This window comes from Phyllostomus discolor, chromosome 5 (genome assembly GCF_004126475.2).
Source record: "Phyllostomus discolor isolate MPI-MPIP mPhyDis1 chromosome 5, mPhyDis1.pri.v3, whole genome shotgun sequence".
NCBI classification, from domain to species: domain Eukaryota; kingdom Metazoa; phylum Chordata; class Mammalia; order Chiroptera; family Phyllostomidae; genus Phyllostomus; species Phyllostomus discolor.
Genome location: NC_040907.2, coordinates 35506865 through 36031999, shown reverse-complemented (window position 1 = coordinate 36031999; position 525135 = coordinate 35506865). Strand labels below are relative to the sequence as shown.

Below are 525135 nucleotides of genomic sequence, written 5' to 3'. Positions count from 1 at the left end.
TCGCATCGCACTACTTGCCATGCCCTCAATTTCCCTATGCTTTTCCACTTCTGACTTTTTGGCAGGCTATCTATCCCTTCTGTTGAAATTCAGCCATCTTTTTTAAAAATTTTATTTTAATCATTGTTCAAGTACAGTTTTCTGCCCTATCTCCCATTCCAGTCCACCCACCCACCCATCCCTCCCCACCTCCCTCCCATTTCCACTCCTACCCTAATTTTTGTCCATGTGTCCTTTATATTTGTTTCTGTAAACCCTTCCCATTCTCCCCTGAAATTCCCTCCCCTCTGAACACTGTCAGCCTGTTCTCTATTTCAGTGTCTTTGACTATATTTTGCTTGTTTCTTTGTTTTGTTGTTTAGGTTCCTGTTAAAGGTGAGATCACATGGCATTTGTCTTTCACTGCCTGGCTTATTTCACTTAGCATAATGCTCTCCAGTTCCATCCATGCTGTCTCAAAGGGTAGGAGCTCCTTCTTTCTTTCTGCTGCATAGAATTCCATTGTGTAAATGTACCATAATTTTTTGATCCATTCATTTACTGGTAGGCACCTAGGTTGCTTCCAGCACTTAGCTATTGTAAATTGTGCTGCTATGAACATTGGGGTGCCTAGGTTCTTTTGGATTGGTGTTTCAGGGTTCTAGACCCTTTTCTTTATATAGCTGTCCTTGATTTCATTTAGTTGGAATATATGTAACAATGTAAAATAAATGGGATCTATTATTGTACTATATTGTGTATATCTGTATATCATATATATTTTGTTGTAGTTTTTAACACATATAATCATAACTGCCATTTATTAGCCTGAGCCAGACACATAAGAGCCCTGAAAGGTATATATTGATATTGTTGTTTTGTAGGAACAGAAGCATGGCTTCATATTGAGACAGGCCAGTAAGCCAGGAAAAGTGGAATAGGAAAACTAAGACAGATTGTTAAACAACCAAGCAGTTTACAGTCATTTAGTAAATTGCAAAATCCTACCTTCCCTAACCAAAATCACTTAAGAGTAAATGGTTTACATGTCTGCCCGACCAGAGAGTAAAGACCTTAAATCACCCTACTGAGGGAGATGTGTAGCAGAAATCCAATTATAGCCATACCTCTGTACTCCTCGGCTTCACAACTTGTCAAACCCTGTACTCATTGCATTTTGATGAGAAAAAATGTTTCAGCAGTTGGTGCTAGCTGGGGACTCATTACACTTGCTAGAACTTGTATGAGGCATGCCACCACCCGCAAGAGAAAATGCTTCATTGTTCCAATTTGTAGTTGTTGATTTTGGAACTTGCCACGAGTTCTGGAGTGAATTAACGATGACTACCAAGGTGCCACTGTAGGGCCATTTGTGTCAACCGCACCCAAGACAAAATGAAGTCAAAGGAATAAATCTTATTTTGGTGCGGCAGCATAAAGCTGATGAATATTCTATTGAGATCCTCCCCTAAGACCCCCTGTAACTCCTAGCCTTTAAATACCCTCAAAGCTGAAGGACTCCGTGCTTGCTTTCCCTATTGGGAACACGCCCACACCTTTCTTCCCTCCCAGGTGTGCATCTTTACTTTTCTCTGCTAAAGCCTAAGGGCCTCCACGAGACTTGTAACCAAGGGAGCAATGAGCAGTGGCAGCTTGTCCCAGGCTAAGCCCCCTGAACCTGTCTCCTAGGTCCCCTTTTATCTGACTTTTCAGCAAGCCAAAAGTGGTCCCACCTTGGCTCACTTCGTTACTATGATGTCTCCAGAGAGCCAAAGCAGCCCTGCCTAGGTTCTGTCCTGTTGCTCCTTCTACCCAAAGCCCTTCCTTGTTTCACTGTCCCCAGTTTAGGTAAAGGTACTCTCAAAATTACCTAGACTTGTGAAATCTGTCCTTCATGAAATCAAGAACCTACACACTGCAGGCAGGTCGGAGGCAGACAGACCCTCTCCAGGCCTGGCTCCTGTCCTGTAATTACATGGCTATTCAGAGATAAAGCCAGGATTTGAATTGTATACCAGCTGCCTTTGCCAGTTGCATAATAGCTGTGGGAAAGGACTGCATATTTTTTCATTATGGTATTCCTCCTTCAGTATGTAAAAACAAGGGGATGGGGGAAGACTTATTTGAATGCCTTTAGCATACACATGCACCTTCATAAGAAGGTAGCTATTCAGTGATTGCTCTTCCTAACTCTCTTTGTAAAGGAACCCTTAGGAAGTGCCCTGTAGACCAAAGTGTGACCTAATCACAAAACCTAAAATTAGAAATAGTAACCAGGACTACTGCAGTGACAGACTTCCCTGGCCTAACTCTGCCAGGCTCCTCTAACCCTTAAAAGCCCTAACCTTGGGTTCTGTGCTTAGCCCCCTATTCCAGTTTTAGCAAGAATCTAGGTGAGTCAGATTAGCCAGAATCCCCCACCCTAGGTATCTGACCATGTTGACTTGCCTTAGGCAAAAATCCTATCCAGTGGGTTTAGCTAGAATTTCCCTTATCACCGATATTTTCTCTCAGTAATTTTGCATCCACTGACTCCCTATTTTGATCTTTGTCCATAAATCCCCATTTGTCCTTTTAGTATTCAGAATGGAGAGCAGCTCTACACTGAGGTTTCTCTTCCCTTGTTGTAACAGTTCTTGAGTAAAATTTACCTTCACCACTTTAACTTCTGTCTGGCTCTGGTTCCCTCTGACAGCAGAAGATCTAATGCAGAAGCAGATATGAGACCCAGATTTTTTTATAATGTAGGCTTTAATTTTTTAGAGAAGTTTTAGCTTCACATCAATATTAAGCAGAAGGTACAGAGAGTTACCATATACAGCCTGTCCCCACACATGCATAGCTTCCCCATTATCAACATTCTGCACCAGAGTGGTGCATTTGTTACCATAGGAACACATCACTACCACAAAATCTTTGCTTATGTTAGGGTTACTCTTGGTGTTATACGTTCTATAGGTTTGGACATATTTATAGTGACATGTATCAACCATCATACAGAATAGTTTTGCTGCCCTAAAAATCTTCCATGCTCTGCCTATTCATCCCTCTCTCACCCCTAACCCCTGGCAACCTCTGATTTCTTTACTGTCTCCACAATATTAACTTTTCCAGAATGTCATATAGTTGGAATCATGCAGCACGTAGCCTTTTCAGACTGTCTTTTTTAACTTATTTATATGCAGTTAAGATTCCCCCATGGCACCCTGGCCAGTGCGGCACAGTTAGTTGGAATGTCTTCCCATAACTAAAAGGTTGATGGTTTGATTCCTGGTCAGGGCACAAGCTTGGGTTGTGGGTTTGATCCCTGGTGGGGGTGCAACGGATTGATGTCTCTCAATCCATGTTTCTCTCTCCTTTCTACTTTCTCCAAAAGCAATAAGAAAAATGTTCTCAGGTGAGGATAAAACTGCTATAAAATCAGAGTACAGTGTTTTTTCCCCTCTTTTTTAATTGTGATAAAATATACTAAACATAAAATTTACCACCCTAATCATTTAAAAACACTTAAAAAAAATCCTCACGGAGGGTATGTTTATTGATTTCAGTGTGTGTGTGTGGGGGGGTGGTGGAGAGAATCATTTATGTGAGAAACTGATTGGGTGCCTCCCATATGTGCCCCAAACAGGGATCAAACCCAGAACCCATGTATGTGCCCTGGCCAGGAATTGAACCCACAATCTTTTGGTGTACAAGTTGACACTCCAACCAACTGAGCCATCTGGCCAGGGACACCTTAACCATTTTCAAGTGTAAATGCATTCACAATATGATTGAATGCATTCATATTGTCAATATGGTGCAACCATCATGACCATCCATCTCTAGAACTCTTTTCATCATGTAAAACCAACACTACTCATTATACAATAACTTCCTGTTCTCCACAGCCTTCCCATTTATACACTGTAACATTTATAGCTCTTTGCATTATTCCTACCTGTAAGACAGAACCCCAGCTGCATTTTAAGAACAAGCACATTTCTGAGATTTTAAAATGTCCACCAAAGTACACAAAAGTTTACTCAGCCCAAATAAAACAGAACAAAGACTGAGGCAAATCCCACATTCTGCATATTCTGGCTTCTAGCCTTAACAAATGTGACAAAGGAAACTTGCTGACACTTCCAAAACTTTTCACATCAATTCCATTTGCCTGGGAAAGCTCTGCCTTCCATTATCTCCCTCTGTGCTGCAGCTCAGAGATCTACCTCTCAAGTCAAAGTCAGATATGCACTCCTTTCTGCTCCTGCAATGCCCTTCGTATTTCTCTATTTCAGCACTTGTCATGTTTAGTAACTACTTGATTACTTATCTTTCTTTCTCACCTGTACCAAGAGCTATTTACAATTAAAGATTTAATTCTGCTCATTTATTTATCTCCTTTGCCAGGCAAGACACCTAACACATACATAAATGTTTGTTAAAGTAACTTGCAGTCAGCATATAAACACGTGATAAAAACTCTTCAAGTAAGAAAATTCAAATCAAATGATTAGTTAAAAAATATAAAGTTAAAAAGTAATCAAAATAATATATTCACATTTTTAGAATTGATATTAGAGAGAGAGAAGGAGGGAGAGGGAGGGAGAGAGAGAAAAACAAGAGAAAGAAACACAGATCTGTTGTTTCACTTAGTAATTATACATTCATTGGTTGCTTTCTTTTTAAAATGTTTTTATTTTTTTAAAACTAAATAGGTTTTGAATTCATCTTTTAAAAATGTTTTTGGTTTTAGATAAGTGTTTTCTTTTTTAGGATTTTTAAAATTATTATTTTATTATAGTTGTCCCAATTTTTCTCCCTTTGCCCAACTCTCCCCAGCTGCCACCTCCCTCCTCAGTTAATCCACCACACCGTTACGTGCCTTGACCAGGGATGGAACTTGCAACCTTAGTGTATCTGGATGAGGCTGTAACCAACTGAGCTATCCCTTCAGGGCCAATTCACTTTTTGTTTTAAGATTTTATTTTATTTTTAGAGAGAAGGGAAGGGAGGGAGAAAGAGGAGATAAGAAGCATCAATGTGTGGCTGTCATGCGCCCCCTACTGGGGACCTGGCCAACAACCAGGGCATGTGCCCTGACTGGGAGTGGAGCCAGCGACCCTTTGGTTCACAGGCCAGCACTCAATCCACTGAGCTACACCAGCCAGGGCCAATTCACATTGTTTTTATATTAAATAGTTCTATAAGGCTTGTAATGAAAAACTATAACCTCCAGCTTCACCCATTTTTAACATCTAACACCTCCAAAAACTTGTTTTTGAAAGGAAAATGGAACTTTTTTATACATATATGTAGTAGACTTCTTGATGCCTACCTCTGCCCCCACCACAGCAGAGCCAGCAGGCTGCTAGGGAGTGGGGAGGGACTCCCAAAACTTTTAAAGCAATTTTTTCTTACATTTATTTCATTTAAAAAATAATATGCTTAGAGTGGTTCTTTTTTATTTATCCATTTTAGACATTATTTTTAAATTCCTATTATGGAAGATGAAGATTCAGCCCTTTTCCATCACTCTAGGCCCCAATTTCCTCTCCCTAATGTAGTGAAAATATAATTTTTGACTAAATCAACATTAACTGTTTTAATTATTATAAGTATTGTTTACTGATAAGCTAAGCACTATGCTATATTTATATTTCCTTTCTTGTCCTTGTACATACTTTTCTTACTGGAGATGTTAATTTATTCTTTCTTTGCTCAGTTCTCTATGTCACAATTTTCTACATTATCAAATATTTCAGATAATTTATCTGTTTCATTTATTTTCCTGAAGATGGAAGCCCTGGAGCCCTGCACTCTCCTGTTCCAATCCTTACATGTGTTAAACAGTTGTCATCCTAGGCTTCTCCTTTAGAGTCATAGTGGGGATTCTCTTCACCTCTCTCCTGTGTTATCTCTCCTCTTTGACCCAACCCATGGCTGTCTTCCTCTCCCTTCCTTTTCTTCCTCTTTCTCAATTTTTTTTTAACTCCCTCATTTTGGAAGCACATATCCTGTAGTAGCTCCCAGGAAAAGAGGTATGAGAAGTATTCTTTTTGGAGATTTTCCAAGTCTCATTATGTCTTAATTTTACCTTTACAGTTGATTGGTAGTTCTCTAGATACAGAATTCTAGGTTGAAAATAATTTTTACTCAGAACTTCTAAGGCATTGCTACTTTGTATTCTAGCATCTAGTGTTTGTTGTTGAGACGTTGCATGTCATTTTAATTCCCTCTCTATCCCTTGTATGATACCATTATTTTTCCCTGGAAACTTGAGCATAGTACTTTTTTTATCTCCTAGTGTTCTGAAGTTTCTTAATGAATCATATTAACATAGTTTTGTTTGTTTTTTTTGTTTGTTTTTATTTCACTATGCTTAGTCCATTGACAAGCCTTTACAAACCAAACATGTGAAGTCTGTCCAGAAAGTATCCAGCTACAGAATGTGGAAAAGTAGAGACATTTATTGAAAAAAATACAAGATATAAGAAACATTGCACATAGGACAATAATGCCTCAGTCCCCTTCAAAGTAGGCACCTTGGGACCTCACACAGTTCTCCCAATTGCCATCAGCTGCCCCATTGTATTTTCCTGAATCTCATCGACAGTCTGAAATCTCTTCCCTTTCAAAGGTGACTTTAGTTTTGGGAAAAGCCAGAAGTCTCAGGGTACCATATCTGGGCTGTAGCGGGGCTGAGTCACCTGGATGATTCGATGTTTCACCAAAAAACTCTGCCTGAGATGTGATGCATGAGTGGACATGTTGTCATGATGAAGCTGTCAATCACCAGTTGCCTATAGCTGTGGCCTTCTGAATCATCCAAACAGTTTTTGTGGAGGAATATTCAAGTCTGGTGCAAAATCTGATGCAGAATCATTGCTCTACTTGCTCAGTCATTTTGAATGCAAGGGCCACACAGTACACATGCTCACTCAATGGCATCTACCACCCCCACTGACTAGTACAGTGAAGTCATTATTGTTCACACATGGACATTCCAGTCCACTCTCCTTGGCTGCCAGGTTACATCAATGCTGCAGAAACTGTTCTTGTTCCATTAACAATGACTGGACTTTTTCCAGACAGACCTCGTATATTCTTCAGTTTTAGAAACTTCTCTTGTATTTTCTATAATTTCTTTTGCTTTGTCTTTCTCCTTTCTATTTTGAAATTTATATTTTTGGATGTTGGATCTTCTGAACTGATCTTCCAGTTTCCTCTTTTATTGTCAAACTGTCTTCTTGTTCTGCGGGGAGAGGGGGATATTGCTTCCATTTTAATTTCCAGCCCTTCTATTTATTTTTTAAGTTTCTGCTGTCATGTTTTTAATTATGAGTTCTCATTTTCTTCTCACTATTTTTTTTAAAAGAAAAGCATCCTAGTCTTGTTCCATGAATGTAAAGTCTATTCTTTTTTTTTTTTTTAAGATTTTATTTATTTACTTTTAGAGAGGGAAGGGAGGAAGAAAGAGAGAGAGAGAGAAACATCACTGTGCGGTTGCTGGGGGCTGTGGCCTGCAACCCAGGCATGTGCCCTGACTGGGAATCGAACCTGCAATGCTTTTGTTCGCAGCCTGTGCTCAATCCACTGAGCTACGCGAGCCAGGGCTGTAATGTGTATTCTTATCTAAGTACGCTGATGATCATTGAATATTTTTCTCCTGTTCTTTAATTTGTCTCTTTCTTTTTTTGAGTTCCATTTTTCCATTTTTTTTTCTCTTGGCTTTTGTCATTTTGGAGTCTTTTTTTCAACTATTTGGTGCATTTTTCAGTCCTTCATTTTAAGTAGTGAGGTACTAAAAAGTAAATTATAAACACTGTCCAAGGTCACTGGAGATTGTTTGAAAGTCTGTGGAGAGGGAATCTAGACCTGCTTGTTTGGTGGCTTCATGGTAAGGCAGTGATTTTCATCAGTGTGTCACAAGTATTTTTTAAAATACTTTAAAAAAAACTGATTTATTTATAACACAGCCCAGTTCCCCTCACTTTAATACAGCATAGGAATAGAAAGAGTTACAGGACAAGCATCACATAAATCTTTATGCCTACCAAGACAGCAAGCCCATCTCCCCCAGGGGCCCATGCCCAGTCTTGCACAATCAGACAAGCCCAGAATGAAGTCAGCCCTTGGCCTCAACACTATGTGTCCTTACCCCACAGCAAGAATTTTAAAAACATGCAATATCTGACTATTCAATCAGGGGCATTGACCTCTTTTCCCTTAGATCATCAAATAAAAAAATGACAACAGTCAACACAACCATAGCTGTCCAGTGTGAATCAAAATTATACCTATTTTTTGTCAGATTGGCAAAAAAGTACGTATTTTTTGGTGTGTTGTAGAATTTTAGTAATTAGTTCATGTGTGCCATGAGTTGAAAAAGGTTGAAAATTACTGCCATAGGGTGGTAAGGAGGTGACCTGACTATTTTGCAGGGGACCTCAATATATCTATTTGTAGTTCTTTTATTCTGAAACTGGTCAGTTTCTGCAGTTTTTTCTCTTGGATAGCTGAGACAGGTATGGCTGCCTTGTTCTGCAAGTACTCTAAGCTGAGTAGAATAAGGGAGCCAGAGGACTCACCATTTAGTAAGCAGAAATTCACTTATTTCCTCTGTTTTCAGTTGGTACTTCTCTTTCCCTATTACAGTGCTTAATTTCTCTGGGATTTAGCCTGTCAGGTGCAATTTTTCCACAGATCAAATCTCCTGCCAGAACCTGCAGGTCTAGATTCCCTCTCCACAGACTTTCAAACAATCTCCAGACCTCACCCTTGCCTTCTACAATGCTTTGTGCCTCAAATTACTGAGCCTTTCTCAAGAAGCAGTACAAGCCTAGACTTGTAATTTGGCTATGTGACCTTGGACAAGTATTTGACCTCATGCTTCAGTTTCCTCACTTGTAAAATGATAGTACTGAAAAATACTGTACTGAAAAATAATAGTACTTACCTCAAAGGATGTGGTGAGGATAAATAAGTTTATAAACTGTATGCAAAATACTTAGGACAATGCCTGACATCACAAAGATATAAAATAATATAATATTATTCATATTTTTATTAGTTTCTAGCATCTCACTGCATTCTCCTCTTAGCATACACTTCAGCTTTCTCAACTCTGCTAACTTTTCCTTCTTCTAAAACTATGTCCACTGATACTTTCTTACATTTTCTTTTGAGCAAGTTGACATCTTTAAAACAATCATTTTTACTCATTTTATTTATTTATTTTTGTTCTCATTTTATTGATGCTTTGGGATACAAGAAGAGATAAGCACATGTACACATGATAATATATAAAAACATATGTTACATATAATACATAATGCATATCATATATATTATAAAATATTACATGTGTGTTATTATGTTAAAACTGGTTCACCTGGCTGAAATTTAAAGCATTGAGATTATAACATCAATGTTGATAAAATTGTGGTGAAATAAGGAACTCCTTCATTGTTGTTATCAGTATAAATTAATATAATTACTTTGGGATATAGAAATCTATATTTAATCATAAAAATACTTTAACCTTTTACTGATTGTCCTATGAAATTACTTAGAGAAAAAATCAATTAACAAAAATTTACTATTTTAATAAGAATTAGAGGCAGCAAAGTTTCCAACAGTCTCAGGATGTTAAATTCAGTGGCAGACTTCTGGTTAAGATGGAGGCATAGGTATACACATTCACCTCCTCATACAACCACAGAAAGAATTACAACTAGACCTCAAAACAATTAACACTGAGAACTGTCAGAAAATTGAGCTGTATGGGAGTCCAACAACCAAGGATTTAAAGAAGCCACATTCATCCAGACAGGTAGGAGGGGTGGAGATGGGAGGACAAGTGCAGAGACACAGTGTGGTGCAGAAAGGCAGTGGTGGCAGAACAGGTGGTCCCACATTCACATGTGGTAGATAAATATTGGGACAGACACCTTGGGAGCAAGCAATCCCAGTCCCAGGCCAGATCGCACAGCCTAGGGTTCTAACACCAGGAAGATAAACCCCAATAACTTCTGGCTATAAAAACCAATGGGAGTTGGGGTAGTGGAAGAAACTGCTGGATTTTCAGGAGACTCAGCTTAAAAGGCCTGCACAGACTTAAAAAGTACACAGACTCGCCCCCTCTGGGATTCAGCACCAGGGCAACATCTGGAAGGGCACTAGTCACACAGGGCAAGTGCTGGGCAAACACTCAGAAGCCAGGCAATGGCATTGCCCCCTCTCTGAACCCTCTTCCCACACAGAAACACAAAGCAGTAAAGCAGGTTTCCCCACCCTGGTGACTTCCTAAGGCTTAGTCCCACACAATTTACAGGTACATTTCCTACAATAGGCCACGCAACTAAGACAGGGAATCAAAGCAGCTCTACCTAATACATTGAAGCAAACACAGGGAGACTGCCAAATTGAGGAGACAAAGAAATATGGCCCAAATGAAAGAACAGAACAAAACCCCTGAAAAAGAATGAGACTAAATGGAGATAACTAACTTATCAGATGCAGAGTTCCAAACACTGGTTATCAGGATGCTCAAAGCACTCACTGAGTACAGCAACAAAATAAAGAAGATCCAAGAAGAAATTAAGTTTCCACTAAATGAAATAAAGAAAAATCTACTGGGGGTGTCCAACCTGTGGCCTGTGGGCCGCATGTAGCCCAGGATGGCTGTAAATGTGACCCAACACAAAATTCTAAGTTTACTTATAACATTATGAGATTTTTTGTGATTGCATGTCACAATGTATTTAAAGTGTGGCTCAAGACAATTCCTCTTCTTCCAGTGTGTCACAGAGACACCAAAAAGTTGGACATCCTGATATAGGGAACCAACAGGGGAGAGGATGAAGCCAGGATTCAAATCAATGCTTTGGAACATAAGGAAGAAACAAGCATTCAACCAGAAGAGCAAGAAGAAAAAGGAATTAAAAAAATGAGGACAGTATAAGGTGCCTCCCAGACATCTCTAAATGTACCAACATCTGACTCATAGGGGTGCCAGAAGAAGAGGAAGAGCAAGAAATTGAAAACTTAATGAAAAAATAATGAAAGAAAAACTTCCTAATTTGATGAAGGAAATAGACATAAAAATCCAGGAAGCACAGAGAGTTCCAAACAAGCTGGTCCCCAAGAGGACCACACCAAGACACATCATAATTAAAATGCCAAAGGTTAAAGATAAAGAGAGAATCTTAAAAGCAGCAAGAGAAAAGCAGAGACTTACCTACAAAGGAGTTCCCATAAGACTGTCAGCTGATTTCTCAAAAGAAACCTTGCAGGCAAGAAGGGACCAACAAGAAGTATTCAAAGTGATGAAAAGCAAGGACCTACAACCTAGATTATTCTAGCCAGCAAAGCTATCATTTAGAATGGAAGGGAAGATAAAGTGCTTCCCAGACAAGGTAAAGCTAAGGGAGTTCATCATCACCAAGCTATTATTACATGGAATGTTAAAGGAATGCGTGAAAAGGAAGAAAATCAAAACCATGAACATTAAATGGCAACAAATTCACAATGATCAACAACTGAATCTAAAAAAAAAACAAACTAAGCAAACAACCAGAACAGAAACAGAATTATAGATAGGGAGATCATTTGGAGGGTTATCAGCTAGGAAGGGGTTGGGAGAGAAAGGGGGAAGATGTTCAGGGATTAAGAAGCATAATTGACAAGTATAACATAGATAGTGGGATGTTAAGAACAGCATAGGTATTGGAGAAGTTCATGGTCATGAACTAAGGGGGGGATTGCTGGAACAGTGGGGGTACTGGGTGGAGGAGGTCAAAGGCGGAAAAATTGGGACAACTCTAGTAGCATAATCAATCAAATCTATTTTTTAAAAATTCAGTAGCAGTCTAGTGCATACAGTTGAATATATTATATAGTAACTATTTTCAAATATGAGTTATATTAAAATTTAAATATTACAATACAATACAAAGTACAAAGAAAAAGAAAAAAACATATGTTCTCTGTGGATAAGCAATGTAAACTTTATATGCTATAAGGGAATATGCAAAAATAGAACTAGTTTTAAAGGAGTAGAATTAGGGAGGTTTTGCCTTTCTTTAAAAAATTCCTTTTATGTTGTCATAAAAATGTTTTTATAATTAAAAAAAGAAAACCCAAGCCTAAAGCTGACAAAAATCATAGTGATTGTGTCTACCAGTCCCCTTAGATGAAGATGAAAACTGAACCTTTCAGCCAAACATCTGAAAGTTTCAGAATAGCCAGGTCTTTGATGTTGGGTAGACTAAACAACCAGATGTTTGACTAAAGTTTTCCGTTTTCATCTGAAAGGCTAACATCATGTAACTATAGCCTGAGTGCATTACTGATGTCAGTCACCATAAAGTTCAATGAGTTGTTAACATGGCCTCATGCAGCTCTCCTGGTTTTCCTCATTTGGTACTCACCAAATCATTTCTAGCTTGTTCTTTGCTTTAGGTGTTACATAACTCTTTGATTATTCTTTATTATCTGAAGAATAAAGGCTAAACTCCTTAACCCTTTATAATGTGGCTCCAACTGGTATCAGAAGCCCCATCTCTCACCATTTCCCTCCCTGACAAGATCTATACTCTCCAGATACTAGAAATACAGTTCCTGACCCTCAAGATACTCATAATTATATTACTATTGTTGTTGTTGGCTAGAGAATATTAGTGTTTTTATTCATTAAGCTAGTATGAGTTAGAGTATTAGGATTTAGCATACACTATTAAATTTAATCTTACCATATCTTTCTGTGGCATTGTTATTTTCATTTTACTAATAGAGAAAGAGATGCTAGAGAGGTTAAGTATCTTGCCTAAAGTTACATGACCAGTAGGTTACAGAGCTGGAACTCAGTCTGTGTTCCAAAGCCTGTGTTATTAATCACAACATCATAGAGGCATATCTACTAATAAATGTACTATGGTATTATGGTGGCTACATGGAAGTATGGAAGACTATAAAATGATAGGAAATAAAGTGACAATGGCAAGTGTTTAGTCCAAGTACCATTTATAGAGTGCCTACTATGTTTTGAGACCTATCCCAAGTACTGGGGATACACAGAAATCAAATATCATTTTGCACTGAAGGAGAAATCAGTTCAATAAGGGTGTCAGGCACCTAAAGATAGGTGGAAGGCACAAGTGTTCCAAAAATGGATCCTATAGGAATAACGGTGTAATATATGCCCAGGGCGTGGCTGGGGTCTCGGGGTAAAAGTTCCAGGAACAAGGGAAAAGGGAATAGTGATACCCAGATTCCAAGCGACTTAGAAAGAGTGCCCAGGGAAATCAGTGTATCCCCACAGAAATATCTGAGAAATGGAAAAAGAGGAGAAACTGTTACCAACCAGAATCAAGAAAGTACTGAAACACATGCCAGGCACAGCTATTCAAAACAACAGTGAAGATCCGTTTTTTACTAGTTCCTATTCTGTGCCTCTGTTGGGCACCAGGGATTCAGATAAAAGTCAGACAGAGTTCCTCCCTGGAGTGGTCATTATGGTTGGCTCATACTTTCTACAATGAGAGTGGAGAACCTACTGCGTGTGAGGCATTGTTCTAAGTATTGAGGTTGCAAGAGTAAACCAAATAGACATGCTTTCATGGAGCTTACATTCTATTAGGGCAGACAGACAAATAAATATGTAAAACATATAGAATTTAATTTAATTTAATTTTTTAATCTTAACCCAAGGACATGTTTCCATGGATTTTAGGGGGAAAGAGAGATGAAAGTGTGTGTAGGAGGGGAGAGAGTGAGAGAGAGACATCAATGTGAGAGAAACATTGATTGTTTTCATGCCAACCCATCTCAGTACATGCCCCAACCTGGGACCAAACCTACAACGTAGGTATGTGCCCTGACAAGGAATCAAACTGGCAACCCTTCAGTGCACAGAACAATGCTCCAACCAACTGAGCCACATAGCCAGTGCAAACATATAGTATTTTAGATGGTACTAACAACCAGGGAGAATAAGGCAGGGAAGAGGGACAGGAAGTATCAGTAAGATAGAGAGATTAGGAAAGGCCCCCTAGGAAGGTGATATTTGGGCAAAGACCTGCATTTTCACAAAAATGAGAGCATTCCAGGTGGAGGTGAGAGCAAGTGCACAAGCCTTGAGACTGGAGTGTGTTTGGTGTGATCCAGGAAGAGCACAGGGGCCAGTGTAACCAGGGCAGAGCAGGCATTATAAGAATTTTTATTTTTATTTGGAGAAAGATGAATAACCAATGAGTGAATGATTAACTTTCTTTTTTAAATATATTTTATTGATTATGCTATTACAGTTGTCCCATTCTTCACCGCCCTCTCACCTTATTCCCCTCTGCCCTGCACATCCCTCCCACTTGCATTCCCCACTTTCAATTCATGTCCATGGGTCATACATATAAGTTCTTTGGCTTCTACATTTCCTATACTATTCTTAACCTACCCCTGTCTATTTTCTACCTACTATTTATGCTACTTAATTCTCTGTATCTTTTCCTCCTTTCTCCCCCTCCCACTCCTCCGCTGATAACCCTCCATGTGATCTCCATTTCTGTGATTCTGTTCCTGTTCTAGTTGTTTGCTTAGTTTGTTTTTTTGGGGGGGATTTTTTTTAGGTTTGGTTGTTAATAACTGTGACTTTGTTGTCATTTTACTGTTCATATTTTTTATCTTTTTCTTAGCTAAATTCCTTTAACATTTCATATAATAAGGGCTGGGTGATGATGAACTCCTTTAATTTGACCTTGTCTGGGAATCACTTTATCTGCCCTTCCATTTCAAATGAAAGCTTTCCTGGATAGAGTCATATTGGATGTAGGCCCTTGCCTTTCGTGACTTCAAATAGTTCTTTTTATTCTCTTCTTGCCTGCAAGATTTCTTTGAGAAATCAGCTGACAGTCTTATGGGCACCCCTTTGTAGGTAACTGTCTCCTTTTCTCTTGCCGCTTTTAAGAATCTCTACTTATCTTTAACCTTTGACATTTTAATTATGATGTGTCTTGGTGTGGTCCTCTTGGGATCCAACTTCTTTGGGACTCTCTGGGCTTCCTGGACTTCCTGAAAGCCTATTTCCTTTGCCAGATTGGGGACGTTCTCCATTATTTTTTCAAATAAGTTTTCAGTTTCTTGCTCTTCCTCTTCTTCTGGCCCCCCTTTGATTCAGGTGTTGGAATGTTTAAAGATGTCCTGGAAGCCCCTAAGTCTCTACTCATTTTTTGAATTCTTGTTTCTTCATTCTGGCTGAATGTTTCTTTCTTCCTTCTGTTCCAAATTGTTGATTTAAGTCCCGGTTTCCTTCCCATCACTCTTGGTTCCCTGTATGTTTTGCTTTATTTCACTCTGGGTAATCTTCATGTGTTCCTTCATTCTGCAACTGAGCTCAATCAGTTCTGTGAGCATCCTGATTAGAGTTTCGAACTCTGTATCTGATAGGTTGGCTATCTGTTCATCGCTTAGTTGTATCTTTTCTAGAGCTTTGATCTGTTCTTTCATTTGGGCCATTTTTTTTTTGTCTTGATGTGTCTGTTACGTAGTGAGGAGCAGAGCCTTAGGTGTTCACCAGGGTGGGGCAACCCATGTTGTTGTGTTGTGACGCTGCATGTGGAGGAAGTGTCCAGGAGGGAACACTGCCACTTGCTCTGCTCTCTGCCAGTTTTCAGTCACTTCCCCCACTACCCACAATCAAATTGGGCTCTTCTGGTGCTGATTCCTGGGTGGGTGGGCTTGTGTACATCTAGGACCCTGTGGGTCTCTCCAATTAATTCTCCTTTGAGGCTGGGAGTTTCTCCCACTGCTGCCTGCACCCCCACAGGTGTTTTCAGTCAGAGGTTTTGAGGCTTTATTTCCCCATGCTGGAGTCCTGGGTTGTGCAGTCTATCTTGCTCCCCAGTTGTTCCTCCCGGTTTATCTGCTCGAAAATGTGGGACCGCCCTGTCCTCCAGCTACCACCTCCCCATGAGTCCTCTCAGCCCTGCTGCCTGTCTTCTCCCCTCCTACTGGTCTGGGTGAGTATTTCTTCTTTAACTCCTTGGTTGTCAGATTTCCATACAGTTCAATTTTCTGTCAGTTCTGTTTTTTGTTTGTTTGTTTGTTTTTAAAGTTGTTGTCCTTCTTTTGGTTGTGCGAGGAGGCACAGTGTGTCTACCTACATCTCTATCTTGGCCAGAAGTCTGAATCTGAATGATTAACTTTCTGACGGCACATTTTCATTGTTGTTGCTATGTTGATAATGGATAAGGTTGCAAGTAGGGAGACCAGTTAAGAAGCTATTGCAATAATCCAGAGAAGTGCTTATGATGGGTAGGATCAGGATGTCAGCAGTAGAGGTAGTAAGTGATATGATTCTATATATAGTATTGGGTCGGCCAAAAAGTGTGTTGGTTTTTTTCTGTAAGATGGCTCTAGTAGTGTTTAGTGGTTTTTAGCTTCATTCTAGTAGTGCTCAGTGGTCTTTAGCTTTTGTTGGATTGTGTTGAGATAGCTGTCATACCAGCATGCATCTTTTAAAAAAATTAGCCATTTTAATATTGAAGTTGGAAGAAAGTATGCAACATTTTTGTTATATTATGCTTTATTATCTCAAGAAAGGTAAAAATGCAACTGAAATGCAAAAAAGATTTTTGTGCAGTGTATGGACAAGGTGCTATGACTGATGGAATGTGCCAAAGTGGTTTGCAAAGTTTTGTTCTGGAGACTTCTCACTGGGTAATGCTGCATGTTGGGTAGACCAGTTGAAGTCGATAGCAATCAAATGGAGATATTACTGAGAACAATCAACTTTATACCATGTAGGAGAGAACCGACACACTCAAAATATCCACATCAATATAATTATTGGTGAAAATGAAAAATGTGTCTTATTTTATGAAAAAAAAACTACACAGACTTATTGACCAATCCAATATTTATTTTATTTATTTTTTATTTAAATTATTTTACTGTTGTTCAGTTACAGCTGTCTGTATTTTCTCTCTGCCCCTCCCCACCACTCCCTCCAAACCCACCTCCCTCCCTTGCTTCCACCTTCCCCCTTGGTTTTGTGCATGTTTCCTTTATACTACTTCCTGAAAACCCTTCTCCCCACTGTCCGCTCCCCCTTCCCCTCTGGCTATTGTTAAATCGTTCTTAATTTCAATGACTGTAGTTATATTTTGTTTGCTTTTTTCTTTTGTTGTGACTAATCCAATGTTTTAAAGGTAGGGCTTGGTAAATTTGCTTACCAAGGTATGAAAGAGTGAAGTTAAGGGTGACACCAAGGTTTTACCTTAAGGAAATGGAAGAATGTAATTTACTTTGATGAATAAGACTGAGGAAAAAGCAAGTTTTAAGAGAAAGATCTGGAGTTCAGTTTGGAAATACCAAGCTTTATATTATGCATATTAAACATTCAGGTGGAGTTAATGAGTAAACAATTAGATATATGGGTCTGGAATTCAGGGTAAAGGTAAAAATTTGGGATTCGTCCGCATGTAGATGACATTTGAGGCCGTATGAGGCCACCAAGGAAGTCAGTATACACAAGAAAAGTCCACGGACTGAGCTTCGGGCACCCCAACAGTTAGAGTTCAGGACATGGAAACCAGAAAAGGAGACTGAGGAGGACTTATAAAAAGAAAACCAGAAGAGGGTAGCTTCTAGAAATGAAATGAAGAAAATGTTTCTAGGAAAATGTAATGATCAACCCAATCGTGTGCTCCCGAAAAGTGACTGTCAGACTTAACCAATGGAGGTTATTGGTGACCTTGACAAGAGAAATTGCAATAGAATACTGGGGGCATAGCTAGATTGGGAAAGTGAGACTCAGAGGAAAGGAGTGGACACAGTGAGAGTAGATGAGGCTTTTGGGGACTTTTATAGTAAAGAGGAGCAGGAAATAGGGTTGTCGTCGAAAGGGGTCATGGAGTCAGGGGAGGGTGGCTTTTAAGGTGGGAGAAATATCAGCATTTGTATGTGTGTGCTTATAGGAATGATCTAGTTTAGGGTTTCTCAACTTTGGCAATAGTAATTTCTTGGGCAAAAGAATTTTTTTGTTATGGAGGGCTGTCCTGCATAGTAAGTTTAGAAACATCCCTGGCATTCTACCCACTAGATGGCAGTAGAATTCTCCCACTTCTCCAGTCATGGTAAGTATGGGGTTTCTAGGCATTGGCAAATGTCTCTTGGGGGAGAGGGAGGAAGTGGGCAAAATCATCCCTGACTGAGAACCACTGATTTAAAAAATAAATATTGCAGGATAGCGAATGCAAGAATTGCTGGGCAATATCCTGGAGTCAGTGAAAAGGGATGCACACAGAGAGGGATGGGATGCTAGTTTTGCAGACTATGAATCCACATTAACAGACAAAGCACAGAGTATGGGCACAGCTGCAGCTATGTGGCTAGATGTGGTGGGAACCTAAGGAAGTTCTCTTCTAGTTCACTTTGTTTTCTCGGTAAAATAAGTTGTGGAAAAAGCAGCTAAAAGCAAGCACACGAAAAGAGGTATTGGAGGTTTTAGGAGATTGAAAATCTGTTGGGAGGTCATCTACTATAATGAAAGACAAAATGGACTAGTGTGTTATGATTATTGAGAAGCTTTATTTTTCAGCAGTAAAGACCCATTACAAGTAGAGTCAGACTAATTAACATTGTTGTATATTTTTTTCCAGTCATCCTGAGGGGTCTTGGTGCACAGAATAAGCTGAGAGTTATATGAACAGGGCTATAGTCTATTGAAAGAGAATCATGAAATGAATGGGTGCAAGGAAGTCAATAGTATATACAAGACAGTGACTACAGTGATTGACTATGAAATTTAAGCTAGGTAGGAAGGGAAGTGAGAACATGAAGGGGGTGATGGACAGTGAAAATATAGTAGAATCATCAGTGAAATATAAGTCCTTGCAGGATTGAAAGATCATTGGAGTTGGAGCAGTAAAAAAGTGAGCTGGAAATATAGGTCAGAGAGTGAAGTGCTTGAAGTTGAAATTATGGAGGGATGCATTTATTGGTAAAGATAGCACCTAGGGTATGATTATGGTAGTGGGTTTCAGGGTGGGGTGGGAAACGGAGCCACAAAGGCAGATGTATATCAGAGCGTCAGGGTATAAGGAGCGACAGCAAGACCTTGGTGCAGTAACTTACACAAATAGTTACCAATTTCCACCCTAGTGTGGGTGATTAGCCTAAACCCTTGGTGGAAATATTATTCCCCTTACAAGTGACTAATGTAGGGGTAGCCAAGAAGATGAGGGCAAGTCTGCTGGGGAGCTTCTGGGAAATGTTCCATTATTCCAAAGAAAGAGAAAGTTCCTCTTCTTCCTCTGGGTTATGTAATACCTGAAATTGTTTAGCTATCCTGTTGATAGCCTGAGGACGAACTATGAAGATGGCAGAGAGAGGAAGAAAACATGAGTTCTTGATGTCACCATTGAACCCTGGTCAGTACAGTCCTGGAGTCTGCACTATCCACTTTCTATTTTGAGAAATAATAAATTCTCATATTGTTTAAGTCAGTTTGCATTAGGTTTCCACTATTCACAGCCCAAAGCTAACAGTATCTTTGCAGAACTCCCTGCCCGTGGGAGAGCCAGACATGGAAACAGACAATCACGACTCAGCACATTGATGCTACCCTGAAGGAGAACCAGAGGGCTGTGAGAGCCTGATGTAGATGCCTGACCAGACTGAAGGTCAGGGAAGGCATCCCTGGGAGGAGTAGTCCTGAAAGGTCAACAGGAGTCTGCTGGACAAAAGGGGGTTCCTGGAGAGAGAGCTGAACACGTGATGAACAGTGGTGAAAGGAGGCTCAGAACTGCCAGTGGTTTCACAGCCAGTAGGAATTGTAGATGACCTCAACAAAAATAGTAGTAATAGTTGATACCTATTTGCCAATCCAAAAACTTATGTATGTTAGATGTTCACTAGTTGCCTATCCACTTACCTTTTGTTTCCCCCTTCTTATCCATGCTTATATTTTCCTTCGACAGCTATTCCTCTCTTCTCGTGTGACTGACGCCAACCCAAGTCTAGAGGTGGACTCTGACTGACAGAATCCAGGAAGAGCGATCTTATCCCCTTTGACATAATCATTCACTCTGGTAAATGAGGTATAAGTCAATCATATATGGCAGCCTGATGACTACAGAAAGCAGTTCAGAGATAGTTTAAGTCAAGTTTGGGACTTTCATTCACTGGTTTTGAGAAATAGTGCTCTCTCCTGCTGCCTGTAAATAAGAAAGCATATAACCTCCTTTCTGCTAGCTGCTAATTTGTATTCATGGGAAAAGTCAGTTCAAGGATTATGTTGTAGGAACTGCATACACTGGTCAGAGATGAGACAACTGAAGATCAATTGAGGAGAAGCCCTGATTGCACTGCCCTGAGGTCTGCCCTGTTGCTTGACTTTCAGCTACATTTGCCAATAAATCCTTTCCGTAGTTAACAAAATTTGAATTGAATTTTCTATTACTTGAAACTGAATGGATCCCAACTCAAAACATATACACAGGATCAGTGTGTTTGTGAATAACCTATATTTTATACTTCACATGGCACATGAACAATTCATGTAGAATATTCAGTTCTCCACCAGACATTTGTAAACCCTGATGGCTTGGGTTGGGATACATGGATCTGACTCTGGAGAAGTGGACAGGGGACAGTATTTTATCCTAAAAATAATTGAGAGCCAAGGGAAAGGTTTATGCAGGTTAACAAACAAAAGGTAATAATTTCCATGGTTTTGAGGCTAAACCTTTTCCACAGGGAACTTTTTTCTTTGCTGTTTTTCATCACTAAAATTCTTATTGACCTCAAAATCTACTCATTCATTCAATAGCTATTTAGTAGGCATTTACTATGTGCCAGTCACACTTGTATGAACTTAGGACAGAGCAGAGAACAAAACAGACAAAAATTCCTGCCACATGGAACTTATGTCCTATTCAGGCCAAATAGTATCCTCTTCAAGATGTCTGCCTGGATTCTCTCAATCATATTTAGTATTTCCTTCTGCTTTTATGGATGGTATACCACTGTAATTATACCTATGGTCTACTTCAAATTAGAGGTATTGCTTCAGATGTCAAATATCTTCCTCACTAGACTAAAGGGTTCTGGGATTAGGGTCTCTGTTATTAATCTGTCTCTGGAGCACAGAGCTGGTTCAGAGGAAGTCCCACTGGGTATTTGTTGAATGAGTGAATGACTCTGTCTATAGTCTTTCTTTTTTAAAGATTTTCTGTATTTATTTTAAGAGAGAGGGAAGGGGAGGTAGAAAGAGAGGGAGAGAAACATTGATGTGTGAGAGAAACATCCATTAGTTGCCTCTCAAGTGCCTCCAACCAAGAATCTGGCCTGCAACCCAGACATGTGCCCAACCAGTAATCGAACTAGTGACCTTCTGGTTTGCAGGCCAGCTCTTAATCCACATAGCCACACCAGCCAGGGCTCTGTCTACAGTCTTAAAGGGCCAGTTCTACATGGTAGAACTCTCACTGCAGCCTCTCTGCTAGGAATTCATTTGGAACAATTGGAAGCCAACTTGTCATGCCTGAACTTTGGCGATCTGGAAATTGTAAAGAAATGACATTTCTAACAAGTGATTATTACTGAAAATTGATAATAATAAAGTTCATTTGTATGACTCTAGGCATAATAGGAAATGAAGTCTGGATAATACTATTATGAAATTCAAATAGCTGTTCAGTTTAATGAATGGAAATGGGTCTTTGATGAAGAAATGGAACAATGACAGTGAAACTGGTAAATGCAAAGTATGAAAATATTTCTTTGGCTTTAAACTTAAACAACCCAATAACTGGGTCACATATGCATCTGAATATTTTATAAATTATTGTAATTTAGGGGCAAAGACCTCTGATTTTCCTGGAAACAAGAAAATAAAAAAAATATTACTGTAAACATCCAAAGCAATTGTTTCTGCCAGAGGTCAAATGGTTGCTGTTTTATTGCCACACAATCAACAGAGGGAGCTCCTGTTACAAAACCTAACAACATGATTTCCCTACACAATTTTGTATTTTGGTAGAAAGCTAATAGAAGACATGGAAAGACATAGAAGGCACAGATAGAATAAAAGAATTAATTTGATTTTAAACTGTATTGGGAATCTGGAATCCCTCTTATGAAATTGGCCTTGGGGGATTATTAAGTTAAAAATATTTCAAAATAGCACATACATAGTGGAGTTTTTACAAAGCACTTTATATATTGCCAGTGTAATCCTTTAAAGTACAGTGTAAATATTTAAAGTACACAATTATATTACTCTCCTGCCTAAAACCCTCCAATCGAGTTTTCATCACTTGTATGATAAATCTAAACTTATGCAGTTATGAAGATTAAAGAAGATAATAAATAACAGTGCTTGGCACAGTAAATTCTTAGTATTATTTTTCACTACTGTGTCTTTGTTGTAGTTATCCTTCAGACTAGAATGCTTTCTAAACTCCCTCATTTCTACTCTGGCTTTCATCTGGTTAACTTCCTTCTTTTCCTATAGCTTTCAGGATCCCAGAAGCCTTGCCTCATTCACAGACTGGGTGCTCTTTTGGCACTTAATCACACCATATTGTAATGACCTGTTCACAAAGCTGTCTCTTACACTTGAGAGTAGAGGCCAGACCTCAGAAATTGTTCTGTCTCTAATGCTAGCCAGACCTCAGAAATTGTTCTGTCTCTAATGCTAGCAACAGAGCGATCAACCATCCAGGTTTGCCTGGGATCGTTCCAGTTTTTGCAGTGCAAGTCCCACAGTTTCTGGGCAAGGACAATTGGTCACCCTGCCACAGGTCCTAACACACAATACTTCAACCAATACATTTGTTTACCTAAGCATGTTATCTTTGGTGAAACACTTTTGCTTCCTGTGGGCAAATTTCTCCAACTATAACTAAAAAGTTTAAATAAAATAATATTTAAGGCCCCTTTCAACACTGACACTTTAGAATTGGATGTCACATTTATGGCCTGCCTACATTCATCATTTTACCTTATTCATACTAAGGAAATCCTAACTGGTATGGATAGGTACCAGTCTAAATTTTTTAAAAAGCACTCATGTTGAAAGTACTCATAATAAATTAAATGAAAAGAGAAAGATATAAATTCTGTATTATGGTATGATTCCAATATTATAAAATATGTACATTTTTGTGTTTTATAGAAGAAAAGGGAGCTCTGAGGGTGGGGGGATTGGTGGGTGGTGGGATTAAGCAAAAAAAAAGAACTCATGGACATGGACAACAGTGTAGTGATTGTAGGGGGAGGGGGATGGGTGGAGGTGGAAGAGAGTTTAAGGAGGACAGAAGGTAACTAGAAAAAATATATTTAAAAAAAAGAAGAAAAGGGAATGAAATTATGAACACATTTTCTATTAAGGATAAATTTCCCCACTTTAAGAATTTTCAAAAATCTCTACAATGATTATATGATTTTATAGTCAACAATAATACCTATAAAACAGCAGAAGTTAGGTAACTGATTACATGTTTCCATTAGTACAGTGCTTCTCAAACATTACTGTAGGTCTGGGATGGACCTGTGATTCTCATCTCTAACAATTGTCCCAATGATGCCAGCGCTTCTGGTCCGAGGGCCACATTTTGAGTAGCAGGCGTTAGTGTACATAAATTCCAATCTGCATTCGATTATTAATGACAATATTTGAACCATCCTGTGCCTTTGTTAGTGCTTCTAAAAATGACACACTTTTAGAAGTGACTCACAATTCAACTTTCTGAGAGCTGAGGAGGTCAATACCTTAGGAAGCTTAGTAAACTCTTTGAGGTATAGTGGCTGGGAATTCCTTCTGTAGTTACTTGTCTTTTGTAAACAAAAAGTGAACTGCAACTAGACATTATCAAACCAATCAAAATTCAAGAACACTATAGATGCTACATTATTCAGAGTAATTGCCCCCTCCTCTTTGCTCCTCACGGAGGTCCTAGTAGAATTGTGTTCCATAAATAGTGTTTGAATGAAGAAATGAGTTTAATTATATAATAATAGCTGATGTTTGGATAACTTCTGTAGGCCTAAAGCACTAGTTCTCAGGTTTCAGAATGTGTGTGAGACTTATCTGGGGAAATAGCTGAAGTATAGATTCCTGGACTCTACCCCCAGAAATGCTGATTCTGGCCAGTGGAGTTCAAGAATCTGTAATTTTAGCAGGTATCCAGATGATTCTAATGAGTGTCTCTGGCCCATATGTTGAGCAACACTGATTTTAAGCATAAAAAAGTAATACCACGGCCTGTAGTAAGAAATATATCTTATAGTATGATACAGTTCACACACATTTATATACACATATACCTGAGACAAAACTTTCTCCAAACAATACTAACCCTTACTATGGGTCATACAGTCTGATATTTTCTGTTTATTCATTTTATTACAAAAACATTGCCCATGACTAACCACAGTGATTTCACATCTTTTATCTCATTCAATTCTCACATCAGTGCTGAAAGGTAAGCACTTTTTAACTACATCTTTCCTACCTGGAAACTTAAATTTAGGGAAGATAAATGTGCTCAATGTTTCACATTGCATTAATGGCAGAGATGGAATTCAAATGTCCAAGGCCTGGCCTTAAACGGCCCTGACCTGCCCTCACCCTGACACAGACATCCAGAAAAAACTCAGCAAATCTCCACTTCTGCAATACATTCAGACTAACTTTGGTTTCCCCAGTTGAATCCTATCATCTTTGAATACCAATTTGAAATTTCTAAAAGAAAAAGAATTACACTCAACTTGGACCAGGTGTGAACTCTGATTCATTCTGCTGTAGTCAAAAGGATGTTGAGGAGGAGGTCACCTAGTATAGTCATGGCCACCTAACCCCACAGCAAGGGCTGAACCTGGGGGTAATTTCAAAGAAGGGGCAAAGGGCTCTGCAGTCCCATAGAAACACATTTACTATACCTGCATTTCTCACCATTTGACAAGGAATTTTGTCTCCCTCTCCAGGTAAGTCTTCACTGCAGCATTTTACCAGGAACACTGGAACAGTGTAATCCAAGTGTCTTCTATCTCCCACCCACTGCCAAACCCCAGTCCTCATTTCCCCCAATACACAGCAGAGATAGTTCTGGAAGTTCTCAATGAAGACAAAGAAGAATGCCATGATGAAAAGGGCACCTCCTTCATTCTTTGTGACCGGGGACAGCGATCAACTTTTTGGGTCAATAAGAATCTTAAGCCTTGGCTGGTGTGGCTCAGTGGATTGAGCACCAGACTGAGAAGCAAAGGGTCATTGGTTCAATTCCCAGTCAGGGCACATGCCTGGGTTGCAGACCTGGTCCCCAGTAGGGGGTACACGAGAGGCAACCACACATTGATGTTTCTCTCCCTCTCTTTCTCCTCCCTCCCCCCTCTCTAAAAAACATAAATAAATATAATCTTTAAAAAATCTTAGGAGATTTAACAGTAGCTGATTCATCTCTGTGTTTAAGGTTGTCACTGTTGTCCCCTTCTTCCCTGGGTGCCAACAGCAGTTTTTCTGTCTTAGGTTGTGCAAAATTTATTACATAATTCAAACCTTTCATCCAAGACATTATTTTTCAACCTTTTGAAAAATTGTAAAACTTTCAAAAGTTGTTGAGTAAAGAAAAAATCATTAGCCTTTTTAAAAAGAATTCAAAACAGAAAATTATTGTAGCTGTTCTTATTCCTTTCTTAATGTAGACACACACCTCTCATGAAGTCCAGCTATGGAAGTTTCAACTATGCCAAGAAACAACCACCCTGAATGCACTTGATCTCAACTATGCCCCTTCCCTACAGCCCCTGGCAACCACCATGTTACTTCCCATCTCTGTGAATTGACTGCTTTAGATACTTTATCTAAGTGGAATCATACAGTATTCGTCTTTTTGTAACTGGACACTTGGGTTACTTCCATCTTTTGGCTATTGTGAATAATACTTCTATGAACATGGGTGTGCAAGTATGTCTTTGAGATCTTGTTTTCAATTCTTTGGGGTTTGCTGGGTCATATGGTAATTCTGCTTTTAATTTTTGAAGAACTTCCATGTTGTTTTCAATTATGGCTGCAACATATTTTACTCCACCAACAATGTACAAGGGTTCCAATTTCTCCACAACCTCACCAACACATAATTTTCTGTTGTTTTTTTTTTCATAGTGGCCACCTCCTTGTAGCTCAGTACATTCCAGCCACCTGGCTGTTCTGTTTTTCAAACATACTGCACTTATTTCTGCCTTAGGCTTTTGTGCTTATTGTTCCCTCTGTAATGATCTGCTTCTAGAATTTTGTGTGGATGGATCCCCAATATTATTCTAATTTCAATTCAAGTATCACTTCCTTAGAGAGGACTTAACTGACCTTCATGCATAATAGGACCCCAGAAGAAAAAAATCGTGGTGCTCTGTTGGGTTGCAATTAGAGATATCGATATGTATGATTATATGTGTATATTTACTTATTTACACTGATACCTAGAATACTACATATTTATAAAATGTATGTTCACACTATATATGTTAATAGTGATAGCTCATCCCAGTCTATCAGGCAGAAGGAATTGCCTCATTTAAAGCTGTATAGGAGAGGGTACAGAGTTTGGAATGTATTTCAGTACAATAGAAAGACATGAGGCTCTGGCTCGGGCAGCTCAGAGGATTGAGCTCAGGCCTGTGAACCAAAGGATTACGGTTTGATTCCCAGTCAGGGCACATGCCTGGGTTGCAGGCCAGGTCCCCAGCTGGGGGTGCAAGAGCAAAGCTATTTAGAATGGAAGAACAGATAAAGTGCTTCCCAGATAAGGTCAAGTTAAAGGAGTTCATCATCACCAAGCCCTTATTATATGAAATGTTAAAGGAATTTAGCTAAGAAAAAGAAGATGATAAAAATATGAACAGTAAAATGACAACAAACCCACAACTGTCAACAACTGAACCTAAAACAACAAAAACAAACAACAAACAACTAGAACAGGAATAGAATCACAGAAATGGAGATCACATGTGGGGTTGTCAGCAGGGAAGGGAAAGGAGGAGATGAGAAAAGGTACAGGGAATAAGAAGCGTAATTGGTAGGTAGAAAATAGGGGGAAGTTAAGAATAGTATAGGAAATGGGGAAGCCAAAGAACTTATATGTACCACCCATGGATGTGAACTAAGGGCAGGCAGGGAGAATGCTGGTGGGAGGGGGTATTCAGGGCTGAGGGGAATAAAGGGGAGAAAAAAATGGGACAACTGTAATAGCATAATAAAATACATTTCTTAAAAAATGAAAGTGCGGTGTTACCCTTCAGATAAGCACACATTGTCTGCCACGCTGTACTGTGCATGCTGAGGGGTTGTGTTATTTCCCTGAGTCGTTGCTCTGCTGCATATGCTGTAGACATGGCTCAGGTCCTGCTCTCTACAGTCAGAAAGTCAGGAATCACGTTCTCCTGATCTCTCATCTCATTTGCGTTTCACTTTGCAAATGCTTCATTGGTCTTTGACTGCAGATTTGTTGTTTTTCTACCCAGATCACAAGGTGGGACATGAAAGCCCATAGGTCCCCAGTTTATGTTTTCTTTATTCCAACAACTAGTCAGACCAAGGCTAGAATATCTAATTTCTAACCTCAAATTCCTGGGGTAGTTTTAGGATCTTACTAAAATTAGAGATGACTTCTTTCTCTAAGACAGACAGTAAAGCAGAAGTTTAAGAACACCAAGAAACAAAGACTAGTTACTTTTTTTTTTAACTGCTTTTTAGAGAACCTGAGCTGAAATAGCTTACTTAGATTTAGGCGTAGATAGAGAGAGCTGTCCCACCACCCATACACACACTGTGTAGAAATGACAAAGTGCTTCAAAAGAGAGAGAGTTGTCCTAACCCTTGTTAATGTTTCTCCTGAGACTGAAATGATAGGCCTGGGTAATGCTACTGTCTTATTCGAGACAAGTTTCTCTTCATTTATTGCAATAGGTATGATTTATCTCTTGGGAAGATATGCATCTGTCTCGTTATGAGTAATTTAAACACAGAAGTAACATAATACTTTAACTAATCGTTTTTTTTTTCATGAGAAAGAAAAAAAGGGACTAATTATATGGAAAGTATTTTGGAGGAAATAAAAGATTAATTACATGGTGGGTGTCAGAAATTCCTGAGAGCCATAAGTAGAAATTTGGCCAAAGGCCTCTCAGATCAGAGAGGAACTCTGATTTATCTAGCTTGAGTCAGATGCCTATCATGTGGCTGCTCCCATTTTATCATAGTGGGGTGAGGGGCCACTCTGAGAAACAGATACAGGACAGGGGAAAGAAAATAATTTTCTGGCCTCTTCAGATTGTTCCAGATTCCCCTAGAGGAGCAAAATTATATTGCTTGTCAGCATCATGACATACTAATATTTGAATGGTAGGTATTTTATGTATTTAAAATTTGGAAAAGCCGAGGGAGGTATACTTACCCAGCCATACCCACATTGAAATTAAATTGAAAATGTAAAAAATATAAGAAAATGCTGTGTTTTATTAAAAATATATCTGTGCTGATTTCTTAAAGTATTTCTCCTGTATGTCAAAATACATTTGCATTATTTTATATTATTTATTATGTCCTTTGATGACATACAGAGTTAAGCTTAATGTTCATATCATTCTAATTTTTTTCTGTAATTTTGTTTCTAGAAACAAGAATCAGCAAGGGAAGTAGGGCCACTCTATGGAAAAGCAAAGAATATCTATAGACATATTAAGAGATTCAGAAGCTGGTAATTCAGTTTTAACTTTACTGATTTTAGTGTATACAAAGTTTCAAAAGAAAAGTCATTCAATGTTATGTTGAAGGTTTGTATTTCAGCCTCTGTATTTCTTCCTGAAAGTATTTCCTTAATGCTGTCCTCTTTTTGACCATCATAAACTATCATATTCAGTACATTCTTCTAGTGAAATGGTTGACAGGTATGGACATAATTTTTCCATCAGAGGTTCCCTGAGAAGAGGCGTTGAAGAGCTCTCTTTCATTAGAGGATCATCAGTAAACCAGTTATCAGCTGCTTCTATAGTTTGGCTGTAACAAGAATCAGATGGTAACGTTGATGAGCTTAAGGTAACATCACCCCAATTTGTTGCTGAGCCAGTTTCTGAGGGGTCACAAATCACTTTTTTTGTTGCAAGGCAGAATTCATCTTCAGAGTGATCACTTGCTGTAAAAGAAAATTAGATTTACTATGAATGTTACATATTCATGAGCCAAATCTTAGTTATAAGGACAATGCTTCTTTTAGAAATGTATAATCTTTTTAGGACTGTAATGGACAGAATGATGATATAGTGAAAAAATCTGAGTTGCTATCATATATACAGTGTTAAACATGTAAATGGAAGTTAGCAATATTTTTATAGTAATCAAGAGTAAAAGAGTCTATTCTAAATAAAAGTAACCTATAAACAGAAGAAGATTCTAAATAGGCTAGAAATCTCGGTTCTGGAATGTCCCTTAAAATCAGAAGAGACAGAGAGTTTCTTAACTATTTAAAGCTATATATTGTCCTATTTTAAAAATAAATTTAAAAAATGCATGCCTCCTTGAGTAGGCAGATTATAAAATGTTTGGTTGATAGTAGAAAGGGCTTATGAGTTGGCTTTATACCAATAAAAATAATAACTAACATTCCTATAGTGTCTTATAATTGACAAGGCAGTTTGATAGACTTCCACATCTCATTTATCTTCTCAGTAATTCTTCAAGGTAGTTATTATTTGCACCACTTGACAAAAGAGAAGATTGAGAATTAGAGAAATGACTCACCACAGATCAGACACAAATTGGACCTCAATCTAGATTTTTGTTACTCTAAGTCTCATGTTTCTATTACATTAGTCATGCTGGCAGTTGGTATTAAAAATGTAGTTTTAGGAAAGGTCACATTTATATAATATCCTAAAATATCTTTTACTGTATTTTATATGTTAACTTTTGATATTAATGTGTAACATTAATTTTTAAAGCTGTTTTAAATACCTTGTTACATTTTACATTCAGTAGCTCTAAAATTATGTAGGAGGATAATGTTTTGAGATACTAAGACATGATATGAACTACCTAAAGGGTTACAAAACACTCAGGTCTTTTGATCCTCTGGAATTACTATATGGTAATGGCTATGATACCATTGGGTATAAACAGGGGCAAAATTTAAATTTCACATTTTAATTTAAGATTTAACATTGTGAGTTTTGTTTTCTAAAAAGTATATACCCATTCACATACTAATAAGTTAATGTTTCCCTTGAATTTCCATGGTTTTTAAAAATACTTAGATAACATTTAGAATAGTCCCTTGATTTTTAAGATGTTAATTGCTCTAAGTTGATTACAATTTCTTTTAATAAATTGTTGAGAAAAAGTACCTTTTATATGTGCTGTTTCCTGTTCTCTTTGCTCCTCCTATATAAAAAAAGTTATTTGTATTTTAAAAATTGAAGTTTTAATATAATTTTTAATGTATTTGACTTATATACTTATATAAGAATAATGTATTTTAACATAATAGATTTTTGAGGCAATAATATTTTTTTCATAAGAACTTATTTTTACCAAAACATATTGACAGAAAAGAAAAAGTGTTGAAGTATCACCTGAAAAGAATGTGGACTGGTTCAAGAAAGCCGTCTCCAGATTAGGGAATGAAAGGGTGAAATAGAGTTCAACAGGATTACTTCTCTCTATCCTCACTTAGAATCACTTGGTTAGAACTAGAGAGGGCTAACAAAATAATTAGAATTCCTAGACTTATTCATTTCATTAACCACCACCACCAACAACAACAAAGTGAATTCTGGCTCAAGGCTTTTATAAAAATGCAACTATTCTTTTGAAGCAAATAAGACATTTGATGAAACAATACATTCCAGATGTGTTGTGAGGAGTGTGGTGGTGTAGTAGTTCTCAAACTTTAGGGCATCAGATTCATCTGGTGTGCTTGTTAAAATGATGATTCTTGGGTGTAATATCAGACCTTATTGAAACATATTCTCTGGAAATTTGTACCATAACACATACCACAAGTGGTTCTGATTCAGGTTATCCTTCCACCACTAGAAAAACAATGAGCTAGTTCGTGCATAGGGTGTTTGGAATAGAGTGGGTGAAATTGAGGCTGGAGAGAGAACATTGTCTCTTGTGTTCCGGGAAAACATTGTTAATACTCTGCTGATCTGTATTGTCCTGTCCCCGCCCAGGATATACATTAATAGGATAAACACTTTTTTTTATAACCGACTTACTTCTTTGTCACTTTCACCTTTTGTTAATACAAATGCCAGTATACACCCACAGTGGCAGACAAAAATAGGGAGAGAGATCTTGGGAGTGAAGGATTCCAGCTCCACACCAGACCCTCAGCCCAGGGTTCCAGTGCCATGAAGATTATATCATCTCCAAAACTTCCGGCTGTAGAAACCAGTGGGGATTGAGGCTGTAGAATATAAAAACTTCTGGAATACCAGGCAGTTCCTCTTAAAGGGCCTGTACATAGACTTACTCAGACTCACTCCCTCTGAGCTCTAGTATGAGTGCAACAGATTAAGAGGCATCAGAGACGTATAAGGAGGAAATGAATTGTCCAGGATCAGGGAGACAGCTGCGGTGGGGGCAGTTTCTTCCACACAGAAGCGCTGGCAGCAGTCATTGTTCCTTTCTGAACCCTCCCCCCACAGAGCCAGCAGGAGGACACCATATCTGAGACTCCATCAACCTGGCTCACATTGTTTGCCTCACCCTGGTGATTCCCTGAGGCCATGTTCCACCTAACTTTCAAGCCCACCCAGGCTGTTTCCAGTGGTTTTTCCATATGAATGGCTTCTCTTGGCCCATGCTTCAGATTTTCCTAAATTCTCTCAAACCAGCCGCACCTGGCTCCAGCAAGTCCCATACTTCTCACTGTGTTGCCCCAGGTCCAGCACTAGCAGCAGTTGGTGTTGGTATACAGTTTGGCCACTCCTGGGCACTCCCAAGCCTAGTACAAGTAGCAGCTATCTGCAGATTGCTTTGTAGATTATGCTGTGTGACCCCAGACAGAACACAGGCAGTAGCTGACCTTGGATTTGCCAATAGCGATCAAGGTTCAACTACAAGAGGAGGGTGTACTCAGCCCGCATGGTGGGTGCACCTTGAGTACCCAGCTTGGGTAAGAGGGGAGGCTATGTCACTGGACCCTAAAGGACACCTACTACATTAGGCCCCTTTGTCAAGCCAGGGAGATGTAGCAGCTCTACCTAATACATAGAAACAACCACAAGGAGGCTGCCAAAATGAGGAGACAAAAAAACATGGACCGAATAAAAGAACAGAACAAAACTCCAGAAAAAGAACTAAACAAAATGGAGATAAGCAATCTACTAGATACAAAACACTGGTTATAAGGATGCTCAAGGAAATTAGTTAGGACCTCAACAGCATAAAAAAGATCCATTCAGAAATGAAGGATACACTAACTGAAATGAAGAACAATTTACAGGGGAACAACAGTAGAGTGGATGAAACTGAGAATCAAATAAACAATTTGGAAGATAAGAAAGAGAAAAGCAATCAATCAGAATGCAAGAAGAAAAGAGAAACCAAAAAAATGAGGATAGTGTAAGGAGACTCTGGGACAACTTCATGTACCAACATTTGCATCCTGAGGGTTCCAGAAAGAGAAAAGAAAAAGTAAAAAATTGGAAATCGATTTGAAAATATTACAGAAAACTTCCCTAACTTGGTGAAGGTAATAGACATACAAATCTATGAAGCACAGAGTTCCAATAAGATGAACCCAAAGAATCCGACACCAAGACACATTATAATTAAAATGCCAAAGGTTAAAGACAAAGAGAGAATCTTAAAAGCAGCAAGAGAAAAGCAGTTAGTTATAAGAGAGTTCCTACAAAACTGTCAGCTGATTTCTCAAAAGAAACTCTGCACACTAGAAAGGATTGGCAGGAAATATTCAAACTGATGAAAAGCAAGGACATACAACCAAGACTACTCTACCCAGTAAAGCTATCATTTAGAATTGAAGGTCAGATAAAGAGCTTCCCAGATAAGAAAAAGCTAAAGGAGTTCATCACCACCAAGTCAGTATCATATGAATATTAAAGGGTTTCCTTGAAGAAGAAGAGGAAGAAGGAGAAGAAGAGGAAGAAGAGGAAGAGGAAGAGGAAGAAGAAGAAGAAGAAGAAGAAGAAGAAGAAGAAGAAAACTATGAACAAAAAATAGCAATAAATATGTATCTATTGACAACTGAATCTAAAAAAACAAAATAAACATATAAGCAGAACATAGGTACAGAGAAAGTTTTGATGGTTGCCAGATGGGAGGGGGAAGGGTCAGGGAGATGGGAGAAAAAGATAAAAGGATTAAGGAGTACAAAAAAATATAACAAAAAAATAGCGAACCTTTAAAAAAATGGTAAAAGTCAGGTAAAACAAGGAAAGAAAGTCAAAGAGCAAAGGAAACTAAAGAGACAAATGCAATGTGTATCTTGAATTACCAAGTACATTTGTGTAAAAACTGGTGAAATTCTTCACTCATATGTGGAATCTATGAACAAACTGAACTAACAAGGAAAATGGAGACAGACTCTCAGATGGAAATCAGGATAACAGCTAGTGGTTGGGGGGCAAAGTGAGGGAATAGAGGGATTGAGTAAAAAAGGAAAAAAGACTCATGGACATGGACAACAGTGTGGTGATTGATGGGGTGAGGAGGGTGTAAGAAGACTAAATGGTAATGGAAAAAAAACACAACAAAGATTAAATTTTAAAAAACTGGTGAAATCTAAAGTCTGGAATTCAGTTAATTGTAATGTAGCAATGTTGGTTTCTTAGTTTTGACAAATTTACTATGGCAATTTAAGATTTTAAAATTGGGATAAACTGTGTGAAAAGTATAATAGAATTCTATATTATCTTTGCAACTTTTCTATAAATCTAAAATTATTCCAAAATAAAAAGTTTACTTAAAAATCATATGCAAAAACATAAACACATAAATTTTCCTATAATAAAAGTTAATAAGATATGCAGGGCCTGTATGAAAATAATTATAAAGCTTTATTGAAAGGTATTAAAGATGACATGTAAATACAGAGAAATATCATGTTCATGGATTAGAAACTTAATAATCAGTTTTTCCCACATTGATCTAAAACTGCACTGCAGTTCTCAAAATTCCAAAATAATTTCAGTAAATGCTACTAGACAGTTGGGCAAACATATGAAAAAAGTTGAAATTGGACTCCTATTTGCACCAAACACAGAAATCAATTGCAGATTGATTAAAGGCTTATATAATCAAAACTATAAAACTCTTAGAAAACAATATAGAAGGGTATCTTTATGACTTTGGAATATGGAAGATAATAATAAATCATAAAAGAAAGGGTTGAGAAATTAGGTTACATTAAAAATAAAAAATTTTTGTTCATCACATCATATCATAAAAATAGTACAAAGGAAGGCCATAACTTGTCTGAAGACAGAAAATAACATAACTGACAAAGGGTTAGTTATCCAGAATAAATAATTCTTTTAAAGTTTTATAATTAAAAGACAAACCTATGGAAAAAGAGACAAGATTTGAACAAGCATTTTACATAAGAAAAAACCATAATGGCCAATGAACTTTAGAAAGAACAATTACCTCATTTTTTAGCAGGAAAATACAAGTTAAAACAACAGTGAAACATCAAGAGAATGAGAAGACAAGTCACAGTCTGGGTAAAAATGTTTATAAAAGACATATTTGATAAAAGACTTCTTAAAAATATATAAAAACTCCAAGCCCTGGCTGGTATAGCTCAGTGGACTGAGTGTGGACTGCGAACCAAAGTGTCACCAGTTCAATTCCCAGTCAGGGCACATGCCTGGGTTGCAGGCCAAGTCCCCACTTGGGGGCACACAAGAGGCAACCACACATTGATGTTTCTCTCCTTCCCTTCCTCTCTCTCTAAATAAAAATAAAAATAAAAAATCTCAAAAAAATATATAAAAACTCTTAAAACTCAACAACCAGAAAATGTACAACCCAATTAAAAATGAGCAAAAGGGCTTCTGGCCCAGATGGAGGCATAGGTAGACACACTGTGCCTCCTTGCACAACCAAGATAGGGACAACAATTTAGAAACAGAATAACAACCAGAACTGACAGAAAATTGAACTGTATGTAAGTCGGACAACCAAGGAGTTAAAATAGACACGTTCATCCAGACCAGTAGGAGGGGCGGAGTTGGGCAGCTGGGTGGAGAGGGGTCTCACAGCACAAAGAACCTTGGGACCAGGTGTGTAAGACCACAGCGGCAGACCCTGGGTGCACAAGCCCCGGCTGGCAGACCCTGGCTGAGGGGTGGCAACTGGCAGACCCAGTGAGGGGGGAATTGTGAAGCAAGGCACTGTGTGCAACCCAGGATCCCAGTGCTGGGAAATAGAGCCTCGGGGCACTGATTGAAATCACCTGTGGGGATTGAGGAACAGGGAGAGACTCCCAGCCTCACAGGAGAGGTCCTTGTAAAGTCCCACAATGTGCACAAGCCCACCCACATGGGGATTGGCACCAGAAAGGCCTAGTTTGCTTGGGGGAAGCGGCAAAAAGGACTGAAGCCTGAGGAGAGTGGAGCAAGTGCCATTGTTCCCTCTTGGACCCGCCTCCACATACAGCATCACAACCCAGCAACTGGGTTGCCCCACCCTGGTAAACACCTAAGACTCTGCCCCTCATACATAATGGGTGGGACCAGACTAAAAAAAAAAAAGGAAAAAAAAAGATGGCTTAAACAGAAGAACAAATGAAAGCCCTAGAATCAATACTTTTAAGCAACCGAGAGATAGCCAGCCTGTCAGATGCACAGTTCAAGGCACTGGTGATCAGGATGCTCACAGAATTGGTTGATTTTGGTCACAAATTAGATGAAAAAATGAAGGCTACAAAAAGTGAAATGAAGAAAAATACACAGGAGCCAATAGTGATGGAAAGAAAGCTGGGTCTCACATCAATGGAGTGGACCAGAAGGAAGAAAGAAACATACAATCAGAAAAGAATGAAGAAACAAGAATTCAAAAAAATGAGGAGAGTCTTAGGAACCTCCGGGACATCTTTAAACATTCCAACATCAGAATTATCGGGGTACCAGAAGGAGAAGAGGAAGAGCAACAAGTGGAAAGCTTATTTCAACAAATAATAAAGGAGAACTTCCCCAATCTGGCAAAGGAAATAGACTTCCAGGAAGTCCAGGAAGCTCAGAGAGTGCCAAAGAAGTTGGACCTAAGGAGGAACACACCAAGGCACATCATCATTACATTACCCAAGATTAAAATGAAGGAGAGAATCCTAGAAACAGCTAGAGATAAGGAGACAGTAACCTACAAAGGAGTTCCCATCAGAATGTCAGCTGATTTCTCAAAAGGGACCTTACAGGCAAGAAAGGGCTGGAGGAAGTATTCCAAGTCATGAAAGGCAAGGACCTACATCCAAAATTGCTCTATCCAGCAAAACTTTCATTTAGAATGGAAGGGCAGATACAGTGCTTCTCAGATAAGGTCAAGTTAAAGGAGTTCATCATCACCAAGCCCTTATTATATGAACTGTTAAAGGGACTTATCTAAGAAAAAGAAAATAAAAAACATGCACAGTAAAAGGACAGCAAACTCACAATTATTAACAACCACACCTAAAACAAAAACAAACTAAGCAAACAACTAGAACAGAAACAGAACCACAGAAATGGAGAACACATGGAGGGTTAACAACAGGGGAATGTGAGGAGGAGAGAGGGGTAAAAGGTATGGAAAATAAGTAACATAGATGGTAGGTAGAAAATAGACAGGGGGAGGGCAAGAATAGTATGGGAAATGTAGAAGCTAAAGAACTTATGACATATGGACATGAACTACAGAGGGGGAGTGTGGGTGGGGAGGGTGTGCAGGGTGGAGGGGGATGGATGGGGGGTAATGGGATAGCTGTAATAGCATAATCAATAAAATATTTTTTTAAAAAATGAGCAAAAGATTTAAACAGACACTTCACCAAAGAAGACATACAGACAACAAATAAACATATAAAAAGATGTTCAACATCATGTCATTAGGGCAATGCAAATTAAAACAACAAAGTATACTATATATCTATTATAATGGTGAAAATCCAAAATGCTGACCAGCAAATGCTCATGAAGATGTGAAACAGGAACTGTCATTCATTGCTAGTGTGAATGGTACAGCCAGTTTGGCAGACATTTTGGCAGTTTCTTACAAAACTAAACACCTCTTATCATTCTATCCAGCAACTATGATGGTTGGTATTTTACCCAAATGAGTTGAAAACATATGTGTACACAAAAATCTGCACATGAATGTTTATAGCAGATTTATTCATCATTGCCAAAACTTGGAATCAACCGAGATGTACTTCAGCAAGGGAGTAGATAAGCAACCTGTGGTCATATGATGGAATATTATTCAGCACAAAAAAGTGCTATCAAGCCTTGACAAGTCAGAGAGAACCTTAAATGCATATTATTAAGTGAAAGAAGCCAATCTAAAAGGGCTACATATTATATGATTCCAACTATATGGCATTCAGAAAAAGGTAAAACTATGGAAACAGTGAAATGATCAGTTCTTGCCAGGAATTAGAAGGGAGGAAGGAGTGAACAGACAAAAAACAACAAGATTTTTAGGGTAGTGAAACTCTTCTGATTGATACTTTAATGGTGGATCTCTCCCCCTCCCTTCCTTTATCCTCTCATCTTCTCTCTCTCTCTCTGTCTCCCCACCCTCTCTATGGTTTTGACAATATACAGGGTCTGGCAGAAGTAAGGCTTGCTTGAGTGTGGTTGGTAGGGTAATAATATGGGTGTAATAATTTATAGTTTTAATTTGAACATTTCACTTAAAATGTCATGTGGTGTGCTTGAGTGTGATATTATTATGCTACAGAATTACATGCTTGTGATTTTGCAATAAAAGATGTTGTAATAAAAGGGGGGGTTATTTGTGCTGGACCTGGTATATCATATATAATATATATCATATGTGATATATAAACATATTTTCCCCGAAACTCATATATAACATGAGAGTGAATTCTAATGTAGACTATGGACTTTGGGTGATAGGATGTGTCCATACAAGTTCAAAGATCATAAAAAAGGTGCCTCTCTGGATGTTGATAATGGGGGAGGGTGTGGGGCAAGGGATAATGGGAACTCTACTTTCTGCTCAGATTTGCTGTGAACCGAAAATCGCTCAAAAAATAAATTCTATTAAGAAAACACTAGAGTGAGATACTACCACAGCCATCAGATTGTCAAAAAATTAGGAGCCTAAAAATACCAATACTGTTTTGAAGATGCAGAGCATCCTAGCACCTATTCATGCCTTAGGGGAATGGGTGTTGATAGGGCTACCTTGGGAAACCATTTGGAGTTATCTAATGACATTGAACTTGCACATCCCCGTAAGTCAGCAGTTCTACCTTTAGATACATTCCCCACTGACATTTCCTAAAAACAAGGAAACAACTAAAAACAACCCAGCCCTGGTTGGTGTGTCTCAGTGGACTGAACATGGGCCTGCACACTGAAAGGTCACTGGTTCGCTCTCCTCTCAGGGCTCTGCCTGGGTTGCAGGTTAGGTCCCCAGTTGGGGGTGTGCCAGAGGCAATTAATCAATGTTTCTCTCCCTCTCTTCCTCCCTCACTTCCCTTGTCTCTGAAAATAAATAAATAAAATCTTTATTTAAAAAGCCCAACATCCATAACATAAATATTGATATATTTAAACAATGGAATGCCATATAAAAGTAAAAATAATGAACTATGGGTATATGGACCAACCGGGATGAGCCTCAGAAATGTAATACTGCATAAAAAGGGAAACGTATATTTTACAAGGGGCTCCAAAACATAAAATTTAATAATACATTGTTTAAGGACCTATAATATTTGTGGTAAAATAATGAAAAACAAGGAAATAGTTCATTGCAATTGCAGGATATTGGGTCCTTCAGTGAAGTGGGGGGAGTGTGGGATGTCTTAAGAGATAAAGACTCAGGACTCAAAGGTATTGGTAATATTCTATTTCTTATTCTGAATGGTGGGTATAAAAATTCCATTTATTATTCTTTAAACTGCATGTGTATTCTTTTTGTGTGGGTTGCATTATACAATAAAAGCTCTTTTAGAAACTAAGCTAGAGTTCTATATTAATTTAAACCATATTTTAAAAATAATTTTCATCCTTCTGCTCATCTGTTGTAGTAAGAAAGAAAGAGGCCAATACAGAGAAAGGGGCAGAAATTGGGGTGAGAAAAAGAGGGACCATATGAGAGTCCTGTATGTACTGAAACTGATTGTGGCTGAGGTCAACAATGTATTATTCTTTTATACTATGTTTTCATACTATGTTTTATCTTTTCTTCTGAATTAGGTTCCTTTCACTGACTATCAAGAGTCCTGAAGAATGATTTGTGTTTACCGGTACATTATTTATCTCTCCCACTAGACTATAAATCTCATAAGAGCAAATTTCCAGTTGCCTAGAACAGTGCCTGGCACATAAGCATTTCTTCATATGTGATGAATAAATAATAAACAACCTAATTAAAATTTAGTGCTCCTGTACATGTACTTCTTCCATCATAGCACTCATGATATTTTTGTATTTATATTTTTGCATGTATCTTATATTGGGTATGAAGACACCATTGTATCAATGGTACCTAGCAAAATTCCTAGCATGTGATGGGTATCATTAATTCAGTTAATATTAAATGCATACATAGAAACAATTATTTCTCTGCAATGCTATTTCTGTTTCAAACTATCTTTCATTTGAAAGTCAGAGCTTTCCTTAATAATCTTTAGAATTGATTTGATCATTAAACCTGCCTGCTTGAAGCCCTCCACGAATAGCAGTATATTTGTGCGGAGCTCACTACATGGCTAGGTACTATTCTGAGTGCTTTTTATATGCTAATTTATTTAATTCCCCTAGCAATTTCATGGAGATGGAATCATTCTCATTTTACAAATGAAGAAATCGAGACACCGACAAGTTAAGTAACTTGCCTAAAATTACACAGCTAGTAGTGATAGACCAAGGATTTTAACCTCTTTAATCTATGTTCTTGATCATAATCCTACAATGCTGCCAGTGGATCTGTAGAGCTTATGGGGTGAAATCCAAAGTCCTTAAACTGCAAATGAGGCTCCTTATAATGTCACCTCCAGGATCTTTTCCCACCATTGGCCTTTTATAAATCAGGTATCCAACTTCTCCAAGGAGGGCATACAGAGGGTCCAGAGACACACGAAAAGATGGTCAGCATCACTAGCCATTAGAGAGACGCAAATTAAAACCACAGTGAGGTACCACCTCACACCAGTCAGTATGACCAACATAAACAAATCAACAAACAAGTGTTGGAGAGGATGTAGAGAAAAGGGAACCCTAGTGCACTGTTGGTGGGAATGCAGACTGGTGCAGCCACTATGGAAAACAGTGTGGAATTTCCTCAGAAAACTAAAAATGGAACTGCCTTTTGGTCCAGCAATTCCGCTTCTGTGATTATACCTAAGAGCCCTGAAACATCAATCCAAAAGAACCTATGCACTCCAATGTTTATAGCAGCACAATTTACAATAGCCAAGTGCTGGAAGCAACCTAAGTGCCCATCAGCAAATGAATGAATCAAAAAACTATGGTACATTTACACAATGGAATTCTACACAGCAGAGAGAAAGAAGGAGCTTATACCATTTGTGACAGCATGGATGGAACTGGAGAGCATTATGCTAAGTGAAATAAGCCAGGCGGTGAGGGACAAATACCATATGATCTTGCCTTTAACTGGAACACAATCAACAAAAGAAAAAAGCAAACAAAATATAACCAGAGTCATTGAAATTAAGAACAATCTAACAATAGCCAGAGGGGAGGGGAGAGGGGGCAGTAGGAAGAAGGGTTTTCAGAAACTACGATAAAGGACATGCAGACAAAACCAAGGGGGAAGGTGGAAGTAAGCGAGGGAGGTGGGTTTGGAGGGGGTGGGGGGGAAGGGGTGGGGAGAAAATACCAACAACTGTAATTGAACAACAAAATAATTTAAATTTAAAAAATTCAGTATCTTTAAACAAACAAACAAACAAACAAGCAAACAAACAAACAAACAAACAAATCTGGTGTGCAACCTGCAGCCCATGGGTGGCATGTGGCCCAGGATGGCTATAAATGTGGCCCAACACAAAATCGTACATTTACTTAAAACCTTTTTTTTTGCTCATCAGGTTTCATTAGTGTTTGTATGTTTAATGTGTAGCCCAAGACAACTCTTCTTCCAATGTAGCCCTGAGGTGCCAAAAGGTTGGGAATCCCTGCACATTATAATGTTATTCTGAGCATGTTACTTCTTTCATAACTGCAAGCTTTTGAACATACTGTTCTTCGTTTTCTCTCCTGGCCAACTTCTATTCATTTTTCAAAACCCAGCTAAAAATGTCTTCTCTGTGCAGCCTTTCTTAATTTATACTTCCATGTCTACATTTCTTTAGTTTTGTGGCTCTTATCACGTTATAATTTTTAGTTTGTATGTTTTTCTTTTCTACTCACTTTGGGATCATCTAGGCCTGGACTCATGGCTTAATTTGTTTATGTAGACTCAGTGCTAAAACTAGTATTGACATATTTAAGGCACTCAAAAAATGTTTGTTAAATGAACGAATAAACACTGAGTTCAACTTGAGTTCAATATTCAAGATGTAAAATGAAACTTTGACATATTATCATTTTGTTGCTATTTCAATATTAATGTTATAAAACCACTAAACTGTTTGTTTTGTTTAACTATATCATACTTTTAAGTTTCTACTGGTCTCTCCCTTACTTAGCAGTGTTTTGACAAGTAACACAGAATTAATTAGGTTTCTGCCTTTCACACTTGCACTAGCTAGCAACTTGAATGTGGGGTTCATATCTTATTTTCCTCAATGGGGGATGGGACAGAGCTTGGGATATAATAAAGGCTTAATAAAGCCTTTATTTTTATTAGTTGGTTCCAGTAGATTATATGCTTATCTGAGTATCCTCTTATCTCCGAATCTCTTCCCTCTGATAGGCCTGGCAATTTGGTCTTGTTTTTCTTAGCCATTTATCCTCACCATAATAATATGGAGAATATAGGTTCTCAGTCTAGAGATTTAGTGAAGCAACTATAGGAGACATTTTCATTTATTTTTTCAGTGTCCTATAATATAAACCATAACTAGTTTAGGTAATTTAAATTTAGCTCATGTTATTGTCCCTCAGCTTAAAAAATAACAGTAGATAAAATTGAAAGATAACAATGCTAATGACATGGTATCAAAAAAATTATTTGAAAAAATTTCACTGTACCTCTAATTGAAATGTTCCTGTATGAAAATTTCGAGAAATAAAAACACATTGAGAATGAGATTTACTCTTTGCCTCTGATGGTCTTTGGCTGCATCTCTCATCATTTGCTTTGAATTCGGAATTTTGAAATATTTCTCTGAAAAATATTTTATAGAGAATATTATTAAAATGAATTATTTTATTTATAATAGGTATACATAAGGATATAAAACATAGAATAAATATTACTACATATGTATTCTTTTAAAAAACTTTTGTTGTACTTTTTTCTACCGCCATTTAAACCCTTTATACTCCTTTCCCCCAGCAATCACCACACTGTTATCCATGTCCATGAATCCTTTTTCCTTTTTGCTCAATTCCTCCACCCATATTTATTTTTAAAAGCACAAATAAACATATATTGCCTTCTCATATATTACAGATTTCATTATACCTATTTTATTCATAGAATGTAAATTAAGCTACTTCTTATGCAGGGTTAATATTTACAGTTTTAAGATCAACCATGAATTTTTAAATCTTTTAAAAAATGTTTAAATTATAGTTTATATTCAATATTACTCTGTATTGGTCTCAGATGTGCAGCATAGTGGTTAGAAAATCATGTACTTTACAGAGTGGTTTCTCCAATATTTCCAGTGTCCACCTACATAGTTATTACAGTATTATTGGCCTCATAAATAGTCATTACAATATTGTTGACTATATTATTGACTATATTATTGATTATATGCTGTAATTTATATCTCTGTGACTGTTCTATAACTACCAATTTGTATTTCTTCATCCCTTCACTTTTTCTCACCCAGCCCCCCACCCTTCCTCCCCTCTGTCAACTTTCAGTCTATCCTCTGAGTCTGTTTCTATTTTGTTTTTCATTTTGTCTTTAGATTCCATGTATAAGTCAAGTCAGGTGTAACCATGAATTTTTAATTTTTTTCTGGTTGTGAGATAATTAATTGACTCTAATGTTAAGTAGTTTCTTCATAAAATTGCCCTTAGTGGCAGAGGAAATTAAGTGAAATAAAATTCAGTGATCAATTTTATGTTTAATCATATCTTTGATAGTTAAGTGGCAGGAAACTGAACTGAAATTAATGATTTACAAAAGAAGAGTATCTGTGATATTTACCCATGCAACCACAGGTAATTTTGAGAGAAAGAATTTAAAATAATGAAGCAGCAAGTAAAACCTCAGATGATCAAAGATAGTTATGTATCAGGGAATGTAGTTTCTAATAGTTATTCTCAACTTAATGACTTAAATAATAATGTTAACTGCCATTTCTTCTTCCAGAGATACTAGAGAATTTCCAAATTAATTAAAGAGTCTATATTGTGTTACTTAATGAGGTATTAACAATTAGGGTTCATTTGTTCATGGAATTCAATTTACTTAATGAATATTTTTTGAGTACTTACTATGTGTCAGGCATTGTGCCAGACATTGTATATATAGTGGCAAAAGAAAAGAAAGACAGTCACTACCCTCATAGAACTGCCATTGCTCTCATGGAGCTTAAGAGCTAGTAAGGAAGACAGACAATAAAATAATCACAAGAAAATGAAAAATCACAAGTGTGGAAAGTGTTATCAAGGAAAGCTATTCGGTACTATGCAAGTACAATATAACAAAGGGAATTAATGTGGTTAGAGAGGTCAGGGAAAACTTTTCCGAGGAAGGGATGATTGAATTGAACATCTGAAGAAAAAGTAGTTGTTATTAGATAGAGTGTGATGGAGAAGGAGAGATGTGGGAGTAAGAATATCCCAGTCAGAGAGAAACTCAAGTCCAAACATCTAGTGGCCAGATTAGAACAAGTGTAGCCGAAACACAGAAAACAAGAGGGAAAGTGGTAGATGAAATCAGGGAATATGCATGGGAAGACCATGTAGGGACTTAAAAGTCATGTGGTTTTGTCTTTATCCTAAAAACAATGGGGAGTCCTTTATAATATAGTAGGGATAGGGTAAAAGAATGGGGTCTCTTGATCAAATTTGTATTTGGACAATGTCTGGCTTAAGTGTGCAGAAGAGATTAGGGTCCAAGGGTGACAGTGAGGGTAGGGGTCAGTTAGAACTCCTATTGCAGTAGTCTATGTGGGAGATGATAACTTGGATAAGGTGGTGGCAGTGGTAGTGGAGACAAATGGATAGATTTGAGCAACTTAGGAGGTAAACTAAGTAGAACTTGGTGATGGTTCAAGTTTAGTGTGGATAGGAAAGAGTAAGGGGGATATCAAGTATGTCATCCATCTTTAGAGGAATTAAAACAACTCTTCCTTGACCCCATATTCTCCTCCAGCTACTGCCCCATTTATCAACTCCCCTTCACACACACACACACAGCGCTTCTTAAAAGAGATGTCTATACTTGTCTCAATTTTCTCACCTCTTTTGTTTTACTCAAAGGTAAGCTTCTGAACCCACCACTCCACCAAAATTCTTTAAAAAAAAATTCATTGCGTCCTGACTTGGGATCAAACCTGCAACCTTGGTGTATTGGGACCATGCTTTAAGCAACTGAGCCAACCAACCAGGATTCCACCAAAATTCTTTAAGGTCACCAATAACTTTCAACTTGCCAAATCCAAAAATTACTTCTCTAGCCTCACTTTTCTCAAATTCTTAAGCAATTTGAACATAACTGGTTGTTGCCTTCTTCCTGAAACATTTTCATAATGTCATAATTTTTAATTCCTTGACATGTTTCCCGGGTGTTATTGATTCTTCTTACTCTTTGTTATATTTCTAAGTGTTGCTGAGCTAAAGGGCACACACAGTCCTGGCTTCTTCTTTCAAAAATCACTCTCTGGTTAGTCCCATCCAGTTCTGTGACTTTAGAGAACCTAAATCTTCAATCTGACTTCTTTCCTGAAATTCATACATGTCATATCTGACTGTCTACTTGAAATGTCTACTTGGATGTCTGATAGTTTGTGAAAAGTACATCAAAAACACCACTCCTAGTTTATCACCACTTCCTCAGCTTGCTCTCTCCTGTAATCATCTCCTCATCTTAGTGAGGAGATGGCATGAACAAGTAAATGGCATGAACAACTACTCAGTCGCTCATGATACATGTGTAGGTGTTGGCATTAATTTGGCCATTTCACTTATCTTTCCTTACCTCATCCATCAATGAGCCCTGCTAACTTTACCTACATGCCAAATCCAACCCCTTATTTTCATCTCCTCTACTTCCATATTAGTCCAAGACACTATTACCTCTCGCCTGGACTATGCAAAGCTTCCTGACTTGTCTCTCTGCTTTCACTCTTGCTCCATTAAAATTCAGGCTTCACAGACAAGAGAAATCTTTTAAAAATATAAATCAAAACTTTCATGCATTGCCAGTTGGAATGTATACCCACTTTGGAAAACTGAGAGTTTCTTATAAAGTTAATCACACAATCCATCAACTTTATTCTTAGGTACTTACCCAACAGAAGTAAAAGCACGTGAACAAAAATATTTATACAATAATGTTCACAGCATCCCTATTGCCAAAAGCTAAAAACTTGAAATGACCCAATGTCCATTAACAAAAGAATGAATAAACAAAATCAGGCACATTCATACAATGGGATACTAGTCATCAATAAAAGAATGAATTGCAGATAAATACAACATAAACAAGCATCAAAATATGATAAGTGAAAAAAGCAGACATAAAGTCCGTATGATTCCATTTACATGAAGTTCAAGAACAGGCAAAACTAATCAATGATAAAAGTCAGAGTAATGATTGTCTCCAGGTAGGAGGTGGGGAGTAGTGCCTAGGAAGAAGCATGAGGGAACTCTACAGGTTGATGGAAAAGTTCTAGAACTTGCCGGCAAGATGGAGGAATAGGTGGATACACCGTACCTCCTCGTACAACCAAGATTAGAAAACCAATAATTTACAACAATAATTTACTATCAGAATAACACCCAGATCCGGCAGAGGATTTATCTGAATGGAAGTTGGGCAGCCAAGAAGTTGAAGTAGACGCGCTCATCCGGACTGGTAGGAGAAGACGAGCCGGCGGGCACGGGGCTGGCTCGGGTCGGCGGCGCGCGGAGGTCGGGGGAAGGTTTGGCGCGAAATCGGGGCAAAAGCCATCGGGCGCGTAAGAAGTCAGCGGTGATGCCTGAGTACGCAAGCTGCGGCTGGGGGACCCAGAGGGGCAGCGATTGTGGACCAGGGCAGAACTCGCGGCCCGGAAGCCCAGACAAGGGTCTGAGTCCAGGGGAACGGAACTACTGCCATTGTTTTCTCCCGCCCCTGCCCCCGCCCCACCCCCACATATAACGTCACAATCTAGCGACCAGGGTGCCCAGCCCCGTTGAGCACCTAAGGCTCCGCTTCCCACCATAACAAGAGCAACCAGACCGAAAAAAAAAAAAAAGGAGAGACAGGGGAAAAAAAAAAACCAACAAAATCATGTTTTCAACAGAGCAGATCAGTCCCCCAGGACTCATCCTTTTGAGCGACCAAGAATTAGCCAATCTATCAGATGCGCAGTTCAAAACACTGGTGATCAGAAAGCTCACGGAACTGGTGGATTTTGGACGAAATCTAGATGAAAGAATGCAGATTACCATAAAACAGATGCAGGAAGACACGCGGAGGAGAGCCAATAGTGAAAGGAAGGAATATGAGTCTCAAAACAATACAGTGGACCAGAAGGAAGATAGAATCAACCAAGCAGGAAAGCATGATGAAATAAGAATTCAAAAAATTGAGGAAAAGATTAAGAGCATCCAAGACACCTTTAAATGTTCCAATATCCGAATTATAGGGGTACCAGAATCGGAAGGGGAAAAGCAACAGATTGAGCACGTATTTGAACAAATAATAAAGGAGAACTTCCCCAATCTGGCAAAGGGAACAGTCTTCCAAGAAATCCAAGAAGCTCAGAGAGCCCCAAAGAAGTTGGACCCAAGAAGAAACACACCAAGGCACATCATAATTACATTAGCCAAGGTAAAAACGAAGGAGAGAATCCTAGAAGCAGCAAGAGGTAAGGGGACAGTAACCTACAAAGGAGTTCCTATCAGACTGTCAGCTGATTTCTCCAAAGAGACCTTACAGGCAAGAAGGGGCTGGAAAGAAATATTCCAAGTCATGAAAGACAAGGACCTACATCCCAGATTGCTCTATCCAGCAAAGCTCTCATTTAGAATGGAAGGGCAGATAAAGTGCTTCTCAGATAAGGTCAAGTTAAAGGAGTTCATCATCACCAAGCCCTTATTTTATGAAATGCTAAAGGGACTTATCTAAGAAAAGAAGATAAACAAAAGACATGTATAGTAAAAGGACAGCAAACTCACAAATATCAACAACCACACCTAAAGCAAAACCAAAAGAAACTAAGTAAACAATTAGAACAGGAACAGAACCACAGAAATGGAGGGCACATGGAGGGTTAGCAGCAGGGGGGTGGGAGGAGGAGAGAGGGGGAAAAGGTATAGAGAATAAGTAGCATAGAATGTAGGTTGAAAATAGATAGGGGGAGGGCAAGAATAGTACGGGAAATGTAGAAACTAAAGAACTCATAAGTATGACACATGGACATGAACTAAAGGGGGAAATGTGGGTGAGAGGGGGGTACATGGTGGAGGGGAGAGAAGGGGGGAAATGGGACAACTGTAATAGCATAATCAATAAAATATATTTAAAAAATAAATTAAAAAAAAAAGAAAAGTTCTAGAACTTGACTGGAATTGTGGTTACATGGGAATGTGTTTGTTGAAATTCATCATAATACCTTTAAAATCTATGCACTTTTTTGTTTGTGAATTTTATCTCAAATTTTAAGAAGTGTTATAAAAATTAATTTACCCACAGGTGACATTATCATCCTTCAAAAGGGGACAATATTACTGTTATCTCGTGGGCCTATTATGAAGTCTAAATGAGATAACATATAAAGCACTTAGAACACATCTAGCACTGTAGTAAGCACTCAATGTTAGCTATTAAGATGATGGTGATGTGTCATTCCCCTTAAATCTTGATAGCACAAACAATAAAATCAAAACTCCATTTTTCTAGCCCAGCAATTTTCAACTGGTATGCCACAACACACAGATGTGCCACAGGAATTTTTAAAACATGCAATACCTGACTATTTAGTTAGGGTCACTGACCTCTTTTTCCTTAGAAGAAAAATGGCAATTGCCAACACAATAACTGTGCAATGTGAATGAATCAAAATTATACCTATTTTTGTCTGATTGGCAAAAAATATATTTTTTCATGTGCCACTAAGAATTTTAAGAATTACTTAAGAATCCATTACTAAGAATTTTAGTAATTAGTTTATATGTGCCATGAGAAAAAAAAGGTTGAAAATTGCTCTTGTAGCCTACAAATTCCCATGTAGTCTGGCCCCTATCTATCCCTTCAATTTCATCATTTTCCTCTTGGGGCAGTCTATTCACTCTAGCCTTTCTCTTTACTGAACAATACCAATATTATTCCCACTTGGGGTCTTTGAAATTGCTGTTTCTTCAGTTTCCAAAGCTCTTCCACAAGGTCTTCACATGTCTGTCTCCTTTTCACTCAGCTCTCAGATTAAATACTGCCCACCCAAAAAGACATTCCTTGACCACTTTATTTGCTCATTATCTGTCTCCTCCCAGTGTCACTGCAAGTTTATGAGACAGAAAATTTGTCCGACTTGTTCACAGAACAAAGGCAGGCACCCAGTAAATATTTGTTGAAAGACTGAATGAATTAATAATTTCTAGTCTCTAATTCATACAAATAGATAGTAGATATTCATTTGCTGAGATAGGAAACACTGGAAAGTGTGGGAAGATCATGTTACACTTTATATTTTTTAAACATCAAAGAAAATACTAAACTGATTAAATATTAAAAATCCAAATTTTACAGAGGATCCAAGATGGCTGTGGAGTAGGTGGATGTTATACTTATCTTCTCCCAGTACCAAACTGGAATTACAATTACAAAATAGAACATTCAATTTGAATATCCAAGTGATGACTTGTTGAAGAAAAGTCTTATAAGCAAGGATTTACAGAGGAAGTCACACTGAGACTGGTAGGAAGGTGAGGGGAGACATGAAAAGGGCTGAATTCATGTCCATGGGCAGAGAGATACCTCAGCTGCAAAGGTTCCCCTTGAGAAGTGTGGAGTTTCAACTCCAAGCTGGACTCCCCAGTGCAGAGCACCAGAGCCAGGAAGAGACACCCACTTAACATTTGGCTGTAAAAATCATTGAGGATTCTACCCCTCCAGGGAGAGACAGTTCTGCTAGAGACACAGGTGACCCCTTAAAGGGCTAATGCGCAAAATCTCATTCACAGCCACTCACCTTGGCTCTGGCAAAAGGAGGGTGGAGCAGACTGGAATCGTGTGAAGAGAGACTGGGGTTTGTGGCTCTGAAGAGAGAGCTGAGGGGACAGCTTCCAGGCTCACTGAGCTGAGTCCTTCTCCCACACTGCAGACGACATCATGCTTGAGTGGAGCACCCCCACTCCATATGACATCAGCCTGGGGGAATGCAATAGCCCCATCCTATAGACTGCCTGTTGACCCACCCTATAGAGTCCTGCTGAGGAGTCAGCTGCCTGGGCTGGGATGTAGAGGTCTGGACAGACTCAGAGGGTATTAGTGACTGAGTTGTGTAGATTTGGGGCAGAGGCCATTATCCCCACTATCCCATGAACACTGGTGCCTGCCCCTCATGGGAGACCTGCTAGCCCCACTCTCTGGGCCCCAGATGGCCCCACCCTCCCAATTCCTGGTGGTTCCACCCCAACAAGGTCTGGTCAGAATCAGGGCAGACTGAGTTATGTGGTTATGGGCTGGGGACCACTCCCCCTTCCCGCAAGCCTGACTGGCACCTCCCCCTCATGGCCCCATCCTCCTGAATCCTGACAGCTCCACCCTAATGGGATCAGACTCTGGGCAGAATCTGAGACAAACTGAGTAGTGTGGCTCTAGGACGGGGGACATTTTCCCCTCACATTCCTGACTGGTGTAGAGCCCTCTCTGTACAAGGCCAAATCATAGTCTGTTTAGGCCTGATAAATTCTGCTGACCTCACACTGACAACCCCCTGAGACCTCGCCCTGCCACAATGGTATGCAAGCCGTAGGCCCATAGCAGCCAGACTTGATATACCCTGGGATATTTGCTAAATGGCCTCAGACATTGCACTGACACCAAGTTTAAACCTGTATTGGTCTGGTAAACACCATGTGCCCCAATCTGGTGGCTCACTGAGAACTTACATCATGCAATATAAGTACTACCAAAGGCTCTTTCAGTGACTAAGCCTAATAGGCAGCTGGCAGGTAGACACAGTCAAAGGCAGGTGGAGGCAGATCTTAAGGTGCCTTGGGAATTTTGCACACCTGCTCCTAGGCCCAATGCTGGTAAAAACCAACCTTGGAGCATAGCTGGTCCTTCCCATGCACACCCAGGCCCAGCATAGGCAGCCACAAGCTGTGAATCACTTTGTAGTTCCAAACAGGTTTCCCAGGGCCAGTCACTGGTAGTGTCTGACATTGGTCTGCATTAGAGTCTTTCCCAAGAGACCACAGAACCAACACACAAAAAGTCCAGCTTCAGACAATATTAGAGCATGCTTCAATTAGCTTCTTAGGTGGCATATGCAAAGGGAGATCTCAGAAGGTATCAGACTCTGCTGAGATTAATTTCACTTTGTATGGTCAGCACCTGCACAGCATATCCTACATTGTGGTTGTGGCTGATTCTCACAGAAAGCAAGCCTGACGGTCGACCCCATGTACGAATGGGCCAATAGCAATTAAGAATCAATTACAATAGGATGGTCCAATAACCCACACAAGGGACATTCTTAGAGCCCCCAGCTCAGGTGATCAAGGAGACTGAGCTACTGGGTCCCACAGGACATCTATTATGTAAGGCCACCCTACCAAGACCGGAAGTCATAGTAGATTTACCTAATACATGAAAACAGACATAAAAGGCACCATTTGGGGAGACAAGATATGTGCCCTACAATGGTATACAGGGAGAGACTGAAGTATATGGCATCGGGGAGAACAGAGGCCATTATCCCTTTGCTGAGCCCTCCCCCAGTAGGCTGGTGCCATACTGAGCCTCCATCAACCTGGCTAGCATTGTGTGACCCACCTTGGAGATCCACAGAGGCTCCACCCCTCCCAATTTATAAGCCTACCCAAGCTGTTTTTCCATAAGAACAGCTGGTCTTACCTCCTAAATCCTATCAAACAAGCAATAGCTGGCTGTAGTAAGCCCTAATGGCAGCCAGATTAAAGGCACAGCTTGGCTTCACCTGGGAATCTCCAAGCCCAGCACAAATAGCAGCCGTCTACATGGCTCTACAGCTCAGACAGGGAGAACCCGGCCAAAACACAGGTAGGAGCTGACCATGGCCTGTACCACCCAGGAAACCCCAGGACCAACACACCCAGTGGACAGCTACAGAACATGTTGGAGCACCTCCACCCTGTGCCTGCACAGCTGACCCTCCACAGAAGGTGGAGGTTGGTGGTCAGTGGTCACAGCCAGTCCTTGTAGATGACTGGCCGGTGTAAATCCCTCCCATTGATCTGCCAACAACAATCAAGGCTCAACTATGAGAGTGTATACTCAGCCCACACAAAGGGCACACCTTGAGTACCCAATTTGGGTGATAGGGGAAGCTGTGCCACTGGACCCTAAAGGACACCTACTACATTAGGTCACACTACAAAGAAATGGAGTCAAAGCAGCTCTATGTAATACATGGAAACAAACACAGGGAGACTGCCTAAACAAAGAGACAAAGAAACATGGACCATATGAAAGAACAGATCAAAACTCCAGAAAAAGAACTAAATGAAATCGAGATAAGCAATTTATCAGATGCAGAGTTCAAAACACTGTTTATAAGGGTGCTCAAGGAACTTAATAGGACCTCAGCAGCATAAAAAAGACCCAGTCTGAAAGAAAGGATACACTAATTGAAATAAAGAACAATTTACAGGGAAACAACAGTAGAATGGATGAAGGTGAGAATCAAATCAATGATTTGGAACATAAGGAAGAAAAACACAACCAATCAGATCAACAATAAGAAAAAGATAATCCAAAAAAAAATGAGGATAGTATAAATAGCCTCTGGGACAACTTTAAGAGGTCCAACATTCACCTCCTAGGGCTGTCAGAAGAAGAAGAGAAAGAGCAAGAAATTGAAAATCTATCTGAAAAAATTGTGAAAGAAAACTTCCTTAATTTGGTGAAGGAAATAGACAAGGAAGTCCAGAAAGCGCAGAGTCCAAATTATGATGGACACAAAGAGACCCACTCCAACACACATCATAATTAAAAGGCCAAAGTTTAAAGATAAAGAGAGACTTTTAAAAGCAAAAGAAAAGAAGTTAGTTACCGGAAGGTTGCCAGATGGAAGTGGGGAGAGGGAGAATGGGTGAAGAGTTGAGGGGATTAAGAAGTATAAATAGGTAGCTACAGAATAGCTATGGGGATGTAAAGTATAATATAAATAATAGAATAGACAAAAGAACTTATATGCATGACCCATGAACATGAACAATGGTGTGTGGATTGCCTGAGGGAGTGGGGGGTACTGTGTGGAGGTGAACAAAGGGGGAAAAATTAGGACAACAGTAATAGCATAATCAATAAAATACCGTTAAAAAAAGAGATATATGCCCCAAATGAAAGGAAAACTCTCCAGAAAAAGAGCTAAATGAAATGGAGGCAAGCAATTTATCAGATATACAGTTGGAAAAAATGATTATAAGGATGCTCAAGGAACATAGTGATAACTATAAGCAACTTAGTGAGAACTTCAAAAGCATGAAAAAAGACATAGAAACCATAAAAAACAGTCATAAGTGAAGAATACATTATCTGAAATAAAGAATACACCAGAAGAAATAAGCAGTAGGTTGAATGAAGCAGAGATTCAAATCAGTGATTTAGAAGGCAAAGTAGTAGGAAACACCCAATCAGAGCAGCAAAAAAAAAAAAGTAGAATTTAAAAAATGAAGATAGTTTAAATAACTTTTGTAGACAACATGAAGTATAACAACATCTTCATTACAGGGGTACCAGAAGAAGAGGGAGAGCAAGGGATCAAGAGCTTATCTGAAGAACTAATGACCAAACACTTGCTTAACCTGGTGAAGGAAAAAGACACACAAGTCAAGGAACCACAGAGAGTCTCACATAAAATGAGCCTACGGAGGCCCACATAAGACACATCACAATTAAAACGGCAAAGGTTAAAGACAAAGAGAGATTCTTTAAAACAGCAAAAGAAACACAGTTACCTACAAGGGAGCTACCATAACACTAACAGCTGATTTCTCAGCAGAGACATTTCAGGCCAGAGGGTTTGGCATGAAATATTCAAAATGATGAAAAGCAAGAATGTACAAACAAGACTAATTTACTAAGCAAGGGTATCATTTAAATTGAAGGGAGAAATAAAGAGTTTCCCAGACAAGAAAAGCTAAAAGAGTTTGTTACCACCAAACCAGTATTACAAGAAATGTTAATTAGCCTTGAAAAAGGGGATGAGGAGGAGGAAGGAAAGAAAAAAGAGGTAGAGGACTGAAAGAGAAGAAGACAACCACAGAGAAACATAGTTAAAAGTATAAAATGACAATAAATAAGTACCTATCAATAATCACTTTAAATGTAAATGGCTTAAATGCTCCAATCAAAAGACAGGGTAGCTGAATGGATAAGAAAACAAGGCCATGTATATGCTGTCTACAAGAAACCCACCACAAAATTAAAGATACACACAGACCAAAAATAAAGGGATGGAAAAAGATGTTTTATGCAAATACAAAGAAAAAAAGCTGAGGTAGCAATACTTATATCTGACAAAAGAACTTTAAAATAAAGGCTATAATAAAGACAAAGAAGGACAATACATAATGATAAAGGGAGCAGTCCAACAAGAAGATATAACCCCTGTACACATATATGCACCTAACATAGGAGCACCAAAATAAGTAAGGCAAATGGACATAAAGGGAGATTGACAGCAATACAATCATAGTATGTTTCTTTTTCTTTTTAGAAGATTTTATTTATTTATTTTTAGAGAGAGGGGAGGGGAGGGAGAAAGAGAGGAAGAGAAACATAAATGTGTGGTTTATCAAGCGCCCCATATTGGGGACCTGGCCTGCAATCCAGGCATGTGCCCTGAATGGGCATCGAACTGGCAAATTTTTCAGAGGCTGGTATTCAGTCCACTGAGCCACACAGCAGCTAGGGCATAGTATGGGATTTTAACACCCCTTTGACATCAGTGGATAAAGCTTTCAGATAAAAATAAATCAACAAGGAAACGGTGGCCTTAAATGACACACTAGATCAGATAGATTTCATTGATACCTTCTGAGCATTTCACCCCAGAGCAGTAGAATGTACATTCTTTTCAAGTGAACATGAAACATTTTCTAGGAGAGACCACATGTTAGGGTACAAAACAAATATCAATAAACAGAAGAAGACTTAAATCATATCAGGCAAGCATGTCTTCTAACCAAAATGTTATAACACTAGAAATCAATCATAAGTTAAAAACTGAAAAACACACAAAACATAGAGGCTAAATAACATGTCACTAAACAATGCATTGGTTAACAATGAGATCAAGGAAGAAATAAAAAGATACCATGGGATAAATAAAATGAGAAAACAACAACCCCAAATTTATGAGACACGGCCAAAGAAGTCATAAGAGGGAAATTTATAGCATTACTGACCGATCTCAAGAAATAAGAAAAAGCTCAAATAAACAATCTAACTTTACACTGAAAAGAAACTTGGGAGGAAAAAAATAATAAAGCCCAAAATGAGCAGAAGAAAGGTAATGATAAAGATCAGAGCAGAAATAAATGAAATAGAACCTAACAAAACAATACAAAAGATCTATAAAACCAAGAGCTGGTTCTTTGAAAAGATAATCAAGATCGACAAACCTTTAACCAAACTCATCTAGAAAAAAGAAGACCCAAGTAAAGAATATCAGAAATGAAAGAGAAATAAAAACTGACACCCAAGAAATACAAAAGATTTTAAGGAAATATTCCAAACAAATATGCCAACAAATTGGACAATCTGGACAAAATGGATAAATTCCTGGACATACAATCTTACAAAACTGCATAAGGAAGAATCAGTCAACCTAAGTAGACTGATTACACAAATAGAACTGAACCAGTATCATAAAATTCCCAGCAAACACAAATTTGGGACTGGAAGTCTTCAGATGTGAATTTTACCAAACATTCAAAAAAGAACTTACACCTGTCCTTCTCAAACTCTTTCAAAAAATTTAAGAGGAGGGAAGACTCCCAAGCTCATTTTACTAGGACAGCATTAATCTGATTCCAAAGCCAGATAAAGATACCACAAAGAAAGAAAACCATAGGCCAATATATCTGATGAACATAGTTACTAAAATCCTCAACAAGGCCCTGGCTGGTGTGGCTCAATGGATTGAGCACCAGCCTGCAAACCAAAGGGTCGCTAGTTCAAATCCCAAACAGGACACATGCCTGGGTTGTAGGCCAGATTCCCAATAGGGAGCATATGAGAGGCAACCTAACATATAATAGAAACAGTCTCCTAGACACAGAACAGACTGACAGATGTGAAAGGGGATGGAAGTAGCGGGGCTGAGTGAAAAAGTTGAAGGGATGAAGCCCCACTAAAAAAGCAACATACAGACCCACACAACAATTTCTCTCTCATGATTACCAGAAGGAAAGGGAAGTGTGGGAAGGTGGAATAGTGTAAATTGCAGACAAATGGTGATGGAAGGGGGCTTGTCTAGGAATGGTGAGCACACAATACAATATACAGATAATGTATTATACAACTGTACACCTGAAACATGCATAATTTTATTAACCAGTGTCATCCCAATAAATTCAATTAAAAAACACCAAACTTTAAGGTTGATAAGAAGTGAGGTGTCAAGTATCTTTTTCTTTTTCTGTCTGGCCAAAGACTATAGCTCTTAAGTATCTTTTCAAGAATGGGAGCCTTCCTGTCAGTTATGTTTATAACCTCTATTAGAAGTGAAAATTTTAAAAAATTCTAGCTTTATATTATAATTTGAAATATGTCTCCTAGAGAATACAATAGATGTCATCATTTTTTAAAATTTTAATGCATGAAGATTGTTATTATACCATCTGGACAATTATACTACTAGGACTTCACTTTTCAGGCTACTTTAAACACGAAAACTTTCCCTCCCAATCAAAGGGTCTATAACCAAACTTCAAATTACAGATTCAACACTATTTTAATTATTTAAATTTAATACCATTTGAAAAAGTCTTTCATTGGATTTTGAAAAGAGAAAAAGTAAAATATTCTGATAAACCTTACCTTCGTTTGCAAATCAGGAACCATAAAGCTGATGCCAAAGCAAAGAAACCAATTCCGAAAGTAACAGCCCCAGCAGCCAGAAAATAGGTTAAGTGATAAAAAGAACCTATACAAATAAATTATAAAAGAATATTTCATGCATGTATCCTCAATCTCTAGGTAAAATTAAGTGATATAATATTTTAAATGATGCCACATAGTGTGTTAAACGTAGCATGTTACAATATTAACTAGGAAGTCAGGAGACCTGAATTCTGCTGCTGTACAATTCTAATAAATTTCAAGACCCTGAGTTTGAGAATTATACAGGGCCTCATGCTGATTAGGGCCCAGGGTGCATTTCTGTCACCCTGCCAGGATTTGAGACTGAGGTTTTGTTTCTTTTTGTACAGCTGTCACCTCCTTTTTTTCTTACCTAGTTTTCTCCCTTCCCTGTCTCACTGTGAATTTATTTTTCTAGTATCACATTTTGCAGCCCTCCAAATAAGACACTTCATTTTAAGATTTTGATTATCAATCACTACAAAAAGTTAGATGAGGGAAATGAAGAACAAGTATAAGGGATTTTTAAAGATCTTAGGAATTTTAAAGTGTTTTACCTATGCTTTCTCTCAAGAACAGTAAAAGATCATAGCCAAACCTAAATAAAAACAATATAAAATAGTAGCATATCACAGGTCTATAACTGAAAAAACCCATAGGAATTATAGGTATAACTCCTTTTTACAGGTGTTAAAATTGAGGCTCAGGTAAGAGAAGTAACTAAACTAAGGTTAGGTAGCAAATTAAAGCCAGCTCTCTGTTTATTCTATTATCTTAACACCAATAGCCTTAATACTGGTATCTATGAAAGGAAAAAGGAATAAAAAAGGCAATTGAAGTCAGAGTGGTCAAGGATTCTTTAAGATTCCGAAATATGCTCCTTAAGCAGAAAGCAAGCTGTAGAAAGCTTTCACAGAAGGCTATGTAGAGCTTGAAGGGCCTTAAAACAACCTAAGAGTATATTATTTGGGGGAAGAAAGGGGTTTAAAAGTGTAAAACTAACAGAAGATCTTTATGTATAAACACATAGTAAGTTCTGTTAGGCATATGACATGATAAAGACTGTTCTCATACTTTGTTTCCTAAGTAATTTCCAGCTTCCAAAAACCTTAGTTTTTTCCCTTAATTTCCAGCTTCTTAAATCTTAGTTTTCTTTTGGTTCAGAAATGTCTACATTTGGGAATTAATTGTATTAAGAAGGTTATATAAGACTGATAATCAAAGTGATATTTATAATACAAAAAAAACTCTCAATGCCTCACATTATGAAGTCAATTAAATCAGTTAGGATGATATTATAAGAGAAATTTATAGTATTCTTTAATTTAGTTCAGGGTTTCTTAACCTCAACACTATCGATCTTTTTTTTATTGTTGTTCAAGTACAGTCATCTCCATTTTCTCCCTACCACTCTTCCTTGTCCCATCCACCCACACCTTCAATCCTACCCCCTTTGGCTTTATCCAAGGGGTCCTTTACACAGGTTCCTTGATAACCCTTCCCCTTCTTTCCCCTATTATCCCCCTCCATCCTCCTCTCTGGTCACTGTTAGTTTGTTCTTTATTTCAATGTCTCTGGTTTTACTTTGCTTGCTTGTTTGTTTTGTTGATTAGGTTCCACTTATAGGTGAGATCATATAGTATTTGTCTTTCATCACCTGGCTTATTTCACTTAGGATACTTTTCTCCAGTTCCATCCATGCTGTCACAAAGGGTAGGAACTCCTTTCTCTCTGTTGCATAGTATTCCATTGTGTAAATGTACCACAGTTTTTTGATCCACTCATTTACTGATGGGCACTTAGGTTGCTTTCAGCACTTGGCTATTGTACATTGTGCTGCTATGAACATCGGGGTGCATAGGTTCTTTTGGATTGGTGATTCAGAGTTCTTGGGGTATAATTCCAGCAATGGAATTGCTGTCCAAAAGGCAGTTCCATTTTTAGTTTTGAACCAGATAATTTGTTGCAGGGACTGTCCTGTGCATTGTACAAGAAGTGTCTCCAGGTATTAACATGTATTCTGGGAGGTGGGCAAAATTGCCCTAGTTGAGAATCACTGATGTAGTGGTATAAGATGTCAGATAGTATTAAGTGATAACACCAAGATAGTTAAACCCACATTTAAAAAATTTTAAAGACAGCCCCTGGTTGATGTGGCTGAGTGGATTGAGCACCAGCGTGCTAACCAAAGGGTTGCTGGTTTGATTCCCAGTCAGGGCACATGCCTGGGTTGCAAGCCAGGTCCCTAGTGGGGGGTACATGACAGGCAACCACAAACTGATGTTTCTCTCTTCTTTCTCCCTCCCTTCCCTTCTGTCTAAAAATAAAGAAATAAAATCTTTTTTAAGAATTAAAAATTTTAAAGACATAGTTGTACTTGGATATAAGATAAAGATCTCTGTGGACAAAAGAAGAAAAACAGCAGAGAAATAAGTAGGGACTAAAACCACAGGCATACTAGATCTGGAAGCAGGAATTAGCTAGAAGAAGCAAAGAAAATCATTGAGATAAGACCTAGATGAAACCACTCTCTGGCACAGTGAATGATAGTATTACCAAAGTCTCTTAGAGAAGGGAGTCCTGAGGCACCTATAAAAACCAAAAATGAACTAAGAAAGAATCTTGGAAATAAAAATTTCAAAAATGTTAAAATGGAGTAAACTCTTCCTTGAACATAATTAATGAAATAAATGATAATACTGAGAAATGTTCCCAGTTACATAAAGAAATAAAAATATGATAAATAAATTATAATATTTAGAAAATATTGAATATGTAACATGAAGCAAATAAGGGTTCCAAAAGAGAGAATAGAGAAGCAGCTGAGAAGCAATGTTGAAAGAGATACAACCTAAGATTTTTACTTTAAAAATATTTAAATTTATGCATAGTAAAATTCACTTTTGTGCATGTGTTTGTAGTTTTATAAGTTTAGGCAAATACAAAGGGTGTTTAATCATTACCACAATCAACTTACAGAACACTTCCATCACCCCGCCACCCCAACACTGCCCTAAATTTCCACACACTGCCTGTAAGCAGTCAAGCACTAACTGCTGGTAACCACTAATTATTTTCCATTCACATTCTTCAACCTTATACTTTTGCGTTTCCAGATTTCTTATATATGGTATTATCCAACATATGGCTTTTTGAGTCTAGCTTTTTTCTACTTTGCATAATGCAATTAAGATTCATCCATGTTATTGCATGTATCAATAGTTCATATCTTTTTATTCTTGAGTAACATTCCACTTTATAGATGTACCACAGTTTGTTTATTCCCCAGCTGAGAGACATTTGGTTGTTTCCAGCTTGGGTTTGTTAGGGGAAAAGCTACTATACACTTGCATACAGATATTTGTTTAAATATAAGTTCTTATTTCAGGAGTGTCAGGTAGGAAGTATATATTTAAATTTATGAGAAACTGCCAAACTGCTTGCCAGAGTGACTGTACTGTCTTGCTTTCCCACCAGCAATATACAATAGTTCCACTTGCTCTGTATCATTGCTACCACTTCATACTGCCAGTTTTATTTCAGCCATTCTAATACCTGTATAGTGGCTTTTCACTGTGGTTTTATTTTCATTTTCTTAGTGAATAATGATGTTGAGCATCTTGCCATGTGCTTATTTGCCATCCATATATCTTCTTCAGTGAAGTATGTGTTTAAATCTTTGCTAACTTTTCAGAATTCTTCATACATTCTGGATACAAGTCCTTGATTAGATATATGATTTGGAAATATTTTTTCCCAATATGTGACTGTCTTTCCAGTTCTCCTAAGTGTCTTTCGCAGAGAAAAACTTTTTTATTTTATTGATGTCCAATTTATCAACTTTTTTTCTGTGGGTTTTTCTGAGTCTTATCTGAGAATTTTTTGCCTAACCCGGGTCATGAAGATTTTTTCCAATGTTTTCTTATAAAATATTTATATTTTTATGTTTACATTTAACTTATTCATTTTATATTAATTTTTGCATAAGGTGAAAGGTATGAACCAAGTTCTTATTTTTTCATATGTATATCCACTGGTAACACTATTTGTTGAAAAGACTAACCTTTCTTCATTGAGTTGCCTTTGCATCCTTGTCAAAAATCAATTAGCTATATTTGTGTCAATTTCTGTACTCTCTCTATTCTGTCCCCTTGACATATATTGTATATCCTTTCACCAAAAACAATAATAATATCTAATATTTATAGAGCAAATACTATGACAGGCACTGTTCAAAGTGTTTTATATAATTCTCACAACTCTATGAGTTAAATACTATTATTTCCCACTTTACAGATGAGGAAACAAGCAAAATTAGGTTAAGTAACTTACTCAAAGGCATACAACTGGTGCCAGAACAATAGTAATTTAAAAATTGCTAAGGTCCTCCCTTATGTAGATTGAGTGAAGAATAGACACAGAATATCTTCAGATTTTTTTTTAGAAAAAAGGTATGAATGCTAAATATATAAAGGTATCATAAAAGAGAATATATAAATGGCCAATAAACACATGAAAACTTCATTAATAACCAAGGAAGTGTAAATTAAACTACAATGAGATAATATGACAACTCTGTATGAAGCCTAAAAATGAAAAGGACAGAAAATATCAAGTGTTGCCAGGGAGGCAGAGAAACCTGAACTCTCAAACAGTGCCGATAGGAATGTAATTTTGTGTAATACCTTGGAAGACTGTTTGGCACTATCAGTAAAGCTGAACATATGTGTAGCCCAGGGCCAGTGACTCTTACCTATGTACCAAACTGAAGTATGTACATATGTTAACAAAAAAATGTCCTGGAATGTTTATAGTATCACTATTTTAGAGCCACAATTTGGAAACTGCTCAAATACCCATTAATAGTTGAATTAATAAATTTAAAAAGTTGAATTGGCCCTGGCTGGTGTGGCTCAGTGGGTCAAGCTCTAGCTTATGAACCAAAGGGTCTCCAGTTTGATTCCATCAGGGCACATGCTTGAGTTGAGGGCCAGGTCCCTACTGGGCGGGGGGGCGCGTGAGAGGCAATCACACATTGGTGTCTCTCTCCCTCTCTTTCTCCTTCCCTTCCCCTCCCTCTAAAAATAAATAAATAAAAAATCTTAAGAAAAATACAAAGTTGCCCTGGATGGCGTAGCTCAGTGGATTGAGCTTGGGCTGCGAATCAAAGCATTGCAGCTTCGATTCCCAGTCAGGGCATATGCCTGGGTTGCGGGCCAAGTCCTCAGTGGGGGCCACATGAGAGGCAACCACACATTGATGTTTCTCTCTCTCTCTTTCTCCCTCCCTTCACCTCTCTAAAAATAAATAAATAAAATCTTAAAAACAAAAGAAAACTACAAAGTTGAGTTGATTTAAGAAAACAAAATACTATATAACAATAAGAGAGAATAACTATATGCACAATGACATGAATTAATTTCATAAACAATGCTGAGCAAAAGAAGATAGACATAAAGTTCAAATACAGACATCAGGAAGAGTTCAGGGAGGCTGTTAATGTTCTGTTTCTTATACTAGGTACTGGTTACATAGATGTATTCAGTGAAAATTCATCAAGCTTAACATTAATGACTTATAAATAAAATAAACTAGATCTATTTGTGCCAGAATGAATAAAACTAAAAACTAGAATTAATGATCAGTGAAAAAAGAAATTTCTATAAATTTATGTTCCATTATTCCAGTTATGTACTAATGTCATTTATGCACATTAAAAGAAAACATAAAATAATAGTATTTTTAAAATGTTAATCTAGCAAAAGTATGAAAATAAACCAAATTTATATTAGTTGTGTCTGGAGAGAAAATGAGGGGAATGAGATTATACACAAAACATAAACTTATCATTACAATATATTATATCTTTAAAAAGTTAAAAATTTGAAGTTTATATGACCAAAAATATTTATTTAGTAGGAGACACATAGATTTTTTTGTCTTTTTTTATTTTCACTTTTCTTATTTTCTCAAATAATTAAAAAATATGAAAACTATATGGTCTCAATTTATTCAAAGGGAAAAAGTGAGAAATATTTGTATAAGGAAAATAATTAACATTAGTTATTCTTGGAATAAGGGCTTATAGTAACAATGTTCCATTCCAGACTTTTCTGTATATTCAAATTTTCTACCATGTATATTGGAAAACTCACCAAAAGTTTTTTGAAGATTCATATGTAATTCCTAATATACAAAAGTAGTATTTTTACTTTCTTGATTCTACCCTTAAGTATCCTGTCTAAAGTAAGGACTCTCAACAGTCATTCTATCATACCACCATGTTTCTTTGTTTTTATTAATTACTATAATAAATAATCTTTTATATGTATTGGTTTATTGTCTATTGTCTCTTCTTTCATAAGAAAATAAGTCTTTTTTTTTCACTGTGGTAAGTCTCAGAATGACTGGTTACTCAAAAAATAATTTAATGGTCAATGAATGAATGGTAGGCACTGGCTAGATGTTTGTATTACAAAAATGAGCCCTGGCTGGTGTGGCTCAGTGGATTGAGCGCCAGCCTGAAAATCAAAAGGTTGCTGGTTCGATTACAGTGAGGGCACATGCCTTGGTTGCAGGCCAGGTCCCCAGTAGGGAGTGTTCAAGAGGCAACCACACGCTGATGCTTCTTACCCTCTCTTTCTCCCTCCCTTCCCCTCTCTAAAAAATAAATAATAAAATGTTTTTAAAGTGAGTAATACAAGTATGTTGCTTAGTTATGTGAAAAAGAATAATTGATATTAAAAAGTATTACAGTTGTTGTAAGAGAAAAAATAACAAAATACAGACACAGAAAGATTTGTAAAAGGATAGGAGAAAGTTAAAACAAAATGGCCCCATAGATTAGTTAGTGCCAAGAATTGGTGATTCAAAGATAAGAAGCACTTGATCATAATGTTTACAGTCTGGAGAGGACAAGATATTTAAACTGATATATTCATTAAAATATTCTATGATGGCCTGTTGACAATGCTAAGACAACAGAAGCAATTTGACCAAATGCAGGAATGGTTTCCTTAAGATAATAGCTGAGCTGAATCTTATGGAATGAGTAAGACATAGGTAAAGAGGCTGTCTTAAACCAGGTCATAACTCTTCCATCTTAACAAACAAATGAACCAACCAACCAACCAACCAACCAAAAAATAAAAAAAAAAAACACCTCTCTTTTACCCACAGCACTTTCCAGTTACAACTGATCCTTTTCTTACCATTTGCAGCCAAAACTCTTAAAATGAACATTTTTACTTCTTCACAGCTTCTATTTCAAAGGTCATGAAATAACTTCATTAACACAAAATAAAAACATCACTATTGACTATTCTCTCTCTTGTCTTGGTATTAGTAACCTAAATTCACTTTGTTTTCTTCCCTTTTCTCTGTCTATACCTTTATTGCCTTTGTAAGTCTCTCTTCCTCTGCCCATATATCCTTGAACATATATATGTATATCTAGGTATAAATAAAGAAATATCCCTTATCTATATCTAGTTAGGTATGTTAAAGGATGTATGGACACACACACACACACACACACACACACAAACCAGAAGTATTTTCTGATTATTTTTTGCAATTATACCAGAATGCAAGTCCTATTTTATTTTTTGAGTATTCACAAATTACCCATTTATTATAAATTTTTAGGGTTTTTCCAGATTTCAGGCTCAAGTTTACTCCATTTCAACCAACATCTATTGAACACCAAATATGTGTGAAATGCTGTTTAAGGCACCAAGCAAGGGATAAAAATCCATTTAAATAAGAATGAATCCTTGCCCAGAGGTTTCAAAATGATGATGAAATATAAGTAGGGCTCATATGCAACCAGTATACAAAGTTGGCCACACTGATGGTTTTAGTTGGTGTCTGCTTCTGATGGATATCAGACTAACTAGATTTGAAAACTTGGAAAGTTTATTATTACATTGACTGGATTTTAATGTTCTATTTGAAAAATGAGAGTCATACTATCTATCACACAGAATTAGAATAAAGAATAATTAAGATAACGTTGCAAGGAATTAATAACAAAATAAATGGTAAGATGTCTCAAACTTACCATGCATATATCAGGCTATAAAGGAGGACTAAACAAGCTTTACATAATTATTGTCACACATATCACATTCTCAGAAAACTGTACAATAAATTTTGGAATTTATAACCTAATACATACCCTAAAGCTGCCATATTTGTGGAAATTTAAAATCACATTGTAAATAACTCATGCATTAAAGAAGAAATCAATGGAGATACGTAGAACCAAAAATGAAAGCATTTTCTATAAATATCTGCAGCAACAAACCTGGAGCCAAATTCGAGGGAAATATATGGCACTAAATGCATATATTAGAAAGGAAATCTGAAAAATAATGAGCTTGGCATTCAAATTACAAGTTGAAAAGGACTGTCAAAATAAGCCCAAATAATGTAGAGGAAGGAAATAACAGAAATTAATGAAATGCAAATTAAGATTTTTGGTAAAGAATAATAAGATGATAGACTTCTACTAAGATTAACCAAATTAAAAAGGCATACATAAACAATATTAAAAATGAAGGACAAACGGAGTTATAGCAGAGATTAAGAAAATACTTTCAATAAATTTATGCTGTTTTAAAACTTATAATAAATTATATATACCTAAAAAATGACTTACAAAAAGTGACTCAAGAAGTACTAGAAAACCTAAATGAACATGTATCCATTATATTGAATCAGCAGTTACAAAATTTCCCCCAAAGGAAAAAGCAGGCCCCAATAACTTTACAATTTCTACTGTATACCCATGATTCAAGTATTTCTTATCTTATACAAGGTCTTCCAGAAAATAAAAAGAGCTCGATGGCTGTTTGTCCAAACACATTTTCCTCTTCTTCCCAGGCAAAAAGCTAGACTACATATCCCAGCTTCCCATACCATTAGGTGAAGCCATGTGACTGAATTCTAACCAATGGAATTTGAGTAGAAGTGATGTCATAAAAAGCCCCCAAGCACTTATCTCCATGTTCTTTTTTCTTTAGGTTTAACTGAGATGGAGATGATCCCTGGGAAACTTTGTAAGCCATGTGTCATCATGAATCTAACTGACACTCTACCCAAATAAAATGAAAACACAACACATCAGAATTTGTGGGATGCCACTAAAGCAGTACTCAGGAAAATATCTATATCAAAAAACTGCAATATTAGAAGAAAATGTGTGAACAGTCTTAAAAACTAGAATAAGTAGAGCAAATTAAGCCCAAAATAAACAGAAGGAAAAAAACTAAAGTGAAATAGAAAACAGAAAAATGATAGAGAAAATTAATAAAACCAAAAGCTGGTTCTTTGAGATCTATAAAATTGACAGCCTTCTAGCTAGACTCATCAATAGAAAGAAAAAAGGGTCTCTTCTTCTGCTGCCCAAGATGCCAAAAGGAAAGAAGGCTAAAGGGAAGAAAGTGGCACTGGCCCCTGATGTCATGAAGCAGGAGGCCAAGAAGATGGTAAATTCCTTGTTTGAGAAAAGGCCCCTAAATTTTGGCATTGGACCAAACATCCAGCCCAAAGGGGACCTCACCTGCTTTGTCAAATGGCCCCACTACATTCAGCTGCAGAGGCAAAGGAATGTCCTCTGTAAGAGTCTGAAAGTGCCTCCTGCAATTAACCAGTTCACTTAGGCATTTAGTGTGCCAAACAGCTACTCAACTACCTAACCTTGCCCACAAGCACAGACTGGAGACAAAGCAAGAGAAATAGCAGAGATTGTTCGCTTGGGCTGAGAAAAAAGCTGCTGGCAAAGGGGATGTCTCTACTAAGAGGCCACCTGTCCTTCTTGTAGAGGTTAACACTGCCACAATCTTGGAGAACAGGAAGTTGTAGCTGGTAGTGATTGCACATGATGTGGATCCCATCAAGCTGCTTCTCTTCCTGCCTGCCCTATGCTGTAAGGTAGGGACTCCCTATTGTATTACTAAGGGGAAGATCAGACCCTGGTACACAGGAAGGTCAACACCATCATTACATTCACACGGGTTAACTCAGAAGACAAAGAAGCTCTAGCTAAGCTGGTGGAAGCTATTTGGGTGAATTACACTGACAGATAGAAAGAGATCTGCTGACACTGGGTAGATAATGTCCCGGGTCCAAAGCTGGTGGCTCGCATTGCTAAGCTGGAAAAAGCAAAGGCCAAAGAACTGACCACTAACCTGGGCTAAGTGTATACCGTTGAGTTTTCTGTCCATAACAGTAATAGAAATTCTCCTTCAAAAAGAAAAGAGGGCACAAATTACCAACATCAGAAATTAGAGAGGTGACATTACTACAGATTGTAAAAGAACAGTAAGCAATATTATGAACAATTTTGTGTTAATAAATTTGACAACTTACATGAAATGGAAAAGTTCCTCAAAAGACCTAAATTTCTAAAGCTTATTCAAGAAATAGATAGCACAAATAGACACATATCAATTATAGAAATTGCAATTGTAGTTAAAATTCTTCCTAGAAAGAAAACTCCATATCCATGTGGCTTCACTGGTTAAAGTCTACAAAGATTTAAGGATTAGTATTAAATAAGAATTAATATTAAAACATTATTAATTCCGCACAAATACTTCCAAAAATTTAAATACAAGAGAACACTTTAGTTCATTTTACGAGGCTAGCATTACCTTGATACCAAAACTAGGTAAGAACAAGAGTGAGAGCAAGAGCTAGAGAGAGAAAGAGAGGAGATTTTAAATCGTACATATAAGCAAACTTCATCTGTGTTCATAATGCATAACATAGATGCAAAATGATCATAGATGTAAAAATTCTAAACATTTTAGCAAATGAACACAACATTATATTAAAAGGATAATACATCATGTCCAAGTGAGGTTTATCACAAGAATATGGGGTTGGTTTAGCATTTTAAAACCAATCAAAGACATACATCATATTAACAAGTTCAGAAAGAAAATATACATGATCAATATGGATCTATGAAAAATTTGATAAGGTTCAACATCTATTCCTGATTTATAAAAAAACAACTCAGCAAACTAGGATAGAAGGGAACTCCATCTGATAAAAGCCATTTACAAAAAATCAGATGTCATGGTTAAAGACTGAATGTTTTCTTTCTAAAATCAGGAGCAACTCAGGGGTGTTCACTTTCACAACTTCTATTCAACATTGCACTCACTGAAGGTTCTAGACAGTGCAACCAGGCATGAAAAAAGAAATAAAAGGCCTCTTGATTAAAAAAGATGAAATAAATGTTTATATTCTCAGTGTTATAGTCTAGATAGTTTTGTACCCTCTCCCCACAATTTATATGTTGAAATCCTAATGCCCAGTGTGATTGTGGTCTTCAATGAGAATTAGAAGGTGAGGCCTTCTGGAGGTACTTAGGTCATGAGAGTGGAGCTCTCATGAATGGGATTAGTGCTGTTATGAAAAAGATCCCACAGAGCTCACTAGCCCCTCCCACCACGTGAAGACACAGCAATAAGCAAGGAGAGGGATCTCTTCGGACGTAGAACTTCACCGTGCATGTACCCTAATCTCAGACTCCCACCCACCACAACGGAGAGAAATAAATTTCTGTTGTTTATAAGCCACCCAGCTTGTGTATTTTATTAAAGCAGCTCAGGTGGACTAAGACAGACAAGGAACATGATCATCTGTGTAGAAAAACCTGTGGAGTTTTAAATAAATTAGAACAATTAAATGAGTTTAAGAAGATTGCAGGGTACAGGCTGAGTAGACAAAAAGCAATTGTCTTCTGAAACTGCACAACTCCCAGAAGAAAACACGAAAAAAGTTTTATGACATTAGTCTTGGCAGTAACTTCATGAATGTGACACCAAAAGCAAAAGTAGATAAGTGAGACTATATCAAACTAAAAAGTTTCTGTGTAGAAAAGGAAACAATCAAGTAAAAAGACAACATACATAATGGAAAAAGTATTTGCAAACAATAGGGGTTAATTTCCAAAATATAAAACCCTAACTCAATAGCAAAAAATCCCCTAATAACCCAATTTACAAATGAGCTAAAGACTTGACTATTTATTTCTACAAAGAAGACATATAAATGGCCAGCAGAAGTATAAATAGATGTTCAACATCCCTATATCACTAACTATTAGGGAAATGCAAATCAAAACCACAATAAGATATCAACCCACACCTGTTAGGGTAGCCATTAAAAACAAGACAATAAGTTTTGACAAGAATGTGGAGAAACTGAAACTCTTGTATACTGTTGGTGGAAATGAAAAATGGTGTAGCTGCCATAGAAAACAGCATGCAAATTCCTCAGAACATTAAAATTAGAACTATCATATCATCTAGCAATCCCACCATATCTACCATAGGGGGGGTTTGGAAAAATTAAATTAGCTAATGAATGAAAAATATAAAAAGCTGGGAAAAGTTATCAAATATGTTATTAATCTGGTGAGAGTAAAAGTCAATCTTAATTTTCGAAACAGTATACTTTATTACTTGTACATCTATTATATAAAATATATTTTCCTTTCAATAAATACTAAATGACTTTGAATCCTTGTGAGAGTTATCTTTTTAAAAAAATACATTATTTACTTATTTTTAGAGAGAGGAAGAAAGAAAGGCAGAGAAACATCAATGTGTGTTTGCTTTTCTTGCATCCCCTACTGGAGAATTGGTCTAAAACCCAGGCATGTGCCCTGACTGGGAATCAAACCTTCAACCCTTTGATTTGCAGGCTGGCATTCAATCCACTGAGACACACCAGCCAAAGCTAGACAGTTAGCTTAAACTAACTGCTGTCTGGCTCTTCACAGAGTCAGTGCAGACAAATAGAAACTTGAAATAGCAAGGATATATAATCAAATATTACTTGCAATAAGTGACACTATTAGAAAATGTATCTAAGTCACATTAGATTAGTGTTCCTATAGAAATATCTTTAATGTTATGTTTTACTAGCATGTCTTTTTTGCTGTTTGTTTTTTCAAATAACTAAAACAAATTCATGAGACAAAAACAAAATTTGTTCATTCTTACACAAATGAGTCTGACTCGTGCATACTTTATTCTAATTTCTCAAATCCTGAGTTTTGCTTTTCCAACTGTGGTTCAATACATAGCACTCTAAGCAAATAATGTTTAAAATAAGGATTCTACATCTAGGTGTTTATTTATTTGAAATCAGGATTTTTTTTTTTCATTCTGAATACTTTCAGTAGAGGTTATATTATGGTATCTCTTTATCTGCTTTAACTTGGTCTGTGTTAAATTGATAAAATATAACCTTACTTCTGCTTAACAGTACATCTTTCATTATACAAGTTAGCAAATAGCTTTAATCAACACAAATGTCCAACAATGTAATTAAATCATTGCTACTTGAAATTCTTTTTTTTAATATATTTTATTGATTATGCTATTACAGTTGTCCCATTTCCCCCCTTCTCTCCCCTCCACCCTGTACCCCCCTCCCACCCACATTTCCCCCTTTAGTTCATGTCCATGTGTCATACTTATGAGTTCTTTAGTTTCTACATTTCCCCGTACTATCCTTGCCCTCCCCCTATCTATTTTCAACCTACATTCTATGCTACTTATTCTCTATACCTTTCCCCACCCCCTCCTCCTCCCAGCCCCCTGCTGCTAACCCTCCATGTGCCCTCCATTTCTGTGGTTCTGTTCCTGTTCTAATTGTTTACTTAGTTTCTTTTGGTTTTGCTTTAGATGTGGTTGTTAATATTTGTGAGTTTGCTGTCCTTGAAATTCTTTATACATAACTAATTTAACTCTTTAAACTGTTGAAGCCTTGCATTTCAGTATGTTCTTCAATTTCTGTGTCATCATAAGCAGGCATTGATTGAAGCCACTTCAACCGTTAAAATACTTTTTATTCCCAGTTTTGATGAGCCACCTCTGATTAAGTCACATGTAAATGTTAAATACTTAGATGCATGTTCTAAGTACTGTTTTTCTGTAGACATTTGAGCAAGCGGACAAAATTTGTTGTCCTGAAGTACATAGATGTCCTGATGCTTTGTTCTTAGAGTGTCAATTTGTTTCTTGAATACTGTAGTCCAGAAAACTTTACAAATGAACTTCATGATATGTAATTAATCTTTGACCCTTGAGATATCTTTTGTAAACCTTTCTATCAATCCTGTTTCACTAGAAACCCCATGATTTCTGGCTTAGTAATAATTGCGTTTTCCATTTTCATCTGCTCCGTGGACTTGTACACACCTGACATCATCTCGTTATGGAGAAGCAGAAAAAGAATGCCTCGTCCACCATTTCCGGTTTATTCTTGCCAGCTCCGGTTATCTGCTCCATCAGGGCCCAGCTCGTGGGTTCTGGCTAGCACCTGAGTGATTTGGCCTGCACTGTGGCTCTCTCAGTCCACAGCCTGTCCTTGTTGCTAGGAGACTGAGGAATTCACTCGCTTTCCTGAAGGCTGGTACTGGAATGAGCCAGGTACCTGGGATAGCCCACCCCAGGGCCACCAAGCCCCTCAGGCCCAACCTTAATATTATGTCTTCATAGCAAGAATATAATTAAGAAATAATTACATAGAGAATAATCATCTAAACATTAGCTATATTATCCATCATAGTCTTCCAAGTGTCCCTTATATATGGAGTCTGTGGCAAACTTCTTTTGGAATTCAATATCAAGAAACATTCTTTTCAGACCAACAGACAATATGTTTGCCAGATAATAAGTATTAGAGACCCAGTGTTTCTTTGCCTTGAATACTACAAAATTCAAACTAAAATTCATACTTGATTATGGAAATTATGTTAACTCAAATTTCAAATTTATGGCTTTTCCATTTTTCCTTCTAGTTTCTATCTTTTGTATCTTTATCAGTTCTATTTATGTGACTTTTACTGAAAACTACTTTAAGTTCTTTCTGAAAGTAAGAAAGGTACACAATTAAAAAATTCACTGGAACTTTGTTAGTTCTTGAAAGAAAAGGGCCATATCTTATCCACTCTTTTGTCTCTTGAATTTACCCTTAAATTTTGTTTGTAGCATAACACACAGTGGGGATTTCACTGTGAGTGGCTCATACTGCCATTTGAGGAACTCCTACACAATGGGAGTGGGATTCCTTAATTCCACAATTATTTACTGAGCACCTACTATGTGCCAGACACTGTCCTGAAGCCAGTGATACTGTGATGAAGAAGAAGAAGAGAGTCCTAGGACTCATATTTTAGTTAATGGGGAAAAATAATAAACATATAAGTAAATAAGGTACACATAAGCAAATAAGAATAAGATAATCAAATAATAAACACAATACCAAATAAGAGTGGTAAAGGTCTTGAGGAAACCACTAAAAACCAGGTGGAAGTTGGAAAGGTTACCCCAAGATAATGTGTCTTGTCATACTACCATCCATAAAAAAATATGAGCTGTCAATAAAGGGATATTGCTTATATTTGTCAGTGATTCAATCACTGAGGGCCTTTTTTTTTTTTACAGTGCTAAGGAAGTCTTGTTTAAGAATGTAGAAGCGGATGATGTTGAATATTATATTAGTAAAACATCATAATAACATAGGCAATTATGTAGTTAAGTTCATTATACAAACAACAGAACAGTCTGGTGACTTTCACTAAGGTAGTTTTCTAGTTTTATACCTTATGTTTCCTCTGAATTTTCTTAGATTTTCTTCACTGCGACCTTTTCTCCCAAAGGTAAATAGGTCAAAAAGTACATGTGCATCACCCTCACCTGTTAGGATGAGTACTGAAGTTATTAGTTCCCCTGACTTGAGTCAGACAGGGGTGACATCAGTGAGACCGTCGTTTGCTTTCTTTGTGCAGTTGCAGCATCCTCTGGTGGGCACTAATTTATTCAGTAGCTTTTGAGAAAAGCTTTTATAGTTTCTGAGAAGCAGATTTTAGAGCATTTAGCACAGCAATAATATATGTAGTGCTTCATTATTTTCATTAAATTATCAACTTCACAAAGCATTATATTAGCACTTATCATCAGATTTAAACAAACATCTGAGAGGTATGCAATTACAACAGTACAAATAATACTGACACTACTCCTAATAAATGGTAATACATTGTTCTGGAAAGTCTTCAATTTGAATTTTAAGAGGAATATAGAAATTTCTCATGCAATTTAAATTCTTTAATTGTGGCTATCCATTTGTATATTTTGACTTCTACTCCATGTAAAATTTATTTTCCATTCAGAAAATTAAAAAGCCAACTGGATAGGTAAAATGAGTTATTTAAATATAATTTTTTATCCAAAGGGACACAAATTATTTGTTTCTAATGTCTGATACAAAATTGATAAAATACTATAATTCATAAATCAAAAAAAAACAATCCTTAGTTATTATAGGATCCTTTAGAACTCAATCACATAAATAGGTATTGATACATATAATAGAACATATAAGAAAAAGCTGGAGATTAGTGTTATTCCTAAAATCTATTATCTTCTAGTTACAGATGTTGCTGCTTCCGAAGGACATCTGTAATAAGTGAAAGGGTTTCAAGAGAACAAAGACAAAGTCATGACAATGGGATTAATTGGAAACCCCAAAGCCCTGAGATTCCATTCTCAGAGATAGGGAGTGTCTGTCAGGACAATAAATTACAGATGGCTGTCATATCAAGAATGCTTATTATACCAAAGAACTGAAGAGGATGTGGGACTTAAGTAAGAACTTAATGGATTCATAGCCAAAAGGTAAGTATAAAGAAGGAGGAAATAATGCTTATGAACCAAGAAGGGGATTGTGGAGTTACTAAATTGCTACCAGAGCAGCAATTATAACTGCAGTTTGGGCACAGAGAACAAAACTTCAAGCATAAGGTAAGTGCTTAGCCAGCCTAGGAGAGAATCACCAGGGCATCCTTATGCTACTTTAGGATATCTTGAATGGCTGCTACTTGGCAATTTTAAGTTTGTAAATCTCTTCTACCCTAAATTAACACTTTGTCTAAGATTGATGCTTTGATTGTAACCTAAAATGTAACTTTCTACTTTCCTGAAGTTTCCATGGTAAACTGTTTACTGAATTGACTGAACTCCACTTTCACAACTGTTTAAGTACTGCTACCATTTTTCTACCATTCCTTTCTAATTCTGACAAGGAACTCTGAAATGAAAAGAGCAGCTATGGTATTTAAGCTCATAATACATCTGAAATGGTCAAATATGACTATAAATTAATCTCTTAAAAATTGGCCAAAGAATGAAAGGGAAAAACAGACTAATCTGTTCCACAACAATCTGAAACATCCCACCTTAGAGAATCGGATCAATATTGCATAATTAGCACACCTTAAGTAAAGCAATCTTATAGGTGTGTCTGTATATGGTAAATACGTTTTATATAATTCCATCCATGAAACTACATATGTGAAAGGCTTCCTTATATTTAATGTTGTGATATAATTTTTATAAATGCTATCTTGACCCTGGTTTTGAGGCCCTGACTGGAGGCCAGTTCATTCCCTTTCTTGAGTAGCCAATTAAGCCCATACCCCCATCCACCTCCCTTGAAGGGCTCTCACACTCCAGGCCACTGTACGCTGACCCTAACCTCCCAGGGCTATGTATCAGAGAGCCGAGAACAGTCTTTACATTGCAAAGCCTGCTGAAATTATTCAAACTGGCTAATCTTAAGCCTGTTTACTCTACCCCATCCTGTCCCTTCCCACAAAAAGCAAAATAGAGGCACTTGCCCATTGTTCTCCTCTCTCCCTCTGTCTCTTGACCAACCCTGGTGCTTGACCTGAGTTGGCCTGCATGGCATGCTGTTTCTCTGCAGGGAGCTCTGGGTTTAACAAACTGTAGAACTCTCTGGTTTCTCTCTTTTGATTTACATCTGGCCTCATTCATGGCATCAGTAATACTTATCTAAAGGGTCTATAGTTCTCTCATAGACAATTATTTTCTATGAATTTAGAGCTGTCACAAATCAGCAAAAGTAACTGGTATGTTACCCAAATACGGTTTTATTAAAGCACAGTTTCAATGAGGCATTTATTCAGCCAATATGCTGCACTTGAACATTTTATCAACAAAATTCTATTCTTAAGGTTGATTTTTTATGACAGTATTTAGAAAGAAAAACCTTTAAAATAATTTAAACTACCTTAAAAATTTTTTCCTTAATTTTCATCTGAGGATATTTTTTTCATTGCTTTTAGGGAGAGAGAGGAAGGGGGAGAGAGAAAAACATAGACTGGTTGCCTTCTTGTATGTGCTCCAATCAGAGATTGAACCTGCAACCCTGGGCATGTCCCCTGACAGGAAACAAACCTGTGACCTTTCAGTCTAGGGGACGATGCTCCAACCAACTGAGCCACACCAGCAGCTAGGGCTAAACTATTTTTGAAGAGATTATTACAAAGGAGTAACCAGGTTGGATGAGCAAGGCAGCAAGCAGAAGGACTGAAATCTAACATAAAAGTATGCACAAATGAAAAAACACTTTCCTTGCTTGCTACCATCCCTTGCACTGCGCCAAAAACTTCTGGTGTTGAGTGATGACTATGAGGAGATTATGCAAAAACTGACCTATATGCAAGAATACCTGACATTACATTTGTCAAGCCAGGAAGTATTAAATAATTTAATAAATGGAACTGCCAGCATAGTTGTAATGCTTGATTTTTATTTTTTTGTTCATCCTGTGATTCCCCAGGAAGTATAGTAGTTAAGTAGCTGGGCTAGTGTTTGGGTAACTTTTTAAATGTACTATTTCACAAGTATACAGTTATTTGTACTACATGTAAATCTAGGAGTAGCATAGCAAAAGAGCCTGAGAAACACTCGAGTTGGTGACATACTCACCTAATGGATTCCATTTTGCCTTTGTTGATGTTCCCTATGTTATCTCCGAAGATGAGCTCTAAAATCATTACACCTTGAAAGAGAAGAGGTTTTAGCCATTATCTTTTTAATGTTTGTATCAGGAACATTCCAGTGCCATTTTACCTTATGTTAGATATAAAATAAATCCAAATAAAACAGGAGGGGGGAGGGGGAGACTGGTTGAAAGAAAGTGGATTAGTCAAAGAACATATACGCATGACTCCTGGACATGGACAATGGTGTGGGGATTGACTGTGGGATTGGAGGCAGGTTGGGTGGAGGAGAGAAAAAGACAACTATAATACCATAAACAATAAAATATTTAAAAGAAAAAGTTAAGAATGAAGAAAGAATTATAAATTCTACAAAAATAAAATAAATCCAAGATGGACAGTAAATTGGAGTTTATTTCCCACTAAGAGTAGAAGTGTCTACAACTAGACTAAGTTTTATTATAAAATATTTTTAGGCAAACTAAGAATATGTTTTTGTTTGCTGCACATACTTATTTCTTTTTCCCTTCCTTTACCATTTTTAGTTGTAGATAAATTTTTTTCATCTACTTTGAGCTATAAAGCCTCCAGCCGTAATCATTACATTCTGATGGCTAGTTTTTGTCACCTGCCATAACTGTGAAATAACAAATTTGTGTTGCTTTAAGATGTTAAGTCTGTAGCAACCAAAACTACTATACCATTTCATATAAAACAAAAAACAAAAACTACTATACCATTTCATATTAACAAAGTTTTTCTTCATCCCTGGCTGATGTGGCTCTGTGGATTGATCATCAGCCTGTGAACCAAAGGGTTGCTGGTTTGATTCCCAGAGGGGGCACATGCCTGGGTTGCAGGCCAGGTCCCCAGTGGGGTGGGGGGTGGCGCATGGGAGGCAACCACACACTGATGTTTCTCTCCCTCTCTTTCTCTCTCCCTTCCCCTCTCTAAAAATAAATAAATAAAATCTTTAAAAATTTTTCTTCTTCAGAACTTACATTTACTTTGAGGATATATGACTACCCATCAACTCATCTCACCTTTTTAAACTTCAGAGAGTGAAGAGCTGAGGTGGAGGACAGTCTATCCCTGCTTCAAGGTGTCAACTGATGGTCTATGGCACCAAGTCAATGCCAACAGGAGTCCCTGATTTGGGGTGCAGTGAAGAAGGAAACTTTATTCAATACAAAGCAGCTTGATTGTGATGCAGCATGCTTGTGAGCTGTGAGGTAGCCCTGTCCCTTCTCCAGCTAGACAGCCTGCTGCCCCTCACCTGTCTGCTCTGTTGTGCTCCATGCAGGTTGGTTTTGCACTGCATTGGTTTGCTCTGCTCTGTGCTAGCAAGACATCTTTGGTGTTTCAGCTCAGCCACAGAAATGCAGTCTTTAGTGGAAGAGCAAAGTGTGTTCCAGAGCCAGAGGGGAGCTGGCTTATTTAGATAGAAGTCCCCACCCTGGTCCATGATTTGTCTGTCCTCAGGCAAATGAGGACTCTAAATCTTTGCAGTTTGATTTGTCCAAAAGGCACTATCCTGATTGATAAGAATAGAGCTTCTGGCCCTGGCTGGCGTAGCTCAGTGGATTGAGCGCGGGCTGGGAACCAAAGTGTCCCAGGTTCGATTCCCAGCCAGGGTACATTCCTGGGTTGCAGGCCATAACCCCCAGCAACCGCACGTTGATGATTCATTCTCTCTCTCTCTCTCCCCCCCTCCCTTCCCTCTCTAGAAATAAATAAATAAAATCTTTAAAAAAATACCATTAAAAAATTATTAAAAAAAAAGAAAGTTGTATTTATTTAAAAAAAAAAAAAAAGAATAGAGCTTCTCCTGTTGTTCCAAGCTGTACAGCTCTGATTGGATGGGGAAAGCCTCAGGCCTATTGGTTGAAATAGATTCCAGGAACTCCTTTATAAGGGCTGACTCAGATGGCAGGAATGCAGTGCAGGCAGGCAGTTCAGTACTGGAGGTGGGCAGCTTAATCCAGCCTTCTGCCTTAAGTGCAGTTTGTGTAAGAGGCCCCTGTGTGGAAATGACTGCTAGGTTCTGCTGGTTTTTTGCTTGTTTGTTGTTGTTGTTGTTGTTGTTGTTATGTGTGTGTGTTTAATTTGAGCCCAGTTAGCCTCCAGGATAACTTCTTAGTAAGTACTTCTTTCTCAGGGTTCACAAAGAAAATAATGAAGATATCTAAGATGTGAAGTATTTTTACACATGGAGAAAAAAAGCACAATTGTTAAATTCACAGTAGAAAGAGATCACAGAAGCAGACTGAGATACATAATTGCAGCAAGAAAAAAAAGTCCTGCTTAAATAGTTTCAATATCTCCTCAGAGGAGACACAGGCTTTGGATTCAAGTCTATGCTTCAATACTCAGCAGCATTGCTACCTTAGTTACTAAATTAGATTTTGCTTCAACTATCTTCCAATGCAAGTTCTTGAGATACACCTCATATAAATGCTTTTCACACCATAACACTCATTACTTCCTGAATATGCCTCAGGTTTTCCATCTTTAGTCATCATTTACCTAGTTCCACTCTTCTGGAATGCTTTTCATTCACTGTTTTGCCTGTTGGAAAGATTGCCTATTTTTAAAGGTTTAGTTAAAAAAAATACTACCTTCTTTATGAAACTATCACAGATTTTGCTAGGTAGAATTCATTCTGCTTCCCCTCTCCTGCCTTTGTTATTTGTAGTTTATCTATAACACCATCCTACCTCTTACATGTATCTGTCTCACAAAGTCACAAAAAGTCAGACCTGGAATCTGAAAAGCACTGGCAGCCTCAGAGGAAGTTTGGTCACTTTAGTCCTCTCTTAATTTCAGTTGGCCTCTATGCAAGCCATCACATGGGAACATACACTCTAAAAATTGTGGTTTTGCTCTGTGGGGTCAACTTCAAGATAAGTCCCTTAACTTTCACTTCCAATCAGAATGCCTATTCTTAAGCTCCTTTTCTTTAAGGATGTGTAGGAGCTCCCGCTGCTGGAAGATGCTCTCTTCTACCAGATTGTAAACTTTCAGGGCCAGGTGCAGAATGCCCTTATTGCACTCCCAGTTTGCTGCACTCAAGGGAAAACAAGCAAACAAAAATACTCATGAATCAGGAAGAGACAATTGGGTATGGTATCTTGGAAGGCAAGGTTAACAGAAGAGGGCTTTGCAATGTAACTCAAGGTCAGTAGAGGCAGATATTATTTTAGCATAAAAATATCTAAAATTTATGCTAGTAAAGAATATGAATATGATATGCAGTCCAGATGAGAGCTATTGATAGAAAAATCTTCACAGTGAGAAATATCTGAGTTCTAAATATCCAGTAGAATCAACAACATATAAACAAAAGAGAATTGGGAGACAAAGCTTGAAGTTTACTTCCCAGCTGGGGATCAAACCTGCAACCCAGGCATGTGCCCTGACCGGGAATCAAACTGGTGACCTTTTGGTTTGTGGGACAATGCTCAACCAACTGAGCCACACCAACTGAGGCAATAGTTCTTTTATATTACACATAGAGAAATAACGTCTCTAGAAACTTCTCTTTACCAACCTGGCATATATTTCAATGCAATAACATAAGCCTAAATCATAAAAACTGCAGAACTTTAAGTATATCCTATAAAATTACTGTACAAATAAATCATCTGTAGACTACTTGTTCAAACTTTGAATTTTAAGAAAAAAATGTTAAAATACTAACAATGTGCACCCACACAGAAGAAAAACACATTGTGATCTAAAGCTTAGCAATGGTTAGTGTGGCAACTTCACTTGTGGAGCACTTCTTTCTTTCACTAAAGGTACTCAAAGGAACAGGCTTGTGAAAGTTCAATTTTGATTGAAAGTATTCCATCTCATTAGGAGTATGTAAAATCAACTGTTAGTTTTCTCATCTCATTTATCTGACACAAGACTTTTTGGCCTTCAAATTTTAAATCATCAGAAAAAAATTATGCTTTACTCCCTGGCCAGTGTGGCTTAGTTGGTTGGAGCGTAGTCCCATAAACCAAAAGGTCCTCGGTTCAATACAGTGTCAGGGCACATGCCTGGGTTGCAGGTCCAATGTTTCTCTCTCACATTGCTATTTCTCTCTCTCTTTCTCCCTTCCCCTCTCTTTAAAATCAGTATGCTTATCCTTAGGTGAGGGTTGAAAATATTATGCTTTACATTTGTGAAAAAATGTTCCTGTGTTTCTCTCTATGCTGTAATTCTGTAGTTAAAAGAATAGATTTACAAGATCAGTTTTTCTAGCTTTAAGTAATATAGTCAGCTTGATAGGAAACTGTCATGAATTTTCCAATAAATGTAATAATCACTCTTTCTTGTATATTTGTATTATTTGAATGTAATATAATAACTCAAATGTGATGTTGACTACAAATCACATCTCTAGGTTTACATTTTTCTTCCTTTCCCAAATATTTTTTTTTTTGCTTTAGATACCTGTCTCTTTTGTGATTCATTCCCACCACTTATCAATTTAAATATATACAACTTTTGATTCTTTTGTGACATCTTCCATTTGGTTATAGAGACTAATTATTTTGTAGACCTGGGTGAAATTCTTTCAAAGTGTTCTGGAGATTCCATCACATGATCATATTTAAATCTCATATTGTTTGCCAATTTAAATGAACATAGGAATTTTAGCTTTTCTTAAATAAATTCTTTTTTAATGATCTTGATACCTAATACTTATTTATTAACCTATATTGATCCTGATTCCATGAAGAATCTGATCTACTCACAAAATTCCTTCACGTACATATTTTTCTCACAACTTTCCCTTTAGCTTGTTTTTTTAATTTTTAAAAATATTTTAATGTGTATGCTATTACTGAAACTGCCATTCTACCATTGCTTTTTAAAACAAATTGAGTAACTACAAAAATCCATTATTCACTTTATTCCAAAGATTTCTTGATTTACCATTTGTACAATCAAACCAATTCTTTTCTCTAACTTGAGGACTCTTTTGAGCTTTGGCTGATGTTTTTTGTTTCACAGTGGTTAAGAAGGATGAAGGACTTTTACTGTCCCTTTTGGGTGAATTCTGGTAAATGAATTTTCTGAGAATACTTGCCAAGTGTTCCTATCACTTATTAAACTACTTAAAAACCATAATCCTCCATAACATGTTTTAAATAAATCACTGTGGACTCTTTTCCTTTTTTCTGTTTAACACATAAAGTATTTTTAAATACAGTGATTTAAACAAATCATATAGTTTCTATGTTATAAAACTCTAATGAATTATCTTTAAAAATTGTTAGCAATGTACTAAAAACATATCTATTTCATTTTTGGTATGAAATTGTTATTTTTATTGTCCTGAAGAGAATTGGTTGAACTTAAAATACTGAGATGCTTAGTAAATCTTTTTTATTCCCTTGAGTTCTTCTTAATGCATTCACCATCTATGTGTCAGATTACATTGTTAATATCTAAAGTATGTTGGATTGGTATTTTTTTCAATTGACTTCTTAATTAATTTAAAATTCCTTTATAATATGTAATCTGATACCTATGTGTTTCAAACTTCTCATAATCCCTAACAATATCATTTTTTGCAGTTAAAGTAGAACAGAGTTTCTTTTTTCTTATCTTTTTAAAATAGATATTTTTATGGTTTCACTGATTTTTTTATTTACCTTAGAAAATGATTCTTAAAATATTTCCAAATAAAACTTTTCATTGCCAATTCTTGCCCAATATAAGTAGTTTAGTTCAGAACTGATGTCGATCCCCCCTTTTTTGTGACCTGAATAACATTATAAACACAACCATAATGTAATAAAGCAAATGCTTAAACCACTTTGTTATTCAGCTCTGGCTGGTGTGGCCCGGTTGGTTGGCACATCATCCCATAAACCAGAAGGTCACAGGTTCTATGCCTGGTCAGGGCAAATGCCTAAATTGCCAATTCTGTCCCCACTCAGGGCTCTTACAAGAGGGAACCCATTGACTTTTCTCTATCTCCCCACCTTGCTCACTCTCTAAAAGCAATGAAAAATGTCCTTCGGTAAGGGGAAAAAAGTAAATCACTTTGTTATTCAATAGTGAATCATTAATTATGATTAAAATTATTTTGTAAAATTCTTTGTATTAGTCTAAAATGCCACTGGAAAAATCTGCTAAAGAAAGTGTAAGAATATTAACCATAAAATGAAGCTGCCTTTTTGAAAATCCGATTACATTAGCTTAACTTAGAATATAGAAACCATATGATCCGTTTAAAACACTGTATTTAAAAAATCTGATTTCATTAGCTTAATTTAGGAAAGTTTTCCCTGACTCTCATAGATAGGGTGAGTTAACTCTTTCTATTGGCTTCTAGAAAACCTCGGGTATACCTTTATCAGAGTATCACAATATATGTTAGTTGTTTGATTTTTGGTTTATACCCAGCCTGAATTGTAAACTCCTGAGAGCAGAGCTTTTTTTTTAATATTTATGTTCCCCACCCAGTTTGCCACAGTGCTTCATACATTTTTGATGAAGGATGAATTACATTGTCTTTGTTCTCACTATGGTCTAGTGTGGAGACGTTAATAGTTCTAGGGGAAGAAGCAAGGATGTTAAGGAATCAGTTAGGAATATCCTCCAGGTAACATGACAGCCAAGCATCCAATTAAGAGCTAATAGCACCATACTAGAAGAAACAGACATGTATACCACAAATAGAGTGGCACCAGAATCAAATATTAACATATGCTAAAAAGTTTTAAAGTGGTGCCTATTATTATACAACATTATTATATTAACATATTCAAGTAGTTGTTTTAGTATTTTTATGGGCTAGGAACTTAACACCATTCTGGCTATAATCTCTAATTATTATCTCTAGTTCACAAAGGTACTAAATCTGAATGAATGTCTCAGACATCATTGGTGCCCTGCCTATACCCCCCTGACCCACCATAGGTTACCTGTGGCTTCAGTGGCAATTCCCCTTAATGCCAGGCCAGTGGCTTCCTACCTCAACCATTTGTCTTTTTGTCTGAAGGTTTTCTCTAACAGCAGGAGCATGCTACTCTAGGGGAGGCTTCCAAGGGAATTACCAGAGAGTTAAAACACTCCTGAGTATCCTTCAACCACTGAGGGAAGGGAATTAACAGATGAATATTTCAGTTTTTAAATAATTCATGGTGACAATTCTGAGTTCTATTCTATGTAGTCTCTCAGAGGACTGAGTACTACTTGCCCTCAGTGGTAACTTGCTCACTAACACTTTTTATTCTTTCCTCTCTTCCTTGTTTTACTTCCTTACCATGCTTCACAAAGAACCTCACACAGAATGAAATAAAGTTCTTTGTGCCCCAATCTTTATTGCAGGGTCTTAGTTGCTTTAAGTCATACATAACTAATAAGTAGTGAGCTTAGGTTCATCTGATTCTACATTACCCAGCTCTATTATATTTGTACCACTTCCTAACTTGTTCTGAATTTTTAAAAAAATCCTCACTTGAGGATACATTTTTTTTATTGTTTGTTTGTTGTTTTTTAGAGATAGAGAAACATTGATGTCAGAGAGAAACATCCATCATTTGTCTCCTGTAGGTTCCCCTACAGGATATCAAACTTGCAACCTAGGTATGTGCTCTAGACCAGGGATTGAACCCACAACCCTTTGGTGTATGGGAGGATACTCCAACCAACTGAGTCATTTGGCCAGAGCTGAACTTTCATTTTCTAATTCATTAGGCACATTAGGTAGGCTCACAATGAAATTTGTATGTGGTATAAACTCAGAGAAGAATATAAACATAGAGGTTCAAGAATAGAATACTAATTTTAAATATGCATTGTTGACAGTGAAAAAAAATTAACTGCCTTTTGGAAAACATTTGATTATAATAAGTAGAACTGGTTGCTTTTTTATGTTCTGTGCTTTATTTTTTGTAAGTTTCAATAAATCTTAATTTTAGAATAAGTTAGTCAGAGATATTATTTTGTGCCCAAAAGTGTTTACACTTCATTACCATTACATCCTCTGCAAAAGTAAGGTCATACATGAAAGAGAGACTCTTCATCTTTTAATTAGCACATGGTAGGAAATTCGTTTTTTTTCCAGAAAATGTTCATATGTAAGGGGGTTGGGGGAAAGGTTATCCCATTATTCCAAATGCAATTCTGGAAGGACAGAATAGAACAACTTTTTCAGTTTAGAGTCAGCACTTTCTTCATCCTTTAAAAAAAAAATCTAGGCCTTTCCCTGACCAAAGAAAGAGCAAGGGGCTCCTCATTGCCAACCACAGGACTCATCTAAAGTACAGGCTCTTCCAGGAACTGTAGGTCAGAGAGAGAAGTGATCAGACTCCAAAACTCCAAAGCCCAGTGGGTGCCAAGGAAAAGGAGCAAGAGAAAAACAAGGGCCTAAATGGGTGACATGTCTCTAACTCAGGCCTGCAGCAGAAGACTCCACTGAAGCCACTGATTTCCATTGAAGCCAGAGGAGTGTGGGGTGGTGGGGTGGGTGGGAGGAGCATTTATTTCACGGGGTTGAAGCTTGCTGGAGTGGCAGGAAGGGTAAAAGAAAGATCTGGCAAGGGCAAGCGAGGAACAGGAGGACCAATGAGGGCAACCGCCACAGTGGCACCCCTCTTGCGACACCTGGGAGGTGAAGCCAGCGCTCTGTTCTTTCACCATCAGAAGTTGGAGCCCTGCAGCCAGAAGGCTGGGTCCAGCAGATGCATGAAGCCAGCCACATGGGCCCTAAACTTGTGGCTGGGCAGGCAGAAGCTGGATCTTCAGGAATAGTGGCTCCAGTTGGCAGTAGCCCCTGAGTTGACATCATCTGAGGGAAAGGGACCAAGCTTTACACTGTGCCTACAGTGGTGTCCTTTGAATCAATTCCAATGGCTCCTCTACTGGCCTCTGATTCTTTTGAGGTGATCCGCAGCCCACCAAGCCCCATGGTGTGCCAAGCCCTTCCAAGTCTCTGTCCTGGGGAGCCTGTGCTTTTGTCCTGTTCTCCTATGTACTGGCCCCACCCCCCCCATGGCAAGAATGAAGAGCCATAGCTGGGTCTCCCCCAGAGCAAACAGTATATTTTATTCACTTACTATTAGTGCTTAATTCAGCAACGTATAGTAAATTTAGTTGTGCATCCAATTCTGAAAGAAATTAAAGGTCAAAATTTGATTTTGTTTTTTTACCAACTTTGGTATACTAATTTAAGTAATTTTGTCAAGCAACATATGGCAATGCATGTTTGTATGTCAAATCCCATGGAAATGAAACATATATTTTGCTCTCAAGGTTTTCTGATTCTTTCCATCCAAGACAGGTAAAAATATTCAACTCAAGCATATCAATTCTTTTTTGTATATATTAAATTCTATGATAACATTAAATATCTATTATGTATTAGGGTCTATACTAGGTATTAGTCATAGGAAGTCAAATCAATCTTTGTCTTAAAATCTGATCTCAGTCTTGGTGGGTGAAAGGGACAGAGCACAAAATGATTGTCTGTAAAGGTGTGATGAACAATAGTAAATGCTACTGCATAGATTCAGAGCATGTGTTGAGTACAGGAGTCAGAGAACGGAGTCATGTGTCTAAAGGGAATTGGAAAGACTTTGAAGAAGAGGTAACATGTGAAGTATGCCCTGGAAGAAGAGGCATACTCTTATATGTTTATAAGTGGAGCTCTAGCTTAAGATTTGTACTTTCTTTCTTTTTATTCCTTTTAATTTTTTTATCCTCACACTAAGACACTTTTTCATTGTTTTTTAGAGAGAGAGGGCGGTAGAGAGAGAAATACTGATATAAGAGAGAAGCATCAATTAGTTGCCTCCTGTGCATGCCCAGACAGGGGATCAGTTGAGCCCAGATGGGGTACACAGCAGTGGGAGACCAAACCGAATCTTTCAGCTACAGGGACGATGCTCCAACCAACTGAGCCACACTGGCCAGGGAAAGGTTTGTACTTTCTAGCAGATCTCACTTGAGGGCTTTGCTCCGTTTTTTCTCTTATTTCCTCTTGTTTTCCAGTCCCCTTTGCCTTCAACCCACCCACCCAGCCCTATTCTGTTTTTTTGGAAGTATCCTAGGTCAGGGTATATCACTTACAAAAATGCTAAATACGTCTACTTGTTTCTGCATAGACAGTGCTTGTAAAGAAAGAATTTTGATTTTTTTAGAATTTGTTTTAGTCAAGTTAACAAAGCCAGTCCCTGTGGCCCATCTGCTAGAACACAAAAATAGCCTCACTATGTAGAAACAGATGTTTAAAATGGTATTCATTAAAATGAGATTCCACCTGTAATAGAAAACAGAAAGTGGGTGCGAAAGGAATGCTGTAGGCTGGCAGTGCCTTCTATTGCCTTCCATTCCCTTAGGAATGCACATTGGTGGGTAAAATCTTGCCAATAGGAATATGCTTCTGATTTTAGTCTCTAGTGATATGGGTTATGAGTTATATTGAAACATAATCACCCTGGACTTGTTAGGAGGGTGGGAGTCATGAAAAAAAAATCCCTAGGATGGGTGCCTTCTTACCAATGAACAAAGTTACCTTAGGCAGAAAATGAATGATTATCCTATGTTAGTAACAGAAGTGAACATTTACTGGTTGCTTTCTATTTCAGGTGCTTTACTGTATGTTTTGAAAAGGACCCAATAAAGGAGATATCATCACTTTATAAATGAGGAAATTGAGACTAAGTAATATGTTAAATTGCCCAAAGTTGTAACTACATTGGAATTCAATACTCTCAGATTCCTAACTAATATACTTTTTCCACTTTTTCTCACTGTCTTTACAACAATGGGAGCACATAGAGGTTAAAAACACTACATTATCAAGTGGAGTATCTGGGATATAAATCCAGCTTGGTCTGAATCTAAAGCCTACACACTTCTGTATATCTGGGGCCTTTGTCTCCAACTTCATTTAGCCTCATTTATGGCAAGGAGGAAAAGAAGAGAACATATAGTGAAACAGGCAGAGTTCTAAGTTATAATTAGCAAGTCCTAGCATTTAGAGACTGTAAACAGTTCAGAAACACATTATACACACTGGTGAAATAGATGAATCATTTTTGAATATATATATATATATATACACATATATGTATATATATATAATGTAGATTAACTTTTTAAAAAAATATTTTATTTATTTATTTTTAGAGAGAGGGAAAGGGAGGGAGAAAGAGAAGCATCAATGTGTGGTTGCCTTTCACGTGCCTCCTACTGGGAACCTGGCCCACAACCTGGGCATGTGCCCTGACTGGGAATCAAACCAGCGACCCTTTGGTTTGTAGGCCAGCACTCAGTCCACTGAGCCACACCAGCCAGGGCCTAACTTCTTTCTTTTTAAAAGATTTTATTTATTTATGTTTAGAGAGGGGGGTACGGGGGGAGAAAGAGAGGGAGAGAAACATCAATAAGTGAGGGAAACATCAATTGGTTGCCTCTCACAAACCCCCAACCAGGAACGTGGCCTGCAACCCAGGCCTGTGCCCTGACTGGGACTCAAACCGGTGACCTTTCATTTTGAAGGACATTGTCCAACCCACTGAGCCACACCAGTCAGGGCTAGATTAACTACTTAAACCATATTCTTTCAATACTCCAACAAATATTGTTGATTATTTTATGTGAATCACAGGATCACTCAGACAAAAGTCACTGTCTTTTGGAGTTTACATTCTATTTGGAGATGTAGTCAATAAGAGATAAATATATATCAGCAAGATATGTTGCACATTAGATTATAAATGTTAAAAAGAAAAGTAAATTAGAGAATGGGTAAGGATTGTTGTAATTTTTGGTAGGGTGGCCAAGGATGACCTTACCTGAGGGAGATAAAAGGTGCTAATCCTATGTCTGTGGGGAGTGCATTCCAAAAGATGGAATATCATGTGTGTAGAGGGCTTGAAGCAAGTGAGGCAGGAACAGTGTGGGAGAGGCAGATAGGAAGATAAAGTTGGAGTGGTAAAGAGAGGGGGTCCAAGAGGGAACAATGATGTTTGTTGAGTTCTCCACCAGCTTTCAGTCCCTTCTGCTGCTACCAACAAGCAAATTGGGCCCTTCTGCTGCTGATTCCTGGGTGGGTGGGTTTGTGTATATTCTAGAATCCTGTGGGTCTCTCCAACAAACTCTCCTGTGAGGCTGAAAGTTTTTCCTACTGCTGCAAACCCCACAGGTTTTCTCAGTCAGAGGTTTTGGGGCTTTATTTCCCCACATTGGAACCTCTGCCAGCTGCCATCTTGCCCACCCCAGTGCTCCAGCCACTGCCTTGCCATGAGTCCTCCCTGCCCAGCTGCATGCCTCTGTCCCTCCTACCAGTCTGGATGAATGTTTCTTCTTTAATTTCTTTTTTTAAAGATTTTATTTATTTAATTTTAGAGAGGGAAGGGAGGGAGAAAGAGAGGGAGAGAAACATCAATGTGTGGTTGCCTCTCATGTGCCCCCTACTGGGGACCTGGCTCGAAACCCAGGCATGTGCCCTGACTGGGAATTGAACCTGCAACCCTTTGGTTCACAGGCTGGTACTCAATCCATTGAGCTGTACCAGCCAGGGCTTCTTTAACTTCTTGGTTGTCAGATTTCCATCCAGTTTGATTTTCTGTCAGTTCTGGTTGTTATTTTGTTTTTAAATTTGTTGTTGTCCTTCTTTTGGTTTGCGAGGAGGCACCGTGTATCTACCTATGCCTCCATCTTGGCTGGGAGTCCCTCTCTTTTTCTAGTAAACAGATTATTAAATCCTATTTCAATCTCTAGATTAAAATCTCTGATATTTGTCTGAATTTTTAAGAAGGAGAATTGTGTTGTGATATAATTCTGGGCTTTGAAGTCTTGAGTTAAATTTAGGACTACTTACTAAGCTGGGCTAACTTGGTGAGCTATAGAACTACTCAGAGCCTCAAATTTTCTTATCTGCAAAGTAGAAATCATAGTACTACTGATTGATTAAACTCAAATTTCTTAAACATTTTTTCCTTTTTTAAAATCTACTTTGTATCGATTCCCATCTTTTAATAAATCCTGAAGTTAAATCAGTATAAAATTACAGTAGTGTACACACATTTATACTTATATATGTCAGCATACATATACATTATACATACTAAAATATATCAGACTAAAATATAATCTACTTGTGTATTCAGAACAAATGGCCAGTTTGAAATTTTATGTAAGCAGTTAATGCAGAAATACTTTAAAAAGAAAAAATAATCATGCAGGAGGTGGTTCAAAAATTCACTTATATAGATTGAGGAAGACTACTTTGCAACATTTTTTTTACTTAAACTTCATTTTAAAAATTACATTCATTTCCCCCCCCACAAATACCTTCATTTTTCATGTTTCCATATAAATGTTTGCACAGCTCAGCTATTTGATAAAATATCCACAAGATGGTGCCATGGTTAACATGTTAACATGAGAATTTGAGAACTAGAAGGGATAGTGTTTAACACACCATTATATATGAGAAAATTACCGTCAAATTTTCATTCTTTTGCTATGATACTCATTTATGCATTTCAAATGTTCAAATTATTACATTTAAGTATCAGATATTTTTATTCTTTGTAAACATGTTTCTTCAACGGGAATATTAAACAATAAAATGATATTCAAAGTTGCTACTGGAGATATACACTACAAATTAATGGATATGTTTTTAATGATCTCTTGCTACATCTTTACTACCAAGATGAAGAGTAATATCTAAATGGCATCCTATTAACTACAAACAGGCCAGGTCTTTGCTATGGACTGAATTGTGCAACGTCCCCCCTGCCCCCCCCCCCCAACCCAATTCATATGTTGAAGACTTAACAAGCAGTGTGATGGTATTTGAAGATGGAGCTAAGATGGGGGTTACTAAGCTTAGATGAGATCATGAGAGTGGGCCCTCATGTTGGGATTAGTGCCCCTATAAGAAGAGACACCAGAGATTTTGCCCTCTCACTAGAAAGGAAGAGTTCTCACAAGAAACTGAATGTGCTAGGATCTTGATTTTGGACTTTAAGTCTTTAAATAACCATCCAGTCTATGGTACTTTGTTGTGGCAGCCTGAGCAGACTAAAATTGTCTTTAACAAAGAAAATTACAGAAAACAGTTATTAAAAATAAAACACAGCAGTCTGAAATTGGTATAGCTAATAATAATTAACTATTGTTTATAATTAACTACATATTATTGTCAATATTTCAAGCTGTTGCAATTCACCATAGCTACAGTAATAATGTTTATGTTGATGAAATATCAAAAATAGTCATTTTAAGAGAGTGATCTGAAGGAAGAATTTAGAGGAGGACTTGATGAGTGGGTGGGGAGAATGTCCAAAAATAGCCAAAGGTGTGCAGCAGGGATACATTGAAATTTAAGAAAGCAGCTGAAGAGAGAATTTAGAAAATGGATAAAAGTGAAGTGAAAAACCTGACTGTGGAAAAGAGGAAGTATAAAGTTTCTCTGATTGGATTTCCTACCAATACCGGAAATTCATTATTTTAAAAATTTATTAATAAATTCGTATTTGTTTGCATTTCTCTATTATGATGTGCAATTATTATTAGTTACCTCTGCTTGAAACCTGAAGTCTTTTATTTCCTAGTTCTTTATTTGACACGACTTATCTGTCACTAGATTTTGCCAATATTTCCTCTGTGTAATAGGTCTAATATATTTTCTACCTCATTTCTGAATTACTTATAAAACAGACCTTTACAAAAAACAACAACAACCCTGAACTACTTATTAAAAACTTATATGCTCTCCCTGATTTTAATCTAGTACCCTATTTCCAATATTATCTCTTGTTTAAGAATAACCTTTCATAAATTCTGTTTTGGTGATGTAACTATTCATAAGTTTTGTTTCCTTTTGGACTTTTTCTAAACTTTGCAACCCTTAAATTACTGTCTCTTTTCTCCTACCTTCCAATAGTTATTCCTCATTACTTGTCATCAAATTATATGTTCATTTAATACAGAGACACTTAAAAAATGTGATGGTTCTAGATAATTGGTATCTTTTAAAAAAACATTTTGAAATAATATCAAATCTAAAAAAAGAGTAGTAAGAATAGTATGAAGTTTTATATACCCTTCACTCAAGTCCATGGGTCATACTTGTAAGTTCTTGGCTTCTACATTTCCTATACTATTTTTACCCTCCCCCTTTCTATTTTCTACCTAACATCTATGCTACTTATTTTCTGTACCTTTTTCCCCTCTCTCCCCTACCCACTTCCCCACTGTTAACCCTCCATATGATCTCCATTTCTGTGTATGCACCATATTTTGTTTGTCCATTTATCTGTCAAGGAACTTTTGTTTTGCTTCCATATTGTAGCTATTGTGAATAATACTGCTGTGAAGGTAGATCTACCAATATCTCTTGATGACCCTCCTTTCAATTCTTTTGGTTATAAACCCAAAGAAGATTTGCTAGATCATATATGCATATATGTTTAATATATGTTGCACCAGGGTGGGGCAACCCACTTTGCTGCATTGTGGTGCTATATGTGGAGGAGGGGTCGAAGAGGGAAAAACACTGCTTGCTCAGCTCTTGACTAGCTTTCAGTCACTCCCTCCACTACCCACAAGCAAATTGGGCCTTCTGGTGCTGATTCCCAGGTGGGTGGTTTTGTGTATGGTCTAGGATCCTGTGGGTCTCTCCAACAAATTCTTCAGTGAGGCTGGGAGTCTCTCCTGCCACCTCAACCTCCACGGGTTTTTTCAGTCAGAGATTTTGAGGCTTTACTTCCTGGTGCTAGAACCCTGGGTTGCATGGTGTGTGTTGCATTGTTCCCCAGTTGTTCCTCCTGGTTTACCAGCACACAAATGTGGGACCTCTTGCTCTACTGGCTGCTGCCTCACTAGCCCCAGTCCTCCAGCCGCTGCCTTGCAGCCAGTCCTCTCCACCTTGGCTGCCTGTCTCCATCCCAGTCTGGATGAATGTTTCTTCTTTAATTCCTTGGTTGTTGGACTTTCATACAGTTCAATTTTCTGGCAGTTATGGTTATTTTTTGTTTTTAAATTTATTGTTGTCCTTCTTTTGGTTGTGTGGGAAGGCAAAGTGTATCTACCTACACCTCCATCTTGGCCAGAAGTCTCCTCACAGCTCTCATCTTGATGCCAGGTACTTCAGTTCCTCCCTGTATGCCACTGTTACCTTTCCAGCTGCTACTGCAGTGCTGGAGCTCAGAGAAAGTAAATCTGAGTAAGTCTGTGTGTGTGTTCTTTAAAGGGAACTGCTTGGGACTCCAGAAGTTTCTTCCACTGACTCAGTTCCCACTAGTTTTTGCAGCCAGAAGTTATGGGGGCTTATCTTCCTGGCACTGGATCCCTGGACTGGGGATCCTGGTGTGGAGATGGAACTCCTCACTCCTGAGATACCTCTCCCAAATTTTTCTCCACCACACATGGATATGGGACCACCCTGTTCTGCATCTTCACCCCTCCTACCAGTCTGGATGGATGTATTTTCTTTCATTTCATAGTTGTCAGATTTCCATTCACCTCAATTTGTGATGGTTCTGAGTGATGGTTGTTCTACATTTTAGTTGTAATTTTGATGTGGTTGTGCAAGAAGGTAAGTTGTGTTTACCTATGCCACTATCTTGACCAGAAGTCCTTGTGCTTTTTTTTCATTAACCTTGAACATATCTTTCTAACCTTGGCCAGGTGGCTTAGTTAGTTGGAGCATTGTCTCATGCACCAAAAAGTTGTGTGTTCAAATCTGAATGAGGGCACATACCTAGGTTGCAGGTTCAATCCTCAGTCAGGGTACACATGGGAGGCAACTGATTGATATTTCTCTCTCACACTGATTCCGTCCCCCTCTCTCTCCCTCTCTGTCTAAAATCAATAAACATATCTTTGGGTGAGGATTTAAAAAATGTATCTTTCCAGCAATTTATCTATTTATCTGAGTTTTCAAATATTTTGGCCTATAGCTTTCCATCATTTCTTTTCTATAGTTCAAAATCTTGACTATATCTCTAATTTATAATTTTAGTTGTATATTTTCTTTCCCTCTCTCTTTTCTGTTCTCATTTATTTCTTTTTAATATTTATTGAATTTGTTGGGGTGATATTGGTTAATAAAATTATATAGGTTTCAAGTATACAATTGTATAATACATAATATGTACATTGCAATATGTGTGCAACATTCAAACTCAAGTCTACTTCTATTTATCATCCTTTTGCCTTCTTCTACCTTCCCCACTCCCCGTTTCCTCTGTTAATCACTGCACTATTGTTTGTGTCTATCAGATTTTTTTCGTTTTATTTCTTTACCTTTTTACCCAGCTTCCCAACCAAGATTACTCTATCTAACAAAGCTATTAGCTGTGTTTTGCCATGTATAATGTACACCCATGTGTTTGTGAAAATTATACTTGGGATTATTATATCCATGATATATAACCATTATACCCATGTATAATGCACATCCTTATTTTTCCCTAAAAAATTTGGTCGAAAAGTGTGCATTATACATGGCAAAATATGGCATTTAGAATTGAAGGAGAAATAAAGAGCTTCCAAGAGAAGAAAATGCTAAAGGAGTTCATTACCACCAAACCAGTATTACAAGAAATGTTAAAGGGTCTTCTTGAAGAAGAAGAAGAAAAAGAAGAAGGAGGAGATTCAAAATACAAATAATATAATGGCAAGAAATACATATCTATCAACAATTACTTTAAATGCAAATGATGTAATGCTCCAATCAAAAGACATATGGTGGCCAAATGAATAGCAAAACAAGACCTTTACATATGCTGTCTACAAGAGACTTACTTCAGATCAAAAAACACACACAGACTGAAGGTTAAGGGATAGAAAAAGATATTTCATGAAAATGCAAACAAATAAGCATAAAAAGCTGGGGTAGCAATATTTTCACTAAACAAAATGATCAAGCAGAACAGAAACGTACTCATAGATACAGAAAACATTTTAATGGTGGCCAGATGGGGTGTGTGTTGAGGATAGGAGGGAAAAATGTGAAGTGATTGAGAAGTACAAATTGATAGTTACAGAAGTGTCATGGGGATGTAAAGTATAGCATAGGGAAAATAGTCAATAAAATTGTAATAACTATGTATGGTATCAGAAGGGCACTAGATTTATTAGTGTGATGACTTAGTAAGTGGTATAATGTCTAACCACTGGGTTATATACTTGAAACTAATATAATATTGTATGTCTACTGTAATTGAAAAATAAAAGATTATTTAAAGTAAAAAAAAATGTAGTGCTGGAGGTAAGAAAACACTCCAACAAACTAACCTTCACAATGGTGATGATATGTCAAAGGGATCTAGTACTCAACGAAAATAGCTCCCAAGAGCCAAAGCTGGAAGGAACAATTTGAACAAGAAAATAATGAAGCACCATCTAAAATAAATATTCATAAGTCCATACTAATATAAGTAAATTATTGAATAAATGAATACATGGTAGAGAGTAGACAAGTATCTCATGCAGAATAATTCCAAATAATTTATGTAGATAACCCACCTTTAAAGATAAGAAGCATAAATCTCTACTTCATAAGTGTGGACAGTCCTGGCTGGTGTAGCTCAGTGGATTGAGTGCCAGCTGCAAACCAAAGGGTCGATTCCCAGTCAGGGCACATGCCTGAGTTGTGGGCCAGGTCTCCAGTATGGGGTGTGTGAGAGGCAACCACACATTGATATTTCTCTCCTTCTCTCCCCCTCTCTCTAAAAATGAATAAATAAAATTAAAAAAATAAGTGTGAACAGTACCTACTGAGTTTCTTCCAAAGAGTAAATTATGGAAACAGATTTTTTAATAAAACAGAAACTATGATTTTATAGTGGAGAATCCTGACAAACACTGTTTCAAGCCAGGTGACCAAAGCTAGCATCAACAGTGATGTCATGTCTACAGTATTGATAGTAGCCATACTGAAAGAATTTGATGAGATTGGCACTTTACCCCTGTGGTCGTCCTTCTCCAAACCTATATCCTCAGTCTCTTCATAAGAAAAACATTAGGCAAGTTCCACAAAATACCTAGCTGGTGCTCCTCAAAACTGTCAAGGTCATAAAAACAAGCAAAGTCTATGAAACTGGCACTACCAAGAAGAACCTAAGGAGATGTGATATCCTGGATGAGATCCTGGAACCCAAAGAGGACATTAGAGGAAAATGGAGCTATATCTGAGAAAATTATGGATGTTACTTAATAATTTATCAGTATTGGCTCATTAATTGTAACAGATGTACCATACTAACAATTTAAGATATTAATAATAGGGGAACCTGGATGTGGGACATCTCTCCCTGTACTATCTTTGTAACAATTCAGTGCATCTAAAGGTTATAAAATAAAGTGTATTTAATAATTTTTAAAGTTAGTGGTAGAGCTTTTTTTTTTTCATGTTTGGTATTTGAAGCACTATCTTAGATAAACACTGATAATGTCCCAATCAAGTTTAATTGAGAAACAATGAGAAAATAGTTCATTTGTTAAATGAGATAATCAGTAGCTCAAAAGATCTCAACAGACTAGAATAATAGATTGGTCAACAACAAGATTCAATTTCATAAGGTTAAATTATTGTGAATTTATGTCCAAAAATCAATTGCATGTTTTTAGTTGGAATATACATAAAAAAATCTTTATTTTATGACAAACTTGATGTGAATCTGTAAATTTTTGCTGTCTAAAAAGTCAATATTTATCTACATTAACAATGTTTAGAATGAAAAGTAATGTTGTTAGTCAATTATGGTTAAAATACTCCTGGAATATGGAATTTAGTTTAGAAATGGTGCACTTAATTTTTTAATGAATTTATTGGGGTAACAAAGGCTAACAAAATTGTACAGCTTTCAGGTGCACACTCCACAACACATCATCTGTACTCTGTATTGTGTGTTCACCACCCCAAGTCAAGTCTCCATACATCACCATTTATCCCCCCTACACCCTCATCCACCTATCCCCCTCCCCTCAGCAACCACTATATTGTTGTCTGTGTCCTTGAGTTCTTTCTTCCTTTTCTTCTTTTTAGCTCAATCCATCCACAGAACCTACCCAATCCCCCTCCCCTGACAGCTGTCAGCCTGCTCTCTATCTTTGAGTCTGGAAATGGTGTGCTTTAAAAGATACAAGACTGACTGGAGCACATCCAGAAAAGAAAGTGTAGAAATGTGAGAAAACTCCACTGTGTACATGAAGAAATTTTGAAGGAAATGGAATGTTTAGCCTGGGTGAAGGAAAATTAGAACATAATGTTTCTTCACATATTTAAAGAGCAGCAGTGTAAAAGAAAGATGAGATAAATTTTGTGTGGTTTTAGAGGGTAGGATCAAAATAGGATAAAAGCTTGAAAGAGGAAGATTTCAGAAAAATACTTAATTTCTGAAAGTGAAATTGTCCACCTCACTGGCAGTGTTCAAGTACAATCTCTATGATCATTTGTTGAAGATCTTCATGAGCAATTTGAGTGTTTATGGGGAGTTTTAGTAGAATGTAGTTAATGCCTTTAGCCTTTACATTCTTTGACATTTTGTTCAATTAAAAAATTTCAAAATACATTATTATTCCTTTGTGAAAACTAAACTCCACATAATGCATAAAACAAAGCAGAAAGATGAGATTATTGCAAGGTTTTTGACTTGCAAGCTGGGAAATGAAAGGCTATAGGAGTAATGAGTTCCAAGTTGCTCAGGGACTAAGGGATTTCTGTGGGATAAATGGAGAAATTATTTGGCTTTTTCAGCTGATTGGTTGCATAATGGTCTTCTTTCTTATTTCGATCAGGGTAGTTAAGACAAGGACATCCAAAGATGAACAGACTTGGCATTTGGTTATTGACTGGTATCCTCTGCTGATTTCTGAGAAGAGCCATACATTCTTGTAAATTTAGGTTAAGTTTCCTTTATTTGCTTGCATTGACCATCTCTACTTGGTCCTTGACCTAAGTGACACCATTGTAGTTTTGTGCTACAAATGATACTAGTTAATCTTCTGAAGACTGAATATTAGGCACTGGGGAAGCAACATGGCATATAATAGATATGATGATAGTTTTTGGAGCAATTGTCTGGGTTCAGGTCTGGTTCTGTCACTAGCCTTGTGACCTTGGGCAAGTTACTTAACATCATTATTTTGGAGGTTTTACCCAGCCAAAAGCAATGTGTTTTCTCATTTGTAAAATTAGAATAATAGTACATACTTCATGAGATTATTATAAAGATTTAATGACTTCATATTTACACAGTGCTTAAAACAGTAACTGACACTTAGTAAGCATTATAAAAGTGTTAAAAATATTGAGAGTTTTTAGTAAAAGTTTTAAGAGGCTCTAAGGTTAAGACTGAACTCTGGATTTTATATGGTGCATTTCAATGTTAAAATATGTAGTTTTTCTTCCAATTTAGACTTTTGGGGGCTGTTTTGTTATATTTTTTAATGCCACAACTTAAAAAATAATAGATATAATAAGATTAGTAAATCAATGATTCTCTGCTATGTAGATATTTTATACATTCAAATCTTAATCACTTTATGTTATTTTTCCCCCACATTTACTGAACATCAAGTTTAAATTCCAAGTGTTTTTCCCCTAAGTTATTTTAAGGCCTGTCTTTCATCACTTTGTTTTTGCTCACCCCAAATGCAACAATATCCTTGCTTAATCAAGTTAACTTATGCATCTGGAATTGCAACATAAAGGTCCCAAAACAGCACTTGAGAAACTATGATTTATACTTAATGTGTTACAGGTGGCTTCTTAGGAGAAATGCTTATTTCTTGTGTCATTAAAATGATAAATTTCTAAATCCTCAAATTGCATTTCTGTTAAAAGTTTACTGTAGTTCATTTTTTTCTAAATTTGGTTTTGCATACACATTCCCAAATATTACTCTTGACCTCATGTTTACAGAAGCAAAATTACCGTTAAAATCCTAGAGGTAGATGAATATTACAAATTTCCTGCCATTAAAACATCATAAGTTATTTAGAATAAACTGTACCAGGTTTTATAACATGTTCAAGAGATAGTCTGGTAAGAAATTTACATCAGATTACTATGAAAACCAATAGGAATATAACAGTTGAGAAAGTTTCAAAAATAAATTACAACAAAATAAGCAACTATAATAGGTTTTAACATGTGATCTGTTACTTTGATTTTTGAGAGCCTTACCAGCAGCCAATTTATATCTTTTGAGAATTTTATCTTCAATTTCTCATTTTTTAAAAAGGGTTTACAATGAAGTAAATGCAATAATTATGTCTTGAAAATAGATTTGAGTATACCTTTGCTAAATTAATGTTTTAGAATTTAAAAGTTACTTTCAAAATGAATTTAGGAAAGAACATATGCACCCCTATGTTCATAGCAACATTATTTATAATAGCTAAGATTTGGAAATAGCCCAAGTGCACATCAGTAGATGAATGAATGAAGAAGATATGGTACACTTACACAATAGAATACTACGCAGCTGTAAAAAAGAAGGAACTCTTACCCTTCTGCAACAGCATAGATGGACCTGGAGAATCTCATGCTAAGCAAAATCAGCCAGTTAGAGAAAGACAAAACACTCATATAATCTAATAAACAAAATAATAAACAAAATAAACTGGCAACAAAATAAAACCAGAGGCATGGATACATGGAACAGACTGACAGATCTCAGGGGGGAAGGGGGTGGGCAGGACTGGAAGAGATTAGCTGAAGAACATATATGGATATATGTGTGGCCCATGGATACAGACAACAGTGTGGTGAAGGCTCGGTGAGGGGTGGGGGGGAGCAGGGGCTGGGCAGAGGTGTGCAACGGGGGCAAATGGGGGACATCTGTAACAGTGTCAACAATGAAAAAGGAATAAAGATATAATTAGGCACCACATAAGAAAAATAAATGAATTTAGAGACAAAACACATGGTTTCCAGTGAGATTTTGTGTGATGTTAAAAACATCTTTTGTTGATGTAAAGAGTGTATTGTACTGCAATGATACAGCTAGTCTGTAAATTATGTACATTTGCACAGAATGTCAATCAAACAGCCATTATGGTACAAAATAATTAATCCTGTATACCTCTGTACAAGATGTCTTGGGAAAATACCATTTGGGTAATTATTTTTTAAATTTTATTTTATTGATTATGCTATTTCCATTGTTCTGATTTCCTTCCTTTGTCTCTGTTCACCCAGCACCCCCTACTCCCTCAGGCAGTCCCCCCACCACTGTTCATGTCTATGGGCCCTGTATATAAGTCCTTTGGCTACTCCATTTCCTATACTGTACTTTACATCCCTGTGGCTATTCTGTAACTACCTACTTGTAGATCTACTGATTGTCTGGCCCACTTTGGGAAAAATCATTTATCTCCTGTTTTAATCACTTGGCTGCTGCAATTGTTTCTGGAAATATGAACAACTTTCTATATTTGAATGTCCACCTAAATGAAGTAAATTTAGTGCCATGTGAGGAATTATAGAGTTGAGTTATTGTAGCCTACAGGCCATAGAAATATCCTAGATTTTTCATTAAACATGTAGAAGAAGCTCATTGGAGTAGCTGACCATGGTTTTCCCTAATTCTTCTCTTGTTAAGTCATTCACAAAACTTTTATTGTGCCTAATTTATTCAAACTGCATGTTATATATTAATAATACTTTTTAATAAACAAAACGAGTGAAAATGGTTTTCTCAAGGCTACAATATGGTGAAAGGGTCAAACAAGTAACAAACACTTATAAGACAGTTTGAAAATGTCATCAGAGAGTGCTAAAAGAACATAGCAAAGAGGTTGCTAATTGTGCCTGAGATGGCTTGGATGAGATGCTGATTGAATTAAGACTTAAAATTTTGTGTAAATTACTAGGGGAATTTTGGGGTAGGTTAAAAGAATGAAAAGGATATTCCAGGTAGGAAACAGTATTTGCAAAAGCAACAATTTTTGAATGTGTGGTATTTTATTTAAAAAAAAAACACTAAATATTTAGGTATAGCAAGTAAACAAGACCCTGTTTAGAAAGAAGGTCCAGGTCAAAAAGTATCTTCAATGAAATCCTATAATTAAAATTTTTATTTTGAATAAGACACATTTTTAGACAGTTTAATGATGGCCATATTACCACTTTTCATGGAACTACATAGAGTAAAATGAATTAAATGTACAACCCTATGGACTTAAAAAAATATATATATATACATCTTTTCAACTATCATCCAGATTAAGATTTAGAACATTTCCACCACTCCAGGTTCTCTCATACCTCTTCCCTACCTATAACCATGCTTCACCCATGAAACAGCTATTCTAATTTATATTGCCATAGATTTGTTTTGCCTGTTCTTGTATTCTTTTTAGACTCTCTTCTTTCACTCAACATAACATTTGTGAGATTCACACATGTTAATGTATTTAGTACTAGTTTTTTCTTGTTGCTGAATATTCTCTCATATGATTTTATTACAGTTGTTTATCCATTCTACTTTTCTTAAACATTTGCATTATTCCCATTTTTGGGCTACAGTTAAAAGTACTGTAAACATTTTTACATATGTTGTTGTTTGCATTATTGATCTCCATTTACATATCCATTCATTTCTGTTGGGTAGATTCTGTTGGAGTAAAATTGGATGTTTAGATTTAATAGATACTGCCAAAAAGTTTTTTAAAGTGATTATACCAATTTATGTGGTCACCTCACGCTCAGCCCCAACTACTGCCCTATCACTAATCCTACAGATCCCAGTGTATCCAGCTGGTTTCACAACTGAATCTTGAGGTATCTGACTCCTTTCTCAAATTCCAGACTTAAATGAAGGATCATGCCACAGAGTTATGACAATGGGAGCAGGACCCAGGAGTGGCTAGCCAGTAAATTTTCTCTTCATTCTTTTGTAGCGGACTTTTCTGAGGCATGGTGTTTCCATATAACCTGTCTGGAGATGCCTTGTTTAGGCAAGTTTCTAGCTGTGTAACTTTAAAAAGTAATGTATAATATTGTATTTGCTACCAGCTTTTCCTTACCCTCACTTCTTTTTTTTTCCTCACTTTTACATTAGCACTTCATCTTTGTCTCAGGATTTGTTTTCTTAGGGACTGCAGACTAATATAACCTGATAGTTAGTAGTCTTTTCTTCTCATCGTTAAATTTTACCCACTCTGCAATATTCAATGTTATTTTTAGGTCCTGCTCACATGCTGCCTCTTCCATTTACTTTTTTGATTCTTTTTGTTACTCGACTTCCAAGAACTTTTTCTCTTCCTTTTATATGATACTAATCATTTGCTACCTTATAATATAATTGTATTCTTTTTACTAAACAAGCTGAATCTGGTATAGTGCTAGCAAAAAGTGGGTTTATTCTTTTCCATTGATTCCTTAAGATTATTCTATCAACTTTTTCTTCCCTATTCTTGGCTGATATTTCAGGAAATTCCATTACTTTTCACTCTTCCTATTTTCTCCTCACACACTCAGGTAGGCATCCTCCTGCACTTATTCTTCCCTCTGTCTGAACACTCATATAGCTCAGATCTTTTATTTATTTTATTTTTTATATTCCATTTTTAAATAAAATTTATTGGGATGACACTGGTTAATAAAATTATATAGGTTTCAAGTATACAACTCTATGATGCATCATCTGTATATCACACAGAGTATTTACCACCCAAAGTAAAATCTTCTGTCACCAAATATTTGATCCCCTTTGCCCTTTACTAACCCTCTTTTCCCCTTCCTTCTGGTAACCACTATACTGTTGTCTGTGTCTATGAGTTTTTGTTTTTGTTTTTCTCATTTATTTGTTGCTTTCAGTTTTATATTTCATATATGATATGCACCCTTTAATAGCTTAGTTGGTAGCATTAAAGACTCAACATATCTTTCAGATGCTGTCTCAAATTTCACATCATTGAGACCTTCCATGACCACCTAATTCAAAAGTGCAACTCCCTCAACACTCTCTTTTCCCCTTTGCTACTTTTTTTTTAGTTGTAAAGCAGTCACTATTTACTAAGCGACCAGATTACAAAAATAACCATGGTAGATACCTCATTTCATCCCAATAAGCCTATTGGTCTGGTATCCCCTGTTACTAGCATTCTCCACCTTCTCCAAAATGGCTGGTCTTTTTTTTTTCATTCCACCTCATGGAGAAGATAACTTGAAGGGCCACAGGAAGTTGTTTGCTTCTTTGAAGCATTTTCCAATAGAATGGATCTTATGAATCAGACCCTCCATGCAGATGATGCCATATTTACCAAGAAATCAGGCAATCAATATGTTATCTGTCAGGGCAATTTGTTTTTTGTTAATTTTGCCATACCATGCTTATAGATCTGTTTATTTACTGACACCAGATTTGGGTACCCCATGCACTGAGCTTAAAGGTGCCCTCGATAACTTTGATCCCAATGACAAATACTAATTTGGGTTCTGCAGGTACATAGAAGTTGCCAGCTTTTCTTGTCATTCTAGCCTTTCAAATTTCAATTCCATATCTCTGCCTATATTTCTTGTGATAATGCTTAGGTTTTTTTTTAATAGATAAGAGTCCCTCTTATCCTTTGAAACATCTTTTGGGCAAACTTCTTTCTTGGACATCGGATCTCCAGCTCTACAAAATTTCTTTGCATTTTCTTAAGGGTTTCTGGCACAACAGGAATCTTCCTCTTCTCTTCTGCGTCCTCCATGTTTCAAGCTGGAAAAGAGATCCCTTTGTTACTTTATTTTCCTTATAGCACTTATCATCTTCTAGAACACCACATATTTTATTTGTATCTTTTGGGTTTTGTATTGGGTCTCCCTCCTAGAATGTAAGATCTATGAGAGTAAAATGTTGGTCTGATTTGTTCTTATTGTATCCCTAGAGTCTAGGGAAATGACAAACAGGTGATATTTCCAGACTTTTTATTATATCCTGAGCACACTAACATGAACAGACATCCTCCCTGACCTCATGGAGCTTGCAATCTATTTCAGGAAACCAACTTTACACATAAAAGTATCTAAATAAATATTCAACTATAGTTATAACAAGTACCACTAAACAAAAGTACTTGTTGATATAAGGGCATCAAACCTGCTCTAAGACATCAGGAAACGTTTCCCTTATAAAGTTATATTTAAGTTGACACCTGACTGATGAAATGAGAAAAGGCACAACTAGAAGGAATAGAGTATACAAAAGCCCTGAGGCAGGAAAGAGCTTGTCTTTTCACAGAACTGCAAAGTCCCTAATGTTATTGGAATATAGTGGTTGTATTTTCAATCCATGTTTTTCTGAAAGCAGAGTCATAGAGACACTCTTGGATGCAGGTAGTTTATTTAGGAGAAAGTCCCAGGAACCAAGAGGGAGAAAATGAGTAGAATGAAATAGGAAAGAGGAAGTCAAACATAAGAATGTGTTACTAGGCAGTAAACTCTGTGACATTGTTCTTTTAATTTTCTTTTTGCTACATCTCCCCAGGCAAAGGAAACAAAAGAAAAAATAAATGGGACTACATCAAACTAAAAAGTTTTTGCACAGTCAAGGGAACCATGAACAAAAGGAAAAGACAAGCTATTGAATGAAAGATATTTGACACTGACACATCTGATAAAAGGTTAATATCCAAATTGTATAAAGAACTCATATCACTTACCACTAAAAAACCCAAACAATCCAGTTAAAAAATGGCTAGAGGACCTGAATAGACACTTCTCCAAAGAGGATATACAAATGGCCAATAGACATATCAAAAGATGCTCAATGTCACTAATCATCAGGGGAATGCCAGTTAAAACCATGGTGAGATATCACTTAGCACCTGTCAGAATGGCTATCATCAACAAATCCACAAATGACTAGTGTTGGCAAGGATGTGGAGAAAAAGGAACCCTAGTGCACTGTTGGTGGGATTGCAAATTGGTGCAGCTGCTAGGGAGACAGTATGGAGGGATCCCCCAAAATTAAAAATAGGACTACCTTATGACACAGTAATTCCATTTACGGGTATTTACTTGAAGAAATACAAACCACTAATTCAAAAAGATATTTGTTCATTACAGCATTATTTACAATAGCCTCTAAGACATAAAAGCAACCTAAGTGCCCATCAATGAACAATTGGATAAAAAAGATGTAGTACATATATACAATGGAATATTACTGAGCCATAAAAATGAATGAAATCTTACCATTTATGGCAACATGGATAGACTTAGAGGGCATTATGCTAAGTGAAGTAAATCAGACAGGGAAAGATGTATACCACATGATTTCACTTATCTGTGGAATCTAAAGGACAAAATAAGAAAACAAAACAGAAACAGACTTATAGATACAGAGAACAAACTGGTGGTTCCCAGAGGGGAAGAGTATTAGGGGTCTGGGTGAGAAAAGTGAAGGAATTAAGAAGTACAAATTTGTAGTTACAAAATAGTCACAGGGATATAAAGTACAGCATAGGTAATATAGTCAATAGTATTGTAATAACTGTATAGTGTCAGGTGGATACTAGAATCATTGGGAGCATCACTTTGTAAATTATATAAATGTCTAGCCACTAAGCTGTATACCTGAAAATAATATAAATTAATAGTAAATGTTAACTCTAATTGAAAAAAATTTAGAGGTGTGTTTTTGAGTTTTCTGTAATCCACTTTATTTTTTATCTTTTAAATTTTTTATTGTTTATGCTATTACCATTGTCCCAATTCCCCCAGCATGGTCCCCATTCCCATAGTCAATCCCCACACTGTTGTCCATGTCTATGGGTCACTCACACACACACACACACACACACACACACACATATATTCTTTGACTTATCCCTTCACCTTTCAACCAGTCCACGTTAAAGAGCTGGTGCATTTATCCACAAACTCCACATTCTATCAACTGAGAGTTGCCTTAGATAGGAATTAAATTTTCACTTACCTGGGCTGTGCTTGCCAAATGGGCTGAGCAAGCACCCATTGTGTCTGGAGGAGACCTTAGGGCAGAATGCAGAAATATTGGAGTAGGAGATTGGCAGTATGAAGTGAATTGGAATGACCTAACACATATATGGCTAAAATGAGAGATGTGCTGTGAATACATGATACGGATGGTACCAGAGACACCTGTTATGGAGGAGGAAAGTACTATTGTTATGATAATTATTATTTAAAAATAAGAATGGAGTTGCCTCAGAACATGAGCAGCTAAGTTTGGAATCATTACATTTCAGTGCTTAAGCTTTTTCCTTCTCAAACTCAAATTTTAGTTTTTGTTAGGAGGCAGTGTGAATAGACTATTATATTTATGTTTATTAATTTCCTATTACATAAACTGCCCTCATGAAATTTATAGTCTACAAGATAATTTGTAATTTCATAAGATATGCAAATTGGTGAATGAATCAGGATAAAATATAAACAATAAAGTGCCATAAATTTAGAGACAGGGAATGTTCAGGAAAGGAGAACATTCTTAACCTCATTATTAAAGTATTAAATTGTTTTTAATAGTTTGGGAAGTGGTGTACTTAGTGTATTTGATAGCAGAATTGGATCATTTTGTTAACACATTCTTCCTCTAGATGACAAAATTATTTTTAGTAAAAAGCAGATAATGAAATGAATAATCATAATGTCAGAAAATACATGCAGACAGTAAAAAAATCTTGTTTAATTGAGATATAACTGACAAACAACATTATATTAGTTTCAGGTTTACAACATAAGACTCTATATTTGTGTATATTATAAGATTACCTTGATAAGTCTACTTAACATTGATCACCACACAGTTAGAATTTTTTCTTATGATGAGAACATTCAAGACCTACTTTCTTAGCAACTTTCAAATATATAATACAGTATTATTAACTATAGTTACCATACTGTACAGTGCATCCCCAGGACTTATTTATTTTATAACTAGAAGTTTGTGCCTTTACCCTTTTTGCCCACCCTTCACCCTCTGCTTTTGGCAATCATCAATATGTTCTCTGTAGAGCATACTGGTAGTTACCAGAGGGAAGGGGTGTTGGGGGACTTGGTAAACAAGGCAAAGGAATTAAGAAGTACAAATTGGTAGTTTTGAAATAGTCACAGTGATGTAAAGTACAGCAGAGGGAATATAGTCAATAATATTGCAATAACTATACATGGATACAGGTGGGTACTGGGAATATGGGGGAAATACTTGGTAAAGTGTGTGATTATCTAACCACTATGCTGTACACCTGAAACCAACACAAAATAATATTGAAAGTAAACTGTAATTGAAAAGGAAATGTTCTCTGTACCTATGAGTTCGGTTTGTCTGTTTAGAGCCCACATATAAGTGAGATCACTTAGTGTTTGTCTTTGTCTGTCTGACATACTTAAGTTAGCATAATACATTCATATAATGGTACATATGTATGAAACCAATATAATGTTGTATGTCAGTTATGTCTCAATTAAACAAGATTTTTTTACTGTCTGCATGTATTTTCTGACATTATGATTATTCATTTCATTATTTGCTTTTTACTAAAAATAATTTTGTCATCTAGAGGAAGAATGTGTTAACAAAATGATCCAATTCTGCTATCAAATACACTAAGTACACCACTTTCCAAACTATTAAATAGCTTACCATCTATGTTGTCACAAATGGTAAGCTTTTCCCCTTCTTATGGCTGAATAATATTCTATTGTATATGCATATACATATATATGTATATATATATGCCACATATTCTTTATACCTTCATTTATTGGTAAACACTAGGTTTGTTTTCATATCATGGCTATGGTAGAAAATACTGAAATGAACATGGGGGTACATATACCCTTTTAAGTTACTGTTTTCATTTTATTTGGATAAATTCCTACAAGTAGAATTGCTGGATCTTATTATAGTACTATTGTTAGTATTTTAAGGAACTTCCATACACTGTTTTCCATAGTGGCTGCATCAATTTTCTTTCCCACCAACAATGCACAAGAGTTCCCTTTTCTCCACATCCTTACCAACACTTGTTGTTTGTTGTCTTTTTGATGATAGCCATTCTAACAAGTGTGAAGGGATTTCTCATTGTGGTTTTGATTTGAATTTGTGATGATTAGTGATGTTGACCTTTTAATGTACTTGTTGGTCATCTGTATGTCTTTGAAAGAATGTCTATTCCGATCCTCTGATCACTTTTAAATTAGATTGTTTGTTGCTTTGCATGAGTTGAATTGTATGAGTTCTTTATATTTCTTGGGTATTAACCTGTTACCATATACATAATTTGAAAATATTGTCTCCCATTTGGTAGGTTGCCTTTCCATTTTTGTTGATGATTTTCCTGGCTGTACTGAAGCTTATTAGTTTGAGGTAGTCCCACTTTTTTTTTAATTTTTGCTTTCATTGTCTGCTTTTTGTGTCAGATCCAAAAAATCATCACCAAGATAGATATCAAAGAACTTATGATGTATGTTTTCTTCTAGGAGTTTTATGGTTTCAGTTTTAATGTTCAAGCCTTTAATTCATTTTCAGTTGAGTTCTGTATGTAGCATGATATAGTTGTCCAGTTTCATTCTTTTGCATGCAATTGTACAATTTTTTTCAAAAGATATGGTATTATTTATTAAAGATACCATTCTTTCCTCATTATATATTATTATCTTTTTTGTCATAAATTAGTTGACATATATGCATGAGCTTAAAATCTTCTTTTGTTGAAAATAGAACAAAGAAAAAATAAAAACATATCACAGTGTGGAAAAAGAAAAAATAAAAGATTAATACTTTTTAAATTAGTTCATTTTTCAAAGGGGAAGGGACTTTATACTTACATATTGGTCTGTTGCAGTAATGAATAACATTTTATTTTTTAGCTTTCTGAACCAATGACTCCATCAAAATTGGTCTTCTTAATATACTCATATTCAATAGAGCATATATCTAAATTTGTCAATCTATTTTTACTCATTGTTGAAGAACTTCTTCTATTGACTTCAATTTTTTAAAGTTCTTTTTAAAAATAAAAGCAACATATCTACAAATAGAAAAAGTAAGTCTTCAAAAAAAGGATAAGCTTGATAGAGATTCACAAAAATCCCATCTCACAATAAATTTTAGAAATTACACATCTGTTTCTTTAGAACTGATTTTAACAGCTTGCAAATGTCTCTGAATTTGAAATTTGAAATTTTAAACACAGGTAAGAACTCCACTTAATCATGTAAAATGACAAATAAAGAAACTCAAGTTAATTTCTTTATCTTTACAATGTTATCAGTTATATCAAATTTTCTGTTTAAATGCAAGAATATTTAGTAGCTCAGTGGTTGGAGAGCACTTGGAGAGTGAACTCAAGCAATTCTGAAACATTATGAACTTACTTTAAAAACAGATGGGCATCTGAGTCTGAGTGAATTGGAGGCTGATTCTAAGTTAACTTCCATATAGAATACAATGTTTAAATGATAAAAAAACGTGCTAGTTAAAAGCTTATCATTAAAACTGACAGTGTAACCACACAGTTGTTTAGAACTTAGATGAACGAGATTTTGGGAAGAGGAGTATTTTATCAATGGCATGATTTTGAAGTGCTGATGCATAGTGACAGTAAAAAGCAGATGTGCTTTTAGTCAATTTTATTATTGTTTTTTAATTCTCTACACCAGGAGTGTCAAACTCATTTTCACTGGGGGCCACATCAGCCTTGCTGTTGCCTTCAAAAGGCCAAAGTAATTTTAGGACTGTATAAATGTAAGTACTCCTTAACTTTTTAAGGAGTTGAAATTACATTGGCTGAAGCATTCTATACTTTTCTCTTTGAACTTTTCTTATATTTGTGACATTATTGTCTCCTGATTTTTTCCCTACCCCTCTGGTTTCTCTTGCTCAAGCTCTTTTTCTGATTCTTCTTGTGCTCTAGTGCTCAGTGTTAGAGTGTCCACCAAATCAATTTATTCAGCCTCACAATTATAAGGCTAAACTTCATCTCCAGCCATGATTTCATCCCTGTGTTCAAGACACTAATACATAACTATTTATTTGACTTTTTCCACATGGATAGCTAATCAGCATCTCAAATTTAACAAGGCCAAAACTGAACTCCTATTATTCTCTGTCACCCCCTGCCTCTCAACCCCCCAAATCTGTCCTCTTGGATTTCCTCATAGTAGGCACTCAATAAAAATTAATGAAATAAATGAATGAATGTTTACATTGCTCATCTCATTTTGACAATTATTGTAGGTGCTATTTTTAGTCACATTTTTAAAATGAGAAAATTAGAGACATAAAGTATGCATATAGTTGAAATAATACAATATATAGCCTTTCAGATTGGCTTCTTTCACTTAGTAACATGCATTTAAGGTTCCTCCATGTTTTTTTCATGGCTTGATAGCACATTTCTTTTTAGTGATGAATAATATTCCCTTTTAGGGGTATACATACCAGTTTTTTTTATTCTTTCACCTACTGAAGGATATCTCGGTTGCTTCCAAGATTCAGCAATTATGAATAATGGTGCTATAAACATCCATGTGCAGGTTTTTTAGTGGATATAGCTTTTCAGCTCCTTCAGATAAAAACCAAGGAACACAATTGTGGGATCAAATAGTAAGAGTATGTTTAGTTTTGTAAGGAACTGCCAAACTTCTAAGGTGGCTGTACTATTTTACATTTCCACCAGCAATGAATAAGAGTCCTTATTGATCCACATCCTTGCCCAAATATTGTGTTGTTAGTGTTCAAGATTTTGGCCTTTCTAATAAGTGTGTAATGGTATGAGTTTGTTTTTTTGTTGTTGTAAATATAAAGTGCCATTTTTATTATATCATTTCGAGATTATATACTACCAACATGACTATTGATATTGACCTTGATCATTTGACTAGTATGAGTCAGGCTTCTTTACTATAATGCTATTCTTTTTTTCCCCTTTCTATGTTATACTCTTTGGAAGAAAGTCACTATGTGCAGCCCACATTTAAGAAGTAAGAACTTATGCTTCCTTTCTTTAAGTTGGAATATCTGATTTGTCTATTTTCCTCCATTAATTAATTTATTCAGTCATTTATTTACATTAGTAGGAACTCATGATTATTTATTTTATACTCTAAGTTATAATCTGGGCTACTTTATTTTGTTGTTCAAATTGTTCCAGCTTTGGCTATTGGGAGTTCTTTCAGTTGGCTCCTATGCTCCTCTTACATATCCCACCAATGTGTATGAGTAACAATTTCCTGCTTTCTAATGCCACAAGATGATCCAGGCTCATGTTGTATATTTCTTACCTCAGCCCTAGAATCATCTATTTCTCCAAGGAGCCCTGGTTCCTTTTTATGGAAAGTGGTATTAGAAGCCAAGGTCTAGGTTCTAAGTGTGCTCATTGTGTTTAGGGTGTCATTTCTCCTAAGCCCTCTCAGCTGATAGAACAAAGAAATATGTGTGTATATACTAACCCAACTCATATATACATATATTTATTTATATTTCTATATTTAACCACTTGTATCTATATTAATTAAACATGTATGCTTACTGATGTCTTCAAATCTAATCCATTACTACATTCATGATTCTAGCCTGTTCCCCTGGCATGTCAGAAACCTTCCACTCATGAGATGATTTATATATATATATGATCTTTAACCCTTTGAGATAGCTATTATCTCAGTTCATAGCTGAGGAAACTGACAACACATTTTTTTCTATAGACGCAGAGATCAGAAGGTGGAACTAGAACTTCTCTGGGAGTAAAAGAACACTAAAGGATGGAAATGAAAAGGTATATGGTTTGTGCAGTAGGCTGTCCTGGTGAATCAGTAAAGTGGATTAAGTCTATGCCAGTTTAGCCCTGAATTAAACATGCATGAGTTGGAAATCATGTCAATTTTTTCAGTGTTGTATGTACCTTTTAAGGAACAAACTATTCTATTGAAGATCTATTATTAATTATACTCACCTCATTGCATCAACTGCAACACTTTACATTTGTGTTATATCTTCTAAAAGAGGAAACAGCCCAAGTGTTCTTCAGTAGATAAGTGTACAAAAAGTTGTGGTATATTTACACAATGGAATACTGTGCAGCCATAAAGAAGCAACCCTTACATTTTGCAACAACATGGATGAACCTGGAGAGTATTATGCTAAATGAAATAAGCCAGTTGATGAAAGACAAATACCATATGGTCTCACTTATATGTGGAATCTAATGACCAAAATAAACTGACAAAATAGAAACAGAGGCATGGATACATGGAACAGACTAACAGCTGTCAGAAGGGTGGGGGAAGGGGGACTAGATGAAAGAAGGTGAAGGAATTAGCCAAAGAACATACATGCATAAACTACAGACACAGACAACAGTATGGTGAAGCCAGGTGGAAGGGTGGGGGGAGAGGGTGGGAGTAGGTGGGCAAAGTGGGGGGGAAATGGGGACATCTGTGAGTGTGTAACAATAAAAGTAATGGAAAATAAATAAACAATAAAAATAAGAGGCATAACCTGATCTTAAGTCATAATGATTATTTTGTATTATATATTTAAGTTAATTGATTAAAAATAAGAAATAGGAGAGAAATAAAGATTAAATAGGGAAATTATCCTTCTAGTCAAATTTTCCCTGACCTACTTAAAAAATCCAAAACAACAACCATGCCTTCCTCCCAAAATATAGCCTATTTTGAAATCTTTATCTTTGACTGCTCTTCAAAAAGTAGTTTCTGAATAGTATAGTGATTACCAGAGGGAAAGAGAGTGGGTGGGAGAAGAGGGTAAAGGGGGATAAGTGGGTGATGGAAGAAAACTTCACTTGGGGTGGTGAACACACAATACAATATGCAGATAGTGTATTATAGAATTGTATACCTGAAACCTATATGATTTTATTAACCAATGTCACCCAATAAATTTAATATAAAAACAAATAAATAAGGGTTTTGTGACACAGAGCTTAGAATACACTGCATATATATCAAGCTCCTCTTGCAAATTCACATTTGCTCATTAAAGTAATTGATACAACACACAACAAAAAAATCAATTCAGCTTTTGTGTAACTTTCCCAAATTTACTTGTCCATAGAATTTTTTCATGTAAGGGCTATTAATATCCCCTAGATCTATATTTGGAACACAATTTTTTTTTTACTTCATAAAAGAAGAGATTGGTCTATTTTTCTGTTCTTAGAAACTTAATCAGAGCCTGGCATATGGTAGGTACTTAATGAATATTTGTTAAAAAAGGAACTGAGCAAATATTTATTAAGCATCTATTATATGCTGATCACAAGGAATACAAGAGGAAAAAAATAAACATGTTTTCAGCCTTATGTAACTTATAGCCTACTGGAGAAGACTGTAGGTAAGAAAATAAAAAATTAAATTTTTGATAAAAGTTATTATGGAAATGAACACAATGTTGAGATTGAGAACAAAAGAGGTGACAGGAATAGTACTTTAGAAGATAGGCAGCTAGTTCTTTAAAGCATTTACCCAAACAAGTTAATAGTTAAGCAAAATCTGAATATTTCTAATACCTACCTTCATTCAGTATGTGTGGCATGTACAAAATGACTTAAATTAAGGGAGTTTTATAAAATGACTATTTGCAGAGATGTGGACAAGTTTAAGGAAAGAAGAAGATCTCAAGAACTAAAGACAGCCAAAGTTAGCACTCTTAGGCCTGAAAGACAAGGGAGTGGGATTGGGAGAAAAAAATATACATGGTTCAGCACAAATAACACCCTTTGTTTTATTAAAATTTTTTTATTACAAAATCATAATCACGTAGTTCTATAACATATCAATATCACATTCAAGCATATGACATTTTAGGTAAAATGTTCAAATTAAAACTAAAATTATTATACCCATATTATTACCCTACCAAGCATACTCAAGCAGGTGTTACTTCTGCCAGACCCTGTATTTATTTAAGAATCTAGGTCATATATAAGCAGTACAAAAAAAATCTATATAAATATGCCAAAACTATGATTCCAGGGAGAAAATAACCAAGTTTGTCTTCTTGATAGTTTCAGCCCCTATCGTAGTCCTCATATGTAGGGGCACTCAAATGTGTATTGAATACATAAATTGCATCTAACAGACATTACTTTCTTGAACAGCAATAATCCTATGTGTTTAAATGGAGAGAACCTATCTCTTTTAAAGAGTTATGATTCTTCTAAAATTTTGAATATAAAGTAGTTACTGCAGTTTAAAAGTCTGGGTAACTTTTATAAGACTCTGAATGTTTCAAGTTTAGAACTATGTCTTATTTGGCAGTTATATATTTCAAATGAAGAAAACTATTCTCTCATGGGACAAGTGAAGAAACTAGAGAAATGAGCAATAAGCTAAACAGAGGTTTAAAATGACACTGGCACAAAGGTGTAAAACAGGTTTGCTTTTATATTTTCTTTTAAGTGCGTGAGCAGTGAATTAAAAAAGTATTTAGAAAAAAGTATTTTTGTCATTTAGAGGAGTTTACCATGAATTTACGTACATTATTACACTGTTCCATGCTGTGTGAAGAAAGATTAGGCGTTGTCTTTTTAAAAGAACAAACCGAAAAAACTAGCTCTAGATAATTAAAAATATCTGTTTTTTTAAAGGTTTGTTTTTAAAAATTAAAGACTTGTTTAGGTCACATAAATTAACTCACATTTGAAAACATGCTGCACATGAAAATATTTTATAGGCACTAAATGCTGGGTTTATTTTTCTTTCCTACTTAGTCTCCTATATATGCATAGAATTATTTGATATTTATAACATAAGCACTTAAATGATTATGCTGCAATGCGATAGCCAAAATTGTATTTTTGTCAGAATCAATTCATTTAGGTGCTTTGGGTAGGATTGACTCAGTATCCCTAGAGATGAATGTACCTCAGTCCTGGCCAGACAAGGCCACAGTAATTACTTCACAGATTGGTATACCGGCTAGCTAGAACCAATGAGGCTCAGCGATGAAGAATGTAAGAAGTCATCAGATTCATAATATATTTTGGTAATGTAGTCAGTAGGATTTGCCAATAATTTAGATGGTCTAAAAGGAAAAGAAGAATCAAGGCTAACTAACTCGAGTATTTTGGTGATTGTGTGCCATTTACTGAAATAGGAAACACAAGAAGAGAAACAAGTTTTATGGAATAAAAGTTAAGGGTTTAGTTTTGGACATAATAAATTTGACATGCCTATTAGACACACAATTAGGGATGTCAAGTAAACCATTGCACAGAAGAATTTAAGAGAAATTTAGAATTCCTTAGAGTAGATTCCTAGTAGTAGAGTTGCTGGATCAAAGGTCATTGTATTTTAACAAGAGTTGTGCTGGAGCCAGCTCCCACTGGTTCATGAGAACTGATTGTTAAATTTTCAAGAATTTTGTGATTCAGTTGTTTAAAATAGACACTTTAAAATTAAATGACATAAACTTACATTTAAATACATTACATTAAAAAAATAATCATGGAGATAGTGTCAGAGGAGGCTTAATAGGGAGTCAGGACTTTCCCCACTGTCCAGCAGTGAGGGGCCACTTCCCTCCTCCCCGGAAGTATCAGTGCAAGCCAGATGGGTAGCAGTAATGAGGTACTCTGATCTTTCTCAAGTAGGGAGATATCAGTTGAAGTACTAGTGGGGAGCCAGAACTCCCATCCCTGCCCAGCAGTAATGAATAGCTCTCACCTTGCCTGCAGCAGAGTCCAAATCAGAAACCTGGACTTCTACTCCAGGTTTCTAATATCAGATTTCTTAATATCAGAATAAATACACTTCAGAGCAAAGAAAATGACCAGAAACAGAGAAATACATTACACAACAATAAATTCACCAAGAAGATACAGCAATCCTAAACATATATGCATAAAACAACAGATCTGCAAAACAAGTGAAGTAAAAAATTCATACAACTGAAAGGATAGACTAATCCATAATTGTAGTTGGAGAATTTCATACCAATCTGTCAACAACTGATAAACTTGTGTACAGATTTAAATATAAAAGCTTAAGTTGCCCTGGCTGGTGTGGCTCAGTGGATTGAGCACTTGCTTCGAACCAAAGGGTCAGCGTTTCAATTCCCAGCCCGGGCTCATGCCTGAGTTGTGGGCCAAGGTCCCCAGTAAGAGGCGTGCAAGAGGCAACCACACATTGATGTTTCTCTCACTCCCTTTCTCCCTCCCTTCCCCTCTGTCTAAAAATAATTAAAATCTTTAAAAAATAAAATAAAAGCTAAAGTTATCAGAAGAAAAAATAAAAGTATATCTGCATGATCATGAATTAAGCAAAGTTTTTGCAGACAGCACTCAGATAAACATAGAAAAAAATTGATAAAATGGCCTTCATCAGAGTTTAAAACTTTTACTTATGTTATGGATATGCCATTATTGACTCATTACTTAATGGACATTTGGGTTGTATCCATTTTTTGGCTATTATGAATAATGCAACTATGACCATTAGTGTACAAGTTTTTAGTGTACATTTAAGAGTATAATTTTTGGACTATATCATAACTCTATACTTAACAATTTGAGAAATTGCCAAACTGTTTTTTCTAAAGTGGCTCTACCATTTAACATTTTTACCAGCAGTGAGTGAGGATTTCAATTTCTCCACATCCTTGTCAATGCTTATAGTCCTTTCTATTATAGCCATGCTACCGAATATGAAGTGATGTCTCCTTGTGGTTTGATTTGCTGATGGTATTGAGCATCTTTTCATAGGCTTATTAACCATAGTATATCTTCTGGAGATAAATATATATTCAAATCTTTATACTTATTTTTAAATGGGGTCATTTGTCTTTTTATTATTTATTTGTAAGTTCCTTATCAAATGACTTGCTTATATTTCCTTAATATCTATTTTTAAGTTAATTTTTTGCATCTATGATATAAAGTAAGGTTAAGATTTACTTTTTTCTGTATGAATATCTTGTTGGTTCAGCATTATTTCTTAAAAATAAGAAACTTATTCCCTTCAATTATCTTGTGTATGTTGAAAATCAATTGGCCATAATTGCATAGAATTATTTCTGGAGAGCCTAATCTATTCCATTGATTTATATATCTGTTCTTATACAAAGACCTCACTTTTTTGATTAGTGAATTTCAAAATTTGTCTTTTTACTGTAAAATGTATATATATCAAAATTTACCATCAAAACCATTTTTATAAGTACAATATAGTAGAATTAAATACCTTCTCAGTGTTATGCAACTATTACCATTATTCATTTCAAGGACCATTATTCATTTCAAACAGAAACTCTGTACTTAATCGGTAAGCCATTCCCCATTCCCCACTCCCTCCCACCCCTAGTAACCACAGTTCTACTTTCTGTTTCTATGAATTAGTCCATTCTAGATACTTCATATAGGTAGAATCATACAATATTTATCTTCTTGGGTCTGTCTTCACTTAGAATATTATTTTTGAGATCCATTCATGTATAGCATGTATCAGAATTTCCTTCCTTTTTAAGGCTGAATAATATTTCGTTGTACGTATATACTATATTTTGTTTATCCATTCATCTCTTGATTGATAGAGTTGTTTATACACTTGACTATTGTAAAGAATGCTGCTGTGAACCTGGTAGAAGTATCTGTTTGGATTCCCAGTTTCTATTCCTTTGGTCATATACTTGGTAGTAGAATTGCTGGGTAATCTGGAAATTCTGTTTAACTTTTTGAGGCACCATGAAATGTTTTCCACAGCAACTGCACTATTTACATTTTCACCAACACTGTATGAATGTTCCAACTTCTCCATGTCCTCACCAACACTTGCCATTTCCCATTAAAAAAAAATAATACCCATCCTAATGGATGTGAAGTGGCATTTTATCATGATTTTTATTTGCATTTCCCTAATGATCACTGATGTCATGCATAATTTTATGTACTTTTGGCCATTTGTATATCCTTTTTGGAGAAATATCTCTTCAATTCCTGTGCTCATTTCAAAATTAGGTTGTTTGGTTTTTGTTGCAGAGTTGTAGGTATTCTTTAAATATTCTGTTGATTCCTTATCAGATATATGATTTGCAAACATTTTCTCTTATTCTGTGGGTTGTCTTTTCATTCCCTTGATAATACTATTTGATTCATGAAGATTTTTAATTTTGACAAAGGTCAACTTTTTCTTTGTTGCCTGTGTTTTTTATTTCATATCTAATAAATCATGCCAAATCTAATGTAATGAAGCTTTCCCCTTATGTTTTATCCTAAGAATTTTATGTTTTTTGCTTTTACATTTAGGTCTTTAATCCATTTTGAGTTAATTTTTGTGTGTGGATATGGTAAGGGTTCAACTTCATTCTTTTGCATATGGATACACAGTTTTCCCAGCACCGGTTGTTGGAAAGACTGCTCTTTCCTCCATTGAATGAGCTTGGTACTATTGGTGAAAACCATTTGACCATATACATAAGACTTGGACTTTATATCTGTCCTTATGCCAGTACCACACTGTTTTAATTACTGTAGTTTTGCAGGAATTTTTAAAATCAGGAAGTGTGAGTCTTCCAACTAAGACTTTCACCTAAATATTTGATTCTTTTTGATGCTATTGTAAATGGAATTGTTACCTTAGTTTAATTTTTGGATTGTTCATTGCTAGTGTATAGAAATGCAATTGGCTTTTTGTACATTGATTTTGTATCCTACAATTTTGCTGAATTCATTTATTAGCTCTAAAGCGCGTGTGTGTGTGGGGGATCTTTAGGATTTTCTACATATAAAATCATACCAACTATGGACAGAAATAATTTTACTTCTTTCTTTCCAATTTGGATTTTGTTTATTAGTAAAGTATTATAGTATATCTTAAAATCAGATAGACTTAGTCTTCCACCTTTATGGTTCGCTTTAAAATTATTTTGACTCTTCTAGGTATTTTGCATTTTAACATAAATTTTAGAATCAGCTTGTTACTTTCTACCAAAAAGTAGCCACTAGGCATTTGAATGTGATTCTCTTAAACCCATTAATCAGTTTGGGAAAGTTAACATCTTAGTGGTATTGAGCCTTCCAGTTCATGAACCTAATATATTTCTCCATTTATTCACAAATTTTATCATCAATATTTGTGGTTTTCAATGTACAGGATGTGCACATGTTTTCACTAGCTTATCATTCTTATTTGTATTATTATGAAATATCTCTTTTCTAATGTCTATGCCTTTAATTTCTTTTTCTTGCCTATTTCACTGCCTAGGAGAGCCAACATTGATTAGAAGTAGTGTGTATGTGCATCCTTGCTTTGTTCTTGATCTAAGTGGGAAAATATTTAGTCTAACAATTAAGTGTGAGGTTAGCTGTAATTTTTGCATAAATGCCCTTTGAGGCTGAAGAAGGTCCACTTTATTACTATTTTAAAATTTTAATTAATTTATTTGAGAGGGAGAGAGAGTATGGGGGGCTGGAAGAGCACAAGAGAAAGAGAAACATCAATCTGTTGTTGCATTTATTTATGCATTCACTGGTTGATTCTTATATGTGCCCTGACTGGGTATCAAATCTACAACCTTGGCATATCAAGACAATGCTCTAACCAACTAAGTTATCTGGTCAGAGCTTATTTTTAATTTTTTTATCATACATCAGTATTGAGTTCTGAAAATGTCTTTTTATATCTATTGAGATAATCATATAGCTTTCCTCCTGAATTCTGCTAATATAGTGAATTAAAAATGATTGGCCTTTGAATATTAAACTAAACTTGCATTTCTGGTCTAAATTTTACTTACTCAAACTGTATCATCTATTGAATTCTATATGCTAATATTTTGTTAAGAAGTATCTATGTTTATGAGGAATAATTGTATAGTTTTATCTTTTTTATTATGTTGTTTTAGGACTTTTTTTAAGATTTTTTATTTATTTATTTTTACAGAGGGAAGGGGGGGAGACAGAGAGAGAGAGACAGACAGACAGACAGACAGACATCAATGTGCGGTTGCTGGGGGTTCTGGACTGCAACCCAGGAATGTACCCTGGCTGGAAATCGAACCTGGGACACTTTGGTTCCCAGCCCGAGCTCAATCCACTGAGCTATGCCAGCCAGGGCTGTTTTAGGACTTTTTATTCTTTCACCTTTTGTTACAATTGACATGTGTTGGATTAATCATCATATGTTATAGATTTGCACAATCAGTGTGTTTCTGTCTACTTTTTTCTAGCACCTCTTTTAGGTATGAATTTATGAAGGTAAATTATTTATGAAGTTGTGGTGTTAGTTGGTTCATATAATTCACAACTTTTATATTTCATTAAGTTAATTTAATGAATTAAGCATATAAAGTATCCTTCTTTGTTTTATTTAGTGTTTTTGGCATGAATTCTACTTTGTCTGATATTAGGATCATATACCTTGCTTTCTTATTGTTTATATTTGTCTGCTAGGTCTTTGTCCATTGTTTTATTTTTAGGCTCTCTGGTTCACATAATTTTGGGCATGTCTCTTAAATAAAGCATATATTGACCTTCACTTTATCCTGAAATCTGAAAATCTTTTTCTTTTGATAAGTAAATCGAGCCCATTTACATTTATTGATATGATGTACATATTTGATCTCAATTGAAATAATGCAATGTATATTTTCTGACCACAGTTGAAATAGCCCTGTGGATAATAGATGAAGTCACAAGGGAAGTTAGAAATATTTTTAATTGACTGAAAATGAAAACACAGCATATCAGAATTTGTGGCATTCAGGGAAATTTGAGAAACTGTTTCTTTTAGAAACAAGGAATGCCTTGAGTCAATAATCTAAGCTTCTACTTTAGGAAAATAAGAGCAAATTAAACCAAAAGGAAGCAGAAAGAAGAAAATAGTAAAGATAAGAGCAGAAATCAGTGAAATTGAAAACAGAGAAACAATGGCAAAATGAAGCCAAAACTGGTCCTTTGAAAAGTTCAGTATAGTTGATAATATCCAATTGATCAAAATACATAAAAGAAAGGGAGAGAAGATAGTAATTGACAATACCAGGATGTAAGAGGTAATGTAACTACATATGCTGCAAACATCAAAAAATAAGGCATTATTATGACTAGCTTATTTTCAACAAGTTTGACAACAAAAATGAAATGAACATATTGTTTAAAAGACATAAACTGCCAAAGCTTACTAAATAACCAACATTTTAACTTGGGCTAAATAAAGCCAGCTTCATCTGGAGGTTACCTCTTTGGCCTGGAAACTGGCTGCCTCTCCTTAGGTACAACCAATGTGTGGAGTGATTCATCCTCCTGAGCTCCCTATGGGATCAAGCTGGAGCTAATCTCTAGCTGTGAGCACATTCTTGCTTAGCTTTTCCCACCATGCTATCCTGCTCCTTCACCCCAATTTTCCTAGTTGAACTCTCACAATGAATCACTTACTATGGAAAAAAAGAAATAGATTACCTCAATAGTCATACCTAGTGATATGACTATTTGAATTTCCAGATAAAAGTTTGCTATGTAGAAGACTCCAGGCCCAGAGGGCTTCACAGATTAATTCTACCAAACATTTAAGAAAGTTATAATACCAATTCTATATAAACTCTTTCATGAAATAGATGAAGAGGGAATACTTCCCAATTCTTTTTATGAGGCCAGCATTACTCCAGTACTAAAACCAGAAAGAGATGTGTCTTAGTCCATTTGGGCTGCTATAACAAAATGCCATAGACTGGATGATTTGTAAATGACAGAAATATATTTTTCATAGTTCTAGAGACTGAGAAGTCCCAAATAAAGATTCTGGCAGATTCATTGTGGGGTGAAGGCCCACTTTGTGGTTCATAGGTGTAATGGACTAGAAAGCTCTGTGGGATCTCTTTAATAAGAACCCTACTCCCGACTTCCGGCCAAGATGGCGGCGTAGGTAGACACACTGTGCCTCCTGGCACAACCAAGACAAGGACAACAACAACTTAGAAACAGAATAACACCCAGAACTGACAGAAAACTGAGCTGTATGGAAGTCGGACAACCAAGAAGTTGAAACAGACCCGTTCATCCAGACCGGGGTACCAGAAGGAGAAGAGAAAGAACAACAAGTGGAAAACTTATTTGAACAAATAATAAAGGAGAACTTCCCCATTCTGGCAAAGGAAATAGAATTCCAGGAAGTCCAGGAAGCTCAGAGAGTCCCCAAGAAGTTGGACCCAAGGAGGAACACACCAAGGCACATCATAATTACATTAGCCAAGGTAAAAACAAAGGAAAGAATCCTAGAAGCAGCACGAGATAAGGGGACAGTAACCTACAAAGGAGTTCCCATCAGACTGTCAGCTGATTTCTCCAAAGAGACCTTACAGGCAAGGAGGGGCTGGAAGGAAGTATTCCAAGTCATGAAAGGCAAGGACCTACATCCAAGATTGCTCTATCCCGCAAAGTTTTCATTTAGAATGGAAGGGCAGATAACGTGCTTCTCAGATAAGGTCAAGTTAAAGGAGTTCATCATCACCAAGCCCTTATTTTATGAAATGTTAAAGGGACTTATCTAAGAAAAGAAGATAAAAAACATGTATAGTAAAATGACAGCAAACTCACAATTATTAACAACCACACCTAAAACAAAACCAAAAGCAAACTAAGCAAACAACTGGAACAGGAACAGAACCACAGACATGGAGATCACATGGAGGGTTAGCAATAGGGGAGTGGAAGGAGGAGGAGAGTGGGGAAAAGGTACAGGGAATAAGTAGCATAGATGGTAGGTAGAAAATAGACAGGGGGAGGGTAAGAATAGTACGGGAAATGTAGAAGCTAAAGAACTTATGACACATGGACGTGAACAAAAGGGGGGGAAGGTGGGTGGGAGAGGGTGTGCAGGGTGGAGGGGAATGAAGAGGGGATAATGGGACAACTGTAATAGCATAATCAATAAAATATATTGAAGAAGCTGACCTGCAAAAAAAAAAAAAAAAAAAAAAAAAAGAACCCTACTCCCATTCATAAGGGTTCCACCTCATGATCTAGTCCCTTCCCACAGTCCCCATCTCCTAATACCATCACATTGAGCATTAGGTGTCAACATACGAATATTGAAGAGACACAAATATTCCATCTACAGCAAGATGTTAAGAGGGATAAAAACTATAAGCCAATACAACTTGTGAACATACACATAAAGATCTTTAACAAAAAAAATATATCAAATCCAGCAACATGTAAGAAGTATAATATGTTATAACATAGAGGGGATTCTCCTAAGAATGTAGAGTTGATTCAGTATTTGAAAACCAATGTAATTTACCCCCTCAACAGGCTAAAAATAATAATCATGCCAATAAAAATAGAAAAAATGTTTGACAAGTTCCACATCCATGTGTTTTTTTTTTTTAAATAAGCAAATAGGTATAGAAGGAAACTTCCTTACCCTGGTAAAGGACATCTGTGAAAAATCTAGATCTAGCATCATGGTGAAAAATTGAGTGCTTTCCTCCTAAGATCAAGAATAAGAAAAGGATGTCCATGTTCATCTCTGCTTTTCAACATTATATTGGAGGTCATAGCCAGTGCAGTAAGATAAGAAAAAGAAATAAAAGACACAGATTAGAAAGGAAAAAATAAACCTATTTACCTATTTTTATTTATAGACAACATGGTTATCTATGTTGAAAATCCAAAAGAATTTATACACAATGACAACAAAAAATAAACTAAAATAATTAATTAGCTTAGTTAGTCAGGTTGCAGAATATAAAGTCAGTATTCAAAAGTCTATTTCTATATGCTAGTAGTGAATAATTGGAAATTGAAATAAAGACAGCATAAAAATGTGAAATACTTAGGAACAGTCTAGTAAAATGTATGTGAGAGCTGAATACTGAAAGTGGCAAAATATTAACAAAAGAAATTTTTAACCTAAATATGTAGAGAGATTTTCATGGTCAAATAAACTCAAAATTGTTGAGATGTCAATTCTTCCCAAATTGACTTATAGGTTCAAAATAATCCCATTTTTTGAGATTTGATGAGCTAATTCTAGTATTTGAAAATCTGTGTAAAAGTTAAAGACTAGAATATCGATGTTAAATTTGAAAAAGAATAGTTGGAGAAGTCACTACTTGATTTCAACTTATTATAAAGCTATAGGAATCAAGACAGTGTAACATATGCATAATGATAATCATAGATCAATAGTATGGAATGGGAAGTTAGAATCAGACCTACATATATATGGTCAGTTGATATTTTTCACAAAGATGTCAAGATAATTCAATGATCGAGGATAGTATTTTCAACAAATGACCCTAGAACAATTGGATATACATACACAAAGGAAAAAAACTTCAAACCTTATATAAAATATATTAAAAACTTCAAACCATATGTAAAAATTCACTTGGAATGCATCATAGGCCTAAATATAAATTCTAAAATTATGAAACTTGTAGGAGAAAAACTTTATTTCCTTAGTTCAGGTAAAGATTTCTTGGATCACTCAAAGCGTGAAGCTGAAGAGAAAAAAACTGATAAATTGTGTATCATTAAATTAAAAAGAGTTCTCTTCAAAAGGCATGGTTAAATGCAAAGATAAGCAGCTCTGGCTGGTGTGGCTCAGTGGATTGAGTGCCGGCCTGGAAACCAAAGGGTCACCGGTTCGATTCCCAGTCAGGGCACATGCCTGGGTTACAGGCCAGGTCCCCAGCTGGGGGTGTGTGAGAGGCAACGGATCAATGTTTCTCTCCTTCTCTTTCTCCCTTCCCCCTCTCTAAAAGTAAATAAATAAAATCTTTTAAAAAATGCAAAGACAAGCCAGAGACAGAGGCAATATTTACAAAACATATATATGATAAAGGATGTATATCCAGAATATAAAGGACTCGCAAAAACTCAATAAGAACACACACACACACACACACACACACACACACACACACCAATAAAAATGGTCAAAATAGGTCTTGGCTCAGTTGGTTGGAATGTTGTCCCATACAGGAAAATGTTGCGGCATTTGATCCCCAGTCAGGGCACATACCTGGGTTGGGGGTTGACCGCGGCTTGTCAGGGCATGTACTGTACAGGAGGTGACTGATGAGTGTTTCTCTCTCTCTCCCCCCGCACCCTCATTCCCCCTCTTCTCTCTCTAAAATCAATAGAAATATCCTTGGATAAGAATTTTAAAAAAGAAATGGTAAGACACTTGAATAGACACTTAGTTTAACTTTTCCTTGAGCATATTATTCATTGGGGTATTCACAACAGAAAAATAGCCAACCACTGTTAATGCCCTGTCTTGAACCATAAATATACAGGCCATTTAATAGTGTTGCATTTTATTGGTCATGTTGCATAATAAGTTTGTGTCTGATTGGTTAATTCTTGGTACCAGGAATCCTTATATATATGTATAGCACCTGATTTTTTAAAAAGTCACTTTGAAGCAAAAAGGGTAGGTAATTACTATTATTATATTTTTGTACCTATTTTTTTGTCAGATGGGCAAAAATGTACCATATTTTTTGGACTATTAGATGTACTTCCCCCCCAGATTTGGGAGGAAAATGGGGGTGCATCTTATAGTCTGAATGTAGCTTTACACTTACATTGGTGAAATATCATATTATTTATGTTATTAAATATTTTACCACATTTTTTGTTTCAAAATTTTTTCCCTATTTTCTTCCTCTGAAACCTAGGTGCATCTTATGGTCCGAAAAACACGGTATTTTTTTCGGGTGTGCCGCAGAATTTTAGTGATTAGTTTATGTGTGCCATGAGATGAAAAAGGTTGAATATCTCTGGTCCTAAGCATTGTCTATTATCCTCCCCTTGAGTCTCTTTAAAACTCAGACTTTAGGTTAACAGTTGTTATGAATTGAATTGTGCCCCCCTCAAAAAAAAAGTTGCAGTCCTATCCTCCAGTACCTGTGAATGTGATCTTATGTGATAAGACTATCTTATAGTCTTAGCAGATGATCAAGTTAAGATGAGGTTATTATGGTAGGCCCCCATTCATTATAATTGGTGTCCTTATAAAAGTGGAAATGTGGACACAGATGCAGACACACATAATAGAGAGATGATAATGCGAAGACACAGGAAGAACACCATCTGCAAGCCCAGGAATGCCTGAGGCTACCAGAAGCTAGGGAAAAGGAATGGAAAAGATTCTTCCCCAGCCCTCAGAAGGAACCAACTGATTTCAGGCTTCTAGCATTTGGAAGTATGAGATAATAAATTTCTGTTGTTCAAGCCACACAAACAGTACTTTTCTACGGCAGTATCTGAAAACTAATACACGAGAGATCAGTGGATGCTCCTCAGAGTAGCTGGCATCAGCACTCACTTTTACTTATTTTTGGTCTCTGTAGATTTCTCTTACTTTCTCAACAGTGCAACTCTGCATTCCAAGGCACGTTTTTAAAAAAATATTTTATCCAGTAAATTGTTTTGTTTTCAAAAGTTTTTTTTCAGGAAATCTAGTCTTCAATTTGTTGATGAAAGTCTACTTGACTTTTCTAAAATAACTTTCTGAAAATGGTGTTTGGTTTCCCTCAGGTACTTATTAGTTTCCAAGTCTAATTTATTATTTCTTTTGTGCCTTCATTATGCCTCATATCCCATTATACACTGTATATGGTATTTTTTCACTGAATTGCTAGTTCTTTGAGGGCTGAGAGGGTGTGTTACCTTTTAATACTCAATAGAAAAATACCTCTCCTGTAATAGGCATTTAATAAGTGTAGTTATTAAACTGACTGTACTTATATATAGGTCAGATGCATGGGTGTGTAAGTTGTGTGAAGTGATGACTTTAAGCATTAATTCAAAATTTTTATTCTTAATCCATAAATGTTTGTTACTCAAGTTTATGGTCACTTAAGAGGGATTTTCTTTTCTTTCTATTAATATAGCTAAAAGTCTCAGGTGTATAGCCTTCCAAGTCTCCTATAGTATGAAATAACTTGCTAATAAATATTATTTCTAATTATTACAACCATATAAAGTAAAAATTATTGTCCCCATTTTACAAATGAGGAAGTGAGGATCATAAAGATTAAGTGCCTGTTTCAAGGTGCGACACACAGCTCTGGCTGGTGTAGCTCAGTGGATTGAATGCAGGCTGCAAACCAAAGAGTTGCCAGTTTGATTCCCAATCAGGGCACATGCCTGGGTTGTGGGCCAGGCCCCCAGTAGGGGGTGTGCAAGAGTCAACCACACTTTAATATTTCTTTCTCTTTCTCCTTCCCATCTCCTCTCTCTAAAAATAAATAAGTAAAATCTTAAAAAAATAAAGCAGCTTAAAAAAATGGTGAGATACATAGTTAAGTACCACAGTTTGAAATGAAGTTTCTTTGGCTCTAAAGCCATCTATTCACTATCCTACACTGACTAATTACTATGGATCCCATGATGCAGTGACTGGAAAACTTCTCAGTATTTTTTATTCCCACTTGAGTCAGTTATCACAGTCATTTATTCCAAAATAATGGAAGCTAGTGTCCATGCAGTCACTTTCCATTGTCCACCTGATATATTTGTCAGATACAGACCACCTCAGAGAGTACATGCTAGAAAAATAGCCAATTTTTTAAAGGGGACTTTCCTTTATTTTCTCAGTAAGGGAAGTTTTCCACTATAGTATGTTTAAATCCATATCATTAGCCTCCTAATAGGATTCTCCTTAACAAGGCTGCTTTTTTGGTGCAATCTGTGCCACATACAGCCATGTATTTGCTCCCACCTTGCTAGCATTCCAGTCGTTATATGTATACCATACATAAACTTTATTTACCCAAATAGTTTTTAAGCTCCTTGAGGTCAAAAATGGTTTTCTGTTTCTTTGTATTCCCTATAATAATAGATGCCACTTATTAAAGGCTTACTGAATACCAAGACATCTATACACATTTCCTTTATTATTTACAATAACATGGCAAATTAGGTATTATTACCTCCATTTACAGATGTGGAAAGTCTTGGATATAATTAGTCCCAAGATTATAAACATATTAAGTGACTATAATGATAGCTCCTTAATGTGGGATTGTTGAGTTGAATGAAATTTCCCTGAGAAAGCTTTCCATCTGGCCATGACGGAGTAAAAAACAAACAAACAAACAAGGGTTTGTATCCTTATGCTATAAATGACCAGCCTGTGACCATGGGCAGGTTATAAAGCATCATTAAATCTGAGTACCCTGATTTGTAAGATGGGAGAATAAAGCCCAATCCATGAAGGGGCTATAAATATATTAAAATAAATTAGGTAATACAGATAGAAAATGATAAATGTTGATTTATTAACATAATTTATTGTGTTTCTTTTCTCTCTTACTGAAATGTAAGTTGAATTAATATAAGAAGTACCAAAAAAAGACATTTATTTAAATATATCCTATTTTTCTTGGTTTAATAGCCTACTAATTGATGACAAAATTCAATATAGTTCAGCACATTTTATATGCTAGCATGTAACTACATTAAAATATCTTCAGAGAATCCTGTCAGATCGGTTACTATCACACTTTCTTAGTAGAGACCCACTTGTTTTTTAGGATTTTCATATCCCTTTCCTAAATATTTAGGACTTTATTTCCTATAATATTGGATAAGAAATCAGTAGTAATCTTTTAATCTAATGGAAAGAGATTTAAACATTTTGTCCTTACCACTTTTCCCCAAATTAATAGACGATCTTCATGTAAGACAATTTTTCTGTTGGTTGAGTTACTGTCATTATTGTTCTGAACTTGAATATTATGTCTGAATTTTATGTTTTGATCTCATTTCTCTCAGGCTGTTCTGTTTATGAATAAAGGGAAACCTCCCAATGACCAAGCAGAGTTCTATAGCTTAAATCTACATACTTAAACTCAAAATAATGATGTAAAATATTACTATACTATAGTAGAAATGTTAAATTAAACTTACATTGATTCTAAATATTATTTATTTGTTTTTTTAAAAAGTGTTACTAAAAATTCCCAGATCTTCATCCTCGTCATTCCAGACAGAACGTTTTCCTTAGAAAGCACTGAACTTTTTATGTTATTGTGTTAGTTCTTTTATGTTATTAAGCAACACATTTTATTTGCTAATCTTAGGGTGTGGTGCATGATCTTTCAATAGGATGAATGAACTAAAAAGGGACTCTGGAGTACTTTGGGGGGGAAGTTTTAAAAATTAGAATGTTAGTAGGTTGCTGTTGTGTTTTTAGGATATTAGTCATATTTTGAAGAACTGTGCATTTTAAATCTTTAAGACATGATACATTGACCTTTTGTAAAATAAATTGGAAGCAATCATATTTTCAGCTGATGTTCTTATGTACAGTTCTTTTATATTGCTACATAAATATTTTCCATATGACATCTGTGACATCCCTCTGGATGCAACATGTACTTATTCCTTCTTTTAACTGTCTTTCCATAAAGTTATTTGCTTTCCAGTAGGTACGTGGTATAGCTTAAAAAACTAAACAATTTAAACAAGCTCAAAGTCATTCTGATTACTCTTAAGAAAATGAGCATTTGGTCAGTTCTATGTTCTTTCCCATGTGGCCCTACTCAGGCTTCATATTAAACAGCCCCTCAGCATAGACCACACGCCCAGCTGCATCCACTCATCATTTTAGAATGGTGCTGAACTTGCTATTTTGGGGCAGAATGTGTGTCTATTGTATTTGAGTAAAACATATATATGTAATTTAAAAGTAAGACCATAAATAGTAAGTGGTTATTTTCTAGTTATGTGTTTTAAAAGCACTATCCAAGTGAAATGGTAAAAACATCACTAGAAACTAAAATTACCCATACCAAGAAAATTAATTTGTTTATATCTCCCATGATAGTGTCTAAAACCTTTTTTTTTGGTCTTACTTGTCCTGCTTTTCAATTCTTGGGCAAATATCTTTTACTGGTCTTGTTTTGTCCTTGGTTTTGGATTATTTAGCATAATTGCCCATTATGTAATTAATATGAAATTAACTTACAGGCATGGCTATCTAAAACATTTAAAATATCCATTCTTCCCTCAGGTTGCTATCGCAATTCTATTTCTAATATTTTCAAATTGATTACATTAGTTGTGAATGTTAAGAGGCCTTCGTATATATTTGCCCCATGACAAGAATTTGAAACAAAACTTAGGTAGAACTAGGACCTGCATCAGTGTTTTCAGTTCTAAGGTTTTAATTTATTGTCCTTCCTTGGATCGTTAATGAAAATAATCTCAACTATATTTAAAAATTATCAGCTTATATTTCTATAGCAGATTGTAATTTAACATCTTAAAAATAGTAATGTTAAGTGAACTGGTACTATTTGTTCAAAATATCTATTTGCTCAGTACTGGACTTTAGTAAGAAATACCTAAACATACACATATGTACACAAAAATACTCATATCGGACAAAGTATTATTTTCATTACCTATTTAATACTAACTATATGCTTATAGATCAACATAGAAAAGTCTGGTCTCTGTCAAGTGCAAAAAAAAAATAAATACTACAATTAAAATAGACCATTTACCAGTAGAAGTAATTTATTTAAAAAAAGCACTGTTTTGTACTTGATATCATAGTTCTCTCCATATTTTTCTACAAGCACCTACATTTTAACATTTTATTAATTAAAACAATTAGCCTTATCTTAATATGGCAAATGAAAATACATTAAATTATTTTATTTTAAAAAAGTATTTTCCAAAGACCAGAAATTACAGTTAAGAGATTTTAAAAATCTTGATTATGTGCTGAAAATCTCAGCATATGTCAAAATATTACATTTTAAGATTCCAACAAATTTATATCCAAAACATATACACACTCACAACAACTTAACACCTGCACTTAGCTCACTTTATTTTAAATAAAATACAGGATGAATGCCTGTACTCATAGGCCTATGGTCAATTTAAATTAAAGGGAACAATAATTACCTTTTAGCATCACAAAATGTGATTTTTTAAGTTGAAGTAACATTTGTGAGTAGAAAAATAGATGGCAGAGGATGCAGGAATAAAGAATTGGAAACCTCTTTCTACATGCTACTTTAGTTCATCACCTAAAATGTGAAGGCAAAAAAGTAAAAAAGAAAAAATACATATATATATATATATATATATATATATATATATATATATATAAACAGCCAAAAATATATGTGAGTGTAGTGAAGGCTTTTTTTCTTAAAAGACTGGTTTAACTATATTTTACTTAACATTGAGAAAGAGACTCTGGAATGATCAATTACCTTTGTATTTCATGATGATTGTTGTATAATATTATCTTTCACAGTTAAAAATTGTACCATAATATACACTATTGCTAATCTGAATATTGAGACAGAGAACATTGTATTATTAATCATCAGCAAATGCTACTCAATTTAATAAAATGATTCCATTTATTCTCCTAATATGTGAAATTTTTAATTTTTCATCTCAAATCATCACTACGCTATAATAACTGATTTACAGATTGATGATTCTAGGCCTTTCAAGTGTTAACGTTCATTCATATCTGTTTTAAACTTTGACAAAAGAAGAAATGCATGTTTCTTTTTAAATGGACTGTATAAGTTAGGTCTGAAGTTCTTGAATTAGCAGAATGGGCATCAGAATGCTGCTGCATCAATCAGGACAGTCATTTCTTGGTAAAAAAAAAACAAAACATCTGAAAGAGAAAAATATGAAACAAGAACTACTTGGGCCCAAGTGGTTTTTACAATAGTCCCAAAACATAAGGGAAGGAAATATTGTTACATTAGCTGTACACAGAATAGCCAAATTATAGAATAATTAGTCCTAAAGACCAATAAGTTACATTTTACTTTAGGAAATCATGTTTCCAAAGTATAAATTTTAAACTCAGGGCAGACTTCTTCTAGCAAGTTGTGTAAACTGTACACTTAGAAGAAACAGAGGTGTGGACCGTATTTTAATATGGGTGTAATAATTTTGTTGCATTTCTCACAGTAAAGATGTCAGTTTTATATGTAAACTTTCACTATTCACACAACTTATCTGAAAAGCTAAGGCATGTAACTAAAAGAAAATTAGCACGATACTGCTCTATATGGTCAAGATAAAGTATCACTTTTTTCTAAGTAACTACTGTAATGAGGAAATGTAAAAAGCTGAAACCCTGTCTCCAAACATTTCTATGAAGATTTTTGAACTTTTCACATAATCCTTAAACTACCCCATTATTCTGATGTTAAGAGACAATACTGTTCTATTAACACAAATTTGAATGCATCTGGGATCCTGCTAAATTATTTCTTCTTTCATAGTAGTGGTTGTATGTAGGATTTCTTTTTAGTGCTCAAAAGAAATGATGGGTAGTTTGGATAAAGACTGGTGGTTTTTTAATTTCTTCCCCAAAAGAGATGATGTTTTGGCTAACTAGTTTTTTTTTGGGGGGGGGGTGGTAAGAGAAGAGAAAAAAGCTGTATATGGAATTATTGAATAGGCCTACTCTAAAATTCTTCCTTGACCAATGAGGGTGGGGGCGGAGAGAGGTGAGGTGGAATAGCTGAAGTGTAATAATATCTGTGTAATTTAGAAAAATGTGCAAACTCTTCTCCTGCCCCACCTCGTCCCCCTCCTCGTCTGTGCTGGTACCTCTGGATGGTTCAGAAGCCATTTTAGAACTCAAGAAGCAAAATATGACTTACACTTGTGCTTTTGCAGGTGCTGTGGGGGCAAGGATAACCTTTGCTCGCTTGCCGGGTGTATTACCATGCTGTTATTTAATGCCTTTGAGGATTAAAAACAGCACAGAAAATTCCAAAGCCACATCCTAACACCTGAAGCTCACACAATGTTTCTATAGCAGATGGTAAAACATTTCACTCTAACCTTAATTTACCAAGTTAATACTAAGATCTGGGGGTAGAGTTTATTCTTTTGAGGCATCGCTAAGGATCCATTTTCGGGTCTAGACTCGATTTTCGGGTCTATTCTGGGTTGAAAAACCAAGAAGACGCCTTTAGGTGTTTTGCGCACCCCAGCCCCACACAAAGTCACCGTGGGCCTACAATTCTCGGTGTTTCACTCTGAGGGTCTTTCCAAATGAACGTGCATATTCAGTCCTGCACGTTTAGTAATTTATGGGAGCAACGGCAACACCGTAGGGGATCTTCATGAATAGTCTAAGGGCTGAGAAGCCTGAGAGGTATTTGCCTCCACGCACTCGGACGCGAGGCTCGCGGAGCCCGGCTGTCCTCAGCTGTCACGGAGAGGGGGCTGGGGAGGAGGAGGGCGTGCTGGCGTTGGCACTGGGCATGGTGTTGCTCCAGCCGCCGCGCCGCGTCCGGCCGCCAGCTCACCTCTGCGGAGAGCTAGGCACTCGCCTGCCCGCCGCCCCTGCTCCCACGTCACCCTTCAGCCCCGGTCGTCGGGCGCAGGTCGCCAGGGACCATCCCGTGGGATGGCCGCCGCCTCCTCTGGGACTGCTGCCTGTGGGCCGAGGCCGGTGGACCCCTGCCGCCCCGGTAGCCCGCAGCTCCCGGGGTGCCGTGGCGGCGGCCGGGAGGCGCGGGGCCCGCTCCTCTTCCCCGCCCCCAGCTCCCGCCTACCGCCCGCGGTGCCGCGCGTCCGCTCTCCCCAGCGGGCTAGGGCGGCAGCGCACTCACTCACTCCGAGGGCGCCTCCAAGGTTACCCGCAGGGTGGGGGCTGGGGCAAGCTTCGGCCACTGGCCTCCTCCTCTCGGTTCCCGTCCGCTGCGTCCCTATCGCTGCGACCCCTCCGCCGCTCAGCGGCTCCTGGGATCCGCACCCCAAAGCAGAAGAGGCTCCCAAGTCCCGGGAGGGAAGCCGAGTTGGGAGGCAGACAGGCGTCAGGGCGGGGGACGGCCGTGGTTGGGTCTGGGTGCCCGGGGAGCAAGGTCAGGCGAGGTCTCGACAAGAGGGGGCTGTGGCTTCGGCGGGAATCCCGCTCCGCGAGGGCCGGGCCGGGGGCAGCGAGCAGGGGTTGCAGGCAGCTTCAAGGCGCCCGAGGCGCCCCGGGCCCAATGGGGGGCAGAGACAAGCGGACGGCCAAACCTGCCGAGGAAACTAACTAAATAAAAAGAGACTGTTATTTAAGGCGCGGAAATTTGAAATATTTGGACAGGAAGAGAAAAGAAAAGAAACCTTAGCGAGGGAGGGAAAAGGAAAAAAAAAAAAACGCGAGCTAACGGTTTTGAAACTCCCCCACCCCCACCACGGGCTTTTCTGCGCGCCCTGCGGGAGCTCTGGGCTCCAGCTTCTTCACTAGGGATCAGGGAGCTGCGTGCAGTTGGATTCTGGACAGTCTCGAAGGGACAGAAGGATGTCTTCGCAGCCCCTCCAGAGGGGGCTTGGGTTGGCTATGGGCAGAGTTTTACTCCGGGTCTCAGGCTGGAAGATTGTCTCCTGCCTCTCACTAGTTCCCTGCGTGGACCTGTTTGTGTGCGTGAGTGTGTGTGTGTGTGTGTGTGTGTGTGTTGAACTGCCTTATAAAATCTAGACTGTCTCTTAGAGACCAAGAGAGGGACTCCCCCCCAACCCGCCCCCGGAGCCATTTGGTGAAGGTCACTTAGCGAAGTCAGGAAGGCTGAGAATACGACCCTTTCTCGCTCCAGCGCTGTGATCTTGGAGCGCTTCTGGGCTGTTGCTTTCACCCCCGGCAAAAGCCGAAAGCACCTTTTTGGGAACTGAGATTTCGAAACCAGTCCCGGGCCACAGATTCCACAACGTTAGTCTGATAAACACGATAGGGGAAATTTGTAATACTGTGTTATCAATTGAATTGCTTGCCCGGAGCAGGATTCTTTTATCAATCACCCAGTGTTGTGTGTGTTTACGAGCTCATCACATCATTACAAGATGCTTAATGTTTATGAGAACACTGTTGATTCACTACCGAAATATGGAAAAATGAAGCTTGCCTAATGGCTCGGGGACCAGAACGTTGACTGAGGTACAGTTAGTGCTCTCCTCCCCCAGGTGTAAGTCCCAATTCAGCTTGTACTGGGCAAAGGCTGAGCCTGCGTTTCCCGACGTGGATGCGGACACAGTGGATAACTGAATTTAAGAGCTCATCTCTGTTTAGCATCCTCCATCCTTTTTATAGCGTCGTCCCCTGGGGCTCTGAACACTCTATAAATTAGCACTTGCCTCTCTCCACTCCAGGTCTGAATAAGTTCAGACCCTTCCCCACCTCAGCTGGCTGCAAATTAGACCCCATTAAACTCACCAACACCATTTCTTCTATCCTGTACATTTCGGCATATGTAAGAGTCTTACTGAATATTATCGAGGTTTTTGAGAGAATGAATAATGGCTTTTCATATTTCCTAGATGGGACCACATAACTCATTTCTAAAATACTTAAATTAACAAAGCTATTTCCTGCGAAGAGCCAGAGAAATGTGGCGATGTTTAATTCCTAGCTCCTTCTCCCTTTATTGTGCTACATCCACCTAAGAACAAAGCGACTGCAGAAGTACTTCTTTTTAGCTTTATGAAAGTCCTATAACTTTATATTTGAAATCTCTAAAGAGCGATTTTAATACTGAGAGTTGGTGGATACTGAAACGACCGTTAAACTTGACTTTAAATTCAGAAACATCCTTCTTTACTGTTGGAACTTGTAAGAAGGGTTTTTATTTTTTAGCAATAGTCTTGTGTTTAGAAAATATTACTCTTACTTAAGTAGTGTTTTATACATTGTTCCTAGTTTTAAAATCCAAATACAACACATTTTTTCTTTAAAACCATCACAAATTCTACTTTCTTCTACATTTTCCTAAAATGTGTTTTAAATTTAATTTCATGTTGCTGTCAAAAATACATTTTTCAGTAACTTGTAGTTAGAGGTAGCAGAAGTTGAAATCTTGTTGCACTTTACTGAGCAAAGGTGAGCTTTAATGCCAAATGAAAAATATTAAACTTTTTTCTCCTATATTCTTTTTATATTATCACGGAAAACAAATTATTGAAAGCCACTTGCCTGCAACCATTCCAGTCCTTGTCAGAGCAGGCATCCGAACCACGTCCTTCAATAAGCCTTGAAGTATTTTGTTCTTTTTGGAGAGAGAGCAGGGAGCTTATGAAGCAGAAGGAAGAAACTTTCACATAAAACATATTTGTTCATGTGGGAGATGATAAGTGAAGTATTTATAAATGATAACTGCATTGAAATCTTTTGGTTAAAATCTTTAATTAAAATGACAAAGTAAATAGTAGATGCTAGAAAACTGGCTTGGAAATTTGATATTTCTATTTCACTCAAAAATTATTCTTAAAAATATTTTATATGCCTTTAATAAAAAGTTTTGTGGTAACCAGGTACTTGATGTAGGAGTAGCCTATTTATTTATTGTAAAAGTTTCCATGTTTATTACACTGCAGCCCTGAAATTACTTATGACACTCACATGTAATTTATATATTTTTCTTGCTGAGCTTTTTATCCCCTGAAGTTGATATTTGCATTATTGTAATACTTAAACATTTTGTAATTTTACATTTCTGTCATCCAGGGGGAAAAAGTCAGTGTTGCATTTAGTACACTCATGGTATCATTTTTAAAAAATTTATTAAGTAACCAATTGTTTCATTTGTGATTAAAAAAATCAACTAATAGGAAGCACTTAGAGGGTGAGTTGCCTTTACAAGTGTAGCTTTTAGAGCTAACATAATTGTTTTTGGATCGCTATTCTGAAACCTGTTTCTCAAATATTTAACTTAAGTTTGAGAAAAAGGGGAGATTGAACATTAGGATAAATTCATGCTGAAATGATTTTAGGTTTGATCTTCAAAAAAAGTTGTTCTTATCCTATTTTAAAGCAAAAATACAAGGCACTAAGTAAATTCTTTTGGGTGAAGCATCAGGAGAGGAAGAAAATAATTGAATCCTCAAGAAAATATGTCTAGTTTTTCAACTGGTCTACATTTTCTAATATCAAGACATAAACCATCATGATATTCTAGCAAGTGGTAAATTACATGGGGGTTATAGAGGAGTGGAAATCAGAGAAAAACATTGTCCTGTTCTGCAAAAGTGTTTTATTAAGGCAAAAGAAGCATAAGACAACCCATTTTTAAAACAAAGTCTCCAAGTTGGGTATTGAGACTGGCAAAGAGAGAAGCAAGGAAAAAGTCAAGGAAAGATAAAATAATAAGACAAAGCTATTTGCAATTACATGTTAGAACCTAAGATTTTGTTGATGGAAAAGATGTTGCTTAAATATATTCGTAAACCTGCAGTAAGATTTCCATTTAGCAGTTTCAGAAGATTTAAAAAGCTGTTTAAAATATGACAAAACTGAATTTTAGCATGATATTAAAATTGGACAGCCAACCATTTAACTGACAAAATAGAAGGCAGTATGGGAGACCCCTCCCCACATTCATTGTAGGTTCTCAGCTCCCTCCGCCGGGTTTCCCTCCATCAGGCTAACGACCTCGTTTCTCCGGTAGAGCCTGGCCAAGTCGCAGGCGGTGTACCCCTTATGGTTCCGATGCCCCACTTTGCTGGCGGTGTGCTTCACAAGGAACTCCACCACCGGGAGGTGACCTTCTTTGGCAGCCAAGTGCAAGGGTAGGTTCCCTTCATTATCCTCGATGTTAACATCAGCTTGAAACTCCAGCAAAGTCTGTAAAGTGTCCAGGAAACCTGCTCTGGCAGCATCATGAATGACAGCGAAACCAGTTCCGTCTTTCAAATTGGGATTTGCACCTCCAAGTAGTAGTCTCCTGGCAATCTCAGGATTTCCAAGTTTCATAACCTAGAAAAGAAGAAAGGATAGTAACCTTTAAAATGCTCCTATTACAAGAATACTAAAATATCCATCTTTCCTATTTTTGTAACTATTTTTGGTGATGGAGTATTCGGGAAAGACTCATATGATGGTGCTTGAATGACTCAGTTGCATGAAGGAAACTACTAGTAGGAAAAGTAGAAGAAAACTTATACAAATTGAGCTGCTATGGTGGAATATCTTAAATGGGCCCCAAAGTATGATATATTGATCAATAAAATATAACTAGTCCAAATTGTATAAAATTCACTTACAACTCAGTTCTCTATCTTCCACGAAGAGTTTTATAATTTCATGAATTTATTAAAATAAAAGAAATTAAATTTGATATTTAAATAAGAGTCTCCTTCTGTGCTTGTTCATACTCATGAAATGTGCCTAGAGTATTTATTCTGGAAAGTCAAATGAGGGCAAAATTTATTTTCTAAATAGTTACTGAAAAGGAGAGTGAGCTACTTTAAATTCCCAAAGAAATATCAGACTCCATCACCTAGTGTCAAAACGATCTATTCAAATATCCAGACCTGATATTTTCTTAAATGATTAATTTTCACAAATTCTCTCCCAATAGATACTGCCAAATTTCCAAGTGTTTTTTAAAATTTCCTTGCAACTTATTATATATTAGCTAATAAGTGTATTCAGTGCTTAGAATCCTTTACTTGATATTTTAAAATGTTATTGATTATTAAGGTGTTAAACAAGTAAGTGTTCTACATGGTTTATAATACTGATTTATCTAAAACTAAGTTCGTGATATGCCGTGTATTAGATAGGAGATGATTGTATGGCAGCTGCTCTCATAAAGAATGAAACAGTCATCCTACCATGTTATTTACTGTTTCTTAAAGTTCTAACTAGCCTCCTGATTATCAAGTGAGCAAAAGAAGAGAAAATAAGATATTTAATGTGTATTTTGAGACACAGACAGCTTTGTCTGTGGTTTAAGCCCATTTAATAATCAACTAGTGATCCCATCTTATTTCCTTTTGCAGTTATTGTCAGGCATTTAGGAATAGCTATTTGTAAATTGCCAACACTTTAAAAGCAAGAAAGTGGTACTAAAATGTGCTGTCAACATACAAGTAATTCACATAATAAAGACTTATCTCCTGCTATTTGAATATATTTCACTCTACTAAGAGATCTCTATTATGCTCTCATAATTATAAAATACCTCATAGAGCAGCATGCAGTTATACAATACATATAATTTAGTTTTGAAAAAAGTCTCATTAACATGCCAGAAAAATTCATTATTTTAACCAGTTTCATTTATATTTAGGTATATTCATAACACTATAAATTTATAATAAATAGATTGCATAACAGACACATGCTTGTGAAATGAAATAAAATCCATTGAGAAATACAGAGCTGATCTATCACTTTAAAATGTTTGTTTTTAAAAATAATCACAAATTAAGTAATATAATAAAATATATTTAGAATGAATAATATTTTAGAAATGCGAAGTGTATAGATAGTCAAGATATTAAGCTTCCCTGTTGACAAAACCCTGCTGGCTTTCAGCCCTTCCTTTGGGGTAATGGTAAAAATGATACACAAATTATTTTCCAAGAACTTCAATGAAATATACTTTTTGGTTGTTAAAAATCAATACAATCTAAATCTTGCCACAACTGCCTCTAAAGATTTAGTCACATTTAAGGACCTGGACCGGGAAAAATAAGGAAGAGACACTTTGGATCTTCGTAAAGCAAATGCACGATTAAGGCCTTTGATATTATCCTGATTGAAAAGCTTACTCCAGGCAAAGGGGAAAAAACTTCTACAACTGAGTTAAATAAACATAAAGGTAGAAGGAAATTTGCCATCTTTCACAGAAAATAATAGTAATATTGGAAACAGTTTTAAAAGAAAGTCCTTTCTTGAGTTATGATACAACTTCAGAGTCAGGATTATACATACTGAAAACAAGCTTTGAGACTCCTGTTTTTGTGTGTTTCATTATATGTACAAGGACTAACCCACAATAAGTGGGTGTTAGTATCTTGATAAGTGTGTTTAATATAAACAAGATTGCAGAATTTTATTTAAAATGTTTGCCAAAACAATTTTTTTCAGTATTCATCTACCAGTCTTCCTGTTCGTCAAAAATCCTCTAAGATCTTATTCTGAACATGGGTTAAGTGGTTCACTGTTTGTGAGATTTATATAATCTTTTAGTTTTCAATAGGAAACTTTTAAATATATTAAATTTGTGGCATTGGTATCATTATCAAATCTGGTAAGTAGAAAAAGAAAAAATTCCTTTTCCCATTTAATCTACTTGAAACAACAAGATAAATTATTTACTATCTATGCATAACCTTCCATACTACTGAACAATTTGCAAGGTCAGTGTATTCTGATTTAAAATACACAGACTGTATGGTCTTTGTCAGTTAATAGTATATCTCCCTCCACTTAAATGTCTAATTCTTGTAACTAAAACACAGCACCCCAAAAACCCTCTCCCCAATTTTCAATGCTTCAAGTGTGGCATTTCTAATACGAATAGTTCATAAGAATATCATCAGAACTCTAATAAAGCATCTATTTGAGACCACTTTTTCATTTTTTTCTGTTCTAACCCTTTCAACTAAGTTACATGATAACGCTCAGAGGAGGAAAAAAATTATCAGGTACAATACTTGGCAGCTGGACACGTTTCCTTTGTTGCTTGTAAATTTAATTACTAAAATTTAGAAGGTACCACGGCAAGACCACAGAGACAAAAACATATACTGAGCTCTGATTAGAAAATACAATTTTTTATTCCTCCTCAATCCTGAATGGGTTGATGGTATTACATTAACTGTGAAATGTACATCCTGTCCCCGTGCCCAGTCCACCTATTCCAAACTAGGAAAGGTCGTTTGTCAAAACTTGAAGAATTTGAAGGAAAAACACCCTCGCCAGTAGTCAAGAAAATTTACGTTAAAGTCAATTATTGGAGCACAGTACGGAAACCACTAATAGCAGTGTATTTACTTCAAATAATAATCATAATAATGTGTTTACAGAGCTGTCTACCCCCCCAAAAAAACTCGGCGTTGCTACGATTACTTTCAAATCCCCACCGTCACAAAAACATTACAAAAATTAAGACCAAACCTGGAACCCACTTGATATCGAGGATGTTATTGGATTTGACGAGTTTGTTCAAAGTACGTCATTTTGGGGAGTTGGATCCATTTAAAGATATAAAATATGGCAACCAACTAGGTTTAAAAACAGTGAAATTTTGTACCCCTGAAAGCTTTAAAGCTGTTATTCTAGAAACCTGGGTCACGTAGGCAACATTATTGACCTGTTTTCCCCACCTCTCTGGATACCAACCTGCAGCGCAGTCCTTCCAAATCCATTTTGTGCATTGACGTTTACATTATTTTGCAACAAACTAGTAAGTTGTTCTAGGTCCCCCCTGGCAGCTGCGGACGCCAACTCGTTCCCCCAAGGTTCGGCCATTCTTTAGGGTCCTGACGATCGGGAAAAGATGAATTAGTTGTTTATCTTTTTTCCCTTTCTTTTGCTCCTAACCAGGCTGCATGATGGCATCGGAGACTGACAGAAGGACTGGGATGGTTAATCTGGAGTAGAGCTTGGTAGTAAATACTAGTAAGATCTGCCTGCCAAAAGCCCGCCCCTCGATTCACACGTGATTATTCAGCAAAACTGAGCCATTGGAGAGGGGCTCCGCTCCTTGCTTTTTAGCTTAACCCCTATGAAGAATTCTGGTGATTCAACAGAGAGACACACAGACACATTCCTGGTAAATTAGCCTGGATGTAAAATGTAGGCAGAGCTGTCACTACAACACTACAGATCTCTGCGAGGAATGTGCGGAGGCTTAAGGCACTAGATCAGGGAGAAAATACCGCGAAAGAAAAGAGTTTTTGGGGGGGGGCGGGGGAGGTATTAACCCACCCTTGTTCACGGTGGTGACTTGAGCCGCACGAGCCAGAACTGCAGGGGCAGGTCCTCGGAGAGGCTCGGTCTCCATCCGTCACGCCCGAAGGGGTAGTCCTCAGTCCTCCGCTGTTGGGAGAGCGCAGCTGTAGCTGGATGCTGACGTACTCCGGGGGTTAAAGATGATCGCCAAAGGCAAACGGGAGTAGTAGTTCCGTGGCCCTCAAGTTATAGGTCGTAACGACTCCTCAGTGGCCTCGGCTTCTCTGGAGGAGCCTTAATTTGCGTCCGGGCCGAGCCGCGGGCTAACGCCGCGCGGGAAGGCTCCGGAGCCCGCCCGCCGGGCCACCGCAGCCCCGCCGAGCCTCAGAGGCTGTGGGAGCCAGTCTCGGCGCGCGCCTTCGGAGACCGCCGGGCGCCCAGCGGGCCTGGGGCAAGCGGGTCATTCCGACCCCACCGGGTTGCGGGACCTCCAGCAGCTAGAGGGAGGGAGAGCGATGCGGGAAGCGTCTATGGAGCTCGGGCTGCTAGGGCAGAGCCTGGCAGCATCGCGGCTGCACCGGGCAGCCCACCGGTAACTTCCCGCCTACGACCGAGCCAGTTCAGACTTCCTACTGTAGACGCTCAATGAGCTGCCGCCGCCGGTTTTCGGAGGGCCTCCGGAGATCGGGAGGGTCCCGAGAAGATCGGGCCAAGCTCCGAGTGTGGGGAGTCACTACAATCCCTAGACGCTGCCAGTCCCGCTGCCCTTTCGGCGAGATCCCAGTAGCTTTGGCGACCCGTGCCACTTCGCCAACCTCTCGCGGTCCCCCGGCTTCTGCTCCCAGCTCGTTTCACCAGCAGGACAGCGGCCACCAGCCAGCTGTGACCTCGAACCCAACTGGGTAGTACAGCTTCCTTCCGAGCCGCAGCGCTCTCAGTGACAGTTTCTTTTGTAGCTGGTCTCCCCAAAATCGCCGGTCCCTGCTCCCTTCACTCCTATAGACACTTGAGAGTGTCCCCCTTTTTGCTCTTTTTCTTCTCTCCTTTCTTTGCTTCTTTTTCGCTCAAACAATTGCTGCCTCTGTTGCCGTTGCAGAGACGGTGCCGGTTTCTTCTCCCTTTTTTCCGACCTCATCAGCTTTTTTTGAAAAGAAAAAAATTGAGCGCTTTTTGAGTTGAAAAACCCGCCCCCATTTTAACGGCAGAATTTTAAGGAGGCTCCGCGGAGTTGCAGCTCCGCGGGAGCGGGAAGGCCGGGCACCGCCCACGCCCCGCCCTCCGCCCTGGTGGCGCTCTATCTCCCGGACCGCCTCACGCTCCTCCCCCCCGCCCGGCGTCCGACTCCCGCCTCCACGCTCCCCGCCTCCTTCTCTGACTCTCTCGCTTCGCTCCTACCCGCCAGCCCCGCGGCCTTCTTCCGCGGGCCCGCGCAATGGAGTTGGCGACGCGAAACCCCGGGCAGCCGAGAGCTGACGGGGGCAGCGCGTGAGGGGAAGAGGCCTGTTAATTAACGCGGTTGCGTAGAGCCACAGGGCCTTAGAGGCTGGGCAGCGCTGGCTGCTAGAAGGCGGAGAGCTAGCCGCACTCTGCGCTCCTCTGCCAGGCTCTCAAAGATCCGGCGGCCAGGCCTGTGCTGCCGCCTCTTCTGCGGCACACGCTGTGTAAACTTGGCCTCCTTTTTTCTGCGGGCCCCGGCCTCGCACCTGCCAGATCGACCCAGGGCTGCGGTGGGCAGAGGTACCCTGGGGGTGGAGGGAGAGACCCGGACTGACAGCAACTACAGTGCTCAGCAAGTTTTTATAGAGTGGTTTTTAAGAGTACTAAAGACATGGTATATAGGTAAGAAATCATGACGAACTCTGAAACCTTAATGTTCCAGGGCCTCGAAACTGAAATATTCCATTTTTTCAGGAAAAGGGAGAAAAGCAATTAACTTTAAAGCACAACTTAAAATAAGTCTTGGGAAGGGTTTTCTAACAAGGCCACTTCTTTACTGGCCAAAGTTCTCACTTTGACTACATAGATGGGGGCTTGTTTTGGGGGGCGGGGGTGGGGGGAAGTGTGTCTAAATGTAAATCATTTATTTAAATCATCGGAGACAACTTCTCTCTGTACTTTTAAACTTCCTCTTTTAGCTATGTAACATTAATTAACTACAGCTTTCTATATTTTTTGTCCTTAAAAATACCCAACACGGTTACATGATGCATCCAGTGGTCAAAATGAAACCAAGCAAAAAATGACAAATGGTCTAATTAGTACCGGCTTCTAGTAAGCATATCCTCAAGCAACATCTGTACTCAGCTCCTTGAAGTATACTGGGAATATTAGCAACAAAAACACACCAGAAACATCTGGATAATCATGTAGCAACAGATTGGCTGGTAGGTGTGTGTGTGTGTGGGGTCGTGTAAACCGGGAGGAATTTGGCAGTGTTTTCTTTAACTGAATTGTTGAGAAAAAAAATAACCAGAGTTTTTTTCGTAGGTAACAAAACTTGAAATGTGAATGAAGCGTGAACTACACCACGGGAAATTAACTCTTTTCTTATACTTATTTACACATTTTAAATAGAACATTTAGGATTCCATTTTCTCACCAGTAAATATCATAAATAATACAATTTACTTTTGATTATTCTGGGGACTTACTGTGTAATTTTTTGGTGCAACTGGAGGGTGTGATGATATAGTAGTACTGTTGGCCTGTAAGAGATAACTGGCATTAATCCAATTTATGAGAATTGCTTTCTAGCATTATTATGGTTTCCTACTAAGAGAAAATACTGTAATGAGGAAGAACGTTAAACTGTAACTCATAATATATAGGTACACATATGTTATAATTTTGTGAAATACTTATAATTTTTTGTAAAATACTTTTGCTTATTAACAGTAAATAAAATTTATGGCAATTTAAGAGGCATACGGTAGAGCTGAATTAAGATTTTTGCAGGTACTAAGCACTGAAATGATTTTGATGTCTTACCACCTCACCTCATATGTAAATAAAATTAAAGTAATACTAAACCCAAAAATGTGTAAAGTCTAACAAAGTTGCTTTTGCTGAAATATTAAATCCTTTAAGAAAGTTTTCTTTTTCACTGGTGCCCTAAAGCATATATATGCTTAGTCTGCTTATTGTGTAAGCCAGAAGTGGCAGCATAGAGGTTTTAGCCTTAGCTCAGAGAGCATAAGTAAGTACTACAAAGTACCTCCAATGAAAATCTAATATTCATTGAGTGCCAGTTCACTGAAGTTGATTTAGAAGTATTTCTGCCCTCAGTAAGCTTACATTCTAACATGGTGTACAAGAAAGATGCTCAATTAAGTGCCTATATATTGAAAGTAATGGTTTTTCTTTTAACATAGTAATGACATATTACTCAAACACTGAAAATAGAGGCTTTGTAGTTGGATATTAAATACTCACTGTCATGAAATTTTTTCAACAGTTCACACTCATTTTAAAGGGCTTATAGAAATATAATTCAGTCAGATTACTTTGTGACTTTTCCTAATTGACGTAAGCATGCACAGTTTCTGAATGATTGACTTTTGGAAATATGTGTATGGTATTTACAATTCCTTTACCTAGTTTCAAAGTCTTCCTCTATTGTATTTATAGATCTAACAGAGGTAGAAACCAGACTGGTACCCCCCAGGGAACCTTTTAATCATTTCATAATTGTGGCTTTGGTATTTTATTTCTGAGATTCAGCAGGCTTTTTCATGTGGGTACTCACATCACTTATGAAAGTTTTTTGGTAAAGTAAGAAAAAAATTGCCCAGTAAGCAACTCAGAAGCATAAACATAATAGCAATAATTAACATTTATATGGTGTTTCATGGTTGTAAAATATGATGCACACATTATTTAATCTTTATAACAACTCTTTGAGGTGAAATAATTATTCTTGTTTTTTTCAGGTGAAGGAATTGAGGCCTATAGAGATTGTAACTTAAAGCCAGTAAGTTGTGGATATAGAATTTAAGTTCAGCTCTTGAGGCCCCAAATTTTGTACCTTTCATTATTTAAGAGTCCAGGATTAGGCACTAAATTCCTAAAGAATATTAAACCACTAGATGGAATGTATTTTGATTACTGAAGTGTGGATCTAACACTGTAGTAGTATTAATTTTCTCATGAATTATAATTGAATAGTATTGTTAAAAACCTTGATTAACTTAACCAAAGGATCAAGGTTAACATCACCAGTAATACGTCATGTTGATATCATGTGCTGGGAATATATCACCTTTGTGGTGTTCTTCCCCCAAATCCATAAACTCAGCGTAATTCAGAAAAAACATCAGATAAACCAAAACCAAGGGACATTCTATGAAGCTCCTAACCACTAGTCTTCAAAAGTCAAGAATGAAGGAAATATCACAGATTGGAAAAGGCTAATGAAACATGGTGACTAAATATAATGTATGGTATCCTTGACTGGACTTGGAACAGAAAAAGGACATTAATGTAAAAATCCAAATAGAATCTCCTGAATATAAGTAATAGTATAGTACCAACATTAATTTCTTAGTTTTGATAGCTGTACCATGGTTGTGTAAGATGATAACATTAGAGGAAGCTGGATAAAGGTGTACAAGAATATTCTGTGCTATCTTTGCAGCTACTCTGTACGATTATTTCAGATAGAAATTTAGCATAATAATTAGAAATAAACTTTATTATATATATTTTAGAGAAAGATGAAAAAAAGTTCCTTTTAAAAGGGTAATGAATATCAGAGAACATAGAGATTCTAAAAGAAGATCTATACAGTATTTGAATTAGGCTGGGCTCCATGAGTTAATGTGGTAGACCAACCATGAGAATAGAGGATAGATTAAAATTATTTTTTGGGCCGTGGCTGGTGTTGCTCAATGGATTGAGTACTGGCCTGTGAACCAAAGGGTCGCTGGTTTGATTCCCAGCCGGGGCACATGCCTGGGTTGCGGGCTGGTTCCCTGGTGGCAGGGTGTGTGAGAGGCAACCACACACTCTTATTTCTTTCCTCTTTCTCCCTCCCTTCCCTTCTGTCTAAAAATAAATAAATAAAATATATTTAAAAAGAAGTAAAAATTATTTATTTTGTTCATGTTTATGTACAGAGAATCTCTATTCTTCTCTAAATATGTAACACTGAAATGAAATAGTTTCTCTTAATGGAGGAATTCTTGAGAAATGAAAAGTGAATTTTTTCCTCCTTAATTCAGTATTTATTTTTCTTTTATTCTTCTTCCTGTAGTGGACAATTACTCTGGATACTGGCTATCCAACAATGAAGAGTTAGGTCATAGGGAAGAATCAGTTTCATCAGGAACTGTACAAATTTTGCAGCATGGAGGGTGAATTGCAGGGAGGCAACAGGGTAAGTGGAAAGAGCACTAGTTTTGACCTAGGTCTGTTGCTTTGTACCATGACTTTGGGAAAATTCTTAACTTCTCAGATTAGTTTTTTGTGCTGTAAAGTGGTGGTTGTAAGAATTAAATGAGCTAAGTGTGTGAAGTACCTGTGCATTCTAGACATCCAATAAAATTAATTCAAAAGTATTAGTTATTATATACTTAGAATTTTGCTATGTATGAACTATGGTGAATGTAAAAATATATGGGATGAAAGGGTTTATAATCTCAAGGAACTTTCAACCTTTGGGGAGAGGTTAAAACATGCATAGGTGAAACAAAGAAAAAATTAACAAATTTTATCAGAGCATTAAATTGTGTTATAAGATAGTGAAAGCAGTGAGTAGAAGGGAGAAGAATCTTGTTAGTTTAAGTTTTATGAAAGAATTGGTCCTGCAAAAAGCATTTAGGAATTGGTATACAGAATAATAACAACTGATATGCTTAGAGAGCTTTAAGGTTTTTGAAGTTTTCACAAGTATTATATTACTCAATATTCACAATTACTCTCTGAGATAAGTTTTATAAATTACATTTTAGAGATAAAGAAATTGAGACTCAAGTTTTTTTGTTAAGGGGAAGAGTTAGAACTCAAGTGTAGTGAATGCTGACTATGAAATATATGCTTATTTTGTAAAAATATTTTATGTTTTCCATGCATTTTCTTAATTGTTTTCTCATCATCTGAAGTAGTCATGTCAGAAACTGAAGTCAGAGAGACTAAGTGACACATCTAAGTTCCCCCAACCAATTAGTTGGGAAAGCATTACTAGAACCCATATGCCTGAAAGTCTAGGGTATTCCCATTTTTCTATATTACTACAATGTTTTAATTTCCAGGTAGCCAGAAGGAAGGGAGAAGTGGTGCAGCACTGGATTTGAATAGGGTTTTTTTTTTCCTTCTGTCATCACAGAGAAAAACCTCAACTTTTCATGGCTGTCTTATCCTAGCCTGGTATCTAGAGACAATTATTCACCTGCCTTGTGCTGAGAGTGACATACATGAATGGGACAAATGAATTGCCACACTTAAATTGCGGTAGTATGTTTCACCCCATGATTCACATTCTAGCTATATTTTGAAATTACTTCCTTAAGGATGTCAATTAAACAAACACTCCATTGCATGTGAGTATGGAAAGTTGTGCTCCTTACCTAATTAATGCTGATCTAAATACAGATTTTCACCTAAGAAAATGCACAGAATAAATTTAAGTCTTGAGAACACCCTAGTGCTCTTGTTTGTGTTCAGAAAACAAAGGCCCAGGTCTTGATTCTATATGGTGATGTCACTAGTCTGTATTTTAACTCTACAGCAGAAAATCAGCAATCTTACCTCACACTTTCAGGAACTTACATACTTTCCAAGGCAAGTAAATGCTATATTACATTTTGAAGATGATATTTACCCATGTCAAAGTTGAACATAATCCTAGTCACTCTTCCTCCAGTCGGGATAATTACATACTGTCACACTTCATTCGCACGTAGTCTTTGGCTGTTCTTGGCTCAAAGCCTGTCAATTTCTTTCTTTAAAAGGCTTTGTTTACTTTTAGAGAGAGGGGAAGGGAGAGAAGAGAAGCATCCTGTGCGAGAGAAACATCTGTCGCTGCCTCTCTCACGCCCCTAGTCGGGAACCTGGACCAAAACCCAGGCATGTGTCCTGACCGGGAATGGAACTGGCCACCTTTCACTTTGCGGGAGGGAGCCCAACCAACTGGGCCACACCATGGGGGCTCGAAGCCTGTCAATTTCTGACAATTAGTTGAAAATTTTAGTAATTGGTGATTTGTTCACTCGCGAAAATACCTTAAATAGACTGAGTATATTCAAAGCTGGACTCAAGTTTTCTCCATTTGTAAGATGTGTCCCTGGTTTAAAAAAATAATTGAAAGGTTTTTTATTTGTCCTAACAAGAAAACGCTCATCTTTTTCTTGGGGTGGATATTCACATATTTCTCAGCTTCCACATCTTCCCCATGTATACCATCTGAGGATGCAGGCGTCAGGGGTATTGGGATTAAGTGTGAATGTGTGTAAACTGATTTTGACAGGTTGAGTGTAAAAGACTATATGAGGTTGTATTTTGGCGAAACTTTGTTAGAGAAAATGCACATTTATAAAATGCTGTTAGACGGGTCGTCAGAGTGCGCTGAGTTGGTTTGAAGCTTGATATGTATGTGTGTGACTGTAACGACGTAAAGCACAGAATCTGATCCCTGCCCCAACTAGGGGGAAGCGGTACCGCGAAGACTTTGCTTAATTCCAAACCGGAATAACCTGTTGCGGGAGTCCCGCAGATGGATTTTGGCGTACCCGCCAGCGGCTCCCGGATCCCTGCCTGGTAGTGGCGCGCCTAGCACTTGACAGAAGGGCTGTCACGTGGCAGCCGGAAAGCGGCGTTTTGCGACCTCGATGACAGGCAAAATGTGCGACAGCCGTGGTGTAAGCTAACCAGGGGCGGAGGCGGCGACCGGGTAGGAAGAGGAGGAGGCGGAGGCGTTCGCGGCGTTCACCCGCCAGCCTGTTCGCTCGGTTTCCCCGCCCCCGCCGGTCTCGCCGTGGCTGAAGGGAGCTGAGTCTGTGCTGTCGTAGCCTGACCTCATCCTGGCCGGCTAGTGTAAGACCGGATCCGAGTCCAAACCAACCTCCCTTTCGGGGCGTCTGCGGCGCGGTCTCCACTGGGCGCAGGCGGGCGGCCCAGGTTCCTGAAGGTTACCGAGTGCATGAGCTCCTAGCCTCCCGCGCTGCCCCGCCCGCCGGCCCGCGGGCCCGCCCGCCGGCTCGCCCGTCCGCCCCTTGGAGCCCGACGGTGGCGGCGGCGGCGGAGACGGCCGCAGGAGGCGCCGTCTCCCTCCCAGGTGCGCGCTTCGCTCCCGGAGCCGCGGCACTCGGAGGCCGCCATGGCGTCCAACATGGACCGGGAGATGATCTTGGCGGATTTTCAGGTGAATTATCTGGCCCTGTTCCCTTCCCACCTCAAACCTCGTGGGTTCCCGGTGCCAGAAGGGTGGCCTCTTCCCAGCGTTTATTTGACCACTGCAGTGGTTTGGGGTGTTATCCGGTACTTGGCTTGGGTGTGTGTGTTGAGCCACGGGTAACTTGTAATTCATAGGCTGTGTATGTTGTGTGTGTGTAAAATGTGATAGGTACGGTTTGAATGGAACTTGTAGGGTGAAGGGGTGTTACGGTAATTGGGTTATGAATGTCGACAGTGTAGTGTCTCCTGTATTATATGAAGCATGTGTAGTATTGGGGAATATTAAGTGTGGGGCTTTTAAGTATGGGGTGTCTTGGGTCAGGAGTTTGGGTTCTTCCATGAGAGTGTGTTGTATGGAGTATGGGTGTGGACCTTGTATGGGTATGGAGTTTGGGATGTTGTGGGTGTATTGTATTTAGGAGAGAGTGAAAAAGGGTGGTGAAGAGGAGGTGGTGAGGGTAGCGGGGCATCCTGGTCGGTTTCAAGAAATAAACATTTCTTGACTTTGCTTAATTGGAATCTTTGGAGATTAGGAACATTAGCAGGAGTCAAGTAAATTATATATACTATATCATCTTTGCAGTGAATTCACAAACTTACGAAATTATTTATTCATATTTGCAGATTCTCCTTTCCTACAGCTTTGAATTGCTTGGGTGGTGTCCTTTCTCCACCAGTAATTTAAAGGATAGTAACACTAGCATATCTATGGGGAGGCCTTTTGAAAGTAGAGTTGTATGCATTATGAACGACTTGGAGTTAAAACCAGTACCCTGTGAACACCACCTTTGACCGTTTGAGTTTGGTGAAAATAATGTAGTTAGACCTTTTTAACCATTCATTTTGGCATTAAGTTAGAAGCTGTTATGTACAGGCCGACTTTTCCCTCTTTAACACTGTCAGCGTTGCACATGGTATAACACTGGAATTTTAGGTAATGTTTTTCCTTACTCAGATGTTGTTGGGCTTTTCTTCCTCATTGATTCTTTGACTATTTTTTAAGTTCCTTTTTTCTCAGGTTAATATTCTGATGTCCATTTCCAGAGTTTGCTCTTTTGATTACCCAGTGGTATTTGTTATTAGGAATATGCACATATCTTCATTTGATTATATTGTAACTTCCAAACTCAGACAGAAGGAAGTTGACCACAAGATTTTAAGGTTTTGTAGGATTAGGATTGGCCTGAGATATTTTGCCTGTCTAAATGTTTTCATCAGCCTTTCTCCCCCTCCAATGCAGTTGTTTATCTAATGTGAAATTCAGTTGTTTGAAAAAAGGACTTGATATTTCCAGGAGCAGTTTTATCCTATTATAAAATGTTTATGGTCTGATAGGAATGGCTTTAGAAAGTGAGAAAAAGTGTGCTTTACCTCATTAAAAGCTTTGAGATAATTATAACTTTATTTTGATTTCCTGAAACTTTTTACTTCCTCTAATAATTTGTAACGGCTTACTCTCTTTTTTCTTTTGCTTAAATTTTTTTCTATTATTTCTGTTTTTGGTTGTTATTTATTTATTTATTTTTGCTTGATCTCTTCTTACTTTCAACAATTATCAATATTATGCACATTGTGAACCTTATTGGCCAAGGACAGGAAATTTAGGATTCTTGTACTTACAGGCAAAATCAGATTTTTCTGATAAGCATTTGGATTACAGCAGAGAAAATTTGATTACAGCTGAGACTTAATTGGGCAAGCATTTTGATTACATTAATACACTCTAATTAAAGTTTTTCTCTTCAAACCAATAGCAGTTTCTGAATAATTGTTTACAAAATGTAAAAAAGCATTGGCAGTGAACAATTTTTTGCTAAGTGGTTGAGCTAATTTCATATTGTTAATTTCATAATAGGTAAGAAAATGCTATGATAGAATAAAAAGTTACTTAGAAAACTGTACACATCTTATGCACATTAGCCTTTTTTGTGTGTTTAGAACCTTGTAATCCTCTTATAAATGATGATTCCAGATCAATTTGCTCTTGTAGACTTGGTTTTAAAATGGACTGTTTTTTATATTTTTTAACATTACACAAGATTTTTATAGGATTAACTTTTAAATTACCATTTATCCCGTTATCAGAACCAGATTATGTATGTATGTATTTATTCATTAAAGCTTTTATTGATTTATTTATAGAGAGGGAAAGGGAGGGATAAAGAGAGCAAGAGAAAAATTGATGTGCGAGAGATACATAGATTAGTTGCTTCTTGCACACCCCCAGCCAGGGATCTGGCCCACAACTCAAGCATGTGCCCTGACTGGGAATTGAACCTGCAACCTTTCGGTTCAGAGGCCAGCACTTAATCCACTGAGCCACACCACCCAGAGTAGGACCAGGTAATTTATGTTAAAGATTGCAGTTGAAGACTTGGAATGTGGTTACTTGGATGATACTGGTTTCTTCTATAACTGGGTAGATAAGTTTCCCACTCAAAAGTGAACATAGTGGAATTATATTCTGTTTACTTTGTATGATTGATTATGAAAATTAAAAATAGTTTTGAGACCTCGGTTTTTTCCTTTATAAATAGAGACATGATTTTTAAATGTGATTAGATTTAAAAATTAAAGTTTTAGGTTTGGTTATTGCTGGATGATAGATTCTTGTAAATTCAGTGTCTAAATATGGAAGAAACTTTTGAGAAGGGTTTTTGTATAGCCTTTAACTATTTCAATTCAATAGAGGAGTTTCTGTTGAAATCAGTGGAGGAGTGGATAACAATCATATGAGGTAAATAGTACATAATTTTACTATCTATGTTCAAGTTTGGGTGAGGAAATAGATTCGCTCAGTTATGGGAAAAACCAGTATCATTCAAGTATCCAGATTCCAAGTCTTTACTATAGTTATACACACATACATGTTTGTATATACATATATAAAAATCACTAAAACCTGGTTTCTCATAAGTGGATGGAAGATTACAGCTGAAACTTAATGGGATAGGTTTGGGACTTTGTAGATGAGTGAACTCATTCCAAAGCAAATATATTCCAAATTGTTGTCTAAAAGATTTTTCCCCCCAAATAAAAACAGCTCCCAATTAAAACAAATTTAAATTGTGGTAAAATACACATAATATTTAGTTTGCCATCTTAACCATTTTTAAGTGTCCTGTTTAGTGACATTAAATTTATTCACTTTGGGCAACCATTACCACCATCCATTTCCAGAACTCTTTATCTTGCAGGACTGTAACTCTGTACTGATTAAATAGTAATTTCTCATTCTTTCCCTTTTCCAGCCTCTGGCAACCACCATTCTACTCTCTGTCTCTATGAATGTGAATACTTTAGGTAACTCATATAAGTGGAATCATACAGTATTTGTCCTTTTGTGATTGGCTTATTTCACTCAGCATAATGTCTCCAGTGTTCATCTGTGTTGTAGCATATGTCAGAATTTCTTTTTGAAGGCTGAATAATATTACATTATATGTATATACACCACATTTTGTTTATCCGTTTATCTGCTAATGGACGCTTTTGCCCATGTTTTGGCTATTGTGAATCATTAATGAAGTTACGAGCATGGTATACAAATATCTGTTGAAGTCCCTGCTTTCAGTTCTTTTGGGTATATACCTAGAAGTGGAATTACTGGATCATATGGTATTTTTACTTTTGATTTTTTGGAGGAGCTGCCATACTGTTTTTCACAGCAGCTGCACCACCAAAATTTTGAATGCAGAGAATGACAGCATCCTATTTAATCAATTATTTGTAAATTTAACTCTAAGCAAGTGAGTTCAGAACTTGGAATAGTCTAATAAAAATCAGCCTTAAATGTAATAGTGTTAGTATAGTATGTTGCTGGTAAAGGAGTGAATAGACTAGTACACCTACAGTTTTGGCTGGCCAGAGCCAGGAGGGGGTGTAAAGGAATTTCCTGGGTTTAGAAAACAGGCAGGCATTGATGAATCATGAGATATTTTTTCTTTCTTAATGTCTTTTTATAACAAAGAGATGCATTCAGGTGAAAGTTCCAAATTTATTCTTTTCGTAATTGAGAATTCTTTAACTTTTTTTTTTAGATTAAGTGTAGAACAAAACAAAAATCATTTGATCAGACTAACTTTTGAGACTGCATTTTGTTTGTTTACAGATGCAAAAATGGTTATCCAAACAGAATTTCGGTTGCTATCAGATCATTTCAGTAGTTACCTCTTAACTTTGGGTCTAGATGAACTAAAAATGAGGCTCCCCCTTTTGAGTTAATGTCATGTTAATTTCCTTTTTTAAAAATTTATTTATTTTAAAGAGAGACACACACAGATAGACATCAGTTTGTTGTTCCACTTATTTATGCACTCATTGGTTGATTCCTATATGTGCCCTGACTGGGCACATAGTTGTTTGACTGGGGATCAAACCTGCAACCTTGGTGTACTGGGACAATGCTAAAACCATCTGAGCTACCAGGCCACAGCTGTCAGGCTAATTTCTTTTTCCTCTAAGATAACATTTTTATGACATGATTTATCTGGGAATAAAAAAGAGTGGTGTAGCCATTTAGATTAGTCTAAATGTTGGTTTCATATTTTTTAATTTGTGTTTCTTTTACTGATAATATAAAGACATAGATCATAACACTGCTTAAGTGAAGTAAAAAAAGAACAACTCTCATTAGTGGTATTTTCTTTCAGACTTTTTCGGGAATAAAACCTTATCTGCCTTGCTAGAAAGTATTCGTTTTGAACATAGTTCAGTGGTCACAGATTAATACGTCCTTTATTTCTTTTCTAATTTGACATTGGTTTTTATGTTACTTTCAGTTATGTTTCCTAGTCAACATAGTTGTGCTTTTGTTTTCTCCTTCTTGTCTTTCCAACTAGTCATACCTTGGCTGCCTAAATTGCTTTATACATTTTTCATATACTGGATTATCACTGTGGGGTTTTTAGGTTTTCATGTACCTATCTACTCCTCTTTGAAACATGGATTAGTTTCTGCTCCTTCATAATATTTTTTCTTCTTAATGAAGCTGTAAATCTCTCTTCTTTCTTTTTTGGTTTGACACAAGGAGATACCTTTTACAGAGATCGGGTGCTTGTAGGGTGGTATGGCTATAGACAAGAGATAACTTTTTACAAAAGAGGGTACCAGACTGTGCAAGTAGAAACAGTATCAATCCAAAAGGATAGGTATCTTTTGAGATGTTGGGGATTAGGGACTAAATTAAGTATTCATGGAACATCATATACATTTATGGGGAGGTTACTTTGTGCAGGAGATTTAGTGCAGTGGACAAAAGTAGTCTTGTTACCATCCTTTCTTTATTCACTAACCTCTTCTCTTTATTTATTAGAGGAACAGATTATGTTGTTTTAGTTTTGGGTTGCTTGTCATTGGGAAGAAATAAGGTTTTGTCATGTAGAATCAAGTTTAGTAGTTAGTGGTTAAGAACATGGACTTTGAAATCAGTTCACTTGGATTTAAATCATAGCTGTGCCACTCACTAATCTTGTGATCTCTGACCAGTCACTTCACACCTGTTTGCCTCAGTTTCCCTGAAACTGAAAAGGAGTATGAAAAATGAGTTAATCTGTGTAAAGCAGGGGTGTCAAACTCATTTTCACTGGGGGCCACATCAGCTTCCCAGTTGCCTTCAAAGAGCCTAAATAATTTTAGGACTGTGTAAATGTAACTAACTACTCCTTAACTATTAAGGAGTTGAAATTACATTCAGCCCTTTGAAGGCAACCCCAAGGCTGATGTGGCCCCCGGTGAAAGTGAGTTTGATACCCCTGGTGTAAAGTAATTAGAACAGGTGTCTGACGTAGAAAGTGTTCAATACATTTTAGCTGTTATTTTCATTTTTGACAATTTTAAGGTACGTGGTTGTTCTCTTCAGAGTACTTCAGAGATCACCTGTTTCCAGCTTTTCATTTTTCCTTTTGTGGAAGTTGAGACCTGGAAAAAGCAAGTGACTTGTCCAAGGTCATTGGTTTTAAACAAAGATTTTGTTCAGATATACATGAGTGTTCATTTTCTAGTTTAATTTTTCACATACCTTGGCATTTTAGAGGAAAACAGAACTACAAGGCAGAAATTTCTCTAAATGCTAAAACTTACTTATAAAATAAATTAACAGTGCCTGGCATATAGCAGACACACTATGAGGAAGGAAGGAAAGGAAAGGAGGGAGGGAGGGAGGGACAGACAGACAGACAGACAGAGGGACAGATAGAGGAAGGAAGGGAGGGGCTGGCACTTTGTCTGGTCCTTCCTGTTCTACCATCCATTCCAGTCTAGTGACATGTTTCTAAGCTCAAAGGTTGTCAGAGTCTTTAGATTTCTTGAGTGTGGTTGGGTTGATGCCTGTTGTTTGCCCAGCTGATTTTACGGACTCAGGAAATGATCACCCATTAAATGGTTGCCTGTTTTTGTACATAAAGTTTTATTGGGACACAGATACACCCATTCATTTACCTATTGTTTTTGACTACTTTCTTGGTGCAGTGATAGAGGTGAGTAGTTGAGACAGAGACTTTGTGGCTCACAAGTCTAAAATATTTACTGTCTGGTCCTTTAAGATAAAGTTCTCTCCCAACCACACCCCCGATGAAACCAGTACTTTTCTTTCTAGGTTTCAGTAACTACAAAGTGTTAGAACATTTGCATGCCTCACAGAGAATTTTATGTTTATATATAATACTGTAAACATTCTATGGTTACAACTCCTCAGGAGGTAGTTAGAATGTCGCACTTAGGCAAACTAGAGCCCTAGTTTTTTTTTCTGGCTTTTTGCTTTGCTTTTTTTTTTTTGTCTGTGATTCTTTGAGAAAGTCATTTATCCTTTCCAGGTTTCAGATATTCATTCTATAAAATCAAGGTCTGTCCAGAGTTATATCTACCCAAAAGCAGAAGACAGGACTAGATCAGGTATTGAAATAGAGTCTGGACAGTCACTTTGTAGCAGTGGGGTTGAGGGCATTTGTCTATAGTTTAGGTAATTGATCTAGATTAGGATTCAGCAAACTACATCCTGACGGCCAAACCACCACCTGTTTTTGTTAATGAAGTTTTATTGGAAGACAGTCATGCATATTAGAGTTTAGCAGTTGATTGCATGTCCTATAAAGGTTAAAATATTTTCCCTGCTCCTTATAGGCAAGCTTGCTAATCCCTGATTGAGATCAGTGGTTTTCAACTGTGGGTGATTCCTATTTCCCAGGGGCTGTTAGGCACTGTTTATAGAATTTTTGGTTGTTACAGCTGGGGGTTGCTTCTAGCATGTAGTGGGTAGAGGCCAGGGATGCTGCTAAACACTCTATAATGCACAAAACATCCTCCCAAACTGAAGAATTATCCACCCTCAAATATCAGTAGTGCTGAAAAGGCTAGATCTAAATCAGTGGTTCTCAAACTGTACCTTGCATAAGAAGAACCTGGACTTGTTAAACTACTGGTTGTTGGACCCCCACCCCAGAGTTTCTGTTTCAATGGATCTTGGGAGGAGCCTGCAAATTTGCATTTCTTCCAGGACTCAGGTCATGTTGATACTTCTGATCCAAGGACTACACTTGAGAACAACTGATCTAGATGACTTTTGAAGTTACATCCATTCCTATGATCTTACGTACTATTGCATTTTTATGACTTAGAAAAATGAAGTATTTCAGTATATAAGCAAGTATGCTCACAGTAGAATATGCTATTTCATGACTCCATGTCTTTGAAACCTCCCCCCTCTTTTTTATGTCCTTTGGAAACCTATTTAGCTTTCAAAAGTCATCTCCTACCTTTTGCTTGTAACATCTGCATCCAATAGGGCTAATCATTTCTTATGTTTCTCATATAGATTCTTTTCATTTGAGTCTTATGTCAGATTGTCAACAATCACTTCAGATGTTTCTTTCCCCCACTGTCAACTTTTTGAGTGAACAACTGCCTGGGCCTTAACCATCTGTTTCTGTAGTATCTAGTAAGAGGTATTTAGTGATTTTTAAAAAAAATATTTTATTTTTATTTTACTTTAAATATTTTATTTATTTATTTTTAGACAGAGGGGAAGGGAGGGAGAAAGAGAAGGAGAGAAACATCACTGTGTGGTTGCTGTAATGTGCCCCCCACTGGGGGCCTGGCCTGCAACCCAGGCATGTGCCCTGACTGGGAACTGAACTGGAAACCCTTTGGTTCACAGGCCACACTCAATCCACTGAGCCACATGTGCCAGGGCTAAAGATTTTATTTATTTTTAGAGAGAGGGAAGGGAGGGAGAAACATAGATATGTGAGAGAAACATTGACCAGTTGCCTCTTGCTCACCCCTAATTGGGAACCTGACCTGCAATCTAGGCGTGTGCCCTGACAGGGAATTGAACCAGCACCCCTTTGGTTCTTAGGCCAAACCTCAATCCACTGTACCACACCAGCCAGCGCCTCAGTGAAATTTTTTGAAAGAATATTATGGTATGGTACAAATACATACAGTAGAATTGTAAATTTTAATGTATTTTTAGACATCTATCTTTTGTTGACATATGATTTTGAATAATAAAATCTGTCATTGAGAGAATAAAAATTGGACTATTTTATTGAATTGAGGGTTATAACTTCAAAGTGACCCGTTTATAGAAGGAGTCTGACAAAATTAACAGAATAATTGTACCTGCCTTTTTGTATTTATTTGTGTTTATAGAGGAATAATTAAGATAGAAAGGATGAGATGTTAAGTTGTAATAAAGAAAAGCAGAAAAGTTTGCAGGTCATGTGCACCATTATTAATGGCTTTAGAGGTAAGTTTCAGTCATTTTTTTGTTGTTTTCCCTGTCTGCAGTTTACCCTGGTTCCTTGGATTCTTTAATGATTGAGCTGTAACACAAATGTTAGTGACAGGAAAGCTTTGTCTTTGTGCCCTTGAGGCTCACTACCCTCTCTTTCCCCCATGGAACCTAAAATTAAAATGCTCACTTGTGAGTCTATCCCCATTTTCCTTGTTTACTCCCCTCCCCCCAGCTGTCACCAAACTGTTGTCCATGTCCATGAGTCCTTTCTCCACAATCTCTCCATCCCTAGCCTCCTCTCTCCTCACCAACCGTGCATCTGTCATCCTGTTTTCCATCTATGAATCTGTCCTTGTGGACATGGACAGCCATGTGGTGATTGCTGGAGGGAGGGGAGTGTAAGGGGACTTGTGTCTCCACTTCACTTTAACTACATACCAAAGGATACAACTAAAATTGACTTTGAGAAAAAGTTCAACCATGGAGGAGGAATAATAACATTATCATTTATTTATCTATCTATCTATCTATCTATCTATCTATCTATCCCAGGCACAAAACAGCTCTGGCCGTCGACATAGGCATCAAGCTAGGATGAACTAAGGACTGTGCATCTACTTTGCCCCTGACTGATAAAAGAGCAATACCACCAATCAGGTGTCTCTTTGCCCATTGCCAGGGGCTAGTAAGTAGCTTTTGATTGCTTTGTATGTGCCAGCTACTGTGCTAGGCTCTTAACATCTAAATTCTGCAGTGATCCTGTGTTGGGATCTAGTAATACAGTTTTCCCTGGTTTCTGTATGCCTTGTGAGCAGAAGCACTGATTGCTTTTGTTTCTGTTTGTTCAAGGATGTTTGTGTAGCCTTGGAGGATAGAGATAGTGTCTCCCTTTGTAGCAAAGGGCAGGCATGAGTAGTATCTTTTTTTTTTTTCAGATTTTAAAGTGAAAATGAGTTTATTAGTGAAGCAGTGGGACAGAAAGATGGCTACTCCATAGGCAGAGTATCCTATAGTATTCCTTTGAAAGGATTTGGTTTCTCTAGGCTCTGGGGTCCTCCTCTGTAATGCAGCCCACTGCACATGCAGGTGTCAGTTGGCCTACTTTGTGTTGCCCTGTGGGAAATGGGACTGGGAAACTGCGTAAGAAAATGCTGATGTTCTGACTACAGATATTGCCATGAGTCATAAAGTTCATTTTCTCCAACCCAGGAGGCTAGGTCTTTGGCCAGCACCCATGAAATTGGCAGGCTAACTTGTTAGCTTGCAAGTATGGTAAAATCTCAGATCCTTCATTGCTCTTAATAGTTTTGGCAACAAGGATGGAATGTTGACAGACACATGACTTTTTGAAAGGAAGGGTGAGGGTCACACTGGCTGGTTAACAGAATTTGGGGAAAGTCTGTGGGAATTGGTAGCAAAATGTTGACCAAATTGTTAAGTAGTTCTCTCTACTTTATTGCCTGTTAATGATGAGGATTAAGGAGGTGGTTGCAGACTGAGGACCAAGAAGTAGTTTGAAAGACAGTTGCCTGAACATTCCTTTGGTTGTTGCTAACTCTCAAATATTCTCTCTGGTAGGGTTTCCCTGTCCCCTCCTTCCCCCCCAATATATCTGTCAGAGACTGCACTCATTGTAACAATTAGAATTAGTAAATACTAAGATTTGTCTTGGCTAGGCAGAAGTTTTTGCCTCTGTTCAGACAACACTTACAGACTGTTGTACACTTATGTGTGAAGGAAGGCAAATTTGCAGCCTCTATTGGAAGAAACTGAAACTGTTTTCATTAGAATTTTCACCTAGAATTTTCACTGCTTTGTCTGAAATGAGAGGATGGGGGTGCATAATGTCTTATGGCCCAACCTCTCCTTTAGAGGAAGCTTTATTTCCTAGTACTTCATTGTTTGAAGCAAAGCAACTGACTCTATAGGGTCCTTAGTTCATAGAGGTTTCCTGAAACCTGCGCCTGGAGTGTTATTGGTTCAGCCAGACTGAAACTGATTGTGTCTCCTTGTCTTCTGGGCTTGTTCAGCCTCTGCACCACCTATACAGTCTGATAATGGATGTGGTTGCCCTGTTTTGTGGACAGAAAGAAGTCAAGGCTGTTCTTATAGTTCTGGCCATTACTCTCTTTCATGAAACTTGTGTTTCTGCTGACCCTTGGTCTGTTGCCAATGGTCTAGCTATTTGGTCTGCCACTTGGAAACTATAGAGTGGCCGATTAAAGACAGCTCTCTTTGAAGCTGTGAACTGTGGAAACAAATTATAGTTGCTGGTCAGAATGCCTGGATCACTCATGTAGATGCCCATAGTAAGGGCCTGTTCTTTCATGAACCTCACTGGAATCAAGCCTTTGATTGAGCCTGCACTGCCTAGAGCCATTATTCTTACCTGGATCTATCATTGTATCAGATGTGATGGCACATCAACTATCATCAACTGTGCAAAGAAATTTATTTTTCTGATGCAAACAGTACTACTTCATGCCAGACTTGTGACTCATGCCAGAAGTTGACCTGTTTGTCATATAATAAGAGAAGGCACCTTTCATGGGATTTGGTCCCTGCCTGCTTTTAGCAAATTGACTATGTTGAACCTCTCACCTCTTTCTTAGAGGTATCAGGGGTGCTTCACTGATGTTGACACTTTTTCTGTTTATGGTGTTGGTGTTCTGGCTTAGTTAGGTGACTGGACACACTGTTGTGGCCCTTGAAACTAATGTCTGTTATGCTTTCAGGTTTTCTGGACCATTTGCAGTCTGATGATGGTGAACTTTTTACTGTAAAAGCCACTCAATAATAAGCCGATAGTCAAGATATTTCAGGGACCTTCCATGTTTCTTACTGTCCACAGGCATCTGGTATGTGGATGAATGTTGAATGTTGGAACAGCTTCCTCCTTAGTAAGTCAGTTTGGTCACTGAATGCAGCTGTCCCCAGAAAAGGGATCATATGATCTTGGTCACTTCCTGGGTAGTGATAAGGACAGAAAGGGTAGGAAGTTATATAGCCTTATTCTGACAGTTTAGGATTCCATTCTGACCATTTCTGGGCATGATGTTTTTTTCTTAGCAGCAGCGACCCAAGGCTACTAGGTTGGTAAACCTTCCATGTGGCAGCTCTCCAAAAGGTGGCCTAGGGGATTCAAAGTTAATTCTGGTTCAACCACCTGGATTTTCTTGTTGGGTTGATATGGTCCTAGGTCATAATGATAATGATTACTTGGTTGAGTACACTGCTTGCTTAGTCCCTGCCCTCCCCCGCTGTGGTGGCCCTTGTGGGTCAGTAGGGACCATAAATAGGTTTCTGTAGGTTCTGAAAAATCCCTTGACCCTCTTGTATCTGGCATTTCCATACAAAAGGCCTGAGTATGAGTGGGAGATGATGATTGGAAGAAAGATCGAGTTATAGCTATCAGAAGGGGACATATGATTTTGTGGTAGTAGAGGGGGGAGTAACAATCTCAACACCTGGGGGTGGGAATGCTTTAGAGCCCAGAAAGTTTGGAGAAGGAAAAGATGTTGATATTCTTTGTCTTTCAGAACCACACTGAAGCCGAATTAGTATGTACCATCTAATCTGAGAGCCATTGTTGTTATTCCTATTCGAAAGATGAAAAAATGGATGTGTAAATAGGTCAAGTAATTATCTAATGACAGGTAGTCATTACAGGGTTTGGCACTCGGGTCTGCTCTACTCCAAATTCAAGTTTACAGTCTTATATATCCACGTTTCTCAAACAGGTATGCTAGGGAGTATTCACTCAAAACTACCCAGTAAATAGGCACATCTTCTTATAGCACCAATTTAAAAGACACTTAAAAAGAATTATGTGGTTTTTAAAATTAAAACTTTCATGAAGTCAATCTAAATTTTGCGTGAATTTGAAATAGTAAATGAAATTTTAAGGAAATAGTAGGGATGTGGCTTACTTTTCTTTGGTTCATCCTCCCCTCCTCCCATGGGGATGAATATGATTCCTTTCCTCTATCATTATGACTACAGTAGTTGAAAAAAAAAAGAGTAAGCACTATACTTTATAAGGTTAGCTTTTAAAAAACAAATAGAAGATGTATCCAGTTTTCTTTTTTTTATTGCTTCATCCTATCATAGCTTTGTGAAACACACACAAAAGAAAAATAAAGTTCTCCTGGTGTTCTTGAATTTATAGAGGGCAATAGAGGGATCAAAAGCAGAAAAAAACTGGGATTCATTGACTTATGAGGCTGTATGTGTCAATGATTGCTGTTGGGATTATTTAGTACTTCTGCAAGAGATTATCTTGTCACTGGTATTTTTTTTTTTTTTTACTTCTTTTACATTTACCAGTATCAATAAAGTATTTTGTTGTTATAAGTCTATATCATGCTAAGTAATTTTGTCTCGCTTTTCTGGGAGTACTGTCAGTTTTCAGTATAGTACTAAGGTCCTAATAGTGAAGTGAGACTTGAAGCAGAAGTAATGATGCTCTGGCAAAATAGTAGAATTGATTCCAGCTAAGGCAAGCTGACCCAAAGTTTTGATATGGAGTTTGTTTTAAGCCACATTGTATTTTAGAGGGAAATATTACTTAGTGATTACTTTGGAATAACATAGTAAGAAATATTTTGCCAAGCTGACTGGATTTTTAATGAAATTAAATAGTCATGTTTTTTAAGTGTGATAATCTATTGATTTGTTTTTTATATTTTTATGTTTTAAAAGATTTTATTTATTTTTAGAGAGAGAGTAAGGGAGGGAGAAAGAGAGGGAGAGAGACGTCAATGTGTGGTGGCCTCTCATGAGCCCCCCACTGGGGACCTGGCCCTCAACCCAGGCGTGTGCCATGACTGGGAATTAAACCAAAGACCCTTTGCTTTGCAGTCCGGTGCTCAATCCACTGAGCCACACCAGCCAGGGCAAACTTCTGATTTTTAAAATAGAGTATTTATCTTTTAGAGATGTATACTGAAATATTTATAGATGAAGTGATATGATGTTTGGAATTTACTTCAGAACAGTCTGGGAGGGGTTTGGGGTTGGGGTTGATGGGGACTGAAATAAGATTGGCTATAACTTGGTAATTGTTGAAGGGGATATTGTGTTCATGGCTGTTCATTATACTATTATGTCCACTCAAGTATATGCTTGAAAACTTCCATAATAAGTAAAAAAGATGTTCTGTCAAAATAAAAGTGACTTAGTGAAATTTTAACCTTTAGCATAATATCTTCATGTTCTAATGGACTGTAGGGTTAGAGGAGTGACAATGAAACTACTATAAGGAATTAATAATTGCAATCATAGTAATGTTACATAATCATAGCATTTTATCAAAATGCTATGGTAAATCTTGGTAAAATTTACCAAAATGTTACTAAATTTTTGTCAGTATTCTCATTGGAAAATTTAAAGTAGTTTACTAGTTAAATTTTAGTATTTGTAAAAAGTCTTAGCTGTAGTCTTAGAATAAAAGTTTCCTAAAATTAATCAATTTTCTAACCCAGATAATAAGTAGCATTTTTTTAAGATTTAACTTCATGTTCTAAATTTGAATAACTAAAGACAAGTGTTTTGTCAAAGAGGAGTTAATTTTTTTTAAAACCAATATTGAAACAAAATCAGAAACCTAAAATGGTATGAAAGATGTATTAGGCAGAAAGAGAGTCCAATTAGATGATGTGTCATTTTATGTATGTATTGTTATAATTTTTTGCAGTGACTTTTTACTTTTTATTCTGCCTTTATTGTCCCAACAGAACAGCATGTCATGATGATGTTTATATATGACTTTAAGAACACAGAAATGCTGTGTAAGTTATTAATCTTTCCACTTAAACGTGTGTAGAGAATATGTAAAGTTAAAATGTGGATTATACCAAAATGAAATATGTTTTTTATTAAGATTAAAGATTTCATTAGATCATCAATACTACTTATAATTCAGGAATAACCTAATTTGTTAAGATCAAAATATTACTATGCTAAGAAATAGCCACATGTTCTCCTGGCATGTTTATTACAGGATTTTAATTTATTTTTTTCTGAAAATTTTTTTTTTTTTAATTTTTAGAGAAATGTGTGATTGGTTCTTGTGCACCCCCAACTGGGGACATGGCCCACAACCCAGGCATGTGTCTTGACCAGGAATCCAACCGGGAGCCCTTTGGTTCTCAAGCTGGTGCTCAATCCACCGAGCCACACCAGCCAGGGCAGGATTTTAATTTTGGGCCCTGCCCCTCCCCTCCCCTCCCTCCCCTCCCTTCCCCTTTCTTTTGCCTGCCTCTCTCCCTCTTTTCCTTTCTTCCTTGATTTCATTTACTTAATTTTAGAGAGAGGAAGGGAGGGAGGAAGAGAAGGAGAGAAACATCAGTGTGTGATTGTCTCTTGAGGATCCCCTGCTGGGGTTTGGCCCACAACCCAGGCATGTGCTCTGACTGGGAATTGAACTGGCGACCTTTTGGTTCACAGGATGGCACTCAGTTCACTGAGTCACACCAGCCAGGAAGACTTTAATTTCTTTACCTTAAAAAAAAAATCTGTGCATTGTGTGTGTGTGTGTGTGTGTGTGTGTGTGTGTGTCTGTGATTACATAAGAGCCTTGGCATTTCTAGAAGATGGGTCCTGAAGGGTATCCTGACATAGTATGGATACAAAGTCATCCTTTCATGAAAGGGCTGTGGTGACATACATAGTTGGCTCTAGAACTTAGGTCTAAGTGCAGTCTTCCTCAGTTTTTATGAGACCTTCATGAAGATAACTGCAAGGAACTCCCTGTTGGCCAGAGTATATCCAGATAGGATGCTCTGAGCTTGCTCAACAAGGCATTTACTCAGAAATACCTCTCTTTGGTTGGCATTGTGGTCAGATAAATGCAAAAAAAAAAAAGTTGAGACCATCATGGTGTTTTGGTGGTATTAGTAATGATTCTTGATAAATTAACAATGTCTTTAATTCTTACTGCTTATATCTATAAGCATGTACTGAGAGTATACCAGACCTTCCTTTGTTCAACAGATAATTAAATGATTTCACATGTGTTGTGATGTGAAGATGTGAGGAATACAGAGAAATATGTATTCCTTGACAAAAATTTATTGAATACCTACTCTGTAACAGACATTATACTAGATAATATACTAGATATACTACTCATAACAGTCATTATGAAGTAGTGAAGCACTACTTCATAAATCAGCTATTATAGCTAATAAAAGTTTACCTCTTTGTAACACTGATTTACTGTAGACCTATGTAGAATTTCTTTTCTCACCACAGGAAGACAACTATGATACCATTAACTCTTATCTAACCCTATTCCTCAAGTTCTTTTCACCACTTTTATCATTTGCTTGCTTTCCTCTGGATGTGTTTACTTTAATGGCACACTTCAAAGGAGAAGCTGAGTAGTAAATACAATATTCCAAAAGAGGTTTGGAGTAGGGTAGAAGGGCCTCTCTGCTAACTTTGTACATTCTATTACTATTAATGGGGTCACCTTACAATTTTGTTACATATTTAATGGCTAATAACCTAAAGTGCTATGTGAATAGGTAAGGCTTGTGTCCCTCACCCTAAATTTAATCAGCTGCATTTTTCAAGCTAGTAGAGTACTTTAAAATTTTTGTTAACTTCCATATCTCTTCCTGTTCTTAGTTGTCTGTCTAGGAACTTGCCATACATTAGATTTTCTTTTTTTTTTCCCTGCAAACTACCTTACTTTTTTAAAATATATTTTATTGATTATGCTATTACAGTTGTCCCATTTTCCCCCTTCACTCCCCTCCACCCTGCCCACCCCCTCCCACCCACATTCCCGCCTTTAGTTCATGTCCATGTGTCATAAGTTCTTTAGCTTCTACATTTCCCACATTTTTCCTGCCCTCCCCCGTCTATTTTCTACCTATTGCCCATGCTACTTATTCTTTGTATCTTTTCCCCCCTCTCGCCTCCTCCCACTTCCCTGTTGCTAACCCTCCATGTGATCTCCATTTCTGTGGTTCCGCTCCTGTTGTATTTGTTTGCTTAGTTTGCTTTTGTTTTAGGTATGGTTGTTACTAACTGTGAGTTTGATGCCTTTTTTTACTGTTCATATTTTTTATCTTCTTTTTCTTAGATAACTCCCTCTAACATTTCATATAATCATGGCTTAGTGATGATGAACTCCTTTAACTTGGCCTTATCTGAGAAGCACTTTTATCTCCCCTTCCATTCTAAGTGAAAGCTTTGCTGGATAGAGCAATCTTGGAAGTAGGTCCTTGCCTTTCATGACTTGGAATACTTCTTTCCAGCCCCTTCTTGCCTACAAGGTCTCTTTTGAGAAATCAGCTGACATTCTGATGGGAACTCCTTTGTAGGTAACTGTCTCCTTATCTCTTGCTGCTTCTAGATTCTTTCCTTCATTTTTATCTTGGGTAATGTAATGATGATGTGCCTTGGTGTATTCCTCCTTAGGTCCAACCTCTTTGGGACTCTCTGAGCTTCCTGGACTTCCTAGAAGTCTATTTCCTTTGCCAGATTGGGGAAGTTCTCCTTTATTATTTGTTCAAATAACTTTTCCACTTGTTGTTTTTCCTCTTCCCCTTCTGGTACCCCTATAATTCTGATGTTGGAACGTTTAAAGATGTCCTGAAGGTCCCTAACCCTCTCCTAATTTTTTTGAATTCTTATTTCTTCATTCTTTTCTGTTTGGTTGTTCCTTTCCTCCTTCTGGCCCCTTCCATTGATTTGAAACCCAGTTTTCTTCCCATCACTATTGGTTCCCTGTGCATTTTCCTTCATTTCTCTTATAGTCTGCATTTGTTCATCTAACTTGTGACCAAATTCAACCAATTCTGTGAGCATCCTGATCACCAGTGTTTTGAACTGTGCACCTGATAGGTTGGCCATTTCTCGGTCACTTAAAAAAACTGTCTCTGGGGCTTTTAACTCTGTTTGAGCCATCTTTTTAATTTTATTTTTTTGCTTTGGTCTGGTCGCGCCTGTTACATATGGGGAGCGGAGCCTTAGGTGTTCACCAGGGCAGGGTACCTCATTTGCTGGGTTGTGACATTGTATGTGGGGGCGGGGTCAGAGAGGGAACAGTGGCACCCGCTCTGCTCTCTCTAGGACTTCAGTCCCCTTTGTCACTTCCCACAAGCAAATTGGGCCTTTCTGGTGCTGGCTCCTGGGTGGGTGGGTTTGTGTACTTTCTTGGACCCTGTGGGTCTCCCCAAGGAGCTCTCCTGTGAGGCTGAGAGAATCTCCCAGCCTCAACTTCCACAGGTGTTTTTAGTTGGTGCCTTTAGGCTTTGTTTCCTGGCCCTGGGTCCCTGGGTTACTTGGTCTGGGTTGCTGCCCGTTTTCGCTTAGTTTGCACGCAAATGTGTGGCTGCGGACAGCCAGCTGCCTTGCGCGCCTCACTGGGTCTGCTTGTTCCCTCCTGCGCCCAGGGTCTACCACCTGTCCGTTAGCTGCCCCTGTGCTTCTGGGGTCCGCCAACTGCCATCTGCGCCCTGCGCACCTGCATCTTCCAGCCACCGCTTTTTCCTGCCCTCACCCCTCAACCCCTCTCCGTAGGCCTCTGACTCTGCCCCTCCTTACTGGTCTGGGTGTATGGTATTCAGACTTCCGTTCGGTTCATTTCTCTCTGTTCTGGTTGGTTTTTGTTTGTAAATTCTTGTTGTCTTTAGTTTTGGTTGCTCGAGGAGGCACTGTGTGACCACCTATGCCTCTATCTTGGCCGTAAGACGTCAGATTTTCTTTACATTTTCTTTGGCTTCTGCATCTTCCTTTCTACTGGCTCCATCTTCTCAACCTATTTCCAATCGAAATTTTACCAAGCTTCTCTCAATTTAAAATATCCTTCATTGATTCCTATGTCCTACAATGAGTGCTTCCTTTTTCTTTTTCCTTTCCCCATATGTTTCCTAAGTGTTAATGTACCATCAGGATCTAGCCTAATTCCCTTTTCCTTTCTACCTTATCCCATTATCTCTTTGGATAATCATCTTTTCTTTGTTTTTAACTATCCACTATATATGTGCTATTGATTCCCAAAGCAGCTGCTTATCCCTAACTTCTCTTGAACCCTATATTCAATTGCTTATATAAGATGGAAGTCAAGTTCATTGGCATGGCTAACAAAGCTCATTGTATTTGGCCATATGTATCCTATACTTTTCCTTATATGGCCTTGTGAAACCTATACTTTCTTGTTCTATAGTGATAATTTTATGCTTGTAATTTTCTTGAACTTACATCATTTCATGTTTCTTTGCCTTTGCCAGTCCTTCCATTGTCTTCTTCTCAGTTTTCTATTTATCTCAAGACTCTTCATAGGCATTATCTCCTATGAAGTTTTCCATGATACTCCCTCCTTTGTACTATAATTTTAATATATACATATGTCATTGTATCTATCACATTACTTTGCAAATATTTGTTTACTTATTAATTTGTGAGTTTCTTAGTCAGGAACTAGATATTATATGTTTTAGTATTGTTAATGTCAACCACACTCCTGGCACATAGTGTGTTCTCATTGAATATTAAGCTGAACTGAACTAGATAGCTTTTTTTTTTTTTAAAAAGATTTTATTTATTTATTTTTAGAGAGGGAAGGGAGGGAGATAAAGAAAGAGAGAGAGAAACATCAATGTGCGGTTGCTGGGGGCCATCCCAGGCATGTACCCTGACTGGGAATCAAACCTGCGATACTTTGGTTCATAGCCCGCGCTCAATCCACTGAGCTACACCAGCCAGGGCTTGAACTAGATAACTTTGAGCTTGTTGAAATACAAGGAGGATACGATGGAGTTTTTGAATCCTTATTTTGTCATCAGGATATAAGCTAGATTAATACATGTCACATTTTATTTAATGTGTGGCCCAAGACAACTCTTCTTCTTCCAGTGTGGCACGGAGACACCAAAAAGTTGGACACCTCTGATACAGGGAACCAGCAGTGGAGGAGATGAAGCCAGGATTCAAATCAATGATTTGGAATATAAGGAAGAAATAAGCTCAACCAGAACAAGAAGAAAAAAATAATTCAAAAAAAACAAGGACAGTATAAGGTGCCTCTGGGACATCTCCAAATGTACCAACATTCGAATGATAGGGGTGCCAGAAGGAGAAGTGGAAGAGCAAGAAGTTGAAAACTTATTTGAAAAAATAATGAAAGAAAACTTCCTTAATTTGGTGAAGAAAATAGACATACAAATCTAGGACGCACAGAGTCCTAAACAAGTTGGACCTACAGAGGACCACACCAAGATACATAATTAAAATGCTAAAGGTTAAAGATAAAAAGAGAATCTTAAAAGCAGCAAGAGAAAAGCAGAGACTTACCTACAAAGGAGTCCCCGTAAGACTGTCTGCTGATTTCTCAAAAGATACTTTACAGGCTAGAAGGGATTGGCAAGAAATATTTAAAATGATGAAAAGCAAGGACCTACAACCTAGATTACTCTACCCAGCAAAGCTGTCATTTAGAATGGAGGGGCAGATAAAGTGCTTCGCTGACAAGGTAAAAACTAAAGGAGTTCATCATCACTAAGCCATGACTATATGAAATGTTAAAAGGAACTATATAAAAAAAAGATCAAAACTATGCACATTAAAATGGCAACAAATGCACAGCTGTCAACAACTGAATCTAAAAAACAAACTAAGCAAACTAGCAGGACAGGAAGAGAAATTATAGATACAGAGATCATTTGGAGGATTATCAGCTGGAAGGAGGAAGAGGGAGAATGGGGGAAAAGGTACAGAGATTAAGTACAGATTTTCAGGTGCAAAATAGATAGGGCGTTGTTAAGAATGGTATAGGAAATGGAGAAGCCAAAGAACTTATATATGCAGAATCCATGGACATGAACTAAGGTTGGGGGATTATTGATTGAGGGAATGGTGGTACCAGGCTAAGGGGGAAAAATTGAGGCAACTACAGTAGCATAATCAATAAAATATATCTAAAGAAAAATGAAATGCTAATGGGAGTTCTTTAGGCTAAAGAGAAATGATACCAGATGTAAATGTGGATCTTTGAAAGAAGTGAAGAGGACTTAAAATGGCATGCATTTGGGTAAATATAAAATATATCTCCTTTTATTTTTTAAAAATTGATTAACAAAAATAACAATACGCAGTAGAGTTTATATTTTCTGTGGAAGTAACACATGTGACAATAGTGAAAAAAAAGATACAAATATGCTCTTGTAAGATTCTTACATTATATGGGGGTGGTAATAATATTAACTCAAGACATACATAAGTTATGGGTGGATGTCATAATTGTAGAACAATGAGTAACAAATAGAAGAACTACTTAAAAAATCAGTAAAGGAGATAGAATGGAATGCTAAAAATTAGGTCAGCCTTAAAGAATGCAGATAAGGAAGAAAACTGAAGGACAACACTTGGGACAGATTATACATACACACATACAAAAGATGGTAGACTTAAACTGACCCATATCAATAGTTATGAATATATTAAATATAAATAGACTAAATGGTAATCAAAAGAGTAGAGAGTGTCAGATTAGATAAAAAAGAAAACCTGATCTATATTGTTTAGAAGAGGTACATTTGAAATATATCTGCTTGGAAATAAAAGGATGAAAAAAGGAAATAAAAGGATGAAAATATAAAGACTCAGCTTGGAAATAAAAGGATGAAAATGATAACAAAGCTGGTATGATTAATTAATACCAGACCAATTAGACTTTAAGATAAGGAGTATTACTAGAAATAAAGATGTTCTGAACAATGATTAAAATAAAAAAAAAAAAAAAAAAGATGTTCTGGCCCACTGTCTCTTTACTTTCTAAACCTGTATAAATCATGTGACCTTTTGTTTTCTTATCTATAAAATAGCAGTTAATATTTGAGCTCTTATGCTAGGCACTTTATTTGCATTATTATCAATCCTTGTAATAACCTTGCAATATGATTGTTATTCCCATAGTATATGTGAGAATACTGAGGCCCAGAGAGGTCTGTAACTTGCATAATAGGTCACAGGGCTGGTAAGTGGCAAAGCTTGAATTTGGAACCAGTTCTGCTTTGTTTCAAACTTGATTTTCTTCACTGTACATTGTTTCCTGCCAACATGTCTTCCTGAAAAAGAGTGTACCCTATGTCTTTGCTTCTTTCTAAACACACCTACCTAATTGGAAGAGCTATCCTGAGGTCCAACTAGGTCCAATTAGGTCCAGTTAGTTTATTGTGGCCCTTTTGGAATCCAGTCCTCTTTAAGTCTAGTAAGAGTGGCTATGTTCAGATGTTACAATAGGCTGATTGAAAATTTTCAGTGTTGACATTATGATTTTACTCTTCATCAGTACATCTTAAAGATAATTCTCTCCTGAAATACTTTAACTACAGCCCCAAATTCTCCTAAGTCAGTGTTCATTTGCTTACATTCTGATTAAGTTAAATGAAAGAGATGAGGTGGCTTAGATAATTAGTGTCCACTTGGAAAAAAGATATTGGCATCTTAAAGTCTACTGTGAATTCTTTATTAAATTGTATAATGCCTGTTATTTACCTCTTTGAGTTGTAGACTATAAATTACTGATATTTGTTTAGTTTTTTTCATCATATTCATTGTTTCTGGTCAGACTGAATCCTTTTAAACTATGGTTTACAGTAATGCTATAAAAAAGCTAAATGTGATTTGTTTATGCTCATTAAAGAATTTTAAAGATCTCTGGATGTACTTTGTTGTCTGAAGTAATGGGATGCCTGAGAGCAGGAGCTTTATCTTTCTCCCATAGTTATTTCCAGGTATTGCCTGGCACATCTAGACACTCAGTTAAATACTTTCTGATAATTCTATTATTACTGTTTTTTCCAATTATTGTTACTTAAAAAAGCCTTGTGTAAAAATTAGTATTTAATGAAGTCCCCATAAATATGTGTTAAATGTTTGCTCCCTCTTGTGGATATAAAGGAGATTGTAAGCTATTAAAATAAATCTGTCCTGTGGTTCTGTTATTAGAAGATGTACTAGTAAAATTTAGTAAAATTTTCCTGTTTTTAGGAGGATATTAATCCATGCAGTATTATCAAGTTAATACATTTTTTAGGTCACATACACTAAGACATATAGAATTCATGCTGATGTATCATTTTTTCCATGTCCAGGATAAAATTTGTATATTATTACTCAAGTCCAAACTTAATAGCATTTTTGAGCACATCCTTTCTCTTTTTCTGCATATAAATTACATGAATCATGAAGTAACTTTTCTGTTTTAGTTCTGAAACAATACTAGATATTTTTGGATATACATAAGAGTATTAGTGAGCATATTATTTCCTGATGGTGTTAAACAATCCCTGTCTTGGTTAAAGGAAAATAATTCATTTGCTTTCACAGCTTTTGAAATCAGAACACCTTCCCAACCTTTTTTTTTTAAGTGCATACTATAAAGCATTAATTGAACTGAGACTATAAGCAGCTGGGCCTTGTGAATGCTTTGACATGTAGAAAAATATTTTCAGCACTGGTGTATATCCTTGACATTTTTCCTATAATATACTCAGAGACTTTCATATTACTTTCTTTGACCTCTTCAATTTCTGTTTACTTCTGTCACTAACAGTAGGAGTTGAATTTCATTCTGAGACTATTTTGGAATAGAAGACAGTATTCTCACCATTTCAGAAGAATTAGACTCTATATATCAAAGGCAAATAGCATGTGATAAATGGGTGCTGTAGAGTGGATGTTGCTCAATAAGCTCACTTACTGGACAGATGACTTGCTCCTGAAACCAGTCTAGCTGTGAGAATGATCCAGATTCTCACTCAACAAAAGGACAACTTATGCCCTGGCTGGCGTAGCTCAGTGGATTGAGCGCAGGCTGTGAACCAAAGTGTCGCAGGTTTGATTCCCAGTCAGGGCACATGCCTGGGCTGCAGGCCATGACCCCCAGCAACCGCACATTGATGTCTCTGTCTCTGTCTCTGTCTCTGTCTGTGTCTCTCTCTCTCTCCCTCCCTCCCTCCCTCCCTTCCCTCTCTAAAAATAAATAATATCTTTAAAAAAAAGGGACAACTTATCTGTCATTAACTAGGGTACACAAACAACCCCCAAAACTTTGTGGTGGTATAATATTCATATAGCAAGGAACACAAATCATAAAAGTATAGTGTGATGAACTTGCACAAAATGTGAACACATTGATGAAACCAATACCCAGGTTAAGAAAACAGAATGTATGCCTTGACCAGTGTGGCTCAGCTATTTGGGTGTTGTCCAGCAAAGCGTAAGGTTGCAGGTTTGATTCCCATTCAAGGCACATACCTGGGTTGTGGACTTGGTCTGTGGTTGGGGTGCATAGAAGAGGCATTCAATTGATGTTTCTCACATTGATGTTTCTTTCTCTCTTCCCCTCTCTCCAAAAGTAAATAAAATCTTTAAAAATAACAAAAACAATATAAGTAAAACTCTAGAAGCCTCCTTCTAGTCATCCCCCCATGCTAGGATAACCCAGCACTTTGAAATGAACATTATATATTAATTTGTTTTAAACTTTATATGCATGAAACCATACAGTAGGCTTTTTATTCATATTGTGGTAAAATATACATAACAAAATTAACATTTTTAACCATTTTTAAGTGTACAGTATAGAGGCATTAAGTACATTCACATTGTTGTGTACCATCACCACCATCTATCTCCAGAATTTTTTCATCTTCCCAAACTGAAACTCAATGCTCTGTAGCTCCTGGCAACCAACATTGCACTTTTTGTCTCTTTTGATTTGACTATTCTAGATATCTAAGTGGAATGATACAATATTTGTCCTTTTGTGTCTGGCTTATTTTGCTTAGCATAATGACCTCAAGGTTCATTTATATTATACTGTGTTTCAGAATTTCCTTTTTAAGGATTGGATAATATTCTGTTGCATGTATATCAGCTCTGTTCAGAAAGAGTCCAGCCATTGTTAATATAATGAGAATGGTTTGCATGACATCGATGTAACCAGGAAAGTGGACTGGAATGCACATGGGTGAATATAACAACTTCACTATACCAGTCAGTGGGGGGTGGTAGATGCCATTCAGTGAGCATGTGTACTTTGTAGTCATCGCATTCGAAGTGACTGAGTGACTAGAGCAATGAATCTGCATCAAATTTTGCATTAAGCTTGAACATTCCTCCATGGAAACTATTCAGATGATTCAGAAAACCACAGCTGTGGGTAACTGGTGATTGGCAGCTTCATCATGTCAATGCGCCCACTCATGCATCATGTCTTATGCAATAGTTTTCTGGTGAAACATCAAATCACCCAGGTAACTGAGACCCCTATAGCCCAGATTTGGTGTTCTGCAACTTCCAGCTTTTCCCAAAACTAAAATCACCTTTGAAATGGAAGAGATTTCAAACCATTAATGTGATTCAGGAAAATATGGCAGGGCAGCTGATAGCAATTTGTGAGGTCCCAAGGTGCCTACTTTGAAGGGGACTGAGGAATCATTGTCCTATGTACATTGTTACTTGTATCTTGTATCTTCTTCAATGAATGTCTCTTTCATATTACATGGCTGGATACCATCTGGACACACCTTGTATACCTAGAAGTGGAATTATTGGATTGATTGATAATTTTACTTTTTTGAGGATATAGTAGGCTTTGTCATATTAATTTATATATCGTGACCTTATAAATTCCCTTATCACTGTGGGAAGTTTTTCTTTTTAAAAAATTCAGAAGATTTACTGTATACAGTCATTCGTGATTAAAAAAGTCTTCATGACTTTTTCCTTTCTTATTCTTGCTTTATTGTATTGGCTAGGACCTTTTGTACAATGTTGACTAGAAGTGGTGACAGCAAACACCCTTGCCTTCTTTCCAATCTTAGGGAGAAAATATTCAGTCTTTCACTGTTGAGTATGATGTTAGTATAGGTTTTCCATAGATTTCTTTCATCAAGTTGAGAAAGTTTCTTCTATTCCTAATATTTTTTTTTATCATGCAGTAATGGATGTTGAATTTTGTCAGATATTGGGGGGACCCCTGAAAACTGGAATTATATTCTGGAGGGCGGGCACCTTTTAGTACCCAGGCTTCCCCCATTAGGTGAGTGTTCTAGGAGTCCATGTGTCTCTGTACTAGCTGATGTTGTGAGAGGGTGCATTCTGCTTCAGTGAATTTGTTTTGAAGACTCGTTCAATGGCTCTTGCCCATTTTATGATGGGTCATTTGCAGCGGTTCTTATCCACACTGCACTGAGTGTTCAGCAAGCAGGTATTGACCAAAAATGGCATGACCTCAATGCCTCACCCTCCCTATTCACCTGATCTTGCCCCAAGGACTTTTTTCTCATAAAAGTCCTCAAAGAGAAATATTTTGCTGATGTGCGAGAGGTAAAACAAAAAACAACAGAAGCACTAAAAGGCATCAAAATTGATGAGGTCAGAAACTCTTCTGAGCAGTGGAAAAAGGTGTCTTGGTAGGTGTATTTGCACCAAATGGAGAGTACTTTGAAGATGACTGAAGTTTAAGCATGTAAGAGTAAATACACAACTTTTTATAAATAAATTCCAGTTTGTTGGATCCCCCTGTGCAGAATCTTTCTGTTGTTCTGTTACACTGGTTTCCTCATATTGAACCATCTTTGCTTTGCTTAGAGAAACCCCACTTGGTTATCATGCATTATTCTTTTTATATATTTCTTGACTTGCTTTTTGTTAAGGGTTTTTGCATCTATACTCATAAGGAAAATTAGTCCAGATTTGTAGAAGTTGTGGACCTAGCTCCTGCTCCATGTCAGTGAGGTAATCCAGCAGATGAGTGACAATGTGTATGAGTTACAATAGCACCTTGTGCTATATGCTCTTACTTTTTCAGGGATGTAATGCCTGCTGCTTCTCTTTGGCCTTCTAAGTTTTGCACAAAATTTTCCTATGGCTGTTCCTGACCTGAAAATACTTTGGAAGAAATTTTCAGAAACACAGTTTTAGTGTAGATAAGTCTGAGACCAGCAGATAGATAATTTTGGTCATACCTTCTATACTTCTTTATTTTCACTTTGTTGTTCTAGGGATTACATGGTTTACTTAACACAGTCTACCTTGAATTATATTATACCAGTTCATACATAGTACTGTGTAAGAATTTTGAGTATACTTCCATTTATCCCTTTCCAGCCTTTGCTTTATTCTTGTCATGTAGTTTACTTCTGTATGTGTTACAGACCTCACAATTCATTGCTATTATTTGTGCTTTAAAATTTTATTTATTTATTTATTTTTAGAGAGGGGAAGGGAAGGAAAAAGAGAGGGAAAGAAACATCAGTGTGTGGTTTGCCTCTTGAGCACCCCCTACTGGAGACCTGGCCTGCAACCCAGGCATGCGCCTTAGGGTGGGAATAGAACTGGTGACTCTGGTTCACAGCATGGCACTCAATCTGCTGAGCCACACCAGCCAGGGCACAATTCATTACTATTCTTTTTACTTTAAAGACTTAATTGCCTTTTAAGGAATTTAAGAAGCAAGAAAAAGAGGCTTGTATTTACACACTTATTTACTATTTTTGGCAATGTGTAGATTATCATTTATTTCCCTTCTGCCTGAAAAACTTTTTATTCTTTATTGTATGGAAGAAAGATCTGTTGGTGAGAAATTTACTCAGTCCTTTTTTTATCTGAAATTTCCTTTATTTTGCCTTTTCATTATTTATGTGTTAAATTTTTATTAAGGAAATTGATACTTGGTAAGCAACTGTACTGGGTATGTAAAAACATTTTGGCAAAGTATTAAGGAAAATCACTTGGGATGTCAAGTCTCTCCTATTTTATAATTTTATTATTATGATTTTTTCTTTTGATAAGTTAAAGTCCATTTATTTCTGTTTATAACTATAAAAATTTGTGAAATTCACATTCAGTGAAATTCATTCATCCTAAGTGGACAATTTGATGAGTTTTAATAACTGTATATACCCCTCTAATCAGCACTGTAATAAAGATGTAGAATTTTCCATTGTTTTGGAAAGATTTTCTGATGTTCTGTTCCAGTCAATCCCCATGCCTCATAGGAAACCCTGTTCTGATTTCTATCATGGTAAATTAGTTTTGTCTTTTATTGGACTTCATGTAAATGAAGTCATACATTATGTAGTCTTTTACGTCCTGCTGCTTTCCCTCAACATAATGCTTTTGTGCTTTATCCATATATGAGTATATATTAGTTTTTAAAATTGCTGAGTAGTATTCCCTTACCCCAATAAGGATGTAGAACATTTTCATTGCTCCAGAAAGGTTCCCTCAAGGTCTCTTCCAGTCAATCCCCATCAATCCCCATACCTCATGGGAAATCTGATTTCTACCACTGTAGATTAGTTTTGCCTGTTAGTGTACTTCATATAGATGAAATCATAAACCATTCACTGTTTAAGTCAGATTTCTTTTAACCTAATGCTTTTAAGGGTCATCAGATATATGTATTATGTATGTTTCTCCCAGTGTATGTCTTACCCTTTTATTTTACTTTAGAATGTGGTTTGTTATCTGAGGTCTTGATCCCTGGCTGGTCCTGAAGTGTAATTTTTGTCTTGTAAAACTGCCAAGAACTATGCTCTGTTGTTCTTGTTTTTTAAAAGATTTATTTATTTCTAGAGAGGGGGAAAGGGAGGGAGAAAAACATCAATATACAAGATAAACATCAATTGGTTGCCTCACATGCCCACAACCTGGGACCTGGCCCGCAACTCAGGCATGTGCCCTGACCTGGAATCAAAGTGTCAGATCTTTCAGTTTGCAGGACGATGCTCAACCTACTGACATCAACCTACTGATGCTCAATGTCAGTCAGGGCATCTTTTTTGTTAGAGGCTTTTTACTAAGGTTTTTATCTTTCTAACCTGTAGATGTCTAAAATTTATTAAATGTTACTTGACAGACACTATGTTTTAGGCTCCCCAAATTTTGTGAATAACATTATGAGGCAAATAATAGTCTAAGACAGAATAGAATTAAATGCAGTGACATTTCAGATAGAGAATCATGAGACCAGAAAAGGAAGAACAGCGTGTTTAAAGGGCTTTATATATGAGGGACTTCAAGCATTAATGGTGGAAAAGTCATTTTTTGGCATTTTATACCTACGTGGAATGTGATGAACTGCTAATTAAAATTTGTCAGATTTTTGTTTTGATGGTCTGATTACAGCAGTTTTGGAAAAGCAGTTTGCCACTGGACTATGTGTGAAGAAGAATTGATGGTAGACAACTAGAGAGTAGCATTGATTCATTCTGTTTGTTACCATATTCTTACTTAGGGGAAATATGCTTATATTAATAAATGCTTTTTATTGGCCTATAATAAATTTTTAAACATACTTCCATGGTATTGTAAACCAAATTACCTGTTTGGTGTATTTGAAAGTGGAGAAAAGATCAGTCTTTAAAATTCTACTGTGATTGAATCTAAGTTGTTAATGCTTGGTTCTGATATTTCTGAGAAATGTGGCTTAAATGAGAGAGGTTGGCTGACTCACCAGGAATCCATAGTCTGGTCATTTGTTTTGCAGACTTAAATGTTTAATCTTTATCTATTACCCATCAGTGTTAGTGTTCTGGGAAGTCAATTCAGAATAACAGATTTATAAGAGACAGATTTGTTAACTAGAATATCAGTTTATAGTGGGGTGGACATTTTTTTTTTTACATTGACCACGATACTTGTAATTATTTATTCAGAACACCCTCTTCTTGATTTAGGATACCTGAGAATTCAGTTTAATCATCAGAACATGGGTTGGTAAGCATGGAAACAGAACAAAGTACCTGGATTGGTTTGGAGGATGGTTTACCCTGGCTGTGGTAAATCTAGGGAATTAATCATGTTTCTGCTCTATTTCTAGCATTTGCATATTTATACCATTAGTTTTCATGAATACTATTTTTTAGTATCTTTAATACGTCTCTTTATAGTAACTCTTTTGGTCATTAATAAACAAATTCTTACCTTCTGAGTCTTTTTCCCCTTATATTATGTGTACCCTTCAGAAATTTAAGGCATATATTAATATTATTAGTTTGATATTTATCGCACAGTTTACTATTCTTGATGAAATTGAGGAACAACCCAAGCCTTCTTAAAGCTGTGCTACAGATATTCTTCTTTTTTTGATGTTAATACTTTGATGAAAATTTCAGGGATGCAATGGAAAAATGAGTACTTTGCTGTTCTAACTCTAGATTCAAATTCTAGTTCTGCCACCAAGTAACTGAGTAACTTGGACATGCTGCTTGATCTCTAAGCTTAAGTTTCTTCATCGGTGATATTTTATCTTGTAAGGATGGTAAGAGTATTATGAATTAATATGTTTAAAACACATGAGCAGTATGTAAGAACTATATTCATATAAAATTCATCCAGCCATTCATCCTTTTAACAAGTATTCATTGAGTGATCTACTATGTGTCAGGCAATCTGCTGTGCACCAGGGATATAACGCTGACCATAGTACTCAGTGATGTTTCTGTTTGTAGCATTTATAGTCTGGTGAGGGGTTCGAGGCAGATAAATAGCCAATTATAATACAACAAATGTTGTTATAGTTGATAGAAACATATTGATAAGTATTTTTAGAGGTGCCCTAAAATGCATTGTCAAAATATTTAAAGCTTTTCAAGGCTTGAGTTCCCCAACTTACTAACCATGCCTGGCTAATTTTTGTAACTTGACTGTATAACTTAATTGAAGGAAATGTTTGTATGAAAGATAGCTCATCAGAATTCAACACGGGTGTGGCTTCTACATTTCAGATTTTTTAAAAAGAAAAACAACATTTAAGAAAAACTTTGAAAGAAAAGTTATTTAAGAAACAAACTGGGTTAGCTACTGTCTATTTTCTGCTATTAAACTGTTTAGACAAAATATGTGTGCACTTGCACTGTGGCACTGTTTGGCATTTATAAGCATTTATGAACTTGTGAGTAGATTATATCAGTGTAGAATCATATGTCAGCTTATTTTGGGAATTGGTAGAGACATGATTTATTTCTTGTAGTACACATTGCCAATGGAAGCATCTGTGTAGGTTGTTAGAACCAGGATAATGATGTTAAAAAGAACAATAACAGCACAACCATGTTTGGTAAAATTTAAAATAGTGTAATTCAGTAGTCCTTTTTAACATCAACAAGAGTTTTACCCTGAGTTAAACAAAGTGATTTACCTGAAAATATTTAGCCAGGGGTCAGGAGGTATGCAGGACTCCGCACTGTACTGATGGTTCTCAAATTTTAATCAGTTTAAGAATCACCTGGGATGATTAGTATATGTATATACTCTAGAGACTTACTTTCAGAAAGTCTGATTCAGTAGTCTCAGGCAGAATCTGAAAACTTGTGATTTTTTTAAAGGTTTTATTTATTTGTTTTTAGAGAGAGGAAAAGGGAGGGAGAAAGATGGGAGAGAAGCATCAATATGCAAGAGAAACACTGATCGATTGTCTCTTGCATGCCCCCAATGGGGACATAAACACAATCCAGGCATGTACTCTCACAGGGAATTGAACCTGTGATCTTTCAATTTGTGGGCCTGAAATACCTATATTTTTAATAAGCATTCCAGATAAACCAGACTTCAGCAAAATCATGGCAGATATCCAGGCCCCATATGACGAGCTGGCTCCAAAGAACTAAGAAGAACTAGGCAAGTCCTGGTCCCAGCATATTGAGGAGAGCACCACAGTGGTTACCTCACAGACCACTGAGATAGGAACTGCCAAGAGGACACTCACAGAGCTGAGACATATGGTCCAGTCCTTAGAGATTGACCTGGACTCAATGAGAAATCTGAAGGCCAGGTTGGAGAACAGCCTGAGGGAGGTGGAGATGCACTATACCATGCAGATGGAACAACTCAGTGGGATCCTATTGTACCTGCAGTCAGAGCTGGCCCAGACCTGGGCAGAGGGGCAATGCTAGGCCCAGGAGTATGAGGCCCTACTGAACATCAAGGTCAAGCTGGAGGCTGAGATTGCTACCTACTGCTGCATACTGGTAGAAGGGGAGGACTTCAATCTTGTTGATACCCTGGGCAAGAGCCACTCCTTGCAAACCATTTAAAAGACTGTCACCCACAGGATTGTGAATGGGAACGTGGTGTCTGTCTGAGGTCAGCGACACCAAAGTTTTGAGGTGTTAAAGGCAGCAGACGTGGGGCATCCCCTGGTGGGGTAGGAGGCCAATAAAAAGTTCAGAGTTCACTGAACATTAAAAAAAAATTAGTTACCATATGACCCAGCAATGTTTCTCGTGGGTATCTAGCTGAAAAACTTAAAAACATGTATTTGCAAAGATATATGTACCCCTGTGTTCCTTGTAGCATTCTTCATGGTGGCCAAGATGTGGAAACAACAAGTATCCTTTGATAAATGATTGGATAAAAATATGTGGTACATATGTACATTAGAGTTACGTACCATTTGTGCCAATATGGATGGACCTTGAGAGTGTTAATGCTAAGCAATATAAGTCAGTCAGAAAAGTTAAGCATACATATGATTTCATTTATATGTGGGATATAAAACTGAAATTCACAGACACAGTGGTGTGATGACTACCAGAGGGAAGGAGGGTTCGAAGTACTAAAGGGGGCCAACTATATAGTGATGGAATATGATTTTACTTTGGGTGGTGGACACACAAGCAACATATAGATCCTGCATCATAGAAATGTACACTTGAAATCTGTATAATTTTATTAAGCAATGTCACCCCAATGAATTTAATTTAGAAAAAGGATCCAAATCTGGGGGATACACATTCAGAGGAAGACCTGAAACATGGGGAAGACAAAGAAAGCCAAAGCTTATAAAGGCAAAAATTACAAGTTTGTAACAAAAGAAAATTTTCGTACTAGTTGTCTAATATGGTGTGATGACTAGTTCAGAAAGGTTTGGTTGGGTCCAGGTGGTTAGACTCTGAGGTAAATTCCAGGATGTGCTTCTATGGCAAGTACAAAAGCCCAAGGGTTCCAATCTTATTTAGGTTGTCTGTGTAAATGAAAGATGTTGGCTGGTGAAATGGATTGACTCCTTTCAAGGTGAGGAGTGCAGATGGTCTGGATGCCATGGTATGGAGGAAGTACAGGATGTGGTTTCAAGGCTGATTCAAAATTTTATGGGTGAGACGAGCATAAACCTCTTCATGACCTCCTAGGTCCATTTTAGTTTTTTGGACATAAATGAGTGTGTAATGGAAATTTTCATGCACATATGTATAGAAAAAAAATCATTGTGTATATATAGAGTTTTGTAGTATCCATGTTTTCAGGTACTTACTGAGGGTTTTGAAACCTCTAGTAGTTCCCTTGTGTATAAGGGAACTACTATATGCAGTTATGTGCCACATAATGACCTTTTGGTTATCAGTGAACCATGTATATACAACAGTGGTTTAATAAGTTTATAATGGGGTTGAAATGTTAGTATTGCTTTGTAACACTGTAGCTGTGTTAATGTAATAGTGTAGTGCATTGCTCAAGTATTTGTGGTGATGCAGTAGGTGTAAACTTAATTGTATTTTCAGTAATAAAAAAGAATAGCACATTCAATTATGTGCAGCATATAATACTTGATAATAAACACTATGTAACTGGTTTATGTATTGTGCTATGCATTTATCATTATTTTAGAATGTACTCTTCCTATTTGTAAAAAAAAAAGGGTTGCTATAAAACAGTATGCTGTGTTATTCTGGTTGTATTTACTTGTATTTACTACATCACTGGATTCCATCATTTTCTCTTGTGCTTTACATATTTTTGTGTTTAGATCATCATGGCCTCTAAGCATACAAAGTCTACTGCTAATGTTGTCAGTAAGAGGCCACATCAAGTGATTGACCTTGATACAAAATTGAAAGTACCTCCTATACAAGATTGCTCATTCAAGGCTGAGAAAATGGTGGCTGTTTTATCTGCTGCATCTCACCATCAGTGAGTCAAAGAAAAAGAAAGGAATATATTCCAAAGGAACACAGTAAAACATCTGGAGTAGATTTTAATGAAACAGATAAGTGATTTTCCTGATAAAAGAATTCAAAATACTGCTTTATAATGAGGCTCACCAAGGTCAAGAGAACAATGTATGAACAAAGTAAGGATTTCAACAAAGAGATATAAAATATAAGAAAATAACAAGATAAATTAAAGAGCTGAAGAATACAGTAACTAAATTGAAAAAGTCCATGAAGGGGGGTGAGAATCAGATTAGATGAAGTGGAAGAAAGGAGCAGTGAACTTAAAAGATGGGGCAGGGGATTCATCTGTTCAGAGGAACAAAAAGAACAAAGAACATAGAAGAGTGAAGATTGCTTAAGGAACATATGGGTCGACACCAGGCAGACTAATATTTACATTATTGGGGTCCCGGAAGGAGAAGGAAGAAAGAAAGGGGCATGAAACTTAATTGAAGAAAAAGTAATGGCTGAATCCCCTAATTTGGGGAAGGAAACAAGACATCCAGGCCCAGGAATCCCAGAGTTCTAAATAAAATATTCCAAAGAGAACTATACAAAGACACATTGTAATTAAATTGTCAAAGTTAAAGACAAAGAGAGAATATTAAAAGAAGCAAGAGAAAAAAACTTGTTACATGCAAGGGAACCCCCATAAAACTATAAGTAGATTTTCAGCAGACACTTTATAGGCCAGATGGAAGTAGCAGGATATATTCAAAGTGCTAAAAGAAAACCCAGCAACTATAAATATTCTATCTACCAAATTTGTCCTCCCAGACAAAAGCTGAAGTAGTTCATCACCAATAGAATGGACTTATAAGAAATGTTAAAGGAACTTCTTTAAGCCAAAGTGATAGAGTGCTAATTAATAACAGGAACATATGAAAATATAATTCTCACTTTTAAAGTAACTATATAGTTATATTCAGGATAATCTAATGTAATTGTGGTGGGGCAATCACTTATAAATCTAGTGTGAAGTGTAAATGACAAAAATGGTGAAAGTAAGTACAATAGTCTGCTAATGGATACCGAGGATAGAAAGATGTAAATTGTAGCACCAAAAACACAAAATGGGGGGGATGTAGATTTTTGGAATTCAAACTTAAATCATTATCGACTTAAAGTAGACTGTTATAAATATGTTTTATGTAAGCCTCATGGTAACCAGAAAGCGAAAACTTAAGAGTAGATACACAAGAGATAAAGAAGAAGGTATCTAAACATACCTCTACAGAATATCACCCAATTACAAAAGAAGAGAGCAATAGAGGAAGAAAGACACAAAAGAATTACAAAACAACCTAAAAAGAATTAACAAAATGGTAGTAAGTTTATACCTATGAATAATTACTTTAAATGTAAATGCACTGAATTCTCCCATCAGGAGACATGGAGTGGCTGAATAGATTGAAAAAGAGGATCCAACTATGTGCTGCCTACTTGAGACTCACTTTAGGATTAAGGGCACACAGGCTGAAAGTGAAGGGATATTCCATGCAAATGGAAACAAAAAAAAATGGGAGTAACTATGTTTATATCAGACAAAATAGAGTCTAAGACAAAGACTTTGGTAAGACAAAAGGAAAGTCATTATATAGGGTCCAGCACAAATAACGCCCTTTTTAAATTACAGAACCTTTTATTAGCAAATCATAAGCATGTAATTCTCTAACATAACAATATCACACTCAAGCATACCATATGACATTTTAGGTGAAATGTTCAAATTGCTGTCCATCACATGTGAGACATTCATATACCCTACCAACCACACTCAAGCAAGGCTTCCTTCTGCCAGACCTTGTATAATGATAAAGGCATCCATTCACCAAGGAGTTACAACATTTGTAAATATTTATACATCCAACATAGGAGCACCTAAATATATAAAACAATTATTAACAGGCCTAAAGGAATAAATAGACAGCAATACAATAATAGTAGAAGACTTTAATACTCCTTCTCTTCAATGAATAGATTATTCACACATAAACCAGTTAGGAAATATTTCCCTAATGATTGGTGATGTTGAGCATCTTTTCATGTGCTTCCTGTCCATTTGTATATCTTTGGAGAAAAACTGTTGAAGTCTTTTCCCCATTTTTAAATTGGGGTTTTTCTCTTTCTATGGTTGAGTTATAAGAGTTACTTATATAATCTGGATACTAGACTGTTATCAGACATGATTTGTAAATAGTTTCTCACATTATATTGGTTGCCTTTGAATTTTATCGATAGTATTCTTCGATACACAAATTTTTTTAATTTTCTTGAAATCTCATATATATGCCTTTTTTAAATTTTTGATGTCATATATACAAACCTTTTACCAAATCCAAGTGGAGATTTACCCTAATATTTTTTCTAAGAGTTTTACAGTTTTAGCTCTTATATTTAGGTTGTTAATCCATTTTGAGTCAATTATTGTATATATTGTGGATGTCCAGTTATCTCAGTCCCATTTGTTGAATAGACTATTCTTTGCCCATTGAATTGTTTTGTTACCCTTTCAAAACTCAATTGGCTGTAGATACGTGTTTTTTTTCCTGAACTCTCAATTCTGTTATGTTGGAATGTATGCCTGTTTTATGTCATTATCATATTGTCTTAATTTCTTTAGCTTTGTAGTAAGTTTTGAAATAGGAAAGTGTGAGTCTTCCAACTTTGAATTCCACTCCATTCCCCAAGATTGTTTTTCCCTATTCTGGGCCCCTTGCAATTCTGTATGAATTTGAATTTGAGGATCAGTTAGTTATTCATCACTACAAAAAAGGCTGTTGGAATTTTGATAGAGATTGCATTGAATCTGTGAATTACTTTTAGTATTGTCCTTTTAATAATATTGAGTCTTCCGGTCCATGAACATTGGATCTCTTTTCAATTATTTAGATCTTTTAAATTTTCTTTTAGAAGTGTTTTGTAGTTTTACGTGCACAAGTCTTTAATTTCCTTGGTTAAATTTATTTCTAGATGTTTCATTCTTTCAGATAAGTAGAATTATTTTCTTATTTTACTTTTCAGATTGTTCATTGCTAGTGTGCAGAAATACAATTAACTTTTGACTGTTGATCTTTAATCCTGCAACTTTGCTGAGCTTATTAGCTGTAATAGTTTTGTGTTTGTATGTGTGAATTCCTTAGAGGTTATATATATAACATCATGTCATCTGGGAATAGGGATAGTTTTACTTCTTTTCCAATTTAAATGTGTTCTATTGTTTTTTTTTTTTTCTTGCCTAATTGATCAGGGTAGAATTTCTAATATACGGTATTAGAAATGGCAGAAAAGTAGGCATTGCTTCTGCTCTTAGAGCAAAGGCTTTCAGTCTTTAATCATGGAGTATAATTTTAGTTTGGGGGTTTTCATAAATATCTTTTTATCATGCTAAAGAAGTTCCCTTTTATTCATAGGTTAAGCACTTTTATCACAAAAAGCTGTTGGATTTTTCAAATACCTTTTTGATGTCATTTGAACTGATCATTTTTGTTTTGCTTTCCTTCAGTCTGTGAAGGTAGTGTAATGATTTTTCTATATTGAACCACCTTTGTTTTCAGTGCTGGAATAAATCCCATTTGATCATGTCATATACCCTTTTAATTTGTAGTTGTTTCTAGTTTGCTAGTATTTTAGGATATTTGCATCTATATACATACTGGATATTGGTCTCTAGTTTTCTTTTCTTGACCTTGCTTTATCTGACTTTGTAGGGTGATGATGGCCTCAGAATGACATAGGAAATATTTCTGCTAGTATTTTGGAAGAATTATGAAAGATTGGCATTAATTCTTCTTTAAATGATTAATATAAAACAACAGTGAAGCCATCTGGTCCTTGGCTTTTTTGGCAAGGGGGCTTTTGTGTACTGACGCAAGAAATTTAGCTGTACTGATGCTAGAAATTTCTTGCATCAGTAAGTAATCAGTAAGTTATAAGTAAGTTTGATATTCTGTTCCTGAGTCACTTTTGGTGGTTTGTGTTTTTCTAGGAATTTTCCATTTAATCTAGGTTATCTAATTGGTTGTCACATAATTGTTCATGGCATTATTTTTATGAATTTATTATTTAAGCTCAGTAGTAACATTCCTGCTTCCACTTCTGATTTTAGTAATTTGAGTTTTATTTTTTTTAAGTCAATGTAGCTGAAACAAGATTTGTAAGTCTTGTTAATTTTTTCAAAGAACCAGTTTTTGGATTTGTTGAGTTTGTTGTTTTTCTAGTCTTTATTTTAGTAGTTTCTAATCTTTACATTTTTTTTTTCTTTTGCTGGCTTTAGGTTTAGCTTGTTTTTTTTTTTTCCTGTTCCTTAAGATGTAAAGTTAAAAAAAATCAAGTTAGATTATTGATTTGAAATCTTTCTTCTTTTTACATGAAGATCTATAGAGCTGTTCATTCCTTTTTGGTCATAAGAAAATATATTGTGGGGATCCAATATGGCTGCAGAGTAGGTGGAAGCTCCTGTCAACTTGCTCCCCAACCCAGCTGGTCTTGCAGCTGAACCACAGAGCAACCAATTTGAAAATCCAGTGGAGAGTGAGTGAGAGCATGTGTGACTAAGACCATATGTGGATGAGAGTGCTGGGAGTGTGCATCAATGGGCAAGAAGAGTCTGCCTGCATGCAGGGCACAAGGGAGCAGGTGACCTGGGCTCTACTGACAGAACAACTGCTGCATCAGCTGCCCAACCTGGCGCTTCTGGCTGCACAGATTCAGGGTGGCTATGGATCAGCTCAGGCCCTGTGAGCCCTAGTGGTGGAGAGAGATGGCTGGGGAGGTGCTGGATGCAGCCCAGTGGGACCAGGCTCACCTGAGGCTGAGAATCACTGGAGGGAGGGGTAGAGCACCCTGCCACCACCCTGTGTTATAGTGTCGCTGTGGGACTCTTCCCAGTGCCATCTGGGAGACATTCAGGGAGAAACTTTATCTAAAACTGTCAGAGGCTCTGACAGGCTATGGCTAGCCCTGACGAGAGAAACTTAGTGATTTTGGGGCAGGAGGAGCATGTGGAGAATGCCCTCAGGGCTTGGTGCTGCAGCATGGGGGCTACACAGACGCTTTTTTAAAAGGAGTTGAGGTGAGACTCCAGACTTGGCAGGGACCTGGTGTTCGCATGCGCATATGCACACATTGGCTTTGCAGACAAAGAACTCAGAGGGATACAGTGTCACTGAAGGGACCATGGGACCCAACCTAGCATGGTTGGTGAGCAGCGGCCTGTACAGAGTAGAAAGTTCAGGCCCAGTCTCCAGTGAGAGAGAGAGGCAGGCTAGGAACTGGATGGCCATGAGCTGAATGCTTGAGGTTTGCTGCATCCATGCAGATCCCCTCACAGACAGACTAGCCCAGTGCCCACTTGTGGTATTACAGGCTCTGCAAATCAGTGAGGCCAGGCTCAGGAGCCCCTAGCTGGATTCCTTTCTACAGGGGAAAGAAGGAAAAGCTCTGAAGGGGCCCTTTACCAGACACTATGAGTTACATTGTTCCTTGGGCCCTGATCTGCTGAAACCAGCAGAGCAGAGAGATTAGAGACAGGGGAAACAAGGGATGTTCAGGGCCCTGCCAAGCCTTGGCGAATAGACAAAGCTGCTGTCTGCTCCAAGCTGGAAAGAGCTGCTGCTTTTATACAGATTGGCTCCTTACATGAAATGGACAGCTCCTTCACCAAAAATCATACATTATTGGAAAGAATCTGGAACAGACCAAGACATGTGGTGAGGGAGTGGGGAAACACTCCCACCATCTTTCCAGAACACGAAACAGTGCTCCCTGGAAGTGACACAGGGTTCCCACCCTCCTGATCCACCACAGTCCTCTTCTAAAGGCGGGTGGAGAAGGTACTGACAGGCTTCTTGGATCATTAAATGAACCACTCCTGGGCCTTGGGCTGATGGAAAGCTGGTAGGGCAGAACAGTGGGGACCAGACTAATCTGAAGGAGACAGCCACAGACTGTGGATCACTTGTAGTCTTTATTTGTTTGTTTGTTTGTTTTTAGACAGAAGGGAAAGGAGGGAGAAAGAGAGGGAGAGAAACACCAATGTGTGGTTGCCTCTTGCATGCCCCCTACTGGGGACCTGGACAGCAACCCAGGCATGTGCCCTGACTGGGAATCGAACCAAAGTGTTCACAGGCTGGCGCTAAATACATTGAGCCACACAAGCCAGGGAGGATCACTTGTAGTCTTGAATAGGATGCCTAGGGCCAGACTAGGATACCATATTGACATTACCAGGGGTGGATCCAGAATGATAAGACAGTGGTAAACATTGTATTCTACTGAGATGAATTCTACCGTGGTCTTCTTCATGATTTACATGATTTTCTCTCCTGCATAGCTTTTTTAGCATTCATTTGTTTTTCTTCAAGGTTGTACCTATTATTTCACTAGTTTTTATATTTTAGTTTATTATTTCAGATCTCATGTTTTGTTCCTCCTTCTCTTACTCCATTTACCTTCTTCCTTCTTATTTTTGTTTTAAATTTTATTTTTTCTCTTGCTTTGACTTGTTTCTATTCCACATTATTACTATTTTTCCCTTGTTCAGCCTCTCAGAACCATTTTTCTTGTCATTAGTCATCTCACATTCTTTTTCCCATTTTTAAAATACTCTTATTCTCTGTCCACCTTTATCAGTCTTTGCTTGTTGGTTGTTGATATGGTGGTTGTTGCATTTCTTCAATTTTATTTCTAGATCTTACTATTTTTGTATTTCAAATCTCAAATTTTAAAGTTACCCTCTCCTACTCCATTTTTCCTTCCTCCTGCCCTTTCTTTTTTGTTTTCAGTTTTAATTTCACCCTGTCTTAGCCTGGTTTTCATTCCTTACTCTTAGTATTCCTGTTACAGAACAAAACAAGGGCCTGGGACGATATACTATTATTGAAAGAAGGCCCCGGGTCTGTTATGTCTGCTGCCAGAGGAAAGACGTCTCTCAATTCCAGAGATTCGTGAAAAGGAAAGGAAATGTTTATTTAATGCTATACTAACTTAAAGTAGTGACCTAATGTCTTTATCAAAAAAATCCTAAAGTCCCTTAAAACACCCACAGACACAGTCCTTCCTTCCTTCCCCCTTTGTCCAGTCCAGAGTACCGTATCTCAGGAAAGGAAATAGAAGTCCATGGCTCAGGCAGTCCTCTGGTTCTTCTCAGTTAGTAATCCCTCTCGACTGGGAGACCTCCCTGGATTCCCGGCACCCTCGGCTGAGTTGCTGGGATCTCTGCTAAAACCAGGTGGTAGTTCCCCCTTCTAAAGCTGTGGGGGTCCCCACTCTGCCAGGCCGCGTGGTTCTCTTCTCCAGGGCTGCCGTGTGGTTCCCTCTCTCTGGGATGTGGGAGTCTCCACTCTGCTAAAGACATGTGGTTCTCTCCTCAGGGCTGCGCATGGTTCTCCTTCTTAAAGCAGCATGGTTCTCCCTCTCTCAGAGCTGCGGGAGTCTTCACTCTGCTAAAGCTGTGTGGCATTCTCTCCCCAATGGCCGTGATCCTCTCTGCACCTCCACAGCCACATGGTTCTCTCTCTCTCAGGGATGCACATGGCTCTCCTCCTCTAAAGCAGCACGGTTCTCTCTTCTCAATGGCCGCCAAGTCTGGGTTTTAAATCCCTGCGGCCAATCTTCTTCTGCAGCCCCATTTCCGACTCCTCTCACACTCGGCTTGACATGCCAGAACTCGTATCCTTCCAGCTTTACTGGGCTGCCATCATGAGTCTGGGCAGGTGTGGCCCCATGTCCTGGAGCCAATCCTCTCTGAGCTCCCATGCAGGCGCTGTAACTCAGGGGACCCGCCCCCCCCCCCCCAGTTACATCTGGGTGGGGAAGTTACTTCCATTCCCCTGGCTTAGAGCTGATCACAGCTACTTAACATATCTATGCAACCAGTCAAAGGTTATAGATGTGCCAAACGACCACGCCAGAGTTTAGCTGCAAGGCTGTTGCTATGCTAAACAGCTCTCAATGGCCCTGCTCCATTTGTCCTTTCCCCCAACCCACACCCTCGGCGGGGGGGGGGGGGGGGGGATGGAGACATCCCAAAATCTCCTGGACACCTTAAGTTCTGGACCCCATTTCAAATGCCTATTTTGGGCCCCCCTCTTGGCTGCACCCTGTAACATTCCTTCTCCCTTTATCCTCTCAAAATCACTTTTCTTTCCTCTAGACATCTCACAAGGTTATCATTCCTTTTTCCTTCTTATTCCGATTCCACCTGTATTAAGCTTTGCTCATTTGTTGTTGATATTGCTGTGGTGCAGTTTTTTCTCCAATTTGTTTCATGTTTTTTTTTTTCACTATATTTTAAAAAATCTTTGTTTAAACCTGGTACTGTACTTTTCCCATTTCATACTGCATTCTGCCTTCTTCCTCCCTTTTTTTATTTATGCTGGAAATTTTATTTTCTTTTTTCACTTTGTTTCTATTCCCTACTCTTAATATTTCTCCCTTGACCCTCTCAAAATCATTTTCTTTCAGTCATCTCATATTCATATTTTCTTTCTTATAATAGCCACAGTTTCTTTACTGTTTGCCCATTTGCTGTTGATAGTGTGGTTGTGGGTGGGGGGTTATTTTTGTGGGTGTGGGTTTGTTTTTTGGGTTGTTTGGTTTTGTTCTTGCAGTACCTGGACAACAACATACAAAATAGGGTGGACGATAATGACTCTCAGTCAGCCAGTCAGAGGGAAGGACCTCCAGAAGAATGACCCAACAACAACCAAAACCCAACTACAACTAGAGAGCCCACATAAATGGCATAAAGGACAGCCCAAGAGCATCAAGCTCAGGTGATCAAGGAGACTGCACCACTGAGTTCCACAGGTCTCCTACCACAGATCATCACACCATGAACACAGGGAGTCAAAGCAGATCAATCTAACACTCAGAAACAAACAAGAAGAGTCACCTAAAATGGAGAGACAAAGAGACAACTCACAATCAAAAGAAAGGAGGAATCCTCAGAGTGCTAAATGAAATTGAAGCAAGCAAACTGTCAGACATTGAGTTCAAAATAATGCTTATAAGGAGCTCGGTGAGAAGTAGAAGGAACTCCATGGAAGCTAAAAAAAGGAACTTACTGGGAACTACTTCAGCATGAAAAAGGACATAGTAACTATCAGTAAGAGCCAGGAGGAAATGAAGAATACAGCATCTGAAATGAAGAATACATTAGAAGGAATTAAAAGCAGGCTAGTGGAAGCAGAGAATTGAATCAGCAAGCTAGAGGACAAGGTAGAAAAAGCCTCTGAGACAGAGCAACAAAATGAAATAAGACTAAAAAAGAATGAAGAGAGCTTAAGGGAGTTTTAGGACAACATGAAATGTAATAATGTTTGTATCAAAGGGATGCCAGAAGGGGAAGAAGAAAAGCAAGGGATTGAAAACCTGTTTGAAAAAGTAATGACAGAAAATGTCCCCAGTTTGATGAGGGAAAAAGTCACACAAATCTAGGAAGCACAGAGTGTCTCAGTCAAGCAAGATGACCCCAAAGAGGCCCACTCTAAGGCATATCATAATTAAGATGGCAAAATTTAAAGACAAAGAGAGAATTTTAAAAGCAATAAGGAAGAAACAGCTGATAACATACAAGGATGCTCTGATAAGGCTATCAGCTAATTTATCAAAAGAAGCACTACAAACCAGAAGGGGATAGCAAGACTATATAAATATTCCAAGTAGAGAAAAGCAAAGGCCTAAACCAAGACTACCCTACCCAGCAAGGCTCTCATTTAAAGTGGAAGGTAAAGTAATAAGTTTCCCAGACAAAAAGGCTGAAAGAATTCATCTCCACCAAACCAGCAATGCAAGAGATGCCAAAGGAACTGCTTTAAGAAGATGAAGAAAGAGAGGGAGAGGGAGGGAGAGAGAGAGAAAGGGAGAGGGAGACGGGAACACAGGTAGAAAGGATAAAAATGGGCAATGAATAAGTACCTATCAATAATAATCTTAAATGTGAGTGGATTAAATGCTCCAATCAAAAGACATAGGGTAGCTAAATGGATAAGCAAACGTGACCCACATATATGCTATGTATAAGAGATACCCACCTCAAGCCCTGGCTGGTGTAGCTCAGTGGATTGAGCGCAGGCTGCAAACCAAAGTGTTTCAGGTTCAATTCCCAGTCAGGGTACATGCCTGGGCTGCAGGTCATGACCTCCAGCAACCACACATTGATGTGTGTGTGTGTGTCTCTCTCTCTCTCTCTCTCTCTCTCTTCCTTCTCTAAAAATAAATAATAAAAATAAAAATCTTTAAAAAAAAACAAAAAACAAACAAACAAAAAACCCCAACAAGAGATACCCACCTCAGAACAAAAGATCTACACAGGCTGGAAGTGAAGAGTTGGAAAAAAATATTCCAAGCAAATGGACCTGAAAAAAAAAAAAAAGCTGGGGTAGCAATACTTATATCATACAAAATAGATTTCAAAAGAAAAGAAAAGATGGAGGCCAAGATGGAGGTGTAGACACACTGCACCTCCTCCCACAACCAAAACAAGGACAACAACAAATTTAAAAACAAAAAAACAACCAGAACTAACAGAAAATTGAACTGTGTGGAAGTCTAAGAAGTCCAACAACCAAGGAGTTAAAAAAGAAACACTCATCCAAACTGAGGCAGAGACAGGCAGCCAGGGTGGAGAGGACTGGCAGTAAGGCAGCGGCTGGAGGACCGGGGCAGGCAAGGCGGTGGCTGGTGGACTGGGTGAGGCTGTGGCTTGCAGGCTGGGCAGTCCCACATTCGCATGCAGATAAACTGGGAGGAACAACTAGGGAGTGAGACAGACCTCACAACCCAGGGTTCCAGTTCTGGGAAAGAAAGCCTCAAAGCCTCTGACTGAAAACACCTGTGGGGGTTAAGGCGGCAGTGGGAGAAACTCCCAGCCTCACAGGAGAGTTCATCAGGGAGACCCAAAGGGTCCTAGAATGTATACAAACCCATCCACCCAGTAATCAGCACCAGAAAGGCCCAACTTGATTGTGGGTAGCCAAGGAAGGACTGGAAACCGGCAGAGAATAGAGCAGGTGGCATTGTTCCCTCTTGGACTGCTCCCCCACATACAGTGTTACAATACAGCTATGTGGGTTGCCTCACCCTGGTGAATACCTAAGGATCTACCCTTTACTAAATAACAGGTGTGGCCAAACAAACAAACAAAAAAATGGCCCAAATGAGAGAACAGTTCAAAGCTCCAGAAAAAATACAACTAAGCAATGAAGAGATAGCTAACCTATCAGATGCACAATTCAAAGCACTAGTTATCAGGATGCTCCAGGAACTCACTGGGTACTTCAACAGTGTAAAAAAGACCCAGGCAGCAATGAAGGTCACATTATGTGAAATAAATAAAAATCTACAGGAAACCAACAGTGATGGGAAGGAAACCAGGACTCAAATCAATGGTTTGGAGCAGAAGGCAGAAAGAAACATTCAGTTGAATGTTTCTTTCAGAAAGAACAGAATGAAGAAACAAGAATTCAAAAAAAAATGAGAGGCTTAGGAACCTCCAGGACATCTTTAAATGTTCTAATATTCGAATCATAGGGGTGCCAGCAGGAGAAGAGTCAGGCCAAGAAATTGAAAACTTACTTGAACAAATAATGAAGGAGAACTTCCCCAATCTGGCAAAGAAAATAGACTTTCAGGAAGTCCAGGAAGTTCAGAGAGTCTCAAAGAAGTTGAATCCAAGGAGGAACACACCAAGGCATATTATAATTACATTAGCCAAGATTAAAGATAAGGAGAGAATCTTAAAAGTACCAAGAGAAAAGGAGACAGTTACCTACAAAGGAGTTTCCATAAGACTGTCAGCTGATTTCTCAAAAGAGACCTTATAGGCAAGAAGGGGCTGGAAAGAAGTATTCCAAGTCATGAAAGGCAAGGACCTACATCCAAGATGACTCTATCCAGCAAAGCTGTTATTTATAATAAAAGGGCAGATAAAGTGCTTCCCAGATAAGGTCAAGTTAAAGGAGTTCATCATCACCCAGCCCTTATATGAAATATTAAAGGGACTTATCTAAGAAAAAGAAGATAAAAAATATGAACACTAAAATGACAAACTCATAGCTATTAACAACTGAACTAAAAACAAACAAACAAACAAACAAACTAAGCAAACAACTAAAACGGACAGAATCACAGAAATGGAGATCACATGGATGGTTATCAGTGGGGGAGTGGAAGGGGGAGAGAGGGTAAAAAAGTACAGAGAATTAGCATAAATGGTAGGTAGAAAATAGACAGGGATAGGTTAAGAATAGTATAGGAAATGTAGAGATCAAAGAACTTATATGTACAACCCATGGATATGAACTAAAGGGGGGGATGCAGGTGGGAGGGGGTATGCAGGGCAGGGGGAAAGAGGGGGGAAATGGGACAACTGTAATAGCATAATGAATAAAATATATTAAAAGAAAAGAACATGAAAATAGACGAAGAAGGACACTACATAATACTTAAAGGAGTAATCCATCAAGAAGATACAACCCTTGTAAACATATATGCACTCAACATAGAAGCACCTTAATATATAAGGAAATTCTTGGAGGACTTCAAGAAAGATATCGACAGCAACATAATCATTGTAGGGGAATTGAACTCCACAGTGACAACAATAGATAGATCTCCAAGCAAAGAATCAAGGAGGATATTGTAGTATTAGCAACACTGTAGATTAAATGGACTTAATTGATATACAGAACCTTTCACTCCAAAGAAACAAAATACACAGTGTATTCAAATGCATATGGAACATTTTCAAGGAAAGGCAACATGGTAGAACACAAAACAGGCCTCAGTAAATTCAAGAAAATTGAAATCATATCAAGCATCTTCTCGGATTATAGTGTCTTGAAACTAGAAACCAGTCTCGATGAAAAAACTCAAAAACATTGAAATACATGCAGACTGATTTACATGCTATTAAATAATGAATGGGCTGACAATGAGATCAAGGGAGAAATCAAAAAGTTTATAGAAAGAAATGAAAATGAACACACAACAGTCCAAAACCTGTGGGACACAGTGAAGGCAATCATGTGAGGAAAGTCATAGCAATAGAGGCCTACCTAAAAAAGATACAAAAATCTCAAATAAACAACCTAGTTCTTCAGCTACAAGAACTAGAGGAACAACAACAAAGCCCAGAACGATTAGGAGGAAGGAAATAATCAAGATCAGAGCAGAATTTAATGACACAGAGACTTGGACATTGGAAAGGAGGAAGTAAATCTGTCATTGTTTGCAGATGACATGATAGTGTACATAGAAAACCATACAGCCTCCAACAAAAAACTTCTTGACCTAATAAATGAATTTGGCAAAATAGCAGGATACAAAGTCAATACTCAGAAGTCAAAGGCATTTTTGTACACAAACAATGAAATATCATAAATGGGAACTAGGAAAAACAATCCCATTAACTATAGCAACAACAACAAAAAAATAAAGTACTTAGGAATAAGCTTAACCAAGGAGATAAAAACCTGTACTTGGAGAACTACAGAACACTGAAGAAAGAAATTGAGGAAGACAGAAGTAAATGGAAGCATACACTGTATTCATGGATTAGAAGAATTAACATCATTAAGATGTCCATACAACCCAAAACAATCTTTAGATTCATACAATCCCTATTAAAATACCAGTGGCATATTTCACAGTTCTAGAACAAATATTTCAAAAATTTATATGGAACCAAAAATGACCCTGAATAGCCTCAGCTGTCTTGAGAAAGAAGAACAAAGTAGGAAGGATCACAATAGCTGATATCAAGCTATACTACAAAGCCACTAATCAAAACAGTCTGGTAGTGGCACAAGAATAGACACAGATCAATGGAACAGAATAGAGAGCCCAGAAATAAACCTGTGTCTCTATGGTCAATTAAATTTGGGAAAGGGGGCAGGAGCATGAAATGAGTAAAAATAGCCTCTTCAATAAAATGATGGTTTTGGGAGATCTGGACAGGTATATGCAAACAAATGAAATTAGGACACCAACTTACACCATACAACTGAAGAACCTCAAGATGGAAAAGACTTAAATATAATTTGTGATACCATAAAAGTCCTAGAAGAAAACAGCAATATTTTTGCCCATATATCTCCTAGGGCAAGGAAGATAAATGAAAAAATAAACAAGTGAGACAACATCAAAGTGAAAAGCTTCTGCAAAGCTAAAGAAAACATCAGAAAAATGAAAAGGGATCCCAACTGTATGTGAAAACATATTTGTCAATGGTACCTCAGAGAAGGGTTTGATCTCTAAAATATGTAAAGAACTCATACAAATCAACACCAGGAAGACAATCCAATTAAAAAGTGGGCAAAGGACCTGAACAGACACTTCTCCAAGGGGGACATACAGAGGGCACATAGACATATGAAAGAATGCTCAACATCACATATGCAAATTAAAACCACAATAAGATACCACTTCGCACTGGTCAGAATGGCCATCATCAACAAACAAGTCCTGGCAAGGATGTGGAGAAAAGGGAACCCTAGTACACTGTTGGTGGGAATGCTACTGGTGCAGCCACCGTGGAAACTGTATGGAATTTCCTCAAAAAATTAAAAATAGAACTGCCTTTTGACCCAGTGATTCCACTGCTGGTAATATACTCTAAGAATTCTAAAACACTAATTCAGAAGAACCTATGCACCCTTATGTTCATAGCAGCACAGTTTACAATACCCAAGTGCTGGAAGCAACCTAAGTGCCCATCAGTGAATGAGTGGATCAAAAAACTGTGGTACATTTACACAACGGAATACTACACAGCAGAAAGGAAGAGGATCTCCTACTTTTTGCAACAGCATGGGTAGAACTGGAGAGCATTATGCTAAGTGAAATAAGCTATTCAATGAAAGACATATACCACATGATCTCACTTATAAGAGGAACCTAATGAACAAAAACAGATGAGGACAATAGAACTAGAGGCATGGAAACATGGAACAGTCTGATGGCAGCCAGAGGAGAAGGGTGAGGGGGATAATAGTAGAAAGAAGGGGAAGGGACTGTTTAAAGAACATGTATAAATGTTCCATAGAGATGGACAACAGTGTGGGGACTGACTGTGGGAGCCGGCAATGGACTGGGTGGAGGAGGGCAAATGGGGACAATTGGGACAACTGGGACAACTATAATAGAACAACAGTACAGTGTTTAAAACAATCTTGTATGATTTTATTCTTTTAAAATTCATTGAAATTTGTTTTTTATTTGGAGAGTTTAATCCATTTACACTTAAAATAATTACTGATAAGGAAGCATTTAGTTCTGCCATCTTACTATTTGTTTTATATGTATTATATTCCCCTCCCCCAATTTCTTCCATTATTGCTCTTCTGTGTTTAATTGACTTTTTTGTTTCTGTATTTTGATTCCTTTCTCATTTTCTTTTCTGTATTGTTTTAGTTATTAGTGCTTATTCTAGGGACTACAAATAAGTTCTTCATTTTATAACAATTTATTTTTTCAGTTAATATCAGTTTAGCTTCAGTAGTACACAAAGTATCTTCTATACAGCTCCATCTCTAACCCTTTATGTTGTCACAACTTGCATCTTTATATATTATGAGAAAAATTAACATCAATGTATAATTATTGTGTTATACATTTGTCTGTTAAATAATATGGAAGACAAGTGGAGTTACAAATCCGAAGTACAGTAATAATGACTTTTGTATTTATCTTTATCGTTGTTCTTAATTTCTTTGTATGGCTTCCAGTTACTTACTGTCTGTTGTCCTTTCATTTCCTCAGATGTACTCCCTTTATCATTTCTTGTAACTTAGGCCTCATAGTGACAGCCTACTTCAGCTTTTGTTTCTCTTGTAATATCTTAATTTTTCTTTCAATTTTGAAGGACAGTTTTTTTTTTGTTTCCAGGTATTTTTTCTTTTAGCACTCTGAGTATGTAATCCAATTGCCTTCTGACCTTTATAATTTCTGATGAGAAATTAGGTATTAATCTTATTGAGGATCCTGTATACATGAAATACTTTTCTCTTGCTCCTTTCATGGTAGGTTGATTATAATGTGTTTTGGTATTGATATTTGTATTTATTCTTCTTGAAACCTTTTGAATCTTCTTGAATATGCAGTTTCTTGCTTTTATCAAACTTGGGTAGTTTTCATTTATTTCTTCAAATATTCTTTCTGTCCATTCCTTCTCCTTGTTTTGGGTGTGTTGGTATATTTCTTAAACTGTTTATTTTTCTTTGTTTTTCAGACTGGATAATTTTTGTTGACTTTTTTTAAAAATTAATTAATTTATTTATTTTTTAGAGTGGGAAGGGAGGGGGAGAGAGAGAAACATCAATGTGCAGTTGCTGGGGGTTATGGCCTGCAACCCAGGAATGTACCCTGGCTGGGAATCGAACCTGGGACACTTTGGTTCCCAGCCCGCGCTCAATCCACTGAGCTATGCCAGCCAGGTGACTTTTTTTAACTTAATATATTTTAATTTCATATTTCTTGTATTTATACTAACATAAAAGTAGGTTTAAACTTTGTGCTTATAGTTCTCACATAACAATAAAAGCTAAAACATTTACAAATTAAAACTAAACCAATAAAATGCAAATTAACCACCTGAAACATTTATTTGTTGCAACAAATGGTGTGATGTTTTGCCCAAAATAAATAAATCATGAGTATTTAGTTTAGTAGCAAAAAGCTGCAGTTTCATATCCCATTTTTAACTGTTTCTGAATGTTTTTAGTTTAATAATAATGATGAGAACACTTGTTTACATAAGTATCTTGTTCAGAAAGGAATTGATAAATTTAAGCCTTTTTCTTCCTCTTTCAGGGTAATCAGAACAGAAAATTGAACAAATCTATCAAATGCCACTTTAAAAAGGTGTGACTTGACAGACTGAAAAAATGAGGAATTGCCTCTATTGAAACCTGCATTAATCACTATTGAATACAGCTAGCTTTAGAATTTGGAAAAGAAACATTCTTTACTATTTATTTGCTATTATGCTTATTGTTAATATGCTTATTGTTGAGTTACTCTGTGTAGCAGCCTCACAACATAATGATTTTGACTGTTAGATACAGATTTTCCCTGAGTAAACATAAGATCCTATCAGGTATATCATGTGTACAGCAACAGCATAATACCCTCACTGTTTTCATTCTCAAGTACTCTGTGTTCCTCAGCTTCAACAATTTTGTTTTTTCAAATCAGATTTTAATTTGAAAACAACACATTTCACTGTCTTTGCATTTGCTAAGAATGTGTGATAAATGTCAATCTTTGCAGCCATTTTCATTCTTCAGTTGATCTTTCTTCCTTTCCCAAAAGAGTTTACAATACAGACAAAACACAGAATCTTTAGAGGTTGAATAAAGTAACCAGGATCTAGTGGTTTTTTACCATCTGGTAGAATTTGTATATAATAAGTTCCTGAAAACTTCCTTCCTGTATTGTCTTTTTTGAAAGTTATAATTTTTTACTTTGTTAAATTTTTTGATTTTTTCCTGCCTGTTGTTGCCGTTGAAATGCTGTGGTTAATTTTTCATTTCATTTTATTGTATTTTTTAGTTCCAGAATTTCTGGTTCCATTAAAAATAATTACTTTTCTCTTTATTCAGATTTTTATTTGTTGATGCATTGTCCTCCTGCTTTTATTAGTTCTTTGTTGTTCATGGTTTCTTTGAGCAATCTGAGCATATTTAAGATAGTGATTGAAAGTCTTTGTCTAGTAAGTCTGGTGTGTGTTTTTTTTTTCACAGTGACTGTTAATTTTTCCTTTGAATAGACCATATTTTCTTCTTTCTTACCATGCTTCACAGTTTTTTTTTGGAGAAGTGTCCATTTCAAGTATTAACATCATAACTCTGGAGATTAGACTCTTCCTCTTCTTTATGGTTGGTTTTGTTGCTTTATGTGAGTTGTAATTATCTGTTTAATAACTTTCCTAAACAGTTTTTGTAATTTTTTTGTAGTGAGTGGTCTGTGTCTTAGTCTGCCTGGGTTACCATAACAAAATATCATAGAATAGAACTTAATTTTCTCACAGTTCTCAAGACTGGAAGTCTGAGGTCAGGGTGCCAGTATGTTTGGTTTCTGGTAAGAATTCTCTTTGTGACTTGCTGATGGCCACTCTCTTGCTTTGTTCTCACATAGGGGCTGGACAGGGGAAGAGAGGGTGAGAGAGTGCTCATGCCGGCATGCACAATCTCCTTGGTGTCTCTTATAAGGGGTACTAATCCATTTTGAGGGCCCCACAGTCACAACCTCATCTAAACCCAATTACCTCCCAATGGCCCCACCTCCCGGTACCATAATACTGAGGCCTAGAGCTCGAAAATTTAAATTTTGGAGAGAGTACACAAACATTTAGCAGATGACAGTTTCTGAGATCTCTTTTTATTTAGCTGTGATCTGCTAGTATTATGAAAGAAATTTCTTTGAACATCTGGAGTAACAAAAATAGAAATGAGAAGAAAATGAAGACAAAAATTTTTCCAGTTTTTGCAGACTGGCTGTATGTTAAGGCACTCTAATGCTTAGCTAGGCTGTTTATAACACTATCTTAGCTCTTCAGCTCTTGCTTGTGCAGAGCCTAGAAATGAACCGGTAGTTTTATCAAGTCTTCTCTGAGTAGGTATTCTGGCTTGGACATGTGCATGGCTTTCTAAGTTTCCAAAGTGTTTTTCAATGCCCTAATTTCCCAAAGAAACACTCCTCCCAGCTTTTCTTTCAGAGTTTTGTCATGTGTATTGTTTGCTTCAACTGTAATATTTTACCAAATTATAGTGGGTTTTCATTTGCCTTAAAATGTTTTTGAAGAATGCCCTCTGTATAGCTGCTTCTTTACCCCCCAAAAAGTCTAAGTTGATGAAAGAAAGGAGAGTTCCTGGAGTTAGTTCTTTAGGTAGCCCTACATAGGTCACAACGGACTAACACAAGTTTTTTTTAAAACAAAGTCTCTGCTGCCTTAGAACCAGGGATCAGTGACCAGCTGTTGCCCCTGAGCCAAGAGTGGGAAGGGAAAATGGAAATGAGGTAAAGCTTTCACACACTGTTTTTAACTTACCTTTTCTTGTTTCAGTATTTCTTGGTTCATATAAACAAACTATTTTTCAGAGATCTGACAAATTTGATTCTGATGATTTTTGCTTAATTTTTTGTGTTTTCTATAGGAGGTAGGGCTCTTGGTAATACTTCCTTCACCAACACCCCCTTTTCGAAGGAAATTTTGATGTCATTGAGGAAGTATATTTTTGCTTATGCTTTCTGATACTTGCTTTGAATTTTTGTCGTGCTTTCTCTGTAGTTTTTATCTCCACTTTGTTCTGTGCAACTTGTGCCCTGTCCTAACTGTTCTTACCAGTTTTTATTGGTATTTTGAAGCCTTTGTATTATCTCTACCCCACTATCCCATTTAGCTTAAAATGGAGTTGCATTGTTTTAATGTCTTGTTTGACTTTTTCTTCTTTTTTTTTTGTGGTGTTCAGGATTCAAACTATTACCTTACACCTCAAAGTTTCTTCTTGGTTCTTGTAATCAACCTCTATTCTCACTCTAATCCCTTGGTAATCATTAATATGCTTTTTGTTGTTATAATGTTGCCATTTCTAGAATGTCATATAAATGGAATCATACAGTATGTAGCCTTTGAGTGTAGCTTTCACTTAATGCATTTGAGATTTATTCATGTTGTTTTGTGTTATCAGTAATTTGTTCATTATTATTGCTGAGTAGTTTTCTATTATATGACTGTACAGTTGAAGGAACTCTGGAATGTTTTATGTTTTCTGTGATTATAAACAACGCTATTATAAATATTCATGTAAACTTTTCATATTAATATGAGTTTTCATTTCCTTTGGATAAGTACCTAGGAGCAGGATTTCTGTGTCCTAGCTTTCTAAGACACTGTTTCTAAGAAACTGATGTAGCCTGTTTTCCACAATGGCTAGCTACATCATTTTGCATCCTCACCAGCAATGTATGTGAGTTCCAATTCTTCTGCATCCTTGCCATCACTTGATATTGTCAGTATTTTGGATTTTAGTCATTCTAATGTATGGAAGTAGCATCTTTCTGTGATTGTTTTTGTACTTCCCTAATGACTAAGGATAATGAACATTTTTTAATGTGCTTATTCTCATCTGTACATCCTTGGTGAAGTTTCTGTCAATCTTTTTTTTTTTTTTTTAAAGATTTTATTTGTTTTTAGAGAGAGGCCAAGGGAGGGAGAAAGAAAGGGAGAGAAACATCAATGTGGGAGAGAAACACTGATGGTTTGCCTCTTGCACACACTCAACCCAGGACCTGGCCTGCAAGCCAGTCATGTGCCCTGACCAAGAATCAAACCAGTGACCTTTTGGTTTGTAGAATGGTGCTCAACCCACTGAGCCACGTGGGCTGGACGGTTTCTTTCACTATTTATAATTTATTTAAATTGAGTTTTGAAAATTTTTCTTATATTCTGGTTACTTGTCCTCTGTTAGACATGGTTTGCAGGTATTTTCTCATACTTTGTGGCTTTTACCCTCTTAACAGTGTCTTTTGAAGAGCAATTCTTAATTTCAGTCATGTCCATTTTATCAGTTTTTTGGATTGTACTTTTGCTGTTGTATCTACAAATTACAAAGACTTTTTCCTATCTTTTTTCTAGAACAACATTATAAATAGAATGGAAGTCATACATGTACCGGTAATTTAAAAGTTTAAGTATCCACATTTTTTAAAAAAATGTAGTTAATTTAAATAGTTTTATTTAAGCCAATATATTCAGAATGTTGTTTCAACATGTATTGAGTAGAAATATTATTAATGAGCTACTTTACATTTTTATTTTTGTACTAAGTTCTGTTTGGTATATATTTAATACAGCACATATTAATGCAGTTGAGACACATTTCAGGGACTCAGTAGCCACTTGTGTCTATCGTCTACCATATTAGCACAGATCTAGAAGTTTTATTTTAGTCTGTTATTTATTTTGAGTTAATTTTTGTATAAGGAACAAGGGATGGATTATTATTTTGTATAAAGTGCAAAGTAGGTATATTCATTTATTTAACATATGGCTATTCATCAGAAACTTTTTACTAAAAGTTGTTCTGGGTAGTGAGAGATCTAGAGATTATTTGGGCTCTAAAACTCAACATTTAAACATACTTTCTTTTTCAGCTTTATTTTATTGCCTTTCATTTCATGGTAATGTAATTTACTTTGTATTGGGTTGGCTAAAACGTCTGAATGGCTTTGTTCCATAAAATAAAGGACTTTTTCCATAAAATAAAAGACATTATAGTTATTTCCATAAAATAAATTAAAATTTTGATATTTTGAATATATTGGTTATTTCCCTCTGTTGGCTTCTAGTGGGTTGAGGCCAGGAGTGCTGCTAAACATCTTCCAGTGCATAAGACAGCCCCACAGCAAAGAATCATTTAGCCAAAATGTCAATAGTACCAAGAAACTTCGCAAACCACTTTAAAAAAAATTTTTTTTAAAGAATTTATTTATTTATTTTAGAGAAAGGGGAAGGGAAGGAGAAAGAAGGAGAGAAACTTCATTGTGTGGTTGCCTCTCATGTGCCCCCTACTGGGGACCTGGCCTGCAACTCAGGCATGTGCCCTGACTGGGAATCGAACTGGCAACCCTTTGCTTTGCAGTCTGGCACTCAATCCACTGAGCCACACCAGCCAGGGCACAAACCACTTTTGACACATTCCATCAGTCACGGCACCTTCTCCACACATTGCACAAATGTTTTTTGTGTGTCAGTTGAGTTTTTACCTTTCTTTTTTTTTTTTTTATTTTTTTTTTAAGATTTTATTTATTTATTTTTAGAGAGGGAAGGGAGGAAGAGAGAGAGAGAGAGAGAGAGAAACATCAATGTGTGGTTGCTGGGGGTTATGGCCTGCAACCCAGGAATGTACCCTGGCTGGGAATTGAACCTGGGACACTTCGGTTCCCAGCCCGTGCTCAATCCACTGAGCTATGCCAGCCAGGGCTTGAGTTTTTACCTTTCTTGAAATAATAAAGCCAAAAGTGTTATGCATTTTCTTCCATCTTCAATATTAAAATGGCTACACAAAAATTCATCAATTTTGATAAATTTCTTTAAGTGTACACTGATATGACAGTTAAAGACAAATAAGCACTACTGGAGCTGTTGTACGGGAAAAACATAACGGTCTTTTTGGCCAACTCAGTAGTCAGCAATTTTCAAACAATATGTACGAAATGCTCAGAAGTGCTAGGTTTTTAGTGTCTTGGCTTTATTAATACACCTATTCAGACTTAAATTATTCATTATGCTATGTACATTTTTAAGATTGATTAACCTCCCAATTCCCAGAATTTTATGTAAAAATTCTTATTTCTTTGTTTCCAGGCATGTACTGGCATTGAAAATATTGATGAAGCTATTACACTGCTTGAACAAAATAATTGGGACTTAGTGGTAAGTACTTTTCAAAATTTTTTCCAGCTTCATTGAGCTATAATTGACATAATATTATGTAAGTTTAAGGTGTACCATGTGATGATATATGGGTGTGTTGTGAAATGATTATAATAAGGTTAGTTAACACATCCATCACCTCACGTAATTACTTTTTTTGTATGGTGAGAAGTTTTAAGATTTATTCTCTTAGCGACTTTCAGGTAAATGAGTACAATAAAGTATTGTTAACTATAGTTACCATACTGTGCATTATATCCCCAGAACTTTTAAGTGGAAGTTTGTACCTTTATTCATTGGCCTTCTGCCCGCCACCAATTTACTCTGTTTCTGTAGTTTTGGTTTTCTTTTTAGACTGTACATATAAGTGAGATCATACAATATTTGCCTTTCTCTGACTTATTCAAGTACCTTTTTTTGTGTGTCTGACCACTAGTCAAATTTTATGAATTTTTTTAAATTTTATTTTTTTAAGAGGGGAAAGGAGGGAGAAAGAGAAGGAGAGAAACATTGATTGTTTGCTTCTTGCATCTGGCCAACTGGGGACCTGGCCTGCAACCCAGGCATGTGCCCTGACTGAGAATCGAACAGTGACCCTTTGGTTTGCAGCCCATGCCCAGTCAGCTGAGCTACACCAGCCAGGGCAGACTGTCTATATTCTTATAGTTGTTTCATTATATTATAACTCTCTAGCTCTCTAACTCTAATCTGAATGAATAAAATCTACATATTATATCTTTAGTATAAAGTTCATATTTAGGTCAGTATTAAATTTCTAAATTATGAATTCTTATGTGTAATTTAAATAATTTTTAAACTTCTTTTATCTTACTGTGTGTGTTAAGGTTTATCTTCCCTGTAGTATTGTGGTGGGGATACTTGGAAGAAGAGAATAGTCAGACTTGTCTGAATAACTGTATTTGATGTTCCCCCCTCACTTCCTGGCGACTTCACTGACAATTATTCCTTTCTAAAGCTGTTAAAGAAGTGGCGTTCTGCTGTGGTTTTCCTTATGAACTTCAGGCAGTTTATTATAAAAGTGGTTTAGTTTTGGGAGGCGGGTTTGGGGAGGTGGCAAGAACTCAAAAAGGCAAGGCCCAGTATGCACTACACATTCACAAAATTGTAATTTGTTTACAGTTGCAAAGCTAACTAAAAAATGTGCAACGATCTTAGAGCAGTATTGGTTGTATTGGGATGACACAAATGTCCCTCATTGCCTTTTAAATCCTAAAAACGTCTAAATTGCAATTTAGAAGTGCTCATTTTCAAAAGTCAAAATTTGAGGCAAATATTTATAGAGTTAAGATTAGATATGTAGGTATATTCAAGTCCATACATGGACTTACATAATCAACTATCAGTTATCTGTGTGCTTTGTGTAGATTTACTGCTGTTACTCTTTTACTCAAAATATAAAAAACATTTTCAGCTTGTAAAAGTAATAACGCTCATCGTAATGAAATGAGAATAGAGCATTAACAAAGAAGAAATTAATAATCACCTTTAATCCCCTCAGTTGGTAATTGTTCAACAATTATTCCAGGGTATTTTCTCTTATGTGATTAAAATTTTTTTTATACTAATGATATTGTTCTGTTTTTCCTGTTTTGTGATCTGCATTTTTCACATAACAACCTATCATGAATATTTTCTAGCCAAGGAAATGTGACAGTTCATCATATTTAAAAATGTTTGTGTAATGTTTGTATGTTATTTCATGGTTTGGTTTTAGCATACTAATTTTACCAATCACTAGACATTTAGGAATTTTGCATTATTTTGTTGTTTTATACATTAATGTAGAAGACACTTGCGCACATGCATCCTTGCATGTTAAACCTATTATTTTCCTAGAAGATATTGAATAAATTTATTCATAGTTGAATATCTGGATCAAATTGTGTACATACACTTAAATTTTTAGATACTTATAGTTAAATTGCTTTCCAGGATGCCTGCATATTTGTATCAACTATATACATTTTGGGATTGCCTATTCATTAAACCAGTGCTTCCTTATTTTTTAAAAAATATTCTGGCACTTGTCAAAATGTACAAATATTTGTATAGCCTACCTCCAAATCCATGCTTCTACCACTGTGCTGTACTCTAACAAAGCATGATGTGGGGGGAAGGGACAGCAACCCATTTGGAATGATGTCCCCAGGTTTCTTGTCTTGAAGCTTCTTTTGCAATAACAGATATTGGTTTATTTTAGATTGTATTTTTGTAAGGATATTTTTACAGAGAGGCTGATGTAAATTATTGGGAGAGGTTAAAAATGCCACTAATCCACTCTTGCATGGTATGGGTGAGAGGGATATGGGATAGAGTAAAGGGAGGCTTTGGACTGGGCGTAATGAACTACAAATCTTTGATGTGAGAATTACTATTTATGGGAATGGAGCAGATAATTCTTTATCTGCTTCCTATTGGTGTATGTTCATTAGTTTTGAAGGTTAAAACGTTTGTTGGTTCTGGATATTTTCTCATTCCAATCTGTCTATTATTAGAGTATTGCAGAAGGAGAATTTTTCCATATAGTGTTAAATAATTGAGTGGTACAAGTGCTCTCCAACTACTTCTAAGTTAATTGATTTTGGAAAATATGGTAATAGAACTTGGGTTAAAAACACTGGTGCTATATTTTTGCAGAAATGTGATCTTACATTGTATCCAGCCCAAGCAAAAGCATCAGGCTATCTTTCACAACCTTAAAGTTTTGGTTTTCTTTTGAAATATATGTCCTAGCTGGCTTTTCACTCCAAGTAATCCACTTTTATCTATAGTAGAGATTTGCTGTGCTGTGTAATTATCTTTCTCTATAAATGTTCTCATTTCTCCTGTTTTCATACCATAATTACATTGTGCTTTTAAACAATAAAAAATATTTTAAATATCATATTACTAGTTCAAACTTTATTAGGATCATGGAATTTTTTATATTGTATTTTCTATATTTTGCCTGTGCATTATATTTTGATATTTTGTATTTCTATATTATAATTATCACTTCTTTGTATTTTACAGGCCTTATGGAACAGTTCATGTAATTTGAATTTTTAACCTAAGACTTGTCTGTATTTAAAATTTTCTGTACATGTTAGTTAGATCTCTCCTTCAGTGTTTCTGTGCACATTTTGCTACAGAAGTGTAGAGGAATGTGAGTTACGCACCACAGTCTGGAATTGTTTTGAATTTAAGATTAGAAAACTCATTCTTTCAGTACCAAGTGCTTATAATGTAATTTATTCTAGATATTATACGTTGGGGGCATAAACAGATGTAACGATATGTGGTGCCAGACATTGAGAAGTGAGCTGAAACATTGATAAGACATGGTTTTTTTTTCCCCCTTTCCAGTTTTTTTATTTTTCAATCACCCAAGGATGGGGATTATATATATATTTGATTTTAGAGAGAGAGGAATGGCTTGGGAGTGGGGAGAGAGAAAGTGAGTGAGAAAAACATCAATCGGTTGCCTCCCATATGAGTCCTGACAGGGAATGATCCCACAGCCTAGTTATGTGTCCCGACCAGGGATCGAACCCACAACATTTTGGTGTAGGTTGATGCTTTAGTTAACTAGCCACCCTGCCAGGGCAAACACATGGTCTTTTATATGTGTCTGTATATATGAAATTCCCTCAATTAATTAAAATTTTTAGTAAACTCTAGGAGATACAGAGAAAGATATCTGACATATACTTGGTAACCCAATGCTAAGAGAAATAAAGTAAAAGTACACATTAACCTAACCATACTACATTTTAAGTACTCTGTGATCTTAGGAAATGATTTTTGAACTTTGTACTCAAATACTGCTCTGGTTTGCTGCCTCTGCTGACATAGCCATTTTGTTGAAGAAAGACTCCATTCAGAGGACTTAAATTTTTCTTTTACTACATGTTCCAACTTAAGGCAAAAATGAAACAAATCAGCCTATATTTGGTTTATTACTGAAATTTCTAGTCTTCAAGGATAACGTTGTCCTAATAGAAGCTTATAATAAAGTCATAAACACCTTTGAAGACTTAAACCCAAGGAAAATTATCATGCACATTATCCATCTCATTTTAAGATTTATTTAGGTGCTTTAAAAGATTTCCATTCCACTAATTTTCACTTTTGAAGAAATGTATCTTAATGATTAGCCTAAAATTCCTTAGAACAGTTTCTTCTACTACCCTACTCAGGATGTGGCTACAGAGTTCCTCGAATGTGCACTGCTTTACCACTTTATACAGTGCTATGAACACCTGCAGTTTTATGAATGAACTAGTTTAACCAGTGACATAATGAGTCTCTGTCATCCTCAGAAAGCAGCCAAGTATTGAGTGCTGCCCTTCATCAGTGGCCATTAGATACTGGCCTATGTTTGCACGATCCTTGCTATGACAAAAGAGAAGTTACTGTGAAGAAATATCTCATCATATCAATTTGTCCTCCTTTGATATAGCCTTCTTTGTATCCCTTGTTTTTAAGGGACTATAAGCTCATTATATTACAGAATTTTTCAATTTCTTAATTTGTAATTTGACCACCATCCTACCACTACTGTCTCTCCTTTTTATTGAGGTTCTACTTTGTACTTCTTATCATATCAAGTGTTTACCTACATTATTTCATTAATCTTTACATTGGCACCAGAAAGTGGAAAGGTAGGCGTTATTTTTATTTTATATATAAGAAACTGAGGTCCAATGACATTAAGTAAACTATCCCTTCCCACACCACTGATAAGGGGTAAAACTGTGATTTTTGAACCCAGATCTGTGAGTCCATAAAATCTTCCATTGCTTTAAAAATCATAGTTTCAGGTTATTAGATTTTCTGTATTCAGTGTGTTATTCTATGAACTTCTATGTTTTTCTTTAAATTTTGTTTTTCAATGGCAGTTTACATACAATATTGTATTATTTTGGGTATATAGCAATATTGTATTATTTTCGGTGATTAAACAACTGTATACTTTACAAAGTGATCCCCCTGATACTTCAAGTATTCACCTGGCACCATACATAGTTATTACAATATTATTGACTGTATTCCCTATGCTGTACTTTACATCGCTGTGACTCTTTTGTAACTACCAATTTGTACTTCTTAATCCCTTTACCTTTTGTGCCCAGCCCTCAAACCCCCTCCCCTCTTGCAACCATCAGTCTGTTCTCTGAACTTCTCTGTTTTTCCTCCTATCACTCACAATTCATTTCAGGTTGTCAAGTGAAAGAGCTCTAGGTACAGTTACATAGTGGTACTTTAGTATGTTTATGCTTTGTTGTTAACTATACTGTAAGATTCTAGAGTAAAGAAATTGTTTTTCTTGTTAATTTAGTCTTGGCACATGGTAATTGCTTAATAAATGCTTATTTCACTGATTGATTTTATTAGTACATTTATTTTTAAGTCTGTTTTTCTTTCTCTTGTCATTTGGATATTTGAAAAGTCTTTATTGTTAAGACTTCCGACTCTTACTGCTATCACTGTTCCTTATCCGGCAATCATAAGGTTTGAGGAACGAGGGAGGATAACCCAGATACCAAAGGAATAGGATTGGGCTGATTTACTTATCTCATTAATAAAATTTAGATGTCTCTACCTATTGTTGCCTTTGGAGAAATATTTTTCACAAACAACTCCTTTCCTTTGTAATTTGTTTCCAAGCATCTCACAGGAATTTTCCCCCCTTTTGTTTATTTCTGGGTGTGCCATTCTACCATAAAAAAGCTCATTATATAACCTCAGCTATTTGAAATTTTTCATCCATTCTGCCTGTCGGGAGAAAATTTTGTGTGATAAAAGACTTGCTGCTTAAAATGTAGGTAAGTGGGTATAAGAGAATTGTTTTCTGTATTTCAAAGGAAAACTTACGTTTTTACAAACATGAAATTCTCAGTTTACTAAACAGTTCTAATCAGAACTGTTTGAGGTCCACATTTTTTTCCCCTGACTGCAACTTGACTTTCTGCTTACTTTTTCATTGGATTCTGTTTCTTATGTTGTGTTATTTTTCCTTGAGATATAATGTAGTTCTAGATTTATTATATGAACTAAATATCTCTTCTTTTATGAAAACCTACGGTACATAAAAGTTTAGAAGCTTTAAGACAGTAAAAATGTGGATGTTAATCATCTAGCAGGAAATGATGTACTCAAAGTTTAAATGAAATTTGGAAATGTGACTAATATATATCTTTTTTGATTTCGAGTACTACTTATCTAACTTGTTTCAGAACACATTAAACCATTTAAATTAAATTGTAAAGAGTCAGCTCACTGTTGTGAAACTGAGGTAAAAGGCTTTATGCTAATACTGAAAGAAGTAGTACTATATGCTACTTATGACTTGAACATTTAAAAGAAAGTACAAATTTTAACATTTTTTTAAATGGTTTTGTTTTTAAAATAGTTCAGTTCAATCAGATGCAGTTTGATCTTCATACTTACAAACCATGCTAACCTACAATTAGTCTGATTTTTAAAAATGGGTTTATTTTCAACAAGTTGCATTGCTATGCTATTTAACTAATTTATTTCTATTACTGGAAGTGGTTTAAACAAAATAACTGCAGCAAAGCTAGTGGTTTAGCACACCTGTAAATGTGATGACTTGCAGTTCCTCCTGCTGGTTTCAAGGACCAGCTGACATAAATCAGTGTGTGCTTGGAAAAGAAAAAAAAATATGGCAGTTTAAATTCCTGTTTTTATAATTCTTTATATTCATACTGACATTAAAAAATTTTTGCTACCTAATGGTAATATAAGTTCTTAAAAATTTTACAGTTCTATCTTTAAGTGAAATGGGAATTAAAATGTTCACATAAAAGTTTTATATTTCATTCTCTTTTTTTATTACAAAATATTTTTGAGGTGAGAATGCTTAGGATCTGTTCTCATCACTATAATTTTCTTTTAATCTAGTTTTGGATTTTGTTGTTTGGCTTATATTTTGTTTAATTTGATGTTTTAGTAATTTTGTTTATATTTTTGGTGTACTCATCTAGTACTTCTCTGTCTTGAGCACAGGTTTCTCTCAAACACATACTTGCTTTATGTCTTAAAAAACTCATAGTCAAGCTTAAAATCCTAACACATGGTTAATAGTGGTAACATAGTTCCATAGTTCTTCAGATCCAGGATGCTCTAAGTTCAACTATGCTTTGTCTACATTTACTCTGATTATAGGAAACTGAACAGTGAAGTTCTACGAATGCCTCTGTTGTAGAATTTGGACTGTCTTCCTTAGCTTCATGGTTTAAATTTTTTTTTAAAATTTGAATTATATTTTATTATTTATGCTATGCCAGTTATCCCAATTTTTCCCCCTTAGCTTCCCTCTCCCCAGGCACCCCCACTCTCTCAGGCCATCCCCACACTGTTGTCCATGTCCGTGGGTCATGGCTATAATATTCCCTCTGCTGTACTTTACTTCCCCATGGTTATTCTGTAACCACCAATTTGTACTTTTTAATTCCTTCACTTTTTTCACCTATCCCCCAAATACCCCTCCCATCAGGCAACCATAAAAATGTCTGTATCTATAATTCTGTTTCTGTTCTGCTTGTTTATTTTGTTTTTTAGATTCAGTTATTTATAGATATGTATTTGTTGCCATTTTATTGTTTATATTTTTTATCTTTTTTTTCTTAAAGAAGAACCTTTCACATTTCATATAATGCTGGTTTGTTGGTGATGTACTCCTTTAGTGTTTTGTCTGAAGTTCTTTATCTGTCCTTCAATTCTAAATGATACTTTGCTGGGTAGAGTAATCTTGGTTATAGGTTCTTCCTTTTAATCAACTTTGAATATTTCTTGCCAATCCCTTCTAGCCTGCAAACTTTCTTTTGAGAAATCAACAGTCTAATGGGGGTTCCTGTGTAGGTAACGGACTACTTTTCAGCTTCTCTCTTTGTATTAACCTTTGGCATTTTAAATATATGTGCTTTGGGATGGGCCTCTTTGAGTTCATCTTGTTTGGGACTCTATTTCCTAGACTTGTATGTCTGTTTCCTTCACCAAGTTAGGGGAGTTTCCTGTCATTTTTTCATATATTTTTGCTGTCTCTCTTCTCCTTCCAGCACCCCCATAATGTGAATGTCGGTATGCTTGAAGTTATCCCAGAGGCTCCTTACACTCCTCATTTTTGGAGGTTCTTTTTTCTTGTTGATAATCTAATTGGTGTTTTTTGCTTCCTTATATTCCAAATTGCTGATTTGATTTTCAGCTTGATCCTCTACTGTTGATTCCCTGTAAATTGTTCTTCATTTCAGTTAATGTGTCCTTAATTTCTGACTGCTTTTTTATGACTTCCATATCCTTTTTTATGCTGTTGAAGTTCTGACTTCATGTGTTCTTCCTCTAAGTTCATTGAGCAACTTTTAAACCAGTGTTTTGATCTCTGCATCTAGTAGATCACTTTTCTCCATTTTGTTTACTTCTTTTTCTGGAGTGTAGTTTTTGTTCTTTTCTTTGTGTCATGTTTCTTTGTCTCCTCATTTTGGTAGCCTCCCTTTGTTTTTATGTATTAGGTAGAGCTGCTATGACTTCCTGGCTCAGTAGAGTGGCCTAGTGTGGTAGGTGTCCTGTCAGGTCCAGTAGCACAGCCTCCCCTATCACTGAAGGTGGATACTCAAGGTGCGCCTACCATGTGCATGGTGTACACCTCTTGTAGCTGAACCTTGATGACTATTGGCAGGTCAATGGGAGGGATTTACCCAGGCCAGGCAGCTACAAGGACTGGCTGTCACCACTGACTACCAACCTCTGACCACCGTGAAGGATCAGCAATGCAGGGGCCCACTCCACAGAACAGGACTTAATTCATCATCAGGGCTCTGGTGCCTTCTGAGTCCATCCCTTGTGTGTGTCACTGTGGAGGTTGTCGGGTGGTGGCACTTTGATGTGATCTGTAGCTGTTCACTGGTTGTGTGGGCTCTGGGGTCTCCTGGGATGTGCAGGCCAAGGTTGGCCACTGCCTGTGTTTTGTCCAGGGCCACCAAGCATTAGCTACAAAGTGATCTACAGATGGCTGCTACTTGTGCTGGGCTTGGAGGTGCCTAAGTGAGGCCAGCCTTGGAACTAAGGGCAGCTGCTACCAGTGCTAAGCTGGGGTCACTTAGCGAGAAGTAGGGACCATGCTGATGCTGCTTGTTTGAGAGAATTTAGGAAAATTTGAAGCATGAGCCATATGTATGGAAAAACCACTAGAAACAGCTTAGGTGGGCCTGAAAGTTGGGTGGGGTGGAACTTCAGGAAGTTCTCAGGGTGGGGCAAACATGTGAGCTCAGATAGAGTCTCAGATATGGTACTTGCCTACCAGCTCTGTGGAGAGAGGGCTCAGAAAAGGAACAGTGACTTCTGCGAGTATTTCTGTCAGGGAGAAAGCTGCTCCCCAGCTCTTGCCCTGTTGCCAGCCATTTCAGTTTTTTCCTGTATGTCCCTGATCACTTTTAGTCTACTGCTCCCATGCTGGAGCTCAGAGGGAGTGAATCTAAGTAAGTGTGTGAGTGGGCCCTTTAACAGGAACTGCCTGGGACTCCATAAGTTTCTGTCTTCCACATCCTCAATCCCCACTGTTTTTTACAGCCAGAAGTTATGGGAACTTATCTTCCTGGCTCTGGAACCCTGAGTCTGTGTTACCTAGTGTTAGGCTGGGACCCCTCGCTCCCAAGATATCCCTCCTTATTGTTATCCACCATGTGGTGGGGGTGGGACAGCCCATTCCATGTCTCTGCTCCTCCTATCAGTCACGATGTGGGTTCTTCTTTATTTCCATAGTTGTAGGGCTTCCATTCACCTTGGTTTATGCTTCTGAATAATGGTTGTTCTGTAGATCAGTTGTAATTTTGCTGTGTTTGTGTGAGGAGGTGAGCCGTGTTTACTTATATGTCCATCTTGTCTGGAAATTCCTTAGCTTAATGTTAAAAGTCCTCTTATCATTTAACCCTGCCTCTTCATTATGAATGAGCTTCCATAACTCAGGAGGTTGTATGACCTCATATAGCCAGATTAGCTTGTAATCTCAAACATACCAAATGTATTCGTACTGCTGGGCCTTTGCTTTATAGGTCTCCCATGGATTCCTTCCCCTCCCTCCTGTTGTCCATCCAGATTTTATTCTTTAAGGCCTAACAGCCTCATCATCTCTTTGTATCCTTTAATGTGGTACTGTTCTTTTAACATTAGCCTTTGTTACATTGTTTGTTCATCCCTCCTTTTCTCAGTCTCTCCCTCCCCATCCCCCCCCTTTTATACTTGTTGAGAGAATTAAAATGACTTTCAGCTAGGGTGTGTAAGGGAATGCTTTATGCATAAGCGTACACTTTTATTCACAGATATAGCTGGGAAAATGCATAACATGATACCTTTAATAACTTCATTGCTAGTAGCTGTGTAGATATATTTGAGACTGTTTGAATAGTTCTAATGTATTGCCACATTATTACTATCATCTTTGAATTTTGATTTTTTTAAAAAGCTGTTTATTATCTTCTCAGTTCAAAATTGAAGTATAATTCTAGAGGCCAGTAGGCTCTGTAGTCAGAGGTCTGTATTGTAGTTGACACAGCAAGTCCAATAGCACTCTCACAAATTGTAGGCTGGAATTTTTGGATTATTTTCTTGGTGATTTGTTTAATGCACAGAGAATGAATATTTTAAAGATGTATAATGACTGATAACAGAATGTGTTTAGAACATGAGCATATTTTAAAATGTTCAGGGATTGCAGAAGAGTTGCAAAATAGTATAGAGTTCTTGATAATTCTTCATCAAACGTCTAATGTTAACATCTTGAACAACTGCAGTATAATTGGTACAGTACTCTTCCTAATTTTGGTACAATAGTATTATAATGCAAAAGCACTTTTGTACTTTTGGCACAAAACCATTAAATACTTTAATGGTTTAAAGTATTTAAAGTAATGGACTTTATTTGACTATTACTAGGTTTTCTGTTAATGTACTTTTTTGGTTCAAGATCTAACCTAAGATCCACAATGCCTTTAGTTCATGTCTTTACCACCTCCTCCAGTCTCTGATAATTCCTTAGTTTTTTTTTTTTGCTGCATGACCACTACACTTGGGGAGCGGTAGAATCAGTGCTGATCAGGTATTTTGTAGCATATTCTTGAGTTTGGATTTGTCTGATGTTTTCTCATGCATGATACACTAAGCTTAATCATTCTTGGCAAGAGTATCACAGATGTGCTTTTGTGCTTTTCGCAGTGTAACAGGACGTGCATGATGTCAAAATGTCTCATTACTGGTGGTATTACCTTGGACACAGTAAAGATGATGTCTTTCAAGTTTCTCCATTGTGAAGTTTTTTCTCTTTGAAATTAATAAATGTCTTGTGGGGAGCTATATTGAGACAATAAAACTATCCTGTTTTTCTTAAAATTTTTGCCCACTTATTTTATCTCCTCTTTTTTAAAAATTATTTTATTATTATTTTTTTTTAGAGAGGGAAGGGAGGGAGAAAGAGAGAAAGAGAGAAAGATCAATGTGCGGTTGCTGGGGGCCATGGCCTGCAACCCAGGTAATGTGGTCTGCTGGGAATCGAACCTGCGACACATTGGTTCGCAGCCCGCGCTCAATCCACTGAGCTACACCAGCCAGGGATCTCCTCTCTTAATTTATCACTATACATCTTATAAAATTGTTTCTTAGTAGTTATCCTAGGTTTTATAATATAAACATTAAACAATCAGAATCCATATTTAAATAATATACTGCTTTATGTATAGTGTGATGGCCCTACAGCTTTTTAGTAGTTCCATTTCTTCTCACCCATTTTGTACTATTGTTGGCATGTATTTTAGTTTTGCATATTCTCTGAACAATATTTTGTTGTTTTTTGCTTCAGATAATTATCTTTTAGAGAAATGAAATGTGAGCCAGAAATAATTTTCTTTTACTTTCATTTGTTTCATTTCTTGGTATAAATTTATGATTTTCTCTGGTATATTCCTTTTGCCAACTACGTTCTTTAATAGTTCTTGTAGAGTAGGTTTGCTGGAAATAAATTCTCACAGTTTTTTGTTTGTGAAAATTATTATTTCTTCTTCATTTTTGAAAGAACTTTCAGTGGGTGTGGAATTTTAGGTTGACTTTTTAGGGGTTAGTTTTACTCTAGCACTTTAATGATGTCACTCTGTTATCTTCTGGCTCATATGGTTTCTGGAGAGAATTCTGTTGCTAGTCTTATATTTGTTTATCTGAATGTAATCATTTTGCCCCCTCTGTCTGCTTTCATATTTTCTTTTTGTGTTTGTTTCTCAGCAGTTCGAATATCATCTGCCTTAGAGTGCAGGGGGCATATGCACATGTGCAGACTTGCTTGGTGTTCTTGGATCTGTGGTTTTGAAGATTTTTTTACATATTGAGACTAAATTCATATAACATGCAGTTAACCATTTTAAAGTGGAGAGTTCATTGGTATTTAGTGTACTCACAGTGTTGTGCAAATTACCACCTCCCTTTAATGGGTTTTGAAAAATCTTGGTTAGTATTTTTTATCTGTTCTTTTCTATTTCTCTCCTGTATTTCTGGCTATGTATATTATATTAAAGAGTTTTATTTTGTCTTACACCTTTTGGATTTTCTGTTGTTTTTTTCCTCATCTTTTTCCTACTATATGTTTTAGGTTTTAGTAATTTCTATAGTCCTATCTTCCAGTTCTCTGATTCTTTCCTTGATTATGTCAGTTCTGCTGATAAGTATGTTGAAGACATTCTTTATCTCTGTTATTGTTTATTATTTCTAGCATAGTTTCTATCTCTCTGCTGAAACTACCCATTTGATCTTAGGTGTTGTCCATTTTTTCTACTAGAGCCTTTAACATATTAGTCATAATCATTTAAAATTCCTTGCCAGGTCTAATGTCTGTATCCTACATGAGTCTGTTTCTGGTAATTACTTGTCACTTACAAATGTGGTCTTTATGGTCTTTTGATATGCTTTGCAATTTTTTTGGTGGCTGTTTTTAAAGGCTGGGCTTTTTATTTAGGCTGGTAGAGACTAGGTTATGTCTGCAAATAGGCATGCTTTTCTTTATGCTAAGACTTCAGGCGTTTGAGTTGACCTTATTTTGAGTTGGATTGAGTTTGAATTTCTTTTGTGACTTTGCTCAATACACCAAAGCTTTCAGTTTTCTCCTGTGATACCTTGTATTTAGGGTGTTGACTAGTGTGCTAGAGATTTTTCTTCCATTTTAAATTATAAGTTTTTAAATAAAAAAACTTTTTTAAATAAAAAAAACTTCTGGGATTCACTTCTTCTAGAGTAATTTATCCCTAAAGACAGATTGCCCTATATGTAATAGCTATATATAAAGTTATGATTACCCTTGGTTTTATAATAATCAGTGAAAAGCATTAGAATTCTTCCAATTAAACAAGGTATGCAAGGATTTTTATATTCTTTTTTATTAACCAGCTGGAGCAAAATAACTTACTAGAATATAAAGAGCTGAATGAGCATGCCACTAATGGAGAAAGGGGTATTCTAACAGAACCAGTATTTTTCCCCGTCCCATTTTTATTTGATGTTGGTTAAAACATACCATTGCCATTTAGTTTAAAAAAAATGTAAATGCTTGTGCACATACCTCAGGTACTTTATGTATAATAAAGGAATGTAGAAGGAGAAAATGAAAGAATAGAGAAAACTAGACTGTAGTAGTCAGGATGTGGTGGAACCAAATTGTGGTTTACTAATTGAGAATGGCTTCTTGGTCTGGAGGGACAGAGTTCTGAAGTAAAGTAGCAGCTTTCTTTTTTAGTAGACACCTCCTATCTTCTATGGGGACACATCAATTGTATCTTCATTTTCAGTTTCCAACTGTGTAGATGTGTCTCTTTCATTGATTGGCTGCCTGTCAAATTGGAATATGATCTGCCTCATTGATAAACCCTGTCATTCACAATAGGCTTTCATTAGTGTATTAAGTGGTGTATGCCTCTGAAAGTGCACCTTCCTCCTGTCCTGCTACCTTAAAATTAATATTGGGTTGGCAAAAAAGTTTGTTTTTCCTGAAAGATAGCCCTAGTAGTGCTTAGTTGTCTTTAACTTTGTTTGAAACAGTTTTGTTAGATTGCATTGTGACAGCTGTCATATCAGCATGCATTTTAAAAAAACTTCCCCAAATTGGTGAATTTTGTGTAGCCATTTTAATATCGAAGATGGAAGAAAGTAAATGACATTTTTGCATATTATGCTTTGTTATTTCAAGAAAGGTAAACATGCAACTGAAATGCAAAAAAAAAAAAGATTTGTGCAGTGTATAGAGAAGGTGCTGTGACTGATTGAACCTGTCAAAAGTTGTTTGTGCAGTTTCACGTTAGAGATTTCTTGCTGGATGATGTTCCATGGTGGAGTAGACCACTTAAAGTTGATAATGATTCAGTATTCTGCCACTCAGGAGATAGCTGACATACTCAGAATATCCAAATCAATAAAGTTATTGGTGAAAATGAAAAATGTGTCTTTTACTTTATGGAAAAAAACATAACAGACTTTTTGGCCACCCCAATATGATCGTTATTCTCAGTCTGACTCTTCCTTTGGGCTTTTCATCTGCCATGGTGAGCACTGGTGTCTGTTCAACTGCCACTTCACAAAAGAGGTACCACGCCTGCATCGAAGAAACACACAAACAGCACCAGGAGCAGCAGAAGGAGGCAGCAGCAGTGGAGGAGGGAGAACGCATGAGCTAGATTTTTTTTTTATGTTTGTTCCACCCTTAGCTTTTTGGTTTTTTCCTTTGAGCTGTATATCAGAGAGTATGTCTTTCACAAGTTACTTGTTATTCTGCTAGTTATCCTGGCCATGGTGACTGGAGAGCATTCTTTGTCCTGAATCTCTGAATCCCACGTTTGTATTAGTGGGTTATATTTATATAGTCTTCTGGGGGCATTGAATCCCTAGGTCTTCGGTTTGTGGTCTTCTCAAAGCTCCTCTCTCATTCCAGCTATAATTCTGAGGCGAACATGTTTTCCTGCTCCTCTTCCTGCTACCCTTCCATCTCTACCCCCACCCCTTATCTGTTCTCCTGGTTGCCATGGATATCATCAGTACCCTAAGGTTTGAATGTTTGTTGTCCTTTTCAGATTAAGTCTTCTGTTTTGTGAGGGAGATGGAAGGGTCTTTGCAGAGTTTTGTGCCCCTCCAGTGTTGGTGATTCTCTCCTTTGTTTTGAATCTTAGTGGAGACTTTCTTAGGACTTCACCAGTTTATTTTTTATGTGAGCATTTGGTGGCCTTAATGCAGAAATCCTATTTGCCTTATTAACTCACTGTTACCAGTGCACTGTTAGTCTCCACCAATTTGTCAGTGCACCCGATTGGAACTGACTTGAGTAAGCCAGTGCTCACATTTTATTTCTCTCTGCATGCACCTGTCTTAGATTTTGGGCCAATGGTTTGCTTTGTGACTTGAGCATTCCAGTGAGCTCCAGAAATGTCATGTATGTCTCTTCATTATAAAGTTGGAAGCAATACTTCTTTGTCATTTTTTGAAAACCTCTGTAATTTCAGTTTATTTCTTCCTTCTCCAATAAATATGAAGTAGATGGTTTTAAAGTTTCTAAGATGCAAGGTCCTTTCTGTTTTCTTTTTGTCAGTAATTTCTAGTTCCACTGTGTTTCATTCAGCGAGTTTTGTTTATAACATTTCTGTTTGGTGAAAACAGTTTCTTTGTGACCTAACATATGATTGTTTTTTTGTGTATGTGTCTCTGGCTTTTGAGAGGTGTGTTTTCTGTTAGAAGGTAGAGTTTAATATATATCCATAAGAGCTTCTACCTCCTTTCTTTTTAAATCCGTACTTTTTTCTTCATGAAGTAGGTTGCTGTGTTATTTCATGCATACATATTCATAAGAGTAATATCTTCATTGTGATTTGTGGCTTTTAGCATTAACAAATGACTTTTATCATTCTTAATGCTTTGGGTTTGAATTCTACTTTGTTTAATATCAGAAGGCTACCTCTTACTCTCTCTTTTTGTTTTCGTTAGCCTGTTGTTGTTTTTACTTTGTTCTTACTCATTTTGAATTACTTGGTCTTAGGTATATCTTTTGTATGTCACATATAGTTAAGTGTTGTTTCATGAGTCAAATTGAAATATTTTTCTTCTAATGGGTAAGTGCATTCATATTCACTAATATGATTGATATGTTTGGTGTCAGTGCTGTCATAATATTTTATAATTACGCATGCTTTGGTGTATTTGCTATTCTGAGGTGAATTTTTTGCTTTAGTAGCTTATATTTATATCCTGATAAAATAATCATTAATAGGTCCTTTTGCTAAAGTTTTCATGGTCATTGGTTGGTTGGGTGAAGCTCTTTCTCTAGTAGATTTTTCAAGAAAGACTGGTGGGTGCAGAATTCTCCCAAGTTCTTGTACGTTGAGAACACTTTTTCTGTTACCCTGATATTTGAAGGACAGCTTGTCTGCGTATAAAATCTGTGGTTCATACTTTCTTTGTGTTTTTTAAAAAACTGCTTCACTGTTGCCTTGCTATCTCTATATATTGACTAATGCCAGTCATTCTTTTGCCATTCTAAGTTATTGATCTTTGCCTTGAGACCTTGGGGATTTTATCTTTACATTTGAAATTGAGCAATTTTTGCAGAATATGTCTTACAGTTGATCATCTGGATTAATTTTTTCCAAGCATCCAGTAGTTATTCAATTTTTAGATTTATGCCTTTTTGTATTTTCGGAGAGCTTTTGTAGAATATAGTTTTAAAATTTAGTTCTGTTCAGTTGCTTTGTTTAGTTTTCTGGTACTTGACAATATGAATATTATTGTCTCCCATTTCTACTTTCTTCTCTCTGATCCTTTTTACTTTTTGCATTATGTTACTTTTATCTCTTGGTTGTTTTCTACCTTTCTTCAATGGTCCACATTAAATTTTGTTGGCATACACATATTTTCCCTTGTGCACCTTGTGATTTATTCTTCATTTTTAAGAATTTTTCTTTTTTTCCCTGAGTATCATCAATGTCTTTTATTTCTTCCTGCCTTTTGTATTGTTGTTCATAGTTTCGGAATTCTCTAAGTGGGTTTTTCTAAGTGGGTTTTTATAATCCTGAAATGCTTATTTAAGTATATTTAAATATAAAGTTTGGAGTATTGATTTATAGTTTTTTCCTGCTTCATAGTTATTTTTGGGAGGGAATTTTCCTGAGTAGATAGATATGTATGAAATTTCATTTTCTGATTTTTTTTGCAATAGTTCTTACATATTTTTTGATTTGTATGTTCATTTTTATGGTAATGGGATTTACAAGATTTTTATTTAATGGCGCCCTCTTCTGTCAGTTTGGCTAAGTTCAAATGCTGTAGCTAGTTTTTTTTGTTTTTTTTTTTTGGCTTTTATTGGTGTGTGGGGGGGGAGGAGGGGAAGGGATAGTGGGGAGTAATGAGTGCTTTGACTTTATTCTTGTTTCGTTTTATAAGACCCTAAAATTTTCTGTTTTGAATCTTCTTTGCATTACTACTCAATTGTTAACAGGATCTTTTCACTTTTTTTAACTTATTTTTCTCTCTGCAGAAGAAGCTATGTGTTTCTTAGACTGTCTCCTTAAATTCATCACCGTTCCTTTACATTGTGCTTTTTGAAGTCCCTGACCTGTGATCTTTGATTTGATCTGTTTATATGCTTTTTAGTGTTTTCACATAGAAAGGACTTAGACTCTCAGGCAATAGTTTTCGAGCAATTTAATTTTCTAGCTTCCCTGGTTTTCCTTCTTTTCAATATTTTTGGGTCTGTCTGTGTGGTTTAGGGATGGTACCAGGAGAGGCTATGTGATGAGACTTGGTAATATTTTTACTTATTTACAATTATTTAGAAGTTTCAGCATTCTTTTTTTTTAAAGATTTTATTTATTTATTTTTAGGGAGGGAAGGGGGGGAGAGAGAGACAGACAGACAGACAGACATCAATGTGCGGTTGCTGGGGGTTATGGCCTGCAACCCAGGCATGTACCCTGACTGGGAATCGAACCTGGGACACTTTGGTTCCCAGCCCGCGCTCAATCCACTGAGCTACGCCAGCCAGGGCAGTTTCAGCATTCTTTTTCTGCAAGTCATGATGAGGACATGATTTTTGTTTACCTTTATTTTCCCCTTGTTCAGTATTGCTTTGGATGTTGTAACAGTTTGGATCTAATCAGAATATGGAAAACCATACAGTGGGTTAAACAGGTGAAGTTTAATATAAATTGTTAACTATGTTGAGCTATGAGGAAACTATCTTATACCCTAGGACTGAGGGAGAGTACCCAAGGAAGGACAAATAAGAAAATAAGACTTGTTGGAGAAATAGTCACTGGGCAAGTAATTTGCACCCTCAGGTGTACAGATATGGGAACAAGTCAGCAATCAGTAGTGTTGGTGTGCAGTGGGCTTGCATGGAATTGGGGATCCTTTGGGCACAGACAGGCTGCTTTTGGAGGGTAGGGGCCTTTTAGGAGTAGCAGCATGGTGTGAACCCTCTGGCCACAGGAAGGCTGTGCAGAGGGGCTTGTAGAAGGAGTCAGGGAACTGGTGATTGAGCAAGAAACGTTTGGACACTGGTTTCCATGTTGAGAGGGCCATGGAAAAATTATCACTAGGACAAGATGGCAAAGGTTGCAGAGGGACCATGTTCTGGGTCCATGATTAGGGCAGAACTCCATTGGGGGTCCTCCCTCCCACACTGCTGGTTTCCATGCTATAGCCAGAAACTGCAGGAGTACCTTTTCCCTCTGCAGTGTCCATCCAGTTCTCTCTAGTGAGAAAACTTAACATTGTGGTCACTTTAAAAGAGATATTTAAAGGATTTAAAAAAGAGAACATTATGTAATTGAAGCGTGCATTTGAATGTGAGAGTAAATAAGTTGATAAACAACACAGATGGAAATACTAGATGACAGATTGTTAGGCAGCCACTGTTTATTTCAGTTTCCTGGAAGTCCCACAAATTTTGTTTTTTATCCTCACTGGAGGACATGGGTATTGATTTTAGAGAGAGGGAGACAGAGGGAGAGAGACAGGGAGGGAAACATCCGTGTGAGAGAGAAACATCTATTGGTTGCCTCTTACCCATACCCTGACTAGGTGGGGACTGATCAGGGACTGAACTTGCAATCTAGGCATATATCCCGACCAGGAATTGAACCTGTGACCCTTTGGTTTACAGGATGACACTGTAACCAACTGTGCCACATTGGCCAGGACTCCTTTGTAATCTTAATTTCAAGCATCCCTCTTGCCCACACCCAATAAAATCCCATATCAGCCTGACTTGGAAAATCCTTTAAGCACACTAGAATCTATGAATCATTGATTTTGTTACCTTTACACTATCTTTCAGATCCTGTGTATCCACAGGATACACAGTTTTCCTGACTAGATTCCATCATTGTATTGACACTGCTATAGGGCCAAAACTTGGAAGTTTAGTTCTTCTGACTCTAGATTCAGATCCTACTATACTAGAGATGGCAGACAGTTTTTAGCACGTAAGCCAACTTTGTTCAACTTTTTTTTTTTCACTGTGCGCAAAGGCAATTGATAGTGTCTGCCTTAAGAAGTGTATTAAGGTTTGTGGGGTCATGTCCAATTTTGCAGGAAAAGTGAGATAATTGCTTCTGAATACTTACCAGTGGGCATATATTTCTGATTGTAACAATATTTGTTTTAAAGTATGTTTAAATCAATTGTGATCACTAGTGTGTTTGAGTAATAAATTTAGGTTGTGGTTTTAGACAAACACAAACGGCATTGGTAACATCTAACACCTGGCATGATGTTCTAAAAAGCTAATATGTAATACCAAAATGAATTTATATTTTTCACTTATTCATTAATTAAAATATTACATTGAGTGCCTCTTGTGAGCCAGTACCTTTCTAGATACTAGAAATATAACAGTGAATAAGATAAATAATGTCCATGTCTTATTGGAACTGATAGTTTTGGATAGATGGGAGCTCTATTATCTGCAAGTAAATTTATAAGTATACAGTATAATTTTAGAAAATGATAAATACCATGAATAAAACCAACAGGACTGAAGATAGAGAGGGTTAATTTTATATTGTGGATTCAGGTAAAGGTTATTTTATGCGGTAGCATTTTAGCTTATGCCTGAGAATGAGGAGTCAGCCATGTAAAGATCTAAGGAAAAGGCATTGTAGAAGCAGAAAGAAGAGCAAATGCAAAGACCATGAGGTGAAAGCCAACCTAAATTTGAGGAAGATGGAGAAGTCTGATGTGGCTTGAGTATAGTGAGTGAAGGAGGAGGACTACCTAGAGAAGCCAGAGCAAGAGATGGAGTCTTGATTTTGTAGGATTATGTAGATGAGGAGTTTATGTGTATCAGGAACATTCAGTTTGCTAATTCATAACCCAAAAATGATTTTCTCATTAATGCATGAAATATTTAAATACATGCTTAAGAATGATGTAAAATTATATTGATTTGGATTAAAATAGTGTTCTATTACAGTAGACCTCAAATGATAAGCTGTATAATGCTTGTCAGTGAAGAAATATGGAAGAACTCATGATTGTTCTGAAAAAAAAAGCATTATGCAGATCCTCAGTTCTTTTTGTACTTACCTGCCTTTCACCATTTGGATTGCATTTATCTCAGAGCTCAAAATGTAGATTTTTATATCAGAATGAAAGTATTGGTTCTGGTTAGTCAATGTGAAAGGGTTAAGTACTTTCAGTGAGTATAATGAGGCTCAGTGCAAGTTAGTCCGTATGTCTGGACCCAGTACTCCTCTTTAGGGCAACAAGACTCAATATATTTAGACAAGTTTAACAGGATCTTACATTTTTGGTCAGTAAGTGAAATGAAGTCCAGAATTCCAACTAAGTTAGAAAGTATAATGAGGCCCTTGCATTCCTAGTCAGTCAGGAAATGTAACCGGTGCCAAATCTCTTACTTAGTCTGGAAATGTAATGACCCAGCATTCCTAGTTAGGAAGTATAATAGTCCAACACTTAGGCAGATATTGCTTAGCAACTGGTATGAAGGTTCGATGGAAAGGAAATAGAAACGAATGGTCACAGTGAAGTTTTGGAATCATTTACTTTATTCAAGCCATGCTTTTGATTTGATGTCTTTAAAATTGTATGCCTCATATCTGGGTTTTTCTTTTTATCTTAATAATTTCCTTTAAAAAATCTTTTACTATCTGGATTTTGTTTCTCGCCAAGTATTTTTGTCTCATTATATTAATTGATTGGCTAAGTTCAAAATGTTGCTTTTCAAATAACTTCATATCGTTTTCTCTTTTTTTTCCTGTGCTAGCCAAAGTCCTAGAATTCTTATCCTATTCTTCCTTTTTACTAAAACCTTCAAGGCAAAGATACAAATGAAAACCATAGCTAGGTTTAGCCTGTTTCTTCTGAGATTACTACTATTAATTATATTTCAAAAATATATGTATTTAATACATGAACAATGCATAGATATTACTGGAAAAAAAGAAAATTACATAGAAGCAACGAAGGAGAGAGACACTAATAATCATCACCATCACTTTTGTGTGGCATTTTGGTATATTTCCTTTTAGTCTTTGTTTTTCTGTTATGTTTATATGTAAGCATGCACACACACGTATATCACTTTTTCTTAAACTGTTTTGGATCACACATCTTAAAATATTTGAAACCTATGGATGAGAGAGAAATACATAAAAGTTGGAAAAATTATATATGTTTTCAGGAACATTCAGGATTCAGTCTGTCAGCACGGGTCTTTTTCATTTATTGCCATGTGTTGTTGCTGAACCTGGCCATTCCAAAGTGGCCATTTGCTTTGTGTTGGTGTCAGTATTATAAACTAATGTAAACAAATGTTTCATGAGTAGGTAGCAAATTGATTTTTTTGTTGTTTATAAAAATAATAGTGGCAATTTAGTCACAGAAATGAACTCCTTTTCTTCCTTTTTTTTTTTTTTTGTACAATGCCAACCAAAATTGTGCAGTCATTAAGCAAGTAACATGCTAATAAATGTATATTCTCTCCATGGGAAAAAAACCTACTCTGCATCTTGCAATAGAGAGTCCTTTGTGCTCTGAGCATATCAGAAGAGCAGCAACTGAGATCTTAGGAATGCCTGATAAGTTGAATATTTTTCCCCTAGTATTTTGATAATGGACATTTATTTCAATGGTTTATATCAGTGATTTTCAACTAGTATATTGCAATACTTTTTAAAACATACAATACCTGACTATTTAGTCAGGGACACTAATCTCTTTTTCCTTAGATTGTCAAATATAAAAATGATAACAGCCAATAAAACAATAGCTATCGTGTGAATAAATCAAAATTATACCTATTTTTTGTCAGATTGGCAAAAATGTAATATGTTTTGGTGTGCTACAGAATTATAATAATTAGTTTATGTGTGCCATGAGATGAAAATGTTGCAAATCGCTGGTTTATACCTTGATACAGTGAATACTGAAAACATCTTCATTGTCCAACATTGGTATGTGAAAGATTGGTCTGAGATATTAATTTGAATCTGATTTGGATACTTTTATTGTTACAACTTTAAAAAGAGTTATAACCCTGGCTGGCGTAGCTCAGTGGATTGAGCGCGGGCTGCGAACCAGAGTGTTGCAGGTTCTATTCCCAGTCAGGGTACATGCCTGGGTTGCAGGCCATGACCCCCAGCAACCGCACAATGATGTCTGTCTGTCTGTCTGTCTGTCTCTCTCTCTGCCCCCTCTCTCCCCCTCCCTCCCTCCCTCCCTTCCCTCTCTAAAATATAAATAAATAAAATCTAAAAAAAAGAGTTATTAGTCAGTTTAATAGTAATAATGATGTGTTATAGTTGACACATTTGAGGTTTCCAAATAAAAGAAAATCTTTTGTAATATATCACTGAGAAACTTTTGATTTTTTTCCAGAATGTTTATATTTGCAAAAACCAGTAGCATTTGTGGTAGCCACAGGTTGGTTGTCACAGGTATTTTTCAGAGAAGCTTTAGAGTAATTTTTGTCCCTAGTTGCCACCCTACACATCCCAGTGTGTACAATCGCCCTGTGTTTTATGTGGCCACATGGACTTCTCAGGCTACAGCTTTCTTAACAATCAGAGCTTTAAAAGATAGTCAGTTGTTGAATGTTAGTTATAGATTCTTCTTCACTTTTTTAAAAGAAACACCCACCATCTGATGGTATCTGCAGGGTTTAGCCCAGGTAGTTGAGTCTATAAAACCATCCTTTTGTAATGACACTGAAGGATGTTTAAAAAGTAGAGCATGTTTTTACAATTTGATTTTTGAGGAAGTGGGTTAGAGGCACTATAGTTTTAAAGGGCATCTAGTTGTAAAGGAGTTTTTCCTTTTCCAATCTGATCTACTGTTTTTATAAAGCTGATGACTGAATTGAGTTTCTGGATTGAGTATGTACTTGACACAAATTGTTATGAATGTTAAAATCAGAATTATGTTTCAGTTGTTGCCTTTGAACTTACTAATGGAATTAATTTGACTCACCTTTTACCTGTTTTGTAGAAAACATAGATTTCACATTAAAATCACTACATGTTATGTTATGAATTTCATAAAGAAGACCATCACTTATATAGTATTCTTGCTAAAAATGTTGAAATGAATCTAATCATGAGGAAACAATCATGCAAATCCAAACTGTGGATCACTCTGGTAAAAAATACCTGTTTAGCCCTGACCAGTGTGGCTCAGTTGGTTGGGCATTGTCCTGCAAAGTGAGGGGTTGCTGGTTTGATTCCCAATCAGGGCACACACCTAGGTTGTGGGTTCAGTCCCTGGTGGGGGCATGTAAAGAGACAACCAATCGATGTTTCTCTCTCACATCAGTGTTTCTCTCTTTCTCTTTTTCTCTCCCTTTCTTGCCCTCCAATAAATAATGAAAAGATAAAATACCTAGTTTAAAATTATTAATGCAAACTGTTCTAGAGTAAAGAAGACTAAGAGACAGGATAGCTAAATGCAGTGTCTGACTGATCCTTAACTTGATCCAGATGCAAAACTATATAACAAGCAACAAAAACAATAAACACTTATAAAGGGACAATTGGGACAGTGGGAGAAATTTGGATATGCACTCTGTCTTAGATATAATATAGTGTCAGTATTAAATTTTTAAAATGTAGTGATGGTGTTGTGGTTATGTAGGAGAATGTCCTTGTTTTTAAGATTAAATGCTGGGGTAGAGTTTCATTATGTGTGAAGTTTACTTTAAGATGTTTCCAAAAGAAAAGGTGTATGCATATGGCCTGAGGCAATGAAAGTAAATTTAGCAAGTATTGACAATTATTGAGTCTTGTGAGAGGTATATTGGTGTTCATTGTACTGTTCTTTCAGTTTTTCTCTAGCTTGAAATTTTGCAAAACAAAAAGGTTGGCAACAAAATTACTACAAAGAGTAAACTTTAATATTTATTAATTGATTTCCTGAATTTTAATAATACTAGTTCATGGTTTTAGAATGTTTTTCAGTTTTAAGAACATACAGAGAATTATGCACACTCTTTTCATTTTGTAAAATAGATAAGATAGGTGGTGTTTTCTTTGGTTTACAAATAAACAATGTGAGATTTAGAGAAATGTCCCCAAGGTCAGAGCCAATTACCTTTATGCCCAGACTTTGCACCCAGGCCTGGAGTCTTCTTCTCTGTCTAATCACTCATCAGACACTTCCACTTGGATATCCCACAGGTATCTTAAATGCAACATGCCACAAAATTATTATCCTCTCTCTTTATACTGGGGAGACCCAACCCCCCCCCCCCCCCCGGAATTTATTTATTAAAAATTGTGTTTTTATTCTTACTTGTTTAAACTTTAGTCATCTTCAAAGTACTCTCCATTTGATGCAGTATACCTGTTGAGACTTTTTTCCCACACTTTTCACAACAGTTCTTGAATTTGTTGATTTTGATGCCTTTTAGTGCATCTGCCATTTTTTGTTTCACCTCTTTCACATCCGGGAAACTTTTATCTTTGAGGAATTTTTTTTATATGGGGAAACAAAAAAGGCCACTGTGGCCGAGATCGGGTAAATAGAAAGGGAGGACCTAGGGGTCCTGCCTTTTTTTGGCCAACCCTCCCCCCCCCAAAAAAAAACAAAAACAAAAAACAAAACTACTGAATACTCAGTGCAGTGTGGGCAGGTGTGCTCATGCTTCACCCATCACCAAATGGGCAAACACATTAAAAGAGTCAACAAAAAAATTCACTGAAGCTGAATGCAGCCAGCCTCTCACAGCAATGCCAGCTGGTACACTGATACAGATGGGTTCCTAGGACACTGACTTAGTGGGGGAAGCCTGTACTACAAGGGGCCTGCCCTGCAGAAGATAATTCTATTTTTGGGGGAGTCCCCCCTCATATTCTATGGTTAATGGTACCCTGATATACCCAGATGGACTGGCCAGTCAGGCACCTGGATATTATTTTACAATTTCTGTCTTCATATCTAATTGGCTTCAGGGTGAAAAGAAATGGGGAAAGAGAACTAATATCTTTCACATACTTGTTCAATATCCTATTTTATATGTTTGCTGATTTTCATAAATCTTACTAAATCTATTCAGCAACCACTGTGTTTAGATGGTGTCTCTACTTTTACAGTTCCACAGTAGAACTGTACTGTTAGGAAATGTTCCTAAGCAAATTTCTCTTAAATTTTTCTCTTTATAATACTACTATTGGTTAAGTCTCAGTTTGAATTACTGAAAAAGCCTACTTAATCAGCCTTTCTACTGTCAACCTCATTTGTTTTTAGTTAAACTTCCAGTTGTTGACAACAGTAATCTTTCCAAAAAGTGAATCTTGTCATATTGCTTCTACTCATTGATTGGATTAAAACAACAAATAAAGTACTTTATATGATACAGTTTCTACTTACTTCTCTTACCTCACTTTACATGCCTCCTCACATCTACCCTACTCTCCAGTCTCACTGAAATTGCATCTGTTATAATCTGCCATGACTATATGCACTTGTTATTACCCTAGCTCTTCTACCTTTTGTCACGTTATCTGTTATATTTATTCAAAATTCTAAAGTATAAGTTTCAGCTGAATTCTCTACATAATATCTTTACTGTCTGAGTTAGGTGCTTTTCCTCTGCTCTATGCATATTTATTTCTGTTATGTTTAAAGATTTTATTAATATTAGAGGGGAAGGAAGGGAGAGAAAAATTAGTGTGTGGTTGCCTCGCACATGCCCCCTACTGTGGACCTGGCCTGCAATCCAGGCATGTGCCCTGACTGGGAATTGAACCAGCAACCCCTCATTTCACAGGCCAGCACTCAATCTACAGAGCCACACCAGCCAGGGCTATTTCTGTTACGTTTTAACTATTTATTTTCCTGCCTGTTGCTATAAAATGATGCTATAACAACTTGAGAGTTAAAACTCACACATATTAGGTGTTAGGTAAATGTTAATGGTCCTCCATTTAATCCTGACCCAATGAAAATACTTTTCCTTAAGAAAGCTGAGAGTTGTGACATTTATATTTACTTGTTTTATTCATCTCCAGTATTGGAATAGTAATTGGGGAACCTGATTTCTAGTTTTGGCTCTGCCCCTTGTATGGTATAATCTCTTAGGCAAGTCATTGTAACTTTCTAGCTCTAGTTACCTTATCTGATTAATGACAGGTTGAATTAAATGTTTTCTGACCGCCCCCGCCTCCCCATTCATCTTTGCCAATAACTCTAATTTTATCCAGGAGGTTTTTGGTTAGAGATGTGACACATTGGTGGTATTGTTACAAGATTTTCACTTTGACAGAATATGTAGGATAGGTTGGGAGGGGGTAGACTGGATAGAAGCAGAGAGACCAGTTAAGAGAAGAACATGGTTTTAATGAGCATCTGGGACAGGATCACTATTTGGAAAAAAAGAGTAACTATGGCAAAGAGTACAATTTGGAATGATACGGCCAGAGTGGAGTGAATTGTTTTCTGTGCAGACCCCTTCCTCAGTGGGTTCCAAGATTCAAAGCCTGTGTTGACTTTTGTAGATAACTAGATTTTCTATTTTGAGAGAAATGGAACCAGGGGAGTAAATAGGGTAAATTTCTAATTTTTGCCTTTGCTTCAAAAGAGAATAAGAAATGGTACTTTATAACCAGAGAAATAGTAATTTCCAGATTTACACAGAAAATATATTTTCCCACTTGAGGAAACAGTTCCCTAAAAACATCAGGGGGTTATCAATTAGAAACAGCACAAACACAGAAAAAAGAGGTTGGAAAACTCTAATTAAAAAAAACACACAAAGAAACTCATGTTGAACATGTTCATTGAGTTCAAAGCTATGAAGTTTTGGTTTTGAGATTTTCCTTACTGGGACATACACTATAGAGAATGTCTTCTTGTTAGTATTATTGCAGTTGCACACTTAAACTTAACATTTGTTGAGCTTTCAGTACTTTTTTCAGAGGGAGTTTTTAGAAAACATTGGTAATGTAAGGATGCTACTGGCACTTATTACCCCAGAGTCAAGAAATCCAGAAAGCTCTCTGGTATCAAAATTGATACTAAATCTGAGAAGTGCCATGGGTAATCACTTTGTTATTGCCACTACTGCTGTATTTTGTGTTCAGGCAGTTGTTGCAAATGTGTCTACCTCTCTAAAAGCTGTAAATAATGATTCCACTGTATTTGCAAATGTGTTGAAAGCAAAGGTGTTCATTTTTCCATTTTACCCTTTATATATTTTCTGCCACACTGCACATTGTTGTTTCTTATAGTAAGTGTATTAGTTATCTACAGCTGCTGTAACAGATTACCAAAATCTTGGTGTCTTACTTTCTTATAGTTCTGGAGGCCATAAATCCAAGTGTTGGCAGGACCAAACACCCTCTGGAGGATCTAGGGGAGAATCCTTCCTTGCCTCTTCCAGATTCTGATGGCTCCCCTTCCTCTCCTCCTCCTCTTTTTTTTTTTTTTTTTTTTTTTTGTCTCTGGTAAGGATGCTATCTTTGAATTTAGGACTCACCCTGTTCCAGTATTATTTCATCTTAATCCTTACCTTGATTACCTCTGCAAAGACCCTACTTCCAAATCAGGTCACATTTTTAGGTTATAGGTAGGCCTGGATTTTTTTTTTTTTTGGAAATCTATTCACCCACTACAGGAAAGTGCTAACAATTTAACTCTTGTCAGTGGTGACCTTGTTTTCTTATAATCATATTCATTCATTTACTCAATAAACATGTAAGGAACCCCAACACTATACCAGGGGGCAGGCTTAGAGAAAGATGGACCAGATAGATCCTTTGCCCTTAAGGAGCTCCCAATGTGTAGTTGGAAGGCAGATATAGACCTCAATATCTACAATTCAGTATGTTACAGCAGGTGCTAAATATACCTGTGTATTCACCCTGTGTTGTGGAAGGACTCAGGAGGGAGGAGATAAGAGGAGAGTCAGAAAGATTGAACAGAAGATGTGACGTTTGACTCTTGAAGACAAGGAAGTTACTAAGATAGGTAACATAAGATGTAAAAGCACTATAGATTGAAAGAGAGTTGTTTTAGGAAACAGTAGATATTAAAGTAACTGGATTATAGAATATGAAGAAGGTTTTCTAGAGGTGTCCAGCAATGAATATGAAAAATAGGGACATCTACTGAAGAAGATGCAAGATACAAGAAACATTGTACATAGCACAATGATGCTTCAGTCCCCTTCAAAGTAGGTGCCTTTTGACCTCACATAGTTCTTCTAGTCACCATCAGCTGCTCCGTCATATTTTCCTGAATCTCATAGACAGTCTGAAATCTCTTCCCTTTGAAAGGTGATTTTAGTTTCAGGAAAAGCCAGAAGTCGCAGGGTGCCAAATCTGGACTGTAGGGGGCCTGAGTTGCCTGGGTGATTTGGTGTTTCACCAGAAAACTCAGCACAAGACATGATGCATGAGCAGGCTCATTGTCTTAAAGAAACTGCCAATCACTAGTTGACCATAGCTGTGGCCTTCTAAATCATCCGAATAGTTTCCATGGAGGAATGTTCAAGCTTAACGAAAAATTTGATGCAGATTCATTGCTCTACTTGGTCAGTCATCTTGAATGTGATGGCCACACAGTACACAAGCTCACTCAGTGGCATCTACTGCCCACACCGACTGGTTTAGTGGTTATCATTGTTCACACATGCACGTTCCAGTCCTTGGAATGCCAGGTTACATCAATGTAGTGCAGACCATTCTCATTCTGTTTATAATGGCTGGACTTTTTCTGGACAGAACTCCTATGTATATGCATGTGTGTGTGTATTCGGCACTCCAAGTAAGCATATTATTTTGTTTTTATTTTTATTTATTTCGTTGAGACTTTGTCCCCCTGTATGTTATATTGGTCATTTACGTTTATTCCCTGTGAGTTTTGTATCCTTTGCACATTTTTTCAGTTTTTTAAAAACATTTTTTAGTGAATTTCTACTATTGTCCATTAAATACATGTACTTAAAAAATGTGTGCGTGCATCTATTTATTTTCCTATTTTTAAAATTTAAATTTCTGATGCTTGAGGATGTCACAGATTTATTTTTCTGTGGTCAAATTCTGAACTACTTTTGTATTTCTTCCTATTTAAGTATGCATAGATAGTGCTTCCTTACCACAAAATCAGATAAAACGTTCACTTATATTTCTTCCATCAGTACTGTGTTTTCATATTTTTTCATATTTAACTCTTTAATCCACATAGGATCTGTCATGTAAATAATAATGTAATTTACCCTTTTCTCAGTTAATTAGTTAATTTCAATTAACTAGGAACATTGTTTTATAACCTCTCTTATCTCTTTGACTTGAAATGTCACCTTTAGCATAATTTTTCTGTATGCTAGGATTTCTTTTGGTCCCTTTTATTTTTATTCTTGAACTAGTTTCAAGTGGTTTTCCTTAAGGTAACTTATATACTTACATGAGATGGATGAATGTATTTTCATTACAATTCTTTCACAAAAATGTTTTGCTTGTTTTCAACTGTTTTTTCTTCCAGATAGGTTTTAGAATTATTGTGTTCAGTTCACAAAAATGAAATGTTGGTATTACTGTTGGAATTCTTTACTCTTATAAAGGAACTTGGGAGGAATTGGCATCAATTAAATAGTGTTTCCATTCAGGGATAGGTTCCCATTTCTTCAAATTTTCTTTCTATGTTCCTCAGGAAAATTTTAAGTGTATTTATTTTTTATTTTAAAGTCCTACGAAAAACCACTGGAGTTGATAAACAAGACTTTCAGTCTTGGAGGAAGCCATAATGAATATTTGTTTATTTATGTAATAAACTAGTAACACATTCTATTTAGATTATAAAGTATAGGTTGGTAAAACTTAGAAATGTTTTTATAAAAGATGTACTGAAGTGGTCAGTCTGAATTTATCCAATGATTGTCACAGGAAATTTGTAAGAACAACCTTTTAAAAAATGTATCTATGTCTTAAATGATACCTTAGGGATGGTGAGGTGATGGTTAAACAGACAGTGTTTAATTGAGATCTCTATGATGTGGATGCATGTATCTTCCACCAGCCTTCCTGATTCTTTTTAAGGATATAGCAGGACACCAAAGCTTGGATGGTGTGTGCCTGCCAGATTCTAATGACCAAACTACTATTCCTTTTATAACTTTACAGTTCCTCTCAAGCTACTACTAATGCTTTTTTTAATTTGGAATGGTATTTTTCTTATTTTACTCACTTGCGAAAGCATTTTGGCTCAGGAGATTTAGGCAACTGAAATGCTGGCCCTTAGTTTGTCAATAATTGGCAGCACAGTTACAGGATGCAATATAGTTGCCCAGATTTAGAAGAAACAAGTGGAGTAGGAAGAAAGACAAGGGTATGTGGGTAGATCTTGGTTTCCTGATGTTTCCATTCAGTAGTACAAAATGCTGTGAAAGAGGAATGGATTTTAGGAAGGCTTGTTGCCTTTGACTGCCTTTAATCCTGAACAGCAGTCTCAGTTTCCTACGTACCCTGGCACATATGCCTGTTTTCCCATTGTGGAATGTGTTGGGGAAGGCAGCAGATGGGTGTCAGCTCTTTGAGGTTAGGCTCTAATGAGAGGCCGCTTAGTTGAGGGTGAATCAGTTTATGTTTCACAGCCCATGATGTTAGTATTTCACAGTTGGTATCACTGTGAAAGCCAAATTGTGAGATTTTATTGAACAAGTAGTTTAAGAATTGTGTCATTTTTTTGTGTTTTCTGCTCCACCAAGCAATAGACTTTTCTCCTAGCCTGGTTCCATTTTTGACCTTTATGTTAGAGTGTAGCTTCTTATAGTAGTGTACCTTCCTACTCTACTTTTTTCCACATTATGATTGTACCACACTACCTCTTTCACAAAAGTTGTTGCTCCAATTATATTACTGTTGGCAGATTATGAAAGCTCCAGATGTTCTATGTCCTTGCCAGTGCTTGATATTTGTCAGCCTTTTTATTTTTATCCATTCTCTTGGGCATATAGAGGCATTTCATTGTGGTTTTAATTTATACTTACCTGATTGCTAATGGCCATTTGGTTATGCTCTCTGCTAACTACCCACTCAAGTCTTCTATTTTTCTATTAGATTGTATGTCTTTTTTGCTGTTGATTTGCAAGAGTTCTGTGTATTTTCTGTTTAGGAGCTCTTTGGTCATTGTATGTGTTGTGAAGATCTTCCATTCCTTTTTGCTTTTAAATGGGGTTTTTAATGATAAGGAATGACTAATTTTTATATAGCTCTGTTTATTAATCTTGTCCTTTATTGAATTTATTTTTCGAGTCCTGTTTTTTAAATAAACCTTTGCTTACCTTAGCTAATGAGGATATTCTAGATTTTTTAAAAGAAGCTTTGCCTTTTACATTTCAATTTTATTTTTATTTTAGAGAGAGGGTAAGGGAGGGTGAACGAGAGAAAGAAAAATGTCAGTGTGAAAGAGAACCATCGATTGCTGCCTTCTGTACACGCTCCAGCTGGGAACTGAACCTGCAACCAGACACGGGGCCCTGAATGGGAATTGAATCGGTGACCTTTTGATTTGTGGGACAGCACCCAACCAAATGAACCACATTGGCCAGGGCCTTTTACATTTAGATTGTAATTCATCTGGAGTTGATTTTTGTGTATGGTATGAGATAGGCCCAAGTTTTTCTTTTTTCATGGGTATCCATTTGATTTACTATACTATCATTTATTGAGAAGACCATTTTTTCCCTTAATATTTGTCTTAATAAGTATTTTACCTTTTCAGAGGAATTTTTATCATAGAAATTTCTTTGACTTTTACTACCTAATTTCTCTCATAGCACTCTGTTCTTGTGCTCTATATTGCTTAGTTCAGTGTATAGTTATGCTCATCATTTTCCAATTTCCCAACTGTCTCCTGCTCTGTTCTGAGTTATAGGGCTAACCAACATAAGCTACCTTCCCCAGGCTCTCTTGTCATCTGGTTTTCAGCTATCATCCAATTACAGGCAGTGTCAAGAGATTGGAGAGTGATAAACTAAGTTCTCTCCTTCCTGCCCCCCACTTCCTCTCCCTGTTTCTGTGGAGCCTCCTGCAGTGATTCCATCTCTTGAGTCTCTTCAGCTCCTCCAGAGTTTCATCACCTGTTGGGCAGCCTCTCCTCCATGGTTCCCATTGCTACTGGGTAGCCTTGGGCTTTCTTAATATACTTTGTTCCTTGGTGTCTCCACTCCTGTTGGGGTGGTAGGGACTTCTGTTGTTGCTTATTGCTGGGTTGCTTCACATAAACCATTTTTTAAAAAAAATTGAAGTGAAAGTCACGTTACATGATTAACTACTTAAAAGTGTACAATTTAGTGATCTTTAGTGTATTCCTAGTGTTGTGCAACCACCAGCTCTCTCTAGTTTCAAAACCTTTTCATTACCTCATTAACATATCCGGTACCCATTAAATGATCCCTCCCCATTCTCTCTTCTCTCTCTCATTCATCCTCTGGTAACCTTTAATCTGCTCTCTGTATCTATGAATTTGTCTGTTGTAGATGTATCATATAAAAGGAATTATACAAAATATAACCCTCTCTGTCTGGCTTTTTTCACTTAACATAATGTTTTCAACTTTTTAAATCTTTTTTCCAACACTCTTAAAAGTAGTTTTCCTTGTTGAAATCTCTCTATAGATCTGTCTGTTGTTTTCGTCTGCTTTTGACAAGAACCTACTACTAAAAAATGTGTACTACTAATTAACCAACATAAGAATCTGTATGCATTTTTAAAGTTTGTTATATATTATAGGCTCTTCAGAGAGGGAACAGCTCTCAAAGAATATATTTATTTTAATCCTCCTTCCCTCCCATTTCTTTCTTTCTTTCTTTGCAGAAATCTTTTTTTTTAATGCATTTTTTATTGTGGTAAAAAACATGTCATAGCCCTGGCTGTTCTGGTTTAGTGGTTGTGTGCCGGCCTGCGATCAAAGGGTCGCTGGTTCGATTCCCAGTCTAGGGTACATGCCTGAGTTCCTGGCCAGGTCCCCATTGAGGGACGAGAGGCACGAGAGGCAACCACACATCGATGTTTCTCTCCCTCTCCCTTCCCCTCTCTAAAAAACAAAGTAAATAAAATCTTTAAAAAATGTCATAAATTTACAGTTATAACCATTTATAGGTATACAGTTTAATAGTGTTAAAATGAATTTACATTGTTGTGAAACAGATCTCCAGAACTTACTCATCTTTCAAAACAGAAACTTTATACTGATTAAAGATTCTCCCTCCCCCTAACCACTGGTAACCACCATTGTACTTTCTGTTTCTATGAATTTGACTACTTTAGATGCCTTATATAAGTGGAATTATACTTTTATTTATTTATTTTGTAAGTAGCTTATTTCACTTAGCACGATGTCCTTAAGGTTTATTTATGTTGTAGGCTGTGGCAGGATTTTTTTTCCTTTTTAAGGCTGAATAATTTTCCACTGTATGTACACAACATTTTCTTTTATCCATTTATTCATTAGTGGTTATTTGGGTTGTTTTTACGTCTTGGCTGTTGTGACTAATGCTGCTGTAAATATGGGTGCGCAACTATTTTTCAGAGGCCTTGCTTTTAGTTATTTTGCACATATGTCCAGAAGTATAATGACTAGATCATATGTTAGTTGTATTTTTAATGATTTCTTTTTTTAAAGATTTATTTATTTATTTTTCATTTATTATTTTTTTAGAGAGGGGAGGGAGGGAGAAAGAGAGAGAGAGAGAAAAACATCAATGTGCGGTTGCTGGGGGCCGTGGCCTGCAACTCAGGCATGTGCCCTGGCTGGGAATCAAACCTGCGATACTTTGGTTCGAAGCCTGCGCTCAATCCACTGAGCTGCGCAGGCCAGGGCCTATGTTAGTTGTATTTTTAATTTTTGAGGAAACTCCTTACTCTTTCCTATAGATACCAGTTTCACCATTTTACAGTGTATAAGAGTTCCAGTATCTCCACATTTTTGCCAACACTTTTTATTTTGTTTTTATTTATTTATTTACTTTAAATAGTAGTCATCCCAATATGTGTGAGGTATATCTCATTGTGGTTTTGATTTATATTTCCTGGATGATTAGTGATGTTAAACATCTTTTCTTGTGCTTGTTGCTCATTTTTCTATCATCTTTGAAGAAATGCCTATTCAAGTCCTTTGTTCATTTTTTAAAAAGAATTTATTTATTTATTTTTAGAGAGAAGGGAAGGGAGGGAGAAAGAGAGAGAGAAACATTAATGTGTGAGAGATACGTGGATCGGTTGCCTTTCACACACCCCCAAATAGGGACCTGGCCTGCAACCCAGGCACGTGTCCTGACTGGGAATCGAATCTGCAGCCTTTTGGTTTGCAGGCTGGCACTCAGTCCACGGAGCCACACTAGCCAGGGCATAATCTTAAAACAGAATTATTTGATGTTTTGTTGTTTGAATTGTAGGTGTTCTTTATATATTATGCATATTAACCCCTTATCAGATACATGATTCACAAATATTTTTTCCACTCCATAGGTTGCTTTTAACTCTGTTGATTGTGTCTTTTGATGTACAAACATTTTGAAGCTTGATGTAATCCCATATGTTTTATTTTTCCTTTTGCTGCCTGTGTTTTTGGTCTCATAGCCAAGAAATCATTTCCAGAAGCAATCTCTTGAAACTTTTCCCCTATTTTTTCTTCTAGGAGTTTTATAGTTTTAGTGTCTGTCAGCTTTGATTTATTCTTTTATTTTCAACACTGTAACCCATTTCTTGGTACAGTGGATGGGACAGTAATTATTCATTAAATATTGAGTGGATGGGAGGGAGGGAGGGAAGAAAAGAGTAGAGGGAACAGAAGAAAGGGAAAAGGATGGATAGAAAAACATGTCTATTGAATTATAGTAATGCTAGCATACTTGGATTATTTGATAAGTGGCCAAAGGCATCACTGTCTTTCATTATCTCTCATGTTATGATCAAGACAGGTGTTTGTTAAAATGGATTCTTTTTCTCAGATATTTTACTGGTAAAGAGTTATCATTATCTGAAGTTTTTATTTGTGCCTAAAACATTAAAAAACTTTTCATATGAAAAAGATAGTTTTTAAATGTCTGCACAGTGACAGTGTACAACAGTACACTCTGCTGTCTTCTTTTTTCTGTCTTCATATTTGGATCTGATAGCTAAGTTCACTGGGGTAGTTATGACATTTTTACTGTCAGTGGCTAGAGGAAACATGTTTCATTGGAGCAGTGAGAATGCTTGTTTTCATATTTGCTAATTTTTTTCTTTCTCTATTGCAGGAAATGAGTAACTTTACAATCCCCAAAATGATTGGGGCAGTAGGGTGATGTGCTCATTTTTAGAGATCAGTCTTATATATAAGTAACTGTACATTTGTTCTAGGAAGAGAGTTGTCCAGATAGGAACACAGAGGGGTAGTTATAAAATGTATGTGGTACCAGTAGGGGTCTTAGTAAGGATCTGAGAGGTTAGAGAATGAAAGAAGAACATGAAAAGAAGTGAAAACAGCTTCAACTGTAAGAGATTAGTGCTGTGGGTAGAAAACCAATTTACAGATAGTAAGAGAGTAGATTGGATGTGATTCAGCCATTCCTTCTCTTTTTTCTTCTTTTGTGCATCAGTGATAATGGAGTCACTATCTGTTGTTAGGCTCTTAATTTGCTTTCTCTCTCTTTATCATGCCTAATGTTAATATGGCAACATGTGGCAAAGCAGACAAAATGTGGCAGGAGGGTTTCAAAAAATTTTGAATCAAATTGTCAAATATTATAGAGTTCTTGGTTTTGATTTTCTGTGTTCCAGTGCTTTGATATGCGACTTGAGAAGGCACAGAATTGTTTGTTTTAAGGTACACTAACTATAGGTAAAGCTAATTTAGTTTTTTCTCTCTTTTTTTAAAGATTTTATTTTATTTTTATTTTTAGAGAGAGAAGGGAGGGAGATGAGAGAGAGAAGAGACAGACAGACAGACAGACAGACATCAATGTGCGGTTGCTGGGGGTCAAGGCCTGCAACCCAGGTATGTGGCCTGACTGGGAATCGAACCTGCGACACTTTGGTTCGCAGCCTGCACTCAATCCACTGAGCTACGCCAGCCAGGGCAGTTTTTTCTCTTTTAATGCCTGCCAAAGATAGTGGAGATGGCAGCTCTTTTGTCAGCTTATTCAAGTAGCAAATTTTGTAGTTTATGTTACTTGTATTTTCAGGCTGTGGTTAGATGCCTAGGTGTGATGTCTTGCTAGTGGTACTAACATCTGTGGATCAGTTGGCAGATCTGTTCAGACACAGTGCCATCTTTTTTGTGTTGTTAAAGGATAAATTGTGTATAAAGCAAAATTATCTGTCTCAGTGTTTTGTATGGATTGTAATCCAGTAAACTTCAGAGAAATATTTTAAGGCCTGAACAAGTGTATTTGAATGTTTCATGGAGCCATTTATAGCAATTTTACATTTCTGTAAAGAATTGTACTCTACATTCTTGCTGATCAAAAATTCCTTTTTTATTACAACTCAAATGAATTCAGCACTGTTAATTGCAGCTACTTATTTTATGGGACAGGTATGTTTTCAAATGTTGAACAGCATAATTTTGCTGTATTTTATGTATATAAAATGACTATTTTATATTATTTATTTGAGAAAAGACAATTTGCCTCATCAGCTCAGTGTGTTTGGCTAGATCTGTTGATATACAGAATTTTAATTATTAGGATTTTTTTTCTAAAATGTTTTAAAACTACTCCTATCCCATTCCAACCCAGGGTGATAGTTTCAAGCTTGCAAAAAAATATTTTATTATTAATTTGTGAAAATCATATAAGTTCAGATTCTTGATATTGTTTTATCTTGATGACTATGTACTTCATAAATAAGCCATTAAATAACGTCAGAGAAAATACAGATATTCTTGCTGAAACTTAAAATCAAGTTTGGGCTTAGTCATTCTCAAACTTTAGTGTATTAAAAATCACTGGGGAAGCTTAATTCAGAGCACTGCCTTACTCTCCAACAATGGGCTTCTCTCAGTATCTGAATGGAAGGCTAAAAAGAATACCCTAGAGTTGAAGGGTATTGGTTCATTCTGTCATTCAGTCTGCAGATGCCCTAAGTCCAAATCTCTACTTTTTGAGGTTCTTTTTCTCTTGTTTGCTGATCCATTTCAGTACTCTACCTCTACTTCCTCTCCCAGCCTCATACTTACCCAAATGACCTCTCTTGATACTTACCACAAGTCCCTATGAAAAATGGCTGTAAGGAAAGGGTTGATAAAAACCAATTTTAAAGATGAATCTGAGAATATTATGGCATTATAATATTAGACATGGGACCTAAAAAACTAATTCAGAACTTTGTTTCTAATATGTACTGTCCAATCATGACTAATAGGCTAAATTTAATGCTTTGTCAGTTAGTCATAATTGCTTCATAAGGTTATGAATTTTAAACAAAACTACATTCAGAAAGTGCCTAGTAATATGCTTGCCAAATTGAATCTGACCTGATTTTGAGTCCTAGATATGAAAAAGTGTTCCAGTTCCTGTTGCTGTGTAATAAACCACTCCAAAACTGAGTGACATAAACCAAACAACTTATTATGTGCACAGATTCCACAGATTAGAAATTCAGAAAGGTTATAGTGGAAATGGCATGTCTGTTCCATGATGTCTGGAGCCTTAGCTAGGGGGATTCAGATGGCTTAGGGGTGACTCACATGGTAGGGAGTTAGAATACCTGGGACTGGAAGATTTACTTCCAAGATGGCTTCAGTGCTCACATGTCTGGAACCTGTGCTGGTGTGACTGTAAGGCTGAGCTCAGCTGGGACAGTAAACTGATTAATTTCTAAACTGCCTCTCCATGTGCCTGTGCTTTCCCTATTGCTTGGGGCTAAGCTCTGAAAAGGTGTTTCCCAAGAGTGAACATTTAAGAAAACCGTGTAGAAGCTCTCTAACTTTAAAAGTCACATAGCATACCACCACTTTATTGGTCAAAGCAGTCGCAAGCCTACCTAGATTCAAGAACCCAATTTTTGATGGGAGGATTGTTCAAAAATTTGTGGCTAGTTTTTAAAACCTACAAAGAATTTTTTGGAGCTTTTACATCTAGCCTAGTTTCTGTTCTTGAACTGCAACATTGGCTCTTCCCTAGGTTTCCAGCCTGCTGGCCCACCCTACAGATTTTGCTAGGCTCTGTAACTGGATGAGCCAAATCCTTAAATAAATCTTTTTTCCTGTGTGTACACATCTTATCTAATACATGATAATATACCCAGCTCCCTTAGTTTTACAGATTTGGTAACAAAGGTTCAGAGAGAGAGATAGGAGTTGGCCAAGGTTAAAGAACAAATTATTGAGAAAGAGCATGAACCCAAGTCTTCTGAGTTCTGATTTAAAGCTCTTACTATCTGAAACTTTCTTGCCCAAATCAACAAAGCCAAATGTAAAAGCTCATTTTTCCTGTTTCAAATAAAAAATAATTATATTGAGTGCTTTTCATACATCAGGTCCTGTCCTATGTAGTTTTTATTCATTTTTCTAATTAATTTTTACAACCCTTGGAAATAAGTATTGTTATTGCCTTCCATTTTCCATATTGGGAAGTCACATTGGGATGATACAGCCAGTCAATGATAGGCTTGTTGTCTGAATTTATATCTCTAACTCTGGGACTGCATTCTATCTATATATTTCTTTTATTTCTGTCCTGTGATGATATTAAGCAGAAGAGATTTAGATTTACTAAACTTGTGGTTCTCATCAGTCTGAGCCTTTCCCTTCATTGGTTTGGCAGGGTGATAAATGATTCATACCTAACTTTAGGCCGTAACTATTTACTATCCCTTATCTTCTGTTAACACTGACATTTTTTCTGAGAGGAAATGTCCGGGCTCTTGTCTGACCATTGGTACCCAAGACATTTCCAAAACAGACACTCAGTTTGCCATGAAATCATGTGCCCTGGATACACACGTTGTTGCCACTATTACTAGCTCTCCTCCTCCACCTGCCTCTCCTGCCTTCCATCCCCTCCCGTGGTGGCAGTGAGAGTATGGGGAGAGGGTGAAGGTGCAGAGGTTTTTAATCTAGGTGGAAGTAAGCAGCGAATGTTTCTTAAAGTAAGTTGCACATCACTTTCAGTTATATAAAGTTAGGAGGGGAGCTTAGTTTATGGGAGGAAAAATGGAAAAAATGTAATCAACCTAATGGTTTATGCCCCTTTAGCAGTTTGACATCTGAGTGCTGATATTTAACCAGTGTGCAAATCAGATGGTAATCAGTCAGCAGAGGATCAACAATTTGGAATTGGAAAGAAGCTGGATTTTTGTAGTGCTGACTTTGTGCAAATTGCTCAAATTCACTAAACTTGAGGTAATTGTCCTGCAGATCTATTGTATAATAGACTGAAGGCAATTTTCTTTTGTTATTCTTTAGTATATTTAGAGCACCAGATCCAGCTTTCCTTCTGTCTTCTAGAAAATCAGTCACCTATGAGAGTGTAGCCTCCAAATGAGGACAAAGAAACGGGTAGCTAGGAGATAAAGGATTAACACTATAAGGCAAAATGTAGTATGTGCTAAGTGAGTGGTCCATAAAATAAGTATCTTCACATAAGTTTAGGCAGTAAAAATTGAGAGAGTCTGAGAATGATTGGGAATGCTCAGGGATGGAGGAGGGATTTGAATTGGGCCTCATGATTACTGGCTGGAGTGGATGAGCCTAGCCATTTTTAAAATAAATATGTATAAGGACTTATTGTTTGTACCTAAATTTAAGATGGTTCTCATTTTCACAATGACAAAATAGTAAAAATATTTTGGTCAGCTTGAATATATAAATGTTTTTAAGCTTGTAGAGGAAATAGTCATTAAGTTTAGCTTATTGAGTTATGTACATATTTAATGTATAATATAAAATATCACTTTAGAAATATTGCTTTTTTATCTTAATTTTATGAAACATTATTCAAACCCCTCACATGCATTTTATTTATTTTTTGTTTTTTTCTTGCATGGAAAAATAAATTTTTTTTCAATTACAGTTTACATTCAGTCCTTCACATACATTTTAAACATTAGTGTCTTCCTCATTACTAGAATTAGTCTCTCAGTTTTCCAGAGCATATGATCTTAATTTTTGCTGAGATAATTTGAGATAGAGCACTTTAAAATCTGGGTATAGTACCTTTTATGGGAATTTTAATCTCAAGTCACAAAGAACTCATTTGCTATTCATGAGCTTTACAATGAAAACCTTTCAAGTGCTTTTTAACAGGCTTATTTATCATAGTATATAAAGTTTTAATTGTGAACTTATATACTCCCAAATAATTATGAAATGTGTGTTGAAGTTCTTTGCCATTTGTTTTTACCTCATTCCATTAAGTAACCTGTTTCAGTGTCTAAAACTAGTATTGCCTGAAGTTGTTTTAGGCTCCATGTCTTTTCTAAAGAATTTATTATTCTTCAAAAATGAAATAATTATAAGGAACAACTCAACTGCAGGGTAAACTTTCCTCTTTTCTTTGGGCAAGTTTTAGGAAAATAACCTACCCCTGTATTGAGTGTCATCATCTAAAATGGACCAAAATATTACAAGTGAGCTATTAGGTGCAGTGAAGGAATGCGTGGTCTAGAACAGTGCCGTTCAATACAGAGGCTACTAACCCCATGTAAGTATTAAAATTAAAATTATTAATAATTGTTATTTATTAAATTATAATTCATTTCCTTGGTGACACAATGACCATACTTCAAGTGATCACTAGCCACATGGGGCTAATGGCTATAATATGGATATCTGTGGGCAGGAACATTTCATGCAGGGAAATAGTAACCACAGTGAACCTTAAATGGCAAGTCAGGCCTCGCATTTTCCAGGAACATCAAGAAGGCAGGTGTGGCTCAGGGAAGGAGGAAGAAGGGGTGAAATTAGACTTCAGTAATGAGGGAGGAATTAAATATCTTAAGGATGTTGTCTTTTTATCTCAGAGTAAAGCCAATGGAAGATTTTGAGTAGAGGTTTGACATGATCTTACTTATAATTTATTATTTTTAAAAAAGATTTTATTTATTTACTTATTTAGAGAGAAGGGAAGGGAAGGAGAAAGAGAGGGAGAGAAACATCAATGTGTGGTTGCCCCTTACACGCCCCACAACTGGGGACCTGAACCTCAACCCAGGCATGTGCCCTGCCTGGGAATCAAACTGGTGATCCTGTGGTTTGCAGGCCCCCGCTCAAACCACTGAGCTACATCAGCCAGGGCTGACTTATATTTTAATAGCTTCACTATAGCCACTCTGATGAGAATACCCTAAAGGCGAGCAAGGGCAAAGCAAGGAAATCAGTTAGGAGGCTATTGCAATAATGGAGGAGAGAGAAGATAGAGGCTTGGACCAGAATGGTAGCAGTGAAATATGTTCAGATTCTGGACATGTTTTAACATTTTAGCAATCAGAATTTACTAATGAAAGGTGAAGGAAGGAGTAGAGAGAGAAAGAGGAAGTCAAGGATAAGTCCAAGGTTTTTTTGCTGGACCAACTGGGAGAATGGAGTTGCCATTTATTGAGATGGATACTTTCTGTATTCTGCTTAATATTGAATTATATTCTCCTCTTGGTTTCCCAAGAGTTGGGGCTGTCTTCTCCATATGTTATCCACAATGTCTAGCATAGTTCTTACGTAGATAATTGCAATCTACTTTCCAGAATTAAATTGCTTTTAATGTTCATCAACCTCAAATTGGAGGCAGCTATATTTAGTACTTGAGGTAACAAGGTAGAGTGATTTCCTTATGTGGCGTCTTATAATATAAAGCAGATACAGCTTGTAGGCTTTGCTGAACCATCCAAAAGTCTTTTCTTGAGCACTTAAGGATGGCTACCTCCATAGGCTCGTTAAACTGCTGACCTTCAAACATTTTTGTCTTTTTCAGGTTTCAGCTTACAAACTGAATTAGAAATTAACTTACTCTATTAAAATTTACAACTAAGGTTTGAATACATTTCATTCTTACCAACTTTTAAATGTGTTTAGGAAAATTTTCTTGGCTTTCCACAGTTTTGATCTTAAGAGGAATAAAACATTTTGTTAATTAGGAAAGCATAAGGTATTCTGAAGTCAGTGGGTCAAATGATTTGCTGGAAATGGTTCCTCTAGGAGAAATCCAAGAAAAGGCCAGAAAGGAACCTTGAAACCTTTGCTACTGGGCTAAGGAATTTGGACTCGTTGTCCTTCAAGTGCTGGTAGGACCTGGTTGGGGAGCCCTGAGGTTTTTTATATGGTTCTCCCAGTTTGTTGTTTGGTCTTTTCATTCATAGATACTTATTTGACAAGGGTGAGTCTCTTAGGTAGTAGTATTAGTCTCAGGATCTGCCTCATTTTGTTTTGTTTTGTTTTGTTTAATTTGGTCTATACCAGTCTTGATTATGTATGTTGGTCTATTTTAATAATGATAATTATTTGAAAGGATTTGGTGAACATTTTTTTGCATTTGTTGAAGAACAGATTGTAGAATGGTTACATTTCTTAAATTGTTCTGCTTTTTGTTTTCTTTCCCTTCAAAAATCAAATTAGAACTTACCAAAATCAAATATTTGGCCATTAGGAGCTGTTTTAGGATTGCCAATTAGAATCCTTTTCTACTGCAAAAATAAACAGCAGGGTTAATAAAAAGAAAGTTAAGTTTTTAGAGTAAGTTGTAGGACTATTAAACTACTCACTTTTTTTCTACTTAGTCTCATCATCTTATCTCTAACTGAGAATTGTGTTGATGATTATAGAAGATTATTTAAATAGTAAAGAGATGAAACGTCTGTAGAAATAAGTTGTCTGCAATAGGTACATGTTGTGACTGGAAACATTTATAGTTTTTTATAGTTCCCATTCTTTGCTCTCAATAGTTGGTGATTAAAAATGTTTTGCGATTTTATACAAGTATAAATCTCAGTTTGGCAATAGAGTAAAAGCAGCTCATCTCTACTGAATAGTTTACTATGTATCAAATATTACTGAAATGTTTTATTTGTGTTAACAAGTTTCATAAAAAAACCAGTGAACAAGTAAGTATCATTATCACAACCTCATTTTACTGGTGAGAGAACTGAGGCAGAAAGAAATTAAGTAACTTTCTCAAAATTATACAACTAGTAAATGATGAAGCTGGGATGCAATAGCTTTCTATCTTAAGAGTCCTTACTTTGAACATATTTAATAATATGAATTTGTGAAAGATCTATGCCTTTAGACATTAAGTAAAGATCTATGCCTTCAAGACTTCTAAAATAATAAAGAATTTAGGGGGAAATAATACATTTCTACATGTAATGCCAGAGCAAAAAGTTTTATGTAGAGCCCTGAAATTTATCCTATAAACTATCTATAGTTGTCCCCAAACCTGGCTGTGTATCACAATCACTTGAGGCATTGGGGGTGAGGGGAGGGTGGTACACAGGAATTTCTGGGCCCCATTCCAGACCACCTGAATTTCAATGATTAGGAGCAGGATTTAAGCATATCTTGATTTCTAACCTAGCATTTGCCAGACATTAATGCACCACTGGTGTACAGCATGTAATAAAATAGATTAAAACAAAAACACTACATAATGGCAATGGATAATTATGGTGACTAACATTTGTACTTTGTATTATCTCATTTAATCTTTATAACAATCTTGTAACTTGTAAAGCAAATTGGTATTATTACCTCCATTTTATAGATAAGTAAACTGAATCTTAGAGTAGTCAAGTTTATATGACCAAAGTCACACTATTCAGTAGTTTTGTAAAAGGTAAACATTTAACCTAGCAATTATAATCTAAAGTATTTTTCTAAAGAAATGAAAACACGTGCCCCAAACAAATACTTACACACTAATATTCATAGCAGCTGTATTTATAATGCCTAATTACTGGAAGTAACCCAAGTGACCCAAAACAGGCAAATATTGTTTAGTGTATACCACTGGATATAATGGAATACTACTCAGCAATAAAAAAGGAACAGACTATAGATACATTCTACTGCATGGGTACATCTCAAAAACAGTAAGTTAAATGAATGCAGTCAGATACATAAGAAATGCCATATGATTTCATTTTATATAAATGAAACTCTAGAAAAGACTAATTTTATCTCTAGTTAAAGAAGGCATATCAAGGGTTACTTGAGGTTGGTGGGAAATGATAGGGAAGGGACTAGAGGGAAATTTAAGGATGATGTATATACATCTATCAAAATTGATCATATTCTACAGTTAAAATGGATTTTTTATCACAAAAAAAATCTACTTCTAACACTAAAATGGCTGAAATTAAAAAGACTAATACCACCAAATAATAGGATTTGGAGGACCACAACTCTTATGCATTGCTGACGGGATTGTAAAATGGTACTACTTTGGAAACAGTTTGACAGTTTTCTGTAGTTAAACTAACACCATACAATCCACAGTTCCACTCTCAGGAATTTACCCAATAAAAATAAAAACTTGTCTACCACAGACCAGTACTACTTTACACTTATCTTTCAGTCTTAAATGAGGCATTGTTTTACCCAGGAAGCTTTCTCTGAGCCTTCCTCAAGTCTTGACTGTGTAGCTTTTCTTTGAACTCCTAGCATCATTCATTTAACAAATACTCATTGAGTATCTTTTATGTGCTGGTACTATACTAGGCAACTGAGATTAAGAGGTGAACAAGCTGATACTGTTTTTTCCATCATGGAGTCTACAGAGAGGCAGACATAAAACAATCACCACACATAAGTAATTAGCAGTTTTATGAAGTAAAAGTAAAGGGTTATATGTACTTAGATGAAGGTTAATCAGAGAAGAAAAATGTTTAAATATTTAACAGAAGCCTTCATTACAATTTTTAAGATTTAGCCAAAGAACGGAGAAAGGACATTGTGGACAGATGTAGTATCTTCAAAGGCCCTAAGAAATAGAAGAACTTGATGCCTTGAGAATCAAAAAAGTCAGCCCATTTTGGCTGAGGTTGTAGTATTAGCTCATTGTACAGATGAGGAACCTGAAGCTCAGGGAGGTTTAGTGAATATAAAATAGACTAAGGTCATCAAATTAATAAATGAGAGAGTCCACATTCAGACTTTGGACTTTATAAATCCTTAGTGTTTTTACCATTATACATTGGCATTCCCTAGTGAAATTTTGAACAAAATCTTTCCAGACTATGATATTTTGTTTCTTTTCCAACACTGTAGAACATTCTCTTACCATTTTCTATTTTCAAGCAAAGGAGATACTGTATGTGAAACTATTGCTGTCAAAGAAAAGGGATAATTCACCTGGCACTAAGCAGAGATGCTTCCATTGAATTTGTGGCTTTGAAAACTGGTTTTAGCTTTTGCTTGACTCAAAGAATTTATTGAGCCTCCAGAGTTGTCAGGGGTGTGGCATCTACTGTCTATATTGATCTGTGGATGTGTGTGTGTGTGTGTGTGTGTGTGTTGCCAGTAGGGCAAAACAATTCTCAAAGTTCACAGCAAGCATCTTATACTCTACTTTATTTCCATTCAACAGTATAAAATTGTAAAGCTAACCCACCTCTGGCAAATATTTAAGTTAGTGTTTCACAAAATACATAGACTCCTTTTGGCAGTTGATTTGCAGACAGCTGATAAAACATTGAAGTGTTAGCTTTTTTTTTTTTTCCATTTTGATGTGGACATAAATGGAGAAGGGGAAGAAACAAGACCAAGTTGGATAGATATCATTTTCATCTAGACAGCCTTCTCCATTACCCTGCAGTGAACTGCCCACAATCTAGGATGTAACAGCCTGCTGGCTAAGTAGTCTCAGAAACATCCATATTATGTCACACTTGTGCTGTGTTCTAAGTAATTGGTGACTTGTTAGCTTAGAGACCAATTTTAGGAATGTTTTATATAACTTCCTCAGTGATGTTCCTGCCTCCTTTTGTGAGCTGATAAAATCATGCATGGTGTTGTCTTTGTCAAAGAACTTCACCCCTATGTTTTTTTCTTCTAAATGTTCTTTTAAAAACCAAAAATGATAATAAGAAGATAGAGTGAATTTAATTTCTGAGCTAATCTTTAAATTCTTATTAGAGTTTTTCATTTGTGGTTTTATATCTTGTTCTTCTCAACCCGAGGGAGAAACTAATATTAAAAAGATTACTTAAAGGTACTGGTTTTACGTTTTGACATCCTTAAACACTTATTTTGTGGGTATTTTGCTTAAACGAGTACTGTGGAAATTAAGCTTTTTATGACTAAAAATTTGAGGATACTATTATGCCAAATACATGTTTTTAAAATTTTCTTAAGTTTTAGAAAAACTTTACAGTAGAGAAAGAGAGAAACACTTAATAGATAATATTTTATGTCATTAAGGAAACATGTAGTATTTTGTTTACTACAAAATATATTTATTTCTCTTTATAATGTTCACCATCCCACTACAGTCCATCCCTGAATATTTTCTGCTTCTTTAAACAGCTTTCTGTTTCCCCTTTGCAGGCAGCTATCAATGGTGTAATACCCCAGGAAAATGGCATTCTACAAAGGTATGTTATTGGGGGCTTAAAGGTAAGATGGGAATTCAGCAAAGCAAAAAAAAAAACAAAAGACAGTTGTTAATTTTGTTTCACTTTTTGATAGAGCATTTGATCTGTTGTGTAAGTTCATTTTAATGTAGTTACTCTTCTTTCAGATCTCTTTGTTAGCTATATTACTTTCTTAAAGTCTCAACTTTATTTTTTTAAGATTGTATTTATTTATCTTTAGAGAAAGGGGGAGGGAGGGAGAAAGAGTAGAGAAACATAGATTTATGAGAGAAACATTGATCAATTGCTTCTTGCATGTGCCCCAACCTGGGACTAGGCCCACAACCCAGGCATGAATCGAACTGGCAACCTTTCTGTTTGAAGGACAGCTTCCAACTGACTGAGTCTTACTAGTCAGGGCTAAAGTCTTTACTTTTAACCATATATGTTATTTCAGTGGGTGATATTTTTAAAGGTTGTTTTACTTTATTTTTAAGAAAGCTTTTCAAGGCTATCTTCTAATTTATAAAATGGAAGGATCTTAATCCTTTAAATCATTGGTGTGAGAAATGATGTATGGTTCAATAGCCCCAGGGCATGGTTATAATCTACTTATACAGGCTTTACTACATTCTTTTTAACCTTTCTTTTGGTTTCTAAATTAAGTACATGATAACTTGTCATAATTTCAGCAAGTTGTTAATAATGAAACTTCCCAGAGCACTGAACTATTTTACCTGAAGAATCCAGTATTAACATGTGGAATGGTCTTTGTGGTTTTGTGTCATTGCCAGAAGGTAAAATTGCCAAAGAGAACTATAATAGTTACAAATAACTTTTTAAATTAAAAATAAATCCCTAACTTTTCTCTCCTTAAAATCGGAGACTCTGGTTTTGAATTAAAAGAGCACACTGTAAAGTCATAGGAGGTAAAACCATTCTCCCTTCCAAGTGCAGTTTAATTGCTTGGTTCCCTCCCCCACCCTTCTCAATTCAAACTTTGGCTTCAATTTTGGTGGCTGGGATTTCTAAGTCACTGAAGCGTGATCTGCTAAAAGTGCAGATGAGGCAAACAGAAACAGCACACTAGGAATGAGGTTGTTTTGGAGAGGAAGAAAAGTGCTGTTGCAAAAACATCAAAAAACTCACCAGGAAAAGCAAAATGTGCTGTACTTCATAGGAAACTGTATATTTAGAAAGGAAGCAAAATTCTATTTGGTACTTGTACCACCCTTAGTGATTGATGGTTTTTAGGTGAAAGCAATGATAAACAGACCTATCCTCCAACCTTTCTTTAAAACTGTCAGAAAGAGTTTCATCCAGAGTAAATGTAGCTGATTTCCAAAGTCTGTGCTTAAAGGCATTCAATTCTAACCTTGTCTAGAAAGCAAACCAGATGATTATAGGAGCCTCCTTCATGATCATTTTTTTTTTCTTGGTTAAGAAAGTTTTAGACTGCTAAATATGGCTCCAGTTTTATTCTTGAGTAAATGTTATTCTACATTTTGTGCCAAAATTTTTGCTTGCTAAACCCTTGTGGATTCAGCTGCTGGGTTCTGAGTACATACTGGATATATCTTACATGTAATAGTATTTGCTATGGACGAACTGTAGAAATTTCCTCATCCCTGGAAACATCCCATCTCCCTTGTTGCAGATGATATTTTTGCTTAATATCTAGTTATATTTTATCTAGTTATATTTTATAACTAGATATTTATAGTACTGAATTGATTTCTGTTAAGGTTACTATACTGTTTAGGGTTTAACTTTCATCAGAGTGGATTTTTGTTTTTGTTTGCTTGCTAAATTGAAGGAATGAATTATGTCCATAGAGAAAGTCAGTTGTATCTAGTAGTAGTCTTCAACTATTTTCCTTCCTACTAACATTTCTTCTTCAGCTTTGAAACCACTGTGGATTTAATATAACTGAAAATTCTGCTGTATGGCTACTGACCAGAGGAAAATGAAAGAGGGCTATTTATACTTTCTCACAGGCTTGAACACTGAAAGGGGAAGACACAATGCTAGCAATGGTATATGTCGGCAGTTAAAAGGATCTTTGTTTTTTATGTTTGACTTTTGTAGTAACGTTAAATGCAGTCTGTAAATATAAGTGACTCTTAATATGTCAGTTTATCCTTAAACAGAGAAAAGTTACCAAAAATAATTTTTTAAAGAGTTATTTTTGGAGGGAGAAGAGCCCAGTCCCTGTCTTTATAACTTTTCTTGAAATCAGATTTTTGTGTGAGTTTAAAAGTGGAAATATGGTTTTTAATGTACCCATAAAATTTAAGGGCAATGAAACTTAACCTTTTTTTTAATACTTAACTCACTGTGACATATTTTCCTTTAATACTCATTACAAACCTTGAGATAAATCATGTATCATAAATGAGGAAATTTAAGGTTAGAGAGTTTACACAGACTTGCTCAAGGTCACAGGTGTAGTGGGTAGTGAAGTCTGGATTTTTTCCTTTTAAAAGCTATGCTTTTTCTTATACTACTCTGTCCTCTTCCAGGTCAGTATGCCAGGCATGTCACACTTTTGTCTTAAGATTTTTTCCTTTTGGTAAAATGTTTAAATTTAATACATGTATATAACATCTTTCTCTTACAGCTTTGTTTTTAACAGTTATTTTAGTTGTAAGCGAGTAGAGGCAGGTATTATTATCCCTCATTTTATAGGGAGAGAGTATAAGTCATGAAGTGACTTGACCCAGATGATAGAGCATGATGTTGATGGAGTCAGGAAATTAAGCGAATTTACTGCCTCACCCTCCACAGTTTATTTCATGAGACAGTATATTGCTAATAAAACATTTTTAAAGTGTGTAACTTAACCCAGTCACAAATGCAAACCATTCATTCAGTCATAAACATCAAGTGTGTAACATGTATATTTATTGCATCTTGGTGTAATATTTTATATATTTAGCGTATTGTCCAGAGTCCCTTTACAGATTATTTTTGGAGATAGTTATTGTTAGAAAGAAATACTAGTGAATTACGAATAATTTCTAAAAGAGAAGATCCTGTATTTTCCAAAATTTTATGAATTAATAGTGTAATTTTACACATTGACTAACTAGGTGGCATTTATCAATTCCTATTTATTTTATTACTTAGATAGACGTACTGTATGTTTCTTTGTCCGTTGTTTAACTCATTGAGGAAACCTTGTGAAGACAGGGCTTGTTTTCAAACATCCATTTTGACCAGTTTGTTTCTATTTGTTGTCTTCTCTGATGACCATTTAAAATATTTGATTTTTTCTAAAGACAAAGTTTATCTTTTAAACATATATATATATATTCTTTTGTACCTAGAGGTTTTACCATGAAGTGGATTTTAAAAAATTGCAGTAAACAAGTGAAGAGTTCCTGTTTACTTGGCTGTTGTTCACTGCCTTCCAAGGATCTGTGTGGTTTGTAGAGGAAAGTGGAGTAAGGCTAAAAATACTCCTCTAGTTGAAGTTAGGTCTAAAATACATTTCTCTGTAGTGTTTCCCTTACAAATCAGTGTCCTTTTTAAAATTTTTTAATTTGAAATTTATTTTTCAATTATAGTTTACATTTTAAGTTACTAATTAACTAGAAAACGAATGTTGACAAGGTCAAATTAAAGGACAGTAGTCTTCATCCTAAAATGAAAAATCCTAAAGATCTTTTTCTTGAGTCAACAATTATGGATGACCTCACTCTGAATGTCATTGGACTTTAGTCAAAACTGATAGGTTCATTGATTAACTGGTAGTCTCTCTGTTTTCCTCTTTTTTTTATTGTTTTTGGATTACTAGTGAAAAAAACTATCATAAATTCATTTTTTTATGATCTTGAAATAGAGTAATTATAGCCAGTAAGGGAATTCTCAAACAATAACTTTAAAAAACCCTCTTTGTTGCTGACAACCACACCAAATAGCCTGCTCTGATTTGAAATATTAGGCTATCTTCTAGAAATAGGGTTTTGTAAAGAGAAGAAAAAGCCCACTAGGTGTTTCAAACAGAGAATTTCATAGAGGGAATTAGTTACATAGATATGGAGCAGGTTGAAAAAGCAAAAAGAGGATACCAATACAGCCCAGATATAATGACGGCAGGAAACACCTGGACCGCCAGGCTTAGATGGGGGTGGGTCCTGCTGGTCTACAGGGAAGAGAGCCTAGGGCAAGAGCAGACTTACAGGTGCAGCATCCTCTAATGCACTGAGCCGCCCTGGATAGCAAGGGGAAAAAGCTGACTGACATAATAGAACAATGTCATCTTATCTATGTTGAGAGTCCCTTTTTCAGTGGATAGTCTATAAATACTCACCTTATAAACATATATAGTCACCTTTTGTGTCTATTCTAAAAGATCCATTTCTATAATTCTTTCCCAGACTTTCCTTTTATTCTTTCCAAGTCTTGATCAGCTAGCCAACCTCTTAACTGTCAATGTGGATATGTACCTCAGGCTGTTTTTTCTTCTAAATAAATTGGTCAACCTATGGCACAATCTTAAGCTCCCCTCACTGGGAGGCTTTTCTTTCACTGCTGTCCATTTTTGGTTGGTGCCAGTATATAATAATACATAGCCATTTTTTCTTTCCTAGCCCAAATGTTTTCTTTCTCAGTTAACTTAGTTATCTTATATATTGATGGAAAGTGTACTGTATAACAACCAGCCTTTTACCCTGACATACTTCCGACCATTGGACCACAGACATGGCATGTCACCAAGGTGGCAGGCCCATATGTTTTTGTGATGTGCATTTCCTAGTCTCTAGCAGCATGTGTCTTGCCAAAGCATCCACTTTCTTGATACTTCTGCTCTTCAGGACCAGTCCACATGGTCATCGATGTAATGTTTGATGGAGTGTTTAGGTGATTAAGATCTTTCCAGACTAGATTATTATGACAAAGAGCCTGAGAGTTTATATAATCTTTAGGAAAAGACAGTCTTTTACCTTGCTGGGTGGAAAGCAAAATGCTTGTCATGATGTTTGCAAGTTTATAGAGAAGAAAAAGGTATATGCAACATCATTTGCTTCCTGCTATGCTTCCCTGAACAATAAGCCTACCTCCATGGACTAGGAAACCAGTATGGGATGTCCACCAGTTACTAAATGTGTCTCTTTTAGTTATACATTCAGGCTCTGGGGAAAAACCTACACTGTAGGTTGAGATTGTTTGAACCCAGTGTGAGTGGGTTTGGGCCAAAACCTAACCACCATAAACTTCCACTTTTATATCCCCAGGAATTAGTATTAGTTTAGAGTTAGCATCTAGTAATCCCCTAAAGATCTAGATTTTTTCCTTTTATCAGTACATAAACACCCTAGTAAATGGTTGCAAGTCTCTGAGGGGAGGTCTTACAGGAAATGTTTACAATACATAAATGTGGCTGTGTTGCATTGTCTTTGAGGGAATGAGGGACTTTATGTCTGAACCAACTTGTGTTTGGAAAGTGGGAGTGACTATAACTTTCCATTGTGGTTAGGGAACTTAGAATTTAGATGGTCATGTCTAGGATTTCTACTGTATGTATATTGACAAATAATATTTTAGTAGGCTGACTTTTAGTTTTGTTCCTTAGAAATACCATGTTCAATTAAACATTACTAAAGATCTCTGCAGGTTGAAATCTTCTGATTGCCTCTTTTTTGCCCGTGCTCTCCATTAACTAATTGCTCCCAGCTTTCTCTTATTAAATTCTGCCACTTGACCTCTGCACTCTGAGATCTTATCATGCCCTAGGAAATCTTTTTCATGGTGCCATGTCATTCCCAACCCAGAGAAGACAGCCATTACAGGGTTTTTCAAGAATGCAGATTTCCTTAACTAATGTATTTCTCAGTGCTTTATTGCAATGTCCTCTGGGAACTTATGGATGATGTAGAAGGATGTGTCTATAATCAGGTTGTACATGGTAAATATATTCCAGCATTTGTATTTTTCTAAGCATCTGGATTTCTTCTACATTTTGCCAGGAAAGTTTGGGCATTTCATCCTCATTCATCCTTTGGGACTTCTGTTTCATTCAGCCAACAAGCAAACTATTAGAGGTACTTGAGGCTGCTTAAGCAAACATGTTATATTTGGCCTTACCCAAACTCTTGTGGTCAGACTTACTTCAAATTCATTTTCATACCTAATCCCTAGTTTTGTGCTGATATAATTTATAATTCTTTTTGGATATAAGCTATCCTCTCTCAGTTAAGACATTGTACTCCTTTTCTGGGAGCATGCCTAGATCTGATTAAGAAATGGTGGGGGTAAGTTTTGAAAGTAGATATCCCTTTCAAAGCAACTATCTCAGGTATGTGTATTGACATTTTTCAGTCAAGAGAAGGGCTAACCTTTTCAGTATGGGATGAAGATCTTTTTCTGCTTACAAAAGAAACTCAGAGGGACTCCTGGGGTCAAGGTTCTAACCATCTGAGTCCTCTCAGGTATTCCCATTTCACATCTTAGGGGCCCATTCCTTCTAAAATAGTGTCTTAACTTTTACAAAAGAGACTTAGAAAGTTGTATATTCAAATTTCATTGCAATTATGCAAGCTGCAAAATTAAATTTTGGATCAAATTCTCAGCAGGATCATGCTCGTGGTTACAGAAATAAGAAACTTTTCTCAGACATTCCTCAACTGCTTAGACATTCTGAACCTACTGCAGAGGAACCTCTAATCACAGCACCATGAATCAAAATGCTCTTCTTATTTTTGCCTTATCCTTCTGACCCTTAGTGAAGCTCAAGGAATACCTGTCTCTAGAACTACATGCTATACCTGCATCAATATTAGTGATAAACTTGTTAATCCAAGTTCCTTAGAAAAACTTGAAATGATTTCTTTAAGCTAGTCCTGCCCACATGTTGAGATCATTGCCACAATGAAAAAGAACAGGGAAAAAAGACATCTGAATCCAGAGTCTAAGATCATCAAGAATATACTGAAAGCACTTAGCAAGAAAAGATCTAAAAGATCTTGAACACAGAGAGAAGCATAATCCCTGCCCTACTGATAAGGATGGACCATCATTTCCTTACACAGAGTATTTGTCAAGTCCAAATGGGGGTCTCTGGATTGCAGTACTCCTAAAAGATGACCAATCACAGTCACCAAATCAGCTGTTATTACTCCTGCAGGGAGTGGATGCTTCATCATCCTGAGGAGTTCAGTAGTAACTGTGCCCTGGTACTTTACTATAAGCTGTTCTCAGGTGCTACATTCTTAGTGAATGTGCCAAGTCCTAGCCTTGCTTTCCTTACCTTTCCTACCTTCTAAAGCTTATTAAGAGATCTTTTCACCTCTGGGCTTACCAGAGTTCTTAGAATCTCAAATAACTAAAAGGAATGCAATCAAAATGGTAATACAATCTACTTTTTAAAGACAGATCTTTACTCCAGTAGAGATGGGTTTCCAATGCCATCCTCCAAGGGGCTCAGATTCTTCTAGTGGTTATATTATACCCATTCAAAATACATAGAGGCTAGAATGTCTGAAAATGTATCTGAAAATAGTACTATTTGATGAAGGACTGTAAAAACTAGAATTCTTAGATGTAGATGTTTCTTACGTTGTTTTCAGTGTTTATGAAATAACTTGTGTAATGAAATACTACACATGAATGAGCATTGGAAGGAATTTAAAAATTTAGATATTTCCTTTGCATATCATGTAAGACAAATATGTTGGATGTTTTTCAAAATAAAAATGGTGTGCTCTCCTGGAAATATTAAGAAAGATTATTTAACTGCTAAGAAACCAAGAAGATAATAAGGTAATTACAACTAAAAAAAAAGAAGAAATAAGAAACTTTTTAAAGGACCACTTCAGAAGCTTGGTAGCTTTCTTACCATGACTTGAACTGAAAGTTAAAAACCTTAAATATGCCATTTTCATTTGTAAGCTCTCCCTTAGAGTCAGAGGCAGCCAGCCATAGTCCTTGTTATCATTATTACCACCATAACGGTCAAGTCAGACCATTTGGTTCCCTTAGGCACTTGTTTCAAAAGGTGCATGTGATCATAATTAACTACAAGTGATAATTTAATTAATCATTATGCCTGCTATGTCTTGGATCACTAGTATCCTATTTTTCATTGACGTGGTGCTCAGCCGTGCATTGAAGGCTGAGGACATAATCAAGCCAATGCCTAAATCTCCTGATTCCTGGAACACCACCATTATCAAGAAAATGAAACCACACTAGGGTAATTCATCAGAGGGAATTTAATGAAGGATTGGTTAAATGGGTGTGGAAGACTAAATGAGAAAAAAAAAAAGTGCTTCAGGAAGTTACCATTCTTAGATCTAGGGGAAAAAGGGATTAACAAAAAGGGATTTTGAAGCTCTGAGGGAACCCTTGACGCTGAGGATTAGACCTCTGGAGTGCATACTGTCTAGCTAGTACTGGTATCTCTCACGGTATGTCAAGAAGTTGGTTATAAGAATGCTGAAAACAAAGCAGGAGACAAAGCTACAGGGTGAAGCTGATAAAAATGCATGCAAACAGGAAGAAGGAAGTTGTTTCTCCTCTTTTCCTAATTACTAATCTTTATCTAGTATCCCCTAGCAGGGGTGTCAGACTGGTTTCACTGGGGGCCACATCAGCCTCATGATTGCCTTCAAAGGGCCGAATGTAATTTTAGGACTGTATAAATATAACTGCTCCTTAACAGTTACATGAGAGCTCAGAGGTGCTGCTGGGTAGAAACAAGGTGCCAGGCTGGATAAAACAAGGTGGAGGGGAGAATTGGGCCCTCAGGCCTTGCGCTTGCCACCTGTACCCTATAGGCAGAATCTTATCAGGAAACAAAACAGGGTGGAAAAGTAGGTTTATAGTTAGTATGAAAAATAATACAATAATTAATAAATAATGCATGAATACACTGTTTTGTATACTCACAACTGTAAACCTGCTTTTGCCCCACCCTGTATACAATTTTGTGGAATCCTAGCCCCACTATCACAGAATACTATAGAATGAGGAATTTGGAGTTAAGAAAACAGTAAGTCAATGACCAGCCTAATAACTTCAGCTGTTTTTCTTAGGTTCTGAAAAGTTGTGACAAAATTCAAAGATGTGAAGTATCATTGCACAGATTCTGTTCATAGATACTTAGGAGCTCACTTTGGATTCCCACAGCGATAGTCTTGCCTGCTTTGGACATTTTCTTTGTTCCCATGTCTTCCTTCGAAGATTGTTTTCCTTGAATCTAACAACTGGGAGGAAGAATATATTTTTGTGGATCAGTGTTTACTATAGTATCTGAACTCTGGCGAGATCTCAGTTAGTTACTTTCAAACTTTTTTGACTATAATCTACAATGAGAAATACTCATAATCCAAAATACACACATATAAATATGTATCATAATAAAAAGTTTTATTAAATAGTATTTGGTCCTGACTACTAAGTGACACATACTGATAGTCCATTCCATTCCGTTCCCATTCCCATTCCCATTCCCATTCCCATTCCCATTCCATTCTTTAAGAGACTGATCACAATTCACTAAATCAATGATATAATCTATAATTTGGTAAACACTGATTAAAGCAGCGTTGTGAAGTAAATGTAAATTGTGTGAACAGTGCTTAACTTGGCATGTTTTGGTCATTCTTTTTGTTATTTCTATTCTCGTTTTCAGTTCATTGTTTTTCCTTGAATTCTGGGAGAGAAGAAAGTTTTAGACGGAGCTTTGTAGTTCTGGTGGTGATAGCAGAATATATATATATATGATGTTTCAATAGAAGCATTCCATATGTTCTCTTCATTCCTACTTTTCCAAGTGAGGGGAAAAAAGTGGCAATATATGATACATTAAGTTAGAGAAAAACCAAATTCTTTAATTATTCTTCTTCTATTTATTAGTTTGGCAAATAGTTGAGTACTTTCTAGATATAAAATCTGGAGATCAGGGCAAAAGATGCAGCCATTAAAAACACAAATGTCAGCTTTGCCCTTGTGGAACTTAGATTTTAGTGGGGACTTAATGTCAAATGATTAATTATGCAACTAAATGTATAGTTATTGATAGTAGTGAGGAATTTGAACTAGTTTGAGATAGTAAAATGTGCTCTGAGTTGATAAACATCCAGTTTGAGATGTAAAGGATAAATATAATTAGCTAGAAAAAACATGGAATTTAGGGGATGAGATGGAAAGGAAAGACTAGTCTTAGAAGTAAGTCTGTGTCCCCCCATAAAACAGGATCCAGCAGGACAGAGGCTGTTGTGGCTATTAGCATAGTGAGATGGAGATAGCATAGCAGGAGATGAGAATGGGAAGGGAGATAGGATTCAGATCATACAAGCCCTTGTATGCCACTTTACCTATTTATATGCAAAACAGAGGAGAGTATTGAAGAAAATGATAAGAAGACATTTCTGTCATTAATTTCAGCCTAGTGGTGAAATGGAATAAAATGCAGGGGAGATTAGTTAGGATGCTTTTACATTAGACTATATAAAAAGTGAGTGTGCCTTAGACAAGGGTGGTAGCTTCAGAGGTGAAAGGTGGATGACTTATCTAAAAGATATTTAGAAGGTAACATTGAAAGGACTGATTAGATTTGGCAGTTGAGAGAGAAGAAGGGGTCAAAGATAATGTCAGAGGTTTCTGGCCTGGGGAACTGATACGAGGAATAATGGAGGAGGGTCAAGCTTGGGGAAACATTAATGAATTAAAATTTTGAATATACTGAGTCTAAGCTCTTACTAGGTACCAGACACTGTGCTGAGCTTTTCATATACATTGTCTGATTTGATCCTTACAAATATGATTAGTTTTCTCAGAACCAGGATTTCATTTTTATTTTTGAAGAAGGGAAATCATTTCAACATGTTTAAATGTTTTTGCGAAGAATCCAGAAGAGAAGGAGATGTTGAAGATACTGGAAAAGGAAGGGATAATAATCTATAAGTAAAACTAATGAGAAGACTTTTAAATTTCTGCGTAGATAGATCAGTCTTCTCTATTTCATAAAAAGAGAGAGAGTGCATATGTGGGTTAGTTTGTGGATTTTTTGTGAAAAGGGTAAGGGAATTTTCTCTTGATGGCATCTGTTTTCTTTGCAAAGTAGGAAAAATATCTTTTTAAGACTGAGGAGTGAGATGGGGAGAATGGAGGTTTAAGGAAGGTGAAGTTTCAAAATTGTGAAAATTAGAGTTAATGAATCAAATAGCCATTCATTTGAGAATGAGTAAAGATACTGTTCTAATTCTCAGAGTTTAAAATGTTATACCAACATCATAACAATATGAAGCAAAAATGTAATTAAATGCTAAATGATATGTATGATACTGCTGATAGACAAAGAAAAGCAAGGATGGGATGTGGCCTTCAGTCACATGGAAAGATTTTGTGGTGGAAGAACCTAAGGTTAGGCCTTGATGCACAGGTGGGTAAATGTAATAGGAAGAACAACACAAACCAAGTATGGAGCAGGTCCTTAGTGATGATCTGTAATGATTTGGTTGATGGTAATCCTTCTTTTATGTCAATATTTCAGTGACTATGGAGGTGAAACTATACCAGGACCTGTATTTGATTCAGCAAGTCATCCAGTTCCAGCTCCTGCTCCTTCTTCCTCATCGGCATTTCGACCTGTAGTGCCATCTAGGCAGATTGTAGAAAGGCAACCTCGGATGCTGGACTTCAGGGTTGAGTACAGAGACAGAAATGTTGATGTGGTTCTTGAAGACAGCTGTACTGTTGGTAAGGTTTTTCCTACCATAAAGCCTTCATAAATAAACAATTTATTAGGTAAACATTTAGTTTATATTTTTTTCTTTTGCATTGACTGCCAACAAGGGAACAAAAGCAAATTGAAACTGTTTTCCCGTATACATTATTGTGCTCTATTTTTAAATGCTATGTTGAGGGTGAGGTAAGTTTGAGAATAATTATTTTGTTCCACTTGTATGGAATGCTGTTTTAGGACAGATGCAAGTCAAATATCTAGGAGCTTGAAAAAACTTCACAATTATTAGGTACACTGCATATCCGACTTTGTAGCTGAAGCTCACTTACTTTTCATACTGTGGTTTATGAAACAGAGAAAATGAGACATATTTCTGCTTCAGTTCTATCCTTTCAAAGGAAACTCAAAGTGTATGCCTGCCTTTTTAATTTTTTTAGACAGACTTTACTAAATTTCTGTAGAGAACCTGTGTTGAACTCACGTTTGGTTCAGATTATTTGACCTGTGTTTGTTGTAGAACCAGAAACTGTATTAATTTCTATTTTAATGTAGTTTTGCCTTAAATCTACATCCTAGATATTTCTGGAATTTTGTCCATGTTTTTTTTTTTGAGATTTTTCCCAATTCTATTAATTTAATACAGAGAAAAGCAAGACTGTTAAAAGAATGATCATTTTCAAACACTAATCAGATTGTTATTCTCTTACTTAAAACCATTTAGAATTTTCCATTGTTTTTAGGATAAAAGTCAAATCTTTTAACATGGCTGTAAGTCCCTGGTACATTTTTAGCTTTTATCTATTGTTATTCTCCTTATTGCTCACCAGTCTAAGTTGTAATGGACTTATTTCAGTTCTTTGAATAGGTTCAGAGCCCATGTACTCGGATTCCTCTCCTAGTCCAGCCATTTCTCCCCATGCACATCTTTCTGTTCCAAGTGTTCTCCTCTACATTCCCTTTTTTAAAAAATTGCGGTTAAAAAAGAATAATATGAAAACATAAGCATAATATGAAATTTTAAGTGTATAGTTTTATTAACTATATGCACAGTGTTTGTACAGCAGATCTTTAGAACTTTTTCGTCTTACATAATGGAAACATTGTATCCACTGAATAGCAACTTTCCTTTTTCCCCTCTGGCCAGCCTCTGGCAACCACCATACTTTCTGCTTCTGAAAGTTTGATTACTTTAAGTGCAGTAAACATGGAATTGCAAATCTCTTTTAAGGCCCTGCTTTCCATTGTTTTGGATAAATACCCAGAAATGGGATTGCTGGATCATATATTAGTTCTATTTTTAATTTTTTGAGAACTTCCTTACTCTTTTTCCATAGTGGCTGCTTCATTTTACATTCCCACCAATAATGCACAGGGATCCTATACTCTCCTTATCCTTACCAACATTTGTTATTTTGTTTTTTAGGGTTTTATTATTGTTTTGTTTTTAAATATAATGGCCATCCTAACAGGTAGATGATATCTCGTGGTTTTGGTTTACATTATCATGATGATTAATAATGTTGAGCATTTTTTCATATGACTGTTGGTCATTTGTATGTCTTCTTTGGAAAGATATCTATTCAGGTCCTTTACCCATTTTTAAATTGGATTGTTTACTTTTTTGCTATTGAACTGCAGGACTTTACATATTTTGGATATTCACCCCTATCACATATGGTTTGCAAATATTTTGTCCTGTATGTTGCCTTTTCACTCTGTTGATTATTTGCTTTGCTTTACAGAAGATTTTTAGTTTAATGTAGTCCCACTTGCCATTTTTACTTTTGTTGTCTGTACTTCTGGCATTATATCCAAGAAATCATTTCCAAGACCAGTGTTGTGTAGCTTTTTCTAGGAATTTTAGTTTCGGATCTTATATTTGTCTTTAATCCATTTTGAGTTATACCCATTTTAGTGTATAGTGTAAAATGAAGGTCTAACCTCCAGTCTTTTACATGTACGTATCCAGCTTATCCTGCACAATTTGTTAAACAGGCTATCCTTTCCCTGTTGTGTAGACTTGGCATCCTTGTCAAAGATCATTTGACCTATACGTGTGGGTTCATTTCTGGGCTTTCTATTCTGTTCCATTGGTCTATACACCTGCATTTATGCTAGTACCATACTGTTTTGATTACTTTGTAAAGTGTTTTGGAAGTCAGGAAGTGTGAGGCCTCCAGCTTTCTTCTTTTTTTTTTTTCAAGATTGTTTTGCCTTTTCAAGGTCCTTTGCGGTTCCATATGAAATTCAGCATTTTTTTTTTCTATTTCTACAAAAAATGCCATTGGGATTTTGATAGGGAATCACATTGAATATTAGGTCGCTTTGGGTAGTATGGCATAGTAGCAATATCAGGTATTTCAATCCATGAACATGTTGTCTTTCTATTTATTTGTTTCTTTAATTTCTTTCAGCAATGTCTTGTAGTTTTTATTGTGCATGTTTTTTGCCTCCTTGGTTGAGTTTATTTTTATTATTTTATTCTTTTTGATGCTATTATAAATGGTACTCTTTTCTCAGTTTGGATTATTTGTTATTTGGATTATTTGTTATTTGTGTATAGAAACAAAACTAATTTTTGTATTTGATTTTATATCCTGCAGCTTTGCGAAATTTGCTCATTAGTTCTAGTAGGGGGTTTTTTTGTTGTTTATTTTTGTGGACTCTTTTGAGTCTTCTAGTGAACAGAGGTAATTTTAGTTCTTTCTGACTTGGATGCCTTTTATTTCTTTTTGTCGCCTAATTGTTCTGGTTAGGACTTTCAATATTATGTTGAATAGAAGCATTGAGAGTGGGCATTCTTGCATTTGTTCATAATCCTTAGAGGAAAAGTTTTTAGTTTTCACAATGGAGTATCATGTTAGCTATGGGCTTTTCATATATAGCGTATATTATGTTGTTGTAATTTCCTTCTGTTCCTGTGTGTTGAGTGTTCTTATCATGTAATGGTGTTGAATTTGTCGTGAATATTTTCTGCGTCTATTGAGATGATCATGTGATGTTTTTCCCTCCATTGTGTTAATATGGTGTGTCACATTGATGTGTATTCACATGTTGAATCATCCTTACAGTCTATGGATAAATTCCACTTGGTCATGGTATGTATAATACTTTTAATGTGCTGTTTAATTTTTTTCCTAGAGTTTTGTTGAGGATTTTTGCATTTGTATTCATTAGAGTTAAAGACCTGCAGTTTTTGGTGGTTTTTCTCATAGTACCTTTGTCTGACTTTGGCATCATGGTAATATTGTCTTCATAAATGAGTTTAGAAATGTTCCCTTCTCTTTGATTTTTAGAAAGAGTTTATAAAAGACTTATATTAATTTTTCTTTAAATGTTTGTTAGAATTCTCCTGTGAAACAGTCTGGGCTGTACTTTTCTTTGTTGGTAGGTTTTTGATTACTGAGATTTCCTTACTAGTTATAGGTCTGTTCATATTTTCTGTTTTTTCATGATTCAGTCCTGGTAGGTTTTGTTTCTAGGAATTTACCCATTCTATATTATCCCATTTGTTGGCACATAACTGATCTCTATGATCCCTTTATTTCTGTGGCATCATTTATACTCTGTCCTTTTTCATTTCTTATTTCATTTATTTGAGTCTTTTTCTCTTGTTTAGGCTAATTTTTAAAAAAATTACTGATTTTTTCAAACGCCAACACTTTTGTTGATTTTTAGCTATGCTTTTTCTATTATCTTTTATTTCTACTGAAATCTTTATTTCCTGTCTTCTGCTAACTTTGGGCTTAGTTTGTTTCTCTTTTTCTAGTTACTTGAGGTGTAAGGTAAGTTGTTTATTTGAGACCCTCCCACTTTTATTTTTATTTTTTAATTTTTATTTTTTTATTCTTATTTTTTTTAGGTCGAAAGCAATTTTATTGATTTTTAAAAAATATATTTTATTGATTATGCTATTACAGTTGTCCCATTTTCCCCCTTCATTCCCCTCCACCCTGCATACCCTCTCCCACCCACATCTTCCCCCTTTAGTTCATGTCCACGTGTCATAAGTTCTTTAGCTTCTGCATTTCCCAAACTGTTCTTCCCTTCCCCCTGTCTATTTTCTACCTACCATGTATGCCACCTATTCTCTGTACCTTTTCCCCTTCTCTCCTCCTCCTACTCCCCTTTTGCTAACCCTCCATGTGATCTCCATTTCTGTGGTTCTGTTCCTGTTGTAGTTGTTTGCTTAGTTTGCTTTTATTTTAGGTGTGGTTGTTAATAACTGCGTTTGCTGTCATTTTACTGTTCATATTTTTGATCATCTTCTTTTTCTTAGATAAATTCCTTTAACATTTCCTATAATAAGGGCTTGGTGATGATGAACTCTTTTAACTTGACCTTATCTGAGAAGCAGTTTATCTGCCCTTCCATTCTAAATGAAAGCTTTACTGGATAGAGCAATCTTGGAAGTAGGTCCTTGCCTTTCATGACTTGGAATAGTTCTTTCCAGCCCCTTCTTGCCTGTAAGGTCTCTTTTGAGAAATCAGCTGACAGTCTTATGGAAACTCCTTTGTAGGTAACTGTCTTCTTTTCTCTTGCTGCTTCTAGGATTCTCTCCTTCATTTTAATCTTGGGTAATGTAATGATGATGTGCCTTGGTGTGTTCCTCCTTGGGTCCAACTTCTTTGGGACTCTGAGCTTCCTGGAAGTCTATTTCCTTTGCCAGATTGGGGAAGTTCTCCTTTATTATTTGTTCAAATAAGTTTTCCACTTGTTGCTCTTCCTCTTCTCCTTCTGGTACCCCTATAATTCGGATGTTGGAATGTTTAAAGATGTCCTGGAGGTTCCTAAGCCTCTCCTCATTTTTTTGAATAATTGTTTCTTCATTCTTTTCTGATTGGATGTTTCTTTCTTCCTTCTGCATTGATTTGAGTCCCAGTGTTCTTCTCATCACTATTGGTTCCCTGTACATTTTCCTTTATTTCACTTAGCATAGCCTTCGTTTTTTCATCTAATATGCAACCAAATTCAACCAATTCTGTGAACATCCTTATCACCAGTGTTTTGAACTGTGCATCTGATAGGTTGGCCATCTCTTGGTTGTTCAGTTGTATTTGCTCTGGAGCCTTGATCGGTTCTTTCATTTGGGCCTTTTTTTTTTTTTGGTCTTGTGCCTTGTTATTATGAGGAGCGGAGCCTTAGGTGTTCACCAGGGCGGGGTACCCCAGTTGCTGGGTTGTGACACTATATATGGGGGCGAAGTCCAAGAGGGAACAATGGCGCTTGCTCCATTCTATGTCGAATTTTAATCCCTTCCTCAGCTTCCCCCAAGCAAACTGGGCCTTTCTGGTGCTGATTCCTGTGTGGGTGGGCTTGGGTACATTCTAGGACCCTGTGGGTCTCTCCAGTGAACTCTCCCGTGAGGCTGGGGGTCTGTCCCTGTGCCTCAACCCCCACAGGTATCCCTGGTCAGTGTCTTGAGGCTTTATTTCCCGGAGCTGGGACCCTGGGTTGCGCGGTTTGTCTCGCTCCCCTGTTTCACCTGGTTTTTCTGTGGGTGAATGTGAGACTGTCCAGTCAGCCGGCTGCCTTGCATGCCATGCCTCACTTCACAATTGCCACCTCGCTGGGTCTTCCCATTGCCACCCCACGCCTGGAGTCTGCCAGCCACTGTCTGGGTGCCCAGGGTCCGCCTGCTTCAGTCTTGTGTGCCCAGTGCCACCGCTTTTTGTGCCGGGAACCCTCTTCGTCCGGCTGCCTGACTCCATCCCATCTACCCATCTGGATGAATGTGTATATTTTCACTCCTTGGTTGTCTGACTTCCATACAGATCAATTTTCTGTCAGTTCTGGTTGTTACTCTGTTTTTAAATTGTTATTGTCCCTATCTTGGTTGTGCGAGGAGGCACAGTGTGTCTACCTATGCCTCCATCTTGGCCAGAAGTCTGAGACCTTTGTTAATTGAAGTATTTACTGCTATAAACTTCCCTCTATTGCATCAGTTTTGGTATGTTGTGTTTTTGTTTTCATTTGTCTGTTTTGCTTTTTTTCTTTAACCAATTGGTTGTTCAAGCATATATCGTTTAATATATCGTTTCCACATATTGGTGAATTTTCTGGAATAGATAACATGTTAAAAAATTTAAGAAGATTGAAATTATACCAAGTATATTTTCCAACTTAATATAATGAAACAAAAAATCTATAGCAGTTTCCTTCTGCTTTTTCCCTCAAATTTTGTTTATTTGCGTAAGTCTTTATTTTTCTTAAATTTATTAAGATGATCTTCTTGTGACCTAACATCATCTGTCCTGGAGAATGTTTCCAGTGCACTTGAGAAGATCATATATTCTGCTGCTGTTTGATGTAATGTTTTGTGTATGTCTGTTAGGTCTGTTTTGTGTGCCATGTTGTTCAAATCTCCATTTCCTTATTAATTATCTATGTGAAAGTTTTATTCATTATTGAAATCCCCTACTCTTATTATAGTAGTGTTGTTGTGTATTTTTCCCCTAAGTTCTGTCATTGTTTGCTTCATATACTGGGTGCTTTGATATTGAATATTTGGAAAAAGTACAACCATTATTAATATAATGAGAACAGTTTGTGTGACATTGATGGAACCTGTCAGCCAAGGAGAGTGGACTGAAATGTACATGTGTGAATAATGACGACTTCACTGTATTAGTCAGTGGTGGCAGTAGAGGTAATTGAGTGAGCATGTGTACTGTGTGGCTATTGCTTTCAAATTGACTGAGCAAGTAGAGCAATAAATCTGCATCAACTTTTGCTTTAAGCTTGAAACTTTCCTCCGCAGAAACTATTTGGATGATTCACATGGCTTTCGGAGATAGTATAATGAATGCAGCACAAATAAAAGTGTGGCACAAACACTTCAGAGATGGTCGAGAATCTGTTTACAGTGATCCAGATTCTGGAAAGCCTGCAAGAAGCAGAATTCCTGAGAATGTTGAAGGTGTACAGGCTGCAGTTAACAAAGATTGGTGACAGAGTGTGAAAACTAGAAGCTGATCTGGGGATTCCAAAAACTATGGTGTCTGAGATTTTGATGCAGGAACTTGGCATAAATTATGTCATGGCAAAATGTGTTCTGCGGCTTCTGTTATCAGAGCAGAAGGAACATTGTGCTACAGTTGCTAATGATCCTGGAGAACTGTGTGAGGTCCCAGGGTACCTACTTTGAAGGGGACTGAGGTGTCAGGTCCTATGCACAATATTTCTTGTATCATGTATCTTCTTCGATAAGTGCCACCATTTTTCAGGTTACATGGCTGGATACTTTCTGTACACACCTCATGTGTATATGATTGTTACATCTTCCTGGTGAATTGACTGTCTTTTTGTTTTATGATTTTCTCCCTTGTGACAGTGTTTTGACTTACATTCTGTTCAGTCTGCTGTAAGTGTGGCAACCCACCTCTCTTTTGGTTACCATTTGCATGGAATATCTTTTTTCATCCTTCCCCTTCATCCTCTGTATGTCCATGAATCTAAAGTGAGTCACTTGTAGACAACATCTAGTTAGATCTTGCTTTTTTTTTCAATCCATTTAACCAATCTATGTCTTTTGATTGGGAGTTTTATCCATTTACATTTAAAATAATTTCTTACAGGGAATGACTTTTATTGTAATTTTATTAATTATTTTCTTTCTGTCTTGTAGCTTTATGGCCCTCTTTTTCTTTCTTGTTGTCTTATGTTTGTTAATTTTTTTTTTTGGTAATATCATGCATTGATTCTTTTCTCATTTTCTTGTATGTATTTTCTTTACATAATTTCTTTGTAGTTACCGTGGAGCTTAACTAAGGCATCTTAAAGTTATAATAATTTATTTTAACTTGATAACTTCAATTATATATACAAAAATTCTTGTTTCTTACCCTTTTTTATTGCAATCAGAAATTATATCTTTTTATATTTTGTATTTATTAACATATTTATAGCTCTAGTTATTTTTATACATTTGTCTTTTAAGTTCTGTAACCAGATTAAGTGGTTTAAACACCACTGTTAAAGTGTCTGTATGTGCCTATAGGATTCTGTAGTTGGGCTATTATTTTTTCACATAAGCTCTCTGCCTCTTTTTTTCTCTTCTGTGACTCCCATAATGCATATATCAGTTCTTTAGTCATGTCTCCTAAGTCCTTTAGGCTTTCTTCACTCTTTTTCATGCTGTGTGTCCTCCCCCCCAACCCCCTTTGGATAATGTCAAATGACATGTCTTCAGGTTTACAGGTTCGTTATTCTGGTTGAGTAGTTCTGTTGTTGAGCCCCTTTAATGAAATATTCCATTAAATTATTATGGTCCTTAGCTCTAAAATTTTTGTTTGGTTCTTATTTATAGTTTATATCTTTTTGTTGATATTTAAAATGAATTTTGTATATTCAAACCCACCAAAACTCATCTATTGATATTTGGAAAAAAACCTTTTTTAACCTTTATACTAGTATTTAATCAGGAAGTAATTGACCATGTATTTGACTAGTAGTATTTGACCCTGCTTATTGCTCATATGGATTTTCAATAACATTGCTAAGGTATTGTTGGTAGGGGATCTTGTAGTAGGGTCTTACGAGGCCTTTACTTTGTTAGTTTAGTGATAAGTATTTTATTATCATGGGGCAAAGAACTGTGTTATATCACACTTTTTTCTTAAATCTTAAAATTATCTCAGATTTTTATTTGTTTTAAGAAAACTGAAATAACCTTATATTAAATAAATTTTAACTGCTGTTATGTTGCATATGGCTAAGCTGTTAATAGTGTCATATTTAAAAGTGACCTGGTTCATTTTATTGATAAAATATTTGGCATATGGTGGAAGTTCATGGATATTTTACCACTTGAACTACTTTTTAAAAAAGATTTTATTTATTTATTTTTAGACAGAAGGGAGGTAGGGGAGAAAGAGAGGGAGAGAAACATCAATGTGTGGTTGCCTCTTATGTGCCGCCTACTGGGGACCTGACCTAGCTCACTACCTAGGCATGTGCCCCGATTAGGAATCAAACCAGCGACACTGTGGTTCCCAGGCTGGCGCTCAGACCACTGAGCCACACAAGCCAGGGCTGAACTACTGTTTTACTGGTTCACTCAGTTGGAGTGAAATGCCCTGCTTATTTCAAGGGTAGTGTTCAGAAACACTGGCTTCTATGGATTATTCATGTTAATATTATATTTTAATTCTGTCTTACTTTGGAGAAAATGACTATGGAACTGTTTTAAAGCTTTGTTATAGAAACGTGAAAAATTCCAGGGACCACATTTTGTAAAATACTGGCTTTATAGTTCACTGTAAAAGCCCAAGTATGGTAGAGTAGGAGCAGTACATCATTCTGTTTAAAAATACAGTTAAAAGAGTTACAAATATATTGTAAATGAAATTTGATTCAAAATGGATTGTAAATCAGATGTTATTTTATACCTTGTACTTTTTCCTGCTTCTTCTGTTTCCAGTTTTGTATTTGGTCAGGATTATAATTATTCTCTTATTATGAATCACATGCCAGCCAGAGAATCATGTCAGATACCTTCTCTGTTTGTTTGTTGATATATATCACCATGGAAGCTGTACTCAGGAATATCTGGGACTTAGCAGAATTTTTTTCTTTTTTTACACCTTTTAATTGCATTTGACTGATTAAGATCTGTTAGTTTTATGATACTACCTGGATCCCTCCTTTATCTTGAACCCATCTGATACAGTTCAGGAATTAATTTCTTTCATGAATTATTAAAATAACTCCTCTGTCTCATCACCATTTTTCAATTTCTTTTTCTGTTCTGTATTTTATATAATTGCCCATAGTGATCTTTTTGGATATAAATCTCACATATCTTTCAGTGGTTACCTATTTCCTATATCCTTTTTCATTTGCCCTTTCCTGTTATAGTTTTCTGGAAAACTAATGGTCATCTTTTAACATCTCACACACATATCTCCCCTTATGAAGCCTCTTGACTTCCACGGATGTAGTTAAGTTGATTTATGTCCTATGCTCTTATAAAAAGTCCTGTAGCTTTTTAAAATGGATTTTAAAATATGTTTCCGGTTTCTCTTGTGAATGTTAACTTCTCAAAGTCAAAAACCAGAACTTAGGCTTCTCTAAATTCTCTCTCTAAGCACAGTGGTTGGCACTGAGAAAGTAAATGGCTCAGTGAATGAGCATGTGTATATTTCATGTGTACAATAATTCATCTGCCATAAGAAATTTAAAAAATATACTCATTATAGTTTATGTGACCTGCAGTATAATTGTTAGTTTTTATAGATCACCTTACTGTTAATTAAAGGACTGAATAAATACTAATTTTTCTGTTTATGTATAAATATAAAAATGTAAAGAGATGTTAAATAAAATAATGCAATTTTCCATGTTATCAGGAAGACTCAAAGTATAAAAGCAAGCCTAGAGACAGCCAAGAACTTTTATATCAGGGTGACACCTAGTGGTAATTGTATTGATCTGTTAATGTTTTTAGTGTCTTGTTTATTATTGCAGTTTCATTTTATTACAAAATATTCTGGGCTTTCTTATCTTGAATAAAGTTTTAAAATTATTTTAAATCATTGGTTCTTCTATAAAGTTACTATCTAGTATGGAGTAGTATAATATTGAGGGTAGGAATTATTGTATATTGTAACTGTAAGATCCAGCAGTGGATTTAACCTAACAAAGGTATTGTCCAATAAAGTTAATAGAATCATTGCTGTCCGTAAACCTACTTTTGCAGGGTTTATTAAGTATATCCTTAGTTACATTTCTATAATATAGCAGACAAATGGGTCTGTTATTAGTAGAACCATTTGCCTTATTTTTTCTCTGTTTTTAATCTAATTTCTGAAAATTACCTTTTTAATATTGGATATTTTAGTTTAAAAGAAAAATGTTGAGGATGGAAATAGTTGACATTTAATTTAGCAAGTGCATTTTCAGCCTGAAAAAGTTGTTCAGTATATTTCAAATGAATTTTTTCTTGAGTTTGTACACTAAGTTTCTGATTTTTACTCTGCAACTCAGATTAACCACATAATTTTTGGCACGTGCCTTAAACCTTCTGTGCCTTTATGAATAGTAAGCACTATATAAGTGGTTGGTGTTTGTTATTACTGTATGTGAAAAGAAGGAAAGAGTAGCAATCTTACTTGCCTTGTGCAGATGTTGGCAGTATGAAATGACACTTATACCTGGTATTTTCGGGGAGGACAGACAGCAAATGTTAAGTATTAATAGTATTATTCTTTGATTCATTTACAAACTGGTGTCTGTGGCCTCTATGCCAATAATTATGTACTCCCCAAATTATGCAGCATCTCAAACTGCGATCGTTACTTTGTGCCATTTATCTTTCAGTCTCTTCTTTCTTTGATACTTCCCTATAATCATTGATCCTTCCTTTGAAAGATTCTAAAATAAATTTTTTCTTTTTTAAAGGAATAAATATATGTAGTAATGGCTATAATAATAAATAACACTTTGCTTTCCCAAGGTCTCATATTTAACAATTATTGCTGAAAATTAGGAAGTAGACTTTTGTAAAATCAGAATAGATCATTTTATTATAGTTGTTTGTTTATTACTTTGGACTTAAAGTTATGCTAATTTCTTGAGCTATACATAAATAAAACAGTCCTTTTCTCTGAAAATTCCATGGTCTATATTTGGATAGGAGGGGGAAGAATACATGGAAATAAAGGGCATTCATCTGTTCATTCATTTATTCACGAATACGTACACTTGTTACCTACTATACACAAACCACTATATGCTCACTGTTCCTTTACAACTATTAGTTCCTATACAACTCTTACAACAACAACAACTGGGAGGCAGACATAACTATCCCTTTTTCAAAGATGAATAAACTGAGAATTCCTGGACCACAATTCAGCTTTAAGTTGAGTCTAGAACTCATGATCTTTCCAATGAAGCAATTTCTATTATGGAAGTATACACAAGGTGCTATGAGGATATTGAAAAAGAGTCAATTAATTCAATTTTAGCTGGTGTTTTGGGAGCTTGGTAAGGGAATAATTAAGGTTGTGAGGGTGGTCAGGAAAGATTTCAGAGAGGGACCAGGCTATGAAAGAAATATGAATCAAAGTAGGTCATGTGGATAAAGTGAGGGGAAAGTTGATTATAGGCCAGGAAAAACACAGTGATAGGAATGATAATGGTGTGTCTGGTTGAATAAAGAGGAAGATACAGTGTTTAGCATATAGTTGGGGTTGTGGTCTTCCTTGTGAAAAGTGAACTTAAATAGAATCTCTCCTTTTTCACCAGTGACAGATTCATTCTGCCCTTCCCCCCTCAGATGCTGCCTCAGTCCTTGCCTCTGCACTTTTATACTCATTGACATACTGATTTTCACATTACCTTGAGATAACCAAAACCAGTACTCCCATTGTATAGATGTGAGAACTGACAAAAGATAATAGGGACTTAATTGATTCATGGAGATTAATGGGTTCGGAGAGATCTGTAAACACTAGTCTAATTGGTCACAAATTAAGTAGTCTTTTCCATATTTTTGTGTTAGGGTCATCTGGTGGGTGCTTAAATACTTTTAGCAATGGGGTGCTTATTAATTTAAGGAAGTGATTCCATTGCTTATCAACTCTGACTATAATTTTATAAATAAAAACATTTTATATACTAACCATATTTTAAAAAAGAGATCAATTTTATGTGTTAGTTTATCCTTATTTTGAGTTGCCACCAGTAAGCTCCATTTTTTTGACCTCACTCTGCTTTCAGAGATAGGTTACACAAGGTAAAAATATTTTCCTCTTGACAATTCTTCAGATATTAAAAGGCAGTACTTTTATTCCCCATTTCTTCAGGCTAAATATGTTTAGTACATTCAACTACTACACAGAGTTGTATGGAAATTAAAATGCATAGTATATTGGGATATAATGTACAGCATAGTGACTTTAGTTAACAATAGTGTATAGTATACTTGAAATTTGCTAAGGGAGTAAATCTTAAAAGTTCTCATCACAAGAAAAAAATTATAACTGTGAGGTGATGTTAACTAAACTCATTGTGGTAATTATTTCACAATATATACATATATTCAATCATGTAGTATGCCTTGTACTAATACAGTGTTATACAGGGTGGGACAAAAGTAGGTCGACAGTGGTGAGTACGTGAAACAGTTTATTCTTGTACTATTTGTATTACAACTGTGAACCCACTTCCTCCCCCATATATCAATTACCTTTTAATAAAAGTGGCAAAAATGCATACTATAGAAGCTGCTTGCTGTTACAGTTGTTTTTTTCTGAAGCATGACTTTCAGCTGCTTTTTCATGTTAGAGCCATGATTCATTTTAGGGTGCCAGTGCTGCATGTACAATGTGACACTTGTATTAGTGCCCACCTTGGGTTGAGAAAGCACAGTTGGCCTGTCCTCTTCTTTTTCTGTTAGTGTAACCTGCATTTGTTTTTGAAACTAATTTTCATGATGTTTCAGATTCTCACAGATGTGATTGGAGTTACTTTGTGCCCTCTGCTCTCTCTATGTACTTTATACATCTTTGTGTAGTAATTGTTTCATGGTTTCTTAACAAGTTTAGCTTCCTGTGACACTGATTTTCTTTAAGATGGACATAATTTCTTCTTATTTTTATATTGTGCTTGGTGCTTGGAAATAGTAGGTATTAAGTAAATATTTGGTGAATACACTTATCGAATAATGGGATGAGCACTAGTCTAACCCTAAAACCTTTAGAGTTAAAAAGTATCTTTTCTCTTTCCTCTGTTTTCTTTTTTTTTCTTTTTTCCTCTGTTTTAGTTTGCAATGTTTTCTTGCTGAGGAATTTCTTTCCTACAGCCTAGTTTTTGTATGGCTTTATTTGCTGATTAGTTCTACCATTCTGCTAACCTGTCTAAGGCCAGTTTGTTTGCCCTCTTAGTGGGCTGAAGTCTAGAGTCTAGAAATTAGTAGGAATATGCAGTTAATGTACTTTTGAGCTGATCTTTTCCACTCCTCTCTGACTCGGACACCAGCCAGCAGTGTCCGAGGCGTTATGGAGGAGATGAAATAAATTCACATGGACGACCAAGTCCTGTGGAGGAAAAGGGTCGACGCAACTTCTCTCTGAAGCGAAGAGCAAGCCTTGGAGCGCCTCGGCCACCCTCTCAAGAGGAGAGCACCCTGCCAACCCTTGAGATGCTTTTATTGGATTCAATTTGCATAGGGATACAGGGTGTATACATAAAGCTCATTAATCATTATCAGGCAATAAGGATCAAACAATAGATAACATACAAAGAACTCTGAGGGCCTGTTTTGAGTCAGGTTCAGATAGTTAAATGGCCATAAAACTTTGGGGAACAAACTCATTTCCTGCTTGGACCCTTATCATTTAATTGAGAGCATTCTAAACAAAGCAGGTTTCTTTCTTAGGCCTGATCACCCTGTGGAACCTGCCCTTTCCAGCATTGTTTCAGGCTTAAGTCAGGCAGTGGAAGTAAGGCAGCCAAGAGATTAGGAGACTTCTCGAAGACAGAATGAGGACTCAGGCCATATCAAAGCTGAGAGGCGAGGGTCCATCACCCCTTTTCTGTAGCCCCTAAGTCCTTCCCTGGGGGCCCTCATGATCGTGCCTGTCTTAGGTCATCCCTCCCTTGAGGAATCTTACCCGTCACTGGCTAACTGATCATGCACTGGGGGCCAGGCAGGGTGAAGTAAAAGAGGCAGAGGCAGCACCCCTGCCAGGGAGATAAGCTTTGTCTCCTTAGTGGCTTATGGCCCAATGGTCACTCACTCAGCCTTAGCCATGGGGGTGGTTACAGCTCCTGAAACCAGGCAGGGCAATTCCCAACACCTCTCCTGACCATCTTTCTTCTTGCAGTTATTTATGCCACTATAGAATATGAGACTAACCCACACACAGATTTGGTTTGGAAACCCCTTTATAAGCTTGGAAAATAGATTCTAATTTGGAGAAGACCAAGGAGTCTTAGCTATACTTTTAAAATTCTCAGTCCAAAGATATGAAGATCATAGGTTAATTTAAGGGTATGTGATCACCCAGAAAAAGTAGAACAAATTTCTTGGCTTTCATTTCTGAGGTGGCCGTAACAATAATTCAGACCCTGATATGGAGTAACATCAACCCAAGTTTCTCTAGGATTCTTATGTATGTAAAAAATTGGAGATTTTTGTTTGACGTTTTTTTCTTCCCTAATTAGATTAGATCATTTGCCCCTGAACTCTGTTCAGTTGTGGAAATACCAACTCTCAATCTGATAGCTTCTTAATTATTTTCCCTACCTCTAGTCTTGCTCTCTGCTTGCTGATTCTTCATAGTGCTTCAGCTCTCCTTGCATTTGCTTACACATTTGTTTATTCACTCATTAAATATTTTGTACTCTTATCCAGTCTCATATACACAATGGAGACAAAAACAGGCGTGGTATTTGTTTTCATAGAACTTACATAGAACTAGATATATCAGTTATATCTAGTAAGAGATATAGATATAACCAATTGCTAAAGAATAAATTGTAACTTATGATAACTGATCTTTCAAGAATACAAATATAATCATGTCATTCCTGTGATTGAAAAAAATTTCATGTACCTTATCAAACAACTAAAAACGAAAAAAAAACATGATTATCTCAGTAGATAAAGAAAAAGCATTTAACAGAATTCAATATCCATTTGAAAAAAATTCCCCAAAATTATGAATAAAAGGCAGACTGCACAACTACTAATAAAGGTCATTTACAAAAATTCAACACCTAGCATACTTAATGAAAGTATGAGTGCTTTGTCCCTGAGATAGAAAACAAGGCAGGATGTTCCTTCCTGCCCCTTCTATTCAGCATTCCACTGGAGGTCCTAGGCAATGCAATAAAGCAATAAAAAGAAGTAAAATTTCAGGAAGAATTATTAGTAGAAAAAAATTTAAAATATTTCATTCAAAAAGATACAATAATCTACATAGAAAACCCCAAAGAATTTAGGTTACTAGAACTAATAATTGAATTTAGCATGGTCAAAAGATAGAAAGTCAGTGTACAAAAATCAATTATATTTTTATACTAGTAACACATAATTAAAAACTAAAATTTTACAAAATATCTTTTTACCAAAGGAGTAAATTTAGCAAAAAATATGCAAGGCCTTATACTGCAACTGTAAAGCATTTCTCAGAAAAATTAAAGACATAAATAAATGGAAAGATATATCATGTTCACGAATGGCACAACTCACTGTTGTTAGAATGTCCTTTTTTTCTTCACACTGATCTATAGAATCAGTGCAATTTTGATAAAAATTTCAGCTTTTTAAAAGAAGATATTGAGAAGTTTACTCTCATTTATCTTAAAATGGAAGTGGTGTAGAATGTTCAAAATAATTTCTAGAGAGGCCCAGGCTGGTGTGGCTCAGTGGATTGAGCCCCAGACTTTGAACCAAAGGGTCACTGGTTTGATTCCCAGTCAGTGCACATGCCTGGGTTGCAGGCCATGTTCCCAGTGGGAGGTACTTGACAGGTAAGCACACATTGTTTCTTTCCCTGTCTTTCTTCCTCCCTCCCCCTCTCTAAACATAAATAAATAAGCCCTTTAAAAAAAAAACAAAATAATTCTTAGAAATAACTATACCACCTAATGTTAAGACTGATTTTTAAGGCAGTAATCATGATAATATAGTATTGGCGACAGAGATAGACAAATAGGTCATTAGCACAGATAGAGTGTCTAGAAATGGACTTACTATACCTGGTTAATCAGTTTGGAATAGATATTCTTTTCAACAGATGGAGCCAGCACAATTGGATATCCAAATGCCACATACATATATTAACCTTGAAGAAGAAGAACCTTAACCCTTATACCATATACAAAAATTAATTTCAAATAATTCACAAACCTACATGTAAGAGCTAAAACTATAAAATTTATGACAAAATTTTTTAAAAAATTTTGAGGAGTGATTTTTTTTAAAGATTTTATTTATTTATTTTTTAGAGAGAGGGGAAGGGAAGGAGAAATAGAGGAAGAGAAAGATCAATGTGTGGTTGGCCCTCACATTCCCATAACTGGGGACCTGGCCCGCAACCCAGGTATGTGCCCTGACTGGGAATCAAACTAGCAACTACTTGGTTTACAAGCCCGCACTCAATCCACTGAGCTACACCAGCAAGGGCTATGATGGAAAATCTTTGAGTTTGGCTTAAGCAAAGTTTTTTTTTTTTTTTCCCCAGATAGGACACAAAAAACACAAATCATGAAAGAAAAATTAAAATATTGAACTTCGTTAAAATTATACACTGCTGTCTGAAATACATTCTTAAGAAAATGGAAAGATAAGCTGAAGACTGGGAGAAAATATTTGCAAAACATTCACTTTGTAAAGGACTTGTGTCCAGGCCTGACTGGTGTGCTCAGTTGCTTGTGAAGCCGAGTATCACCAATTCCATTAAGTCACTACTTTGTTCTTGGGTAAATCATTTCCCAAAGGAGTTTTAAACATCCTCTTAGATGGGTGCTTTTTTAGCCCTGAAAATCTAATATGCCTCTTCTGGTACAAAATCTGATCTTTTTCTCAAAAGAATAGCTTTCATAGTTGAAACAAGTATTTATAAGAGCTGGTGGCTAAAATGTTTAAAATGAGGAAATGAATAGAGGCAGTAAAAGAGTTCTAACATGAAAAAATGTTAATTTGAAAGAAGGGGGAGGAAATTTGTTTTTGAGAATTTGCTAAAAATCCACATGACATTTTTTGTTCATTGTTTCTTGTAGGGGGCAGATTTGATTTCTTTTTTTGTGTCTACTAAGATAGGGTGTTTCATTTTTCGTTTGGAGACAGTTTTAACCTTGTGGTACCACCTTGTGTTGGCATTTTTTAAATTAAAGTAATGGTAATAGGTAGCATTAATGTGAAATGTATTCTTATTTTTTGTAAAAAAAGTCAGTGTGGATTTGAGGCTAGAGAGGGCCTATAATTTGGCTCAGTAACTGTCACGTAGTGACAGAACTGACATAAGGCTTTTTTTTTTAATCATTCTGGTGATCTTAACATTGCTACAGTGTCCTGTATTCTGCTGGAAAATTATTAGTACACCCCCAGTATAGAATCTTTTTTTACATCCTCCCAATGTTTCGTTGTTTTCTACAAATTTATAAAGGTTTGGTACTATAAATTTACATCATGAATTCCTTCCACATAATCTTGAAAGAAGGTAGTGAAATCTATAGACAATGGATATATTACAACCTGGGAATCTGAAGGAAAATAAAAACAACTACATAAAATTATTTTTCTCAGGCAATAATTGCAGATGAAGTATTTATAAATCTGTTTTCAATTTATTGGAGTGTAACAGAGTAAACAGAATGACCTTTTGTCAATTATTTCTTTGTTGAGCAGGTCAAAATCTGTTTACAGTAATTGCTGACTAAGGTTTGACGTAGGCTGGTTTCCCTCCCTCCCTCCCTCCCTCCCTCCCTCCCTCCCTCCCTCCCTCCCTCCCTCCCTCCCTTCCTTCCTTCCTTCCTTCCTTCCTTCCTTCCTTCCTTCAAGTTTCTTGTCACTAAAAACTAGAAAGTTGCTGTTAAAAACAAAAAAAGTGAAGACATTTATTATATATTCAGCAATATTTGAAATCTTGATATAGAACTACAAAATAAATTGTTAGGTATAATAATTTATAGTTCATGGGGATATAAAACCATGTGAATGTAAAACAACAATTTCCAATGTTAAAGGTAAGCCTTACCATGTAAAATAGAAGTAATATGCCTGATAGTGGTGTAATGTGCTTTTGTGAGCTACATCTTTGCTTAGTTTTTCTGAACTGTTTAAACTAGGGGGAAAATTTGGATTCTTGTAATAACTTTGTATGAGAAATAAAAAATTAAAAAAAATTGTTTCTGCCCTCAAAGGAAAAACTGGCATGCAACCTGTATTAGGACCTAGAAAACTGGGCCAAATATCTGAAACAATTGTGTTTAGGTATTGGACATCAAGCAGCATAGGAGGCCTGTGATACATGAGGAAAGAGAAACAGACAAGATAAGCTCTGTAGTCTCTTCTACTTTATGCCTGGAGGGAATTTCTGTACCACCCTTCAGGGATAGGGAACCCAAGCAGAGCCTAACAGTTTTGCTGAGTTGAAAAAAAGTAGGAGATCCATGAAGCTGAAATGACTGGACTGTATAGGGTGGAGAAATAGAGAAGAGAGAGCTACATAGAGGAAAAAATCCAGAAATCTGGTATGTGCTCCCTTCAAATCTTTGAATAGTACTCTGTACATCATAGGGTAAGCCAAACAATTTCTTGAGCTCATAGGTATGGATAAGAAGCTATTAAATTTCTTTACCCAGAGGAAAGAAATTTTGTTGAACATGTGGGACAATTATTAGCAGCTCCAGAGAAATATTTTTATTAGTAACTAAAACTGGGAAATTTAAGTATGTATTAATAGATAACATTAATGAACCCATTACATGTTAACATGAGTAAGATTCTTAGTGAAAGTTTTTTAAAAAATTTTTATTTATTGATGTTTTAGAGAGAGAGATAGAGACAGAGAGACAGAGAGACAGACATCGATGTGAAAAACATCGATCGGCTGCCTCCTGCATGTGTCCCATCTGGGAATTGAACCCACAACCTAGGTATGTACCCTGACTGGGAATCAAACCTGCAACTCTCTGGTGTATGGGACAGCAATGAAACCAACTGAGTCACTCAGTCAGGGTGCTAATTAGTTTTCAAAAATAAAAAATACTTAGAAAAAGAGCATTTTTTCACATTTTTGCTAATTCTTCAGTTTCTATGTAGAAGACTGTTGGATTGTTATATTTGCTTCTCCATTTTTTCTGTTGTAATGTGTTACTTCTGTTGAAATATTTTAGGAAAATGTGGCCACGAACTGATATATAATTATAGAAGGGAGAAGTATTTTAATAGCCTTTTCAGATAATATTCTTATGGTTTTATTTGATACTGAAACAAAATTTGGCTAGTGGTAGTTTGTTAAAGGTTAGTAACAAAGTGAAATCTGAAACCACATCAATGAAAATTTACCATTCTGCTATTTTAAAATCCTGTGGAATAAATACCTTTACTTTAAGTGCATGATTTTGTAATATCATGAAATTGCCATTTGGAAACTATTGGTTCACTTTGTTATAAAGATCAACCAAATGTTGACACATTACATTTTATAATATCGATAAATCACATTTGTTAATATCATCGCTGATCTCATAGAAAAATATTGTAAGTTTCGGGACGTTATCAGGCTCATAGTGGCATATACAAAATTTTTAAAATTTGGATTTTAGTTTCAAGACCTATTCTATTATTGAAAAAAATGTCAGTTGTTTTCTTTGGATTGACAGGCTTTGTTTATGTTTGAGAAAATACCAAGTCTGAATAATAGAGTGTACAGTAATTTGTTCAAGTAAAAATTGTGCTGTGTGAAAAAACCAGTTCATCTCATAGTGCAAACAAATGCTTTTCCTCAAGACTACCGCTGTACTTCAGTATGAAGCAGAAATTCTTTATGGGTAGTGTTCATTTCATCACACACAAATGTAAATGGATTAAATGCTCCAATCAAAAGATAAGGTGGATGAATTAATAACTAAACAAGACCCATACGTATGCTACCTACAAGAGACCCACTTGAGATAGGAAGATACACACAGGCCCAAAGTAGAGGAATAGGAAAGATATTTCGTGAAAATGGAAACAAAAAAGAAGCAATACTTCTTCTGAGGTAGCAATACTTACACCAGACAAAATAGACTTTAAAACAAAGGTTATTTTGTTTTAAGAGACAAAGAGGATTCAGCAATTCCACTTCTGGATATTTTTCCAAAGAAACTCAAAACACTAATTGAAAGGATATATGCATCTATATGTTCACTGGACCATTGTTTACAGTGGCTAAGATACGGAAACAACTTAAGTGTTTATTGATGGAAAAATGGATAAAGAAGAGATGGTACATATATACAATGGAATATTACTCAGCCATAAAAAAGAATGGAGCTTGCCATCTACAACAACATGGATGGACCTAGAGGGTACTATGCTAAGTGAAATGAGTCAGATAGAGAAAAACCATAAAATGCCATATTATTTCACTTAAAAACCAAAGTAAATGAACAAACAAAATAGAAACAAATGCATAGGTACAGAAAACATTTTGACGGTTGCTAGATGGGTGAGCAGTGAGGGGGCATGGCTTAATAAAAGGAAGGAATTAAGATGTGCAAATTGCCAGTTTTAAAAACAGTCATGGAGATGTAAAGGACAGCATGGGGGATATAGTCAATAATATTGTAATAACAATGTATGGTGTCAGATATGGTACTAGACCTATTGAGGGGATCACTTTGTAAATTATATAAAGGTCTAACCACTGCGTTATACACCTGAAACTTACATAATCTTGTATAAGAATCGACAGTCAAAACCTCCCCATAAGAAAAGCCAAGCTCAGATGACTCCACAGGTAAAGTCTATATAATATTTAAGCAAGATATATTAGCAATCATTAACAAATAGAGAAATGTGAAATATTTTCTAATTCATTTTATGAAACCAGCATACCAAAACCAGACAAAGCCATTGCAGGTAATACCTTACCTGTAATACCAAAACCAGACAAAGACATTACAGGTAAAGAAAAGTATAGATCGGTATTTCTTATAACCATAGAGGCAGAAATATTTGCAAACTGTATTTAGTACAATATAATAAAATACTTATGTATATTGTAATGTCATGGTCAAGTGGGCATTATTCAAGAATGCAGGACTTCTGTAACAGCTTGAAATTCATTATTATAATTCACCATATTAATACAGCAAATGAAAAAACTTCTCTGATCAGCCCTGGCTGGTGTAGCTCAGTGGATTGAGTGTGGGCCTGTGAACCAAAGGATCGTGGTTCGATTCCCAGTCAGGGCACATGCCTGGGTTGTGGGCCAGTTCACAGTGGGGGACGCACGAGAGGCAACCATACATTGATATTTCTCTCCCTCTCTCCTTCCCTTCCCCTCTAAAGATAAATAAATAAAAATTTTTTAAAAAATTTCTCTGATCATTTCAATAGGTGGAGGAAAAAGCATTGGACAATATTTAACACCATTGCTCTCCCCTGCTTTGCCCACCACCTGCTCCCTCAATCAATTCACATCCTATTGTCCATTACCATGGGTCTTTTATACTTGTTCTTTGACTAGCCCCTTCCCCTTCTTTCCTCTGTTATCCCTCTCCCCCCTCTCCACTGGTCACTGTCAGTTTGTTCCTTATACCATGTCTCTTTTTCTCTTCTGCTTGTTTGTGTGTTTCATTTATTAGATTCTACTTATAGGTATGATCATATGGTATTTGTCTTTCACTGCCGGTCTTATTTCACTTAGCATAATGCTCTCCAGTTCTATCCATGCTGTTGTGAAGGGTAGGATTTTTTTCTTTCTGTTGTGTAGTTTTCCATTGTAGAAATGTACCACATTTTTTTATCCACTCATTTACTGATGGGCACTTAAGCTGTTTCTAGCACTTGGCTATTGTAAACAATGCTATTATGAACATTGGGGTGCATAGGTTCTTTTGAATTGGTGTTTTAGGATTCCTTAGGATATAGTCGCAGCAGTGGGATCATTGGATCAAAAGGTAGTTTTATCTTAAATTTTTTGAGAAAATTCCATACTGTTTCCCACAGTGGCTGCACCAGTCTGCATTCCCATCAACAGTGCACTAGGGTTCCCGTTTTTCCACATCCTCTCCAACACTTGTTGTTTGTTGATTTATTCATGATGGCCATTCCAATTGGTGTGAGGTGGTTATCTCATTTGGTGGTAATAATTTGCATCTCTCTGATGGCTATGATGCCGAGCATTCTTTCATGTGTGTATGGACCCTCTGTATGTCCTCCTTGGAGAAGTGTCTGTTCAGGTCCTTTGCTCATTTTTTAATTGGATTGTCTGTCTTCCTGGTGTGGAATCATATGAGTTCTTTGTATATTTTAGAAATCAAGCCCTGGCTGGCGTAGCTCAGTGGATTGAGCGCGGGCTGGGAACCAAAGTGTCCCAGGTTTGATTCGCATTCAAGGTACATTCCTGGGTTGCAGGCCAGAACCCCCAGCAACCGCACATTGATGTTCTCTCTCTCTCTCTCTATCTCCCTCCCTTCCCTCTCTAAAAATAAATAAATAAAATCTTAAAAAAAAAAAAAAAAGAAATCAAACCCTAGTCTGAGGTATCATTGGCAAATATGTTTTCCCATATTGTTGATTCCCTTTTCATTTTGCTGATGTTTTCTTTAGCCATGCAGAAGCTTTTTAACTTGATAAAGTACAGAGGAAACATACCTCAACATAATAAAGGCCATGTACAAGAAACCTACAGCCAACATCATACTCAACGGGCAAAAACTAAAAGCTTTTCCTCAAAGATCAGGAACAAGACAGATATATCATGTTTTTTTTTTTTTTAAGATTTTATTTATTTATTTTTAGGGAGGGAAGGGAGGGGGATAGAGAGAGAGAGAGAGAAATATCAATGTGCGGTTGCTGGGGGTTACGGCCTGCAACCCAGGAATGTACCCTGGCTGGGAATCGAACCTGGGACACTTTGGTTCCCAGCCCGCGCTCAGTCCACTGAGCTATGCCAGCCAGGGCTTGTTTCTTGTTTTTAACTTAAACTTGCAGCAACGTAAGAATAGATTTGTCAACCTGACAAAACAAACTGCCAAAGAACATACAACTAATATAATACTTTATAATTAAAGACTAAAAATACTTCCCCCCTAAGATCAAGAAAAATGCAAGGCCTTCTCATGACATGTTTGTCTATTCAGCACTTTATAAAAGATACGCAGATAGCCAGCAAGTGCATGAAAAGATGCTCAGTGTCATTAGTTATTAATCATCAAGGAATACAGATTGAAACCACAATGAGAAACTGCTTCATACCCACCGAAATGGCTAAAATTAAAGGACAGAAAATTCTGCTTCTTGGTAGTGATATGGAGCAACGGGAACTTTGGTGGAATGCAATATGGTGCCATCACTTTGGAAAAAAGTTTGGGCACAACTGTAATTGAACAACAATTAAAAAAAAAGAAAAGAGTGAATTCTCAATTACTGTATATTTGATTTTATTAAGTTTCAAAAATAATAACATAGAATGATAGTATTGTACTATAATCCAATGTGAACACATTAGTTTATTAAAGTATAATAAACATAGCAAAGAAAGTTTGGCAGTTTTTTATAAAATTATCATACATTTACAATCTAGCAATTCCATTCTTAGGTATTTACTCAATTGAAATCACATACATTGCAATATTTATGAAAAGTTTTATTTAATAAAGTTAATTGGAGCTTATTTGTTTACAATAGGGAAAAACAGTAACAAACTAGTTGTTCATCAACTGGTAAAATTGATAAATTGTGCTGTAACCATATGTATTAGTTATTTTTTGTAACAAATTACTTAAAACTTAGTGCTTTTAAGAAAACATTTGTTACCCACAGTTCATATGTAAGTCAGGAATCTAGGCATGGCTTAACTGGTTTCTAATGGGCTGCAGTCAAAATTGTCTCAAGGCTCAACTGAAGAAGGATCCACTTTGGGGATCTCTGATGTGATTGCCTAGGATCCATTACCATGTGGGCTGTTTAACTGGGAGCCTGATTTATTCACTCACTCTTGAATACTGCTTTTAGTTCCTTGTTATGTTTGCCTCTCCATAGAGCAGTTCACAGCAAGGCAGCTGGCATCATCAGAATGAGCAAGTAAGGGAGCAATAGAGGATATGCTAACAAGATGGAAATCACAGTCTAGTAAAGTGGAAGTCAGTGTTTTGTATTCTCAGAAGTGACACCTCATCACCATTATTGTATTCTGTTTGTTAAAATTACCCTGGTATAGCCCACGCTCAAGGGGGAGGGGATTGCAAATGTCGTGAATACCGTGAGGTGGGGAACATAGGAAGCCATTTCAGCTGCCTACTGCGCTATAGTGGAGTACTGCTAAGCAATGAAAAGGAACTGTTTATTGGTATACAGAATGACATGGATGAATCTTAAAAGACATGCAGAGCAAAAGAACCCAAACATAAAAGAGAACAGACAAAACAATTTAAGAGTAAGAAGGAAGATCAGAACTTGGGGTGTGGTTAGCTTTTTTTTCCAAAAATGCGTGAGCAAACTTTTTGTGTTACAGGAAATGTTTTTCATTTTGATTGTGGTGATGGTTACAATGGTGTTTATGTCAAAACTCATAAGTGAATTTATTATATGTAAATCATACTCAATGGTTTTCTAAAAAGTATGCTATTAGATTCAGTATGTTTTTAAAATTTTCCCTGGTTTCATTGAGGTATTATTATATAGCCTTGTATAAGTTTAAAGGTGTACAGGGTAATGACTTGACTTACATGTATTGTGAAATTACCACAATCAGTTTAGTTAATATCTAATATCACATAGAGATACACATCATATAGAGATACAAAAAAGGAAAAAAAAAGGTTTTTTTAATTTCCTGTGATGAGAACTCTTAGGGTTTACTCTCTTAACAGCTTTTAAATATACCACATAGCAGTGTAACCATAGTCATTGTGTAATATTGTACATCCCCAGTACTTACCTTATAGCTAGAAGTTTGTACCTTTTGACCACCTTCATCCAATTTCTTTACCCCCCCACTTCCTGCTCTGGTTACCACAAATCTTATGTCTTTTTTTGAGATTCCATGTTAAGTGAGATGAACAGTGTTTGTCTTTCTCTGTTTACTTCTTTCATTTAGCTTAATGCCTGCAAGGTCCATTCATATATTCTTATTATATACCAATTCTTATTCATCTATTGATAGACACTTAGGTTATTTTGGCTATTGTAGATAATGCTGCTATGAGCCTGGGGGCGCTTTGACCTAGTGTTTTTGTTTCCTTCAGATATATTCCCAGAAGTGGAATTGCTACATCATATGGTAGTTCTATTTTTATTTTTTTGAGAATCCTCCATAGTGTTTTCCATAGTGGCTATGCCAATTTACAATCTCAACAGTGCATAAAGGATTCCCTTTTCTCCACATCCTTCTCAGCATTTGTTATCTCTTGACTCACTGATGATGGCCATTTGTATATATTTAGGAAAATGTGGGCAGGTCCTTTGCCCATTTTAAAATTATTTAGTGCTTTTGCTATTGAGTTGTATGAGTTCTTTATATATTTTGCATGTTAATCCTATACCAGATAAATAATTTGCAAATTCAATGGACTATTCTTGATGACATCAGCATATCTTCACAATTCACCAAGTAACATATGAGGCTACTATAGTGGGTGTGCTGTCTTATGTTAAGATCTTTGGAGTCAGGAAGATCCAGATACGGATACTGGCTCTGAAACTTGCTGCATTCTAGCACTTAACTGCCCCAGATTATTTTGGATATCCTTGGTACAATTACTACTGTCTATTAAGAACCTGTACTGGACAGTTACAGTGCTATTACCTTAATCAATATGTATTAATCAGTACAACTCAAAATACCCATTTTTTTGAGTCCCTTATATGTACTAAACACATACTAATACAAAATATTTCCATGCCTTATGTCATTTGATATAGCAACCCAATGAATTGCTGGTACTGTAGTTATCCCCACTCACTGTACAGAAGAAGAAATTGAGACCAATAGAGAAGACTTTAAAATATGAGAAGTTCTGGTGGCTGTCATGATTCTGGTTTTGTTTTCTATTTCTCTCTAACTGTGGAACAAAAGACTATTTGTTTTACCAAAACTTGCTGCAAAGAGTAATGAGACTTTTACTTAAAATCTTTTTTGTTTATCCTTTAAGAGACTTCTTTTAGGCTATCGTTGCTACGAGTGTCTCCTAGAGTCTAAGTGGGCGGTATCAGGTGAACAGAGGTGTCTAAGAGGAAAACAATGGGAAGACTTGCAAGAGCTTAAGCCCCATTCTAAACAAGCACAGATCTAGAAATAGCTACTTTAGCCACAAGCAAAAAGGCAACATATTTATATGTATTTGATATAAAATGTATGGCTCACCTTTGTACCATTTTATAAACAGAACAATCCTTTGTCAACAGTGACATATTTGAACATTAAAGGTGATAAATTTTATGTTTCTAAGATATTGAACCATATTTATTTATATGATGTTTAATCACTATCCCAAGTGCCCAGATAGGAATTTTCTTTAAGACCATACAAAACTGTCTCTAAGTCCATGAAGGATTTGATTGTGGCATTGCTTACTTAGGCACCTGCTGTGTTTCCATAGAGCTTATATAACATAAGCTTTTTCTTTCCTCCTATTACTTTATCATTGTGGAATTATTTTTCTCTTTTAATACATAACAATCATTTTTTTTAGTATTTAATCATTTATTATAATTTGAATTGAATTATGTTTTAACCTAAAATTATAGACTGGCACTAACTTAATAAAAGATAAATGAAATATTTGTACATTTTGATTCAACACCTGTTTAATAACTTTAGTAACAGAAACTAGCTGGTTGGTTTATAAATAGACTTGGTTCCTGAAAATTAATTTGTGGAGCACTGGGCAAATTGTGATTCCTCACTGTTTCTCATTAGCAGCATGTTTATTTTTGCCTTTATATCTTTCAGTCTTTTGTCTTTACAAAATAGAATATCCTTGTCTTTGGTTTATCTCTTCTTCACAATCCAGTTGTAAATCAAGCTTGGTTTAAATTTGCCATATTTTTTCTGACTATACGATGCACTCCCCCCCAAATTTGGGAGGAAAAGGGGGGGTGTCTTAATGTAGTCTGAATGTAGCTTATCTGGCTTGCTGTGGGGAGGGGCGGCAGTGGAGCGGGGTCACAGGGTATTAAATATTTTACCACATTTTTTGCTTCAAAAATTTTTCCCCTGTTTTCCACCTCTAAAACCTAGGTGCATCTTATGGTCCGGTGCATTGTATAGTCCTAAAAATACGGTAGTTTTTCTTCAACCTGGATTTAAGTCTCATCTCTCTCACAGAGCTTTCTGTGTTTGATCCAACAACATGTTTCCTTTTTACTTTCTGAAATTCTGTTGCTTTTATCTTTAACACAATTTACATTGTGTTCTAGATTATTGGCTCTTTTGTTTTCAGCTACTTTTATTGATGCTATTTCCTTTCATCCTTGGATCCCAGACTTAGAGAAGATAGGCATAATTATTTCACATTTTATAGATGTAAAAACTAAGAACAGACAAGTTTTCAGATTTCTTCAAGATGAGACTTCAATCTAAGTCTTCATTCCAAAGTCTTCTTTCCCTATTCTATGATGACTCAGGTTTTATACTTTAGTTGCTACTCCTTCCATGTTCTGAGCATATATGTGTTGTCAATTGATTGGTTTAAAATAGATCATTTCTCTTCAAACCCCAATCACTGATATCTGTTTCTTTAAAAAAAAGCTATGTAATTAAGTAACTACCTAATTAATTAATTAATTGTGGAGTCTTTTGTCATAACTAATGTTGAAGCCTGAGTTCTTCAAAGGGGAATGAACATGCTGTTTGATCAAGATTTGAAATTTGGACTATTGCAATTTTTGTTATTAACTCATCAGACAAATGTCATTGACTTGCGTACCATATGTCTAATATGAATGCTAGCCCAGGATGTGAACAAATGTTGGTTACATTTTTTATTTTATTTTATTTTATTTTTATTTTTATTTTATTTTTAATAAAAACTTTTAATTTAATTAACTTTTGACTATCTATTATCAAATTTTTACTTTTTCTTTCTCTTCTCTTTTTTTTTAATTGTGGTTCAAATACAGTTGTGTCCATTTTCACCCCACCATGGACCCCTGCCCCACCCATCCCCGCCTCCCACCCTTGAGCCTACCCATCTTTGGCTTTGTCCATGTGTGCTTTATACATGTTTCTTGGTGGACCTTCCCCTATTTCCCCAATTATCTCTCTCCCCCTCCCCCCCGGTTACTATCAGTTTGTTCTTTATTTCAATGTCTCTGGTTATATTTTGCTTGCTTGTTTGTTTTGTTGATTAGATTCCACTTATAGGTGAAATCGTGTGGTATTTGCCTTTCACCACCTGGCTCATTTTACTTAGCATAATGCTCTCTAGTTCCATCCATGTTGTTGAGAATGGTAGAAAGAAAGAAAAAAGGAGCTCAGATTGCATTATTTTGTTAGTAATATTCGTTATCTTCTTATTTATACAGGAGAAATTAAACAGATTCTAGAAAATGAACTCCAGATACCTGTGTCTAAAATGCTGTTGAAAGGCTGGAAGACTGGAGATGTGGAAGACAGCGTGAGTTTCTTTATTTTTATTTTTTTTTAGTTTTTCAATTACAGTTCACATTTGGTGGTATTCTGTAATAGTTTCAGGTATCCAGCAATATTGTTATCATATACTTTATAAAATGGTTCCCCAATATTTCAAGTACCCACCTGGCCTCATACAGTGTGAGTTTCTTAAATTGCCTAGAAATAAAATTAAGTTACTCAGTTAACTAAATGATGTATATAAATTGGTTTTTATTAATGTTGTTACATACTACAGGAGTAGATTTGGTAATAACCTAGTTTAAGAAATCAGCACACAGTATTTTTCAAGATAACGCATTTTTTTATGATAAACTAACAGTTTTAAAGGAGTTTTGGCCCTGGCTGGTGTGGCTCAATGGATTGAGTGCTGGACTATGAACCAGAGGGTCGCTGGTTCAATTCCCTGTCAGGGCACATGCCTGGGTTACAGGTCAGATCCCCAGTTGGCGGGTGCGTGAGAGGCAGCCACATATTGATGTTTCTCTCCTCTGTTCTTTTCTTCCTTCCCCTCTCTTAAAAAATAAAAAAAAATAATAATAAGATAAAGGAGTTCAGTGTATAAATGAAAACACTATGTAGCATATTTTTTGTATTTCTAACTATTTTATAGGAGTTTGACACTGTTTTTTGGAAGGTTTTACCTTTTTCTTAAATCTCATAGGGTGTCAGTAAGTTGCTCTGGATAATAATTTAATGACACAATTGCTTGCTGGTCTGAAAGAGTCATACATAGAGTATCATGGTGCCATGTATTGATTATAGAACAAAGATAATAGGGAAAATTTTTTATGTTGGTAATTTTATATTTATTTATTTATTCAGCTCCATTTACTTTAGAGTTTGCATTTTCTTTTTTTTTAATATGTTTTATTTATTATGCTATTACAGTTGTCCCATTTTCCCCTCTTTATTTCCCTCCACCCTGCACACCCACTTCCACCCACATTCCCCCCCCGAGTCGTCCCCCCCCCCCCCCCCATTTAGTTCATGTCCATGGGTCATACATGTAAATTTTTTGGCTTCATACATTTCCTATACTATTCTTAACCTCCCACCTGTCTATTTCTACCTAACATTTATGCCGCTTATTCTCTGTACCTTTCCCCTCTCTTCTCTCCTACTCCCCTTTTTGCTAACTCTCCATGTGATCTCCATTTTCTGTGGTGCTGTTCCTGTTGTAGTTGTTTGCTAGTTGCTTTTATTTTAGGTGTGGTTGTTAATAACTGAGTTTGCTGTCATTTTTACTGTTCATATTTTTGATCATCTTCTTTTTCTTAGATAAATTCCTTTAACATTTCCTATAATAAGGGCTTGGTGATGATAACTCCTTTAACTTGACCTTATCTGAAAAGCACTTTATCTGCCCTTCCCTTCTAAATGAAAGCTTTACTGGATAGAGCAATCTTGGAAGTAGGTCCTTGCCTTTCATGACTTGGAAATAGTTCTTTCCAGCCCCTTCTTGCCTGTAGGTCTCTTTTGAGAAATCAGCTGACCAGTCTTATGGAAACTCCTTTGTAGGTAACTGTCTTCTTTTCTCTTGCTGCTTCTAGGATTCTCTCCTTCATTTAATCTTGGGTAATGTAATGATGATGTGCCTTGGTGTGTTCCTCCTTGGGTCCAACTTCTTTGGGACTCTCTGAGCTTCCTGGAAGTCTATTTCCTTTGCCAGATTGGGGAAGTTCTCCTTTATATTGTTCAAATAAGTTTTCCACTTGTTGCTCTTCTCTTCCCCTTTCTGTACCCCTATAATTCGGATGTTGGAATGTTTAAGATGTCCTGGAGGTCCTAAGCCTCTCCTCATTTTTGTTGGATCTTTTCTTCATTCTTTTCTGATTGGATGTTTCTTTCTTCCTTCTGCATTGATTTGAGTCCCAGCTGTTCCTCCCATCACTATGGTTCCCTGTACATTTCCTTTATTTCACTTAGCATAGCCTTCATTTTTTCATTAATTTGCAACCAAATTCAACCAATTCTGTGAGCATCCTTATCACCAGTGTTTTGAACTGTGCATCTGATAGGTGGCTATCTCTTCATTGCTTAGTTTGTTTTGTTCTGGAGCTTGATCTTGTTCTTTCATTTGGGCCATTTTTTTTTTTTTTTTTTTTGTCTTGACATCCATGTTACGTAGTGCGGGGCAGAGCCTTAGGTTTCATCAGGGCAGGGCAACCCATGTAGCTGCTTTGTGACACTGTACAGGGTCGAGAGGGAATAATGGCAGTTGCTCTGCTCTCTGCCAGATTTCAGTCACTTCCTTGCTACTCACAAGCAAAGTGGGCCCTTCTGGTGCTGATTCCTGGATGGGTGGGGTTTGTGTACATTCTAGGACTCTGTGGGTCTCTCCAGCGAACTCTCCTGTGAGGCTGGGAATTTTCTCCTGCTGCCTGCCTCAACCCCCACAGGTGTATTCCATCAGTGGTTTGAGGCTTTATTTCCCTGTGCTGGGACCCCAGGTTGTGAGGTCTGTCTCGCTCCCCAGGTGTTCCTCCCAGGTTATCCGCACGTAATGTGGGACTGCCGGCTCCACCAGCTGCTGTGTCACTGTCTGCCAGCTGCTGCCTTTCCCACCCGATCCTCCACCACCCCTTTGCCAGGAGTTCTGTCATCCCAGCTGCCTGTTTCCTCCCCTCCTACCAATCTGGATGGATGTTTCTGCTTAACTCCTTGGTTGTCAGACTTCCATACCGTTCAGTTTTCTGTCAGCTCTGGTTGTTTTTTGTCTTTAAATTGTTGTTTCTTCTTTTGGTTGTGCAAGGAGGCACAGTAGTCTACTACGCTCCATCTTGGCTGGAAGTCTGTAGTTGTGCCTTACATTGGTTAATTTTAAATGGTAGGAATATTTCTTTGTTATTTGGGTAAGTGGCAGGGGCATGATTGAATGATATTTTAAGAATTTAAAAAGTTTATTACATTTAAAGTAGTAGTTGCTATTCTCAGGGATGTAGTAGCAGCCTTAAGTATAAAATATTTTATACCTTTTCTTTTCCTGACAGAAAGGGATAAATTGAAATAAGTGAGTTATCTCTGAATTGCGAGATGTTTAAGGCAAAATAAAATTAGAATCTTTAACTTTTGGTTCATTTTCTTCTTTGTCAATGGCTTCTGGTAGATACTGTGCTTATACATACTTATATGGAGTTTGCTTGATATATGGAGATTTGAGTATTCCAAGATATTTACAGGAATTTTGGGTTGGTAAGATAGATTTAGGTACTAAGTTAGTGCTGTGCTAGATTAGGGGTCAGCAAACTTTTTCTGTGGAGTACTATAAGATATTTTGACAGAGACCACATTATATAACTTTTATTACAGTATGTTTTATAATTGTTTTATTTTATTATTATGCTTAATTTCTTACTATGCCTAATTTATAAATCAAGTCTTGTCATCGGTACATATGTATAGGAAAAAATATAGTACATGTAGCATTCTGCAGTTTTAGACATCCACTGGTCTTGAAACCTATCATCCATGGATAAGGGGGAATGCTGTATGTCATTATTTCCTTATTTCCACTTTTATATCTTTATTATTACTTCCTCCCGAAAAATTTTCAACTTTGAATTTCATGTCAAGAAATATCACCAGCCCTGGACAGTTTGTGAGCATTGTATTTAACCAAAGGGTTGTAGGTTTGATTCCCCCTCAGGGCACATACTTAGATTGTGGGTTTTGGTCCTAGTCTGGGTGCATGTGATCCCTGGTATGGGCACATGTGGGAGGCAACCAATCAATTCTTGTCTCTTGCATCAATGTTTCTCTCCCTTCCTCTTTCTTTAAAAAGCTATGAAAAATGTGCTTGGGTGAAGATTAAAAAAGATTATGTCACCTAGCCTTGACTGGGTGGCTCAGGTAGTTGGAGTGTTGTCCCATATACCAAAGGTTGTAGGTTTCTGGTTTATGATTGCTCTCCATCTTAATTCTTAGAAATTTTAATATCTTTTTAAGTGATTCTTGCAACACCTTGGTCTCTCAGTTCCTTGAACTTTTTTCCCCCTCTATATCGGGTCATATCTTCCAATGGTTTTAATCATTTATTTATAACAATTCTCAAATTTTAATTCAAGCTTCTATTTTCTTCTCAACATCTCTCATTTTTCTAGCTAACTTCCTTTGGTCTCCTAACTCCAACAATCCTTCAGCCCCATTTATACTTAACAATCCACTGTTTGTGCTACCTTTCATGATCATTACCTCTTTCATGCCCTCTCTTCCTTCCTTACAATTGGTTAAATTCCACAGTCAGTCTTATAATCAGTTTCTTGTGTATAGCCTCAACTCTTGCTTCATGGATCTTGCTTGATAAAAATCCTTACCTTGAATAAATCCAACATTTTTTCTTCTGTGCCTCATAAATAAATGTGATTGTAGACAAACAAAATCATGCTGATTGATGTGTCTTTAAATTTATGACCATGATTTTCAGCGGGCCTCTGAATGTTGCTGTGTAGACATAATATATGATTTATCCAGGTTTATCCACACTCTCCTAAGTGGCACTTTTATACTTACCTTTCCCCAAACCGTCAAAACACCTCTCCCCTATTCTCTCTCCCAGCTGATGACTTCATTTTTTATTTTGTTTCATGGACAAAAAATAAAGGCAATCACAAGAGAATTTCTATAAGCCCCCAACTTGGTCTCTGTTTACTTACTCGTATCTTATACACATACTATCCTTTTCTCTTGTTACTGTAAATCAGTGATTTTTCAAACTTTTTCATCTCATGGCCCACATAAACTAATCACTAAAATTCTGCAGTACACCAAAAAATGTATTTTTTGCTGATCTGACAGAAAAGGAGTATAACTGTGATTGATTTACAACAACAATAAAAATAATAATAGTAATACCTACCATTTTTGTTCCAAAGTGATTTTTTTAAAAATCAGGTGTCTGTACTTGTATGTAAGGATTTCTGGTACCAAGAATTAACGAATTAGATGTAACCTTAGTTTTACAATGTGACCAGTAAGATGCAAGATTCAAGACAGGGCATTCATATCAGACTATTGTTGATAGCTATTGTTGTGTTGGCTGTTGTCATTTTTTTTTATTTGACAGTTTCAAGAAAAGAGGTCAGTGCCCATGACTAAATTGTCAGGTATTGCATGTTTTAAAAATTCTTGTAGCACAATGGTTGAAAATCACTGCTCTAGAGGGTCGGTTCAATCTTCTAAGACCCAGCCTCCATGTTTGCTCTGGCCACCATTATGTATCCCCTCTGGCCTATTCACTCTTTCCTGTCTTTTCTGCATCACCAGCATTTTCCCCTAGTAGAGCACTACAATGAATATTCAAACATGATGTTATTTCTTCCATTTTTCTCTTGACCCATCCCTGCTTTAGAAAATCACTTCATTTCTCTAGTCTTGTTGATAACAAACTTCCCCCAATAGTTCTGTATCTGTTGTTTCTAATTCCTTTCTTCCCCAAACCTGTTCCCTGAATTCCAGGTTGATATATTCAGCTGCTTACTTATCTTTTCCACTTGAATGTCTTAATACATGCTTCAAACCCCCATGTCTAAAGGGGAAGTCTTTTTTCATCTATGTTCTTCCCCATTTCAGTTGAGGACAACTCCTTCCTTCCAGTTGTTCATTCTGTTATCTTTTAGTTAATTATCAGTTCCTTTCTGTCATAACACATATCCAGTTTTGTCAGGAAATCCTTTTGGTTTTGCCTTCAAAATATATTCAGAATTTAACTATTTTGTAGTGTTTCTACTGCACCACACTGGTATAAGCTATTATCAGCCTTATCTTAGTATATTTCATTAGCCTCCTCTGTGCCTCTGCTCTCCTGTCAGCACCTTTCCCATCCATTTTCAGTGCAGCTGACAAAGTGATCCTTCTTAACCATGATTTAATCATATCACTCCAATAATTTCCCATCTTATTCTGAGTAAAAGTGTGTGCCCTTACATAAGCTTAAATGGCTCAACACATTTCCTGCTCCTACCATTACTGTTAATCTCTCTGACCTGTTTCCTACCAGTGCTCATTTGGCTTCAGTTACATTGATATTCTTGTTCATTCTTTTTTGTAAATCCTCAGCTGAGGATTTATGGGGGGGGGGGGAGAGATTGGTTGTCTCCTGTACACACCCCAACAGGGGATTGAACCCATAACATAGGTTAGTGCCCTGACTGGGAATTGAATCTTCAGTCTTTGGTGTATGGATAAGACTCCAACCAACTGAGCCACGTGGCCAGGGTTCCTTGTTTTCATTAGCATTTTGCCTAGATGTTGCCTGGAATATTTTTTTCTATATATTCTTACGGTTTCCTCAACACCTTAATGTCTTTGCTCAAATGAGAACTACCCCGATCACCCAGTTTAAAATTATATAACTCCCCATCCTTTTTTTTCACTCTCCATCCCTACTTTGTGTTTAATAGAAAAAAAAATCACTTTCTAATACTCAGTTATATAGATTACTTATTTATTTATTGCTACTAAAGTGTAAGCTCCCTAAAATCAGGGGTGTTAGGCTATTCTGTCCACTGCTACATTCTTAGGGTTTAGAACAGTTCTGACACAGAGTAGGTAACTCAGTATAATCTGTTGAATAGATATGTATGTCCTGGGTTTATGATGTAAAGATGTAAAATGTGTTTCTTAATGTTTACTGCTATCAAAAAATGTTTGCAGTACATTAGCAAGTATTTACCATGAAGTTGGGACTTCGAAAGATATGTAGGAGTTTGTTCTTTAAAGATTTTATTTACTTATTCTCAGAGAGAGGGAAAGTGAGAGAGAAAGAGAGGAGAGAAACATCGATGTAAGACAGAAACATCAATTGGTTGCCTCTCCTATGTGCCCCAGCCAGGGACTGAACCCATTTCCCAGCCATGTGCCCTGACTGGGATCAAACCAGCAACTTTCCACTTTGTGGACAGTGCCAAACAAATGAGTTAAGGAGTTAAGAGTTAAGTGACATAAGTGACTTAAATAACACTTAATAGAGACCTCATCCAAGTCACTTTACTTCTCAGGCTGCAGCTTCTTCATCTATAAAATTGAGGTGCTCTCTAAGATCTTTTCTGCATCTGATGATCTCTGAAAGCCTACATTGCTAATTTTGGCTGGAATGAAGTGATTAGTTGCAAGGATATACTTTTCAGTGAGGATATTAATATCTTAACTGTGTGTTATCTATTTATATCTCTTCATGAGCCAAAGAATTTTTATTTTAACATTCATATTTGTGCTAATTTATATATGGGAGAAACAAGGTTATTTTCATTTAGTAGTTCTTGTGTATTACTCTATTTAGGAAATTGTCAAAAGATGAAAAGTCAAACTATAATATTGACAGTTTTTCAAGAACTATAGGAAAAAATTAACAATGCACAATCAACAGAAAAAATGCACAGTCGGTATTTGCTTTTTGTGTTTTCTTTTTCAGACGGTCTTAAAATCGCTACATTTGCCAAAAAACAACAGTCTTTATGTTCTTACACCAGACTTGCCACCACCTTCATCATCTAGTCATACTGGGTAAGGTGTTTACTTTTTCTGTGAATCTGAAATGAAAAGTTTGATTGTTAATAACTTTGCTTTAAACTGTATATAAATATCAGAATCAAATCAAATCAAATCTTGTTGAAGTTTTAACATGCTCACAGTGATGAACTTATAAATTTTCAAATTGTATCGTTTGGCTAGCTTATTTGTTTGATTTTACTGGTGGTACCTTTTATCCAAAGAAAATCTTTAGCAAAACTTCATTATGTAAACAATAGTCAAAACTGTAATTTCTCTGTTCGAAGGGGAAGAATTAGAATTGGAGAGAAGAGAATAAGTAAGTGGAATTCCAGACTGTTCCCATGGCTAAAGAAAGCATACCTTTGAGCAGAATTCCTTGGAGTTTGCAGAATACAGCTTGCAAAACACTGATATAAATTTTTTATATTGCTGATATCATTTCTTTCCAAAATGACTGTGCTGTTAAAAAAAAAAAAAGTCCTAAAAGTCAACTGAGGCTAGATGATTGGTTATTTGTTTATTTACTTATTTACCAAAAACTGTGTGAAAAGATCAGATATAGAGTTAATTTTTTGAAATTCTCAGAGCCCCACTCCCTTTCCCTTTGACAATCATCAGCTATTCTCTATAGCTATAGATCTGTGTCTGTTTTGTTTTGTTTACTCATTTCTTTTGTTTTTGTAGATTGTCACATATAAGTAAACTCATTCAGTACTTTTCTTTCTTGGTATGACTTATCTCACTTAGCATAATACCCTCTAGGTCCATCCATGTCATTGCAGTTGGCAGGATTTCATTTTTATTGCTGAAATATATATCTAGACACGTATATGTGTATATATGTATATGTATATATGTATCTATATCACATCTTCCTTATCCATTCATCTATTGTTGGACATCTAGGTTGCTTCCATATCACAACTGGTATTAGTAATACTGAATGAATAGAAGCACATGCATCTTTTCAAATTATTATTTTATTCTCTTCAAATAAATACCCAGAAGTGGAACTGCTGGATTGTATAGCAACTGTATTTTCAATTTTTAAGTAAATTTTAAAGATGAATTTCCATACTATTTTCTATACTTCACTAATTTACAATCCTACCCACAGTGTGCAAAGCTTCCCTTTTTCCACATCCTTGCCAGAACTTGTTATTTGTTCATTTATCGATAATAGCCATTTGACCAGTGTGAGATTCTCATTTTGGTTTCAATTTGTATTTTTCTGATAATTAGTGCTGTTGAGCATCTTTCCTTTGTCTGGTAGCTATCTGTATGTCCTCTTTGGACCAAATGTCTATTCAGGTACTCAGCCCCATTTTTAAAAATTCTATCGTTTATTTTTTGTTGGTGTTAAGTTGTATGACTTCCTTATATATTTTGAATATTTACCTTTAATCAGATATATGATTTGCAAATATTTTCTCCCATTCAGTAGGGCCTTCATTTTGTTGATGGTTTCCTTCACTGTGTGAACCTTTTATTTGATGTAGTTTCCATGTGTTATTTTTTTCTTTTTTCCTTGCCCCAGGAGACATATCCAAAAGATATTGCTAAGAGGGATGTCAAAGGATTACTGTCTATGTTTTTTTCTAGGAGTTTATGATTTTCAGATCTTAAATCCATTTTCAGTATGTTGTTCTTGTTTTTATAGTATAAGAGGGCCTTTTTTTTTTTTTTGCATGTGTCTGTTTCAGTTTTCCCAACACCACTTATTAAGAGACTTTCTTTACCCCATTGTATATCCTTGCTACCTTTGTTGTAGACTATTGATCATGTAAGCAAGGATTATTTCTGGGCTGTTTATTCTGTTCTATTGATCTGTTGATCTATTGATCTTTTTTTATGCCAGTTCCATACTGTTTTAATTATTGTAACTTTATATATAATTTTTATGCCAGGGAATGTAATATCACCTACTTTGTTCTATTAAAATTTCTTTGGCTATAGTGGTCTTTTGTGGTTCCATATAAATTCTAGGATTAGTTCTAATTCTTAGAAGAATACCATTGGTATTTTAACAGGGATTGCATTGGAATCTGTATATTCTTTAGACAGTAAGGACATTTTAACAATATTAATCCTTCACCTGTGAGCAAGGTATAATCATTTATTTACTTGTATTTTCTACAGTTTCTTCAGTGTCTTATAGTTTTCAGAGTACAGCTCTTTACCTCTTTGGTGGAATTTATTCTTTGGTAATGTATGCTGTTGATGCAATTATAAGTGGGATAGTTTTCTTAATTTTTCTTTTCATTGTTCATTGTTGCTGTATAGAAATGCAATAGATTTCTTTAGCCTGAAATTTTATTGATTTATTAGTTCTAATAGTTTTTGGTGAAGTCTTTAGAGTTTTCTATATATAGTATCATGTCATCTATGAATAATGAGAGTTTTACTTCTTTTCCAATTTGTATGCCTTTTTCCCCTCTTTTTTTTTTAAATATATTTTATTGATTATGCTATTACAGTTGTCCCATTTCCCCCTTCACTCCCCTCCACCCTGTACCCCCTCTCCCACCCACGTTCCCCCCCTTTAGTCCATGTCCATGTGTATACTTATGAGTTCTTTAGCTTTCTACTTTTCCCGTACTATTCTTGCCCTCCCCCTATCTATGTTCAACCTACATTCTATGCTACTTATTCTCTATACCTTTTCCCCTCTCTCCTCCTCCCACCCCCTACCGCTAGCCCCCCATGTGCCCTCCATTTCTGTGGTTCTGTTCCTATTCTAGTTGTTGCTTAGTTTCTTTTGGTTTTGCTTTAGGTGTGGTTGTTAATAATTGTGAGTTTGCTGTCCTTTTACTATACATGTCTTTTCTTTATCTTCTTTTCTTAGATAAGTCCCTTTAGCATTTCATAAAGTAAGGGCTTGGTGATGATGAACTCCTTTAATTTGACCTTATCTGAAAAGCACTTTATCTTCTCTTCCATTCTAAATGAGAGCTTTGCTGGATAGAGCAATCTGGGATGTAGGTCCTTGTCTTTCATGACTTGGAATATTTCTTTCCAGCCCCTTCTTGCCTGTAAGGTCTCTTTTGAAAAATCAGCTGACAGTCTGATGGGAACTCCTTTGTAGGTGACTGTCCCCTTACCTCTTGCTGCTTCTAGGATTCTCTCCTTCGTTTTTACCTTGGCTAAAGTAATTATGATGTGCCTTGGTGTGTTTCTTTTTGGGTCCAACTTCTTTGGGGCTCTCTGCGCTCCTTGGATTTCTTGGAAGACTGTTCCCTTTGCCAGTTTGGGGAAGTTCTCCTTTATTATTTGTTCAAATAACTTTTCCACTTGTTGTTCCTCCCCTTCTGGTACCCCTATAATTCGGATGTTGGAACGTTTAAAGGTGTCCTCGATGGTCTTAAGCTTTTCTTCGATTTTTTGAATTCTTATTTCATCATGCTTTCCTGCTTGGTTGATTCTATCTTCCTTCTGGTCCACTGTGTTGTTTTGAGACTCAGATTCCTTCCTTTCACTATTGGCTCTCCTCCATATATCTTCCTGCATCCCTTTTATGGTGATCTGCATTTTTTCATGTAATTTGCATCCAAAATCAACCAGTTCCATGAGCTTCCCGATCACTAGTGTTTTGAACTGTGCATCTGATAGATTGGCTATTTCTTGGTCACTCAAAAGGATGAGTGCTGGGGGACTGATCTGTTCTGCTGGAAACATGTCTTCTGTCTTTCCCTGTCTCTCCTATTATTTTATTTATTTATTTATTTTTTCTCCGGTCTGGTCGCTCTTGTTATGGTAGGGGGTGGAGCCTTAGGTGTTCACCGGGGCTGGGCGCCCCAGTCGCTAGATTGTGACGTTATATGTGGGGGCAGGGGCGGGAGCGGGGACGGGAGGGATCAATGGCAACCGTTCCGTACTCCTGGAGCCAGACACTTCCCTGGGCTTCTGGGCCGTGAGCTCTGCCCTGGTCCACAATCGCTGCCCCACTGATTCCCCCAGCCGCTGCTTGCGTACTCAGGGATCACGCTGCGCTCCCGTGCCCCGGATTGTTTGTCAGCGCCGATTTTTGTGCCAAATTTCCCCCGACCTACGCTCGCGCCTGCGACCCGCGCCAGCCCCGCGCCCGCTCTGCTAGTCGTCCCCTACCAGTCTGGATGTACGGGTCTACTTCAACTTCTTGGCTGTCCGACTTCCATTTAGATAAATCTTCTGACAGTTCTGATATTATGACTGCAAATCATTGTTGTAAATTATTGTTCTTCTGATCTTGGTTGTGCGAGGAGGTACGGTGCGTCCACCTATTCCTCCATCTTGCCGGAAGTCCTCCCCTCTTTTTTAATCTCTGATTGCTGTGGCTAGGACTTTCAATACTGTATTGAATAGAAGTGATGATAGTGGGCAATCTTGTCTTTAGAGCTTTCAGCTTTTCACCATTGAATATGATATTAGCTGTGGGTTTTGCTGTATAATGCCTTTATTATGTTGAGATATGTTCCTTCTATATGCAATTTGTTGAGCATTTTATTTTTAAAAGGATGTTGAATTTTGTCAAATGCCCTTTTTTTTCATCTGTTGAGGTGGTCATATAGTTTTTATCCTTTATTTTGTTAATGTGATGCATCCCATTGACTGATTTACAGATGTTAAACCATCCTTGCATCCTTGGGGTGAATCCCACCTAGTTTTGGCATGTAATCCTTTTAATGTATTGTTGAATCCAGTTGATAATATTTTGTTGAGAATTTTTGCATCTATGTTCATCAAGGATATTGACCTGTAATTTTTTTTATTATATGATTTTTTATTAAGATTTTTCTCTCTATTTAGAATAGAGGATCTCATTTTTTTTTCAATTTTGACAGTGAAATTCAGTACATTTATAGAATGAGTAAATTATTTTAATGTTTAATTGTGTATTTTGTTATTGCTAGATGAAGCAAACTGATCTTAAGTGAATGATTATGCTAGTGTTAGAGTCATAATTCTTGTGAGTATAATCTTATTCCAGAACTATGTTTAAGTTGTTTTAGATTTTTATAATTTTTATACACATTTTCTTAAGTTCACTTGGTGATTTTGTATGGTATAGAGACCTGTGTCTCTGAACTTGAGTATTGTCAAACTTCTTCCCACTACCTACCAGATATCTGTATTATTATGTAGTGGGAGGAAAGCATTCCTGTTTTCTCTACTACACTACTCACAGAACATTTCTTGGCCACAAAATATGTTTTTTGTTTTTTGCACATACTAAGCAATTCTTCAGCACCCACTGGATGTTATACAATTTAACTAAATTCCAATACTATCTGCCTGAAGATAGCATGAGATCCAATAGGTTCAGGGCTCAGTTGCACAAGGCTGCCCCCACATCAGCCAGCAGGTGTCAGTCTAGGTCGTTACCTGTGTTCCTGACCAACTGATGATAATTGGAGGTTTACATAACATCATTTTTGGGTTTGATAATTTTCTAGAACAGCTCACCAAACTCTGAAATCTTCTCTACGTACTGTTACTCGTTCATTAAAAAGCACATTTCAGAGGATATAAATGTATAGCCAGATGAAGAGATACATAGGACGAGATACAGAAGGATTTGGAGCACAGGTATTTCTGTCCTTGTAAAGTTTATGGTGTGCCACCCTCTCAGCATATGGATGAATTGTTAATCCCCAACCTGCAAGTTCTCCAAAATCCTTCAGCTAGGGTTTTTTATGGAGGCTTCATTACATAGGCATGTTTGACTAAATCACTGGCTATCAGTGATTAAGTCAACTTCTCCCCAATCTTCTCCCTTTTCTCTCCACACAGGCAGGGAGGAGAGGGATGTGGATAGCATCTAATCACAAAGTTGGTTCTTCTGTTAATCAACTCCCATCCTGAAGGGTTTTGTAAAAGTCACCTTATTAACAAACTCAGGTGTGGATGAAAGGGGCTTGTTATGAATAACAAAAACCTCCTTACTCTCACCAGTATCACTCATCAGTTAGAAAATTCCAAGGGTTTTAGGAACTCTGGGGGGGGAAGAAGACCAAATAGAAATTACGGAACTGAAAAGGTTAAATCTAATGTAATTTGGTAGTTTGTTTTAGGTTAAGAATGTAAAGATTTCTTGGGTTACTCCTTATCTTTTATGTTCAGATCATATACTAGTGGGAAGTTGAATTTGCATGCTATCACAAACAGCCAAACAGTATTTGTAGTCCTGTGTATAGTAATTAATGTCTGCATAAACACCAGATGAGATTAAACAAGGAGTTATAGATATGGTTCTTTATCTAGTGAGGTAGATTATTATTTTGTAGGTTAGTTAACAGAGTGTAATCACTATCATCCAATATGTAATCCATATAATTATAAGCAGTTAGGAGCTATTATTGGTTATAATCTATTACTTTCTAGTAGCATGATTAAATGGATTTATCAAAAAGTCATCCTGGGCTAATGGAAATGTTCTTCATTGCTATGTGGCTGACCTTAGTTTGATTGCCAATTGCTCAATCTCTAGGCAAGCGGGAGTCTACAATGCTTCTGAAATGCTGTGTTTATTGGAAAATGGGTCTTCATGTAGCACTAAAGTAATCTTTTCTAGTTGGCTTTATAGATTGTTACCAAGTTATAATGATGCTATTTTCCTGTATTGGAACAGTAAGAAAAATTCAAAGTGGAACAAAAGACATGAAGCACAGAGTTAGCTGGGTGGTAGGAGTATGGGGCATGTAGAATTTCTTGCTAATGAAAAAGTTATATTAATAAGTACTTCATTAAAGTATAATAAGAAAGCTAAGGTCTATTTTAGTATTTTTATATGTCTTTCTAGAAAACTAGATTATTTTTCTCTTTTGTGTGTGATTTCATAGGAGACAATTAAAAAAATTATGCTGAACCTTAAAGGCTAATGGTATAATTACATTTAACTTGTGATTTTCATTTTGTGTTTCACCAAATAAAAATAATTTTTCGACATCTTAGCAATATAGTAGAGTTCAAAAACAACTTCCTACTGGGTTATATATATTGCTAGTCATATTATTCAATATATGGTAGACAGATAAAATTGCTGTATACTAAACTTTATAATGACTTAATTTGTTTTTACAGAATTTTGTTATAATTGGTGAATTCATAGAAATCAAATTTGTAACTTATAACCTAATTCATAATCTAGTAAGAAAAATAAAACATAGTGTTTTTTTTTGTTTTTTTTAACAAATATCTTTTTTTTTAAACATTTTATTTATTTATTTTTAGAGAGGGAAGGGAGGGAGATAGAGAGAGAGAGAGAGAGAAACATTAATGTGCGGGTGCTGGGGGTTATGGCCTGCAACCCAGGAATGTACCCTGGCTGGGAATCGAACCTGGGACACTTTGGTTCCCAGCCCGTGCTCAATCCACTAAGCTACGCCAGCCAGGGCTAGAAAAATAAAACATAGTTTTGATTTTTAGTGTTGTATTTGAGAATTGGAAAATGCATGGAAGAATTCTGAAATTGGTAGTGGAAAATAGGAAAGGTTATGTACATATTATCCCATCCTACTTTAATGTCAGACTTGAGGTTTTTTAAAAAAATAGATATATTTTATTTAGGTGTTTGGTTTAATGTTTAATTCATTTTATTGTTTTATTTCTCTGAGATGAATCAGATGTCAATACATGGAGGAGAGTTGGATAATAAACTGCCTGTTAATTGCAGTGCAGAACCATGACAGGGTTCTGCTGGTGTTTTCTGCCATTCCAATGCCAGTGCAGTGGCAAACATTAGGTTCATTCTTTTCATTTATAACATGTTTTCTCTAAACAGACTAGACCACATTGGTATCACAGTGTCACTCTTAAAATTTATTATAACCAAGTCAGGAAAGTAATATGATTATAACCTATTTTTCCAGATACAAGGCATTAAAATGTAATGAGGAGAATTTTGGATTGAAGTATCAGCTGGGCTAGGGTCTTATGTTTTTTTCCTTTATAAAATGGGAAGCATTGTTTTTAAATCTCAGCATGGTTATAAAAATTTAGAAGGCAGGAGTGGTACATTATATGCAAAAGCACAAATAACAAAGAACGATCATTAAAATGACTCATTTGTGCTAATAAATACCAATGATAATACTTTTCATTCAACTTTTTTTTTTAGCTTCACCCAAGGATATGTTTTGATTTTTTTTTTTTACAGCAAAGTGGGAGACAGGGAGGGGAGGAAAGAGAGAGAGGGAGAGACAGACAGACAGACATCTATTGGTTGCCTCATGTAGGCTCCCTGACCAGGCACTGAACCTGCAGCCTAGGCATATGCCATGACTGGGAATCATTCCTGCAACCTTTGGTTATATGGGGTGACACTCCAACCAACTGAGGCACACAGACAACTCTTTCATTCAACTCTTACTTGATTTTTGTAACAACCCTGCCAGGGTGCAGGTCCATTTTGATACCTCTATTTTATGGATGAGGAAGTTTATTTTTATAAGAGAGTGTTCTAGGTCAGCAGTAAATATTTCTGATTCTGAAGTCTCCTTCTGACTCTGCATCTACTTAAGCTTTCAAATTCCTGACAGAAATATTAATATACAGAGCTTTATTCCAAAGATGCCTACTTTTTTTGGATGCTGATCTTTAGACTGAGATGTTTTTAATCTTGTAATTTGTCATTATATACTCTTTGAAAGGCATTAATATTTTAATTCTTCTTAGGAAGAGTCACGAAATTTTAGTATGTTAATTCACCTTTAGTTACAATATATTATTAATCATTTAGTAAAATGTAGATATAAAATAACATGCTCTTCATCTGTTTACTGACAAACCATTTTATTCTCAAGGTTTGGTGAGAGCTACAGACAGATGTAGAGAATTCTATCTTAAGCCATACGCACTAAAATTTTTTCAAACTTGATTTTACTGCCACTAGGGGGTGCCTGGTAATTGAGTCTTATTTTGAATTTACAATTTCTTTTTGGAAAAAAAGGCAAGAGCTGCAAGATTTTAATATGAGCACCCTATGATTGAATTATATTTAGAATTATTTTAAAGTAAGTTGTTTTTCAGAAAACAGAATTTCAAGATTTCTGAGAATTTAAGAGTAAATTCTTAAATCATAATCTTTATAACAGTTGAAAAGCATTTAAAATCTTTTTAGTAAATCGAGTTTCACTAACTAATCGAAAGATAAAGCAGTACCTCTTTGGTAAAACTTCAAATTATAGTATAAATCATAGTAAAATTAGAAAGGGGAAAATACTTTATTGTGCATGTTTCATATAGTTATAGGAACGATTCAATCCATCAAAGATTTATTGATTACTTACTTGATAAAAACAAGCTGTGTCCACAGGAGGCTTATAACCTATTCATTAAAGGCATTAGGCTTTTTCTTTTCTTTTTAAAAATTTTTTATTTATTTTTTAGAGAGAGGAAAAGAGAAGGAGAGAAAGATGTGAGAGAGAAACACACATCTCTCTCACATCTTGTTATATGCATCCAGGGGGTTGAACCCACAACCCAGGCATGTGCCCTGACTGGAAATTGAACCAGAGACCTTTCATTTTGCAGGACAATGCCCAACTGAACGACTCTGGTCAGGGCTAGGCTTTTTCTTGATTCATCTCTTTACAGAAATTTTCTTTAGATATTAGTCATTCTTGGTGTTCTGTCTGCCACTCAGGTTGATTCCTCAGTAAGATTCTCTTTTCTTCATCAGCTCTAAGGGTTGGTGTTCCTGACAATTCTGTTTTTAGCAATTGCTGTTACTGTATCTTCTCCCTGACACCTAGTCTCAACCCTTCAATTTCCAAATATGTAAAGATGACTCACAAATCTCTATTTATAAACTCATACATATGTCCTAGTTGCCAGTGGGACTTTTCACTGGTGTGTGTCCCATATATAATTTAGAGTCACATGTATTATAACTGAGACAGTCTTGAGAAATCTGTACTGAGAAAACCTGTGTGTTTTTTCCTCAAATGTACAATGATGCAAAATACTGCTTTGTATTCCAAGTAGAATGATGAGTATTTAAAAGGATGTTGAGTTTGGTGTATAAGTATTTAATGACTTTGTTGGGATCATTTTTGGCACAAAAAGTGGATGAAAACAAGATTGTAGTAAATTTTAAGGGGTAAGGGAGAAATGAGCAATTAGAGTTACTTTTATTTTCAGAAAACTTGACTGGAGGGGGGAATAGGGTCAAAAAGTATGAGGGAAAGAGACAGCAATAAGGAAAAAATTTAAGTAAAACCAAAAAAGAGCTGATGGCCAAGAAGGATGTGGAAATGTCTTAGCTCAAACTGCTATAAAAATATACTGTAGACTGGGTGGTTTAAAAGTGGACATTTATTTCTCTTACTTCTTGAGGCAGGGAAGTCCAACATCAAGGTTCCAGCAAGGTTTGGTTTCTGGTGAGAGCTCCCTTCCTGACTCACTTTCCAATGTATACTCACATGCTAGAGAGAGAGCTTCAGTCTCTCTTCTTGTAATAAAGGCATCAGTGCTGCTGTGTTAGGGTCCCACCCTTATGACCTCATTTCACCTTAATTTCCTCCTAAAAACTGTCTCCAAATACAGCCATATTGGGAGTTAGGACTTCAATTTAAGACTTCTAGGCAGTATGCAGTTCAATTCATAGAAGAGAGGCAGGGTAGAGTCCAGGATTAAGTGTTGGAATGAAGTTAGCTGGCAGATTTAGAGACAGTAGGAAAGGTAGAATAATAGAAGGCTGGAGCAAATGGAGAGCATTTTCAGGTTCTAGATTTTGAGCTGCTATAGTAATAGTTGATGACAAAGTGCAAATTATAGATAATTCTGAAATAGAAGGTAATAATCATAAGAATAATGATGCTAAAGAAGTGTGAAATTACAAGTATAGGGTGACAGTGATATAACAATTACCATTTATGAAGACAGGCTTTTTGTCAAGCCTTTCATAAATATTATGTTATTAAATACTCATGATAATCATAAAGAGATATTATCACCCACATTTTGCAGATGGGGAAACTTAGCGGTACTGGTGAGTTGATGAAGAGGAGGTGGTTGGTTATTGGAAGTTTGTTGAGGTCCTTGTTTGAGGAAGACTACAGATACTTTAGTCTGTACAGTAGGTTCTCGAATAACATCTTTTTGTTCAATGTTGTTTATATAATAGTGTTGTTATAAAGTTGTTGAGATGTTATAGGCACCTAACTCATGTTTATATCAATTAACCTAGGGTAAAATTGATTTTTTTCTATGTTGTTTTATTTAAATTTGCAGAACTTGTCAACAAAGTTAAGTGAGGACTTACTGTATTAAGAAAACATAAACCTGGGTATAAATGTTATGACCTTTAAGTATTGTACTATAGCCTGTAAAGTACTTACAGAATCTTGTCCCTGGCTTTTTCTCTTACTTCATCATTTATCACCTTCCCTCTGGCCCATAGCTTGCCAGCTACACTGGCCTCCTTGCTCTTCTTTAAACATTCTAATTATACTTCCATTTCAGGGAATTTGCACTTTGTGCTTTCCCTTCCTAGAATGATCTTCTACCAGTTGTCAACTTGGCTCATTCCTTTACTTCTTCAGGCCTCTACTCAGATGTCACATCCTCAAACAGGTCTTCACTCCCCTCCCCCCCCCCCCCCCCCCCCGTCTCCCTTTCTCTCTCTCTCTCTCTCAAAAAATGTATTTATTTATTTTTAGAAAGGAGAAGGGAAGGAGAAAGAAACATCAGTGTCTGGTTGCCTCTCGCAACCCCCCCCTGGCCCCCCCCCCCCGCTACTGGGGAGCTGGACTACAACATAGCCATGTGCCCTGACTGGGAATCAAACTAGCCACCCTTTGGTTCACAGGCTAGCACTCAGTCCACTGAGCCACATCAGCCAGGGTGAGACAGGCTTTTCTTGATCCCTCTGTCTAACCAGTCCTTCTTGTATATCTTCTCCCTTTATCTTGCTTTATCACTCTAATACGTTATTTAATATATATTCATATTAATATTTGTTATCTGTCTCTTTTATCACATTGTAAAGCTACAAGAAATCAGAGACTGTTTTTGTGTCTACTGTTGTATCCTCAGCAGCTAAAAGAGTACCCAAAACATATTAGGTATTAAGAAATATTTGTGGAATGAACACTGTTAAATGACACATTCCTAAGGATAGTTACCTCTTACAGGAGACCAAAGCTAAGGAGTCAAATTCTAATGGCGGGATATCAAGAATCATGCAGAATAGGGATTAGATATTTGGGGACCAAAAGATCCTACAAGTGTTTCATAAATGTAGTGAGCTGGACAATCTTCACTCCTTGGCATGAGCTTAGTCTTTATTTTTGTCCAGTGTTCCTTATAATTTTTCCCATTATAGTATAGAGTAATGAAAGGACATGTGGCTTTATGGTCACACACTGTTCTGTCCTCTATCTGTCCTACACTGGTTTTGTGGTCTTAGGCAATACTTTTCCTTTGAGTCTTAGCTTCCCTAATATTCATGTATGGCTCTTGTCTTTCAAACTAGATCCTGAGCTGTGAAGAACAAGAATATTCTTAGAGAACATATCCCTCAGCTCATGAAAGGGTCATCTATGACAGAAGTCCTTAATAAAGACACATTTGTGGCAAAAAAATATGAAAAGTTTCACGGCTAATTGAGGAGTGTCATTTTTGGTTTATGCATCTGTAGTCTCTTCATTAGCTGTTTTGCTAATTTTCAAACTCATCATCATAAAGTATTCTTCAGATGAGTGGAGAGTCTATTTATCATGTTATTCACACAGGCTGCCAATTATTCACTCATTTATCAGATACAGATTGAATAACACCTTACAGTATGTTTAAGACCTTGTTCTAGTGCTAGGGATACGACTAAGAACAAGATAAGGTGCCTGCTTTCATGGAGTTTACAATGTAATATGTGTAGAGGTGGATGTATGGTCAGGGGACAAGTACCAAGTATAAACAGGAAAAAAGCATGAGGTGATAATAAGTGTCTTGCAGAAAGCTAAAATAGAGTGACACAATAAGAAGTAATTGGGTGACTACTCTAGGTTGTAAGGTCTGGAAAGGCATTTCTGAAGAGGTACTGTTTAAGCCGAGATGTGAATCATTGGGGAGCCTTTCAAATGAAGAGTATTCTAGGCAAGGGCTATAGCTAATGCCAAAGCCCACTCACTGGCCATGTATAAATATACTAATTGGAGAAGGTTTAACATTTTGGAATTTGTTACTACTCATGATCACCTTGTTAGAAAATGATTGAGAGGGTGGCTGGGTAATAAAAAAGAGTCTTTTTCCACTTTACTTTGGTTACCTTCTACTAAGTGATGAAAATGCTCAACTCCATTTTAATTATACAGATTTATTAATTGTTATGGAAGGTGGTATGTCTTGTTCCTTTGACAAGTAGTGAGTCTTGCTGTTGAACTTTGACCCTTTTTTAGTGGGAGGATGGTTCCAGTTAATATTTTAATGACCTCTGTGGTGGTGGTGTTGAACTTTGGTCATGCAGTCAGGCATATGGTTCTCTTGTGTGGCCTCTGAGTTGTGAAGTTGCTTTTAATATGGCTTTGAATTAGTTGCACTTTTTTGTGATAAAAGGAGTAAATTCAGGGTGCTAATTGGTACTCCAGTGATAGTTGAATAAAACACTTGTGTTAAAATATATGGCTGTTGTTTGGTCCTTGGGAAACCATTGGTGGAAAGCAGGTGACAGTAGCCTTGAATTAAGGGTAGGCTGTTATATTTTCCAGTGGGTACTATAGAAGGAATTGAGGAGTAGCGAGTCAAGATATGACTTAGGGTAGATGACTCTTCTGCTCTGGACCTCAGATGCTACTAGAAAATAAAGGGGATTTTCTAGATTTGTAGGCATCCAGATGTCACTAATTTTTTTTCTCTAGGGTTCTTATCAGTGGATTATACATACAAAAATTAGTATCGAAATTGGAATACAAAACAGCTTTAATGGCCAGACTTGAGTCCTAATTGGAGTTTTTTACCTCTCACTACCCACATGCTCAGATGGCCGTAGGAAGAATTATGACTGGGTGGTCAGAGCCTGATGGACTGATGTAATAGGCCTGCCTTGCTAACCTAGTCACAGTAGGAAAGACAACTTAGGGAGCTCATGGCATAGAAAATGAAAGTGGAAGCTGCTGGTCTCATTCCTGTCTTCCGGGAAAACTAACCTAGTGTAATGCGACCTTTTGGATAATTGTCATAGTCTTCTCTTCCAGGAGAATCAAGTCTAGAATAGGGAAAACATGCTATGAATGTTTTCATTAAAACTCTTCCCTTGTGGAGAGAAGCAGGATGGGCAGAAACTGAAGAAAAGCAAACACAACATTCTTTTCATGATCCTTGAGGTCCCTTTTAACTCTCTGCGTTTGATATGCACCTTCTACAGCTATTAAGCATGATATAATAAAGGAAAGACAAGTATTCCTCCTCTGTCTCTGCTTCTTGTAACCATCAGCAGCTGTGGTAGTAAGTATCCACCTGTGCTCCTAGATTTGGTTCTTGCTAAGAGTATCACCCTCTGGGTGGTGTGTGTACTGATACTCACACAAATGTATGTACCTTTTTCTTTTTCTCACTTCCATCTCTCCCACCCTATACTGAGGACATTCTAAACAGTCATCTGCTCCTATCATTCCAATGAAGGAAGATAACTGAGAAATCTCAAAGACCTGTTGTGGGATTCAGTTATTAGAATGACATTCTGAGGATGCTTTCAAATAGCTTTCATCCTACTTCTGTTTCCCTATACAATCTCTGCACAAATGTTAATACTTGAAATATTTTCACTCTTTTGTCTTTATCCTGCTATTTCAATGTTTGGTGTATTCCCTTAATGCAAGAGGAGTCACATCCTCAAGACCTTGGAGTTAGAGTGAGAAGAAAGCCGTAGGACATCATCTTCGGAAGGAGTTAAAGTGGTCATCTACTCTAGTCTCATTTTATGCCTGGTGGGGGAACTGAGGTACAGAAAGGGGAAGTTAAATAGCCTGTTAGGCCTTAGCTTCTTCACCCCAAATGATCAGGCTGATGATTTCTGCTTCAAAGGGCTTTTGGAGAGGGACAGTATGGTTAAATAAGATAGCACATGTGAATACTGAACCTGGTGTAGTGCAGGTGCTCAGTGGTTTCTCTTTCCCAGATTGTTGAGCTAGTTAATAGATGAGGCAGGACTTAGTTCTCATGTGGTTCTTAACTCCAAATAATGTCTTTGAACATTACTCAAAAGGTAAGAGTCAATATGGTCCTCAACATAATGTCTCATTTCAACCTAGTTCATATGTAAAGTAAGCTAGGAGCAGTGCCCACTGGCTTACAGATGCTCAGTCCTTTAAATGGATGGAAGAAGTGATGCAGCCCCTTCAGGAAGAGATGAATAATTTCTGGTGGGGGACTTCTTTGGCTATGTATTTTTATTTTGGAACTAGAAGAAAGCAATAGGTTTTAACCTCCAGATAATTTGCTGAGGTGTCATTTGAAATGGTTGTTCTGTGACTGTGTTTTCTTCATGGTGGCTTTTTATTGATTAATATTTGTGAGATTTTAGCAGTGTGTCAGAGACCTTACATAACCTATAAAAGACAGTTTTCTGCAAACTTTATATATGCAAGTAAATATTCTAAAAGAATCAGTTAATTTTCTTCAAAATGCTTTACAAAACAACTGTTTTTTTTTCACAGAGGATATTCATCTGTGAAAATGTTTTACCATTGTAATCAGAACAATATTTGATAACAAAGATACATCATTCTTAAAGTAATTCAAGATACATTTTATTGATTTGTCTGTCAAATTTCTCAATAATAAATTGATATAATCAATGTTTCAAGTACATTATTTCATACTGTTAAATTTAATTATAGTGAATATTACTAAGTTTTATAAAAATGAAATTTAGGAAGTAATTGGGTTGGTAGATATTTTAGTAAGTGGCTACTGAAAAGTGGCTTATTTTAAGAAAAGGATATTTCCCTAAAGTTATTTATTCTGGATGAAAGAAGAAACTTGTCCCCAATTAAAACATTGAGGGAGATCACAACACATCTAATTGGATTGATATACCAAACCCACTTATATAGTTTACTGCCTATTGATAGGTCCATGACTACTGAGATTAGCTTGTTAACATCACACTTTGAAAAAGAACTGCAGGTATTCTCTGTGGTTGATTTAATGGACACTCAGAAACTTGGTCAATAATTCATGGAATAAAATCAGTGTATTTGTAAATGTAATTTTTGGGATTTCTTCATATTTGATTCGGATGTGTGGATTATATTTTGACACTTTTGCTGTGAACTACTTGATGAATCACAATATATCACTATCACCACTAATTACCACATTTTCATTAATCTTAAATACTTTGGTTAATACATTTTGCTGAATCCAATATATCGCTATATTGATGAACAGTAATTATAGACATAAGGACACCTGAACTTTGAAATCATCATGAAAAAAATGTTATTAAGAATTATGTGAAGCCAAATGTTTGTTTATCTAGACATATTTAATTGCCAGCAAAAAAGCAATTAAAAATTGCTATAGAGTAAGAGGCCAACCTTCGTTAAACGTGGTTTTAAGATTGTTACAGAACTTGTGGTGATGATAACATGGTGTCTTGGAGGATGTTAACAACTGTAGCGGAGTGTTAATTAAGAATGATGTAATCTGCAGCTCAGAATTATTAGTATCATATGTTAGTTTAGCTGGACAGGAGCAAGACCTAGTTTCAGTTATGATGAGGGCTCAAGTTGTATTTATAGTTGGAAAGATTAACATTTTCTTTTTATGCTGTTCTTGAGACAATTTAAAAATCCTGAATGAAATACAGTCAAATGTAAACATAAAGTCCCTACTCATTTACATATGTGCCAGATTTTCAAACTGATTGCTATTTGAACCTAATCTGTCATTGCTGGCTGCATTAGCTACAACAAACATTACATTTACATATTGATTTCTTATTTTGTTTTAGTGTAAATAATCCATAATTACAGTAAATTTGGTCTTTTGTTGACAAGAGCTCATATGACTGTAAGTTTAGAATGGAAATTTAAATCACAGTGTGTCATGATTTTTAATTTAAAATCTTGATATATCTGAAAGGATAAAAAGATCATTGCAGATCATAAAATATTCCCAATGAAACAAAAGAGAGAACATTTTTTAAGGCCTTTTGGAATGATATGAATTGTAAAGTATTAGTGAAAAAGTCAACAGCATATTCCAAATTTATTTACATTTTTATAATAAAAAGTCACAGTAATTTGAAAGAAATTACTGTTTTGCTTCAAAATCAGGTCATACTTTAAAAATAAAACTATTGGAAATTAGCCTTCTAAGCCTATTATTTTACATTGTTATTTTTGTTTAAAATATCCAATGTAAGAAAACAAATAGAATATGCACACAGCAGGGATGAAATAGGTTTTTGATTTGTTTATTGGTGTTAATACTTGACTCAACTGTGTACACAGCATTGATCTGAGAAGTTAAATTTCATGGACAACGACCCATATTTTATCAGTGGACATACGGTCTTATTAAGTAGCAATAGTAACAAATTCATGATTTTTCATTTACATTAATGAAAAGTATATTGTATTTTTGAAGTTAAAGTATGGGCTGATTTAACTGCAACATGATAGCTATCAGATTGTTCATTTTTTTATGGTTTACAAGTTTTTATGGAGATATAATTTATATACAATAAATGCACAATTCTCAATCATTCCTCATTTATATGACTTTTAACAAAAGTATATTATTTTCTACCATGGATTTTGGTTTGCATGTGTATGTACAGGTGTTTACAGCCAGCCAGCCAGCCATTTAGAAAAAAGCCTGTGCTGAACTGATGGCAACTATTTACTTGAATGTTGTGAATACAGAAGCCCTAAAAGCCCCTGTGTTAGTCAATTTAGTCTGCTGTAACCTAATACCATAAACTGGGTGGCTTAACCAACTGACATTTAGTCCTCACAATTCTGGAGGCTGGGAAGTACAAGATCAGGGTACCTGAAGGTTTGCTCCCTAGTGAGAGAGCCCTTTTTCTGACTTGCAGATGGCTGTCTTCTCACTGTGTTCTCACTTGGCAGAGAAAGAAAAAACAAAAAACTGTAGTCTTTTTCTCTAATAAGAATGCTAATCCCTTTGTGGAGGTCCCACACTCATGACTTCCTCTGTCTAAATTTAATCACCTTCCAAAGCCCATAACTCTAAATACTATCACAACGGAGGTTAGGCTTTTAGCATGAATTTGAGGTGGGGCACAAATACTCAGTCCGTAACAGCCCCTGAAGCCCAAGATTTAATTTGTTGTTTTCCTAGTCTAGTTGTTTAATATTGGTAGATTCGTACTTTGTAACAGTGAGTGCTTCCCTCAGACCGATTACTGGTTTAATAGGAAGGCTGTGGTTTAGCCTGGTCAAATCTTCTACATGTTGAAGACTTTAAGCGGATTCTTAATTCAAGGAATTGCTGAAGAGAAATCCTTAAGTTACTGTTAGTCTTGATGGAAGACAGCTTACCTACTACTGTTCTACCCTATGAAATGGGCTTGTTTCTATTTGGCAGTAGGGAAGCCAATTCCTCTTTTTAATCAGGAATAATGACAGGTGTATAGCCACATGATGACCAAATGATTGTTCACTACTGTAGTGCAGCTTTAAGTTAACCTTGGAAAATCACTGCATCCTATGTGATAAAATAGCCATGTGCTTTGGTCATTAAATGCTCTCTCAAAGTGAAATAAAGTCAATCAAGACAGTAAAGACTTACATTTATTTTGTTAATGTTGTTGCTTTTATCAGTACTGGGCATATGGAGGCTAAAAATGTGCCCTGGCTGGTATGGCTCAGTGGATTGAGTGCCGGCCTGAGAAGGGAAAGGTTGCTGGTTTGATTCCCAGTCAGGGCACATGCCTGCGTTGTAAGTGAGCAAGGTCCCCAGTTTGGGGTGTGTGAGAGGCAACAGATTGATGTATCTCCTGCACATCTTGATGTTTCTCTTTCTCACTTTCTTCCTCCCTTCCCCTCTCTCTAAAAATAAATAAATAAAGTCTTAAAAAAGAAAAAAAAATGTATGGTGTTTTAAGTTTGCATGTATAAGAATGTAACTTCGTTTATTAATTGTAACTTTTGTGTTAACATTTGCTATGCGTTATTTTCCCCTTATTAAAAAAACTGGAAGGTTACTTGAACAACAATTAAAATTTTTAAAAAATGTTAAAGAAAAAAACTGGAAGGAAATATAAAATGCATTAAATTAAGTCAGTAAATTACAATGGATTTGGTACACATTAGAAGGCAGTTATTCTACAGATGACTTCTCTGTTCCTGGTAAATGTTCACAGTTAAATTGGAATGGGATCTCCCCAGGCAGAGGTGGACATTCTGTTAATGAAAGATCTTGGAAGCCCAAGACTTGTGGACAGAAAAGGAAGCAGAGAAAGGATGTTTTACTGAAAAGTGTTTCTAGAATTGTTTTGCTGGCTTAGATATTAATGCTTAGCTATAATACTGAAAACATTTTTTAAAGATTTTATTTATTTTTAGAGAGGGTAAGGGAGGGAGAGAGAGGAGGAGAGAAACATCACTGCGTGGTTGCCTTTCAAGTGCCCCCTACTGGGGACCTGGCCTGCAGCGCAGGCATGTGCCCTGACTGGGAATCAAACCAGCAACCCTTTGGTTTGCAGGCCAGTACTCAATCCACTGAGCCACACCAGCCAGGGCTAATACTGAAAATTTTAAGGGAGTAGATATCTGTCTAATCTCTATCTTTCTCTCGTTCTCTTTTATATCCTACCTATCTCCCTCCTCCCCCTACTTTTAAAATTAACAACCTGGCCAGGAGAATTATGAAAATGTCTAGCACTTTGCCTAGTAATTGTTTTAAAATGTTCACATTCATTGCTTTATGTTGTATTACCAGTATATGGTTTTGTTTTGTTTGTTTTTGCAAATAGCCACTAGCTCAAAGCTTGGGAACAATGTTTATGGTTCTCATTACATTTTAAACATTAATTTCAGTCTGACTTGAGGGTAGAACAGTGGTAAGTTTGGATGGCAAGGTTCGAAAGGTAAGTGTGAATGGTTTTGTAGAAACAAAACCATCTCATTGTTAATGAATACAAATATTCAAACTGAAAGGAAAATCATAATGGAGAATGAAAAATTAAAAACCAGTGAGAATAGTTATTCAATCAAAACATCTATTGCATTGGGTTAAAATTCAGATTGCATTTGAAAAGCTTCTACATTTGCTTGCATTTTTCCTTCTCTAATTGGAGAGAAAACATGCCATTAAAAAGCAAATACCCTTTTCATAATATTTCTCATCTACGTACTTTGGTTGGCAGTGATCTTCAGAGCTACTTTAAGGGTCAAAATTTGAAGTGGTATGAATAACTTTGCAATTTGAAGGTAAAAGAGGGCACGCTTAAAGGTGGGTTAACTGTGGCTAACTATCCTAACCACCCATTAGAAGACACTGTTAAGGAGAAAATTGCTCCTAATTCAGCAACTGAAGACTTAACTCATTCTGCTAAGCAGCAGCTAGAATCAGTCTGCCAAGATAATATTTTAGCAATAGTCTTTGCAAATCAGCATGATAAATTTCTTACAGCCTTCCCTGCTCCTTCCCATCCCTCTACCCCCTGGAGGGGTAAGGGAGGAACTCATGAGACAAAACTTACTCAGTTCACATGCCAAATTCTGTGGATTTCTTTATATTTTTATAGCATTTTAGGAAAAGTGGCATTAGAGTTCTTAGCAAATTACCATATATGAGTTGTTAGTTTGCTTGTCTGCTCATCTCTCAATAAACTCAAGGCAAAGGTATGATCTGAACTGGGTCCTCTTCTCCTGGAGGGAGAATATGAGTTAGACCTGGGCCACTACTACTTATTTTGTGTAAAAGGAAAATGATAACTTCTTAAGTTGACAGGAAACTCTTTGCCTATTATATAGTAGCATTCATTAAAGGCTAGTCATTATTATTAATGGCTAAGTGAATGAATCAAGCTGAAGCCTGAGGTTGTAGATAATACCCTTATCTTATTTCTCCAACCAAAACATGCTCATAGGGAGCATGAATGGGATATATCAACCCCAAAGAAGACCTGTGTAAAAAAGAACACTGAGTCTGGATAACATCAGGCATAATGTACAGTATATTCAATGCATCTAAACAGATTTTATCCTTTATGACCTCCTGCAGAAGAAAGGAACTAAAATGAAAAATAAGTGCCACAAAAGCACCGTGAATCTATTTGTTAATGTTTTACTGTCACTATAGGTTTTCAAGTATAAAAATCCCTCAAAAGTGTTCTATTATTATTAAGTCATAACATGTCACCTTAAAACTTACAAACATAAAAATTTTCACTTGGCTTTGTAAAATTTAATATTCATAATTCAGTGAACTAAGGAGTATTATCCTTTTTTTTGAAGAGGAAACTGAAAATTTGTAGAGCAATTAAGTGCCTAAAATTGGGCCTTGTATGAAGGTGGACCCAAAAAATAACTGGAATTTATTTATTAAAAATTGTGTATTTATTCTTATATGTGTAAGCTTCAGTCACCTTCAAAGTACTCTCCATTTGATGCAGTACACCTATTGAGACTTTTTTCCCCACTGCTCAAAACAGTTTTTGAACTCATCGGTTTTGATGCCTTTTGGTGCTTCTGCCATTTTTTGTTTCACCTCTTCCGCAGTGGCAAAACATTTCCCTTTGAGGACTTTTCACGGTGAGGAGAGAGTTGCTCAGGGCAAGGTTAGGTGAACAGAGAAGGTAGGGCACTTGGTTGTGCTGTTTTTGGTCAAAAACTGCTGAGCACTCAGTGCAGTAGTGGTAGGTGCACTCGTAAATCACCCATCATTAAATGAGCAAACACATTGAAAGGCTCTTCAAAAAAATTCACTGAAGTGAACACAGCCTCTCACCACAACACCAGCTGGTGCTGATACAGATGGGTTCCTAGAACACTTACCTAACAGGGGAAGTCTGTACTATAAGGAGCCTGCCCTGAAGACAATTCCAGGTTTTTTTGCACATTCCCCATCCCCCAGACAGTAAATACCACTGAAAAGAATATGTGATTGATATTTCAAGGTTGTATAGCTAGCAAGTTGTAGAGCAGGGATTCAAACTTGGCTCTGTGACTCCAGAGCAGTTTAAAGCCATAAATATTTTTTCTTGCCAACTTGCCCTCCTCAGGGTTATTGAGGAATTGTAGAACTAGACTAAATTGGTGTTCATCTATAGTAGTTTGACAACACTGGTCCTGGCAAACCTTTCTGCAGTTATTGCACAAGTCCCCAGTCAAGATCAAGAAATATTCCTAAGGAATTGCATAAAGGCAAGAAGTAGTATTAAACACATGCATAGACTCATATGTGAAGCTAAAGGAGGATCTTTATAATAATCAAGACTTCTGAAATTCTGAGCTCCTTAGCCTAGCACTTGAAGCCCTCATATGCAAGTCCTTACTGCTTTTCAAGTTTTCTCTTTTACAAACCTGTCTTCACATTCCCTTAAACTTCTTCCTCATTGCTTTTTACACCCTTCTCTGTATTCTCCCGTTTCTATCTCTGCTCAAACTAATCTGTATAAAGTCATTGCCCATATTCACTTGCCAAATTACTATTCTTCTTCATAGTACTTCAAAATATTACTTTCCCACATCTGTACAGTCCTCACATCTGTTTTAACCTCTGTGAATAGTCTTTCTTGAGGTCAGTAGTTATGTCTTTTATTCCTGTATTATTACAAATCATGGTGGAAAGAATAAATGAATTGTGAACTGCTAGCAGTTGTTCATGTTTTTATCCCCAAAGCAGTCTAGCCATTTGGGAGATAAGATGCTGATGTGTAAAGAACATAGAAGTAAATGCAGCTTAGAAACTGAGTTTCATCTTTTTAGAGCCGCATAACCTTGGGCAATTCCCTAACATTTGTGAACCACAGTTTTGTGAATAAAATGGCACAGGCAGGCAGAAAATATGAGAATTAGCTGTTTTTTTAATATGCAGTTTAGAATATGCAGAGCTATTCCTTAATATCTATAGGATTGAATTGAATCACCTTTAAATGAGAGTTGCCAAGAGGAAATACTGATGGATAATAAGATAATTACCCACAAAAGGTTTGTAGTCTTGAATTTGGACTTCCACACATGAAACAAAGCAAACTGTATAAAACACACTATAATTAAGCATTAAATAAAGTTTGTGATACAGGAATTCAGAGAAAAGGAGGTCTCTAATATGTACAAACAGTAGGTTATGAGGTGGTCTGAAAGCTTTGCAGTATTTGGGATGAGGGTGGTGGAAGGGAAGGAGGGTGAGAACAACATGAATAGTGATTGGAGTATGGTGCGATGTTTTTGACATGAGCAAAGTTAGCCAAGCTCTAGAGCAAAAGCCACATTTTAGAGAATAGTTGCAAAATAGATCTACCTTTGAAAATCCTTGAAATGCCAAGTACCTTTTCATTACTTGGCACCCCCCACCCTGAATTCATTTAATATGCATATATTGAACATTGACTCAGCCAGCTGTTTCAGCCTCACAACACTATTCATGCACTCCTCTTTGTGGTCACACTGAGCTGTTCATGATTTCCTGAACATGGTCATTTTTCCGGCCTTACTGCGCGTATCAGCACCATTTGTCATAATTGCTTCTAATAGAAAGTTACTCTTTTGGTCCCCCTGTACTAACCTTTTTTGTTTTTCTCTTAGACTCACTGACCATTTACCAATCTTTTAAATACAGGTTCTTCCTCCTGTGCTTGATTTCAAATTATTGGCATGCCCCAGGGATCCATTTTGACTTGTCTCCTTCCCTCTAAGTAACGTATTTTCCCAGGTGATTTCTTTTAGCCACAAAATCTAAATACTGTGTATAATGCTGTCAATTGTCCTGCTCCAAGCTTCAACTCCCATGTAACTGTGCATCTCTTTTTGGATGTCTGGTAAACGTCTTAAAACAGTATTTCTAAAACCTCTCACTCTGTTTCCCCACACAGTCTGCTCATACCCCAGTTTTCTTTGTTAAATGCAATTCCATCCTCGCATTTGCTCAGGCCAGAAACCTTGGAGTTTCAAGGCCTTTCATAGGTATATCTATTTCGTAGTCCATCAGTAAGTTTTCTGGCTTCTACCTCTAAAATACAAGTAAACCTGACTGCTCTTCACTGTCGCTGCCTCTTTCACCCTATGGCACGGGTAGGCAGAAAAAATGAGTTAGTGCCATCACCTCTTGCCAGGACTGGCCTCCTGTCTGCTGTCCATGGCTTCATTCCTGACTTTAGCCAGGGCAGCCAGAATAATAATTGTATAAATGTAATCGCAAGTCAGATCTTGATTATTTCCTTGTGTAAAACCCCTCCAGTGGTTTTCTTTTGCAATTCCTATAAATGCGAAGTTCTTTACAGGGTCTACAAGGACCTATGTAATAAGATTCCTGTTATCTCTTTCTTTATCATACCAGCCTCAACTTCCTCAGAGATACTTTCCCTAAAACTATTTTGGTGAAAATAATTTTCTTCACCCTGCCCCTCTTTATCTTTTATATTGTAATCCTGTTTTGTTTTCTTCACAGCTCTTAGTATTCTATAAAATTCTACATTTAATTAATTGTTTGTGTCCTTTACTAGAATATAGGTTTCATAAAGCAGTGACCATGTTTTTCTTGTTCACCTCTGTATCCCTAGCAACTAGAACAGTGTCATAAACATTGTAGGTGCTTAATAAATATGTTAACAGAGTGAATGTGGTATGTTCTTCCATTTCTTTGTCTAAAAAATGCCACTTGTCTCTTCTCCGAGCAAAACAAAAATTTTATACCTTCCAAGTGATCAACTCAAAAGTTCTACTTACCCTTCATATTTTAACTTATATCTATATATCCATTTCCTCTCCCTATTCTTCCCCCTCTCCCCACCTCTTCCTTTTTTCCCCCTCCCTCTTCCCCTCCCTTTCTTTCTCTCCCTTTCCTTCCTTCTTTCTCTGAAGCTCTCCCCTAAACTCTTCCCCCCTCACTGGGACAGAGTTTAGCACTTCCTTTTTAGGTTTCGTTGTACTCCCCCCCACCTCCCAGTTTCTCAGTTGTGTCTATTACATTATATTATGGCTGTTTATGTATTTGTTTACATTTATAAGATTGTGAAGCTTTTTATGAATAAGAACTATGTATTATTTGGGGTTTTTTTTAGCACTTGGAATAATGCAAAGCATTGATTTAATATTGATAACTCAATCAATTCTCAATTCTTGAAATTCCAGAACTCAATAAATCAAAATCTCAATTCTTGTGGTAGTTTTCCAGAAGGCAAGACTGCTATTTGAGATACAAAATTGAATAAGACTCTTGCCTTCTGGAAATTCACAATTTATTCATTATTTATTCAATATTTATCTGCAGTATGCAAGACATTATGCTTGGTGCCAAGAAGACAGTGACAAAGGTCCTTGCCTAAAGGAACTATTTTTGTGGAGTATCATTCCCTTGATTTTGATTAATAGTATTTCATGCTATGTCTTAATGTTTCCTAGTTAATTTTAGTCTGTAATCAACTTGTGAACCCCATAGGAGATAATAGAACAAACAGATTAACTGCCTAATTCTAATTTTAGGTTCCATGTATGTTTATCACATAATTACAGATTGGCAAAGGAGGAATGATGAGGCCAGAATAGTAGAGCATACCCAAAATATTTTCCTAATCCCATAAATATGGCATAAGTACACTTGAGGCTGGTGGTACTAATCATAAATAATGGTGATATGTTTTTAACTTTAATGTTGATAGTACATCTTAGTATTGTCATAAACAAATAGAACCATGATTTAATGCTTCTTAATTTATGTGGTTAATTTCATTAACTCTTTATGGCTCTGACACATTTTTAATGTTTTGGAACTTTGGCACAGAATTTAATGTTGCTCTGAATTCTCTAGTTTCTGAATTCTATATATTCCTTAGTCCTAAGTGAAAACACAATTACTTTAAAGGAATTTTGATGTGCATTTAAAGTTCTATGGATTTCAATACTTTGTCAATTTTGACTTAAACTAGATTTTTATTCTTATATAACATTCATGGGGACAAACAATAGTTTCATATTTCTTTTCTTCCAGAATAGTGAGTATATATTTTAGTAACATATTTAGAATTTGATGTAATTGAAAAATTTGGTTATTTTGGAGGAAATACATATGCAGACAATAGTATGGGGCTTGTAGAAAATTCTTATATATGCAAAATACTTGGATTTGAAGTTTTAAAAAGCATGGTAGAGAAGGAGTTAACAGGTTAGCTCTCCTTGGTTGTTCTCAGCATGCTCTTTTGCCTTTAGGAGCTGAAAAGATGATAACATTGGGCCCAGACATGCCTGTGTGGAGGTTATGGTACTCCTGGGGTTTTGCAGCTAGCTGTAAAGCAAGCTAGAACTTGTTCATCTCAAGAGTTCCTTGTTTTTCTCTCAACCCTTTCAGTGCCCTGCAGGAGTCATTAAATCAAAACTTCATGCTGATCATCACCCACCGAGAAGTCCAGCGGGAGTACAACCTGAACTTCTCAGGAAGCAGTACCATTCAAGAGGTGAGTTATGTCTCACAGCTAAGGAATAAAGGTAGCTCATTATAGCTAATGTTGACCCTGTTAAAGAGGGCTTATCTGTTCTGGTTGAAAATTCTCTTTATGTTTCATTGTTGGGTTCTTAATTTTAATTAACTGGAGCATCATGATTACTGTAGACATATAAATGACTTGACCTAGAAAAACATGTTGTAAACGGGAGCTCTTGATAATTCTTAAAATAGGCACCTTAAAACTCTGTTTAAAATACTCATTATTATGTAATATATTTCATAGTTTTGTGGTAATTGTTCAAAATATTAATTTGGAAATTTTTGCTAGCATGAATTTTCAAACATGCTTATATTTTATTTGAAAGGTTGCTTTCAAATATATTACTTAAAATGTATATCCTGTCTGTTTCCAAAAAGGATTTGAGAGACCTTTTCTTAAGCAGCTCAGTCCCAGTCTTGGGCAGTATTTGAGAGATGCTGATGGAAACCTTCAGTTATTTAACTCAGAGTATCTGTGAAGAGTCTATATTTATAGTCAGTTTTTTCTTCAGTGTGGCCAACCAGGGCCACTGTTTCAAAAAGAACATCCCCCAAGAGAGGAGAAGTATCTTCTTACCTGTGACCCCACCTACCTAAAAGCTAGTAATTTATCTCCATTGGGAAGAAAGTGTGTAAAGGTTATGGCAGGACTTTTGTTTAGAAACACTGAAATGATGATTACGTCACATTACCCTTTATAAGTTGTGAAGACAGTAATCATTTGTCTATTAATGTTTTTATAAAGAGAATTAATTATACTTAATCATGGATTATTTCATAAATTTTTTCTTGGACTATATTGCTTAGAATAATTACTGTCACATTGAAAGAACAAGTTGTTTTCATCCTAATCATTTTTCAGAAGTATATGAATTGTTTCAGTAATGGCTAGACTATTAATGTTTCCCTTTTTTTTTCATGTTTTTTCCATGAATTTCAACTTCTGAATATGTTATAACTTATTGCTTGAAGTTTATTTTCTGTGTTTATCACTTGAATAGTTAGTTGACTAGTAACTAAAACCTTTAAAACATTTTTTGGCCCCTAATTTGAATGAAAGGTTTGAATTATCTGATTTTTTAATCATGGTTTAAAATATATTAATTGCCATCTCATTTTTAACCTCTATAATGGGTGTCCTACCCTCTAAATTTAGATTTTTAATTCCTTGAATAATCATTGTTTTTTACAAGAAGTAGTATTTAACTATGGCCCTATTACAAAGTTATTCTGGGAACTTTATGTTGGTAAAATTTAAAGTATATATTTAGCATAATTAAGTGAAGAAATTCAATTTCAAAATAACTCCAGTTCAATCAAGAAAAGCAAAGATGAGAAGAGGTAACTTTTATTTCATTGGCTTATTTCCTTAATTGGAGACAGTTTTGATTTAATGCATTAAGGACAAATATAAACTGCTTTATTTTTATTTCTGAATGAAATTTTTATTGCTAAAATTTTACCTTTTTTTTATATCCAGTTTCTATAGTTCTAGTGTATTTCTGCTTTCTCCCACAAGAGGGCAGAAAGGACTATTAAACTGATAATCTAAAAATGCCTTTCAGTGTTTTCAAATTAGTTTCTCTTATATTAACAAAAGGAGCATAATGGCCAAGTTATTGTTTGATTTACAGATAATTGGCATATTGAAGGGAGGAGACTTAATTTCACCCTTTTAAATTAAACAGGGAGATTTAAAAAGACATAAAATATTCATTAATGTTCGGTGATTATAAAGTAGTGGCATATATTTATTTTGCCTTTATTACTGTTTCGATGGGAAAATACTGCAAATATTTCCGAAATCGAGTTGGCCATACTGACAAGTTGAAATGTTTAAGCGGTGTTAATGCAATCTGCTCACACCTGATATCCTATGCAGAGTGATTCAAAATGACTACATCAATTATTAAAAGAAATGTTTAGAATTCTGTAAATGTGCCATGATGCGTCACAGTTGGCTGCAACTGTTCTTCAGGGCCTGCTATTGAGATTATCAAATACATTTTAAGCTTCAAAGACTTAAAAACAGTAAACCTTTTTTATACCATTTTCTAAATGAAAAATGTCCCAGAAATATTTTTGTAAAGACAGATAGTCTTATGTATTTCCTGGCAAGAGCTTGGCTTCTTCTCCTATTTCATTTTTCTTTTTTCCCCCTTTTTTGGTTGATTTAAAATAACACTTTGAAATGCTTCTTGCCAGGCAAAAGTAAATCCAGTTGTTTCTGATAGCAGTTGCTTTTCTGTGTGAAGACCAGGTACACGTACGCTCTTTCATTTTTGTGCAATTTAGAAAGAGGACGTGGACTATTTTCTCTAGGCCTAGGATCATACTCTGTAGACCTAGTCCTAAAACTCCCTTCTTTAACTTGTGGAATACCTAGTGAGGTGGAGTTTAGTACCCAGGAGGACTGGGTACTATTATGCTACAGCTGTGCAACCCACAGTAACACCTAAGTACCTGCATTGTACATGATTAAAAGTCAGTTTGCTATAATCTTAAAATGATTTTGCAGTGTTATTTTATAAATGCTAGAATTTTTCTATTAACGTGGAAGCTTAATGATGGCATATATCCTAAATTGTAAATTAATTTATATAGCTAGTTTCAGAGATCTCTTTTCAGCGTTTTTAAATAGGCCCAAGAATAAATCTTGATCAATATATGAAGGAAAGTAAGGAATTAAAAAAAACAAACAAACAGATTTTTTTGCTTTCCAGTATAGTAGTGTATTACCTTTGTTGTAGGTTAAAAATATATACTTTTTTTGGTCATTTGGTCATTTTTTTGAAAGCCTTTTCTTTTTAAAAGAAAGCTGTTATAATATTTCTCCCCAAAGGGAAATTTCTATTAAATGAAATAGGGTTGAAAAAGAAACTATTATGTAAACTTTTAATTAAACAAAGTGCATTTTAAAAATACTAAATTAGAAAATAGATCTTAGAAGCAGTTAGAATTTCAAATAAAGTCTTCAGTGACCATATGTTCATGCACGTTAGTAGTGATAAACCGATAATTGTACAAGTGTTTGTTCATTCTGGTCTGTGGTATCTTGCCTCACAATGCATGACTTATGTCCTTTGGGTACTCTAGATTTTAATTTAAGCTAGTTAGATATTGAGGTTATTTTTTAAAGCTCTTTACAAATCCTTCCACTTATATTATCCTCCTACTTGAGGAAAAGGCAGAAATAATATTAAAAGGTCAGAATGGAGAGTTACAAGTAGTTATAAGAATAAATATCCTTCCTCTTTTCCATTATGTGAAAGTTTGTAAAATATATCAAATAATAGAAAAATAACTTTGTGACAATCTGTCTTTTTACCTTTTGGGGCCCTAAATCACTTACTTGCTATACTTTAAAATAGTGGCTATACTTGAAAATTTAAACAACCTTATTTTATCTTAATGAATGTTCTACAGTGAGAATTTAGATTTTTAAAGTTAATCGTACAGATTCTAGTAATTCTGTCTAATACTATTAAAGATCTGCTTACAAATGCACTTGGGATTGGTTAAATTAAGGTGGAGGGAGATTGATTTGCCTACTGCAAATCCCAAACCCTGGTGTGGAAAAGGATATAAAGTTCCTGAAACCAGGCCAACTTTTCTTGAAAACAATTTGTTTGTTGTCCATCTTACTACTGCAGAGCTTCTATTGGGCAGAATATCCGCTTTTCTTTGTAGATGTCATACAAATTTATAGAATACATACATGACCCAGAATAACAATTATAAGAAACCTAAGTATTTTTGGTGTGGAATCGTGAAGTATTACCTATCTACTATAGAGAGAAACACGATTGAAATCCTCTTCCAAGTTTCACTTTACCCTAGAATTCTCACTGTTTTATTAATGTTGATTTAGTCCTTAATAGGAATAAAGGAAAAATTGACAACCTGTAAAGATATATCTTGCATGGAATAGTAAAACATTTCACTACTAGTACTAGTGATTGTCAACAGGGAAGCCAACAGTGTGAATTAGCAATAAGAAGAGAGCTAAATACATAAATCATACCAGTCCTCAGAAATAATCATGAGTAAATAATTGTGAAATCATGAGGCTAATTCTGATCTGTAAATTTGAAACCTGTGTTGGGTTTTCTGCCTATTTTTCTACTTGCTGCTTTCTCAGCTTTCTTGGCTAACGAATATTTCAAACTATTTCTTTAATGCTCGTGGTCATTAACAGTAATTAAATATGTAATTTTTACAGATTATACTAATGGGCAGTTTTCTAGTAGTGGGTTGACTATAACTTAACTAGCATTCCCTTCCTGTAAATATTTTAGGTATGTTGGGTTTTTTTGTTTGTTTTTCCATATTGGTGGGGCGGGGGTGCTGGCACAAAACTGAAGATCAGGGAAGCTTAGAATGTGCATATGCAAGAGGGTAAATTAAATTGTGTGCTTATTTAATTAAAAGTTTAAGTAGTTTATTTTTACTGCAAGGTAAGTGGCATATATAAGTTCAATTAGAATGAATCTATTTTAATTACCATATAGCATAGTTTGATTTTTTAAATTTGAAATCACAGATGACATTTTAGCAAGAATGAAAGAAATATAATTTCTTAAGCAACTGGGCAATGAATTCAAGCCTTTATTCAGCTTTCAGAAAAGGAGATTATGAGTTTCTTTCAAATATGCACATATATTATTAGTTTCAAGTTACATTTTATAACAGATTTGTTGAAGTCATACCATTTCAATGGAATGAATCAGTAATGACCATCTTATAAATATTGAGGTTTTTTGTGATTCTTAATAAGTTATCTTTTTAGGAAATAAGTTTAAGTAATATTTCCATTGCAGCCATTCGGAACTGATAAGTCTTTTTCTTTCTGTGAAAGTATTTTAGCATAATCTCTATTGGAAATTATTTTTAGCACATGTAAATATTTCTTCACCCACATTTCAAGAAGATAGAAACAATGAAATTTTGTTAGGAATTAAGGATGATGCTTTATTTCTTTGTTACTTAAGATACATGTATTCTAACATCTACTCAGCTGACCACATTTCATAATCTGTGATTTCTGGGTTGGTAGTTTTGAAATGCCTGGGTTAAGAGAAATTATATTCAGTTATCAGAAACTAATAAACATAAGACATTTTTATATGCAAGAAAAGGCAGAGAGTAAATAATTGCACTGGTGACCAATACTGTAATAATCCTGTTTTACAATATGCACTTGACAGGTTGTAATAGTGCTAATTGAAGAGACTAATTCACACTTGCTTCATTCTATTCAAAGGCAAAATCAGCAGCTTGTTTTGCTTTTGACCAGATGGTCCTCATGAACACCTACTGTGCACTTTAAGTGCTTTACTAGAATTACAAAGGCTGGGGGCTGCGTTCAACTCCAAATGATTTGAGAAGAGAGAGAGAGAGAGGGGTGGGGGGAAAAAAACCTCTGTGCTCAATGGATTTGGTGCAAGTAAATTAATTCTAGTGGACCCATTACACACTGAGCCCCCTTTTCAAAGCTCTGAGCCTCTTCGCTTGCTCTGTAGCAATGAGAAAGAGAAAGAGAAAGGCAGATTACTGCAAACAGAAATAAAAAAAAAGAGGTATGAAAGGGAGAAAAGAGGCCTTGAAGTCTTTCATATCATTTGAGTTTTTCAAGTGCGTTATTTTTGGGGAGGGTGGATATATGAAAAGCCAATTGGAGTATTTTTTGTTTTAAAGTGCGCTATTTAAGCACCATGAATATAGACGCAAGAGCAACAGTTGACTGAGTTTACTGTGGTGAAGCTTTGTGTCCGAGGATGAATCAAATTCATTATATTCAACTCTTTGTGTTTTAACATGAATGTAGGGTTAGTTTCACAAGACTGTGTCTGTTTAGGATAATTATAATTTAATATTTTCCTTTTATAAAGTTATCACTGTAGATGTCTAAAATTTTAATCAAAGCAGATTTTGTACATTGACTTTGAAGCACCCTGACAGTTTAAAATTCAAAGGAAAGCATTTTTAGTTTTCAAAAGAAAAGAAAGGCTCATTCTAATGGCATTGAGTCAGAGATTATTATAACTAATTAGAAGTCACACATCTGTTAGCTTTTGATTTGTGACTTATGTATTTTTTGTGTAAAATATATACTTTAAAATATATTGCTGTTACTGAGTAAACCCAAAGGGATAAAAATGAACTTAAAAGAGGACAATTTATTTGAACCAGTCACTTTGCAAATCTCTATGTGGTCTCATAAAAATATATAATGTATTAAAATCCATTAAATTTGAATTAGAATTGTGTAATTAAGAACCTTAATTTGGAATACACTTCTAAACAAAATCTTCTTACACTTCTTGTTAACATAATTCTGATTATTAAAGTTATTATGAAATAGCAATGTAAATAGACCCAGTTTGTGCAAATTTATAGTTACTCCTTATCCTTGAAGCTGTTCAGGTTACAGTATTGTAATTTGGAATGCTGCCATTGTAAAATGATTAATTCTTATTCTTCTGTGTGGGTTAAGATATAAGGGATAACATCTGGGAATACATGTCAGTTATTTTTTATGTTTTTGTTGTTTAATTATCTTGTGATATGTATTTGTTGCATGGTTTACTTTTTTTTGATGGCATATACTATTGACATCATAATTCAGGTTCATTCTAATTGTAGCTATTAGCAAATAATACAACAAAATCATACTAATAATATATCACTTAATGATAATTGTAAACATTTCATAGAAAAAATTATTTCTGTTTGGCCCATCTCTTTAAATGAATGCCTAGAATTTATATTTAAAAAGACATTATGCATCAATATGCTTTATATGTCAATATGTTTTAATTACATTCTCAGAAAATAAAATATAGAAATGCAAAAGCAACCACAAAAATATTTTAGATTTTCTCAAATACTTTTAATGAAGGGAGTAGTATGCCTTCTTTGGTGTTAAAATAAAATTGTATTAATTTACTATTAGTGTGGGTATTATTTTGGGGCTTACTCACTGAAATGTAAATTATAGAGTGGGAAGGAAATTAAGGGGAATCCCCAAACCTTCAACCAATAAGACATCCAGTGAAATTTATAAGCAGTGAGGCGTTAATGAATTGATATCCTTGGGGAGAAAAGGATTTCAAGAAAAAAATTTGAATGATTCAAAAAACTTACTGAAAAAAATGTTTTTGCAGTAGACTATTTAAAATAAAGGTAAGATTACTAGGTTCTCTTTCTTATAGTTACCATACAAAGCTATCTTTAAAGCCAGAACCTCAATTAGCAGAAGTTGATTGATTGTGACCATGCAGTCACTTGGGTAGGGCTGGTTCTCTGGTACCACAGACACAGTAGTTGGAGCAGTTCTCCTCATGAAGAACAGTTTATTTCTGTATTAAAATATTAACCCCTAGATTCCTGAATGCCAGAGACAAGATTCTCTCCTGTAGGGTGAAGGTTAGAAAAGGCTGCAATTTCTATATAGACCTTGTTTCTTAAGCTGAAATACCATGTTATTTAAACTGAGAACTATTTTAACATTTAAGTATCCTTTAGTCATAAAGTAAAAAATGGTAAGCTCCGTAATCTTCTCTCTACCCCACTCTAGCAAAAACAGAAAAACAAACAAAAGCAAAAACAAACAAAAAACTGAAGAAACAAGTAAGTCAAAGATTTAGTAAGTGAAAGGGAGAGTGCTAGACCAAGACTAGGTGTATTAATATAAGGTCTGCATATAGAAAATTATTTACATGTTTGTCTTTATATATCAAAGATTTTTTTTACTATAATCTCTTAAAATATCTGTTTATGGTGATTTTTCCTTTGTATAATGCATTTTGTGTATAGCTTAATACTATCTTGTCAAGGAGTTATTCTTTTTCAAATATATTTAGTGTGACAAATATACTTAAAAATTCTGTTGTACAGTTTAGAGCTTTATTATCTTACTATTACCCCCAACATTCCTATTATGTTTCTAAACTTTTTTTTTTTTAGGGAAAAAAAAAGACTATAAAAGCTCACAGCAAACATCTTCTATAAATGACAAAATGTATTCTTTGCTTTGTGGTCATTGCGTGACCAGACAGTAGAGTACTGGATTGTTTTAAGGTTTTTACAGCTGCAAGGCAAAAGCATCTGCTCATTGCAAAGCCGGCATTGTTTAATTTTGACACTGACTTTTCCATGCGTCTTGTACCAAGCACTGGATTAGATGTCAGTAAGATGAAATTTGTTTTAAGTTCCTCCCAAAGTGCAGCTGTCCCCATATACCGCCTTGTAGCTTAACCAAAGCAGAGAAACATAGGATCAGTCAGGATCTTTGTACAGGGTCACCTCACTGGACTAGGGGGGCTCAGAAGAAGAATACTAATAGTATTATTTATTGTGAATAACTGCAAAATTAGTATCCAGGCTAATTTAGTGTATGTAGAAGTATACCCACCCCCACACATACCTTTTTGGGGCAGCAGAATCATTATTAAATATTTAACTTTTAATCTGTAGTATAATAGTCAAATATTAAGGTGTCTGTATGCATTAAGTACTATTCTTCTGCAATCAGTTGCAAGAAAAATGATCAGTTTATTGATCATGAGAATAGACTGAAAATAGAATTCAATCTATAATAGCTCTACTAAAATCTTGAAAAGTGGACATTTTATAGAATAATAATTTTCTTTAATGTTTCAAGTGAATGAAAAATGAAAGAGCACCTCACTTCCCGGGCTTCCTGGGATTGTGTGAATTTCTACCCAGCTGGTCCAAATTGATTGATACAGGGCCAAATATTTGTCTGCCTACATTTCAAAGTCTATAATTTGCTAATGAATTGTGGTAATAATCTTTCATCATACATGAAAGATTTAGCCAAACAATTTGCTAAGTATGTATTTTGATCATAAAATTTTTGAACATGCACCAAGCTTTACATCTATTTTATAGCTAATACATGAGGTTGGAGGGAGAGTAGGGGAAGAGAAATAATACCCAACATGTACACTCGATGGAAAGGGATGAAGGAAATGAGGGAAGAAGGCAAAAGAGTAATGCTAGGAAAGTCCTATGAGTGGCAGTGGAAAACAAATTAGATTTGCACTCAGAATACAAAACAGAACTTTTTAAATGCTGTCAGAGTTTTGGTCTCTGGTACCCAGAGGTATGGTATACCTCCCAGAGGCATGTACAATAGATGAAGGCAAGGAAGGAATCTTTCTTTTTTGGCTACAGCTGTTTCACACATTGATTGTAGAATAATTTCTAGAAACTTTATGCTAGGAAAGTCAATTGCCCACAGACTGGAAGTAATTAAAAGAACAAGAATAAAAGCCAGATGTTTACTGGGGATGGTTCAGACACTTAAAAAAAGACTGTGCAGAAATAAATATAATTTGACCAATTCCCAAGAAGCTGAGAAAGGAATCTCCTAGTAGTAGTTAAGCTTTGAAATGACTGTAAGCATCCAAGAGAACATTCTCTCCCACCACATGCACATTTTACAAAGAAAATGAGGTGTGTTTGGGGAGGGCTAGGGTTAACTAATCTCTGTTTGGAAAAGTGTAAACCTTACTTATGTATTTTGGAGAGCAACATAAATTATGCTCTAGAGGAGGTCCAGATAAAAGAGACTGAATCTTTCTTACAGATTTTAAATATAAGCAGCTCTAGAATTTTTATATACCTACTGTAACTCATGACTGTGTCACATTTTCAGATCATTAATGTGTATCCATTTATATAATTCTCTTTTTGTTCTATGATAGAGCTAACTGTTCTAAATGTTGGTACAGTGAATGCCTAGCCAAGATGGCACCATTGGGAACAATTTGAAAGTATTTAGGATAGTGAAAGATCTCTGTGTCAAACTACAGCTCTATTTCAGATTAATTGAAATCTTGCTTTACACATTGACTTTCTCAGTCTATTCTGGTTTGTTGACATATTTTTCTATTTTATTGATTTAATGCTTGTTATAATTTCTTTGCAGTTTTATTATCACTCAATTGTAATAGTTATTACAGTAAATATAAAAGAGATCCTAGCCCTGGCAGGTGTGACTCACTTGGTTGTCCAGGGGACATACCTGGTTGAGGGTTTGATCCCTGGTGCAGGCACGTATGGGAGGCAACCAGTCGCTGTTTCTCTCTTACACGAATGTTTTTCTTTCTCTCCCTTTCTCTCTCTCTAAAAGCAATGAAAAAATGTCCTCAGATGAGGATAAAAAAGACAGAGAGATCCTATAATCATTATGTAGTGAAAAAATCACCAAAATTATATTTAAATAAAATCAATTATAAGTGAGATAATTAGTGACATTCCTGATTCTCCTGCTAACAATTTTATGTTCCATTGCAAAAATCAAATACTAGAATTATAGATTATGTATGTTAAATTTAAAACATGCTGTTGTCAGTTGTTTCTAGTTCTTTTGGTATGCTGCTATCAAGAGCACTTTATATTTACATGCTTGTATTTGCCTGATTAAAATGTGTGAAATACTTCCTACGAACTATATTTGTAATGACTAATAATAATAATAATATCAGTTAAACATCAGTTCATTTCTGCGGAATTGGGAGATGTTCCCTTCACATTGTACAAAAGGGAATTTTAATTTTAATAAGATGTTTTCAAATGCTGCTGTTTTCTGGCAGGTGAAAATTTTTGTTGATAATAACAGATATTCACATAGATCACTTTACTTAGAATTTTAAAATTTCAGAAATATGGTAAAATGTCTTAAAAGTCCTGGTTTCTATTGGTAATTGTTATTTCAAATATTGTAACCAATTTTTGTGTATGATGAATGAAGCCATATGTGAAGCGTGGCCCTAAAGTAAACATGGTTGATATATTAACATGCATACATATCATACATTTAGATGAATGTCGATACCTTAAAATTAGTCATCTTTGTTGTTGATATACATGTCTTCTACTGCTCAAAAGTTACTCTGCATTTCCAGGAACTTGCTTTAGAGACTGTATGTATTTTGTTTTTTGTTTTGTTTTGAATGACTTCACTTATGGCCAAACTGTAATCTGTGAAGAGGGAAAACTGATTTTTTGAAACTACCAAAAATAATTTGAAGCCAAATGTTGTGAGCCAGCTGCTTATTCAATCTGGGTGGTCAAATCAGGTTAGGTGTCTCTTTCCTGAACTCCTCTTCTCCCTGTGAACATATGCCTGTCATAGCATTTACCACAGTCATTTACAATTATCTGTTTACTTACCCTCCACCCCAACCCCACCAGACTAAGAATACCTTAAGAATAGGAAGAGTATTGTGTCTACAGCTGAATTTGCCACAGAGTAGGTGTGTTTAATGAATGACTAAATTTTAGAATATAAATCAGTGAGATTATTTGTAACTATAGGTATTTTCAAAAGTGAAGTTATCCAAGTGTCTCTGAGTATTTGAAGCATTTCAGGTATTAACATTGACATAAATATGTACTTCCTCAGGGATTGTGATGAGAGGCTCTCTCCCTAATTTGGCTGTATAAATTCTCATTTATTTGTTAAAAAGGAGGCTGAGAATAATTTGTACAAAATGTAGAGAATAAAGCTCCTACTTTAAAGTAGATTTATGCCATCCTTAATATGTAATACCTGCCAGGAAATTACTGGGTGGTTTCCTTCTGAATGAGGTTATAGCTAATTTTTTTAAAATGTTTTCTGAATTTGGGGAGGACACATTCTTACAGATTTTACTCAACTAACAGTACTTCTCAAATGGCAATTAATTAGCTTGTTATAATGGAAAGATTATTACATTGTGGTGTAGGGAATCTGAGTTCTAATCCTCCTGCCACTAGCAAGCTGCATGATCATATAATCCTTTGTGCCTTGGGAGAGATATATATATATATATATATATATATATATATTTTTTTTTTTTTTTTTTTTAATATTGTAGAACTGCAGAAACTCAAAGTTTTTTCTAGTGAAAGTATAAACTGTCTTGGAAGTTTGAAATACACATAAAACCCTTGTGTCCATTGAACCTGGTATACTTCTGTTGCAGCATTCTATCCTCTATGTTTGGTGTTTGTTTTTCTTCTCATGGTACACTCCTTGAATGCAGGGTCTCTGTCATTTAATGTTCATGTGTAACACTAAATACAGTGTCTAGCACCTTTTAAATGATTTTGAATGAGCAAATATTTACATGAGTCAGCATCCAGTGCTTGTAAAGAAATTTGGAAACCTAGATTCTAATGTCTGGTATTTTGCTTTGTGGCAGTTTTATTTAACTACTCTGGGTCTGAGTCTTGTACATTCCTGTTTTTATTTTGTGCATTTTGTGTTTCTCCCCTGACCCCACCCTTATGTGCCCCCCTCCCCCCACCTTGTGGTGGGGTCAGGGGAGAAACAGAAAACTGGTCAATAGGCAGCCACGTGTATGTAAATATGTGTATATGTCATGGTGGAATATAAATATCTTTTTAATCCTTAAGGTGTTATTTAAGAGATTTAAAATTGAAATAGAGGCTTCTGTTGCTATGGTGTTTGAATTTCTATAATTTAGATTTTTATTCTGAGTAATAAAGAATTTTATTTTTATTTTAAAGTAGACTTTTACCTTAAGTACATATGATGTGATAAGACTTTCAGTTGCAGAAACATAATAAGTATGTAACAAATGGAACTAATACATAAGAAGTTTTTAAAGTATTGACATGTAATAAGAATACATGGTATTAGCTTGATGTCATTAGCTTTGTTGGTATTAAGTATATTAAAATTGTATGAATATCAAGAATATGGTACCACCATAAAGATAGACCTATAGATCAATGGAATAGAATTGGAAGTCAGAAATAAACCCATACGCTCAAAGTCAATTAATTTTTAGCAAGGTTTCCAACCAAGACAATTCTGCATGGAAAGAAGTGTCTTTTTAACATATAGCTTTGAGACACCTGGATATTTACATGTAAAAATTTAAAATTGGACTACTCCTTCGTATCATATATAAAAATTAACTTGACTGGATCAAAGACCTAAATATAAAGTGAAAACTATAAAACTCTTAGAAGAAAACATAGGAATAAATCTTTATGTCCTGGGGTTAGGTAATGGTTTCTTAGATATGACACCAAAAAATACAGACAGCAGAAGGAAAAATAGGTAAATTGGGCTTAAAATAAAAAACTTTGTGCCTCAAAGGGCATCTTCATCAGTAAAGTGAAAAGACAACTCACAGAATGGGAGAAAATATTTCCAAATCATATATTGATAAGGGACTTGTATCTGGAATATATAAAGATCTCTTACAACTCAATGATAATAAAAAATAACCTAATTTAAAAATGGACAAAGAATTTGACTAGATTTTTCTCAAGAGAATATGCAGTCAATAAGCACATGAAAAGTCGCTCAACATCTTTAGCCATTAGGGAATTGCAAACCAGAACCACAATGAGATACCACTTAACACCACTAGGATGGTTAGAATTTATAAAGAAAAAGAAAAAGACAAAAATAAGTGTTGGCAAGGAGACTGAAAAATTGGAACCCCCAGACATTGCTGATGAGAATATAAAATGAAGCAGTAGCTTTGAAAAAGTTTGACATTTCCTCAAAAAGTTAAACCTAGAGTTACCATATAAACCAGCAAATCCACTGCTAGATATATACCAAGAGAATTGAAAACATGCGCATAAAATATAGGTACATAGTTATTCACAGAAGCATTATTCTTACTAGCCAAAACATGGAAACAGTCCAAATGTTGATCAACTTATGAATGGGTAGATAAAATACAGTATACTCATAAGTAGACTATTAATTCAGTCGTAAAAAAGGAATGAAGTATTGATACATGCTACAACATAGGTAAATCTTGGAAAAACAATGGTAAGCAAAGAAGCCAGACACAAAAGGCCACATATTGTATGAGTCCATTTATATGTAATGCCCAGAATAGGCAAATGTATAGACAGAAACAAGATTAGTTGGGCAGTGAAACTATGCTATATGATACTGGCATGGTAGATACATGTCATTTTAAATTTATCCAACTCCATAAAATGTACGACACCAAGAGTGAACCCTAATGTAAATTGTGGACTTTGGGTGATGATGTGTCAGTATAGGTTTATCAATTGTAATTAATATACTGTTCAGGTAGGGGATGTGATAATGGGGAAGGCTGTGCATATTTGGGGTAGGGAGTATATGGAAAATCTCTGTACCTTCTGCTCAATTTTGCTATGAACCTAAAATTTCTCTTTAAAAAAAGTCTATTTAAACAGTGTTTAAGTGGTTGCCTGGAGTACCTGGTAGAGGGGAAAAGGAGAATAAGCCGTGGCTGCTGATGAGTACAGGGTTTTTTTGGTGGTGGTTTCACTTTGTGGGGTTTTTTTTTTGTTTGTTTGTTTTTACATTTTATTATGGTAAACCATTGGTTATGCAACACAATGCATTCAAAATGTTAAATATCTTTAAATAGTTATTTACATGCAACAGTTTTACATAATAAGAAAATAATATAATTTAAAAACAAAACAATGGTCTTCATGTATTCCCATAGAGTGTTTAATAAATTAGAAAAGTAAATTTAAATCTTTATGTTTATATGTATACAAATGTTTTTGTATACATATTTTCCCTACTTCAACTGTTTTTCAGAGTTCTAAAATAATATGACAAAGTAAATGGCATGCTTTGCTTTCCATGCTATGTATGTGATTTTTTTCATGTTTTTTATTGTAAAATTTAGATAACATAAAATTTGTCATCTTACCCATTTTAGAGTATACAATTCAGTAGAATCAAGTATATTCACTTTGTTGTCAACTCTCACTACTGTGCATCTCCAGAAATTTTTTCATCTTCCCAAATTGACAGTGCATACCCATTAAACAGTAACTCTCTATTTCTCTCTTCTCCCTAGCCTTTGGCAACCATCATTTTACTTTGCATCTCTATGAATTTGACTGTTCTAGATACTTCATATAAATGAATTCATATTTGTTTTTTGTGACTGGCTTATTTTACTTAGCATAATGTCTTCAGGGTTTTTTCATGTCATATCTTGTGTCAAAATTTCCTTTTTTTGCCCTGGCTGGCATAGCTCAGTGGATTGAGTGCGGGCTGCGAACCAGTGTCACAGGTTCGATTCCCAGTCAGGGCATATGCCCGGGTTGCAGGCCATGACCCCCAGCAACCGCACATTGATGTTTCTCTCTCTCTCTCTCTTTCTCTCTCCCTTCCCTCTCTAAAAATAAATAAATAAAATCTTTAAAAAAAAAAGAATTTCCTTTTTAAGGCTGAACCCATTGTGTGTGTGTGTGTGTGTGTGTAATAGATTTAAAACTGCTTGTTCACTTGTTGATAGGACATTTATGTTGCTTCCTTCTTTTGGCTATTGTGAATAATGCTGCTGTAAACATGGGTGTGCAAATATCTATTAAAGCCCAGCTCTCAATTCTTTGGGGGATATACCCACAAGTGAAAAGATGGATCATGTGCTAATTCTGTTTTCCATAGTGGTTGCACCATTTTACATTTTTACCAGCAGTACATGGTCAGGGTTCTAATTTCTCCGTATTCTTACCAACACATTATTTTCTGTCTTTTTAATAATAGCTATCTTAATGAACATAAAATGGTATTTCATTGTGGTTTTAGTTTGCATTTTCCTAATGGCTAGTGATATTGAGCAAGCATCATTTCATTTCTCCAAAGAAAACATAAAATGGTCTATTTTGTTTATTTTGGAGGAGAGTTCTTGTGATAAAAATATTCTGGAATTTATCACTGATGATGGTTGCACAAGCTTGTGAATGTACTGAATTATACACTTAAAAATAATAAAAAATAAACTAAACCAAAAGTGGATATGGAGAACTGAGAGCTTAAAAGAAGGAGCTATGCCTACAGACTGGATAATTGTGCTAAAAAGTTAGACTAAAGACCCTGGGATGATGCCACCAGGATAAAGTATAGAAGGGCTCCAAGTCTCAATTTACCAATATTTGCCAAAAATTTAAAGAACTTTTTAAAAATTAAAGTGAATTTTATTTTTTTCTTTACTTTTATTGTTTAAACTATTGCAGATGACCCATCCCCTAGTGTAACTCTTTGAGGAACTCTTTTTGAAATAGTAATTAGATAGCCTTCCTTTATATTGCCGTCAAACCAAGAGAAAATGGACTTTGTAAAGTTGGAGAGAATTTTTTCAGAGTTTGATATTAAGCATTGGAGAATGTTACGGAATCATATTTTGTAAGCATGTTTGTTAAGTATTTAAAAGGGGAAAGATTCTTACCTTGTTTCTGACTATTTGGTGCCTAGTCTGTTGCACAACTAGAAGAACATCCCAAGTTGATAAATACCAACTCTTTTGCGTGGTGGTGATCTGATCAGAGGTAATGTTAAAGGGTTCTAATTATACCATCACACAGCTTTTCTCTAACTAATTTTGCATAGTGCTACCATCAGTATCGTTTTCTTGCTGTGAATGTAGTAGACACATATTTGAGCACGGTATGAAAATGGTAGTTTGTATGGAGAATAAAAATATTAATCTATTAGAGAAATATTTTCTGTGAGGAAATTATCATCTATAATCTACCAGAAATCTATTAAAAAGGGGAATGAGTTTTATTTCATAGTAATTTGAATGAATGTTTGTGGAGACTTCTAGTCAATGATATTCTGGTTGTTGACCTTAAGTTGTCGATAACTTCATTGAGGGGAAGGAAGAGGAAGCTGCTCATTGGCTTAGTGTTTTATACTTTCCAACTTCCTTTCCCCAGGCTTAGTTCATTTGATTCTCATAGCATCTCCTAGTATTAGGCCTGCTGCATATGGCTGTGCAGGTTGAAAATGGCACCTCCTGACTACAACAAAATGGTCGGTCTTAATAAGACTTGATGGTCACTCTCCCTGCCGTGTAGATAGAGGTACTGATATAGATTTTAGGTAAGTGTTATCTAAAAGTCATTGCTTTTCCCCATTGTACGGTTTGTAATGCCTTTGGCAATTCCATTTCCTAAATCTTAGTCATTGACATGATTTATGAGTGACAGCCCATCTCATCCTCCTTCAGTCTCGCTACATAGACTTTTTCCTCATCTGTAAAAATAGCAGAGTGGTAATATTAGTTGCCCGACAGGTATTAATTTAATTGCGAGAATGAAAGTGAGATGATATAGGTGAATACATCCTTATTAACTCTAAAATACTTTTTATAGGAGTTGTTCTTCCTGTGTACTTTGGATTTTACATAGTTGTCTCTGAGCATGCTTCACTATTTTAAAAAGCTTTAACTCTTCTCCTTCTGCTTGATGCCTTCTCCTCACACTGTTCAGAGACCCCCTTGCCCATCCCCTTATATATTTCACAAAGACCAAATTCAGCTGATACATTTTACACAGGAAATCATTTATAATCCTCTGTCCTGTGTAACCTCTTCTTACCTCTTGATTTTGCCCTCATTTGCTACAGAGTGATATTGTGCCTCATACACTCATTTGTATAATCGTTTTACATGCTCTTTGAGGAAAGAGGATACTATGTCCACTGATACATTCTCTATAGAACCAAACAGAAACCTTCAACAATAGTAGAAGGAAAAAAAAAAACATTTGTTGCAATTAAGTTCCATTAAACCATTCTAACCACTTAGATTTACATCTATTATAGCAGTTGGTGTTAGCTTGCAAAATTCAGTTGAAGGCATTAGTTATATAATACTGGAGCTAACTCCTATCAGTGTAAGAAAGCTGATTGTTATATATTTAGGAATTTTGTGAACCTGATAAAGCTGTTGGTACCTTGTAATCAGCTACAATAAGAGTACCGGCAAACTCTTCAAATCATAGCTTTTTGTTTTGGGACAGTCAGTTTATCAGCTCATCCCTGGCTGTGTGTCTCTAAACCCCAGTAGATTGTGAACTCCTTTAGATTAATTTCTGTCTCAACGCCTGGGCTGTGATAGGAGCACTCTTTACTGAAGTAATGAATAAATAAATGATAGGATATGTCAGGTGCTTTATTCTTCTATTGCCTAACCCCTGCTGGCAGACTGAATTTCAGAATTGAGTATAGTTTTTTAAAACAAGTTCAGAAATGGCCCATTGTCATGGACTGTAGTTTTCTTTTTGCTCCAGAATTTGAACCAAAAGAAGTGTCTACTGGAAATCAAGGCTATTAAACATACGTGTTTCAGTAGCACAGTAAGGATGGCATTTCTGTCCATTATCACCTTGTTAAGCTACTCCTGCTATGACTTTGCTGCCTACTAAGTTTTTGGCATCTATTACTTAACTGCCTGACTCACCTTTTCAGTTTCCAAGTTGGAAGCCAATAGTGTGAACCATCTCAAGTGAGCTGAAAGGTTTTCCTTCACATTATAAGAGGTAACTGACTGATTAATTCTATTTGTAGATGGTATAAGTTCCAACATATGAAAATATAATGTCTTAGGACCTTAAAATACTACTTTAAAAGTTACCATATTGAAACAACTTGTACTGTTTTTTCTATTATTCCCGTCAATTTTATCAAAAGTAACATTTATATAAAATGAAATTTAAAGATAATGTTGAATCATTCAGCTTTTTTATTTTTCAAAAATGTCCTTCATAATTATGATGTACATAAGCTTAAAAACAATAATGCTATGTTTTCTGACCATTCCATGTGCCATCTATGGTGATCTAAACTCAAAATAATTTTTAATATCTTTTGAATTTTGAAGAAGAAAAATACGATGTTCGGATTTTAACACTTTGTATTAAAAGAATAGAAATAGCAACTTACTCTCTGAAGTTCTAGGTTTATGTTTTATATACCATGTCTACATGACATGTAGTACTTTAAATTACTTTCAAAAAGGATGGAGAAGTACCAGTATATTTTAAATATGTAGCAGATTCACTCTTGTAACCAAGGTGGTAAATAAGCAAATCACTTACTGACATAATTTTTTTTTGAAGTTCTGTTCTCACTTTACACAACAGGTTAAATATTTTGTTGGTAAAATTGAGACAGACAGAAAATGACATTAGACAGCATGGATATTTGTTGGTATTATTGAAAGTGTGAAAATTTCAAACAGTACTAATTAGGTGTAAGTGCACTCTATTTCTAGAGGTATATTTCTCAGCATCAGCTGCTCAATTGCACATCGAAATTCTGTGCTGTGTGGAATTAGTACACCATAGATACTGAAGACATTTGATTCAATAATAATGATGATGATAATGGGATCTGGCTGGTATGGCTAAGTGGATTGAGTACCAGCCTATGAATTAAAGGGTCACTGGTTCAATTCCCAGTCAGGGCATGTGCCTAGGTTGCAGGCCAGGTCCCCAGTTGGGGGCATGCAAGAGGCAACCATGAATTGATGTCTCTCTCCCTCTTTCTCCTTCCCTTCCCCTCTCTCTAAAAGTAAATTAATAAAACCTTTAAAAAACAATAAAAATAATAATAATGGAGTGGTGGTATTTTAATAAAACCTTGCCTATTCTATGGAAAACAGATAAAGCTATTCAGAAAAATAGGAACTTCTTGTTTGGGTTAAAAATTTATAGTGTGCTCATATTTGTTTGCAAGTGTGAATATATGAGAATACTATTGAGTCATTTCCTGAAACTAAAAAGCATTTGATATTTACAATAAATCAAAACAAAAATTAACTTCTTTTTGTTTTTCTGACAAAGTCAAGGTCACCACATATTTTGGTAGAAAAGAAGCATGCAACTAAGAAAGATTTTTTAAAGTTATTTTATAAAAAATAATTAAGAATTCTGAGTATAATGTCTGTGATCTATAATATATGGTCAGTTTGTATCTGGAGAAACAGCTATTCAGGTTACCATACAGAACAGCTTTCTATAGATTCCACATATAATTGGTTCACTTAAATTCTGTGCTTAAGTGTCCTAACTGTAAGAATGGGAAAGTACTTCTGTACTTTAAGGTGATCTGAGCATCAGAGAGAGGGATAAAAATTCTCTCAGAATTCTGATTACTTGTGAGAGATTTTTGTTATGGGGACCACTGCATTGAATAGTTGTTTTCACCAGATGATCCTGTAGGTCACTTCTTAGAATCTGTGATAGATTTTCAAAGTGCCTCCTAAATAATATGACAGAGCATTGTAACTTTTTTTAAGGTATCCTTTGTACAAAATGCATTGTATCTAAATAATATATAGCAGGAAATAAACTAAAAAATTATAATTAATATTTACTGATAAAGCTAATTGTCACTTGAATACTAGTTTCACAAAACATTAATTAGATATTTTTGTTATTAGTCTGCTATACAATCAGAGCTTAACATTTCTTTGACTTGGACTAAAAATATTTTAATATTTTAAGATCCTCTAATTCTGTATGATAATTAATTCCATATGAAATCAAAGTGATCTCTTAAGTGTAGTAGATAATATCACAGTGAAGGTGATTTTCCTTTTTTTAGCTAGATTTTTATCTCAAGCTAACATATTACTTATGTTGAAAGAAAGGTATAAGTTCCAGGCTTAAGAACTTACTCCTGGTTAGGTCATTTACCAGAAATAGAATATAGTATCAGTCTGTGTGGTGGTATTATTAAATGTATTGACTGCCAAGATGTATGGTTTAGACCAGCAATTCTCAACCTTTGTTATCTCATGTCACATGTAAACTAATTACTAAAATTTGTGGCACACCTGACCAAAAAATAGGTGTAATTTTGATTCATCCACACCAGACAGCTGTTGTTTTGTTGGTTTTCATTTTTTGGTTTGACAAACTAAGGGAGAAGGGCCTAGTGCCTCTGACTAAATAGTCAAATATTGCTTGTTTTAAAAATTCTTGTAGTATAGCAGTTGAAAATTGCTGGTTTAGACTGTACTTAAGCGCATGGACAGAGATGGTTTATTTTTTGTATTTGCATTTAAACATGTGACACACAAATACATGTGTAAATATATAGCAATTACTAATATTTTATATTTACCTACTATGTACTTTATATTTTAACTGTATAATGTTAGGATTTTATCAATTAGTAAAAATGTGTTTTCAGCAATACCAAATTCAAATACAAGTGATAGAAATAAAATAAAATTTACTGATATGAATTATTTACTGATTATTGTCAAATTGCCCTCTTCACTTAAATGCATAAAGCTCTTGCCTACCTCTTACTCTTCTATCTGGAACATTCTTTGCATGATTGGCTCCTAGTTCTTCATGTCTCAACATAAATGTCAGCTTATAAAGACCTCCTCTGCCACCATCTCCTCAATCTAACTAAATCTCCCCTCCTTTGCTAGTTTTCATCATCAAATCCAGTTTCTTTCCTTCATAGACTGATCATAGTTGTAATCATGTGATTGCTTATCTTTTCTATGATACTACAGGCTTCATGGATGCAAAACCATGTCAGTCTCATTTTATGGTATAACCCAAGCACCTATTTCAGTAGCTACAACAAAATTTTATTGGCTTAAAGAAACTTTTCCAGTCAAACCCATTCTCTTTCATATACTGAAAAGCACTTTCTACTGGATCAACCACTTATTGTCTGACCATGAGAAGTTATTTAGCCTCTCCTTGACTCAGTTTACTCATCTCTGAGATGATGACATATCTTAAGGGTTTATCATGAAGATCAACTTGATGAGTGCACTTAAAAGCTCTTAACCCAATGCCTAAAATGTTATAAGCACTCAAAACATGTTTTTAATATTATTTTAAGACATATTATTGTCTGGATTGTGTGAAAATTGTTTACCATTGTGCCCATTGCTCTCTTTTTGCTATAAGCTTCTGGAGGAGAGTTGTTGTGTCTTCCTTGTCTATACTACTGTATCTAGTACAGGCTTTAGTAGCATGTTAAGATCTAAATCAACACCCATTGGATAATTGATTCTATTCCCTAAATATCTACAGAGTAATAATAATTACTGTCATTATGTCTGAGGGTTGTTATGAGCTAAAACCCCACAACTTCATTGTTATTCCACCTTGTTCACTAGGGGCTGCTCTGCATTCTTTAGACACACACCCTTGCAACTTCTTGTACCTTCTCTCGTTCACACTCTGCTCTGATGGTTTTAATATTCTATCTCCATATATAGAAAGTTTTTAAGGTTCATGTTGAAAGGTACCACCTCGATAAACCTTTCTCTGATTTTTCATAGAGATAGAATAACTTTTTCCTCTTGGTTATTTGTTTATAGCAATCTTTTGATACCTGATAAAGTAATATATTAAATGTGGGCATCTGTATAAAAATCTGCCTATGTGAAAGAAATATGGATTCCTACATTCAACAAAAATGCATGGTGCTCCTGCCATGTACTAAGCATCATGCCGGCAGCTTATCACAAGGATAATTTGCGTGTAGATTCTTTAAGGAGATAAGTCCATACATATTACAGATGTTTTAGTAAGTACTGGAAGAGAAGTCTGTTGGAAAATTGCAGGGATTAGGATTAGCTTTACCTATGGGTTCGAAGAATATCTTCTTAGGAGACAGTATTAGAGGTAGACTTTTTTCTTTTCTTTTTTTTAAAAATATTTATTTATTTTTAGACAGAGGAGAAGGGAGAAAGAATGGGAGAGAAACATCAGTGTGTGGTTGGATTTTTAAAATGAGTAAGAGTTTGCTCTGATCAGTGTGGCTGTTAGTTGGGTGTCGTCCAGAAAAGCAAAAGCTTGCTGATTTGCTTTCTAGTCAGGGCACATGCCTAGGTGGTGGGTTTGGTCCCCAGTTGGAGCAAAAAGCAACCAATCACTTTTTCTCTCGTGCATCAGTGTTTCTCCTCCTCTCTTTCTCCTTCCATTCTCCTCTCTCTAAAAATAAATAAAATCTTTGAAAAGGATAAAATGAGTGAGATTTCTCTAAGTGGATGAAAGGGAAAAGGATGGAGTTGTAAAAGTAACTGTGTTTGAGGGAAACATCATTTGTCTGATATACCTAGAAAAATGGTTTTTTAACTCTTTAAGTCCTCTTATGATCTACCCAGCATAGTGCTTTTCAAATGGGAAGTTTTAATGTTAGAATAACAAGTAAACACAAGTGATATGTCTACTATAAACCAGCATAAACTGCTCTCTGTCTCTTGCTTCTGCAAACTTTCTTCTGAACTATCTTTATTCTCAGTAAGTATGTTCTCAAGTGGTAGTGATACAGTGGCTACTATGTAATGCTCTAGTTTATTCTGCTAATTTGGTAATTTAAGTGAAATTTGTGGAATGTGTAGGCTAGAGAAAAAAGGATTCCCCGTAGTAGTACCCTTGTCCAATACTAATGAACTTGCCCTTAGATATATGCTTGGCATTGCCTGACCCATGAGTTGAATAAAAACGACATTATGGTTTCAATAGTGTACAGTTGCCTGGTTACTCAGTCCCTGTACACTTGCCTCTGAGGCTAATGCCATTTGAACTTAAGAGAGCTTATGGAAATGCCTAATGCAGTTTTTCGATTTTTGTATTGTGAAGTACCTTAAAGAGTATTGGTGTGTGTTGTGGGGGTTGCAGTTAAAGCTGTGTCCAGCAGGGAAGGCCCTGAGATCAAGTGTTAGTTTTGAATGGGTAGCGGCTATAGCAGATAGTCTTAAATTATCCAGAATATACATATGAATTGTTTTCTTTTTGTAGTTTACATAGGGGGCCTAGATTTGCTTCACAATTCATACTTTTCTGAACTTAGTAATTTGAAATAAAATGAAATTATTTTATACATTCAGGTTGACACTGAAAAGTATAACAATTTTTTCATTACAGTGTTAGCAATTTGTTTTAATTACTCAAAAAGTACACAAATAATACTGTTTTAAATGACTCAGGAGCTCAGAAGTCTAAAAAACTAACATGACAGTCCTTTGTGAATTGTGTGGATTTCTCTAGGATAACTACATAGAAATAGAATAACTGGGTTTAAGGTTATTTAATTTTATCTTGATAGGTATTGACAAATTGCCCAGATCAAAAAGCTTTACCTACTTTTTCACCCACCAGCAATATGTGAGCATGCATTTTACACATTTTCTTACCAATAATGGATTATGTCATTATTTTTAGTTGTTTCCAAGTTAGAAGGTATAAATGTTATTTTCTTTTAGTTTGTATTTCTTTAATTACTAATGAAGTTAAGCATTTTTCTTTGTCTATCTTAATATGATAGTTTCCAAACCAAGTATAGTGTGTATTGAATTAGAAATTGATTAGTTAATGTGCATGCGGTAATGGTTGAAATATAACAACACTGAAACAGACACTTGATTTACATTTTAATTTTGCTATAGACCAAGTATATGTTGTACTGTGCAATTTATTGTCCTTTTCATATACGAGGTCTGTCTGGAAAAAGTCCAGCCATTATTAATATAACGAGAACAGTTTGCATGGCATCGATGTAACCTAGCAGGCAAGGAGAGTGGACTGGAATGTGCATGCATAAAGCATGACAACTTCACTGTACTAGTCAGTGGGTAGGTGCTGCTGAGTGAGCATGTGTACTGTGTGGCCACTGCATTCAAAATGACCGAGCAGTTGTAGCAATGAATCTGCATCAAATTTTGCATTACGCTTGAACACTCCTCCATGGAAACTATTTGGGTGATTTAGAAGGCCATAGCTATGGGCAACTGATGATTGGCAGTTTCATCACAACAACAAACATGCCTCCCCAAAACTAAAATCACCTTTGAAAGGGAAGAGATTTCAGACCGTTAATGACATTCAGGAAAATATTATGGAGCAGCTGATAGCGATTGGAACTGTGAGGTTGTAAGGTGCCTTCTTTGAAGCGGACTGAGGTGTCATTGCCCTATGTACAATATTTCTTGTATCTTATATCTTCTTTAGTAAATGTCCCTATTTTTCACACTACATGGCTGGATACTTTCTGGACAGATCTGTTCTATCACAACTGAAATAAAAGGCAGAATCACATAGTAGTAATTGCGCAGTAATCGCATAGTAATTGCATAGTTAGAAGCATGGCTGGGCTCCCTCCTGCCGACTTTCCCCTGGACACTCTGAATGGCTCCCATGAGGGCCAGTGTACATGTTACAGTGGATACAACCTCTCCTCCAAGTAGTTGACTTCCACTGACCCCCTGGACATCCTGGTGGCAGGATGCCTCCCTAACACAGCCTCCCTCTCCATGCAGTCAGGCCCCATGGTGGCCTCAGAAGAGAATGTGACCCTGTTGTGTCAGGCATGGAGCCTGAGGAACACTTTTCTTCTGTCCACGTAGGGAGCAGCCAGTCCCCTCCCCACACTCTTCTTCACTGCATCTCAGATCAAAGTACCAAGCTCAGCAGCACCAGGTAGAGTTCTCCATGAGTCCTTTGACATCAGCTCATGGTGGGGGACCTACAGGTACTACAGCGCAAACTATAGTGCCCCCCTCCCCATCTGTTGTCACAGCACAGTGACCCCCTGGAGCACCTGGTTTCAGGTGAGGGGTGAGGGGCTCCTGACCCTGTCCTTTCTGTGCTTAGTCAGCTCAGGGCCCTGTCACTAGGAAAGCTGGGGACAGAAATATATGAGGAGAGGGTTTCAACAGAGGAGAGTCCAGACCCTGAGAAAGTAGAAAGAGACAGGGCTTCCCACTCCTGTACCCCGCCTTTTCTGAATCTTAGCAGAGACAAAGTGCAGGGAGAGTGGAGTGAGATGTGAAATGAGAAGAAACATGATCAGACTGAGCAGAGAAGACACCACTCACCTCCTGAAATTGTCTCAGAATATGGGTCCCAGCCCCCACTGGATACTCGCCTAGAGAGAGAAGCATTCTTGCCTGGGCACCCAGCTCTGCTTGGCCCCCTGTGCTCACATGGAGGCCTCCAGCACTCAGTGCTCACCTGAGAGTGAGGAGGGGCCAGGCTCGGCTCAGAGGAACTGGGGCCTCCTGCCAACTCCGAGTGCTTTCATGTCTGCTCTGTGGTGCTGTGCATACTCATACCGCTATTGTTCTTTCCTGAGAACTTTTAGGCAATACTTCAATATACAAACTAACAATTTAAAAATAAAATAAAGTCAAAAGTATAGACTTTTAAGCCAGACTACCTATATCCAATATAGTCTTAATACTTATTATTATGTGATCTTTGTTAAGTTGTATTTGTGCCTTAGATGCCTCATCTACAGATGAATAAAGAAAAAATGGATTTATACATATAATATAATATTATTTAGCCTTTTCAGAAAGGAAAGAAATCCTTCTGTTTGTGACATGGATCAACCTGTAAGATATTATGCTATGTGAGATAAACACAGAAAGACAAATACTGCATAACACCACTTAAATGGAGAATCTATAGTCAAATTCATAGAAGCAGGACATAGAATGGTAGTTGCTAGAAGTTGGGAGAAGCTGGAAATGAGAAGGTATTATTAGTCTAAGGGTATAAAGTTTTAGTTATACAAGATGAACAAGTCATATTGTAAAGATAGTGTTTATAGTTAATAATACTGTATGGTATACTTAAAATTTTGCTGAGACAATAGATCTTATGTTAAATGTTCTTATCACAAAATGATAGTTATAAATAAGTAGGGTGGATAGGAAGAAGTGTTAGGGGATGATAGGTATGGTTAGGCATAAATTGTGAGGATTTTTTATAATTGTGAGGATGCTTATCTCCAAATCATCAAGTTATATACATTAAATATGTATAGTTTATTTTGTAATCATATCTGTTAAGTGGGTAAAAAACAAAAATTTATGAAAATAGCTAATATCTATAAAGTGTCTAGTCATAGTAAATGCTATTTGAATGTCTGCTAAATAAATTAATAAACCTTATTGCATATTGAGTACATGCAATCTTTACTCCACTAGGATCTCAGCAGTTTTAATAAAACTTCATGATGCAAAGATACTACAGCTCAAGTATTAATGTTTAAAAATCACAACTCAAACATGTGCATTATAAATATCTTCCAGGGTGATTATTGACTTGAAAGGAATATTTAAAACATTCTCTTTTTTTCTGAAATAAGTTGAATGAAAAAGAAGTTAGTTTCATTTTTAAATGTTCGTAGATTGACCTTCAGAAACTAGGACTTTCATTTTGAGCAATGAGTGATAGTGTGACAGGGCAGGTAAAAACCCAATAGGTTTTTTGAGTTTGGAAAACAGTGGGGTTCATATTCAGTTCTACCACATTAGATAGCCATTTCTGTATCCTCAGAGTGGTATGAACAGGAAATGTAGTAACCTATTCAAAATACATAGGTCAGTGCCCTGGTATTCAATAAACAGTAGTTATAGCTGTCATAAATTACCTCTTTTCAGTGCCCTCCTGAAGCTTTATTGATATCTTTATCATAATAATTGTCACATTTCACCATGAATATTTGTCTGGGTGTGACCTTCACATGGCTGTGACTTAGCTGAAGACAAGGATATTGTGTCTATCTTTGTCTCTCTCCTGCAGAGGTTGCAACCAAAAACGATGAGACTTGTTTGGCTGTCGGTTTTGGGCTCAGAGTCTTTTAAATTTGAACTGGTTACCAATATTTTAAAGTTAGGAGGCTTCACATTTAAAACACAAAATAGGATTTCTGGTTTTTGGCTTTTCTCAAAGAATCAGAAAATTGTGGCAGTACCAAACCCCAGATTTTCCATAGCAAGAATCAGCTTTTCTGATTCTTGTAGCAGCTGCCTCTTGGATGAGGCATGCTCTCTGGTTTGCCTACCCTATATGCTAGTATTGCTTACTCAAAACTAAGACTGAATGCCATTTACCCATCACATTCACTCATTTATGTTTACTTATCTGTCTGTTCTACACAGTTGGATTTGAGAAAGCTCCCGTAAGTGCCCTAAGGCACTTAAATGACTAAGTGCCCTAAGTGGAACTTGAATGTCCTTATCAAATGTTTGTTGAATGGATGAATGAAAGAACCACAAACATATACAAGTATAGAAGGTTTACCAGATTTACTTTAACATGTACAAGGTGATAAGGGACTAGCTAGCTTTGCTTTAGCAACAGCTATTCCCATCATCTTTTTCAGAATATAACGTGAAGGAGTGGTAATGTTGGGATGTGAGAGAATGATGCTCTGAAACAACTGGCCTACTTTGCATGTGATTGCCAGGCACCACTACTTTCAAAAATAGACACCCTCCAATTTATTCAGTACTGGCATAACACAGTGAAACATGACAACAACTATGATCAAATGCATTTGCCATTTATTTTGGAATGCTTGACAGTATATTCATTTGAGCAAAAATGTACAAACAACACCCAACTTGTTTGAAGATAGGATATCTTTGATCAGAATCTCTGATATATCCCTTTGAATTACTGTTACTATAAACTTTATTAACTTGTACCTGACAGTAATTTGGGATTTATGATTATTTAGTCTAGTTGAACTAATACATGTCCCAAATCTGTGAAGGAAAACTTAACCAAGTAAGCGAAACAGTGTGAGTAACATTTCTTCGGCAACAATTTGGGTGAAGTGGTAATTATCTACTGAAAAAGAATGAACTTTTGTAGTTTTAGTTTTTATGGAAGTATCATGGTACAGGAAAAAAGAGAAAGTGCCTCAGAGTCCCATAGATTTCCTTTTGAATTCTGTCTCTGCTAATTACATGGAGAGTTTGGGCCTTCAGTTGCTTTTTCTGTAAAGAAAGATTAAAAGCTGCATTGAACTTGACAGAATTAGAGAATACCCATACGTACATATATTAGGTTGGCCAAAAAATCCGTGTGGGTTTTTCATTTTCACCAATAACTGTATTGATTTGGATATTTCAAGTATGTTGGCTATCTCCCACAAGGTATAATGTTGATTCTTCTCAGTTAATGTCTTTCTTTTATCTATTTGATCAATTCAAATGGACTACTGGACCATGGAGCATTGCCCACTGAGAAATCTCCAGCACAAAACTTCTCAAACCACTTTTGACATTGATCAGTCACAGTACCTTCTCTATACACTGCACAGATTTTTTTTTTTTTCATTTCAGTTGTGGCTTTTACCTTTCTGGAAATAATAAAGCATAATATGCCAAAAGTATTGCCTGTTTTCTTCCATCTTCAGTATTAAAATAGCTACACAAAAATTCACTAATTTCAATAAATTTTTTAAATGCATGCTGATAATGACAGCTGTCTCAATACACTCTAACAAAATTGTTTCAAATGAAATTAAAGACAACTAAGCTCTATTAGAGCCATCTTAGGGGGGGGGGAACTTTTTGGCTAACCCAATATGTAAATCACCTGATAAAACCTTTGGATTTCATGTTTTATCCAACTGGAACATTCTTTCTGGGACTTGTATCTTCCCATTCAGGATTCAACCCATCTAAAGTTGAAAGTGACTGGTAGGGCTCTAATATTACCCTTCATAAAACTTACCTAATTCTGAAATTATCTTGTTTACATATTCACTTATTTCTTTTCTGTTTCCTTTCCTTCCCTGTCTCCCCCTCCCCACCGTACATGTACTATAGAATGAATGTAAGCTTTAGGAATGTAAGCTTGAACACAAGCACACTGATACCAAGATAGTCAGTCTGACAACTTAGATGGCTACCGAGTGACTAATGGGCATAAAGTGTATATAGTATGGTTACTCTGAACAAGGGATGTGTCACATCACAGGTGGGACAGAGAGGGATAGTGGGAAATTTCATCACACTACTGAGAACAACATGCAATTTAAAGTTTACAAATTGTTTCTTTCTTGAATTTTTCATTTAATATTTCCAGACCATGGTTGACCATGGGTAACTGAAAGTGTAGAATGTGAAGCTGCTGTGGGTAAGGGTAGACTATTGTGCTATAAATAATAGCACCTTCCTCATAGTAGGCACTTGGTATAGATATATGCTGACTGGCTGGACAGCTGAACAGATGCTCATATATTATTAGCACTTAGAAAGTATTTATTAAATTTAAAATAGGTTTATCTGTTGCATATAAGTCCAGTGAGAAATTCTTCCTAGTACTTTACAGCAGTACATTATGTGCTTTCTGTGAAAATATTTTTTAGTATCACCCTAATTTTAAACAGTAATAAAGAGATGATCTGCTTTTTTGTAAGGAGACAGAAATGTGTTATATTTAATTCTTTTTTTTTATTTTAATCATTGTTCAAGTACAGTTTTCTGCCTTTTACTCCCATTCCAGCTTATATTTAATTCTTAACTCTCTTCTTTGATCCCATCTGCATTTTTTCTTCATTTAGTGTCTTTACATTTTAAAAAATCATATACCTAGTGTATTTGTATTATAAATAACTATTCACATATTTGTATCCCCAAATACATTGATTTTCTTAAGGGAATATGGAGGTCTGTCTTTGCTGTATAGTAATCATGCAAGTCATAGACATTCAGTAGGAACTTACTGAATCAACAAGGAACTGAGTTTGATATTAGTAGTGGTTATAGCGTCCATTACACCTGTTTCTTTTCAGCTCTGCCTCTATGAATTCTTTGGGGATCTTGGCCCAAAAAGAAGGAATTAATTTTGAATCATCACTCTCTCAAATTAAAAAACTGTCAGATATACAGGTAACATGATTTATTACAGTAACATCCAAGCCATTGAAATTGTTTTCAAGTAACCATTTTGTGAATAAATGAATGAATATTAGATCCACATACAGTGGCAGCTTTGTTAAAGTTACATTTTTTATTAAAGAATATTTTACTTTCTTGAATATTTAATAATTATAGTCCATTATTGATCTATTTTTTTTCCAGGAAGATACCACTTACGTGTATTCTATAATTATCCCTTCAATGTTGGGATACTAAAACATATAGTTCATAATGATATTTATCAGTCTACTTTAATATTACTCAAGCAATGAAAGTATAAGGGTGAAAAATTAATTTAGCACAAAATTTCAATCTTTATGTCTCAAGGACTATAAAGAAATAAAAATGAGATGAATTGTGTGAGTATATAGTTTGATCAGTGGCATGTTTTTATGTTCCTTTTTATTCTCTACCTCCGTGAGTAATCTTAATACATTGCCCATCCAGGAGGGTAGTTACTAGCCACATGTGGCAATTTTAATTAAAATTAAATAAAGTTAAAAATCACGATCATACTACCTCTGTTTTAGGTGCTCAGTAGCCACATAGGGCTAATGGCGACCCTAGTGGAGAGCACTAATAATAGAACATTTCTGTCATCCCAGAGAGTTCTGTTAGTGCTGGTAGACCATCATATGCACAATTCTGCACCTTTCATTTTGCCACATTGTACATTAGATTTTTTGTTTATAATTTGAAAATGAAGTTAATACACCCTAGAAATAGTACCTTGTTAACTTCTTGAAATGTCTTTTCTCCCAAATAGCTGTTTTCTCAACTATGTATTTAAGTGATTTTTTTCTTTATATATTTAATTTATTAACACAGTCAACACCTGGCATTTCACCATTATTTAAAACTCTGAATTCTGTGATGAATATAGTTGGAGTAATCCCTCTAGGTGTTATTCACCTTTAAGACAACATAATGGAATGACAGTGTCTCCATGAACCTCTTACCATATACAATGAAAAAAATACTTATTAAATGTGATTTTTCTCCCTTTATCTTATTAAGTACATTATATGGTCCTTTTTTATGGAAGCCTGTGTAGTTAGAGATGTAAAACAGCAATTTCTTGGTTCTATAGCATGACATAGTTCAGAGCTGAGATTAGAGAAACCCTGTAGAGTTGTTAATACTTGAGGGCATCCCCAACTAGAAAAGTATGTGAATTAAGGCATGGGAGGAAGGAAGGATCTGCTTTAAATTTAGTGTAGGGTCACTGAATCTTAATGATAGATTAAACAGGGGAGGTAGAATAATGAATAGGGGTATGCAGTGTGTAGCACTAATACCAGAAGTCCATGGTTTGTGGGGGTTTTTTAATGTCCTTTCCCATATGGTTTTGAATAGAGTAGGTTATGGCAGGGATGAGCTAAGGAACAGCTTTGTTAATGAGTAAATTAGAGTAATTTTTTTAACAGGAGACTTCAGGCAGTTTATTTAGAATGCTTGCTTATTTAATGAATCATATCATTAAAAAACATTTCTGGTCTTAATGTATTAAATAGAGATGCTAAGGGATTTCCTTATATTTTCTTTATAAAATAACTATATTTACATTTAGAACCAGCCCTAATGGTGAGACCCTTGGGTTGGGGTTCTAACTGCCATAGTTAAAAGACAGCTTTATGGAGCTTCTTTGTATTGGCAGCATCAGTCATTTAGTTAGGGTTTGGTGTGCAGTATTGGGCTTCCGTTCATAGTGTCAGTTCACTTAATTAAGTTGTCATTTGGAATCAGTTTCCAACTCTACCTCCTTCACCTAGATGTATATTAACTAGACGTATAATTTTGGTGTCTATCCTCTTACCATAACTTTGCTCTTAGCCCAGGCAGGTACTTTCCTTAAGATATCCTCCCTGCTCTCCCACCCTTATTTCCTCCGAAACAGTGTGCTGAAAGCTGATTTAGGAAAGTAGCAAGTTTGAATCAGAAAACCTGACCAGACACCCTTTAAATATCTCTTAGGGCTGTTCTTTATAGAAAATTACTTAATATTTGCAAAGTTAAATAGGTTGTCTCTGTTGTCTTGTTTAAGTAGAGTGAAGGGAAATGTAATTCTCCTGAGTGTAGGGCCCCAACTGCAAACACTGGCCTAGTTGTTCCCAAACTTTCTCCTTAATGTAGGTGACTTGAGTGGTTTATTTTCCCTTGATGAGCCACACCCCCTTCCTCTACCCTGCCACTTTAGTATTCATGGCAGACCCCAACACTAAGTCCCTTTGTTGTCTTTGTTTTTGCATTTTTTTGTTAACAAGAAAAGATAAAATTATAGGAGAACTGATTGTAGACTGAGGTTCCATTGGTAATGGTTCCCACCACTTTCTTCAGCATCTCAGAGAAGGGCAAAGGCCTGATAGGCAGCAGAAAGGTGGCAGAACAAACATAAACATCACGTCTGAGTGTCAGTGTGGTGCTACCAGAGTGGGAAAGGATACAGTCTTCACCGAAGTATGAAGACGGGTCTGCCAAAACAGTAAGATTGTAAGCATTTTTAAAAATATGAAATTTGTTATAGAAGTGATGGTCTTAAGAAAAAGTTTTAAGAAAGAAAGTGGATTAAGAATTTTTAAACCTACATTACCATCCTGACTTAGGCATTAACTAACTGAATGATATTGGGCAAGTTAATTTGTGTGTGTGAAAATCGAAGAGGAAATGCAATTCTATTAAAAAACACAAATTGGCAGAGTTATGGCATTGCCTCACATCTTTCTTGTAAATGCAGTTTTGTTTTAGAACTTATAGAGGTTTGCAAATAAGACAAATATTTGATTCCGAGTTTCACTTGTCCAAATCAAAGCATAGAACAAGACTTGGCAAAGTGCTCAACTGCTGTGACTGGAATAATAAGATATGGCATAATTGATTTACTGTATATGGCAAAGTAGCAGGAGCAAATCCATAGAATAAATATTTTTTGTATTTTTTAATTCCATACAAACTCTTAACATTAGTAAGGAGTGGAAGCTCAGTAGGCACTGGGCAAAAGTTGGTAAGAGGAAGAGCCTTTGCTAACCCTCAAATGGTAAAGTTTATTTACTGTTCTAATTGGTCTCCTTTACCTTGATGTATTTTCCTTGAATTTTTTTTAATCTTGCTATTCTTTTCCAGCTGTGGTGGACACCTAGGAACTGCCCTCTTACTGTGAAGGCAGCATTCAGCTGTTGAAACATTAACAAGTTGGTATTTGATATGGCAGTTGTCCTTCTTCTACAGCACTTAAAAGTACAAAAGTACAGCCTGTAACTGTTCTTCATTGCCTGTTGCAGCACAACAGGTGCGAGAAAAGACTCACTTGATCTCCTGACAGAGGTTTCTCTCATAGTTGGTCATTTTTATGTGTTACCACTTAATGCTACTGTTCAGAGTAAGTGTAAATGGACACTGGCTGGTTAGCTGGTTGGTTAGTGTCATTCTGATAGGCCAAGGTTGCAGATTCAACCCCCTAGTCAAGGCACATACAAGAATCAACCAATGAATGCATAAATAAGTGAAACAACAAATCACCTGTCTGTCTGTCTGTCTCTCTCATCATTAAATAAAAATTTTAAGAAAATTAGACTGTGGAGTAAGTGTAAATGGTCTCATAGAAAATTCTTATATATTACAATTATAAAAATGTCAGGCCAAAAAGAATTTAAAGATAATTATTGCACCCTGACTGGTGTGACTCAGTGTATTGAGTGTCGGCCTGCGAACCAAAGGGTCACCGGTTCAATTCCCAGTCAGGGCACATGCCTGGGTTGTAGGCCAGGGCCCCTGGTTGGGGTTCATGTGAGAGGCAACCACACAATGATGTTTCTCTCCCTCTCTTTCTCCGTCCCTTCCCCTATCTTTAAAATAAATAAATAAAATCTTTTTTTAAAAAAGATAATTATTGCAACTTTTTTCAACAAAAGAGAAAATCCAGTGTAAAAGAAGATATGCCATGAATGAATCTAGACCCACAGAACTAAATTAAATCCTAATCTTACCATTTACAAGCTATAGTAAATTTAGACAAATTATTTGTCCCTGAGCCTCAGTTTCCTCATTTGTAAATGACGATAATACATGTGAAAGATATTGTGAGATGATATACTAACATAAACCCAGGTCTTGGTTTATAGAAGGTGCTCAATAAATTTTCATTTGCCTTTCTCTGTCCTTCCCATTTCCTTTGCTTAGGATCACTCAGATAATTAGGTGCATAACGGAATTGAAATGACAACCAGGTTGCATGTCTTTACTTTGAATAAAACAAAAAGTTAAAAAAATTGTCTTATTGCAGAAACAATAGCTTAATAAACAGCTTAATAATAGCTTAATAACTTAATAAACAAAAAAGTACATACTTCTATGACCTAGTTTTCTTCAGTCATCAACAACTTTTAATGTTAAGTATTCTTTTACATCAGGGTCAGCAAACTTTTTCTGTAAAGTCTAGATAATAAATAATTTAGGCTTTTCAGGCCATACAGCTTCTGTTGCCTCTCCTCAACTATATGATTATGATCATGCAAAAAGCAGCCATAGATGCTATATAAACAAATGGAAGTGATGGTATTCCAATACAACTTTATTACAAAAGCAGGGAGCAGATTAGATTTGGTCTCCGGACTATACTTGCTGACCCTGGTTCTATGTTATCATTTTAATGGCTGCATGGTATTTCATTTATTTATGTACCTGTAGTATTATTAGATATCAAGATTGTGCCAATTTTGCATGTGTATGATGATAAGGCTTCAGTGAATATCCTTGTAGCTAAATATTTGGTTTACATGTCTGATTATGTCCTTAAGATTGACTTGCACACTGCTTCAGACATTATATTGTTTGGCTACTATAATTCAGACTTAAAAAGAAAAGATTTCTAGTCTACAAGCATTTCTTAGTTTAGGTGGCCAATCTTGGAAGTAGTACATAAAATTGAACTTTATAAAATGGTTTTAGGTTAAAGTAAAACTCAAAAATGTTCTTATTGTTATAGGTATTTCTAGGGTTGACCTTTGACTTAAATGATGTTTTTCTTTGGGCAAGGAATTATAAATTGGTTAATTTACATGACTTTAAAAATGGAAAATTCAAGAGCATTTATTGAGTGATTGGTGCTTTATTCATTCATTGCCAGCAATAAAATACATTTGTATCTATTGGGCCATTAAAGAGTTGGAAAAACTTGGCTCTTTCACTGTTTACATAAAATATAGAGAGGAAATATTTCCCTCTAGGACAGGGTCTTGACAGATTGATATGAGGTTAACCTCTTAATGTTTTTCCTTTGGGTCTTGTTTCAGCTGGCCCATGAGAGAGAAAAAAAATCGAACATTGTTTCTCAGGTGTTTAGAGGCTTTTCTTCAATTCAGCATATGTGTACAGTGTCTTCCAAGCTTCTTAAGTGTGACCAGTAGATCACTGATTGTGAATCTGAAGTTTTACTGCAATGTCCCAATATATAGTATAGCCAGAAAGTAATCATGCTTAAGCTTAAGGCAGAAAAACTGAAGATTAACATTTTTAATGATGAAGGTTATGATTTATCAATTATTATGGATTAGTTCAGTGCTGTGTTGTCTGCAGTAAGAGGTAGTGTCTTCTCTGATTAATTTCTTACACTAAAAATGATCATTATATCATCCAAAAAAATTAATAGCATTTCTAGAAATTTTGTAACAAATCATTAATAATCATATTTATTCTTAAAAAGGACTTGCCACATTAGGCCAGAGTTCAAAGAACTTTAGAATCAGTACACTGAGAGGTGTACTTACATGGGAGAGCCTATAATTCATACATCCTAAAATCGTACTGCTTAAACTTTGGCTTGGCAAGAATTACCTAGGCAGCTTGTTAAAACGCAGGTTGTTGGGCCCCTGAGTTCCTAATACACCTGGTCTGGAGTGGCCCCTAGTCCCCCCAACTTTCATATGTAGAGGTTTCTAGGTAATGCTAGTATTGCTTGTGCAAGTATCACACTTTGAGAACCACTGTTGTAGAAATATAATTGTTCCATTTTTTGTTTAATTCAATTTCTGCAACATCATAATTTCTCTAAACCTTTTCCTCCTAAAATTTAGCATTTTTCCTGTTTATGAAGTATACTCAGCCTTACTCATCTATAAACATTTTCTTAGCACTTCTTTTTTAAAATCCAGACTTAACATTTAACTAAAGATATGAATTGATTTTAATAAATTTATGATCATTAGTTTACTTTAAATGTGATCTAACTTTGCAATTTTATGTTATTTACACCCACACCAAACTTTTAGTACAAGAAATTATAACCATTTCTATTGAAAGTGTTAAATCTTATTCTTGGTAGTTTTTCAGGATGGCTAAAATCCATTTCCAATATTCATTCAAACTAGTTTCCGTACTTGATTGGCTTTATTGTCATCATTCTGAGTAATGTCTTCAGATGTTCATTGTCAAATTTCTTTATAGACAAGAGGTGTAATAAGTTTTTTGAGTATGGTATGCAAAGCAAAACTTAACAGTTGTTGGGATGAAGAATTCTGTTAGAGCCAAAGATGTTTTAAAAGAATAGAATACACTAAATTCAAAGCCTGATTGAAAGCAACTTCAGTTTTGTAGTTTTTCTTCAAACAACATCTTCATTGTTTTCTGGAAAGGTGGTATTTGAGAAAAAGAAATGTCTTGAGTTACTGTTTTTATGAAGAGAGAATTGCCGAGTCTTTTAAATGGTTAATGAGAAGAAATAATAGTTAAACACTTGCAGCATTGATTTCTGATTTGAATTCTCCAGCATAGGCCAGCCCTGAGGGAAGGGGGGAAAAAAAAGCTTGCTAATTAACATTTGATTACTGATGCCACCTTCTCATTCCCTTTGCGCCATCCGGTTTCAAGTGTTTTGTTCAGGAAGGATTTTTAGGAGGATTTTAACTTGCATTTTAGTGAAACAAATCCATGCGCAACTGCAATGAGTATACAATTTGTTAAAAAGAAAAGGCATTAGATATGAAGTGTATATTCAAAACCCAATCTGAATAAGAAGTGATTGGTTTCTTAACTGTAAGCCTTTCAGAGCACCAGTGATTGCTAGGAAACTGGAACTAAGCCCAGTCGTTATGCCTTATTTTTGATTTAAACACACCATACACAAACACACACACACTCACTTATTTAGTGCCATTTATTTAGCAAACTCGTGCACAAAACATCATTTGGTAGTGTGAGGTACTTGGTGTTCAGAGTTTGCAATATTTAAATTTTGGGCCACTTTAGGTTCTAATATGACCAAAAGTTTTTTCTTCTAAGATTGGTAAGAAGAAGTTTGTAATTTCAGGGTGCTACGTGTAAGGGTCGTAATTTGCCATAGTGTTACATAATTCAGAAAATCTAGAAACTGGGGTGCTAACAAAATGATAGCTGTTGCCAGCCCATGGCAGTGAAATATTTTCTATTTTTGCTGTATTAAAATGTTTGATATGTGAAGAATCAGAACCAGATTTCAAAAATTTAAAGATATTGAAATAAATTAATAGAACTTTACAAATATATCACTTAGCTGGTAGTGTTCTGTCCAGTATTAGTCTCACAGATAACATTTGGTTGATGAAATAGTTTGGGAAACCAGTGTGACAGGCTTTATTTCCAATAAGATCGCATAAGAGGAAAATATTATTTAGACTTTTTTTTAAAATCTAGACTTCTTACTATAACAAAAGCAGAAACTAAGACTTTTCTTCATCCAACAAACAATTTCACCTTAATCCTTATTATGTCTTACTTCTTACCTCTTATCTGAAATATTTGCAATTTTCCTTTTTGATGCATTATATTTATGAACTCTATTTTTCTTTTCATTTCTAGCCTTAATGGTTTAAACTTTCCCTCATTACTTGCTTGTCTTAGATCTATTTAGCTTTTTCTGTTCCTAGGGTTAACTCCAATATTTTCATAAAATCATAGGATTTGGAGGTTTGAAAATCAGAGTGATCTTGTTTTATTCTCTTCTAGCACTGAGTAAAATGAGTTTCAGAGAGGTTCTACCAACTTGCGCACAGTAACAACTGGACAAATTTAGGCCAAGAAATCTGGTTCTCTGCCTCTCATTGTGCTGCATTTCAAACTTTGTGGTGTTCTTTCTATTACCAGAAAATGTCTTCATTTGAATAAATGTTTAACCAACATTTAGCTCACAAGGAGTGATCTTATCCTGACAAAGTCATCTACTGGTTTTATATTTTTCTGTTTGAAGAGCTACAAACAACTCTTATGAGGCTAATTCTGAGCTTCAAAACTTAGTTTAGCAGAATAACTTCCTAAGATTTTTTTCTAAGAAATTCTGATAAAATTTAAAAAGTAAAAGTAGTTTGAAAATTTATGGAAATCAAAACTTTATGGGGGAATAATAATTTACATGATTTTACAATAAGCAGGTCATAAATGACCTTTTTCCTAGTGCTGTGTTCATAAATGAAATTTCCATGACAAAATGTGAAGTTTGAAGTGGAGATCATTGCTTACTTTCTACATTAATTATAGTATATAAATAAATATCTATCAACAATGAAAAGCAAACAAACAGATCAATCCCATATTAATACTGTACCATTTCAAGTTAATCTGATTTAAATTTTATTTTGGCCACAACTGTCATCTGAAGCAATTGGGAAGAAATGAAATTCTCTTTTTAGCAAATGTAGAAAACTCTGGAAAAATCTATTGTTAATCTAGCATACTTGATCCAAATATAGTATAGTTTGTAACATAATTTTGATGTTTAGCTGGTAACCAAAGTATTTATTAAATTTCTTCAGAACTAACTGAAACATTTGCACAGTTTAGCAGCCTGAAATCTCATAGGTTGAGAACTTAATGCATAACAAGGATTGAAAAGATTATGAAGTTCAGCATGATCTTGAGTCAATGCTGATCAAAGAAAATGTGTAAGACAAAAAGGCCCTTAGGAAATGTTACCCTGTGAAGTGCTGCTTGTTCTTAACTGGAATTTAACACAAATCTCTAAAGATGAAATTCCATCAGAAGTAGCACAGTAATGGCAGCTGGGAATGCCAGCTACAGCAAGCAGCCTGTGTGTCTTTTCTGCCTCTCTCAAATCAATCAGTGATCTCTCAAATCTCTTTCGCCTCCCCCTCCCTCTCTTCTCCACTTCTTTTATGTCCTTCTTCGCTCCCTCCGTCTTCCTCCCGGTTCCTTCATCCTTCCCTCTCTGAGAGAACTCTGTCCTCCATTGGTTCAAGATGACCTTAAATTCCTCTGCATCATTTTAATATATAGCTGTATTTTGTCTCTCAAGGTTTCTAGAATACTAGTATTTTTAAAAGCATTATTTTTACTTTTACTTTGTATACATTTCAGACTTTTCCTTCCATGAAGAAAATTACTTAAAATATTAAAGAAAACCATCAATAAAACTAATGGAATTTTTATATCTACTTTAGTAAAACCTTTGCCCACTTTGTACTTTTTTTTACCTTATCACGTGTGTTTCAGTGTTAAAATCTGCTTATGGTTACAGCACTGAGAACAATAGAACTATTTTTGAAAGAGTAATTTGTTTTTAGGTTGTTATTTAGTGAGTATGGTCTAATACAAGGTTCTCTTGGCTTAATCTTAGAATCCCTGTGAAACCATCTTTTCCATTGGAACAATCAACCATTAGCCTAATGTGCTTTACTTTGTACCCCTCTCAGCCAAGTTCTGCCTGCATTAACCAGTTTATTCTATGACAAGTTGCTTAACAGATGTCATTCTGGGGACAACAATGAAGCCAAATGCTTGTGCAATGGCTAACATTACTCTAACTTTGATCACTTTTGTTCAGCACATCAGTCTGGCATTGTGCTTTATACCAACATAACACTATAGCCAGAACATGCTTTTCAGGCTTAGAATGGCAAAGGAATGTTATTCAATTCAGTGCAGTTACAAATGAGTTAATGAAAGAAGAAAAAATACTGTTTATTTCATAATACCATATTGTGTTTTGGAATTAAGGTGGAATTTAAAGAATCCTCCTCCAAAGTCATTTGTTTATATACTCAACTCATAGTATTTGCGTATTCTGTCCAATACTGGGGTAGGCTTGTCGCAGTCTTTCCAACACATACAAATATTTGTTGTACTTTTTTCCCCCTCAAAAATAGCTAATGAACCTTGGTGTATCTAGACAATGTAATTGAAAAATAACTTTAAGAAAGGAATTTTTTTTGGCCTTGATCCCTAAAGTCTTCTCATCCCCTATTCTTTCTCTTTCTTTTATTAATGTAATATTTTGGGTTTATGGAACACCCTTCTCCTTAAAAGTACTAATGTTTAAGCATGGCAAAACAGTCTTAGTGGAAGTGGTCAGAGGTTGCATTTGTTTGTGTTGATAATGACTATTGAAAATTTCCAAACTTAAAGTGACTGACCATAAAATACTGCATGGTAGACTGGCCATTGCTCAGAACCACTGAAGAAAAGCTGTTTGTTTGAATTGAGTGGGGATCAAGCCATGCCCCCAAGCTCCTTGGTTCTCACTTACTAAGTCTTTTTTCACAGGTGTACGTTAGAGATAAAAATAGATTGAGTTCCATATTGTGTTTTTGTTTTTCCTTTCCCCAGTGAATATATCTCTCTATTTCAGTGGAAAGGTAACTTACGTGTGTTTATGTATAACAAAGAGAAATGTGATACAAAATGCTGTAATAGGGAAATATGATACTTTAGACTTGTGCATTTTCAAAACATGAATGAATACTGCTTGTTTTCCATAGTGAACATCCAGGGTGGGGCAAAAGGAGGTATACAGTTGTTCATATGGAAAATAAGGTGATAAGTAATAAACAATAATATAAGAATAAACTCTGCATTTCACATACTTACAACTGTACACCTCCTTTTGCCCCACCCTGTATTATGTGCAACATTCAATACTAGCTTCCTTTGTTACAATAGGGTAACCGTATAACTAACCTGAAGAGTTAGGATAGATAATCTTGCCATTGTTAATAATTTGCTAATTTATTTTTTAAAATATGGAACTAAATAGTATTTCTGTAACCTATTTAAAACTAAAGAGATACTTCTAATTATTGGATAGCATAGAATTTAACCTTCCAACACTTCTGATAAATTATTTAACCTCCTCTCTCTCTAAAGTGAAAGGTATAATATTTTATTGCATGTTAAAAAATAGTTTTTCATCTTTAACAGTATTTAAAATAAAAGGTATCTCCCTGGCTGGCGTAGCTCAGTGGATTGAGCGCAGGCTGTGAACCAAAGTGTCACAGGTTCGATTCCCAGTCAGGGTACATGCCTGGGTTGCAGGCCATGACCCCCAGCAACCGCACATTGATGTTTCTCTATCTCTGTCTCTATCTCTATCTCTATCTCTGTCTCCCTCTCTATCTCCCTCCCTTCTCTCTAAAAATAAATAAATAAAATCTTTAAAAAATAATAAAATAAAAGGTATCATTGTCGTAGTTTCTTTTTAGAAGGGGCCTAAATAGTGTGTGAGTAGATGGTTCTCAGTTAATAAATATTCTGTTGAAATGGCTTTATTTGGGATGGTTTCAAAGAAGTAACCTGTGCTGCTTTATTAAGTTTTTATGGTTTCAAAGCTTACATCAAATAATACAGAAACTTCAGATTTTTCCTGTCACCTGTTTCTGCCCACCCCTCCCAAATCACTTTCTCTCTCCCATGTAGAAACTTGAAATGTATCTTTTGTTTGGGTTATTTTACATCTTGAGTCATTTAAACATTACATAGATTGTTAAAATTTATAATTATAATCTGTCCTAGGTGTGTTATGTACTGGAAGTTTCTTAACTGAGAAGAAACTGCCATCCAGGAATATCTAAAAGCAATTGGCAAGGGTGTTCTTTTTTCATTTTCAATTACAGTTTACATTCGATATTATTTGTATTAGTTTCAAGTATACAATGCAGTGGTTAGACAATCATATAGTTTACAAAGTGACCCCCCATAAATCTCGTATCCATCTGACATCATATAGTTATTATATTACTGACTATGTTCCCTATGCTGTACTTTATGTCTCTGTGACTATTTTGTAACAATCAATTTGTACTTCATTAATCCCTTTACCTTTTTTACCCATTCTCACAATCCCATACCTCTCCTCTGGCAGCCATCAGTCTATTCTTTGCAAATTTCATTTAACCTTTATTGAGAATCTGCTTTTAAATTTGATTTAGATTTTTTACAAAATTTTTCTGACTTGTGTTTTCCTAATTTCAAATTCTTGTTTTGAATATAGAAGAAAACAGAGGAAATACAGTGTATTATTGCATAAATTGACTGGCAACTATCCTAAGTCATATGGAAACCCTATTTTTAATTGCACTGTCTCTTTTTACAGGTAAAAAGAAATGTGTATGACCTTACAAGTATCCCTGTTCGCCATCAGTTATGGGAGGGCTGGCCACCTTCTGCCACAGATGACTCAGTAAGTGACAGTTAACTTGCCAGTTTTATATCCTCCCTCCCTTTTGCTACTTCCTGTCTCACTGGCTCTGATAATAAGCAGAAGCAAATGCTTTGAATAGTTCATTGAAAAAAATTTATAAATCAAATAAGGTGAAAATAAGAGTTGTAATAATTTACACTTACTTGTAGAACAGATAAGCCAAGTATTCTGTTGAATATTGTATCAGAAAGTTAATGTTGCTTCATTTGACTTAAATTTTTCCTTCATCAAAAGAATATATTCAGCTATTACTGATGAAATGTCCCAAGCACAAATTTTTCCCCCTAAATTGCAGGTATCTCAAAGTCAATTTAATCATTACATATTTAATCTTCAAACTACATTTTCTGTTATATACTTGTACTTTAAAAATAGTTAATTTTTTAGCCCTGGCCGGTGTGGCTCAGTGGTTGAGTGTTGGCCAGCAAATCGAAGGGTTGCCGGTTTGATTCCTAGTCAGGGCACATTCCTGGGTTTCGGGACAGGTCCCCAGTTGGGGGCATGTGAGGGGCAGCCACACATTGATGTTTCTCTCCCTCTTCCTCCTTCCCTTCCCTTCCTGTCTCTCTAAAAAATAAATAAAATCTTTTAAAAATACCTTAAAAATAGTTAATTTTTACAGTTAATATTAATAGTCCTCTATTCTTAAATATACCCATAAGTTTCACTACCAAAAAACCTGGAGGAAGAGATTTAGTGTGTCATTTTTACCTACTATTATATCTACTTATAATGATTTTCCTGTTGTAAATTTTCAAACTTCTCCTATCTCTGTCCATTTCTAAGTGATTATTCTTTCCCAAGAGAGTAAGTTTCATCATCTAAGGAGGCCAACTGAATTATATTATGGCCACTTTTACCCATAGGCTGTTCTGATCAGATACCCATTGTTTTTTAAAGTAAAAAGTGAGACTGTTTCAAGAATTCTAAAGTTAATAAGGAAAAAAAATTGAGACTTTGTAAACATCTTGTAATACTAGATACCCAAATAATAATATAAGAATTGAAGTACCTTTTATATTTTCTAGTCAATATTGCATTTCTGTCTGGATAATAATTGCCACTCTTTCAGAGCTGTCATTATACATTTTAATATGAGGGAATTCTTTGTGGTGGAAGAAAGAAACATTTTTAAACAATTTGTTTATGTAGATGCTACTGGAGTCTTAGTGTTCTGCTGTCTAAACGCTGTACTTTTGGAAAATGCTTTGTCGATAATTAAACTAAAAATATATCAGAAAGTAGCAAAACTTTTTTTTAAGTGAGCCCTTCTAGGGAAAAAAGTAATTTTATATATAGGCATTTACATTATTTCTAAAAAACTGATTTTAACCTTGGTATTATAATATATCATTAGAATTGTTAACTGGTTGTCCATGGCTAACAATAGTGATGTGGTTTTTGGTTTTAGTTTGTTTTCTTGTTTCCCTGTTAGAGTGAGAAATTTGACAGAAAATACGCTACATTTAATTTTACAAAAATAAGAGATTAATTTTTATAAATAATAGCCTTCTTTTTACCTTGAGGAGACATGAATAAGTCAGAAATGTTCTTAGCATTGTCTAATAACTCCTTCAAAAAATAATAACATTAATAGAAGAAAATAATTAAAATCCAAGCCTGCCACTTAAATTCACTGCGCTTGGCCCTGGCTGGCGTAGCTCAGTGGATTGAGTGCAGGCTGGGAACCAAAGTGTCCCAGGTTCGATTCCCAGCCAGGGTACATCCCATAACCCCCAGCAACTGCACATTGATATTTCTCTTCTCCTCTCTCTCCCTTCCCCCTCCCTCCATCCCTTCTCTCTCTCTCTCTCTTCCCTCTCTGAAAATAAAATAAATAAAATCTTAAAAAAAAATTCACTGAGCTTTAGTCACCTAACTAATTTGCATTGTTATTATGAAGACTAGCAATTATAAGTATACAGTACCTGGCTCATAGTGGTCACTCAGTAAGAGTTAGTTTTATAATTAATATTAACATAACTCAAAAAAGATCACAGCAAGAATGGACTGGTTTAAGTAAATGAAATGGTCTGAGATTTGCTTCAAATAACCTATGGGGTGGGGAGTGATGGGGGATATGTAAATAAATTCAAGTTAGCCATCTATTAATCATTGTTAAAACTGAGCAATGTGCATATTGGGTTTATTATACTATTCTCTAACCTTTTTTATATATTTAAAAATCTCTGTAATCAAAAGTTAAAAGAAAAATAATTGTCTGGTTTAAGAGCAAGAACATAAGATAAAAAAGTCCTGAAATGTGGGACTATAGGGGGTTGGAAAAGCCCAAACTGCTCTTGGATTCCCCATTGTAGAAACCAGATTGAAAGAGACTAATCAGATGTAATTTCCAAGAGTGATAGGCAAAGTTAGACATACTATAAATTCTTTTGTAGCATAGTGCTTTACACACTTTAGGTGTTAAATCATTGAATTGTGTTGACATCATCTTCTATGAGGCTCACATTTTAATGATTGTCATAACATTTACATTTTTACCAAGAGTTATAATATAATTTCATTACTACAGGAGAATAGCCATACAAGGCTATAATGCTGCATAGTGCTGTATCTAAGTCACAGCCAACACAAGAGGGAATCTCCATTAAGAGGCTTGATTCTTTTTGTCTCATTATTCCTGTTTGCACCTTATCCCGGAACCTGTGAAATGATGATGCCCACACCTCCCAAGAGCAAATGTTGCCATATTGGCAGGATGTTGCCTTGAGCAGCATAATTTGCTACAACAAAGATGTTTCGGGCCAGGCTGTTTTAACTGGTGCCACAGCAGATTCACTAGCTTCAGTGCTTGAGTTTTGGCAAAAATGGCTTATAACTGTAGTCTTCTAAGGAGATCCTAGCCAAGTAAATGTCATGGAAACTTTCCTTCATTAGGACTACAAAAACTTATAAAGCTTGTGTTTGTAATCTATATTGTTGCAGGCGATGGTGTTTTTATACTTGCTTAAATCACTCAAGTGGAGGCATCTGCTACAAAACAAGATCGTCCTCACAGCTTGGGGCATGAATTGGGTACAGCTGAGAAATGTCAGCTGTGTAAACAGCCTGAAATGTGTTACCAACAAAAGTATAATTAATTTCTTTCCAAGACAGTGTGCCATAACTTATACTTAGAATGGTTTAACTTTCAGAGAAAGCACCTGAACATTTCCTTCCAGTGCCAGAATAGAGAATTGGTTATAAAGGTCATTAAAAGTGGGGTTAGTTTGCACTTTTCCTCCTCAGTTGCAGAGATTTACGTGGAATATAGTACTGGAATATAGTATAGTAACTTTAGGTATCAGTGGCTTCCATGAATTTATGGAAATGTCTTAGATCAACAAGTTAATGGATTTGAGTTAGAAATGTACTAAAAATAGAGTGTGGCAACGGTAGTACAACTGTAAATTTACTTAAAAAATCATTAAACACTTTAAAGATGAGTAAACTTTATGGCATGTAAAGTATACCTCAATAAAGCTATTTTTCAAAAGTTAATGAAGAACTAGATTCAACTACTTTTTTATTTATGTTTTGATATGTTTTATTTGTTATGTTGCATGAGAAATGCTTTGCCATAACACAGGCTATGTTTTCTTCACTGTACTTCTCATTAACCTTTGACTTAACACATAGGACAAAGAAATAAACTTATAATTAGATTATTGTAACATCTTGAGTCTCTTCTCAACCTGATAGACTACGGTCTTTTGACATTTTCAGCACTACTCAGTGAAGTCAACAATCATTTAAAACATTGTTGCCCCATCACCCCTCAGAGTTAAAATATTTCTTTGCCTGTAGTTAATACTCTAATGTGGTATAGGATACTGCATGAACTGTCAATAACTCTTTCAGTTCCTTTTGCACTCTTTTACCAGGGAAGTAGGTATCTAAAGCTTCACCAGTAGGGGAATGTTTTCATGCTGTGACAGTTCAGCTGTGAGAACAAGGAGTTGCAAGTAGGCAAAATCTCATTTCATACTTGAACAAGGATGCTCTTGGTTTCCCGCGAGTAGAACTAATTTTAACGCTGTGAATTATGTCTAGACACCTAATTATAATGCAGATAATATGAATATATGCAGTTTATAAAGTTCTAGGTTTTAATAATGCTTATGCTAGGAGTAAAATCCTTCAGTTTTTAATACTTTTTGTTGTGTTCCCCCTCACCTTTTGAGATTACTAGTAGTTCTGTAATTAGCTCAGGGATGTTTAAATCAGAATTTGAGAAACTAGGATTTTAAAAATCAGAGGTCTTTAAGCATAGGTTAGGATTCAGAAAGCTACTTATTAAATACTCACATTAAAGAGATCATTTCCAAAACAGAACAATTACACAGCGACTTTTCTGTAATATAAAAATAAAACAAAACCACACATGCACACCACTTCCTTTTTTTAAAGTAAAAAGAATCTGTGAATGAGAGAATATCATCTACTTTGTTCCTTTAGATGGGGCCATTTTCTTCTGTGACTTCTCCCCGATATATTGTGTTTGGCAAGTATCAAATTATGGATATTCCTCTAATACTGGACCCTTGTTTCCCACTTTACAGGAACTGCTATCCAGATACAGACTTTTCACAATTATAACACTTTACCTTACTATAGTTACCTACTAAGTAAACTCATAAGCCTCCAGTATAGTCATTTCATCTGTTATTGCAAGGTAACTATTTCTGAAGTGCAGAATGAATCACATTCAGCCTTGCTTACTTATCTTCAGTGGCAATATAGTACTTGCTGATATGTACAGATTTTTATGCTGACTTTTAAGACCCTCATTCATTGGTCTGAGACTTCCCTTCCATGTTTATTTCTTCATATAACCCAAAGTAAATGCTCAATAAATATTTCTTGGATAATTGATTGAATGTGATACTCCATATATTTCAACTTTAGCAAAATACTCATTTTCCATTCTTCAAATATACTTGGTGCTCTCTCCCAGTCTGTGTCATTTAATCATACTGTTCCTTGCACCTAGAATACCTATAGTAATTGCCTGCTTCCTTCAAGACCTTTCTTCAAGAAGTTTTTCCTGTATCTCTCTTCCTATGCTACCTTCTTCAACCCAGTTAAAAATAGTTTATATTTTATTCTATTTAAACTATTTTCATTTTTCCTTATTTTGTTTTTTACCCTTTCTTCTTTCCATTTTGCTAACAGATGGGAATGGTGGGGGGAAAAAGTCTTCCCAGAGAAAGGGACATGTGATTATATTTTAATTTGTGTATAGTAGTCCTACCTTATCCACTGGGACTACATTCTAAGACCCTCCAGTAGATGCCTAAATGTCTGCAGGTGGTACTGAACCCTGTATATAACCACATATATTTTTTTCTAATCATACATAACCCTTTCACTTAAAGGAAACATTTTATGGCCCTATGTTGGCATATCTGAATGCCAGCATCACTACTCCTGTACCTGGGACCACTACTAAAAAATAAGTGTTGCTTGAACACAAGCACTGTGATACCACAGCAGTAATCTGCAAACTGGGATAGCTACTAAGTGACTATAGGCAGGCAGCTGTCTAGTGTGGTACACTGGACAAAGGGATGATTCATAACCAGGTGGATAGAGTGGGGCAGTGTGAGATTTCATCATGCTACTCAGAACAGCATGCAATTTAAAACTTATGAATTGTTGTCCTGGCCAAGTGGCTCATTTGGCTGGAGTGGGTTCCATTTCTGGTCAGGGCACATACCTAGGTTGCAGGTTTAATCCCTGGTTGGGGCTGTGTACAGGAGGCAAACAGTTGATGTTTCTCTCTCTCTCTCTCTCCCTCTCTCCCTCTCCTCCCTATCTCCCTCTCTCTCCCTCCCATCCCATCCCTCCCTCCCTCCCTCTCCCCTCCCCACCCCTCTTTCAAATCAATAAACATATCTGTAGATGAGGATAAAATAAATAAATGAAATTTCAGAATTTGTTATTTCTGGAACTTTCCAGTTGATGTTTTTGTACCATGGTTGACCACAAGTAACAAACTGCAGAAAGCAAAACTACAGAAAAGGGGGGACTACTGTACTTGGGTTTTTCCCTTTTGTAAATTCGAAAAATTGGGAACAAGAACTATTTTCCTCATCTTTGTATGCTATGCAAGATCAAACGTAGTGTTATATACATTCACTCATTTGAATGTTAAGAACTCCACTAAGTTGGCATCTATGAAAATAAACAACCTAATAATGAATTTGTATGATCATAGTAACTTGATAAACTGAGAATTAGGTTTATTATTTTTCTAATAATAATTACCAAAATTCTTTAGTGGCAAATAGAATAACAGATGTAGGAGGGGAGCTACAGTGAGTTCATTTGTACTAATTTGTGTGTGCATGTGTGTGTTGTGTGTGGATGTGCGTGAGAGAGAGAGAGAGAAGTGACCAGACCAATCCAAATTTGTTGAATTCCAATATTGCTATTATTTGGAATAAATTACTTAGTGTATGAATCTCAGTTTACTCATCTGCAAATGAGGATGGTGTTAACACCTTTGAAACTCTATTGTGAAGATTCAAATTGATTAATAATAGGTTGAACCATATCAAATTGCCATTTGTCAGGGGGAAACTGATTGAATATTAGCAGTTTCATATGGTTTTTACCTAATAATTTGTAAAGTACATATAATGCATGGTTTGGCAATTGTGACTGTCAGCCCAAACCCACTCACCATCTGTTTTTGTAAATAATGTTTTTTTAGAACCATAATCACATCCATTTGTTTATATATTGTTATAGTTGTTTTTACACTGTAACAAACAGGAGGGATGTTTAGTTGCAGCAAAACCACATAGCCCACAAAGCCTCAAATGTCTGCTATTTGGTCCTTTACAGAAAAGTTTGCCAAACCTCTGGTGTAATATTTGGCATTTAGTAGGCATTCAACAAACACTAGCTCCTTTTCCCTTGAGTAAGCACCTTTTTTATATTGCATACACATGCAGAATCAGAAGCATTCTCAGAGTAGCTTCAGGGTCATATCTTATGCTATTTAAATTACTATGTTAGTCTGTCCTATGTCAGACAGATTCAGGCAATCCTTGGACATTTTCACTGACTTTTTCTTTATTTGGCCAGGTCATGGATAATGTTGCTTCTGAAGGTGGTAAGACTCAGTAGCTTCAGAGGGTTCACTGCCCTTGTCAACATATAGTGTCTTTTACAAATAACACAGGCAAAGACTAAACAGATGGAAAGAACAGCTTTGAAAGCAGTAAAGAAAGCTTGAGTATTAACAGAGTGAAAAGTTATGAAATGGTGTATACCCTTAACAGGGAGAGTAAAAAGTTTGAGAGGGTGGATGAAGCATTCCGGGGACATATTTTCCCAGTCAGTATGAAGGAGAACACATGAAAGTGAGGACAGCCTCTAAATGGGAAATATGAAAAGCACTAAGATCTGATGCTGTAAATCTTGATTTCATTTTATTAAAATCATAAACCTGTATACGCAGCTTCTGTCCATGAAGGGGTAACTGCAGCGGGAACTTTATTCCATGTATAAACGAGAAGGCTGAATAAAATATGTGAAACAACTGTTTATAGGTACAGACAACAAGTGGTAGTAGACTCTGAAGAACAGAACAGATGAGGTCTGTGGTAGTCTTACAGTCTGCCTGGAGGCAATTTCTGGTTCCCAGAGCAGAGAAAGGAAACCAGAACAGAACCTGGTGATTTTATGTAGTTTGAAGAGACAGAGTGGAGTTCATGGTGGTCAAGGTGGCTGGACTTTGCAAGGTAAAGTACTAGCAGAGCAGAAGCTCCAGAAAACTATACACACACACAGGTTTGCCCCGGTCTTTAGCTGAATACCAGTCTGTGAACATATAGGGTGAAATTCTAGGAAGCTGGGCAAAAAACAACTGCCAGGTGAAAGAACAATTAATTAACTGGAGCTGGTAGGTGTACAATTCTTTTTTTTTTTTTAATAGGGAGGGAAGGGAGAGAGATAGATACAGAGAGAGAGAGAGAGAGAGAAACATCAATGTGCGGTTTGCTGGGGGTTATGGCCTGCAACCTAGGAATGTACCCTGGCTGGGAATCGAACCTGGGACAACTTTGGTTCCCAGCCCGCACAGGTGTACAATTCTTAGAGCTCACACAGAACTAGGAACAGTCGGAGTTCCGCCAGCCATAGTAGATATATCTCAGTGAATACATGGGGCATTCAAGAGATACCCCCAGAAGAATCACACCTTAGTGGAGTGGGTAAACTAGTCCTAGAGTGATGGCTAGGACTCTAGAGCTGCCCTTTTATAAGCGTAAAAACAATTTTCTTTCTTTTTTTTTTTAAGATTTTATTTATTATTTTTAGAGAGGGAAGGAAGGGAGATAGAGAGGGAGAGAGAAACATCAATGTGTGGTTGCTGGGGGTTATGCCTGCAACCCAGGAATGTACCCTGGCTGGGAATCGAACCTGGGACACTGCAATTTTCAAAAGGAACAAGCAGATTAACATGTAAAGTACCTGTAAGAGCAGAGTCCAGCATCCAGTCAAAGTTACTGTGTTATGAAGAAGTAGGAAAATCTAACCCATAACCAGAGGAGAAATCAGTCAAAAGACTTAAACATAGAAGTGACTTAGAAAATGAAATTAGCAGACAGAAATTTATTATGAATATGCCAAGGATTTAAAGGATGAATTTAATGAGGAGGGAATAAATATATAAATAGAATAACTTACTCTTCTAGAGATAAACAATATAATATCTGCAGTGAAAATTTTTCTGGATGGGCTTAACAGCATATTAGAAACTGCCAAAGAATAGACAAGTGAACTTGAAGATACAACAATAGAAACTATCTACATTGAAGCACAGAGAAAAAATTCAAGAATAAATGTATAAAGTATCAGTCATCCCTGGGAAAAATTTAAATAGCTAGGAGGGAAGAAAAGATGTGGTGTGGGGAGGAGGAAGTTAAAAACAAAAAGTATTTGAAGAAATAATTTCTGAAATTTTCCCTTATTTGATGAAAACTATAAAACTTACAGATTCAAGAAGCTTAATGAATACCATGAAAGGTGTATACAAAGAATTATACTAAGGAATTCATAATCAAATTGCCAAAAACAAGTGATTAAGAGGAAAAATTTCAAAGCAGAACAATAGAAAAATACATTCACAGGGTAATGATTATCTTTAGATAATCTTTAGATTTCTCTTAAGAAATAGTGCATGCCAAAAAACTAGCATGGCATTTTTTAAAGTACTAAAAGCTAAAAATGACAACTTAGAATTCTGTATAGGGTGAAAATAGTCTTTCAGAACTGAAGCCAAAATACTTTTTCACACAAACAAAGGCAGAGAATTGGTGCCAGCAAACCTGCACTCTAAGATATATTAAAGGAAGCTCTTCAGGCAAAAGAAAAATGATAGCAAAATAAACTTGGGTCTGTACAGAGAATGAAGAGAGCTAATAATGCTAAAAATGATTAAATATAAAAGACATTTTCTTTGTGTTTTTAACTTCTTTAAAAGTTAATTTTAAAAGATAACGTTGAATTTTGAACATATGTAGAAGTAAAATACTCAACAGTGACACGAAATGCAGAGTGAAGTTGTACTGTTGCAGGTTTCCTGTGTTGTGCATGGAGTCGTATAACATGCACTGAAAATAGTCTTTTATGGTAATGATACATATTGTAAACTTTAGAGCAAGTACTAATAAAACCACCAAAGTATAGCTAATATGGCTTTAAAAGAGATAAATTGGAATACTTAAAAATAGCAGAAAATTATGCAGAAAAAAAGAAGGAACAAGGAAAAGACAAATATGTACAAAACAAATAGTAGGATGGTAGGTTTAAATCCAACCATATTGATAATTACAGTAAGTATAAGTGGTTAGTCCATAAAAGGATAAAGATTTTCAAAATGAACTTTTAAAAGCAAGACTCAAGTATATGTTGCCTACAAGACTTTAAATATAATGACAATGATAAGGTAAACATAAATGAGCACAAAATATTTTTCAGACACACTAAGCATGACATCAGACAAGATACAGAAAAGAAATATTACCAGGATGAAAGGCAGAAATTTTATAATCATTAAGAGAAAAACTTGTCAAGAAGACAATCTCAAACATGCATGTACCTAATAGCAGTTTGAAATTCTGTGAAGTAAAACTGATAGGACCAAAAGAATAGACAAGTCCACAATTAGAGATTTCACATTCCTGTCTTAGCAACTTACAGGAAAAGACAGATAGAGATAGAGAAGTTTTGAGCTGCCACTCTTAACCAGCTTGACAGATGCTTTATAGGTATATTAGTTAACAATAGCAGAGTACAAGTTCTGTTCAGGTGTGCATGGTGCATTCACCAAGATAGACCTGGACCAAAACTAAGTGTCAGTAAATTTTAGAGGATTAAAATTAAGGCTGTTATCCCTGACCAAGACAGAATTAAGTTATATATTTTGTAAATTATAAGTTACATAATTTACAAAAATTATCTTTATTATACAAAATCTTTAATAGTTTGTTTCATTATATACTCAGTATAATCAATAAAAAAAACTACTAAATAACAGGCAAAATTCATAAGGTCACAGTCTACAAAATTTAATATACAAAAGAAAGTATATTTTAGCACCAAAGAACATTTTGGAAACGGAATTTTTAAAAAAATTATACCATTCATGATTCCACCCAAAAACCATGAAGTATTTAAGGATAAATCTAACTAAATATGTGCCATATCTGTACATGGAAAATTACAAATTATTGCTAAAAGTAATAAAGTCCTTAAAATAGATATATTATGGTCAAGGATTGAAAAACTCAGTATTTTAAGGTGGTAGTTCTCCCATCAGTGGTCTATGGATTCACTGTAATACCAATAAAAAATCAGTAGCCTTTTTTTTTTTTTTTAAGAAATTGACAAATTAATTCTAAAATTTATATGGAAATGCGCAGGAACTAAAACTCCCAGATCTATTTGGGGGGGGGGGGACCCAAAGTTGTCAGATGTATATCTGATTTCAAAAAATAATAAAGTATTAAGGACAATGTGTTATTTATGTAAAAGTAGACATGTAGGTTGAATAGAACAGAGCACTCAGAAATAGATTATATACATATATACATGCACGTGTGTGTGTACATGTACATGTGTGTGTATATATTCAGCTGAATTTGTGCAGTGATACTAATGTAATCTAATGGAGAAAGGATGGTTCTTTTTTTTCTTTCTTTTTTTTTTAAACAAATGGTGATGAAACAAGTGGATATCAGTAAGGACAAGTTCAGCCTTTACCTTATCTCAGAATGGATCATAGACTAAATGTAAAGCTTCAGCTGTAAAATGGTTAGAAGAAATACAGGAGAAAATCTTTTAAGACCTTGGGATAGGAAAAAATTTAGAGAGGACACTGAAGCTCTCACCATAAAAGAATAAAACTGATAACTTGGACTTCATTATAATTTGCAACATTTGCTCTTCAAAAGGTACTATTAGAAAGGGAGAGGGAGCAACCTGAAGAGTAGGAGAAAATGCGAAACACATATTTGGTAAAGGGCCTGTATCCAGGTTTTGTAAAGAAGTCTTACAACTAAATAATAACACAAGGGAATTTCGGGAGGTGATAGAAATTTTGATATTTTGATTGGGGTGGGGTTTGGTGGATACCAGAGTGTATATACATGTCAGAACTCCTTGAACAAGTGCACTTAAATGAGTACATTTTAACTAATGGATTAGGATGAATATTTGATCTGAAACTGTACTGGTAAATGAGAAGGTGGAATGTAGAAACAGTATTCAACTCCAAATTTGCCGCCTCCCTGATGCCAATGCTCTTCCTCTTGTACCATGCTATTTCTTGTGTTTTGTATTTCTCAACATAGTTCCAATATTTAATTTTTTCATATTGCACTCTTACTGATTTGAAGCTTTACAATTATTCAGTAAAAGGTGGAAACAGAAAAAAATCAGCCTTTATTTTCCTTTCTTAGGGTATAGCACTTATGTGTCTTGAATATAAGTGAATTTAAAATTTTCAATCCAGCACTTTGGTTTGTACGTGTGTATGTTATTCTTTTAATTTATTTTTTAATTTGTTATTGTTCGATTACAGTTGTCCCTGTTTTTTCCCATTACCCTCCCTTGCCCTGCCCTGCCTATGCTCCCTCTCCCGCAATCAATCCTCCCTGCCACTTGCCCCTCCCCATTGTCCTTGTCCATGGGTCTTTTTCACTTGTTCCTTGACTTGACCCTTCCACTTCTTTCCTGTTATCCCCTCACCCTGCTTGAATTATTATTATTAAATTGCCTTATTATTAATGAGGTGGGGAATGAGCAGCAATACTCACAATTTTGCTACCCACAGTTACTTAACAAAGTGCTAGGTAAGTATATTAAGACTCATTTATATGGTGATTTGTAGTTTACAAAACACATTTCATATCCATTATCTCATTTGAGCCAAGTAGTAAATAATTTTTGATAGAAATAGTATACAGTGGAATACATTTACTATCTATTATTACAAATTTTCCTGAGGGTTACTTCAAACCACCTTTCCTTCCAGCTAGCTCTTAGAGAAGAGTATTTGTAATAACATATTTGTTTACATATACTTCTCTTTATGAGACTGTGAGCTCCAAGAGGGCAGGAAGCAGGTGGTCTTCATCTTTGTGTCTCAAGTGCCTAGCATAGCCCCTGCCACAGAGTAAACACTGAGTAAATGTTTCTTGTGCTTACATCGAATGTAACACTGGAAAGTCAAGTGACTGGCTTTAAATTGCAATAAATAACTGCTAGCCCAGCACTCCAGTACACATTACTGCTTTCTTCAGAGGCACCCCTAACTCTTTTTGGAAAACAAACAAAAAAGCTCTTTCCCTCTGTTATTGAAAAGGTCTTATTGGAATTTTTGTACTTGACCCTATTCTGTAACTGAGAAATGGAAGGTTGTTTACAATATGTATGTGTACTAGTTAATCTCTGGCATTTATGTTTGCAAGTTAACATGTTGTCTATTGCATTTGAACAGCTGTAACATATGTGATAAGATTTCTTAATAAGTCATTTTCTTGAGTAACGGAAATATGAAAGGTAGTGTTTTTAGCTTGTTAAGTTGTGCTTTTAGACCCTTGGGTTTCAGATATAATCAATTGCCTATAATTCTCTATTTGAGAAATTTAGTGAAGATAGCATTACAGCCTGTTTTGGAGCTAACAAAGATTCCATGTCATTTTTTTGTTGTGCAAAAAAAGGGGAGAGGATGGTGTTTGCAACTGTGTGTATTTGGCTAATTTTTATAACTTTTCTAACCCAAGGAGAAGGCTTGAAATGAAAATTTATGCAGTATATGCCTTTTGAGCTCAAGGTGACTTAATCATAATCAAATCAATTGCTACTCCACATCATGACATTGTTTAATAGTCTACATGTAGAATATATAAGGTTGTTTTTGATAACCATCTGTAAGAGTTCATTGGTACTGATTGTTCCCACAGCCAATGAAAGTCTTTTTTGTTCTTTTATTGTATGTTTGTTGACAGTTGTGATCACACGGAATAAACTGCTTTACAGTTTATTACTTTCAAAGTACAAATTTGAATGCTGTGGATTCAGATGTATAAAAGAGATAAAATTACAGACAGCTTTGAGTGGCAGTTACACATCAAACCTCACGGGGGTTTGACAGGCAACGAATATCGTTATTAGACGCTTTTTCCATAATTGCTGACATTTATCCAGTGTTTCACAGTATTTGCTAATGTATTAATGCAGTCAATCTCTGAGAGGCTGCACATGCCTTTTTAGCCCTGGCTTTTATGGGATTCTGAAATTCATAGACCCACAGATACTTATTCCCTGCTGGTTGCCGTAGTGACAGAGCTCAGAGATAAGCCAAGACAGAGCCCTTTTGTGATTGCTTTTCAGGTGACATTCAGCGGCAGCTTGAGTAGAGTGTCCTTTTATAGTTCCTGTAATTCAGAAAATGATAACAGCTTTTTGCTGCTTACAAGAGAAGTCTGTGGACTGCTCCCGGTGGGATTTCGGTTTGCTGTGCCACTTCATACCAACACCAGCCTGATAAAGTTCTTATTATTGTGGAGATTTCAAAGTGCAAGGGGACTGAATTAATTATGACAGGCTAAGAAATACAGGACTGATACTACAAATAAAACTTTAAATAACCAATAGATGTTCTCCAACCATATGTAACAAATTAATTTGGACATTTTAAGCTATTAGTGATGATATACTTAAGTACTTGCTTAGTAAGTAAACACACCTGATTTCTAAGTTGCTTGTGAACCATGCTAGCTGTTTCATCTCCAAGTTTAGAAGTTTTCTTTCATATCTGTATATCATTTTCTCATTTGAAACTATTGCTTCAGCATTTTATTCTTTTAGAGTTAGATAGCTTTATTTGGACATGTTTTTAGGGTTATTACATATATGTTTTCAGTATTCTCAGCAATGGAATAATTAAAAATGAATGTTTTAGAAGTAGCAGCTTATATCAAGTACTTCAAATTCAGAAGAAAACATTTGTGATGGTAGAACCTGGTGGGAATGGGGGCGAAGTCAGTTCAAGAGATAACTGGAGAAAATAGAATCTTACCTGGAAAGAACATTGATATCCCAAGAAGCCATGTTTTCCCCCTAGACTCTTAAAGCTGGCCGAGTTAATAGTCTTAATTCTGGAAGAAGAATTCCAGTAACAATGGGTAAGTGTGGGAAACCTTGAGAGCCAGAACCATTGTCTGTGCACTTGATGGTTATTGAAAAGAGACCAAAAACAAAAAACCCACCAAGAAGAAGCAGGAACACTAACCCAATTTAAACCATGTAAATCTGAAAGGAGGTATGAAGCACTTAAATATCTGACCCCTAAAATTTAAATGTAATTCACAGTTAAACAGGAAGCAGGTATAAAGAGCTGAATAGAGAAGTAACTTGAGAATCTGAAGCAATGGAAAATTTCTGAATTGCTGGTGAACCATGCTAGATGAACAAGTATATGGTTAGCACATGAATGAAGGCTCAGAAAAGAAACCTGGCCTAAAAAATCGAATTGGTTATCTTGGATTAGGTATGCAGTTGAAAAGCTGGAGCTCTGATTTGTGTTACTTGTTTCTAACCTTTTAGTCTCATTTAGAGCAGATGAAACTCAACTCTCATAAAATTCAAATATTTGTAATTCAGACAAAAAAGGATAACCTTCACACTAGTGACAAACAAATGTGACATTTTCAAATCATATTTAATAGACCTTTGTTAATACTGTGTTTACCTCATGGTGTTCATTCTTTTTTACTTCTTATGGTCAACTTAATTGTTAATCATCTGCTTTGATACACTAAATAATAGAAAAAGCAAGAGAGAAGAGAAATTTGTAAGAATTGTGTTATTGTATGACATGCTTTTCTGTGCTGCAGTTATCTACTTAGGAGTCTTTCTCAAAATTTAGTCATCCACTGAGGTCTTAAGACTAGATCATTCCCATAATGTTTTAGAACTGATAAATAGCAGTTTCTAATTGTTACTAAAACAAAAGAGAAAACCAGTGAGCAAGCAATGCCCCCTCCAAAAAAAAAAAGAAACCTATAGGATGGGGAAAGGGGCATATAGTCTCTAAAAACTGTAGAGATCCTTGTTTAAAAAAAAGTTATTATATTCAGGGAATTAGTTGTTTTACTAATACGGCAACTTATCCTCTAAATTTAGAAACTCAAGAATTTCATTATAGTTCTTGCCTGTGATATTTTCAGATGATTGTAAAGTCAAAAATAATTTAATGAAAATTAGTTTTTTGCAGTGTGATACTACAAATTTTGCAGTGAGCACTCAAATAACTTAAAAAAATTGAAGCTTAGTTATATTTATACATGTAACAACTAGTTATGTAATGCCTTTGTGACTTGACCCTTGGAAAGTAAAAAAAAAAGTCTACATAAAATTTAACCATTTCTCTTGACATCTATAATTACTAGTTGTGTTGTTATTAATAATAACAATAATAGGAACAGTATCTATTATTCTACTTTGTCTTGGGTGTTTTGTTGGGCCTTTATATGTCTCATCCCCAGTCTTCCCATTATCAACCCTGAAAAATAGATGTTAGTATCCTCATATTTACGCTGGAAAGAACCAAGGCTGAGAGTTGTTTAGTAACTTGTCCAACAACGCACAGATAAGAAGTAGTGGAAAGGGGATCCTGGCCCAGGTTGACTCTAACAGCTAGCTCTTTCAACTAAAGTTTATAGGGATTTCTATTTGGACCTTAAATCTAAGTTCTTATTTTCCCTTCCCTAGCATAGTTCCTCAAACTTTACCTATTAAGAACATTCAGATGTTTTCCTTGAATAATCTGTATTGTCTCTTTGCCTCAAATTCATCACAGACCTGTCTGGGAATAACAATAACATTAGATATCACTTAAAAATATGCTGTATTTTAGCAATATACATATAATGGTATAACTCAATCTTCTTAACAGCTCCTGATGTAAAAGTTATTGTTTGCCCCATTTCACACATAAGCATACTAAGACATACTCATATGACCTCATTAATCAGTGGCAGTGGTATTTGAACCCAAGTAAATACATCTCTCGTAATAGCAGAAGATCAGTGATAAGATGTCTTTAAAAGCCTACCCATCCCCTGCATTCTTCACCATGCTGTCATGTTCAATGTGGAGCAACTCAAGAATGAGCATGCCACATTCATTGTAGCCATAATTCCACTTACATAGATTGTGAGTTGGGAGTGGAAACTAGATCTTTCTATAATTTATTGTGAAGTGTGACCACTCTGTGCATCATGTCTGCCAATTCTCTTTTCCTTTCTTGTGGTTCTACTGGTCTAGAGACAGTTGGCAAGTTTCATGCTCATTAGTTTTTTTACGTCCAAGAATGAGAAGGTATCATCCTTCTAGCTTTTTCCATCTCTAATATTAGCTGAGGATTTACTAATTAATCCATATAACTCCAGAAGTGATGTTGTGTTATCCTCATTTTATGAGGAAGTTACTATGGCTGATTATTTAAAAGCTTGTCCAAGGCCACAGAGACAGGATTGAAACTTGGAAGCTCCTTTACATTGAGCATTGGAATATTGCCAGTAGCCCAGTCCCACAGTTTCAGATCACATTCTTTGCAGCAAAAGAGCTCTGGATTTGGGGGGGAAGGGGCTGTCAGGAAACCTTGTTTCTAATCTGAGCTGAGTAAGATCATCCCTTTAGCTGAGCTCTGTACCCCATGCTCTCTGTATTCTTAGAACTATGCGTTTTCAGTAATCTCTTCTTTGATATTTTTACTAATCTCATTGTACTGGATATTCTATCTGCATTTAAACATGAAAAGCCTTTCATCTTAAAAGAAACACATAGACACATTACCATTAAAAACAGAGACAAAAAAATTCTTCTTAACTTTAGCTACTACTTTCTTTCCTCTTTGCAGCCAGAAGTCAAAAATAGTTACCAGTAGTTAACATCATGTTTTGTCTTCCACTAGCTCCTTAACTCAACCACTCCGACATTCAGTCCAACCAGAATAACTTTTGTTCAGGTACCAGTGACTGCCATGTTGCCAAACCAAGTAGGCCTTACAATCATCATTGTATTTCTTAGTAGCATTTTTAAAACAATTTATTGAAATACATTCATTCAGAAAAGTATACACAAATGTACAGCTTGGTGAAATCATAATGTAAGCACCTTGTAATCAGCATCCACATTAAGAAACAAAACATTTCCAACATCCCAAAAGCCCCTCTCATGTTCACTTTATTCAAGAAATAAGACTATAGATTAGTTTTGCCTGGTTTTAAACATTTGTAAATGGAATCATACAGTGTGTACTCTTTATGTAGCTTGCTCCTTTCTCACTCCCTTTTTCAGCATTATGAGATTGATCCATATTCTTATATATAGTTATAGCTCATTTTCATTGCTTTATAATATTCCATTAAGTGGATATTTCACATTATTCATCTGTTCTTCTATTGTTGGGGCAAGCATTTGGGTACTTACCACCAGTGATATATTTGAACTACTCAGCAGCATTTGACCTAATTGAAAGTCCATCTTGAAATTATCTTTTCTTGGCTCCTAGGATACCTTACTTTCCTTGTTTTTCCACTGCCTCTGTGGTGCTCCTTTCTTTTATGTCTCCTTTGGAAGGTCATCCCTCTCTACCCAGTCACTAAATATTGGCTCTCCTTATGGCTCTATGTATTCATTTTTGTCTCATCACACCTACAACTTAAATTGTCACTGATGTGACAGTGATTAACAAATTTATATTTCTAGCATAGTCTTCCCTTGTCAGCTCCAGAAAAGCCTTCTTATCATCACCACTTAGAGGTCCCAAAGAACTGTAATTTTAACATCCAAAATTGAATTCATGGTCTTCCATGGCCGTACTTGGTCCCCTTCTAAAGTTCCCTAACTCCACGAGTGGCATCACCATCCACCCACTTCCATAAGCCAAAGAGAAGTTACTCTTGATAACCCAGATGTGAGGGCAATCTGGCTGTGACATCTGTCACCCCATTGATTGCCAGGGTTGATAACCCTCTCCCTTGCTGACCTATCAAATTATCAATTCCTGTCAGTTTGAGCTCCATATCTCTTATTCATTTATTTCTATCCATTTTCATAGTCACCACCCTAATATAAGCCACCAATTTCTTAAATTTGGATTATTGCAAAAGCCAACTAATTATGCTCCCATATCCACTCTCCTTTCCCTTCAGTACATTCTTCATACCACATCAGGATAATCCTTTTTTAGAAAAGTGTATATTCGCTCATCTAATCTCCCTATTTAAATCTTCCCAAATGAAGACCAAAATCCTTAACATGACCTACCAGGCTCTATGTAGTGTGATTTCTACTTACTTCTTTAGTGTTGTCTTATTTCATACTGCCTCTTGTTCTCTAGCTATATTGGTCTTCTGTCCCTTCTTCTAAAGTACCATCATTGGGCCTTTGCAAATGCTGTTCTCTCTACCTGGAATAGTCATCCTTCCCCTGATCTCTTCTCTTTAATTCTAACTCCTTTTTCTAACTCAACCATTTCTTCAGGAAGCCATTTTTCCATTGCATTTACCTCAGTTGTGACTTTATATTTAATGTAAGTGATTATTTCCCACTTTAAACTGTAAATTCCACAAGGACAGATGTCTATTTTTGTTTACCATTGCATTATCTAATGCCTTCTGATAGTGGGTGCTTAATAAATATTGGTTGAATGAATAACCTTTCTGAGCTTCAGTTTCTAATTTTTAAGATCAGCTGGCATTCCTTTTTTGACATTTTCCCTCAAATACTCCAGGTAGACATTTTCTCCTAGAGCATTTATTAGGAGATCCATCCACATTGGTAGAATTAGTTAATTACACTTCTTAGGTGCAAGTACATTTCACCACTTGTTTGTGAACCCCTCAAAGTCAGGGATACTATTCATTTTCTTTCTCTATCCATGGACACATAGCAGGTAGTTGATATTTACCAACAGGATGATTAAGGGAGGAATGGTCAGACTTCAAAGTGTGAAAAGATGTGTGGGGTCAAATTCATGTTGTATAGTGAATTCCTTCCCTCTGTTATTGTTGTTTAGAGTGAGGTCAGCTGCAGGAATCTGGTGCCATAGAGAGAAGAGTTACAGTGCATTTGACTGGCTAGTCAGGCTTCTTATTGTGTCATCAATATCAGCTTAGCAGTCAGATGTTTTCATTGCACATCTGCTTACTGTATGGCACTTGAGTTTTGCTTTGAGGTCTTATAAAGCAATCAAGGTGAATACATATGAAAAGTTGAAGATATGATAATGCTGATGTTATGTAGTATATAGGATGAGCCTAGTCACTGGGTCACATTCCTCTGTTACTGAGTTTTAAAGTCATTTCACATGGACTAACTCATTTTTTTCCATAATTTTTTTAATCAGGCAAAAGAGTTATTATTTTCTCTTACAAATAAAGAAAATAAGGTTCAGAAAGGTAAATGACTTTGGGAAGACACCGGAAAGTTAGAAAGTTGTGGAGTCTGAACTAGAATCCCTTCTTCTGGCTTGTCTGCCAACGAGAAATGCCATGTGGTTGGCTGCTCCAGCACAATGACATTTGTGCTTTGATCTGTGAGAAAATTTTTAACCTGGGCCAAATTTTCTGAAAATTTCTAAACTGCAGTCATTGTCCTTCAAGTACCAAAGTTAAAATGAACGAATATCAATGAGCAAAGTCTTCAAGTGCTGTTTACTTGGTATGGGCTGACTCAAGCTTGATGCATCTGTTAAGCTAATTGATACCTGAGGCTCCGAGGAGGTGAAAATCAGTATGGATAAGGTTCAGTATAGTTGGGAGATAGTGAGAGTGGCAGGGCCATGGTGTAGGAGAAGATGATATTGATGAGCCTAGAGTGTGGAGACTAGGGTACAGTATGGAGTAACCAGCTCCACCACTGTACCTGGATACACAGAGCTATACTGTCGAAGGTTCCTCAGGGGAGCCAGAATTTCCTTTCCTCACAGGATCCCCAAGGCCATCTCACTCTAATAGGGCATAGATCACTACCATTTGCCCTTTAGCTGCCTATATATGTTTAAAATGTCACCCTACTGGTTCTTAAGTCCCAAGTAACCAACCTTGGTCAATGCCTCCTGAGTTAGTAAAGCAAGAGGATGCTTTCATTATCCTCCTTTCCCATCAGACTTCACCCAAGACCGCCTAGAGCATAGTATCTCCCTCACTCCCCAACCAGGCCATAACTGAGTAAAGGTTTTAGTGTTAGGAAATTGGAGAAGGTCAAGTTTGGGTAACTTGGTCCTGTCAGGATTGAATGTGATTTAGTAGGGGAAGAGTTTGTATGACATCATTTAGGAGGCTCTTGGATTAAGTGGTGGTGAAATATGTGAGTATAATGAACGCCAGAGAAGAAAGAGTGTGGTACATTAGGGCAACATGGGGATTGACTGAGGGAGGCGAGAGTGCGGGGCTTGGGTGGAGGTGGGACAGTGGGGGTAAAGGCAAGAACAACTGTAATGGCATAAGCAATAAAAAAAGTATGGTACATTGAACCCTATAGGCCCAGCTCATAGTCTTCCCTCTCCAACTTGTCACCTGTTTGACCCTGGGTAAGTCATATAAGGCCTCTGGACTTTGGTTTCCTTAGCAGACAAGTGAATTATATTAGAAGATAGAAGTTATATTAGAAAAATTAGGCCATGTAATGGAAGACTTTAAAGTACCTTTAGACAGATGTACTAATTTTGCCAAGACTATGTTTTCCTCATCTGTCATATGGGAATGTTAGCAGCTTTAGGATTAAATGAGTTAATGACTATGGGTTGCCTGTCTAAATAAAAGTTAGTTTCTTTCATATGGTAAATACATGCAGATTCTGGAATCAGAACAACTTGAATTAGAATTAAATTTCAACACTATCAGGAACAAATAGTTTCTCAGGGCTTTCCTGAAACAGCAGTAATAATATTTGCCTCATAGAGCCCTTGTATTAATGGGGAGGGGGTGAATTTAAACTGTCTGGTGCATAGTAGATTCTCCATAAATATTGGAATCCTCTGCCTTATATTCTACCATTTTTCATATCCCACAACTTCAAGGTTTCCTCTAACTCTAAACTTCTCTAATTCTATATAATTAAAATATATGTCTTTAGCAAATGAAATGGATCAAATAAAAATAAGTAATTTCAAATAACATACAATTCCTGAATGACAATCTTACTAGTGTCCTTAAAAGAATAAAGTTTTCCTTAATTCTCAAATTATTTCTTGCACTCATTTTGCTGACAGATTTCCAGAGATTTTTTGTTTGTTTTTGAAGGAATATTTTTAGCATTATTACTATATGTAGATCAAAATAATGTATAAAATGATTAATTCCCAGACTCTGAAAATTTTTTTTCACTTTTTAGTTTTGTTATACTCACATTAAATGTTTTGTTTGTTTTTTTTTTGTTTGTTTGTTTTTTTAGCTATAGTATTTTTAAATGAGTTTTTCAGCTTAAAGTTACAGGTTGATTAGTTTTTTTGCAAAATAGGATTTATTATTAGCACAAAACAATGGTTACTGCCTGTTTTGGAGAGTTAACACTGGCACAGCTTTCATTTTACACTAATTTTTTTGGCATTGGTAAGTGCTACAGGTATGAATCTGCCGACAGACAGTATGCTTGAATTAGGAATGGATTATTATTTTATCATGTGTCAAAAAATTTTCAAAGATTATTGGATTTGAGAATTTTCCTATTTTTAATACAAAAAATTATTCTTGGGTATGTACATGTACATACAAGAACCAGTGAACCAGAAAGTAAACACATATACATGTGTTGGGTTGGCCAAAAAGTTCATTTAGTTTTTTTTCCATATGATGGCTCTAGTAGTTCTTAGTTGTCTTTAACTTCATTCAAAGCAATTTTGTTAGATTGTATTGTGACAGCTGTTGTATCAGCATGCCTTTATTTAAAAAACTTACTAAATTGGTGAATTTCTGTGTAGCCATTTTAATATTGAAGATGGAAGAAGATATGCAATATTTTTTGCTTCGTTTGCTTTATTAGTTCAAGAAAGGTAAAAATGCAACTAAAATGCAAAACAGATTTGTGCAGTGTGTGGAGAAGGTGCTGTGACTGATTGAACGTGTCAAAAGTGGTTTGCAAAGTTTGTTGAAACTATTGATATTTTTGCTAAATAATTATTTGCTGTGAGGCTGTCTTATGCATTAGAAGGTGTTTAGCAGCACCCTTGGCCTCTACACACTAGTAGCCAAGAGCAGAAGATAACCAATATACTGAAAATACCCAAATCAATAGAGTTATTGCTGAAAATGAAAACATGTCTTTTTTTATGGAAAAAAACATATGGACATGTTGGTCAACCCAATAGTATAGAGGGATCACTTACTAGTTCTTATATTTACCTGGGTGTGAATCCTAAAAAATATAATAGTAAGATAATGGTGGTATATAATTATCCTTATGTGAGACATTATTTAAAATGTGTTAGAGTATTTTTATGTATAGTATACGGTACTGGATTGTTTCTATACCACTCTATATTTTTATTAGCTATATTTGCATCATAAATTTGAAAGCCATATCTGACAAAATTGAAATGATATTTGAATTTCTCTAATTTTCATGAAGTCCACAGAAATGAAATACATTAGAATGTACTGATAATTATATACAAATATTAAATATGAAATGAAACTAGTGTGCCATTATAAAAAATGAAAATATATAGATTTAAATTATGTTGATGTTGAATTTGAGTGATCAATATTTTGCATGTTTTGACTGGTGGTTTGAAGCCATCAGTGGCCAGCAGGTAAAGTTTAACCTAGCTTTATGTCAGAATTTTTTTGAGCCTTCTACTTTTCACTCAGACCCAGAGGTCAGTCACACAGTGCTCTAATGATGGTTGTTGGTACTTCTTATTTCACTTTGGAGTGGTTTCCAGGGTTTTCTTCTAGGTAGATTTTTATTTCTCTAGAAGATTACAAGAATCTTTTATATTTTATCATGGCAAGGAAAGCACCAGTTTAAATTCAAGCAATAGACATTTATTATGTGGCTGGCCTAGCAAAGCAACCTTTAGTAGATAGCCCTTTGAGAGCTAAAACTTAGAATATAAAATCCAGGCTATGTCCTCAAGAACCTTAGAGTCCAGTACCTAAACACACAGGCATAGGCAGATTTAAAAGAACCACAAACCAAGATTTCTAGAGGTTCAAAATAAGGGTGTGGGAGTCAACTCAATAAGTACAAGGAGAAAAAGCACTTGGCTAGGATGGGTCAGGCATGGATTAACCAACAGGATGGAATTCTTTTTTTTTTTTTTTTTCGTTTCTAGATTACACCCATTTAAGCTGCTGTGCCTAAATTGGTATAGTTAATTCAGACTCTGTTTTCCCCAGGAGCAAAAAGTCATGACAAGATGCCCAGCAACACTATGTCCATGTGCTGAGACCAAAGCTGTCAGTTAGCATAACTGCCTGAGTTTTGCCAAGGAATTAGATGCTGCTGGAAAAATATCGAGTGACTATGTTTGCTCTCCAAAGAGTTCCACAGTGTTGTGGGGTAAATGGCATCCCACTATTGACTAGACATGTGCCAAATGGCTGGTTGGTACTCTTTATGCATACAAAGCAGGCTTGAGATGTATCATTGTGTATTTGAAGGTTCTGTGGTTATGATGAGCTGAAGTCACCACTGACTAATATGGTAGCTCTCTAATGATGTTTTTCCACAAGCAGAGCCTCTTTATCAAACTTAAATTGAGGAGCCAGCTTGAGGTAAAAGCACCTTTCTGACCTAAGATTTTGTCTTGATTCTCTGTGAATATGTTTTGATTATAGAATGAGGCAAAGGGCTTGTTTTGATAAGATCCTGGATTCATATAATCAGTGTTTCCTGTGTTGAATTTATATGCTTTTGTTAATAATGACTTTCTAAATGTTAGAAAAATGAAAAAAAAATCTTGAGGACTATTTTGTTTTGTTTTTGTTTTTTGTATAAAATACCCCTTCTGTATTTTGGCTTAAGAAAAATCCTGCATTTCTGTTGCACCATTCATGTATGGAACTGTTAAGGTACTGAAATTTTTGCCATACCAGAATTACAGTGAATTCACCAATAGATATGATTTCCTGCAAACAAGCAATTTCTTCTGGTGATTTCTGCCCAGCACAATTATTTTGTCCTTTGCTTTTCATAAGCATTTAAAACTTCTAGATTCTGTTTCAGAGTTAGTCTTTGCAATCTTTGGTTTGCATCTTCCGGTCAGGTTGCTGTGTGAGTGCATGTGTATGTGGTGTGAAAGAACATTGAATTCCTTTTAACTCTGACCAGGTAATGGACATTGGCATTTGTGAGTCAGATCGTGCATTTTGTGGGAAATACAGATCCACTCACTGTTGTTTTGTTAGTATATATTAGCACTGATTATGAAGTGAACATACTTATCCTAGACTTTCTGAATTGTTTTCTAAATAACAGCAGCAAATAGTGAAGTTTCCAGAGGTTATCTAACATCATTTGGTGATGTTTCCTTGAGTCCAAATTGGACTAAAAATAGTTTAAAAGACCATTTTATTTATTTTTAAAGTTTCCTAGCTGGAGAGAGCAATTAACTCAAGATTCACAATTAGCCTCACAGCAGTCTGTATGAACCACCCCGACCATTCCAGCTCTCTCAGAGGTGGCACAATTCTGAGATTATTTTGCACTTGAAACAGAGAGGCTTATAATAAGTAGCCTCAAGTGCATTTAAGAGTGTGAGGTTTTATGTTTTCCTTTTTTTTCTTTTTGTGTTAATGTCTGCTTTCTCTAATGATAATTATCTGGTTTGCAAGCCCAATGAAAACAAATATTAGGAGAGAATGCTTCTTTTCTACCTAGTAAAGGTAGACAGTTTTGTAAAACTGCCTTTCTTTGGGTTAATCTAGAAGTATCTGCTTTGCTTAGCTGGAAATTTTGTTATGGAATTAATTGCATGACACAAAGGAATTAAGATGACTAAAACATTGAAGCTTTGGAGAGAACCATGGAGAAAACAGAAAGGCCCACTCATCACCATTGCTTCCTGGTAGAGTATAATTACTGGCTCTTCCTAGTTTACCTTTTGGTTTGGTTTTGTTTTAAAGTGTATGTTCAGTTGCAGAGCATTCCTGCATAATTCAGATACAGGACAAAGCTCAAACCTGGGAACCTTTTCTGTGGCTCTCTGAATATTTTTTTATGCAACCTGCTTTTACAGGTTTGAATTACATTCTGTGACACTGTTTTTGTGGTTGAATTAGAAACTTTTTTTTTTAAGTTAAACCTGTGATAAGTAATTGTCACAGTTAGCGCCCTGGTACAATGCTAATTTGAAGTGACATGTCCATACTGGCCCTTCGTAACATGAAGAAGCCTAACAGGTGTGAGGGGTGTGGCTTCCCATGGGCTCTGTTGAACTTCTAACCAGAGAAAAATAGCAGAAAAAGTGAAATGAACCTTGAATAAAGCTGTCAGCAGTAATTATCTCAGCAACACTTTGTGGGGAGATAAAATAAGCACTGGTGCTTTAATAACCTGAACACGCTGCACCCAAGATAGATTTTTCACCCATTTAACAAACTGCTGAATACCTTCCAAGAGATATTTTCACAGGGCCTAATTAAACAATAACAACAATAACAACTATTAAATATAAATTGTTGGAAGACATGCATGTGCTTTTATTTTAGCACATGATTTGTTTGGGGTGTTTAAATAGTTTTGGTAACAGAAGACTTTTTTCCCTATGCTTCTGATTTTGATGAGCCATTATGGTGTGAAATCTCAAGTAGTGTGTAGAAAATTATATTATCTTCTGGGGAAGGATACACTCACAGTTAGAAAATGCTTCAAAGCTTGGTTTTCAGTTACTTTGAGAGGTGTTCAGTGCATTGGCCTGGCCCATCCAAAACAGGATAACATAGAGTAATGAGATGAGTGAACCACATGTCATCATATCACCCCTGCTGCATATACTTCTTGGAGAGAGAAAAGTACACGAGAGATACTTCTTGAGTGCACTGGAGGGACCCAAGGAAGACTTGATGAATCTTTATCAGTTTGTTCTCCAAGTGTCATCATTTTTGTTTTAATTGAAAGCAGTATTTTTAAAGCATACTTTAATATACTTACAAAATAACTCAAATGACATAATGACTATGTTTGCCTGACTTGAATGGAATTATAAACAAGAAAAAGTATTTTTTTTTCCTAACAAATTTCCAGGCTGTAGAAGCTAACTGAGCAAAAAAAAAAATGATGAGGTTTTGCAACATAAATGACTCTATTTCTTTCGTCACTTTTCTGTGCCTTAATATAGAATTATGTTTTCGGGTAATCTAGTGACATCTAGAGATTTTTAAAAGTTTTTTTATAATTCAACTTTACCATGTTTCTGCATCCAGTAAATCAGAGACTTAACAAGCTCGCCAGATTGGTTCACATGTAAAGTGGAGGTGATGTCATTTAAAAAAAGTGAACACACAAACTAGGAGTCAACGTATGTTAGTCCTGACTGTGCTGTATTTATTAACTCTGCGATGTGGGCTGAAAATAAGACACTCATTTTTCTTTCTGTGGAATGGGACTGTAGCAAACTGTACCAGATACATTCTTACTAAAGATATAACAAGGATTAGATGTACCAGAATAAAATAGTAAAATGGTATACATAGTATTCACAAACTTATAGTTTAGAAAACTGTTAACTTTATCAAAGCAGAAAATATTCACCATTGACTATATCCCTAGCATTCAACTGAGTTCTTGGCACATAGTAGAAGCTCAGTAACTATTAGTTAAATGAATGAGTAATAGTATTTGAACTCTACTTAAAACAAATTTAGTACTGTCTCTGTGTTCCCCCAGAATTATGTAACTAAATTTCTACCACTAAGTATATATGATTGATATATATATATTTATATAGCTAAATATATATATTAAAGCATATATTTTTATATATACACTTCTTGACCTCATAACAATTTATTACTTAGAACCTTTACAGAGGAGGGAATTAAGGCACTGAGAAGATAGGAAAGTTTTCTGAAGTCCTACAGTTATTAGTTGGCAGAGCAAGGATTTCAAACACTGGCAGTGTAGTTTTGGAGTCTAAGATCATAATTGCTCTGCTTTTATACTTCTCTAAGGAAGCATAGTGACACCTGATTATCAAAGAAATTGCCTTACAGTGACAGATGCTTTTCCAGGAACTTCTTGTTACAGGTGCAGGTGATGTGGGAGACACAGAGTTGCAATTTGAGATTCGTTCCTTATGCAGTGGGACACTCCCTCTCCCCCTCCCCCTCTAAAACAGCAGGTCCTCTGATCCACTGCACCCACTGAAGCAGCATCACTGTCTCTCTAGGGACTACGTCTTCCTCAGAGACAGAGATGTGAGACGCAGGCTATGACCTCGGCAGACTTCCACAAACGTAGGATGACAGTTTTAATCCCTAGATATTTGGCTTTCCCCTCAGTTGGATCCAGTTCCTGGGTCCAGCTTTATTCCCTTTAACCTAGACCTTGGTCTACCCACATAAGACCTCTATCTTTAAAATCCCCAGTGCCCACTTCTACTCAGCTCCCATATTTCCACATGGTTCTCCTCTCAAGAACTAGGTGACTAAAAGATGTTTATTTCTGGAAGATTTGTACAAGTGTCACTAGGTATGGTTGACTACCAAAAGACACTAGGAATTTTAGAGAACAAAACATTTTGAGATTGGGAAGGTTATCTGAAAGCCTTCTATAACAGAAGGCTATATAGAAGGCTATCAGATAACCTTCTATAACAGAAGGCTTTCAGGAAGAGATTGAACTGAGTTTTGAAGAAATGCTTTTACTTACTTTTCTCATAGGATCTGGACTTACTTATGAAGTGGACAAGGAATTGGGGGGGGGGTGCGGGAACCAGGCAAGAGTAATGGCATAAACAAAAAGCCTAGGAGTAGACAAGGACAAACCATATTTTGGATCGATGAGCAGGCAAACCTGAATAGAGCATAAAAAAGTAGTGGGGGTTAATAGCTGGGGAGGTGGGCCAGGTTATGGCCTTGAAAAGCTTGTCCAGAGTGAAAGAAAAGAACTTGGAAATCATCTAATCCAATTTTTTATTTTCAATTGTACAGGTGATAAAACAGAGAAGAGAGTTGAGAGTTGACCAGGGTCACACAATGAATAAGAGGCAGATTTAGGATTTTAACCCAGGTCCCCCTTTTTTTTTTTTTAATAAGCACAGTGTTTTTGTATTAGGCCAGCAATCTTTTTACCCACATGGAATCATATCACAGGCAGTACTGATGGGAGAAAGTTGTAAAATGGCACCATGCAGCCTTAAGACATAAAAGAGCAAAGGTGTTTTGTTTTGTTTTGTTTAATAGTGGTGACATAAGAGAAGTAAGTTTACAGGCTGTACAATGTATTTAAGCTGAAAGTTTTCAGTAGGCTTAACTGGTTTCCCAAACTCACTACAGCAGATAGGAACACCCCTTTCCCCTGTTCCCCAATTGCCTGTTTTTCTCAGTCTCTCTATCTTAAGTTCATCTGATAGGAATTAAGTGGGAAATTTGTAGCAAGTTTCACCTTTGAACATCACTGGTAACATATTCTTTTAAAAATTTCAGTTATAAGCAGATAGTAAATGTCAGAGATGGGCTATTAAAAACACTCAGAGCCAAAATATATCTAAACATACTGTCCACTGGTTGACACTTAGAAGAATGTCATACAAGCTCTTGAGAAGAGGTAAGAAACCCCTAAAAAAGCATATTTGGTTCACCTAGGAAGACAGTATTTTACTACATATTGGTCAACATCTGGGTATCTTTGGTGTGGAAAATAGTAAGTAATACATTTGGTGGTTCTGTGTGTGTTTCAGAGCACAATCTGATTAAGTAGGTAATATAAGGTGTCGTAAGTACACATACCAATAAACATGTAACTGATAGCAGTCCTGTCTTCTAGGCTTAAATTCTTAAGAAGACAGAAATAATTGGGGATTGCCTCTGAAAACACCTATATCAAAGTCCTTCTTTCTGGCAGAGATCCAGAAATGAAGTGTTGTGTGGTATGGTTTTTTTATTTGTTCATTTCAAAATTAAGTTCATTATGCTAGCCACTTTTTCACTTATTTTTTTAATGATGTCAACAAAGATATAATTCTCATTTCTCAAATGAGGAAACTGAGGTCCAATGAGGTCAAGCAGTTGTTTCCCTGGGAAATGACATTAAATATCAAAGCCAGGATCCAAGTGCCTGATGTAATGGGAACTTAATATATGTTTATTGAATGATTAGTTATAGACTCTGAGTAACTATATGGTTAATATTACTTATTCTGTAACTAGCTCTAAATTATGAAGTAATAGAAAGGCAAAGTCAAGAGAAATCTGCACGTTTCAATTTACTTTTCCCCCTCACCAGCTTTGTGTGTTAGAAGAATGTATTTAATGTTCTTTTCCTTCTACTGCCCTCCACCAGGAGGTGCTCGTAAGCAATTAGATGACAAAGCAGTAGAGACAGGAACTGAGAAACAAATGCCATTTTTTATTCACAGCATAGATATTTGGCCTCTCTGCAAAATACTTGACTTTAAAACAGAACTCTTGATTCGACTGAAAATAGCTTCTTTGATTTAAAGTTGCCTTGACCATTCTCACCCTAAACGGGTGTAGGAGAAGAAACTATGCCATTAGGCAACATTAGCCTGGTCTAATAGGACTATATTTCTTATATAACTTAATGCTCTTCAGAAGTACTCTAGTATTCTGAAGTACTCCAGGAGCTTGTCTAGTGTATGTACTAGAATAATAAAATCCAAGAATGTTGTCATTTTCTATATATATTTAGTTTCTAAAAGAACATCTGTTTAGAAATTTTGCTAATTATATTACAGTGGACAACTCTTCATTTCCCTATGGTATAATCTGGCTTAGAGGCTGGGATTCAATGGAAGATTAAAAAGAAAAAAGGTCTTTAGTTTTGATCAACCTCTTTTTGATAGAAAGAACTCAAGATAATGTTGGACCACTGCAAGGAAGCATGAAGGTAGGCAGTTATAATGTGGAAAAGTAGCATCTGGTGATTCTTCTTGTTTTCAAGCATCCCAGCAGATTAAAAGAAAGAACAAAAATAAGTCAGGAGTGTTTTAAATTATTTTTTTCCAAAAATTGTATTTTAGAAATTTAAGATAATTAAACAAAGAGTAATTAGTATTTTGCAACAAACTGTATCATTGAAGAACATAGTTACAGTTATTTACTAGAAAGACCTAGGTTAGGAGTTAAGAGAACATGCTTGTGCTATCATTAAGCAGCTGTGTGACTTGGGACAAACAACTTTACCTTTGTACATCTCAGGTTCTAGACACTGTGAGGAGAAACTGCCTTTCATTTGGAATCTGTTGAGGATGGCAGGGGTACTGGTAGAAGTTGTTTAAGATAGGCTGCTGAAAACTTCTTTCTGGAGATTCTCATTTACCAGCTTGGAATGGAGCAGGGCAACAGTACTTAATTTAGCTAAGGCTTCAAGATATGGGGTCTCCTGATCGGGACACCAGCAGTTGAAGAATTCTACGGACCCATCCAACTCTAATATTAATCTTATGAGTCTAAACTGAAACCGTCTGTAGCAACCTGCTTGTTTCATCCAACTCTGCTTGCTTGTATGATGGCATTGATATTTATGTACACAGCAGAAAGCCTCAGAATTTGTTGCTGTTGGTGTTTATTTCATTAAACCTTACCGGAGGTGCCAAATCAATTGAGGACTAAGACATAGCAAGGCCAGGCAGAGGACACAGTTTTTAAGCTATTTACAGAGGAGTTTTGTAGATAGTTGATCTTGACCTACACATCTCTTACAATATTTTATTAGTTCCAGATTATTAGTCACTTCCTTTTTAATAGTGTGCTTTTTTATGAGGGGACTAAACTGCTCTTTAACCCTGCTACAAGAATGTGGCAATAGGCTAGTCCAGACAAGTGAATATGCACTTCGTAACTAACATTCTTAATAAGCTTGCTTCAACCTGCTGCAAATTAAAGCTCTGTGATTTTTCTAGCACATATGTGATTTTTTAAAAATTGGGAATGTGAATAAATAAGCTTTTTTGATTTGCACTCCAGTTGGCAGTAAATGAAACTTCAGCCTCATGACTTAGTTTGTCTTAAAATGACCTTAATAATCTGTCTAGCTGAACAGTGAGCATCTGAAACTTTTAAAGAGGTGATCTAGCAGTCATCTTAAGGGCTCCTTTTACTCATCAAAGACTTTGTGTTAGTCAGACATTTGATGTAGTGGAACACTGCATGGCCTTTGGGGTCTAATATGGTTCACCACTTACTAGCTGATTGATCTTAGACATGTTAATCTACCTCTCTAAGGCTGTTTTATGATCAATGCAATCATGATTATCTTTATTTGGCAGGATTATCGTGTATGGTAGCAATTAATATGTAGTTCCTAACAAATTGAGTAGCTGTTTTAATTAATCTTAAGAAAATAATTACTGTTTATCAGATCATAGGACAACATATAGTAGGACCTTAGTAGCTGTTTGATTGAATGCTTTTTAAATGACTCTACACTAAAACTGCCAAAGTTTGAATTTTGGATAACTACTCAGTATCTGTGTGACCTTAGGCAAGCTGCTGCTGCTGCTTTTTTTTTTAAGATTTTATTTCTTTTTTTACAGTAAGGGGAAGGGAGGGAGAAAGAGAGGGAGAGAAACACCAATCAATTGCCTCTTGTGTGCACCTGAACCAGGAACCAAAACTGCAACCCAGGCACGTGCCCTGACTGGGAATCAAACTGGTGACCTTTTGCTTTGCAGGATGACTACCAAAAAACTGAGTAACACTGGTCAGGGCTAGGCAGGCTTTTTAGTCTGTATAAGGCTGAGTATCCTCATCTTTAAAATGGGGATTAATAGTAATAAAATCTATCTGGCAGAGTTATTGTGAGCATTAAGTAGCGTAATACATATATAAAACACTTTGCATTAATACCAGTACATATTAAACTCTGAATAATAGGAATTATTAAAATATTTTGAAAACTACCTAGTGGTTCCATGGATATATGTATAATTAGCTTAAAACTTATAAAATTATACTCTTCAAAATATAGTTTATTCAAAGTATAGTTTATTGTAGATCAATTATGCCTCAGTAGAGCAACACTTAGTGGTTTCTGTGTGTGTGTAGTGTAGATGTGTCTGTCTGCTTATCCATCTTCTTTCTACTACAATGATTGTGTCTAATGCTGGTGCCCAGTAACATTCCCAAACCTGGATAGAATTGTGTTGGTGCCTTTTCAGAATGATTACAAGCTTGAAATAAGGTTTTAAAAAGAGTTTTTTGAGTGTTCTTTTTAAAATACAAGGGAATTATATTTTCCAAACTGATTTTAAAAGATACAAGTAGTAAAGCTGTAGTGTGAGAATTGTTGGGTTGTGTTATCAAGTGTGTCACATGCAGTGCAAGGATTCTACAGAATGAACTGAGTCTTCTTAGTGATGTATTAACATTGCAGTCCATTAGAGTTGGAAGGGGTTCGAGAGCTCATTCATATGGGCTGCTGTCATATTTTACAAAAGAGTATATGACAAAGTCTGTCTTGAAAAAGTCCAGCCATTGTAAATATTATGAGGACGGTTTGTGCATTGATGTAACCTGGCAGCCAAGGAGAGAGAATTGGAATGTGCATGTGTGAACAATGATGACTTTGCTATACCAGTTAGTGGGGGTGGTAGAGACCATCGAGTGTGCATGTGTACAGTGTGGCTGCTACATTCAAAATGAGTGAGTTGAGCAACGACTCTACATCAGATTTTGCATTGAGCTTGAACATTGCTCCATGGAAACTGTTTGGGTGATTAAGAATGCTGCTGCTATGGGCAAGTGGTATTTTGCAGCTTCATCATGACCATGTGCCCGCTCAGGGATCACATCTCGTGCAGAGTTTTCTGGTGAAACCTTGAATCACCCAGGTGACTCAGCCCCTCTGCAGCCCAGATATTTGGCGCTGTATGAATTCTGGCTTTTCCCAAAACTAAAATCACCTTCAAAGGGGAAGAGATTTCAGACTATGGATGAGATTCAGACAAATACAACAAGGCAACTGATGGCAATTGGGGGAACTGTGTGAGGTTTCAAGGTGCCTACTTTGAAGGGGATTCAGATGTCATTGTCCTGTGTACAATGTTTCTTGTATCTTCTTCAATAACTGCCTCTATTTTTCATATTACATGGCTGGATACCTCCTGAACAGACCTCATAGTATGTAAGGCTCTGGATGACTGGCCCAAGGTCCCATAAGTCTCCTAAATTCTAGTCCAGTACTAAGTCTTAGCCTTTGTCATCAGCAGTAAGGAAAAAAGACAGGCTGCAAGTATGTATTTGGAAAAGGGCTAAAATTTGGCTAGAATATGAAAAACTAACTCATATTTTTAAAGAAAGCATTATCAAGGAGGGCCTTCTAAACACCTTTAGGGATTTATCTTTTCTTTTTATCTTATAAAAATGTATATACTGATGCTGTATATATTTTGGTGCTTTTATTGTTTGCACAAATGGTATCTTATTGTATGCATTATTCTGTAACTTTGTTTTCCCACATGATGTGACATATTTTAGGTTTTTGTCTCAGTTTCTTGGCTTGCCTTTTGCACAGTTGCTGTGGCAACCAGCTGTTCCCAGGTGTAGCCTGACAGTTTTACCACAACTCTACCTTATGTCTTCCTTTCTGCCCCAGGTATTCTGGTATACCAATAAACCCAGAAGTTCAAGGAATTAACCTTCCATGGAACAGTCCTTGACCACTGGTAGATGGAAGCCAGTGGATCAATATTTCACACTTCCAAGGCTCAGGCACTCAATTCTATGGTATACTCTAAGTCAGCAATTTTCAACCAGTGTGCCACAAGAGGCACACTTGTGTGCCATAAGAATTTTTAAAACATGCCATACCAGAGTATTTAGTCAGAGCCACTTACCTCTTTTCCCTTAGATTGTCAAATAAAAAATGACAACATCCAAAGCAACAATAGCTGTTCGGTATAAAAGACTCAATTATACCTAAATTTAGTCAGATCAGCAACATATATATATTTTGGTGTGTCTCAGAATTTTAGTAATTAGCTTCTGTGTGCCATGAGATGAGAAAAGTTGAAAATCACTGCTCTACATGGTGTCTCTGGGGTCCCCAATTAAACTGCATCCCAATTGTCACAGCAGTCATCAACTCAATAACACACCACTGCAATGGCTTTCCCTGCTTCTCAGTCCCCCAAATCCTAATCAGAGAAATTACTTACCAAGATAAATTTCCTGAATGCAATCCCTTGTTTCAGGTTTTTGGTGGAACCCAAGCTGAAACACTAAATTAAAAATATTGTTTTAAAAAAATCTGTATATAGCCCTTGCTGGTGTGGCTTAGTGGACTGAATGCTGGACTTCTAACCAAAAGATTTCCAGTTTGATTCCTAGTCAGGGCACATGCCTGAGTTGAGGGCCAGGTCCCCAGTTGGGGGCATGTGAGAGGCAACTGATCAATGTATCTCTCACACATCAGTGTTTCTCTCCCTCCCTTTCCTCTCCCTCTAAAAAAAATAAACATAAAAATAAAATAAAATAAATCTGTATTGATCTACTTTAGTGGTTCTCAAAACATGGACTGGATACTCAGTCCCAGAGACAATTTCTGAGAGTCCACAAGGTCAAAACTATTTCCATAATTGATAGGGGAACCCTAGAGTTAAAGATGTTAGCCTTAGTTGATAGGTTTAAGTAATTAATGCATGTGGAAAGCTGTTATTCCAGGAACTGTAATCAGGATAATCTTAATACTGTACTAATGACTTGTCAAAGATAGCCAATGATTAATTATGATGGTTTATAGGAGTTGTCTTTTGTACATTGTCCTAATATTTCATTTTAATTTGTTTATAAAGAAAACATACACTCTTTTAATTACATAAGGGGAAATATTGAGAAGATTCTAAAGCTTCATAAAACTGTATTTTGGGGCTTCTCAGTTTCAAATAATTGCCATAGTTTATGAAATTGGTTTTATCTGTACACATTGTACATACAGCTTCAGCAATTCACAACTGTATTTGAATTTTGAATTTGAGGGAAAATATCATCAAAGATCTCCAAAGAGCTTTTGTTTATATGGATTGTATCTATTTTGTCATTCAAAATTATCATTGAGAAAAAAGTGTTTATTTAAGATAACAGTAAATCCATTACATAATAATATAAATAGCATTTTCTTCACAAAGAGTAATTTTCCAAAAAATAAAACTAGTGAGTGAATGACATTTTACACTTCTACAAATCTCCTTAATGTCTGGGTTCATAGAAGACATCCAGATTCTGATAGCTTCTTTTTTAAAAAAATTTTATTTTTAGAGAGAGGGGAAGGGAGGAAGAAAGAGAGGGAGAGAAACATCAGTGTATGGTTGCCTTTCACATACCCCACACTAGAGACCTGGCTCACAACCCAGGCATGTTCCCTGACTGGGAATCGAACCGGTGACACTTTGGTTCCCAGACCAGCACTCAGTCCACTGTGCCACACCAGCCAGGGCTGATTCTGATATCTTCTTCATTCAACCTGTTGCAATATTGATTTGGTCAAAAATTCCGTTTAGGACACATTTTCCTTTTCATCAATGACTTTATTGATTTGTATACTTTGAGTATGTCAGCTATTTCCTGCATGATATAACATTGATTGTTCTCAGTTAACGAACGTCTCAGTTTGATCGCTATCAACTCGAGATAGTCTACCCAACCATAAAACATCATCCAACAAGAAATGTCCAGCAAAACTTTGCAAACCACTTTTGACACATGTGATGAGTCACAGCACCTTCTCCATACACTGCACAATCTTTTTTTGCATTTCAAGTTGTGTTTTTACCTTTCTTGAAATAATAAAGCATAATATGCCAGAAATGTTACATATTTTCTTCCATCTAAAGTGTTAAAATGACTACACAAAACCTCACCAATTTTGATTAAAATTTTTTAAATGCACGCTGATATGACAGCTGTCACAATAAAATCTAACAAAATCATTTTGAATGAAGTTAAAGACAATTAAGCACTACCAGACCATCTTACAGGAAAAGAAAAAAAAACTTTTTGGCCAACCCAATCTATTATTTTGGTTGAAATATAGGAAGAAAATTTGACCTCACACAGATTTGTAGTTGGAAAGAGAAGAATATTTTAGTAGGCATTTTGTGTATTTGTGGGTATTCTTTAGTACTAAATTGGAACTCGACAAGTGATTGTTTTCTTCATTTTTTAATTAAATATTTTATTGTTCTATTCCAGTTGTCCCAGCTTTCTCCCCTTCTTCTCCCCTGCCCAGCCCACCCTCTGTTCCCACAGTCAATCCCACCCTGTTGTCTGTGTCCCTGGGCCACCCATACATGATCCTTGACTACTCCCTTCCCTTCTTTCCACCTCTGTCCCCCACAGCCTCCCCTCTGGTTGCTGTCAGTTTCCTAAAGAGTAGTTTCAATGTGGGGTCTAGAGCCGTACCAATATAATGTTTTTGTACTTTGTTACAGTAAAATCCATTGGTTTGCTTCATACTTGGAATAACTCTTTTATCCTTGCATAATTTTATAACATTATGCATTCACCATTGATTTGGAAAGTATTAGTCCACTGAGTTACACACATTTTCTAATGTTAACATATTTCATTATATGGTATCGAAGAATCACATCTGTTAATATCACCACTGACCTCATTAGAAAATCTTTTAACATCAGAAGCTGATGAGCTCGTGATGCCCAATGGTTTTCCAAAATTTTAAATTTTACTTGAAAACTCAAATTTTGTCATTGGCAATTAATACTGTCAGAGTTGTTCCTTGAAGTAACAGACTTGCTTTGTTCTTTTTGGAGGGCAATCCTGTCAGATACCTAAACCCAGATGACCATATTTGTCTGCCAGTCATTTAAGTAATACTAGTGTTCCATGAAAAAAGTATCTCGTTCCACACAAAACTCAGAAGTGTTTTTCCCCAACAGTTATTATAGTTATTGTGCTTTATGCATGTTCCCATTTGTCACATAGAATATTAAAAGAAGTGTGCGTAAGAATGAAGTTTCATTAAAAGCAATTTTTACTGACTCAACAGGGACATTCTTAAGTGAAATGGGCATTTTAAAGTGAATAAATGGCACTGGAGACTTTAGCATACTTTAATGTCACTACCTTGATTTGCAGTGAGGTACCAGCAGTTTTGCCTATCATTGCTTTTTTTACCATTAGTGTAAAAAGCACAATGAAAAAGTCATACATTTAAGTATTATGAAAATTATTTATTTTGACATTGTGGTTGTGGACCACAGTGCCCCTAAAACTAAGAGGACCTCAAGAATCCTGTGTCTGTAGACCACACTTTGAGAATCATTGGCATTGTTAATATGTTTCTAAGAAAATACCAAATACTTTGTATAAGAAGAAAATAGTGCATCTGATAGATTGCTTATCTCCATTTTGTTTAGTTCTTTTTCTAGATTCTTGATGTGTTCTTTGACTTGGGATTTGGGCTGTGTTTCTTTGTCTCCTCATTTTGGCAGCCTCCCTGTGTTTGTTTGTATATATTAGGTTAAGCTGCTATGACTCCCTGGCTTGGTATTGTGCCTAATGTAGTAGGTGTCCTGTAGGGTCCAGTGGCACAGCCTTCCATAAGGTGCACCCTTCATGTGGATTGAGTACATTCTTCTCTTGTAGTTGAGTCTTGGTTGCAGTTGCCAGGTCAATGAGAGGGTTCTACCCACACCATTCAGTTGCAAGGATTAGCTGTGACCACTGACCATCAAAGTCTGCTCTCCATGGAGGACCAGCTGTGCGGGGGCAGGGTGGTGGCACTCCAGTGTGGTCTATAGTGATCCACTGGGTGTACAGACCCTGGGGTTTCCCGGGTGCTGCAGGCCAAGGTCAACCCCCACTTGTGTTTTGCCTGGGGCCACCCTGCCTGAGCTTCAGAGCAATCTGAGATGGCTGTGAAGGATACACTAATTGAAATAAAGAACAATTTGCAGGGAAGCAATAGTAGAGTGGATAAAGCCCAGATCAATGATTTAGAGCATAACAGAGCAAAAAACAACCGATCAGAACATTAAGAAGAAAAAAGAATCCAAGAAAAGGGGGGGATAATATAAACAGCCTCTGGGACAATTTCTAGCATTCTAGCATTCACATCATAGGGGTGCAGAAAAGAGAAGAGAGGGCAAGAAATTGGAAATCTATCTGAAAAAAATAATGAAAGAAAACTTCCCTAATCTGGTGAAGGAAATAGACATGCAAGTCCAGGAAGCACAGAGAGTCCCAAACAAGCTGGTGCAAAGAGGTCTACTCTAAGAAACATCATAATTAAAATGCCAAAGGTTAATGATAAAGAGAGAATCTTTAAAAGCAGCAAGAGAAAAGCAATTACCTACAGGGGAGTTCCTATAACACTATCAGCTGATTTCTCAAAAGAAACTTTGCAGGCTACAAGGGATTGGCAAGCAATACTCCAAGTCATGAAAAGCAAGGACCTACAGCCAAGATTGCTCTACCCAGCAAAGCTATCATTTAGAATGGAAGGGCAGATACAGAGCTACCTAGACAAGAAAAAACTAAAGGAGTTCATCATCACCAAACCATTATTATATGAAATGTTAAGGGGACTTATTTAAGAAAAGGATCAAAACTATGAACTATAAAATAGCAATAAAAACATACCTATAATAATTGAATCTAAAAACCAAACTAAGCACAGAGAAGAACAGAAACAGAATCATGGATACAGAGAACATTTTGATGGTTGTCAGATGGGAGGGTAGTGTGGGAGAATGGGTGAAGAGGTGACAGGATTAAGAAGTACCAATAGGTAGTTACAGAATAGCCATGGGGATGTAAAGTACAGTACAGGAAATGGAATAGCCAGAGAACTTATACACGTACCCATGGACATGAGCAATGGTGTGGGATTACCTGAGGGAGTGGAGGGTGCTGGGTGGAAGAAAGCAAAAGGAGAAAAATCAGGACAACTGTAATAGCATAATCAATAAAATATAATTTTAAAAAAGAAGAAAACAAAAAACTTCCAACAGATTTTAAGAGTATTTACTAACATGGAATATCTACACTGTGGCAAGTGTATTCTCCTTTAAGCCATCCTCATGGAAAGCCTATTAGGAAAGGTAATGTGTTTATGGAGGAAGAAACTGAGGTTTGAGGTACAAACTATTAATTAGAGAAAATAGAACAGTGGCTAAAAAATAATTTTTCACTCAGGAAATTCTGACTTTAAAAGTTCTTGCTTTCAAGAATATCAGAAAACAAGTCACAAACTGGGAGAAGATGTCTCCAAAAGTTACATTTGATAAGGGGCTGTTATCTAAAATATATAAAGAACTCTTAAAACTCAGCAGTAAGAAAACAAATAACCCTGTTAAAAATGAGTTAAAGACTTTAACAGATACCTCACTAAAGAAGACATACAGATGGCAAGTAATGATATGAAAAGATATTATAAATCATGTATCATCAGGAAAATGCAAGTTAAAACAAGGAAATACCATTACATATTTATTAGAATGGCTAAAATTTAAAACACTGACAACACCAAATGATGGTGAAGATTTGGAGCAACTGGAACTCGCATTCATTGCTGATGAAAATGCAAAATGGTACACAGCTTTGGAAGACAGTTTGGCAGTTTCTTACAAAACTAAACATACTCTTACCATTGGTGTAGCAATTATACCCCTTGGAATATTCGTCCAAGAAGTTGTAAACTTATGCCCATTTTTTAAAAAAAACCTATATACAGATGTTTATAGAAGCTTTATTCATAATTGTCATAACCTGGAAGCAACCAAGATGTCCTTCAGTAGGTGAGTGAATAAATAAACTGTGGTACATCCAAAAAATGGAATATTATTCAGCACTAAAAGGAAATGAGCTCTCAAGAAGTGCTACTTGCTGTTTGATTCCAACTATATGGCATTCTGAAAAAGGCAAAACCGTGGAAGACAGTGAAAAGATCAGGGGTGGTGGCAGATAGAGATGAGTAGGCAGAACACAGAGGATTTTTAAGGCAGTGAAAATACTCTGTGTGATACCATAAAGATGGATAAATGCCATTATACTGTTTTCAAACACGTAAAATATAAAATAGCAATAGTGAATCCTAATGTAAACCATGGACTTTGGTAAATATAATGTGGCAGTGCAGGTTGATCTTTGGTTAAAAGATTGCACTCTTTGGTGAATAATGTTGATAATGGAAGAGACTGTGCATATGTGGGGGCAAAGGATATAGAAGAATGTCTGTATTTTCCTCTATTTTGTTGTAAACCTAAAATTACCCTAAAAGTTGTGTGTGTGTATGTGTAAAAACACTCCTATGCTGTCGAACAGAACCCGTTATATATAAATAAAATTAGTTTTATTGTTGAATGGTATAGGAATCTGTCTTTGTAGGATCAGTCAGTGAAATTTTAGGCATGAAAGTTCTTTCCCCCATCCCTAAGCATCCAGATTATACCCCCAAATGTGCAGCATTTAAGGGTATAAGATTAAATAATAAAATAAAATAGTCTTGTCTTAACTTTATTTTTAATTTGTGAACCTATTTTGAATCTCTGCATGTGTAATGTCAAAGAATTACCATCTGACATGGCCAAAAAAAAAAAAAACCCAAAACAACCGAATAAAACCTCAAAATAGATTTTGAAAATGAGTCATAGTCTTTGTTTGTATTAAGTTAAAGCAGTCTTGTGATTGAAAGATTACAATTATGTATAATATAAAATATGTAAATGTAAATTTTAAAGGCTAACCCTCTTCAACTGTAAAGTCAAACAAATCTGTAGCCCTAATGTGGTTTTTTTTGGAGGGGCTGGGGGGTCCAGATAATAGTATCGATGGTTTACGGTTACATAACCAATTAGTTTCATTTACATGATCTCATTGGATCTTCATACCAGCTTTCTGAGGGAGAGAGAACAAATTGTGTTACCATATTTTGTACATTAAGGACAGCATTTTCTAAGTAAGAAAACTGAAGAACAGAAATGTCAAGTGATTTAGCCCATAGGTATTGGTCAGTTGAATGATTTGGCCAGTCTTAAACTTCGTCCTTCTGACTTCATATTTTTATATAAGTTTAGGTGATGAGACCCAGTAAACCTTTATTTTAGCCCTAAATTCTTAAAATTATCTGAGTTACTATTGCCCTTTCCTAGGGCTCCCAGCACTGCAGAGACTGCCTCAAAAAGATACAACCCGGTCTTTACTCACTTGTATTTCTTTACTCACTTGTATTCCTTTTTCCGTACCTGTTCCTGTGTGCATCTCTTGTCTCCCCAACTGATCTATATGATCCGTTAGGACTGACACTGTGCTTTGTATGTAGTCAACACTGGGCACATAGTCAGTCACTCAGAAATTCCTGACCTTTCAATTTCCCTGGTGCATTGTGATTACTAGGATCAGAAATAGTGATGCAGAGGCTCGCTTTGTCAGTTGCAGACCAGGGGGAAACTGCTAACCACTCTCCAGTTACCATCAGGAGTGATTAGTAGCTATGGTTAATGTTGATAATTATAGCGACAAGCCCAATGAAGAGCCAGCCATTTGTAGAACCATGTGCTTTCTTTCAGTGAGCACTTTCCTCCAGCTCCTCCTGTGACTGAGCTGTCTACAAAGATGGTCACAGTGGGAAATTAATCACCATTTCTTTCTCCAGGTCCTAAAAATGATCATTGGAATGATAACAGTTCTTCTGCCTATTTAGTATAGTTTCAAAGCCAGCTTTCACTTACTTTATTGCATTTAACCTTTTCAAAAATCCACTGAGGCAATTAGGGCAGGGATTACCACCCTAATTCATAAATGAGGGAACTGACTTAGAATCGAGAAATGGCTTTTGCAAGCTCAGGAGGTTAGGCAGTATTTGAACCGAGATTTTTCTGCCTTTTGGCCCAGGTCTCTTTCCATTGTACTACACTGCTTCTGATTGTCAGTGAAGTTTTCAATCATTATTATTTCATTATTAGAGGATTTTGTGGTGGGGGTGGAGGACTTTTTTAAATGAAAAATATTGTGAAGGTAATTCTTATCCAAGTTAGTTTTGATTTTATTTGTACTGAAATGAAGTAAATTGAACTAATTATGACAATTATGTTGATGAATATGACAGTAGAAATGACAGAATCAATTCCTTTTTTGCTTTTTTAAAAAAAAATTAATCAGGTCTTCTAGCATTTTAAAAATACAATGCCAAAACATTGTAGATGCAAAAACAAACAAAACCTCTAATTAGACTAAATGAAAAATAACAACACTTCCACTAGCCAAGTGGCTCAGTTGGTTAGAGCATTGTTCCATACATGAAAAGTGTGGGGGTTCGAATCCCAGTCCAGACACATACCTAGGTTGCAGATTCAATCCCTGGTCAGGGCATTAGGAGGACACCAATTGTTTCTCTCTTATATTGATGTCTCTCTTTGTTAGTATGATCTTTATGACAGCACATGATAGAAAATACTAGGGTATTTATTTGACATTTTAATATTTGTCTTTAGATAATTAGCTTGATTATAATACATGTTTGAAATGTTATGACCAACCCACTATTGTGTCTTTGGCTGCTCCCTATGAATTTACAGATATTTGGGTTTCCTCAGGTATCAGTTTAATTCACACCTCCCCAAAAGTACCAATGGATATTTTCAGAGTGCTATTGGATACCCTATTTTATTTCTAAGAATAATATGAGAAACTTTACTTTATATCATTGTTACCATTAAATACACATATGCTTAATGTCATGAACAACAAAAACACCTCTATTGGCTATTTAATATTGTTTCAATTCTTCTGTGTAGACAAAAGTAACATCACTCACATTTCCTCGTATTTGCCCAAATTTAATTTAATTTAAACTTCAAAATAGTTATTTAATTTGTGACCCACTATAAACTTTAATAGAAGTAAATATGTGTTGCTTTGTTTGGGCTAAACTAGGTAGATTCTTTGGGTAGTGTTTTAGATCACAATGGTAATAAAAACAGTAAACTGAATGTGTGATATGTACTGTGCTAGGTGCTTGACATACATTATAGATTCATAAGCTATAAAATGATCTGAAATTGTGTATTAATATTGATTAAAGCATAAATGACATAGAGGTAGAAACATTTTTTAAATGCTTTTAGCAAACACTCTCTCAGGTACCCTACAAAAAAAATTTATAGAGTACTACCCTGGGAATTAGGAAACTAAGGTATTATTCTACTAATCAGAAAGGTAACAGACATGTTAGGGGGGAAGTAGAAGTATATGATAGCTTTATTGTAGGCTTGTTGTCTGTTGTCGAGTAAATAATAAATAGCCTTTGCTATTGTAACATCTGTATATGGAAAAATTTCAAATTTTCATAGCCTTCCTGGTAATGTAATGTCTGAGCTACTAAGTGATCGTTCTAATGCAGCTTCAGAAATAATAATTTAAGAAAAAGATCCCCAAAATAAAATCCTTTTGTGAAATATGGCATTGTGTTTATTAATGATGATGTTGCCTTTTTGCAGATGTGTCTTGCTGAATCAGGACTCTCTTATCCCTGCCATCGACTGACAGTGGGAAGAAGATCCTCACCTGCACAGACCCGGGAGCAGTCTGAGGAGGTGAGCCTCTTTCCCAGCCTTTCAATGAATAGAAAGCCTATCCTCCACCCATCTGCCTGCTTCCTATTCTTTTTTATTTGCCACAGCATTGAGTAGATAAAGTTAATGTAGTGTGAATAAAGTCTCAGTAAATTCTTTAAGGTAGAAAGTGTCCATGCAAGGTTATTATTAATATGGTCTTTCTTGTTCTAAAAGTTTCATGTTCCATCAGACAAAATTCGGGTGGATTGGTTGAAATGATTTTTTACTTAGAACTGTCAGATTAGCAAAGGGATTTTCTTTGCTGCTGACTATATAGTTGAGTACACTTACTAGGATTGATCCCGAAGGTCTTTTAACTCATTGAGTTGGCACATCTTCTATGAGCCAGGCATTGTGCTTGACACTAAGTGAATAACAGTGTACTAATACCACAGTGCTCAGAGTTGAAGGTTGTAGATTAGTAAACTAATAATGATATATTGTAACAAATGCAGTGTATATAGGGTGCTAGAGAAATAAGTGGGCCAGATAATACTGAACATGTTTGTGTATGTGATGTGCCTGTGTGTGTCTTCGTGGGTCTGAATGATATTAAAAGGCAGTACCTTTTCCATGGCTACAAATAGCATTCTGTCCAACTATGACTTTTGTTATAAGGGAATGGGCAAGTGAATTTGAACATCATAGTTTATCTGTTTAAAAGGTATTTATTGAGCTCCTATTATGTGCTAGGAAAAGTTACCACTAGGACTTAAAAAGTGTATGCAACAGAGATCAGAACTAAATAGCACAGGGTAAGTTCATGTATAGTATTGTTTCTTAGGTTAGAGCATGATACAAGCATTTAAAAGCTTGGGCTAGTTCAAGTCCACTTACATTCTGTATAAAATATGGTTGTAAATATTTATATAAACTGACTATATATTTTGGGTACTCTATGAAAATTGCACAGAATCTCTCCAGCTATCCTCTGCTATGTATTTTTTAATTGTTTTCATCCTCACCTGAGGATATGTTTTTATTGATTTGAGAGAGAGAGAGAGACATGATTATTTCCCCCTATCAGTAGGACTGGTAACTGATAGTATCTGTGGGAGAAAAGAGAGAGGGTGAGATAAGAATGATGTGTAGGTTTGGGCTTAACTGACAAAAGATTTGTTTAGTATTCATTCAATAAATTCTGATTGCATACCTACTCTGTGCCTGCTACTGGTCTAACTTCTGGGAATAAGGCTGTGGACAAAGCAGAGTCTTTCCATAAAGGAGCTTGTACCTAATCCAAAAAAATGAAATTGAATGCAGATGATTGCCAAAAATCTATACTTCAGTTGATGAGACAAGTACTTAGCTTATCTATCTGCCTGTGGTACAATGCCACATACTGTTGGTTCCTGAGCTATAGGCAGGAAAGCTAAACAGTAATCCAGTTCCTCCTGAACATCTCTACCTGAATGAATACTGCAGGTTCACTCTTTACAAAACTGTCTTCACCCCAGAGCCCATCTCCTCTCTCAGGATAATGTTCATTGTCAGCCCAAGCCCAGAGTGTTCACTCTAGTCACTGAGGAACTTGCTACCCTTTGAAACTGTTCCAAATGATGATAAATTGAGATTTTTATGACTTTTTCCTTTTTGTGTATTCAAATGGAGTATGTTTGTATCAGCATGAAATTTGTTATCCTTCTTTGTTAATTGAGAGGTTTCTTGCTCTTCGAGTTATTAGAGTTTATGTTGTGCCCATTATCTTGATTCTACCCCCACTAACCTCTCCAATGAGATGGGAGGGGTAAGGGATCTCTCGCATTTTTATCCTCCTCCTCTCTATTGGCTTCTTCATCCTAAAAACAAATTCAAATCTTCTCATCCTATAAAAAAAAAACACAATATTCCTTCAAACCCAGTTTCCCTCTCAAGCTTTAGCTTCATCTTTCCTTTTTTTTTTTTATAGCAAGGCTTCTTAGAGTGATCTATACTGGATAACTCTATTTCTTCATTTTGTATTCACTTAAGTCACTACAAGGTGGTTTCTTTCTACCATGTGATTATAATTGAATTTAACCAGTAGGGTCAGGTAATAGTTTTTGTAAGATACCATGCTATGCCACCTCTTTCATTTTCACAGCCACCTCTGTGGGTCAGTATTAGTAATATTCTACAGTGGGGATGCAGAGACACTTGCTCAAAGTCATACAGAAGGTGGTATTAAATGCCAAGTCTTTTGGTTATAAATTCAGCTGTCTTTGTGGTGGTTTTCTTGTCATAATACCATAGCTATCTCTTTCTTAATTCTCATTCTACTGATCCTGTTTACAGTTCTTTTCTCCATTGAAATTTTCTGACTTTGCTTCTAACAATTGACTTTCTAACCTTTTGACAGCTCTCTCTCCATTTCTTACTTTCTCTTCCTTTGCCAGTTGAAATATTTATATATGTTTACATATTTATGTATGTAATATATAATTATATGCATATACTCTGTAAACTTATATCTTTTGTTTCTTTTATTTTTTAACTGATTGATCTTACTCATTTCTATAATATCAGCTGTTTATACTGATGACTTTCAAATCTAAATCTTTTCTAGGCCTTTCCCCCAAGATTTTCTTTACAGCTGCCTACTAGATATTTTTACCTGGATATCCTACAGCTTTCTCTAATTTGTTCTGAGAACTGGTCTGAATATCCTCCCTCACCAGACCTAACCCCTCTCTACCTACCCAGTTACCCAAATCTTGGTATCATATTGACCTCTTCCATTTTTTTCTTTTGATACTTAAATCTAATTGTGCAACAGTTCCCATCAGTTTTGCTGAAGTATAGTTTAAGTCTGTCCCCTTTGTTCAAGTCCCACTGGCACTGCTCAAATATAAGTTCTCAAGTCCTTTCACTTCGACCTTCAAAATAAGTCTCCCTTCTCATGTCCTCAGGTCTAATCTGCCATATGCTACCACACCACCCCCAAATACACACATATACACACACAGCTATCAGTTATTCCCTTGAACAGTCCTCTGCCTAAAAACCTGTAGTGATTTCCCTATTGCTATCAGAGGAAAGTCCAAATACCTTTATTTGCAGGTTTAGGACTGTCACAATCAAATTCCATCAAACCTTTTGCCCTTCTTGCCATTCCACATTTCTCTTCCATGGATAGAGTTAATGATTCAGTCTGCTTTTCTGGATTTTTTAGTGAGGTTTTAAAATATCCAGTTTCTGACTTCCGGCAAAATGGAGGAATAGGTGGATACACTGTACCTCCTCGCACAACCAAGATTAGAACAACAATAATTTACAGGCAGAATAACACCCAGAACTGACAGAGGATTTATCTGAATGGAAGTCGGACAGCCAAGAAGTTGAAGTAGACCCGTTCATCCAGACTGGTAGGAGAAGACGAGCCGGGCGGGCGCGGGGCTGGTGCGGGTTGGCGGCGCATGGAGGTCAGCGGAAATGTGGCGCGAAATCCTCGCGACAGCCATCGGGGCACAAGAACGCAGCGGTGATCCCCGAGTATGCAAGCTGCGGCTGGTGGACCCAGTGAGGCGACGATTGTGGACCAGGGCAGAGCTCACAGCCCAGGGTCCCAGAGAAGGGACTGAGATCCCAGGAGAACGGAACTACCACCATTGTTCCCTTCCACCCCCACCCCCACCCCCACCCCCACCCCCACATATAACGTCACAATCTAGCGACTGGGGTGCCCAGCCCCGGTGAACACCTAAGGCTCCGCCCCCCCACCATAACAAGCCGGAAAAAGAAAGGAAAAAAAAAAAGGAGAGACAGGGAGAGATATGTTTCCAATAGAACAGATCAGTCCCCCAGGACTCATCCTTTTGAGCGACCAAGAAATAGCCAATCTATCAGATGCACAGTTCAAAACACTGGTGATCAGAAAGCTCACGGAATTGGTTGATTTTGGGCACAAATTAGATGAAAAGATACAGGTTACCATAAAAGTGATGCAGGAAGATATACGGAGGAGAGCCAATAGTGAAAGGAAGGAAACTGAGTCTCAAAACAATACAGTGGACCAGAAGGAAGATAGAATCAACCAAGCAGGAAAGCATGATGAAATAAGAATTCAAAAAAAAACAAGGAGAAGCTTAAGAGCATCCAGGACATCTTTAAACGTTCCAACATCTGAATTATAGGGGTACCAGAAGGGGAAGGGGAAAAGCAACAGATTGAGCACGTATTTGAACAAATAATAAAGGAGAACTTCCCCATTCTGGCAAAGAAAATAGTCTTCCAAGAAATTCAAGAAGCTCAGAGAGCTCCAAAGAAGTTGGACCCAAGAAGAAACACACCAAGGCACATCATAATTACATTAGCCAAGGTAAAAACGAAGGAGAGAATCCTAGAAGCAGCAAGAGATAAGGGGACAGTAACCTACAAAGGAGTTCCCATCAGACTGTCAGCTGATTTCTCAAATGAGACCCTTCAGGCAAGAAGGGGCTGGAAAGAAATATTCCAAGTCATGAAAGACAAGGACCTACATCCCAGATTGCTCTATGCAGCAAAGCTCTCATTTAGAATGGAAGGGCAGATAAAGTGCTTCTCAGCTAAGGTCAAATTAAAGGAATTCATCATCACCAAGCCCTTATTTTATGAAATGCTAAAGGGACTTATCTAAGAAAAGAAGATAAAGAAAAAACATGTATAGTAAAAGGACAGCAAACTCACAATTATTAACAACCACACCTAAAGCAAAACCAAAAGAAACTAAGTAAACAACTAGAACAGGAACAGAACCACAGAAATGGAGGTCACGTGGAGGGTTAGCAACAGGGGCGTGGGAGGAGGAGAGAGGGGGAAAAGGTATAGAGAATAAGTAGCATAGAATGTAGGTTGAAAATAGATAGGGGGAGGGCAAGAATAGTACGGGAAATGCAGAAACTAAAGAACTCATAAGTATGACACATGGACATGAACTAAAGGGGGGGGAATGTGGGTGGGAGAGGGGGTACAGGGTGGAGGGGCGAGAAGGGGGGAAAGGGGACAACTGTAATAGCATAATCAATAAAATATATTTTTTAAAAAATCCAGTTTCTTGCTTGGGTTTTTTCTCTACCTAGAATTTAACTCCCTCCCCAATTTCCATTACCCAGACTCTACAATGTTGATATCATTTTTTAAAGTATGGGTTAAATCTTAACACTTATGCGAAGCTTTACACAGTCTTCTTCACTGGCCCTAGAGTAACTCCTTTATTTTCCTGTAGCTTTTGCTTATGCTTTTGTTCTATTACTTATCACAATGAAAAAGACATATTTGCAACTAAATATATCTTCCTTTAGAATGGGAATTTCCTGAAGGTTGAAAGTATGTTTCATTCTCTGTATCTTTGACTTTTAACCTGGTGTTTTGACATAGTAAGTAGTTAGTGAAAGGAATATTTGCCTCAATTATAAGCTTGCCTTAGTGCCAAGTATGTATGAGTACTAAATTTTTGTCTCAGACAGTTTGGTTATTATCTCCACTAGGGAGTTTGACCTAATTCCTCCAGTGCATTAAATGCTCTCCTCTGAACTTAACCTGTCATAATGATTATCACTAGGTATTATAATTATCTTCATATCTTTCATTCAGGTCCAGGGAGTATGGCACTTAGTAGGGTTTATCAATATCTGTTAAATGATACAAGGAATAAATGAATGTAATAAATAGCTAAAATAGAATCATAAATTCTTTTAGCTGTTTTTAAAATTCTGAATAAATAGCTTTTCTGTATTCTAAGAATTTTAGGGCAGCCATGACTGAACCAAGAGATGATTATTCTCATCAGCAAACATTAATGAAAAAAACAGATTGTTTATCTCATTTTTTAGAAAAAGCTTTTCCTAACCTGTTAGATGGCTGATAAGAAAATCCAAAGAGATTGGGAGTTCCTTATACATAATTAAGTAGCTCATTCTTGCAGATACTTCAATAATTCATATTTGAAATATACTTATTTTCAACAAAATCGGCTTTTTAGATACCTCCCTTTGAAGATGTTGGCATAGGATTTCACTTTCCGGGCTCATAAGAGATTTGGGAACTCTATAGTGTGTGAAGACAAAATGAATAATGTGTTACATAGGCTCAAAATTAAAATCACCAACCTAGTATGAGGTGAAGTTCTATTGTTATCGAAAGAGGCTGTGATTTCATTGACAACTGAATTAGGAGAAAGAGGGTGGATAGATATGGGGGACTAAAGCAAAGGGGGTGAGAAAAGAGATGATTTGTAGAACAACCCTTTCTTTTCATCTGTGTTCTCCAACCCTGCTTCTTAACCTGATGCCTCTTAAAGGGCGGGGTGAGTGCTTGAGTATTAGGCAAGACTAATTGAAGGCTGAGATGATAGCTTTGCTAATAAGGATGTCATACTTGCCCTTTGTTTCTTTCCACTTGCCTGTGAACCTGGGTAAGCATCCTAAAGGAACATGTAGTGTAGCTTTAATGTTTTGAGCCTGTACCTGTTTAAGTCTGAGACTCAAATTTCTAGGGAACTTCATGCTTCAGATATTTGCCTGCCTGAAATACAAAGGCCAATTCAAGCATAGTTGTGGTCTTAGTAAATGTGTTGTTTTGTGGAGGAGCCTCTCTCACTGCCTTGAAATGGTAAGGGTCTTTTAAATATTTAAACTGTTGAATTACTAAAATCAGGAGGAGGTGCTCTACAAAGCAAAACACTGAAGTAGGATTAGGATTACAAGTAGAACCAAGGCTTTCTTGAGAAATAATGATATAGTCAGAATAGCAGATAGACTACTTGGGTAAAAACCATTCATTTTTATTCATCCGATAAGTATGTGTTCATTACCTTCTCTACTCAAACCATTGGGAGGACTCTCTTTAAAATAAGAGAGAAAATGTTACAATTCTGGGCACAGATGCTTGATACTTTCCAAGGAAGAAAGGTAAGCCTACTGAGTGGAATGGAGTAAAAATCTTGGCATCCTCACTTGCAGCTGTTAGACTCACTAGATCATTATTTTTTAAAATTGTTTCATGGTATCCTGAGAGCCATCTGAGTTGCCCCAGCTGTCAGAGGGATCTGAGGAAGAAAAGACCAAGCCCCAAGAGCATTAGGGTCCCCATTGTCCTCTCCCAGCATCAGAGTGGCCTTACTTTTCATGTATTTTATGTATTTTAATTTTACATAATGTTTTGCTTGGGGTGGGGGAAGTAGGTAACCCTGTGAAAAGTTTGAAAATCATTGATGAGAAATCTTTAAAATCCCTTCTAGCTTTAAAATCTGATTATGTAACTAGCTGAACTCTGACATCTCCTCTAAGTTTTATGAGTCTTTGTTTCTAAGTTTCTCTTAATGCTTTTTTTTGGCAAATATTTATCTCTAAGTTAGGCTGTTCTGCATCCACTGAAGGATGAATTGAAATAGTTTCCCATTTTTATAACTTGAGTATATAGCGCTCTATATTTTAAAAGATAGAAATTGTATTTATTAAGTAACTCCATAGATTTTATTTATTGAGCATAGTACAGACAGGCATTTAGCCAGATACCTTGCTGGGACATTGTTTTTATCCAAGGCATTAATATTTGTTAGTAGTCACAACTCAGTTCGAATATTTGAAGTCTCAGTATGGTGTTTTGTTTTGTTTTGGCTTTTTGATTGATTGATTGATTGATTGATTGATTTTAGAGAGAGAAGGGGTGGGGGAAGAGAAAAAGACATCAAGCAGTTACCTCCCATAAGTGCCCCCAACTTAGGAACATGCCCTGACTGAATCTAACCGGCAGCCTTTCAGTTCACAGAAGGATGTTCCAACTAACTGAGCCATGTGGCCAGGACTCAGTATTTTTAGCCCTAGGATAGGAAATTCTATCCTAACCTAGAGATCACCAGCCTAGTTCATATTTTGAAGCTGCTTTTAATTATAATACTTTAAAGCTCAACTAATGTTGCTGAAAACAAAATAAGCCGAGCTTGTTTATCAGTGCCCCCCATGTAGTACATTCTCAATAGATGTTTATTTAATTAAGGCATCATTATTACATCTAATAGCCTGTAGTTTGCAAAGAGCTTTCATATATAGTGTATTTTTATATTATCTTTAGGTAGCACTGAGGATGGTGTGCCATATTTCATTATTGAAAAATTTGAGAACCATTGCAGTAAGGAAGTACCAAGTTGAAAAATGCTACTCCTGCCTTACCTTACAAATATAGATTAGTATGAGCTTTTTAAAAGTCTCATATGGCTTACTTTGTCTCTGCTGTCTCTAATTGCACCTATTGCTTCATTTATTTAGCAGGTATTTATTGAGCACCTAATTGTGATACCAGAGGCTAGGGATGAAACAGACAAAACTCCTTGTCTTCATTACGTTTATAAGCATCCTTTATTTTCCCTCAGTGTCCAACCTTTAGTCTAGGGATATCACAGCAAGTTTAGAAATATATGTAAGCCTTAAACTGAAAAATATTAAGCTTAGCTCTAGCAAATGCCTTCTTATTTAATAAAACTTTTATAATGTTAAATGTGATTACATAACTTACATTTTGAAATGTGATTTCCTAAAGTCAATATGAAACTAATCAAGACTTTCTTTAAATAGCAAAGCACCGATGTTCATATGGTTAGTGATAGTGATGGAGATGACTTTGAAGATGCTCCTGAATTTGGGGTGGATGATGGAGAAGTATTCGGCATGGCATCATCTGCCCTGAGAAAATCTCCAATGAGTGAGTATTAATAGCTCTTTGGGTCTAGCATTATAATTCTCCCTTCTATTGCAGAAATTTATGAAGAGTAGTAAACTTGAAAGCTTCTTACAGACTTTCAGGTTTGGAAAGATAAAATACAGCAAGTAGGCATTATTCATTAGAACTAGAGCCTGTTGCCTCTTGAGTTTTGATTTTATTAACCCCAATGATTCCCTATGCTTTGGTAAAGTTCATTAAAAAGGCAAGGGAATGTAACTTGTTTCACATGTGTAGGTAGCTCTGAATATGTTTCTTTACCTTAAACCTAGAGGCTGATAAATAGCTGGACTTTCTGTGACTATAGTTCTTTCCCCACATCTTATTGGACGTATCAATTTTAAGGGTAGTAATGTTGCTACTTTTCCATTCACTGGTACCCCTCTTTGGAAGGGAAAAAAAATAAACTACACGTACTATCTCCCTCACTTCCACCTTACAAGATGAATACTGTAAAATCATAAGTGATTGCTATATGCAAAACCACCATTAAAATAAGTCCTCAAATGGCTTATTTACTCTGAATTAGAGAACTCCTGGGAGCAGAAATAGATGTTTGCATTAAATTGACTATTTTCCTAATTCATAGGTTTTTAAAATAAATTGAGATTCTTTCTATATAATTTAATAACAAGATGTCATTTCAAGAAAACACTGAAATCCTGATTGATGCTTGGCACATTTTAAATGCTTATTAGCAGAATTGTGTCAGTTGTTTTTCCAAAATTTATGAGCTTGGAATTTTTTTAACTTTCTTTTTTAAGATTTGATGAAATCTTCTAATGTATATCAAGTTAAAATGTCTCCTCATATATATCACAGAAGCTAAAACTTAATTTTATTTCCTCTTTATTGATTAAATATATTTCTTATATGTGGGAGTAGATGTTATGTGGTTTGTTTTTTGTGTCTATTTGTTTTGTTTTTTTTGTTTTTGTTTTTTCTTTTGTTTGTTTTTTAGTGCCAGAAAACGCAGAAAATGAAGGAGATGCCTTATTACAATTTACAGCAGAGTTTTCTTCAAGGTAGGGTTAGGACATTAACTATATAAAATTGATGTTATTTTAATGCCATTGTGATTTTTCTGGAGCAATTTTAGTCATAGATTATTTTAAATTTTTTCTTAAAGTATTTAAAGGATACAATTTATCTATTTATATAGTCCTGATAGTGAAACATGTAGTATTCAATGTCAGATAACTAGTTAACCATTTATGTCACTTCAGAGATGTATTTGTCTTATCTCTATATCTTTCTTCATTGAAGCACAATAAAATGATCATTAATTTATTATGTTGATTGTATTCCCAAAGGGTGGGTTATAAAATACTACTTTTTAGTATAGCCTAGGATAAATAAAATATGCTTTATAATAATATTACTTTAAAAGGTAATTTAAAATGTAAGTGAATTTTTCTTTCAATTTTTGGTTTGCAACCATTCAGCGTTTCTTTTAGTAGTCTAATATAGCATGTTTGGTATGAATTTGAGAGTCTCCTAAGGTGTTTAAGTAAAGAGGATTTAAATATTGAACCCCAAATTTTCATGTAAATGATGTTTCTTTTCAGTTCTATTTTCTAAATATAGTACTATAATTTGGAAACTTTGCAGGATACCATTTTTTTCCCTCACTGTTGGACTTCCAGAATAAATGAACTAAAATGCAAAGTTAAAGCCACAGGAGCTAGGAAAATCTTACGAAAGTGGGTAAAGAGGAATTACCACTTATAAATGGCATGGTTTTGTGGCACTTGTTAAATACATTTGCCACATGTACATAAAATTCCAGTGTTCCATTGTATCAGTATAGGCCAAGAATAGTAGAAACTAATGAAGCTCATTTATAAGCCTTTAAAGAAATGTTTTAATGTTTGATCTGTACATAGGTAACATTAGCCCAAATTTACTTAAGTCATTGGTTAGACTTGTGTTTCTATGAAGTGAATTTGAAATGTATTTTAATTAATAGACACACTTCTTCCTATAGATATGGAGACTGCCATCCTGTATTTTTTATTGGCTCATTAGAAGCTGCTTTTCAAGAGGCCTTCTATGTGAAAGCCCGAGATGTAAGTACAATCTTACCTTTTCTGATTACAAAGTGCATCCCATAGTTTTACCGCCAGACTTGAAACAGTGCTTAATGTTTTCTTTCCTTTTTTTTCCAATTGAAGACTTGATTTTGTTTCTGGTTCATCTGCCAACTTAATCATCACCACGATGACCACTTCAGAGGGGCAGTAGTTTGATAGGATACTGCTCGCTATTGGCAGAAGGCCATCAAACAGGGTGGTTTTTTGTTTTTGGTATAGAACAAAAAAAGAGTGGACATGCTTAGAAAGGACCAGGCTAGTTCTTTGTTTTGTGGGTTTTTTTTTTGGTTATGTGATTGACAGGTTCATGCTAAAGGATTTGTCCGTTGGTCTTTTCCCAAAATGATTATTCCATCTAGTAGTATATATCTAATAACTGCAATATTTCCTCCCCAAAAGTCACTTTAGAAAACAAAAAGATTCTTCTTTAAACTCAAAATGGGCTCTGTGATATTGAAATAAAGTAGATTGAAGTTTATAACAAGAATTCAGAAGGCATATTTTGAGCAAGAAGGTTCAGTGTGATCACTCTGTTCACATAGCAGTCAAGACCTCAGTGTCTGACTCCTGTCTGTTTGTACGGCTTCAGCTTTTCCCATTCCCTGCCTCACACCTGATAAGTCTGGCAATAATGTACCATTTGCATTTTCCCATCTTACTCTTTTCTCATGTTTCCCCACTGTCAGGACTGCCTTTCATCCTGTTGTTTACCTGGTTGACTTTACACTTCCTCTGAGATATAACTTTTCCTGACTTTTCTGATACTCCCTATTATATCGACTGCACCTATTCCTTTAGTATTTTTCAATGATACCCTCTGGTCTTACTACAGTTAATATATTGCTTATAATTATTCACTCTTTCTCTAAATATTTTCTCGAGAATTTATTTTCTTTTTAGCAGTGACTGTGTTCCTTACATCCGTATACATAGCAAATACTCTGTATGCTTAATGAAGGAAGGAATAGTGTGTAGATGGGAGTAGAAGGAAAGTTGTTAGAATTAAAGAGAGCACAGAATTTTGAGAATAGAGTACAAGAATGCCTCTGAAATTTCTGTTTTTAGTTTATGTTAAACTCTGACCTAAAGAAAAATTTATTATAAACAAGTTTATAAAATTGAATTCCAAGACAAACTTTGAGCTATTGCTGACAGTTTAATGAAGTAGATTAAGAAATAATAAGCATTGCCCTGACCAGGTGGCTCAGTTGGTTAGAGCGTTGTCCCCATACAACCAAGAGGTTGCCAGTTTGATACCTCATCAGGGCACATGCTTAGGTTGTGGGTTGGATCCCTGGGTAGGGGCACATAAGGGAGGCAACCAATTGATGTTTCTCTTTCACATCGATGTCTCGATGTCTCTTTCTCTCCCTCTCCCTCTGTCTCCCTTTCTCCTTCTCCCCCTCTCCTCATCTCTTCTTCCCTCTCCTTCTCCCTTCCTCTCTCTCTAAAATCAGTAAAACATATCCTCAGGTGAGGACTAAAAAAGAGAAAAGAAAGAAATAGAAATATTAACTGTTTTTTACCCTAACAATAGTGGAATAACTCTTATAAAGACTATTTTAAGTATCTATTTTTAACTCTTAAATCTATATAAAATAGACATTATTTTTAAAGAAATACATGTTTATAGTTCCCATAAATACAGGTTTGTGGAAAATACTATCTAACCATATCTAACCATTAACCACACATTAATGGTTAACTTTATGATGTATGTTTTTTCCATAATTTTATTATATTTCTGATAACTCTATTTGTGCTTATTTTTTTAAAGATTTTATTCATCCAGTTTTAGAGATGGAAGGAGGGGAGAAAGAGAGAGAGAGAGAAACATCAATGTGCAGTTGCTGGGGGCTGTGGCCTGCAACCCAGGCATGCGCCCTGACTGGGAATCAATATTTGTGCATATTTAATGTTAAATTGAGTCATGTTATAATGTTGATAAAACAGCTTATTTTGACCTTTTAATAGTATATGATTATTTTCTTAATTATGTTTTATATTTTAACTTTTTTGTTAAAATGGTTTTAATAGAGAAAAAGTAAAACAGAATAGTACAATAAACACCCAAATTCCCTTTACCTAGATTTAATAATTACTAAAATTTTGCCATATTTGCTTCTTCTGTACACAGGGCATGTAAAAGTTTTAAAGGCACTTTAAGCTTTAACAGTCTCAAAAGTTTACCTGCTACTCACTTATAAAAGAGCAGTATTTGAAATTTAATTATTTATATTTTTGTGCTTATTTAAACATGGGAATTTGATGAATAATTTTTATGATAAATTTTTGTTTTATTCTCTGATTAAAAATGGCAAACATTAGCTGGAACAGAAAATAAATTTACAATTTATTATTGAAAATTCACAAAAACAAATGTAAAAGAAATATAAAGTTTCAGATTTTTTTTAAGTTTATAGTAGTTAAGTGTTTGAAATTATTAAAACGTAAGACTGCACAAAAGCATTTAAGATACCCTTGTATATTCATTATTTTTTACTAAAGCATTTCAAAGTATATTATTGACATCATATTTTACCCCTAAAAACATCTGCATGCATTTTGCAAAAATAATTATGTTCTCATACATCATCATAGTACAATTATGATGTGTAACAAAATTAATAGCAATTCCTTAATACCATCTAATATCTTTTAAAACTGTTTCTTTCAGAACCACAGTCTACTCAAGAATCATGAATTATATTTGGCTGTTAGATTTCTTAAATCTCTTTTAAGCAAGCACCACCTCCCTGCCTTTTTAAAATTGCATTTGCTTTGTGAAAAAATTAAGCTAGATGACTTTTACATTGTTCCAATTCTAGATTTGTGTGATTGTTTCCTCGTGATATTATTTAAATTGTTTCTGTTTATATATATTTTCTGTGAATTGGATATTAGGTTTAAAAGCTTTGATTCAGGTTGAACTGTTGTTTTTGCAAGAATGCTTTGTAAAATGCTGAATATTATAACAGAATTTTTAATGGTTATAGAGCCTTTCATTATATGGCCATGTTATTATATTTAAACAATCACTTATTAGACATAAACACATTTGAAAGAGTATCTAGTTATAGCTTTAAAATAATTTATTTTTTAATTTAATGTTTGATAAGAATGTATTTGAGATATATCTGACTCTGCTTTCCAGCAAGATTGTTAAGCAGTTAAAGTAACTTATACTGTAGCTCCTAAAGTCAGCATAGACCTGTTTTAAATCCCGTTTTAAAAGCTACTGCAAAATGTGCTATGACTGCCGTACACATTCTAACATTAAGTGAAGATACTTATTTAAATATATAGTATGTAATAGACAAAAGAACTTTTACTGAGTTAGTGCCTTGGTGTTTCAACAGATGAAAATTATTGATTCATATAATTAAATGTTTTGCTTTGTATTAGATTCCTACCAAAATCCACTGACCTCTTTAGACTCCTAACTGTCCTTATCTTCCTTCCCTTGCCCACTGACTTTTTTCTTTTCTCATTTCTCTTTTCCAAGTTAAAGATTAACATTTTATGCATTATTTACTGTTACTCTAAATTTAAGTAAAATTAATCCACATGGTAGATGAATTATTCAAAGTTAAATCTTAAAGGGTACATTTATTATGGCCATCAACCAAATGATACACATAGAATATCAATATTAATATTGTTGGGATGAGGGCGCTCAGAAAAGCTAAATGGCCCAAAGACACATAAATAGTTAGTAGTAGAAACTAAATATGAACTCAGGTGTCCAACACAGGTTAAGTATTGGTTTATACTATACCACCATACTAGTTTTCCTTGCCATGCTAACTGCTATACTGCATAATTCATTTATCAAGCCTTGTGTCTCCTTTTTCATATTTCACACTTGAGAGTTAAAAACAAATCTTTTTCAACATTATTTTTTAAACTTCTGAATGAATCATTTTTAAGAAAACAATTTGCTGATGTTCAAATATTTTATGGCAAGTGTGACCAATACTGTGGCATTCTTACTAAATTTCTTTCATCTTAAATATCACATGTTTACTTTAAACTGTGGGAGGCACATTAATTTTACCAGGGCAACAGATGAGCTTCAAGCACCAGCATTCTTCACTTGAAGTGAGAAATTGAGTTCCAAGAGTAAATAAAAACAAGATTGAAGGTTTAAATCCTCTGCTAGGCTTTTTGAACTTATATACTCATTAAATGTTTATTGGAGTGGTGGGATTACAAAGGATTTGGGGAGCTTCATCAACTCGTATATAGTTAATCACTAAGTAAAACACTACATTTGATAAAGTGTTTCTCACAATGCCACATTCAATCCATCTTAATGAAAACTGCTTCAAACTGATTTTATTTGAGAGCACTTCTTGGCAAGAGTACTCATAGTTCTTTCTGCCTTTTTCATGAGGAATTACAGTACTGTCCCAAGCAGAGCTCCATCTTGAGTCAGGTATTTTTAAGTTCTTGTGTTTAAGTATATTGCAACAAAGTTTGATGGTGACAATGGGTTGAAAAGTTTTATGACCCACTTCCCTTTCCCTTCACTATTAGGGATGTTCATTCAGTTGAAAGCAATAAATATTTATCATATTCCAAATGGGGTATCGAGGTTTCCTGTCCTTGAGATGCTCACAGTCTAGGGGGAAAGATAAGAAATATAAACAGATCTATGTAACATAACATGGTTTAGAGGCAGAGGAGAGGTACTTCATCTACTTTAGAGGTTCAGGGAGATTTCTTGAGGTACCTCTGACCTGAATCTTATAGGATGACTAATACTTAGGCAAATAACAGAGGGAAAAAGTCTAAATTTAGCCAAGGCGAGAAGATTAAAGTGAGAAATACACATCAAAGTATTAAGACAGAGACCAAAAGATGCAAGACCAAAAGAGAGTTGGATTGCGAGGCATGAGACTAGGAAGATCAGCAAGGGCCAGGACCTGGAGGGGGTTGTAGTTCCCAGCATGACCTCACGAATTAAAGATATTTGTTGAGTGAAACTTACACTTTATTTTTAGATAAGTGAACAGTAGTTTGCTTCCTTAATTAAGGTTGCAGAAAAGTTACTTCTGGCTACATCATGAGTCCCTGGGAGTTTCTTAAAAGAAGAAGGTTCTTTTTCTCCTTCAAGCCTTTACAACTCTCATTTTTGCTACCTCTGAATTCTCTTCACAACAAAAAGCACTCTAGAGAATGATTAGACATTTTTGGTAACTAAGAATCAACAGCAATAAAAATTGCAGTGTCAGGGTTGAAGGATTATTTCTTTTCCAGTATCCCATTGGGAGCCTGGGCTTTGATAACAGTAATCCTGTTACATCTCCTTATATCTTTCTTGACTTCAGACCAGTGCTGTTTCCAAACGTTACACACAAATTAAGGAAACCAGTGCTCAGTTTTTTATTTCCCAGTTAGTAACACTCCAAACAAGGAAGGAGCCTATTTCTAATGGGGGTGGGGGGTGGGTGGAAAAAGATGATGATGATGATATCTACTTTATATGGTGTGGTAAGCATTAAATGGGATAAATGCCCATAAATGCACTGAGCACTGTGGCTATGGTGCTGTTAAGCAGTTTTGAACAAATATGAGAGATTTTTGTAAAATAACAAAATTGATTTTTCTCATATAATTTATGAACTAGCTCTAAGAACAGACCCAGATTGGAATTTTGAGAACATCTATGAGCATTTACAGTACTACAATGAATACTTTGCTTTAAAAGTACCTGTAATCAAGTTTTATTACTTTGAAAAAAAAATGAGCCCTGGCTGGTGTGGCTCAGTGGATTGAGTGCCAGCCTATGAACCAAAGGGTCACCAGATTAATTCCCAGTCAGGGCACACGCCTGGGTGGCAGGCCAGGCCCCAGTATGGGGCACATAAGAGGCAATCACACATTGATGTTTCTCTCCCTCTCTTTCTCCCTCCCTTCCCTCTTTATAAAAATAAATAAATTCTTTAAAAAAATAAAAATGTGAGCCCATCTTAAAGTTGTGAAGTAGTAGTATTTCCATTTCTTTATGTTAAATATAAATACCATCACTGATCAGTGTTTTTTAAGAAAAATAAGTTCTACACTAATCTGAAGCCACCACTGTATTTGGTAAGTTTCCAGCACTATGTCATCCAGAAAAACTAGGCAAACGAACTTATTTGTGCCTTGGAAAATATACCTAGTCTGTTCATCTTGTCTTTTGTTTTCTTTTCAATTTAAATTCCTTAAAGGCAGACAGTGTTTGTAGAGTAATTTTATGTGACAGCTAGAACAGCATCCTACATATCTGTGAAATAAGACCCAGGTGCTGATATAATTTTTAAAGTGTATTTTCATTATGCAAATAAAATATTCATAGTAAAATAATAACATAGCTGCGTTTAAAGTAGAAAATGAGTTACCACGTAATCCCAAATCTGAAAATAACTACTATTAAATATTTTTAGTTTTAAATGTGATTTTTTTAAAAAAAAAATCTACAAACATGTATATAAGTAAGTAGTGATGTCTAACACCAATGTGACTGTGTCAGACGGTCGTCCGATAATTAGATGTGAGCACCAAACCGTACAGCATTAGTACCGTGTTTGGAATTTGCCTCTAATTCTCCAACCAATTTTTCAGATTTAACTGATTAAAACTGTAAAAATCTTAGTGTCCATATTAAATTTATTTTTTAAACTACTTAAAATTTTAGTAAATTAGTTTTAATCTATGCTGCTGTGTAAAATGTTATTTTTATTTCTTTCACCATCTTTTGTGCACCATTTTATCTATATTTGAAAAGCAGTATAGGTAAAATTTATTAAAATATCAAATGCGAGGCTGATTTCCATTAATGGACTTTATCCATATTTGTATCATTTCTGCCAAAGGGCTCACCCGGGCCCTAGAAATTACTTGTTATTCATATTACCTATTTTAAAAGGACAAAGAGCGAAATTAGATCCCTAGGTATTGTACTTGTAATTCAAGAAATCTATTTTATATCTAATCATAGACATTTTTACTTAAAAATTAGAGGCATGGTAGAAAGAATACTAATTAGAATTCTAATATTTTAATTCATGCTCCCCATTTACTAGCAGTGTACTGTTAACCAGGTTATTGAACTTCTCTGAGCATCAATTTCTGTATTTAAAATTTTGTATTATAAGATACACATTTTTTGTTTTACAAAACATTATTGTAATATACACCTCATAATATTAATACAAATTAGTATATATAAAGCATCTTTGAAATGCATGTGAAACTTCTCTAAGAGTGTGTGCTTATAGCAGATGGACATTGAATAAATTAAGCAGATTCAGATTTGAAACTAGGTCTTGAAACTAGCTATATAAGCCTCCATTTTATTTTCTCTCAAATGGAGATAAAAATATCTTGTCAATTAACCTACTTTGGAATAATGAATCTTTACCTTAACGGTTACCAAGTTATTCAGATGTTCTAGTCCAGCCAAGAATGGAGGCATAGGTAGACACACTGTGTCTCCTTGCACAACCAAAATAAGGACAAAAATTTAGAAACAAAATAACAACCAAAACTGACAGAAAATTGAAGTTATAGAAGTCCGACAACCAAGGAGTTAAAATAGACACATTCATCCAGACCCGGGCAGCCAGGCAGGGAGGAGTTGCGGCAAAAAAAGTGGTGGCTGGCAGACCCCAGGTGCACAAGGCAGCAGCTGACGGACCCATGGTGCGCAAGACGGCAGCAGGCAGACCCTGGGCACACAGGTGGCATCTGGCAGACTGGGTGGTCCCACAATCGCACAGATAAACCAGGCAAAACTGGGGAGTGAGACAGACCTCTCAACCTAGGGCCCCAGCTCGGGGAAATAAAACCTCAAAACACTGATTGAAAACACCTGTGGGGGTTGAGGCGGCAGTGGGAGAAACTCCCAGCTTCACAGGAGAGTTCATTGGAGAGACCCACAGGGTCCTAGAATGTACACAAACTCACTCACCCGGGAATCAGCACCAGAAAGGGCCCAGTTTGCTTGGGGGAAACGGTGGAAGGGACTGAAGTCTAACAGAGAGCAGAACAAGCACCATTGTTCCCTCTCTGACCTCTGCCCCACACTACGTAACAGGTGCAACAAGACAAAAAAAAATGATGCAAACGGAAGAACAGATCAAAGCTCCACAGCAAATACAACTAAGCGATGAAGAGATAGTCAACCTATCAGATGCACAGTTCAAAGCACTGGTGATCAGGATGATCACAGAATTGGTTGAATTTGGTTGCAAATTAGATGAAAAAAATGCAGGCTATGCTAAGTGAAATGAAGGAAAACGCACAGGGAACCAATAGTGATGGGAAGAAAACTGGGACTCAAATCAATGGAGTAGGCCAGAAGGAAGAAAGAAACAACCAAACAGAAAAGAATGAAGAAACAAGAATCCAAAAAAATGAGGAGAGGCTTAGGAACCTCCAGGACATCTTTAAATGTTCCAACATCCGAATTATAGGGGTACCAGAAGGGGAAGAGGAAGAACAACAAATGGAAAACTTATTTGAACAAACAATAAAGGAGAACTTCCCCAATCTGGCAAAGGAAATAGACTTCTAGGAAGTCCAGGAGGCTCACAGAGTCCCAAAGAAGTTGGACCCAAGGAGGAACACACCAAGGCACATCATAATTACCTTAGCCAAGATTAAAGATAAGGAGAGAATCTTAAAAGCAGCAAGACAAAAGGAGAGAGTTACCTACAAAGGAGTGCCCATAAGACTGTCAGCTGATTTCTCAAAAGAGACCTTACAGGCAAGAAGGGGCTGGAAAGAAGTATTCCAAGTCATGAAAGGCAAGGACCTACATCCAAAATTGCTCTATCCAGCAAAGCTCTCATTTAGAAAGGAAGGACAGATAAAGTGCTTCTCAGATAAGGTCAAGTTAAAGGAGTTCATCATCACCAAGCCCTTATTATGTAAAATGTTAAAGGGACTTATCTAAGAAAAAGATAAAAAACATGCACAGTAAAATGACAGCAAACTCACAATTATTAACAACCACACCCAAAACAAAAACAAGCTAAGCAAACAACTAGAACAGGAATAGAATCACAGAAATGGGAATCACATGGAGAGTTAGCAACAGGAGGTTGGGAGGAGGGGAGAGGGGGAAAGGTACAGAGAATAAGTAGCATAGATGGTAGGTGAAAATAGATAGAGGGAGGGCAAGAATAGTATGGGAAATGTAGAAACTAAACTTACGACACATGGACATGAACTAAAGGGGGGGAATGTGGGTGGGAGAGGATGTTCAGGGTGGAAGGGAGTGAAGGGAAAATGGGACAACTGTAATGGCATAATCAATAAAATATATTTTAAAAAAAGTTATTCAGATACACATGTTGAGATCACTAGGCCTGTTTAATTGGTACATGAGTATATGGTACATGGAAGGGGACAGTAGGAGATAGGGCTAAAATAGAGGAATACAGTGGGGTTTCAACATGGAAATGCCTGAGTGCCAGCTAAAGACTTGTTGTTTTTAGGCAGTAGTTAGCTTTTGAAAGTTTTTGAAGAAGAGGGTAACACTGTCAGGGTAACACTGACAGGGTAACACTCTTTGGCACACACTGTACTACAGCTGTCTGCCAGAATAACAACATTCCTGTCAATAACAAAATACATGTATTGTACAGCTGTGGTGTGCCATACACCCCAGGTATGTACTAGGCTATACTATCTAGGTTTGAGTAAGTGCACTCTTGATGTTCTCACAATGATGAAGTCACTTATTGATACATTTCTCAGAACACATTCCTATTATTAAGCAGTACATGACTATGTAGGAATAAATAACATGTAGCAGTTTGGTAGGATGGATTAAAAGGGAGAAGTTGGTGACAGTGAGACTGAGCAACTGTGTATATTTGTACATGAAAGTTTTGGAGTATCAGGCAGCGATTAAAAGATCATAGTGCAGTAATAGCACAATGCAATTTATAAACTTTTTAGCTCCTAAATATCACAGCCTGTTTGTTTTTGTGTTATCTTTTTATACATATGTATCTTCTAGTATCCTGTTTCTCCCACACCCCTTGGAATGCCTAAGGAAACAGAAAAGCATAGTACTGCTTTTGTCATAGGCCAAAACTAATGTGTTCTGGCCTTTCTTTCCTCTGTAAAGCATTTCAGTAGAATCTGTTGCTCTTATATTTGCCTTGTCATTTACAGTCCTTGATAAATAAGTATGTTAAGAAAATGAAAGTGTTTTTGATGTTAAATAGTACATAGTATCTTTATTAAAGATATTGCACACTTAACTTCTTGTTCATATACATTTATGAAGAACTCCAAAAATCAGTAAGAAAAAGACAGCAACCTAGTATAGGTAAGCAGGTATTTCACAGAAAGGGAAGTGAAACAACTCATAAATATGAAAAGATATTTCATATCTTCCATGATATAAGATACAGATTAAAACTACATTGATATATCATTTTCACTTATAATAGCAAATATTTTTTCTGCATATATATTTAAGCATATGAGAAATTATATAAATACAGGGACATTTACTGTAGCATTATTATAATAGTAAAAAATTTGGAAGTAACTTAAGTGTTATTTATTCAGTGGAATACTATGAGAGCATTAAAATAATGAAGCTACATATATGTTGATGTGGAATGGTGTTCAAGATACATTGTTAAGTGAAAAAAGTGAGATGCATGATAGTGTGTATAGCATGTCTTCTTTTGTGCTGTAAAAATTATGTATGTGTAGACAGGTACATACCTGAAGCAATCAATTAGTATGACTTCAACCATCCTATTGGGTTTTAAATATGTATATATGGCACACATGACATTTCAGGTAGATGTACACTTGGCTGTTACACCATTACAGTTCCCAGTTGGCTCTTCTCTCTGGATATGGATAGTCAGTGTGCCAGCCCACATGTTAGCAGTGAAGGCTCTCCCTGATCTTTGTATGAAGACTAAAGTAGATGCACACCAAGTAGACTCCGTGTCTTCTGTTGTCTTCTTCCAGTCATGGTCTCTGATTGGCCTTCTGAGAATAGGGTTTCTTCATCTCTTCTTACTAACAGGTATATAAGTTGGAGCTTTCTAAATGATGAACCAGGTCATTGCCTAAGGCCAGTGGCAGCTATAATGCCTTAAAATATAATTCAGGGCCTGTTGAAGGCTACAAGAGTCTGTTGGGCCCAGAACAAATCCATAAATGTATACCTTCAGATCTTATGGGTTAATGACTATCATTTTTTATGTATGACTAGAGCTTTCTTATAGTTAACGCATTATAAGAGTTTGGGTCGGGTCTGGTTGCTTGTAACAAAAAAATAATAATAGCTTAAACAAAATAGAAGTTAATTTCTCTCTCTTCCTTAGGAAGTCCACAGGTAGTCTGGCCAGGGCTAGTATGACAACACATCGCAGAATCAGAAACTCAGGTTCCTTCTGTTATGTTGCTCCACTGTGTGGTACCACTCAGATTATATCACAATTCAGCATGACTGCTAGAGCTCAGTCTAACACTGCTGCTTATATTGGCCAGAACTTAGTTACATAGCCACCCTTGTTCAGAAGGCAGGCTGAGAAATGTATTGTTTTTTTTCAGTCAGCCATTAATCTAATTTAAAAAAATAAGAGATGTTCTCTTTAAGGAGGAAATGGAAAATATCTAGGGACTATCAGCATGTTCTGCCACTCTTATTGTTACCTGGGAGAGACCCAAGCCAGTGCCCTGCCTTGCCCTGTCCCCACCAAACTTGTTCCTCAGTTCTTGCTCACAAGAAATGAATTCAAGTGAGAGACTACCCGTATAGTGGAAATGAAATAGAAATTTTATTTATGAAACACATACGAGCACAAAGCTACAAGCAGGTACCTGGCTGGTCTGAATGTGCCACATGTAGAGGAAATAAAGCTGTTAGTAAGTTTGCTAGTAAGTTTGCTCTATACACTTGAGCCAAGGCTACAAGTGGGCACTCAGCTGATCTGAGCGCACTGACTCTTGGAGTTTAGGGGTTATATGCCTTAGCTACCTTCTAGGCACCCCTCCTTCTCCCTCTTCTAAACCTTGGCAATAATGTACAGCTACAAAGGCTTTCTTTCTCACCTAGTAAAGGCTCTTTTGTTTTAGTTAATGAACTTGCTACAGAGGCTCCCTTTCCCAGCACAGAATCTCAAGAACTCCCTTCCTCTTGTGCTATCTTTGCTTGTGATGTTCGGGGAATGCCTGGCAATCTTATCCTACCGGTCTCAGGACCAGTGAGTCAACAGGTGAGACATGTCTCCCTCCTCCTCCCTGCATTAGTTTACTAACTATCCTACCTAACACTATTAAATGAGTGGTTATGAATTACTACAATTCTATATGTTTAAACTCAGTATAGCTTGTTTTTATCATTCACAACATTCTGCTTTGAAATCTGTCAGACAATACCTGACAGTACTAGAAAGTTACTGAACAGATGCACCCACAAATCTTAGGAATTCCTGATTTACAAGAAGAATGCGTTATTATCAACACATTTTTAATGAAAAATTACTGTTAGTTTATCTTCAGTTCTTCATTGCTGTGGCTCCCCCATACCCTCGAACATGGAAACGGATGAGAGAGGTAGGCTACAGGTTCTTTTTCTCTCCCTCAGTGGCCTAGAAGTGGGAGGGAGCATGTTTATTGACCACTGTCTTTCAAAGTGAGTACTTCGCATTCATACTCATGTCGTTCTGCCTGTTTAGCACACCTGTGGTTACCCGAAGGGTAGTTAGTCATCTCAGGAGAGAAGAGTAGAGGCTCAGAAAAATCCAGCCTGCTCTTTTATGTGGCTGCCTTTCCAGTCTTTGTTACTGCTCCTAAGTGTTCACCTGGAAAACCAATGAAATGAGATCTTGGGTCCGGCCTGAAACTGCCCACTTTCTTGCCTCCATAATCCCTCTTCCAGACTCCCCAAAGAGGCTGGCTGCCTTTCTGCAGTTTGCCATAGGAGCCAACCACTTGAGCTTCTGATTTCCTTATTCATAAAAACTTCACTCACATGTTGTCCTTCCTCAAAGATATTTCATGACCCAAGTATTACAGTCTAAATAATGAAAAGTCATAAAGCTTTATACCCAATGTCAGTTTATTTTGTGAAGAGAGTTTGATTGTACTTTAGGCTTTTTGTTTTTCCTTAACCTATGACTTCCATTTGGAAGTTCTAATGTGAGACTCAAATACATCGGTGTCCTCGTGGTTTCAGAGTGCTCCCCCAACATCTGCTTCAGGAAGTGAGAGGGAAAAGACACCATCCTGGCATCTCACCTTCAATAGCTGTTTCCTTTTGGAACCTCTCTAATTTGTTGCTGCCTGTTGGTCCCTGTACTCAGCTTTGGGAGCCAAAAAAGGCAAAATGTCATGACTGTCTCCACAAATCAACCTGCACTCTGGTTCTTCTCTCTTCAAAAATTACTAAACTTTGAATTCTTTGAACACATTAGGCCATTGACATCACTGGGCTTTTCCCAAACTTTTCTTTTTTGCTTTTTCTCTTTTTCACTCTTTTTTTTTTCTCTCAGGATAACCTATATTTAAAATTAAGCTCAAATCACAGAGAAGTTAGTTAATATGGCCTGCTTTTAAAATTTAGCTCAAGTATCACCTTTGTAAAGAAGCAGCCAATCTGGTATTCATGCCTAGACCCCAGGACCTCCCCTATTACATCATTCATTCATATCACCAATCCCATCTAAACAAAGCACTGGACTTCTGACCTCCACAGCTATATGGCACCCAAGGTACAGAAAAGTGAAGTGTCTTTCCCAAGGTCACACCGCTGGTGGGAGGTGGCAAAGCAGAAATTTAAACCCATACGGTGTGGCTTCATGTTGCCCTGCCTCTGTTGACTTGAGTCACCATTTCATGCTGGGCTAGACCTATGAACATTCATAGGTCTAGGAACAGGATTATGGAAGTGGGCATTGAGTATACTGGAATGATCCTAATCAGAGCCTAGATTTAAAGCAATAAATAAAACAGCTGCAGAGGACGTGTTGAGGTACTTGGAGAAATTTCAATATGGCAAAACTGGGTTTAGCACAGAGCTTTCTTTATTTAAAACTAGCAGACTTTCCTTTACACTGTGTTGCCAAAACTTTAGATCATAAAGAGAGAGTCTGAGTAGAGTGTAGTTGGGCAGCTTGCCTTTGTCATCTACCAGACTTACTGCCCTCTCTCTGCCAATTACAAAGGACAAATAAAGTAGTTTTTTAATTCCCCAGTCTTATGTGGCACTGGAATGAAATCTTTGCTTCCTCATATACCGCTCTTCCTCCAACTCTTTGAGGGCAGGAAATTTTGCTTTATTCATCTTTATATTCTCAATATCTAACACGTAGATACTCTGTAAATGTTATTGAACTAAATTATTAATGGGCCAAAGGGAAAATGGTAATAGTAATGGAAAACAAAACATTTTCTTGTGCTTTGTCTATGTACTAAATGCCCTTTCTTAACAAAAATAGTTTTCTGATATGCTGAACTTAGTTTTCACTGTTTTGGCCTGTGTTTAATTGAGCTAAATAAAAATTATCAGAAATCTGAGTCTGGGGGTTCATTTAGCTGTGCCTATAATTTAATGAAATTTATGTAGCCTGAATTTAGTAGCATTTGCATATTATTAAAAGTCTTTATATTTTGCTTATTATTACAGTCATAATAATAGAAAAGAAATTGTGTTGAAAGCATAGTACATTAGAGAGAAAAGATTATTCTAAGAGTATTCCATCTCCCTTGTTTAAAGCTACTATGGGAATACCCCCAGCCTGAAGATCCTCTTCTGTTACTCTTTTTATCATCTCTTTTCTCACAGTTTTGAGCTTAAAATGAGATTTTTTTAAGTGTGTTTTCCTGGCATCTCATGTTTAACAGTGTCAGGGGTTTGTGTCCCTGGAACGAAAACTGTTTCTCCAGAGCCTTTTTTCTCTCAGCTTCCAGTGAAAAGAGGAGCGAGGCGAGCCAGTAGCTTACCACAAAGCAATGCCACCACAAAGGAAAGATTAAGGGTTTAGAGAGAGGTCAATGTGGGTTTTTCTCTAACTAAACACTTTCCTAAAGTTTCCTTGTGGAAAAATAATGAAGTCATCTCAGAGTTTTTAAAGAATTTTTATTTCTTTTTCACCGTCTGCATTCGCTTGTCTTCTCAGCATGGATGTTTAATCTTCCTAGGCTTTGTGAATTGGCCCAAATGAATAAGTGGTGAGCTGTCTCTCTAGGAGCTAGAGGCTTATTCTAAGGGCCTAATCACTGAGTAAACACATCTTTGCCCTCCCTCTCACAACTGCGATATAATAGTAGAGATTCTAGCACAGTAACCTGGATATTGCAGGGACCAATGCTTTGAAATGCAGAATGGTTGATCCTCCAAAACAGACAGTGCCTGATCTTCGCCTGCCTCTTTCTTCTTTTTTTAAATTAAATATTGCCAAAGAGATGCTGTTTTATTGCTTGATATTGTGCATTAGTGCCCTGGATTTCCAAGTTTAGTTTCAGTCAACACTGTCGACTGCACTTATAGGGAACTCTGCATGTTGGGTTTCTTGGTAGCCTCTTCAGCACATGTGTGTTTGGTTTGGAAGAGCATTTAAATTAAATCAGCGAGATAGCAATGTAATCACTAATCTCTTTCCCATAGTCTAAATGTTCCATTTCAGTGTTCTTTAGAGAAATAGGCATTTTAAAGATTTAACCATTGCCATTGTTTGGTTAGAAACATGCTGATTTCAAGTGGACTGCTCTCTTGTTCCCAGTGTCTCATTAAATGTAGTTGCTGAGATACGATCAAGCAGAATTAGAGGTTGACATCCCTCTGTCTATTCAGCTAGTGAGCTCCTAAGAAGAGGATCTCTGAGTTTGTTTGTGCTGCCAGGTTCACGTTCCTTTCCCTAAAGCAGCAGACTTCTAGATTCGTTTACTAAAAGTGATTTGGTATTGCTGCTGCCATTTGGTAGCTTTTTTTTGCTGCGCGGGGGGTGGGGTGCTGTGGTTGAAATCAGCATTCAAGTTTCTTTCATCAGACATACTGAGATCTATGCTAGCTTAAGGATGCAAAGAAGACTGAAAGAGATGGGACCCAAACCTTGCACTTGAGAGACTTTGTCTAGAGGGAATATTGGTAAACAATTATAATACTAATGGGAAGATAGAGGCCCAGAAAAGGAAGCTCTTAACTCTGCCTAAAGGAATCAGGGAAGGTTTCACAGAGGCTTTTGCTTTGAGCCTTAAAGGATGAGTAGGAATTTATCAGATAAGTATCTCTCCAGTAATGTATCTGATTACAAACTTCCTAAAAAGCCAGCCACTGTTACCTGCAGATTTCCACATAGATGAAGAACCCTGAGTCTTTCTTACTCACCATTTTTATCACCGCTGCTTCCTGCTGGGCATGACAAAAAGAGTATTTCAACAAATGCTTGTTGAATGAATGAATAAATGACCTGAAACATAGAAGCAGAAACTGTTGGAGTAGCTGAGCTACTTATACTTAGAAATCCTGTACTAATGCCTGTTACATGCTGTCTCTGAGGCCCCAGGAGCACTGATGTATAACCAGTGGCCAGTCTGGCATCTTCATATTGAATAAGCACTTTTAAGCCTTGCCTGTAGTGTTAGTGTTTTTATTAAAGAAAGAACGCTAGGTTTTAATCCCAGATGTACTGCTTACTTAACAAGTTGTGGAATTTGAGGCAAGTCAGCTCTCCAGGCCTAAATTTTCTCATATGCTAATAAAGTTAAGAATAGCATTTTACAGGTTTATTCTGGGGACTAAAGTTGGTAATGAGTGTGTAACTAGCTGCCTCCTCTTCATAGTAGATGCTTATGGAATCTTAACTACCTATGTGGCTACTTTCATCTAGTACAAAGATTACCTTTGGAGAAAATAGTTTAATGATTTCTTTTTTCATTATAATTTGCATTATTTATCAGGTAATTCCATCAGATATGTTCATCAGACTTAATTAACCTTTCATCAACTTGAGCCTTATATTTTTCTATAAATGTTCTCTTGTTTAGTATCTCACAAAGTTTTTTTTTCATTATCATCACATCCTTATTCAATATGAAGAGAAAAACCCTGAGCTTTTTTGAAATTTTCCTTTGCTAGAATTTCAGATTGGTTTATACATTATCTTTACCATAAAAGTTTATCTTTTTATTTCCTAGTAACTGTTCTTAAATTCAGCTCTTCTACAAGGTAGCATCAGAAATTAGTTAACAACAATTTAGGCTCTTTAATCGTTGTTGTTTTTAAGGCTGATTGATTGTTGCAATTTATGTTGTTCGGTTTAGTTTTTAATTTCAGTTATTTTATTGAATGTCCACCTATGATAAGACACTTCTTTTAAAAAAAACAAATGTCATTTCTTGAAAGCAAGTTTTATCAGGCAAAAGGGAAAGAGTAATTTTCCATATGAGAAAACTAATAGGACATTTTCTGAAATATAAACTAGAAAGAATTCATGTGAAGTGAACATTTTTCTACCCTTTCAAGGGGCAATTAGATGTTACATGGTCTTAAATAAGGACTTCAAAATGGGAACACATTAAGGGCTTTGAAATTACCTATAGGAATAAAACAAGAACTTCATTTCAGATTTTTTCCTTTCAAGTAAAAGAGACTATTCTGTGTTCAGATTAAAAACATTGAAAATATGTAAGACAGAGTTAATAGTTCAAAATGAATTTTTCCTTTACTTATAAAGTATGTATTAAATATGGAGAATGGTAAACCCATTTTATTTTAAGAAAACATAATTCTTTTGCAATTTCTGCTTGAGATAGGCTTGCACATGTTAACAGGACTCTGTGACAAGTCTGTAAAATGGAACAGAACCGTCCTAGCCTCTTTAAAGTATAAGGAAGCAAATTTATCCATATTACTAAATGCTTTAGGAACTCCCAGTGTTGGGTACTCTTTTAGGGAATAGAATTCAATTTTGTCTTTGCTGCTAATATTGATTGCTTATGCCCTTTAACATTCAAGAAATCTTACATTAGTGGATATTTTAACTCATCAGGTTTTTTTTTCTTTTTTCAGAGAAAGCTTCTTGCTATCTACCTCCACCATGATGAAAGTGTATTAACCAACGTGTTCTGCTCACAAATGTTATGTGCTGAATCTGTTGTCTCATATCTGAGCCAAAATTTTATAACCTGGGCTTGGGATCTGACAAAGGATGCCAATAGAGCAAGGTAATATTCTTTACAAGTTATGGTTGGGCTTCTTCTTGCCTTTTTTATTTTTAAGTCATCACTGTACTTGATTTTTTATCATCATAAGCATTTTCATCCTCGGCATTAAATTCTCTACCATTATATTTAATTAGACATAAGCTGTTTGTTGTAGCTAACATATGCAGTTAGTTCACACTAACACATGTGTAAATTCCTTAACTTGCAAAGATTTCTTAAATTCAAGAATAAATAGAAAACCAAAACCAAAATACATTGTTCTTATCTTTGTGCAATAAAAGAGACATAGTACATTTCTTTGTACTATATGTCCTAGTGTTGTAATATGTTATTAAACATTTAGAGAAAAGTCTGTTTTTAAATAATGTTTAGAAAAGGCAAGGCCAGTCTAACATATAATCCTACTAGTAAGTTTATTTTTTTAATAATTCCAGTGAAGAAGGCAGGACATTCTGGACCAGGGCAGTGGAGTTGGTAATAGCGTAACTCTAGCATATGCTAATTGATGTAATCGCTTTATTGCACACATTCTTTTGCACACATCCATATTCTCAATAGAAAAAAACCCTTTTCTAGCTGTCAGGGTAAATTTACTTAGTTTGTTAATCATAATATCTGTAAGTGGTGAGTAATTCTTCATATTTTGCCTATTTGCATTTCCTATCTGAAATATATTTCATCATATTTAATTACACATGTGCCCATAACATCCCGTGATACTACTTAGGGTGTGTTAACACAATCATAACCATAGTCTGCTGGTTCATGAACAAGGAGATTAAATTAATTCATTTTAAGGCAAGTCTGCTATAGTTACCTAATTTAAACAATTATAGGACAGTTAGAAATGGAATCATCTGACTTGTCTTTTTATTTTGTGGCACACTGAAGTTTTGCTCATCATTCAGACTTTGTTTTATGTAAACTAAATATGCAAAGAAAGACAATTCTTTCCTTAAATTGTGAAGCAAAAGAATGTTGAAGCAATTCCTTCATCTAACACTTCATTTCTTTAAGCAAATGCTTAGGAAATTTCATAGGATGACTTCGTTCTGCCTTGGAAATGTCCCCTGTTATACATAAACAACCTTTAGCACCTGTATTTGTTTAAATTAAATCAGGCTATTATTCACACTCAGTTAAAGGTGATGAAAAGCAGTGCCAAAAACAGATAAAAATGCAGTATCTAAGGTCTTTCATGAGGCAAAATACATGGACTGGAGACTTGGCTAAATCTTTCACATTCACTGGCAGTAAGGAATCTCCTCCTTTCCTTTTATCCACAACTTGATGGAGAAGGAAACACTATTTCTAAACCATCTGTAGTGGCTAAGTTCAGCAGGCTACCTGCTGTTATTTTGTTCTATCCTCCATTTAATTCCTTAGTTCCTTTTATTTTACAATGACAAAAAATTGCAGTGTAGTTTCTTTTGAAAAACAGTGTTTGAGGGGTTTTTTTTATGACTGGCAATCAACAGCCATGTAATTGCTTTGTTATGTTTTACTAAAGAAGTCTGTTAAGTAGCACAACTTTGATACACTAGTAATAAGAGTTTGCAGGTTACAGAGACACCTGTGGTGACCAAAGCGACAGAAGCTGCTTATTAGAAAGAGCCAGTACAGCTGTGTCCTATTAACTCCTTATGACACTTTTTTAAAACACAAAATAAAGGCCTTGTTTAAGGCTTTAGTGCTTATTTCTCAATGAATTGCAGGACTGACTGTGAAGTATGATAGGCTATTTCGATCTACGTTTTAAAAAATGTGGCATCCCGTTATTAAGTTACTGTCATGAGAATAAAAAGAAATGATATTAAAGACTGAAAATAGAAATATCAAGGAATTCAATTTAATAAACAGAACAATATAACTATTTCTGGGCATCCTTAAAATACTGGGCATCCTTATTCAAAATCAAGTTCTGTCCGTATTACAAAGTAAAAACTAGTAAGTTATTACATTTCTCTCTACAAAGTAACAAAATTATGTAGCTCCTTTCCATGTGCAGCTTCTCGTTATTACTGTTAAGGCAAATGGGAAAATACACGTGTTACAAACATTAAGATGAAAATTCATTGGAATGGCATATTCCTAAAAGAGAGTAAAAGTGAATTTCTTTTAGGCATATAAAACTGTAAGAAAATTCATTAACCAGGCTGATGCAGAGCCCCAAGAAAGGGTTTACTTTTTAACCACGAGTTTCTTACCACCTATCATAGATTCATCTAAATGAAATTGTCTAATTGAGTTACATCTCTGTGGTCTTTCTTGGCTTTTTATCACCACATTTACCCAAAGGTGTTTGTGATGAAAACTGATGACACCATTTGATGCTATTAGCACTGAGTAACAAAACCTCATATTTTTAATTCAGTAGAAGACTGTTGTGCTAATATTTATTGATCAGTGTTCTATATATCAAAAGTTGTTATGCTATCATTTGCCTATTACCAAAGTTAAAATGGGACAGATTAATATGTGGAAATATAGAAGAGATTGCTCACCATCACAAATAAGATTGTTTGCCGTGGGTTTATTTTTTGTTTGTTTGTTTGTTTATGACAAGTAAAAGTGTGGAAATAAATTCCTGGTGGGTAGCTTATCTGGTCTCGTATGTGGCTATTCTGGTTGAGGCTAATCATATAAATTTAGAGAATGCTGAACCTGTAAGCTGTTTAGTCTGGAGGCTTTCCTAATGGTTTTCTGGGACTACCCCTGATACAATAGCCAGGGGAAATTGATGCCCAAAATGGAGAGGGCCTTGCCAAACAAATTTACTTTTGCTTAAGCAATACTCTGATTAAGCCTGCAGAGGCATTAGTTCTCCAGAATTTACTGTGACTCTCTCATGTATGTAGAATATAAGTGAAGGATATTGAATTAAGTGAATGCTCTGATAGGGTTACTAGAATGTCAATTGCTGTTATATTAAATTTCCTCATTTCACTAATAAACTAGAGTAAAAACGAAACAGATTTCTATAGACTATCACTGTTATATACCCCTGTGAATTTGATGATTATGGGTTTCCCAACCTCTAAAATGATTCTAATAACTTCTTTTCTAAGTTAAATACTTAAGTTAAACAATCTGTATCTGTATGAAGTGGATTAGAATAATTTCTGAGTTGATCTTGGAATATTCCAAATGTGAACTATGACATTAAATGTTAACTGTAATGATTGTTGCAGGGCACGGGCTCACTAAATCGTGATCTTCAAGAGGGGCTTACTCATTTTGTTTGTCTCATTAAATAAGGAACTGTGCAAAATTTTAGGAGAAAGAAACTTAATTAGCATTTGGCAAATGAATTTGTTGGATCCAAGTCTACCTAAGAACAGTGTTTATAATTTAAGTATTGTGTATCAAAATGGACGTTTCTTTCTTGGAAGACTCTGAACAGTCTTGTTGGCTGCCATGTCTAGTTGGATTTCAGGGCCATTGTTTCTAAAAGCAGTAAGCAGAATGTCCTTGCTAGTCTTAAGAGGTGCTAGAGGATATAATTTTTCTGAATATCCGTTTCAACTATGATACTGATAGAAACAGTGAAATATTCCTGTAAACAAAAGAGATGAAAGAGCTAAAAACAGATAACTAATATGATAATAAATAAGGTGATCCTACAAATCACTTCTGGAAGTGGCTAAAATATATCTTAAGAAAGGTCTGTCCAGAAGGTATCCAGCCATGTAATATGAAAAATAGAGACATTTATTGAAGAAGATACAAGAAACATTGTACACAAGGACAATGACACCTTAGTCCCCTTCAAAGTATGTACCTTAGGAGCTTACACAGTTCTCCTAGTTGCTGTCAGCTGCCCTGTTGTATTTTCCTGAATCTCATCCATGGTCTGAAATCTCTTCCCTTTCAAAGGTGATTTTAGTTTTAGGAAAAGCCAGAAGTCACAGGGCACCAAATCTGGGCTGTAGTGGGGCTGAGTCACCTGGGTGATTTGAAGTTTTGCAAAGAACTCCACACGAGATGTAATACATGAGCAGGTGCGTTGTCATGATGAAGCTGCAAATCACCAGTTGCCCATGGCTGCAGCCTTCTGAATCATCCAAATGGTTTCTGTGGAGGAATGTTCAAGCTTAACACAAAATTTGATGCAGATTCATTGCTCTGCTCACTATAGTCATTTTGAATGCTACAGCCACACAGTACACATGCTCAGTCAGTGGTGTCTACAGCCCCCACTGACTAGCATAGTGAAGTTGTTATTGTTCAGGCACATGCATTCTAGTCCACTCTCCTTGGCTGCCAGGTTCCATCAATGTTGCACAAGCTGTTCTCATATTAACAATGGCTGGACTTTTTCTGGACAGACCTTGTATTTACTTCATATTTATTCATTGAATAAACATTTAGTGAATATTTAATATGAACCAGGGATGGTGCTATGCAGTGATGACAAAAAATTGAAAAAGATACAGTGCTAATGCTCAAAACACTTGCATTCTAGTAGGTGAGACAGGGAGCTAATAAGTAATATGAAGTATGTACAAGGTGTTTTGAGAGTATAAAGAAACTTCATAGTGAGTTACTCTACCCAGGGGCCAGGAAAGGACCTAAAAGAGAGGACACAAAAAGATGAAATTAGGAGTTTACTTTTTCTATTCAAAGATTTTTATTTTAGCAGCATTTCAAGTTTATTGGGTAGCAGATATTTGTTATTCTTACAAAAGGATATTGGTATTTTTAACCTCATCATTAGGTACCTGAAATGAAGGGCCAGTGGTTTACAGAACTATGGACAAGAGAAAAAAGATAGAAAGATCTGGCCAGCTAATATATTCCTAAATGGTTTGAACCAGATTGAGGATTAGGGTCAACCAATCAGGGTGGATAGATCTCAAGAAGTTGAGTGGTTAATAATTCCACCCAATTTTGGTATATGCTTACAGGCAAACAATGGAGCAGAGATCAGATACTCTTGGGTTATGTCATATAGAAAACCATCATAGATTTAACTAATACAAAAATATTTTTATCACAATATATTTATAGTACATGAATTCTTGGGCTATGAAAGAATAATTTCTTAAAATTCAGGACAGACAGCACCTCTAGGAAACCTTGCCTCTCTCCACTCTTCTCTTGCCTCATTCTGAGTTAGAATGCACATTCTGCATGCTCCCATAGTATCCCTATACTAACTGTATTGATGGTACTCATTACACTGTATGGTTGTCCTCTATCTCCCTTCTAGATTGCCAGTTCCCCAAGAGAGCTATGCCTATAATCTCAATGTGTTACACAGTGCTTTTTTAAAAGTAGGTATTGTATTGATAAATAAACAAATAATCTCTAATAGGCATATTAGCTAGTGGAAAGAGTATGGGAAATGCTGTTGTATCCTTCTAATTGTATGATTTCCCCCATAGTCATTAATAGGACTAATTAAGCAAAAACTCACTCTCCTTGCAGAATGAATTAAAAATGTCCATACTGGGTACCATGACTTCCACTGGCCTTGTAGCACCCAAGAATATTTTGGCTTCTGCTCCTGTGTTGGGTACCCACAGGCCATCTGGAAAAGTGACTTGAGTCCCCCCTAGATGAGTTCATCCAATGGTTCCAGAGTTTCTTGCCCAGACTCATCAAGTCTCTATGAGACCCCTGAAACAACTGACCTCTCACATCGAGTCATTCTGTGATGGTACTCTGAGCCTTCCCCCGTGGTGCTGGCACTGATTAAGTAAACATGTTCATAGGACCAGAGTGCTGGGCTGGCTATATGGCGAGATATGCCCAGCAGCCAGGCAGGTTCCATGTGGGCACCATCAGAATTAAATATAGATAGCACTATATAAAACACCTGCACAATAAAAAGCATTTATTTGCTTTCCTCTGTTAGACCCCCCACTAGCACATGAGTGCCCTCAGTGTTAAGCTGTAGGTTCTTCTCTGAGGTTACTTCATCAAGGAAGTCACGTAACATAGTAGCACAGTAAACCCCCAGTATCGCTTGTAATCAGTGAGTTAATAGATATCCCTTGATCTCACCAGAAGTGCTCACAAGGCAAATGTCTCCATTAGTCCATCCAATATACATACTTGTTTAGATTATCTAGTTCTAAAAAGCTTAAACATTGAAATGACTAGCATAATGTCAACTGGGTAATTAGCTAGCTATGGGTGCTGAAGAATGAGTTGCTTATATGTGAATACATTCCTGAGGTGAGAATGTTTTGCACATCAGTGTACATGCTACAGTGTTAACTCAGTCATTGCACACCACTTCTAAGCAGTGTGCAGAGTAGCTGCAAACTTCACAAGGAATTGCTGACAATGCCTGATTTACACAGCTTGCATGTAACATACATAGCATTGTATTGAGTTTTGCGTACACAATACCAGTGTTCACAGACAATTCTACTGCCTGTCAATATTAGCTCTTGAACTTAATGCCCTTGGGTGCAGTATTTCAGGTAACTGTGAACTTCTGCTACTGTGTTGACAGGTACTTGTTAGCCTTAACATTCAGTGGTAGTTTTCTGCATTACTTAATCTTCGGCAAGAGTTAATGGACTTAGAGTTTTTATTATTAGTAGCTGTCTTCATCTGCCTGTTCCATGTCAGTAATTAGCCATATTCAAAGTGGTTTACCCTTAATTCCAAACTAGTTAGTAGTTCATGCCTAGCTGAAGCCTAGCTGACCATGTTACTCTAACCCCAAACTCCCATTTGATCCAGCAAATGTCACCCAGGCGTGGGGTCTGCATGGGAGACACAAGGAGGGTTAATTTACAGCTGCTACCCTAGGAACAGATATGGAATCTGCAGCAGTCACTAAGAAAACAGATGGGCATGTTGTGGTTGGGGAACTAAGACTTCCAGAGAGCCTTCCATGCCAGACTTCCATATGATTTTCCCCAAACTTCTTTATTCCTTTGTGCTATGTTTTCCTTCTAGTACTTTTAAAGGAAATGTATTGTCATCCTAAACATCCCAGGTCAAGGGCTTAATTAATGCTTTAAAATAAAGGTTCCAAAACACCAGGAGAGGTTGACATTTTCTCCCTGGTTTGTTTTGTGAAGAGGGAGGAGAGAAGGTGAGGAGGAACCCCTCCTGTTCCATGATTACATCCTACCCACTCATTTTCTCCTTTTCTCCTCTGCTTTTGATTTTTAGTGGCAGTCTTAACAGAATGTCAAGATCAATTTGCAGCATGGTTTAACTCAAGGTTTGCGTTCTGCCAGCAGCAATTGTCCCTGCAAACAATGCCGTGTGTTCTTGTAACTTCAGAAGCTTTTAGAAGGATCATGGCAAGGGCAGCATCTAATGACTTTATTAGTGTAGGGTTTCAAGTGGGCTCAGTAATTGTTCATATCTCTTTGTCAGCAAGTCATAATTACTGCTCAGCATTGTCCAAGGGTGCACTTGTGAATAGTTTCCTAATAGTACTGAGAGGAAGGGAAGGAGGGGAATGATAAGAGGTGATGGCCTCTTATGATTGAGAGCAAGCCAATCTGTGTACAGATGATGGCTAAATGTTTATAATACATTCTTTACTCTTTTTAAAATAGATTATCCTTTTAAAAATGTTCTTTGAAGTAATTTTAAATTACCAGCTTATAAGCCATTTTTTACTCTGATTTGGATACTTCCCACACTACCTAGTCCTGTGATTATAAGTGCCCTGATGGTATATGCATTGTGTCAGAATCAATCATTTCTGTGAAAATATGTTTTTTCCTCAACATTAATGTAATTAATGCTATTCAGGAAATATACATGTAACTCAGATACAGTAGTCGATGTTTCCTTAGTCTATGTGAAAACCTTTGCTAGAAAAGAACAGTACAAAGGTGATACTGTTGACAAGATAGTTCAGAAGAACAGCATTGTAAGTTTTTATCAAACCTTATTTTTCTCATGCACTAGATCTCTCTTGTTACTTCATTGGTTTCTGTCTTGACCAGTTTGTGATGATTTAGTCAGAGTGAACTTAGTGAGGTTCATTCCTTAGCTAAGGAATCATTTTCTGCCTCTTTCACCAATAAAGGCAGCTTCTTTACCCTTAGCAGTGTTCTCCAAGCTCATGTCATTTGTGACAGGAGTTTCTATGAGAGTATCAATAGCCAAGAGCAAGACTATCACTACTGCTTTTTAAAAAAACAAAACACATATAACAACTGAACCATTAATTAAGCACCTACAGTGTGCCAGACACTGTATATGTGAGCTCATTCAATCCTCACTCTATATGTTACCTCATTTAACCACAATTCTGAAAGGTAAATCACAAAGGTCCAGTTTCACATATGAAGAAACTATCTTTGGCTCAGAGACATTCTGTAACTTACCTAAGGTCAAGCAAATGGCTGTACCAGATGTAAATCCCAAAGCTACCTATGCTTTTCTGCTACATAATGCTTCATTTCCCATGACCTTGCCATGCTGGATTATTCAACAACAACAAAAATATACTGAGTAACTGTGCTGCAAAGCCCTATAAGGGGATATAAGAAAAGTATAAGGCATGGACTTTTTGCTCAGGGAAACAATAAACATGGGATTCACCAAATGTTAAAATTAAACCTAATTATTTGCCTTCATTATGCCTGTGTAATTGCAGTTGAACTTGCTGGAGAAAAATCACACTGATTTTTTTTTTAAAAACACAAACTTTAAACAAATACACAATAATGCTGAGCAAACCTATGTGTGATTTTCTAGCTAATTCTCTTTCCCTAGGTGAGAAGTCTTATTCCATACTACTCCTCATTCACAAACGAAACATTTCATGTTCCATTCCATTCCCTTTCCCACCTGCCCTCACTGAGAAAACACAAGTCATCGGACAAAAATGACCTTAATATTCTGTTCTTCAAGTCTCCATTGAAATGTCTCCCTTTCATAAAAGCCTGATAAACCTTTCTAGAGAAGTCCCCTCCACCATTATTCTCTTTCATAGTACTCTCCTAGAACTTTTCTTATTAAGCTATTACTTTTGCTTATTCAAAAACAATTTTTTTTTCTGATTTTTCCACTGGGATATAAGCTTCATAAGGGCAAGAATTACATCAGTCTTTTTCATTTTTATTTCTTACTACAATCTCAATAATTATTCATTGGATGTTACAAGAATGCATGACAGCATAATGGTTAAGATTGTGATTGAATTTTGGATTTAGTCAGACTAGGATTGAAATTCTGGCAATACTATTAGACTTCCATAGTGACATTGGGCAAGTTGCTGAAACCCTCTTAAGCTGCAGTTTCTGTCTTGGAAAATGATTATAAAAACCTCATTCCTCAGAGTTGTTGCTAGAATTGAATGGGATCATTGATTTTTCAAAAGTCTGTCACTATGTATATTTTTTATTTATTTGTCTCAGACATTTATGAAAATGTTTATAGGACAAAGCCAAGTGATGCATTATTTGAGGTCACTGTCAGTTTGGTAGCACTCTACAGGTTCAATTTCCTGGTGACAAAGAATTTATCTAACTTAGCCTACATACCCTGGTCAATGTGTCTTAGTTGGGTAGAACATCTTCCTGTGCACCAAGGGATTGCGGATTTGATTTCCATTCCCAGCTAAGGCACATGCCCAGGTTGTGGGTTTGATCCCTGGCCCGGGCATGTACAAGAGGGTAACCAATCGATGTTATCACTCTTTCTCTCTCCTCACCTCCCCCTCCCTCCTTCCTTCTCCCTCTCCCACTCCCTCTCTCCCTGTCTCTCTAAAAGCAATGAAAAAGTGCCCTCAGGTGGGAATACAAAAATTAAATTAAATTAAGTTAGCCTACATTTCTGAATCTTATCTTGAAAGAAACTTTGTTTTTAAAGATTGTGTATTTATTTTATTTTTTAGAGAGGGGAAGGGAGAAAGAAAAAGAGGGAGAGAAACATCAATGTGTGGTTGCCTCTCTCATGCCCCCTGCTGGAGACCTGTCCCACAACCCAGGAATGTGTCCTGACTGGGAATTGAACCCACAGCCCTTTGATTCGCAGGCCGGCACTGAACCCCACCAGCCAGGGCCTGAAGGAGAAGACTTTTAGATACCTTGTCATATGCCTTACTGATTTCCAGATAGTTGAAGCTTGTGAAATGCTCTGGAGTTCTCAGCCTAGAAGTGACTTTTCTAGATTTTTTAAGGGACTGAGATCAAGTTCACCACTTGTCTTTACTTTTTGAAAATCAAGGTATTAACTTGTCTTTAAGGATGCAGATTCCTCAGATAATACTGATTTCTGTTATTCATTCTACCTATTGCAGTCCCTTTGTTCTATTACCTATCCTTTATCCAGTAAAGTATCCGTTAAGTATTTATTGTACCATAGTGCTCCCCTTATTTTCTCTCCTAGGTATTTTTGTCTGTTTTTCCACTTAGCATTCGTTATTTTCCTACTTTATAAATGGGCATAATAACTACACATTAATAAATACAATGTAAAACAGGAAAATAAAAATAAAAGCAGATAAAGCCAATTAAAAGTGTCAGATAATGAGTATTTCTAAACACTTGGGTTGACTCAAATTTTGCACATAAACACTGAAAACAACTCCATAGTTCTTGGAGCTAAAGGAAAAAAAAAAGGAAATGTAATAGGCATATCCTCATTTATTCGTTTATTCATCTAATATATATTTAAGTTTCTATTATTTGCCAGGTACTATAGCCTAGAGATTATAGTTTATCATTTACGGTACTCATTGTCTGATTAAAGGAAGCCTAATCTCAATTTCTTGACACTAGACTTATCAGTGAGATCACTTTATAAGTTATATAAATGTCTAATCACTGTGTTGTATACCTGAAACTGCTATATCATTATATGTCAACTGTAATTGAAAAATTAAAAATAATAAAATTTTTTAATTTCCTGTAACTGAATTCAAGGAAGAATTATATGTTTTTCTGTTTGAGAGTCATTAGATAATATAATAGACAGTTATTTTTCTACTGTTATTTTGCATAAAACAGATCATTTTAAACAGCTGTTTCTTTTATCAATCCCCTGTAAAAAGCAGAGGGCTTTGTACTAAGTCTTTTTTCAGTAATGGTAATTCTTTAGAGAGCTTAGGTAATATGGTCCTTAAGTGTTCCTTTTTGAAGATTTAACTCATAACAGGTATAGAGCTCAAAGGAAAAGCTTACATAGTCAACCTATTCGTTTAACTCTCTGTCAAACACTGGTAGTCTTGAGTGAGCCTTTGTCAAGTGCTGGGTTGTAATTAATTCTTGCTTGAAAGCTTTGATGAGTGCCTAAAAGTGCAAATGTTCTGTGCTGTTGGTCATGTATCTTTTAAAGATTTTCCTCCTGTGTATAAGATTTTTACTAATGGCCTCCCATATTTTTTCCCATTAGGATGATAATTATTTTTCAAATACATAAAGAAATGTCAAGGTTCTCTTGAGAAACTGACCAGCTCTGAAATAAATGATGCTGAACATTTTTTATATAATATTAAAATCACATTGTCTCCAAATTTTGCAGCTGGAAAAAAATCAGAGAACATAGCAACATGAAAAGTATATATCTTTACTTCAAATCTCTGTCCTAGAGTAGGGTATGATCTTATCTTATGATGATGCTGATATATAAATGTAGAAATCATACAATAATATAATACAGTGCCAAGTATGGTGCTGCGTATAACTCCTTGTTTAGGGATGTTGAGCGTGAGATTGGTATTATAACTTATTTTAGGAACCATTTTGCCACATCCTTAATTTGGGGGCAGGAGTTGAGAAAGGAAAACCAATTTTGACTCTAAAGCACATAAAAGAGAAGGAAAAGAAGTAATATTTATTAACCTACAGTCTAATTCTAAAAATGGATATCATTATCTTCATTTTATAGATGAAAAAGCTCAGAAAAATTAAATTATCCAAAGGAACAACTAGCAGTTGAAAAATCAGGTTTGTTTGACTCCAAAGTCTTTGTTCTTCCTGACAGTATTATGTTCCTTGCAATATTTCCTACTTTCTTTATTATGTTACTATTTGGATATTTTAAACCCCTTTTAAATCACATGTTCAGTCAGTCAGTAATGACAGGATGAAATTATGTAAAAACTGCAGTATGCTAAAAACTAAAAGGGAGGCTTAGAGTCATGAACTTGTGGACTATTACCTGCTTAATTTGCAGGTCCAAATGACCTATGGAGGTGGAAGCACAGTAAAAGGCCTGGGAGATTGTGATAATTCATGCCAACTATCTTAATTAAACTTACTTCAGCAGCAGTTGGAAGACAGAAGGAAAAGTTGTATGGTTAACATTGTCACAGTGGAGATAAAGGTTACTGAAGCATGAGTTGGCCCATTCATGCAACAAATATGTTAGTCACTAGGTGCTAGGAATGCAGAGATGATTCCTCCTGATAATAGCTCTATCTTGGAACACACAGTCCTCCCTGACTTCTAAGTACCCATTTTCTCCTCTGATTCCCTCCAGCACTTAGTCTGAAACACTAAACCTAGGCCCCAGTTATATACCATATATGTTCCATTTGGGGGATCCTTGATTTATCAAACCCAAAATATCCTTAGTGTCTTAAGAACAAAAACCATATCTTGTCATATATTTAGTGAGCCCTCAAAAATACTGATCATTTGGTGAAAGAGCACAGAAGAAATGTTGTCTGACATTGAACATGAAAGTGCTCTCTTATACAGCCCCTAGAAAATGAATCTTCTCTTTACATTTCTAGAGAAGGAATTTCTGCACTTGATAAGAGATTAGATTAGATGTTTTCTCTTATCCATCCCAACTAAGATTTATATTTTAAGTATTTAAAATAAATATTTATATTCTTACTAGTGGTGAGAAAAAGACAGCCAATTATCTATTTATTATTGTTCTTCCACAAAATTAGTATAAACTAGTCCCTGTAAATTAGCTATACCCGTCATTAAACTGTCAGTGCCTCAAAGTCTTTCCACTTGAGTGCTTTATAGATGACAATAAGGAGGTAAACTAAGAAGTTACTTGGTTTTTTAAAACTCTGTCCACTACTCTCTTGAGACAATTTCACAGTTTGCTGTTACTGGAAAGTCCGAGCCTCAGACAGTTGAGAGATGCTTTTGAGATTAAATCTACCCAAAGTCTCATTCTGTGTTTTCTTAAACTTGCCTTTAGTTTGGCTGTGTTCTCTAAGGTGCATACATTATTTGCATTTGCATGGAGAGGCATTATGCCATCCTTCTAGAAAACAATTGATAATATGTATTGATAGTAATTAAATGACTCTAATTTTTACCCTATAATTCCACTTCACAGACTTTTTTCCTAAGGTTATAATTCAGGATATTTATCTAAGCATTCTTTAATTATTAAAAACACTAAAAAGAAAATCTTGCTCTAAGTGTATAGTTATATTATTCATCCATTTAAAATGCTGGTTCATTACTGTAGTGTAGAAGGCTAAAAAATTGTATCCACCTGGACAGTGATTACTGCCAAAAGGAAAAGATATACTTGGACAAAAGACTGATGATAAAAAAAAAAAAAAGACGGACGTGATTAACAGTATGTTTAAAGTTTATGGAATTGATATCACATGCAATTTTTGTTTTTGTAAGGAAATTATTATCTTTCAAATTTTATATTTATTTCATGATTGGCTAATATATTCACAGTAGTCAAGACTCGAAAGGCATAAAAAGGTATGTAATAAATGGTAGTGAAAAACAATTACGATTAAATAAAAAATAAATAAAAATTTAAAAGTTTATAATAAAAAGTCTCCTTCCTACTTAACCTGTCTCTAAGTTACCTTCTCCAGAGGCAATGTTATAAGCTTCTAATTTAATCTATTCAGAGATTATTTTATATATAAGCAAACTAATATGCTATATTTATTTTCCCCCAGTTTTACACAAATGATAAACACTATTTAACAGTCTGCTTTTTCCACTAACATTATATCTTAAATATATTCCATATCAGTTCATAAAGAACTCTTTATATTTTATGGCTACCTAGTATTTCTTTAAATTCCAAAAGATACTATAATTTATTTAATCAGATCCTATTGGTGGGCATTAGAATTATGTCCAGTATTCTGCTATTATAACTCTGTAGTACTTACTTGTGCACTTAGGTGATTTCCACATGGTAATATATCAATAGACTAAATTCCCAGATGTAGGTGTCCTAGTTTAGGAGTATAGGTACATTTTTAATTTTTATAGGTATTGGCAAATTGCCCATAGGGGAGTTGGTACCAATTTCACTCTTACTAACAGTGTATACAATAGTGTCTGTTTCCCTATAACCTTGCCATCACAAGGTAGTACTGTTTTTGTATTTTTACTAATCTGACATAAAAATTGTTTCTTGATGTAGCTTTAATTAGGAGTTAACTCATTCTGAGTTATTTTAAGTATCTTTTCATATGTTTCTGAGCCATTACTGTTCCCATTTCTTGGAGCTGTCTTTATATATTGTTGGTGGATCTTTTTCCTCATTGTTTTGTTAGAATTCTTTATAAACAGGGCAAAAGTAAATTTATAGTTGTGAGTACACAAAACACTTTATTCTTGTATTATTATTTATTAATTGTTGTGTTATTTTCCATACAAACAATGGGAAACCTTTTGGCCACTCCTGTATTAGGGAAATTAGTCTTTTTTCTGTGGTTTGAAATTCAGAATTCTTCCCTCTGTTTATCATTTTTCTTTTGACCTTGTTATGGTGTTTTTTACCATGTAGAAATAGTCAAAACTATCAATTTTGCCTTTTATACTTCACTGTTCTCCAGCTTACTAACCTTCTTGTTACCTCTTAAATATGCTAGATACTTTTTTAGTTGCTGTTCTCTCTGCCTGGAATTCTCTTCCTGGAGATATGTGTTGTCCCTTCCTCCTTCACCACTTTGAGTCTTTGCTCAAATATCAACTTCTCAGTGATACTTGCCCTGATGACTTATTTTATATTGCAACCTCCCCATCCCTGATTTGTTTTTTGTGTATCACCTGAGGCTCACAGACTTTAGAGGTATTTGTTTGTTTGTCTCATATCAGATTGCAGCTCATCTATATAAATGAAGCAAGTGAGAATTACCATCTTCAATGCAGCAATCACCTCAGAAGACTAGACACTTGGTCTAGTGAAGCAGCCATTGCCCAAAACATTTTGGAGATAACGTCTTTAAAAACTGCCTTCAGAGGCTGCTTACAGCCTTACAAAGAAAGCAGTCCTGTGTTCTGAAGGCAGTGTTTTCGGAGTGTTGTCCATTCACCTGGTTTGGGGTTAGCAGCTTATTTAAAAAGCAGTTTCCTGGGCCTTATCCCAGATTTATTGACTCAGAATCTTTGAGAGAATGAAGCTGAGGAACTTGCCTTTTAAGTAAACTTCCTAGGTGATTCCTAGACCATTAAAGCTTAAAGACCACTGAGTGTAGAGTCAGTGCCCCGAGCTTAATCATGTACCTTGTTTACCTCAGTTTGAACCAATGACTTAGGACTATTTCCAAAAATCATAGCCACTGTCAAAGGACAAAGTATGCCCCAGGGGTGCTGAACATTCCTAATGGAGAAACTCCAGAAATGAGCTGAACAATGCTATGCAGACTTGTGGAGATGATGTTGCAGGAGACAAAACTCAGGCTAGCCTGGTTTGCGTATGCCTGACAGTACTAGCAACTTGATTAAGTCTCACTTCACATATTAAAGGACCTTGGCTTTAATTTCTCTGTAAAAGAGAAAAGGGGGAGAAAGTAGGAGTGTGTATTGGCAAATAGGTAGATGATCTGTAAGGTACTTTATCTTCTGGTTTTTCTACCAGTGTGCATAAATAAGTTTGGACAAACACATGAATGAATTATGTGTAAATAACGAGGCTTATTACTGTAACAAAAAACACTAGTTTGGGGTGTTACCAAGGTGACTTCAAAACAAGTATTGTAGTATAAGGTTAGCAGCTTCAGCTAAGGAACTATATACAAAAGACTTGCCTTAAACTCTTGGGTAATGCTGAGAAGTCCTGTAGTACTGTTGAACATTAATTTCTTCTGCTCAGTAAACTTGTTTTCAAGAAATGGTTCACACATTATCAGAAAGAGATTTAATGTATTTAATAGCTCAAGAGTAAGCAGACAGAAATTTTCATGTTAAGTCTTGGTTTTAAAGTAACTAGCATTACTAAACATAGATGTATTAAAAAATAGCAATTGTAGTTTTGTATCCAGTTTTAAATATGTGAAGCTTTGTAGTATTGTACAGCTGCAGCATCTATAATTTTTTGTTTTACTTTCTGAATATCAATACCTGCTCTTTCATTCTCTGAAAGTAAAACCAATGGCTTTTTATTTAGTCAGCAATTCTTTGATGCTATATCATATTATGCAAAAAAAAAAATCAGTGTTGGCCTATCAGTATAAGCTATTATTTTAATCCTGGAAGTTATGACAAAAATGTTAAATATCATTATACAACTAATAGTAATAAAAATAGCCACCAACATCAAGGGACTATCATATTCTAGGCACACTTTGGAGTGCTTTATACATAATATCTTATAAGAACATAATTTTTTCTTCTCCAAGGAGAACATACAGAGGGCCCACAGACATAAAAGAATGCTCAGCATCACTAGCCATCAGAGAGATGCAAATTAAAACCACAATGAGATACCACTTCACGCCAGTCAAAATGGGCATCATAAACAAATCAACAAACAAGTGCTGATGATGTCATGGAGAAAAGGGAACCCTAGTACACTGTTGGTGGGAATGCAGACTGGTATAGCCACTGTGGAAAACAGTATGGAATTTCCTCAAAAAACTAAAAATGGAACTGTCTTTTGACCCGGCAATCCCACTGCTGGGATTATACCCTAAGAACCCTGAAACACCAATGCAAAATGATCCTGTGTACCCCAATGTTCATAGCAGCACAATTTATTATAATAACCAAGTGTTGGAAACAGCCTGAGTCCCCATCAGTAAATGAATGGATCAAAAAACTATGGTACATTTACACAATGAAATGCTATGCAGCAGAAACAAAGATGGAGCTCCTACCCTTTGTTACAGCATGAATGGAACTGGAGAGCATTATGCTAAGTGAAGTAAGCCAGGCAGTGAAAGACAAATACCATATGACCTCACCTATAAGCAGAACCTAATCAACAAAACAAACAAGCAAGCAAAATATAACCAGAGACATTGAAATAAAGAACAAACTGACAGTAACCAGAGGGGCTGGAGGAGATGATAATGGTGTGGAAAATAGGAAAGGTCATCAAGGAACATGTATAAAGAACATATGGACAAAGCCATAGTGAGGTCCGATCAAGAGTGGGAGGTGTGGGGGTGGGTGGAGTTGGGGGAGGGAATGGAGACAACTGTACTTGAACAACAATAAAAAAAGAATGTAAGTGTTTTAAAGATAAATAGTATTCCCCCTTTACATGGAAGTCATGCACGGTGTTATAGGTTCATTTTTTGTCAGATGTGCATTTTTTTTTTACATTTTCTAGTACAGAGTAGGTAAATAGTAAACGTTTGTGAAATGTCATCACCCTCCTCTCAAATTACTGTTACTTTTAGTAAATATTTTATGTTAGGGTACAACTTAGTAAAAGCCGCAACTTACGTGATTATGACTTTGATGGAAAGAAACTAAATTATATCCTGTTTTAAATTAAAATGAGATTACTTTTATCCATATCTGATTTGTTAGTAATCCTGATTTTCATTAGCAAGTTAAAAAACTCCAGAGATTGAAAATTTTGCTAATGATCAATCTCTGCTAGCCATCAGATGTTCTATTTATTTTTCTCCCCAAACTTTAGATTTAAAGATAAGATTTTATCTTAGATCTTTAATAGCAAGAACTGATGAATATGAGCTACTAATTTTATTTTTGTTTCTTTACCAAGGTCAGAGTTTGAGGCTTTCCGCTCCCTAATCCTCCCACTCCACAGAGACATGAGTTGCTTTATTATACCTGATTTGTGGTTGACTGTGTCCTTTAATTCATTTTCTTGACCCTTCCTTTTTCTTCCCCTACTTTCCTTCCTCTCTCCTTCATTTTAACCCCTTAGTGAGGGCATTTATTCTTTGTCTTTTCAAATTTGTCACTTTAGCTTTGGGTTTGGGCAGTTGATTAATCAACTTTTATTCCCCAAATAGGTCTATGATGAGTAGGTTGTTTGATTTATTAAAATATTATAATTTAAAAAGCCATTTCTCCTTGCCACAGAACAGTTGCTTTCTCCTTTGGGTTTGAGATTGCAGGTATCCAATTGCTGTAGAAACCATTCTCCCTTCATGACACCTCACCCTATGAATATCATATGCAGTTAGTTAGGTTGACAACTTTGGTGCTGCCACTAGGTGCACTGCCACACCTATTCTAAAGGAAGAAAATACCACACACACACAAAAAGAACCACATATTTTTTACTCTTAAAACAACTTTTTTTTCCTGAATCTGTTTTTGTTCTGATTTGAACTGGATTTTTGCTGGTGGTAATGTGCCGTGAATGCTAACTTTGAATGCTGACTTTGTGCTGTGAATGATCTTTAGAGGAAGAAGCAGAGCCTCCCAGCTATTAGAAAAATTTGGTATCTGCATTAAGTTCTTGTAAATTATAGCGCAAGGAATTGACAAGTAGGAATTTTGTAATTTGTGGCTGTCCATTGCCCCTACAGGCTCTCGATGATTACAATTTGAAAATCTCAGAGTAAACACAATTCAGATCTTAGATTAATCACATTAATTAAAATTTTAACGAAGTCTCTCTTTGATCAGAACAAATTGGTAGTCAAAGCTACTAGAAAGTATCAACAGGCTGCATGATCCCTGTATATTTCTCAACTGCCTCTAAAAAATTAGAATGATTTACCAATCTCTGCTGTAAACTGATCACTTTGTTGTTTTTTATGGTTAATTGAACAGCTAATGTGTCTTTGAAGTCTGCACCTCTCTTGAATATGTTTTGTGTAGTTTTGAAATTTGTGTTATATATTATTTTAAACCCAATAAAATAACCACATTTTCATAATTATTTTTCCTTCTAGCTTATTTCCACAAAAATAAAATTTGGGAAGTACACAATTCTCAGGCAATGTTGTCTTAAAATTGAATTCATAAAACCATTAAGCAAGCAAGTCTCCCTCCCTCCCTTCCCTTCCCTTCCCTTCCCTTCCTTTCCCTTTCCTTCCCTTTCCTTCTCTTTCCTTTTTCCTTTTCCCTTTCCTTTCATTTTCCCTTTCCTTTCTCTCCCGTTTGAGGAGTACCCCATTTAGCTAGTATCACTTGTGAGGCTAGTTCTGTGATGGGCATCTACCATGTGATGCCCATTAGTGTGAAAGGAAATGACATTCCAGCTGTGTGTGTGTTTTGATAATATTTCATTTCAGAGGATGCCAATGATCAGATCAGGGGCAAGATTGACTTGAAATATTATAGTAAAAAGTGGAGAGAAAAATTAGATCTTAACTTTCTAGTCTCCTACACATCTCCATTGAGAAACTTGGGTGTGAACTTTGGTACAGAGGATTAGGCTGCTTGAGCACCTTTTATCTCATAATAGTTGTGGAATGTGAAGATCTGAATTTCATAGGGGCATTGATATTTCATGGCCAACAATGGGTTTCTCAAGGCTTCATCATTTCAGATTCGCATGAGGTCTGGTTATTTCTGCTGTAAATACATATATGAGCCTGCCTCCCATGAACTTATTTACAGTGGCGCTAACTTGTCTTGGCATTCTTGCTGACAGTTCTGGTGGTGTTTAACACGGTCTACTTTATATAGTCATGTCATAGGTTTTATGGGGATTCAGCCTAAATTTGGGAGATGAATTTCTGTAGACAAATATATTGGCTTTAAAAATTAAGAGGTTTGATTCTGTTTTGAATTTGATATCAAATGAATCTGAGCACATGACATTTTAATGCCATTTGTCTTTTCAAATAGATTTACCTTCTAACGCATATGACGACAGGACTTTGCTCATCAGCTAGAACATACATTTCAGAGGAGTTGTTACCTAAAATATTATCATAAGGCATAAGAAAACACACGATTTAAGTTGCCTTTCATGAACATAATTAAGAATTAATAAGCTAGTACCAGTGGCTAGTCCCCAGAATTTCCACTGTTTTGCCTTTTGTGACCTGTGTTATTAAAAGTCCATTATTTTTACAGACTTTATTAAATTGGATCTTATTAAAGCATTCTATATTTGCATTTGGTCTTTCATAATTCATTATTATTATGACATTTACTTTTTACCATCAGATCTGAAAACATATCATAAGCTACCCTTTTCTCTTGAAAGAAATGCTAATTTCAAACAGTCCTCTAATAGAAGAGAAAAGCTTTATCAGTTTTTTCATTTATTCCAGATCGTGTTAAGAATACTAATGCTAGACTTCAGTATGCTAATATCTCTGAGCTTTTTTTGGTGAAAAGCTTAGAATTATTATTTTTATCCCATACTAAGTATGAAACTAGAAGACCTTCTGCTGTTGGAGAAAACACAATTCTAAAGTGCAAGTCTTGATTCTAAAAACTTGTGGAAATGTTGCCAAATCCTGTTTAGATTAGGATAATGATAGTCAATTTAACTTTGTACCATGCAATATTTGTCCTACTTAGGAAATTATTTTCTCTTAAAATTCATTTTGTTGATTCTTCACACATATGTTAGGGTAGTACAGCTTACCATGTTCAACAGTAAGAATCTTGCACTGTCAGCCCTAGACAACATTCAGGGTGTGCTGCCTGCTTCACTGTACGATAATCGTTTCTGTATCAGTTGTTCTGTAGTGGAAAATTCAGTATAGCAAGGCTTCACCTATTGATATCAGACAAGCTGCCTAATTTTAATATAAGTAATAAAACAGTGAGTTTTTTGTTGGGGTACTAGTAAATTTATTAAACTCTGAAATGAAACTTACTTTGGATTTTGTCTCATTTTAGATTTCTGACGATGTGCAATAGACACTTTGGCAGTGTTGTTGCACAGACCGTTCGGACTCAAAAAACAGACCAGTTTCCACTTTTTCTGATTATTATGGGAAAGCGATCATCTAACGAAGTGTTAAATGTGATACAAGGTACAGTAAATGTCACCAGGGGAGAACAGTGTCTTCTTGTATATATGATAACCTTATAACATTTACCATCAAAGCTGACAGTAGTTCTTTGTATTGGTGAATATTTCAGCATTTTAAAATACAGAACTTCCTGAAGAAGAACAGCTTCAAAAAGTATAGGTACTGTGAAGAATGAAATAATGCTGCATGAAAATCCAATAGAAACGCCTTAATAGAATTACACAGCCCGTTGGGACATAGGATAATCATGTTAAATGTTCAGAATTGCTAAATTCTCTAAACTAGCAATTAAGTCATAACCAGTTGTCAAATATGACATTTCATATATGTATATATAAAGATTTCTTGCTGTAACGTAGATTAGTTGAAAGAAATGTTTTCCTTTAGTTACCTAGAAAAACCAGTGAATGGATAGTGTGAATAGAATTGTTTCAGTGGTGGTTGTTTCCTGTTATTTGTGTGAATTCATGTCTAGGATGCAACTCAGGTATGAAGTTACAGGATACCTGTGAACTTAAACTTTACCAAAAAATTAAACTTTCTATTCTTTACCCAAAAAAAGAAAAATAAGTGAATGATTTTTCCCTTTTACCTATTAACCCCAGAGATTCATATAAAATGTTACCTTATTCATGGCAAACTTAAATTGAAAATAGTGTCTCTTCTCTATGTCATGGAGAAAAAGATACTTCAAGTGCCTTACACTAAATAAAACCTTCAATATTTTTTGTCTTCTCTATAAATAGAGCATTCAAGTTCATAAATAATGTTAAAGAAGAATGAACTAAATAAATAAATAAATAAATAAATAAATAAATAAATAAATAAATAAATTGCATGTATGGATCATGAAGGTAACACCCTTTCCCTGTCAGAGGCAATATTACAATAGCCAGTGGTTCTCAAAGTGTGGCTCATGGATCCTGGAGCTCCCCTAGACATTTCCAGGAAATCTGCAAAATCAATATTATTTTCATAATATTAATAAGACTTTCTTTTGCCTTTTTTACTGTGTTGACATTTGTACTGGTGGCACAAAATCAGTGTTGCTTGAAAGTGCTGGCACCTTAGTATGAATCCAGGCCATGACACATAACTGTACTAGCACTCATATTCTTCACTTCCATATATGTGCAGTTAAAAAATTATTACTATTATTACATTTTAACCCTTTATATATTTTGTATGACACAATGGTAGGTGTAGATACAGCACTTCTATGTGTCAAAGTTCAATGGTAGTCTCAAAGAAAAACACTTGTGTGGTTACTTGAGCCAAACTAGTTATTTATTTTTGCAGAACACTATTTTTACTTGAAAATGACTGACTGACACACTATACTTACATAGCTTGGATATTTAGCAGACATTTTCTCCATAATGAACAAAGTAAGTCTGCCATTTCAAGAAAAAGAATTGACAGTATACCCAGTGATAAAATTTGAGCTCTTAAGCAAAAGGTTATATCTTTCACCATTAGAGTGACTGCTTACATTTTTGATGACATCAGTGGTGATGTTAAATGTGATTTTTTAAATGTATAATTAGGTGTTGACATTCAGAAGAAATGCATAGTTCAGTGAACCAGTGTTTTCCAGATGATCAATGCATAATATCATAAAGTCATACATGAGTAAAAAATCCATTCAAAGGGCAAGATAGACCAATAGATTTTAATAAGCAAAGTACAGAAATTTCTTTGATACAGTTTCAAATTCTTCACATAGCTCACCTTGAAATCTCCACTTGTCACTTTGGGTATATTAAAGAAGAATGTCTACAATTATCTGTTAAAATACTCCTCACTTTTTAAATTGTTGACACTATTACAGATGTCACCATTTTCCCCCTGCCACCTAACCCTACCGCCCCCCACCCTGGCCTTCACCTCCTTGATGGATCTCAAAGGGGAGAGGGGCTTGGGGGACTAGAAGAGATTAGCCAAACAACACATATGCATAGCCCTTGGATGCTCCTCACTTTTTTGTTTACTTATCTCCTCACTTACCTATGTAAGATCAGATTTGTTTCATAAATTTCAACTAAGACAATATGTTTTAATTAGTTTAATATAGAAGTAAATATAAGAATCTAGTTGTGTTCTGTTAAGCCAGACATTAAAAAGTTCTACAAAATATGTTAAAACAATGGCCATTCTTCTCACTAAACTTTTTCTTTTGGTACATAGAGTCATTTTTCATGAAATGTGATATTTATAAGTATATTAACAAGTAATGCTTTACTATCATCACTTTTAAAATAATTCTTAACCGTGTTTTAAATATTTCAGTTTTAATTTCTAACATAGTAAATCTTGATAACTATAACCTACATACAGTTCTTTAGGGATTTCAGTAGTTTTTAAGAGTATAAAGGGGTTTTAAAATCAAAAAGTTCATAAATGACTCCAGTAGGCTCTAAAGAATAAATTTGCCCTGAATTTGGATTATTAAGGGTTTAGGTACAAAGTATCTATAAGTCCAGTTTGGCAGTGACTCCTTTTATAAGCAGTGGGTTAAGCCTGAAAATTAAAAGTCAGTGTGTAGTCAAAATATTCATGCCCTATACTCTGAATCTTGGGCACTACAGTTTACAAATAAGAAATGGAAACCCAGCCCTGGCCAGTGTGGCTCAGCTGGTTGGAGCATCATCCAGTAAAGCAAAAGGTCATGGTTCCATTCCTGGGAAGGGCATGTGCCTGGGTTCCAGATTCGTCCCAAGTCAGGGCGCATACAAGAGGCAACCAATTGATGTCTCTCTCACATCATCAACATTTCAGTCCCTTTCTTCCCCTCTCTCTAAAATCAATAAATGTGTCCTCACATGAGAAAAATGATTGATAGATATAGATAGATAGACAGACAAATAAAAAGCAATGGTTCCTGAGCCTACCCCTGATCCGGGAATCAGCATTAAAAAGAGAGAGAGAGAGAAAGAAATGGAAAACAAAAGATTTGCCCAGGAATAAACTCTGCATCAGTGGTGATCCTAAACTTTTTGTCCTTTATCATGTCTGGTAACAATAACTACCAGTGATTGGGTGTGTACTATACATAATATCTAATCCTTCTCAGAGGCCTACAAAGGCAGTGATATCTTCATTGTGTGATAAAGAAATTAATCATTAGCTACAGTGAGTCACTCATTTACTCATTTGTTTATTAGGTGAATATTTGTTAAACCCTTGTCATGTGCTACACAGTTTCTAGGTACTACATCATAGTGGTGGAACTACGGTTATAACTCTGATTACAAAACCAGTTTTGCATTCTTAGTACCATGATACTACACCAACATAACATTTGTTCTCTAGGTCATTTATTGAGAAAGGAGGGCCAATGTGACCAAATCATTTTCCTTTGCTAAGTACTAGAGGTGTTCCCTAACCCTTTGCTGTCAATGATCATAAGAAAAATTGGGTAAAATCATGTTACCCAATTAAAAGATCATGTTAGTCATGCTCTACACTGGTAAACACTAGCAAGAATACTTGCTATTTGTTGTCTCATTGGTGGCCATTTCATTCATGGGAGAAGAAGACCCTTTCTCACACCCTGGAGAAAGACAGATTCTTTTGGCTGTAGGTTCAAAAGAATAGAATTGCTATATCTCTATGTATCTTCAAGAATTTCTCTATTGTAGATGCATCCAAAGCAAGTAATAGGATTTAATGCATTCAGGAAATGGCACATTTGTGCCTTGTGTTTTTTTTATGGACTTGAGCAGGGAATAAAAGAGCAGTAAGGAATATTAAACATTTTGAATACCTTCTTCATTAAAAATTATAGCATAGAAATTTGAAAGCAGCTGAAGGGAGAAATATCACTTGGGCAAAAAACAGAAATTTATTTTTTTCAGGACTTAAGATACTATTTGTTTCACCGAAGAATCTTTAGAGTTAGAAGATAATTCTAAGTAAACTGTGTATTGATGTAGTAGAGAGGACAGCTTTGAGTCAGACTCATGGTTTCCAATCCTGGCCCCACCACTTAACCAGCGTGACCTTGGTTGGTAGGTTACTTATGCTCTATAAACCTGGTTTTTCTTCTCTTTAAAATCAAAATTTCAACCAAAAATTATTGTACAGATTAAATGAGGTGATATATATCATGTTCTTAGCCTAATTACTGGCATATAAACAAACAGTAGTTGTTACTAGTATTATTAAGTAGATATGTTTCTATAATATGAAAGAACTTTTGACCCTTATGACTTGGACATTATTATTTACGCTGCTAAAAAAATACTTCTTAAGAATCTGTTCCCTGAAATCTAAATGTTCTGAAATTTCAACTGTCTAAATACTGCTTTACTTTTTCATATTGAACTTTTCAGTGAAAACATGAAAGAATTTTAAGTAGATAATAGCATCCTAGTTTGTAAATTTTTTTAGATTGTAGTGATTTCTTATGATTAATTCTAGAATGACTTCCCATTTTATAATAACTAATAATGTGAAGTTTGGCGGTCTCCATGTGTTGCTAGGTAACACAACAGTGGATGAGTTAATGATGAGACTCATGGCTGCAATGGAGATCTTCACAGCACAGCAACAGGAAGATATAAAGGATGAGGTAAGGTGAAAGGTTAAGTAGCTCTTTGGTATGATTTTGATGAGAATTTGTCAAATGGTAATGCTTGCCTGTGTCATGATTGATAAGTAAGGATGATGAAGATGCATTTCCAGATTAAACAGGACTTTTATGCCATTGAGTTTATCTTGCAGTCCATTCTTTTCATGACCCCATGACCCAACAATTTGTTTAATTTCATGAACATTTATTCTTTGCTAGATTTGATGTGGAGGGAGCAGGTCAATTTGCAGGAAATGAATTCCAAAGCATGGTTATGGAAGAAACTACACTCCAGAAAATCTTATCTACTATGTGGGTTTTTCATTCCCTTTTAAGGTTCTCTTTAAATATTGAGATTAATTAGCAATAAGCACATTTTACATTTGAACATGTTTTTGAAGCACTGTGAAAATTAGTAAAAGCTCTCCAAAATTCTGAATTTCTCAGCTTCTTGAATATATTCAGATGGTATAGAGGACATGAGTGTGGAACCTCAAAGAAAATAATAACAGCAATACTGACAGTGACAATGGTAGTCAACACTTAACTGAATAACCATACCTATGCTTAAAGTCCTAGGGGAGGGTGGTGTATGGAGACGACTGCTTCTGACAGAGGGGTATAGCCAGGCTTTGGTGACTTGGCAGGAAGGAAACCAGGGAATAGCTTCACTTTGCTTCCACACTCTGACCTTCTGCTAGTACCTCCTATTGACCTCCCTGGGCAAAAACCTAGGTAGAGCGTGGATACTGAGGCACAAATGGAAGATAATCTATCACAGATTGGTATTATGGTCTCCACTTTTCAGATGAGAAAACTGAGGATCAAGAAAGTTAATTTACCTGCCCTGACTGGTGGGTTGAGTATCCTCCTGCAAACTGGAAGGTCACTGGTTCACTTCCCAGTCAGGGCACATGCCTGGGTTGTGGGCCAGGTCCCCTGTTGGGGGCTTGTGGGAGGCAACAGGTAGATGTTTCTCTCTCTTTCTCCCTCCCTTCTCTCTAAAAATAATTAAAGTCTTTTAAAAAAAAGTTAATTTACCAAAGGTTGTTCAGCTGGTGGGACATACAATAATCACAAGTAATCATTAGTGCTTTATCAGTCAAGAAATTTCTAAATTTGGAAAAGAGCCTTAAGATAAGCTTTAAAACATTAACATTTATTAATTTGAGATGCTAAGTTAACAGATACTTATAAATTTTTTTTAATTTTGTTTTTAATTAAATTACAAAAAGATTTCTATAGAACAAATAAGGGAGAGTTTGATTTCTGAGTAATGATAATGAATGCTTTCAATAGAATACCCTTTATTGCAAATGGGAAACATGTAGGCAATTTTAATATAACCCAAACAGTTGTATTTTACTTTACTTACTTATGTCTTACATAAGACTGTGTTTGTTGAAAAGAGCAAGGGTTGTATCATATTCACATTTGTATCCCCTGACAGTATACCTAGGAGTAGGCATTCAGTGTTTGTCAAATGGTTAGATAAATGAATGCTGGGAAGAATTTACATGAAATGATATTACTTAAAAAAAAATACTTGATTACAGTGGTATAAAACCTGACAAATCCACATTAACAAATGTGAAAATTTAGAATGTCATAACTAGTTGACAGGTTTAATGCTCATTAGGTTTCTTTTATTGCTGCAAAAATGTTAAGTTTGTAATTTTTCTTTATAGTGTTTCATTTACTGTGAGGGAAAGGTAATCGAGTATATGGTAGAAAGATGTTTATCTGTTACTCTATAAATTGACAGTGACATTTTGAAATAATGAACTACCGTGCTTAGTTAGGAATTTGTAATAATAGGTATGTTGCCATTCAAGATTACATTTATCCCAGAATAGAGGCATTGGTTGACAATAATTTACTAAACATATTTTTCAGCCATTTAAATCTTGAGTCTCATTAGTTAGATTTACAGATTATGCTGTATAATAATATAAATGCACAATATTTGCAGCACATTCCCAGTTCATTCTTTTGTCTTAATTTGTGTTCTTCATAATTTATTGGTAAAGAAATTGACTTTAATTCCTTTAATACTTAGCACAAAATTGAATATGAGGGTTACAGGAAAAATCCAAGGCTCCATGTAATTGAAATTTTTATTGAAATTTAACTGCAAGAGATGAGGATTTCTCTTTGTTTTTAGAGTGCCTTCATGAGAATTATTATTCAGGTCATAGTAAGAAAAGCTTCTCTTGAGTGTAAAGACTTCTTTAGACAGACTGTGCATAGACCATAGTGATTTGGTATCTGCTGAATGTATGTAACAAGAAACACTGTTCCTTGTAATTGTGATTTTGCCTTCACTCTTTAAATAATTTCAAATAAGACATCTTAAGCTTCTAGTCAAAATCAAATTCATGAACAGGTTTGGAGTATGGCTTCCTAGGCCCGAATTTACTTAAACTTAACTTTGATTCAGTGCCATCCATCACTTCAGTGATTCTGTGGTAGTAGTGCAATTTAAGATACCCATACTATATAAAACTTTTATTAAATAAAACCATGCCCAAATCATATTCATACTGAGTCATTCTTCAGTGGCCCAGAATAGACTAACCTTTGTATCACTAATTGTTCTGTCTCTAAACAGGAAATATACATTATATGTGCCTCTGTTTTGATAGACCTGCCTATAACTTTTTCATAGACATTTTCATTTATGGTACAGTTTGTTTTAGTGTTTACTGAGCATTTATCAAGTATATAGCACTGAGCTAGATTCTTTGCTCCAGTGAGGGGCTATTGGCAACAAAGGGATAAGTAGGAAAGCAATTATCACTGTAAGACAATAGCCACAACCTATTTATGCTTTGACTGGTTCCAAACAACAGATGCTTTCTAACATGTACATGGATTTAAGTTTTTCATATGTACTATTTTTTTATGAGTACTCTAGAAACCTCTGAGTATCAAGAAGTTATGATACTTACCTTTTTACTTATCCATTTGTTTGTTCATCCATTCAACACTAATTTATTTAGAATTCTCTATTAGTAGGTACAAGGTTTACTCCTTTGCAGTCCAACCTCTGATTAACTTGTATCTGAGCAACTAGCTCAGTAATTGCCACAATCCAGATGTTGGATATCAGGACAGATTTCAAGGACAGACACATGATTCTCACATCTTTGGTAAGTCTAACAATACACTAGTGGAACATGGACAGCATATGCTAGAGGGACATTCTAGGCTTATCTTAAAGGGTTCTGATTTGAGACTTAAAAACAGCACTGCCACAGCACCGGGAAGATGTGCTTATTGGCTCTGGCAGCTTTTTGTGTTGCCAAAGGAAATTGATGGCTTTATGGTTTGCTTCGCGGAATGTGCCAATTTTTTGTTGTAAGCTTTGTCTTTATGTTACCGTTTTAAGCACTTCATTCCATTCCATTCCCCTGTTTAAAATCTCATCATTGTCACACCCATTCTGTTTCCAGAGTTAACAGTGGTAAACAGGATTCTGGCTTCTGTTGATGTTATCTTTAAAAGAATAAGAAGTTATCACAAGATAGACATGCCTGGGTAGTGGTTCCGTCCTGGTTGGAGCTCATGCTAGAGGCAACCAGTGGATGGTTCTCTCTCACATCTATGTTTCTCTCTCTCTCTCTCTTTTTCTCACTCCCTCCCTCCCTCCCTCCTCTCTCTCTTAAATCAATTGTTTAAAACCCTCACATGAGGATTTTTAAAATTTTAATATATATAAACTATTCCCTGTGTTATTGGACAAAGGGCCTGGTCCTGAGCATGTCTACCTAGGGTCAGCTGGTAGTGTGTGGGTTCTTGACTTCATGTAGGAAAGATTTCACAGCACGAGTCCAGGTGACCCTGAAGGTACGTTCATAAAGCTGGGGACAGTAAAACAAGGAAGGCTTAGCATAGAAGAAAAACAGGAGCTCTTAGGCTGGGCTGCCTTAGCTCACTGGGAAGTCAGAGAAAAGGGGACCTTGGCGACAGGTTCAGGAGATTAGCCTGCCGATTGATCCCCTGGTTGCAAATCTCATAGGGACTCTTACAATCCAGGAGATGCGTGCCTGTCGGGGAAGAAGCGGAGAAGGGAATGGTGCATGCTGTTCCCCAGAGGGAGAGCTTGCAGTGGATAGTTTGTCTTCAGGGTTTTAGCTCTCTCGTAGGTGGGAATTTTAGGGGAGAGATCTCAGGGGAGAGTTTGAACAGAAAATTCATCAGTTTTCCAGATGTGTCCTTTTACGGTCATGGTCTACACTGATTGGTCAGTGCCAGGCCAGGGACTCCTTAGTCATTTCAGCTGCTGCTGAATTCACCCAACTGGTTTTGCCAATTTTCTGGGCCTGGAGCTGAAATACAGCTGAGGCCAAGATGTTATCTCTAGGGAGGTGACCTTTTGTATCTGGCTGTAAATTGCTCAGCCATTTTGTTCAGCTAGCTTGTCTCTTAGTGTATGTCCATCAGTTGTGCATGTAAGTTCTTTGGTTTCACATTTCCTATACTATTCCTAACATTGCCCTGTCTTTTTTGTACATACCAATTTATGTTTCTTAATCCCTGTACCTTTTCCCTCACTCTTCCCCTTCTCCCTCTCGGCTGATAACCTTTCAAGTGATCTCCATATCTATGCTTCTGTTCCTGTTCTGGTTGTTTGCTTGGTTTGTTTTTTGAGATTCAGTTTTTGATAGTTGTGATTTTGTTGTAATTTTAATGTTCATAGTTTCAGTCTTTTTTTTAAATAAGGCCCTTTAACATTTCATGTAATAGTGGCTTGGTGATGATGAACCCCTTTAGCTTTACCTTCTCTCGGAAGACTTTCTCAGCCCTTAAATTCTAAATGATAGCTTTGCTAGATAGAGTAATCTAGGTGGTAGGTCCTTGCTTTTCATTACTTTGAATACTTCTTGCCAGCCCCTTCTTGCCTGAAAAGTTTCTTTTGAGGAATCAGCTGACAATCTTATGGGACCTTCTTTGTAAGTAACTCTCTCCTTTTCTCTTGCTGCTTTTAAGAGTCTCTCTTTATATTTAATCTTTGGCATTTTAATTATGATATGTCTTGGTGTGGTCCTCTTTGGGTCCAATTTATTTGGGACTCTCTGTGCTTCCTGGACTTATGTCTATTTCCTTCACCAAATTAGGGAAGTTTTCTTTCATTATTTTTTCAAATCAGTTTTCAATTTTTTGCTCTTCCTCTTCTCCTTCTGGCATCCCTATAATTTGGATGTTGGTACATTTGGAGATGTCCCAGAGCCTTCTTAGCCTGTCCTCATTTTTTTTGAATTCTTGTTTCTTCTTTCTGTTCTTGTTGAATCTTTATTTCTTCCCTATGTTCCAAATAGTTGATTTTAATCCTGGCTTCCTTCCCTTCACTGTTGGTCCCCTGTGGATTTTTCTTTATTTCTCTTAATGCGCCCTTCATTTCTGCCTGGGTCTTTTTTATGCTGTTGCCATATTCAGTGAGTTCTTTGAGCATCCTGATAACCGTTGTTTTGAACTCTGCATCTGATAGGTTGGTTATCTCCATTTTGTTTAATTCTTTTTCTGGAGTTTTGTTCTGTTCTTTCAATTGGACCATATTTCTTTGCCTCCTCAATTTGGCAACCTTCCTGTTTGTTTCTGTGTTTTAGGTATTTGTTTCTTTGACTCCCTGTCTTAGTAGCATGGCCTGTTACAGAAGAACGGACCTGTAAATTGTGTGAGGTGGAGCCTTAGGTGATCATCAGGGCAACCTGTTTCGCTGCTTTGTGGCTCTGTGTGGGGGGAGGATGCAGAGAGAGGACAGTGCCACTGCCTGGCTTCTGGAAGTTTGCCCAGGAGGAAGCTGTCTCCTGGCACTCGCCCTGTTTCCATTCTCCTCCCTTGCTCTCCATATTGCCATTTGTGCCCTTCCAGCTGTTACCCTGGTACTGAATCCCAGAAGGGGTGGATCTGCATAAGTCCTAAGTCCTTGCAGGCCCTTTAAGAGGAGTCTCCTGATAATATGGGGTTTTCTTCTGCTGCCCCAACCCCCACTGGTTTTTATGGCCAGAAGTTATGGGGATTTATCTTCCTGGCACTGGAACCCTAGGCTGCTGTTTGGTCTGGTTTGGGGCTGGGATCCCTCATTCCTGAGGTATCCCTCCTGATTTTTATCCACCTCACATGAATGTGGGACCACCTGTCACTACCTCTTAGTTCCACTTTGGTGTCTCTGCCCAGCTCCATCCTCTCCACCTCTCTCTGTGTCTCTGCCCTTCCTACCCGTCTGGATGAATATGGCTTCTTTAAATCCTTGGTTGTTGGACTTCTATACAGCTCCATTTTCTGACAGTCCTGGGTGGTATTTGTTTTGTAGTGTAGTTTTTCTATAGTTGCACGAGGAGGCAAAATGTGTTTACCTGTACCTCCATCTTGACCAGAAGTTTTCCTGTGATCATTTTGAATTGAATCATTTGGGGGTTTTTTTGTTACTGATTTCTGTGAGTTCTTTGTATTTTGACTATCAACCCCTTATCAGATATATGATTTGCAGGTATTTTCATCCTTTCAGTAGGATGTATTTTCATTTTGTTGATGGTTTCCTTTGCTATGCGAAAGCTTTTTAGTTTGATGTAGTCCCACTTGTTTATTTTGCTTTTGTTGCCTTTGTTTTTGGTGTCACATCTAAAATATCATTAACAAAACTGATGTCAAGGAGCTTTCTACCTATGTTTTTACCTAGGAGTTTTATTGTTTCAGATCTTGTATTCAGTCTTTAATTCATTTTCAGTTGATTTTTTGTGTATGGTGTAATATAGTGATCCACTTACATTCTTTTACATGTGGCTGTCCTTTTTTCCCAGCACCATTTACTGAAGAGACTGTCCTTTTCCCATTGTATATTCTTGGCTCCTTTGTCATGAATTAATTGAGTACATATGTGTGGGTTTATTTCTGAGCTGTTTATTTTATTCTGAATATGTGTCTGTTTTTATACCATTACCATACTGTTTTGATTTCTATGGCTTTGTAATATACTTTGAAATCAGGAAGCATGATGTCTCCAGCTTTGTTTTTCTTTCTCCAAGACTGCTTTGGCTATTGGGGGTGTCTTTTGTGGTTCCATACAAATTTTAGCATTGTTCTATTTCTGTGAAAAATGTGATTGGAATTTTGATAGGGATTGAATGGAATCTGCATACTGCTTTTAGTAGTATGGACATTTTTAACAATATTCTTATAATCCATGGGCATAAAGTATCTTTACATTTATTGTGTCTTCTTCATTGTCTTTCATCTATAGTTCTTTACAGATCTTTCACCTCCTTGGTTAAGTTTGTTACTAGGTATTTTATTTTTAATGCAATTGTAAGTGGGATTATTTTATTAATACTCTTGTTATTCGTGTATGACAACATAAATTTTTATGTATTGATTTTGTATCTTGCACCTTTACTGAATTCATTGATTAATTTTGATAATATTTTGGTGAAGTATTAAGGTTTTCTATATATAATATCATGTCATCTGCAAATAGTAACAGTTTTACTTCTTCCCTTGCAGCTGGGCTACCTTTTATTTCTTTTTCTTGACTAATTGTCCTGGCCAGGACTCCCAATACTATGTTAAATAATGTGGCAAGAGTGGGCATCCTTGTCTTATTCCTAATCTAAGAGAAAAAGCTTTCAGCTTGTCACTTTTGATTATGGTGTTAGATATGGGCTTGTCATATATACCTTTCATTATGTTGAGGTACATTCCCTCTATACCTAGTTTGTTGTGAATTCTATCTTAAATGGATGTTGAATTTTGTCCAGTGTTTTTTCTGTATCTATTGAGATGATTGTATGATTTCTGTCCTTTATTTTGTTAATGTAGTATATTGCATTGGTTGATTTATAGATATTGAACCTTAAATCCCTGGAACAAATACCACTTGGTCATGGTGCATGATCCTTTTGAGGTATTTTTGAATTTGGTTTGTTAATATTTTGTTGAGGATTTTCACATCTGTGTTCATCAGGGATATCAGCCTCTAATTTTATTTTCTTATACGATCCTTATCTGGTTTTGGTATCAGTAATGCTGGCCTTATAAAATGAGTTTGGAAGTGTTTTCTCTTCTTATCAATTCTTCTTTAAATACTGGTAAAATTCACCAGAGAAGCCACCTGGTCCCAGACTTCAGTTTGTTGGGAAGACTTTTTATTACTAATTCAATCTCCTTATTCTAATAATTAGTATATTCAGATTTTTAATTTCATTCTTGATTCAGTTGTGATAGTTTGTGTGTTTTTAAGAATTTATCCATTTCTTATAGGTGATCTAATTTGTTGATATATAATTACTCATAGCAGTATCTTATGATCCTTTGTTTTCTGCATTATTAATTGTAACATCTCCTGTTTTATTTCTGATTTTATTTATTTCAATTCTCTATTTTTTGGTGAGTCTAGCTGAAGATTTACCAATTTTGTTTATCTTTTAAAAAACAGCTCTTAGTTTCATTGATCTTTTCTATTGTTTTTTTTAGTTTTTATTTACTTCTGTTCTGATCTTTGTTATTTCCTTCCTTCTACTAAATCTCAGCGTTGTTTGATTTTGTTTTTCTCTTTCCTTGAGATATACAGTTAGCCTTTTTTCTTGATGAATTCTTTATCATTATGAACTTTTCTCATAGAACTGTTTTTGCTGCATCCTGTAAGTTTTGGTATGTTGTATTTCCATTTTCAGTTATCTCTAGGTGTTTTTATTAATCTTTTTATTTCATCATTGACCCATTCGTTGTTTGGTGACATGTTTAATCTCCACATATTTGTCAATTTTTTCTTGTATTGATTTCTAGTTTTATACTATTGGGTGGGAAAATATGCTTGATATTATTTCAGTCTAAGTGTATTAAGACTTGTTCTGTAGCCTAACATATATGATCTGTCCTCAGAATGTTCCATGTGCACTTGAGAAGAATGCATATTCTGTTGCTTTTTCATGTATATATCTGTTAAGTTCATCTTGTCCAAAACGCTTAAGTCCACTATTTCCTTATTGATTTTATGTCTTGATGTCTTACTCATTGATGAAAATAGGGTATTAATGTCCCCTAATTTTATTTTATTGCTGTTTGTTTCTCTCTTTAGGTCTGTTAATATTTGCTTTATATATTTAGGATCCCCTATGTTGGGTGCATAAATATTTTAACAGAGTTTTTTATCCAGTGAGAAGTCTATGAAGTGATCAGGTGTATGAAGCCCTGGGAGCACTTAACCAGGGTGAGCAAAACATGCTGTGTAAGCATGGAGCACACTTGACGTGGAGCATATGAAAGGGTTCTTGCATTCTCCCAGTACAAGCTATAAAGCATGTAGAAGAGGTGAGAATAAAGATAATAATGGTAGCCACTCTTCAGGTTCCTTCCTGCTATATGCCAAGCATGTTTCTGGTCTCTAGGTCAGTGTTCCTCACTGTGATTCCTGGACTACTGGAGTACTCAGCTACTTACCAAGACAGCTAGGTATGAAAAAGCAATGTAATACATTTTGTTCCTATTTATTTTACATTTTGTCATGTAAAATAAATTATAATATACCTCCAAATTTTATTTCATTTTTTGTTACAATTAGACTGCTCACATATAACGAGGATTGTATTAGTTGTTTTGATTTGACATTCATTTAATAGGGGAAGTTGACTTTTGAATTTCCACACAGTTCACATTACTGTTAAATTTACATTCTTTTCCTTGCTTAAATTAGTTATATTCTTAGTTTCCTATTGATTAGGGCTCAAATGTGGTTCATTGAAGCATGAAGTTGAAAATAATATAATAAATCAATATAAAATAGTTCATGCTAGTTCAACATCACTGTAAATATAATTCAGAGAACTCCAATGCTAGTGTAGAAGATTGGGAGAAAATCTTTCCAAATCATGTATCTGATCGGAGACTTATTCTAGAATATATAAAAAAAAGTCTTATAATTCAGTAACAAAAAGAGAGATTACCCCCATTTAAAAAGAAAATGGGCAAAGGACCTGAGCAGACATTTCTCAAAGGAAGATACAAGTATACAAATGACCAATAAGCACTTGAAGGTGTTCCACATCTTCAGTCATCAGTCTAATGTAAATCAAAACCACAGTGAGATACTACTTTATACAAACTGCAATGACTAGAATCAAAAAGTCAGAGGAGGATATGGAAAACTCTGAACCTTAAAGACTGCTGATGGGAATGTAAGACAGTGCAGCTGCTTTGAAAGCAGCCTCTATTTCTCAAGTGATTAAACGTAGTTACCATATGACCCAGCATTGTCACTCTTAGTTATATACCTAAGAGAAGTAGGAAGATATGTTTATATAAAAAATGTTCACAAATGTAGAACCATTATTTATAATATCCAAAAGATGGAAACAACTCAAATGTCCATCAAGGGATGACTGGGTAAGCAAAATGTGGTATATGCATACAATAGAATATTATCCAGCCATTAAAGGAATGAAGTTCTGACACATTATAATATCAAATAAATCTTTAAAACATTATGCTGAGTGAAATAAGTCTGTCACAAAAGACAACATATTATATGATCCCACTCCTCCGAATGTTCAGAATAGGGAAATCTATAGAGACAGGGAATAGAACTGGGGTTGTTTAGGATTGGGTGGGGGGTTGAGTTGTTTTGGAAAGTAGGAGGGTGATAGCCAAAGAGTATGTGGGGGTGGGTTTTGAACTGATGAAAAAGTTCTAAAGTGTCTATGAATGTGTCCAAAAAAACCCATTGCATTGTACACTTTAAAGGTGAGAATTATATGATATGTGAATTATATCTTAATAAAGCCATTTTATTTTCATTATTATAATTTCAACAAGGAATATCATAGCTATTCAAATGAAAAGGATTATACCTGAATATCAGTCCACACATTGCTTTACTAAAGTGAGTACCTGGTATTTAATAATATGTCCCTCAAATCTTGATACAATATTGAAACAAATAATGAAAATTCCTTATGTTTTAGGCTGCTTCAAGTAGACATTTTTTTAGTAGACTGTTTAAAATAATGGAAAAGAAGTCTAAGATGTTTCTTCCCAGACAAGCATACTGGTTGTCTAAGTCAGAAGTCTTCGAGTGTCATCTGGAAACTTGGCAGAAATGCAATTACTGTATTTTTCAGACTATAAGACATCTACACACCTAGGTTTTAGAGGAGGAAAATAGGGAGGGGAAATTTTGAAGGTAAAAATGTGGGTCTTATAGTCTGAAAAATACAGTACTCAGACCCCAACCCAGACCTGCTGAATCAGAATTATGAGAGTGGGACCTAGCAATGTGTTTTTAAAAACCCTTGAACTGATTCTACTATACAATAAAATTTGAGATCCTCTGTTCTAAAGAAAAGGGTCTAAGAGTAAGTTTGTTTAAGAAAGAATAAACTGTGGTTCACATGGCTTTAATCCTGAAGAGTTTGATTTCTTTTCCAAAATTTGCGTGATAATTTTCTTCATTTTTCAGTGAAAGGAATTCTCACGTATAGTAGAGGATATTTCAAATCCCCAAATAAAGGCTTCAACAGAGTATGAAGATACAGTTTAGAGCAAGAGCAACCAAAGAATGAATTCAGATTCAACTTACCACTATTCTCCCATGGTTAAACAGTCAACCTTTCATCTCTGAGTATGATAAGCTCGTTGACTTAAGTCTGAGAGAACTTAAAGTAATCCTTTATGAGAAATCGCTCCATAATGAGTCCTTGTTTGATTCAAATATGCAGACATAACTGAAAGAACCAACAGGCATTTGCTTCTGTTGTTTTAATGATCTCTAATTGTAATTTCCTGAGTTGTTAGAAACAAGAAAAAGATATGAGATATGAAAGCTAGACTACAGCAGAAACTAGGAGTCATTAAGCTAGGAGTCATTATTAAAGAAATAAATAGCCTTGGTGAAATATTGCAAATAATATCAATTACCTTCTAATACTTTATAAACTATTACAAGTATAATTAAATATTATAGATTTTTATTATCTAAAATTATGATCTTAGCAATTTTTCTCAGGTTTGCAAATGGCTCAGTATCATGTGCTCAGACTGTACATTTCTTAAAACTTCATTCATTTCCTGTTTACTTGGGCCTCCTGTATTTCCATCCTCATTAAAGAAGTATTCTTTTCTAAACAGGTTCAGGCCAAATGCCCAAAGGCTGAACTTGATATGAGTTTCCCACTGAGCAAGATCTAGCAAGATTGTTTTGAGGCTTGGTTTTCACAGATTCTGAGTTAGAACTGCAGGCTGCTTTAGCCCCACAAATCACATACAAGTGCACAATTTTGTTGTGGGCATAGCCATTCCAAGTGGCTCTAGCCACTCTTAACCACTGCTCAAGGATCTGAATCCCGGTCTTCCTAAGGAAATCCTAAGTGCAGCATTAACTCAGTAAATCAGCTGAATGAGACAGTGAATGATGAGAGCTGAGGTGATACAAAATCTTAGCTTCCTGTCACTCAGTACATATAAAGTACTTGTGGTAGAGAACCTGCTGCAGGGAGATTTTTCTTGGATGGTGTTATATATGCCCTAACAGGCAGAAGGGGGCTGATCTTGGCCTGTTTAGACAGCAGTGAAGAGCAGAAGGGGACAGAAGCTCAAGAGAAAGATCACATTCAGGATAGCAGCATCCTCAACCCACACCTCTCCTGCAGCTTTGTCAAGACACAGCTACATGGAGATCTTTGGACACTACAGCAGGTCCTTGGATATTCTGCCCTCTGAGAAAACTAGGTCGCATGTGGATTTGCAGTGTTACTTAGGATGTTATTTATTTACAAGATCAGATTTTACCTTCTATTGAGGTGGGAAACAGCATGGAATAAAGAAATTAGGCTGTTTTAAAAAAAGGAATTAAAGTCCACTTCTTTACCAATAAATTATGGGGAACACAAATTAAGATGAAAGACTAAACTAGGAATATGCATGCAAATACTGTGTGTTTATACTATTATGTAACATCTGTAAATCTAGTATTAACAAGACTTACTGATGGAAAAGTGACAGAATCCAATACCCTTTTATAATGAAAACACATAATATACTAGGAATAGAAGGTACTTCATCAACATGATAAAGGATATATATATAAGAAATTCACAGCTAACATGTATACTCAATGATGAAACACTGGAAAGCTTTCTGCCTAAGATCAGGAAGAAGATAAGGATGCTTATCACCACTGCTATCCAGCATGATAGTGGGAGTTTTGCACAGAGCAATAAGGCAAGAAAATAAATAAGAGGCATACAAATTGGAAAGGAAGAAGTAGAATTATGTCTTCACAGATAATATTATCCTATATGTGGAAAACCCTGAATATTACACACAAACCCCAAAAACTGTTAGAGCTAATAAACAAATTTGGCAAGGGTGCAGTATATAAAATTTAAAAGTTGATGATTTCTGTACACTAGTAATGAAGAATTTGAAAATTTAGAAAACAATTCCATTTACAATAGCATCAAAAATCATAAAATACTTAGAAATAAATTTAACCACTGTACACTGAAACTACAGAATATTGTTGAATGAAATTTAAAAAGACCTAAAGAAGTGGAAATACTTCCCATTTATGGGATTCAAATACTTAACATTTAGATGATAACACTATTCAAATCAACCTACATATGCAATGTAATCCTTACCAAATCCCAAAAGTATTTTTTGTAAAAACAGAAGAATCTATTGTAAAATTCATTTGGAATTTCAAGGACTCCAAAGTAGTCTAGACAGTCTTGAAAAAGAACAAGTTAGGAAGGTTGACAATTCTTAATTTCAAAACGTACTACAAACTCACAGTATCAAAACAGTGGTACTAGCCTAAGAGTAAACACACAGACCAGTGGAATAGAAAAGAGACCTCAGAAATATCCCTCACACGTATGGCCAACTGCTTTTCAGAAAGGGCATGAAGGCCATTAAATGGGGATTAAATAGTCTCTTCAACAAACGGTGCTGGAAAAACTGGATATTCAGATGGCAAAAGAGTGAAGCTGAACCCTTTTGAACACCATACCCAAAAATTAACTCAAAATGGATCAAAGACCTAAATTTAAGAGCTAAAACTGTAAAACTCTTAGAATAAAGTGAGAAAGCCTTCATGACCTTGAGTTTGGCAGTGGTTTCTCAAATATGACACCAACAGGACAGATAACCAAAAAAATAGGTAAGTTGGACTCACTAAAAATTAAAAACTTTTGTTCATCAAAGAACACTATCAAGCGAGTAAAAGCTCACAGAATAGAAGAAGATATTTGCAAATCATAAGATAAACCACAGAGGTGTCCAACCTTTTGGCATCTCAAAGCCACACTGGAAGAAGAGTTTTCCTGAGCCACACATTAAGTACATTGCAACACATAGTCACAAAAAAGAATCTCATACTGTTTTAAGTAAATTTATGATTTTGTGTTGGGCCACATTCATACCATCCTGAGCTGTATGAGGGCCTCAGGTTGGACACCCCTGTAAGGGGTTTAATATTCAGAATAAGAACTCCCACAGTTCAACAACCAAAGCCAAACAGCAGAATTTAAAAATGGATGAAGGACTGAATAGACATTTTCTTGAAGAAAATAGACAAATGGCTAAGAAGCTCAGGAAAAGAAGCTCAAAATCATTGGTTATTAGGGACATGCAAATCAAAACCACAATGAGATACCACTTCACATCAATTAGGATGGCTATGATCCAAAAGAATGTAAAATAACACAAGAAATTAGAACCCTTGTATTGCTGATTGAAATGTAAAATGGTGCAGACACTGTGGAAAACAGTTCAGCAGCAGTTCCTCAAAAAGTTAAACAGAATCATCACATTACCCAGCAGTCCACTTCTAGGTATGTACCTAAAAGAATTGAAAACATGGACTCAGATACTTGTACACAAATGTTTGTTGCAGCATTATTCCCAATAGCTAAAATGTGGAAACAATCCAAATGTCCATTAAGAGATGAATGGATAAACAAAATGTGGTTTATCCTCACAAGGAATATTATTCAGTCATAATAAAGATTGAAGTACATATACATGCTGCAACATGGGTGAACCTTGATGACATTAAAATGGAAGATGTTCCCTCACTGGTGTGGCTCAGTGAATTGAGTTCAGGCCTGTGAATCAAGGGGTCACCAGTTTGATTCCCAGTCAGGGCACATACCTGGGTTGCAGGCTGGGTCCCCAGTGGGGGGCAAGTGAGAGGCAACCACACATTGATATTTCTCTCCCTTTCTCTCTCCCTTCCCCTCTCTAAAAATAAATAAATTTTTTTAATGGAAGATGCCAGATACAAAAGGCCAAATATTAATTCCAGTTATATGATACGTCTTGAATAGGCAAATTCATAAAAACAGTAGTTTGGAGCTTACTAGGGACTGGAGATATGGAATGGTTTAGGGTTCTGTTGTTTAATAAGTATAGAGTTTCTTTTTCTGCTGATGAAATAGTTATAGAAATAGATAGTGATGATGGTTTATATAACATTGTGAATGTACTTAATACCTCTAAATTGTATATTATGTATATTTTACCATAATTTAGCAAAAGAAAACACAAACAATACATATAGATGTTCAGTACTTTTGAGTGCAGAGAAGTGAGATATTGCTGTGTGCTGACAGTGTGAGAAGTAGTTGATTCTTAGGCTCAGTACTCGCTGGAACTGACACTACTGGGAACTGACATAGAGTGGGGAAGATTCTAGCTCTGCTCTCATGAGCTTTAAATGTGAGCATTTTGGTACTCTGTATTTTAAATTCCAAGCTTTCACCTCTTAGAAAATCAAGGATGTCAGTTGAAATACATTAAAGGAGGGAACAAGCATGTATTAAATGTCTGAATGTTGAGAGCACTATGTTAGATACTTTCTGTAGCCTGTCTCTTTTAGTTTTCATGATAATCTTCAGAGATAGTTATCGTCCCCCATTTTATTAAAGAGGAAACTGAGGCTTTCAGAAGTTAAATACACGGCCCAAAGTCATGCAGTTGTGTCAAAGCCAGAATACACACTTATGTGCTTTGCGTGCATCATAATCCCTTATGAAGCCGAGTTACATATACATTAAAAATTCATGGGATAAACTGAAGCAGTACTTTTACCAAGATTAGGTAGAATCAGAGTGGGCTGACCTGAAGAGTAGGTCAGACATTCCCAGACCCAAATATCATATTCACTCGAGTAGAATAAGAAAGTTTGTCATAACTGTCTACTTTTGTGCTTGGAATAATTATTGCTCACTGTTAAAAAAAGTTATATCCACACCCTGTTTGTTTACATATGTTGCTCTTAAAGTGCCTGCTGATGGATCTGTTCATCCATGCATGACACTCTGACTAGAAGTTAATAATTTGTCATATATGAAACTAATGTAAAGAGAATTATGACTCAACTTTGGCATTACAATTCAACACACCTGTTCAGAGCCAGCCCTTCACATTTTCCCTTCCTTTGCCTGAGGTGCAGACTTCTTCATGGATTACAGTAACACTTTTTGACAAGCTTAGACTGGGTGGAGCTGCCTTGTAATGACAGAACACATCGATGATATCTCAGTAATGCATTCTTTTTTGATTTGAGCTGTCAACATTTATTACTGTAAAGGCACTCATTGTTAAATAGCTGGCCCAACCTGTCTACATTTTGTTTTTAGTAACAGTAGAGTCTTAACAGAGAATGTTTACTTTCTAGCGATGCAATATTTGCTAGCTTTAGGGAAAATATATCTAGTTATTGTATACTCCCATATAACATTGTTTTCAAAGTAGCTCTCTTAGTGATCCACAAATAAAAATTAAAACCTCTACTTCTTCTAAAGCCTTTTCAAGTGGCAGTTGAAACCTTTCCACTGTCGCAAACCTGACAGGCACCTAAGGAAAATGTTAACTGAAACTCTCTTAAGGCAAATTCTTTTCAAAGATTCTGAAGAAGCTGTTCATATTTTAAATACTATACTACCTAAATCTCTATCTTTGGAAAGGTCTCACCAGGAAAAATTATTCATGAAGTCATATCCTTCATGACTTTTTTCCCCACTAGGCAATATATGACTGTGTTTGTGAGGAATTTGACTCCTGAAAGCACCTTCACCTTGAATTTGTTTGCTACCAGATTGAGGGCCTTCCACTGGTTGTTTATGCAGAGGTTTAAAAAAAAAACAGTCTGAAAGACAGTACTTTTCTGTAAGGAATTTACTTTCTACAGTGGAAAAGCTAAAGCATATCCTTACAAAAATAGTTTGTTGTATGACTGGGAAGATTTCAGAAGGGTTGATCATTGTAATCAGGAGAGACTTCTCTGAAGAGGTAAAATTTGATCTACTACTGGAAAGGACAGAATAATTTTTGTGTGCAGAGGTAAGAGGAAAGAGCATTACGATGTAGAGAAAGTATGAGCAAAAGAATGAACAAGTTGAAGTCATGTTGGCCCAGGTTATAGAAAGTAGAAAATTTGTATAGAAAAATAGCAGGAGGAGCAGTTAAATTGCCTACCATTAGTATTTTTAACAAGTCACTTTGGCCTTTCCAAATTGCTTTTCTCTGATTTTTATGCATCTCATGGGGGGGAATCCTGAGAAATCTTTGGCATTTTTCTTCTAGTTACAGATTTGCCTTAATTCCAGTTACCCCATCCAATTACCTGTCACATCAGCAAACAACAGGTCATTACAATACAGTATGAAAACACAGCAACAGCATTAAGTACCAAGTACAGACGTGGCACAAAGAAGACTTCTTAGCAGAGGGAACATCGAGTCTTAAAGGGTGATATGTAGACATTCACTAGGTAAACCCCCATTAATTCATTTATCTGGCCCTTAATATTTTACCTAAAGACCTGCTATATGCCCACATTGTGCTAAGCACTAGTAGATATAAGGATGGCAGAGTCCTTTAGATATTCAGTGAGGTGCAAACAAAGGATTCCAGTATAATGATATAATTCCCACAGTGGAAATACATGTAGGGTGTTAAATTTGCCTATCAAAGTTGGAAAGAAAGGCCTCACCAGGGAAAATTATTTTAAACTGAAACTGAAAAAAAAAATTAGCAACATCTTAGCAGGTGGACTTGTTGAGAAGTGTTTTCTAGAGGAACAAAGGGACCTACCAATACATGGCTGGAGTGGAACACGACATCATCAGCTGGAAGAGAAACACATTATATAGGGTGAGGTGCAAGTAGGCTTACAGTTGTGAGTATGTGAAACGTGTTTATTGTATTGTTTATTAATTATTGAATTATTTTCCATATGAACACCTGTAAACCTACCCTGCCCTACCTTGTATAGTTAACTGGAGATTACTTGGTTAATTAGGCAGAAAGGCTCTAACTTCAGATTAGATATTTTACTTCAACAACAGCCATATAACCTCCCATTTCCTATTTTATTCATCTTGTATTTGTAGACCATTTTTACCATAAAGCTCAATGAAGTTAGTCAAAGCAAAGAAGAAATTATTTCCCACAGTCCTAAATTGGCATTGCGTGTATGCCTGCCCATGCATATTTTAATGTCTGGACATATGTAGGGAAACGTCCTAAAGAAAATTTTAGCAGACTAGAGAAAACTATGTTAATAGAGGACTGATTTTGGGAATTCTCAGCTGTCCATTGTTTATCAAAGAAATTCACTTCTTGTGTGTTAGAATACTCACCACCACTTTGCACAGCCTTGGGGCCTTTGACTAGGGATGCTAAGGTATTCGAATGGAGAACAACTGGGACTCTTGTTCATTGCTGATGGATACAGAATGGTTGAGGCAAATTATGTAGCCTTAAATTCAAGTCTGAGTTTTTCCGCATCTCAAATGGGAATAATAATACTTACTTACTGCAGTACTGTGGGAATGAAAAGAAACAACATATGTAAAATGTCGAATCCATAATAGACTCTCATGTGTATTGCCTTCCTTCCCAAGCTTATACATGTATCTTCTGTAACTAGTGGGAAAAGGAAACTATATCTTACTGACCTTACTATTTCCAGTTTCTAACTCAAAGCCTAACACATAGGTATGCATAAATGTTTTTTAAATGTAAATGAATGAATGAATTTTATGGGAGGGACCAGATGTTGGGAGACCTATTATGAGACTAGTGCTGTTGTCTAAGGAGATGACAAGAGTCTGAACCTGCAGCAGCATGCTTGAAAAATGTGGAGGTTTTATTCTAGGTTACTAGGCAATAAGATTTTCTCTGGATTGGTATAGCCATAACATAAACTCTCACGAGCTAGCCTGCTTCCTGTTAAAGCAGACACTGAGACAGCAATCCATCGTGTGAAATCCTGCCACTAAAGAAATTAGCAAACCACTCTTAAATCCACCTTTTCAACTTACCCTACATACCACTTCAATCCAGATGAAAACGAATCTTTTCTAAACATATCCACCGGAAATTCCAGAGACTTACATTCTGGCAAAGCAAGTCGGTCTCAGGGCTTGGAAGTCACTTGCTACTTGTGAATTCATGTCTCTATTTTTATAATCCTGTGATAGATATCTTGAAATTTCTGTTTAAAACTTTTGATAACTAAAAATATATAATCAGTCAGTATTTGATATAATAGGTATGAAACCTACTTTTTCAGGTGCGTAACCGGAAAGAATGTTGAGCATCAGGTTTGCCATGATTCTTATTTCACTGTTTTTGAGCAGTTCATTAGTGATTTTATAGGCAAATCAGTTCGACAGATATAAACTCTTAATGCAAATGCATGTGGAGCCAAGTGCTCACTCATTGTCCAATTTCTAAAGATCTACGAAGTAACCAGGCACTGCTTGGGACTCAGGATACAGAGCTAAACAAGGAAAATCCTCTTCATTTTTCTTAGGGTCTGAAAAGAGAAATAAACATGTAAATAGATAATGGTACCTATACAGGATAACACAAGGCTGGAGGTACATATCCATTGCTTACCATCTTGTTCTTCTCTATGGAGAGTTCATTGGTTGTGAAATAAACTAAACCTGTGAGTATGGTATGTTCCTTGCAGCAAATGGAAACAGTTTATTCCAAGGAAAATCATTCCATGACTATTTCCTACACTGATTCAAGGACTATATTTGTAATGTTTGGAAGGAAGAAAATTTAGAAGGGGAAAAACGCAATGATCGTACAGGTTGAAGCAGAATGAAATAGCAGAAAGCCGTAGATGAAATACTAGGTGGCCTGCATTCTGACAAGCTGTGTGACCGTGGGAAAATCACTTAAACTTTCTGAGTCTCAGTTTTCTCATTTCTCAGTGGGGACAAAAGCTTTTTCCTGGACAAGCTAATTATTGTATCACATGTGAAGGTGCTTTGTAAACTTTGCAAAATAAGACTTTAAAGGATTAAAAGTCTTAAATAAAAGTATAAGTAGGGCGATATTCATTACTAGTACATTTTCCTTTGCAAATACTTAGTTAATGTTAGCTTCGATTAACAAAAAAGCAAGAACTTTTTACACAATGGTAATTAGGCCTAGGACCAAGGAATTTATTGTTACCATAGAGTGGATGAGGGCTTCTAAGTCATTCCTGATTTCATTAACAAAATGATCATTTCTTTCAGTCTGGAACCTTAGTCCATTTTAGAGCACTGTCCTGCCATGTGTTCTTCTATTTAATCCTCACAGGCTGGGTCACCCAAGAGTAGAGCAAACTTAGGGGCTTGCTCTGGACCTTCATACTAAGGAGCCTCCTCTAGTTAGCTGCCACAACCTGCAACATAGAATGTGATTACCTAAAGGGAGATGAAGCACTTACGGCATAAGCAGAGTACGTTCACCAAATAAACAGAAAGAGAAGAGAGATACTTTTTTGAAATTTGATACTTCAGAAAAATCAAAGTCATGAGAAAAATCAGAACTTTGTCAGACTTCTGAGACTTATTTTAGAAGTGTAGCATTGCTTTTCTTCTAAGTTACGTATGGTGCATAATGCGCTTAGGTCCTCCAGTGTTCTTATTTTTGGCCCTGGGACACCTACCAGAGCCCTGGTACATAGACAGTGATTTGGGAAGAGGCTTCAGAGACCGAAGTCTCATGTTCACATAATTGTTCATGAACCTTCCTCTCTTTCCCCCTCCTCTACCATTGCCAATTTACCTATAGAAAAATGCTGCTATTAATGAGTGGTGATTTGCCCCAGGTCCCCCCTGGGCCATCGTTAGGAGAAATTCAGAGAAATTCAACTCTCTGGCCTGAGGTTACACATCTAGTTATTAGAAAGAAGAGGATTAGCCCTGGCTGGCATAGCTCAGTGGATTGAGCGCGGGCTGCGAACCAAAGCATCGCAGGTTCGATTCCCAGTCAGGGCACATGCCTGGGTTGCAGGCTAGGTCCCCAGTGGGGGCCACATAAGAGGCAACCAAATGTTGATGTTTTTCTCTCTCCCTTCCTTCCCCTCTCTAAAAATAAATAAATAAAATCTTACAAAAGAAGAGGAGGATTAATATTATTGGGATGATGGTGGTGGTGATGATTAGAATAACATTTATCAAATATTCACTGCAGCCCCAGATACCATGCTAGGTGAAACTGTATGTCATCCTTACAGTAATTGAGCTAAGAGGTATTTTTCCCATTTTAGAGACTAAATGGATCAGTGGTGGAAGAAATCAAGGAACTTACCCAAGGACACAAAAATTAAGTGGCAGACCTAGAATTCAAACCAAGTTTGTCTGTGTTTGAAGCCTATGACCTTTTCCCTGTACTGTTCTGCTATCAGGATGGAACAAGGACTAGAATCCAAGTTGTTTGGCTGGAAGGTTCATGTCCTGGCTGCAGTACATCATGGAGCCAACCAGGCAACACTTCTTTCAAATGCCAATTTAACACATCCTTTTAAGCAGTACCATCATCATTTATATTTCAAGTGCAGAAAAATAAAAATATTCATCTCCCTTCTTCCACTGTACAGAGCTTTGTCATTTCTTAGTTTTTGGCTCTGTAGCTGTCAAGATGGCAGTTCATGTACTTCCTCCTGTAATTTTGCTACTTGAAGGTTTTTTAGGAAAAATTCAAATAACCTAAAATTAACCATTTTAAAGTGTATAATTCAGTAGCATTTTATGCATTCACAATGTTGTGCAACCATTACCTCTGTCTAGTTGCAAAACATCTTCGTCACGCCCATACCCATTAAGCAGTCAGTCCCCAACCCCCTGTCCCCTGCCGGCCCCTGGCAACCACCATTCTACTTTCTGTCTGTATGGATTTGCCTATTCTACATATTTCATACAATATGTGACTGTGCCTGGCTACTTTCACTTAGATTCCTCCACAGTGCAGCATATATCGGTACTTCTTATTTTTTTATGATGGAATAATATCCCATTGTGTGATTATACCACATTTTGTTTATCCATTTATCTGTTCATGGACATTTGGATTGTTTTCACCTTTTGGCTATTTTGAATGATGCAGTGAACATTTGCATAGTATCTGTTTGAGTCCCTGTTTTCAATTCTTTATCATTTACATTTTGCATTATTTATATTGAAACCAACAATGTACAAGGTTTCTAATTGCTCCACACCCTCACCAACAATAATTCTCTCCCTCTCCCCCCTTTCTAACTACAATAATAAGACCCTAGTCAATGTGAGATGGTATCTCACTGTGGTTGTGATTTGTGTTTCCCTAATGATTTCCCTAATAACTATTGAGCATCTTTTGATATGCTTATTGGACATTTGTATATCTTCATTGAATAAATGTCTAATTCTGATACTTTAAAAATATTAAAGTAATAAGATTATCAGAATATCCTATGGCCTGCGAAATTTTTAGAAACAAAATCTTAAATATCTGAATTCCATCTAGTTCTATCCCAATTAAATCATCAAGTGGAGATTTAAAAAGAAGAAAAGAAAAAAGTTTTTCACCTCTGAAACACTAAAGCAGAAATTGAGGCAGATTCTTACATCTTTTTGGTGCCTAATGAATTAGTCCCCTTAAGAATAATTCAGTTAGTAAAATCTCTGTCTATTTCCTCTGTTCTCACACCAGCCAGGTACTTTCTTAGAAAATAAAATGATCAATTTGGCTTTGTAGGCAAATTTTGAAAACTTGGCTTTAAGTTTAAATATTGGAATTATTTTACTTTTTTCTTTTTGACATCACTGAATCTACAAAATTGCCGAGGACAGGAAATCAGTAAATTGTCCTTCCAATTCAGTCCAGTCCACATTTGTTGAATACTTGCTGTGTACGAGACACTGTGCCGAGTAATGAGCATGTGGATTCCCCCTAAAAGAAGCTTGTCATCCATGCAGATTGTCTTACAAAGGACAGTCCTGGAGTATCTAGCACCTGTACAAGAGGACAGTTCTCCTCAGTAGAGCTATTTCCTTACTCCCATTTCTGCCATTTCTCTCACGGCTTCTAAACATCTTATAGATCTCAGAACTCAAGAGGGGGTAATGGTAGTAATGGTAGCAAGGGCAAAGTAAAACCAGAGCATTTAGTTTGCAAAGGCTATTGACACTTTTGAGGTCTGGGACGGTCTCTAGAGCAGGCAGGTACCTTAGCTCCCTTTGTCTTTCTTCTTACATATGTAATCACCTCCTTTCTTCCTTCCCTCAGTAAATGTGAGGATTAAATTTAAGATAATAATGTGTAAACTAGTTAGAAGAATTCCTCCCATATAGTAAGGATTTACTAAATGTTAACTACTATTATTATCTACCAAGTGCCAACTTGGTAGTGTTACCTTATGCTGGAAGTTCAGAGATTAATAAATTAGAGTCCCTGTCCTCTTAAATACTCAGTCTAATGAGAGAGACAAATGTGTAAGTATATAATTATAGTAACATGATGCAAATAGAATGTAGAAGTTAAGCCATTCAACCCAGAGATGGAGGGAGCACTTTCAAATGCCTAGACACCTAATGTGGGCCTGAAAAATTAGCGTGATTTTGCCTGAAGGAAAAGTGATGAAGAGTATTCCAGGCCGAGGCTGAAGGATGTACAAAGGCAGGGAGGCATACAAAGGCAGGGAGGCATGCAAAGCCTGCTGTGTTCAGGGAGCTGTGAAAGGGTTTTTATGGCTAGAGTGTGTGGAAGGAGAAAGTGGGCCAGCTTTGGCCAAAAGACGCAGTTTGCTGACCTGTGATTGAAAGTAAGCTTCCTCCTCCTATCTTTTCTTTCTAGTCTCAGGAAGGAATCTTGACTGGAGAAGTGGCCACAGAATGTAGTATTCAGATTTTATCAAAAACCATTACATCATCTTTGCTGAGTGCCAGCGCACGCATGCATGTACCAAAAAGTATCTGCAGAGCATTTAGCTGGACTTCCCATGTAACAGGGCTGCCATATTGGAGAGGAAACATGTTTGTCTCTCTGCTATATTTCTCAGAGTATGTGCTCTCAATGGACATGTTCCTGTGCAAGCAATCAGCCTGTCCATTTGGGAATCTCTATGCAAAAGTACAAGTCTTGAATTTCAAACTTCTGCCCGGCTGCTGAAGGATTAGATTCTAGTCCCAGTATTTAACTGTTCTTTTGCACCAGTGTGGGTGAACTTTCCCTATTTATGGCTTTCCTGAAAGCTATTTCATTTCTGATAGGAATTTTCAGTAAAATAACAACAGAGTAGAACCTGATAAAGGGCATCCATAAAAAACCTACAAGCTAACATTTTACTTCCTGGTAAAAGACTGAATGTTTTCCTACCAAGATCAGGAAAAGGGCAGGGATGTCTGCTTACATCACTTCTGTTCACCATTGAACTGGATACTCTAGCCAGTCTAATAGGCAATAACTTTCCAATCCCCCCTCCCCTCAGTTCCTGGTAGTTACTAATCTACTTTGTATCCCTATGAATCTGCTTATTTTATGTATTGCATATAAATGGAAACATACGATATTTGTCCTTTTGTGTTGGCTTAGCATAATGTCTTTAAAGTTTATTCCTGTTATAGTATGTACCAGAACTGTATTTCTTTCTTTTTTTATCCTCATCCAAGGATATTTTTGTTGATTTTGGAGAACAAGGGAGTCAAGGGCAGGGAGAGAGAGAGACAGAGAAACGTCAATGTGAGAGGGAAACATCAATCAGTTGCTTCTCTTAGGCATCCCTACTGGGGGTCAAATCTGCAACCTAGGTATGTGCCCTGACCAGGGATCAAACCCTCAACCTTTTGGTGTACAGAACAATGCTCCAAACAACTGAGCCATCTTTTTATGGCTGAGTAATGCACAACATTTTGCATATACATTCCTATATTGATAAACACTTGGGTTGTTTTTACCTTGTGCCTACTGTGAATAATGCTCCTATGAATATGTACTTATTGGCCATTTATATTGATATATCTTTAGAGAAATGTCCATTCCAGTCGTTTGCCCATTTTGTATTGAATTCGTTGTTGCTGTGTAGGAGTTTGGGATATTAATCTGTTATCAGATAGATGATTTTCAAATATCTTCCTCCATTCTGTGGATTGCCTTTTCACTCTCTTGATAGTATACTGTGATGCACAGAAGTTTTTAATTCTGATGATGCCCAACTTATTTTTTATATTTAATGCCTCTGCTTTCATTGCACTACTTAAAAATAATTACCTGATTCTAGGTCATGAAGATTTTTACCTATATTTCCCTCTTAAGAGTTTTGTAGTTTTAACTCTTTGTACATTTTGAGTTGATTTTTTAAAATATGGTGTAAAGCAAGTGTTCAACTTCATTCTTTTTCATCTGGATATCTAGATTTCCCAGTACCATTTGTTTAAAAAAATTATTCTTTCTTCATTGAATGGTCTTGGCAGCCTCATCAAAAGTTAATTTACCATATGTGTGAAAGTTTATTTCTGGGGTCTCTGTTCCGTGGCACTGGTCTAGATGTCTGTCCTTGTGTCAGTTCCATAATGTTTTCATTATCATAGCTCTATAGTCCATTTTGAAATTGGAAAATGTGAGTCCTCCAATTTTGTTCTTTTTTCAAGATTTTTTTTTGGTCTATTTGGGGTCCCTTGAGTTTTCATATGAATTTTACGATATACTTTTCTGTTTCTGAAACATCATTGGGGCCCACACAGTTGTTTTTTAGATTTAAATAGTAACAAAGTAATGTCTATTAATTTACTTAAACTCATGTTTACAATTCTCTTCATTCATGTTTGTAGATCCAGATTTCCACCTGGTATTATTTTTCTTCTGTCTAAAGGACTTCCTTTAACTTTTACTATAGTACACACACTGGCGATCCTTTTCACTTTTGTATCACAGAAGATCTGTATTTCAACTTCAGTTTTCAAGGATATTTTTACTGAGTATAGAATTCTACGTTGGCAAGTTTTTCTCTTTCAGTGCTTTAAAGATGTTGCTCCAACTGTCTTGTTGTATTTCAATTTTGTATCCTGCAAGCTTTATATCCTACAACTGTTTCCGATGAGAAGTCAGCTCTTATTCTTATTTTGTTTCTCTGTGCATATTATGTCTTGCCTTTTCTCTGACAGCTTTTAAGATTTTTCTTTTTGTTATTAATTTTATGTAATTTGTTTATGATGTACTTCGGCATAGCTTTATTTATGTTTCTTTCCCGGTATTCATTTAGATTCTCGGAACTATGGCTGTACAAGGGGACCCCAAAAAACAAAATTTATTTATTAAAATATTGTATATTTGTTCTTACATGTTTAAATTCAGTCACCTTCAAAGTACTCTCCATTTGATGCAATAAACCTATTGAGCCATTTTTCCCACTGCTCAAAACAGTTTTTGAACCCATCGATTTTGATGTCTTTTAGTGCTTCTGCACTTTTTTGTTTCTCACCTCTTTTACATCTGCAAATTGTTTCCCTTTGAAAAAGGAAACAAAAAAGTCACTCAGGGTGAGATTGGGTGAACAGAGAGGGTGGGGCACAGGAGTCATGCTATTTTTAGTCAAAAACTGCTGAACACTCAGCACTATGTGTAGCAAATCATCTAACATGAAATGAACAAACATGTTGAAAAGAGTCTTAAAAAAAATTCATGGAAACAAAACACAGCCTCTCACAACACCACCAGCTGGTACACTGATGCAGGTGGATTCCTAGAACACTTACCTAGCAGGGGAAGCCTGTACTGCAAGGGGTCCACCCTCTGGAAGATAATTATAGATTTTAAGGGGGGGTCCCCCCTCATATAGTTTTCATGAAATTTGAAAAACTTTGGCCATTATTTCTTAAAATACGTTCTCTCCCCCTGCATCCTATTTCCAGATACAATTACACTTATATTAGACTGCCAAAAGCTATCTCACAGGTAACAATTCCAACTTCCTATGTTGCTTGGATTCAAAATAAAATCTTCTGGTTCTAGTTGGGTCTCTAGGTTACCAAGATGTATGCTCTGCCTTCTGAGGTTTCATATTACCTCATCATTTATAACTCTGACTTTCAGTTTCCTCTTTATCTCTAGTAAGTAGGGATTTCTTTATTTCTTTCTCACATGCTGAGTAATACTTTTTAACATTTTTGTTATATTTTACCTACTGTCTCTATATTAAAAGAATTTCAGGTTATCTTGGTCCATATCTCTTTACAGATATATATCAGGGCCATTTCCTGTTTACAAGATCCTACTTATTAAGGGCAAAGAGTAGGGTGTGCATTCTAGCGTGAGAATTCAGAACAAATAAATGCCGTGTATGTGTGTGTGTGTGTGTGTGTGTGTATTGGTGTATGCATTTGGCATTTGAAACAAGCCTACCCACTATAACCTACTTTAATTTGATAATTCAGAACTTTTCATCAGTCACTTTGGGTATTAACTGATGGTTATTAATTTTAAACACTATTGAGGAGTAACAAGTTGCACCTAAATTTCATTTCTGGTTAAGGTCCTCATTTAGGAACCATTTGACAGCTTATAAAATGTCATTATTTTTAATGGGTTGTAGTGAAATTTGATTCAGTGGCTACGTTCTCAGCCATATACAACTATACTGAACTACCTAGTGAGGCACAGTGAGGGAGAAACATTGGCTCGGGGGAGAGAAAGACTTAGTTTGAATTTTAATTCCAGAACTCTTAACAAGTCATATAATAATAGCATAAGAAGTATACTTACATGAAAATTACTAGTCTAAAGAATACTCAGAACTTCAGGAATATAACTGTGGAGCACTAAAAATTCCACTATTTCATCTAACAAATATGTAATGAATGCTTGCCGTACGTAAGGTAGTACCCTAGGCACTAAAGGAGAATACAGAATCCTTTTTCTATGGCATCTTATAGCTCAGGTGAGGAGCAGTGAGACCGATGTACAAATGAGTGTAGCACAAAGCAGCATACGAGCAGTGACAAGCATGCCACGGATGAAAGGCTGCAGTGGAGGCTGTTAGTTCTGAGCAGTCCAGCTTCTCGCTTCACTATGACAGAGAGTGTTTTCATACCAAGCAGGGCAAGCCACAGCCCAGGCCGCACCTGAGACATTTCTGAACCTGATTATCCAGATGGTCACCCCCACAAAATCAACATGTATTTCTAGTCACTTGGTCTTATGTGCCCTCTCAGATTTAGCAAGGGGACCCTTCACAAGGACATTATTTTTAGGACACAGGAGAAGTTCCAAGAGGCCCATGTACAAGTTACAAGAACACATTTAGACATGAAATGTTAACCACAACACCTGGGATTTTCTTAAAAATCTAATCATGTAGAATAATACAGGGAAAGCAGTGTTCTCTAAATCCCAAAATTGGAGATGACTGTGAATAGGACAGCTGGAGAGACAAGTATAAAATCCATGTGACAGAAAAGAAGAAATAATAGCCTTTCCCAAACAACCAATACACAAGAAGCTATGAACCTGATGAGTTGAGGCAAATTCATCCTGAGCCAGCCCTTCTGTCTGCCATCGGCAGAGAGGGCTGTGGGCAAAGGGAGGAGCATTGGATTATGGGAAGGAGAGAGGGAGAAGGAAGCTGTCAGGAGACCTGGATTCAAGTATAAACTCTGCATCTGACTTAATGGGTAGTCTTGTGTAAATCACCCTCACATGATTTCACTCTCTTCATCTGTATAGTGGCTCTTTCTTCATCTGTATGTTGGTCCCTTACATTTCTGAAAATAAATGAAAAGCTGTTAGAATTTTGAGTGATGGAGCTGATGGAGCAGGAAATCTTTCAGGTAGAGAGAGATACTTTGTTTAAGGAACAAAAGGAAAATAATATAAAACTTGAGCACTGAGTTCTTCACAATAAATCAGTAGACTCCATAGAATAATGATGAAGGTGGTCTAAGCATGATTATCCATGTCTTCTCCTATGGCCTGCCTCTACATTCCCAGTGCTAGTATGAGGCCTACTATAAAATTGGTGCTTAATGAATATTTGTGAGAGGAAAGATAAACAGAGAGAGGGGAGAAGGGAAGGAAGCCAGCTAGCTCATTTGGGAAGTCCCTTCACAACAGGTGCCACATATTGTGGTAGGGAATCCCTGTATTTAATGGCCTTTCATATTGCAATAGTCTGTTTTAAAACAGAGCTGTTTAGTTAGACTGCTTTCATTATAAACTATATTTGTGCTCAAAGGGCTTCCAGCTGTGGTAGCTTTTAGACCGTTACTTTGTTGTGTATACACGGTGCCATAATAGGTCAGTTCTGCTCAGCCAATTTCATTGACTCAGATAGGACTGCTTTATGGATGAGCTCTATCTTTTTCCTCAATATTTACTGTGGACAATAAGTAGTTTATACCTGGAAAGACAATTCATTTATTCCACAAGTACTTATAAAACACCTCCCAAAAGCTAGGTATTGTGTGCAATGCTTTGAGTACAGAGGTTTATAATATAGAAAAGGACCCTACCTTTGTGATGCTTACAGTGTCACGGAAGAATCTCATATTACATAAATAATTATATGATAATTAATGCAATTGTGATAAATGTTTTAAAGGGAAAGTACAGAATGTTACAAGAGAAACCTAAGCTAATTTGGAGGGGTGAGGTGAGGAAAGTAAGGTAAAATTAAAATTGTAAAGATCTTAAACATTTTCTCATTTGAAATATAAAAAGATGAGATTACTGCCACAAGTTATTGATTTTATTAGGTATATTTAAATTTGTAAAAATGGACTTGTTCACAGAAACATAGAATCCTCAGAAATTTAATTTTTTTAATTTAATGAATGACTGAAAGGGAGATATTATTTACCCAAGAACACACAGCTTGCTTCTAGTAGTTCTAGAATTTGAACACAGGTCTCCTAATCTCCTCAGTGACTTAAAAAATTAAGATATTAACATATGAAATAAAGATCGGCCATTGCTAGTTGAACTGTTAAGTAACCACTCAGTACAAACTTGTATATTGAGTGAGGAAAGGAGTTTAGAGAGCAATGAATAAGGCAAATGCAAATTATAAAAAGAAATACACAAAATATGTCCTATCAGGCTGATTGTATCTGGTCAGAGTAAAGTCATAGCATATAAACCAAAGTGAGAAATACACACTGGAATCAGTGAAAATATATTTAAAGGAATGTGCTTCTATTTCTTTAAAATATAAATAATAATGAATAAGTACAAATCTCCAAGCAGAAGTTTTTAAAACCCATTTTTATTCATGTGTAATATTATATGACATATAAATTATTCTGACTGCTTTGCAACCTGTGTGGTCTCTCAGTTAGGTTAACCATTGTTCGTGATATTCTGTTCCAATACATATTTCCCCTAGCATACCCTTGTATCGTAGATAGTGTAGTAATTAGCTTTAGGCTAACAACATCTACAAGTAAATCTTCCTACTTTTTAATTCACAAGATTGGAAATCTGTGAACTGTTATTTTTCATACTGGAGGTTTTGGAATTAGTTGAATCGTTGAAACTAAAAGTATTAGGTTTCAAGGAGAACTTGAGGCTGAATTCGAGAGAAAGCACCTAAGACAATGCTGAGCATATACTCAGCCTTAGGTAAGCATATATTGAATAGTGGAGACAAAAAGTTACAAAGTATTACATTAAACCACATGAAATTCCATTTTTATAGGTCAAAATAGTTGAATATTGGTGACTTTATATGATTCAGCCTATTACACAAAATTACAAAAAAGGGAATCTATAGCCTAATGTCAATAGGTGTGTATATTTATTAAATTTAAGTACACATACATTGACCATACTCCAGAATTTAACATATGAGAAGTTCTGGCAGTTGAATTAACCTTTAATCTCATAGGAAATCACAATTTAAATTTATTTAGGTGGCATAATTACTTCAGAAGCTAAACATATTCTAAAAGATCTTCTAAAAGTTATTCACACTTCATGAGTGTGAATATAGTGAAGAAATACTGCTTATTTGATAACCAGGCTTTAATGGTGTGGACTGAAGTTAACTTGGGTATTTTGCTTTCAGACTTTTTCTATGCTGACCAACTCCTTTACTTTCTCCCAGTCAAATGCTGACCAAGCTTATCTTAGAAAAATCAGGAGGAAAGTAAAGAACTAATAGTGAAAACATTCTGTCAGATGCTTTGCTAGACAGTTTATGCATCATTGCATTTAATTCTCACAACAATCCTATGAGACAAATAATATTTCTATTTTACAGCCAAGGACACTGAGACCTAGAAAGGTTAAATAACTTGTCCAGGATCACACAGCTTGCAAGAGGTACAGAGCTAGCCTTCAAACATTCTTATTTTCACTGTGTACTGGGCCACTCATCTTACTATTTGTTTGCTTATTTATATTTTATACACCTTAAAATTGTCTTGTTTACTTATAGTAAATTCACACGAGTACAACAAGGGAATTGTTATTTTCTTTTAGAAAGTAATATGGTAAAACACATTTGAATCATTTCTTTTCTTTTAAGGATGAACGTGAAGCCAGAGAAAATGTGAAGAGAGAGCAAGATGAGGCCTATCGCCTTTCACTTGAAGCTGACAGAGCAAAGGTGGGTTTGCTCAAGAGACTTTTGGGATAAGGAACTCAATCTTAAATGGTTTTTATTATTTAAGTGCCAGTGCTTTTATCATTTTGCTCCCCAAGAATGTTGGGTTTGCAGTGGAGAAAACAAGATTCAGTTAACAGAAAAGAATATAATTCTACCCCTGATCCCAAAAGTATGGTTCATTTTTGACAAGATAAAATTTGTTGAGAATCATAAAAATGAAAACAAAAATAGGCCTTGTGTCTATTTTATTTGATTTTTAGTCAGTTTCTGGTTCAACCTAGCAATTTTTTGCAAAAGCTTTTCAGATGATTCTAATATGCAGTTAGAGTGAGAACCACTGATTTATTTAATACTTTTTGAGCACCTGCTTCTGTACTGGGCATTGAAAGAAGGGTAAAATAAATAAGCTACAGCTTCTGCCCTCGATAGAAGGCTCACAATGTGGTATGGAGTAGATTAAATCAAGAATGCAGATAGCTTTAACACTTAGGCAGGATCCTAAATGTCGTAAGGGAAGCACTGAGTAGTTCAGTGAATAGGAGTTCAGTGGAAATTTTTTAGCTTTTTTGTAAAGCCGCGAAGTGGGAACGGACTGGGGAAGCTGTCTTATAAGAAGCTGTGTATGTGAACTGGATAAAGAGGGTAAGCGAGAAAAAGTAATATATGCTAGCAGCAAGGGGCCAGAAAACAAGGAGTGCGTGATAGAGGCTGACTTAAGTGGAGTTGATGTTTGCATACAGGAAATGTAGCAGAAAAGACTAGAAAGGAAGACCAGAGGAAGGTTCTGATTAATACAGCACTACCCAGAACTTCCTAGATATTTGAATGGGAACCCAACATGAACAGAGAGTTATGCTTTATTGGTTGTTTTTATTTTTTGAAAGATTTTATGTATTTTTGGAGAGAGGGGAAGGGAGAGAGAAAGAAAGGGAGAGAAACATCAATGTGAGAGAGAAATAATTGGTTGTCTCTTGTATACACTCCAACTGGAGACTGAACCTGCAACCCATTCATGTGCCCTGACCGGGAATCAAACCAGCAACCATTTGCTTTGCTGCATGACACCCAACCATCTGAGCTGCACCAGTCAGGGCAGCTGTGCTTTATTGTTGCTTTCATTTTTATTCTTGTTCCAGAGAGAAATACTTCCATTTCCACAGTATATACCCCTGGGGCATGCTGGGAATGAGCTTCTTCTTCTTCTTTTTTTTTTTTTTAAGTAAATCTGTGTTTATTGAGTGATGGTTCCCTTTCTCTTTTATCAACAGAGGGAAGCTCATGAGAGAGAGATGGCAGAACAGTTTCGCTTGGAGCAGATTCGAAAAGAACAAGAAGAAGAGCGGGAGGTAGGGCATAACTTTTAGAAAATTATTCAGACTAGTTTGTTTTCTCTGCATTTGATACTGAGGCTGTTAATAGCTCTTACAACTTACTTCTTTTCACATTTCCTAGACTCATTTTAGTATGGAAGACCTTAACCTTTCCCAATATTGTAGTTTCAGCCTTTTTCCCAGGCTTCACTTTACCCACCAAAAGACACTGTGAGTTACTTCTTGCACTGGGCCTCTACATGGGAAATCCATTTAGCTTGGCTCATTTTTTCACTACTAAGTTCATGTCATATCCATAATAATACAGAGAATTTTTTATTCACTCGTTTTGTAACTTTTCAGTACTTAGTGTGAACCCAAAATCTGTTAGGGGATAGGGATGCAGACATGGATTCTCCCATCCAGGAGTTCATAGTCTTACAAAAATAGAATTACAGTACCATATGTAACATTATCATGGAAGTTTGCCTGAAGTGCAGTGAAAACAAAGAGAAGGGGTGTCAAATGACTTCCCAGGGTGCTTTCACAAAAAAGGACTTCCAGAACATTTTTCTAAACATGGGATTAATAGCAAGATTCACTTAGAAAAAGAGGAAGCCATCTAACAAGTAATGGAAAGATCTGGAGGTCCCTAACTTGAGCTGAGGAAAAGTCTGTTATTAGTTGTCATCCTCAGTCAGAGGGTGCCACCTCGTATTTATTCAGCTAATGTTTTTTGAACAAGAACTGTGCTGAGCACTGAAAAGTAAACAAAGGATAATAAAACATTTTCTGCCTGCTGAAAGAGATTGCATCTTATAGGAAAGATGCAAAATGTCTACAACTAACAGCAAGTCAGGAGAAAATGTGCAAAATAACATGAGAAGTAAAAGCAAAACACTTAAGGAGTTCAAGGGCAAAGTAAAAATCACTTACAGCTTTGAGAGTCAGTCAACACCCTAGAAGAAGTGATATTTGAGCTTTGTGTTCAAATATGTGTAATATTTTACTCTATGCAAATCAAAGTTTATTCATGTTCAAACACTTACTGAGCGCCTATCATATATGCACTAGATACTATGCCTGACAAACCCGTCTCTGTACACTGAGGGCTCTCAATTATGGCAGGTAGAAAATATTTTGTTGAGCATCTCCTGTATCAACTGCTCTGCTAGCTGCTTTATATCTGCTTACTCATTGACTGCTAAAACAAGTTACAAGGTTAGAGATTTCTCCACAAGTGAGAAAAACTGAAGCTCACTGAGAAGTCACACACAGAAATGGGAACTGCTGAGGTTCTTACCTCTGCCTTTATGCCTACAAGGCTCTTGCTTTCGTGCTCACTCCATTCAGTACAAGGCTATGTGTCATCATATGTGTCTACAGGAATCACATATGCAAAGTTTCACAGAAGTTCAGATAAGAGAGATCTGTTGCCATGTTTTTAGGCTATTTCAAAAAATAATTTAAAAATTTAGGACTCTTGCTTTTTCATGCTTTCTTTTACACATGTTCTCTCTCTCTCTTAATAGCATATCTTCAACCTTATACTTGCTAAATGTCAGTATACACAGTTAACCACATGTTCTGGATCTAGAGCTTGGTAGCATATGTACTTTTTCTGATGCTTTACTTTATTTCCTATGGGCTTAAATTTTCTCTCCAGATATAGACAAAGCCTGTCTTCTCATAGAAGACCCCATAAACATTTTTTAGTGTGCCTCATATATATGCTCTGGCTGTAAACATGTGAGAAGATGGGGCAGAGAGGGAGGGAGGACAAGTCATATTTTATTTTTTTAATTGTATTTTTTCCATTATCATTTAATCCCCTTAAATACCTCTCCCGCCCACAGTCACTACACTGTTGTCCATGTCCATAAGTTCTTTTTCCTTTTTGCTCAATCCTTAGACCCCTAACTTCCTTTCAGTGTCATCCTGCTCTCTATGAGTCTGTCTCTGTTGTGCTTGTTAGTTCAGTTTGTTCATTAGAATCCACATATCAGTGAGATCATATGGTATTTGTCTTTCTCAAACTGGCTTATTTCAGTTAGCATAATGTTTTCTAGGTCTATCCATACTGTCAAAAAGGGCAAATTTGTCTTCTTTTTTATGGCTGAGTAGTATTCCATTGTTTAAATATCCCATGGTTGTTTTATCCACCCATTTACCAATGGATACTTGAGCTGCTTCCATATCTTACAATGAACATAGGGATGCTTATGTTCTTTCAAATTAGTGTTTTTGGTTCTTTCAGATATATTTCCAGAAGAGGGACCACTGGATCAAAAGGCAGATCCTTTCTCCACCTCCTCACCAGCACTTGCTTGTTGATTTATTGGTGATAGCCCTTTTGATAGGTGTGGGGTGATATCTGATTGTGGTTTTAATTTGCATCTCTCTTATGATTAGTGACATTGAGCATTTTTCCATATGTCTGTTGGCCATTTGTATGTCCTCTTTGTAAAAGTGTCAGTCAGATCCATTGCCCATTTTTTAATTGCATTGTTTTTGGTGTTAATTTTCTAAGTTATTTATAAATTTTGGATATTAACCCTTATCAGATATTGGCAAATATGTTCTCCCATTCTGTGGGTTGTCTTTTTATCTTGTTGATGTTTTCCTTTGCTATACAAAAAATTTTTAGTGCCATTTATTTTTTTTTATTTTGTTTACCTTGACTGGGGAGATAATATCCAATAAAAAATGACTACAAGCAGTGTCTGAGATTTTGCTGCCTATATTTTCTTCTGCAGTTTTTTTGGTTTGGGGTCTAACATTTAAGTCTTTAATCCATTTTGAATTTGTTCTTGTGTGTAGTGTTAAGAAGGTGGTCTAGTTTCATTTTTGTACACATATCTGTCCAATTTTTCCAACACCATTTATTGAATAAGCTAGCTTTTGCCTATTAAACGTACTTGCTTCCTCTGTTGAATATTAATTGACTATAAAGGTATGAGTTTATTTCTGGCTCTCTATTCTCTTCCCTAGATCTATGTGTCTGTTTTTATGCTGGTATCATGCTGTTTTGATTACTGTGGCCTTATAGTATAGTTTGATATTAGGTAGCATGATTCCTTCAATTTTGTTTTTCTTTCTCAGATTCACTGTTGCTATGCAGGACCTTTTGTGGTTCTATATAAATTTCTGAAATACTTGTTCTAGTTCTGTGAAATATGTCATTACATCTTGATAGAAGTTGCATTGAATCTATGGAATGCTTTGGGTAGTATGGACATTTTAATGATGTTAATTCTTCCTATCCATGAACAGGGTATGTGCTTCCATTTATTTGTATCTTCTTCAGTGTCTTTCTTCAGTGTCTTTTATTTTCTGAGTACAGGTCTTTTATGTCCTTGGTTAGGTTATTTCTGGGTATTTTATTCGTTTTGAAGCAATTGTGAATGGGATTGTTTTCTTAATTTCCCTTTCTATTAGTTCATTACTGGCATATAAAAATGCAACTGATTCCTGGATGTTAACTTCGTACTCTACTTTGCTGAATTCATTGATCAGTTCTAGTAGTTTCTTGAGGTTCTGTATGTACACTATCATGTCATCTGCAAATAAAGACAGTTTTACCTCTTCCTTTCCAATTTGGATGTCTTGTATTTCTTCTTGTCTGATTGCTGTAGCTAGGGCTTCTAATACCATGTTGAATAAGAGAGGTAAAAGCAAACACCCGCTTCTTGTTCCCAGTCTTAAGGGGATTCCCCTTAAGATGCTTGTAGTTTTTACCCACTGAGTAGGATGCTGGCAGTGGGTTTCTCATGTATGGTGTTTATTATGTTTAGGTATGTTCCCTCTAATTCCACGTTGCTGAGAGTTTTTATCATAAACGTGTGCTGGATTTTATCAAATGTTTTTTCTGCATCTATTGACAGAGTCATATGGTTTTCATCCTTCATTTTGTTTTTGTGGTGAATTATATTTATTGATTTGCAAATATTGTACCAACCTTGCATTCCAGAATAAATCCTGCTTGATAGTGATGTATGATCTTTTTGATGCATTGCTGTATTCTGTTTGCGAATATTTTGTTGAGGATTTTTAGTGTCCATGTTCATTGGTGGTATTGGCCTATAATTTTCTTTCTTTAGTGTCTTTATCTGGTTTTGGAATTAGGATTATGCTGGCCTCATAAAAATAAGATTGGGAGCCTTGCCTCCTATTGAATTTTTTGAAGTAGTTTCAGAAGAAGTGTTAGTTCTTCTTGGAATGTTTGATAAAATTCACCTGTGAAGCCATCTGGTCCAGGACTTTTGTTTGTTTGATTCTTTCGATTACTGCTTCAATTTTACTAGGTTTTCTCTGTCCATTCAGATACTCTGGTTCTTTGTGATTTAGTTTTGGAAGATTGTATGTTTCTAAGAATTGAACCGTTTTGTCCAGGTTGTCCAGTTTGTTAGATTATAGTTGTTTTTAAAATTTTCTTACAAACCTTTGTATTTCTTTTCTTTCAGCTCTTATTTCTCCCATTTCTCCCTTTTCATTTCTGATTTTATTTATTTGGGTCCTCTTTTTTTCTTGATGAGTCCAGTTAAAGGGTTGTCAATCTTTATCTTTTCAGAGAATCAGCTCTTGGATTCATTGATCTTCAGTATCATTTTTTAAGACTCTATTTCACATATTTCCACTCTGATCTTTATTATTTCCTTCCTTCTACTTACTTTTGGCTTTGTTATTCTTTTTCAAGTTTCTCTAAGTGTAAAGTTAGAGTGTTTATTTCAGCCTTTTCTTGTTTTTTGAGATAAGCCTATAATCCTATGAGTTTCCCTCTTAGGATTCCTTTCCCAGTGTGCCACAGATTTTGGATTATTTTGGCCTCATTTTTATTTGTTTTGAGGTCTTTTAATTTCTTCCTTGATCTCATTGTTGACCCATTCCTTGTTTAGTAACATGGTATTTAGCTTCCCTGTCTTTATGTGTTTTTCAGTGTTCTTGTGATTCCTTTCTAGGCTTATAGGATTGTGGTCAGAAGATGCTTGATGATTTCAATCTTGAATTTATTGAGACTTGTTATGTGTCCTAACATGTGGTCCATCCTAGAAAACATTCCATGTGCACTTGAAAAGTATGTGTATTCTGCTGCTGCTTTAGGATGAAATGCTCTGAAGACGTCAATTAAATCTATTTGATCTAGTGTGCCTTTTAAGGCTGCTGTCTCCTTGTTGATTTTCTGTCTGGAAGATCTATCAGTTGAAATCAGTGGGGTGTTAAAATCCCAACTATGACTGTATTTCTGTCGATCTCTCCCTTTTATGTCCATCAAGATTTGCTTTACATATTTAGGCGGTCCTATGCTGGTTGTGTAAATGTTTACTGGATATATCCTCATGTTGGATTGTTCCCTTTATCATCCTGTAGTGTCCTTTTTTGTCTCTTACTATAGCCTTTGTTTTAAAGTTGGGTTTCTTTTGTTTGATATAAGTATTGCTATCCCAACTTTTTTTCCTTTCCATTTGCATGAAATATCTTTTTCCATCCCTTTACTTTTAGTCCATGTGTATCTTTTGATCTGAGATGGGTCTCTTGGAGGCAGCATATATATGGGCCTTGTCTTATCCATTCAGCTACACTGTGTCTTTTGGTTGAAGCATTTAAGCCATTTACATTTAAGGTGATTATTGATAGATATGTATGTATGTATTGATAGGTATGTAACATTTTATTGTTAGATTGTTTTCCTGTTTTTCTTTTTTCATCTCCTTTTCTTCTTCTTCAAGTAAGCCCTTTAACATTTGTTGCAGTACTGGTTTGGTGGTAACAAACTCCTTTAGCTTTTTCTTGTCTTGGAAGGTCCTTATTTCTCCTTTGATTTTAAATGATAGCCTTGCTGGGTAAATTAGCCTTAGTTATAGGTCCCTGCTTTTCATCACCTTGAATATTTCACACCACCCACTTCTGGCCTGAAATATTTCTGTTGAAAAATCAGATGCCAGTCTAATTGGTGCTCCCTTATATGTAGCTACCTGCTTTTTCTCTTGCAACTTTTAGGATTCTCTCCTTGTCTTTAAGCCTTGTTGTTTTAATTATGATGTGTCCCATAATAGGCCTTTTTGAATCCAGCTTGTTTAGGACCTCTGATTTTCCTGGGTCTTTTTCCTTCACCAAGTTAGGGAAGTTTTTTGTTATTATTTCTTCAAATAGGTTCTCAATCCCTTGTTCACTGCCTTCTCCTTCTGGTATTCCCATGATGTGGATGTTGTTATGTTTCATGTTATCCAAAATGTCTCTTAAGCTCTCCTAGTTTTTTTTTATTCTTTTTTCATTTTGCTACTCTGCTTGGGTGTTTTTTTCTATCTTGTCTTCCAGATCACTGATTCAGTCCTCTGCTTCATCTAATCTATTGTTTTTCCTTCCAGTATAGTATTTATTTCAGGTATTAATCCTTTATTTCTGATTGGTCTTTTTTTATGGTTTCTATGCCTTTTTCATGCTGTTGAGTATCGTTATAGTCATTACTCTAAACTTTCTATCTGATAATTTGCTTGCCTCCATTTCATCTAGTTCTTCTGGAGAATTCTTATGTTCTTTCATTTGGAGTCTGTTTCTTTGTCTTCCCACTTTGGCTGCTTCTGTATTTGTTTCTATGTATTGGGTAGTTCTGCAAAGACTTTTGCAGGCCTTCGTCAGACACTGCTTGTGACTGGCCCTGGGCAACCTATTTGGGCTGTCAGTGATACACAGTGTATGGCTCCCTCTGCCAGACACGTTTGTGTGCAGAAAGAACCAGGCTGTGCACCAAAGCAAACTTTTACCTGAACTGAGCCCAGGGGAGGGTCAGATAAAGTCTCAGAGCTCCCAGAGATCTGCCTTAGTTTTTAAACTAATCACTATATAGCCTCAAACTGTACTCAGCACCCTGTGGAGCTTAAGTAATTCCTGCCAGTGGGGCTACTGCTTCCCCTCAGGCTGATGCCACTTGGGAGGGAGTGGACCGCCTGAGAAAGACAGCCTCTACACTATGGGGAATGACCTAGCACAGGAATCCTGGTGGCTGTTCCTTCAGTTCTCTCCCCAGAGCCACCAGCCATAGACTCTCCTCCCACATCTGTAGTCCATTTTGCACCTCCATTGCTAGAGCCCAGAGTAAGTGGTTGCAAATGAAATTTTGTGTGTTGGCCCTTTAAGAGGCTCTCTGTGTCTGCAGCCATCTCTCCCTGGTGGACAGAAACCACATTGCTTTTCACAGTTGGATGTTATCTGGGTTCCTTTCCTGACTCTGGCACTGTAGGCTGGGAGCCCAGCTTGGGGTTTAGACCCTACACTTCTCAGAGGGAACCTCCCAGCCACTGAAATATCCCTGCGACACCTCAGCTGCTGCCCATGGGAGCCCAGCCAAACCTCTTGCACCTCCTCTGTTCTCCCTACCAGCCTCATTGTGGTGAAGTGTTTTCTTTCATCTGTCCTTGGTTATAGGCTTCTCTCCAAATAGCGTTCAGGTTGTTACTCGCTATGATTCTCTATAATTTAGTTGTAATTCCAGATTAGTCCTAGGAAATTAGTGTAGCTTCCACTTACTCCTCTGCTATCTTGGGTCTCTCAGGACCAGTCATATTTTGCAACTAGTCGTTACTCGCACTTGCCTATTGAGGTGCTCCCCCCAAAAAACAAGTTTAGGTAGTGTTACTGTTACAGAACAAACAAGGGGGGGCCTGGGACGATATACTATTATTAAAAAAAGCCCCCAGGTCCGTCATGTCTGCCGCTAAAGGAAAGACGTCTCTCAATGCCAGAGATTCGTGAGAAGGAAAGGAAATGTTTATTTAATGCTATACAGACTTAAAGTAGTGACCTAATGTCTTCACCAAAATCCCAAAGTCCCTTAAAACACCCACAAACAGACACATTCCTTCCTTCCTTCCTCCTTTGCCCAGTCCAGAGTACTGTATCTCAGGAAAGGAAATAGAAGTCCATGGCTCAGGTAGTCCTCTGGTTATTCCCAGTTAGTACTCGATCTCAACTGGGAGACCTCCCTGGGTTCCCGGCACCCTCAGCTGAGTCGCCGGGACCTCTGCTAAAACCAGGTGGTAGTTCCCCCTTCTAAAGCTGTGGGGGTCCCCACTCTGGCAGAGGCACGTGGTCCTCTCTCCCAGGGCCACGGGAGTCCCCACTCAGCCAAAACCACATGCTTCTCCCCCCTACAAAGCTGTGGGAAGGGGGAATCCCCACTCTGCCAAAGCTGCATGGTTCTCTCCCTCAGGGCTGCGGGAGTCTCCACTTTGTCAAGGCCATGTGGTTCTCCCTCTCAGGGCTGCCATGTCTGGGTTTAAATCCCCGCACCAATCTTCCTCTGCAGCCCCATTTCCGACTCCTCCTACACTCGGCCTCACATGCCAGAACTCAAATCCTTCCAGCTTTACTGGGCTGCCATCATGAGTCTGGGCAGGCGTGGCCCCATGTCCTGGAGCCAATCCTCTCTGAGCTCCCATGCAGGCGCTGTAACTCAGGGGACCTGCCCCCCCCAGTTACATCTGGGTGGAGAAGTTACTTCCATTCCCCTGGCTTAGAGCTGATCACAGCTACTTAAGATATCTATGCAACCAGTCAGAGGTTATAGATATGCCAAACGACCACGCCAGAGCTTAGCTGCAAGGCTGTTGCTATGCAAAACAGCTCTCAATGGCCCTGCTCCATTTGTCCCTTCCCCCAACCCACACCCTGGCGGGGCGGCGGGGGGGGGGGGGGGGGGGTGGAGACATCTTAAAATCTCCTGGACACCTTAAGTTCTGGACCCCATTTCAAATGCCCATTTGGGGTCCCCCCTCTTGGCTGCACCCTGTAACATTACTTACTTTACTCCTCTCCCCCAGAGTTACAATTAAAGGCTCTTAATAAATGCCACCATTAGGAAAATATTTATCTTATATTTATCGTAATTTAACTCAGTCTTACCCAAATTTTCTAGACCCTGTTTTTCATGGGGCACCAATTAGCATGTTTTAACATAGTAGTGTACAACAAATGACTCCTTGGGAAGAGCTGATATTGTGCAACCTCTGAAAAAACTGAGACCCTAAGAGATTATGCAGTATGCCTATGGTTGCCAGTCTGGCTGGTCACCTGACTTTTCACAGTAACAATGCCTCCCCTTCTGACCAGAAATTCTAACCCATGTAATTGCATTAGGAACTAGAATGGTTTTATTTTTATGATTATCTCTAGTATTTCAAAATCCTGTAGAGAAACAAAGTATTGAATAGTGAAATCACCTTGGTTACAGGGAAATTCCTTAGCATTTGGCCTCATTTTGCTGTGTGGTAACTGTTAGAATGAAATCAGTAAACTCTAGGAAGGCATTGTGATCTGGTCCTTGGCCATGACACTGAGAAAGGCTTTAAGACTCTTCTGAAGGAAAATTTAAAAAATGACAAAAAGTCTCCCCTATTTTACTAATCTATATACATATTCTTTCTAAAGTGTGTTTCAAGTAACTTACATAAGTATTTGTAATTCAAATGAATTAAGAAAGAAAGAAAAGATATAGTATCAGAGAAAATGAAGGAAGATAAAATCGATGGTAAGATTAACATGTTGACAGATAATCCAGCACAGGCACCAAATGCACGTGCTAGAGTTGTGTACATTTGTTCAAGACAAGCCACAAAATTTGTTCTATTCTTCTTTTGGGCTAAAACAAAAGAAATATGATTGTTTACATGTTTCATTCTGTCTATAACATCAAGTAAAGGCCAGTTCCCCAGGAGGTACCCAGATTATTCAAGTAAGACCTTAAGCAGTGTCTCCTGTGGTTTCACTTGAAGAAGAAGCTGTGCAATATGGTGAATACTACCCTCAACTATATCCAATACTCATAATAGCAATAGCAAGTCATGTTATAAAAGCTTCTTATAACTTTATGAGATTCGAGCTCATAAGGCCAAAGCACAATTTAGTAAAAGCATCTCTGCAAAGGCCCAAATAATACAATTTTCTGATGGTCCAGTTTAAAAGATGGATTTCATAGTAACTAGAGAAATGTATGAACTATGAAAGAATTTAAGAATTCTTTTCTGAGTATTACATTTTGCTACTGGGTTTTTGGTAAGTAGAAAAGGTTTCAGCTAAGCTTTTGGACTCGCAGGTCTTTTAATGTCCTTATTCAGCAAATAATCGTTCATCTTCTGTGTGCAAAATACTAAATCAAGTGCTATGGAAGCTACATAGCAAGTGGGAGATACAGGCCCTGCCATTAAGGAGGTCACTATCTAATACAGAGGGTAGAGGAATACAAAATAGCCACAGGAAAAGATACATTATAAAAACTATTCAAATAGCATAGAATACTGAAGATTATCTGTGCCTAGGCAGGCAACAAGAAAGACTTCACAAAGGAGGAGGCTTTGGAGGATTAGAAAACTTTGATGGTTAAAGATGGAAGAAGAATAGTGTAGATGGACTGATGAATAGATGGATGGGGAAGGGTAGGGCACCGGCTGGGTAATAATGAACAAAGGGAGCAAGCCACAGGGCTTCCCCAGGGAACAGTGAAATAGACAAATTTAGAACACAGTCTAATAATTAGAGCTCAGGCTAACAGGGCCAAGTTTGGGAGAGTCGTGGGTGAGAGAGAATGGGCACAAAGCTGTTGCCCTTTTGCTGCTAGTGCCCACAGACAGAAATGAACAAAGTTGCATTTTTGCCTCTCTACCCAGAGTTGTTTCCTTTTACACTCTGGTGCCTCCTCAATTAGAAAATGTTAGATATTATTAAAGACCGTTAAATGGGAAGAGAAGAGGACGGAATTCAGAGCCTAGTACTTCCCATCCATCTTCTGATTTGATCTTCACAACCCATTCTACTAAATGGATAAGGAGGAGAGTATCATTCCCATTGTACAGATGAAGAAAGTAAGATCATAGCAGGATTTAAAAGCCTATTTTAAAATTCTTACCTATCCTTAGCCTGGTAAAAGCAGAACCAGAGTTCTTATCTGGTATTCTTTCTACCTATTACCCCAAGAATTACTTTGAATAGATTATTAAAGTAAAATGGCTCTTAATAATTTACGTCTTTATTTTGCATGTGCTTCTTGGCACATAAAAATAACACCATTACACTGGGCCATGGGATAATCCCCCCTGCCGCCGTCATTATCACTGTCTCTCGTGCAGTTCTAGGCGCTAAGCTCTGTGCTGAGCACTTAGTAGACCTTATCTTATTGAATCTCTGCAACAACTTAATGTAGTAGCTGCCAATACATAAATATACTCATTATGATTATAGAGACCATATATCTACAATTTTTAGATAGTTCCAACCTAGAGTATTTTAGTGTTATCTTCACAAACCATTAAAATAGACTAGAAATTCTACTTTCACAATATCAAAATCACAACCTACAGACTGTTTCTCGTGTCCAGCAGCAGTCCAGAGATTATATGGCTGAATTGTGGTTTAAGAAATATGATCATTTGCCTTGACTTACTTCATCCAACAGTGACACTAGTAAGCTAGTCATACCCTCTAGAAGGATAGTTTGTTGCCAGGAGCAGAGAGTGGCTGCCAAGTTGGGTCAGACCAACTGTTCCCGTGTAAGATCCATCCTCCTCCTCTGATGATCTCACCTGGTATCAGGACCTCAAATACTGTCCGCACATTTTAATTCAAATTTATATCTCCAGCTCTTCCCTTCTGCTGATTTCCAGACTTGAATTGCTAGCCCATCATCTCCACTTAGATGTCTAACAGACATCACAAACTTAACATGTTTTCTCCTTCATGACTGTTCCCTATTTTAATAAGGAGAAAATCTTTCCACTTGTTTTGTGCCAAAACCTTGGAATCATTCTTGACTTCTCTCTTTCATTTCCACATTTAATGAGCATGTACTGTGGATTCTACCTTCAAAATATGTGCAGAATTCAAATGCTTCTGATAACTTCACTACTACCACCCTCATCCAACAAAATATTGTTAACCTGAGTGACTTTAGTAGCCTCCCAACTTGACTTCCACGCCTTCATTTTTGCCTTTCCTATGTCTTTCAATAAATATTTTTATTATTTAAAAAAAATTTTTAAATAGTTCACTTATTTATTTTAGAGAGAGGGTAAGGGAGGGAGAAAGAGGGAGAGAAACATCGATCTGTTGCCTCTCATATGCTCCTGGGTCATGAGGAATCAAAGCAGCAACCTGAGCCATGCTGGTCAGGGCTCTTTTTATTTATTTATTTATTTTTACCTTTTTTAAGCAAAATGTTTATTGGAGTGTTATATGAAAATGTTTCTAGTCAGAAAATGTATATTAAAAAGCTCTATAGAAAAAAGACCACACATTTGCCATGCACCTTAAACATCACCAAAACAAAAGCCTAGACCCATTGCAGTCCTCAAAGCCAGCTCCACTGCACATTGTACTGATGTGCTGGAGCACAGACATAAAACTTCTGGAGTAACTCTGCTGGCCTGGAGGAATGTTAGTCACCTCTTGGATATGCTAATATGATCAGATCAGAACTGCAGGGTCTCTGTGTCAGAGCCTCAGTTAGGAAACTAACTGAACAATCTTGCCCTGGGTGGATGCCCCGGCCTAGGTGCTGGACTTCGTGTACTTGCGTAGTTGCCTCCCTGTGAGCCCATACACAGGTGCCCCCTCACCACTGCCGGGGGCCCCTGAGTCTGGTTTTTCTCTAGGAGTAGTACTGGGCTCAGTCACATGACAGGGGCTCAGAAGCAATTGGTACATCATGTTACTTCAGAAACCAACAATGGCTTCATATCTCAAAATAAAAGCTAAAATCTTTACAGTGATTCTAATCAACATCTTTGCAGATTTTTGCAGGGGACCTGACAAAGTAATTCTAAAATTTATATGAAAAAGGCAATAAGCCCTGGCCAGGTGGCTCAGTTCGTTAGAGTGTGGAGTGTCATCCCTTACACCAAAAGGTCACAGGTCCAATCCCTGGCCAGGGCACATACCTGGGTTGCAAGTTTGATCCCTGGTCAGGGTGCATAGGGGTAGAGGAAGCAACTAATAGATGTTTCTCTCTCTCTCTCTCTTTCTCTCTTTTCCCTCTTTCCCTCTCTCTCCTCCCCTCTCTCAAATCAATGAACATATCCTTGAATGATGATTTTTTAAAAGGCAGTAAAACTGGAATAGACAAAACAGTTATGAAAAACAAAGTTGGAGCACTTAGACTATCTGAGTTCAAGACTTGATATAATCAAGACAGTGTGGGAATTGGCAAAACGACCCCCATAGATCAATGAAACAAAACAAATAGTCCAGAAATAGACTTGCACATAGTCAGTTGATTTTCAACAAAGGTGCAGAGGCAATTCAATGGAGAAAGGAAAGTCTTTTCAAAAAATTATGCTGCAATTATTTGATAATCATATACCAAAAAAAGGTAAAAACACAAAGTGATAAAACTTTCAATTTATACTTTGCATCACATGTAAAAAGTTAACTCAAAATGGATTATAGACCTAAATATAAAACCTTAAGTCCTAGAAAAAAACATAAGAGAAAATCTTTATGATCTAGAGTAAGCAAAGATTTCTTAGGTGTGACACCAAAAGTATAATCTGTAAATAATAAATATCTAAATTATACTTCATCAAAATTAAAAACTTCCATTCAAAAGGCACTGTTAAGAAATGAAAAAATAAGCCACAGACTGAGAGAGAATCACATATCTAATGTTCAGAATATATAACAAACTCTCAAAATTCAATAATAAAACAACCCGAGTTTAAAAATGGGCAAAATATTTGACACTTTATCAAAGAAGATATACACAAGAGCAAATAAGCACATGAAAAGATGCTCAACATTATTTGTCATTAGAGACATGCAAATTAAAACCACAGTAAATACATACCAATTAGAATGGCTTTTTAAAAGAAAAAAGATAATACCAAGAATTGGCAAAGATGAAGAGCAACTGGAACTCACATATTAATGATCAGAATCATTTGTGATAGTGCACACACTTTGGAAAATAATTTGGCACTTTCTTATAAAGTTAAATCTACACATACTTATATAACCCAATGGCCACACTCCTAGATATTCACATGTAAGTGAAATGAAAGTAAGGCTAAAATTTATGTTTACACAAATACTTATAGTGGCTGTATTTTGAGTTGCCAAAAATTGGAAACAACTCAAGTGTTCCTTAGCTGGAAAAGGAATAATCAAATGACATACCTATACAATGGAATACCACTAAGCAATAAATGGGAATAAACTGATATATTCAATAACATGGATGAATTTCAAATGCATTACACTAAATGAAGCAGCTATTTATATCTTTATGATTAGATCTATATGACATTCTAGAGAAGCAAAACTAGGAACAGAAAACAGATTACAGGTTGCCTGGGGCTAGGGATGAGAGAGGATTTTTGGGGGGCGGTGATGGAACTGGTCTTTATCTTGATTGCTGATGATTATGCAAACACATACATTTGTCAATATTTATAGAACTATACATTTAAAAGGATGGATTTTACTGTATTTAAATTATATCTTAATTTAAAAAAGGGAAAAATTATTAAGTGGGCTGCTCAAGACCACATATGATTCAATCACCCATCCCCTTTGATTCCTCTCAAATTTCAGCGCTTACTCCTCTTGCTTTTATTCTGCTCCTGCCTCATGGGCTGCCTTGCTATTCTTCAGTCAACCCAGACACCAGAGTTTAGCAATTTCTGTGACTTCTGCCTATAATGCACCTCTCTGATGTAAATGTCCATGTGACTTGCTTTTTCCTTTAGGCCTTTGCTCATTGAGGCCTACAATATTTGCTTCTTGAGGCTTACAGTAAAGTTGCGCTCCTTCCGTTCTACCAGCACTCTGCATTCTCTCTACACCTCTCGTCACCATGTAACACGCACATAATTTCCTCTGCATGTATTTGTTATCTTTCTCCCATTCTACTAAAATACAGCTTCCACGTAAGCAGAATTTTTCTAAATCTATATTGTTCACTACTATTTTCCCATTATCTAGAACAATGCCTCACACATAGGAGGAGCTCAGTGAGAATTTGTGGAATTAATGAATATTAGCTTTAGCCTATTTCACACTCTGCTTCAACCATCTATAAACTGCTATTTGATGGTTACTCATAGAAGCATACAAGATCCTGTGTGCATGTATTCATGTATGCACATGTGTGCAAATTAAGGTGGTCTTTCATTCTTATTATAAAAGATTTGTGTAAGTGTATCTTTCCTGTTTAAAAAAGGTAATTGTGTAGAAACAGTCTTTTCTGTGTCTGTATTTCACTAATTTTTTAAGTCCCCATTTCTTATTCCTTTGATTTAAATACTCTAAATATTCAAGTTTTAGTAAAACAGAGACTCCAAGATCAGTTCATATATCCAATTTATACCAGGTTTTCTTGTTTTGTTGCAAAACTACAATGCAGATTAAAAACTGTATTTGTTGAGCAAACCAAACTGAAGTTTAACAGTGGTGTTTACTAAGGCTTCTATTCCAGTATAGATGTCCTTCATATCATTGTTTTTCAACAGTGTTTACTTATACAAGGCCTTTGCTTTCTGCCAGTATATTTCAAACTGAGCTACTGATATAGTTTTGTTCTTTTTTTGCCAGTAAAACTTGTGTATTTAGATCCCAAGATTGCCGACTTACTACCTAACATCTCTTCATTGTTTCCCACATCGAACACCAGTGGTGTGGGATGTCTGAGGTCTGTCTCATCCTGGGGAAAAGCCCTGGCAACTGGCTGCATTGAGGAGTAGACATTGTCTGCACAGTGAATGGAATAATGAGCTACTGTTGTTTATTCTTCTGTAGGATAATTAGTTGAGTTCAGACAATAATATAGCATCTGTTGTTATACTGTGCAGGGAAATGTCAAAACAGAAAGCAAGCAGACAGGTGGATTAAAGGGAGAACAGGAGGAGAAACCAGGAAATATCACATTAAGTACTGATTTAAAGTAGGTGCAAAGGGAATGATGACAACACCAAAACGACCGTTGTCTGTTGAGCACAGTGGGACAGTGTGAGGTTTGATGCCAGCACTCACTGAGCGCTGACCATGTGTCGGTACATGCTAAGTATTTTCCAAACATCACTGCATTTTATATAAGAGCCTTCATGAGAAAGATGTTATTGGCCTCATTTCTTATGTGAAGTAACTGAAGTTCTTAAAAACTGTCTGTCATATGCCTAATGGCCAGGATTTGAACCTGTGTCATACCCAAAGCCTATTTCCTAATTGTATATTACATATAATTTAAAGATTAAAGTTTTTTAAACTGCAGTGTTAACAGTCAAGGTAGTGATTTAAATTTTTTAAAGATTTTATTTATTTATTTTTAGAGAGATGGGGAAGGGAGAGAGAAAGAGGGAGTGAAACATCAATGTATGGTTGCCTCTAGCACACCCCATACTGGGCATATGGCCTGCAACCCAGGCATGTGCCCTGACTGGGAATCAAACTGGCAATGCTTTGGCTCGTGGGCCTGTGCTCAATCCACTAAGCTACACCAGCCAGGGCATGATTCAACTTTGAGAAAGGTAATCCTCAGGAAGGGGCAGAAGGACTTCTGAGATACTTGCTCAGGGTGCTAGTTATATAGGTATATTCCCTTAAAAAAATGTTGTCAAGTTGTACACTTTTTCATATGAATACTATAGTTCAATAAAAACTTTAAAACAATGACAAAATATATCATTTAAATATATCATTTAAAATATATCATTTTGAACAAAAGATAAAGCTCTACTGATTAAAATTTGGTTAGAAAGTTTAAATGTGTATAAACATGTATGAAAAATTAATGGAGAGTATCATCTGTTTGGAGTGATAAAAAAGGTTTAGAAATAGTGGTGATGGTAACACAACATTGTGAGTATACTCAACACCACTAAATTATACACTTAAAATGGTTTAAAAAATTAATGAGTATAAACATTCAAGTAATGGCAGCAGCTATCTCTTAATAGTGAATCTAGAAATTAATTTTAATGTTCTTATTTAATCTTTTTCAATGAATTTTATCACTTTTATAATCAGTAATGTTTTTTAATCTCAAAAATATGGTTTTAAAGAACCACCAGTGTTAGAAATAGTCAAATGATCCCGTTTAACAGTTTAGCAAATGTATATAACTCTAATCCACAGAGGTAGTTAACCCCTACAAGCAACTCACAGTTAGCCTCTTAGGGACACATGTAGAAAATTAATCTGAACAGTTGGTGCTGGAGTGAATTAGACCTTAAAGAAAGGAAACTCAGGATGATCAGTTCTTGGTTACTAGAAGAAGAGCCCATGAGATTCAGATTATTTTAGCTTTTGTTGCACACCTTCTGTGTGTTTACAGACATACTAAGCACTCTCACATGCATTATTTCAGTTAACATCTTAGTTTATTCTATCCCTTATCAATTATGTATTAAACGTCTATTTCATGTCACGCACTGCACTTGGAATAAGAAGTAAGACACATTCCTACACCTGAACGTAGCCTGCAGGCTAGTGGGAAACCCAGACTTTTAACAAATAACTACAGTACAGCATATGTCATGCTATAAAGACATAATACAGTGGAATTTAATTACGATATACACAGCACCATGTATTTTTGGGGTTTTTAATATCTGATAGCATTACTGAAATGGTTTAATACTTGGAAATATCCAGCTGATACTCATTGCTGACCCAGGACATCAATATTAAATGAACCACTGCTCATGCTGTCCAAAAAAGCAAAAATAAATAGTTTAACTTCCCATTCTTCTAATTTTTGAACTATATTTCTTATGTCTCCATTTCTGAGTATCAGCTTCCCCACATAAAAAATGAGAGTATGGGACTATTTCACTAGCACAATCCCAAACAACCATTAACTGAAGCTTCTTGTATATCAGACGCCACATCGGGGACTTTATATTGTATATATAATTTCCATCTTTTCCCCTGTAAGGTAGGTGATATTATATTATCCAGTGCCGCCAGGAGGAATATAGCTTTCTTTACAGACTGCAGAAATTCTTAAGGTTTTTTTGAACATACACTGTAGTATTAGAATCAAATTCTCCTGAATGACACAAATTAATTTCTTATCTATACTAGTGTCTTAGCAAACTTTGTTTTTCTGTTGATATTTGAAACACATTTTTAAACATATTTATTATGTGAATAAAAATTTACATAAGTCAGAAGTTAAAAATATAAAAAGGCTTTGGAAGCAGCCCAAGTGTCTACCAGTAGATGAGCAGATAAAAAGGCTATGGCACATTTATACGATGGAATGCTACTCAGCCATAAAAAAAGAAATCTTATCCTTTGCAACAGCATGGATGGGCCTGGAGAACATTATGCTAAGTGAAATAAACCAGTCAGAGAAAGACAAGTATTATATGATTTATAATTGAGAGCAGGCTGAGAGCTGTCAGGGGGCACAGGGATGGGGGAGCTGCACGAGGGGGCTGCTGGAGGGATTGAGCAAAAAAAGAAAGAGAAGGAAACTCATGGACAGAGACAACAGTGTGCTGATTGCCCAGGAGAGAGAGGGATGGAGGGAGGTTGAGGAGGGGGTTGGGCGGGTAAATGGTAATGGATGGAGACTTGACTTAGGGTGGTGAACAAACAATACAGTGAACAGATGATGTATTATAGAATTGTGCACCTGTAACCTGTATAATTTTGTTAACCAGTGTCACCCCAGTAAATTCAATAAAAAGAAAAGAAAAATTCAATCATATTCTACTAATGGAAAGTTAATTCAACTGTATAAAATATTTTTCATCCCATCCTCAGTTCATATTATTCTTCCACATTGAATGCCACTTAATATTATGAAACATCCAACAGTGGAATCTGATAAAGGATTTTTGCTAATGGCCAGATTCCTGCTTTTTTTCTAAGAATGTTGGTCCTGACTGGTGGTTGAATTAGCTTCTTAGCAACTTGGGGCATACACCTATTCTTGCCATTAATGAATTTTTTAAATAAATAATTACTCTTTATACATATGCACATATTCAGGAAATATTCTCACCATATCTGTTTCTAAAATTTTTTATCACCCCAAACAAAATCTTTGTATTCCATTTTAGTACATTATCCAGTATCTACAAACTCTTAAATTATTTCTACTTGGGAAATGTATGTTTTTTTAAATATAAATAGTTGGTATATGTGTGTGTTTTATAAATGCCTCATAGTATTTTGTATCCTAAAACTTTGTATCCTCTTATTTTGTATTATAAAAATGAAGCAACTCGGTATTTCATAGCTCTTTCTCAATCACAAATACCCAAGTCTGTCAGTTTAAAAAATAAATAAATTACCTGTTTTTCCTCTGGAGTTACCAGTCAACTTAATATTATGTGTGTCATCAAGGTGAGATTTATTTTCATTGTCATTTGGGCCTAATACAGCAATTTTCAACTGGCGCGCTGCAAGAAGTTTTAAAACATGCAAAACCTGACTATTTAGTCAGGGGCACTGTCCTCTTTTCCCTTAGATTGTCACATAAAAAAATGACAACAGGCAACACACAATGATACCTGTTCAGTGGGAACACCCTGACTTGAACCATAAATGCATAGGTTGTATGAGTTGCATCTTACTGGTCACATTATATAATGAGATTGTGTCTGATTGCACCTGATTTTTTTTAAATCACTTTGGAGCAAAAAGGGTAGGTAATTACTGTTTTTTAAATCAATCAAAGTTATACATACCTGTCAGATTGGCAAAAAATACATTTTTGGTGTCCCGCAGAATTTTAGTAGTTTATGTGTGCCATGGGATGAAAAAGGGGCAAAAATTGCTTGGATAATATTCAGTAAATGAAAAACACATTTCTATTGTTCAAACTTTAGGCTTGGTTAATAAATCAACAACAACTTTTTAATGAGTTTCAAGAAAGCAGCAGCTTTTTTTAGTCTCTCTCTCCTCCTCTCCCTGCAGTTTCTTCCATCACATAGTTTAACGCCTGGTTTTTGCTCTCCTCAGGCCATTCGGCTCTCCTTAGAGCAAGCCCTGCCTCCAGAGCCAAAAGAAGAAGATGCTGAGCCTGTTAGCAAATTGCGGATCCGGACCCCCAGTGGAGAGTTCCTGGAGCGGCGTTTCCTGGCCAGCAATAAGCTCCAGATTGTCTTTGATTTTGTAGCTTCCAAAGGATTTCCATGGGATGAGTTCAAGTTACTGAGCACCTTTCCTCGGAGAGACGTAAGTTCCTGTGCCTGTCTTGGGAAGTGTGTCCAGGTGGGAGGTATCCCATGATTAGGGTTAGACAAAGCAGTCTAAGGAAAGTCCCATGGTACAGCCTGCTACAAGACCACACACTTATCAGTTCTTCACTGTCCTGTGCATCATCTTTCTCTGGGGAAAGTGTGGCTCTCCAGGCCAGCAGATATATGCCCAGTAGCCCATGCTAGCACTTAAGTACTAGGTCTTTCTTTTTTCCCAGCTATTTCCTCTGTTCCAGCATCATACAGGTTTTCCCAAGGTATCATCTCTGTATACCTCAGAATAGATCTGAAAATTGTGTGTTTAAACACCTTAACAATTAGATCAAGGTCAATGATTGTAGGTTTACTAAGAACAAGTCATGTTAAACCAAGAGTATTTTGTTATTAGCATGGGGAGGCAGGAATCACAACCTATATTCACTTCAAATCTGCATTTCAGCAAGAGATTTAATAGTCTCTCATAGTATTCTGAGGCAAAGTAGAGAGATAAACAAACAGATGGGTTCATTGCTGATTAAATGGTGGTGGTGTCCAGAAAGTGTTGACTAAGAGACTGCCCTCTCCTTAGAGGAGACCAAGAGGTTTTATATTTAATCCTTTATTATTCAACTGTGCTTATTAGCAACTTAAATGAAGACAGTATCAGATTTTTGGATCATGAAAAGTAAGATTCAAGAAAATACTAAAATACTAAAACAATAGACAAAAATGAACCTAGAGAAATATTATAGACCTATAGAGAGATAGATTACTATGTTGGGTTTAGAAAATCAATTGCTCAAGTTTGGGATGGAAAGACCATGCTTTATGGAGATTATGGTTTAATTAAGCTGAATACAAGGTCTGTCCAGAAGGTACCCAGCCATTTAATATGAAAAATAGAGACATTTATTGAAGAAGATGTAAGATAAAAGAAACATTGTACATAGGACAAGGACAACTCTGTCCCCTTCAAAGTAGGCACCTTGGGACCTCACACAGTTCTCCCAGTTGCCCACCATTAGCTGCCCCATCGTATTTTCCTGAATTTCATCGACAGTCTGAAATCTTTTCCCTTTCAAAGGTGATTTTAGTTTGGGAAAAGCCAGAAGTCTCAGGGCACCAAATCTGGGCTGTAGTGGGAGCTGAGTCACCTGGGTGATTCAATGTTTTGCAGAAAAACTCTGCACGAGATGTAATGTGTGAGTGGGTGCATTGTCATGATGAAGCTGCCAATCATTCATTACATCATCCCCAAAAGCTGTCTGAATCATCCAAATAGTTTCTGGGGAGGAACATTGAAGCTTAATGCAAAATTTGATGCAGATTCATTGTTCTCCTCACTCAATCATTTTGAATGTGCCGGCCACACAGTACACATGCTTACTTAACAGCATCTACTGCCCCCACTCACTAGTACAGTGAGGTCATCATTGTTCACGCATGTGCATTCCAGTACATTCTCCTTGGCTGCCAGGTTCTATTGATGTTGTGCAAACAGTTCTCATTGTATTAATGATGGCTTGACTTTTTCCGGACAGACCTCATATACATTAATAATGTGTTTTATGTGCCAAGAAAAAGCTAGCTATATTTTTAGAGGTACAATCTTAAAAGTCCAGCAAGAGGATAACTTGATGGTCCTATTCAGCACTCTATTAAAGTAAACTACCCCTGAAAGAGTCCTTAGACTCCATGCTTGAAGTGTGAAGAAACAGAAGCATGTTTAGAGCAGGGCTGACAGGAAGGTGAGGGAACTGGAAATTGTATCATTAGAGGAACATTTCCTCTAGAGAAGGAAAGGCCACAGGAGATGTGATTGTTGTCTTCACTAACTGAAGGCCTGCCATGAAAAATGGGATCTGACTTTGAGGCTCCAGTGACAGAAGTGGGACCAGTCAGTTGAAAGTTACAGGAGATAAGAAAGTATCCTGTAAAAAAGTATAATATTTTCTAAGAGGGGAATGTCTTGTGTTGTAAGGTAGTGATTTTTCTATCATTGGAGATATTCTAACACTAGAGAATGATCCCTTTTCAGCAATAATGGATATATATTGGAGAAGGACTCATTCTTGGTGTTCCTACTTTATATGGGGTGGGGCTTGGACTAGCTTACCATTAAAATACATAGTAAATCTTAATATTCTGTGATGTTATTATGACTGAGTAGTACAAAGTTTAGTAACCTGGACTTTCTTTAACACACAAATAAAACAAGAATTTAGTTAACATTCGTCTTAGTCCTTCACATTGGCTGTGAGATTTGCAGGATAGAGACAGAAACCAGTGACGAGTTTACCTCCCCCACTCAGCCACAACCCTGGGCAGGATCAGGATCCTACTATCACTTGTGTCTAAATCCAGAAGACTAGAGTGGACCCCAGGTGCTAGCGTTGGCCTGTCTCTCACTAGCTTACCTACTGCTCCAAAATCTTCCTCTTTGTTCATGTGCTATACAATGTACAAATGTGCACAGGGAACACAGGTACACATGCTGTGTGAACCACATGTCCCAGTACCTTAAATTCTATCACTGTAGTTGAACTCTAAATGTGTGAAGCTTAGAGAAGAGCCACTATTAAGGGGTTCAAGATCAGCCTGTGTTCTATGATGAACGTCTCACCGTGAAGAATTTACAAAACTTAGAAGCTAAATTAGTCCTTCCCAACCCTTGTTTTGTTTTGTTTTTCAGTCGAGGTACAATTGACATACGACTTTATATTTATTAGTGTCAGGTATGCAACGTAAGGATTTGACATTTGTGTATTTGCAAAATGAACACCACAGTAAGTCTAGTTGACATCAGTCACCATACATTGTTACTAAAGTTTTGTGTGTGTGACAAGAACTTTAAGATGCCAGTCCTTGGTTACTTTCACTCCCCTTCTGGGCCTCATCTGTAAAATGGAAGAACTAGAAGAGATGGAGTCTAAGGACCTTCCTGGCTTTTGAAATTAAACTTTCTTTTCTTAAAAATTAATTTTTAAACCTACTCTTGGGGATGGGGTAGGAGGAGGAATCTCTTAAGAGGATGTGGGTTTTATGACCAGTGTTAATGACAGGTTAAAAATGTGGAC

General features: G+C 36.3%; 4 protein-coding genes, 3 long non-coding RNA genes and 4 pseudogenes across 8 annotated transcripts; 3 read left to right on the top strand and 8 right to left on the bottom strand.

Annotated features, from left to right (window-relative positions):
* Positions 1-27222: 27222 nt before the first annotated feature.
* Positions 27223-59805, bottom strand: C5H1orf185 (chromosome 5 C1orf185 homolog). Its single transcript, XM_036027487.1, is given in 6 exon segments — positions 27223-28878; positions 28880-29153; positions 30361-30397; positions 42379-42514; positions 56774-56879; positions 59793-59805. Coding segments are annotated over 6 exon segments (756 nt in total). The 3' UTR covers positions 27223-28688.
* Positions 59806-66228: 6423 nt separating this feature from the next.
* On the top strand, positions 66229-67148 carry LOC114497698 (annotated as a pseudogene).
* A 3445-nt stretch (positions 67149-70593) lies between these two features.
* LOC114496936 lies at positions 70594-74682 on the bottom strand (annotated as a pseudogene).
* A 26532-nt stretch (positions 74683-101214) lies between these two features.
* Positions 101215-103470, bottom strand: LOC118500623 (annotated as a pseudogene).
* Positions 103471-118686: 15216 nt separating this feature from the next.
* On the bottom strand, positions 118687-124021 carry LOC118500622. Its single transcript, XR_004903196.1, has 2 exons — positions 123595-124021; positions 118687-119997 (listed from the first exon to the last, which is right to left on the bottom strand). It is a non-coding gene; the product is annotated as an uncharacterized LOC118500622 (long non-coding RNA).
* An 11557-nt stretch (positions 124022-135578) lies between these two features.
* On the bottom strand, positions 135579-141509 carry CDKN2C (cyclin dependent kinase inhibitor 2C). Its single transcript, XM_028513690.2, has 3 exons — positions 140287-141509; positions 139699-139838; positions 135579-136320 (listed from the first exon to the last, which is right to left on the bottom strand). The coding sequence occupies exons 2-3, from the start codon at positions 139825-139827 to the stop codon at positions 135943-135945; spliced, it is 507 nt and encodes a 168-aa protein (XP_028369491.1). The 5' UTR covers positions 139828-139838; positions 140287-141509; the 3' UTR covers positions 135579-135942.
* A 107-nt stretch (positions 141510-141616) lies between these two features.
* Positions 141617-522125, top strand: LOC114496088 (FAS-associated factor 1). 2 transcript variants are annotated; one of them, XM_028511353.2, is made up of 19 exons: positions 141617-142089; positions 142465-142634; positions 204704-204772; positions 251777-251823; positions 263303-263508; positions 292692-292783; positions 300209-300300; positions 326749-326854; positions 369745-369831; positions 414026-414121; positions 422671-422797; positions 423777-423840; positions 424803-424884; positions 442949-443103; positions 464001-464137; positions 468622-468710; positions 500497-500577; positions 501846-501923; positions 521841-522125. In XM_028511353.2, the coding sequence occupies exons 5-19, from the start codon at positions 263439-263441 to the stop codon at positions 522108-522110; spliced, it is 1626 nt and encodes a 541-aa protein (XP_028367154.2). In that variant the 5' UTR covers positions 141617-142089; positions 142465-142634; positions 204704-204772; positions 251777-251823; positions 263303-263438; the 3' UTR covers positions 522111-522125. The 2 variants fall into 2 exon arrangements, with proteins under 2 accessions (XP_028367154.2, XP_028367153.2); XM_028511352.2 differs by lacking the exons at positions 141617-142089; positions 142465-142634 and adding an exon at positions 148120-148606.
* LOC114498335 lies at positions 157912-158056 on the bottom strand (annotated as a pseudogene).
* On the bottom strand, positions 171181-172514 carry LOC118500621. The gene is made up of 2 exons (XR_004903195.1): positions 172398-172514; positions 171181-172161 (listed from the first exon to the last, which is right to left on the bottom strand). It is a non-coding gene; the product is annotated as an uncharacterized LOC118500621 (long non-coding RNA).
* On the top strand, positions 252094-259145 carry LOC114496089 (C-X-C motif chemokine 10). Its single transcript, XM_036026067.1, is given in 2 exon segments — positions 252094-258503; positions 258506-259145. Coding segments are annotated over 2 exon segments (291 nt in total). The 5' UTR covers positions 252094-258481; the 3' UTR covers positions 258775-259145.
* LOC118500620 lies at positions 277214-279876 on the bottom strand. The gene is made up of 2 exons (XR_004903194.1): positions 278299-279876; positions 277214-277457 (listed from the first exon to the last, which is right to left on the bottom strand). It is a non-coding gene; the product is annotated as an uncharacterized LOC118500620 (long non-coding RNA).
* Positions 522126-525135: the final 3010 nt, after the last annotated feature.

Excerpts from the sequence above, each read along its gene's own strand:
- CDKN2C (XM_028513690.2), bottom strand. The coding sequence starts at position 139,827 with ATGGCCGAACCTTGGGGGAACGAGTTGGCGTCCGCAGCTGCCAGGGGG. Across the intron at positions 136,321-139,698 it reads TTGGAAGGACTGCGCTGCAG|GTTATGAAACTTGGAAATCC; the intron begins GTTGGTATCCAG and ends CTTCTTTTCTAG.
- LOC114496088 (XM_028511352.2), top strand. The coding sequence starts at position 148,562 with ATGGCGTCCAACATGGACCGGGAGATGATCTTGGCGGATTTTCAG. Across the intron at positions 148,607-204,703 it reads TGATCTTGGCGGATTTTCAG|GCATGTACTGGCATTGAAAA; the intron begins GTGAATTATCTG and ends CTTTGTTTCCAG. Across the intron at positions 500,578-501,845 it reads TTGAAGCTGACAGAGCAAAG|AGGGAAGCTCATGAGAGAGA; the intron begins GTGGGTTTGCTC and ends TTTTATCAACAG.